The 545,772-nt window shown below is 38.2% G+C and overlaps 7 protein-coding genes across 16 annotated transcripts; 4 read left to right on the top strand and 3 right to left on the bottom strand.

The window, feature by feature from the left end:
- Positions 1-20,524: 20,524 nt before the first annotated feature.
- CCDC83 (coiled-coil domain containing 83) lies at positions 20,525-77,753 on the bottom strand. The gene is made up of 10 exons (XM_054576170.1): positions 77,659-77,753; positions 70,456-70,540; positions 56,017-56,179; positions 52,588-52,755; positions 42,036-42,127; positions 39,735-39,803; positions 31,204-31,325; positions 27,689-27,768; positions 26,956-27,155; positions 20,525-20,686 (listed from the first exon to the last, which is right to left on the bottom strand). Exons 1-10 carry the CDS (start codon positions 77,751-77,753, stop codon positions 20,525-20,527), a joined length of 1,236 nt encoding a protein of 411 aa, XP_054432145.1.
- A 39,146-nt stretch (positions 77,754-116,899) lies between these two features.
- SYTL2 (synaptotagmin like 2) lies at positions 116,900-219,781 on the top strand. 5 transcript variants are annotated; one of them, XM_054576370.1, is made up of 20 exons: positions 116,900-117,053; positions 162,251-162,754; positions 171,973-172,124; positions 174,183-174,318; positions 181,829-181,910; positions 183,838-183,952; positions 185,213-186,016; positions 189,482-193,315; positions 196,072-196,173; positions 198,129-198,182; positions 199,441-199,488; positions 203,079-203,173; positions 206,008-206,127; positions 207,450-207,619; positions 208,670-208,772; positions 210,857-211,027; positions 213,069-213,147; positions 215,930-216,029; positions 218,072-218,277; positions 219,071-219,781. In XM_054576370.1, exons 2-20 carry the CDS (start codon positions 162,654-162,656, stop codon positions 219,214-219,216), a joined length of 6,618 nt encoding a protein of 2,205 aa, XP_054432345.1. In that variant the 5' UTR covers positions 116,900-117,053; positions 162,251-162,653; the 3' UTR covers positions 219,217-219,781. The 5 variants fall into 5 exon arrangements, with proteins under 5 accessions (XP_054432345.1, XP_054432349.1, XP_054432347.1 ...); XM_054576374.1 differs by lacking the exons at positions 116,900-117,053; positions 162,251-162,754; positions 171,973-172,124; ... (4 more) ...; positions 189,482-193,315; positions 196,072-196,173 and adding an exon at positions 197,648-197,726; XM_054576372.1 differs by lacking the exons at positions 116,900-117,053; positions 162,251-162,754; positions 171,973-172,124; ... (5 more) ...; positions 196,072-196,173; positions 199,441-199,488 and adding an exon at positions 197,660-197,726.
- Positions 219,782-226,411: 6,630 nt separating this feature from the next.
- Positions 226,412-227,572, top strand: CCDC89 (coiled-coil domain containing 89). Its single transcript, XM_054576168.1, is given in 2 exon segments — positions 226,412-226,485; positions 226,487-227,572. Coding segments are annotated over 2 exon segments (1,089 nt in total). The 5' UTR covers positions 226,412-226,482.
- A 12,597-nt stretch (positions 227,573-240,169) lies between these two features.
- On the top strand, positions 240,170-245,699 carry CREBZF (CREB/ATF bZIP transcription factor). Of its 4 annotated transcripts, none has more exons than XR_008529379.1 (4): positions 240,170-241,480; positions 241,689-241,766; positions 242,851-242,919; positions 244,707-245,699. XR_008529379.1 is itself a non-coding variant. In XM_054576369.1 (2 exons), exons 1-2 carry the CDS (start codon positions 240,417-240,419, stop codon positions 241,702-241,704), a joined length of 1,080 nt encoding a protein of 359 aa, XP_054432344.1. In that variant the 5' UTR covers positions 240,170-240,416; the 3' UTR covers positions 241,705-244,626. The 4 variants fall into 4 exon arrangements, 1 of the variants encoding a protein (XP_054432344.1); XR_008529381.1 differs by having other exon boundaries at positions 241,689-242,109; XR_008529380.1 differs by lacking the exon at positions 244,707-245,699 and having other exon boundaries at positions 241,689-242,109; positions 242,851-244,626.
- A 3,410-nt stretch (positions 245,700-249,109) lies between these two features.
- TMEM126A (transmembrane protein 126A) lies at positions 249,110-256,416 on the bottom strand. Of its 2 annotated transcripts, none has more exons than XM_054576366.1 (5): positions 256,245-256,416; positions 254,161-254,259; positions 251,243-251,436; positions 250,116-250,230; positions 249,110-249,448 (listed from the first exon to the last, which is right to left on the bottom strand). In XM_054576366.1, the coding sequence occupies exons 2-5, from the start codon at positions 254,250-254,252 to the stop codon at positions 249,256-249,258; spliced, it is 594 nt and encodes a 197-aa protein (XP_054432341.1). In that variant the 5' UTR covers positions 254,253-254,259; positions 256,245-256,416; the 3' UTR covers positions 249,110-249,255. The 2 variants fall into 2 exon arrangements, with proteins under 2 accessions (XP_054432341.1, XP_054432342.1); XM_054576367.1 differs by having other exon boundaries at positions 254,157-254,259; positions 256,245-256,415.
- Positions 256,417-267,728: 11,312 nt separating this feature from the next.
- Positions 267,729-275,205, bottom strand: TMEM126B (transmembrane protein 126B). Of its 2 annotated transcripts, XM_054576365.1 has the most exons (6): positions 275,111-275,203; positions 272,839-272,909; positions 272,417-272,535; positions 271,197-271,390; positions 269,995-270,106; positions 267,729-269,741 (listed from the first exon to the last, which is right to left on the bottom strand). In XM_054576365.1, exons 3-6 carry the CDS (start codon positions 272,524-272,526, stop codon positions 269,567-269,569), a joined length of 591 nt encoding a protein of 196 aa, XP_054432340.1. In that variant the 5' UTR covers positions 272,527-272,535; positions 272,839-272,909; positions 275,111-275,203; the 3' UTR covers positions 267,729-269,566. The 2 variants fall into 2 exon arrangements, with proteins under 2 accessions (XP_054432340.1, XP_054432339.1); XM_054576364.1 differs by lacking the exon at positions 272,839-272,909 and having other exon boundaries at positions 275,111-275,205.
- A 1,918-nt stretch (positions 275,206-277,123) lies between these two features.
- On the top strand, positions 277,124-534,902 carry LOC129072703 (disks large homolog 1-like). Its single transcript, XM_054576190.1, has 4 exons — positions 277,124-277,180; positions 295,446-295,577; positions 532,177-532,322; positions 534,822-534,902. Exons 1-4 carry the CDS (start codon positions 277,162-277,164, stop codon positions 534,900-534,902), a joined length of 378 nt encoding a protein of 125 aa, XP_054432165.1. The 5' UTR covers positions 277,124-277,161.
- The last annotated feature ends 10,870 nt before the right edge of the window (positions 534,903-545,772 follow it).

Below are 545,772 nucleotides of genomic sequence, written 5' to 3'. Positions count from 1 at the left end.
ATGCAGTGTCTCTCAGAAAATCTCAAGCTGATTTCTTGCCATTATTAAAAAGTAGTGTTCTGTTTGGTGTGTCACCAGTCAGAAATGTTTTATAAGTTTCTAGCTGGTATTTCTAGTCTAATTTTGATATAAGCACTTAGTATGTAAATGTTCTATTTGTTATTGATGTAGCATGCAGATTTTGTTTTTAAGCTGTATGAAACTCCACATTGTCAAAAGTTGTGTGAAGCTCTTTCTGTGGTATTTCGTTTGGGGCAGATGTAACTGTCTTGTAGCAGAGAGCTAGAAGGAGAGAAAAGGAGAAAGTTTTATGGAAACAAGTACTCATTCAAATTGCATTTTCTTTATCTGCTACAAAAACTAGTCTTAAAACTGGTTTTGAGATTTAAAAAAAAAATTGCAATGTGGGAATGACCTAGGAGCTAAACACCACCCTGTCTGAGCCTTCTACAGTTTGGCACTTCTGTCTCCCTTGAGCCTTGAGTTGGTAGCTGCCCTGTCCTACTAATAAACAAGCATTGCGTTATCTTGCCATTGACTGGGACTGTAGGGAAGGAAGTATCAGGAGGAGCAAGCAGCCCCTACTCTACCTGTTGTGCACCTGGACTGCAAGCAGACTGCACTCATGTGCAGAGCTTAACTATTGATTTCCTAGGCCTTTCAAGAGGACTCTACATGGAAGCATGAAGCACATTACCCTGGCTCTGCCAGCTAGTTTGGTGGAAGTCTTAAAAGACACAAAATGAAATTTGCTCGTCAGTGTTCATTTTTGTCATAAAGTAGGTTCCTGGCATAGAGTTCCTAAAACTTAACATTTCCTAAATGATCAGAACACCAGGAACATCTGTTGTTCTAGTAGTCGGTCTTTGACCCCAGATTTTAGCACAGAGCTCCTAAATCCCTTGGAGTTTCCTGGGCAATGGTAGTGTCCTTTGTTCTAATGAGGTGACTCTTGCTGGGCTCTCGAATGGCTTTAGGATGGGAGCTGTTCACCACGAAGACCTAGCTAGCCATGATTAAAAGCTTGGAATTTTCAATCCGAACTCCATCCTCTAGGAAGGGAGGAGGGACTGGAGACCGAGTTGATTGATCATGCCTATGCTATGAAGCTGCCATGGAAGTAGCATTATTAAGGGGTTTTGAGAGCTTCCAGGTTGGTGAACATATTCACATCCTGGGAGGTTGGGCACCTCAACTCGGGGACAGAAGCTCCTGCACTGGGGACTTCGCCAGACTCATCTCTCTTCATGTGGCTGTTCACCTTTATTATATAATAAACTGGTAAATGTTAAGTGTTTCCCTGAATTCTGTGAGCCATTGTAGCAAATTATTGAACTCAAGAAGGGGTCACAGGAACCCTGATTTAAAACTGATCAGTCAGAAGTACAGGTGGCAACCTGGACTTGGAAATGGCATCTGAAGTAGGGGTGGGCGAGCAGTCTGTGGGACTGAGCCCTTAAGATAAGGGATGGCATCTGTGGTAACTCTAGTTAGTGTAAGGCTCATAGGCCCCACACCTGGTGTTCTGTAGCTGTTGGATGTGGAAAACCTGCACATCTAGTGTCAGAAGTATTGACAGACTTATTTACACAGTTTTACTAGCACCATGTATCTATTTGGAGAAGAGGTCCAGAATTCCCTCAACCATAAATTCTAAATGTGTTCAATAGTGTACATGTACAGAAGTTAAAAGATGAAAATATAGGTGATTATCTCAGTCAACCAGGAAAAGGGGAAAGGATACGATTTTTTTAAAAGAAAAAATTCACCAAAGAAGAACGTGACCAATAATAAAAAATTCATCTTTAGTAATAACAAAAATACAAATGAAAACACGCTCTTCAAGTGTAATGCTGTTCTTAGTGCTTTTATGTATTCACTCAAGTCTGTGAAAGCAGCACATTTGTTGTATCTATTTTATAAATGAGGAAACGGGCCTAGCAAGGTTAGGTCACTTACTGTGTGACCTTTATCAACTAAGTGGTTGAGCTGTGATCCTGAGCCCGTCTGGGTCTGCTCGTAACCACTGCTGTGTGCTGATGTAGACGACGATGTTTTGCCTATCAAACAGCATTTGCATATAAAACAGCACAAGCAAGAGCGCACAGTTTTGTTAATCTAAAGCTGGAGTTAGTATTAAGCCAGTACAGTCTTTTGAGGGGGAGAGGGGTGGAAATTAGCCATAGTTGTCAGAAGTCTTGAGAGTTCCAACCCTTAATCAAATGACACTTTTAGGAAGTTTTGGCTAGAGGATTTCTCTTAATGTTTGCATAGCATCAATTTAAAATTAGGAATTGTTCGTACCAAAGAGGAGGTCAGATTAACAGGGAGCATTGCTCCCTGAAGTCAGTCCTAGAGACCGCTGCCCCACACAGCATCCTCAGTCTCACGGTCTGTTTACAACCGCAGACAGTAGACAGACTCAGTGCAGATCTTGACTGCTACCATCCCAGGTTAGAGGTCAGTCTGCCAGGCTCTGCCACTTCCCAGTCCCACCCAAAATAGGAGACGTTTTTGTTAACGGACACTTCTGAGTCAGGGATGCAAACCCAAGGTCCTGCTCAGGGCTGTTCACACCAATAGAACAGACTACAACCAGCAACACAGAGCGAATGCATTACTCTGATCAAGGAATAGAGAAGGATGAGCTCAGACTAACGACATCTCCCCAACTCTGGCAGGAACCTTCTGTATTTATAGGCTGTGGCCTGGGGTGATTAAATTATTTTGGGCAAGCCTAGTTAACCTGTTGCACCTGGTCCTTTGGCACACGCCATCCCACCGCCATCTTGAGCTTTGCACTCAGCACCTGGATCTGCACACGTGGGAATCCTTTCCAGTTCCCATAAGCAAGTATAGCTCATGATGTAGTTAGGGTATTGAGAAACATTAGGGTCTTTTGGATGATACCGTGTAGACATTTTCTATCTCGGGAGGGTTGGTCTGCAGGAAATGAGGTGAAAGGAGGGAGTTTTCACTGAAGACTGGAGGGAATACTGGTCCCTGGAGCTTAGAACAAGATTCTGTACCAGTCACCCAGTAGTGAGTTTTACTGTCGTGAGATTTAGGACGTAAGCACAACCCTCCAGATCCCTTGTCCTGGGTTATGGAAAACCAGTGGACCCACAAGGCCTTTTTAGTTACACATTATTCAAGCAGCTTCTCAGGCATGGTTTCCTGATAACAAGCCTCAGCATGAATGTTTCACAAAGTTTCTGCACTTGATAGTTTCCCACCAAATGTAGCTTCCTGAGGAAGGTGGGGGGTGATCTTTCTCATGGGGGATCCATGTGGTTGGTTGTCTCCAGCCCCCACCCTTCAGTCCTGCGCTGCAACCACTGGAATCCAGTGTGCCTGTGGCTCACTGCTCCCCAAATATTCAGGCCTGCAACAATCCTATCCCTTCTCACACCTCCATTCTGGAAACTTCTGCTCGGGCTAACCTTTTCTCTTCATTGCTTCCTAAGAGAACTCAAGTTCTCTTCCCCTTTGCATCTGTATTTTTTAATTCTTTGGTCTGTTCAATTCCTGGCACTTCCGGGAGGGAAAACTAGCAACTCGGGTCATTTTAGGGGCATTGTGAATTGGACATCCATTTCAGAAAGTCATAAAAATGTTTATTCTTTGCCCTGTTATCCTACATCTGGAAATCAAAAGAAAATCCCAACTGTACAAAATACTTGATGCAGAAGAATACCTGTCACAACAATTGAGGTTACCAAGAAACAGCGGTGTGGAGTAAGAAAAAGGGTCAATGTTGAGTGCCGTAGAGTATCTCCACTATTGAAGGGCAGTAAAGGATTAACAGAAACCAGGAAAGAACAGAGCTGGAGGGGAAAAAACAGGAAAGGTGTCAAGGGCATAGTTGAAGAAGTAGGGATGGTCAACACAAATGAAATACTCGAACCTGCCCATTGGCTCCCGCCGTTAGGAACATAAATCTTACCGCTAGCTATAACCAGGCATTGGCAGGGGCAGAAGCCAGACTACATGGAACCGAGGATGGGAAGAGCTGTCAAGGTATCAAGAAACTTGGCTATGAACTAAAAGAGGTAAAAGACTATGAACAAAGGGCATATAGGCCAAGGAAGAGTTTAAGATGAAAGTAAATTCAATTGTTCATCCACTCAACACATTGCCTTCTATGAACCAAGAGTTTTAGGTACAAAAATCAAACAGTTGCTTTCATGGACCTTATTTTCTTGTGAAAATAAGCAATGAACAAACATTTTATGACAAGCGATGAGTGCTACAAGAAAAAGGGAGAAGGGATAGAGGAATGTTAGCAGAACAGGGTGCAATTTTGTTTTAGGTATCAAGGAAGGGCCTGATGAAGTGACTTTTGAACAGAGAATAAAGTGAGGAAGCAAGGTGGTAAGTTGTGGAGGCTGGCTCCCCTTCCCACATAAACAAGCAGTGGAAAGAGCAAAGGTCCTAAAGGTATGTTTCGCTTCTCAGAAGAGCAGCAAGGATACCAGGGAAGCTTGAGCAGGGTGGGTGGGAGAGAGCTTGGTGGAAGCTGTGCTTCAAGAGGGGGCAGTGAGCCAGGGCTTTCCGGGTCATGCTGAGGTTTGGATTTCATTCTGAGCTGGGACACCACGTATATGTTGGGCAGAGAACTCTACAAACTTTCATTGGGAGAAGGTTCATTGTGACTGCTGTATTGAGAATGGATTATAGAAAGGCTAAAGAGCCCCAGCTGGTGTGGCTCCGTGGATTGAGCACCAGCCTGCGAACCAACAGGTCGCCAGTTCGCTTCCCAGTCAGGGCATGTGCCTGGGTAGTGGCCAGGTCCCCAGTAGGGGGAGTGTGGGAGGCAACTACACATTGATGTTTCTCTTCCTCTTCTTCCTCCCTCCCTTTCCCTCTCTCTGAAAATAAATAAAATCTTAAAAAGAAAGACAAAAGAAGCTTGCAAACCAGTTAGGAGACTGTTACAGTCCTTCAGCATGGACACTTCAGCATGGACAAAACTTAGCTGGAGGGGCTGGTCAAATGTAAGAGAGAATCAGCAAAAAGAGATTGACCAAAATGGTGGCACAGGAGGCTCCTGAACTCCCTGCCTCCCACAAGCACACTGAATAAGCAACTGCAGGCAGACCAATTTACCTTTGATAGAAATCCAGGAACTAGCTCACTCCCACACATGAAAACAGCTAGGAAAGGCTGAGACACACTCTGGCCATAAATCCCGCCTTCAGCACAGCACCATACAGTCGGAGGGAACTCCCAATTGCAGCTTTTCTCTGAGGAGTGAGGGGTTCGGACCCCATATTTAGCAACCCAACCTTTAAGACTCCCGTTTAAGGGATAGACCCACAAAACTCCTCACTATGAAAGCCAATAAGGCATTTGTGAGACCCTCAAGACTATGTAAAACAAAGGAGGAGTAGTTAAATGTAGTTAACCATTGTTGATAATGCCACTTTATTTTTAATCCATGTTTGGGAACCCACATATACAGAGGGCTGACTTAAGTTATACACGAATTGTCAACGGTGTGGGGGTTGGCGGCCCTAGTCCTTGCATTGTGCAAGGGTCAACTGTGTTGTAGAACTGCAATTTCCTGAGAGTAGAACTTCTATGCTCCCCACCAAAGGTAAATATGTGGTGGGACGATAGATGTGTTACCTGGATGGAAGGAGTTCTTTCACAAGCATCCCATGTCAAATCCTCACATGGTAGACTTTAAATATCTTTAAATTTTACTTGTCAATTATATCTCAATAAAGCTTTAAAAAAAGAAAGAATGTACTAATGGCACTGGAGTAAGATAAAACAAGATGTAACAAGCGCTGGCCGGGTGGGTCAGTTAGTTGGAGCATCGTCCCCTACACCAAAGGTTTCAGGTTGATTCCCGATCAGGGCACGTATCTAGGTTGCCAGTTTGATCCCCCTGTCCAGGCCCATATGGGAGGCGACCAATAAATGTCTCTTTCTCTCTCTCTCTCTCTCTCTCTCTCTCCCCCCAACCCCCCTTTCCTTTCTCTGTAAAATCAATAAACATATCCTCAGGTGAGGATTTTTTTTTTTTTTAAATTAGACGCAATCAGATTGGCTGCAAAATCAGTGGGAGGAAGGGAAATGCTGAGTGGTTAGGACTGGAGAGGAGATGGCGTAGTAAAAGGAAAGAAGGCAAAGGACGGCCTGGAATCTGGACACGTACAGAAGGAAATCTGCAGAGCTTTCCTTTGAAGAGCATTCTCTTTCCCTTCTGAGAACATCAGAAGGTTTCCCTCAACGATGGAGGGAACCGCGCGTGCTCTTGAGATGGTGCAGCACAGCAGTAATGGTGTGGGTTCTGCAGCTACACTGTGGGTTTAAACGTTCATTTGGGCAAGCTAGTTTCTTTCCCGCTGCCTCAGTTGCTTCATGTGTAAAATGGCATAATAATTCCTACCTCATGGGGCTGCTCAATTTACTGAATAAGTAAGTGGAAGCATTTAGAATAGCCTGGCTCATGATGAAGGTTCAGTACATAATTATTATAATTTTTATTGGGCTACGGACTGGCTTGTGGTCCAGAGCCCAGATTCTGAAGGCAAAACACCTGTGTTCAAATCCTGACACTGCCCCTTAAATAGCTAGGAACATTTTGATAAGTTATTAAATTTTCCTTTGTGTGAATTTCCCTTCATCTGTAAAATGAGACTAATTATAGACCCTACCTTATAGGATTATAAGGAGGATCAACTAGGTTAATATATATAATTGCATATAATAAGCACATTAAAGTGCATGCTATTATTAGTATTACTGAACAGTCTTTTAAAATATCAGTTTTGGGAACTGTCCACTTTGCTGTGTTTGAGTAATTGACGTCAGCCAAGTGCTAGTAGAGATCCCATGAGCTGCTTCCAAAGCTGAATCCTGAACTCCTGACTGCACATGTCCACACACAAGCAGAGCCCTTGGTGCTGAGGCGGCTTCAGTAACACCGCAGTTTTCAGAACACTGCTTTGAAGATAGCCAGCCCCCTGCATCTAAGTATACTTAGGTCAGCAGTTTTAGATGTCCTCATATAAAAATATAAAATAGAATAATTTCTGAAGTAGTTTAAGTCGCCCCCCCCCAATATTTTTAACTGAGAATAAATACTCCCCCAGGCCTTATTTAATGTCTTACAGACTATGTTTTACTATTTAAAACCTTGACTTCTCTTGAGGTCCTGTTGGTTTCTGTGTTAGCATTAGGTTTGGCGGTGTTGACAGAAAATTCACAGTAGCAATGATTTGAACAAGACAGTTTATTTTCTCACATAAAAGCCTGAGCTGGCATAGCCGCTTTGCCTACAAGATTGTGGGTGCTCGCGTTGAGAAGCTGAGTGTCCTGCTGTTCCACATGTCTTAAGGTGGCCCTCTCCTCTCACAGCCCACTGTGGCTGAGTGACATAAGCCTGTCCCAAGCATTAGGCGAGACAGGGAGAAAAGGGGAGGGAAGGGAAGCCCTGGAATTGTGCGCAACTTCTCCCAATCCAATGGCCAGAACTGTGTCATGTGCCTGCAAGGGAAGCCTGCATGCGCATAGAGTCTCTAGGCTGGGTGACCAGGTACCAAGCTAAAACGCCTAGCTGAATGCACTATTATAGAAGAGAGGGGAGAATAGATTTGAAGAAAAGCTAGAAGCCTCTGTCATAGTCATACGATTTTTATTAAAAGAATTGTTAATTTCTTGAACTCTTTTTCTGATCAGACTTCGACACCCTACCATTTTAAGTATTTTAAGTTGAGATCTAAGACCTCCTAAGAAAGAACTGTAGTTTTTACATTGAAATATTTCAAAGAAATGAAATACTAAAAAGTGTCAACAACTTTAAAAATGAACGTAGGCAAGTCCAAGCTGCTAGTACTCAGTAAATGTTCCAAGACATGTTGAAAGTATGTACCTTCTCACCAGATTTCGGACCCAGCTGTATCGCACATTGACCTTTTTACATAAATAGCACAAAAGTCACTGAAAACACGTTTTAAGTCGCTAGGAGAAAATGACTGAGGCAAATGAAATGGAACAAAGAACATCAAAGGCCTGTGGTTAAGTGCACCCTTGCCCCAGAGGCTCAAGTGAGGCCAGAGCTGCATGTGGTGCCTGAGGACTTGAAGGACTTGAAGCCTCACCGGCCACCCTTAGTCACCAAGAGGGGAATCCAGCACAGTTAATTTCCATTCCTCTTAGGAGGGGAATGTGGCAAGGCCCAGCATATTTTTATAGCTGAGCCTGTACAAAAAGATGGCCCGAACCCAAGAAGGCACGAGGTCAGCAAGTTGAGCGCAGGGCTTGAGGAGGGAAATGCTGACAAAACCTTTTACTAAGAATCAGTGAGCATATCTGAATATGCCGTCCCTTTTAAAAGCATTTTATCTACTGGAAATCTGAAAACCTTTCTGTGTGAAGACTTGTTAAAATTACTTTTTTTAGTACTCACTTAGATCATAAGAACAGAATGACCTAAAACATAACCAACCTAAAGAGTCATGGCCAAAAAAAAGCAGGCTTTCTGGGAACTTGAGCCTCACAAAGTCACAGAAATGGGAAATGGAAATTCTTAATCAAGTTAAAGTCACTAATATTTAGAAAGCCTCCGCTGCTGGAGGGCACATTTCCTTGAGTCTAGGGCAAAAGCCAGTTTTATTCCAAGAAAAATACAGAGAACTGTTGTGCCGAGATCTAGTAAAACAAGAGACGATAAAGCAGGCCTTTAACAAACAGCTTTTTATTGCCACAAAATTCCCCAGGCCTCCCTCTTCCCTGAATGGCTCTAGTATCTGACTATAGGACTCAAAAAGAAACGAAAATGTTCCCACTGACCCACAGTGCCACGGGTCCTCTCTCCCCAACACTCTTAAGAATTTTGGAACTGGGTTTACTATGTGTCCCCACAGCCTGACCTAGATCAGCCGATACAGGGTCCGGCACCGTGAAGCCCTCACACAAGGTGGCGGCTGAGTCACTCTCCCCAGCCACCCCAGGATGGAGCCAGCTCCTCAGTACAAGTGTGCATGGCCCAGCTGTCACCAGACGCCAGTCGATGCCTCACAGCATGTGACAGATTGGACACTGGCACTCTCTGTGAGCCATCACATGAGTGCACCGCAAAGACATCCAGATGCTTTGGGCCTTCCTTCCAGAGATTACTGTTAATGTCAGGCATCATTTCAACTGCCAAATACTACATGTCTTCCATGAGCCGATTACATGCACATTCTCTAATCCTTAAAATAATCCTGCAATATGGAAATTCGATCCATGTACTACAGATGAGGAAACCAGGCTTGAAAGAGGTTAACTGACTGCACGAGGTTTGAGGCAGCCAGCCTGAGGTGTTTGCCTGTACTCCACCCCATCTCTTCACACCTCCTTAATTTCTTTAAACCCATCTAATTCCTGGGCCAAAATAAACAACTTCCCAGCCTGAGGATAGAGCTGCCCACACCTAATCCCTACCCCACAAATCTTGAATAACACCATCTAAAACTTAGGTGCTTGGTTACTCTGAGAACTGAAACCTACATAAAATCCCCCTCAACTTGTCTTAAATTTCTTTTCCAAACCTATTAGTAAAGGTACTAAAAATATTGAGAGTTAGATGTGACCACCAACCCCACTTGAAATATCTCATCCTGGCTTCTCCCACGTTCCTTCCTTCTCCGCAGTCGGAATTGATGGAAAGCAGGTTTCAGCAGCCCTGAGAAGCTGCCCTGACCCATCAGGCTCTCTTACTGGACTGTGAGCATCTAGAGGAAAGGAGCAACCTTGTTTTGCTTCCCTAATGCCTTACAGTGCTTGGCTGGAAGGACTTGTGTGGTAAACACTTCATTGAATCAGTGACACTGAAAGGAAGTCCGCAGTGGTACAACATTTTATTAGACTCACTTTGTAGTTTACTCATCTAACAAAGCTACCACTCTAAGCTGTTTAGAGTCTGGGTTGATGAAAAAAAAATTCTGCATACTTGTTTTAGAGATACTGCTACTCTGTAACCTCGAAACACAAGAAATTATATTAACAGAGGGAAAGGACATTCTTCCCCTTCCTTTTTCAAAGGGTGCTTTTCAACTCTTGACATCTTCTTGGCAGCAAACAAGACTTTCAGTCATTTGATATTTTCTTCTGATTCAAATTCATATTGTGAAGGAGAAACTGCCACAACGAACAAATTAATGCTGGAATCTTACCATGTTATGCCTGGCTTGTTTTAATAATCTCATGGTCTGAACTTTCCAAGGATGAGGGAAAAACAATGTCAGTTTCTGCTGACCTACTGAAAGCAGTGGCCTGTCACAGAGCCTTTATTTGTTGGTTACTGGAAGCTCTGTAATTTGTCCCAGGGAAAAATCAGTAACTTTTCCTCCCATCTCTTAAAAGTAAAGATAAATTGTATTTATAAAAAGTTTACATTTCCTTCTTAAAATGAAAATTGGCAAAACCACTCCACAGTGTTATTAGCTTTTCCAAGGACATTTCTGTTTCTGTTGACCTTTGAGAAACTGCCCTGGCAAGGAATGCTGCCTTGCTGTCAGGAAACACTCTTTCTTTTGTTCACACTATAAGACATAAACATGACCTTTTAACTTTATGAAATAGATTGGGATATGGGTGTTTGGAGGACAATTTTGGGGGAAGACATTTGTGAAGTATAAATTACATTAATCAAATACACAAATCTTAAGTGTCCTGCTTGATAAATGTTTACAAAGTGAACTCATCCATGTTAACTGACATTTATATCATTCAATCCTTGAGAAGGATTATATCCGCTGAGAAGGGCTGCTCATGGGCACAAAGCTCCTCATCGGCGCAAATTTATAGCTAGAATATAGCAGCCATTGCCGACAGAGGCCTTCACATGCTGCACTTCATGGAAAAGCTACAGACTGAGCTGTCAGCCTCTGGCACCATTCCTACTGTCTGAGTCAACTCTTATGGGGGAGCTCCTGGTATTACCTTTCGACTAATAGGACTGAGGCCTGTCCTGTCCAATGAGAACTGCATACCTATATCCTCATTTACATCTATACTAGCAATCAGAGTGACTCCAGAACTCACTTAAAAAGCCCACCAATCGGGGCAATGCTATTTGGACCAATCAGACTACAGATTTGGACTCTTCATTTGCATAAAATGGACCAATCAGGAACTAAGGTATGAACTGTCTCTCTAAAAAGCTGACTACCCTTTGCCTCCTCACAGTGTACTTTTGGTTTTCTTGGAAGGCTGCATTCCCCCAGTTTGCACACCGTTTACCTAAATAAAGTTTTTCCTTTAACCGCACCCTGGATTGGAGATATCTGTTGGCATGAGATTGGTGGCAGAGATATTTTGTTCAAAGACTACCAGAAAACTCCTTTATGTACCGTCTTCGTCATTCTCCACCACAAAAGTACCCACTATTCTGACTTCTATCATCAAGATTAGTATGCTTGTCCTGTTTTTCAGCGCTGTGTAATAGGAATCATATGCTCTTTTAAGTCTTTTTTCACTCAATATTATGTCCATAAGATTGATTTATACAGCTACATATAGGACTGTATTCTTTTCCATTGCTGTATATTATTCCATCGCAGAATATAGCACAATTTATTTACATATTCTGATAGTCATTTGGGTAGTTTCAAGTTTTTGGCTATTATCAATAAACTTGTTAGGGACTTTCTTATCCATGTCTTCTGATAAACATAAGCACTCATTTCTGTTCTGTATTAAGTTGAATGGATTTTCTGATATATACATACATGTATGTATATACACACACCCATATATATTCAGCTTTAATATTGCATATATATTCTCTTCAAAGTGTGTGTGCCGATTTATGCTCCCACCAACAGTTATATGAGAGTTTAAGTTGCTCTGTATCCTTGTCAATATTTACTATTTTCAACTTTTTAATTTTAGCCATCATATTGAGTATATGCTGGTATCTCATGGTTTTAATTTGCTTTTCCCTGGTGAGCAATAATGTTGATCTCCTTTTTATATTAATCATTTGTCTTTTTTCCCACTGACTTGTTCTTTATATGATTTTTTTTCCGTTAGATACATATACGTGTACAGGAAAAACAGTTTCCCAGTACGTGGCTTGCCTTTTGACTCTCTTAATGGTATCTTTAAATGAAAAGAGATCTTAATTTTCATAAAATCCATTTTACCAATCTTTTTACGGTTAGTGATATTATGGCATTTTCCCCCCAGGGAGGTGAGTGGTACAGGGAGCAGAGGGTTGGGGAGCTGGGTAGAACACTGCCCAATTCACATCTACCCACATACCAGACATAGTTTTTAATGTCAAGCATAGGCTTTGAGGGTCTGTTGCGTGTTCAAAGAGAGATATAAAGATGTTCTCTTACATTTGCTACTGTAAGCCCTATTATTTTACTTTCTATATTAGGTCTCTGATCCACTTTGAATTGATTATGTGTGGTGTGATGTAGGTGTCAATGTTCATTTTTCCCCCATGCAGATATACCATCACTTCAGCGTCATTTTTTAAATATTGAGAACATCATCCCCTCTCCACACCCCAATGAATTGTAGTGGCATCCTTTTCAGAAATCAATACGTGTGGGTTTGTTTCCGGTCTTTTTATTTTGCTGCATTGGACTTTTTCTTTCTCCTTGGGCCAATACCACACTGTTTTAATTACTTAAATGTTACATTAAGCCTTAAAATTTGTTAGTGTTAAGTCCTCCAGTTTTGTTATTTTTCTTCAAGGTTGTCTTGGTTATCATGGGGTTTTTGTTTTTGCCTAGGTTATAAATTTCCATAATAATGTTTGAAATAGCTTGTTAATTTCTACCAAAAAACTGCTGGAAATTTGAAATTGCCCTGAGTGTATAGCTCATATTGGAAAGGAATGGCATCTTGAGTATTTTGAATCTTCTAATGCATAATGATGATGTATCTGTTTATTCTACTTAATATTTGTCTTCTTTAATTTCTCTCAACAATGTTTTGATGTCTTCAGCATAAAAGACTTGCTCCTATTTCATTTGATACATTCTTGTTTTTGATGATATTATAAATATTATTGTAATTTTCCTCAATTATTTATTGCTGTCATAAAGAAATACAAGGAATCTTTGTTGACTTTGTACCCTGTGACTATACTAAATTCACTTATAAATTATAGTAGTTTATAGATTACTTTAAATTACCTATGTATAGAACCTTGGCATCTATAAGTGAGATGGTTTGCTTATTCCTTTCTAACCTCTATTATTTTCATTTCTTTTTCTTACCTTTATTGAACTGACTAGAACTTCCAGGTCTATTCACCATTGTTGAATAGAAGTATGATAGTGAACATATATGTCTTGTTCCTAACCTCAATGGGAAAATGTTTAATATTTCACTATTAAGTTCAGTGTTAGCTATAGGGTTTAAAAAATATTCCTTGTTTGCTAAGAGCTTTATCGTACTTACTATTATGAATTTTTGATGTTATGAATATCACATTATTGAATTTATCAAGCGCTGCATCTATTTGAGATGATCATATGTCCTGTTCATTATACCCTTGATTTTTTTAAATATAATTGTAGATTCATATGCAGCTGTACAAAATAATAGACAGATTATATGTACTATTTAATCAATTTTCCTCGATAATATTTTAAAAATTATAGTACAATATTACAACAAGGATATTAACATTGATACAATCTACTGATCTTGTTAATGTTTCCCACTTTGATTTTTGAACATTAAACCAACCTTGCATTCTTTATTCATGAAATTATATATTAATTTCTGTCCAGAAAGTGTTTATCCATGTAATATGAAAAATAGAGGCATTTATTGAAGAAGATACAAAATACAAGAAACATTGTACATAGGACAATGATGCCTCATTCCCTTCAAAGTAGGCAACTTAGGACCTCACACAGTTCTCCCAATTGCCATCAGCTGCCCCATCTCATATTTTCCTGAATCCCATTGACAGTCTGAAATCTATTCTCTTTCAAAGGTGATTTGAGTTTTGGGAAAAGCCAGAAGTTGCAGAGTGCCAAATCTGGGCTGTAGGGAGGCTGAGTCACCTGGGTGATTTGATGTTTCACCAATAAACTCCGCATTAGACATGACGCCTGGGCAGGCACATTGTCATGATGAAGCTGCCAATCACCAGTTGCCCATAAATGCAGCCTTCTGAATCATCCAAATAGACTGCATGGAGGAATGTTCAAGCTTAACACAAAATTTGATGCAGGTTTGTTGCTCTACTGGCTCAGTCATTCTGAATGTGACAGCCACACTGTACACATGTTCACTCAACAGTGTCTTCCGCACCCACTGACTAGTATAGTGAAGTCATCATTGTTCACACATGCGCATTCCAGTCCACTCTCCTTGGCTGCCAGGTTACATTGATGTCACACAAACTGTTCTCATCATATTAACAATGGCTGAACATTTCCGTACAGATCTCGTATATTTGCTGGATTTAATTAGCTAATATTTTATGGAGGATTTTTTGTCTACATGAAAAATCCTGGCATGTGGTTTCTTCAGCTTTGAATTTTACTTAATTTTTTTAAGTTTAAATAATTTTTTATTCCTCAATTACAGTTGATGTTATACAATATTATATCAGTTTTAGGTATACAACCCAGTGATTAGACCTTATATAACTTACTAAGTGATCATTCTGATATATTTGACACCATACCCATCTGACACAAAATATAGTTATTACAATATTATTGACTATATTTCTTATGCTGTACTTTACATCCCAATGACAGTTCTGTAACTATTGATTTGTACTTCTTAATCCCTTCACTTTTTTCACCATCCTACCAACCCTCTTCCCATCTGGCAACCACTGAAATCTTCTCTGTACTTATGAATCTATTTTGGTTTTGCTTGTTCACTTTTTTGTTTTTAAGATTCAGTTGTTAATAGACATGTATTTATTGCCATTTCATTGTTCATATTTTTTATCTTTTTTTTTTCTTCTTTTTAACAGAGACCCTTTAACATGTTATGTAATACTGGTTAGCTTTTTCTTGTTTGGGAAGGTCTTTATATGTCCTTCTTTTCTAAAAGGGCTTTTCTGGATAGGGTAATCCTAGTTGTAATTCACTACTTTGCTTTTCACTACATTTCACTAATTTGATTATTTCTTGCCGATCTCTTTTGGCCTGCAAAGTTTCTGTTTAGAAATCAGCTGACAGTCTTATGGGAGCTATCTTATAGGTAGGTAACTAACTTCTCTTGCTGCTTTTAAGATTATTTGCTTGTCTTCAACCTTTGAAATTTTATTTTTTTAGTTCCTCAGTTCCTTTTATTCTTTTGTCGTTGTTGTTCATTTTTTATTTGTATTTTTCCATTACCATTTATCCTCCCTATACTCGCTTCTACCCCAGACCCCCTTTTCCCCGACCCTCACACTATCACCACACTGTTGTCCATGTCCATGAGTTCTTTTTCTTTTTTGCCTAATCCCTCCACACAACCTTTGACATTTTAATTATGATGTGTCTTGGTGTGTCCTTCTTTGGGTTCATCTTCTTTGGTATTCTCTGCACTTTCTGGATTTGTATGTCTCTTTCCTTCACCAAGTTAGGGAAGTTTTGTCAATATTTTTCACCTAGGTTTTCAATTCTCTTCTCCTTTTGACACCTCCATGATGCAAATGTTAGTGATCTTGAAGTTGTCCCAAAGGATCCTTACACTATCCTTATGTTTTTCGATTTTTTTTTTCTCTGATCTTATTGGGTGCTTTCTGCTTCCTTGTCTTCCAAATCTCTGATTTAATCCTTCACTTCATCTTCTCTGCTCTTGATTCCCTGTAATGTATTTTTCATTTCAGATCATATATTCTTCATTTCTGACTGGTTCTTTTTTGTTTTATAGTTCCTTTTTTATGTTTCTTATCTCTTTGTTAAAGTTCTAAGTTCATCCACTCATTCCTTAAGTTCATTAATCATCTTTATAACCAGTGATTTGAACTTGCATCTAGTAGATCGTATGACTCCTTTTTATTTAGTTCTTTTATTTTATTTATTTATTTTTTTGTCTCCTCATTTTGGCATCCTCCCTGTGTTTGTTTCTATCTATCAGAGCTGCTACATCTGCCAGGCTTGGTAGAGTGAGTGGCCTTATATAGGAGGTATTCTGTGAGTTCCAGTGGCACAGACTCCCCATTCACCCAACCTGAGCACTCCAATGCACTCTCTCCAGCAGACTGTTGTAGTTGAGCTTGATTATTGTTGGCACATCAAAGGGAGGGATTTACTCCCAGGCAAGTCATCTACAAGGACTGGATGTGATCACTGTGGATGATCAGCTGTACAGGGGTCCACCACATGGAGCAGGGGCTCCAGTGCCTTTTGAGTCCACCCCTTGAGTGTATTGCTTATCGAAATGGTTAGGTGGTGCTTTGGTGTGGTCTGAAGGTGTTCACTTGGTATGCTGGCTCTGGTGTCCCCCAGGAGGTGCAGGCCAAGGTCAGCTGCTACGTATGTTCTGTCTGGGGCTACCTGGCATGAGCTACAAAGTGACCTGCAGATGACTGCTATTTGTTCTATGCTTGGAGGCAACCAAGAGAGACCATGCTGCAGACCAAGGCAACTGCCCCTGGTGCTGGGCCTGGAGCCAGTTAGTAAGAGGCATGGGGTATACCAAAGCCAGATGCTGATTGTTTGAGAGATGTCTGACAATTTAGTTCCTTCCCATATGTGCCTGGTGCCTTTTGAGCTGCTGCCACAGTGCTGCAGTTCAGAGCAAGTGAGTCTGAGGAAGTCCATATGGGCCCTTTAAAAGGAATGCCTGGACTCCAGAAAACCTTCTATCTCACTCAGCCACAATCCCCACTGGTTTTCACAGCAAGAAGTTATGGGGACTTCTCTTCCTGGGACTGAAACCCTGGGCTTGGGGGTGGGGTGCCTGGTGCAGGACTGGCATCCCTCACTTTTCAGGGAGAACCCCTACCAATCTTGATGTGGCTTTTTTGTATCCTTAGTTGTAAGACTTCTGTTCAGCTAGATTTCATGCAGTTCTGAATAATGGTGTTTCTGTAGTTTAATTGTAATTTTGACGTGGTTGTGGAAGGATGCAAATAATGCATTTACCTATACCACTATCTTGACCAAGTGTGGCCTGTAATTTTTTCTTGTAATGACTTACCTGGTTTTTGTATTAGAGTTTTATTGACTTCATAGACCAATTTGGAAGTGTTTTCTTTTTCTCTGTTTAAAGACTTTAGGTATGTTTGTTATTATATCTTTTTTATTTTTTAATATATTTTATTGATTATGGTATTACAGTTGCTCAAATTTTCCCCCTTTGGCCCCCTCTGCCTAGTACCCCCATTCCATCCAGCAATATTCCCTTAGTTCATGTCCATGTGTTGTGCATGTTTTTTTGCTTCACATTATCTATACTATTTTTTGCACCTACAAATTTATGCTTCTTATGCCCTGCACCTTTTCTCCCATTCTCTCCCTTCCCCCTCCCAGCTGATAACCCTCCAAATGATCTCCGTATCTATGATTATGTTCCTGTTCTGGTTGTTTGTTTGGTTTGTTTTTTAGATTCAGTTGTTAATAGTTGTGAATTTGTTGCCTTTTAATGTTCATATTTTTGATCGTCTTCTTTTTCTTAAGTAAGTCCCTTTAACATTTCATGTAATAATGGCTTGGTGAGGGTGAACTCCTTTAGCTTTGTCTTGTCTGGGAAATATGTTATCTGCTCTTCCATTCTAAATGATAGCTCTGCTGGGTGGAGTAATCTAGATTGTAGGTCCTTGCTTTTCATCACTTCTTCCCTGCTATCTCCCAGCCCTTGCCATCTCTAGTCTCTTCACTTTCTCTCTGTATGCAACTTGTGCCCTTTCAGCTCTTGCCCTGGTGCTGAACCCCAGAGTGGGTGGGTCTGCATAAGTCCTAAGTCTGTGTGGGCCCTTTAATAGGAGTCTCCTGATAATCCAGCAGTTTCTTCCACTGTTCCAACCTCCATTGGTTTTTACAAACACAGGTTGTGGGGGTTTATCATCCTGGTATTGGAACCCCGGGGACTACTGGGTGGTCTGGTTTGGGGCTTGGATCCCTCAATCCCAAGGTATCCTTCCTGATTTTTATCCACTACACGTGAACGTGGGACCACCCATTCCACCACCTCTCCACGCCACTCCCTCAGCTCCGCACTTCTCCCCACGTCTCCAACCCTCCTAGTTGTCTGGATGAATGTGGCTTCTTTAAATCCTTGGTTGTTGGACTTCTTTACAACTTGATTTTCTGACAGTTCTGGGTGATATTTGTTTTGTAGTCTAATTGTAATTTTTTCTGTAGTTGTGTGAGGCAGTGAAGCATGTTTACCTATGACTCCATCTTGACCAGAAGTCTAAGCCTTACATCTTTTCTAAATGCTTGGAAAAATTTACTTGTGAAGCAAGCCATCTCGGTTTGTAATTTTCCTTGTGGGAAAATTTTAAATACATATTTGATTTTTTGAACAAATATGGACTATTTAGAATCTTTATCTCTTTCTCTTTTTCAGAAATTTTATTCAAGTAATATTTTTTCATCTGTCAAATTCATTGGGAAAGTTTTTTTTTCCAATAATCTCCTCTTATTATCTTTTTAATAGTGACTATAAAAATTGTAGTGATGTTTTCTTTTTCATTTGTTTTCCCTGTTTTGGTTAGTCTTCTGGGGTTAACAATTTTAATTACCCCTTCAAGAAACCACCTTTTGGCTTTGTTGATTTTCTCTCATAGGTCAGCTTTCTATTTAACTGATTTTCTTCATTATTTCCTTTATTCTACTTTCTTTAGGTTTATTTTTGTTGTTTTTCTAGATTCTTGAAATAGACTCTTAGATTGCATTTTCAACCTTTCTTCTTTTTAATATGTGAACTTAGTTATAATTTTTTCTTTAAACACCACATTAGCTGGATCCCACAAATTTATTTATTATTTTTTTAGAGAGACAGAGAGAGAGAAATGTTGATTTGTTTTTTCACTTATTTATGCATTCACTGGTTGATTCTTGTATGTGCCCTGACCAGGAACCAAACCTGCAATGTTAGCGTGTTGGGACAATGCTCTAACCAGCTGAGCTACCTGGCCAGCTTAGGATCCCAGAAATTTTGACTTGTTATTTTTCACCCATGTTTTTTGTTTGTTTGTTTGTTTGTTTTTTGTTTTTTGCAATGCCCAGGCTACATTGTGGCAGACATAAGTTACAGTTACAAGTAGTATAGGTTACACAGGAGGGCACCTCTGGACCCATGGGTTTTTTTAGAAGTATCTTGCTAACTTTCAAAAAAATTTTTTTGTACTCTGGTCAGAGAACTGCATTTTATGCATTTCAGTTTTTTGAATATTTGTTATGATTTGCTTTATGGCCCAGGATATGGTCTATTTTTGCAACTGTTTCATGTGCACTTGAAAAAAATGTGTAGTCCACAATTGTTCAACTTTTTAAATCCTTAATGATTTTTAAATCTGCTTGATCTATCAGTTATTGAGAGAGGTGTGGTAAGATCTTCAAGTCTGATTGTGAATTTGTCTGTCTTTTTTCTTTTTTTATTGTAATAAAATATACAGAGGTTTTGCCATAGTTGTTTAGTTTGGTAAAGTTTGTTTTATGTATTTTGAGATCATGTTAATTAGGTACATATAAATTTAGGATTGTTTTATCATCATCCTGATAGATTGATGTATTTATTATTAGGAAATGTTTATCCTCATTTTGTCTTTATTTCTCTGAACAGTTCTTACCTTAAAGTCTATTTTGTCTGATAGTTAATCATACCACCTTTTTTGTTAATGTTTGCATGGTGTTTTAACTTTCAATCTATCTGTGGCCTTATATGTATAAGATGTTTTTTGTAGTAAGCTTTATAAGTAGATTTTGCCTTTAAATTGAATGCTGATGTCAACTTCAGGCCCAGTCACAGTTGCTTTGGTTTGTGGTACCCATAGAGGGAAATGGTAATGGCCTTAGACAGGAACTCAGCTGTTTAGATTTGATACAGCTGATGGAAGAGGGATCTCTCTATTGGTGGAATATTTTGATGCAACAAACTACCACCCTCAAATTTATTTGTTTGTAAAATGCTTTATATTCATTATAAATAGTGGAAGGTTAAAGAAGAGTAGGCTTAAATTGTGGAATGGCTAGCTACCATTTAGCACCATCAGAAGAAAGATGTGTAGTTAGTGCTATGCAAACCTCTACATGTTTCTTTGGAAAATTTCTAATCAAATTATTGGAATCATAGATTAATCTATGAACTTATAAGTGGTAAGGAGCCTCAAGACCATCTTGGGCCCAATGTCATGCTTCTGATTATTTGAATATAGCAATATATGTTGTACTTTCATTTTTGTCACTCATGCCATGTAAGTAAATGGATAGCTGAATACTTGGAACTTTGATTTTACATATAATTATGACCTTTAGAAATAACTACTTGTTTAAAAACAGACCAGAGTATAAATAAAGTGAGCAACTGATATATTTGAGATCCCAAAGAAAATTTATAAGGAAAAGTTGTTGTTTTCAGTTTGCAACTTTCAGTCTTAGAGAAAAGACTTCATCATTTTATACGTGATGTGGCTTTCTGGGCTCCTGACATCTTCATTGAATTTGACTGGAGCTTCCTTCTCTTGAAAATGAATTGGCATCTTCTTGCTCTCCACACGCATGAGCTTCACTTGCAGGGGGCCCAACTTTGTATAACTCTGTGGTGAACAGATACAGAAGAGAATAGGAGAGGCTGTTTAGCAAGTTACCCGCTGAATAAGGTTTCCTTTAGCAGATAAGGTTTCCTTTATCTGACAGATTTAATTTCCCTCTTAATTGCCTGAATGCTGTATAACATGTGAAATATGAGAACTTCTAAAAATAAAAAACACCATTCCATAAACTTATATACTCGGTGGGGCATAGTAGGCAAGATCTCCCAAAGAGCAGGCAGAAGGTCTGGCAGGTTTGTCTTTCAGGGGGCCAGGCGGAAGGGCACCCGCTGGAGTAGGGAGATGTAGCCTCTGTAAGCTCTTTAATGGGTAAAAGGAAGTGTTGGCTATGTATAGGATATAACCACAGCAGAGTTTTCTATATTATTGAAGAACAAAGGGAAATACCCTCAAACATCACTTTGACTATTAATATTCTAATATTGGGCAAATTCTTATCAATTTTGCACTTTTCAAGGGCCCTTGACTACTATATAAATAAAACTTACAATATTCTGCCAAACTAACTGTAGTTTGATATCAACAAACAGAATTAAAAGTCTATTTTATATGAAATTGCACAGCCACCCTCAAACTAGGTTGAAATAGCTCAGGCCCTCCCTAATATGCCTTCCTCTTGGGAGCCTTCCCAAGTCGTAATGTTTTCTTTTGAGTTCCTTCAACAATTCAACAAACCTTTCCTGAGATCCCACTACGTGCCAAGCTGTGTATCAAGTACTGGCGTGCAATGATAAGCTCACAGACTGGTCAGGCAGACAGACAGAGGTGGTACATTCCTCTTGCACAGTAATTGATGGTTTCCTTATGTCTTTTATTAGCATGTAAGTAATTTGAGGGCAGGGCCTCACATATTGGCATCTTAGAGATGTCTTTTCTTCCTGTTCACCCCCTTAAATTCCCAAGCATCTAACAAGTACCTGGAATGTCATGGGGTTCTCAATAAACATTTATTAGAATTTTTGAATATCAAAGAATGAAAAAAGTCAATGTTTTATTACTCAAAAATGCATATAACTGCACTTAGTTTTTGAAATATATAATTATGGAACTATAGTAAATGAGGGGAGAAAAGCAAATTGATAGACATCTACCACATATTTTAGAATCCTAATACACCGTGTTAGTTTGCTCAGACTATCATAACAAAATGCCATAGACTAAATGGCTTAAACAACAGAAATTCACTCCCTACAGTTTTGGAGGCTGGAAAGTTCAAGATCAGGTGCTAGCATTATTGGGTTCTGGTGAGAGCTCTCTTTCTGGCTTACAAATGGCTCCTGTCTCATGGTTGTCTGCACAGGTAGAGCCTAATCTTCTAAGGCCACAGACACTACCATTAGGGCCTTATCTTTATGACCTCATCTAACCTATGTTATCGCCTAAAGAATCTATCTCCAGTTATAGTCACATTGGGTATTAGGGCTTCAACATATGAATGGGGACAGGAAAAGGCAGAAAGACATGTTTTCAGTCCATAACATACATAATTTCATTTCCACCACATCAAAAACTTACATGGTAAGTAAGAAAGTCTTTCATTCAAGCAAATGGTACCCAATTTTGGAACCTGGTAGACAATCGTCCACTCACCTGAGGTCATCATAATATACTAGGTGTCATGATTCCAGGATACTCATGGGGGTATTTGAATGCTATAGGGACTAGAATGCTGTAGGGAATGCTTTAGTCTTTAAATGGTGTCACTTGATGGTAGCAAGACTGAATTGTTGTTAGTTAAAATGATTTTTGTTGATTTATCCTGTTTATTCTGCTTTCTTATATCACTTTCTCCTATACGACTTTAGGTTGTAGGAGAACTTTTTGTTATTGGTAGTACCAGGAAGGGAAATAGCAAAGGGTTGATGTGAGAGTAATTGGAATGTACCAAAAGGTTTTATTTTTAAACAATTTTTAAAATTATATTTTATTGATTATGCTATTAGAGTTGTCCCAATTTTACCCTATGTGCCCCCACCACCCAGTACCCCCGCTCCCTCAGGCAATCCCCACACCATTTTTCATGTCCATGGGTCATGTGCATAAGTTCTTTGGCTGTTTCATTTCCTATACTGTACTTTACATCCTTATGGCTATTTTGTAACTACCTATTTGTACTTCTTAATCCCCTTACCTTTTCAGCCATTCCCCCACACCCCATCTCATCAGGCAAACATGAAAACCTTCCTCATATCCAGGATTCTGTCTCTGTTCTTGTTTGCTTAGTTTGTTCTCAAGATTCAATTGTTGATAGATATGTATTTTTTTTACCATTTGATTGTTCATTGTTTTTATCTTCTTTTTCTTAAATAAGTCCCTTTAACCTACCAATTATGCTTGTTAATCCCTGCAACTTTTCCCCCATTCCTCACCTTCCCCCTCCCAGCTGATATCCCTCCAAATGATCTCCATATCTATAATTCTGTTCCTGTTCTAGTTTTTGCTTAGTTTTTGTTTGTTTTTGTTTTTGTTTTTAGATTCAGTTGTTGATCGTTGTGAGTTTGTTGCCATTTTAATGTTCATAGTTTTGATCTTCTTTTTCTTAAATAAGTCCCTTAAACATTTCATGTAATGGTTTGGTGATGATGAACTTCTTTAGCTTTTTCTTGTCTGGGAAGCTCTTTATCTTCCCTTTGATCCTAAATGATATCTTTGCTGGCTAGGGCAATCTTGACTCTAGGTCCCTGTTTTTAATGACTTTGAATATTTCCTGCCAATCCCTTCTAGGCTGAAAAGTTTCTTTTGAGAAATCAGCTGACAGTCTCATGGGAACTCCCCTGTAGGTAACTAACTTCTTTTCTCTGGCTGCTTTTAAGATTCTCTCTTCATATTTAACCTTTGGCATTCTAATAATGATGTGTCTTGGAATGGGCCTCTTAGCATCCATCTTGTCTGGGACTCTCTGTACTTCCTGGACTTGCATATCTTTTTCCTTCACCAAATGAGGGAAGTTTTCTTTCATTATTTTTTCAAAAACATTTCCAATTTCTTGCTCTTTCTCTTCTCCTTCAGGCAACCTTATGATGCAAATGTTGGAATACTTGAAGTTGTCTCACAGGCTGCTTACACTATCCTTATTTTTTGGATTCTTTATTCTTCTTGTTGTTCTGATTGTTTTTTTGTTTTGTTTTGTTTTGTTTTGTCTTGCTTCCTTATGTTCAAAATCATTGATTTGATTTTTGGCCTCATTCCTTCCACTGTGTTTCCCTGTATTGTTCTTTATTTCAATTAGTGTATCCTTCATTTCTGACTGGATCTTTTTTATGCTGTTGAGGTCCTTACTAAGCTCCTTGAGCACCCTTATAAATGGTGTTTTGAACTCTGAATCTGATAGATTGCTTATCTTCATTTCACTTAGTTCTTTTTTCTGGAGTTTTGATCTGTTATTTCATTTGGGCCATGTTCCTTTGTCTCTTCATTTGGCAGCCTCCTTGTGTTTGTTTCTATGTATTAGGTTGAGCTGCTATGACTCCTGTCTTGGTTGCATGGCCTAATGTAGTAGGTGTCCTGTAGGGTCTGGTTGCACGGCCTCCCCTATCACCCAAGCTGTGTACTTGAGGTGCACCCTTCATGTGGGCTGAGCATGCCCTCCTCTTGTAGTTGAACCTTGGTTGTTTTTGGCAACTCAATGGAAGGGATTTACCTAGGCTAGTCACTTACAAGGATTGGCCATGACCAATGACTGTCAACCTCTGCCCTCCACGGAGGATCAGCTGTGCAGGGGCAGGGTGGTGGTGCTATGTCATGGTCTGTAGCTGTCCACTGGGTGTGCAGGCTCTGGGGTTTCCTGGGTGGTGCAGGCCAAGGTCAGCCCTGACCTGTACTTTGTCTGGGGCCACCCTGCCTCAGCTACAAAGCGATCTCAGATAGCTGTTACTTGTGCTGGGCTTGGAGATTTCCAGGCAAGGCCAAGCTGTGCATCTAGGCCAGTTGCTGCAGGTGCCATCACTGGGGCCACTTAGCAAGAGGTACAGGGGCTCCGGGCTCACTGAGGCCAGCTGTTGCTTGCTTGAGAGGATTTAAGCAAGAGGATTTGTGAATCCTCTTGCCAAGACCAGCCACTCATATGGAAAAACCACTGTTAACAGCTGTAATTTGGGTGGGACAGAGCCTCAGGGGATCTCCAGGGTGAGGCATACAGTGTTGGCCTGGGTGATGGAGTCTCAGATACGGCAACCACCTGCCAGCTCTGTGGCTCTGTGAGTGGAGGGTTCAGAAAAGGGACAATGGCCTCTGCCTGCCTTTCTGTCTGGGAGAAAGATGCCCCTCATCTCTTGCCTTGATGCCAGAGGCTTCAGTTCTTCTCCATATGCCACTGGTGCTACCGCTCAGAGGGAGTGAGTCTGAATAAGTTCATGTGTGGGTTTTTTAAGAGGAACTGCTTCAGACTCCAGAAGTTTCTTCCACTGACTCGAACCCCACTGGTTTTTTCAGCCAGAGGTTATGGGATTTATCTTCCTGACACTGGAATCCTGGGCTGGGTGGCCTGGTGTGTGTCCAGGACCCCTCATTCCCAAGGTATCTCTTCTGAATTTTTATCTACCACATGTGGATGTGGTACCAGCCTGTTCCATGTCTCTGCCCCTCCTACCAGTCTGGATGGACGTGGTTTCTTTAATTTTATGGTTGTCAGACTTCCATTTAACTCAATTTCTGATGGTCCTGATTGATGGTCATTCTATAATTTAGTTGCAGTTTTGATGTGATCGTGAAAGGAATCAAGCTGCGTTTACCTATGCCACCATTTTGACTGGAAGTTGAACTTTAACAATTTTGGTACAAACTTTTTAGGCTAAGACTCCTCTTTTGTATTCAAAATTTGTGCTTCTTTTGCTCAAGTTTCAAATTACTTGCACTCTTGTCACTGGATCTCAACACAAATTGCAGGGAGGGCAGGTTCCTATAGTTCTCCAACATTAGGTTCAGGTACAAGGCCCTCTGACCTCAGCTTAAGCATTCCCACTTTTTTTGAGAGAATTAAATGGTCACATCCTGGAATGACAGCCATCCCTGCGAGGGGGCCAATGATGAACTCTCTTTCTTTCCTTTTCCTCCTCTTCTGGGCTTCTTTCTTAGGCAAAAAGAGCCTTTAGAAGTCAATCCAAAAGGCGCGACTATGCGGCCAAAGGCCAAGAAGCTGAGGGCAGTAAGCAGCCTCAGAGCTATTTTAAACCCAAAGGGAAGCGTCCCGGAGTCTCATGTCAAAAACCTGAACTTAGATTAGGGAGGGACAGCTGAGGAGATGTCAAACCCCATGACCACTGTCAGACCTCGTATGAAGAAGGGGGCTGTGAAACGGAGGTTCAAACTAAAAAGACGGAATCTCACGCCCTGTGGGGTGAACTTCATTTATGGCCTTTGGCTTCCTTGGTCCATAGGAAATGGTGCTTGGAGAGAGAAGGTGGAATGTACAAAAAGCTTTTAAAATAAAAAGGCTAGAATACTCCAGGTTTTATATAATGGTATATATGACAGTTTATACTTTCCAAGGATGTCCATACTAATATATATCTTATCTTGCATGGTTTTGTGACAATGTGATGCCAACTTTCCTCTTTCAAGATGTACAAGCTACATTTCCACCACCTGGGTGGAACTTTATAACTACATCGACCAATAGATTGTGAGGGAAGGGGTGGTCTATGATTTCCAAGGCTAAGTCATTCAGAACATTGCAGCTTTCATATTAGTCTTTGGGACTGGCTGTTCTTGGAGAAGCCAGACACCATAACAAAGGGACAATAAGAGTGCCTTGTAATAAGGCCCATGTGAAGAGGAAGTGAGGCCCCTGGCTTAGCCAGCATCAACCTGCCAGCCATGTGAGTGAGCCACCTTGGAAATGGGTCCTCCTGCCCCCACCAAGCCTTCAGATGACGGCGGCTCCAGTCAACATATGACTGCAACTGCCTCAGAGTCCAAGTGAGGACTGTCCAGTGGGGCCCTTCCTGATGTCCTAACTAAGAGAAGCCTGGAAAGAAAATAAGTGATTATTGTTAAAAGCCACTAAGCCTGGAGGTACTTTGTTATGGAGCATTAGATAACTTACATGGTATACTAGTAATCGAGGTCTATAAATGAGTATAGGTAGCAAATTGGGCAGGGATAAAAATGGTATCCAATAAGAGATGTGAATGGTGAACAAATTTTACTAAGAACTGTAAATAGGATTTTTTCAATATACATATTTTAGGCTAGTTTTTTCCATTAACAGAACAGCATTATCTTAGTAGTCAAAGTTGTTTACTCCTGAATCTTACCTTGAAATCCTGCTCATCCTCATATAGTAAGTATTTCATATCAGAGACCCCAAACTCTGTACATGAGTTAACTCGATCTGTCTCCAGACACTGGTCAGACCTGATGCTATCCTCAGGACTCAGATGTAAAGCACTGATCTTAACTGGTGAGCTCATCATGTCTCTACTTTCTGCTTCTATGGGCTCCAATTTGGACTTTTCTGGGATGAATGAAAATAAATTAATTATGTATATTTTGGACAGATAAAAATAAAAATACAATATATACTTTGTCACGTTTTTAATTTGAAAGACCTTTGAGAACCTCCTATAACAGAAGAATTTGAGAATTAGAAATGTAGAATCTATGCATTAAATTTAGAGTGAGCCCCATTTTCAGAAACTCTGCCTAAGTTGTATTTCCTTCTATTGGCAAGTAAGTTACAGTGATCACGGGAAACTTTGTGTGTGTTGGTATTTTGGTTGGTCGGCTAAATTGGAAACCACACTAGTGTAGAAAATACAGCATCCCTTTCCAACAGTATCTATTTAATTCGCTGTGAAGCATGGTGACTTTGATTTGAAAATAGGACTAGAGAAAGGAGACAGGTTAGGGCAAGTGCTGTAAGAAGAGGAGGAATATGGAGGAGTTGGTGTGTATCTATTTCCTGCAGAGCTCTTGGATATGAGGTTGGATAATAGATGTTCAATAAGTGTTAATTTTTATAAAATCACCATTACAGTAAAATAATACCTATACGTATTTCCGGCAACCCCACAGACATTTCTTCAGGTGGCACTTCCTGTCCAGCAGCTTGGGTAAGATATAGTTGCCTAAAAGAATAAATAAGAAAAGCGGTCTTTCAATCAACAAATACTGTGCTACTGGCTCACTAGTGTCTAGCTCTCTTCTAAGTGCTAGAGACACATGAATGAAAATGAGATGCAGTTTGTACCCCCAAGGAGGATAAGGCCCAGTGGGGTGGCAGCCAGGCTTTCAGTATTTCACGGTGATGGTTAGTGCCATGATGGGTCTTGGGGTGAAGGAAGGGCATTCCATGATAAGGGAATAACACATGTAAAATCTCATAAATGAGAGTGAGCATGACACCAGGTAGGTCGCTGTTGTAGTAATCCAGGTGAGAAATGTTAGTGGCCTTCATGGGATGGTTTTAAAATAAAGAGAAAAAGAGAAAGAGCGAGCAGTAGGAATCCAAGATGACATCTAGGTTCCGACTCTCCCTGAGCGGCGTGTCAGCTGCGAGCCTGATGAGCTCTGTCTGCTGCTGCAGCTCCTTGCTCCCCTTTGCAGAGCCCCACTGAATTTTCAATCAGAAAACAGAATGCCTTCAAAGCTCTGTATGGCATTTCCATGAGTTTGGCCTGAAGACAGCGTAAAGCAGTTGGGCCCTCGATTATATGTAAACAACTCCTCATGTTTAGCAGCTCAGCACCAAAGTGAATCCTCTGGTTTACACCTGGCAGTTATTTAAAGGGCACAAATAAAACACCATTCAAAATGCTTAAGTCTCCAGAAAATAATGCAACTATTACATAAAATATCTGTACCTGTAAAACCTTCTTAGGGTTTAACTTTGTAAAGGTTAGTTTCCTATGTAGCTCTGGTCTGCAGGTAGACCAGAAGAGGCCGCAGAATTCTCTTCTGGTTTTACCGTTTTGAATAATTGAGATCATAGTGAATGCCATAACCTTCATAAATCTGGTTTCTCTCTTAATCATTAGGTTATTGTCACTTATGTACAGCCATAGGGCAGCAGTGGCTGATATTTAACAATATAGAAAATTCTTTAAAGAATGTTAGTATGTATGAAGTTAGTGTTAGATAGATTCGTAGGTGTTAGCACACTTAGCCTCAACCCTGTGACACCTGAGTTCCTGGGCAGTCACCTCTGGCTGACATTCACTTCATCTAATGAAGCAGGCAAATGCTATGATATTCTGTGTGAGCTGTGAAGGGAAAATGTCAGGGGAGCTCTGGATGAGAAATGTAGTAATAACTCTATTAGCTAGAATACCCATTCTTCATCCAAATAAGAAAATAGAACTTTTCATATGTCCACTGAGGACAGTTAATGTCTATTTCTCAGCACCCTGCTAGTATTACACAGAACTGAATTCTCAACAAAAGAGATGGAAAGGGCAATTGCTATAAAATATACAATACATATTATATTCCTTTGACTTGAAAATGGGTACATTGGTAGCTCCTGAATATATTTAAAGTTTTCCTCTGGGTACGAAGTGTCACTGATAATTGACAGTTTACACTTTCCTCTGTTTCTTTATGGAGATTTTTCTAAAATGTTCTAAAAAGTTGCCCCAAGGAGTTTACTGCCTAGCAAGAAAGCAGACATTCAATAAGTAATCACTGGTGTGATTAAATGCTGGGTACAGAGGAAGAGTTCAGGGTGCAATGGCAGCATGTCCTGGGCACCTACCCCAGTTCTTACAAATGTCTCCCATGCTGTTCCTTTTTCTTTAGACAGATATAGATTTAATTTCTCCCAATTCTGAAGCAAGACTAAGCATTCATGTCTCTCCCCAAAGAAAACCAAACCACAGAGCACTGATGAATAATATGGATTTTACTGAAGATTTTTGTGGGGAAGACAAAGAATAGGGTAAAACTGCATATGACACAGAAAACAACGTAATGAAATGTCCCATTAAAAGTTTCTTATTTCCTTTCCTGTCATTGACACCTTTTCTTTGGCCAATGAAAGAATTCCCCTTTGTTATTAGCACTTTATATCCTCGTCAGCACCAAATCAGGCACACCGGACTGAGTGGACTGAAGAAGGAAGCAGGGCTGGCAGTTTACAGGGTAGCTCTTTCCTAAGGTTTTGCTGGTCCAGAGAAGAGGGCAGTGGATGGGAGGTGGAGCAGTGGTTAGAAGCCACAACACTAGCAAGAGCTGGCAGAGGTTAGACATGGCTACACAGAAGGGCACAGTTAGGGCAGAGAGCAAGGATTAGAGGCAGGGCAGGAGGGTGGACCTGATCATAGAGAGGAGGGCAGGCAAGGGTCAGTGAGGCTCCACCTCCTAGGGGCCCTCAAAGGCATCAGCTTAAGAGTCTGGAGATACAGGAGTCCACCAATCAAACGGTTCATTCAGCCTGACTGTCGACATCATCTGCAATGGTATTTACCTCTGTAGGGCAACACATAAATTGTGGAAGGGAGGCAGGTAGCATCTTTCTTTATCTTGCTCCACCCAGTTTCACCCTGTGAAGTGAGTGTACTATCTGCCTATTTCTCCAGTCTTATATCTTGACACCTACCCCTTAACCCACCAAACAAAACCCCTACAACTTATATGCATCCACCCTTCTTGGAACACATTAGGAAGTTTGTAAACAATACTTTATTGTGACTCAAATAGTATTTTTCCATGTCACACTAGCAACAGGAACTGCTTGGGTGGAAATGTGTTCCTGGCCCTTCCATTGTGTTGAACTTCTTTGCTTTCATTCCTAGATGTGGACATTTCTCTCCCATCTTGCACATGTGCACCCTACATTTGTGTGATTTATCCCCCCCCCCCACTTAAACATGCTACTGTTTAGATTATTTCTTATTTTCACTACTTGTCCAAATTATGAATGCCACTTTGAGTTTTAATTCCATCATATTTTAGGGCCCTATTTTTGCAACAAAATTGGTATATAAAGACTTCTTTGTTGGGTAAGAAAAAAACCTATGATACAAAGCCATGTACACATGTGGTTTCTCTTGTGTAGGCATAGATGTGACTTGGAACGCCAGGCTATTTTCTCTGCCTAGAAAGTAGTTTGACTCTTCCATTAACTACAAAAGGAAATGATTCTATATTCTGCAAGGTAACTAGAAACTCAGAACACTTCCAAGAAGGTGCCACAAAATTGATCACTCCTTTTGTGCAAGCTCCGTACCTCCTACACCTTCTGCAGTACTGTTCTGCATTTATTTTGATGCCCATATTCCCTTCTGGCCTGGAGGCTTCTGAAGGTCACCACTTGTGACATTCATAGCAAGTGTTGGCTATTATGACTGCAGTGTATTGCTAGAAAAAAGCAACTCAAAGTTTGCATTGTACCAAAGGTGGATTGCATTAATAATACACCTTCACCATGGACATTTTGTGGGTTCCTTTCTTTTCAACTACTGCAATTAGGCTGGAGCATGAAAGAATTAAATCATCCTTAAAAACAGATTTTTACAGATACAAATGTTTACAAAATACTTTCTAGATATGTTAATAAGTTTCACCTGGGTATTTTGAGATCCACAAGTCTACAGTTGAATAGTTGATCAATGAGCACCAAATTTTCTTCCTCCAATTCATGAATAGCTTTTTCCATTATTTCAACTTCCTTCCTATGATTTGCAATCTGTTCTCAGAAGAAGAGAGTGGATGGTTAGTACTTGTTTAGTCTTCTATAAGAAATTCAGCTCCTAAAAGTGTTTTTGCCTGAGAGGAAGACCTATCCTGCATTATTTACCACTGGGTTTGCTTTGTTCTTCTCTAGAACGGAATGGGTGTGACTCTTTTCCAGGTCATTTGCAGAACTTGTTTGTAGGGTTAGGCAGTTACTACTGAGAATGGCAGGAGTTGTCCTTTCCTACTTTCTAAAAACACCACAGGATGTATAGACAAGGCTATAGGCAGAGATAAATTAGAAAATAAGATTAATTAACTTATCATATGGTATAAGCTAAATGAGGATCTTTATAAGGTTAATTATAAACAACACAAAAACTAATAATACTGAGGAAAAAAGTAAATTAAGGCATTAAAAAAAGTATAGGCCTAGAGCCCTTTCTATCAGCCTCTATAATATAATTTTATTTTCTTTTAGTGCTGAGGCTCTTCTGAGAAGTATCAGGTAGGTGAAATATTGTTCATTCATTCGTTCATTCATTCAATTGTACCCTATGCCTACTATGTGCCAAAAACTGTAGTATACTTTGGGAAAAAGTATCAACAAGATAAAATAGCGTTTCAGTGTCTCTTAGCCTAGTGAGAAAGATGGTGATAAAAACAAAAGAGAGTGTGAGAAAACCATAGGAAGCTGTCCAGGTGCTGTGGGAGGAAACACAGGTTGAGCCTATGTCTGCCAGGTGTCAGGGGTGGGGGTAGTAAGGGAGAATTAACGGATCTTGGAGGCCATGTAGCATTTACCTAGGCAGAGAGGAGAGTGTACGTTCTAGGCAGAAGGAACTACATGTGTAAAGGCACAATTATTTTTGTATGGCTTGATACAAAGTGGGAATCTGGAGATGTAGGGGAGGAACTGGACAATGAAGGAAGAGACAAATAATGCTAAGAAGTCTGGCTCTTGTCTTGCAGGTGATGGGAGGTCATTGATATACAGGTTTAATTAACATTAAGAAGTACAGCTAAGTCAAATATGAGCAAAATTTGCTGGTTACCTTGATATAGTTCTGATCAGTTTTTAAAAAGTATATTTTGATAACTTTTGTCTAAAGAAGGCTTGATAGTGGGAAGAATTTCTTGAAAAATGTTACTAGAGAGGATCCTCAACTCACCTCTCTCCCTCTCCAAACTGGAAAAAATAATGTGTCTTGAGGAAACATGAGACAGGAAAGGCATGGGGGTTAGATGCAGTATCTCTTATTAGGAGTTGCCCAGAGTGTAACTACGAGGAGTACTTAGAAGAGACGAGTCACATTTTTGGTTTGTAATTGAGATTTAATTATTGTATTTTAGAATCTGGAAGCATTCAGCGTATGACCACAGGCATACCTCTATCACGTAAGTCATTTATTAAATGCTTGAATTCTTACTATGGCAACGTTCTGTGCTAGATGTAGAAGGGATACAACAGTGAATTAGGCATGGCTTCTTTTCTCAAAAGAGTCTCCAGTTGAGGGACTAAACATGCAAATAATTATAATATAAAACAATACTAGCATCATAGTAAAGACTCAAATATCACTGGTGGCTTAGAGTTAGAAGGAAGAGCACGTATTATCCACCTGCCTTAAATAATTTAGCAAAACCATTAGGTCCATAATACTCAATTACAAAGCTAGGGGTTAGTGCTTTAGGATCTCATAAGTTGATTACAAGCTTGATTACAAGCTTGATTGCCTTAAGGAAAAGTTTATAATTTTTAAATATCAAGGGATGAGAAAAATTATAGAGTTATAAACAGAAGGAATTAATAGAACATTTGGAAATGTTTGACCTAAGGGCTTGGCATGCTTGGGAGGCAGCACACACAGTTCTTGGTCTCATTCCAAACCTGGGAACGAGGGCCCTTTTAGGGAGTTAAATCCAACCTTCCAAACTAAGCATATCTTATGACATCGCCTACCCCTTTAGAGTCGTAAGTACAGTTCTCATAAGATGCTGTCTCCTCCCCAGCCTTTTGAAATGTTAGGAAAATGAAAACTAGTTTACGTGACAGCTATATTAAATACCTTTAGATTTTCTGGGGTAAGAAAGTGAAAAGGAGGAAGTAGGCCACCTTTCCCTCCCTGGCCCTGCTCTTTCCCAAATACCCACGAAAGGTACTTAAGAAATTGAGACTGATAATTTAGTTACAATTTAATAATTAATAATTTAGTCAGGGATCTAGGATCCTGAATAAAATGTATGTTCTTGAAATTTTCCACTGCAAGACCAAGTTATCTTTATGCCTCCTCACGCTTGAAACTTGGGTTGCTAACTTGTTTGCATCCTTTTGTCTAATTTTTCTGGCTTTCCATTTGAGTTAGTCTAAATCACTTAGAAATTTCCATTTTCTTCATTTTCCTAATAAGCATGCTAAATAAAACCAGCTAATGAAAGTCATGCAACAGGACGCCTCATGGCCGATGCAGACGTCTAAGCTTTTGGTTGCTGTTGATAGAGAGTTACATGGAGAAATGTTTTCAGTTCCATTATTAAATATGCTTGTTGCTCATTCAAAACCTTCCTCAAAGAAATTAATTTCTTTAATAAATGAATTAATTAGAATGCATAGATTGGTCTATATCCAGGCAGTTTTCAATTCTTGTGATAGAACTTATATCCAGAAATGTTTTTAATTAATTTTGTGAGAGAATTTAACAATGCTAAAATGAATACTTATTGAAATAAAGGTAAATCGATTGAATTGCCTTAAAATGATTTGTCTTTTATTATTAAGCTCTTTTTGCTTATTACTCAATTAAACTTGACACATTTTCTGTCTTTTATTTCCACTGAATTATGAGAAGTAAAAATATAAAATGAAATGAAATGTCATTTGTGGCTTTGGTAGGAAGGATCAAGGCACCAAAACAGCCTTTCTTTTTATTCAAATATAAATTTTTATAATCATTTTCTCTAAAACTAATATCTATGATATCTTATAAAATATAAGATTGGAACAGTTAAATTATCATTAGGATCATACTGTTGATTTAATAAAAGTACTAAATTCCTTCCTAATATTTTTAAATTATTGAGCTCACCTTAACTTGTTTTAATTAATACTTTTTTTTAAGTGAAAATCGTTTAATCATTTTAGAGAAGTCAAAATACAACCCAAGAATGGTATTTTAATGTCCAAAGGCAATCATTTTACTATACGCATTTTAACTTTTATACCATTCATTTTAAGTTGATGGTTAACTTAAAAACTGAATTTTAATCAAAGTTGCTTTCAAACATCATCATAGTATTGCTTTGAAGAGTCATATCAGCAGTACTAGCCATTGCTTCTCTCCTTGGCTCTTGCTCATTCTCACTTGCTAAATTAAAGTTTTTGAGAAGTCAGTGTTACATTCATCTTGAGCTTCCAATGACTGCTGATGTTCTTTCTGCTCTTCTCCAAGGTACTTGTTTTGCATCTTCTTTGCAAAAATTCTAGAGTGAAGCTAGGATCCCTCTGATTTTCTTGAAGTACTTTCGGATACTTTCTATTCCACGTGTTCCCATATTAGTTACTGTGTTCGAACTTTTACTTCCTGTTCTATTGCTGCTTTTCTAAATTGGTCGAAGACCTCATCTGAGGATTTCAGTACACCTGAAGTTTTGAGTGGTTTGCTTACACTTCTCCAAGAGTCTGTATTCTTGATCTTTATATCCTTGTGCACAGGAACTTGACGCTCAGATTCTAACACCTCTGCGTCATTGCCAGACCGATGCATCACAGGTCATTCCAGTGTTGTTCAAAATCACCTGAGGAGGCAGCATTTGTAAAGGTGAATGTTTTTTACACTCTGTAAATGTTTTAATTCTTGATGCTTGTAGGGTAAATGGAGGCAGTCTGGCTTCCTCATCTAACTAAGGGAGGCAGTGTCTCATGGCCTTGAATGGGCTTGATAAAGTAGTATTCTCATAGCCTTGAGACTGGGTTCGATAAACGGTTCCCATAACGTGAAGTGGGCTAGTATGTGCAGAATCATGCTGTTATACAATATTTTGGCTTTTTGTTGGCTTTGTTGTCTCTGCTACTTAAGGGACTAGGGGCTTCTCACCGGGCACACAGACAAGGATACGTAGCTTGCAGCGTGCATGGCTCACCCACCCATGAATAAAGGCATGTCAAGCTTCCCCGCAGCCCCTTGCATTTTCTTCCGTCTGCCTGAATCTAGAGTGGACCTGCCAGGCCTTGACCGGCTGCAACACGAGGCTTAAATGCTAACTGGTGGTGATTTGGTGGTGTCCATCAGACTGCTGAACAAGGGTAGTAGAACAAGAGATTGCATGTTGCATGGAAGATTGTATCTTTACTTTCTCTTTAAAAGGAAAATAATTCTCCTTTTAAACGAATGAATATAAGTCCAGTGACTGTAAGTAACATTTCTGACTGGAAATCACTGTTATCTGAAGAACTTGAATCATCCCTACTACTTTCAGACTCTGATGAGCTTCTGCTGCTGTTTTCACTCAGGAACATTTACAACAGCCTTGGATGATGGAGTGTTCTCAGATTTTGTTTTACATTTTCTGGAATTTGACTGATTATTGATATCAAACTTTTCCAACTCCTGGGTTTGTTTCTTTTTCGAAGCATTCACCCCTTGCTTTAACTGCTGAAGCTATAGGAGTTGGGTCTGCTTCACACCCCTTGTAACCTGAGCCACTATGAGGTAAAGTTGGATGGAGCACCTTTTGCCAGATGTAAAGGAGAAATACATGTTTTAGGAAATACAAAGGGACTCACTTGCTGCCTAAATACTTTTTCCAATGCTTTAGGGGACTTTTTCTTTAACAGAAGAAACTGCTAACATTCTGCTGAGTACCTTTCTTTATTCTTTCCTTATCACCCACAACTTGCTCTTCTCGTGGTATCTGAAATAATTTCTGCCTAAACAACTCTAGTGCTTGTGCCATAAGAACAATGTTATCTTCAGGCTTGTTGTGGAAATGATTTGAGAACATTGCATTCTATACTTCTGAAGCCTGTAAATGATACTTATGTTCTAAGTGCTTCTTAACTGTACTTAATCCATTGGGCTCTTTATAATGCTAAATAATCAAGCAACTTTAGTCTCACAGCAGCCACTGGCTGCTGAAAGGCCAGGAGAAAACCTATGCTTCCATAAAGCCTTCAAGACAGCCTTTCGTAGATATTGCCATTGATTTGTAAATCACCCATCTGTTTTAGTACTTATACACTCTGGTGGTGAAGGGTTAACAACAGCTGTTTGTCCACTCAGCAACGTCATCCTTAACTGCTTCAAATCCTGATACTCTAACGTTGTCTACAAGTACATGTCCTTTTCCCATACAAGTGCTAAGAGCTGTTTCATTATGTATGCCTTCGTTTTGGATGATTTAAGTTATTTCAATCTTTCACAGTATTTTGTATTACCTTTCTAAAACACAAGTTGAGGGCCAGCAGGGAGTCTGTAAGTTCCTCTTGTGAAAAGGATCTTGTTTGACGGCCCCCTTCGACTGGCACAAGATGCAGTGGTGCAGGGAGGGCTTCTCCACTGTCCTGCACGGCCTGCTCTCTCCCTAATGGTGGCTCAAATTAATACATATGTTTAAAAATTGGGGATTAATCTTGATTAGTTTTTGGAAATAGTATGGACCATGACTTTATAAAAGCAACTGAAAAATAATTGGCAATATCATAGAAAGCATATTGATTTTTAAATTTCTTGTTACCTAGACTCTATGTGATCAAATAAGGAGCAAGGAAAAAGGAAGAGGAGGGAAGGTGACAGTGACATTTTTACCTCAGGCATCTGAACAGATGGTGCAAAAGGAAATGCAAAAGGAGAAAATTTAAGGAGAAATTTAATGAGTTCTACTTTAGGTATGGTGAGTTTGAAGTGCCTATGGGATATCTGAGTGGGAGTATTTGGCAGACTGAGGTGGGAGCGTGGGCTCTCACCCCGCAGAGCTTGTCCCAGGGTTGTCATGGATGGGGGCAAACAAAATGAGTCGTCCCAGAAAACTTCTCTGTTTGCCAGGGGAGGGGAAAGGGCTCTTCTTTCTAGTGGAGAAGCCAGCCCGAGCCCCTTTTTCCAAAGGCTTTTATTGAAAGGGTTATCAAGGGGCCTAGGTAGTAGGAATGTACAGGTGATCTCATTACATCATTATGTTAATGTTCACAGAGAATAGATGATGTTTAGGAAAACAGATGGCAGGAACACACCGATTTACATGGGTCCATTTACATGGGTCCAAGACGGGATAAGTAAACATGAGAGTGCCAAAGGGTTTGGCGTCAGGGTGTGTGAATAATGTACCTTTCCTTCCCAGCATGAGCTGGTTATCATAGCTTTTGAGGGAAAAACAAAGCATGCTTCAAGGAATTTACTTTTAGGCCTGATTTCCCCTGGGAATGGCCAGATCCAGTTTAGGGCTGTCTCCAGTATTGTTTCAAGCCAGAGCCAGGTGAGGGGAGGGCAAGGCAGCCAGGAAATAAGGAGACTTCTTTCATGTAGAATGAGGACCTCGGCCATATCAAAGCCAAGGTGAGGGGTGTGGGTCTTTCGTCCTTTCTCTGTGTCCCACAAGTTTTTCCTTGATGCCCACGCAGATGTGCCTGTCTTAGGCAGTCCCTGCCATTGAGGGATCTTACCCATCATTGACTAACCAGCCATCCTTCAGGGCCCAGCAGGGTGATGTGAGGGAGGCAGGGGCTGTGCACCTGCCAGGGGGACAGGTTTTGTCTCCTCAGTGGCCTGTTTTCCCAAGGCCTCCTTGCTTAGCTCCAGCCTTGGGGCCCTCTCGCCTGTCAGCAGGGCTACAGTTTCTGAAAACAAGGTGTTTCCCAACAGCAGACAAATTAAAATGTAGGTCCACAGCTAAGGACACACCGAAATTAGTGCTGAAGATGTACTTTGAGAATCACATACTAATAATAACTTGCTAACAATAGCTGTGTGTAGTTGAAGTGAATTATCTCAAAAGATAGTGAGTTTTCTTTCACAGGTAACATCTAAGCTTAGGTTCAGTGTCTACTTGTCTGGGTGTAAAGGGAATTTCAAAGTACTGTAGTGAGTTTAGCTCAACCTCTGTAGCACTCTTGTAACATCTAGACCCAAGATTATGTGCCTCTTTCACCCAAAAACATGCTCTCACATCTTCACCCAAGATTTAAGCCATATATTTGATTCATCCTTCCAATAAGTATATCTATACTCATGAAATTCTTTCATTCAATAACTATTTAATGAGCATAGATTATTTATTAGGTTTCATGGGTATATAGTTGAAAGGGCATGGCCTACTCTATGCAGTGAAGAGACAAATGCATAAACAGATAATTTCAACACATTTTATAAAAGAAAGAGTAGCAGTGAAACAAGAGAGCGCTGGGGAAGAGCGCTTAAGACTTTCTGGGGGAGTTACAAAATGATTACAAAGAAATTGACAATCGAGTGCCTAAAGGAAGAGTTGAAGTTGTCCAGGCAGATGAGGACAAGGAGGTAGGGGCTTAGGACACTAGTATGTGCAATGCAAGGAAAGCAGAGAAGCACCCCATAATACAGAAGGTCTAGAGGCCCTCACATGGTCACATCCAGCAGGAGCAGTTTTACAGCCCTGGTGTAGGGAGACAGACGGACAGCTGGGCCCACTAGCTCCTGCCTGCGCTCCAGGAGGAGGTGTGAAGAGAGCCTGAGGACCAAGCTGGAGCGGGATTTAGAGACTGCAGGGGGCAGGGACATCCTGACCATTAGCAAACGGCTGTAACTCTGGGTTTGGGTTTGGCTGCAACACAATGTCCAAAGGGCCAGGGCAGTCCATTTTAGAAGCCACCAGGGCAGGGAGCAGCCTAAAGCACTCTCTGCGCAGCAGCAAGGCAGAGGGAGCGAGGATCCAGAGGAAACCCCCTTGATCTGAGCCCTTTTTACCAACACCCCCCACAAGAGGCCATGGAAGCTCCACCTCCCTATACATCAAGGGTCACCTTAGAGGAGTGCAGGGGGAGGAAAGAAGATCTGAAAGACTGAACATTTATCTGAAGGAGACCATGTTATCCCAAAGAGGCAATTCATAGCAGCAGACAATGAAGGCAGAATGATCCTTCATCCCTGCTGCCATCCCTCGGAGGGAGGTCGGGTCTTGAGGAAGACTAGACCAATTTTAGGGCATTCAGAAGCTTTGTACATTTGAGTATATTTTGTGAACTGTGATGCTAAATGTGATTTCTGGTTATTACTGATATCATTTATGGCATTCATTGAGTAACAGCCTGTAATAAGTTTAAGACTCCACTTGAATTTTATTTTACCTCAGTCGGTGACAGTTCCATGCTTTCTCCATGACTTCAGCTGATAGATAAGTCATTTCCAGTTCAAAAAAAAAAGAGAAAAAAGAAATAGTTTTTAGAAATTCTACTTACCTCTTTTTTCAGCCAGTCATTCTCCCAGATATCTTGGAAGCTGCCCTTGTCAATGAGCTTTACAGCATTCTAAAAGAAAGTTTCTCTGTTAAGGAAGAGTTGCCACAAGGTGATTCACAATTTTAGCAATGATGATACACAATCGACTTATCTGATTGTTCATTTTAAATTATGTTTTGCAAATACTTTGGAAACATACCTAAGAACTGTGGGTTCAGCTGTTCTTTCTTTATTATCCTACTGTAATGTTTTTACTGACTTATGTTGCCCAATATAGGCAATTTAGAGAACTGGACAATGGCTGTCCAGGCAATTTAGTTCTATTGTGACTGAGTCAGACTGCCATGTGAAATCAAATCAATAAGTGATCAGATCCACAATTAAGATGGCTAAACTGTAGTGATCAAACATTCTTCAAGTTTATGGTCAAAGACATAACCCAACGTAGAGCAAAATCACAAATAATTACATTACTATCTTTCTAATTGGAAACATTTCTGCATGTCAGTAAGAAAAATAGTATGTATTTACAAATTTAACAGCAAATAATTTCAGAGTGGCAAGCTATAGCTAGACAGACTCCTGGAGAAAGGCATTTTAGATGAAGAAAACAGAAAAAGCCTTACTTAGGGTTCATTAAATGAATATTCATTTTTTAATTACTTGGATATTTACAGTTTCACCCAAAGGAAATTTGTAGTGGATAACAGATCATATCTATCTGTAAGGTACTTTTATATGTATACCATGTTACAAAATTCAACATTCAGCAACTGAAGGGCACAACCAAATGAAGAGAAATTAGGAAAAATCTTCTAGTTCATAAACATGGACAGAAATAATTTAAAAATATGTTAAGGGTAAAATCTCTTAGAGTTGGAAGATTTGCAATAAATTTTTTTTCTTTAAACCATTCTAGTTAAACTAAGAGTGGACTTACATTTCCCAGGAACCAGGAAGCTATGACTGATACTTCTAAAGTTCCCTTAAATGTATAATTTCATTTGGACAAAAGGAGGAAGAATCTAATAACTGAAGTTATTTGGCGAATGGCTTAATTAATGCAACAGTGGATTACAGGATATTAAACTATATGCTAAAATAGCCAGTTTAAATGAGGAAAATTTATTCATGTGCGTGGGTGTTTGGTATGTACAGAGGAGAAAATGTATAGTGTAATGATTAAGAGCAACGATCTCAAGGAGACATCTTGAACTGAATCTTGATTTTGCTACTTGTTCTGGGCAAGTCATAAAATTTTTCTCTGCCTCTGTCTTCTCATTAGAAGTCCCTCCTTTATAGAATTGTTGAGAGCTTGAAATGTAAAATGCTAGGAACAGCAAAACAGTCCTCATTATATATTGAACATGAATACTTAAAGAATATTTGGTCTACATGTACATTTTTAATCATCTTAACTATGGTCAGATCACTTAATTGCTAATTTCACCATTTTGTCATATTCAGTCACAAAGTGGCCCAATTGCATTGGCAGATAAACCATTGGTCAGTTTTTCATAATCCTCTATATTTGTGTAAATCAGTAAATATCATACAATAGGATAATAACAGTAAAAGAACAATTGAACTGACAGAGAAGCAACAAACAGTTGCAGTTGAAATTCAGTGAAAAACTCTAGAAAAGGCCAAATATTTATAATTCCGAAGAAGGAACTATCTAGGTGAAAAGACAGTCCCAATGGGGACCTCATTGATTTTGGACATATTTTGGAGACAGAGGAAGGACAGTGGAAAAAAAAAAAGAGTCATATATTTTTGCAAAGCAAAGAAGTTAAAAAACATCAGATTAGAAATTATCTCTCAAATTTTTTTTTTAAATCCTAAATTTTTAAAGCTCCAGCAATGTAAAGTATACTCTCTTAGCTTTGGATATGGGCAAAAGTACTTTTTAGACAAATTATATTTCATTCTATAACTCATCTACAACTTTACTTAATAATTTTTGTAACCATTGTTATTATACTTAAAAATAAGTGAATAATAACTTACTGAGCTCATGTTCCTTATGTAGCACTATGCTACTTAAGTCATCTCATTCAATCCTCATTATTCTTTAAATGTAAATATTATTATCATCCCCTTTTTGTAGATTCAAAAACTGGAGCCCAGAAAAGTCAAGTAACACATTTAGTTTATACACCCAATGAGTGGTAGTACTGTAATTTAAATTAGAACTCCCAACTTAAGATCCCACATTTTTAACTATTATACTATACCCCAAGAAAAAATAAGGCAAAAGTTTTTTTGTTTATTTTTTTAAAGGTGAAAATTAAAATATACCTCTGTGGCCCATTCCTTCTTTCTGTCCAGTTGCAACAAAGTTTCTCTGATTATCTTCTTCCTAGCATCTTCCAGAGTGATTTTATACTGTTCTTTAAAAAGAAATTTAGAAGCTGTTAACAACACTGATCCTGGGTAAAAACTATGATGTTAGCAAATTTTATCTTCCATGATCTTCACCTCTCCTTTTCTACACATTTTTTCCCCCCTGAATTTTCAGGGTACTTTTTACTGAAGCATTTAGTACCTTCAACTAACAGAAATGTCCCCATAATTTTCTAACACCTTACTGTGAGTTAGTTTAAGGTGGCACCTCTCCCAAGAATATTTGTGCTTTCAAAGGACTGCCTCTCCAACGAGAGAGCTTCCAATACTTTAGTACTTGTGCACTGTCTACCCTCCATATCACACAACTTCTGATTCCACAACAGAAATATAAAGAAGTTTTGATTGCCCACTTGAGAAGCATCCTGTACCTCTGACTTCATCTAACTAAATTTCCGCTATTCTTGGCATGCATTTCCTGGGGCAGAAAAGTCAAAATGAGGAGAGAGAATGGTAAAAGGGCTGTGAAAGTCAGGAGACTTGGTTCTGAATTAGACTCAGAGGAAGGAAGGGGACAGAGAGATGAGGAAGCACAGATTCTCAATCCTTTCTGGATTTTCTTAGGTCACAAATGTCAGAATGGAGAGAGCAAAGGATCATAAAATTTTAGACTTTGAAAGTTGCTTAAAGATCATATAATCACCACCGCTGTGTAAGGAAAGCAAGGCACGGTGATATTAAGGCTGCTTTACAGAGTGGAGAGAAATAAAGCTGGGAAAACCAGTCCAGTTTGCTCATTGTTTTATACAATAAATCATCACCAAGTTTTTTTGATGTGCAGGACACTATTTAAGGCACTGGTACTATTGCCAGATAAGAGACAAACCACTGCCTTTATGACATGTACATTCTAGCAGAGAAGCCAGACCATAAATAGGTAAACAAGCGAATAAATATTTCAGGTGCAGATGTATGTGATGAAGAAAAACTAAAACTCTCTACTTTAGATAGGGTGATCAGAGAAAGCTTTTTTGAGGAGGTAACATTTGAGCAAAGATTGAATAAAGTGAGCAAGTCAACAATGTGCAACAGGGTGGAACTTGTCTACTCCAAACCCGAGAACAATTAAAGTTAGTTTTGTTTTATGATAACATCTATGTTATATTTATAATACCTGAAGGGAAAGTATTTGGAAGTCAGAAAGTATTTTCCCATACAAATAATGTTGACAATTACAGTTGCTAGATTTCTGGACGGGTTCACAGAGACTTGTTTAGTTTATTCTGTAACTAAACGACAGTATTGTACGATACCAATAGTGGTGCGGAACCCAACTGCCAGTTAGGACATTGTTTCAAAGGGAAAGTTTTCTCCATAGATCAAGTCAGCCAATGCAGAATGCTCAGCGGCCTTCAGCTATGGGGGAGGAAATCTGCAGGTCTACTCTCTCAGTAGTTTGGAGCCAACTAAGCAGGAGTTATTCAGTCCTCATCTGTACTTCATATTGGCATAACTGCTTCTCCTCATAAATGAAAATTCTGAAAGCAGAGTGTAAAAGATTCTCTTCCATATCTTTCTTTCTTTATTGTATTTTTTCCATTACCTTTTATGCCCCCGTACTCCCTCCCCTCTGCAATCACCACACTGTTGTCCATGTCTATGAGACCTGTTTCCTTTTCACTCAATCCCTCTAACCCCCTCTTCCAAGAGGTGTCAGCCTGCTCTCTATCTATGAGTCTGTCTCTATTTTGCTTGTTATTTCAGTTTTGTTAATCAGATTCCATCTATGAGTGAAATCCTATGGTATTTGTCTTTCTCTGACTGACTTATTTCACTTAGCTTAATGTTCTCTAGGTCTCTTGGTGATGTTACAAAGGGTAAAATATTCTTCTTTTTTATGGTTTTCATTATCTTGGTGATTGTAAATAGTGCTGCAATGAATATAGGGGTACTTATGTTCTTTCAAATTAGTGTTTTGGGTACCTTCACATATATTCCCAGAAGTGGGATTACTGTGTCATAAAGCAGTTCCATTTTTAATTTTTTGAGGTAACTCCACACTGCTTTCCACAGTGGCTGCAGCAATCTGCATTCCCACCAACAGCACAAAAGGGCTCCCTTTCTCCATATCCACACCAACACTTGTTGTTTGTTGATTTATTAATGGTAGCCATTCTGACAGGTGTGAGGTATTATCTCTTTGTGGTTTTAATTTGCATTTCTCTGATGATTAGTGACTTGAGCATCTTTTCATATGTTTATTGGCCATCTATATGTCCTCTCTGGAGAAGTGTCTATTCAGGTGGTCCTTTGCCCATTTTTTTTAATTGGATTGTATATTTTTGGTGTTGAGTTTTATAATTTCTTTGTAGATTTTTTGTATTTACCCTGTCACAGATATATCAGTGACTATGTTCTTCCATTCAGTGGGTTGTCTTTTTATTTTGTTGAAGGTTTCGTTTGCCCTGTAAAAACTTTTTAGTTTGTTGTAGTCCCATTTGTTTATTTTTTCTTTTGTTCCCCTTGCCTGATCAGATATATCAAATAAAATATTGCTATGAACAAAGTCTGAGATTTTACTGCCTATGTTTTCTTCTTGGAATTTTATGGTTTTGGGTCTGACATTTAATCCATTTTGAATTTATTCTTGTCTATGGCATCAGAAGGTGGTCTATTTCATTTTTCTGCATTTATCTGTCCAATTTTCCCAACAACATTTATTAAATAAACTATCTTTAGCCTATTGCATGTGCTTGTTTCCTCTGTTAAATATTAATTGGCTCTAAAGGTGTGGGTTTATTTCTGGGCCCTCTATTCTGTTCCATTGATCTATGTGTCTGTTTTTATGCCAGTAACATGTTGTTTTGATTACTATGGTCTTATAGTATAGTTTGATATTAGGTAGTGTGAGTCCTCCAACTTTGTTCGTTTTCAAGATCACTGTTGTTATTTGGGGGCTTTTGTGGTTCCATATAAATTTTTGAAGTATGTGTTCTAGTTCTCTGACATATATCATTGGTATCTTGATAGAAATTGTGTTGAAGCTATAGATTGCTTTGGGTAGTATGGACATTTAAATGATGTTAATTCTTCCTATCTATGAACACATTATATGATTCTATATCTCTCTATTACTGCAGTCCCTGGGATACAACAGATATTAAAAATGTTTTGAAGAACATTAAATTTGGCAAACTGCAAGTCTTTAGCAGGCAGTGATCTGAGGCTTCAGCACAGGGTAACTGCAGCCAAAGATAACAACTTTCAGTGGCGACTTTGGTGAGGAGGAGAAGGCAGGAAAAAAAGGGAGGAGGGGAGAGTTCCCCAAGTTGTGGAGTGGCCAGATAGGGATTGGAATGGTCAGTTTCTGCCTCTAATAGAATTGAAACAAGAATGTTTGACTGAAGCAGTGGTTTATAAACAAGAGAGTTCATGAGGTTTTGGGTGCTAATCTAACTTGACATCTGGAGAATAAGAAAATGGAATTGTGGCTTCAGGCCAAGATGAAAGCATAGGTAGATACACTTGGCCTCCTCGCACAACAAAAAGAAGGACAACAAGAAATTTAAAAACAAAAATAACTGGAGCTTCCAGAAAATCAAACTGTATGGAAGTCCAACAACCAAGGAGTTAAAGAAAGAACATTCACCCAGACCAGTAGGAGGGGCGGAGACAGGTAGCCGCAGTGGAGAGGACGTGCAGCAAGGCGGTAACTGGAGGACCAGGTGGGCAAGACGGTAGCTGGTGGTCCCACATTTGCATGCAGATAAACAGGGAGGAACAGCTGGGGAGCAAGACAGACAGAGCAATCCAGGGTTCCAGTGCATGAAAGCCTCAAAACTTCTGGCTGTAAAAATTTGTGAGTGTTGCAGAAGTGAGTGAAACTCCCAGCCTCACAGGAGAGTCTGTTGGAGAGACCCACGGGGTCCCAGAACATACAAAACCCCACCCACCTGGGAATCAGCACTAGAAGGGCCCAATTTGTGGGTAGCGGGGGAAGTGACTGAAAGCTGGCTGAGAGCCAAGCAAGCCATTGTTCCCTTTCTGACCCCTCCCCGACATACAGCATCACAGTGCAGCGACCTAGGTTGTGCAGCCCTGGCTAATACCTAAGGCTCTGCCCCTTCCAGGGTAACAGGTGCACTGAGACAAAGAATTATGGCCCAAATGAAAGAACAGATCAAAGCTCCCAAAATAGAACTAAGCAATGAACAGAGAGCCAACCTATCAGATGCACAGTTCAAAACACTGGTAACCAGGATGCTTACAGAAATTGTTGAGTATGGTTGCAAAATGGAGGAAAAAATGAAGGCTATGCAAATTGAAATAGAGAAAAAAATATACAGGGAACCAACAGTGAAGGGAAGGAAGCTGGGACTCAAATCAATGATTTGGAGCAGAACAAAGAGATAAACATTCAACCAGAACAGAATGAAGAAACAAGAATTCAAAAAAAATGAGGAGAAGATTAGGAACCTCTGGGACAACTTTAAATGTTCCAACATCCAAATCATAGGGGTGCCAGATGGCGAAGAGGAAGAGCAAGAAATTGAAAACTTATGTGAAAAAATAATGAAGGAGAACTTCCCCAGTCTGGCCAAGGAAATAGACTTTCAGGAGATCCAGGGAGCTCAGAGAGTCCCAAGGAAGTTAGACCCAAGCAGGGACACATCAAGGCACATCATAATTAAATTACCTAAGATCAAAGATAAGGAGAGGATCTGAAAAGCAAGAAGAGAAAAGGAGAGTTACCTACAAAGGAGTCCCCATAAGACCATCAGCTGATTTTTCAAAAGAAACCTTGCAGGCAAGAAGGGGCTGGAAAGAAGTTTTCAAAGTCATGACAGGCAAGGACCTATATCCAGGATTATTCTACCCAGCAAAGCTATCATTTAGAATGGAAGGGCAGAGAAAGTGCCTCCCAGATAAGGTCAAGTTAAAGGAGTTCATCATCACCAAGCCCTTATTATGTGAAATGTTAAATGGACTTACCTAAGAAAAAGAAGAAGATCAAAAATTATGAACAGAAAATGACAAACTCACAACTATCAACAACTGAACTTAAAGAAAACAAAAACCAAAACAAACTAAGCGAACATCTAGAACAGGAACAGAATCACAGAAATGGAGATCAGAGGGGAGGGGGAAGGGGAATAATGGGGGAAAAGGTACAGGGAATAAGAAGCATAAATAGTAGGTACAAAATAGACAGAGGGAGGTTAAGAATAGTAAAGGAGATGGAGAAGCCAGAGAACTTATATGTATGACCCATGGACATGAACTAAGCGGGGGGGCGGGCGGGGATGCTGGTGGGAGGAGGCAGGGCAGAGGGGAATAAAGGGGAGAAAAAATGGAACAACTGTAATAGCATAATCAATAAAATATATATTTATAAAAATATATGTTAAAAAAAAAGAAAATGGAAGTCTTCAGTATTCTATCCTACATACGCTCATCTCTATAACCGACATTATTCTTACTCATTTGAAGCCATTGCTTGCATATATTAATCATTCCAGTTTCATATCTGATAGAATTTCTTTTTCAATTCAGGATGTAGTCCATTAGACTAATTCTGGGTATTATTTGAAACTTCTACCCAACAAAACACAAAACTCAGTTTAAAAGTTGCAATGTATCAGGAGGTTAGATGTAATAAATTTTACATTCTTGGCATCTAAAAGAAATCATAAAAACTGAAGCTTGATAACATGACATATTGATTCTTGCTCTAAATCATAAAAAATAGATGACCAAATATGTTCTGACTAAAGTTGTAGCTCTCTCAATCGCCATATTCATACTAAAAAAGCAATAGCAACATCCAACTCTGTTGTTTCAAATTCCATATAAAATTATATGGACTGTTTTTCTTCTGAAAAGCAGAGTAACTAGCATAAGGGAGGATGTGAAAAATCTCATTGCTATCCTTTGTGATTCAGATTATGTTCTGGGTAACAAGTATTAACCATTCATTTGTGAATACAGCCAAAGAAACTAAGAGTATGTAAAAGCTGCCTCCTCATAAAAGGAGAAGGTTTGAGAGGTTGCAAGTGGGAGCTTGGGAGATAGGACTTTGTGCCTTTAGATTCTTGGCTTCTCAGATGCCCATTTTAACGTGGTACTTCTCAGAAGCTGACTGCAAAACCACCTTGGCTGAAGCTTGCTTTGCATGGTTCCTCTTTCTCTGTTGTGCCTAGCTCTGCTTTGGTTTACTCCTCCACAGCTTTTCAGGAGTTTGCTGTCTTCTCTTCACATAATTCTGGTGTCATACAGCTTTATTGTGCTGATCCTCTCCTGTGGTGGTGGCCTCCTTTCAGCCCCATCTGGAGAAAACTGAGCAAGGGCAGCTGGCATAGTAGCCATGTAGTAATTTCTCAGACACACTATGTTTTAGAGAGTCATCCCTGCCTCACTGAATCACAGAGCTAGGAGGACTATTTCAAGTATATTTGTTTGGTGTTAGACACATGGGTTCAAATCCCATTTCCACTACTTATTAAGCTTGTGAGTTTGGTCAAGGCAATCAACTTCTCTAGGCCTCTTGTTTCCTCATCTTTAAGCTGACACAGTGATATATAACTCAAAGGAACTTGTAAGGGTTAGATAAGATGTAGAAAGCAGGTGCTGGAAACGTGAGTTCTCTTGGAGACCACTGAGGAACTCTCATTTTACAGATGAGGAAATTGACATTCAAAGAAGTAATGTTATTTTTTTGTAGGTGAACCTGAACTGAAGTCTTTTAACTCACTATTAGTGTACAAAGAACTCCTATGGGTCCTTGTCCTATGCGACTGATGAAGGACAAAAGTAAAAATGATCTGTGACTCTAATATCTAATGACTTGTAATAACCTCACACTTAATCTATGCCTGGGAATAATCTAAGGTTTCCTTTCCTGTTATTAAGAGAAAGAACATGTCCCAAATAATCAGTGACCATGTTTCCTATACCTAATATCCTAACCTCTCCTCCTAGCTAAAGCATGGGAACAGACAAGAAAGCTCTCACTTGACTGATCCTACCCCAAGCTGATGTTTCACTTTCTGCTCCTAACTGGCATATAAGGTTGATTTCTTCTCTCATGGGGCACTGCTATAATTTTTCAGAGGACTACCTTCCCCATTGTTGGTTATACTTGGCCTGCATTTCCTTCATGCAGGGGATGTACTGTCCTTGGAGGTTGACTAACAACTTGTCTTTTGGTCTCTGGCTGTTAATCTCCTCCTCCCTCCCACACAGACAGGATTATAAAAGGCAGCCCAGAGAGCTGCCCTGCCCCTTCCGTCTTGAGGACGCAGTGAAAAGCTGGCCACCTATGAACCAGGAAGCAGGTTCTCTCACCAGACACTGAATCTGCTAGCACCTTGACTTGAACTGTCCAGCCCCCAGAAATGTAAGAGATAAATTTCTGTTTTTTATAGGCCACCGAGTCTATGGTACTTTGTTATGGCAGCCCAAATGGACTGAGACGAAGGCCTGGGCCCGGGCAGCAGTCACCTCTCCCTTGCTCTGCTGTCGGAAATGTTAGCTAAGTCAGCCACATGTCCCAGAGATGAGCCACAAAATAGATCTGAATGTCCCCTCAACTGGAGGGGACACGTACTGAACAATCTGAGGAAATTCCTTGAAAACTTTCCATCCTGATTTGAGGTGAAGGAGGAATTACCCTTCACCTGTCCCTTCGGGGGATAGCGTAGAACTTATGGCACACTAAGAGCTCTTTGAAAAAACGGGAATCCCCTAATTCCTAATAATCTTTTCTTGGCCTCTCCAGCTTCTTTTATAGACCCAAATTCAGTGGTTGGAAGTGTGGAACCATTTTTCTGTCTCTTCATATTGCAAGTCTGCATAGTGATATCTCGCTTTCCTTTGAAATGTGGTATCCCTTACATAGCCACACCAGCTTAAAGTGAGACTTATTGAGTTTCATTTTAATAGCCTATTTCACTTTGAACAAACCCTCTTTTCTCTAGAATACTTGTTCCTTGCAAGTGAAGCAGTCTAACTAACAAGAACCCCATAATCATGGGTTTGAGGGGAGATTTCCAGAGAAACTGTGGAAGAATGAGGGAAGTGGGAGAAGGGGGGAAAGTGGTAGAGGCTTTAGACAAATTGATTTAGGAGTCCTCATAATCACTTTGTCCAATCTGTGGCCGCCAAAGTGCTCTAACACTTTGGGGAAGAGTTGCTGCTGCATGGTTAGGAAAAACTAACAATAAATAAGAAAAGCCCATTACATCCATTTTCCCATGATACCAAAAGTGGGCTATAAATTGAGGCACAACCAGTAAGTATAATAGTGCAATATGTAAATGTTACTACCACCACCCTGAACTTGGATACAACAGCATGGACATTTTTAGCTGAAACAAATCATCCAAATGTCTAATCCAGGACATGGGGTTGAGGGTAGGGGCTGGGTGGAGGTGGGCAAAGTGGGAGAAAATGGGGACATCTGCGACAGTGTCAATAATAGAAATAAAGCTAAAATAGACAATGGGTTGAGTTTATATGAGATAATGACTTTCTACTTTAAAATTTTAAAATATTTAAACATGCCAGAACAATAACTATTTTAAAAGTATGGTACCGGTGCACAAATACATAGACAGATAAATGGAACAGGATAGAAAATACTTAAAGAGATCCAAATACACATGGGAAACACAGTAGATAAAGTCAGCATCTCAGATCAGTAGGGTAAAAATGGATCACTTTATAAATGGTGTTGAAACAACTGGAAAACCAACTAGCAAAAAATAAAACTGGCTTCCTCCCTCACCAAAATAAATAAATAAATAAATAAATAAATAAAAAATTTAAATATAAGACTACAAAATTTTCTCATACATATACCTCACAAACCAAAGACTAATGCAAATGGGAAAAACATGTGTACCTTATATCACTGTTAAACAGCTAATTTCCTTAAGATGTAAAATGCTCCACAACACAATAGAAAAGTGGGTAAAGGGTATAAACAAATGGTTCACATGAAAGAAAATTCATGTGGTTCTTGAACTTATGAGAAGATACTCACTGGTACTGATACCTAGAGAGATGTGAATTAAAGCTACAGTGGGATACAGTTTTCTACCTTGAATGCCGACAAAGAGCAAAAAGCCGGGTAATAACCCCCACCGTGGAAGATGTGAGAGGACAGGTGTCCCGGGCAGCCAGGAGTAAACTCAGCACAACCTCTGTGGGCGGCCAGGCCCATCCCAATGGAAATAAATGGGCTGCTTGGGCCAGCCATTTCTCTTTACAGATACACGGAAATGGACTTACGTGAATATAACGATAGTCATCACAGTAGAATGAGGAATGTATAAGGATATTCATTGCATTTTTTGTAAGAGTAATAGTAAACAACCTAAATGCTTATGAGTAGGGGACTGGTTAAAAAAAATTACAGTACAACAAAACAAAGTAGCCATTGGGAGAATGAGGGGAGTGCCCATGCAAAGTGACCTATAATGCTGTCCGTACTGTTATGTGAAGAATCGCATTTGTAGCAAGCACACTGCTTGTGTACGCATATAAAATATTTCTGAAAAGCTACATAAAAAAACTGGTAACAGTGGTTTTATCTAGAGAGAGGACTGAGTGCCTGGGGAAACAGACAGGAGGCGTAGGAAGGTGTCTCGCACTCTCGGTACTTTTTGTCGGGGGCGGGGAGAAGAACGTTTTGAAAACGTGTAATTCCACGGCCACACTAATTTGGGGCCAAATTTATACTACCATTATGGTACAGAGGCCCTGAGCTGAGAAACTTACATAAAAATCGGTCTAGAAGTAGAGTGTCCAGACAGGCCCTCAGCAGGGATGCCGGGAACAACCTCACAGGAACCCCGTGCCACGCCGGGCACCGTCCCCGCCGCACTCCACTCCGAACCGCCATCCACCCCCACGGTGTGCTTTCAGGCCAGACTGCTCCCCTTTGCTCTATCCTATGACTTTCCTGTGTCTGGGTCTCTGGTGTTCCTTTAAGCTACTATGCTAGTTACAGTGACAGACAGGGGGCCTTCACTAGTGATGTACGCTTCATCACACCTAATGTCATCTGCTCATACCCTCTCCACCTCCCGTCTTCTGTTCATTCTCCAGGGTTTTTTAAAATTTTTTAATTTTTTTATTACAACGTAGCATTTACTAAGGTTGCTTTAGCTTGCCTCGGGTGAATTTCCTGTCTAATATAACCGAGTCCCAGGGCCCTCCTGCCTCGGTGACCTTCCCCCAGGCCCAGGGGTGGGAGCACAGACACCACCCACTGAATGAAACATCTTCCTTGAGGTCAGTTTCTCCACCCCGCCTCCCCTCCCTTTAGTAGGTGGTCCAGGGATAGTTTCTTTATTTCCTCCCTCCACCTTTGCCCTTGGGCTCAAACGGTTTGCATTAACCCAGTAGAAAGGAACAAAAGATTCAGGAAGTATCCATTTTTTTTTCTTACATCGAATTCTTAAGTGTGTTTTACTGAACTCGAACTAGCTTTGTTGCAACTGACCTGATATTTTCTCTGCATTCTCTTTAACTTTATTGATGTCATTTTGTAAGGAGATAATGAGTTTAGCATGTTGTTTACTCCCTACATTCTTGTACTCTTCCCAATATTCCTTCTCACTGAGTTTCTCAAGAAATAGTTTCTCAGCATTACTTATTTGCAAGCGCATATCTGTTGAAAGAAAATCAAAACACCATGTCATTTCTACTGTCCTTGCAACCATTATGTGTTGCGATCTGATTTTATGAAGTTAGGGTCTGATGTTAAAGTGCTGTTATCTCATAAATCCAATTTTATATCTACAATTAAAGGAAATCTAAACTATTCAAACTATTGTTTAACTATCCTTCATGATTCAAACTCTAAGTAAAATTAAAATTCCAATTGATGTGTGGTTCTGGGCTGTGGGTGAGAGCTATAATAGACAATTAACCTATATACCTTGGAACCCACAAGTTTAAATTATTCCTGCAACAGGTTGATAAGGGTCCTATATTGTATTGTATATTATGTCACATATACATTTTATTAGTAAATTATCATTTTTCTGGTCATTATGCCTCTGGACAAAGTGATTTCACCTTATGCCATTCCATAGTCCTCGGCAATCATTTCTATAAGTTGTTTGAGTCTGTCACATAAAGTTCATCTGTGTGAAATGATAGTATATGACAGTCATATCAACATGTTTCCCCCCACCCTCACTTCTAAGACCTCGAAGTAAAAGATAAGTTTCTTAAATAAATATGTATCAATATTGACCTATCTGAACCTTATGCACTTTCAGTTTGCCCTGGAACACTTCCTGTACATGATATGCTACTCAATCTTTAGGCTGAATATTATGCTGCTAAATATTTTGGAAAAGGAAGCGCTACAGGTGCAATGAAGTTAATGGCTATTTGGCATACTGCCATGCGCCATCTTGTTTGAGAGCTCCGTGATGGCGATACCACATCTTACCCAGCTCTGTAAATCCAGCACTTAGCAAGCGTCTGGCACTTAGCTGGTCCTAGAAAATGCTTATGAAATGACTGAAGCATTCCAATCAGGCCATAAGGACGTTCTTCAGTCCAGAGCTCCAAAAGGAAACTCCAGACATGTTTTTTTTTCCAAAGATGTAAATAAGATTATATATTTTAAAATTCTTTAATAAATGGCACTTGTTATCATCATTAATCAGTTATTATTTCTATAGCCCAGATGGTCAGCCATCCTCTTATTTGAGCAGACTATTTATTGCCGCCTCAGCCCTATGCCACATTCAGCTTTTGCAGGGTATGCTGGTTGACATCACTGAAGGTATTGAAAGAGAGGTGAATGCAGTGGCTGCTGTTCTACTTTTCCACAGCCCCTCTTTACTCTCCATTTAGTAACACACTTCCTACTCACCCTGTATGTAGGCCAAGTGCAGTGGCCCCTTCTCCTGACCATGGGGATTGGTCCAGGGGTGAGTGTGAGTCCCAAGCTAGGCACATGCTCAAGGTCCTTCCACAGAAATATTTTTACTGAGACTGGTAGAAAACGTGTCTCTTTTGTCTCCATTTTGAGGTTATAAGGGTGTAAGATCAGAGATGTCTATGGTCAGAATTCCAGCCTCATGGGAACAACAGCCTCATGAAAAGGAGCCAACATTCGGCGGGGTGGGGAAGATAGAGAAGAGGGATAGAGGAGGTGGGGAGAATGAGGGAAGAAGGGAAAGAGGAGAAGAGATGGGGACGGGAGAGGGAGATTGAAAAACAAAAATGCTAGAATCTGACAGAATGTGGGACTCTGGGTCACCCTGCGTTTTCTGTTTGGTTATATGAAAAAAATTACCTTCCTCTTTATGCTTAAGCTAGTTTGGGTTAGATTTTTATCCTTGCAACTGAAAGAATCCTAACTGAAAGTTTGAAGAAAGAGGTTCCATCGGTACTTCTCTAACCTTACTGTGCATAGGAATCCCCTAGGATCTTGTCAAATGCAGATCCTGATTCAGCGGGTCTCGATGGGGTTGAGACTCTACATTGAAACAAGCTGCCACGTGACAGTATGGCTGCTGCTCCACAAACAAAAGCCACTTGTGAGTGACTACCTGGTACGTCACATGGCTGCTTTAGGAATCCTTTTCAGACATGTCTGTTCTCTCTTTCCCTCTCTTCCTTGGCATCTGTGGGCTGCTTTCTTCCTTGGACCACGTGCATGCCCAGGCCTGCTTCGCTGTTCTCAGTCATCCAGCTGGGCCCCAGTCTTGTATGACATATGTACCCTGGACTGAGTCCAAACCATAAACAGGCACACCTCAACAAACTGGCCCGTTCGCCTCTGAGGGTAGTTCAGTGAGCATGTCTGAGTAGTATCTGTTTTGGTCTCACTCCCATCTCAAGGGACTTATTAAAGTATTCCCTCCAAACATAAGCAAAACTTTCCTGGAGAGGAACCCTGTACAACTCAGTATCTACCACCTCATTACGTCACTGTTGCCCATAAAGAGACTTGGGTAGGTGGAGGTTTATGGGAACAATTTTGGAGACTCTGAAAAATGAATGTTGAGTAATGTTTGGTTTTGGTAACTATTTCATTCAAAACAACAAATTATCTATGAATGGAATGTCTGTTCTGTGCAAAGTGCTCAGATAAGGAGGTTCTCTGAAATATTGGAGAAATTCAGGAAAATCTTGTCCCTTCTTTTGCCTCCCAGCTTCTGGCACTGCTTCCTGATAGCACTCAGGTCCCTTTGCCATGTTTCCCAGCTTCCTAGCAGAGATGGTATTTATAGGGGCTCTGGCAAAAGTGGTTTTAGAAATCTTGGCAGCAAGTCTGAGATAAAGAGAGAGGAATTAAAAAAAGTCAAGTGTCAAGACTGTGTGTCTGATGTACCCCCGGGATCATGGTATTTCCTAAGCCCATTGCAAGAATATGTTCTGGGTCCTTCATATTCTGCACCTAGCATCATTTCTATTCATGTCCTCCATAATGCCTTTTTTCCAACTCTAACCTCTTTTTCCCCATCTAAATGGGGGTGGGAGGAGGAGCTTAGCTCCATAGAGATATTGGGCTGGGGAAGCTTTGTGGTCATACTCACTTTATCATTCCCAAGTCTACACTGAGGCTGAAGCCAATGAAGCCACCAAACAAGAGAATTTCCCTAAAGAAAGAACAAATCCCCACTGTGAGGAGTGCAGAGTGGTGTCTAACAGGATACCGGATCTCATGTGTCTTTGTTTTTGATCACTGTCCTTACTCCTCCTCCTCCTCACTTGATTTCAGCATCTCTGTCTGCTTTATTCCCTTTCCTGTTCATTTACCTCCATACGTTTGTAGTTGTGGTGATAATGATGTCATCTGAAATATGTTCACAGCATTTTTAATGTATTAGGAAACAGAGGCATTAATGCATTCAAGAAATAACTCGATTCACCTTTATGATAATTTTCTAAGTTCATAAATCACCTTTTAAGTTTTGCTCCTGGTCTCTTTCAAACTTCCATTTCTCCTTCATTGCTGTTTCAACATCCTCTCTTGTTACAACTTTTAATTGTCCTGACTTTTCTTCTCTTAGTTCCTTTAGTAGGTTTCGGATGTGCCAAATCTGTTCATCCTTTAAGCGTCTATTCTGTCATGGAAATCAACAGTGGTCAACTACATCTGCTCAAGTATTTACACTGAATTTCCTCAAAATAGAGTCACACATTGAGGCTTGCAATGTGAGAAAGAAATATTTAATGAAATAAGTTATGTAATAATATCTCTGAAAATTTATGGAACATGGAAAACAAAACCCATCAACATAGTAATCATTGGATAGAAAATTACATTTAAAAAATTGTGTTATTAATCTACCCGTCTCTCACCCTATGATAGAATCAATGAATATTAAAATTAGACCTTGGAGGTCACTTTCTCCTGCTTAACACTGTTCTTCTTCAGCAATCATCATTCATTTAGTCAATATTTATGGAGCCAAGTAGTCACCTATACACTAGGAATATATAAGTGAACAAAATAGACAAAAATATTGATCTTCTGGAATTCACATTATTCTTTGTTTTTTTTCACAAATGATCCTAATTTCCTTATTTTTGAGTGATGGCTACTCACCATTCCAATACTTCATACTTGAAATATGGACTGGATTTCCTCTGTGGCTATTTCATCTAGTTATCCAAGCTTCTTATATTTAATCAACTTAGAGTTTATTCCTGCCCTTGCTTATCTTATTACATGCATGCAGAGAAATTTTAGTGTTTGTGAACTCAACACATTTTCCTTGTAATTTTCTTATGGTCTCTTTAAGTTCTAATACTCCCCTGGTGTTTCTCCTTCAATTTTTTAAAACCTAATAAAATGTATATACTTAAATATCTTAATATTTCTTTTAAAAATTAGTTATTTGCCTGTAATTTAACATGCTCTTTACTATGACTTTTTCAACATTATATTTTATTTCTGATAGTCATGTCTTTTATCCTTTTAACTTACTTGGACACTTTAAGAGTATTTTCTTTCCCAAAATTGATTCTTTAGGCCAGTGCTTCTCCAACTTTACCATGTATACCAAGTACTAGAGGATCTTGCTAACATGCAGATTCTGATTCAGTAAATTTGGCACATACCTGACACGTTCCAGGTGATGCCAAAACTGCTGGCCCACCAGCCACACTTTGGATAGAAGTGTTCTTTCAGGTAATCTAAATAATTCATGATTTATTGATAGTATTAGTGCCTACTAAAACTCCATTCTTTTTTCTGTTTTAAGGTTTTTTATTTATTTATTTTTAGAGAGGGTAAGGGAGGGAGAAAGAGAGGGAGATAAACATCAATGTGTGGTTTGTTGCCTCTCGAGTGTCCCCTACTGGGGACCTGGCCCGCAACCCAGGCATGTGCCTGACTGGGCATCAAACTGGCGACCCTTTGGTTTGCAGGCTGGCACTCAGTCCACTGAGCCACACCAGCCAGGGCTAAAACTTCATTATTTATTACTTAATCCAACAAACTTTAAACTTGAGAACTGAAAAACTTGATTTCTTAAAATTGTTTGGCAAAATAAGCATTAGTTTAATACACTAGGATTTGATGTTATTTTAATGCTCTTTAAGTTATTCCATAGGATGTATGATATGATTACCATTTCAGTGCATTAGAATTTTAATTTAAAACTTTGACAAATTGAACAAAAGTAATAGGCAACTTTATGATGCACAGTATTGAGAAATTTTAAAAAAAGATTGGGATGTATAGGCTTTGAGTAATTTCAAGAAATGGGAACAAAGATTAAAAGGTATGCTATTCAAAATTTAGTAGCTTAACTTCTCTGATATTTTGTTTATGATATTCTAAACTATCATAATTAATTCTGTCTCTGAAGACCTTTTAATTCTAAGGGATTCATAATATGCTAAATCTGAAAACTGAATCTCTTTCCTTCAAACTACTCTTTAAAGTCTTATTGGGAGTGATATAAGCAGGAATCTTTGAATAAAGACCCCCCCAAATTTCTCCTTCATAAAAGCAATTAGAAAATTGGAAAAATTGTCAAAATCAACTTTTCAGAACTCTGGAAATTAAAGGCTTGCAATAACTTCCAGAGAGTGTTTACTAAAAAAAAAAAAAATGGTGGAAGCTGCATAAGGACAGTGAGCTTTGTGGTATTTTTATCTTGCTCTAAAAACTAAGAGCCTTAGAGTCATGGTAAAAACCAGCAGCCTAGCAGCCTGGGGTAGAGGGCAGTGAGAAAAGGGGGGTGGGGTCGGGAGCAGAACTCTTCCAAAGCACAGTCCCAAAATAACCGTCATTGTTTGATGTGTCTGGTAGTTTCCTGGAAAATCCCACCAGCAAACCTTATCTTTATTTGACCTAACTCAGAGCTTGATCAGTGTGTGAAGAGCCTTTTTCCCTGACTACTGACATTCAAAAATAGTATAATGATTAAACATTATAGCTCCCTGAGGTGGTATAACAGTTGGGATAAACAACAAACTGACCAAAAAAAAAAAAAGAAAAAAAAAAGAATTTTAAAGGAAAGCTGGAGAGAAGACGTCCATAGGGAGCTTTGACATATTCTCAGGAATCTAAAAGGCCACATGCATGTATAAGGCTCTGAGCATACTGAGGGCTGTGGAGGTGCTTAGGGTAGACCTAAGAAGGCCCTAAGCACTCACCTCTGGCTGACCTTCAGGTTCTGCAGAAGCAAGAAGTAAAGGTGAAGGTGAAGTTGTAAACTTCCTTGCTGAATGTCGAAGTCATGTCCCCACAGCAAAGGAATTTATTGGTTAGAGACATTTAAAAAAATTTCTATCCAATCCAATCATTAACTGACCACCAAGCTAAGCAAACAAAGACTTTAGTGGCCACACAGAACAGAAAACATAGGTTTCACAGAACTGGTTCAGAAAAGTCACTAAGTAAACAAACAAGAAGAAGAATAAGTAGCAACAACAAACTCTGGGGAGAGAAGACAATCTAATCTCCATAGTTGTAACATTATAACATTCAAAATGTCTGGCTGTCAACAATAAGAAGAAATTATGAGGAATGCAAAAAAAAAAGAAAAAAGCCCCAAGAAAGGCCCAGCTGGTGTGGGTCAGTGGATTGAGTGCCAGCCTGCAAACTAAAAGGTTGCAGGTTTGCCCAAATGCCTGAGTTGTGGGCCAGGACCCCAGTAGGGGGCATGCAAGAGGCAACCACACATTGAAGTTTCTCTCCCTCTTTTTCTCTCTCCCTTCCCCTCTCTAAAAATAAATAAATTAAATTAAAAAAAAGATTTCCTATTAAAAAACCAAGAAAGTACAATCCATGCATATTCTTACTGGGAATTTTATTATACACAGGGGGAACAAAGGCAGTCAATAGAAACTGTCCTTGAGGAATCCCAGACATTGGACTTTCCAGACAAAGACTTTAAATCAGCTATCTAAAATATATTCAAAGAGTTAAAGGAAACCATGCCTAAAGAACTATAGGAAAGTATGAAAACGATGTCTCTTTAAGTAGAAAATACCAATAAAGAGAAAGAAACTTTTTAAAAAAAAACAAATCGAAATTCTTGATCTAAAGAGTACAATAATTGAAATGAGAACTTCAGTAGAGGGACTTAACACAGATTCATGCAGGGAGAATATTGTTCAGCCATAAAAAGGAATGAAGTACTGTGCTATAGACTGAAGTTTGTGTCTGCCCCACAAATTTACATGCGGAAGCCCTCATCCCCAATGTGATGGTATTTGGCAGTGGGGCCTTTGGGAGGGAATTAGGTTTAGATGAGGTCCTCATGATAGAGCCTCCACGATGAGATTATTGCCTTTATAGGAAGAGGAAGTTTAGAGCCTTCTCTCCTGCCACCACTCTAGGGCTCTAGGGCAGGGAAAAAAAACAACCTTGATTTAAGTCTTATAATTTATACCCAAAATGGACCATGATTTAAGTGAAAAAGGTAAAATTATAAACATTTTAGGATAAAACATAAGATAAAATCTTTGGGATGTAGGGCTAATCAAAGGATTATTATTTATTTAGTTATTTATTTTTATTTTTTAAAAATGTTTTATTTTTAAATCATGTTTATTCTATTACAGTTGTCTCAGTTTTCCCCCCTTTGCCCTCCTCCCCCCATCCCACCCCCAACCCCCACTCCCACAGTCAGTTCCCACTCTGTCGTCCATGTCCATGGGTCATTCAGACATGTTCTTTGTCTAGTCCCTTCCCCTTCTTTCCGCCATTGTCCTCCTTCCCCATCCCCTCTGGTCACTTTCAGTCTGCTCCATGTTTCCTTGCCTGTGGTTTATTTTGTTCATTAGTTTATTTTGTTGAATAGAGTCCATTTATAGGTGAGATCATATGGTATTTGTCTTTCACCAACTGGCTTATTTCACTTAGCATAATATTCTCCATTTCCATCTATGGTGGCACAAAAGGAAGGAGTTCCTTCTTCTTTTTTTAAGGCAGATTGATTTTATTTATTTATTTTTTTAATGTCAAAATACATCATAAAATATTAAAAAATTAAATCCATTATAAAGTCTCAACCATTAAAACAATATGACACCGGCACAGAAATAATCAAGTAGATCAGTGAAATAAAATGAGCATTTTAGAAACAAATGTATATATCTAACAATGTAATATATGATTAAATTGATACTTCAAATCCTTGGGGAAAATAAGGTTTATTCAACAAATAAGGTGCATGGACCTTACTTGAAATAAAACAAATATAGAGCCCTATTTCACACATTATACAAAAAAATTCAGGTGACTTAAAAATCAATATGTAAAATCTAAGGAGTCCTGGAGAAAAACAAAATAGTATTTTCCTTACCCTGAAGTAAAATATTCAAACCCAGAAACTATAAAGTAATATATTTACAATATGACTATATTAAGTATTTAAGACTATTTAGTAATATACATATGAAAAAGTTAAAGGATAAGTAATAGAATAGGAAAATATTTGCAACACATCTAAAAAAGGGTTAATTATTTTGGGGGATTTTTTTAAGGGAAAAAATTCTATAAGCATTTAATCAAAAAATGGATAAAGAATACCACGAAGTCATTTAAATCTTTTTAAACGTAATAGAAATAGGCAAGAAATATACAAAAACAGGTTTAATTTCAGCAAATAATAAAGGAACAATTAAAATAACACATCGTTGTCACAATCAGATTAATAAGTATTAAAAATATTGGTAATATCAAATATAGTGACTGAAAGGAACTGGGTATTCATAGACTCTTTTTCATCTTCTTAAAGCAGTCCTTTTAGCATATTTGGCAATGCTGGTTTGGTGGAGGTATATTTACCTCCACCTTTTAGCCTTCTTTTGTCTGGGAAACTCCTTATTTCTCCTTCCATTTTAATTGAGAGCCTTGCTGGGTAGAGCAGTCTTGGTTGCAGGCCTTTGCTTTTCATGATTTGGAATATTTCTCCATTCCCTTCTGGCTTGCAGTGTTTCTGTTGAGAAGTCAGCTGCTAGTCGTACCAGGGTTCCCTTATATGTTACTACCTTTTTCTCCCTTGCTGCCTTTAGGATACTCTATTTGTCTTTGATATTTGCCATTTAATGATGATGTATCTTGGAGTAGGCCTCATTGGGTTCCTCTTGAATGTGACCCTCTGTGCTTCCTGGACTTGTGTGACTTTTTCTCTCCTCCAGTTAGGGAAGTTTTCCATCATTACTTTTTCAAACATGTTCTCTATCCCCTGCTCCTCTTCTCCTTCTGGTACCCCTAATATATGGAAATTATTATGTTTCAGGTTGTCCTACATTTCCCTAAATGCCCCTTCATTCTTTTTGAGTCTTTTTTCATTTTCTTGCTCTTTCTTGGAGCTTTTTTCTACCTTATCTACCAGCTTGCTGATTCATTCCTCTGCTTCATCTAGTCGGCTTTTGATTCCCTCTACTGTGTCGTTCAATTCAGTAATTGTATTCTTCATTTCCTCTTGTCTCTTGTTGATAGTTTCTATGTCGTTTTTCATGCTAATATAGTTTGCAGTAAGTTCCTCGTAGTTTCCCTGTAGTTTTTTGTAATTCTCTCTGAGCTCACTGAGCTTCCTTAGAACCGTTGTTTTGAACTCAATATCTCATCATTTACTTGCCTCTATTTCATTTAGTTCTCTTTGTGGGGATTCCTCCTTTCCTTTTGATTGTGGGGGTGCTTCTTTGTCTTCCCATTATTTGTGAGACTCTTCTTTTTTACTTCTGCTTCTTAAATTCATCTGTCTTGATTTTCTGACTTTGTGGTGTGAACTTCTATGGTAAGAGACTGCTCTTTACTCTTTCTGGATCTGCCACTGATAATGTCAGATGTTGACCCTGTCTGACCTTAGGCAGTGTGTTCAAGACTTCCAGGAATCTGCTGTCTGTGGCTGTCTCCTTCAGCTGTTAATCTAGTCACTCTGCACTCAGCAGGCCAGCTTAGACACTACAGGGCGGGGCAGAGTCCTTCTTGGGAGCGGGGTTATTGGATCCTCTCACGCTGTTGCTGCTCAGGCGAATGGTCTGCCTGAGCAAGATGGCTGCTGCAGTATGGGGGAGGAGTCAGCAATGGGATCCCGCCAGCTACTCTCTCAGTTCTCTCCTCAAAGCCTCCTTCCCCAGTGTCTCCTCAGGTGTCTCTAGCCCACTCTGCTCCCACCTTTGTTGGGGACCAGGGTAAGTGACTGCAAATAAAAATTTATGCATTGGCCCTTTAAATGGCTCTTTGGGTCTCCAGCCACCTGTCTATGGCAGAGAGTAACCCTGCCACTTTTTGCAGCTGGCTGTTATCTGTATACTTTTTGGGCTCTGGTGCTGTAAGTTGGAGATACCTGCTTATGGTTTAGACCCCGCTCTTCTCAGGAGGATCCAACCAGACGTTTCAATATCCTTTTGGTGCTGCTGCCTGTGTGAGCCTCACCTGCCTTCTCAAGTCTCTACTGCACTCCTTACCAGTTAGGTTGTGCTAAAGCTGATTCTTCTGTCTGTCCGAGGTTATAAGGCATCTCTCTTCCTATTGTTCAGTTGTTTGTTCCAGGTTATTTCTCCACAATTAGTTGTAATTCCAGATTGATCCTGGGAGGAGGTCAGTGTAACTTCCAATCACTCCTCCACCATTTTGATTCTTCCTCTAATTTTTATTTTTCTTGTAGAATCTACTGTGGTGACATTGGTTAATGAACTAATGGATTTTAGGTGTGCAACTCTATAACACATCATCTGTATATTGTATGGTGTATTTACCACTCCAAGTCATGTCTCCTTTCATCATCAGTTATCCGCCTATATATTCTCTTTTACCTCCCCCTACCCCTTTTTCCTCTGGAAATCACCATGCTGTGTCTAAGTTTTGTTGGTTTTTGGGTTTTTTTTTACTTAATTTCTTTACCTTTTTTACACAGTTCTCTTAACCTCTTCCCCTCACAGCTGTCAATCTGTTTTCTGTATTTATGAGTCTGTTCCTACTTTGCTTGTTAGTTTATTTTGTTCATTGCATTCCACATGTAAGTGGAATCATATGGTACTTGTCTTTCTCTGGCTGGCTTATTTCACTTAGCATAATACTATGCTAAGTCCATCCATGCTATACAAAGGGTAAGATTTCCTTCTTTTTTTTTTTCATGGTCAAGCAGTAGTCCATTGTGTAACTGTACCACAGCTTTTTTTTACCCACTCATCTACTGATGGACACTTGGGCTGCTTCCATATCTTGGCTATTGTAAATAATGCTGCAGTGAATGTGGGGTGCATATATTCTTTCAAATTAGTGTCTCAGTTTTCTTCAGAGACATTCCCAGAAGTGGAATCACTGAGTCAAAGGGCATTTTTAATTTTTTGAGGTATCTCCATAATGCTTTCAACAGTGTTGCACCAGTCTGCATTCCCACCAACAATGCAAAAGGGTTCCCTTTTCTTCATATTCTCACCAACACTTGTTGTTTGTTGACTTATTGATGATACCCATTCTGACAGGTGTGAGGTGTTACCTTATTGTGGTTCTATTTTAATTTTTTTAATATACACAATTTTACAAAATTCATTGTACTTTTAATTTGTATTTCTCTGATTATTAGTGACATTGAGCATCTTTTCATATGTCTATTGGCCATCTGTGTGTCCTCTTTGGAGAAGTGTCTTTCAGGTCCTTTGCCCATTTTTTTAATTGTATTGTTTATTCTTTGTTGTTGAGTTTTGTAAATTCTTTATACATTTTGTATATTAACCCATTATCAGATGTATTGGTGAATATCTTCTCCCATTTCGTGGGCTCTCTTTTTATTTTGTTGAAGGTTTCCTTTTCTGTGCAAAAACTTTTTAGTTTTATGTAGTTCCATTTGTTTAATTTTTCTATTGCTTCTGCCTGGGGAGATATATCACATAAAATATTGCTACAAGCAATGTCTGAAACTTTACTGCCTAAGTTTTCTTATAGGATTTTTATGGTTTCAGGTCTAATATGTGTCACTTTAATCCATTTTGAATTTATTCTTGTGTGTGGCATAAGAGGGTTTCATTTTACTGCACACATCTGTCCAATTTTCCCAACAACATTTATTGAATAAACTACCTTTAGCCCACTGTAAGTGCTTGCTTCCTTTGTCAAATATTAATTGGCTAAAGGTGTGGGTTTATTCCTGGGCTCTCTATTCTGTTTCATTGATCTATGTGTCTGTCTTTATCAAAACAGCATGGTACAGCCAGTACCATGCTGTTTTGATTACTACAGCCTTATAGTATAGTTTGATATTAGGTACTATGATTTCTCCAAATGTGTCCTCCTTTCTCAGGATCGCTGTTGCTATGTGGAGCCTTTTGTTGTTCCATATAAATTTTTAAAATATTTATTCTAGTTCTGTTAAATACATCATTGGCATCTTGAAAGGAATTGCATTGAATATATAAATTGCCTTGGGTAGCACAGATATTTTAATAATGTTAATTGGTCTTATCCATGTACATGGTATGGGCTTCCACTTATTTGTATCTTCTTCAATTTCTTTCTTCAGTGTCTTGTAATTTTGTAAATACAGGTCTTTTACATCCTTGTTAGATTTATTCCTAGGTGCTTTATCCTTTTTAAAAAAATATTTTATTTATTTATTTTTTGAGAGAGGGGAAGAGGGGGAGGAAGAGAGGGAGAGAAACATCAATGTGTGTTTGCCTCTCATGTGCCCCGCACTGGGTACCTGGCCTGCAACTCAGGCTTGTGCCCTGACTGGGAATCGAACTCGCGACCCTTTGGTTTGCAGGCTGGCACTCAACCCACTGAGCCATACCAGCCAGTGTGGTATTTTATTCTCCTTGAAGCAATTGTGAATGGGATTATTTTCTTAATTTCCCTTTCTGTTAGTTCTTTATTGCCATATAAAAATACAACTGATTTGTGGATATTAATTTTGTATCCTGCTACTTTGCTGAATTCATTGATCAGTTCTAGTATTTTCTTGGTAGAATCTTTGGAATTCTCTATGTATACTATCACATCATCTGCAAATAAAGACAGTTTTACTTCTTCCTTTCCAATTTGGATGCCTCTTATTTCTTCTTGTCTGGTTGCTGTGGTTAGGACTTCTAGTACTATGTTGTATAAGAGAGGTGAAAGTGGACATTCCTGTCTTGTTCCTGATCTTATGAGAAATGCTTGTAGTTTTTGCCCACTGAATATAATGCTGGCAGTGGGTTTGTCATAAATGGCCTTTCTTATGTTTAGGTATGTTCCCTCTACTCCCACTTTGCTGAGAGTTTTTATCATAAATAGGTGCTGGGTTTTAGCAAATGCTTTTTCTGCATCTATTGATATGATCATGTGGTTTTTATCCTTTGTTTTGTTTATATGGTATATCACATTTATTGATTTATGGATACTGTACCAGCCTTGCATTCCTGGAGTAAACCCCACTTGATCATGGTGTATGATCTTTTTAATGTATTGCTGAATCCAGTTTGTTAATATTTCTTTGAGGATTTCAGCATCTATGTTCATCAGAGATACTCACGTATAATTTTCTTTCTTTGTAGTGTTTTTATCTGGTTTTGGAATTAAGATAATTCTGGCCTCATAAAATGAGCATGGGAGTATTCTGTCCTCTTGAAATTTTTGAAAAAGCTTGAGAAAGATAGATATTAGTTTTTCTTTGAATGTTTGGTAAAATTCACCTGTGAAGACATTGCGTCCAGGATGTGCGTTTTTGGAAGTTTTTTGATTACTGCTTCAATTTTACTAGTTGTAATCTATCAATATTATTAGCAGCTGAAAAGTAAACCATTGCTCTTCAAGCAATTCTCGAATATTTCATTTTCTTGAATGAAATAGATTCATGCTTTGTTTTCTTATAAATAAATTGAATTACTTTGGCTTTACATAAGTCATTTTAAAATGAAATATTTGTAGAAACTTGAATCATAGCAATGAAAATGTTCCTTGCTAAGCTACTGCACTGCTAATCCTTTTACCAAATATGGGCTTTTCTACTTATTTTTGTAGAAGTGGAAAATTACCAAGTATGTTCTCAATACTAAATAAATCTTACCTGATTTTATTTATGCTAGTTAATTTTAGTAACATAATGACCTCTAAATTAAATTTTAGATAAAAAATATTTACCATGATATATAGGCAAAACATTTACAAAGTTATTGATAATATAAAAATCACTACATACAATTCATAAAGAAATACATAATATATAAAGAAAACTTTCTTTTACATAGCACAATACTTCCATTTGTTACATTAAATTATTACTGAATGCAATTGTTACATTAAATTTTAACACTGACTATTCTTTTCAAACGTGATTCTTTAAAAAATTTTTTAAAGATTTTATTTATATATTTTTAGAGAGAGGGGAAGGGAGGGGAAAAAGAGAGGGGGCAAAAGATCAGTGCGTGGTTGCCTCTTGTGCACCTGCTACTGGGGACCTGGCCACAACCCAGGCACGTGCTGTGACTGGGAATCAAACTGACAACCCTTTGGTTCAGAGGCCGGAACTCAATCCACTGAGCCACACCAGCCAGGGAATCAAACGTGATATTTTTTGTCTGTAAATTAGAACAGCATCACATGTCCTAAAAATGTAATTGTATGTTGTAAAAACATTATTATATCATATTTGCCATTATATATAAATTTAACATCTATATTAAACTTCCCAAATCCCATATAAATTTCAAGTGGAAGGGAAATGTTTCTGACATGTTACAAAATTCATTATGTCTGAAAAACTATTTTGAGCTACAGGCTGAAATAAAATTTAGTTAGATATATCCACCAATGTGCTAAAAATATGTTTATCTTACAAAGTGACGTTAATTGTTGCTTGAGGAAAAAATAATTATTACACTATAAAACAGAAGAAAGGAGTTTCAGTAAATAAGCTTCAAAAAAGGGATTAGTTTTGTTATAAAGCCATTTTATGAGCTTTTATCTTTTTTAAAATTTTTTTATTTTTTATTTTTAGCGTGGGGTAGGGAGGGAGAAAGGAGGGAAAGAAACATCAATGTGTGGTTGCCTCTTGAACAGCCCCTACTGGGGATCTGGCCCACAACCCAGGCGTGTGCCCTGACTGGGAATCGAACTGGTGACCCTTTGGTTCACAGTCAGGTGCTCAATCCACTGAGCCACACCAGCCAGGGCCACTTTTACCCTTTTAATTGTATGATTCACAAGAACAAGAACAGAATTTGCCAGAAGAGTACACAGATTTCCTATCTATTCACTTAGCTTTCCCCAATGATAACATTTAATATAGTACATTGTCAAAACCAGGAAATTGATGTTGGTACAATTTTTTAAACTAAACTTGAGATGTTATTTGATTTCACCAGTTTTTACGTGAGTTAATTTTTGTGTGTAGAATTATGAAATTTTGTCACATATATATAAGAGTGATCACCACAGAGATGGCGTTTGATGCTGTGGTGGTAAATAAGATTGATTATCCAGATAGAGTTTAGACTGAAAGAAAAGATTCGGGATCAGAACACTGGTAAATACCCTAATTAAGGGGTAATTCCAGGAAAAAAAAATGAATGAAAAACATGAAGAAATGGTCAGAGAATTGGGAGGAAAATTAAGGGAGAGTGATGTGTTGGAATCCAAAAGAAGAAGGGCTTCCAGGTGACAGGAGTGATGGCTGAAGGGATGTGGGGGTAGAGTCCAGACTGCAAAGCACCCATTGCACCTGGCTAATTGGTCCTTCGTAACTATTGCTAGAGCACCAGTGGTGGAATTGTAGGAGTGAAAGAATGAATTGAGAGGTAAGGAAGTGGACACAGTGAACTATGAAATATCTACTGAGGCAAGTGGAACAATGAATGCAAACAAAGAGAAAGATTATAAATGAGATGTTAGTCTAAACACAACTAAACGCACATAGGAAGGGATGATAGGTAGGAAGGAAGAGGAACATTTCTAATTTTGACATACTGAAGAGAAAAATACATCCTGCTAGTGAGTCATATTCAATTTAGCAATTTAAATACCTGTGACCTCAACATTCTAGCTTAGATTGGGGGAACTAAAAGGATCTAACCAAGAGAAGAGAGTTCCGAGAAAAAAAAATAGCCTCTTTATTGTAGAGACACAAAAACAAAAGGTTGATTGGGTTTTCCAAGATTTAAAAGAAGCAGTGGTAGCGAAGGGCAGAGTGGCTGGAGACAACATGGGAGAGGAGCGCAGAGGCTGGATTTGGCAGGATCTTGAAGACTTCAGTAAGAACTATGGATTTGACTGTCTGTGCAATAGAAAGCTACTGCAAGGTTTTAAACACTGAAAGGTTTACAGTGTTCAAAGGGCAATCTGGTTGCACTGTAAAAAATGTCCTGGATAGAGGAAGTATGGGTAAGAAATGATGGTGGCTTACCCTGGGACAGGAACAGCATAAATGGAAAAAAATAGATATATACAGTTGGAGCCAGGGTTGACCACTCCATGAACTGCATTGCTGGGTCCACTAATGACCCCAAGAGCAGAGTTAGGCCTCTCCCATTCTTGTGCTAATCCTCACGGAAACAAGAACTTTGCTTCTGGCTCCAAAGTGATGGGCTGTGGGGAAGCGATTTCTTAGTCCCGATCTGTGGTCCTTTCCACAACCAAATGGAAGTCCCAAGATGACCTGCAGGTCCCAGCGCTGACCACAGGAGGGTATCCATTGGTCCCTGATGGCAGCTCACCCCAAGCAGCTAGGCCCAGCTTCCCTTTCCATGCTCATTCATAGACCTGAGTTTCTGTTTTTGTCCCTATTACAAGTGACTGTTCCTTGAGAATCATGACAATGTCAGGGTCACAGTTATATCACCACCAGGGCCTGTCTTGACCAATAAATATCTGCTGAATGAATGAACAAATTAGACCTAGAAAGAAGATTAGGAATCCCTATTTTATAAGAAGGAAACAAGACTCATACCAGTTTTGGCCCCAATGACATCAGCAGTAAGTTGTATAGTCAGGATGCAAACTCAGGCTTCTGACCCTAGATTTCATTAAAATTTATAGATAGTCTTTTTAGACAACACCCCCCTCTCTAAATAAAATTTAACATGGAAGTTTCAGGGTCCCTATAAAGATTATGTTTTAATAGGGGACACTCTCAGTATTTCCTCATTCATGAGATGTTTTAAGGGATAAGTTTAATTATCATTTACTGCTTTCAAACTTTATTTCTGTTGGTCTTTAGTTCTGATAGTTGTATACAGCACCCCTTGGATATTCCTTTTAGTCTAGTTTTATCATCTTGTCCTGGCCAGTGTAGCTCAGTTGGTTGGGTGTCATCCTGCAAACTGAAAGGTCAGGGGTTTGATTCCTGGTCAGGGCACATGTCCAGGCTGCTGGTTCAATCCCCAGTTGGAATGTGTATGAAAGGCAACTGATTGATGTTTCTCTCTCACATTGATATTGCTCTCCCTCTCTTCCTCCCTTCCCCTCTCTTAAAGTCAATAAGCATCTCCTCAGGTGAGGGATTTTTAAAAAATACATTATTTAAACATTACATTAGTCATTTTAGCAACTAAGATTGTACTTTTCAAATAATTTACATATTCACACTTTCTGAAAATCTAAAAGAAAACAGGTAACAAATTAAAAATAAAGAACCAAATTTTTATAGTTTGGTTAAATAGGAAATTAAAAGATTAATGTGGTTTCAGAGCTTTAAAATTCTGAACATTCTCGTGATCTAAATAACATAATTCAAACTCACTTCCTTTGACATTATAATTAAAATAACAGAAACAGCAGTACCTTCTTGCCCTACATGTACAAAAAACTAAATAGAATGTAAATTCATCAGTTATAAGCACTAAATGGGATCATTTCCTAGGGTACATTTCATCATAATTCACAATTTTTAAAGCATTTGTGTAAATGTTTAAACCAGGTATAGACTAGATACAGGCTTTAAAATCTTATACTCACTCTTTCATGATACTTTTGGTTCTTTTCTCTAAGCCTCTTTATTTGAACCATGAATCGTTCTACTGCATTTTCCTTTATTTGACAGCTGATAATAAAAAAAGATAACATTTGTTACAATTACTTATCTTAGGAAAAATTAGTGATACAAAATGTTAAAATTAAACTAAATTATTTGAGTTGAAACAAAGTCTAAATATATTGTAAAAACCCATTTAGGGATAAAAATCTTTCTTAAAATACATAGAGGGGAACTGCAGTTTTTAAATCAATCACCATTTGTATTTCACAGCAGTAATTTTTTAAATATATACTTTATTGATTATGCTATTACAGTTGTCCCATTATTTTTCTCCCCTTTAACCCCCTCCACCCTGCACCCCTATCCCACCAGCATTCTCCCACCCCCCTAGTTCATGTCCGTGGGTCGTACATATAACTTCTTTGGCTTCTCCATTTCCTATATTATTCTTAACCCCCCCCTGTCTATTTTGTACCTACTCTTTATGCTTCCTATTCCCTGTGCCTTTTCCTCCATTCTCTCCCCTCCCTCTCCCTTCTGATCTCCATTTCTGTGATTCTGTTCCTGTTCTAGGCGTTTACTTAGTTTTTTGTTTTTTGGGTTTTTTTTTTTTGTTTTTTTGTTTTTTTGTTTTTTACATTCAGTTGTTGATAGTTGTTTGTTGTCCTTTTACTGTTCATAGTTTTTGATCTTCTTTTTCTTAGATAAGTCCCTTTAACATTTCATGTAATAAGAATTTGATGATGATGAACTCCTTTAACCTGAGGTTATCTGGGAAGCATTTTATCTGCCCTTCCATTCTAAATGATAGCTTTGTTGGATAGAGTAATCTTGGATGTAGATCCTTGTCTTTCATGACTTTGAAAACTTCTTTCCAGCCCCTTCTTGACTATAAGGTTTCTTTTGAGAAATCAGCTGATGGTCTTATGGGAACTCCTTTGTAGGTAACTCTCCTTTTCTCTTGCTGCTTTTAAGATTCTCTCCTTATATGTAATCTTGGGTAATGTAATTATGATGTACTTTGGTGTGTGCTTCCTTGGGTCCAAATTCTTTGGTACTCTCTAAGCCTCCTGGATCTCCTGAAAGTCTATTTCCTTGGCCAGATTGGGGAAGTTCTCCTTCATTATTTTTTCATATAAGTTTTCAATTATTTGCTCTTCCTCTTCTCCATCTGGCACCCCTATGTTTTGGATGTTGGAACATTTAAAGTCCCAGAGGTTCCTAAGCGTCTCCTCATTTTTTTGAATTCTTGCTTCTTCATTCTGTTCTGGTTGAATGTTTATTTATTCCTTCTGCTCCAAATTAGTCTTTTGATTCCTTATTTCCTTCCCTTCACTGTTGGTTCCTGTAAATTTTTCTTTATTTCACTTTGCAGAGCCTTCATTTTTCCCTCAATTTTGTGACCATACTCAACTAATTCTGTGAGCATCCTGATTTGAACTGTGCATCTGATAGGTTGGCTATCTCTTTGTCACTTAATTCTATTTTTGGAGTTTTGATCTGTTCTTTCATTTGGGCCATAATTCTTTGTCTCAGCACAACTGTTACATTGGAAGGGGTGGAGCCACAGGTATTCACCAGGTCACTGTATTGTGATGCTATATGTGAGGGAAGGGTCTGAGAGAGAGAGCAATGCTGCTTGCTTGGCTCCTGGCTGGCTTTCAGTCATTTCTCCTGCTACCCACAAGCAAATTGGTCCCTTCCAGTGCTGATTCCCAGGTAGGTGGGCTTCTGTATGTTCTAGGACCCCATAGGTCTCTCCAATGAACTCTCCTATGAGGCTGGGACTTTCTCCTGCTGCCTCAACCCCCACAGGTTTTTACCAGGCAGAGGTTTTGAGGTTTTATTTTTCTGCACTGGAACCCTGGTTTGCATGGTCTGTCTCGCTCCTTAGCTGTTCCTCCTGGTTTATCAGCACATAAATGTGGGACCACCTGGACCACTAGCCACTGCCTTGTTGCATGTCCTCTCTGCCCCAGCTGTCCATCTCTTCCCCTCCTACCAGTCTGGATGGATATTTCTTCTTTAGTTCCTTGGTTGTCTGACTTCCATACAGTTTCATTTTCTGGCAGTCTTGTTATTTTTTGTTTTTAAATTTGTTCTTGTCCTTTTGGTTGTGTGAAGAGGCAAAGTGTATCTACCTATGGCTCCATCTTGGCTGGAAGTTCACAGCAGTAATTTTGATGCTTTCCAATTGTCTATAAATAATTCATCTTTAAGAGAACCTAGAAAAAGGCACACTACAAACCTGCTTTCTACAATTCTAAAAATGTTCAGACAAAAATGACAAAACAAAGACTTTATAAGGGGTGCTATCTACTTGAAATGGTAAGGTGAACTGGGCATACCTATTGGTTCAGTAGTATATCATCTCTTCTATAAATAACCAAAGCTTCTTTCCTGACACACATACAGTTTTTTTAAAAACACCCACAAGTATTATTGAGCATCTGCTAGGTATGAAATAGAGAGAGAGAGGTGCAGAAAGAATTTGGAATAGGCCATTTGATGGCTATTTGAAGTGTTAAGTATATCTTTATACCTCTATTACCTAATAAATCTTATAACTTTAAATCTGAGACCAAAATAGGGCCACAGTAATAGGTATGTATAAACCCCTATTTCAATTAAAACTACAGCAGCACAAAAATATAGCAGTTCTGTGGGGCAGTGAACAGGGGAGTGAGAGGTCAACGAATGAGGAACTCTGGTTTTCCATCTTGTCCCTACAGCTTCTTACCTATCTGACCTCAGGCAAGTCACTTCTCTGAGACTCAATTTCTAAGCTGTCCATGGAGATAACAATACCCAGCTCTACATATTTTTATTAGGATTAAAATGAGAAGTCATATCTGAATGAATGTTTCTAACATAAAGTAAGTACTTAGTAAATTTCAGTTGAATTTGAATTTTACTTCCTCAGCCCTTCCTCCAAATGATCATTTGTATTTGTGACATTTTATATTTAGTAGAGAGAAAATAAGTCTCCTTCTATCCAAATCATGAGAAAAATGGGACACAAAGATAAAACAAGAAAATCCTTTAGTGGCAAAAAAAGCTCGGTTTGGATACCATGTAACTTGGATTTTAGGCTTGATTCTCCACTAAACTGCCTCTTAACCTATTTAGGCCTTGATTTGCTCTTCTATAAATAAGAGAATGGAAGGAGATGAGTTCCATTGTTCCTTTTTGGTTCCAAAATTCTACAGTTTAAATTTATCAGTGTTCCTTTTCATGCAGTTGTACATATAACACAGATTTAATGAGCAGCCTCTATATGCCCAATATTGTTTTAGGCTATACAGAGATAGTGACGAACAATATCTTTATGGTCTTTGCCCTCAAAGAGCTTACATTTTGGTAGACAATAAAGAAGTAAAAACACAATCATATTTACACATTGTGATAAATGCTGTGGGGGAAATAACAGGACATGAGAACAATAGTAAATGGAAAACTACTATAGTTAGGGTGGTCTCCACACAATAGTTACAAATAACACTATAGGTAAGTATAAACCATCTTTTACTTCTTTTCTAAAGTTTAGATGTACAAAAATTTTGAAAGGGTGACTTTTCTATCTCCCTTTTTAAAAAAAATCATTACTCAAGGATATGTTTATTGTAGAGAGAGAGGAAAGGAGAAATAGATAGTTACATAGATACATAGAGAGACAGACATCAATGCGGGAGAGAAACATTGGTTGTCTCCTTCCCACACTTGCCCTGACCAAGACTGAATCCACAGCCTAGGTATGTATCCCAACTGGGAATCAAACCCACAGCCTTGTGTGTGTGTGTGTGTGTGTGTGTGTGTGTGTGTGTATGTGCACACGCATGTGCACACAGGGCGATGCTCTGACCAACTGAGCCTCTGGCCTGGGCTCTACCTCCCATTTTTAAGGAGAAAAATAAAAATATTATAAATGAAAATGATCTGAAAAGAGTCTATGCTAATTACTCACATAATTTCTGCAATTAAAAATATGGTAATCCTAATTCTCTGCATGGACAATGCAGGCAAATGAATCTCAAGTAGATGGTCTTCATTGTTTTGGACCAAGAGCCTACCTGGATGATGATCAAGCATACAGAGATCAAAATGGAGATTATGTTCAGTCTGATCCCCAGGTATTGCATGGGACACAGTTGTACTAAAAAGAAAATGTTGTTTATCTGAAATTCAAATTAAATTGGGCCTCTGTATTTTTATTTGCTATATCTGGCCACCCGACACTTAAGCCTACCATCCCTCTCCTCAGAACAATGAGGTGCAAACAACGTAGGGCTTTGGCTTGTGTTCCTTCTGCAGTGAGCAGTTCAGAGAGATCTGAGTGGTTTCAGCAGGGAATTCTGAGATACCATAAAGGTTTTCGTGGCTTCATTGCCCCCCTCCTGGAGCACATGGTAGATGCAGATCTAACCTGGCCTAGACTCTCCTTGGAATTAACTTCTATCTCCTTAGGTCTTATGGAGAGATGGATTTACTAAGAAGAAGATGAAGCTGAACTTCAGAACTCCACACTATTAGCCACTGCAGGAATTCAAGATTCACTGTTCTTTATACTTTTTCCTTTTCATATCTTTCTCATCTACTCAATGCCCTAGTAATCCACATTTCACAATAAATGCTAAAATAAGTGGCATAATAAACCAGCAAGGTAATGTGCCAACTTTCTCCCTCCATGCAATTTCGTTGAGAATTCTGAAAAGAAAAATAAATTTGGATTCCAAAAAATTCTATACTTTTTTTTAACCCATAATCATATCCACATCTATTTCTATATCTATATCCACACTCCTTGCGGAAAACTTGGGAAGGGGGAACAAATTCAAATAGAAAATAAAAACCATCAGAGATGATCGCCTTATAGGTTTAACATTGGCCATCTCAGCTCTTCACAACCAACCATGGGATTTCATGACCTTATTTTCTTGGGATACATTTTTTGTAAAGTTCCATTGTTCAGAAATCATTGACTACCTGCTCTGTCTTGTCAGCTCTTTGTTAGGAGCTGAGATCATGTAGGAGAACTATTAGATGCTGCTGGGGGACACTTGAAGAATCCTTCCTCAGACAGTGATGTGTGTCTTGCCGATTTGTCACGGGCAAAAGTTCTGTCACCTGGGAACACATGGAACGAGTAAAGTGTCCCTAGCAGCAAGGCCTTGGTTGTTTCAGTCCATGAGATTATTTATTCAGTTTTTACAAAGGAAAGAGAACTAAAGCATGGGATGTTTAATTTCTACCTTGTACTAGGTCATGAGAATTTTTAAATGTTTGTCTCTTTGTAAACCTTAGTTAAATAGGGGAAGCTGGACTCTGTTTGACCCAGAAGAGAGAGAAACAGTTGTAGTTGGATGGTATCACTGTAAACCATGGGAACAAATTAGAGATCAGGTTGTATTCACAGGGGCTGATGTTTTGTCCGCCTCTCCTAAAATGAGATGAGGAAACTTTTCAGGTAGGTTGAGAAATGAGTGCAGGTGGTATCTGGTTATTACTTAATGGCATCTGAAGTAGAAAATAAGAGGAAACTTTGTTCAAAGTCTTTTTCCATAGATCTTTCTCTCTTAGTGTTCTAACCTTTTCACTCACTCCCTTCTAAAAAAGAGCATATGAATAGTCTCTCAAGAAGATGAATTTTCACTGAATGTTAAAAATAATTGTCTTACACATAGACCTAGTCACCAGTACCACAGATTTCCTGCTTTCTACCTTGTCCCCTCCAATACATGACTTGTCATTCCCAAATTCCAAGTGGTCCAGAGAGCTCAGTTTATCTGACCCTTTTGCTGAAGCCGCCGAATCTGGGCTTGCCTGCGCTCCCTCACTCTTCCTTCTCCCATTTCCTGGACTGTAACAAGCACTTCCTCACCCTGATGTCTTTTCCATAAGCCTTTCTCTCTACAATTCTATATCTTTATAACACCCGATCCTCTTCCAGAGATCAGCTGAAGGATTGCTTCCTAAAATAAGCTTTTCCTGACCCTGCTGTAGCACCCTACGTTTTTCTTTCTCAGGGAGAGAGTAAAGGGGAAAGGGTGTGTGTGGGGGGGGGGCAGGGGAGAGAGAGAGAGAGAGAGAGAGAGAGACACTGATTTGTTCTTCACTTACTTATGCATTCATTGACTGCTTCTTGTGTGTGCCCTGACCAGGGATCCAACCCACAATGTTGATGTATTGGGATGATGCTCTAACCAACTGAGCTACCCTGCCAGGGCCCTACACTTTTCTTTCAAAGCACCTTAATTATAGCTATGCAATTTTTTAAAAAAGCTTGAATTAGTTGTCTAATGTCTGTCTCTCATGCTTAAGCAGGGCAGGGACCTTGTGGACATATTCACTGCTGTCCTCCAGTACCCGGCATTTGCCTTGTTCTTGGTAAACATTCAAATATCAGTCGAATGGAAGCATGCATGAAGTACATTCTTATTTGGAAAAATACTGACATGTAATCATTCACTCAATAAGAATTACATATTAAAACACCCACCCTATGCCAAAAGTTGGGGTTCAAAAGCTCTCAAGGGGCTCACTATCCATTGGTTGGATAAAACATAAACATAGGATAGGTATTATCTTTAGTTTTGTCTCCAGCTCCTGGGACTGGAACATTAAGAAATATTATTCCTATTAAAAATAATTCTAAATCATTTGTATTTGATCTGTGGCTATTTGGAAATAATGCAAATTGGAATGTCTGGAAATGAAAAGTTATAGAAAGAAAAAAAATGTCCTTGTTTACTCTCCTGTGAATGTACACGAACTATTCTATGTTGTATTTTAAAAGGTAGGCCAGCCAAGTGGTGTGTATATGTGGGAGAGTGACCAATAATACAATGGAGGGAGAGAGAGAGGCGAAACCACGTTAATGGATGCTGTTTCATAGCTGCTGCATGGACTTCGTTAAAGTTTCAAAAACTTTTTAAAACATTCACTTAGCACATGAATGTCATTATGCCTTCAATCTACCTCCAATCCAGCTCCCCTGACAGACTTAAAATTATTTTATTTTTAATTGAATTTATTGGGGTGACATCGATATTCAAAACCATACAGGTTTCAAGCGTACTTCCCTTGACAGCTTCTGAGTGCGTCATTTTCTATTTGGAGTTACATGAGTGTTCACAATGATCGTCATTTATATGTGGAAGCCTTTGGGTTTAACAATCTAAGCTTACTGATAGTCTAGAAGAGCCTCACTGATAGGCAATTTCACTTCTTTTGGCAGCCCGTCTTGAATATCCTTTTTATTTGCTTTCGCTGTATTTTCCATTGCGTTGCTTAGCTAGTAAGAAATATACCTGTTTTGAAAAAAAGATATAAGAAAAGCAAATAAACTCTTGTTCTTGCCCCTCTACATATGTTTATACAAGATAAGCCACTGCTGAGACTTAATTTAAAACTGGTTTTTCAACCCAGACTGTTGTCCTCCTAAAATCTGCCACAACTCTGGGACATCATAAATCATTGGATTATTGAGTCTGGTGAGTTCCACATTTAGCCCAGGTACAGCATCACCCCACCCAAAACTGTGTGAGATCCATCCCCTTATGTTATCCATCTACATCTGTTGCCCCTGTCAAGCTTCTTTAAGAGCAAGGGCTGAACTTTGTCATTCATTTCATTTCTCCACAGTGTTTGGCAGAATGCACTGCATATAGCAGTTGCTCAGTAAATGTTAATTTTGAAAAATTAAGACAAAACAAAAGCACAACTTCCTGTGAATACAGAAAAACTTGGGTCCAAAGGAATTAGGCTTGCCCAGGGTTGTTTTAAAGAGCTAATAAGAGCACACATTAAAGTGTTTTTTAAATGGTTAAGAGGTTTATAAATACAAGGTAACAATAATAGTGTATTTTTATTAACAGTAACTGTTCACCTAATAATAAAACAATTACAAAAATAATATTTTAAAAAGGGGAAATCAGGCCCACTGTTCAGATATTTTTACAGTAAATAGGAATACGTCAGAGATTTGATATGGGTACTGTAGTACTTCTTTTCAGATCATAGTCTTCCTTAACACATTTTTTTAAATCTTTCAATTTCCATCAATGTCTAAAAAATAACTGCCTAACTTTCAATCAATATATTAGTAGTTGGGTATGGCAGAAAGAACATAATCTTTGTAATTTTTTTAAATGGCTGGAAGATCCAGAAACTGACAATGATGTAATTCCTGTGCATCCCTATACTTCATGCCCTAGCATAATAGACACACAACAAATCCTTGTGAAAGGAAGAAATAAATAATATAGATGAATAATAAAGGCAGACATGTTTTAACCCTAGATCCACCACCTAGATCTATGTAACCTTGAGTAGGTCACTTAATTTTTTTGAGCTTCAGTTTCATTATCTGTAAAATGAGAACCCAAATCTTACTCTGAAAGCTGTTGTAAGGATTAAATAAGCTAATATTTATAAGGCACCCAGTACAGTGTCTGACATATAAAAAGAATTTAGTAAATATTACGCCCTCTTTGGTTACAGTTCCAGACTGTGCTTCTTCAAAGAGAAAGCGGAGATAGCTGCCTGCTGCCAAGTATGATGGTATGTGGAACAGCTAATCTATGCAGTCTGCTATTGTCAATATTCATCATTGATTTGGATCACTGAATTGGCAGTCTACATAGATTATTCATATCCACAATGGAAAAACTCTCTGAAATGAGAACACACTTCCCCCCTCCCCGCCTTGTAGACATGCTGCTCATACACCCAGGCCTCCAGCGAGGCTCAGTCTTTGTGTCTGAGACTTTTCTAGCCAAGTGTGTTCATCTCTACATTGTAACTGATTTGAGTTTTTGTGCATGCAAATATACTACAATACTTTCAGCTGAAAAATCACACAAGTGACACAACAAAAAGATTTAACACATTAAGACAAGGTAATATATTAACTGCTATCTTCTCAGATATGAAAGTATTGACAATAACTCCATAAGCTAAGAACCAAAATGTGTCATTATACCATCACAGTTCACAGAAATTTGTCAGCCAAGAAAAAAATTACTTTCTTTTGTTTCAGATGCAGAGTTGAATTTTTATATTATTTTCTGCATTTTATAATTAGAATTTTTAACTTGACAGTTGCACAAAAAGCGTGCTGACGTGTCATTTTATAATAATTTACTATTTAACAATTATTTTTACTATAAAATATTCCATTTCAAAGTTAAAACAAATGTCAACATTAATCTCTAATTTTTTTCCCAAGTCATATGGAAGAGATCAAAGTGTTATGGTTCCCACCTGCAGTACCCATCTGGTGCTGGAGGGAAAAATGACCTCATCTTGCAAAATTACCTCAGTTACCTGGCTCTAACGTTTTCAGCTCTCTGACTAATGTATAATTAGTTACCTAACTGCAGCTCATGGCAAAGGATTTTAATAAATTCTGAGTGACAATGTGGATCCATTAAGCACAAATGGCTTATGCACAAACTAAATTAAGATTCATTTTTCACACACTTTCCAGAAAATTAGTAGGCCATTTAGATTGCCTGCTTAATAGTTGCATTATTGCAAAGAACTAATGACATCACCTCAACATGCACTTTTGCATTTGATAATGTTCTACAAACAATAAGGATTTTTATAAATATTTACAAGGATTTATAGTTCCTGACCACTCAGGTGATTTCTACCTCAGTAAGGGCTGAGAATTCTAGAAAAACATTCATCAAGAACTGTAATTACTTCACTAAGAAGGAAGGCTTCACTAAGAATATTTCCTGACAAATGGACATCTAATCTGTTTGTCAGTAACCACAAACATTGACTCAGTGCCTGCTTTGTGCATGGCACTTTACCTAGCCTTCGGTTATAAAATATAGAAGAGGCAGGAACTCTACTCAGACTGACAGGAAGAAAGAAGCAAACCCCAGCAGAACATTTAAAAAATGACCAACAGCTGTAACAGACTTCAGCAAAATTGTGCATGTAAAGGCATGACATGGGGATCTTTGCTCACTGTGTGGCTTTTTGGGCCATCTATGTTTCCTCTGCTTGGGCATTCGGAGCATGCCATGGAGTGAGGGCAGGTGAGGAGGCTGAGCTGAAAGACTTAGGTCTTTAGCCTCTTCAGAGTTTACTCCATAATCATTTTCTGTCAGAAATGTTTTAAAAAATATTCCCCAAATACTTCTCAGTGAAAAGTAATTCTGTTTTAGTGAAAATGGACATATGATAATCATCTTCTTCAATGTAGTTATTCCATAATGCTTTACTTGACTCTGCAAAATAATGCCAAAAACAAAGAGTATGTCCTTTCCTGGGCAGTCTCAGGATCCTGGCTCAATATTTAGAAAGTTCCTAAAGACTTTCCATCACTTTGAGGAGCCCTGAATAGCCAGATGCCTCCTCAATGACTCGTGCCATAATTTTGTGGAGGCTGGGAGAGATGGAAGGGCTGCCCTTTCTGGACATTTGGAATAGATCCTGATGTTTGTTAGCTGCCGTTTCATATAAATGCAGATTAAAATGAAAGATATTTACTTAGTAGCATTAGTGATGACAAAAGTTCTGAGTAAGATTCCAATAGTGGTTGAGAACATGATTCAGTAAAAAGATCTCTACATGATGCTGGAAGTCTTGATGTCTAATCCTGGTTTTGCCATTAACTAGCTATACACTTGGGTAATCTAATACTCTTCCTCCTCCTCCTCCTCTTCCTCCTGCTATTACTATTAATGTGGTACTTCCATCTTGCTACAGTGTTATTTGCGCTATATATTTGAAAATATTCATGCCACTTATCTTCAACAACATATAACTCTTTCAACACTACATAGCAATTCACTATTTCAACAAAAAAGATATTGACATATTGGCCCAAACTAGCTGTTCAGTAAATGTCTGATTTGAATGACTGACTGGTAAACAATGCATGCTCATGTTTTTCTAAACCTTACTCAAGGACATTTTCCTTATTGTATTTAAGAGGGAGAGGAAGGGTGAGAGAGAAATATCAATGGCTGCCTCTCATATGTGCCTGGACCATGGATCAAACTTGCAACCCAGTCATGTACCCCAACGGGTAATCAAATCTGAACATTTCAATTACAGAATGACACTCCAATTACAGAATGACACTCCAACCAACTGAGCCACACCGGCCAGAGCTACAATGGTCCTATTTATGTGCTCCTAATGTTGTATGTACCCTAAATTTGGAAAGCAAAGAAAAATCATTTTTAAACTCAAGGTCTCACTTATGCTAGAACACATTTCGAATACAACTTTTAAATGTTTTACAAATGCTCTCCAGCATGTTTAAAAAAAAAACACAACAACCCAAATGCATTAATTTAAAGCCTCTTAGTAGTGATAACATTACCTAAAAGTTAGCTTAAAAAATGTCAGACCTCCTTTGCACAGATTATGTACATGTAGCCTCAAACAAAACAGCTTTAAAAATGTAAAATACAGCCAGTTTAAAAATATGTTAAACAACCATATATTCAAACCAAGGTATTTAAAATTATCTGGCCAAATAACATTTTCAACTTTCACTCGCATGACTGTAATGTGCATTACATTAGCATGTATTTTCTTTACCAATACGAATCCTTCGGTCAGTGGCACATTTTTGAACTGCAGTTCCCAAATTATATTGGATTCAAAGCTTAAAAGTTGATCTGTCTTTTGATCCTGCATTGCTATTAATAGTTTGAAGTGCAGTATATTACACTAACTTTTCTAGCAATTATAACTACCTTCCCCTCCAACCCCTCCCCCCCCCAATTCCTGCTCTCCTTCAGTTTGAGAAATGTCAAGAAAGAAAAGAAACAACCATGACGAGATTATTGTGAGGATAATGGAAATACAGGCAGTGCTCTTATACTCTGATGGAGAAGGAGAACAAAAAGTTCTCTATCTTCAAACAGCAGTGGTGACTGTAAAAAGGATCTACTAAGTTTGGGTCTTGGGTGGCAGACAGGAAATCCGTGAGCAAGTAGCACACACTAAGTATCCAGCCATTATTTACCTTCTCTGCCTTCACAGAAATCTTTTTTTCCTCTTCAAGGGGGTATTTTCTCCCACCTCTGAACCATTTCAACCCTCTTTGCCCAGCAGAGAATTATGGGGAAACAAATAAGGTCCTATACAAATCTAACAAGATGATAATAATAATAAAATAAAAGAAAGCAAAATTCTATGGATCGGGAGTGAGGAAGAAAGGACAATAACACACCTACAGTGGGAAGGGCCCTGAGCTGAGGTTGAGAAGGATGCAAGCATATGTGAGGTCCTCACTCACAAGGCACTCACCAGCCTGGCAGTTCGGGGAGAAGAGCTCTAAGAAAAGCAAGGCGTTGAGCTGCCCTAGCACCTCCACCAGTGGACAAGTCTCTAAGCCTCTCTGACCCTCTCTCTTCCATCTTTTCCTATGTCCACCAAGAATTATTAATGAAGCTCAAATGCTTTGGGAAAACCGTCAAGTGCTAAAAGTCCATACAAATAGAAGGTATTACTGCTTTACCGAGCATCTGCTGTGTGCTCGAGATTGTGAGGCACCATGAAGGTTACAGACCTGAACCAAATTCAGATCCCGCCCTCTGGGAGCGGACGGTCTACAATAGCAAATAGGCAACGTACTGCAAGGCAAGAAGAAAGGTGGGTTAATATTCGGGCCAGATGGAAAGACCTCCCTCGCCCTCTGTTTCCCGGGTGACGAGGCGGGGTGTGCCTCTCAAAACCCCTTCCAGGGGCCCCAAGGACGCAGGAACAGCTCCGGCTGGAGAACCCCAGGAGGGCGCGACACCAGCCCCACTTCAGAGCAGGTGGGGGTGGGGCCGGGTGGAGACGCCCGTTAACAGTAAGCCTGGAAAGAGAGGGGGACCCAGCGAGTCTCCCCACCTCCCCTCCGGGCTTCCACTGCGATCCACCGCAGTGGGTGGGTAGGCAGCACTCCCGTGGCGTCTGCGGACTAGGCCCACCCGCTCGGTCACCGCAGCTACCGGCCACACCGCGCCCTCCGTTTCCACGTTGACTGGCGCGCTGAGGCCTGCAGAGCCCACAACCCAGCACCGCCGCGAGCGGTGGGCCGGGCGCGCCACCTGGTGGCCACATCGGGGAGAGTCCGGTCCCAGGGCCTGCACTGCCGCCTTCGCAGCACCGCGTTTAGCATCCCGCCTTCCCACCGGATTTTCACCGCCTCAGCTCACCCAGCGATATCCACAAAACTCTCACGCCCCTCCTTGCTTCCCTCTAGTGGCAAAATGGGAAGTGGTGAGTTGTGGAGAGACGAGAACTCCGGCCTCTGTGCTGTGACCGTGAGCCGGTCGCTTTCATCTGTTTTTTCTTTCGTAAAACGAGACCTCAGGACTGACTGGTGGGTGGATGGGAAAGGGGCGCGTGGGCCCGCCTCTGCCCCGCTCTGCCCCGCTCTGCCCCCTCCGCCCCCTCCACCACAGCAGCTCTTCCATCTGTTTTTGTTTTGCCTAAGAGTTGTTTTGGGTTTAGCTCCAAATAGAATTGCCAACCCCTGGACTAAATCCTTATATGGTAACTTCCAGCTCTAAAAATCCTTGACTCTGCCTATTTTCCTTCTTCCTTTACTTTTTTTGCTCGTAAACTTGAAGAAAACCAATACTGATACCGTCCTTCCCCGTTTCCACCTTTTGCAGCTTAAAGTTCGTCCTTTCTTCGCCCGCATTTTTTCTCACTCTGTGCCTCAAGACTATTTCTTACCCCCTGGGAGTACCTAATTCACTAGTTACACCGCAGTTCACCTTTTATCCTTTTGTCCTGGGAAGATAGAAGTGAAGTGCTCCATTGGACCTCCACTCTTTTCATAAGTCACCTGCTTGGCATTTTTGAATTTGATTTTTTAAAAACAGGTTACCATATGTTTTAAGATTGACACTGTGTTATATTAGTAACATAGTAAGAACTTCTTAAAGGAAAGGAACTGAAGCAGTTAATAAAAATGTGACTTAACTTTTAGTTAAGGGAGTTTTTCTCATCAGTAAAAAGCCAATCAAAATTAACCAAAATTAATCAAAATTAAGTTTGATATAAATAATGTGTTCCACCTCATTTTGAACCTCCTTTTATTCTATCAGTGTTACATATTTGTTAAGTGCCAATAATTTTCCGTGTTCTACATATTTGAGAACAGTTTTTTATTTATCTTCCCTAGAATAACAACAGTTGTCATTATGGGGTAAAAGTATTCAACAGGGTAAAAATACAGGGGGAAAAAGCTACCACCCAAAATTTTTTGAGTATGGACATATTTTTTGATTGTTTGTTAAATGGAAAAACGATTTTGTGATTCTTCAGCACTTTGAATTCATTCCCAAGTATTTCCTATAAATCTTGGGCCTGCTTCTTTTACAAGAGTTTGGGCCTATACTCAAAAATGTACTTTTACCCTATCATTTATCTCCTGTGTAGTTTTTCTTATGGTGTTTGCCAGCTGGTGGTCAAACAGTGAAGCCAGATAAAAATCATTTGCCAAGTTTCCTCATTTGACCTCGATTTTGTGTTAGCCTTCACGTTGGATGATGCAGAAATAGAGATGGGAGACTTTCTGTGGTAGAAAAAGCCACATTTGTTTTCTGGTTTGGGCAGAAACACAAAGAGTCTGTTTGGTATGGACAAATGATAAATACTTTATACTTTCAAAAGTTTTTTATTTGTTTTCATTGAGGATCACTACCTCTGCAAACAGACCCTATGGCAACCATATAAATGTGATAATAGTAAATTTCACAATAGTCATAGACACCTGAGCTAGTGATTAACCTATCAACTTGGCAAACCTGTTCTAACTTCTAGTAAAAAAAAAAATTTTTACTGACAACAAACTTACTTTTGAGAAATAGAAAAGCCCTGCTGTACCTTCTTATCCAAAAACATTTTTTTCTTACAAATTTGAAACAACTAAAGTGGTGTTTTGCAAATAAAGAAGTTTTGAAGTAAAATATTCTCTTAACAGAAAAAGTTCATGCTTCCTTTGAGCAGGTGTGATAACCAGCTCATGCAGGGGATTGTTTGACCCAACATCCATTGGCACGTTGCAAGAGTAAAAACGGGATTGTTTCCCACTTTATTTTTATGTTGCAGTATTTTCCTTCAGGCTGGAGGCATAGCCCTGCCATCCATCCTCTTCTCTTCAGCTCTTCAAATCAAGTTTAATGTGGATGACCAGAACGCTGGCAAAAAGAGATCACATCTCTTTTTCCCTACCTAGCCCCTCTGCCTAACTAATTTTTGAAATTACTTTTATGAAGTCTTTATTCTGAGAGAGAAGAGCCCAGGATGGAAAGCTAGAGCCAGAGTCTCATCTCGGGAGCCTGAGCCAGGTGATAAGGATTGTGCTTTAGTGTGTGATGTCATGAGAGCAATCTAGTTACAGTGAATTGCTACATGCCTCTGGCAGTTTTAAAATATGACCACATAGGATATACATACAAATCAGTAGAATATGACCCAAAAAATCCAGAAATAGACAAATACAGATATATAGATATTTATAGTCAGTTGCTTCAGACAGAAGTGCCAAGGTAATTTAATGAAGAAAGGATAGTATTTTCAACAAATGCTACTGAAGCTATTGCATACCTGCTATCTGTTTTGGTAAAGAGATGAGTCTTGACTGACCATACTCCATACAAAAAATTAATTCATAATGAATCATAAATCTGACCATAAAAACTAAAGAGGCCAAATGTAGGTGCTGTGGTCAACTGTTCTAGCTGAGCCCACAAAGTGCCAGACGTGTCAGTGAAGCCATCTTGGATCCTCCCAACTAGTCCATCCACTGGCCAAATATTGCTGAGCTAACCTGTCAGTCAAAGCCACAAGGGGCAAGAGATCACCAATGACTAACCTACGGAATCTGAAATATGGTGGTTGTTTTAAGTCACTAAGTTTTGATAGTGTATTAGTTATCTATTACTATATAACAAATTACCCAAAGTTTAGTGATTCAAGACAATGGTAATCACTTATTACCTCACAGTTTCTATGGATCGGGAATTAGGGAGCAAGTTGATTGGCAGTTTTAACTTGGGTGTCTCATGAGGTCAGGTATTAGACTCTATGCCTAAAGGCACTTTCAGTCTAGGGGGAGGGTGGAGCAGACAAGTTAATAGGCAATTGCAACACAGTTGGATAACCCCTGGAATAGAGGCAAAAGGAGAGCACTGAGGGAAAACCTAACCCAGCCTTGGGGGTCAGGGAAAAATCCCTAGAGGAAGTGAGGTTTCATCTGAGACTTGACAATGAGCAGAAGCGAGACAGTTTGGAGGGCTGGGTGTGAGAGGGGCTGGAACAGAGGGATGTGCGTGTACAAAGGCCTAGAGGTAAAAACAAAAAAAGATAAGTTTCTTATGGCACTGAAAGAAATTTAGTAATGGTTAGATAATAGGGTCTTGGAGAGAAGAGAGGGGTGAGACAGGAGGCTAGAGAAGCAAGCAGGGACAGATCATGATGGGCCCTCTAAACCACTCTCTTCTATGATGACAAAAGTTCACTCTGGCTGGAGTGTGGACAAGGGTAGGGGGGGTCAAGATGGAGACAGGTTTCAGGATGAACTCCGCTGACCACAGCCGCAATCTTTCTTCTGCCTAAGGACTTCTCACTTCCGTCTAGTTTCTGGTCCAAGAAACATGTCTCACGCTCTGCCTTTTGCAAGGTTGCAATGATTGACAAAAAGAATGACCTCATCTCCCTGGCTCAAGTTATCAGCTTGCCCCATCTCTGGAGCCTTCTATGATTCAGATAAGATGCTCACTCCCACACCAGGAAATAGTCTATGAAACTGTGCTTCCAACAAACATATTAAAAGAATTAGAACATAGGGAGAAACATTACCTCACATCTGGAGAATGAGGCAATATAAATTCTAACTTCCATCTTTTAAGAACTGTATTTGTGTAATTGTTTTCCAGTTGCTTTTTTTTTTTCTTTTTTACTGTGGTAAGAACATGGCATGAGACCTTCCATCTTAGCACAATTTTAAGTGTACATTACGATATAGCTAACTATAGGCACTTATTTAACAACAGATTTCTAAAATTTATGCATCTAGCATAACAGAAACTTTCTCTTTGTGGAACAGCAATTCTCCATTTCCCCCACCCTTAATCCCTGGCCACTGCCATTCTGCTCTCTGCTTCCGTGTGTTTGACTGTGTTAGATACTTCATATAAGTGGAATCAGGCAGTACTGGCCCTTCTGTGACTGGCTTATTTCACTTAGCATAGTGTCCTCCAGGTTTATCCATGTTGTCGTAAATGGCAGAATTTTTTTTTTTTTAAGGCTACACCATATTCCAGGGTATAAATATACCACATTCTCTTTATTCATCCATCAATGGACATTTAGGTTGTTTCTGTATTTTGGTTATTCTGAAGAATGCTACAGTGAGTATCAGAGAGCAGATATCTCTGATTTCAATTCTTTTGGATAATGGGATTGCTGGATTCATATAGTAGTTCTATTTTTAATTTTTGAAAAACCTTCATATTGTTTTCCAAAATTGTTATACACAATTCAATAGCTTTCCTATCAGTCAAAAACAATGATTTTGAACAGACTATGGGAAAATGTGCCATATAAAAATATCACAAAAAAAATAAAGAGTTTAACTACAGTAATAATAGTAGGTATTCAAAACTTAAGTAACAGCTTTTAAAAAGTTCTCAAAACATGATTTAACAGACTGGATTGGACAAGAAATACTATGTACCCAAATAGAAAATATATAACATTGAATAATGTCAATGCTAATTCTTTCCAAATGCATGTATAAGTTTAATGCAGATCTACAAAAAGGTATTTGTTTGCAGACGGGAAAATAATTGGGACATTTTCAGGAATATATATCAATATCTGCAAATCCAAGGTAATGGGTTATATTTTTAAATAAAAAGAAATAATGAGGTTTTGGGTTATTTCCTATACTTCATATGGTGTTGAGGAACTACTAAGTATTTTACCTTTTATGCATTGCACTAGCTAAGAAAATTTGCAAAAGACCACATTATGTGATTCCACTTAAATGATATGTCCAGAAAAAGCAAATCCATGGCAACAGATATTGAGAGCTTCAGTTAGGGCTCTACACAACAGGGTCACCAGCAGGGGGACTTGGAGAGAGAGCCGTCCGAACGAGGGATGAAGAGCTGAACAGTTGCTAGTCTTTGGACCTTGAACTCAAAAGATCCTTCCAGTGAACGTACCCGACTTTGGGAATTGCTCATTGCGGACTCCGGTGAGACTGAGAGACATAGGATAGAGAACCACACTTTGTTGATGATTATTTTCTTTAAGAACATGAAATTTGGAGAAAGTTAGTCCAGACCTTTTCTGAAGCTGCTTACCCGTGGTGTGATCTTGGATAAGTTACTTCACCCTTCTGCACCTCAATTTCCATATCTGTAAATGGAGATAATATTGCGTACTTCACAGGGATGTTCTGAAGATGAAATATACACCAGGTACAATTCCTGGCACATAGTAGGTTCTCAATAAATATTCGTTCTTCCTGTACTCCTAAAATATTATGACAGAGAGAGAATGCCAGAAAGTAGGGAAATGTGGAGCTCTTCTGGGTCACATTTCTTTTGGATCACATCAATGCTTTATGATTGAGTTTTACTAAGTAATGTGCTAGCTGAATTTGAAGACTTGCCTAGTAAAAATAAATATGGTAAAAGATGACTTGGGAAAAAAAGGAGAGTCTATAATGAGATCATTAGGGTGGGGCTTTGATGCAATAGGATTAATGCCTTTGTAAGAAAAGATACCAGAGAGCTTCAGAGAGCTCAGATGAGCTCTCTCTCTCTCTCTCTCTCTCTCTCTCTCTCTGAGAGAACATACAAGGAAGAGGTCATGTGAGCACACAGTGACAGGGCAGCTGCCCACAAACCAGGAAGAGAGACTTCACCAGAAACCAACAATGCTGACACTCAGATCTCAGCCGTCCAGCCTTCGGAACGCTGAGAAAATAAGTGTCTGTTGTTTTACCCACTCAGTCTATGGCATTTTGTTAGCCCAGGCTAAGCCAGCATAGAAGCTCCCTTAAAGTTGTCCCAGCCAGAGGGTGAGGAAGCTGGGTGGTTAGTTCTGCATTCTCATTTACAACTGGTTGAGGACTACTCCTTGGGGCATTGATTTCCTGGCAGTTATGGCCTGCACCATGCAGGGGCTGAGCATGCTCCTGCCCTCTGTGGGCCAGAGAAGTCCTCACTCAGCCCGGGAGTCTTTTTGCAGGAAGAAGCCAAAGCCTTCCCTACTGAGTGCTGAAGGGATGTGGGCAGGGCACTCTTGTCCACCACAGCTGCCGGGATGCACTTTACCTCCACTTTATACTCTCTTTACCCTTATAATGACTCATTCAGATAATCAGTTAGCTCTCTAAGGGTGTAGACAGGATCTCTCTGCTTCACAGATATATCGCCAGTGCCTACCATGGAGCCTGACATATTGTTGGGGGAGAGCCCCAAAAGTCTAAATTCAGAATTGATTCCAAAGAACTGACATGTAGCTTTATTCAAATTCATAACAACTTTAATAGGATAAAACTTACATACATGGGCAAAGCAGCTGCTGCTTCCAGTGGTGGCCAGCTGGGAAGAATCCATACCCTCCCAGGACAGGATCCCTTTTTTTACGGGGTTAACAGTAAAACCCAATGGTGGGTAGACAGCTAGACCACCAGAAACAACAGTGCATTCCTAAGTTAACAGATAACATCAGCCAGTTATCAACACTCTATACACTCGTTAACCTCCTTCCTGGAGGCATGACATTTATCTTTGGGTGGTATTCGTGATTTTCTGGGTAGTCTGCCAGGCCTGAGACCATGAAGAGTTAAGAGGCCAACATTTCCCAGATGCCTTTGCTGCTGGAGCCATATTCCATGTTGGTGAGTTCCTCTACACATGTATCTCAATACATATTTATTGAATGTTTGGATAGATTAATAAATGGCAATCGTGTTCAGAAAGTAACCTAGGCATGTTATGCTGTGTATTTGGCAAGTAAATTACACATGCAGCATAAAACCTCCAAGTTATTGTGACATCTGAATCGCCACACACATAAATCACTGATATTTCTTAACTAATCAATTAAGGTCCTTACTAGGCTTTCTACGTAAAGCTTAAGATGTAAATTTTTATCCCTTTGCAACAAATGCAGCCTTAACACCTTTTCTTCTAAAGCCAGGCCCCTCCACAAGTGCTCGGGTCAAGGAAGGTAAGACACACACAGCTTATCCTGCGCAACCACCACCAGGCTCAGGCCCATGGCTCTTGAGGTGACTCCCAGCTGCTCATCAGCATGAACACAAACAGGTGGAGCACATGAAGGTGGGGGTGGCCTTATGGAGCTCGAACTTTATTCTGCGAGCACTGGAAGTGGTAGAAGATTTCCCAGCGTGTTACAAATGAGACTTTGGAAGGAATAATGGAACAGTGATTTTTTAGGCAGGAAGGGAATGGGGAGAGACTGGAGGCTGGGAGACCAGAGGAGACAGAAGTGGTCTGAGCCCACATGGCCTGACAGAGACTTCTGGGCTGTGAGACACTTTTCACAGTGAGTCACTAGATCTACTCTCAGAAAGACTGTACTTCCAAATAGGCATCAGGTACATGTCTCCCAGGCAGGAGACGGGACCCTTCTTCACTGAAGAGAAAAGCTCTCCACATACTGACATTTGAAGGATCCAGTGTGAGAAAGCAGCAAAGAAAATTCTAGTATGACCGCTGTGCTGTTGGCCTAGAAAGTAATCAGCCTGAGAACTAGTGAGTTGTAAGATAGAGATTGCTGGGGAAAAACTGTGCAATCAAATATATTTGATTGGATATATTTTAGTATTTGGAAAATAATAATAATAGGTGTTTGACAAGTCCAATCAAACATTTGAATAGACCCATAGGAAACTGCAACTGTAAATGACAAGGTAACTGTTGACTCCTGGAAAAATAAAAAGTTGAAGGAAACATAGTCATTGTAACTACCTGCCTCAACAGTGCATAATATTTGCATGTTTTTTCTTTATATAAATACAGACTAATGACTTAACCAAAAATTGGAAAGAGAAGGAAGGGAGTAAGTAAGGCCATAATTTGTAGGAGAAGTAAATTTTCATCTACTATAATGAGAAACTAGTTTATGTTAAAAGTGGTATTTTGAATTATTGAGAAAGAAAGGTCTATTTAAGGAAGTGTTGGAATTTCCAAATAAAATCTGTTAAAAATAATATTAGATTCCTATCTTAATATAAAATCCAGATTTAAATGAATTAATAAGCATTAAAAGTGAGGGTTTAAAAAATAACCTTAGAATGGGAAAAGCTTTCCTAAACAAGACACAAACTGCAAAAGCCATAAAGGTAAATTATGGACAGATTTTTAAAAACTTATATTTATTGGAGTGATATTGGTTAATAAAATTATGTAAGTTCTATAATACATCTTTTATATATTGTGTTGTATGTTTGCCACCCAAAGTTGATGGTCATATTTGACCTTAAAAGAGCAAGAAATTTATGAGTGACAAGAACCACTGTAAATTAAGTTAAACCAAAGCAACAAACGTGAAAGACAATATGTGCAACATATTTAAGATAAAAGGATTAATAATCTCTATCTACATATATAATTTTTAGTAGTACTACCTGGTTCTTTTTCTAATCTATCTGATTGATTTTAAAATATCTTGTCCCTTAATCGAACTTTTGAGATTCTTATTTCTTTAAACATTTAAACTTATTTATATTCTAAATCTGATAATTCTAATATTTTCAGTCTTTGTAGTTCTGATTCTGTATTTTACTGTTTTGGCTAATGCTTCCTCATGTTAGCTTGTTTCTTGGTTTTTGTTTTTTTTGTTTTTTTTTTTAATTGTGAGTTCATGTTTGTTGAAACCTTATCTGTGAGAATTTTTTGAAACTTGGCTTAAAAGTTTTTCTTCAGGAAGCTTGCTCTCACTAACTAAATGCCTGAGACCATTAACCAGCTCTGAACCACCTGGAACGATATTTTAGGTGTGAGGGGTTCTTGTGCTACATAAGTATGTGGATTCTGGTTCCCAACCTGCTTGAGGATTCAGCTAGTAGTTTACAATTCGCAGGGAATACTCCCCCCCCCCCCCCCCCCCCCCGTCCTTCACTGTCCCCTGCTATGTAACTGACTTTCCCATAATCAGTTTTGTAAATCTGGTCATGCCACTTCCCCTACTGAAAAACTATAGACCCACTTATTTGTCAGGCCTCAGCTTAAACATTACTTCCTCATTAATGCCTCCTCCAGCTACCTTCCCCGAAACTAGATCGGGTCCCCAAGTGCATGCTCTTACAGTACCTTGCATTTCTGATAGCATTCAAAACAACGAACATCAATTATTTGTGTAATTACATTTCAATGAAATGGTAAGTCTCTTCACCAGTGGTTGGCTGTAAACTCGATGATGTTGGGACCGTGTCAGTCACCTTCACTGCTATGTCACTAACATTTAACCTAGCACCTGGTGTATACTGGTTGAATAAATAAAACATGAATAAAGGAACAGCTTTGGAAATGTTGCTGTAATGGAACGAATCTAGTTACCAGCTCTGTCATGTTCCAGCCATGTAAATGTCTCTAAGTCATTTAAAGTCTCAAGGTCTCAGTTGCTCACTTGTGAAATAGGATTAATAATACATACCTCATAGGATTGTTGTGAGAGTTGCAGGTGATATAGCCAAAGAACGACAAAATGGATCTTGGCAATGATAGATACTTAATAACTTGTAGTTTTTATTATTATTTCCAAGACATGCCTTGTAAGCTCTGAGGAATTGTGCCCACCAATTATTTTGAGCATACTCGTATAGCCACCTCGGATAGGCAGTAAAGAGCTTTTAGCCCATAATGAATCATCTATAAATATGATAATTGATTATTCCTGGAATTGGATATCAGAATGATATAGACTTAAAATTCAATAATATAGCTTTTAAAAATAAGCTAGTACTGTGGTTTCACAGGTGCATACATATGTCAAAATTAATTAGGTTGTGTACTTTAAATGTGTGCAGTTTATTTATTCTATGTCAGTTATCCCTCAGTAAAACTGTATTTTTTAAATAAAGACAAAAATTAATGCACAAAGAGTTGAAAGAAATTGCTCTATTATTTAGGATGAAGTTTGATTTATTTTATTTTTCCCATCACCATTTAGCCCCCTTATACCCTCTTCCGTCTCTACCCACCCCCTCCCCTGCCCCACAATCACCACACTGTTGGCCGACCGAGTCCATGAGTTTTTTCTCTTTTCCTCTTTCTTGTTCAATCCCTTCACCCCCAGGCCCCCTCCCAGCCATCAGCCTGCTCTCCATCTATGAGTCTGTTTCTATTTGGCTTCTTAGTTCAGTTTGTTCATTAGATTCCACATATGGGTGAACTCATATGGTACTTGTCTTTCTCTGACTGGCTTATTTCACTTAGCATAATGTTCTCCAGGTCCATCCATGCTGTCACAAAAGTAAAATTTTCTTTATTACTGACAAGCAATATTCCATTGTATAAATATACCATAGCTGTTTTACCCACTCATCTACTGATGAACACTTGGGATGCCTCCAAATCTTGGCGATTGTAAATACACTGCAATGAACACAGGGGTGCATATATTCTTTCAAATTAGTATTTTGGGTTTCTTTGACTAAATTCCCAGAAGTGTAATTGCTGGGTCAAAAGGGAGTTCCATTTTTAACTTTTTGAGATAACCCAATACCGCTTTCCACAGTGGCTGCACCAGGCTGCATTCCCACCAGCAGTGCGCAGGGGGCCCCTTTTCTCCACATCTTCACCAGCACTTGTTTGTTGATTTATCGATGAGAGCCTTTCTGACAGGTGTGAGGTGATATCTCACTGTGGTTTTAATTCACATTTCTCTGATGAATGGTGATGTTGAGCATTTTTTCATATGTTTATTGGCCATCTGTATGTCATCTTCAGAGAAATGTCCACTCAGGTCCTTTGCCCATTTTTTTAGGTGGATTGCTTGTTTTTCTTGGTGTTGAGTTTTATAAGTTCTTTATAAATTTTACATATTAACACCTTATCAGGTGTATCATTGGTGAATATGTTCTCCTGTCCAGTGGGTTGTCTTTTCATTTTGCTGATGGTTTTCTTTGTTGTACAAAAACTTTTTAGTTTGATATAGTCCCACCTGTTTATTTTTTCTTTTGTTTCCCTTGCCTGAGGATATATATCAGAAAAAACATTGCTATGAGCAATGTCCAAGATTTTACTGCCTATTTTCTTTTAGGATTTTTTTGGTTTTGAGTTGAATATGTAAGTCTTTAATCCATTTTGAGTTTATTCTTGTGTGTGGTGTAAGAGGGAGGTCTAGTTTTATTTTTTTGCACATATCTGTCCAATTTTCCCAACACCATTTATTTAATAGACTATTTTTAGCCCATTGTATGTTTTTGCCTCCTTTGTCAAATATTAATTGGCTATAAAGGTAAGGGTTTATTTAAGGGCTCTCTCTTCTATTCCATTGGTCTATATGTGTGTTTTTATGCCTGTACCAGGCTGTTTTGATTACTATGGCCTTGCAGTATAGTTTGATATTAAGTAGCATGACTCCTCCAACTTCTTTCTTTTTTCCTCAAGATTTCTGTGGCCATTTGGGGTCTTTTGTGGTTCCATATAAATTTTTGGATTATTTGTTCTAGTTCTGTGAAATGATTTAATTATTTTGTTAACCAAAAGGATTTATCTATATTATTTTGCTTCAATTTGAGGACAATTTAATTGTTTCTCTCATAGTTTTTCTTTTTTCATTGCAGTTTGAACTGTAGTTTGACAAATGTTGATGCCATCATTGTTAACACTCCACTCCTCAAAGGTAAATATTTGCTGACAGTTAATCTTGCTTTAACAGTACAAAAAGAAACATCTCTATATCAGATCTCAGATCTGACAGATGCTTTTTATCGTGATGCCTTGAAAAATATGCACAACACCATGTGTTTTTAAAGCTGTACCCTTCACAGACCTGACTGATGAACTTTGGCCTCTTTCAGAAGAGTGACTACTTGAGTATACAATTCATAAATCATGAGTGTCTGCATATGATTCAACAGCCTGTATTTCTGCTACTGTTAGCACAGCAACAATCAGTTGTGCCATTTATTTACTGACACCCATGGGGTACACCCTACCTTGGGTCCAGCCAAAAGACTTGTGAATAAAACTTCAGGGAAAGGTAGACAAGAGTTGGAAGGTGATTCTTCTGTGAACTTGGTGAAGAACTTTGAGACAGTGTCTTAGTTTGTATTCCCCCAAAAGCAGGCTCTGAGAAAAGATCTTGGGATGCAGATAGTTTATTTAGGAAATGATCCCGGGAAGCACAGAAAAGGCAGTGGAAGTGGCCAGGAAAGGGAGAAATGCCAGTAAAGGGTGCATTACAAGTGAGTTACAGCTATGGGAAATGGCAGCACAGTCTCACTTGGGACCCTCTGAGGGGTCATTCAAAAACCTGCAAACTTATTTCAGGAGGGATAGGAATGCTAGGGTATTTATCCACAGATTCATGTCCTCGTTGTTTAAAGGATGCCCTGGAAAGTGTGGGTGTTGATTACACACACACACACACACACACACACACACACACACACACACACACCCCATTTACAGTCTGAGCAAGCTCATGTTGGATAAAGAATGGTCTCAGACAGAGACACCAAAAATTCATGAGCTGGCAGTGTGCATGGAAACTGCCTTCTCTGCAGGTGCAGATAAACTCAGAGGCTGAATGAGTGGACATGGGCCAAGACATCATTGTCATCTGCTACACAAGGGTTTAGGATCTTTGATGTGATTGGATATCAATGCTAGGTGTTGAGGCATATGTAGTGGCATGGCTAAAGCAATGGGTTTGTAAACTCTGAAGAAGGAATTTCCCTTTACCGTTTTCCCAGAATGAAATAAAATTGGCAAAATGCGCAATTAGTTGGTCAATTCAGTTGACTTTTCAGTTATTTTGTATCCTGTCGACAAGTGGTTTAGCAGCTTCGGCATCACCTGAAAATCTCTCCAGTCCTACTCTGGCCCTGTTGAATCAGAACCTTGGGAGGTGGGGCCCAGAAGCCTGTGGCAAGCCCTCCAAATGATACTGCTACACACTAAAGTTTGAGAACTTGGGATATAGACAAAACACTGTACCAAGAGACCTAACTTTTAATCCCAATCGCAAGTTAATGGACTGGGGATGGAGACCTGTCTGATTTCTAGTTTTAGTTGGGTATGAACTTGCACACATTTTGGGATCTTTTTGGGTCTTTTCCAATCTGTAAAATGAGAGGTTTGAACTAGTACACTGAAGTTTCAAACTTTTTTTTAAGCAGTGGAATGCTTTCTTCCAGAGAAATTTTACTTAAACACCAGTATATGAGACACAAAAACAGAAGTCCTTGGTTGAAACAGTAGCCCAGCACCCTGTCTTCTCACCTGCTCTGTGGTGCCTTCTAAAGTACCACTATGGCCTCTTAGTGTTCTAAGAAATGTAGTTTGAGAATCATTGCATTCGAAGACCGTCAAGGTACCTCTGCAATCTGATGTAAGACATCAGGCCAACTTAACCATAGTTTATCTGATCATGGTAACTCAGAGACAGATCTGGGAATACAAACCTTGGATTCAAGGTCTAGATGAACCCCCCATCAGGGTGACTGGGAGTGAGTTATATAGCTTCCGTGGCCTCAGCATCTCATTTATAAAATGAAGTTAACTCTAATTCTTGTTACACCTGCCTTACAAGGCTGTGGGGAGGATCAAATAAAACCATGTATGCGAACATACTTTATATATGGCTAAGTCCTATGTAATTGGAAGAGATTATTGTGGGAGAAATTATCCTTTCAGGTAGTTTTGCTTTGTAACTAGTGCCAAAGATAAGTAGAAATAGAGAACATAGATAGATAGTCTGTAGTTTCTCCTTTATCTTCAAGGGATGTAAATATAATTTTCCTTTTTAATTAAAACCTGTTTACCAGGAAGTGTCCCTTTAAATAAAATGATGCTTAAACAGAGATGTGAGTTAACCTGATGAGTCATTCTACAAAGCTTGTAAAAGTAATGTTTGGGGTAATACTATCTAAAGAAATAATTAGTTTTTCTTAACAATTCGCTGCCCACATTCTAAAAAGGAGAAACAGCTTTGTAATATGTTGTTTATCATTTGTAGCTGCAGCATGCTTAGAAAAATTTCAGTGCAACATTAATTCATATTTATTTAGCTTTTTTTTCTCTGCCAGATGGGTATTCTTGGAGAGATTCATTCATCTACAACCGAGATGCCTGAAAAATACCAAACATTGTATCTTATGGCCTTTTTTTTTTTTGTCATTAGGGAAGTTGTGAATAATTCCTTGTGGAATTTTTGGAAAATTATCTACAAGAAATGTCAAATATGGTTACTGGTGTTAAAAGATAGTCAGATTGAAGACCCTCAGGGTGGCAGAAGGTAAAGATGATGTCTGAAAACTGTCCTCATGAGGAATAGATATCTGCCAATAACTGTGGCCACTTTGAAGGCAACTATCACATGGACCTATCCACATTTTCTGAGCGTGTGTCACTTTGCATTTCCTTAACATATTTGCCCATTACTTGAATCTTCAACTTAACACTGTTGTACACCAATCAGAATATTCTGAAAAGGAATCGACACAGACTGGACAAGATGTTACTCATGATCACCCCATATTTGAGTGGAAAGGCTCTCAGCATTCTTGAACCTCAGAACTGGCTAGGGAGCCAGGGAACAAGGCTCCTGCCAGTGTGCATGTTCACGCACTCAAAAAATTGATACACAGCACTTACTATTGATGAGGCACTGTGTCGGGACTGACCACAACAGATATCCTCTGCTGAGTCATATGTTATAGAGGAGTCAGGCAGGCAGGAGCAGGCTAGGAAGACAAGGAGGCATAGGAGGGGAGCAGGAGAATTTCAAATAGAAAGTATAGTACCTGGAAGGGCCCAGCAGAGAAGACATAGCATGTTCCAAAGACTGAAAAAAGTCCACGTAGCCAAAGTTTAGGGAGACGTGTGGGTAGTGAGGTGAGCTAGTGACAGGTCGTGGAAGACTCTGTCAGCACAGGCCTCCTTTCCCTCCCTTATGTAGTGATAGGACTATTGCCGAGCAGTCAGACTGGCCCGTGGAACCCAGGGAGTTCCATCAAGGGGCCTCCGAGGGTTGGGGAGTCAGAGGTGGAAGAGAATGCTTTGAGGCTTCAACTTCTGCTTCAGTAACAGCTTTGCTAATATCCAAGTCAAATGCTGGGGATCTGAATAAGATAGGGTTTGAAGACTGGGCTCCATGGATTAAAAAAAAAGATTGATGACCACCAGGTCCCCTCCAGCTCCGACATCCTCAGGTAATAGGATCCTGCGCTGCTCCTCCTGAGACACTGCTATCCGAGTTACTGGGGCATCGGCCTATCGTCTCCTGGGGAGCAGCCTGTTGGTTTGTGAACACACATGGGGTTTTGGTGTGAGCAAAGGGTCCTGGGACTTTCTGTCCATTTTTTCACAGAACTTAAAAAAGTCATCCCTGAAACTTTTACTTTTCCACATTGACAGTTTTCGCTTTCTGTCAGCAGGACAGAGAAACCTTCCAGCAAGCTTCATACCTGCCTTCAGAAGGAGAGAATACATCCTACACACACTTAGTATGCCTTTCCATGAGAAATCTTTAGCAAAGTTCTGTAAATCATTCCCCATGCTCAGACTGACACTTTTGATGATCACAGAGCAGACTTTAGGCAATCTTCTGTAGACCCTAGTCACTTTGAGTGACAATTGTTACTTATTTCAGGCACCCTTCCTTCCTCTGACTACAGACACGTGGTCCTAAAGACACACCCACTTACATGCTGAAGGGGGTGAGACCCAGAACAAGGTGCAACCTCTCCTAAAATGAGAACTCACTCTCTGTCTTATCCATAAGCAGCTCCATAAGTGCTAATGGAATTGCCTGCTTTCTGTTCCCCCCCAGCCTCCTCTTTTCTAGACTCTCGCCCTTCAGACCAGCATAACCTCTTTCAGCTCCTCTCACCTGAATTCCTTGGCCTTAACTTCTTGCCTCCTTGACTTCTGGACATTGTCTTTGAGGCCAGGCTTTGGCTCTGAAGCTCAACCTTTGCTGACACATCTGCAGACTGCCCCTGCCCAGCCAGATGAGGTTTGCTTCTTCTGATGCAGAGCAGCCTGGCCATCTGCCCAAAACCCAACACACAGCAGTCACAATATAAAGAATCAGTTTGGACACTACCTGACAGCTCTGACCTTCCCCAGCCCTTCCCAGCTGGAGCCATGAGAAGGCATCCTAAGGGAGACTCAGGCCTCCTCAATTTTGGGTAAGTGGTGCTTCTCAGAGTTTAATGTGCAAAACGAACCCCTGGGGGGTCAGGCCAAAATGGATATTCTGATTCGTTAGGTCTGGGTAGGAACAGATATCCACGTTTCTATGAAGTTCCCGAGTGATGTCAATGGTTCATGAACTTCACTTTGAAAAGTAAGAATGAGAACGTATAGACTAGCAACCTCAGCATCACATGGGCATAGGTCTGGAATAGATGATGATGATGATGATTAAACATCTTTCTCTGTGGCCATTGCTGTGCTGCTAAAACGATTCTTTGCTTTCAAGGAACTTACAATCTAGTAGAATAAAAGTGTTTATTTTGAGCCTAATACTTTAGATAGCTTAATTCTTACAACATCTGTATGAGATTATTACTATCCTGGTTTATACATGAGAAATCAGAGCTTTAGAGAAGTTAAAAACACTTGTCAAAGGTTACACTGATGGGAGATAACAACCTGAATTCCAGTTCTTATCTCTCTGGCTCTGAGCCTTCATGCCTTCTAGGATATTTCAGGCACCTTTTCCTTAATCTTATTATGTTGCCCAAATCCATACAGCAGGGCAACTCTTTGAACCCTTGGGACCCTGCTCCAAATCCCAGACAATTTGGCTTGAAATTATGCACCCAGCTATTTCCTCCTCATCCACCCATCCACCAGACTAGATATTGATAACCTAATTACCTAGAAATACAAAGTATTGCTCCATATTGCAAAATAGCTCCTAGGAACTAGCCAAAAGAATATTCCCTTTCCTCTACAATTTACTCTCATGGTTCTTTGGCATTTCACACTCAGCATCAAGCACTTCAAAAAGTAAATAAGCTACGTAATAGATATCATGAACAAAGAAGGAGGCAGCACTAATTTATACAAACTTCATTCTCTGACCTCTTAATTCAGGACAGTATACCTAATGGTTCAATCATCCTTTCCCTTGGGATAGATAGAGCAGCTAGCAGAGCTCATGATGTGACTTGTCCCAAGTCTCAGCCCTGCCAGTCTCTGCCAAGGCTCTGGGAGAGCAGAAACAGTGGGATAGAGTCTGGGGCAATTGTCTGCACACAGTCAACAAGAGCCCTGGCCTGTGGTCAAGGCTTTGCCTTCTCTAATCCTCCTTACTCCCTCCTTACCCTGCCCTTCTTAGCAGGGCATACCTCTCTAGTAAGCAAAGAGCTGACTTCCTACTGGCTCATTTATTCCCATTTAACTATCCAGCGAAGGGTAGGAGGAATATTTGCTACAGCCTCAACTGCTTTATCTTACTTAGAATGGCATCATTTAGCAAGAGTTAGGAATTGAAATGTATTATTTCCAGTTCTGACTGACAGTTGTAATGTTTTCTCTGTTTGTTACGGAATGCAATCCATTCTACCCAACACACTTGGTATGACTTTCCATGAGAAATCTTAAGCAAAATTCTGTAAATCATTCCCCGTGATCAGACTGACACTTTTGATGATCATAGAGCAGACTTTAGGCAATCTTCTGTAGACCCTAGTCACTTTGAGTGACACCTGTTACTTGTTTAAGGCTCCCTTCCTTCCCCTCACATACCCAACAGCTGATAATACCTGCACAATCCAAGCCCAAGTTTGCCTTGGACCTTCTGAGCCTCTAGCTGCTTGTAGCTTGATCCTCTGATTGCATTTCCACCATCCTCTTCCCCTGTACACTTCAGGCGGCTTTAACCACACCATGGGCACCAGCTCTGTAAGTCACTCAAACTCCTTTTGCAACCCCCAATCAGACAAAATGTAAACATATTTATGGTCCGTATTTGCTGGCTCGTGGTTTCCTTTAATTCAAAGTTGAAGCCCCCTCAGGGTTTGCCATGGTTTCTTTGCAAGCCAGAATAGTTATTTCCCGTGAACATGGAGGTGGCTGGTGGAGCTTCAACCAGACTAACCACAGCATCCTGTAGTCAATGTATAGATCATTTGGGGCTTGTGCGGACTTTATGTGCATCTTGAAAAGTTCTGAGCGTTATTTGATCTAGTGCATTAAGAAGTAATCCAAAGTAAAATATCAAAGCATTGCATGAATATTTTCCTTTTGGGAGTCCACCCAAGTCTAAAAAATTTTGTAGTCAAACTCTGTAATTTTTTTTGTTTACCTACAATGTGGACTGTATAATTTTGACAATTTTCAGGCATTTTTTTTTTTGCTGCAAATTCTTTTGAAACCAGTGGCAAATGCTTAGTGTTATGGACAATATTGACTGCAAATTAGTTTTGAAATTTAAAAAAAAAGGAAAAATAAATTATTTCATTTTAGGTGTTCTAAAACCTGACTAATTAAAGTATATTTTTTCCTTTTCTCAAGTCCACATGCTATTTTTTTATCTTAGAAAAATGTAAATGATTTTAATGTAGTAAGTACCTGATAGCCGCTAGCCTACTCAGATCTCTACTTGGTGAATATCAGCAGGCAACACCTAAGATTATTGTCACAACTGAGAAGATATTTAAAACTCAACACATTTTCAAACATTCATTAGTTATTCATTCATTCAATGAATATACAGCTAGTACTTACTATGTACCAGAAATTGTTCTGGGTTTTAGGTCTTAAAATGATGAAAAAGATACTGTATTTCTGCCTGCATGGAGTTTATATTCTAATGGAGGCTCAAATGTTTATTAATTGAAAACATGAATGAATGAAGTAGAGAGAGGAAGGAGGCTAGGATTGGGCTGGATTGTGGTCAAAGTAACCAACAATTTCTGATAATGCCTGAGGACTTAGACAAGCCAGAGGAAGTCAGGCCCAGGTGTCTGAACCAGCTTAGAGACCTCACCCATTCTCCCTACACTCATGGGCCCTATAAGATGCTCTGTCTCCACATTCAAATGCTTGGGAAGTCATTGCTGTTTTCACCTCCATCCTCCCTTTTGCTCCTACCTGCTTCTTAATGTTGGCACCAGTTATAGTGTTCCTCTTTGCTGTCTCTTCTGTGCCAGGTTCCTTTGGATTAATACTTCTTTGGCCTGGTTGTTGGTTCTCCTCCTTGCCTTCGTCTCTAGATTCTCTCCTTGGGATCCCTTCATATATTCCATAGCTATTGACAGTTCCTGCCTTAATCTGAACCCACATCTAGTTTCTAAATTGGCGCCTTAGCACCCCTGACCTAACAGGGGAAATAGATGCCAGGGATTGGAGCTTAGCAGGCATGAGCTTATTTGGGAGGACCATGGTAGGGAGGAAGAGATTGACAGGAGAAGATCAAGGGGTCAGAGATTCAGGGTTGGCTTTCTGTCTGCCAGTAACTAAAGTGCAAAATAAAAAGTTAAGGTAAGATCCGATCTTGTGAAAGGCAAGTATGATGGGCTAGGAGCAAGGCTGAAATTTGGTGGGCACGTGGATGCCCACCAAATTCAGGCTGTGTTAGTATTAATACCAGACTCCATAACTGGGAGTCTGAAATCACTGATCTGACAGTCTGGTTAAAACCAAGACTCACACAGAGTACTGGTTAAAAACACAGACTTTGAGAGGAGACAGGAGAGTGTGTGAATCCCAATTCTGCTGCTTACTAGCTCTGTGACCTTGGGTACATTGCTTCACCTTTCTGATCCTTAGTCTCCTTACCTGTAAAATGGGAATGGTAACACCTACTTTACATGGATGTGGGGAGGATTAAATGAATGCATTTGGGATGTCTCTTCAAAAAGAAAGGCTGATAAGGCTTTGAGCACCTAGGGTTCCCCACGAGGCTGAAGTGAGGAAGGGATGATGGTCAGCAGCCCAGGGCTGGCATGATGACTATGGTTTCAACAGTACTTTAGTGCAGTTATTCAGGTCTGGCTGCTGCAGAGCAATTACATTTCGTGGGTGTGCTCTCCCACTGGGTCTGCAGGAGAGGGTGGATGGCAGTACTCTCGTATTTGCCATAGCTCTACTGTGAGCTCATAACCTCTTTGAGAACTGCAGCAATGTGTCTCCTTCCTTTAAGCTCAAACAGTGGTGACCAAAAATTGAAAACAGGCATATGTATCTGGCCTTTGTTGCTGAGTTCATTCCATACACCAAAGTTGGACTTAACCTTTTATTCTTCAGCTCAGAAATCTTCAGTTGCTCCTTATTTTTAACTGCATTATTTGCTCCACTTTCTAGGCCTTTATAACCTGATTTCAAGTTACTAGTCTCTCAGCTCCCTTTGCTTCCTGACACCATCCCCTGCCTTCTTCCCCTGCCCCCACCCTCTCCCCCGGCCCCCTGCCCTGCTCTGTCCCACCTAAACCTATGTCTTTCAATCATAGCTTCCCTTTTTACCTTGGGTGCTTCTCCTCCAGTTGACCCTGTCCTTTCTCTCTTTAAAATCCTACTCTTTCTTTAACCTGGTTCAAGTCTCATCTTGTCTTTGAAGGACTTTTTGACTCGTGGAATGATTACAGATCTACATGTCCCAGAACTCCTGTAATACTTAATAGTTTAGAATTTATCACATTTCACAAAATCTAAGATGCCATCAACTGAAGGTGCAACATTGTTTTATGTACCATTAGAAAAATGCTTATAATTGAACTGGCAACCATAAGATGTAAGACAGAAATGCTAACCTGTAAAAGACTACATCTTAGAATCAATTAAATATGGTAATTGTTTAGTAATATGTATTATTCATAATTAATGGACATAATTATTTCTTAATTGTTTATTTTCTGACTCCCCTGCTAGAACATATACTTCATGAGGACAGATTTCATGCCTGGCTCATTAACTAATCATCCAGCACACTGTCTAGTACTCAATAAATGAGAGGATAAATAGACTTCTAAATTGAATGGAAAGTTCCTTAAATTCAGTGATTATGTATTGCACTTATATATACCTATTTTTTTAATTGATATATAATATGCATACAGTAAAATGCACTAATCTTACGGGCAGGGCCTAAAGTCTTTTTATATTTGTATACATTTGCTTTATAATCACTCAAATTAAACTATAGAACATTTTCCTACAGTACTTTGCTCAGTGTTGAGGAAGAAGGAGATATTTATCCATACTGTAGACCTCAGTTTTAGCACATTAGTGTTTTCCCCAGTTCAGTGGCTCTCAGACTCTCGTATGCATTAAAATCTCCTGAAAGGTTTGTAGAAACACATTTCTGGGCACCGCCTGCACAGTTTCTGATTTACAGGGTTTGTGGCAGAGCCGAGAATTTGCTTTTCTAATAAGGCAGTACTGACGCTGCTCTAATGAGGGGCTGAAGGAGGTGTCTTCTCAATGGTATTAAATGTCTCCCAAGTCAGGAGCTCATTCTAGCCAGGAGTTCCTCAACCTTTCTTTGCCATGGACAGCCTGGGCAGTTGGGTGAAACCCATGTACTTCTCAGAATAATATTTCTAAATGGAATAAAATAAGACACCTAGGACTACAAAGAAAGCCAACTATATTAAAATGGATTGTTCAGATTATTTTAAAATTATTTTAAAAATCATAATATTTACAATATTTGCAACAAGCCAACTATAATGTGATATAAAAAATTTGGAGTTTCTATTGGTGATAAACTCACGCACCTCTTGATTACTAGTACTGTGATTGGTGCTTACATTTAGAATGGAAGGAAATGATAAATTTCAGATAGAGATTAGTAAAAATAAAGAACCTAGGGTAGGAGTTTTTGCCCTGGTACAATCTGAAATGGGATGCTCTACCCTTTATATTTAGTGACGTTCCAAAGACTTCAATTCAGTGTGGTTCAATGTTATTAATTATCTCTTATGTGGAGACAATGTAATAAATACTCAACATTCAGAGATGTTATTATTCAAGAGAGGTTCTTATTAGTTTTGGTGAGGGAAGATCAAAATGTAAATTGATAATTAAAGTGGAGTGTGACATATGCAGAAACAGAAGTATGCACAGGTACAGAACAAAGAATGGAGTGGTTTATGCAGAAGCATGAGAGAAGGGGCTACTATCTCAGTTAACTAGAACTCGATGAAGAGAAATTGTGGTGGTTGACTGTAAAATCAGGGGTCCCTGACGAAACATGTCCAGACATTTGGGCTTCCCCAAGTTGACTCCGAATTTGACCACAAAACTGGCCTTGGCCAGAGAACATTAGCAAGCATGACACAAATACTTGCACATTGGGGTTTGTCTTTTGTAATGCTTGGACTTCAGCTGCCATGTGAGAAGCTGGGGCTTAGATTACTCAATGAAGAGAAGCTCTGTGTGGGGGGTGGTCCTGGAGGATCAGTGGCCATCTTGGATGTTCCAGCTTACGGTGACTCTCACCTGAAGAGAGCAACATAAGAAACTCCAAGTAGGGAGTGAACCGTATAAGAACAGCTCAAAAACCACAGAATTGTGAGAAATAATAAATCACTGTTTTAACCACTATTTTTAATTATATTTTATTGATTATGCTATTACAATTGTCCCAATTTTCCCCTCTTTGTCCCCCTCCACCCTGAACCTCCATCTCCCTCCAGCAATGTTCACACCATTATTGTTCACATCCATGGGTCATGCATAGGTTCTTTGGCTACTCCATTTCCTATACTGTATTTTATATCCCCGTGGCTATTCTGTAACTACCTATTTGTACTTTTAATCCCCTCACCTCTTTACCCATTCCCCCACAGCCCCCTCCCATTTGGGAACCATTAAAACCCTCTCCATATCCATGATTCTGTCTCTGTTCTTGTTTGCTTAGTTTGTTATTTAGATTCAATTGTTGATAGATATGTATTTCTTGTCATTTTATTGTTCATAGTTCTGATCTTCTTTTTCTTAAATAAGTTCTTTTAACATTTCATATAATAATGGTTTGGTGATGATGAACTCCTTTAATTTTTTCTTGTCTCAATAATATCTTTGCTGGGTCAAGCAATCTTGGCTGTAGGTCCCTACTTTTCATGACTTTGAATATTTTTTGCCAATTTCTCCTACCCTGCAAAGTTTCTTTTGGGAAATCAGCTGAAAGTCTTATGGGTAACTAACTGTAGGTACCTGTAGGTAACTAATTGCTTTTCTCTTGCTGCTTTTAAGATTCTCTCTTTATCTTTAACTTTTGGCATTGTAGTTATGATGTGTCTTGGGGTGGGCCTCTTTGCATCCATCTTGTTTGGGACTCTGTGCTTCCTGTACTTGCATCATGTGTATTTCCTTCACCAAATCAGGAAGGTTTTCTTTCATTATGTTTTCAAATAGATTTCCAATTTCTTGCTCTTTCTCTTCTCCTGGCACCCCTATGATGTGAATGTTGGACCTCTTGAAGTTGTCCCACTGGCTGCTTATACCATCCTCATTTTTTTGGATTCTTTTTTCTTCTTGGTCTGATTGGTTGTTTTTTGCTTCTGCATGTTCCAAATCATTGATTTGATTCTTGGTTTGATCCACTGTACTGTTGTTTCCTGTATATTGCTCTTTATTTCAAGTAGTGTATCCTTCATTTCTGACTGGATCTTTCTTATGCCATTGAGGTCCTCACTAAGTTGCTTGGGTATCTTTATAACCAGTGTTTTGAACTCTGCACTGATAGACTACATCTCTCTTTTTTGTTTAGTTCTTTTTCTGGAGTTTTGTTCTGTTCTTTCATTTGGGCCATGTTTCTTTGTTTTCTGATTTTGGCAACTTCCCTGTGTTTGTTTCTATGTATTAGGCAGAGCTGCTATGACTCCCTGTCTTGATAGCATAGCCTAATGTAGTAGGTATCCTGTAGGGTCCAGTGGCACAGCCTCCCCTATCACACAAGCTGTGTATTCAAGGTGTGCCCTCTGTGTAAGCTGAACACACCCTCCTCTTGTAGTTGAGCCTTGATAGCTGTTGGCAGGTTAATGGGAGAGGTTTACCCAGGCTGTCAGCCCCAAGGACTGGCTGTAACCACTTACCACCAACCTCCAGCTGTGCAGGGGCAGGGTGGTGGTGCTCTGAAGTGGTCTTTAGCTGTCCACTGAGTACACAGACTCTAGGGTTTCCTGGGTGGTGCAGGTCAAGGTGAGCCCCTATCTGTTTTTTGCCTGGGTCCACCTTGCCTGGGCTATAAAATAATCTGAGATGGCTGCTACTTGTGCTAGGTTTGGTGATTTCCAGGCAAAGCCAAGCTGTGAATCTAGGTTGGTTCCTGTTAGTGCCAGGCCTGGGGCCCTTTAGCAAGAGATACAGCAGCTAGGGGGTTACTGATGCCAGCTGTTGCTTGTTTGTTAGGATTTAGGAATTTGTGAAGCATGAGCCAATACTACCCATTCATATAGAAAAATAGCTTTGGTGGGCCTGTATATTGGATGGGACAGAGTCTCTAGGGATATCCAGGGTGGGGGAAAGTGTTAGCCAAGTTGGACTTCCGGCAAAGAGGGAGGCATAAGTAGAAACACTTTGCCTCCTCATGCATCCAAAAGAAGGACAAAAACAAAGTAAAAAACAAAAAACAACCAGAACTGCCAAAAAATCAAACTGCATGGAAGTCTGACAACCAAGGAGTTAAAGGAGAAACATTCATCCAGACTGGTATGAGGGGTGGAGACAGGCAGCCAGGGTGGAGAGGATGTGTGACAAGGTGACAGACAGTGGCTGGTGGACTGGGCGGTCCCACATTCATGTGTGGATTAACCTGGAGGAACAAATGGGCAGCTAGACAGAATACAAAACCCAGGGTTACAGCACGGGAAAAGAAAGCCTCAAAATCTTAGAAGGTAAAAGCCTGTGGGGGTTGCAGCGGCAGGAGAAACTCTCAGTCTCACAGAAGAGTCCATTTGTAGGGACCCACAGGGTCCTAGAACATACACAAATCCACCAACCTGGGAATCAGCACCCAGAAGGGCCCAATTTGCTTGTGGGTAGTGGGGGAAGTGATTGAAAGTGGGGCAAGAGCTGAGCAAGTGGTATTGTTCTCTCTCTGACTTCCCCCACAGACAGCACCACAATGCAGCGAGGTGGGTCACCATGCCCTGGTAAATACCCAAGGCTCTGCTTCTTACAACGTGTCAGGTGCACCAAGACAAAGAAATATGGCCCGAATGAAAGAATAGATCAAAACTCCAGTAAAAGAACTAAGTGATGAGGAGATAGTCTACCTATTAGATGCACAGTTCAAAACACTGGTAATCAGGATGCCCACAAAAAAGACTGAGTACAGTTGCAAAGTAGAGGAAGAAGTGAAGACTATGCAAAGTGAAATAAAAATAATATATACAGGGAACCAACAGTGAAGGGAAGGAAACTGGGATCAAATCAACAATTTTAAACAGAAAGAAGAAATAAACATTCAACCAGAATAGAATGAAGAAACAAGAATTCAAAAAAATGAGGAGAGGCTTAGGAACAACTTTAAATGTTCCAACAACCAAATCAAAGGGGTTCCAGAAGGAGAAGAGGAAGAGCAAGAAACTGAAAACTTATTTGAAAAAATAATGAAGGAAAATGTCCCCAATCTGGCGAAGGAAGTAGATTTCCAGGAAGCTCATAGAGTCCCAAACAAGTTGGACCCAAGGAGGAACACACCAAGGCATATCATAATTAAATTACCTAATATCAAAGATGAGGAGAGAATCTTAAAAGAAGCAAGAGAAAAGGAGAGTTACCTACAAAGGAGTTCCCACAAGACTATTAGCTGATATCACAAAAGAAACCTTACTGGCAAGAAGAGGCTGGAAAGAAGTATTCAAAATCATGAAAGGTAAGGACCTACATCCAAGATTACTCTATCCAGCAAAGCTATCATTTAGAATGGAAGGGCAGATAAAGTGCTTCCCAGATAAAGTAAAGTTAAAGGAGTTCATCATCACCAAGCCCTTATTTTATAAAATGTTAAAGGGACTTACCTAAGAAAAAGAAGATCAAAACTATGAACAGTAAAATGACAACAAACTTACAAGTACTATCAACAACTGAACCTAAAAAACAAAAACACTTTAGGTAAACACCTAGAACAGGAACAGAATCACAGAAATGGAGATCACATGGAGGGTTATCGGCAGGGAGGGAGTAGGGGGAGAATGAGGCAAAAGGTACAGGGAATAAGAAGCATAATTGGTAGGTACAAAATAGAGAGGGAGGTTAAGAATAGTATATGAAATGGAGAAGCCAAAGAACTCATATGCACGACCCAAGGACATGAACTAAGGGGGATGGGATGCTGCTGGGAGGGCAGGTGCAGGGCCAAGGGGGATAATGGGGAGAAAAAAATGGGACAACTGTAATAGTATAATCAGTAAAATATAGGTAAAAAAATAAAACAGTGTTAGCCGGGTTGATGTAGTTTCAGATACGGCACCAGCCTGTTGGCTCTGTGTTTGTGTGGGGGGAAGGCTCAGAAGAGGGACAATGGCCTCTGTCTGCCTTTCTGTTTGGGAGGGAGATGTCCCCCAGCTCTCTCCTTGATGCCAGATACTTCACTTTCTCCCTGTGTGCCAGCGGTGCCTTCAGGCTGCTATCCCAGAGGAAGCTGGAGCTCAGAGGGAGTGAGTCTGAGTAGGCAAGTCCATGTGTGGGTTCTTTAAGAGGAACTGCCTGGAACTGAACTGCTTGGGACTCCAGAAGTTTCTTTCACCAACTCAATCCCTGCTGGTTTTTACAGCCAGATGTTATTGCGGCTTATCTTCCTGGCACTGGAACCCTGGGCTGGGGGGCTTGGTGTGGGGCTAGGACTCCTTGCTCCCAAGATATCCCTGTGCACATGGATGTGGGACCAGCCTGTTCCCTGATTCTGCCCCTCCTACCAGTATGGATGGATGTGGTTTCTTTAAATTTGTAGTTATCAAACATCCATTCAACCCAATTTCTGATGGTTCTGAGTGATGGTTGTTATATATTTTAGTTTTAGTTTTGATGTGGCCGTACAAGGAGGCAAGCTGTGTTTACCTGCACCTCTATCTTGACTGGGAGTAACCACTATATTTTGGAGTGATTTGCCACACACCAATAGCTAGCTGAAATAGTTGCAGAGGCAAAAACACTTTGCAGAGGTAAAATAAATGGATGCAGAGATTTTTCTGTAAACAAATAAGAAGAGTTTCCAGGGACACTCTTATATTTCATACATTTAAATCTTGTAAGATCTGTGGCTAAAGAATTGCCCTGATAATTACGATTCTGGTAAACTTAAACACTGATATTCAGAAAATGATTACTTTACAATCGTATTCTTAAAACCTGGGATTTTGAGCTGAAAAATATTTGGAATGCATGCAACCTAAACTTCATTTGAGAGATAAGGGCACTGAGGCCTGAGAGGTTAATGCCACACAGTGTGTTGTTTGTAGGATCTAGAAGGGAAGCCAAATCTCCTGGTTTCTAATGCAGCCGTTTAAGAAGTAAGAAATAGTAATTTGTAGATCATCATTTCCATTATCTTCTTTTATTTTCACAATAGACAAAGTGAATATTTTTATGCCATCCAATTTTATAGATAAAACCCCTGAGATTTGGATTTGAAGAGATCTGCTCACTTCTAATTATTCATAAAACCAGGACTAGATTTTATGGCCCTGGTTTAGGGCTCTTTCATGGTATCATGCTGCCTGTGATGTTCAGTATAAAAAGCAAGGAAATAAGCTAATATATTTTTGAAAGAGAATCAGTAGTGGACACTAATCGAATACCTCATAGTGATATACCATGCACATAATAGTCACTCAATAAATATTTGTAATATGAAATGAATGCATGAATGAATTAATGAATGAGTAACTGAATAAACAAGGGATGGAACAAGGTTATGTTTCATTGTTACTGAGCATTACATTCTTGATGTGTGTGGTCAAGATTCCGCTGTACTTAAAAAAGGAGAGGGAATAAAAATGCCAGTTCAGTAGTAATGACAACATTTTATTATTGTATTTTGAATACTACTGTTGTAATTATTGTGCTTTGAATTCTAAAGCAGAGTAATGAATACAAAGGTATGTCATACATTTCAAGATGTCTCTCTTATACTGTATGTAATAACTCAAAAGACATTCTATGGACATGCCACAGTGGTAGAAATGAGGTGAAGGGAGACCTTCCAACTGAGTCATCAGGAAACAAAGGTTAATTCCCTGCTCCCAAGGGGAAAAACTGAGGTAGAGCAAGTGACTCAGACATCCGTGAACAGCCTTGTCCAAGAGAAATATAATGAAAACCCCATATTTAATTAAAAAATTTTTAGTAGACACACATGAAAAAGTAAAAAGAGACAGATGAATTTAATTTTGAGATTATATTTTATTTAATTCACTATGTCCAAAATATTATCTTCTCAACATGTAATCAATACAAAATTGTTAACGAGATATATTCCTTTTTTTGGGGGGGTGGGTGTTTTACACGTAAGGCGTATCTCAATCCAGATTAGTCACATTTCTAGTGCTCCACAGCCACACGTGGCTAGGGGCTATCATATCGTCAGCACAGGCCTAGTCACACAGGACACAATGACTCGTTAAAGACACAGTGATGGTAATTACAGCAGACAGGAAGTGGTGTCCTAAGGAGTGCTTCAGGAAGTTACCCTGCTTTAGTCCAAATGCACAACCCAGACCACTGACTGAAGCTTTAAGGGAGACTTTACTAACCCCTGGGAAAGCTAGGCCCAGAGTTTCAACAGCCATCTGGGAAGGTATTTGGCTGTGTAGCTCTGAGCAAATAACTTAACCTTCATATAACTCAGTTTCTCATCTGTTACCACTTAGCTGCTCAGATGATTACATGAAATAATAGGTAAAAGCATTTAGTCAACACCTGGCAGGTAGGAAGCACACAATAGCAGCTATAATAACCTACTAGTATCTCACCTGATCCCACTAACCCGCTTTTGGATTTTTAATAAAAGATTAGTAGAGCTCCCTATATATCACTATCTTCTTTCTACAGCAAGTATGAAGGGCTCTTAGGTAAGGTGAATTAAAAAAAGAAAAACAAAGGAAAACAAAAACCAAAAAACTAGACTTCTTCTACCAAAGGGGATCTCATATTAAAAAAACAAGGTGGTGTTCTACTTTTTATTGTAGTAAAATATACATAACATAAAATTTATCACTTTAACCATTTTTAAATGTATGGGTCTGTGGCATTTGTTACATTCACATTGTTCTGCAACCATCACCATCATCCACCGCCAGAACTTTTCCAATATCCCATGAGGAAACTCTGTACCCACCCACTCCCCCGTACCCACTGTTTCCAGCCCCTGGTGAACACTATCCTACTTTCTGTCTCTTTGTATTTGACTGTTCTAAGTATATCCTTTAACATTTGAGTTGATTTCTTCTCTTTTTTTGAAGTAAATTTTGTGCTTTCTTTAAACATTAAAATAAGAAAATTTGTTCTAAAATACTGATAGAATAAACCGAGAGATTTTTTTTTTTAAAGAATAATTAATGTTGGAATGCATGTTGGTAATGCCCAGGTGAAAGGCACTGAACTATGGTGATTACACATACATATCTGAGGAAGATGGTTGCCACCAAGGGTTTTCCTTACTTTCTGAGAGGAACTCTGTATGAAAACATATACACATACACTCATAAAGGTTGTAAATAATGATGCCAACAATCTTCATGAATATCAACAATCTTTCTGGTATAATAGATACTTGGGTTCCAGCCTTTGTCACTAGTTTGCCATTTGGGCTGGGCTTAGGGCCTGATCCTTCCAAGTTCCTCCTTATCTTCATCTGTAAAATGTAGATTCTAATAGCTGTCCTTCCCACATCAGAGGGTTGATGTGAAGATCAAACAAGATAATCAAAGTGAAAGAGCTTTGAAACAAAGCCATGTAGAAACGCAAGGGATTATTAAAGACTGTGGAGAGATTGTGAACACAGTTTGATTCAAGGCCAAAATCTTGTACTTCCAAAATTTAATAAGATATTCAGTATCTGCAAATTATTTAGAAAACCAGACTCCTGCTTTGGTGACTCAGTACCATGACCGAATTGTGTTCTAAGTGCTGTACATTTGATGCCTACTGCTATAAGTCATCTAACCACATTACCACACTAGATGTAATTGTACAGCATTTTAGCAGTATCTTCAGTTTTTGGTGGGTAAGAAGTTATAAATCCACATAGCTTCAAGACAAAGTGATGTCTTCACAAGGAAGAATTTTTTGTATTTTCATGTTTACTTTTTTGTAGTGGCAAGATAGATGCTCTTTATAACATGTCTACTATGAGAGACCTGCCTGCCAATTCAATTTAATAAGCATGTATTGAGTGCCTAGGAAACGTAAGTCATTTTGGGTAGAGAGAGCGGTCATCCCCAACCCTGTAAACAACACTCCTTTTCATTTCACTTCCACAGAGTTGCAAGAATTTTATCTATGTTCATATGGGGGTTCCAAATTTAAGTAACCCACTTCGACCTAGAAAATTCCTTCAGGCCCATACTGCACCTGCACATTTCTGAGCTCACTTTTCCCATATCACTCAGTTTTCACAGATCCAGTACCAAGTTTTACATTTGGCCTTGCCCCTTCCTCCTCCCCACCCCGCCTAGGATTTCACTTTCTCCTTCCAATGCATTACTGTTACTCTTTTCTTTCCAAAAACTATAAGACCTCTCTTGTAACATTTATCATACTATTATTTATTGCGATCTTACCTTGAGTCAGGCAATGTGCTATGTGTATTACAGCATCTCCCTTACATAGGGCAGGTAATGTTGCTATTTAAAAAAAAAAATTATTTGTTTTTAGAGAAAGGGGAAGGGGAGGGAGAAAAAGAGGGAGAGAGAAATTGGTGTGGGAGAGGAACATTGATGGGTTGCCTCTCGCATGTGCGCCTTGCATGCCTCCCCACTGGGAACCCACAACCCAGGCATGTGCCCTGACAAGGAATCGAGCCAGAAACATTTCACTTTGCAGGATGATGCCCAACCAACTGAGATACACTGGTCAGGGCACTATTTCTATTTTATGGGAGAGGTACAGAGGCTTAAAGATGTTAAGTGACTTATGCAAAGTCACTGTGTAGTTTACTGGTGGAGTTGGGACATGCACGGTAGCCTATACATTTAATAACTGCATTGCACTATCCCTACCCCCTTGCCTTTCTCTTTGATATCTGTAAAATTTAGGTGTCACTTATACTCAAACCATTTTGAAGAGTAGCAATCTACTATAGGTAAAGAGGAACAGCCACTGCTGACTTGGTACAATCATGTTAACTAAGCCATTCAGTACTCACATATGCAAGCCACTCTTCTAAACATATGCACTTTCTCATTTTAACTTTCACAGTAGACTTAAGAGGAGAGCATTAGCACCTCTTTAACAAATAAGCAAACTGTGCAGCATGGAGAAGTAACTGTAAGGTCCTGTTAGACAGTGGCGGAGACAGTATTTGAAACTTGGCCATATGATGTCAGAGCTCTAACTTTTAACCTCTGAGCCACACAAGCTCTTTGGATGAGTTGAGGACCCCCAACAAAACCCTGTCTCAAAAGTTCTCTCCCATGTGCCTGCCTCAGAGCTTGAAGTGAGAATCCTTAGCGCCGCCCGAGCAGGTAGGAGTTGCTGTTTGTTTCCTGGGGAGGGGTAACGCTGGGAGTAGCAAAGCCCTGTAAAAGGTGATACAAGGTACTCACAGGTGAGCAAGACTCAATACCTGTCCTCCTGCCTGGAGAGGTGCAGAAGGAGATAACCAAGGAAGGTACAATCAACACTGAAAGGGAGGTACCAAAACAAATGAGGTCATGCCACTCCTTTCTTAAAATCTTACCAGCAGCCATCACCAACAGGATACAACAGCTTCCCTCAGCAAGGCAGGCATGCTACGCCTCCTGTATCTGTCTCCTTAGCTTCATCTTGGCCCATCTGTCATATATCTTGGGCACCAGCCACTACATATGACAGGCATGTCCATGTCTTCCTTGTCTCTCTGCACCCACTATTCTCTCCTGCTTCCATCTGACCTAAGTTATAACCCTCCCTCAAGACTCACTTTGGTTACACTTTACTTCAGCTCCACTCCCAACGTGTGACTCTATAACACTTGGTACACCTAGGATAGCAGTTATCACCCTACATGGGAATTACTTACAAATTTGTCTCTTCAAAGGCAAGGCGAGTGGCTTGATCCTTTTTTTGCATGCTGAGTGCTCACCCGGAACTGGGACAGAGTAGACTCCAGAAGTTTGGGTGACAGTTAGAACGCACACGCGAACACAGTGCAAGGATTCCAAAGCCAGGTTAGCAGTCGTGCGCCCAGCACTGGATGACGTCTTTGGGATTCCGCATTTGTAACTTTGGCAGAAGGAAGATCTTTGGAAGAACCCAAGGCAGACCCGGGCTGCTCTCATGTAGATGGATAGCACTAACTGGGGAGATGATGACGGAGAAGGCCCTGAGGCCCACCAATTTCAGGAGTTTGCCTGGGCTGACCCAATATCAGTAATTTCTGAAAACTGGCTATGATCCAATATTGTATTTATAGGCTTGCCCATCTCCCCACCAGCCTGCACCTTCCAGCATGGTGCCAGTCCTCTTCGTACATCCCATTGAGTGGCTCAGGCAGTACACCCTGTGCTCACCGTTTATCCAGGTGTTATTTTATTAGACACTTTGAAAGGATGATCTCATTTTAATCAATCTTCTCAACCTGTGAGATATTTTCATCTATTTTATTCGTGAGGAAACTGATGCGCGGAGCGGTTAAAAAATCTTGTTTGGGTCACGAGGCTCCAAGCCATTCGGCGCCCCTTTCCCTCCTGGATGGTTGACGCCAAATGAGTGGATCGGCTCCTCGCGCTCCACGCTCTCGGGTTCCAAGGTCCCCTAACGCAACAGTGTTAAAAAAAAAATAACAGCGCTGCTTGCTTTGCGCAGTTAAAAAGTTGTTTCCGAGCAAGGTACGTTTGAGAAGGCTGGGACGGGAGGACCGGGAGGGCCGAGGAGGAGAAAGAAACCGATGGGGCGGGAGAGGGTGGGCGAAGAGCCGGCAGGGGGCTGGAGTCCGCGGGCGCCAAGGGCGGGTAGGGGCGGGTCGGGGAGCAGGCTCCGCGCTATTGGCCCGCAGCCCCGGAGCGGCCCCAGCGCAGCGCCCGCCGCTCGCGGGTGGAGCCTACACACGCAGCCCTGAGCTGACAGCTGCCGGGCGACACCTGGACCGCCGGGCTGGCGAGCGAGCCGGGCAGAGCCGCCAGCGCCCCGCCAGGGCAGAGGAGGCTCGTGGTGCCCGACCTCAAGGAAGGTAACACACCGCGCCCGGGGTTGCTGGGTTTGCACCACCTGGCTCGGGTCTGCAGGTAAGAGGATGAGGAAGGCTGCGAGACGCGATCCCTGCCCGTCTGCGATCCGCAGAGCGACTGGGTTCTAGTCTCGATATTTTGCTTATTCGCTGTGTTACCTCGGGCAACATTCTCTCCCTCTCTGGGTCTCGGTTTTCTTCTTTGTTCAATGAGGGAGTCTTCCGAATTCCAAAACGTGAACTCCGTCTTGGCGGCTCGCAAGCTCCCTTCCTCAGTTTCCCACCTACATAAGAGCCAACTGCGCTGCCCAGATGGCTGAGTCTCCAGGAAGTTGAGGTTCCTGGGTAGGTAGGTGGGGGTTCTGCTGGCCGGCCCTGTTTCCTGAGGCTTTTGAGGACTGAGCCCGGGTTGGGATGGGCTGCCGACGGGACCTGGCTGCAGAGTAACTGCCCACAGATCGCTCAGGTGAAGTAAGGCAAGACATCAGGACCAATCTACAGGTGGGGTGTTGGGAAGGGAATTTGGGGGCTGACGATTTCTACTTGGAAAATAAGCAGATTTGTTTTGGAATTCTCTTCCTACACCCAGACCTGTACCACAATGAGTTATACATTACATGAATGGGATTTATCATCTTTTAAGGTGGAAAGCCAAGTGCTTCAGCTGCTAGGTCATGGGGCTCCACCAGCATGTAGGAAGTGAGCCCCTCTTTCTGCACCCACCCTGCCTCTTCCCTCTTCCTCCTCTCTCTATAACCCCTCTCGTCTTGATTAAAAAAAAAAATCCTCATTTTCATTTAGTGTGGGTTTGTGGCCAGCAGCCTTCCTCCAGGGCTTTGGGCTCTGGGTTGAGATGGAAGCCTAGATAAGAATGGACTATGAATCATACTGTCAGCCTCCTGACCCACACAGCCTGGCAGGGATGTGCAGGGGAAGCCCAGTGGGGTTTCAGACAGACAGACAAACACTGGAAGGTGGGATGGATTCAAACTGTTGTCCAGCTTCCTGTCCCGTTCTTGGCAGCCACTCCCAACTAGGGAATAGTGGCCCCAGCTGTCAGTTGGATGGAGCCGCCAAACAGAGGAGGATGGATGGTTGAAAGGAACTAGGGTCTTGGATGGGTTTCCGTGCAAGTTCTTCAACATTCCCTCTCCTCCCTCTCTGCCCCCTCACCCCCCCCGCCCCCGCCCATAGTTCTTTTGCTTTAGTATGGTTTCCAGGTAAAATCAGATTCCAGGACCCTTCAAGAGGGGTGAGGGAGGAGTGATGCAAACCAGTGGCAATATTTACCACCTTTTATTGGGTATTTATGGACCAGACACTTTTCTTTGTATATAATGTGTCCTTAATTCTCACAAACACTCACAAGGGATGGGATACTTTCCTTTACCCCATTTAAAGTATTTTTCTTTTTTTTTTTTTCTTTTAGTCTTCACCCGAAGATATGTTAATTAATTTGGGGGGGGAAGATTTGTGAGAGACACATTGGTTGGTTGCCTCCTGTACCCCCCGCCCCACCAGGGGCTAAGGATGGAACCTGCCAGCTCTTTGGGATACAGGATGACACACCAACCACTTGAGCCACCCAGACAGGGCTCCTTGATCCCATATTACAAATGTGAAACTGAGGCTCAGAAAGATGGGGTCCCTTAGTCACATGGCTAGTAAGTGGCATAGCTGGGATTCAAATCCATTCTCTCTGAATCTAAGACAGTTCTTACCGCCTTTGTGATGCTCCTTGTGTAAGGACAAGCTGGCATTGTAATGGCAAAAATGACTATTGAGTTCTCACTAAGTGCCAGACACTGTTCAGGGGGTTTAGAGGTGTTATATCATTTATGGTGCAGGAGTTTCAGTGGTTTTGGTGGTGATCAGTGACTGCCTCAGCCCCTCTCCAGCAGCTCCCCTGCCTGATCCCGCCCAGCTGCTAGTGAGTGGGTGGGGCAGGGGCCCTGTTTGCTTTATCCTAGAGGTGGTTGAGGTCTAATGAAAGATTGATTGTCCACCTCTGATCCGTTAGCCCTGACCGTTGGCTTGTGAATGATCCCACTGTCCCCTAAGAGGCCTTTCTCAGGCTTCACTCAATAAACATTTGTGGAATGACTGAATTAGCACCTTGTGCTGAGCAGTCTGCTGTCCTGCAGAAATGTGAGGCAGCCCAGAGGCAGCCCTCAGAACCTGGGAGAATGGGCCACACAGTTCTCACCCTTGGGCGAGGGAGGCAGCATGAGCTCTGCTCCTGTGGCTTTTGGATTTCCCTGGAAATATGTTGGCTGCCACCTGTTTTATAAAGAATTTTTAAAGATTTAGTACATGAAGAGAAATTTGACTTAAAAAAAAAAACCTAACAGGCAAAATGACTTCATTAATAAAGTTGCCACTCTGTCAAAAAGTGGGAAATCAGATGGTGCTATTTGACTTAGGGCTTCTCAAACTTTTCCAAGGAGAAGTGTCTGAAAGCAGTGAAGATGGACAGGTGCTTCTGGGGGTGGGGCGGGGAGAGGGTATCAGGTTGGTGCCAGAAAACCTGAAAATTGATTTAAGGATTGATGCAGTTTTTTCACTTGATTTTGTATGTTGAATTTGGTTCAAATTATATATATATATATTTATTTATTTATTTTTTCTTTTCGTTTCCCCCAAACCCTTGTGTAAAATGGGTGTCCTGGCATATGGGGGCTGAGAGTACTGGAACGGAGGAGAAGCAAGGCAAAGGATCTGGTCTGGGGACCTGGAGTACTGTTTGCATTTTCCATTTACTTGGTTCACAATAATAGAGCTCCCAAACCCCTGTAGAGATAATCCCTTTTCCCATTTTGCAGAATGAAGAAAGTGTTTTAAAAATAAAATAATCTTTATTGTTTGTTTTCTTATCTCCCCACTCCCCCCACCCCCGGCCAGCTTTATTGAGATATAACTGACATATAACATTGTGCAAGTCTAAGGTGTACACATGATGCTTTGATACATATATATATTGCTACTTTGTTTTTGTAGTGGGAACATTTAAGATGAACTCTGTTAGCAACATTCAAATATATAATTCGGTATTGTTAACTATTGCTGCCATGCTATACATTAGATCCTCAGAACTTCATTCATCTCATAACGACATTTGTACCCTGTGACCAGCATTGCCCCACTTCCCCAGCCCCAGCCTCTGGCGATCACCATTCTGCTCTCAGTTTCTGTGAATTCAGCTCTTTATAGATTCCACTTATAAGTGAGAGCATTGTTGTTTGTTTCCTTATTTCCAAAGTTATACCTATTCATTGAAAACAGATATTCAACAGCATTAAGGATATACTGCTAATAATCAGTACATCTGTCCTCAAGATATAGCCTTCCAAGTCTTTTTCTCTGCTTCTAGGAGTAAATATTTTTTAAAATGAACAAATTAATTATTTTTGATTGAATTATTGTCAAAGCTAAGAGCCATCTCAGACTAGTTTTGAAAGAATGGAGAGAACTATGAATAATTTAAAAACATCATAAGGTTAATCTTGTTTATGAACCCTCAGAGCTCCCTCCATAATTCACCTGTCATTTGGTTGCCTGCTGTAGGGCTGCTGCTGAAGTTGCACACTCAGGCCGTGCTCCTTTCTCAGTGACTCAAGTGTCTTAAATATCTCAAATGTAGCAGAAAAGGCCACTCTTCAGTGCTGTCGATGTGCCAAGTTTGAGCAGAAAATTCTAAAGCTAAATTGCACAGTAAGGAGGAGGGAGCCTTAGACAAGGGCATTGTTATGGCATTGCATTTTATTATCTGTTTGACTTTGGGCAGGCTGGTAGCTTCCCTGAACCAATTTTCTCTTCTGTAAATTGGGGATAGTTACCATACTCTACCATCCCCTACCAGAGTCACTCTGAGGACCATGTGTCAAGCATTATTCTTACTTGCATTGCATGCAAGTGTGTATGCTATTTTTTTAAAAGTTTAGATGTAGAAAAATCAAAAGCATTGTCACTCTTTGTAAAATACTGGAATCTACTTCTTGAGTTTAACATTAATAGGAATTAATTATGAATGCAAATACCCTATCGGATCCCTACTCTAAGTTTTCTGTAAAGAATATAGGATTTCTTGATGGCTAGCAGCTCATTGATCTTCAGAAGAAATGGACAGAAAACATTTCACAGAGTAAAAGCAGACATGCCATTCAGAGGCATTCTTCATTTGCATAGGGGTCTCCAAGCTCCCAAGAGCTGTGTGTGTGTGTGTGTGTGTGTGCGCGCGTGCGCATTCACCAAGGCAGAGTCATGCAAGAAAGAAGCAAGGAGAGCAACTAGAAGGGTGGTGTACCGGGGGGGCTGTGGGGGGCATGCTGCAGGGGCTGCCTGTGGTACACACCTGGCTCCTGGACGCCCTGGGGAGAGGAAGGAGCCCTGCGTGGGGGGGCAGGTGGCTCGGCTTCTACTCCTACCTCAGAGACAAACTGAGCAATCTGGGTTTCATCATATCCTCTCCCTGAGCCATGTTTTCTTTATAAAGTGAGGGAACTGGACCAGATGAGGTTCCTTCCAGTCTTAAAAATCTGTGATTCTGGGTTATTTTCCATTCCCTTCTGCTCAAATACAAGTTTGGTAGAGAATGACCACATCCAAATGAATCAGGTGTCAGAAAATGTTTCTACTTCCTGTTGCTTCAAGCTCTCAGTGCCCCCTCATGATTTTCTAAGGGTCTTCCCAGCTGACTGCTCTCATGGAGAACACTTGGTCAGTAGATCATTGAGACTTATTTCCAATTCTCTGTTAACTATTAATCTAGAGCCTCCTTAGATTGTTAGGAGGAGAGAACTGCTTTCAGGCAACTTTTAGAAAGATAGGTTGACAGAAGTATAATGAAAGTAATACAGCCATGTGTGTCATTAAATACTCACCTCCTAAATCACTAGACATGTTATTTTTCCTTAGTGACCACTGGAGACTTGGCTGTGTGCTAAGACTTTTACAGAATGTGGGAGAAACATACTCTTGAATGGCTCAAAACTCGGGGTTGGGACTGGGGTAGAGAGCGGGGAAAGGATGAGACAGGAGAGAGGCGAGAGCAGCTGGAGTGTCTGGAATACCACGGAGATGAAAAGGCCGATCTGGGAAAAGATTGGTCCCCCAACGGCCTGGACTGCCTAGTTTAATTCTTCATCTACATTGCCTGGCACTCAGTGGGAACTTAGTGAAATATTTTTAATGAATTAAACGAGCAAATGAATGAATGAATCACTCTTTTGAAATGAAGTCTTTGCTGAAATGTGTTGCAATAACCCTCAGGTGATTGCAGTGATTTCTTTACATACGTGAAGTACTTTCAACCACAAGAACACTTCATATGCATTATCCTCATAGTCGTGCCAGAGATGAAAGAGGTCAAAATAAAAGCATTTCCTAATGTCTTACTTTCTAGACACTGTGCAACTACTAGTAGAAATAGATGTGGTTTATTATTCCTAGATGAGTCCTCTTTCTAAAATGCACCAAGAAATAAGTATTTCAGAGGGGAGGGTATAAGACCTAGTAAACAATTCCACAAATTTGCATTCTGAGTTAGAGGGAGAAAGAAAGTCTTTTTGTTTCCTTTTTGCCTTTGCAGAAGCATTGTTTCACTGCTAGTCTTGACAGAACTGACACCATCAGCTTCTGATTAGAAAGATGTGTTTGCTGTTATTACTCATGGCCACAGGCCCCTGAGCTCTTCTGCCACTGGCTGCATCAGTTGATTCAAACACAGGGCTGTGAGGCTGAGGGCCTGGGCTGGGTCTCGGCCAAGCCAAGCTGCTCAGTCAGATCAGTGCCTCAACCACCCGCCCCCTGGGAGGAACACTGGACTGTGGTGTGTTAGATTCTTTAGGGCAGATTCCTTACCGCTGCTAGTTTTAGACTTGTCATTTGAGTTTTAGAAGTAAGGGGTGTGGGTTTTCAGTTTAAGTCTTTGGTCCTTTATAGAATAGATTCTAGGCTTATTTCAGGTTCTACCATGTCAGGACATGTTCGGGGTACACCCTGAGACCTTTGCTGTCCCCAAGTCTGCAGCTATCACCATAGTACATCATTTGCCTCAATGTGTCTGGAGAATGGTAATGATTGTAACTGCCTCACAAGGTTGTTCAGAGGATTAAAAGAAGTCACATATTTATAAAAAACAGCAAAAAAAAAAAAAAAAAAAAAAGAGAGAGAGAGAGAGATGGACAGGCTGTTGCTGGGTGGTTAGTCAAGGACTCACTAGCCAAGGACTCACCACCTCATACCTATCCCTACTATATTTGATTTAACTACAATTTTTATGAGACACAGATTCATGGTAACTTGTGAATAGTTGAAACCACAGGCATTCATCTGCAAATGCTATGGAACTACTGGTAGTGATTGGTTAGATATAATTCATCTTCCTTAGTTATTTTAAACCTATTTTTTAAGAATCTGGTTTACCTTTTGTTGCTAAAGTAACATATTGTATTATATTTGGTTGCTTTTGACTGCTTTTTCAACCTCGTGAGGCAAGTAAATGATTATGATATCTGACATTTGTTGAGCAGTTACTATGTACCAGACACTGTTGGAAGCCCCGTTCCTGTGTCCATTTATTTACTCCCTCCATATCTGTTATTGATACTATTTTCCCCCATTTTATGGTGAGGAAATTTAAGGCCCAGTCAAGTTAAGTAAGTTGCTGAGAATAACACAGTTGTGAGGAGCAGTCATGAGTAGAAAGTCAGAAGCCAGAAGGTTATGAAGCGCAGTGGCTGGCAAGGTGGCGGTGGGTGGCTCTGCTGAGGAAGGTGTTTCTGGCTTGTGTCCACGGGCAGCTGTGAGTCTGGAAGCCCATGTTTCTTATCGGGGTTACCTTGTAGTGGAATAAACTTGGCTTTGGAATCAATCTTGAGTTTAAACCTTAGATCCACTTACAGTTGTGTAATTGAACAAGTTATTTAACCTCTGAGTATCAGTTCCTTTTCTGAAAAATTTGCATATATCTTTCACAAAGTGGTTCTAAGGAATAAATAAGAAAATGAGAATATTGAAGTGCTTAACATTGTGTCTTACACAAAATAGCTATTTAGTGTCAGTTCCTGTCCATTTGTTCCCTCTGTCTTCTCTTCCCTTATCTGTCTTCCTCTAGACTTCCTCTTGACTTTGCCATTTTCCAGCTACACTTCATCAAGTCACTCCATTTACAGATGCTTCAGTTTCCACATATAGAAAATGGGGGTTGATGGTATTTGTCCCACTATTTTATTGGGTTTTCATTTAGTCATTGAGTTTACAACCAGATTTCTGGGGATTAAAAAAAGAACAAGAATATGCCCATAAGAAGGGCAACAACGATAAAGTAATACTGACAATACAGTGTGCTAAATGTACTAAGAGAAATATATACAGCCTACTGTGAGGCTGCAGAGAGACCAACTGCCTGGGAAAGTTGGAAGGAGGCAGATGAGGTAGAATCACGGCCCAGGAGAGGGGTTTGCTAGATTGAGAAGGGAGTGGGATAGAGGGAAGGGGTTGAGCGACTTTCAAGTTCATGAAGGCAGGAATGGCATGGGATACCAAGGGAACAGGGAGAGACTGGTGAGCTGGCACATGGACAGGTGAGTTATGGATGGAGGTGTTGCTCTTGTTGTAGGCTGAAGCCCAAAGGTGAAGCCAGGCTAAAAACTTGCCCTTTGCCTTGAAGGCTGCAGGGAAGCATGTAAATGTTGCGAGCAAAATAACTAGATTTCTTTTTAAGACAGTAACACTGCCCAAAGTGTAAAAGACAGATTTGGAGTTGAATGAAGGCACACTGGTTTAGACTTATGGGTACAGGTAAGATAACGTATTTTAGTGCTTTTTGTAAAAGTTACTTGTAGAGATGGTGCTGCTATTTAAGACTTAATACAGGAAAGGACATATGTGTTGGAAAATGGTAACTCCACATACTAATTTATAGACTAGACCACGTCAGGGCAAAATTATTCCAAAAAGGTCCATATGACCTGCTTTGGAGCTAAGCATGGTTACCATTTTTTTTTAATACAAAGACTGTGATATGCTTTTGGCAAAATGAGTGAGGCTTGGACATAGATGGAATGTCTAAAGCCCTTTTTATTATCTCCAGAATTGAGTTGAAGATTCTGGAAATAGTTGATACCCAGTGCATGCTGCATTTGGTTAGTGCTTCATAGAATGTCTTGTGCTCAGCGTGCACTGCTGTGGTTAGCAGTCTCTGAGTTTCCTGGGGGGAGGAGCAGGGAGGCCTGAACCACAAAACTATCATTTATGGGCAAATTGCAAGAAACTGGGTGGCCCTTTTCCCCAAGCAGTCAGAGTCAGACACAAGTACACACAAGTGTGTGTTTGTGTGTTTCTAGGTCTGTGTTTATGTTTTCCTAAGTGTTGTCTGCTTTATCCAGACCAGAGGGAAAACCTGCCATGCACTTGGGGTTCCTTGGGGAGAGCCGCCAGGGAGGCTAGCCTTGGTTACCGGCGTGCCTGGGTGGAGGGCAGATCACCTGCTTCCCCACAGGAACTGGTGGTGGCTGGGAGCCAAGGGTGTGGCGGGGATGTGGTTCCACCTGTCAGATTCTGCTGCGCACATGTGTGCCCCTACCAAGGAACTGAGCACACGGGTTTGCTTGGTGTGGGAGGAAGCAAGCATGCAGTTAATGTGCTCGCTTTTTCTCTTCTCTGGCAGCCTTTCCCCAAGATTACTGTGAGCACTCAGGAGCTGAAAGCAAGTCTTGGGTTGACATTCAGTACACAGGGAGCAACACATATGCTTGAAACTCCTTGAGGAATCTCACCTTGAGCTTTTGGAACACAGGAGCTTTGAACTTGACCTCTTTACATGCCAGACCTCAGGCTCTTCTCATTGGGTTAGTCAGGTCTATGATGATCCTTTGATAACCCAGGTTTGCTTTCTTTCCTTTAAGACCAAAGACACCAAGATGGATGAACTGTGGGGGAAAATGTTCAGACTTTTGAGGGTGTGAGCATGCCTGTGTGCATGTGTGTATGCACACATGCTTCACTATCTACAGGTACAGGGACCAGCATTTACATGTGGCTTAATATTTAGTTATGGTATGATTGCTTGATCTTTGGTGAAATTTGTTGCTACTCTGTCAAAACTATTATTAAATAGTGAACATTGTTGATAAAATAGGAATCGTGATATAGTGGGAAGAATATAAGATTTACAGGCAAGAATTAGATCACTCAACAAACGCTCAGTGTTTACTCTGTTTATTATGAACAAGAAACCGTTTTAGGCTCAGAGTCCAGGGGAAAGCAGATGACTGCAATTCCCATCGAGTATGAAGTCAATATAGAGGTGAACACAGAGAAGAGAGGTGTATGGTGAGAGGGAAGGCGATTCAAATGCCAAGGGCTTCCCAGAAGAGGTGACACTTGAGAGGAGACTTGAGGGATGAATAGGGGTCAGAAAGTTAAGAAGGGTAGGAAGTAGTCCAGCGGGCACAGTTCAAGTCAAGGTTGGCAGGAGCTGAGGCCAGAGCGGTGAGCAGTGGGCTGATCGTGGAGAGCTTTGTACATCTCCTTAAGGAGGCTAGACTTTTTTCAGATCCTGTCTTGTGTCCTCCACTGTGTGAAAATTGGGCGAGTATTTCCTCTCTGAGGCTGTTTCATTATTAGTGATATACAGAAGATAGCGATTGCCAGGCTTTATTTCATGATGTTGTAGGGAGACTAAAATAAGATGATAATAATAGCCAACAATTATTGAATACCACTAAGTGCCAGAATTTGAGCTAAGCTGTTTACATGAAATAACTCATTTAATCCTCACCACAACTTTATAAGATAGGTACTATTATTAAGCCCATTTTACAGAGGAGAAAACAGAGGCATGGAGGTTAAGTAACCTGTTTCAGATCATAAAGCTATAAAGTGGTAGAGTCAGGACTTGAATTGAGATAGTCTGGCTATAGAGAACTTCTCCATTGTGGTGTGTTGTGTGTGTGTTTACTGCGTTACGTTTCTACCAACCTTAGCACATTGGCTTTAGGGAGAAGAAATGCATAGCTGTGGGCTTACCATGTGTAGTGTTTGGCTTCTCCAAAATGCCCACTACTAAGGTTCTGTGTGTTTGGGGGAAAACATTGTGCGTCCTGATGCACGCTGGGCAGGTAGACTTCTTGAACCATCATCACTGTGCTTTTGGATTGTGAACAACACCCTTAACTGTCTCTGAGCTTTTTCCTGTCTCTGCCCATTGAGGGGTGGCACTCAGCTAGTGCCACCATTGTTTGGATACCATCTCTCAACAACCACCTGTTCTTTTGAAGGCGGGGTCCCCTCTTTACACCACTTTCTCTACCCTCAGCCTCCAGAACTTAATCTCAGTTTCTTCCCCAGTGACATGAGGCCTTGGCTTACACACAGTTTTCTGCCCCACCCTGACTTTGATTGGCAAAGGTACTGGTGACATGCCAGTTACCAAATATATTGCCTTTCCTCTGCTCCTGTCTGCCTGGACTTCTTGCTCTAACTTGCTAGGTTGATAACCCCTTCTTTCCTGAAATTCTTTCCCCAGCTTTGTGATACACTGCTATTCTGTTCTTTCAACCGAACTGCTCTTTCTGTTTTCAGTTGACAAGTACAATGTCATTTGCCTTCTTTTCTGTGATTTTTTTCATTGCATTCCTTCCCTTGCCGAGTTCAGCGACCCCCACTGCTATAGCTGATCCTCAAAGCTGGGGACTTCCATGTTTACAGTTCCAGACACAGCCTCTCTTCTGAACACTGGTTCTTCATCTCCATTGGAGGTCAAGACCCGTCCACTGCCTTTTCTGCCATGCTGTTAGTTTTTACCTTTAACCTGGCTTCCCTTCCAGGCATTCCTGGTTCAGTGCAGTAATCCCCCAGATACTCGGCTTAAGAGCTTCGAGTCGTGTTTGAGCCTTTGAGTCTCATGCGTCTCCAAGGAGCATCATTACTGCTTCTTTCCTAATGTTGTTCCCAAAAGACATTTGTATTTCACCTCTTCTGCCACTTGGGCTTTCTTTGGCTTTTATGAGGTCTATTGTGAAAGCCCTAGCCCTTTTGCTTGTAGTGACTCTTCTCCTTCATTCATGCTAAAGTAGAATGATTAAAAAAGTAAACATACACATACACGTTCCTCATCACCAACTGTAAAAAGGACAACCTCCTTAGTCCAACATTTGAAACCTTCAATGATCTGATCCTACCTTCTGTTTTAAATTCTTATCTCATACCATCCCCTTCTATGAACCCTGTCTTCCAATTAAACTGATTCCAATCAAATGATACTTTCATTGCCCTCATTGAGTTCTTCCCAGCCCTGTCACTTACTCTAAAATCCTGTCTTTAAAACTGCAACTCTGTGGTAATTCTTACCAAAATCTTTCTGGTTGCTCACAGCAGGAAGTTTCCTCTTCCCTCTCTAACTGGTTTAGTGTTTGGCTTATGCCTCTTTTATGATTGTCATCACATACCACCTTGTTATCATCACTTCTTATTTACTCATCTTATCTTCCCTATTAGTCTGAAAGTTCTAGAGGGCTGGGACCGAAGGAATTTGTTATTTCCTTAATGCCTGGAGCCCAACAGACTGACACAGTACAAGAGTGCTGAATGAAGGCTTTGAAGCACTGAGTTATGTTTAGGCTTTTTTAAAAAGGACTTTAATACGTATATTGACCATAAGAACTTACTGGTCAATTGACAGCTAGTAATCAGGTATTTGGTTTTCTGTTCCCATGTGTACAGAAAAGAATTAATATAGGAAGCCTGAGACTACTTACGTCAGAAAGGCCTCCTTGACCAGCATTTGGGAACTTGGATTTGGAAGGGTTCCCACCACTCTAAATGATAACAGTAGCTCGCTGTACCTCAACTGTTTGTACATACAATGCAGTTTATGATGAGCACCTGCTTTCCTTCTGGAGTCTAGAATTTGAGGACTTGCCAGGAAGGGGGTGCCTACTTGACCAATCTCCTGTAAAAACTCTGGGCACTGAATCTCAAATGAGCTTCCCTAATTTATAACATTTCCCAAATGTTGTTACAACTTGTTGCTTGTCCTGTGGGCTCCACTGGGATAAGACTCTTGGAAACTTTCACCTTGTTTTTCCCAGACATCACCCCGTCTACCTTTTTTCCTTTGCTGATTTTGCTTTGTATCCTGTCACTGAATCAATCAGAGCTGTGACTAGGACCATATGTTGTCCTTTGAGTCCTCCTAGTAAATTGTCAAATCCTGGGGCTGGTTGTGGGAATCCTCTTAACATGTAAAATGTTGCCAAAGCAGAGCCAATTCTTTTTTTTTTTTTCCCCCGATCCAAGATTTCAAAAGCTGAGAGGTTATTTGCCCTTATATTCTAGATGAGTCCAATTCATAAGACTGTGTGTATGGACATGTCAATGTAAACATTGCTCTGCAGGATAAAGCTGAAGTGTTTTCAATTGCTCACTATAAAATTTTGGTCAGAAAGAGCTATTGGAGAAGGTTTGGTTGAATTTTTCATAACATCTCAAGGACTGCCAGTGAGTCCTAATCATATCAATCATCAGAACTAGGCTCTTAGCAAAATTAGGGGCAATATTTACCTGAGCTCCATTCTCATTATGCCTCTAAATCAGGAGTTGAGTTCCTTGGACATTTTTCCTACCTGAACATAGGGGGTGGGCAGGGCAACCACCATGCTGAGCTTCTATTTTGTCAAACATCAGTGAAGTCTTTAAAACAGATCATTTCTTTTAATCCTTCCAAACATCCTCAAAGGTTGGAATTTTAAGCCATAAAATATAGATAAGGAAAATGGAGCTTAAACAAGTTAAATATTTGCCCCAAGTCGCACATTAATGAAGTGGTAGCTCTGGAACTCAAACACAGGTTGGTCTCACTCCCAAGTCGGGGATTTTTCTTCCTCCACTGTGCTGCTGGAGCACAGTGGTGGGACTTCATAGGGTAATAATCATTATATTGGCCCTTTCACAGGTGGCAAAGTCTTACCTGAGCCTCAGTAAATGTTAAGTTTTGAGAAGTTTTAGCTTTTGGTGCCTAGCTGGAAGTTTAGGAGGTCTCCCTGGCAAAGACAGCTTATGTGGATGCTCTGTGCTTGTGCGTTGCCCCCTCTGCATCCCACGGGTCTTCCGGCGTGGCGGCCTTCATAGCTGCGCTCGTCTCACCCAGCGGTGAGCTGTGGTTTGTGGGGGGTGGTGGGTGGAGGGCCAGGAGGGATGGTCAGCTCTGTCATGTTGTCAATTTCAAAGCACTCTTGCATGAAGTCTTCCATTCTGACAGATTTTGGGCAAACACTTATCTGGGAATAATCTGCTTTATTAATTTAAAAGTAAATGAGGTGTTTTTTTTTTAATGGAACCATGGGGAGGAAAATAGAAATGGACAACTTGGGGTGCCCTCTTCTATTCTTGTCAGTTTCATCCTGGGAAATGTTTTTGTATAACAGTTCTTTTGGATGATCAGCACACTTCAATAAGGGAACAAGGCCTTGGACTCCAGAGAGTACAGTGGAAGGTGCTGACCGTGAGCAAACACATGCAGCACCTGGTACGGTGCCCGCCATAGGCTAGGCTCACCGTTTACGTTCACTGAATGAATATGACTGGGCAGAAGTATCTTACCTCTTCCATTGCCCAAAGGACAGAGTAACTTGGGTCCTAGCTCCCATTAGTGTGCTCTGGCTGAGGAAGGGAAGGTTCACTTTTTTCTTTTTTTCTTTTTTTAAGGGCAGATGTTGAACTTGGGGCCAGGCCACCATCATTTCAGAAGATGAAATGCAAGTGGTTTTCCATGGTGGGGCACGATTTTACCTGGGACGCTGAGACTAGATTTAGTGGCGGTAGTACAATAATAATCACAGCTAATACTTATGTAGTGTTTACTCTGCTAGACTAAGTGCTTTACGTATACAAATGCATCGAATCCTCACACTGTACCTGTAAGTAGGTATTTTACCAATGAGGTCGCTGAAGTACAGAGAGGCTAAGTCACTGGCCCAAGGTAATTGCCAAGTGGTAGTTCTGAAACATAAATGTGGAGACCAAAGAGCAGCTGCTTAACCCTTCCCTTAGTGATATTATAAGAGAATAGGAACATAGTCATTTCCCCCCATTTTTTAAAATTGTGATAAAATGCACGTAAGATTTGTCATCTTAACTTTTTCTAATAGACAGTAACTTCAAACACATTCACAGTTTTGTGCAACCATCACCGCTGTGTAGCTCCATGACTCTTTTCTTCTTGTAAAACTGAAACTCTATACCCATTAAACAGTAACTCCCCATTCCACCCTACCCGTAGCTCCTGGCAACTGCCATTCTACCTTCCATCTTTATGAATTGATTACTCTAGGTACCTCATATAAGCAGAATCACACAGCATTTCTCTTTTTATTACTGGCTTACTTCATTTTGTCTAATGTCCACAAGATTCATCCATGTTGTAGCATGTGTCAAAATATCCTTCCTTTTTAAAGTTCCATAATATTCCATTGTGTGTGTACACCACATTTTGTTTATTCATTCATCCAGGAATGGAAACTTGGGCTGCTCTCATGTTTTAAGTAATGTGAATAATACTGCTGTGCACATGGGTATGTAAATATTTCATCGAGACTTTACTTTCAAAGCATTTTTTGGGGCCTATATATCCAGAAGTTGAATAGCTGGATCATATGATAAATCTATTTTTAATATTTTTAGGAACTGCCATACTATTTTCCACAGAGGCTGTACCATTTTACATTCCCACCTACAGTGCACAGGGTTTCACGTTCTTCACATCCTTGTCAACACTTGTTGTTATCTGTGTTTTGACAGTAGCCTCCTAACAGATGTGAACGTAGCATGTCATTGTGGTTTTGATTTGTATTTCCCTATTAATTACTGATGTGGAGTATGTTTTCAGTTCTTATTGGCCATTTGTGTATCTTCTTTGAGGAAATGTCTATTCAAGTTCTTTGCCCATTTTTTAATAATCTTTTTTGTTATTGAATGTTAGGAAATTGCTATATATTCTGGATATATAATCCCTGTGTATAAAACCATATACTCCCTTATCAGATATAGATTTTCAAATATATTCTCCCATTCTGTGGGTTGCTTTTTTTTTCTGTTGATAGTTAATTTTGATGCACAAATTTTTAAAAATTTTCATGAATTCCAATTTGTCTATGACTTTTGTGTCATAGCCAAGAAATTTTTGCCAAAACCAATGTCATGAAGCTTTTGCCCTGTGTGTTCTTCTAAGATTTTCAGTCTTAGGTCCATTTTGAGTTAATTTTTGTATATGATTGGTAAGGGTCCACCTTCATTCTTTTGCATGTAGATATCCAGTTTTATTTATTAAAACAGCACTATTTGTTGAAAAGACTGTCCTTTTTCCCATTGAATGGCCTTAGTACCCATGTGAAAAATCTTTTGAGGGAAACTTGGAATTTTGAAAGGCTACCTAGTTCTTGGTATTTCTTGGTTTTATTAAAAAGAAAGTGTCGACGATGGACTTCACTTTCCATGCATTCCTGGAGCAATTTCTGGAAATCCTGCTTTTCCTTTACTCCTAGGTAAACCTCAAACAATTACTTAGATTTTTATCAAAGAAATGAGAATTCATGTTTGAGTCTTCTTGTACTTTCCCCCCTCACATAATGATATTTTTTCTCCTCTCAAATACATGGCAAATAGTAGAAATGAAGCACAGACCAGCAGAAAAGACTTAAGTTCTCTCACTGCAGGACCAAGTTATGGAGAGACACAGTTCCCAGTTAGGAGTTTGGATTCCCTTGAGTTTTGTGATATGAAGGTCTATCCTGTGACCTTGAGGATGCAGGAGGTACCGTGGCTTGTTCTGCTCTGCTGTAAAGTTGGAGCCTGCACTTTTGAGTCATTGCAGCACAGGGATGGAGGAACTGTGAGCTCTTTTCTCTAGCAAGTTGAATAGCATCACTAATTAAAGATGGCAAAGCCTTAACTTCTTATTTTGACATCTTTCCAGTTGCGCTGAGCTTGTTTTTCAGAGCACGTAGTTATTCTTAATTAAATATTTTACAGGGTTCATATTTGCATTGAGAGAGCACACTGACTAAATGTGAAAATGCAGTTGTTTGCCAGCTTCAGCCACAGATTCTCCAGCCTTTTTTTGGTAATAGGATTTTTCATTTGTGCAGAACTAAATAATGCGACAGCTGTGAGGCTTTAACCATGGAATGACTATTTATTTGCCTGTTAGGACAATTTCCATGACAAGAAGTGTTGAGAACATTTGGTTGATTTTTAAGGACAGGTTTATAAAACATGGTTATGAGATATGTCAGTTTACATTTCATGGATGTTATCAAAATTTGAGGTGGCTGAAACTTTTCTCCATGTCTGTCTCTTGGAGAAGGTTTATAATTCAAAGTTCCTGAAGAGGAAAAAGAAAACTGCTCATTTCTAAAACAAAGAATTTGATGAATAACAATTTTCAAATTACTTCCTCTTCTGAAGGTATTTATATTTTGTAATGAAGAAGATGATGTAATAAATGCTCTGACGCTAAGAATCTGGTTGCAGGGAAGGGGAGATCAGTTTATTAACAATTTTCTTTTATGATTACTTCTCTCTTTTAACTTAATCTGTTGCATTTTCCCTTTACCATGTAGTCCCCTTATACCCCCTGCCCCCAGGATTCATCACACTGTTGTCCGTGTCCATGAGTCCTTATTTCTTTTTGCTCAGTCCCTCCACCCTGTAACCTCCTCAGTCCACTAGCTGCCATCTGCTCTCCATCTATGAGTCTCTGTTTTGCTTTTAGTTCAGTTTGTTCATTAGATTCCCCATATGAGTGAAATCATACAGTATTTGTCTTTCTTTGACTGGCTTATTTCACTTAGCATAATGTGCTATGGGTCCATCCTGTTGCAAAGGGTAAAATTTTCTTCTTTTTTATGGCCAAGTAGTATTCCATTGTGTGAATGTCCCATAGTTGTTTTATCCACTCATCTATTGATGGACACTGGGGCTGCTTCCATATCTTGGTGATTGTAAATAGCGCTGCAATGAACATAGGGGTGCTCATGTTCTTTCAAATTAGTGTTTTGGTTTCCTTTGGATATATTCCCAGAAGTGGGGTCACTGGGTCAAAACACAGATCCATTTTTAATTTTTAGAGATATCTTTATACTGCTTTCCACAGTGGCTGCACCAGACTGCATTCCCTCCAACAGTGCAAAAGGGTTCCCCTTTCTCCACATCCTCACCAGCACTTGTTGCTTATTGATTTATTGATGATAGTCATTCTGATAGGTGTGAGATGATATCTCATTGTGGTTTTAATTTGCATTTCTCTGATGATTAGTGACGTTGAGCATCTTTTCATATGTCTATTGGCCATCTGAATGTCCTCTTTGGAGAAGTGTCTATTCAGGTCCTTTGCACATTTTTAATTGAGTTTTATTTTATTTATTTATTTATTTATTTTTGGTATTGAGTTTTGTAAGTACTTTATAAATTTTGGATGTTAACCCCTTATCGGATGTATCAGCAAATATGTTCTCTCGATAGGTTGAACATATTTGGTAGGTTGTTTTTATTTTGTTGATGATTTCCTTTGCTGTGCCAAATCTTTGTAGTTTCATGTAGTCCCGTTTGTTTATGTTTTTCTTTTTTTTCCCTTGCCTGCAGAGGTATATTCAATAAACTATTGCTACGAGCATTGTCTGAGATTTTGCTCCCTTTTGCTTTCTTTTAGGATTTTTATGGTTTTGGGTCTAACATTTAAATCTTTGATCCATTTTGAACTTATTCTTGTGTGTGGTATAAGAAGGTGGTCTAATTTTAGTTTTCAACTTCTCGCATAAAATCATTCTGACTCTTCAGAGTATTATCTTCTAAAGGTACTTGTTTGAAAAGGAAAAAAAAATCCTTCTGGAGACTTCAAGGTATTTAAAGTGACACACCTCATAGGGCCCCTTTAAGAGAGAGTTTACATTACGTGGACTAGAAAGGAAAGCTGCAGGTTAAGACAGAAATGAGCAGCCTTGGCTTGAAATAGAACACAGAAGGGCAGAGCACATGTGTCTGTCACCTGCCTCCACTGCATTGTCAGATAGCTGACTCTGAACTGTCCCAGCAGGGTTGTTTTGAGGGAGCTGTGCGGGTTGATCCCAGGATCACCCCTGACTGGAGGAACACCTTGCACTCCCATAAAGGCTGCATTCCTGCCATGATTTCCCTGGTGAGTTATGTCTTTTTCAATAATTCAAAGAGTCTAATCTCCTACAGGCTTCCCCTGGAGCAGACGACACCCTTCATCAGACCTTATTCATCTGGCTTCCTTTGACTCTGTTGGGTACATACCCCAATTTAGTACATAATCATATTCTTTCCTATAGAGTTCACCAGTTGCGTACTATGTGTAATTGGTGAACTCTAAATACTGGGATCTAGTACATACTAGTTTGTACATACTAGTACATACTGGGTTCAATCTCGACTCTCAGCATGTCAAGGTTACTAATCCCCTTCTCTTGCAGCTTTTGTATTCCTATAACAGCTGGTAGAATTCTCAGGGAATGAGGTTGGGAGTTATGAGTCTTTCTCAGTTTCAAGAAGTTGAGAGAGAATAGTTATTAGCTGTGTGTGTTCCCTTCCTGTGGGCTCAAAGCTTAGGCCTATGGCCCCACATAGTTGCTGTTGACATCTTGCTAACCGCACTTCATCTAAGACTTTGATTTAGGCCAGAGGCAAGGGAGTGAAGTGGGCACTCATAAGAGTTTTCAAGTGTGTATTTGAAGAGCTATTGTAGGCGTATGAGAAAACAGCTGTTTGCTGTGTAGTGGTCTGTGCAAAAGGGAACAGATGGCAGATTAGCTGGTAAAAAAGATAATAAAGGTCTGGCCAATCTGTAGAATAGGAAAGATGTGTAGAAGTCATCTATCCCAATCTTTATTCTACAGGTGAGGAAACTGAGACAGAGGCAGCTTGAGTGCTGAAGTCCAGGCTCACAAACTAGCATAGCCAAGTGTTGAATCAGTGTCTTCATGCTTGCAGTTGGGTGTTTTCCTGTAATTCTCTACTCCCAGTCCTTAACCATTGCGAAGATTGTGACTAGATGCTCAAGAGTTCTACCCAGCAGAGCTGAGGGCTCTTCCTTTCTGGATTTTTTAAGACTAGGTAACTATCTTCCTGGAGGGTACACATGAAGTCCAGAAGACAGTGGAATATTTTTCTGGAAGTTTCTCTAAGCCAGAATACTTACTGGGAGTTTTTTGTTTTGGAAGATACACATTTGTTTACCTGTAGCATATCTTCTGCCACACCACACTTCATCTCTCACTCTACAGTGGATTTTAGGTCCTTTGGTTTTCTCTTCTGCTATGGATTTCTGATGAGGCGGGAGCTGCCAGCACCATAGGGCACACCCCAGTTTCCCAAGAATCCTCAAGCTTGTTCTTTGTCTCTAACACATGGGAGCCCAGGGATCAGAGGAAGCTGCTGGAAAGCTGTCCTTGAAATGTGGAAGAATTTAGAATGAAAGAGAAAACAATGTTTGATGTGCAGTAGTCACTTAATAAATAATTATTGAACAAATGAATTATGGTGCTTCTTCTTCCCCTGTAATTATAGGGCTAGAAGGGAACCTAAAGACAAATTCAGCTCAACCTCATCATATTATAGGGTGAAAAAAGTGAAGACTAGAAATGTTAAATGATTTGCTCAAAGTCATACATCTAGTTAGGGGCTGGGGTTAGGCACATGTCATTCTGTCTTCCACTTATATTAGGTTGAACCAAGTGAAATTGTCATTTCTAGGGGTCAAAATGTTTGTGTACTAGCAATTTCATGTGGTTCAACTTGATATGTTTGAAAGATCAATACTGTATACATTCTTATTTTAATAATAGCAGGAATACCAGGGGAGTCCAACCTGTGGCCCACGGGCCATGTGCTGCCCAGTATGGCTATCAATGAAGCCCAACACAAAATCATATATTTACTTAAAACATTATGAGATTTTTTGGTGATTATGTGTCACAATGTATTTAATGTATGGCCCGAGACAACTCTTCTTCCATTGTGGCCTAGAGATGCCAAAAAGTTGCACACCCATGCACCCAGCGAGCATATGGTAGTGTAGCTTAGCATGCAGATCAAGAATATTGGTTCTGAATAAGATGTCCCTGGTTTTACATCCTTGGTCTTTCTAAGCTGAAATTTCATCATCTATGTAATAGGAAAAATATTACATGCATCACTCTTAAGATTGTTTCAAAGCTTAAGTGAGATAAATGACTCTTTGAAGGGCTTAGTCTAGTGCCTGGCACAAAGTAATTACCTAATTATGATTATGATGTTATTCATTGATTAATAATGAAGAGAATAAAACTCAAAGGTTTTAAGAGTTAAAATCCTTCTAGAAAGCACGTTCATCTTTTCTGAAATTGATGGGATGAGGCACATCTACGTTGTCTAACGTGGACATAGATTTATATTCTATTTCATGTGCTTCTGCTGGGTATAGGGAATATACTTGGAATGATAGTCTAATTTTAAAACCTTTGCTTTGACAAATGTGCAGTTGTACCATGCAGGACCTGCCCTTCTTATGGATGAGTCCTCAGTTTCTAGCAGAGGCCAGGTGTAGAGTGAGTTGAGGCTCAGAATGCTGTTGACTGACCAACTGAGTTAGTATATTCTTTTAAAACCTGGACCCTGGAACCATATCCAGTGTTTGTCCATCCTTGCCTCATGGGTCAGCAAATATCTCTGCTGCCTGTGCTTGGAGACACCCATGTGTAAAGTATTTCTCAGAGACCTCCTTATGACCCAGTGACACATCCAGAGCAAACATGTTTTCAGACAGCTGCACACTTAAGGGAAAATTATTATTCTGTGGGTAAGAGTGAACTAAGGCACTCCCAGCCCTGAGAAGGAAGCAGTAGACTTACCCTGAAAACAAATACTTTCCTAGCAGAGAATATAAACAGAGGCCCTCCCTCCTTCCCAATACCACCAGCCCACCGTTCTTAGGAATCAGTAGGCTTTTTTGGGTGTCTTCCCCTGGTGTGTGTGCTGCCTTTGGACAGGACCACTGTGTGAGGCCATGGTGGGGAAGAGCAAGCCCAAGCCAAACCTGCTTCCATAGTGATCTGTGGGGAGAGGGACCGTCTTCACTGCTGTCATAAACACCCTGATATCTTCCCCTTTAACTAGCCTCCTCCCATTTACCATATCCTGTATCTCCATTTACTTTGTCCATATTACTTTTGTGATAGTACATAGAAGCAAAGTTTGATCTTTAGAGAAAGGTGCTACATCAATAAAACACTGCTTATTTACGGAAAAGACGTAAGCTTACTAAGAACTGGCCATCATTCTGAACTATAAAGTGAGAATTAGTGCCTGGAAGTATCTACGGAAGGATAAAACATTTAGTGAGCATCTATTTAAATTGACATTGAGCTAGGCTGGTTATGTACATCACGTCTCATTCACATAGCAGCTTTGCAAAAGTATTATCCCCTGTTTCGCAAACGGAAAAACTGAGGCTCAGAGAAATTAGCTGGCACAAGCTCACACAGCAAATAATCAGTGCAGCTCCCCGACTGCAGCTGTGTGTGTCCTTGCTGCCAGTGCAGCGCAGCTGGAGGTTGTCTTCAGTCTTGCTCTAGGCCTATAAGGCAGGCGGGCACAGTTGAGAAAACTGGAGCGAAAGCATTGTGAATTTTCAGTTTATCCAGCTCCACCGTTGGGAGTAGAAAAATGCATATATTCCTTCATTCACTTATTTGTTTATTTTAAAAACTTTTACTCGGTCTCTACTCTAGGCTCAGCACTGTGCTAGGCATTGAGATGGTACTAAAAAAGGTAGGAAACGTGGGCCCTGTCTCAGGAGTTTTTATTCTAGATAGGAAAATATAAAAGTATGAAATATTTGTTCTTCATGTAAGAACAGCAGCTAGATTGTGTGATTAAAAACAGTTGGGGTGTTGGCAGTTTAGAGCTGGGAGAGTTCTCTCTAGGTGGGTAGGAAAGATTTAAGCTATACACATACATTCATACACAGGGCGAAACTGGTGGTGCCGATGGTGGCAGAGGGGAGGTGACTTCATGATACTTATTTTTAACTCTACATGGGGCCAGGCGGGTACTGGAAACATCTGGGGCACCACTCCATAAAGGACATGGTTTTCTAACCACTATGCTCTACATATGAAACTAATACAGAATAATATTGACTGTGAAGTGTAATTGAAAAATAAAAAATACATTTATTTTCAATTAAACTTTTTATTTTGAGGTCATTGTAGATTCTCATACAGTTATAAGAACTAATACAGGGATGTCTGTGTGCTTTAACCTAATTTCTCTCAATGGTAACATCTTACACAACTATAGTACAATAATTATTGTACAATAATCATACCCAGGATATCTTTATCAATACAATCCCAGTTTCCCACTTTAACATGTACTGGGGTGTGTGTGAGTGTGTGCGTTAAGTTCTATACAGTTTCATCACATGTATCTAGTACCATCATCAGGATACTGATCCGTCCCATCCCCGCAAGGAACCCTCCCGTTTTCCTTTTGTAACCATACGCAGCTCCCTCTCACTTCCCCTACCCCCATCCCAAGCCCCTGGTAACCACTAATCTGTTCTCCAGTTCTATAATTTTTCCATTTCAAGAATGTCACATAAATGATACCAAAGGGTTACATACTGTATAATCCCATGAGATTGATCCAAGTTGTCCCATGTGTTTATAGTTTGTTGCTCTGTTGCTTAGGAGTATCTCATGGTATGGATATACCAACGTTTAGCTATCATCTATTGAAGGGCATCTGGTTATATCTAATTTCTGGCTATTACAAATAAAACAGCTATAAGCAGGAATTTTTAAACACTATTTATGTGGCATAGTTGTGTCTATTCTTAAGCAGTGTGTAAAGTGGGGGTCACTGTCACTCCTCCCTTGAGAATATTTTATTCTTTTATTTAGCACTCATTCAAAAGTACCTCCTGAGCTAAGCATTGTACTGCTTGCATTTTACTAAGAAATAGATGAGTGAAAATTACCTTTGTTGACTTGCACTTCAATGACCTACAGCCCTCAGTATATAGCTGCTTTGGAGAAATACAAAATAAAAAATCTTGTCTGTGGGCCTCATTTAAGCTTCCATGGACTCTAATATACACCAAGACTTTCTATAACTTTATATAATGATTAAAAAACTCATTTAAAATCTTAAAGTTTATATTTTGAATTATTTTGGAAATAAAAGAATGGAAGAAGTTTCTACAGAAATTGTTTAAAGATCTGTTTTCTTTTTAAAAAGATTTTATTTATTTGTTTATTTATTTTTAGAGAGAGGGGAAGAGAGGGAGAAAAACATTGATGTGTGAGAGATACATTGATTGGTTGCCTCTCGCATGTGCCCTGACTGGGAATTGAGCCAGTAACCTTTTGGTTCACAGGCTGGTGCTCAAGCCACTGAGCCACATCAGCCAGGGCTGTCTTTCTTTTTATAAAACTGATAGAAATTTGCTAGATACTGCCTCTTCGAGGCAAGAAATGAAATCCTACTTTTCTTTGTGTTCCTTCCTGAACGAGATTTATTATATTCCCAGCTGCCCTCAAATAAGCTGTGTTGTTTGCTTGAGCTCATACTGAAACTCTGTCCTACCCACTACACTATTTAGTAAATGTCTTTTCATTTTAGTTTTGTTTAAAATTATAAAAATCTCTACCCTCAGGTGACACTGAAATCCACAGCGTGGACCTCATTGGATTTGTGCCTTCTGGCTTTTAGGGGACGGACGCTCAGGTGCTTTTCACTTTAGCAGGGGCCATACATAGTTGTGGTTTCACTGTGGGGGGTGTCTGGGACTTTTCTTGGCTTAAATTGTCCTTTTCTCACCTCCCACTCCTTCCAGCCCTACCTTGAAGCCTCTCCTGATTGCTTCAAGTAAGAAATAATAGCCAAATAAGGAGATATTGCATTAACTACCTGCAAATACTGATGTGTTGCAGCAGGCAGAAGGCTGTGGTATGAATAACCAGGGCTGATGGGAACTAGGTTATAAACCCAAATGATGGAAACATTTGTTCCTTACCAGCTCTGTGGAATTGTGGGGAGAAATTAAAACGAAGATTTAATATGATGTATTTCTTGCATAATTCTTTTTTTGTGTGTGGCTGTTGAAGGATGCTAATTTTCTATGCTTCTAATGTGCACAAATTGAATAAAATGAACATGCAATAAAGTTAAGCTCCATGATGATATCATTTCTTCCCTTTTATTTCAGCCTAGATAGTAGTGGCATTTAAAAGCCACTATTTGGGGGGAATAACATAATTATGGACCCAGAATTTGAAGTGAAAAAGCATCTCAGCCAGAGTAGTTCTCCTTGACCTCCTTGGTGTTTTCTTCCAATATTTTTCTTTTTCCTTCTCTTGCATTTCAGATTAGAAAAAATCAGAAAGGCAGAGAATGTATCCTTAGATAAGATTTTTCTCCCCACCTCCACATCTCTGTTAATTTACTTATTCGTTTTTGAAACACATTCATGAGGTTCACCACACTCTTCTTTTCCTCTTGGTGGCTTTGGCCTTGCTAATGGAAGAATAAGGCAGAAGGAATGTGAGGCGATTAGTGTTTAAGCAGCCCTTAAAGTCCAGGCTTTGTTTGCAGACCATTTTGTCCTCCATCTCCGCCATTAAAGTTTTACATTGCTTAGTCTCAATTTACCTGAGTTCAACAAACACTTTTCCTGGGGAAATGTTTCTTTTGTCCTCTGACTGGGTCAGAGTTCTCCCTGAGTTTAAGAAAGATAGCTTTTCAGTGACCTTGTGAAGGTTGATTTTAGGACATTGTCTTGGGTTTCCCCAAGAAGCCTGCCCTGCAGCAAGTGGCCCCCTGGCTATTGTAGCTGAGTGGTGCCTGCCTGGCCGCCTGGGGCCTCCTCTCCTCTGGCTGCTTGGGGAAGTCCAGTCTGAGGAAATCTGTGAGCAGAATCTTCCAGTGATTAGAAAGCCTGAGAGTTCCCAGAGCAGAGAGAAAGGGGGCAGAAAGAGCCAACGATTTATGAAGTTACAACCCAGGCCACCCAAACCAGGCCAAACCAGAGAATGACTCCGCACTTCGCGATGCCTTTGTCCAGAAAGACAGGGCGGTGCGGTGGTCGAGCGTGTGAGTGCTGGAGCTGGGCTGCCTGAGTAGAGTCCTGCGTGCCACTTACTCGTTCCTCAGTCATCTCTCTACGCCTGTTCTCTTATCTGTTAAATGCTTACTTGACCTGTTGTGAGAAATTGAGTTAATGATCCAAAGTGCTAAGAACAGTGCCTGAAAGATAGTAAGTGCAATTAAGCCTTTGATATGTTTACCATTTTGATTAATAAGAACTATTTTCACCTAGTTCGTTATTTATTATCAAGAATAAGGGCTATTTAATGGGACTGTATAATAGCTCACGCTGTAGAAGAGCCTGAGCACTGTGGAAAGGAGGACTGTGTTGACTTGCTCCCGCAAGATTGGGAAGGTATTGCTTTGGGCCTTGAGATTAAACGAGAAGTTTACTCCTGAGCGATAGGGCTGAGGTCCATTGTAGCAAAATTCCTGAATTTTGCTCTTTTAACTAGTCTGAGTCTGAGCAGGGGTCTATGGGAAAGTACGTCTTTTTTCAGCACCCTAATTTTGCAAATGAGGAGAATGAAGCCCCGGAAGGTGAAGTGGCTTGCCTGACATCACATAGCCAGGCAGTGATGGAGCTGGGAGAAAACTTGACTCTGCTAATTCTGCTAATTCCCAGAATATTGTTCCCTCTCCACCCATAGGTTTGCCACAATTGTGGCCTCTCTCTGCAATGTGATGTACCTAATGAGTCTCTCTCACACTGCATGCCCTTAAGAGGCATTTATCGATTGGCCTTTGTTGAATAAAAGTTTATAAAGTGAATGTTTATCTTCTTCCAAAATCCATGTTATGGATAAGATTGTTTTATCTAAATAGTTTCTGTTTCCCATTACAGCGTAACTATTTAAGATCTACTTCTGCTAAGAAAAAATAGAATAACGTGATTTTGATGAGTATTACCTGACCCACATGGTTTTGGTTTTTAAATGAAAACGTGATAATCTATTATCTCAGTTTGTAGAAAGTAATGGATATCCATAATATGCATACATACACACATATCTATATATGACATAGTATTTAAGAAGATAAAGTTACCTCACATTTGTGAACTCCGTTCCTCTTCTGTAAAATAAGAATGATAATGATACTTTCCATACAGTGCTGGCCTGAGGCTTTGGTGACAAAGCTCATGGAAGTGTCCCAGCTTGGTGGGTCTTCACAGAAACAGCAAGGATAGCGAAAACTTCGCATATAACCCTGCTGTCCCACTCCCCATGAACAACTACATCTGAACCAAAATAAGCTTTCTTAGGACATCCTTTTAGGAGCAGGGTGCCTGAATTTACCTACCACGTGGGCGCCAGAACCCTGCTTTTATAGTCGCTTAGCAACCACCCTCTCTATAGTAATAGGGTGAGGAATTCTCAGGATTTCATAAATTGGTTGCAAATGACTGAGAGCTAATATGTACATATATTACATACAGACTCTTAATATGTATCCACCTATATGCATATACAGACTCTTCTGTATTTAGAATATGCATATTCTATATTTTAGATAGAGTGCTGTGTGTCTGACCTGCTCCTCCTCACTAAGCTCAGTCATTGTGAAGCCCTTGCTGAAGGACAAGTCTTCATCACCATTGATGGACGTCTATGGAAGGCTTTGCTGCCTTCTGAAGAGCTTCTCAAGATGCCAGAAGGCAGAAAAGATGCTAGAACTGGCTCTACTCTCTAGCTTAGGGTCTCTGTTTCTCTTTGTTCATTGCATTTGCTCTGCAAATATGTTCTGATGTGATGAAAGAAATTTAAATTCCCTTTAGCAGAAAGAGTCACTTTTAGCTTCAAGTTCAAACTCCAAAACCATTTCCTGGCTATCATCATCAAATAGACCCTGTCTCCATCCCGTCCCCACTGTTTGCCAGTTGCCTGGGGTCGAGGGTGAGGCAGGTGATTGTTTAATCTCATCATACCCTGTACTGTGTGAACTGTACCTGTGATTCCATCTCAGAAACCCTGATGAAACAGCTGTTTCAACTGTTACCTGAAGAAATAAAGTTGGAATCAGAATTCTAGAGGGTTGACTAAAGTCTCAGTAGTAAGTAAAACCTGTAATTCTGCTAAGGGTAAACATCAGAGTCCCTGTCACCCAAATTCCCTACCCCCAACAGGTCTGTGGTTTAACTTGAATCTCACTCTTCTTGGTGTCTGAGCTCTCCCCTCCCAAGGACCTCCATCCTAATCCCGCAGGCTCCCTGCTTCCTATTCTTTGGCTTAAAGCCCATCTGTCTGATATACGGAGCCAGGACCTGTTTTATTAAGCTCTTCTGTGATTTTGAGGCTCTATCATCACCTCGAAATCTTTCCCAGCCATTCTTCTCCTCTCCCTTCTTACCCCAGGAGCAGGTCCAGGTTGCTTACTAATTACATTCTTGAGCCTTGGTGGCGATGAATGCCGTCTGGGAAGGCAGGCTTGCTTACAAGCATGTGATTAGTCACACCCACAGAGGAGAATGCTTTGAGAAGGCCAGTTAGATCAGGTAGTTACAGTTTTGGTCGAGAGTGCCAAGGTCAGGGCTTTTCACCCTAGCTCAGTGGTACAGATCACATGAACCTAACCACGTGTGAGCCGTCTATCTCCCTGATACTTACTGTGAGCGCCAAAGGAAAAGGCTCAGAGCCACCCATTTCTGCCCCTGGGAAAAACACTCAGAGCGCACATGCTGATTATTGATGGTGACTAAAGAATGTCCACTTCTTAAATAAAAGACAAGGTGCTTCTGTGTGTCTATAAATATAGGCGTCCTTTTGTTTTTCTGCGCTCCACCCTATCTAAAGGAGTACTATGCTGGCTTCTGCATTGAACTCAGTGAATGCAGGATGTGAATTGTCTAAATCTTACCCCATGTCCAAAGCTCAACTCAAGTCCCACCTTTTCCTGGGTCTTGCCATCATTCACTTCCCCACTTATCACACAACTGACACTTGAATGTACCCCGTCCTATGTCTGTAGTCTTTTTACCCCTTTGCAAATGTGTTCTCTTCCCAGCTGTATAATCTTGGATTAGCCTCTTGACCCTGCTGAACCTCCGTTTTTATGTCAATAAAAGGAGGGTTATGCCCTGTCTGGGTGGTTCAGTTGGTTGGAGCATCATCCTGTACACCCAAAGGAGTTTATGGGTTCGATTCCCTGTCAGGGCACATACCTAGGTTGCAGGCCTGATCCCTGGTTGGAGAGCGTAAGGGAGGCAACTGATGGATGTTTGTCACTCTTTCCCTCTCCCTTCCCCCCGACCCTCCTTCTCTTCCTTGCTCTCTCTCTAAAATCAATAAACATATCTTCAGGTGAGGATTTCAAAAAAAGAGGATTATGATTATACTTATTCCTACCTCCCAAGAAGAGTACATATACTAGAATATAGTGTAAACCCCCAACATTGTACAAATAGGAGCTGTTGTTATTTCTGCGAGCCAAAGTCTTCCTGACAACAGGAATCAGTTCTTACTGCTTAATAATTGTATCCATAGTACCTACCCGAGTTCCCAACAAAGGGCACTCTCAGTGAGAAAAGAAGGAAGGCTTTTGGCAGTTTTTATATCCTGTTTTCCTAATTGTCATTTTCTTCCTCAGTATAGCTCTATCTTATGAAAAAGCACTTTGTTTCTAAAAAGGCATTTTGCACTGGGCAGCAGGGAGATCTTCTTTTTTTTTCTCAGTAGCTTTCCTCTACATTTCTTTCTCCCTCAGCTCTCTTGGTACCTAGCTGGTTTTGGAATTCTGTCTGGCCAATGGCTTTCACACCCATGAGAGAAAAAAATAAATCACACAATTAGAAGGTAGCTAGGTGGTCAGAGATCAAATACCTCATTGTATACCCAGAAACCCAGGGTTTCAGTCATTAGTGGCAGAGCAAGGGCCAGGACCCCATCTTCAGCTGTTCCTCCAGGCAGGGCACAGGCTGACCTTGACTAATAAAGTGTTGATGATCATTTCTGCCTGCCTTCGGAGGGTGTCTTAAGGATTGCCTAATACTACAGAGCTCTTTCCCAGATCCGTGCATGGATTTTTGTTGTTCATGAGGGTTTAGGAAAAATAAACTTGCTGATGCTGCAACATCATACATTGTGCCTACTCTCCTCACTTCAGGAGTTAGTTCATATATGTTGGTAAACTGGAATCGCATAGAGAATAAAAATCCCTTTGTCAGTGGTTGCATTACACACCAATTCCACAACATTCTGTATTGCAAAGCTCAGTGTGTTGGGTGTATGAAGGTTTGAAGGAAACCGCAGCTCCACTTTGCATCTTTAGGTTCTTTCTCAGGGCACGTGTGTGCCTGGCCTTCCCTTCCACCTTTTCCACAGCTTTTCCCGGTGTGTTGGACAGAACTTTGGGGCTAGGCAGACCTGAGTTCACATCCCAACTTGGTGACATAGAGGAGATACAGGTTTAGGCAGGTTCCTCATCCTCCATGAACTTCAGTTTCCTCACCTGTAAAACCCAGACAGTGCTGCCTCCTTTGCTGGTTTGCCTTGTGTAGAGGTAAACATGTGTAAAGATGGAAGAAGGCATTGGAGGGGGATAATGTCTGTTTCTTCTCCAACTCTTCCATCAAATCCAAGTCCTACCTATCAATTAACTTAGTTTTTTATCTCCTGTAATACATGCACATACCTTTCAATATTGTTAGTAGTTCATAAGGCATTTTGTTTTTCTTGCAAGATTACATTCTTTCTTTCTGCTTTTCATGATTTTCCAGGGCTTGGCTGAGAATTTTCAGAAAGCTTAGTGTATAATTTACCCATTTTGGAGACCTTCCTTCCTCTTGGTTAAAAAAAAAAAAACCCACTAAGTTGGGCATCATTTCTAAATTTGAATATCTTTTTAAAAAAACTATGGTTCACTTTGTTTAAAGAGGAGTTTCTCAGGGACAAATGTATGTTTTTCAAGTCCACAAGATTATGTCACAATTCTGAACAGCTATATCTAATTTTTCCTAATAAGGCAAAGGCTTTGAGGTAGTTTTTCTTGCTTTTTGAATACAGAAACATTCCTTTAAAAAATGAATTAATTTCTGGCCTTTTGGAATAACACTATAAAATGTAGGCAGTCCTCTGGTGGAATTTGGTGCGGTGTCAGCAGGCATCGAATGGTGGGCCCAGGGTCTGATACTAGGGGTACAGGAGAGATGGATTGTGTCTCTACCTGTGAGGGGCGCCCAGGTGTGCAAGGGAGACAGCTAAGTAAACAGACAGTCCCTATATGATGCAGAGTCCTGTGAGACCACAGAGGAGAAGATCCTCACCCAACTTGCAAGGAAGGGGCTAGACTCGCCTTCCTGGGCGAAGTGACCCCCGGACTGCATCCTGAAAAATGAGTAGGACTTTAAGAAGCTGGGAAAGGGCATTACAGGCAGAGGGAGCTGCATGTTCTGAAGGCACAGAGTGTCAGAGGTAAACATAAGGTATGGTGCAGGGGGAAATGGAGAGAAATGCATAGAAGATGGGGAGAGACCCACATAACACTGAGTTTGGATTTGATCATCATGGTAATAAGAAGCCCTTGAACGTACCTCTCAGGGAGTCTTACACCACAAGAAGACCTTAGAGGTTAGAGTCTAGCACTTCATTTTACAGGTGTGGAAACTGAGGCCAAGGAAGGGGAAGTGACTTCCTCATGGCCCCACAGGTAGTTAGTGGCTGATAGTGTACATCTTTCTACAGACCCAGTGGTGCCTGGGGAGTAGGGCAGGGGGAGCCTTCACCATGAAATTTCAGTGTTGACCTTGTGAAGGCAGATTCTCACAGGAACATTTGGACAAGGATTTATCAGGGGGACTGCATGGTTGGGGCTAATGACCCCAGCATGCCTTTTTGCATATTATTTCCTTTAAAGGAAAGGTCATTGCTAGTTAGACATGCTCTTTGGCTATTTTTAGGCTCTGTGGTAGGGGGAATTAGTGGAATTCCTAAGGTCAGCTCCAGCTGTTTTGCTCCAAAAGACCAGCTGAATTTTTTATGAGGTTTGCTCATTAGGGCTTTTACCCTTCCGTGAGACAGTGTACTGAGTCCCAAGTCAGCCTGTCCTGGGAAATCTGTAAGGCGACCAGAGTTTGAATAAAACTAAACTGGAGTTGGGATGGTTGTTGCCCTTCTTAGTGTTCACTGCTAAGTGATGTTAAGTGCTGTCTCTGTTATGATTGGTCCTTCTGGATTACACCTACTACCTTGAACGACGGTTGGATATTAAAGATTCAGGATGTCATTTATGGAAAGAGTGTAGCGATGCCTGAGCAGGGGCAGTGCTGATTATGTGGTAGTTACCCTGAATGACACCTTTTGTTCAGGAATATCACCTCCAAACACTCTACAGATAGCAAGTCAGACGTTCCTTAAAATCACTGTGAGGGGAGCTTGCCTGAGGTTATCTGACATCTCCAATTACAGCACTACTCTCTATTGTGTTTGGGGATTATAGAAAGGCAGGTAAAGTGGAAGCATTCTTCATTTCTTTTAGAATGCATGATGAGCCTGTCTCTTATTCAATCTATGGGTGTCTGCTTGGAGCTCATGCTGTGTAGGAAGGTGAATGGATAAATCTAATTGTGTAAATACAGCATTTTACAGGTTATAAAATGTCTTTCCCTATATGATCTCATTGACCTCCCTGTAGTCACTCAGCGGGGTGGGTGGGCAGTGGTTAGTCCCAATGCTAGAAATTGAGGAAACTGAGGCTCAGGTCACCAAGCTAGTGAGTGAGTGACCAGATTTCAAACCAGACCTTGACTTTAAATCTCATGATGATGCCAACTAGATTCAGGGAACAAAAGACCATGTTTCCACTTTAGCGTAAAAGCAATTTAAGGAATGCATTTAAAAAAAGGTAATTCTGTTGCATACCCACCAAGGAATGTTGTAGCATCTCCAGCTTGGGATTTCTGAACGTCATGGAGTAAAAGGGAACTTTGTTCCCCTAGCTCGAGAACAACAGCTGTTTTCTGAGCTAGGACTCAGTGACATTAAAATAACAATGTAAACTTATGCTAATAAAAACAATACTCATTTCTTGTCGGTGGGGATGAATAGCAGCTTAGGGGCATTAAGCAAAGAGAGTGGGTCTTACAAAGTTCCCTCTTAGGAATTCTGTCGAACACTGACAGAATTTTTCCCCGCTCTCTGAAATGGAGAAAAAGGAGGCCAGCCTTACTATATACGGAACAGGAAGCCTGAAGAGATGCTCCCAACATTTCAGTGACTTACTAATTAAAAATATTTTTTCACTACTATGTGCAAGGTACTGTGTGGTTACAAAAATGAAGTGGACATAAATCCTTCCCTTACAGAGTCAAGGGGTGGGAATTTGATGTGTATATAAGTTACTACAATGTTTGTGTAATTATTGAATACTTATTGTGTTGAACACCTATATATGAGATTAAATCTTCTCAACAACCTGGCAAGATAGATATAATGCCCGTTGTACAGATAAGAAGCGTGAGGCTCAGAGAAGCTAAGTAACTAGCACATTGTGCTCTGGTCTCTCTGACTGTGGGGCCTGTGGAGATGAGAATGTACAGATACGTGCTCTGAATGCTCAGTAAAAGAAGTAATTATTGCCAGCTTGTGGAAAGAATTGTGAGGGGAAAGGGGGTCTGCAGGAGCAGTCATGGAGAAAATGTCTTTTAAGTTGGGATTTGAGTGATAGGGTTTGGATGTGTGCAATGTAAGAGACATTCTAGGAAGAGAGAACAGCAAGAACAAAGGTCTGGCAATCATAGTATAGAGGTGCTATTGAGTGGCTTGGCTGGAGTTTACGGGGTAGGAATGTTGGATAGGAAGCTCAGAACCAGTAGGATGTCAATACTAAGATAAGGAATTTGGACTTACTCTGCCATCAAGGAAGAGCTAGGGAAGGTTTTTAAGTCAGAGTACGGCATAATTAAAGAGGGGCTTTGGGGTACTCTATGTACTCCACAGTCCAGCTGGACTGTGTACCGTAGACAGAAGCAAGGTAGAACCAGGAATGAAAGAAGCCATGTTCAGAGACAGTTACTAAATGAGTGGTAGAAAAGGAGAGACAGGGCTGAATTGGAGGGAGGTTGCAGAGATTCAATCAACTGAGTCTGGCCACTGATTGGCTACAGAGCAAGGAGAGAAAGGCATCAACTTCACTGTTGCTTACGAGGACATATTTAGTCAACAGAATTCCAGGCAACAAGATGGGCATTCAGAGAGGAAACGGCACCTTACCTGTCCTCAGACTGTGTATCGCTTTCCTTTTATTGCTGTAACAAATGACTGTAAACTTAGTGACTTAAAAGAACACAAATTTATTATCTTATAGTTTTGGAGGTCAGAAGTCTGAAATGGATCTTACAGGATAAAAGTAGGAGTTGGCAGAACGGACTTCCTGCTGGAAGCCCTAGGAGAGAATCTCTTTCCTTGCCTTTTCCAGCCACCAGGGGCTGCGTGCTCTCCTTGGCTCATGGCCCCTTCCTCCGTCTTCAAAGCGCTTCACTGCGACTGTCCTCATCCCCCATCTCCTCTCTCTCCTTCTGACTATCCTCCTTATGAGGACCTGTGATTACAATGAGCCTAGCTAGATAATCCAGGATAATCTCCCCATAAAAGATTCTTTTATCTTTTTAATTGAATTTATTGGGGGTGATATTGGTTAATAAAATTATATAGGTTTCAAGCGTACAGTTTCCTAATATATCAGCTGTATGTTGTACTGTGTGTTCACCATCCAAAGTCAAGTCTCTTTTGCCATTTATTCTCCTTTACCCTCGTCTACCTCCCTCTACCCCTCTTTCCCTCTCATAATCACCATACTGTTTTCTATGTCTATGAGGGGTTTGTTTTTCTTTTTGCTTAATTCCTTCATTGTTTTCATCCAGCCCCCCAAACTCCTCCCATCTGACAACTGTCAGTGTGTTTTCTGTACCTATGAAGTCTGCTTCTATTTTGTTTATTGTGTTCATTAGATTCTACATATAAGTGAAATCATAAGGTGTTTGTCTTTCTCTGACTGGCTTATTTCACTTAGCATAATACTCTCCAGGTCCGTCCATGCTGTCTCAAAAGGAAAGGTTTTTTTCTTTCTTATGGCGAAGTGGTATTCCATTATGTAGATGAACCGCAGTTTTTTAATCCATTCATCTACTGATGGTCACTTGGGCTGCTTCCAAATCTCGGCTATTGTAAGTAACACTGTAGTGAACATAGGAGTGCATATATTCTTTTGAATTAGTGTTTCAACTTACTTTGGATATAATCCCAGAAGTAGAATCACTGGGTCGTAAGGTAGTTCCATTTTTAATTTTATGAGGTAACTCCACACTGCTTTCCACAGTGGCTGCACCAGTCTGCATCCCCACCAACAGTGCCCAAGGGTCCCCTTTTCTCCACAGCCTCGCCAGCACCTGTTTGTTGATAGTCATTCTGACAGATGTGAGGTGTTATCTCACTGTGGTTTTAATTTGCATCTCTCTGATGATTAGTGACGCTGAGCATCTTTTCATATGTCTGTTGGCCATCTGTATGTCCTCTTTGGAAAAGAGTCTATTCAGATCCTCTGCCCATATTTTAATTGGACTGTTTGTTCTTTTGGCGTTCAGTTTTGTAAGTTCTTTGTAACTTTTGGGTGTTAACCCCTTATCAGCTATATCATTGGTGAACATGTTCTCCCACTCTGTGGGTTGTCTTTTCACATTGTTCATGGTTTCCTTTGCTGTGCAGACCCACCACAAGATTCTTGATCACATGTGTAAAGTCCCATTTACTATGTAGCACCATATTCACAAATTCCAGGAATTAGGATGTGGGCATCTTTGGAGGACCATTATTCTGCCTACCACAGGGAGTTAAGAAATGCTGTACATCTGTTGAAGATAGCTTGCCAAACTTTTTTAGTCCCACTCTCGTAATCTTTCTTGGCTTTTCCTCTGTGCTCTTGAATTGTCTTGGTTTTTCTCTTCTAATGTCTGTTTTTCTTTCCTTTATGCAATAAATGAGGCACTGGCTAGATGCCAGGCACCATGCCAGGTGCTAGGCACACAGGGATGCCAAGGCACCTCTGTGCCCACTGCTAGAGGAAGCAGAATTGGACGAGGGCTGTTAATGTTGGACCAGAGACCATGATGTTAAACTCTTGACTTTCGATTTTCTAAAGCTGAGGTCTAGGCCTAAGATGAGGAGATTTAGAAGAATTCTTGGTAATTTAAAAATGGGAACCTCTCTACTGCCAAACCACCAATGCCAAATTTAGAAGATTTTTTTTTTTATCTCTTCAAAGGCCTCGGGGGAAGGATAGAGGAGTGCTTGCAGAAACCAAGATTTTGACTCTTGGAATGGGTAGGAGGTTGGAGGATGGGGGAGAGAGTAATGAGGAAAACAGGGAAAGCAGCAGCTGAGGTGCCCCAACCTGAAGGCAGCACAGGAAGGGGACCAAGTTAGTGACGTGCTGGAGAGGCACTGTCGCCAGGTGTTTAGGGAGCACTTGCTATGTCCCACACCGTTTTACTCACAGCCTAATGTCATCCTCATCCTCACAGTAACCCTGTGCAGTGCTGCCCACATGGCACAGACCAAGAAACAAATTCAGAGTCCTTAGGGGAACTACCAAAGAACTAAAGAAAGGGAAATCCCATTCCAATTGTTGGCTCCCAATCCGGTGTGTACCATTCTATCACAGTACATGGATGTCATAGGCATTATTCACCTACATCAGTTTCAAAATTTATCTCTTTAGAGGATGGAGAGGAGCAAGGAGGACCTTGCACACAATAGCATCTTGATGTATATTTGGGATAATTAATGGCCTGGTTTGAGTATGTCCAGGACAACTGAGGCAGGTGAGGTGCCCAGGATGCAAAATCTGTGGAGACAAGGACATGCAAGGGCTGATGCTGCACAGGTGGCACCCTGAGGGTGGGTGTCTCCTTAAACTTTGTGCCCGAGGTGCCTCACTTTTAAGGAGGCCCCACTCTCAGGGTGCTGCAGGCGTGGGTGCTGTGCTCATAAAACCCTGCCTTCTCATTTTGTGCCCTCATACATCCCTGGCTTGCCTCACCCACTGGGTCCTGGACTCAAGCAGGAGCCAAAAAGAGGAGAGGACCATTGGTTTAGGGACCTCAATGCTGGCTGCCCATTACAATCACCTAGGCGGTTTTTAAAAAAATTCCTGGTAGGGTCTGACCCCAGACTGGTTAAATCAAAATAGCTGTGGGGAGGTGGAGGGTGAAGAGACCCGGCATGGGTATATTTTTAAAAAGCTTTTCAGGTGATGCTAATGTAGTGAGGCTTGGGAACCCCTGAGGTAGAACATTTGGAGAGAGCCCCTCACTCTCAGGCCAGATAGGAATGTACATGATTCCATCAAAAATGAGGTTTTATGTCGTCCTTTCAAAGTCTGAGTTGGGGATTGCTACAGTTCAGTTAACTTTATGATCCTGGCTTTGATTCCAGCCTGGTTAATTAATCAGTTGGTTCCTCCACTCCTGTCCTTCGAATTTAAAACCTAGAAAATAATTAAATGTAGAATCCACCTGTCATGCCTGCTGTTAGCATTGTGCTGGTTTCAGGGTTACTGTGAAATGCAGCCCAACCCATTTATTAGCCCGTTTGCAAATCCTTATTTAGGTTGAAATTGTATATGTCCTGGCAGATCCAGGTGGTGTCCTCTGAGTGTCCCAGCTCTCACACTGGGTAGCCTTGTGACCTTAAGCAGTTGGTCTAACCCCTCTGCGTCTCAGCTTTCTCATCTGCACAAAGAACTAGTTATGACTGATTCAGCTGTTACTGCAGTTTTGTGTTTGCTCATTGCAGCTGGAAAACAAATGATATGCAAATGAGCATGCTTAACTTTACAAATTGCGGTGCTCTTTAACCAGTCATCCACCACTTCTGACCTGACGGGGTCCTTTGTAGCTGTGATTCCCAAACCTGGCCAAACAGCTGCATCATGTGGGAACACTTTAGAAAATGCAAATTCCTGGGTCTCAGCCCTGAAGATTTGGATTGAGTAGGAATTGAGCAATCAGTGTCTGGGAATCTGCTGTTCGTCAGCCAGAGCTGGATACAAGCAGTAATAAATACAGTTAAAGTGACAGAGCTCCCAATTTAGATATCACTATAGACTTTATAGTTGACAGAGATCATATTTCTTCTAGGAAGCCTTTCCTGGCCCCCTGGGACTACATTAAGTCGCCCTACTACCCCACCGTGTACCACTGCCCCCTGTCCCCGCCCGCCCCCAGGTTAAAAGCTTTATCGCATGCGGCTCTACTGCTTTGTAGGACTTCTTGGTCCTGGTCAACATCTGCCCTCCTTTCCCGAACATAAGGTCTGAGGGCAGAGACTGTGTTCACTACCAGAACTTTTGGGCTTACCCTCTTCCAGAACTGGGATCTGGGACATTGGATATTGCCATTCCAAGGGGCGGGGAAGCGTATCTCTGGCGGGGTGAACTTCGGCAAAGCTCCTGGTGCTTCCCTAGCTGGGGAACCAATATGCACCCATAGGTATGATGGCTCCTGCAGCTGCTCCATGTAGTGTCAAGTGAGCCTTGTTCTATTTTCTTTAAGTTCCTTCTTGATGTGTTCGTTGTCAGAGGTAAGTCATCTCTTTTGTAGACTGTCATCTTTTTTTAGAAGTGATTTGAGTGTTCAGCCTGAGTGTGAGGTTTAAGATGAATTTTTAGCTGCCTGTTCTCCCAGCTTCTTTCTTTCTTCACTGTTTTTATCTTTTGGTTAAAAACCAAGAAAATATAGATTAAAAGGGTGACTCTGGCAATATTGTCAAGCCGGGAAAATGTGAAAAATTCAGGTTCAAATTCTCTCTCTTGGCATTTTTGGCTCCTCGGGGGTCAGGCCTCAGGTACTGTTTCCCCATTTATAGCCTGTACTTTAGATTCTAGTCTTCTTTTTGAACCTCTTTGTGGTTTCATTGCCCCGTGCCCTTGGCCAGGATGCCCACTCGCATCCCTAATTTAGCCTTCTAGGCTCACTGCCTTTTCTCTCTTTCCTGAATCCCCATGGCCCCTAAAACTTGGTTTGTGCCTCCTTTATCAGTACTTAGCAGAGTACTTGTGTGAGGGTTGTGTGTAATGCTGTCTTCCTCATGTGGCCCATTGTCTTGCCCTTGGTTGGGGCTTGATTGAAATATTTGATTCCTATGGATACCATAAGTCTAAAGCTGAGGCCCAAGAATGGCAAAAAACAAGCTTTTCAGAAATCTATGGCCATTATCTGTAGGTTTGAATATGAAGGTAAGGGAGAAGGGGACTTGCTGCATATAAGTAGTCTTTTCTTTTCCCTGCCTCTTAGTCTGAGATTGCCAGGTCAGTCTGTGGGACACTCTAGCGGTGGGCTCCATCAGCCGGGAGTCGGAGGAGAAGAATGCAGTGGAAAAACGGCTTTCGCCTTTGGAAGAAGCCTCACAAACGTGAAAGCTTTGTATCTTCAGGTTGCCTTCAGTTTTGATATTTCATTTGTTCCTTTACGAAAAAATAAAACAGAAACATTGGATAACAAACCAACTTCCTCTTTCCTGTTCTACCACATCCTTTCATTGATTCACTACTTCATAGGCTTGATTCATTTGTTCATTTTGTTTCTTCACTTGGCTCGCTCTTTTTTGAAAGGCTCCCTTAAACCAGTTGCTAGACAATGAATTATTCGTTCCCCTCTAAGAAGCCCAATTTAGGCAACACATTAGGTTGAATAATTTGCATGTTTTTAATAGATGATGAAAGCTCTGACCATGCAGAAACAGGAGAACATTCATGTAGCATTGTTTCCTGACAGTGCTGTGGACAAAGTTTGCTGTTCATATGAACATATTTTCATGTAAGCATATAACAAAACATTCTGATTGAATTTAAACATGTGAAGCAGGTTTTTTTAGTAATAGTTTCTGGTTCCAGGGATCGCTACCATTCTCGGAGGCTGACGGGTATGTATAAACACCTGCATGTTGACACAGGTGCCCTTTTCCCTCTGTCCCATGCTAGTCCTTTTTTTCCCCATGTCTGTCCATAAAACAAACCCAGGAGGCCTAGTCGTTTTCCTATTCCTAATGAGTTGTGCACAGAAGAGCATGCTGTGCTTTGAGGACCTAGGCATGATGGTCATAGGATATGACAAAGAAGAAAGAAGATCCAGAAGAAGGAACAGCTGGGTAAAGGAACGGGCCTGGGAATCAGGAAACCTGGGTGCTAGTCTCACCTTTGTCTCTAACTAGTTGTGTCAGCTCTCTGAGAATAAGGGGGATGGTGATGTAGTGAAAATTAAAACCAGTGGCTTTAGAATCTTATAGCCCTGCATTGAAATCATGGCCTGGTTGAACAACTGTAGACAAGTTATTTAACTCCTCGAGCACAGTGTCATCTGTATGGTGTGAAGAATACCTGCCTAAATGGTGGGTCAGAGGGATTTGCTGAGATCTTGTGTGTAAAGTACTTAGCACCGCCTGCTCATTTTTTAGTCCAGAGAAAAATGACCAAGTTCATGAGAGGCTTAGAAGACCTCATGTGAGGAACCGCTGAAGGAAAAGGGAAGTGCATCTTAACCCTCAACAAGAGACATGAAACCTCTCTTCCTTTTAAATTGTTGTGTGAAAAGGGAAAGTGAGCTGAGGGTGGCAGGGCAAGTTGGAGGCAAAGGCTGGAAATTACAGGCAAGTTCAACCAAATGCAAACTAAGCCTGAGAAGGGGAGCGGCCCAACAGGGGAACTTGCCTCTTTGGGCATGGGTGTCCCGGCTGTGTGGCCTCTGGTCTGGTGGCCACCGGTTCAGTACACTGTGGGGAGGTCTTTCTGCTGCGAGGGAGGTGAGCAAAGTTTCTCTGATTGTCTTACTCCGCTTGTTCCTTCCTAGGCTTTTCCTGAGCCATTTGTGGGTTATTCCATTTATCCTTTGATACCACTGTGATTTAGGAAGCTTCCAGAGCATTTTGTTTTATGTGTGATGGATGGCTGCTGGTGGGGGTAAGCCTCTTAATTAGTCAGGCCCGTTTTTGTCCAGCACCATTCTCCCCAACCCCACCCTGACTCAAGCATATTTGTTCTTGCTTCCTTTCTGCCTCCCAGACTTTTCTTTCAAGCCTTCCCTCTTGATGTCATGGGACTGTCAGAACAATTTGCTTCTCTTCTGAAAACCTCATCATGTGAGAGTCACTTCCTTACTCAAGGAAGCCTCGCCTTCCTTGGGGTCTGCAGGCTTTGATAGAACCGCAGCCACCTGGGAAAGGAGGTGACATCTGGGCCTCTCCTTACCTCAGAGTGAATCAGAGAACAAATGCTTTCATTAATCAGGCTTTAACCTGGGTTTGGTCAGGCAGAATGATTGGGCTTGGAGCTCCAAGCCTAGCTATCAAAAGCAAGGGCCAACTGTTTGGGGCCTTGTTTTTTTTTTCTCTAGATAACTCCTGGACAGTTGACAAGGAGAGTATTGGCTTTTATCAATGTGGCACAGCAGAGCTGATGCATGGAGACTAAACTAAGCATAGTCTGCATTTCGGGTCCTTGAATTGCCCTTGTGGGCTGCTCAGTCCTTATTTGTCCCTGACGGTGCCCTCCTGCATTCTCATGAGAGCCTCACAGTACCTTTCACAAGGAGGGGAAAGTAGGACTGAATACACTCATTATCCAGGTGCTACAACTGAGACCACACTGTCACACAGAGGACCTGGAGCTGGAACTTGATGAATAGCGGGGACCTGATTTCTCAATTTTGGGCCTTAGAGTCAGGTTCGTGTTAAGGGGGACCTGTGTTCACGTGGTAAATGCTTGAGCGTGTAGGAGGAGCCAGGAGCCAGGCACAGTGGCAGGTGCTGGGGATATAAATCACACAGAGGCCCAGGCCTCGCTCATAAGTCAATAAGGGATGAACACGCATAGACAGGGATTTGAGACAGTGTGAAGCACCCTCACTAAGGATGTTAGTTGCTAATGGAGCACATTGGAGGGACACCTGATCTGGCCTTGAAGATTAGGGAAGTCTTCTGTGCCATAAATGACATCTAACTTGAGATTCAAGTGGTGTTAACCCAGCAAAGGATATTTCAGGAGAAGGAACAGATATGCAGAGGCCCGAAGGCAAAAGGAACTGACCAAGCTCAGTGTGGCTGGGGCCGAGGGAGAGGAGCTTGAAGGAGAAAATAGGTGCTATTTTCAATAGAGTCCTACAGGCTACGGTAGGGACTTGGAGTGATTTCATTTTGTGTTGTGTTGTTTTAGAAAAATCACTCAGCAGCATGCAGAAGAGGGGTGCGAGGCTGGGCTGAACCAAAGGAGAACATTTTGTTCATGCAGGAGCTACTCCTTCTGTGAACACATCAGGAATCCCTGTGGTCAACATTCATCCCCTCTGATTTTTGCACGGAAGTTTCCCCCATGCCGACGGCCTGCTGTGGGTCAGCCACTCCTTTGTGCGTTAGCAGAGAATGAGGGTCTCCAGCCAGACAGAGGTCTTTGTTCTGCTTCCTCAGTTTGAAAATTCCGTGGAATTCCATGGAAAATCCCATGGAGGGGAGAATTAAATGAGATGTCAGCCTCTGGGTGGCTTATTCTGACAAAGCCATTAGTAAATGCCAGCCCCACCAAACACAAGCTTGGTGGCAGACACTTCCCTGAGCCTTACTCTCCTCATTTGAAAAATGCTGGTCACAAAATACCACCCTGGATCTTGTGAGGAGCCTACGAGATGATATATGTAACGTGCCAGGCACATAGGAGGTACCTAGTAAATATTTATTCTCTTTTTTTTCCTGCTTTTTCTAATGCTGCTTCATCTCAGAGGAAAAGCCAGAAATCTTACAGCCCTTACAAAGCCTAATACAGGCCTGGCCAGGTCGCTCAGTTGGTTAGAGCACCATCCTGATATGACAGGGTTGTGGGTTCAATCCCTGGGCAGGGCACATACAAGAATCAACCAATGAATGCATAAATTAATGAAACAACTGGTTGATGTTTCTCTTCTTAGCCCCTCCTTCCCTGTTCCTCTCTCTCTAAAATCAATCAATTTTTTAAAAAGCCTAAAGCAGTCTGATCTATTTCCTTTGTGACCTGCTCTATCCTATCCTCCTCCTGGCACACTCTGATAGTTCAGCACTGGCCTCCTGTATGTTTCTTGACCAGCAGATACACTCCCACCTTGGATATCTGCGTGGCTTGTTTCCTCACTTCTGTCAAGTTTTTGTTCAAACATCATTTTCTCAGTGAGGCCTGCCCTAAACACTGTTTAAACCGTTCCCCTCCCCCGCCCCCCTCATTATTTCCTTCCCTGCTTTGTTTTCCTCTATGGCTCTTTTAATCTTCTAACAGGTTACATAATTTATTTATTTAGTGTGATTTTTCAATTTATCTTTTATTGTTGAGTTTGAACATTGTCTCCTTCAACTAGCATGTAAGCGCCACAAAGGACAGGAAGTTTATTTCTGTCTTATTTATAGCTGTATCTTCAGTGCTTAGAACAGTGCCAGGCACAAAAGGCTCTCAATAAACGTTTCTTGAATTGATGAAATGTTCGATTAGCTCCCATGATACGTAACACCCAGAGTCCTGGGAGGTGGAGGAATCTCGATAGCCACCTGAGGGCCGCCCTGCCATCTGACAGGGTGGCAACTCCTGCTTACTCAGTTAGGAGTCAAGGGTCCCGGCCCTTTACTCCTTTGTCTGTAAAATGAGGTTATTGCCCTTTGTCTCAGTAAGAGCTCATTTTTAGGAAAAACTTTTCACCCTTAGAAGCTTTTACACAGATGCCCCGCTTTGCGTCTAGTTCTACCTGAAGGTGTGGAAACCAGCATTTCCCCCTTTAGCAACCCTGCCAGTTGCCACTGCTGGACAACCTAAGTGTTTTTTCCCTCTTGTTCTCTTCCTGTCCCCCTCATTGAACTTAAAAATAACTTCTCATTGGACCATATGGCAGTGTAATGCCTCATCAGGGACATGGTTCCCGGAATGTGGCTTGAATCCATTTCCTCCCCAGCCTTTGAGATCTAAGGAAGTTACTGTACATGAAAGAAAGCTACTGTGCATGAAAGAATTGAGATAGCCGTCCCCCAGTGAAGTTGTGTATTTGGATTAGGTCCATTCTTTCACTTACTTATTCACTTGTTTATTCATCCAGAGACTCACTGTCAAATGGGAGAGACTAAAGGCAGACAATTAGTTACATCAGTGAAGGTACTTAGATGGAAGAAAAAGTTTTTATGAGGTCAAGTTCCTGCTACAAAAATATTATAACCCCACACTTTAGTGGCTTTCAACAACAAATATTTATTTCTTGCTTCCTTATCTGTAGGCCAGCTGGGGTGACCCTGCTTCAGGGGATCAGCTTCTGGCCTATATTTATCTCTCTCTTTCTGGGACCCAGACTGAAGCGGCAGTAGTTACCTGGGCAAGCTCTTCTTGTGGCACATGCAGCACCATAAGAAGCCAACCCATACCACGCTAAGAACACCCACAGCCTATCCTTATATCACATTCCATTTGTCACATTCCATCAGCCAAAGTAAGTCACAGGCCAAGCCCAACATCGGGAAGGAAGCGATGGACACTCTGCTCACTCAAGTGGCAACGTGGTTGTATAGTTCTCTTTCAGGGAGGGGAATGAAGAGTTAGGAACAATAAGCAAATCATCTACATCATTTAACTCTGGCTATGGAAAGTAGGGGGGGCTTCCTGGGGGTGGATACTTTTATCTTGAAAGATGAGTAGTTTTTAAGATGACCAAGAAGGCAAATGCATGCAACATGTTAAAAAAGAGAATGAAGTACTGTCTCAATATTTATTTGAGTAGTCTCTGTGGGCATTTTGTAAAGAGTTACAGGAAAATAAAACAAAGTTCTTCAGAGTACCTGTCCATGAAGGCCAAACTTTCTGGGGGAGATAGGAAACATAATTCAAAAGAGAAAAGGAAAAATACATGTATGCAACCAAGTACACCTTATTCAGTTGGATGAAATTAAAGTGTGAATTCAGAAAGGAAACTGGAATGTATTTTTAGTAGCTACTTTCTGGCACAGGAAGCAAGGTATATGCTGTTTTGTATTCACTATTTTATTTAGTCCTTACAACCTGTGAGGGATGTTGTCCTGTCAAGTAAGTACAGGTGAGAAAACAGCCTCGGAGTGGGAGGTGGCTTGCCTAATGGTTCAGAGTGAGCAAGTGGCAGAGGGAATACTTCCCCATAGTTCTTTGTTGCCCAAAGAATTTATTCATAAAAATTCATAAACACTCACTAGTGTACACACTCCATTTTACTTTTAAGTGAGGCTACTTTAAGATGTACTAAACACCTGGTTTTTAGTATCTATTGTACATGCAGCACTGCACTTATTAAAAGGGTCCTGAACCTGGAGCTGATACTCTCTGAAGTCCTGTCTGGTTGTGGCATTCTTCACATCTCCCCTTCTTCTCATTGCACGTGGGTTTAAGATGCCTCAGAGAAAACAGGGTTCCTGCCCACTGTCCCCATTTGAAATGCTCACTTTGTTTGATGGGGCATTTTGAAGTTCCGCCTCTTTCTTTTTCTCAGTTATATACACATATCAGTACATGTTCTTTCTCCTCAGAAATGAAGGGAGGCAAGCTAGGTGAGTTGCTCTAGGCCCAGCAAAGGTTAGAGGTGGGACTAGCAGAAAGAAGAATAACAACTCCCACTGTCTTGCAAACTGTCTACCTGATACTAGCTCTCCTGTTATTACAGAGCACAGATATACTCCAGTGGAACATTCCTATTCATGAAGAAGTGAGCATTGTGGGTTTTTATTTGTAATTTCTTACCCATAGTCACTTGACAACTGGAATCACGTCTCCTTGGTCTTGCTGACTTTAACTGTGACTTGTTAGCCTAGTGTTCCGTGAGTTTGAGAACCAGCTTCTTTTTGAAAACACGCCTTTCCTCAGTGAGTTGTTAAACATTGACAGGCATTTGTGTGTGCTCTCCATTCTGGCAGTCTGGAATTGAGTTGAAGCGTGTTTCATGACCCATTTCCATTTGCTCAGAAAGCCAGCAGAACTGGTTTCCCTTTTCTCAGAGACCATTTCACATGGTCCATTTTCCCCCTGGGTGTGTTTTAAATCTTGTAATAAAGAGCAATGCTTAAAGGATTTCCTCTCACTGATGTTTACTGTCTCACGGCTCCCCAGGTTGGTGATGCTCAGATGCTGCTGACTCTTCTCGAGCTGGTGACGAAGACTGAAGGAGAATTAACCGTGTCTAAGACTGGTCCAGAGAAGGGGTGTGAGTGGAAATGCCACTGTCGGAGCAAGTGACCTGGCTCGCAAGGAATGTGGCTTCTTTCTGAGAGCCTCTCGTCCACGTCGCGCCGCAGACCACTCCTGCCACACGGGAAAGGGCACTTAGGAGTTTGTGATCGGCCACCTAAAACTTTTGCTAAGCCAAAACAAGACTTTCGCTGCAGAACTGAACAAGATATTATTTCATGTCCCTTTTGCATCTTGTAATCATCCAGGCTACAGTCAGAGTTGTTTAGCTTTGAGAACCTCAAACCAGATTTGTTACTCATATTTTTGCAAAGACCTTTCGAAAATGATCGACTTAAGCTTCCTGACGGAGGAGGAGCAAGAGACCATCATGAAGGTTCTGCAGCGGGATGCCGCACTGAAGAGGGTTGAGGAAGAGAGAGTCAGGTAACAGGCCTAGAGGCCCTGGGGTGTGGGGGACGGAGGGCCAGTCTGTAAGATGAGACACTTTTTTTTTTTCTCTCAACCATAAGTGGTAGTTCTGACTTGGAGCCTGAATTTATGGGTTCCAATTTTAGGTTTACTTCCTGGATGGAACTTTTTCCTCCTTGGTGTCTCTTAATTTATCCCATAGGACTCCTGCCAGAAAGATTAAAAACCTAACTAAAGCCCTTTAACTTATTAAACACTGAATTAAGAATGAAATATATTCAAACACATACATCTACATCCACATATATGGATGTGTGTGTATATTTATTTCCATATTTTTGTGGAATCTGCTTTTTAAAGTTGACTTATCAACCCAGTTAGAAAGATTCTAAATTTACAAATATTTAAAAGAAAAACATGGAGAAACAGCTCACATTTCTACATACTTTCAGAAATGTTTGAATTGGTTTCAACAGCAATTAAAATCGGCTCTGCCAGAGCCAGCTTTTCATTTGTGTCCCGCGAGAAGGAGCGGCAGCTCTGACACGCCGTCCTTGTTGGGAGGAGCCCAGGTGTTCCACGGCAACACTTCGGCCACCTTCGCTCACCCACGTGGTAGGAGCAGGAGGTCAGGACGGTGAAAGGGCGGGCCTGTGTCCAGGCCCTGGCATCAGTCCCCTATGTAATCTCGGGCTTTGCAGGCAGTGACAGGCTTCCTGAATGTAAGGCAGTATGAACTGCATGATCTGCATCCCAAGAGTTAATCTAAAAGGAACATGAGCCATGTTCTTATTTTCCGGCACACAAGAATCAGGAATAATGGGTGTATTTGCACCATTTCCCATATTTTGACCCTAACTGAACAAGGATACTTTATAAATGAACATGCTGAAATGCACTTCAAGCACTCAGAGTGTCTGATTTTGGCTACTATTACTATTTCGTATATACAGTGCTTAACAAGTTGCGAAGGGCTTATATGCCCATTATTTCTTCTGAGCTCACAACACTCTTATGCAGTTAGGGGGATGTAGAAGGATCTAATTTTACCCACTCTGATATGTGAGGAAATTGACTTCTACACAGGTCAGGTGACTGCCAGTTCAGAAGTGAGACTCAAATCCTGGCCTTTAGGTACTCATTCACTAACTCCACCTTCTCTCCCTGAAAAAACAATTGCACACAGGCCACCCTGGGACTGGGCCATGGGAAAAGGGGTGGTTGCCTTGGTGTGAGGTAGCACCCTGAGCTGTAACAGAAACAGGAGGTGGCCGTAAGTAGTGGAGATCATGAGAATGGGGTTCTTTACTTGTCATGCTCCTCCCCACAGATCACCTGCAGTGCTCCATGCCCCTGGATGGGGCACTGCTCCCCGTGATCAGCGAGCTGCCTTGAGCAGTTTACCCAGGAGGGACAGAGGATTTACACTAATCAGCCATCGGAGCCTGTTGGTAGCATTAATGTTTTAACCATTTGCAGTTTCCAAAGGCCTTTTCATGAATATTGTTCTCTTACGTTCTAGGCAGAACTGTTATGCCCATTTTAGAAGTAAGGGGAGGAGGCAGCACAGATAAAATATTAGTTGATTTTTTTTTAATTTTTAAAATTGAATTTATTGGGGTGACATTGGTTAATAAAATTATATAGGTTTCAGGTGTACAATTCTATAATAGATCATTTGTTTATTGCATTGCGTTCACCACCCCAAGTCAAGTCTCCTTCTATCACCATATTGTTGATTCCTAAAGCATGCTGGTATTTGGGAATTCCATTAGCCTCTTAGAAGATGAGATGGAGAAAGCAGCGTGTCCTCTTCCTACTTCAGGAAGTTGGGGTTGGGAATACTCGATTGCTGTGAGTTCCTTCAGTTCCTTCCACTTCCACACTGTTGTGTGTGGTCTGCATTTCTGCCTCCCCTACCTAGCCACCTTATAACAAGATTTGTCCTCCTCCACCTTCTGTATTTCTTGGCCCCTGGAATTCCAGGCTGCTGAGTCTCCATATAGTTCTGTGATTCTGTGTGAATAGAGTGGAGGTATTTCTTGGGCACCTGTAGTAGTTGATGAAACTATTCTAAAACAATGTAGAGTTCTGGCCCTGGCCAGAGAGGCTCAGTGGTTGGAGCATCATTCCGAAACTGAAACATTGTGGGTTTGATTCCCAGTCAGGGCACATACCTGGCTTGTGGGGTGTGTGCGACCCCCAGTCCCAGCGTGGATCCCCAGCTGGGTGTGTACGGAGGCAACTGATTAATGCTTCTCTTGCACTACTGTTTCTCTCTCTCTCTAAAAAAGCAAATGAAAATGTTCTTGGGTGAGGATTAAAAAATAATGCAGAGTGCCGCCTGGGCCCTGGAAGGGCCGGGAGCGTGCAGACTGTGGCAGCAGTTAGTCTGCTGAGAAATGCTGAGTGCCTTTGTAGTAGTGGGTTTGCAGACTCTCCTTCAGTCCACTGTTTCTGATGGTGCCCAGCAGCTGCTACTGGTGGTGCCCTTGATTTTTGCTTTTGTAACCTGATAGGAAGAAGGCTTGAGGAGTTGAAAAATATCGAGTCAAGCCCTGTCTACCACCACCATTCTGGGGGACTTTTTAGTTAGGTCCCAGCACCCCATGTTGACTTGGCCGTGGGCAGGCCCAGGGCCCTGGGCCTGCGGAGAAGTGACGGTGTGCAGGGGGAGCCAACGGGCACGGGGCCCGTAGCCTGTGGGCACTGATAGAGGCCCAGCCCACCTCCTGCTTCACACGAGAGGAATCATGGTCTGATCCCCTCTTTGCCCTAGGATTGAAGGGACTTAGGGGGATGGTTATGAGGTGGTCTGTGCCTGGGCTGGTAGAACCAGAACTAGGTCTCTAGTGTCTGAAAATTTGTTCAGCAGGCTTCTGCTTTCCAGCGACCTCACCATCCTCTACCTCTTTGTTTTTGACTCTTCCATCAGAGTTACAGCTTGGCAGTTCTGATGAAAATTTTTTTTTTTTTTTTTTGTTCACTTAGTCACTTTATAGTTAAAGAAGGTAAAGCCCAGAGAGGAGGCATGACTCATCCAGGGTCACACAGCTAGTCAGTGCCAAAGCCATAATAAGAAAAGTTTTTGGTCCAGTGCTGGTCCCTCTGCCCCATACGGTTCATTGGTACCATTTTTTCAGAAGAACAGTAAGGGTTTCGCCTTGACAGAAGAGAAGAACTTCCCTGCATGGACCTTGGATTCAAAACTGATGTGAATCTTATCTTCACCACTAATCAGCTGTGATTTGTTGGTCAAGTTACTTAACTTCTCTGAGCCTCAACTCAGAGACTGAGAATGACCATAATACCAAAGTTAAAGGATTAAAGCCAGGAGTAAATAAAATATTTCTTACTCTTCTTAGCTCACAATAGGTGATGAATATATTTTAAGACCCTTTCCAGCACTCCACCTATGCCTCTATAAAAAGGACAGAAGTCTCTGGTTAGTAGTCTGATTCCTTACTACAAAATTATTAAAGACTCTCAATTATGTAATGCAGTGAAATTTAAGTGAATACCTATTAAGTATAGAGACCTCCTCTGAACAATGATATGAAGATAATTCTAGGGTGATTGAAACATGGTTCCAGTCCTAAAGGAGTTTACCATGTAATGGCCTTTATGTATTTAGTGGATTATCAATTGCAATTTTAAAATCTCAACCTTGTTTTCCTAAACATGATTTTATAATGCTCTAGTCATCCTTTTAGTTGATGTGTGGCTTTAGAAATTAAATTATATAATTTTAGTTCAAGTAAAACATTGGAAAGTCAAACCTGCCACTAAAATCGAGACTGTTCTTCCAAACGGAAATTTGTTATTAACTTTGGAAGTACAACCCTCCTTTAGCCGTGAGGACATCACTAATGGATGTCCTCATCAAAACCAGATATGCCTCGGAATCCTTTTCTGTATGGTAGTAGATGAGATTTGTCATTCAAATTGAAATCTATTTGCCATGCTTGATGTATCCAGTTCTTTGAATTGCTCACATCCAAGCTCATTTGAGAAACTTGAAAGATGATTTAGTCTATGTGTTACCTCCCATCCTGATTTCATGGATGAGAAAAGTGAGTGCCATACAGGGGAAATGTCCAGTTTCCAAATCACTCAAGCCATTAATGGTACAGCATGGACTTGAACCCAAGGGAGCATCCATGGTAGTGTCTCTGGGGTACAGTTAGAGGACAGCAGTTCCAGGTCCCTGCTGCCATCACAACTGTCTCTCAGGCTGCCTCTCTATCTGTAGCCACAAGTGCTGAACCCAGTTATTACCCTGCATCTCCACTCAGCTTGCTGCCCTCATGGCCAGCTGAGGACATTTCACAAGCCAGCAGTGAAGCAGACATCAGGATGGAATCTTTTTCTCTCTTCCCCACCCCTTCTGCCTTCTTATTTTTTAAGAGACACCATCATACATACACATATGTAATTTTAGTCTTTTATGGTTTGAAAATGACACACTGTAGAGGTGGTGTTTCCTGTGCTTCGCATCACACTGCCAGCAGGAAATCGCTGCCCTTATGTGTTTTCACGCAGCCAGCGCCACGTCCCCTACCGCTGCACACACAGCCACATCCATGGTGATGGGCGTTCTCAGAGCAGATAGCATCTCAACCCTGACCACGTCTTAGGATTCTCAGTGGCATCCTCAAGACCTAGTGTCTTTTAAATGAAAGCAGTTGTCATTGAAGAACTGCTTTCCAGGACCTCAGGTGGTGTTTCTGTCCAAGCAAAGGGGAAAGGAAGCTGCATTTGTCAAGGAACTACGTTGTACACAGAGCTTCACTTACATTTTCCCCTTTCATCCATGTAACAGTGTAGCTGAACCCACTCAACAACCAGGAAGTCAAGTGGAAGAGGTTGAGTGCCCTGAAAGATTGAAGGCTTGCTTATCAAACTGCGCAGTCTGTGCTTCCCACACACTGGGTTGTGTCTCAGCGGATTGTAGGGATCTGTGATGTATCCATGACACAAGGGACATGCGTTGCCTCTCACTTTCCATTGTAAGGATCATTTGCACTTTATTTCATTGTCACATGTATTGGTTTTCCAATTCTCTATTAAAGATTAAATTCCTTTGTAGAAAGAGGGAATTGGGATCGCCATCTTAGAAAGCAAAATCATGTTTGGCTCTCGGAGGCAGGATGCTGTAGTAGAAAGAGCGATGGCCAGGAGTCAAGCTGGCTTCGTGTTGCAGTTCTGTGTGACCTTGGGCAAATCTCCTAACTTTTCTGGGCCTCAGTTGTTTTATCTATAAAGTGAGGCCGTTTGTACCTAAAGACCTCCTCAGTCCTCAGTTCTCACATTCAAAATAAACATCAAACCATGCTTTTAAGTCACATATCTCGCCATCTATACCAAGGGCTATACTGCAGGGTTTAAAAAAAAAAAAAAAAAAAGGCTGGGGCATGGACCAATCAGCCTCTCTGGGCAGCCTGCTGATTCTTATTGTCCACAATTGACTAGATACTATCAACCAGGTCCTGCCTATCATGTTAGGTTTTTGCTGAATCATGAGGAATGAGCTGCAAGCTGGGGTGTGCTTTGTAATTACAAGGAGGAAAAGGGGGTAGGTGGAGGGGAAAGTGCTGAGGCCAGGCTGGAGGGCTTCCCTTCTCTTCTGGCTTCCCTCTGAAAGGCTCACCCTGCCTTTGCACCACAGAAGTGGACACTGGCAATTAGGGCCGTAGACTTTTTATGCACAATTCCGACCACAGGCCTGGTGTATGATAGTGGATTAATGAATTAGTGAATGAACAAATGAACAGATATGGCCTTCAACATACACAGGAGGCAAGGTGGACCATCTTTTGCAGTTGACTAAGTTTTTTGTACATCATGGTGAAATTGCAAGGATTACATGAGATGACGCATGATGTAACGTGCCAAGCACGGGACGCAGTATAAAAAAATGCTTTGTGTGTATTAGCTGAAGGAATGTGGGGATGACCAGCACGTTCTGCCTGGAGGGTGGCAGGGCAATGTTCTCTCTGTGCTGAGTGCTCTTCTGCCTTCACTCCTTCCTCCTCACCAGCCCATGGGTGTTTATTGAGTACCTTCTCTACCCTCGGCTCTCTACTAAACACAGCGTGCATGTGGGGAGAGGATGGTAAGGCGTAAAAAGTGAGTCCCAAGAAACTTACGCTTTTCCACTTCAACTAAATGGTACAATGATTAGAGAACCAAATACTAATTTCGTTGTTAGATTTCAGGAAATCAACATGGGCTGGTAGAGAACATTTTAACAGTGTCACCTAAGGAGTGTTTTGGTGTTTTTTTTTAATGATCTACATCTTTATAAAACTTGGGCTTTGATGTCACACACATTAATTCATCTATAAAATATTTCAAATAACTGAGATAGAAAAAGAAATTGATTAAATGTAGCAGATGATCATGTTAAGATATACATACATAGCATGTATTGAATTTGAGAGCATTTCCTATTCTTTTGCCACTTTAAAAGAGATGAACCTTAGTTTCCCCCTCTAATGGCTACCAGCTTTCCCAGGGGCCACATGTTTCAGTGAGCCTGAGTCCCCTCGTGCGCCGAACGCCTAGCCTGAGCAGGGGTGTGCAGACCGGCGTGCAGGTGGGAGAGATCAAGAATTGCACAAAGGCCCATGCAAATGCATTTCAGTTGAACAACAAAATAGGTAACTAAATCTCATGTGGAGAAATTGAGCTGTTACACTATGAGGGTTTGTGGTCTCTTTCAGAAAGATGACTGTTGCCATATTTTATCATGTTTTTTTCCTATTCTGCTGAGATGCCCTCTCCTGCCCCATCATGTGAGAAGGCACTGCCGTTGTGACAGAGGGTGGTTCTCTCACCCCCAGCAGCGACAGGATTTCTCTTATCTCTTAAGAGCCTGACTCAGGCTGGGGTGGCTGCTGAGTACTTATTTATTCACTGATTCAGTTGCTCAACAAACAGCCTTGGGATATCAGCTCTGTGCTAGGCTGTGTGCTGGGTGCTGGCTTTGCAAAGGTGGTTAGGATGTGGTCCTCGCCTTCGAGGAGTTTGCAGAGTTGATGATTAGTGGATGAGACAGATATGCACGTAGAGCATTGGAACAGTGTGGTAAGTTCTGTCATGGAGGCGCTGTGGGAGCGTGGAGAATGGCAGGCTGAGCTGTGATTGTGGGGATCAGAGATGGCTTCCTTGGCCAGGTGGCATGTGAGCGGGATCTGAAGGATGCGGAGCGACATGCTGGGCAGAGAAGTGAGGGAGTGGCATCCATAGAAGATTGGCACATATTGACCTCTCACCAAGGTTCGGGCACTGTTAGGTACTTTCTGAGAAATGCCTCATTTAATCACCCCCGAAGTCCTGCAGAGGGGGGCTTATTTTCCCCTAGCTTTACAGACAAGGAGACTGACGCTTTGAGGGGGTCAGTAACCTACCAGAGGTCTCATCCAGGAAGAGTCAGAACTAGAATTTGGACCTAATTTTGGGGAGACTGCAAAGCCCATAGTCTTTCTGCCACACCTTCCTGCTTCTAATGCCAAACACTTACAGGGATCATGAAAGAGCAGCTTGGGCAACAGTAGGAAGTCTAGTGTGCTGGCAGGTGGGAGCACGGGGGTAGGTGCTGGAAAATGAATCCAAATGAATCCATGTGGCCAGGGCCCTCATGTGATGATACCTTTACTCCACAAGCACTGGATAAAACACCTACTGTTTTTCAGACACCAGGTGAAGGCGTATTGAGTACAGGCCCTGACCCTAGGGGCTCACCCTCTAATAGGGAAAGCTGGAAGGACCTCTCTCTTTCGGCCTCGAACTCGAAGTGGGTCTTTTAGGGAGGAAAAGGCAAAAACTCTAGCAGCAGCCCAGGGGGTGGTCTTCTCTACTGAAAACCTAGGCAGTGGGAAACCATTAGAAACATATAATAAAAACCATGCCCTGTCTGGTGATGGAGAACTGTGAAATGATAACACTGTCCCTGTCAGGACTCAGTGGTGGGCTGTCACGGTCATGTGTCCAAGGGTTACGACCGAGCATGTTTGGGATAGGGTCACTTCTTCGGTGATTGAGGGAAGAGAGGAAGTCCCAGCAGAGAGTTAGACTCCGAGTGGAAAGACACTCTCCAAGGACCTTTGGGAGAGACTGAGGGTAACTGCGCCTCCTGTTTCTCCTTCTCCCAGGTATACCTGGGGGGAGCCCTCATGCACAGCCCTGACCCCAGCCTGGTGTGGCCGCTATACATGCTCTCGGGCTAAAACTTAGATTGACTGCTTTAGGAAGCATGCGTATTTATTGAATAACAATCATAAAACCTTCTTGGATTTAATGTAACACATTATCTTCCAAGAGCTCAAAGTCTCCTTAAGGCTTTTGTGCCACTTTATTCTAAGTGCATCTCTATGAATAAGAAAAGATAGATTTTGTGATTCTCATTTTATTGAGATAGATAGAGAGATGCAGAGGTTCAAAGACTTGTGAAGAAGAACATAATTTTTCTAGCCAGCGTAAATTGGGGATATTTTAGGAGGGCAGTACTGGGTTAGTTAAATAGGTTTTAGCTTTTCAGAGAGCATGAATTATTGTGGAACCCTTAAAAGTGGTGTCTGCATAATAGGAATGCTTCCCCCTACCCCATAAATTTGTTCTTTATTGATTCTCCAGCCTGCCTTTCCAGCATTCATTTCCCTAACCAGGGACATCATGAACTGTCTCTCACAGGCTTCCAGGAAAATTTCACTGAAAAGGAAAGGACTGATAAGCTGATAACTACCTCACCAGTTAGTCATTGAGCGTTTATTAGGTGCCAGGCATGTGCTGAGGGTGGTTGACACGCATAGACTAATTTAATCTTCATAGCAACACCATGAGGTGGGTTACTATTATTAACCCCTTTTTACAGATAAGGCTACAAAGGCTTAGGGAAGTTTAATATGTCATCTCTCCCTGGGTTATTTGCATTTGAACAGTGGACACAGAAGACCGTGGCCAAAAAGTGGGTCTGCCTTTGAGAAATTTCAGGCGTCATCTGGCGATCATGGGTTAAATCTTTGAATTTTTAAAAAATGTTGGTCTTGGCTTCTCTAACTTCTCAGTCAGTGGGGAACATACATTTGTTAGTCATCTGGGAGATTTGTGGAATCTTCCAAGACATCAAGAGCTTCATTTTGACTGTTTACAAATTGCTTTATGCAGTTTCACAGTGAACTCATTTATTTACTGTGGGTTCTCAGCAAAGTAAAGCTCTTTTCCTTTTGTAGACATTTGCCTGAAAAAATTAAGGATGGCCAGCAGCTGAAGAATATGAGTGGCCAGTGGTTTTATGAAGCGAAGGCAAAAAGACACAGAGACAAAATCCACGGCACAGATATCATCAGAGCATCCATGAGGAAGAAGAGGCTCCAGGCAGCAGGTGAGCGGATGGGGCGAGTGCAGTTAGAGGCAGCCTTTGTTTGGGAAGAAGGAGTTAGGGGAAGGGAAGTGTCAGAATTGTTACTAAAATCTGCTGAGGGAAATCATTTAAATGTACACTCTGCATAATGCGTAGCCCTCCAGCTCAGAATTTTCTTGCCCTGCATTTGGACGGGTAAGGTGGGGCTGAGTGACTTAGTGTGGTGTAGAAGGAAAAAGGAAGCCCTAGATGCCATGGTGAGTAGTAATAGTGGCACAATCAAGATTTATAAGGACCTACCACTTCTTTCTTTTTTTTAAATCCTTACCCGAGGATATATTTATTGATTCTAGAGAGAGAGGAAGGCAGGGTGGGGAGAGAAAGAGAGAGAGAGAGAGGTTGTCTCCCATGTGTACCCAACCAGGGATCAAACCTGTAACCTAGGTATGTGCCCTGACTGGGGTTTGAACCCACAGCCTTTTGGTGTACAGGACAAGGCTTCAATGAACTTAGCCCCCGGCCAGAGCCAGTGCTTTTTTTTTTTTTTTTTTTTTTTTTTTATTAACTCCGAACATTTAGAACCTTTTCTCCTAAATAGGGTGAAGAACTTAGAAAGAGATTAGCCTCCCTGCTTAATTACCTTGACATCTGATACTTCTTTAGTCAAGCAAATACATTATTTAAAATACTCTAAAGACAGTATTTTGAGGGCTTTTCAAGAATTCTCTTGAGCTCATTAAATATTTCCCTGGTGCCTTCTCTCTAACTATGGACTAGTCAGTATAAATCTTTATCCCTGAGAACAGCCCCTCCTTAGATCTAACCTGTACTCAATAAGGAAAATAATTATTACCCTTTGATCATCTAATATATGATGGGCATTTACTCTCTTATTTCTAATTGTAGTAGCAATCTTGTAAGGGAGATATTGTTATCCCCATTATATATATGGGGTATGTAAAGTTCTATATGCCCAAGATCATATAGCTGGCAAATGGCAGAGCTGGGCTTTCGGTCTTTCTGAAAGAGCCGCACTCCTTATAGGGAAAGGCTGCCTGTTTAGTATGTGCCACGCATTGCTCGCAGGCCTCTTGTTTTTCAAAACTGTCCAGACTTTCAGAACTCTTGAGGGGTACATGTTTGTACTGTGGACTCCATTTTGCAATTGAAAAAACTAGGCTTATAATATAAAGAGATTTTTGGGTAATACCACCCTGGAATGTGAGTATATATGGAAATTGGAAGCCCTTATATTGCTTCGTCTTCTTCATACTGATGAAAGTATTCTTGGCACTTACTGGCTATATGGCCTTAGATAAGTTTCTAGAACTCTGTGATCCTCAATTTTCAAATCTGCAAACGTGGAAAGTCACTCCCTCCTCCTAGGATAATACATGCAAAGAACTCAGCTCTGTGCCCGGCGCTGTCTTCACTCCATTGATGCTCATTATCTGAGAGGTGCAGGTAAAGAGCCCTGGGTGCTCAGGTGCGACAGAGGTTATTTCCTGGAGAGTGAGCACAGAGGTCCTGTTGGGTCCTAGCATCTGAGCTGGGTATTCAGGAAGATGTAGAATTTGGATGTCTAGAGATTGGGGAGAAGAGAAGGCCACAGAGGGGGCATTCTAGGCAGAAAGCATTTGTTCCTCTTAGTATCCTGGAGCCCAGCCTTGAATCAGGCACGTTGTAAATGTTCAGTAAATGCTTGGTAATGGTCCTTCCGTCCCAATGAGAGCTCCCTGTCCTCAGTGTCCCCTGACCATACACATCCAGTCCTGATCCAGTTCAGCTCAGATTCACCTAGAGGCAGACAGAATTTTGCTTCAGTTGTCTCTGGAGTTACCTGTGCATTGCTCTCGGGAGACTTTGCTGGGTGGGGGAAGCTAACATCAGAGGAATCTACTGACTTCTCTTGCAGTGATAAATCTGATCCCTAATACTCAGACATGTTAGCAATTGCCTTGGCACTCAGGGAAGGCCTGAAGTTCAGGTTCCAGTCTTCAGTGATAAGAGACGATACGAGAGTTTGTAGGTCACAGAAGTGAGAGATAACCTTCCTGTCTTTATTGTTTCCTGTTTCAGCTGAGCAGAGTGAGGACAGAGAAAACGGGGCAAAGGAAAGCTGGGTGAATAATGTCAACAAGGGTGCTTTCCTTTCCCCAGAGCTAGCTGGAGTTGTAGAAGAGCCAGAAGAAGATGTGGGACCAGCAAGCCCCAGGTAAGACGGCGCTCGTCGGGAGAGCGGCTGTGTGTGAGATTCATGGCTTGGTGTGCTGCGAAGGCAGAAGAGCGGGCTGTTAGCGCAGATGCTGGACTGTCCTCATGGGTGCCGGGAAGGGGCGTATCTGAGGGAATTCTGGGCCTCGACGCAAACAAACCCTAGGTAGTACTGTTCCCCAGCTTGCAGAATGTCTAACAAATCTGAATATTAAGTATAATAAAATATTAAGTGGTGATTTCTTTCAGCACCAACAATAGTTGTTTTTTATTTGTACTAAGGATTTTTCCTTCTTAGAGTAGGATGAAGAGGTACTCTGGACTGAATATAGGGGAATGAGTCACTTCAGGGAAGAGATGAATTATGATCAAATTATAACAGCCTGGTACAATGGAAGAAACTGGGAACCAGGCAGATATCAATTCAAATCCTGAATATGCCCATTATTAGCCATTTGACCATGGACAAGTCATTTAACTTCTCTGAGTCTCTTTTCTTAACTAGAGACAGGAATGATAATATATACCAGGAAAGGCTATGGTGAGAATTAGTGATAATGGATGTAGAATACCTGGCCTCTTAAGGATGTACATTGTCTTCAATGTTTCAGCCTTGGTTTTTGGTATTTCCCATACATGTTGTCATCTGGCTGATGTGGGGCTACAGTGCCACAAACGTTTTGAGCTGTGATGATTACCTTTTAGTTATTTAAGTCTTTTCCTACTGGTGTTTGTCCCTTGGAGGTATAGTTGTAACTCTTCGGTGTGAGGGCCGTTCTCCTTTATCTCTAGCTCCTCAGTAAAGACAGTTCACTTCAGAGTTTCCAACTGAGATAATGATGAATTCACTGAGTCAGGGGGGTCCAAGGCATAGTAGATGCTCAAGGAATGGAAGCGTGGGCTCTCACATACACACAGCTATTTCAGGAAGCTCAGGAAAGGGTGTGAAGAATGCCCCACTCCTTTCCTCTTGGTGACTCTCCATTTACCAGCTGCCTGCAACCCTTCTAATTGGGTTAATACCTGCCTTCCTTCCGTAGGGAAAGATGTGACCTTAAATAATAGAAACTCTGGGAGGGAGGACACAGTCATTTAGATAAACCACCGAGGAGCTGAGAGCAGCTCCCAAGAGCCAGGTTTGACGGGGGTGGAGGGCCACCAGAGCAGTGACCGAGGGAAGGGAGTACAAGTGCCACAGAAGGAGAACATTCTGGAGTTTCAAAGGCAAACTTAGCTCATTCCACAGTTTTATGTGGGTCAGACTTCCTGTCCTCCCAGGATCTCAGTTCCTCTCAAAAGGGTCTGAGGAACAGAGGTGCCATTGCCTGATAGCCCAGCTCATTTTCCTCCTGATCCCATGTGGGCTGGTGGGTATTTCTCCCCTCATCCTCAATTTGAGGCTATCAAGTTTCCAAAATTTGTGTCTTCATTGTCTTCTGCGTTCCTTGTGCGACCTTCAGGGTCTTGGGAATCTTTCGAGTCTCATCTGTATATCAGGACAGAGCTGCCTCACCAGAATGCTGTGAGATGAAATGAAATGAGGTGTGGGAACCACTTAACATTTCTGAGGAAGAAAGAAAATCGGCAATTTCCAGTGGCATAATTATGTCAGTATAACATAGATAAGGTATGGTTGGGAAAGCAAGAATAAGAATGTGAGATGGACCCAGCATGCTTTGCTCATTACATGGTGTGGGTGGTAATCACCCAGAACTGTAGGCGGAGCTGTTGTTTACTTCCTTCGTTCCTTGTCAGAAACCACTACTTTGCTCAGTATTGGGTTCCTGCAGTGTTTCTCACCTATACTTTAACCTTTGGGAACTGGGTGTGTTAAGTGTATTTTGGGGATTGTACTTTTAGACTAAGTGAACTTCAATAGAATGACTCAATACCTGTCAATATTTTCTTAGCCAGGAGTCAGAGTGTGAGGTAACAGTGACTGGATATTGTAGTCTGTGAGGGAGGTTTTCTAATGGTCTCTGTGGCTAGATTCCTTCTTTCTGTTGTGGGTGCAGCTCTGTGGGGGTTCTGCCTGGGAGGAATGAAAACACTGTGGGTACCGAGCATGTACTCAACCGCTGGAAGCTACTTGTGTTCTTGTTTGCACCTGTTACACCAGGAAGCAGAGAGAGGTTTGATGAACAGAGGAGCAGAGAAGGAGAAAACTCCAAATGCTCTCAGCTCTAGGTCTCGCTAATGACCTTCAGCAGGGCTGTGTTTGCTAGACTGTGAGCAGTGTTGGCACAATCTGTGGTAAGGAACCAGTGTTTTGGTGGGTGTTTTTTTTTTTTTAATGACATGTCTAATGATCACAGCATATTTTCAGTTTCTGTACTTACCTCGTGAACAGCGATAGTTCACGACTGACACTGGTCCGTAAACCACACCTTGATGGCACATCATGCCCCTCCTCCAAATTATTGTAGAACACATACATAAACTGCGGACTGAGCCAAGGTGGGGAATACAGAATGGAAATGTGAGGTGCTCTCCTCCTGTGGTCAGGACCCAGTCCATAAATGAGACGTAATGTGTCCTGTCTGTAGAGGTAGGCCTGTTCTGGGATGAGAAGCCCCTCCTTTGTTACTTATGATGGCACATTCTGTAAAACAAGTTTGGGTACTCTGGGAAACACTGAGAGTCTAGGAGCCTCTCTACTCAGGGCTATGGTGTTTCTTTGGTTTGAAGCAGCCTGGAAGTGGACTAACCTTTTAGTTTCTCTCTCTTCCTTTAAGACAATCTCTCTGAGGACTGGTCTCTCTGGTAGCTTATATTGTCTTAGCTCTGTGGCCACAGACAGGGCCAGCCCAAGGCCTCTAAAAAAAACCAAACACAATGGTTTCTCCAGTGTGTTGCAAGCTTCCCAGTTCTTTCCCCCTTCTGGTTCCTCCTCTCACATCCTTCCTATCTCACACCTCTCGGTTGCCTTGCAGCCTACTTTCTCCTTTGAAGAGATCTAACGTGCATTCCACTCTAAGGAACATTTGACTTTTCAATAATGTCAGCCCATCTGGATGGAAGTTTTGAGCTTCTTTTCTGATGAGTCAATCTATGGACAATGCATTTGATCTTTTGTCCTTGGATTAAATGCAATCCAGTGATGTGATCATTTCATTTTCTGGAGGCCTGCCCTACAGACTCATTTATACTGAGCTCTTACAGGAATCTTTCTTAATCCTATAGGATCTTGGATTTACCCAAATAAGTTGTGGTAGGAATAGTTTCACTGTGCATCATAGTGCCTTATATTTGGATAAGAATATTTTGTGTTAGATAAATTTGTAGGATGAAGTGTGGTAGCACCAGAGCAGTAATATTTTACTTAAAAAAAAGCAGTCTTTTTTTGAAAGACTTGAAAGACTTGGTACAGCATATTTCCTAATTTTGTTCCCTCGAGTTATCCCTGAGCCATTTCCTCATTTGTTTATTCATGTGTTCAAGCTTCATTGAGTGTAACGTGTGCAGACAGCGCTGGGTACTAGGGATGAGCTGCAGCATTAGCTTCCAAGAAGCTCATAGTCCAAAGGGAGAGATCAGCGTCAATGAGAAACAAGGAAAGATCACTTGCAGGATTGCTTCTGGTTCTAGACACTGTTGATTTAAGCTGGAAAATACCTCATAAGAAAGTATATCATGTGTGCTGTTATTTTTCACTGTTTTAGTGAGAAAGCCTGGTTAAGGTTCAGAAGCTTTTTAAACTTTGAAAGTTGGAGCACTTTATGGCTGGACATAGAAATGAATGGAGTATCCAGCTGCTTATTTGGTGTGATTTTAAGACTTCTGTGAAGCCCTTCCACTTCCCTATGATTCCCTGCCACAGTACCTAACATTATTATTATTATTTTTTTAGTAAAGTCTTCAAAGACTTGCATTAAAATGCAGACACTTTTAGGAGGAGAATCCTAATGCCAATGTGACAGTCTAATATTTTAATAACCCTCTCAATGAAGTAAACAGTTTTGTCTAAGTGTTCCTTCTAGTATTGCAGGGAGATTTTTAAGGGTGCCTGAGGAAAGAAATTACAGAGCATAGGGAGCATAGGGTATAGAATTTGGCGTGCTTTACAGTTTTAAAGCTCATCTTATGGAATATATTGAATATCTTTTATATGCAGGATGCAGTCTACCACCCTCTGAGAGGGATTCTAAGACACAAAGACACAGTATCTGGCTATAAAGAGGCTGTATGCTCTTAGGAAAACTAATGCATCCATATTAGAAAACCTGATCGCATGATTACAAATAGAGCCAGGCAGGGAATGAATTCCCAATCCAAAATACCAATAAAATGTGCTGTAAGATTTGAGACAAGGAGAACCACTTCCAGCTGGGCCGACACAGGAGCAGCGTCACAGTGGAGGCGAGGTTTGCAGTGGGCTTGAGGATGAAAGCAAGGATTTGGCAAAGAGAACAGAGCAAGCCCTTGAGGGAGGGGCTGGGGGATAGGTTGAGTGGAGAGAGCAGCGGCAGTGAGGTTTGGGGACAGTGAGTGTGTACACCACTTTTTTTTGGCATGAAGGGTCAGCGGAACAAGTAGGAAGGTATGTGGAAGAGATGGTAGAATATCTCCATTTCCTTCCTGGGGAATTCAGACTTTATTCCAGCGGCCTTGAGGATCCAGGGAAAGGTAATTGTGTTTTAGACCATTGCAGCTTAGCAGTGGAATGCTGAATGGTTTAGGGAAGTGGAAGTCTAGAGTCAGGCGGTCAGATGTGAGGTTAATACACAGGTGGCCAGGAAGTGACAGATGTGAGAGTCACTGGGAAGAACACTCACCCAGACTTCACTCGGGTCCTCTGGCCTCAAACCACCGCTCTACTAATGCCAGAAACAGGCAGTATAGCCGAACCACTACGTTGATTGTCTTTCGAGTTGGGGTCAGACACACTTGGTTCAAATCTCCGACTCTTTCACAACTAATTTTGTGACATCGAGCAAATTACTTAACTTGTCCTGGCCTCAGTTTTATCACAAGTAAAATAAGATGAAGGATCTATACCTAATCGGGATGTTGCCAAGATCAGTTGAGAGTAAGGTAATTACTGTGCTGATGGTTGCCCCATAAAAGACAGGCAAGCAAAACATTGTTATGTTCCTCAAGAGAAGCAAAGCCAGGGCTTAATCTAGGAAACAGCTGTATTTCCAGAGACAGAGCTTGAGGCAGAAGACTCTTGTTTCAGGTTTTGTAACTTCAGCAGACCTGTGAACGGGAGCCGAGCGGGTACCCCACTGTCACCCCCTCCCCCGCCCCACCCCGTCCCAACTACAAGGTAATCCAGGGACTTCTCGGCATTTCTGGCATTTTAGTGTCTGATCATGTGTTCTGAATGCCTTATTTCTTCCATTCTTTTGCTTTCTGAATAGCAGGGCAAAGACATTTTGTTTAAAACCTAAATAATGTGGCTCATTGTAGTTTGGCAAATAACATGAGTTTAAAAAATAAAACACGGTCACCTGTCTGCTGCTGCCACCTTCCCTGCCACAGGCTCAGTTGCCCTCATTTGTTCAGTCACTCACCAGTCATGCACCAGGCACTATACAAGGCACTGCAGGGATATAAAGTTAGTCGAGATACTCTTGAGGGACCTTCCAGTAAGATATGTATACGCAGGTGTGGTTACAGAATAGACATGAACGACATAGCTGGATAGAGTTGAGTAAGAGAGAGACTGGGTTTATCCCTGGGACGGAGGGGACAACATGATATGCAATAAGGGCACTTAGGGCTGTACGCCTAGGGCACAGAGGAAGGAGAACCAGAGGCTCTGCTTATCCTTTATTCTTGGAGTGTGGGAAGGGGAAGGAAGGAAGATGGCAGGAGACGATGTGTGTTCCACGGAGACCCCTCACCACCAGCACTGGGCTCATTTCCTCTGGTTGTTATGTGGCTGCTTTATTCACTAAGGGAGATGATCTAAAACACTCGGAGAAACTGAGTGTAGCACCTTCTTCTGTAAGGTTCCTCACGTCACTCACTGGCTTCTTAAAATGACAAGAGAAATTGCTTTCTAGTCCTGAGCTATCGTTTGTTTTTTTGTTTTGTTTTATTGTATGGACACTGTGAGCTCTGTCAGTGACCAGATTTCTTTTTGTCACATTGGCTGCTAGATAACCTGATTCAAGTTTGTGCCTGCCTATCGCAACAATAGCCTCCTGTAATGTGTTTTTCTGTGAGCCTTAATTCTGGCTCCGTTGTAAGTTCTCACTCTTGATTCTTTTCCTTTCCCTCCCCATTCTTCCCCCCAGCCTTCTCACATCCATGGGCCCAGGCTTTATTTCATATACATCTGCCTCATTGCCTCGAATTCCTTTCTGGAACAGGGAGGAGAGTAACAAAAGGAAGAATGGTCACCTCAAAATTTCAGCCTGTTCCTAGGACTAACTGCACAAAAAATGACAGTTGACGTGTAGAGGGAAAGAAAGGAAATGAAGCTGCAGGAACATCTTGCCCACAATCATGATAACAATCTTGGCCAGGCTTTGTAGCCTTGGTGCAAATTACTCTCCCCCTCAACCTCCAGGTCCTTTGCTTCCTGGAAGGAAGCCAGCACCCTCTGAGGTATTTTCCATATTCTTGAGTCTGGGATGCCACTGAGAGAACTGGTGGAGTTTAATACGCCAGGCACTGGGGTTCAGCCAACAGTGACCTCACCTCTTATGCCCAAGGCAAGGCCACTGGAACAGGAAGTCTGAGCAGGTGTTTTTTTCCCCATCCAGAGCCACTGTGACCCTCTTTTGCCCTTCTTACTCAATAGCCAAAGGAGTGGCTTTTCAGGAGGGAGCCTGCTCAGCTCACTTTCCTCCGTTTACTCTCCCTGTACTCTCACTCTGGGTCTGTCCGGTCCTTGCAGTAGGGGATCATGGTCTAAGCCATCTCCAGGTTTCTAACCTCCCCCCATCTTCTGGGTGCTGCACTGGTCCTTATCCCTCTTGTGTATGAGTAAGAACTCACCTGGCTGGCCTGGAGACTTGGGCTGACAGTTCTCAGTAAGTTTCCCAAACCCTCCAACCTTCCTGCACAGAACCTCTTAGATCTGCCATTTCTTCTGTTTCTTGGCTGAGTCACTTGTCTCATCTGAGTCTCCTCTTTGGTATTTGCTACCTGAGTTAGAGTAAGTCCTGCCATTCTGGCCCTGGCCTATATGATGAGGCCCGAAAGCTCTTTGGAGCAATATTTCAGCATTCCCTCCCTGAGATCACTTGTTCACTTTTGCCTGTATCTGATGTTAGCTTCTGACTTTGAGATAAATTCATTTCTACAAATTTAAATTGTGAACCTCTTGTATGCCTGGTACTGTGATATAAACTTTGGGGCTTCTGGTCGATCGTTTTCTTCTTGTCTCATGCCTATCTTTCATTTTTGCTTTGCCATTTCCTTTGCTTCACTGCTTAATCATTTCTAGGCTTAACTCCCTTTCCCTTCCTGCCTTAATAATGTTTGGCTTCAGAGGCATGATTTATGACTCCCCAAAGGGGAAGGTTTTCTTCTCTGAATTATTGTTTCTTTTGCAGTTCCAGCGTGGTCAACCCAGCTTCCGCCATGATCGATAGGTCCCTGGAAAACTCCAGGAGCTCAGCTGTGTCTCCAGCTAAGGTAGACTGGGCTCAGGCTTTGAAAAATCTCATTTTTGGAAGGAATTCCATTTTTTCTTATTTATCAAAGCACCATGAAATAAAGAGGATTTTGTAGTACTTTTTTTTGTACCAAATACAGATAATTTTTACTATTTAATATAAGAAGTCGCTCATGTGGTGGGAAAGTTGATGAATACCATGTTATTGGTATGTCATGCTGAAGACCTGGATTTCTTGTCCTAGAGAATAAAAAGTCTGAAGCTATTTGGGGCTGCTGCTTTTAAGCTTACGGAATATGGCTTGTTAGTGCCATGTCAGTTTTTATTCCCATTCATAGCTTCCTGACTCTCTGTTAGAGGTCTGCTTGGGGAAGGGAATTGCCAATTTATGAAACTATAGACAGTATACATTGATATTTATTCTTATATTAATTAAAAAACTCTGTTTACTGATACCCTTTCTTTATTAGAATTGATAATCATAGTAGTGACTATAAATACTTAAAGATATCTTGATAAGTACCTTTTAAATCCTTATAGAAAAGGTCAATTACAGTTATATTTGGTACAAGTTTAATCCAGCACAATGAGAGTCTCATTGGTAGAAAGAGCACACTGGTAGGGAATCTGTCCTATTTAGAGTCTCAGGTTTACCTTGACCTTAACCATCCCTTTGATATATACAGGCCTAAGTTCTCACATCTCTATAAAATATGGGATATAGATTTGAATGCCGGGTTCTGGTCTAACATTGTAGAACTCTGGAATTGAGTATATTTTATTTAACAGCTTTACCTTTTTCTGTGACACATATGAGGTCTGTCTGGAAAAAGTCCAGCCATTGTTAATATAACGAGAATGGTTTGCAGGACATCAATGTAGACTGGAATGTGTATGTGTGAACAATGGTGACTCCACTGTACTAGTCAGTGAGGGCAGTAGACGCCGTTGAGTGAGGGTGTGTGCTGTGTGGCTGTCATGTTCAAAATGACTGAGCAAGTAGAGCAATGAATCTGCATCAAGTTTTGTGTTAAGCTTGACTATTCCTTTGCAAAAACTATTCAGATGATTCAGAAGGGTTTTAGGGACAATACAATGAGGGCAGCACAAATAAAAAGGTGGCACAAATGCTTCAAAGATGGATGAGAATCTGTTGAAAGTGATCCACATTCTGGAAGGCCTGCAACAAAGCAGAACACCTGAGAATGTTGAACATGTATGGGCTGCAATCAACAAAGATCAGTGAATGATAGTGCGAAAACTAGAAGCTGATCTGGGAATTCCAAAAACTACTGGCTTTTCTAAAAACTAAAATTGCCTTTGAAACAGAAGAGATTTCAGATATTCAGTAAGATTCAGCTGATGGTGATTCCAACAAAGGATTTTGTAGAGTGTTTTGAACAGTTGAGACTCTAGGAGAACTATGTGAAATCCCTAGTTGCCTTCTTTGAATGGGACTGAGGATTCATTGTCCTATGTACAATGTTTCTTGTATCTTGCATCTTCTTTAATAAATGCCTCTGGCCCTGGCTGGTGTGGCTCAGTGGATTGAGTGCCAGCCTGTGAACCAAAGCGTCGCTGGTTCCATTCCCAGTTAGGGCACATGCCTGGGTTGCAGGCTAGGTCCCTGGTAGGGGGCACACGAGAGGCAACCACACATTGATGTTTTCCTCCCTCCCCCCTCTCTAAAAATAAGTAAATAAAATCTTTAAAAAAATTAAAAAATGAATGTCTTTGTTTTTCATATTATGTGGCTGGATACTTTCTGGACAGACCTCATATAGTAATTCTATGCTAAACTGATAAACCAGGACCAACATTTTTCAAACATGCCAGATAGAATTTACCGGGTAAAACAATCAAATATTGGAAATAATAAGCATTTGCTAACACTGAGTTGTTGTTATGACATTTAAAATGAGTTTAATAAACAATGTTTTTCCCCAGCAAAGGAAGAATCCATTTAATAGCTCCAAGTTGCCAGAAGATCACTTATCTCAACAAATCAAGAATGAGCAGTCAGAAAATGGAAGGACTGGTTTCTTTCAGACTTCAAAAGAGGGTAAATATTTTTATGGACTAGATATTTTTATCTCTGTTATCTGTAGACAAAGGGAAATTCTCAAAGTTCCTTTAACTAAAATAACTTTTAAGAGAAAGTGAAAGGTCCTGATGATTTTCTTATTCTGCTATGCCCATTGGTTTCCTGGGGAGGGAGGAAGGAAGCACAGATTTGAGAAGTTGGAGGTTCATGCATTCCAGTCTTAGAGCCAAACTGGGAAATTTTTTGATGAGAGGTATTCAGTCACTCATTTAACAGCTTTTATTGGATGTCTACCATATGCAGACCTAGTTCTGCTAAAAATTAAAAGTTTGCATCAGAAGAAAAGGGCCACTTGACAATGTTATGATCCTCTCATCTATAATCATCAGCCCAGTCCCTGAGGAGCATTAGTCTGGTTTGTAACTTTATTAATTTAAATCTGCCTCTTATGAAATTCTACCATTCTTCCATACCATTAAAAGGAAATACTAGACAATTTAATCTCTTCAAAAATAAACTGTAAAAACACCCTGGCCAGGTAGCTGAGTTGGTTAGAGTGTCATCCTGATACGCTAAGGTTGCAGGTTCAATCCCCAATCACGGCACATAGAAGAATCAACCAATGAATGCATAAATAAGTGGAACAATGAATCAATGTTTCTCCCTCTCTCTTTTTCAAATCAATAAATAAAAAATACAAAAAGTAACTGAGAAAATTTCACAAATATTAAAGATTGGGCAAGGGGTAGAAAATTAATAATTGAAAGTGAAATTAGGACTTTCAATTAGCCTGTTTTAATATTAATATTTCTCTTCATTGGAAATCCTTTATATAGCATAAGTATTATAGAGAAAAAAGTCACTGGAATACATTACCTTTTTAAACATTTGACAGAATTAATTTTTATTTTAGGTATTGAGTTTGTCTAATTGAATTTCTTTTTCTGGATTCCATATATAAAATTTTTTAAGTGACTTCTGTGTTCTTCCTCCACCTCCATGAGGCATTTTCTTAAAATTGTGGTCTTAAAAACTTTTTTATTGAGTATAAAATGTCACAAAGTATGTAGGTAAAGCACAGTAATCTTAAATGTATAGTTCAGTGAAGTTCATGCATGTGTTTTAAAAGGCTTTTTAATTAGGTCTGCATTTATGCTACATACTTTTTATTGTCTTTAATATTTTAATACTTTTGCTAAATGTAGATTAAGGTTTTGGTATTTTAAATTTTACATTACTGTCCGTTTGATATCTCACCTAATATGTTGTAATTTTCAGGTGAATTATCAGGGTCAAAAGAAAAGTCGTCTATCCTGGATATTTCAAGCCAAAAGTTAGAGAAACCAAAGCAGACTTTTCCAAGCCCTGAGAGTGGATCCCAGGTCAAAGCTCCAATCCCTAAAGCCAGGAAAATAATCCACAAATCACATGATTTAAAACAGGATGATAACCAGTCTTTTCCGAGGCAGAGGACAGATTCCCTGAATGCAAGAGGGCCTCCAAGAGGGATCCTGAAGCGCAACTCTAGTTCTAGCAGCACAGACTCAGAAACTGTTCGTTTTCATCAGAACTTTGAACCCAAAAGCAAGATTGTGTCACCTGGCCTAACCATCCATGAGAGAATTTCTGAGAAGGAGCGCTCTCTAGAAGATGACTCCTCTTCAAACTCACTGGAACCATTAAAGCATGTGAGATTCTCTGCAGTGCAGGATGAACTCCCACGGAGCCCTGGGTTGATCCATGGTCGGGAAGTTGGGGAATTCAGTGTCTTAGAATCTGACAGGTTGAAGAATGGAACAGAAGATGTCAGAGTCATAGATGAGTTTGCAAAGGACCCAAAACCTTCCCAGTACAGAGAGCCTTTGCCTTTACATCAGTCAGACTCTAGCCCAAGTGCATCAAAATATGAAACACATCCACCAAACACTCCTGGTTCTTTTCCATTTCATGGGCACCCTTCTCCCTTGGAAGTGTTAACTGCAAGACCACAGTCAAGTGAGAACTCACCCACCATCAATGAACACAAAGCTAAATCATCAGAATCATCAAAGCTTGAATCAGAATTGTCCAAAAACCCTGCTGGTAAGAGAGTTGTCACTATCAGGCTATAAACATTGACCCACTGGGCTTGGAATGGCTGGGCCAGGCACCTCGGTGGACACTGCACTTTGCCTCGTTGCCATTCCCTCTGGAATTCAGGCAGATGCCACTGAGGAATTCTTGTACTTCCTAATGGGTTTGCAGGTTTTCCTCAGTCCCCAATAATGAGAGGAATATGGATAGCACAGTTCCTGGCCCATTATGATTTAAACTAAAAATGTAATCCTGTCAATTATTTAAGAAAATTGCCATGTTTTGAGTTATATCAAGGTTTTTATACAGAGCAAGAATTAAATATATGCTAATACTTTTTTATGGAATAAATATATTATTATCTAGTTCAAATATGTCAATTATCATTTAACCAAACTTTGGTTTTTCTTTTACTTTCTTATCCTCAAAGGATGAGAAACGAGACTTTGAGTACTTATTTTGGACTGCACAGGGCCTCTAGCCTTTGTTCTTAGCCTTTAAAAGCACTGCAGGAACTTTCTCTTCCAGCTGCTGTGAGTTGAGAGGCAATACAAATGCTGCTTTTTCCTGCCAAACATCTAACTAGCTCTCCTTGTAGATTCTGCAACCCTCAGGGGATGCCTCAAACTGCTTTCCCATATTTACATGATTACTTCATAATTCTTATGTTTTAAAAAACAGAAACAATTGTGAAAATCATTCCATGTACTCCCTCCCATCTTCAGTAAGTCTTCATCCAACCCTATGATTATTTCTTTATTGTCAAGAATATTTATAGTAGCAACAGTCAGGTTTCTAACCCATTGGCTCTCTCTCCCGTGTTTGTCAATATTAAGTTAACCCTGAGTCACTTTTGCTCAGCTCTACAGTTTCATATTTGTTTGTTCAGATCAACCTTCATTTTAAAAGACAAAGCATTTTCACTACCCCTCCTCTGGACATTTAAAATCATTTGAAGAGAACAGAATATTTTTTAAAAATTAAAAATCATCAGGTGGTTCTTTAGGAAATAAAGGAACTCATATTAAAGGAAATCATTAAAGTTTGAGTAAACTTTAAGCCATTGGCTAAAAAGTTTGAGTAACTTTTAGCCATTGGTTAGCCAATGTCAGGTAGAGATCACATTCTCCTTCAGTCCTCATTTTAGTTTTTTTGGCTCATAGAAACTACTTCTAAGTCACAAATTATAGGAGGGAAGTTGGGGGTAATGAAGGAGCTTCTTGAGATCATGGTCCTAAAACTCCAGTATGCGAGACAGTCACTGGCATAGCTGTTAGTAAAGACTCCTGGGCCCCATCTTCAGAGATTCTGGTTTAACAGATCAGGAGTCTGGCCCAGGAATGCAAATATGCCTCATTGTCTCATTGAGTAAGATGATGCTTACTTAAATGTTTATTCAAAATATAAAGGATATTTCTTTGGTAATATTTTCCATACAAAAAATTCGGTGAACCTTTACTGTTTTTCAAACTGCACCTGCTTTTAAGAAATACCCTTGAAATTTTGTAGTAACTACTTATTTGTGCATTCTGACTTTTAAATCACAACTGACTGTGAACACTGGGAGGAAGACATCATCAGCGGTGCCCATTTTGATGGACAGACAGGCCTTCTTGCCTCAGAGTTTGTAAACAAAGTTCTGCTTACTTACTAACACCCTGCTTTTTTCCTGTTTACCACAAAAATGTAAAGTAAAAAAATGGAGCATAGAAAGAAAATTAGGACCAAATAAAATGTAAAATCTCTTCAAATTATAAAGGTTCGACTTTAGCTCTGACCTTCAGAATAGTCAGTATCATGCTTATTCTGGAAAAAAAAAAACACAAAATAAAAGAATTCCTTTAAGAAAACAAAACATTACCTGGCTTCCCAGTTTTAAAATAACTGTTCTTATTTTGAAAGCTATAAACTTTCATTATTAAACATTTGAAAAGAAGAAATGCCCTTAGATGTATTGAGCCAACAGCTGATAAATGGTGCTATACCTCACTAGCTAAAATATGTGGGATGTAGGGGTGAAAGAATGGAAGTAAAAAGAAGAAATGCATACAGGAGAAAACAAATATATGTGGTGTCATTACCCAGCATTAATTACCCAGCCTTTCAATAGTTTTTAGGCATGAATATAGTTTTAAATTATGTTTGTACTGCCTGGACTTCTTTTTTCAGTAACAGTGCATTACAGATACTTCATTATTAAGTAATTTTCTGTTAAATGGACTAACAGAGTTTTTATAAATTTGTCAAAGAAATTTCACAATTTTACATATATTTAATAGTGCAAAGTGTAGGTAAGGAAGGAAACCAATATCTACTTGTGCCAATTATTGTATAAGAGATTTTTGTTTTCATATTCACCCAGAGTTGATAAATAAAACTAAAGATTGAATTTTATTAACTAATATGCTCTCTAGTGCATTTGAAATGTAGCTGACTTCATAAAAATTTATCTCACATAATTTTCAGAAACATGTATCACATAGCTCAGCATTTATAAGGAAGAGGGAGACATGCTGAAACACCTGAATCTTAACTAAAAGGAGAGAGTGTCTGAGTTCCCTTATGTGAATGTACCCTGTGCCCTGTGACTGAGGCTCAGAAAGGACCCTCTCTACTTTCTTGATGGCTTAAAAAGGACTTACTCTTCTCTAGCCTCCTAGCCATTGGTTAGCCAATGTCAGGTAGAGATCACATTCTCCTTCAGTCCTCATTTTAGTTTTTTTGGCTCATAGAAACTACTTCTAAGTCACAAATTATAGGAGGGAAGTTGGGGGTAATGAAGGAGCTTCTTGAGATCATGGTCCTAAAACTCCAGTATGCGAGACAGTCACTGGCATAGCTGTTAGTAAAGACTCCTGGGCCCCATCTTCAGAGATTCTGGTTTAACAGATCAGGAGTCTGGCCCAGGAATGCAAATATGCCCATTGTCTCATTCTGATATTCTGTGGGAACTCCTTGTTTATTCTTCCTTGAAAGATGTTTTTCCAATTCCTGAAATCTCCTAAGTCTGTGTTCCTCAAACTTGGGTATAAACCCTGAAGAGTTAATGAGTGTGCCAGTGGATAGGTGGAGTCATAAAATCAACATGCTGTATCTTCCTGGAAGGTCAATTTTATGGAAAGATTTGAGGATGAGAGAAACTTATATAGAAAATGCAACATGGAGCAGAATACAAAATTTACATGAATTTTTAAAATAAACCAAAGACAAAAGAAATTTCTCAAATTGATCTACACCCCTTACTGTGTATCCAGGCATCTACATTTAGCTTCTTTTACTGTCATAGGGCATCTTTGGCAGAATGTCTTAATTAGGATGGTTTACCTTATAACCCCTGAAAAATGCTGATATAAACAAATAACGGTGTGGAACATGTAAATATAAAGTGCCTTTTTAAAAAGATAATGTGAGTGATTGGATAATAATTTTTTAAGCATTCTTTTTCTTATTTAGAAAAGCATTTCTGTGTTGCAGATGAACGGTCTCATGTTGAGCCTGAGCCTTCTCAGGTGCCAGATTGCAGTTCTAGAGACCATCAGCAAGGTAAGCCTCCTCTCAAGACCCTAAAAGCTAAGGCGTTCTCACGCTCTGGTCCACATGCCACTGAGATAAGGAAGACAACTGATGATTCCATATCTAAAGTCCTAGACTGGTTTAACCGAAGTTCTCATTTAGATGACAATAAGTCACCTCTCCAACATCTCCAAGGAATAGAGCCCAAAGAAAAAGCAGACTCAAAATCACAGGTTGCTTCTGCCTTGGTGACAGATGATATCAGTCTAAAAGAAAATGGCTCAAACGCTCTATTATCCACCGAAGTTAAATTGATGCCCGTGGAATCTGATTCAGTGTCTCAGGTAGAGGGAAATATGCTGCTTTCTGGAAAGTGCCTAGGCAGTAATATGAACATCCAACCCAATTCTGTTAATTTGTCCCTTCAAGGCAAGGAAGGTCCAGGTGTATTGCAGCCATGTGAAATCTACAGTACAGATCAAAGGAGTAAAACTATGGACTATAACCAAGCTTCAAAAAACACAGGAGGAGGAAATGGGATACCTTACCCAACCAGTAACTATTCCTACAGTGCTCTCAGGGGATCCGATGCCACACACCAGGTTTCATGCAACATTAAGGCTGTTGGCAGCTTATGTGAGGAAGAGCCCAAGCTCCGTGTTTATGAAAAAGATACAGGAAACTCAGAGGTCAATTCTGACGATTCAAAAATTGTCAAAGAACCAGGTTTGAAAGATAACATAAAGGCAGAGAGAGAGAGCCAAGGAGATACTTACATCCCAAAAGCTTCCACAGAGCTACAGCGTACTGAGTCGCTCCCTGAGGCTGCCAAAAATACATCTCCTTGGAAGAAGCCTGAGGTCCAACAAGAAGCTGGTGAGAGTCCCAACAACCAAGTGCAAAGAGAGATATATAAAAGAGTGAGTGACAGAATATCCTTTTGGGAAGGAGAGAAAGCTGCATCTAAGTTAACTCATAAAGAATCCATGTCTTCACACAATCAGAGACAACCTGCTAAAGCCTATCAGCCTGTGAAGTCAGTAGACAGTTTAACTACAGGCCAGAATGAATATAATCAAGTGACTGCCAAACAAGTCATCCTAGGTGACGATGGTCAAGCAGCTCATCTCTCCAGTTTTTATTCCTCAAAGAAACCTCAAGATACCAGGGCCCAAATATCAGGCCAACCTCAAAATTATCCTTCAACTGACCAATCAGGTCAAGTGTCTCTGTTTCAGAATAAAATAAATGAACCTATAAAAAGATTGCCAGTGGCAGAAAGTTTGCATTCTGGAAGGGATATCACTTTGCCGGTACTGCAGCACCCTTCATATGTTGGGAGTGAAATGCATACTTCTTTGGAGAAAGACAGATCTCTAACTGAGAGATCAGATCCCAACTTTAAAGTTATGTCCCTGAAAGAAAGAACAGATGAACCCAATACAGAACAGGTTTATAATCACTCTCAATTTGAGAATTTGGTAAAGTTTTGGGACTTAGGAACCAACCCAAATAGTCAGATTAATGTTGAGAAGAATACCACAAAAACAAGCCAAAGAAAACCTGTGCCTTTTAATAGCCAGAAACACAAAGAATTCCATGACATCAAATCATCAGGAGAAAAGACCCATGAGATAGAGACGCTTCTAAGCCCTCCACAAGTTCCGGCAACAGAGGAAATAGAGGAATTAAATTCAAAGTGTACACTGCAGGTGTTACCATATGAAACCACACTTCCATTGAAACCACCCACAGAGTCCCCTCATCAGCTGCCAGGAAATGGGTCATCAAAGGAAAATGTGCAAAAGAATACGGAATGGTTTGTTACTCCAGTGTTCAAGGAAGAAAAGGACCTCTCAGACCAAGAGATTCAAGAATTCATAGTGAAAACAACTGTTTTGTCTAAAGACTACAAAGACACTTTTAATGTCAGCTTGCAGAAGCTACTTTCAGAAGCTTCATCACCAACAATCCAACCTTCTGGTGAAAAAGTTCATGGAAAACAAGTGCTTGAACCAGGTGTTGCTGAAAATAAGACATGGCCTCAAAAGGAAGATTTTGCTGATACTGAGGAAGCATCCAAAGGACCTCAGGACATCATTAATGAGCATGTAGATAAAACAGTAGCTCCTCCAAAGGTCAAACCAAACACTTTGGCTGCTAGTCTAGAAAAACTCCTGAAGGAAGAAGGAACTGGAACTTTACCCTCTCCCTCGCGAACCGAGTTGGCACCCATTACACCTAGGATCAACTCCGAGCCTGAAGAGAGTAGACTTTTTGAAAAAGGTATAGAACAGAGTCACAACTCGTCAGCATATCAGAGAGAAATAATAGTTCCTTATCCAGAAGGGGAACAAACTTTGGGAAAAACAGCTCTCCTCCAGCAAACTGAAAGTGGCGAGTGCCAGCTAAACAAGGAAAACTTCTTTCAGAAGTCTGCAGAAAGCCCTTACCCATTGGATCACTCTTTCCATATTCACAGAAAAGGTTCTTTTGGGATAGTGGCCAACTCCCCCCAAGATGTGCCTTCTTCCAGGGATGCTCATCTTGCTCCTCAGGATAAGGCACTACCTTCTAAAAGGGAGATTTCTGAGACTGTAGAAAAAGTCATTGTTCCACCCAAACCTGCATTGAAAGATGTAAATGTTGCATTACAAAAGCTACTTAGAGAAGCTTGGATGAGTTACCCAGTTGGGTGGGAAGTAGTTCCTGGAGAAGGAAAAGAATTTCCTGAAGGAGTACGAGCAGCAGGTAGCCTCCAAAATTCTCCACCATCAGCTACAATGGACATTACAGTTCCAGACAGAAAAGATGTTTATTCCTTCAATGTAGTTCCTGATAAAACTCATGAAGTTGCATCTTATTTAGCTGCCCCAATGCCTCCACCAGAACACACCCTCAGCTCATTTGGTTCCACTGTGGATCGGTATAGCAAAGAGTTACCTCAGGAAGTGGCAGAAATTGTGAGGGAAACAATTATTCAACCTAAGTCAGAGCTCCTTGAATTCAGTGCTGGCTTAGGGAAACTACTGAAGGAAGCAAATGAAGCACTCTCCTCAAAACATGGAAGTGAGACAGGTAGCACTGAGGTGCCCAGGCCAACTGCTTCTCAATTCCATTCTGAGGAAATAAAAGAAATAGTAAAAAGGTCTGAGGCTCCATCAATAACTGAGAGTGCTTTTGATGTTGGTTTTGAGAAACTCCTTAAAGAAGCATCAAAAGCTCCCTCTGATGAGCTCCAGGTGTCAGTGAGGGAAGATACTCCTGAGGAGACTTCAGAGTCAAAGCCAGCCAGGGTCTTGGGCAGAACCCAAGAGACCCCTGACACGAAGCTTAAGAGTAATGTTTTCAAATCTCAGGTCAGGCAATGTGATAACGTGTTGAGGAGAGAAGCTGTGGCTGATTTATCAGTAGATCTCCATGGTTCTGAAAATGGAGTTGAGAACATCCCTGGGACCCATTATGTGGACCATGAAATAGGGATCCTTGAAACCATAAAGCCCCCAGAGCCCAGGGATAGTGAAAGTGAGGTTGCAGGGGTTCGAGAAGTGGCTTTTCAGGAGCCTGGCTTTGAAGGGGGTCCTGAAACAATTAGTGTGTCTGGAAATAGTCAGCCTGTTCCTTTCCTGACCAACAAGGGAAACTCTACAAAAACAAGTCAAGTTGAATTGATTCTGGCATCACCCTATAAGCGGCAAGAGGAAGAGGAAGAGGAAGACAAAGAAGGTGTCTCAGATTCTGATTTTTCAGACGGAAACATTGGCTCTAATGCAGAAAGCTGGAGAAACACGTCCAGTGAGCATTTTGAGATTTTTAACCCATTGGTTAATGAGTTAATTTATGGAATGATGACACAAAGGATGATAGAGTTTTTAAAATTGGAATTAATTGGACACTCCGAAATAGTGCTAAATTCTTCTTATTACTTCAGTTCTCCCCAGTCTTTCTTAATAAAAACTACATTTCCTTTTATAGTCTTTAATTAAATAAGTTACATAGAGACCGTTTTACCCACAGGGCAGTGTTTTAGAATTTTACTTTTTCCTCATTAATCAACACTAGAACTTTTCAAAACTATTTTTAAAAATAGTTTTAAGAAAAGTTAAAAGAACTTTTGGGGTTTAGAAACTACCTCTAACATTCAAGTTACTTTTCCTTCTGGAAATAATTAGAATTTCTTTCATAATTGGCAATCCAAACGGAATTCTCCAGGAAGATCTGTGGCAAGAAATTGCCACAAATGAGCACAAATCTCCCTTTTAGGAGAAATAGTTTACCAGAGCAGTGGCTACATACCAGTAACAAAGTGCAAGGCTGGAACTTTGTTTTCCTCAGATACCTTGTGCTGTGGTGTTTTTGTTGCCACACTCTCCCTCTCATTTTTGGTGATCTTCAGACTCTTCCCCTTCTAGAGTGACTTTGGTCAAATGACCTTACCTGATTCCACACAAGGGTGTTGTCTGGCCTGCTGAATTTCTTTGTCTCCAGCCTTGGCTAAGTGGATGAAGATCTTAATCGATTATTATATTCATCTAAGTGGAGTCATGGGTACTGGTTTCAGCCAGGCTGTAACACATAGGGTTTGTCTCAGTTTGCTCTTCTGATCAACACAGTCAATTGGGTAGAAAAACCCTGGAGCAAATAGGAATAAGTTACCTGATTAGAGTAATGAAATGATAAAGGATGCTCCCTGGCAGGACATTTCAACCAAAGCGGCACATCTAGTGTTGATCACCTTCCTAGGAGTCAAGTAGGATTTGTCACTTTCCAGCTCCCTTCAATCTCATGAGAATAAATAAGCTTTGCTGAGTGGCTGACTTGTGAGGCTTAGGTTCCTTGGAAAGTAGCTGTGGGGCCTCTTGAAAACTGACCAAAGAATTATATCTTTAGTCCTAATCATCAAGTTGAAGCCCCCTTGACAAATGTTTCTGGTAAGAAAAGGAAAGTGAAACACCAGTCTCTGAAAACAGATATACGCAAGAATATAAATCAGCATGTTAAACTTGTTAAAGTAGACTTTTATTAAGCTACCCCAATGAGTCACCAGAGTAAAATGGCCCATGGAAGGAAGAGGGATTGCATATTTGCACTTTGGATACTGTTGCTCAATGTGTGTGGCTATGTTTTTTAGTATCCCAGCATGACTGGCTGACAGTGAAAAGCCTATCTCAAAATGAAATAATGAGTATTAAATAATAACCCTGATAGGACGTATTTTACAGTTATAAGCCTTGTGAGAGGTATAAAATGGTACAGTTACAGTTTTACCTCCTCTAACCTAAATTATTTTAAAATAAATGGGTGGGGTGGAGTGAGAGCAGAGGGGAATCTGACTACAAAGGTACCAAAATTTTGGTGAGCAGCCTAACATGTTTGACTTGCGGCCGAACTCTGAACTAATACCTCTCTCTATGCTCTTAAAAAAAATAAAAATAAATTGTTTTTAAAGGTTCCATTGTTAAATATTTTTGTAAATGCTGGGAGATTATGTACATTATTAGCATTAAAATTTCTAAGAAGGTCTATAGTGAGAAACCTTTTATTTTGAACACAGAGGATCCTAAGTCTAATTCATGTTAGAATCCATTTGCTGTAGAATGCCCATTAGCATTGGGCAGAACTGGGATGCATTTCTGTAAAGTACTGCCCAGAGAAGCAGTTCCCAAATTTATTGATTCATTAATGGAATCATTCATTGGTTTAGCAGATATTTTTGAAGTGCCTATTAGCCAACCACTGCTGTAGGCACTGAGAATATAAAAGTGATAAATGATAGTGTTCAGACCAAAAGTCATCCATGATAGAGTTTTTATTGTCAAAATAGAAAAATTAAGGATGGCCTAGGGACATTTTCTGTAAGGTTATTTGTATTTAGTTATATTCTGAGGTCATGGCCTTTTTTATTTTGGCCCTCATTTTATAAAGAAAAAGTATTAATAGATGATTGAGCCACCCCCCCCCCCTTAAAATGCCTAGTAAAACAAAAAGTTGACTGCCTCATGTCATTTCCCAATATTTTGATGGAAATTTTACTATCTCATGAAACCCCAAAAAGCCTACATCTGTTGACTTGGATAATTCACCCATCTGTGTTATATTCGATTATACACAGATGTTAAACATCTGAATCCTGCCTTTTATGGTTTTCAGCTAATTTTTTTAATGCTTCTAAAACCACTTTCTGGCTATCTTCAAAAGCTAGAAATGAAGTGGAAAGATTCAAAGTCTGGCACAGAACAAATCATGTGCCTAAAATAGAGGTGTAGAAGACTAGGAGATCACATTTCTATTAATGTGGCAGTCTTGTTTCTGTATGATTTATGCTTGCAAATATTTCTCAACTGGGAAAATTATTTTTTTAAAGGACATACTATTTGTGAAGAAATTTTATTTTCTTCTTTGAAGTACTTTATAGAGTAAAGAAAAGTATAGAGGCTTGTGACATAATGCCTCCTTCCAACCTACCATTTCAATGTCCATTGGTTATTAAGAGTTTGGTGGGTTTCTTTTTTTTTTATTGTGCAGTGTTCATCGGTTTTGTCTCATAACAGGTTCAGAAGAAGAACCCCGCCCTGTTTTGAAAACTTTGGAAAGGAATGCTGCTAGGAAAATGCCCTCCAAAAGTCTAGAAGACATTTCATCAGATTCATCAAGTGAGAATAAAGTTTGCCCCATTGTTCATGCCTCCATCTAAGCTTGAAAATGCTCATGTGCTCCTCTGTGGCCTCGCTGCATGCTGCTGTGCACTGAAACCCGTAAAGGGGGGCTTAACAGATGAGACTAACCGTTCCCAAGTGAGCCGAAGAGGCTTGCCCTAAAGTGACCAGAAGTTCACTTTTAAAATAATGCATGAAGTTTGGTTACTAGAACACTAGGTTCCCTTGCATTGAAGAATCCCAGAGTGAGTATTTATTCGAGTAATGTGAGTTTTAAAAGACAGTAGTAGTTAGTGGTTCTAGTAGTAATAACTAACATTTATTGAGTACCATGTGCCAAGACTTGGCGAAGTGTTTTACTTGCACTATTTTTTTTTAATATGGCATAAGTAGCCCTGTGAGGGACAAGGTGTTGTTATCCCCATTTTACAGATGAGGACAATGAAGCTCAGAAAGGTAAACTAACTTGCTTAGCATCACACAGCAGAGCTGGGGCTCGAAATCAAGAGCATTCATGACAGTGTTGGGTGTCTGATGAATTTTGTATGCTACGGAGATGAATTAGTCCCTGGCTTTAGGGGCTTGTTGTTCTCTTCCACCACTGCTTTTCATGCATTTCTTACTGGAACTATGAGCCTAAGGACTACCTGACATGCAACACTTGAGGCACACTATTCCCCAATGGCTGCTGCTTTAGTGGGTGAAGGATTTCTTGAGTACTAACATAATATGTAATGTATATAGGGATTTGTAAATCTGACAAAGGAACTTAGAAATCATTAACTTTGAGTGTTTTTTTCTTACTGTTTTTAGGCTAAGATACACCCTCATGATTGCAGGTTGTCATGAGAAAGTTTATTAAGGGAAAGTTAACCATCGTCAAACTCATATGATTAAAAATTGACCACTGTCATGTTTAGAATACTTTTTATGCATCTGCCATTGAGGCCAAGAAGTCAGAGTTTAAAAAGAAAAAGAAAAGAAAACACTCCACTAAACAATTTCTAAAATTCAGAGATTCCCAGGGCTCCGAAGGCAGTACTCACAATTTGTCATGCAGTTCTAACCCTGGCAAAGAGCTTGGAATCCGAGGGTTGGAGGGGACCTTGAAGGCCACCCATTCCAAACTCCCCCAATGCAGGAATTCCCTCTAAAGCCTCCTCAACAGGTGGCCAACCCCCACATCCGTCTGAATGCTTGCCGAGGAAGGCCTTCCAATCCTTTGTTGGTCTGCCCTGATTGTTCTTCCTGATGTTGGTGATGGGCCCTGAGGGAAGAAAAAAAAACCAAACTTAGCAACAATTGTTCAATTTGGCAAACCTCTTATTTGTGAAACATGGGGCTATTTCCATGGTACAGCTTTAGAGTACTCTGGAATGTGTAGGGTTAAAAAAAATTACCGTCGGCTGATGGGTATTCCTGCACGCTCCCTTCCAAATACCGATACCCACTCTCACACTTGCCTGCCAAGATTCCACTTAGCAGCTGGTCCCCAGTCACATCTCTTCAGTTGACTTCCCAAGCAAGGCTCCCAGAGGCGTACACAAATGGTGATGCATGCACAGAAATATTTGTTAATGACTGTGGGTTTGGGAAGGTGTTAGTCATGGCTAGCATCTCACCCTTTTTAAAATAGGGAGGCTGTTGCAGCCCCATGCTTTCTCGTGCTGCCAGCTGATTGCTTGCTCGGAGCTAACCCTCTAACCCTTGGGAGTCTGTGTGCAGCAGTGTGCTGATGTAAGCTGCATCGGGGCTGAAATGGGAGCCCTGCTATGGCATTGGCTCAAGTAGCTAATCTAAAGAGAAAGTATTTGGGGGGAGACATCTTGGTTGCACCCCTCACTGCATCTTGACTAATTGCTTCCAATTCCGGGGGCTCTCAGGGACGGTCTCATTGTTCTTTCTCGCCAAGGGTCAGCCGTGTTAACCATTTGTTAATTTCTCCTGAACAGATCAAGCACAAATAGATAATCTGCCAGAAGAATTAGTACGTAGTGCTGAAGATGGTAAATATCTTTATGTATCTGCATGTCTGTCTGTGTATTAGGTTCTGGGGTGGTTTGGGCAGTCACTGGGACGCAGCTGTTGAAAAAATAGAGACGTCATTTGCCACTATGTGATGAATGGTGCCTAAGTTATTATAAAACGGTTCTGACTTGGTGCATTTAATACTAACTGTTTGTATTCTAAAGGCTTCTGCTGGTGATAGCATTGTGAGGATCTCCTTAGAGACCCTGGGGAAGTGAGGGTTTCTATAAATAGGAAATTGTATTTCTATTGGTATGAGCTAATTTTTGCTACTCTGACTTGCAGAACTCCCTGCAAAAGCAGGGAGAGTGGAGTGGGTTCCTGGGTTAAGTTATTCTTATATTTGATTCTCATCTCTCAGCCTATAAATCTCTCTCGGCATACCTAGTTTAAAGCTTTCAATTCAAAGGAAAGGGTCCCAGAACAAAAGTGGGAATTCTGCCTCTGTTCATATAAATAACTACGAACAGACCAAGGGCAAAATTAACTGATTCTGAACATTAAACAGCCAGAAGATTTTGAAGATTGTCAATTGCTCAGGTATTACTTGTTTCAGTTATAAAATGAATAGGGTAACAGTGCCCTGGTGGGGGGAGGAAGGCATGCAAATGAGTCTGAATTTTACAGTTCAGCATTTATACAAATGCGTAATTTATATTTGTATGCTGGAATTTTGTTTTCTAAATTGCCTTCACTATAATAATAATAAAAATGTGTATTCACTGAGCTTCCCCATATAAAAGCAGCAAGACAGATCCTCAAAGGTCATTCCTGACTTTTATGTAATGAATTTGTCTTTCTCATTTTATGTTTACAACAACCTCTTTGAGGTAGGTGGGGCAGGGGGGTTTATCTTTGTTTTACAGATAAGAAAACCTCCAAAAAATTAGGTGACTTGTCTAAGATCCTGTGGTTAGTCAGTGGGAAGGTAGGGACTAGAATCTCAGCTTCATTACTCCCAGTCCAGTGCTCTTTCCAGTTTAAAATCTGTCGTTTAGTGAATTGGAGGAAAGATGCTAAACACCTTCTATGCCTGATGTTGGACTTTTAGTTGAAGAGGAAACATAAAAAAGGCTAATGAAGAGTCATTCTGGGGAATAGATGAAAGCAAGCCGAAAACCTGTCAAATGTATTCTGCACTCTCAGCTATGAAACTGACATTTGAGCTTTACTTTCATGTCTCTTTAATCCTTCTGTTAAAATGGTATTTATTCTCAATGTTGCCCTTCTGAGTAGATCAAAAAGCAGATCAGGAACCAGATACAAATGATTGCATACCAGGAAGTGAGTAGCAGGTTCTTTCTCACAAATGACTAAATGTTGCCACTGTACATGGTGTTAAATATACTGAAATAACTAACCCCATTAATAGCACAGCTTTATTATTAGTACTAAACTCTTGCAGCTTACAAAACTATTTCATTCTGGCAAGGGTTATATTAAAAACATTTTACTACTGTCTGTGTTGAAAAATTAATTGGTGGTTCTACTGAGGGAGAATTATATATTTAAAAAATTGTTATATATACATATGTATGTAACATGTGTTACATATATATATATATGTTAATGCTGCATATTATCCTCTTGCTAGTCTCTCTGTTCTTTGAGTCTGCTGAAAATGAAGTTGGCACCCTCCAGTATCACTTGGTTTTTATGTTGCAGTATGGTCTTGAGTATTGGATCTCTGGGACCTTTACACAAGACTGGAGATATGGAGCAATTTATAATTTATTTGGGTCTAAGAAAGAACTGTACTTTAACAATGAGTATGTAGTATGGTTGTGTATGCCTCTCTGCATATCAATAGAAGCAGATTTTATGATGTCCAGGGTAGAAGCTCTGAGGTTTAAAATTGGACTCAAACAGCATATAGTCAACATGTAAAGCAAGTGAATATCCAAATCTTAAGAAATAAATGTATACTTGTAGTGGTTCATGTCCATCAACTAATTAATATTCACCACCAAGCAAAGATTATGATTCTTTACTCTTTTCTGTTCATTCTTAAGATTACTGGGCTTAATTGCGACTACTATGCTGAGGACACAGAGCACATTAAAAGGGTGTTTGTGGGCCAATCAAAGCATCGAGCTATGCCTGACTGTCTTCTTAGCTCAGTCAGTGCCGTAACCGTGGGCACTGGAGGTCTGAAGAGAATGATAGACGTGCCTGCCCTCAGGAGTACAGGGGGTTTTTAACAACAGTTTCCCAACATTCTTTGGATGTGCTCGTAGGTCTTAATGAGAAGAGCAGCTTAAATGAAGGGGCCATTAGAGAGAGAAACAAAGTGCTGGTGCTAGAAGGCAGTGACCTCTTGTCTGAAACCTGAGACTTTGCTCATGCAGTCCTCCTGCCCGAGATGAAGGTGCTGAGCTTTAGCACATGACCTGACAAATTCTTAAGAACTACCTAGGAAAAAAGGCAATCCGGGCTTTGGTCCTCAGTGTTATTCTCTGTCTGGCTGCTGCAGAGGAAACAAGACTTCTGCCCTTCATGGGTGATGGGTAAAAAGCTTTCCCTTTTGCTTTTGAACTGGCAAATACTTAAATTTGGGCATCTTATTTTATCATGCTCTTTTGTCCAACATTTAGACAAGAGTGCAAACGAAATATAGATATATCTACATCTTCATTTGTGACCTGCCAATGAGCTTAGTTACTGGTCAAGGCAAGTAAACTAATCATGTGGTGAATTCTGGATATATTCTTTCTCTTTTACAGTATTTTCCAAGATGATTCTTAATCCCTGGGCTGAGATTATTTCATTTTCCTAGTAAAGAGTGTATTCTTACCACACAAGACAAAATGAAATGCATGATCTGTATACCTAAAACTAATATAATATTGACTGTTTAGTTGAAAAAATTTTTAAATTTTTAAATGGTTTACTGAAAAAAAAAAAGAAATACATGATCAAAACATAGATAACTAAAACACAATAAATAAATGTAAAACTGACTGCGTTTGAGTAGTGGGTATATACTTTGAAAATAATCGGGAGCAGTGTTGTGATTTTGCATGCTCTTTGGGCTATTGTATGCCCTTACGGGACCTAATCTTACACTGCTTCTGTATAAGTCACCCGAATCTACACACATACATGTTATTGTTTAATGGGAAGTGATCAAAGCAGGGATCATTCTGTGAGATATCCTGAATGTATTTTGATACATCTGTGAGCCGAAGGCTGGGTGAGAACTATTTTGTGAATAAGCAAATATTTAATATGTGTAGCTCAGTTTTCAGTTTTCCTTCACTTAGGTTTCATTTAACTAAAAATAAATTTAGCCAATGCTTAGAGTGGAATTTGAGCTTTTTGAGTTATACAGAGAAATATAATTTGATTTTTGTCTTTCTAGTATTACTTTCAGTGATAAACTCAATATATTTATATGACATTGTAAAGATAACTTAAATAATCTCTATCAAATAATATTTATTTGTTTAGCAAATATTTGTATAAGACCTACTGTGTGCCGGGCACTGTTAAGTGCTTGGAAAAATATAAACTCATTCAATATAAAAGCTCTGATTAATCACAAAAAAAGCTTTAACATTGTGATCCTTAGACAAAGAAGAAAAGAGCTTTTTAACTAGAGTTACACAAATTAGGAATAGTTTTCATCATCTTAGTGTAACTTCCACACATATACTTACTGTATCAGAAAGAAACCATATGCTACATTTTCATATTAAATTTTTAGAGTATCCTAACTTGAACCATTGAAACTCGGCTATGGGTATTTCTACTGAAAATTCTTTGAGTTAACAGGTATCCAATATGTGGAATCTAAAAAACAAAGAAATGAGCAGAATAGCAAGAGACTTATAGAGAACATTTGGACAGTTGCCATAGGGGAGGGGAGTTGAGTGACTGGGTAAATACAGCCAAGGGGTTGAGAAGTACAAATTGGTTGGTAGTTACAGGATAGTCATGGGAAATAAAATAGAGCAAAAGGAATATAGTCAACAATATTGTAATAACTATGGTATCAGATGCATACTAGATTTATCAGGGTGATCACTTCCTAAGTTATATGAATGTCTACTCACTGGGTCGTATACCTGAAGCTTAAGCCAATTAAATAGAAAATTAAAAAAAATTATTAAAAATAATTTTTATTTTCAAAAAGTAATTATCTTTGAAATTGTAATGGTCTTTCATAGTAATCTCTACAATCACTGTACAAACAAACCTTTTTTTAGACATTCAGTAACCAGGACACATTTATGATTGAGTTATTTACAGAGATCCTTGCTGTCTGATGAAATAGTTTTTCAGCCTGCAGCATGTTAAAAATATATCTCAAGGAGATGAATCAATAAATTATTGATCTTATGGTTCAAAGCTGTGATGTGAAAAAAATAAGTTAAAACCAATTCGCATTGGCAGTATGTTTAATTTTTTTAATTGATTTTTAGAGTTAGGGTAGGAGGAGAAAGAGAGAAACATTGATTGGTTTTTCATTTATGCAATCATTGGTTGCTTCTTAAAAGTGCCCTGACTGGGGATTGAACCTGCAACCTTGGTGTATCAGGATGATGCTCTAACCAACTGAGCTCCTTGGCCAGGGCCATTGGTAGTATGTTTTAATGTAATTCAAATCCAGCTCCAGTTCAATAAAAACAAATGGTTTTTAAATTAATTTTTATTTTCTATTTGGTTCAACTCCTTGCTAGTTTTCTCTGTATAATTGGTTTATGAAAACAGCATGTTGCTGCCTTATGATCCTGTGCATGTGAACTACTGTGCCTTTAACCATGTTACAAAAGCATCTCTGTTCATAGATGAAAGAAAAGTGTTTTCAACTTATGCCTTATGTTTGTCTGACAATTGTAAAGATAATTTTGAATGGAAATGCTGCTGTTTAGTTTCCACAGTGCCTTCACAGCCTGATAATCAGTTTTCCCACCCTGACAAACTCAAAAGGATGAGCAAGTCTGTTCCAGCATTTCTCCAAGATGAGGCAAGTTTATCTTTTGTGCCTTCAGAAAAATGGAATCAAATAAGTGGGTTTGCTATGCCAAGGTCGGTGTGTTTGTATTCATCTGCGGCAGAGACCAGAGGTTAGCAGAACTGACCCTTGCCTTTCATATCAATAGAGGTAGTGTTGTTGATCTGGAACAGGCAAGGCATGTCTCATTTGACTCAAACAGTAACTCTTTTTGGTAGTGAAGTCAAATTGCATAGATTTGGGAATGTGGCTTTTGTTTCAAAGTGGGTACAAAATAAGAAACCCAGGCAGAAATATGTTGGCATGAACTAACTACTCCTCTGTAGTTTAGAGTACAGGTGGTTTGTGAAAGCTTACTCTAAGTAGCATGTCCAGCTAGAAAACATTTGTTAAAATAATAAAGTAATAATGATATAGCAAACTTTAAGGATATGTACTGAGCACAGTCACTTTATATACATTATATACATTATCTCATTTAATTCAACAATGCTAGGAGGTAGGGACCACTATTATCCCCAGATACTACAGATGAGGAAAGAGCGAAGACAGGTGAAGTAACCTCCCTCAGCTCGAAAGGGGCTGAACCAGGACTGGAGCCCACATCCAACTCCCGCGCTGTTAGCCGTTATACCTACTGTCTCAAGTGAGAACATGACTATTATTTGCTATTCATTGAGTACCTAGTGAGTACCAGGCATTTAATATTCAGTCTGTTATCTAACTCTCACTAACAAAATGTGGCAGTATTTTCCTCGTTTTATAAAAGAAAAATAGGGAACTTCAGAGAGGTTGAGTAACTTTCCCAAAATCCAACAGCCACCAAAAAGTAGTTTTAGGACTGTAACTCATTAAGATTCCATGTTCTTGTACTCAGGGAATTAGAAGCCTGAGCTTTGGAGTCAGACATTCCCAGTCCTGGCTATGCTACTAATTTGCTATGTGATTATGGCAAGTTCTTTAACTTCCCTGAGTCCAGTTTCTTAGTACCTACCTCCTAAGGTTGTGAGGAGTCCTTGAGGTAATGTGGGGAAAACACACAGCACGGTGCCTGACACATGGCAAGTACCCAATAAATGTTAGCGATTACTGTTTGCAGTTTGGGTCAGATTTTTGATGGTGAAATAAAAAGTTTCATCCTCAAGCATTCTCTTTGTAGACAGACTGTGAGGAAAGCTCTGGACAACACATAAGTTACCCCTTGCCTCCCCCACCTCCTGGCACCATTCTTGGGCCTTAGATGAACTGTACCAACAAATAATCAGCCCTTGAATATTTTCAAGAGCAGTTGCTATGGGAGGAGCCACTCATTCTTTGAAACTAATTCATTAGCTGGAAGCCAAATGTGCTTTTATGCCTTTGTAAATATGGTTTGGTCATGGTTGGTCATATGAATGAACCGTATAATAATATGAGAGACAAATGACACCAGTTCCTGGCTTTTTATTTTTGTCCTTACTTCAGTTTTAACCTGCTGCCTCACCAGAGAGTCCAAATCATTTGAGCTTGTGCATCAGAGATGCCAGGTTAAGCTGTGTCATTTTACCTTTCCAAGTAGTACATAGGTTTGGACTGAATATTAAAGGAAGTGGAATGAATCAGACATTGCTCCTTTGTCCATGGTCCCTTTGAGGCTTAGCACCAGTGACATGGGTTGAGTGCCAACTGTATGAAAAGTCAGTGTTCCAGGTAAACAACACAGGGTCCCGTCCTTCCAACAATTCACCCATGACCTGATATACCAGGTGAAATGTAATACCTGCTGTAATAGAGGGAAATGGATGGTAAGCATGTGGTGGAGAATGCAACAACAGAAATATTAAACAGGTTTGGATTTTTTTTAATCCTTGAGGATCCTTTTCTCATTCATAAAAGTTGTAATTTTTTTGAACTCCTTTCTTAACCTGCACTATAATTGGCATCTGTTATATTGATACATAATTGCATGGCTCTGGAATATGTTGGCATGAACTAACTACTTCGTAAAGGTGTTCCCCCTAATCCAAGGAACCACTGCACTGCACTGGAAGACAGAAGTCTCTGTCTTCCAAAGGAGCTCATTCTGAATCATGAGTTTTTTAGGACTACCAGCTAAAAAACTTTAGATAGAAATATAATAAAATGTATTATTGCTACTTTCTTGACCCAGGTAAATATTTCCTGGGACATAGATAAAATAAGTATCTTGTTGCTATTTTTTTTCAAAAGCGTATTAAAATCAAATATAGGTAGAATGTCTAATTTAATATACTTCCCTATAGCAACAAACAGATAAGCACAAGAGCACTGTAGAAATAGATGAGAGTTGGTTTTAACATTTTTTAACTATATCACTTTTAGTTGAAACAGATCAGACTGGCATTTGATTTTCCTAGTTTAATTTGATTTTTAGGGAAGTTAAGGCTATGTTAATAATGAGAGGAATGAATCATGACATTTTATGTTTTTACAGTAAAATTTAGAACTTTTATTGTCTGGGTAAAGTTAATTTCTCATATATATCCATAAAGTTCTCCAAGAAACATATGTATGTAATATTAAGAGAGCAACAAGGAACTCACAGTAGTGCTGTCTTCTATTGCACCTTGGGACCTCCTTGTAGGTGAAAAAAACTACTGTTATTTTGTTAAAAAAGCACTGCTCCTTCTCCTTAGGTGAGGTCCAAGGCAGGAAGACCACCCACCTCACCCCGAATCCCATTCCCTGGCAATTAGCGCTAGTGTCCTTTGACCTTGGGAAATGTCATACATCAACGTGATACCAAGATACTGTCTTTGTCTAAACAGAGATTCTAATCTTGACTCATTCTAAATTTAAATGTGTATATATTATATGATGTTTTGTAGAGTGATGACAGAGAAACAGATTCAGCATCAGAAAGCAGTTACCAGCTCAGCAGACACAAGAAGAGCCCGAGCTCTTTAACCAATCTTAGCAGCTCCTCTGGCATGACGTCCTTGTCTTCTGTATGTAAACAAATGCTCCGTGTTAATATCTTGCTGCTTCCGTGAACCTTGCTCTGCCACGCTTCTGCTATTGTAAAATGGCCTCCTGTTGTATTTCTCAAATTCCAAGGGCATGAGCTTTCCCACTCACCCACCACTAGCTTCCGGCCAGTTAAATCCTCCTCTATTTTTTTAAAGCATAAGAGTTCATATCCATTATAAATCAATATCATTTTTAAGGACTTCAAAAATAAACCTAAATTACTAACAAAATGAACCACTAATTTTTTTCTGTGCAAAAATGGGTAACTTATCAAGTCTGCTTATATCATAAATACTTTTATATACCATCGACAGGTATAGAATCATCTCTCTCTCTCTGTCTCTCTTTTATTAAGCAAGCCTGATGAAGTAAAAGTACTATTCACATTAAAGAATAGGAGAGATGATTCTTTGTCTTATAAAAGTATTCTGATCAGGATTTTAAAAGCAAATCTCCCTAAATGTGGTTGCTCAGATTTGATTGAGAAAGTTTGCCTTCACATAGAACTTCTTTCATAAAGTGAGGTAGTTCTGTGTGCATGTAGTGTATGTGTAGAAATATATATTTGTAAACATATCTACATACACTAACCCAAATATTTCTCTGACATACATACACCTGCACATATCTTGCCAGGTATGCTGAACAAACAATCAAGCTGTGCTTAAATTCTTACTAGCCTCTACAATAAAAAATAAATTATTAAAACATTTTTTCTAGCTTCACATTCCTCAAACTTTTTTAGAATCTAAGTTTAATTTCTGCAGACAGCGATCTAATGTATAGTCTTGGGAAGGCTTTAAACTCCCTTCATCAATCATCCATTTTCTACCCTTGCTGACCTCTAAAAGCATATGGCTCAGTAAGCATTTTCTTAGATTCAGCAGATGAGTGACATAGTCAAATTCCTTTTTAGTGCCTTGGAAATTTGATAGAACAACGTGTCACTGTAATTTGTGTGCCTGGGGTTTCTCACATCCTCTTTCTTCAACATTTTCAATACTAAGGATGCCTAAAAATGGACCTCTGAAAACCCCTTACGATAACATCACCCTGCTGTAAAATGAGCCAGCATCTAAATAACTTTGCATTTTCTTTTTCATCTATACCTCGTAGGGGCAATTTTTTGAAAACTCTAGTCATGCCATGTATATCATGTGAGGTGTTCTGTGTTGGTACGCCTCTATGCCATAGTAAATGAACTGCTTTTAGAATGGCAAGCAATGATCATATCCGTGATTCTTGTGTTGAGTTCAAGAACGACACAGAGACAAACACTGCATGTTTCCAATGCTTTCAGGTGAGTGGCAGTGTGATGAGCGTTTACAGCGGAGACTTTGGCAACCTGGAAGTGAAGGGAAGTATTCAGTTCGCAGTTGACTATGTGGACTCCTTGAAGGAGCTGCATGTCTTTGTGGCCCAGTGTAAAGACTTAGCAGCTGCAGACATTAAAAAACAGCGTTCAGACCCGTAAGTACTTTTGGAGTTAATGTTTTCTCCTAGTTAATCCTTTGGGAAAAAAAGTAACTGAAGGGAGGGTATGCGTGTCATTCTGTTAAAAGAACTGTTTGAAAGGAAAAGTTGGCGGGGAGGGGAATGCTGTTTTATTTACTTTATATATTCATATGCCAAACTTATTTAATTGCAAAAATGTCAGACACACACACAACATCTCAAGTTGGAAGGAACTCTTGAGGCCCTATTGTCCAGTTCCTTCCTTTTACAGATAAGCAAACAAGGGCCAGATAAGATAAGGAATCCATTTACATAAATTCAGATAGTCAGTGGCAAAATGAGAAATGAGGGCTTGAACCCTGGACCATGGTCTCTTTCAACGGCACTCTCAAACATTCTCTAAAATTAGGGACATGTGGGGCATACTTCATGATGTTCAGTGGTACAGAATTAGTTAAGATTCTTGAATGAGGTAGTTTCCATATTTAAATTGTATTCTACAGAAGCACTTTAGGGAGAATTATCAACCCACCTTTGAAATCACAGGTTTAATTGCATTTCAGTTTTTTTGAATGGTATTCCCCACTTATTCCTATGCAGAAGTCTGATTCTTCAGTATTTTGCCAGCATAGGCCCAAACCTTTTTCTTTTTTATTATAAAAAGAACTGAGCTTAATATCCTTTTTTTTTTTTTTTTGCATCGAATATGGCTTGATTAGGTGTATGCTAAGATTAATTTTATTTCAAAACAGTAACAAAAACTTTCAAAAATAATTCTGTAAGTACCAAAGCCTTTCTTAATAGGAGAAAAGCCAGTGAATTAAGCACTATGTTAGAGGTCTATTGTCCTCCTCTCTCCCTATTACATAAGGCCAAAGTAAAGGAATTCATGATCGATTCCACTGAAATAGCTTTAAACTTTTAAGTATAAAGGCGTTGGTGAGAACATTTATTACTAACTGCTTATCTCATTATCTGTCAATTTCCAATGCATTTTTAAAAGTAGAGGTAGAAAGAGCACTTTAATTTTCTCTGACCTTCTTGTGTGTTCAATTCCCTTTTTAGATATGTAAAGACTTACCTGTTACCTGACAAGGGCAAAATGGGCAAGAAGAAAACACTCGTAGTGAAGAAAACTTTGAATCCTGTGTATAACGAGATACTGCGGGTATCTATGAACTCCCTATCTAGGAAAATCCTAAATGGTGACCTACCTATGTGTTTAACTAGCCATGTCTTATTGAATAATATCTCTACAGATGGAATCAGTTACCCAGAGATGAGAAGGAAAGGAATAAACATTTTCTGAGAAACTGCTTTGTATGAGATACTATCTCAGGAGTATCGTGGGCATCATCTCATTCACTCCCTACATACCCTGCCAGGAGGATATTATTGTTGTATGTCACAGATGGAGCAAATGCAGCTTAGAGGAATAAAGTATCTTTGCTCAAGGGTATACAACTGATGAAGTTGAGCATTGCAACCAAAATGGTCTGAAAGCATAATTCTGATTGTAGTATCTCTCTGCTTAAAGGATTTTAGGATTCCCATTACCAATAGTGTCAGGTCCCTCCTTAACATGCCCACCAGCCCCTTCACAACCTGAGCTCCAGCCTCGCCTTTTCACAGTCATAGATTTTGATGAGGATACACGGACTCCTTTCTGTTCTTTGGAAGAACTACATTTGCTCACCCTGCTGGTACTTTTGTGTTTCCTCGAGCTAGAATATTCTTCCCCACATTCTATCCATAACTACCTCCTACAGCCTTAAATGCCTCTTCCTGTGGGTGGCTGGCCTTAGCCCCTCGGTCCCCCTGCTGTCTGCTGCCCCAGTTTTCTTGTTTTATAATATGCTCTATTAACTTCCAGCACTTTACTGGTTTGTCTGCTTTCCCATTAAACTGTAAGTTCCCTGAGGGCAGGGACCAATCCTGTGTTGTTTATAAACTGAGCACCCTTGCGTAAATGATTTAATCTGTCTGTACTTCACAGCTGCGAAAGAGAGATAATAATAGTGCCTACTTATCTACCACAGTAGTTTTGAATGTTAAAAAAGATGAGTATCATTAAACACTAAATAAATGTTGGCTTTTGGTACAGTGTTTGGGATAGGCACTGCAGAAATGTTTATTAGGAAGATAGACCAGTGGACAGATGAATGAAAGTATACCTGGCCCAAATACCTGTATTCCTTTTTCCCCCAAATTGCATCATGTTCTCTTGGTCATGTGTAACACATAATTTAAAACTAAAAATAGAAGTATTATTCATTCCCTCTTTCTAAAAATTCTAAGTATTTGGTTATCCCCTGAGAAAAGAATTAGAGTTAAATTAATTCTCAGTCACCCATGGGTGAATTTTTTGTGGATTTTCTGTAGCAAGTTGTTAATTACAGTTTTACTATGATATCCCTCAGCACCTGGCTATTTCTGGGTCAGTTACTTCAGCCTGATACTAAGGAAAAGCCTAATAATTTCAATAGTAAACTCAGAGGAAAACAAGCTTGGTACAACCAAAATGGACATTCAAGTAGTAGTACATCATAAAGCCAAATAGATATTATTTTTAGATTAGAAGTACTATTATCCCTTTGGTGACTACATATAATCAAGGAGAGACTGCATTTTAGATTAAAAATACTTTTAGGATACCAAATATTTTCCACTTGACCGTATGAAGTGGGAAAAAACAGGTATACCTTTTCTTGAAAATTTCCTTGTCCTTGTAGGCTATCAAGTGGGAGATGCTGTATGCATTTGGGGGCAGGTGGTATATGGGAACACTCCATACTTTTCAATCAATTTTGCTGTGCACCTAAAACTACTCTAAAATATAAAGTCTATTGAAAAATATACCTTATCCTTAGATAGGAAACAGGCCATTGGATTAAACTTCATTTATATTTTTAGATTGAATTTGATTTATGTTATACCTGGTCAGAACTAAAAACATCCAGTAAAAACTGAATAATTGGCTTTTGTTTTTAGAGAGCTATTACTGGCTATGATATTTGAGCTGTAGTTTGCTTTTTCCAAAGAGGCAAAGAAAATCAGCTTTTGTGAACGATGAATTTTAGGTCTTTGAAACAAGACACTTAGAATAAGATGACTTTGCAATATTCTTGGGACTGAAACCTAACAGATGAGAAAATCCGGGCTGCACAGATGACTTTTCTCTTCGTCTCTATGTCATAACTTTGGCATAAAGTAATCTTATTCACTACTTTAATTTCCTTCTTTGAACTGCAGTATAAAATCGAAAAGCAAACCTTAAAGACACAGAAGCTGAACCTGTCTGTATGGCATCGGGATACATTTAAACGCAACAGTTTTCTAGGGGAAGTGGAACTTGATTTGGAAACTTGGGACTGGGACAACAAACAGAATAAACAATTGAAGTGGTACCCTCTGAAGCGGAAGGTAAGTTCGAGAGTTTTTTGATTGGTTGGTTGGTTAGTTGGTTTGAGGCCTGGTGTGTAGGAGAAAGCTACTAGAAAAGCACATTTTCATTCAGAATACTTATCCATAGTTTCGGATCATTCTCTCTTTCATTGTCTTATATGTCTCTTATTCTCTTTTCTGTATTTTCTTTTTTCCCACCTCTGTATGCTTTAGGTTGACTCTTTCTTGCTAACCTATCTTTCAATTCAACAATTTTCTTATCTTCTATGTCTAATCTGCTGTGATACCCATCTATAAGGTCTCAATTATATTTTTCAGATTTGTATTTTCATTTTCTTAGTAAATTCTACTTCTCTGCTAAAATTCTCCATCTTGACATTATCTTTGTAAATACGTTAATTAATGTTATTTGAAGTGTGTATCTGAAAAGGCCAATATCTTAAACTTTTGTGAGTCTTATCTAAATTTCTTATTTTTATTTTATGTATGTATTAAATGAATAGACATACTAGGTCCTTTGTCCTAGTATGTCTATTCATTTGTTATTGCATGCTGGACATTGCATATGAGAAATTGTAGGGATAATTTGAGAGGTTTACTTTTGCTTCTGACACACGGAGTAGGGACAGACCACCTTAATCTAGTCTGGGAATGAACTGACTAGAAGCTGGGGTTTGGTTTTCATGTGGTCAATCTAGCTTTGGTTTGCCCACGTTCTTAGGCTGTGGCCCTGCAGGGCCTCCAAATGAAAAGCCCAAATTTTCTCAAATTTTAGCATGATTCCAATTCACCTGAAGGACTTACTAAAACACAGATTTCTGGCCCCTCTTCCCAAGGTTTCTGATTTAGTAAGATCTGGGCCCGAGAATAAACATTTCCAGCAAGTTCCCAGGCACTGATGATGATGCTGCCTGTGGATCATACTTTGAGAACCACTGGTCCAGAGTATTATCTGAGGCCATTCCTCCTTAGCTAGCCGTGGACTTCAGTCTTTGTCTCCCCAGCCCTATGAGACTGCCAGAGGCCCTGCTCAGCTTCTCAGTCTCTTTCTTCTAGGCTTTTTCACTCTCAGTTTGGCACTAAACACTCAGCTAATGCCTCAAAGTGGAAAACAGAGAAAAAGGTCAGGCTCCAATACCGTGTCCTTTTGAATCCTGTATATCTTACTAATTCTTTAGCACCTTCAAGTAGACTTTATAATTGATTTTTTTCTATTGTTCTCAGTAGGAGAATTGATGTGATTCCAGCTAGCCCATCATAACTGAAATTGATACATATATAAACAATTGATACAAACCATCATTTAGTATCTACATAATAAGACAATTCCTTTAAGAGATGCTTCCTTATATTCCAAAATATCACATCAAAATCACCTGTAGCACTTATTTCTAGCTTTACCCAAGACTTATTAGATCTGACTGAGCTCTTCAAAAGATGTCAAAAGTATTCATTTTTAACTAACTTGCCTTATGTCATTTATGTCTAGCCATGTTTTGGAAATAAGGCTCTCAAGGACCAGATTTTGAAAGTAAAGCTCTCTTTCATATACTTGAAAATAATAGATACACATTTTAAAATTTTTGTCCAGCCTTTGTTATTCTTATAGAGATTGACACATTTGGTCTGAAATGTGATGTTTGGCTTTTCCCCTACCCCCACCTTCCCATACTCTTCTTACTCTTTCAAAGAAAGAGAATATAAATAAGTCGTTTTATGAGCTGGATGAATGATTAACAAAATGTGTTTTTATAAAAAACAAGGCATCCCACACCTGTCTCCCATCTCCAGAAAGGCATTCTCATTTCTCCACTGTCTCTGAGACTGAAGACCTTAAAGTGTGTTCTGGGTACCCTGCAAAGTTTCTCAAGATATACAGTACAGCTCTCCCAGATATAAAAATAACAGTCTAGCTCTTAGAGGGAGGGAAATTTTAAGCCAGGGCAGTCATGAGTGATACATTGTCCCAGAAATGAGGCAGGTAAGGTCCTGTAACATAATACCAACAAACAAGGTACATAATTTGTGTCTCACAGCCACTGACATTCCTGTTTTTCAGACAGCCCCAGTTGCCCTTGAAGCAGAAAACAGAGGTGAAATGAAGTTAGCTCTCCAGTATGTTCCCGAGCCGGTTCCTGGTATGCAATTATTTTCTGTCCAGAGATGTATGCCCTGCCCTTTCTTTATCCCCCCCTCTCCTAGGTTTTCTTTGCCTTCTGTGATATTTTCAAAGGTGAAGCCCTAAACAAACGTATTAACTTAGTAATTGTATAGCCCAAATGAGTCAATTCACAGTTGTAAACTAGAAAAAAAATGTTTTTATTGTGATAAAAACACCTAAAGTTTATCATCTTAACCATTTGAAGCATACCATTGGTGTTAAGTATATGCACATTTTTGTGAAGCAGACCTCTAGAGCATACCCATTGTCAACGGATGGTCCTTGACACCAAGTCAACACCAACAGGAACCCCCAATTTGGGATGCAGTGAGGAAAGCTTTATTCACTACAAATGAGAGGCAATTGTGATCTAGCACAGCTGTGAAAACAGCATGGCTGTAGGACAACTCAGGGGCAAGGGGGGCCTGGGGCAGGCTCCACCCCAGCTATACAGTTCTGCTCTGCTCCTCGCCAGTCTTCTCACCGATGGTCTGATTGGCTTTACTCTGCTCAGGCGACATACCTTCTGTGTTTCAGCTCAGCCAGGGAGACATACTCTTTTTTCTTGGGTGAAAAGGAAAAGTATGCTCCCTGAGCCAGAGAGGAGCTGGCTTATATGGACAGAAGTCCCCACCCATGGTCCCTGATTGGCCTGTCCTCATGCAAATAAGGACTCCAAATCTTCACAGTTTGGTTGGCCCAAAAGGCACTGTGCTGATTGCTCAGAATAGAATTGCTCTGACTGGCTTGAGTTGCACAGCTTCAATTGGATGGGGAAAGCCTCAATCCTACTGGTTGAAATAGAATTCCAGGAAATCTTTATAAGGGCTGGCTCAGATGGCTCACACACAGTGCAGGCAGGCAGTTCGGGACAGAGCAGGCTGTTTGTGTGAGAGGCTCCTGTGCAGAAATGGCTGCTAGGCTCTTTTTTTTTTGTATTGGATCCCAGTTAGCCACACGAGCCCCTTCTTAGTAAGTGTATTTTTTTTTCCTTCTCAGGGTTCATGCCATTGAATTACAATACCTCACTCCCCTTCCCCCCAGGCTTCTGGTAACCACCATTCTACTTTCTGTTTCTGTGAGAAAAATTCTCACTTTTCCCAGTCCAGTTTCTAGTCCTTATTTTAACTTTCACCTCACTCTCCCAAGAGTTGGTTCTGCACAATGTGAATGGCCTTGCCGTATACAGAATTTGGACCTACTGACAGTGCTGGGATAAGAATGGAAACTGAGTGTTGTTTTCCACAGGTGGGAACTGGAAGAATTCATATGAACTCCTAAGAAATTAAAGCTCATTGGTCTTCCACTCTCAAGGGCTCATCAGGAGAGAAAGCTTTTTCTTGCTGATTACTAAATGTAATCTTTCTTGAAGATGACTCATTCTCGATGTTAGGGCCTCAGGTCTGCAGCCCCACGAAGGAGCAAGAGAAAGGCAGGAAGTGAATACCAGCCCCCCTCTCACTTCCCAAGCCAAGTCCCCCAGGTTATTCTTCTTAAGAATCTGTGGGAATGTTATGACTGAAATCAGGGATTGCACATGCAAATACTTCCAGTAACCATGCAGTGAAGCAAGTGGGATGAAAGACATAATGGATGGTGAGGACAGTGATGGAGTGAGAAAAAGACATTCTAATTCAGTTGGGAAAAAAAAAAGGGTGGGAGGACAAGCAAGCATATCTTTAGGTCAGTGGCTGCCAAACCACCATCTTGTTATTTCTGGATCTTTCTAAAAGGCAGATTCTTTTATATATAATTTGTATCCTATCATTTATGGTCAACATGCAGAGAAATTCTGCCAATCTTTTTTCCCATTTTCCTCACTATCATTTCTTAGTTGTGGGAGCTGGGAGACCATGTGTTGTGATGGGCTCCACCTTGTCTGAGTTTTTACTCATGTAGTTTCTCTTCTCTGTATTGGCTTAATCATCTCAACCTTTCCAAGTCTTAGACGAAGCCCTATCTCCCCCATATAGTTTTTCCTGACTATATTCCCCTCACTGATCACATTATCTCCTAGAACATTGCAGTAATAACTTGGCATTTCATTCCATTTTACATTTCTTGTAGTTTTTATTGAATTAGTCTCTCTAGTTTAATGGTAAACATTTCCCAAGGGCATAGATTTCTTATATTCCTTGTATGGTTGACTGATTGAGTTAACTCATCCAGAAAACTATGGTAGTATTCCTCTGTCCCGGTGCATCCAATCTAGACAAAAACTTCAGACTAAGCCAACTTCTCAGTAATCCCCTGTCCATAATATTTACTATTACATCTATGTATATAATAGTCTTATAAAATGAGTGACTTTTTACAAGAAGAGTGACTATACCTTAGCCATTATCTGTTTTGGTTATTTTATAGTAATATGTTTAAAATGCCTCCTGTCAGTGCCAATTGATATTGGTATCAGTGTTTGAAAGGTATATGCATTTCACAGATATGTTTTGAATATAACCGTAAATGGGTGACTCACATACCCAATGTCTACAATTGATCCTGTTGAGCCAAGCAAAACCGAACAGGAATGATATAATACTCTGTACTTGAAATCATCTAAATTATTTTCATAGAGCTGTCTGAGCTCAGTATAGCCAGACTATAAAAGATTTAGTTAAGAATATATAGATCTAACCAATGAGGACCATATCATCAAGCACTAGGCTATATCTCTGTGCTAGGCCATTTTTGGATGAGATGCAGTATGCCAAGGGAGGAATGGTAGTAAAATTTTATTTTCTCTCTCTTTTCTGTTATAGGTAAAAAGCTTCCTACAACTGGAGAAGTGCACATCTGGGTGAAGGAATGCCTTGAATTACCAATGCTAAGGGGCAGCCATCTAAACTCTTTTGTTAAATGGTAACAGCATTGATTACTCTGCCCCCGCTCAGTTCTTTCTACAGAAGCCTTGCCTTTGCTGGTTGATTTTAGTTCTCCATATCTGTGATGCAGAAACTCATCATCCATAGTTTAAATGAAATAACTTTGAGACAGTGACTACTTCAACTAGGGGGATCTGTGACATGAACCCCCAGAGGCTTCATATAGTTTTAAAATCATAAAGATGAAAGGGCATATATAAAAATGAAACCAGAGACCACACACTCAGATATGTAATGTCTTCTGGGTGTACATCTACTGGTGGAGACAATATTTAACACTAAAGAGTTTATGAATTTCTAATGGTGGGGTGTCATACCCTTTGGCTCCTTAGTGAAGCACCTGTTTTGTGGTACATTTGCAAAAGGCCTTTGGCATCAGCCCGCACATATCTGGAAAATTATTTGCTAAACAGACCATGCTAAGAGCTCATAAGAGCTTAAGGCAACTTTGGTTCTTACGTGACAAACTCTTTTCTCTGTTATACATATAAATGTATCTAGTAAATAGTAATTAAACAACATTAGTGTACCATCCTACCTCCCTGTGGCTAATTTTACCTATATAGAGTCTACCAGAAATCCAGATGTAGCTATTTAATTTTATGGGGCATTATTTATGATTTTCCTTATACATGTTCTTTCTTAAAAATTAAATTTATTGGGGTCACATTGGTTAATAACATTGTATAAGTTTCAAGTGTGAAATTCTATAATACATCATCTGTATATTACATCGTATGCACTTCTACCACCATATATTTGACTCTCATTACCCTCCTCATCCACTCCCCCCCCGCCACTCCAGTAATCACTATACTATGGTCCGTGTCTATGAGTTTGTTTGTATGTTGTTTTCTGTTTTATATCCCACATATGGGTAAAATTGTATGATTCTTGTCCTTTTCCACCTGACTTATTTCACTTAACACGATATACTCAAGATCTAACCATATTGTCGCAAGTGGCAATATTTCATCATTTTTTATGGCTGAGTAGTATTTCATTGTATAACGTGCCACACTTTCTTTATCCATCCTAGGACATTTAGATTGTTTTCATGTCTTGACTACTGTGAATAATACTGCAATGAACATTGGGGTATGATACCATATGTAAAAATCAACTCAAAATGATTAATGATTTGAATATAAGACCTGAAACAATAAAAATACATAGAAAAAAATTGGTACTAAACTTACAGACCTTGGTCTCAGAGAGATTTTTGTAAACTTGACCCCAAAGGCAAGGAAAGTAAAAAGCAAAAATAAAGGAATGTGTCTATATCAAACTAAAAAGTTTCTACACAGCAAAAGAAACCATCAATAAAACAAAAAGGTGATGCATTCTTCACAGATATCAGCTGGTAAAATTCCTCAGTTCAGGTCAGACTCCTATTTTGAGACTAGTCTCAGACCTTCTTGCCTTTACAAGGGGCATGCCAGGTTCAAGTTAATTCAGTTATTACCACAAATTAAATGTAAATGATTGCAAATATACAATTTATTCCCAAAATCAAATCTAACATGTTAGAGAGGCTTCTCTTTCAATTCTGTGCAAGACTAATTCCTTAGGCTATCACAGATAATCAGGAATAGACTGTGCTTCAAATTTTAAAGGAATCCTCAAATAACTACTACATAGTAAGTACTTACTAAATGCAGGAACTAAGCTAAGTTGTTTGCTTAATGTGTAATTTTAATATTAGCCTTATGAAGTAGGCATTACCATTCCAATCTTATAGATGAGGAAGCAAGTGTCTGAGAGTTTAAGTAATTTTCCCTACAATACACAGCCAGTAGGTGGTAGTCAGGAATCAAAGCAAGTCTGGCCCACTCCAATGCACAGTCTTCCCAGAGGGATGCTTCCCCCACCCGCCATCCCCCACCCCATCAGCACGGTTTCTCTACACTCTTTGCTTCCATTCCTTCCACCAATCCTCAGGAGCTGTGTTGAAGTGTACTGGAAACATAAATATTCACTGTCTTTTCAAATGCCTCACAATAATGTTTCCTTTTGTAGTACCATCCTTCCAGATACAAGTAGGAAAAGTCGCCAGAAGACGAGAGCTGTAGGGAAAACCACCAACCCCGTCTTCAACCACACCATGGTGTATGATGGGTTCAGGCCTGAAGATCTCACAGAAGCCTGTGTAGAGCTTACTGTCTGGGATCATTACAAATTAACCAACCAGTTTTTGGGAGGTCTTCGGATTGGCTTTGGAACAGGTAATATTTGTTATTTTTAATTTTCTGTGAGCTAAATGCTTCTGAAGACACTAGAGATTTGTTGCATTGCTTCTTCCTAGTGAAAGTGGGTATTTTATTTCTGTTAAAGGCAATTAAATGGACAAGTGGAGGAATTTCAGGCTGCATGTGCTAAGGGCTAAGAATATGAAGATTACCAGGATGCTGAGTCTCTTCACATAGAACTTACCTTACTGTGGGGAGACAGAAGAGCCTTCATCACCACTCTTCCCTGGAAAAGCATTTATGGCCCTTCATAGTTAAAAGTGTGCTTTGAATAATAATAGTAGCTAACATTTATGAAGCGCTAGTCACTCCACTGAGTGCTTTATTTGCATTATTTCATTTAATGCTTACAACAGTTCTGAGTAGTTACTAATGTTATCTCCAGAACAACTGGAGTCCCAAAAAATTAACAGAGCTAATAAGTGCCAGGGTCACGATTCAAAATTGAGTGTGTTTAACACTAAAGACATACCCACGCTTTCTTAGGATTTATCTAGTGTCACTTCCAACCCAATGGCGGGAATCCTTCCTACTACACATCTGTGCCTGTGACAGGTTGTCATCTAGCTTTTGAGTACTCTTCTCAGATGGTTAAACAGTTCTTTCTCCTCTTGGGTCCCGGACCTGCCCTCCTGGTGGAACTCTTCCTAGCTGACTGCCATCAGTGATTATAATTAAAGAGTGACTTCTTTTTTTTCCCCTCAGTGAACTAATTCTTTCTTAATGCAATGCTTCCTTGTTTTTTTGTTTTTTGTTTTTTCTTCTTCAGGTAAGAGTTATGGTACTGAAGTGGATTGGATGGACTCTACTTCAGAGGAAGTTGCTCTCTGGGAAAAGATGGTAAATTCCCCCAACACTTGGATCGAGGCAACCCTGCCTCTCAGAATGCTGTTGATTGCTAAGATTTCCAAATGAACCCTAAGCCCAGTGGCTCCTCTACTGAAAACTAGTAACCGGTGGAATGTGATCTTGAAAATCTGACTCTGAGGGCAGAGATCTTCACCTCGTATCTGTGGCACTAATGGATGCTACACAGCGTGTTAAAGTCAACCTGCAGGTGCCTCTTTGGTTACAAGGCACAAAAGACTTAAATAACAACAAAATGCGTAATGTATTTGTGATTCCAACATTGAAGAAGATATTTCAGAAAACTAGGAAAACCCAACTGCTGCTTCAAAGAAACAGCTGCCAAAAAAATATTAAATGTGGGGTGTTGTTAATGGGAAAAGTTTTCAAGTTTGCCATCACATGCTTCACCCCAGTCTTGTGCTACATTTAGGAGAGCCGGCATCTTGACCACTGAAATTCCTTACATGACCTGAAAATGTGTAGGTTGTGGAAGAAAAGTGACAAAAGGAGACTAATATGGGGCAGGGGGGAGGCAGAATATCAGTGATGATAAAGAATTTGACCATAAGAAATTTATTTACTCTGTAATCTCTATTAAAATATGGAATTCCATGTTAAAGCAGTGAGACAATTTACCGTATGTGTTTTGGGTCTTGAGAAACTGCTTTCCCTTTTCCCAGTGTTAACAGTCTCAAACGTGCTTTGGTGACATCCACTGGCCGTAGGTGGAATTCATATTTTGGCTTAATTTTCTCCTGAAGTAGGTCTTAAGCCTGTGCTTTGTAATAGAGTATGTAAAAAAAACAAAAAACCTTGCATATATAAGATTCTGTTTTTCTTATATACTATATGAAAGCAGCATGAGAGTGGTCACAGACATGCTTTGCAACAAAATTTTAATTAGAATGTAAATTGTTAAATTATGTTATACTTCCTATATATGTATAATTTTCATAAAATATTTTGTAAAAACCCTTAGAATAAATTATTATGATTCAAATATATTTTCAAATTAATTTAATTTTTATTTTAAATGAAATGTTTTATATTATGAATTCTAAAATCAAAATTCCCTAACAAGGGTAAAGAAATTCTTCTAGGTTAATATTTCTCCAGAGTCCTTACTACAACTCTGGACATAGTTCTTCTAAGTGGGCAATCTGAGCTACTTTATTCAGGGTTTTTACTTCTAAAAAGTAGTTGAAAACTTTGAAAATAAGTTAACATTTATTCTTGAAAAGTTTTCCACAGAGACATTTTGGGATCATGCTAATATACAGAATATCACTGTCCCTTAGGATCCAACTACTGTGCCTTTCTCAAAACAAGAACTGATTTAATGTGGGCTAGAAGAAGCCTGGGTGGTGGGGGAGTGTGAGATCTTATAACAAGCAGCTAACCAATGTCACTGAAAACAACTAGAGTGCTTGCCTCTTTCCCCAAACAGATCGAACAACCTTCTGCGCACTTGCCAATAAGAACAACTAACCTAGACCAATGCCTTTCCGATTGTCTGTCAAGGTCTTTTAGGGGGGTCTTTAGTCTAACTCTGTGTCCTCTTCCAGTGCTGGCCATGGGGCAGGGCAAGAGGAGGGGAGTGGAGACACACCTCCAAGGTCACCCAGGACAGTGGCAGAGGTGCAAATGCCGTTCCAGCCCCTGCCACTTCACAGTAAGCACAAGCTACTTTCTTAGCCTTTCAGTGACTTGCTCAGCCACCTCCCAGCAGCCAGCCAGCTCTGAAGTACTAAGAGATTGGCTCTAGCACCTCCCCATCTAGACCTAGGACTGCCTGCTTCCTTGACTATCTAGATCCCTGACACCAGAGTAATAGGAACACCCTCCTTGCGTCTACCACAGCAGTTTCCTGCCACCTCAGGACATCAAGGGGATTTTGTCTCCCTTTTTATTTTCTGAAAAAGAAAATGTAAAATCACAACTGTAAATCTCACCTGGCTACAAAAGGAAGGCTACGTGGGATTTTCATGCATTATAAATTGTGGGCAACCTGAATTCTTTAGTGGACTCAGGCTGACAGACTTGAGCCAGTGGGACTTGTAAGCAAAGTTCCCGCTAAAACTTTAATAAATTTTTTTTTTTTAACCTGGAGATATCTCCTTGAACTGCATGTCTTAGGGCTTTTTCTTCTCTCTCTCTCTCTCTTTTTAATTCAGAAAACCCAACTAGAAATAAGCCCCAAAAGGGGAATTTATTGGAAATACATTGTTAGCCCTCAGAATTAAAAAAGTATTGCTGGAACCTAGGTTATTTTGGGGACTCACAAGCTGGAACCAAAAACTTAGATTCTATCTCTGAGGGTGTGGGAGAAACTTAGAATCTCTTGACTGCACTTCTCTTTTCTGGGTTTAGTTGGGGAGATCTCTGGAGAAACTGGCCAGAGTTGGGTCATGTCCCCACCTATTGAACCACTCACATGGCCAGGAATGGATAGAGCAAGATCTTATGATTGACCCTGCCTGGAATTGAGTCCACCTTGTGGCCAGTGAAAAGTACTCCATTATCAGAAGAATGGAGTGTTATATAGACATGGGTGCTGAAGAAATGAAGAGCTGTAATTTGTGTCTCCCTTCAGTGAAAACACTTCCAAATTCCATTATTGGAAAAAATGAATATTTCAGAGTCACTGCTGACTCCAGAGAGGTCGAAATTTCCTGTCCACCTATGACTGCTGCAGCTTCTAAGTAGGTGGGGAGGATCCTAGGAACCCCATGACCTGCTCAAGTGGCCTAGGAATCCACCGAAAGCGTAATTACTGTCAGCCTAAGTTAAATTCTTCAAGAGAGACCAGGCTGTGTGTACCAGGGAACTTGCTTGGACTTCTTCGCACATCTCTGTCATCCAAATTCACCATTTCAGTGACAGAGCAAGTAAAAACCCTGAACATCTCGCCTTCACCTGTACGCTCATTCCCATTCTGCTTTGGGATGGCTCTCCCATCTCTTCTCTGGTCTCCACTCCCCCCCAGGTTTATTCACTAATTTCCCAAGTTTGTTTCACAAAATAAATGCCGCCACATGTTTGGTCCAATCACAGAATATTTCTTCCACTTCTTTGGCTGACTTCTTGTGAAGGATCTGATTCTCCTTTAGCCTCATAAGATGAAGACTCACTCTAACACACCTTAGCAGCTCAGTCAAGATGTGGGATCAGACTTAAGATCATTGCTTCCTTATCTTTATTCCTTGAGAAGAGTGATGTGTCCAATTTATTCATAATTATGTTAGCAATTATCACACTGAATTGCTGTTTTTCTATTATCTGTCTTCATCATTAGGCTGTAGTCATCTTAAGAGCTGGGACTATAACCTTGGACATAAGTTTCTTGGTATGTGAATTGAATGAATGAATGAATAAATAAATGAGCAAATGAATGAAGTATGAACTAAAAATCATTTGCTTTGGTATCAAAAGATCTGGGTTTGTACAATGGAATACTACTCAGCCATAAAAAAGAAGAAAATTCTACCCTTTGCAACAGCATGGATGGACCTGGGGAACATTATGCTAAGTGAAGTAAGCCAGTCAGAGAAAGACAAGTACCATATGATTTCACTCACATGTAGACTCTAATGAACAAACTGAACAAGGAAAATGGGGACAGATTCATAGATGGAGAGCAGGATGACAGCTAGTTTGGTGGGGGATTTTAGGGAGTGGAGGGACTGAGCAAAAAGGAAAAAAGACTCATGGACATGGACAACAGTATGGCAATTGCTGGGGAGAGGGGTGTATAAGGGGACTAAAATATAATGTAAAAAAAAAAGATTAAGGGAAAAAAAGAAAAAAGATCTGGGTTTGAATCTGGCTCTATCACTTACTCTCTGAATGACCTGTAGCAACTAGCTTAATCTTTCTGTACATTAGTTTCTTTGTTCCCTGTAAACTATAAAATGTGGATAATAATGCCTGTCTTTCATAAAGATTGTTAGATATAATTAAATGAGAGAAGATGTACAAATGCCTAGTACGGTGTAGGGTACATAGAAGAACTCTGTAATAGTAGCTTTGAAAAAAGAAACATTGCCTGAATTGCTCAGTGGTTGGAGTGTTGTCCTGTGCACCAAAAGGTTGAGGGTTCCATTCCCAGCCAGGGCACATGCCTAGGTTGTGGGTTAAAAAAAAATTAAAAGGTACATTAAAAGATCTAAAAGCAAATGGAGGGGACCACTGGCCACCACTAAGGAGAGCATTGACCAAGTTTTATGCCTTGGACCTTTGGGAAGGGAATATACTGGTTACTCTGAGGATCAAAAGTAGCTGGAAAAAAATGGTAGAGCAAAGGAAATAACCATGGTAGAAAGGAACCAAAGGCCATTATCACTAACCTATAAGTTATTTGAAAAGAGTGATGGTATCTAATTTATTAATGTGTACTTTGCATTTAGCCCCACTCTGTACATTGCAAATGTTTGTTGAATAAATCAATGAATGAATATTGATTAGGATCTCATGAGATTCTTAGCCTTGACAAGTAATATATGGATTTAATGTTATTTAAAATAATTTTAACATGAAATATAAAATATTTTAAATGTGGAAACTCTATTTAATCAACAAATAACATTGAGCATCTGCTATATGCAAGGGACTTAGGCAGAAAGAGGAGGGAAAACATCCATAGCTCATCCTCAAGAAGCAACTGCTATTACCATTTTGAGTATTTTTCCAGTCTTTTTTTTTCACATAGTCTGTGAATTCACTTAACTATATCAGAGAACCATATACTGTAATCAGCAAATAAAATTTTCAATTACGTATGACACTTTCATTTAAATAAAAGGGGACTTTTCTAATTTTCGAGTCACTTGCCTCAATTCTACAAGTTCCATTTCAGTCTATAAAGTTGAAAATCAAGGAAAAGTGAAGAAGAGAAAGGGAAAAGTTATAAATAAGTTTAATTCACAGTTTTTAAGTCTTCGGAACCCACTTTGGTAAAACCTTAGTATTTTATAGTCCGAGTAGTTGTTAAAATTTCAGCTCAGGAAATTTCCTCGGTCCTCAACCTTGCTTTTCCTGTATAGATAAGAGATTGGGGATTTGGGACATGACAGCCTGATCTTTGAGACCAAAGGAAAAATCTGAATCTCTTCTTTCAGATCTGTCCTGCTCCCAGTGAAATCTGAAGCATAAGAAATACATCTAACATCTATATGAACACCTAGGCCTTTTCCTTATCATTATGACTTGAGAGAGAAAATCTGACAACAGAAACAGTGACCACAGGAATTGTCAACATTCTATGCTTAGCTTCCTACCTTTAAGATCATTCAGTTATCTCCCTAACACAAGCATTTCCATGCCATTAAAGTACCTATAAACATGATAATGTTAAATGGCTGAGTAATGTTGTCATTTGGAAATATCATAATTTTCTTATTATTTTCTCTTTTTGGACATTTAGGTTTCCAACTTTAGTTGTTATAAACCACACTACACTGAAAAGCTTTGAATAAAACTTTTTCTTCCAGATAATATTCTGAGCAAAGATCTCCCGAGAAGGGTAATCATTAGTTCAAAAAACATAAAAATGTTGTAAGTTCTCAGTACATACTGTCACCTGACTTTCACCAACAGTGTAAGACAGTAGCTATCTCCACTATACCTTTATCAGTCCTGGGTAGTTTGAAAATAAAGGGGAAAACTTTTAATAATTTGATTGATGAAATACTATCTAATTTTAACTTGTATTTATTGGATCATTAATGGGGTTCAATTCTTTACCATTTCTGTCCCCTCATCTGTAAATTTAATTGTTGATTTCTCTTGTCAGATGTTAAATAGCTTTATTGATTTTCACAGGCTCTCTATAAAAATATAAATCTATTGTCTGTTGCATTTATGGTGGATAATTTTCTCAGGTTGATTTTTGCCTTCAACACACATATATCTGAGTTTTCCCAATGTGTCAGGCACTGGTCTAGTCATCATGGATAAAACATATGCAGTCTCTATTCTTAATGACCTCAGGTTTTAATAGGGGGAGGCAGGCAGGTAAACAGTAAGTGCAATAAGGTTTTGACACCTTCCGTTAGAAGTACAAATAAGCTACACTGGATGCACTGAGAGAGGTGAGTGGTCAATTCTACATATTGGGGCCAGGAGAGGCTTCACAGAGGAGGTGATTCTTAACTGTAAAATACTGAACAAGCTACTAGGGAGCAACAAGGGACGAGGTGGCGAAAGGCACTCCAGGCAAAGAGAACCTACAGACAGGGCCAGAGAGCTGATTGGTTAAGGGAACTTAAGTAATTGGTTTGGGATAGGGATTAAAATGTCAGGCAAGTCCAAAGGAAGGAGAGATCGGAAAGACCTCAGAGGTCACATAATACTTAAAATTACACACAACTTTAGATGTTCAACAAAGTCAAAGTAAACTTTTCCTTACTCATCTTTTACATAATGTTTAAGCTAAGAAAGTCCTTCCTAGCCTAGAGATTTTATGGTTACCTTTATTTTTCTTCTAGTTTACATTTAATACTTTGATGTTTAATCTTTACCTTTAACTATTTAATTATCTGGAATGGTCTTTGTTACATGATTGTAAGCCTCATTTGGATACTTTCTCTTGTTTTAATGTTTATCATATCTGTATCATTCATTAAGTTTCCTTATATAACCTTATTTTGGTGAGGGGAAAAACTGGCAGTGCTGAATATCTAATAAAGAGTATTTAGTCACACCTGGGGACAATGCTAAGGCAAACAAACAAACAAACAATTTCATTGGAGTTTGCTCTTTTACTGAACTGTGCCAAACACTGCAGATGCAAACTAACAGTCATTCAGGGTCTTGGCTCTCAGAGGTCCACTGCTGCTTTGTATTTACTGACTGCAATTTTTTAAGGAGCCAGCTGTGCTTCCAAAGACAGTAATTTATTCTAGTGACAACTGAAGTGGGGAGAGGAATGAGAAATAGTCACTGCCAACTTGATTAGTTTAGTCCTACCAGAAATTAGGTGGAGTCAGGTTTCCTGCCCCTGTGCTAGCGGGAAATGGAGGGGGGCCGGCACCTCCTCTCTGCTTGGTGTAGGCCAGGCACCCGGCTGTGAGCTGAGAGCTGTGATTGGTTAGAAAGGCAATCATAAGGTGACTGGATTGGTTCTAGGCTCCCACGCCTCCTATTGTTGCTTCACGGCCTTCTGAAGGCCTGTCCACCAATCACAGGGCTCCTTACAGGAGGAAGCAGCTGCTGGGGAGCGCCGGGAGGCCCTAGCAACCCTGCGGCTTTTGAAATCCGAGGGAGGAAGACTGTGGAGTCAGCCGGATAGTGAAGGAGAGAGAGACTGTGCCTGAGGATGAGCGGGCTCTCAGGATGCATGGACACCCCACTCTCGGAAGAACACTTAGACTCACAAAACAAACAACTGGAAAACCAGGAAGAGGAGATGGGATTTCAGGAACTGGATGGTCTGAAGGAAGCCTTGGCAAACCTCCGGGGACTGTCAAAGGAGGAAAAGAGTGAGAAGGCGATGCTTCGCTCCCGTATCCACGAGCAGTCCCAGCTAATCTGCATCCTGAAGCGAAGGTCAGACGAGGCCCTGGAGCGCTGTCAGGTCCTGGAGCTGCTCAACACAGAGCTGGAGGAGAAGAGGCTGCTGGAGGCCGAGAAGCTGAAGGCTAAGAGCGAGCTTGCCCAGAAGCTGGAGGAACGCTTTATGACCCTGGCAGCCAACCATGAGTTGATGATCCGCTTCAAGGATGAACACAAGAGTCAGAATATCAAGCTGAGAGAAGAGAATGAGAAGCTGAGGCTGGAGAACAGCAACCTCTTCAGCCAGGCTCTGAAGGACCATGAGGCTAAAGTCCTGCAGCTCACCGCCCGGAGCGAGGCCCTGGCCGAAGAGCTGCAGACTCTGAAACAAAGGTGTGCCCAGGACGCCGACCGGGCACAGGCCCGAGAGAAGGAGCTGCTGGAGCTGCAGAGCCAGCAGGCAAGCGCCCACGCCAAGGAGACGGAGCAGCTGCGCAGTCAGCTGCAGAGCCTCAAGCAGCAGCACCAGCAGGCCATGGCGCAGATGGCGAAGGCCGAGCAGGCCCACAGCAGCCTGAGCCAGGAGCTGCAGACCAGGCTGCAGATGGTCACTCGGGAGAAAGAGGAGCTGCTGCAGCTGTCCATGGAGAGGGGCAAGGTGCTTCAGAGCAAGCAAGCAGACATCCGCCAGCTTGAGGAGAAGTTGGAGACAGCAAATGTGGCCAGAAGACAAGCGCTAGAGCGGTTTGAGCAAGAGGCAGTGGCTGTGGACAGTAACCTGAGAGTTCGGGAACTTCAGCGTAGGGTCGATGGGATCCAGAAGGCCTACGACGAGCTCAGGCTGCAGTCAGAAGCTTTCAAAAAGCACAGCCTGGATCTTTTAAGCAAGGAGAGAGAACTCAATGCCAAACTCCGCCATCTCTTCCCATAAGGAAGCTTCTGTTTCCTCTGGCTGCCAATGTAGAATCCAAATATTTGTGCCTTAGCATTATGGCAAGGGTAAAGACGGTTCTCCATTTTTAAAAAATATTTTTAAGCACAAAAGGCACCGCAAAGAAAAGCAACTTTGCTATGATATCGTTGTTGTTGACTTTGTAAGGCTAACACTGTTTCAGTCCTACCACTTAGAATACCAGTGATTTACCAGATTGTCTTCTGTGCCTTTGAAATCTTCCTAAGTGTGCTATCAGTATTGCTACCTCTTCCATAATATACTATTTATTCTCAACCTCAGATATTTTCATATATCCTATGATTTTATATTAGCAGTCTCTATAGATTTAAATAAATCTTAAACCTGCAATCTGATGTGCTCTTGTGAAAAAAATTAGCATAATTAGCCCTTGTAGATAGGTAGGTTTTTAGTCTCCTATAGCTGAGGTAGTAAGCTATAACAGTTAATGGCGTAATAATAGCATAGACAACTTGCAGACAAAAAGTGATTTTGCAACAGGCCAAAAAATTGCTTACATCACTAGCTTTACAATTGTATCCTTTTAATTTTATTTGCACTAGCTTGGAAAACAAAGGTTGAGATCATTAAGCAAGTTTTATTATAGTCCTTCTGTATTAGCAATGAGATCCAAATAAGTGTAATCAACTAGTTTTGATTTTTTTCCTGCAAACTTAGATCACATTCCATTTTCTTGGGTTTTTTTTCTCCTTAATAAAAACAGGAGTTAGAGATACAAGCAGGCAAATATCAGCAGTTTCATTTAATATTATACACTATACTAATAGAAGGCCCCAGTCTGGGGTAACAGCAGACTGGATAGATACGTATAGAAACTCACAGTGATTGTTTTGTTTTTATTAGCATGTGGGTTTTTTTCGTTTTACAATTAGCTTTTTCCTTTTTTGAAACATCTAAACAATGTGTATATGTATACTTAAGCATTTTTGGAGGAATACCTAAATATAGAGTTATAAAAACAGGAAATAGTTATATATTTATATAAAGTTTTTAAAGAGGTAGTTATTAAAAATAGACTTTATGCTTTTTATTTTCTTGTATTTAGTTGATATATAAACATTATTATGAATATCTCTCAAAACTAATGCTTTGGATTTATTAAAAAATATATTACTTGGTACCTTTTATATTTTTTATTTTTTTGTAAATTTCTTTATTGTATTTTTTCCATTACCAGTTAGTTCCCTTACTTAATAAACAATTTTCAACCATCACCTTACCTCAGGCATCTTTTAAAACCTATATTCTTACAGTTTTATTAAGCTTGAGAAATTAAATACAAATTTCAGGGAACTACATCACTGGCTTTGGAAGGACTATTCCTCTTCCATGTTACCAAGGATCGGAATATAGGGGCTAACTTCATAATGGTTATCCTCTATTGAGCCCATATTATTTATCATTATGCTGAAGCTCTTGAAATAGATTTTATTTAATCCTTATGGCCATTCAAAAAGGTAATTATGTTCATTTGTATTTCAAAGAAGAGGAAACGAGGATTTAGTAATTTGCCCAAACCCACCTAGACACTGAAGTAGCTGGGATTTTGCTCATACTACCACACTGAAAGATTTGTTGATTGTCTACTGAGTGCCATGCTCTGGGAGGAGGCACTGAGAATAAGCATGAAGAAGTGTGTTTTCTGCCCTGGAAGAGTTTCCGCCCCATTTAGGCTGGGACAGATTTGCAATTACACTCAGTACGGTGTGTTTCCACAGGGGGCGTTATGAGATCTCAGTGGATAACACCGTTTCCCGACCCCCGCCCCGCCCCGCCCCGCCCCGCCCTCGCCCTTCGCCACGTAGGCGCGCGCAGAGCAGCAGACTTGCTTGGGGCTAAGGATTGGATGGTAGAGAGGATTTTCAGAGATCACTAACACAGGAGTTGATATACAAACTGGTTGTTAAGTAATAAGTAAAATTTCATCAGGTGGAGAAAAAGGAGAAATGTTTGCGTTAGCATCGTGTAGAAAGTCATGGAGGTTTTTTGTTTTGGATTTTTGTGTGTTTTTTTTTTAATGTCCAGAAAGAATATTTGAGGAAATCATAAGTATTTGGAAGGAGGTGTAGAGAAGCTTGTCTGCAGATAGCACTGGGAGAGAAGGTTGTGGACATAACGTAGACAGTCTCAAAATCCAAGCTGGCCCCTTATATTGGGGGGAGAGAGGGTGAAGGGGACGGGCAAGCGTACAAATAAGAGCCACAAACCAGCAGCCTTCTTCCTCGGACCCAGTTCCAGGTTGCTCTGCCGGGGGCCAGGTATGCAAGCTGCCCGCGTCCTTCCCTCCCTCCATCACCCTGACACCTGCCCGTCCAAGCTCTACGCGCTTGCTGGGGATGGTCTGCTGGGGATGGTCTCTCCAGCCCAAGTTTTGTGAACAGCCTTCAGGGCAGAGGCCAAGCGGGTCCTGGAAACGGGCTGATAGTCATTTGGGAAGGGAACCTTGGGTCTTGACTCCCGTGTATAGTTGAGTAGAAGCCTTGACCCCAGGTACTCCTCATTGATGGGGAAGAGTTCCTCAGGAAACACGCAGGCGAGGGTGGGCTTGGGGGTGGTAAGGTTGGGCCTGGGGCGCGTGTCTCCTAAAACGTGAGTAAGAAGGAAGGATCTCAGTTGCCCAGGCCTAAGGATAGTGCTAAGGATTTTGGATTAGGTTGGACCATATAAAATTGCCACTTTCTCAGTCACAAATGATTAGATATGAACATTTCATAATGTCCACTCTAGTACCCTTTTGAAAGATATTAAAAATGGGTAATGAGCACAGAAGGTCAAAGAATGATACCTAGAAAACAAGCGAAGAAAAGAATTCGCAACATAGACTAAGAAAGTAAAAGGAGTGTGAACCTATGATGTGTCAAGTGCTTTTCATGTCACCCTCGTAACACCTCTTCAGGGAGGTTCAGTTTTCTCTACTTTACAAATGAAAAAAGTAAGACTCAGAGAAGGTGATGTGCTCATACCAGGGATTTTTGGGGGTGGCAGGAGTAGGTTTGGACCCAAGCCACTCTGGCTGGGTAGGCTTTCTGGGTGTGTCACCTACATAGGGACATTGTACGGGCTTTAATGTTCCACTGTTGCTGCCTTGAGATTCTTAATCATTGTGTGACAAGGGGCTCTACATTTTCTTATCCCGCTGAGCACTGCAGCTTGTGTAGCTGGGCTGCTTTCAGGCTCTAAAATCCGTGCCCCCTCCGCCCCGGCTGTACAAACTACCTTCTAACGAGCCACAAAATGGCATTGTCTTTTCCTTTTGTGCTTCAGAGCATTCTGTATTCCACTCTTTCAGTGCTTAATTTGTAGTTAGTCTGTGACCCAGAGCCAAATTCAGGGATGAGCAACTAGTTTATTGTGGTTTGCTGATCTATAAAGTGATGCTTATCACTGGAACAAATGGGCAAAATGTCAGTGGACTGCTGCCAAACTACTGCCCTTGAAGGGAAATTTAAAAAGCAAAACAACAAAACTGCTTTCTAAAGCAGACCTGTAGCCCTAGTAAATTTTCTGCGATGTTCCACAAGCAGTAACCCTAAAATGAAAGTCAGAACAGAGATTCTAAAGCCAAGTAATGTGTGAGTAGCACTGTGTAGCTGTTAAGTGCGATCTTTTGTGTTACCTATTCAATATATTGTAAGCCCTTCAATGTGCCTTTACGGAACTTGCGTGGTTCCAAAAAAAGTCATGAAAAAGAGCTAGAAAAGGAATGAGAGTGACAGGAAAAGTGAACTGACTGTATGATGTTCTCTCAATAGTGGCTCTGTTTCAATTAGTGAAAATTAATTCAATATAATTTGTTTCCAGTAAGCAAAGTACTAACAGAAAATCTATTTCTCCCCAACTTCAGTTATTCAAACTAAATAATAATTTAAAGGAGATTGTTTGAAGGAGTACCTTCCCAGGTGCTTGCTGTTCGGTCCAGCCTTGTTGCTGAGACACCTGTAGAATGCCTGTGACTGGGTCAGCGCAGGACTGATTCTCTCCTTCTGACTTTGGCAAGACAAGGAAAAACAGACAGACATTTGAGATACTGCACCTTGGCACACGAATAAAGGAAAAGGGACAAAGGTCCTAACTGCTCTCCCAAAGCTGATCCTGTCCCTCCAGGTGACTTGTCTTTCGTTGTCACTGGCCAACATTGGGCCATATGCAAACACCTCAACCAAGCATCTTCATGGAAACTGTTGTCACCATGACTAACCTGGGCCTGTCAGGATCTGCCCCTGGGTGGGAATGAGGCCAGTCTATGCTGCAGAGTGGAAGAGGCTCTCTGATGGATGTAGGCAGGACTGGCCGCCAACGGTGTCTGTTATACCACATCTACTTACATTGACAAGGCCTCATCAGGCTAGGAGTCCTTTTTTTTTTTTTTAATCTTGGCCTCTTAAACTGTAGGAATTTGGGGAGGTAGCCAATAATGGGCTGTTCTAATTATTTTTCCACCTTCCTAAAGATAAACTTGAAGTTATTTTCCAAAAACTAAAAACACCTTATTAAATTTAAGAGCCTAGAATTGTACAGATGCATCTCTCTACATCATGCTGTTCTCTCCAAACCTTCTGTTTATCTAACTTGGAAAAAATCCAAGAAAAAACTCCCCTTTGGACAGATCTCCCTGGTCATTCATTGTACTTTTAACTGACTCACAGTGCCCCCTCTCCCAGCCCCCTCATTCTCCAGTTTCACAAAGGGACTCAGTTATTTGCCAGACTCTTCCTATTTAATGCTCTAACCTACTCTTATTTGTACTAGTCTAAAGTGGCACTGTTTGTAATAACAAAAAAATTGAAAGCAGGTTACATATCATCAATAAGGAACTGATTAAACTGTAGTTCCTTTACACATTGGAATATGTTGCAAGTGGAAAAAAGAAAGGAGGAGAGAAGAAAGAAAAGAGAAAGGGGCTCTTTATATAGTACTCTAGAAATATCTCCAGGATATATGTAGGGGAAAAAAACAGGATGCAAAATAACTGTAGTATACTATCTTTTGTGTAAGGGTAGGGAGGCAGAGAGGGAAATAAGAAAGCAAATATATTTACTCCTATTTGCATAAATACATATTGAGAAATAAATACTAATAAAAGTGGTTATTAGTGGTGCGGAGGGGTCTGGGGACTATGGGTTAGGGATAGGAGTAGAAAGGAAACTTCTCAGTGTATACCATTTTGTATCATTTGACTTTTGAACCATGTGCAAAAGATAAAACATTATGTCATTAAAAAAGATAATAAAAACAAAACTAAAAGAATCTTGCACGTAACTCCTTAGCTCCCTACTAAGCTCTATTTCTGAGTAGAGGAACTCAAAAAGCCTACATATTTTTCTTTCTCCAAGAACTGAGTAGACAAAACATATTTTATATAGAGCTGAATATGGCCTGACATATCTGGGTCAGGCCATTCAGCTGGAAGCTTTCACTTTCACAAATGTTCAACAACATATGGCTAATGACAACATCTTCTTCAATTCTAAGGAGTGCCTCCTAGTGATTACTATTTCTCTCCTAAATTTAAAGATTTAAATATATTATTTTTCTTGTGGATTTTCACATGTCTGTGTGAGACCTAAATTTTAAATTTTAGAAAACCTGTTTTCTCATTTCAAGTTTTTAGACATTGGGAGTTGGTTTTGGTTTTGGCCTAACAGATAAATAAAAGATAGTAAAGGTGGGGTGGACCGAGCCATTCTGATCTTTCCATTTTAATTAATAACTCGTTCATTTATTATAACATCAATTTGACAAATATCAATTGAGAGCCTATTATTGGCCAGGCACTATGCTAAGTCCCGGGACACAATGTGAGCGGACAGAGATCTTACCCTCACTGAATTTGCACCCTAGGGAGTGAGAAAAATGCTGAAACATGGGATGACATGGGAGTGCATAGCAGGGCTTTCCAACGTAATGGAGGAGAAGTTAGGGGATGCTTTACCTAGAAGTGGCATTTAAACTAAAGCCTCTGGAATGAGTAAAACTCATCCAAGAGAGGAGATGAGGAAACCATGAGAGTACAGTAGCTCAGAAGACTTCACAAGGCCTCCTGTTCCTGATAAGAAAACTGCCTCTCTTAATTGCCGCATCATTCAGCATGCAGAATAAGCACTCATGGTAGACTTTAATTAGAGACTCTGTGGCCAGATTAATTCCATTTTGCTCACATCCATATTTACCTTTATCCCAGTTCAAAGTGTGAGCCTTTATAATCTGGCTCAATCCTCCCCGAACCCCACCCCCACTCAAATGCATTACTCCTAGTCCCTTTGGAAACCCAAATCCATGATCACTGAAGTAGTCAAAGTATTAGCGCTGTGAGTGAAGGCATGCATTGGCACCAGATTGCCTGAATTCAAATCCTGTCACTTACTGGGTGATCTTAACTATGATCTTACTGAGTGAAGGGGAAATCAGAGAGCTAAAATGTTCAGTGAGTGGGGGCTACGACCAGGGCATAGTATGAATTTCACATTGGTATAACCATATAGAGAAAATAGTTATCCAAATAACTAAGAAAACAGCATTTTAAGTGAATATCTTTAATAGAATATATTCCAAGGAGAACAAGAGCCACAAAGAAATCTTAGTAATTTCATCGATTAGTTTTATGGTTAATTGTTACACTGTCATTCTTTTAAAACTACTATATTACACTTTAAAACTATTTTAAAAGTATGTTTTAGATATACCTATACATAATGAGAGACTGAGAATGAGAGAGGCTAAAGCAAAAAAAAAAAGATTTTGTTAATATTGCTAGAAATGAAATTTTCAATGTATAAATTAAGGTATTAAAAAGTAAAGTAAAATAATTTAACCTTAAATTTGAATTGCAAATATCAGTCTAAATCTATAACAGTTTTCCTTTAAAAAAAAAAAAAAGAAAAGGAGAAAGAGCACTCTGTCCTCTGTAGCACTTATGCCGTTCTGCTGTATCCACTCAGCAAAGCACCAACCCTGCCTGATTCAGCTTCATTCCCTACCATCTCTGCTTCAATTCTCTACTATAGAAAATTCAATAAACTTATGTATTGGTACTGAAGTACCATACAGTAATGGTCTTCGTGGAGAATTTGCTAGATTGGTATTCATGATCTATTTTAATCCCTCTTTTAATGTGCTTTCCTGTATTACAGAAATGGAAAAGCTAACACAAAGCAAACCGTATTTGCAGACTCCTCTGCAGTTATATTTGGAAGATGTAAATGAGGCAGGGGACCTTTTCTCTTGCTTTGGCAGTTGCTGCCCAGCACATATTTGGAGACATTTTTCTGCAATAGCATCCCAATGAGCATTTGCTAGTTTTATGGGATATGGTAGCCAATCCCCAAGATAGCACTTAATGATCCTTGTTTCCCAGTATTCACATGCTTGTGTAGTCCCTTTCCACAGTGAATAAGGTCTGACTCGTGACCAACAGAATATCACAGAAGTGATTGTATGTGACTTCTGAGGCTGAGCCATAAAAGACATTGCTGCTGTTTCCTTGGTCTCTGGAATCAGTCATTCTCTGGGAAGCCAGGCACCAGGGAATGTAGAGGCTCACAGCTTGTGGGGAGGCCCTCATGGAAGGGTCACTGAGGCATTCCGCAGGACCAACCTGTCAGCCGCCTTGGAAGTGGACCCTCCAGCCTGAGTGAAACCTTCAGATGACGACAGCCCCAGCCAAAATCTGATTAATTCCATGAGAATTCTGGAGCCAGACCACATAACGGCAATTACAAATTTCTGACCAACAAAAAACTGTGAGAGATAATGTTTATTGTTGTTTTAAGTCACAATTAGCAAAGATTTATTGTTGTTTTAAGGTTTTGAGTAACTTATTAGGCAGCAATATAATATATGGGGTTGAGTGTTTTGGCAGCAGTTGTGCTCTTGAAGCCAAAACTTACCCAACTGGGGCAGAGAGAGCAGTTTTTTACCAGGTCTGTTTGGCCACATTGTACTGAGGGGCATTCTTGATCACTCAGCCTAATGCCCATGCCTCACATCCTTTCAGCGACTTTCTAAGCATGCATTCTCTGTGTTACATCTTTTTCTGCTTAAAATAGTTGGATTGGTATCTGTTTTCTGCAACTGAGCTTAACCTAATAAAAATATTCATCTCAAATCAATAGCTAGACACTAGAGACATTCCTGTTAAGGTAAGAAATAAGACAAGGAAATTGGCTATCAACAGTATTATTTAACATCAATCTGGAAGTGCTATTTCATTATTGTATTGTAAACGAGGCAAAATTGTCCTTATATACAAAAAAGTGACATAATTGTCTACCAGGAAAATTTGAATGAATAAGCTGAAAATAAAAACTAGTAAGAAATTTCAGTGGGTTAGTCAGTTAAAAATTTAATGAAAAATATCAGTCGCTTTCCTGTGTAGCAACAATGGCCATTTAGAAAATATAAAAGAAGAAATAATCTAGTCCAGTAACTAAGTATGAATGAAATAACTGGGAAAGATAAATAAATAAACTTAATGCAATTTTTATAAAAATTCCAACTTTTTTTGAACTTGGAAAATTTATGAAGTTATCTGGAAGAATAAATATTCATCTGTGGATAGAAAATCCTGAGAAAGTAAGACTAACAAAGGAGTTGTCCTATGAGATATTTTATAAAACTGCAGTAAAAAAAGAATGATTTTGCTTCCAGAATGATGAGACTGATCAATGAAATAGAAGAAGAGCAGAAATAGATCCAGCTGCATGTAAGAATTTAATATATGGGATACATGTTGACAAACAAATGGAGCAAGTATGAATTTTTCAATAAATTTTATTATGGCAGATCACATTTTGAAAAATTATATTCCTATGCCACATTATATACCAGAATAAATTCCATTTGGATCAAAATAAAATAAAATGTCACTCATGTTGTTAAAAAACACTCTTAGTAATGTATAAGTAGAAATAATTAAAGAAGTTCTAAAACATATAGATAATATTAGTATTATTTAGGCTAATAAAGCCTTTTTAGGCTTAATATTAAAGTCAGAACCCATGAAGAAAAATTTGATTGACTATTTAATAATTGTAGCAAAATAAGTAATTTCACCGCTTTCATCCCCCAATAAATAATCAGCTGGGTGAAAATTGGAACATATAGGGGGCAAAGTATGTTTTCCTTATAATGCATAAGTTTATCTAAATCAAGAAGGAAAAAGACAAACATTTTTCCTGAAAAACATTTTTTCCCTCCTCAAAGACAAATGGACTAAGGATGTGAAGAGGATATTCGCATTAGAAATCAATTGGTATGTGAAAAACATGCAACTTTTTAATAATGAAAGAAATGCAAATTCACATGAAAATATGCCACTTTTTGTTTTTCGATTGGCACGTTTTTAAAAAAACAAATCAACTATCGATGCATGTGCAGGAGCTAAATACTGTCATACACCATTGGTGAGAGATACCTTTCCATAGGTAATAAGATCTATGAATAAATATTTTGTCTAGAAATTCTACTTCAAAGAATTTATTCTAAGGAGGTTACAGGATAAGTAAACCAAGATATTTGCACAATAGTATCATGTAGTTTATAATATTGTTACCGAGAAAACTGGGACTTGGTGACTTTACATGTGACCCAACAATTAGTGTTGAAGGAAACAGGTTTTTAACAGTTTCAACCTTTGTGGGGCTGAGAGTACTCCTGCTTAGAGCCCTCCTTTTCCACGAGACCCAGAACTTCCCTTGATTTCCAAAAGGCTACAAGCCAAAACCATGTCCAGAAGTTTCCCATATTTTTAACTCATTATCTGGTTACACAGATTTCCATCCTTTTTGGAATGCACTTGAAGGTTTTAGAGTCATCATTCTTTTGCAGCAGCTTTGTTCTTTAGAATTTCAGGTACACTGTTCTTAGCCTTCATGTAGTGATTCAGGAAAACATGTGCCATGTTACATAGGATCATGGTGGAGTCCAGGGATGCACACATGCCAAGAGAGTGGCTTCTCCATACATCCTTCAGAGAAGCAGGAGTCTGCAACTCAGCATTCTTCGTCACAGTTCAGCTTCAAGCATCTAAGTAGCTAGGCAGGTCCCCACAGCTCCATCAGCTCTGCTGCAGACCTCCTCTCTCACTGCAGACCCCATGGCTCTTTTTCATTCTGACCTTCAGCCCACCCTAATTTAAATGCTTGGCCCAGAACTTCGTATGTTATTTCATATCTGGGCATTCCTGTAGTACATTAGTGTCTCATTTTTTATCAGTTCCCCAGTGTCTCTTACCCTTTTTTTTGGCTGCCATCTTTAGTCAGGGCAAGAGTTCCCAGTGAATAAAAGTTGCAAAGCTCATGAAATGGAATTCTAGACAGTCATCAAAAATAAACATGTGGATCTATATTTAATTCTATGAAGAAGTCCACAATATATTCATACCAAAACAGTAGAATTCAAAGAAATAAAAACAATATGTATATGTACAGAGAAAACTCTTTATATACATACCAAAATTTTATTAATAGTTATTTTGGCATAGTTAGATTGTGAGTAATCTCTGTCTACTTTTTAATACATTTCTGAATTTTTTTGCAATGATCGTTGTAACTAGAAAAAAAAGCAAAACAGCTGGAAAAAATCAAGAGTGAGAAGAATAAGGACAAGAAAAGGGATGAATGGTGAAAAGGGGTAGAGGATCTATTTTCTGGGAGGTTTACTCTTGCTTTACTTGCTTTTTTGTGTTCTGAGGCTACCTTGTAAAACTTCCTTCTCTTCCAGTTTTCTACTTTTGTCTTAGTCCAACTGGAGAGGCTTGTAAGCCATGTATATTTAAACCAAAATCTGTAATTAGGGAAAAATATAATAGTTTAATCCATGATTCTGAATTTTTCTTAAGGAGAAAATGCAGTTGGATGGGATTAGCAGCCACACAAAACACCCGTAACTAAAGGCAGGTCAGAGCATATATCACCTTGTCACTGTTCGGTATTCTACTTTAACAAAAGCTTTTCTTACTGGGAAGGTTAAAAGGGACATGGAGGTCATTCATTTAGTCTTCTAGATACCATAGATCACAGTTACTTTGCCCCTGGCAGAATTGTTTTCATTAGTTGACCTTTATTACTATGCCTTCTGACAAAATTGGAGACCTTGTTTATTCAATTATTTGACAAATATTTATTGATACCTAAACTGTGCTAGGGACTGTTCTGGATATTTGGGACCTATCAATGTCCAGCTTTCTTTAAACTTGCTTTCTGTCCTTCTGAAAAACAGCTGTATAAATAAAAGTAGTTATTGTTGAGGTTAACTGCTGCTTTATTCAATATTCCCTAGAGAAGTTTAAAACCTAAGAGTTTGAAAAGTGGGTAAGGAATTCATACATGGTTTACTTTACTCATGAACAAAGGAAAGTTTGCTTCTTTTTTTTTTTTTTTTTTGGTTTGGGCTGCCAGGAAGCTTAGCCTATTGTTAGCTCAATTTGTCTATGCTTTTCCGAACTAACCTTTCCTTCTTTTAGAAATCCTTATCTTCCTATTTCATCTATATTTTCACTGGCCTTGCTTGTTAAAAATTTGAATTGTTTGTTTCTAATGTATTTGTGAACTGCTTCCAAATCTCAAATTCCATGTGAGATTAAAGGAACAAAGATAACACTATGAAGAAACAAAACGAGAATGTGGTGAATTTTTCCAAAGAACCTACTTTGTCTCTTTAGAAAATCAATATTAAGAAAAACTTAAAAGTAAATGGAACTAATCTAGTTTGAGAACATAGCAACCGAATGTAGTGACTCTTATTTGCATCCTGGATCAAAAGAAAATATCCACGTAAAAGATTATTCTGAGGAAAGTTGAGGAAATTTGAGTAGACCTGGGTAATAGTATTACCAAATAATTGTTAATTTTCTGAAGACCTGATAATAACGTTATGATTATAAAAGAGAATGTCCTTATGTTTAGAGAGGCATAGTGAACTATGTTAGGGTGGTGTGTATTGTCTGGAACTTTGGGATAATTCATAAAAAACATAGTGTTTTTTACAAACACTTATATACAGGTTAAGCGCATATGGCAAAACATTAATTGCTAAATTGTCGAGTCTGGGTATTGGGTTGAATTATAGTGAAATCTGTACTATATTCAATATGTTTGGAAGTTTTTGTAAGAAAAAGTTGGAAAATTAAATTATATATGAGTGGTTTATTTACGACTTTTTTCTCCTACTACTCTGTAAGTGTTGTAATTAAAAAGATATTGTATTATAGCGAAAGGGGAAAGGAGCAATTTCGAGGGATCTGGTCACCAGTCATAAATTCCGGAGAAATCCAGGGTAACTTTAAATTTATTCAAAAGTTGGTATCCTAAAGGTAATTTCTGAGCTAGAGTGGTTTCATTGGAAGTAGAAGAGAATGCAGAGTTGCGAAGTGAGGGCTGAGAGAATAGATCACTTTTTCAATAAACTCGGGGTTTTGTTAGTTTTGCGGCTGTTACTATGACATCACTGGAAATCTGGAATTATTCCCACCCCAGGTCTCCCTGAACTCTCGCGATACTGGAGCCAGGTGGAGCGCGAAAGGCCGTGGGAGGGGCTGGGGCGAGACGGACCGACTTCCGCCTAGGCCGTCGTCTCGGTGGCGCGGTCGAGTCATCGCGGCGCCTCGTTGTCTTGATCTTTCTTCCTTCCCCCGCCTGGGCGCGGAGGGTGCACCAGCCAAGTGTGGAGGGGAAGCGACTCGGACTTTCCCCTTCGTTTCGTTCTGGTCGGCTCACCGCTTACCCGCGCTGGGGCCTGGGGTCTTTGGGGCCCGCGAGGCCCGGTCTGAGAGGCTGGGGCCTACGTGGGCCCGCCGCTGGGCCCCATGAGGCACATCCTGACCAAACTGCTGGCGGCCTCCGGCACCGATTCACCAACCCGCAGCGAGAGTCCTGCGCAGGCCGCCACCTGCTTACTGCCCCCGGACTTGACCCGGGCGGCAGCAGCGGCGGAGGACGAAGAGACGGCGGCCTTTGGATCTGCAGGCAGTAAGCAGCCGCGCGGAGACGAGGGCGAGGTGGAGGACGGGAGGGGGGGCCGCGGCGGCGTAGGGCTGCGCGCGCCCTCGCCAGAGGAGATGGAGGAGGAGGCGGTCGCCAGCGTCCCTGGGGAAGAGACGGAGGACATGGACTTTCTGTCCGGGCTGGAACTGGCGGATCTGCTGGACCCCCGGCAACCAGACTGGCATCTGGAACCCGAACTCAGCTCGCCCGGGCCCCTCTCCTCGTCTGGCGGAGGCTCCGATAGCGGCGGCCTCTGGAGAGGGGACGACGACGACGAGTCTGCGGCTGCTGAGATGCAGCGATTTTCTGACCTGCTGCAGAGGCTGTTAAACGGTATCGGAGGCTGCAGCAGCGGCAGTGACAGTGGCAGCGGCGAAAAGAGGCGGAGAAAGTCCCCTGGAGGCGGCGGCGGCGGCAGCGGCAACGACAGCACCCAGGCGGCGACAAAGAGTCCTCGGAAGGCGGCGGCGGCTGCTGCCCGTCTTAATCGGCTGAAGAAAAAGGAGTACGTGATGGGGCTGGAGAGTCGAGTCCGGGCCTTGGCAGCCGAGAACCAGGAGCTGCGGGCCGAGAATCGGGAGCTGGGCAAGCGCGTGCAAGCACTGCAGGAGGAGAGTCGCTACCTACGGGCCGTCTTGGCCAACGAGACCGGACTGGCTCGCTTGCTGAGCCGGCTGAGCGGCGTGGGACTGCGGCTGACCACCTCGCTCTTCAGAGACTCGCCCGCCGGTGACCATGACTACGCCTTGCCGGTGGGAAAGCAGCAGCAGGACCTGCTAGAAGAGGACGACTCAGCGGGAGGAGTGTGTCTTCATGTGGACAAGGATAAGGTGTCGGTGGAGTTCTGCTCGGCGTGCGCCCGGAAGGCGTCGTCTTCTCTTAAAATGTAGGGTCAAGTAATCTGCTCTTTATCCGCGTTTACCCCTTTCAACTCCCTTACACCATGTAAAACACCTTAGTGGGACATCTTCACTGGACACATTTCAGGAGGAAAAAAAGTAATATTGAATCTTTAAGTGTTTAGCTAAAAGCATGAATGTGACACTGTAACCAACTCCCAATGATAACATGTGACTATTAAATCTCTCTGACAGTTTCTTTTTTAGGTGATTTCCTTCCTGCCAGGCTCCGTTGTAGGGGTTACAGAACAGTCGTTCCCGTCTCACAACCTGGTAAGGATCCATCTCTTCACGTAACGCTCATGCTCTGCTGCTTAGTCTACTTTAATGGGCAACATCTCAATTTTGTGTGTGTGTGATTATTTTTTTTTCTTTTTTGGAAGGTGGGAGGGGAGTCTAATTTGGGCCCTGTCCACCCTGGAAACAGACTTGTGCTGGTCAATAATGTATTTAAGATGCTTCTTATGGTTGAAATAGCTGTTAATGTGTCCCCTTGTTCAGAGTTGCGTGTACCTAGCTCTTCTGTCCCCAGTGTGGACATGGCCTTGGAAGACATCGATTCCAACTGTACACTGAAAGCTGCTAATAGAGATACAGTTTGGAGACAGTGAAACAGGTGAAGTTGAATGGAAGTTCCGAGTTGTACGAGGTGCAAATTGGAATTCCAGTTTTAGGACAACTTTTCAGAGGTTGACAATAAATGTTTGGGGCATGCACAAATGTGATAGTTGTTTTGCTGGGAGTGACAGCGAAATAACTCTTAAATATTCAAGAATGCCTTTTAGTTTTAAGTAGAAAATATAGAAATACAATATTCAAATTAATAGATTTTAATATCTCACCATTAGAGAAGTTGGAAGTTAACATGCATATCAGACTCCTGTGTTAGTTACTTGAAGGAGGAATGAGAATGGTTAATGAAATGTTTCTTTGAGAGCCAGCACAGTGATATTACCCTGTCACTGAGTATGAATAAATTGTTGAACACCTTTATTTTTGTTGTATTAAAATTTTAGGTTAAATTTATGTATGATTAGATTTTAAAGGTTGTGAAATATGAATGAAAACATGTAAAGTGAGGCTTCACAAAGAATCTTATTTTCTGTATTTAAAAACTATTTGTCCTATTTAAAAATAATTTTAGAAATCGAATGGTTCTGTCTACTTAATGACATGATTGACTCTTTCCAAAGATGGGATACATTCTTCCCTTGAAGTACTCTTATCTATCGTCCAATTGTATATACTGAGTTACGGTGGCCTTCAGTGTAAGAGGCATTAAGAAATTCTTTGTGAAACATCACTGTTTGATAAAGTATATACCTATTTAGCATCCTTGTTTTTCTTTGTGCTAAAGTGGATACAGCTGTTGGGGCAGAAGAGACGGGACCAGCTGCTGGCCACATTTCCTGCTTTATTTTAAAAGGTAGTATAAGAAATGAGGAAAAGAGGTAATATCAGGGCTTCTGCTGTCTTATTTTAAAATGTTCATAATTAAAAAGTATTTTCCAGCAGTCCAAAGATGTAAGTTATCTTACACACAAAATGTTTTATTTTGTTGTTATTTGGTTATGAAAATGGAATCCTTGTTCTTGCACAACTGTAAATGTTTTGTTGCTAGATAATGCTATTTGAGACCAAACTTGGTCTCTGGTTTCCAGTGCATCACAGCAGATTTTGTAAAATCATCTACTGCACTTGAGCATGAATGGGTAGTAGCCAAACTCACAACCTGGAGTGGATGAACCTGCTTATACCTAAGTGCAGGAGCAAGCCCCTCACAATGCATGGATATTTTAGTGCCTACTGAAATACAAATATTTAAATATATATAAATATATACCAAAATATATTTATATATATCAAAAGTAGTTGGAAGAGTTATTTGAAATGACTAATTTGTGCTATCTATGGAATATGTTAAATGTAGCTTTTTGAAACTGAAGCCTTGAATTGAAATTTAATTAATACTTGAACATTTTGTATATATTTCTTTGTATATAATTTTGTGCAGTACCAATGACAAAAATACAGTGTCATAATAAAACCAGGTTTGATGATCTTTCAGTTATGGGCTCAAACACTTTTTTCATCTCTAATATGACATTGAAAAATAATGGATGAGAATAGGAAAAATGATTGTTGTTAATGCTGACTGTGGGTCTTAAAAGGTTCTGGAAGCAGTAAGTGCGTTTTTTCTAAAAATTATACGATTCCTTGGAATATTTTCTCCTAACGTCAATGATTTTCCTGCATTATTTGAAGTTGGGGCTCGGGAAAAACAGTAGTCAAAAGCTTTCTGAATTGGGATGCTTTGAAATTCCAAGTGTAGATTTGTAGAATGTCATTTTATAAATGGCAGTTTTTTGGAAATACTTGATTAAGAACTTTTGAAAGTGGAGACTAGTATCGCCTATTTTTAAAGCTGCTTTGTTAGGTTACTTATATTTTAACTGTCTTTTCTTAGTTTCCATTTCATTTTCCTTTTTTTTTCTAATTTTGGTGACTCAGTGATTTTGTCATTTTTTACATCAACTTCATGGTCTTGTTTTTACATGGTATTGCATGTATTTAGGACCGATCTATCAGGGGCTTTAAATAAATTTGGTCATATTTATGTGTAAGCACATTTTACTGTAAATGTTTGAGTTTCTGAATTTACAACAGATCTGTTTATTTCAGTATGTAGTAAACAATATCTTAAAGTGTCCTATTCACTACTTGTTAATTAAAAGGTTATGATTAATATGAAACTGTTGTCTTACTATTTTTAGAAAATTGTGTTCTGATGAATAATAGTTGGTTAAAGGTGATTTCTGGAATATATGGATTGTTTTGAAATTTTCAGGTTTGGCTCGTTTTCTGTAATGGATAAAGACAATTTAGTATTTGGGCAACTTTTTTTTTCTCCTAATTTTGCCTCTATGGCAAATGATATAAAACTAGACTAAAGATACAGCTTTTTAATATTTGTCTTCTGATGGTGACAGGAATTCATACATTAATTGAACTAACACATCATATTGACCTACTATTTCTATCATATTGACTTACTGTTTCTGCACTTCCTTGACCTGACGTAACTTAAAATGTCCACGTTTGTTAAAATGTAGTCACACCTCTGATATAAGCCGACAAAAGTGTTCAAAATATTTTAAATATTTGTACATTTTATAATCACTAAATTAATCTCTCTCTCTTCTCTTTAAACAGCTTAGCAGTGTCTGCAAAAAACGAATCTTTTCCTACAACCTGTTAACTGACTGGACTGATGATAACAAAGTAATTGTGGGAGCCATGTCGGTCAAAAATTTGGCATCTGCTGAAAAAAAAAAAAAAGAATGCCATTTTCAAGTTCCCAAATTACTTCTATACTGGTTTCACTTTCCAGAAATGGAGATATGAAAAGATTCTCTGGAATCCTTGAAAGACTTAATAGAAATACATGAGACTAAGTTAATTTTGGAACAAAATTATACTTTTTGTCTTTCATAGGAGTGATACTCAGTTCTTCGCATACCTTTTAAAAAATTGTAACCGTTGGAGAAGAGAATTATAGTTTTTTCATCAAGGAGTATTATTAGGTTCTTTACATAATCAAGAACACATTCTATGGAATTACATTTAGTGGAGTAGAATTGCATAAACAGGCCATCAGTGATCACAGGCATATCATGAGTTTGTATTTATTTCCTGGAACATGAGAAATAATCTGAAGTACAGACAGATCTTGCCAAGTAGAATGTGAAAGTTAATGTACAGTCCTTAACTATAAAGAGTAATCTTTTTAAATAGATGCATTGTCTGTGTATCTTTGAAAAAGTTGGTTTATGATTAAATATGTGGGTAGTTAATGGCAATTCAGGGAATACCAGGATGTGTGGATTCTGAGGTTTTGGTTTATTGAGCTTTCTCTGAGTACTTGGTAACTTTCTTTTGAATATTTTGAGGTTTTTAATGAATGGTATACTAGTGTCTACTGTTTTACATAAATTAAAATTTCTCTAGTGTTATATAAGGGCTTTAGTATTCTGGATGATGGGAGTGGCTTTTTTCATGGAATGCGGTTGTTTACTTAAACATTTTTCCAGTTTATTACAGTGTGAAAAAACACGCAAAACTCTGGATTGTTTTATTTCATTTTTGTTGGGTTATGTTAATACATTCTTTTACCTGGTCTAGACTGAGCTGTGCTGTCTTACATTTGGGCATTATAGTGGGAGAGGGTAGGGACTCAGGCTCTCATTTCTTTTCTTTCCATAATAATTTATCATAACTACAGTTTGGTTTTTGTAGGATATTATACAAAACCTATTAAATCCACTCAGCATCTTGTATTTTAAGTACATTCAGTGTCTGTGATGCTTGACAGCAAAGAGCATTCCCAGTCGCTTATACTTAAGTGACTGGATAGATACTTTTACAGTACAAACAGTACAGCTGGTTATAATTCTGCAAACAGTGATTAGACAGCAACACTATTTGGTGACTGTACCGCTTTAATGGAACACAAGTAGATAATTCATTGATAATGAGTAATTCTCTTAAAATACGTAATTACCAAGTTTATCATTTTGAAGGTTTAAGGTCTTACTAACTTGGTCAGGTTTTTAAACTAGCCAATCTGATAACTAGATAGTAAAATATTTTCAAGTTTTTAGTTTTTTTCCCAGACTTACCTTCAATACAAAGTTTTAAGATCCTCCCAAATATTTATATTTTTGTATTTTATTGTACTGTTTTCTTCTTCAAAAGCCAGGTAGTTACCACCTAAGCCAGGAATCAAAAATGGGGAGGGCTTTCATTAGAAACTTGTAGTGTTCTGTTTGGCTGGCACAGTATATTTTATACATTTCAGCTTGAATACCAAAATACTCTGTCTAGTTACTCCCTGTTGTCTTTTAATATCAGACTGAGCTCTGTCCTAGACTGGAAATAGTCATTTACTTTCAGTTTTGAAATGCAGAAAAATAAAACTGGAGATATTTTAAATTTTATTCAGAAAGTAAATTATAATTAGGATCATAAATCATGTAATATTAGAACTATACTGATTATTTTTATATATAGGTTAATAGAAAGTTACTTTCCTTTTTCATTGCTTTGGTTATTGACAGTAGTGTTTTTATTCCTAGTTTTTTACCATTCCCCGATTTGTACATTCCTGATTTCATACTCAGGTATTTACCACAAAAAGAAGCCAGTTCACAACAGATTTTAATAATTTTTTAAAACCTTGTTGATCCAAAGTTACTTATTTTGATGAGAATATTTTGCTCAATTTTTGGTTAATTTAAAAATCTAGTCAGTAATGGTGTTTGAACATTTGTGTAGTTGTGCTAATAATGCAGATTTGTATTTTATTAATGGGCCAACTTTCTTCAAAGTGTGCCTCCAAATTCTGTATCTTTTCCTATATACCCATTGAGGTCAATTTACTAGACTACCCCCAACCCTACCTCTGGCTATTAGTGTATTTACAGTTTGGGGTTTGCAAATTATATTAATTTAAGAATAATATGTGAACCTTTTCTTTTTAAAGCCAAATAACTAAGTAAATTGTAAAAGACAGATTTAAATAGTTTGTTTACTGTCATTGAACTGAAATACTAAAAACTGTTTTCCTGAGGCACTGTTCTTTAGGTCTTTGCTACAAATGACTGTTTCCTTAAATTATAATGCAAATTCATATGCATCTGCCCCTGACCAAAAATTTTGGTTAGATGTGTAGCAACAGATTTAAAATAACATTCTTTTTCGCTTACGTTGTCCACTTGCCCATTTAATTGATAAGATGATTTAAGAAATACACAGTGTAAAGGACATACTAGAAAAATCCTGAAACCATTGTAAATTCTTGTATTCACTTATAAATGGTATGCTAGGGAGTAAACAATGTAGGAGTGTTCAAGGGTATGTAAGGAAACAATTTGCACTAATTAGGTAACATCAGTGGGTTTTAAATTATCCAAGTTGATTATACCATTGTCTACTTTTAAGGAGTCTAGTTTAGTAATTGGGGTTTCTTGTTTTTGAAGTCAGGAATTACTTTTAATTCATTGTCCGTCCACCGTCTTACAGTGACAAATAGAACTGTGATTTAAATAAAAGTGACAATGAAGATACAATGTGTAAATTGGGGTCAGAGCTTTAGCTTGGTATTTTAGCTTGTATAATAGGAAACTTTCTCCTTTTAAATTTTACATACATATTTTTTTCTAGTTGTAAAAGTAAAGCATATTCATTATAGAAAACAGATGAAAAATCACTTGTATTCTCTAATTCAGAGAATATCCATTGTAAAACAGAGTAATTTGCTTTTTCATTGGGATCATTTCTTACATAAATGTGGTAGGGAATAATACATTTTAAGTACCTGCTGAAAGAATAAATCATCTTTGCTTTCTGAAAATTTAAAATGTATTTTTTTTTAATTTCACTTTAATTTTTGGCTGCACTGCTTTCTTTGGAGAAAGCTTATTTCACAAAGGTGCCTTTCCTAGGTGACCAGCTATGTTCTCCTTTCATACGATTTTGAGTAGCTTAAGGTTACTTAACAGCTATGTCACTGTATCTGGAAGGAAAATCTAGGATGCTTATGAATATGACCTGATATTTTGTAATATTTTATTTGGTATGACTAATTTGTTTAATAAGAAAAGTGTTTGTCTAGATAGGTGCTGTCCAATACTGTAGCCTTTAGCCACACTTGGCTAAAAATTTAATTAAAATGTACAATTCAGTAACTCAGTTGCATTAGTCATTATTTCAGGTGCTCAGTAGCTAATAGCTAACATTGCCAATCAGATATACAACATCACAGAGTTATTGGACAGTACTGATACAGATGCTGTCACAAAAGAAAATGGTTTAAAGAGTTGAGATCAAAAGACTTAGGAAGAGGAACACAATAGGTCACGTCTAAAATTGAAATGCTCTTAGAAAACAAGGAAGGATGATATTTCCAAAACCAGGAACCATAGGAAGAATATGGCCACCATGTGACTGCCTGATACTGACACTGTTAGGCAAATTACATGTTACATAATACCAATCTTGAGTGACATTAATGATGAGCATTGAGGGCCAGAAAGGCTAGTTAACTTGCTTAGCATCACACAGCTAAAAAGAAAGGCTCAAGTCTGAGTCCAAAAACTATTCCATACTTGATGGAAACTTCCAAGATAGAACTGACTTCAGCCTTTTAAGAATATAGCTTTCCAATAAAAATATAATCGCTGTGTTATAAATACAGCGATTTTTGAAGTATGTACCTATATCATTAGAAGAGCTCAAGCTGAGCCAGAATAAACACCTGTAAAGAATTGATGCCTCTGGGAGGCAGGTTGGTATGTATGTTCTAAGATTCTATGGGTTGCTACCTATGGAAAAAATGGGAAAATGAAGTGTTAATAGTATTTGCTGTACTGATACTACCCCCAATTTTCATTCCTGTATGGATTCTTTATGAAGTCTTCATTGTAAACTACTTTATGATTACTTTTTTTGTGTGTTAAAGACCAAACTGCCTAATATAAAGGAATAGAGCAAGTGCAATGAAGAGATACTATTGGGCAAACTAGGGAAGTTACGTTCTCGTTTAAGTGGGTAGCATTTATTAGTATTCAGCCTTTTGATGCCTTGTGTAGCTTTTTGTTGTAGGTCTCAAGAGTTGTACCTCATGTGATAAATTACAAATCTGTTTATATAGCAGACACGTTATTTTTATAGTTTTATTGTTGCAAACACATTTGTTTAACAATCACTGAATTTCTAGGCCAGGTTCAGGTAACTGAAGAGCCTTTATAAGTAGTTTATATTGTCTAGAGCCAAGGTAGGCTGCAAATCCAGTCTGGAGCAAAATAGGAAATAACATCTTTCTAAAGATAGGCTTAGAAATTCTGATCCAGTAGGTTAAAATGTTTCCTTTCTCTGGTAGCACAGCTGAGGCATACCTGTTAAGAAAACATTGAGAAGAGTTTGCTAGAAAATATGTCAAGTGACAAATCTATATAACACAATATATATATATATTAATCCCAGAAATCTTAATTGGTTTATTCTAAGTAAGGATTAAGGCAATGCTACTATTTGTCCTAAAACTCTCCTTCTGGGTGGTTTTTTGTTGTTCGTTTTGGTTTGTTTTTTTTTTGTTTTTTTGCCCCTTTCTCCATTCATTCCTGGAGGCTCAGAGCATAGACTGCTTGATATAAAAGTTCATCAGAGAATAACAGTTATTTTGGAGTAGGAATATAACTAGACATTTTCTGATGGAATTTTCCTTTGGTGGAAGTGCTCAAATTCTTAAGGCAATGTGTATATAACATAGTTTTAATGCTAGAGATGGTATTTGCAGCTTTGTAAGTTATAAATTAACCTAAACTGTAAATTATGGTTAAGAACCTGAACTACACACCCAAGAGCTACAGTGTGAAAAATTTCTAGAACTGTGTGCAAATTCTTGAGAATAGCTGATTACTTAGAAGAAAAAAACAAGCCTTAACTCTCTCAAATCATAACAGGGCCTGAGAAAATGATTTTGCTGTTTTAAGTTGTACATTTTCTAGGTAATTATTTATACATTACTAAAATTTTTCAATGACTATGAGAAAACAATCTTACCTGGCTGCTAGGCCACCATTCACAGGTATAGCCAAGAAAACAGGGTATATACCACCAAGAACAAGTCCAACCAATCCACCTCGTGTTATGGTGCAGGTTTCACAGTTCAAATCACCTAGGAAAAAAATCAGTTCTGGAAATGAAGGTCATGATAGTCAAGCAAAACATGACTTAAAGAATGCAAGTTCCCTCTATATGTATCACAGCCTCAATTTTTAGGCAGTAATACAGCAAATGCAATTCTGCAAGGCATGTTAAAAGGTGTAGTTACGCATACAGATAACCTAAAATAGGAATAACTGGTTAACCATCTTCAAAATTCTCTTATTCTGAATTTGCATGCATATAATAACGGTTTGTGTTACTTTTAGCTTTTCTATCTTTAAGATAAACTTTTTTAACCCATGGGAATTTTTTTTACACTTTATACTTCATCTTGTATTTTTATATATATTATATAGTGTGACTTCATTTTTATGAAATCCTTTACTTCCAAATTAGTATAATATCTTATGTTTTCCTCAGTCTGTTTAATTCACTGGGCAATACATTTCCCTGGATGAAAAGTTCTTTCCACACTGATTATGGTGATTCAGGCAAAATACTCATACAATTTTAACAAATTTAGAGCATTTAGCAGAAGAGAACTTAAATGGACTGCCTCCCTCCCTGGCACCACTTACAGTAATACTTGTATTTTAAATCATTAGTCAAAAATTTTCATGATGAGCTATACTCAAAGCACTCAGTTCATGGTAAACTGTTAAAAGGAAATCAAGTCTCCATATATTTGATAATTCTTGTATGTGTATTAAGTACTTAGAGAGATTTACTATATAAAAGTCTTATGCCCATAAAAATGTTTTTTCCCTTTAAGGAATTCTTTATAATTTTTTTTTTTTTTTTAAACAATGGCAGTCAGCATTTTTTTTTAAATTGAGTTTCCAGATATTTTTTATTTTAAGCACTATGGGAAAGATAAGTTAAATAAAGTAAAGTATTTAGAACTGTTATGTATGTGTACTTGTATGGTAGGCCATGCTAATATGAATTGCCATTTTAAGGATTTATGCAGGGTACAAATAATATATATCAAAGCACACTCTGGTAATAGTGAAACAATTTACCTGTACTCAAGGGTAAACTTATAAAACCCTTATAAGATACGTCTGCTATCAAAAATGGGATCACGGCCATTGGTAAACCAGCAGCGATACGAGCCTGTGTCACATTTAAGACGCGCCGAAAAAGACTGTTTGCAATTAGGCCACAGAGAGCAGCATTAAGTCCAATGTATGTTGATCCATGTTCAAGTAGATTCCTGAATGGGTAAAAGAAAAAAAAAATTACTTTGGCTCTACTGTGTGTTAGGAGCTCTCCAACAATTCTGGCGTATGTTAAAGAGCATACTAGGACTTGAGGAGTACCTATCCCTCATAGCTCCATAAAAGAAAAACCTCATTATGTTGTTATACATACAGATTTTTATTTGAAAGGCTTTTGAATTTGGTAACAGTAAAAGTGATACATTTAGATTTTTGCTAAATATACTTAGTGATTTTGCAAAGGATAATTTAGTACAGATATTTCCTCCCAACTATATTATAGCAGGGAAGTTTTCTGAAGAGTCTGATTTGGATATCTCTCCTCTGGGCTCCTACAATACCCAATACTTACCTCTCTAGCACAATACATTATAAGGCGTTCCCCACTGTAAACAAGTTGAAGACAATGAGTACAAAGAAGTTCCTCTTGGTTTCACTAGCACCTGACCCATAGAAGGCATTCAAAGAGGTGGAGTTGTTTCCTTTCATTCTCTCATAAAGCATTAGAGTAAGGATTGAGGGGTTGGGAGACTACTAACATTTAAGGGATACTCTATGCCAGGTATCTTACAACAACCCACTGAAATAAGAATAAAATGATATCTTGAGATAGGAAGCAGTTTTTAAGCTAAAGTATGTATGAGTTTAAAATGCTTGCTCTCAGCATTCCTTAGTTTTAGAAAAAATACCAAAAATTATTGCTGGATATTGAAAGTACTTCAAACTCTTCAGCCTACTGCTTAACTTGACCACCTTGCCTTGTCATCTACAACACAGATGTTGGTCTCTTAAATTTCTCATTACTCTTAACCAAATTAGCCATACAGTATCCCCTCTGACTTCTGTGGTTAACACTCTTCTTAAGAGAGTTTCTAGGAATTCCTAATATAGCTTCCTCCATTGTATGAGGTATTACTTTTTGTGTTATATTGCTTGTTACTCAATCATGTTATTGTAGGCAGCAGACCTGCTGCTGAAGGCACAACAAATTATCTTCTGCCTCCATTGTTTTCAGTTAATTAAAGGGTGAAAGTCATGTAAACTTGAGATACAACACAAGTCTTAAAATGGTAACAGCAGTAGGAGAGAAGCAGTCTAGTAACTTATAATACATAAAATAATTTTTAAAGAGTGATGAGAGCCTAGAGAAAAACTTGGCAAATAACAAAACATGAATGTGAAACACTTATTTTTGTGGAAATTGGAAATTTGAACGCTTCCTCTAAAATAAGTTATTTTATCTTCATAACAATCCTGAGCAATATGTATCATCTCTACTTTAGTCAGAGGAATGAATGCTCAGAGGTAATTTGCCCACATATATTTTACATATTATGTTATATATCAATATATTACTATAATATATAATAAGGAATGCAACTCGAATCTGAATAGCAAAGTTTGCTGTCTCCCAACCATATTTTAATTCAGTATAGCTTTAAGTCACATTTTTAATAATTCAGTAAGTGCCAAATTATTTAGCAGATCCTTTGCTGGTCAATTTTCCAAAAAAGTGCCTATACAACTAGAAACTCATGACATTTTGTTGAAACAAACACAAAATAACTAGACACATGAACTAAACACATAAAATAGGAGACCAAATTTAACAAACAGCAATGAAATACAGAGTATGTGAAATTACTTTGTATTCCAAACCTATCCTAGTTTTATCTCAATTGCTACCACCCTACCTACCATCACCACTTACCAGGATTATTATGCATTTTTCTATTGGTCTTGCTTTTCTCTGCTACCTCAAATTTTCTTCCCAAAAAGTACTGGAATGTACTCTAGAAATGTTAGGTGAATCACATCATTCCCTGTTTAAAACTTCCTGTTCCTTCAACCTTATGCCCATTTCCTTTGTACTTTAGTAACACTGGTTCTTCAAATATGACGAACTGTTATCCCGTGGCTTAGGCATATGCCATTCCCTCTGCCTGAGGTATTGTTCCTTCTTTCTCCCCAGGCTGACTCCTTTTCATCCTTTTTTGTCTCAGATTTTCAGTTTAAATTTAACCTGACCAAAAAAGCATTCTTGCCTAGGAAATCTAAAAACATTTTGTCAAAGTGTACGATAGTTCACTCAGGGTTGTCTTCATAGATCAGTATGTTTCCTACATAGCCTTTTTCTATTTAATACTATCTTAAAGATCTTTCAACAGTCCTGTTCTCTGAGATTCCTTTCTAGCTGCATGTGTTAAATGGCATTCTCTTAGACTGCCATTATAATAATAAAAACGAAGACAATTTAAAAGCCATTTTATCTCTCTTCTCACCGTGTGAGGCCACAGCAAGAAGGTTACAAGCCAGGAAGAGACTGTTTACCAGAAAGCGACCATACCAGCACTCTGACCTCAAACTTCAGCCTCCAGAACTGTGAAAAATAAATTTGTTTGTTACGCCAAAAAATAAAACAAAAGCTATTTTAAAGTTCTGACATTTAGATGAGTCCACAGATTTACATTTGACTATACTCAAATGGAAAAAATGAGAACCATCATATAATTAGAGATGCCCAAAGGCATGAAGTCTAGTCTTGACTTCAAACTAAATGGTTAATCTTGCTGGGCCTCGGTTTTCTCAAGGCAATAAAACTGGTTCAGTTTCCTTCTGATATTCAATGTTATTTACACCGAAACCAAATAAATTTGAGATAATCAAGGAAAATCCACTTGGTAAAATATATTTTTAAATCAAGACAGGATCTTACCTACCTTTCTGCTTCTGGAAGTTGATTGATTTTTCTGGTTATGATCTCAAAAATTTGTTTTTCCTTGACAGTATGAACTGGTTCATGATTTTCCATCTTGAGTCTTAAAAAATTAAAAATAACATTTCAATAATGTATATCAATAGAAAAAAACAAAGGGGTTTATATAAAAGTCTTCTGAAGACCATTAATAATTTCAAGAGAATTAGCTATAGATGGAATTCATAACTGCCTACATACCATATCCTTCTCCCACATACACCCACACACAAATCAGTTCTAAGTGAAACAGAAATCAAAAGATGAAAAGAAGTACATAAAGCTTCTAGGAAATAGAGTATCTTTACAGCCCTTAAAAATATTTAACTTGCAAATAACACTGAAAGACATGAAACTAATACTAAACTAATAACAAAGAACCTGCGTTCAATAGTCACCATGAAGATAAGCCAGTGCAGGAGAAATGTTTAATATAACTGACAAGAATAATTAATACCCAGAATATGTAAAGAAGTAGAAACAATAAAAGGGCAAGCAACCCAAAAGGAAAACTGACTAAGTTTGAAAGCATGTCACTGAAAAGAAAGCCAAAGAACCAATAAAAATGAAAATATGCTTAATTTCTAATCAGGGAAGCAGAACTTAAAACCACAATAATACCAATTTGTATGCCTATGTTAGCTAAAAACAAAAAACCACCTGGCCATTTCCATTACTGGCAAGACTGGGATAATTTGTGTTGTAGGTGGGAGCATAAATTACATCCAGTTTGGGTACAACCTCTGGAAAGGAATTTGGTATTAGTAGGTAAAAGACACACATACCCAACAATTTCACTTCTAGGTATACCCTACAGCACAGGTCAGCAAATGTTTCATCTATAGAAACAGACGTATTTTAGGTTTGGCAGGACACTTATGGTCTTTGCTGAATACTTTTTTAAAATAAAGTTTTAAAAATGTAAAAATCATCCTTAGCTGGCTGGCTATACAGAAACTATAGGCTTCCTCTAGCCAACAAGCCAGTAGTTTGTTGATCAATGCACTAGTTGGGGTGAATGCCAGAGTAGGGCAATGGTTAATGCTAACTTTTTCCCTGAAGATTTAGCTTATTAAGATTTCAGGTAGCAGAGTTAAGTAAAGCAAAAATTCAGAGATAACGGCAAAGGTCAACATGACTTTATGAAATTAGATTTTCTTGGTTCACTATCCCATTTACTGCAAGATTAACAACACTCAGTAATTCAACAGATATTTATTGGGTACCTGTTAAAATATATGAGATCATTTGGATAACGTTGAGGGCACTAATAATTCGTATATCCAAACTTAAAATTAACCTAGTAAGTACAGTGCAAACTTAGAAATATATATCTAGGTATCCCGGACTCAATTTTTTTGAAGGCTTTGGTTACAATAACATGATAGATAATCCCTAACCCATAGAGAAGCTTTGATCCGCTTTGCTTGTGTTGCGGTTGGGGGGTGGAGGAGGGTGGAGAGATAATCAAATTCGGTATATATGAAGTGTACAGTTATATGTCTGAAATAAAAGAAATTATTTCCTCGGAAAGTCCGGCCTAATGCTGTTACTAGTTTTCTTTCTGTTCTATGCTCTGTATATTGGTAAGGTTATGAGTTCTGTGAACTAGCTGTTTCTGCCCTGTGGCTGTGCTATGAAGTCATCCTTAATTCGGTAAACGTTCTGACCCGGCCACCCATAGTAGGTTATTTTGTCCTCGTCATTAGCAATAAATCCCTATCAAAGATAATGCCACTTTTAAATTCAACAAATATTTAAAGTTGCTTTTTAATTAGCTACCTCACGTCACTCAGGATAGCTCCGAGATAGGCAATGAGAAAAGTGGGGCCTCTGAAAATTAAGTTATGCCCAGGATACCCAGTAAATTGTCAGTAAACCCGGGGTTAAATTCAAGTGCAAGCATTTTTTTTTTCCTATTGGCTTTAAATATAAGGTTCCTCTAAAGTGGAAAATGAAGAGACGGTCAGGGCCGACTCCTCTCCTCCCCTTCCAACCCAGTCCCAGAGGCTTATTCCCGTGCTGTGCTTCTGATACCCAGTCACTTACTGCACTGCCTTCTCCGAAAGGTCCGTACTCTACGCTCTCCTCCCAGAAGTCGGTGCTTCCTCCGGGATTCCTCACACACCAAGGCTCACTGCAACCTTCACTCAACTTGCCCGGGCGCAGCCATCTTTGGCTGCCACGTGACTGGTCCCAGAGGTGGCACGGGGCCTCGGCTGCTGATTGGGCTCCCAGGACGCAGGTTGCACGCACCAGCGACTTCCTGGTTGAGGGGCTTACAGCCAGGGGAGGTGCTGGGCTGGTGAGGAGCGAGACGTTGACTGACGTGGAGAGAGTGTGTTCAGCTTAACTCTGCTGCTCAGGGTACAGCTTGTAGGCTGAAATTTCCAGGTGAAAGTCGAGTTACACAAATTGCTCTTTCCACTGAAAACCGACCTTGGGCACGTTAACTTCCAGGCCGACAGAATGTACCTCGACGTGTACAAGGGGTATAAGAAAACAGCACAGCTCTTGGCTTACGATGGATATGAGGATGGGTATAAATGATGATGGAAAAATAAAATATTTTTTTAAGTCAAAACCGGAGATTTCTTTGCTCCGTCGATCTTCTCTTTTCCCTTGGATCTTTAGCTCCCTGTGCCATGTTGCAAATTACTTTATTGTCCCATCGCTAGATAATCAGCACTTCAAGAGAAGGAGCTTGTTCTGAGGATTCCCTGGAGACCTGCCTAACAATGCTTATAAAAAAGCAGATTAGAGTGAATGTGGCTTAGGAAAAGCTGTTTAAAGAGCCAGGGAGCCTGGTGGCTCCATCGGTCAGGACAATTGAGAACGAAACCTGACCAAGCCTCTGAAGATGTTTTAGTTCTCATCCGAGCAGCCTTTTCCTCATCTATAAAATAAGAGGGGAAATAACATTTTCGTTTATTATTTTGCAATAAAAGTGCTTACTAAAGTTGCTTTGATAATAATTGAGTTTTATCAAAGGAGAAGTGGTATTCCAGATAAAGGGGAAAACTTCATAAGGTGAGGTGAGCAGGGTGAGAAGAGCCCCTAAGACTCCTTGGCTGAGAAGGATTTATTTAATGTCAAATATTCTCTAGGCAATAAACCACAAAAATAAAAACAGGTCTTTAGATTCCAGGGTAGAAAGTCAGCATAAGTCCCAATTGGGCAGTTTCAAAGGTAACCGCAGAGAAAGTTTGGGAAAAACAGCTTATTAAGATACTAATTATAATGTGTGTGTAAGAGAATACTTTGTTTCCTAATGCTCCATTTTATGCTCTTTTTCCAATTTCATATTTAATGGTTTGAAGCAAATTTTGAATTAATAAGTGTTCATGTTATACCGAATCTGTAGCATGCCATTCTGGAAGAAATTTATTACATTGATATTTTATTTTAAAAATCAATGTTCTTCACAAGGCAAGGTGACATGTCCATTTCATCTAAGTTCTCAAGTTTATTGCTTTAATTGTTTATAATATTGCCTTATCCTTTAAATTCTGTAGAATCTGTAGTGAGACCACATCTCTCTTTTTTGGTATCAGTCATCTGCTTCTTCTCTTTTTTATGTCTTTTCAATATGACTGGTGGTTTATCATTTTTTGATCTCAAATAACCAGTTCTTTATTTCACTGATTTTTTTCCTGTTTTCTATGTTTTCAATAGGATCGTTTTAAGCTCTGATCTATATTTTTTCCTTTCTTACTCTTACCTGGGATTTAAGTTGCTCTTCGTTTTTTAATGTTTTAAGTTAGGAAATTGAAGTCATTTAAGTGAGATTTCTTCCCTCCCCCAAAATGTGTTTCATATTATGAATTTCCCTCCAAACACTGCTTTTACTGTATTCCACAGATTTTGAAATGCTGTTTATTATTTTAATTCAGTTGAAAATACTTCCTGATTTCTCTTGCTCTTTTCTTTGACTTATGTGTTATTTAAAAGTATGTTAGCTTCCTAATAGTTCCAATTTTCCAGGTACCTTTCTGTTATTGATTTATAATTAAATTTCACTGAGATCAGAGAATACATTTGTGTGATTTGAATCCTTTTAAATGTACTGATATTTATAGCACAGAGTCTGGTCCATCTTGGTAAATGTTCCATGTGTGACTGAAAAGAATATATATGCCGCTGCTGTTGTGCCAACTGTTCTAAAACATCAATTAGTATAAATTTGTTGATAGCATTGTTTAAAACTTGTTTATCCTTTTGGAGTTTGCACCAACTTGTTCTATCATTTATTGAGAGAAGGTTAATGAAATCACCGACTATTTTGGAAATTTTCCTATTTCTCCTTTCGGTTCTATCAGCTCTTACGTCATGTATTTTGAAGCTCCATTACTATGTGAATAAACATTTAGGATAAATTGATCCCTGTATTTTTATGAAATAACCTTCTTAATCCTTGGTACTACCTTTTGCATTGCAGTTAACTATTATATGTTATTTAATATTAATTGTTTAATATTAATATAACCATTCCAATAACTTTCTTTTGATTAGTGTTAATATGAGTTAACTTTTCCCATCCTTTTACTTTTAACCTATTTATGTCATTATATGTAATGCAGTCTTCTTATAGGCAGTATATAATTGAATTTTGTTTTTTATATATATTGAAAATTTCTGGCTTTTAATGAAGAAGTTGTTTAGAACACATATTTAATATGATTTTTATAGTCTAGGATTTAAATCTATCATCTTGCTATTTGTTCCATCTATTCTACATTCCCCTTTTCCTTTCTTTTTGGCTTTTTTTGGATTAATTGAATATACTTTATTCTATTTTATTATTTTGTTGGCTTATTAGATAAAACTAAAGATATTGTAATGATTGCTTTAGCATGCACACTATACACCTGTATTAGTTCCCTTAGGCTACTGTAAGAAACTACCGCAAACTGGGTGGCTTAAAACAAAAAAAATTATTCACTCACTGTTTTTGGGGCTAGAAGTCTTTTTATCAAGGTGTTGTTCGGCATGGTTGGTTTCTACTGAAGTGCTGAAGGACAATCTTCCATGCTTCCCTCTTAGTTTCTGGTGGTTGCTAGCAATCCTTGGTATCTCTTGGCTTGTAGATGCATTGTCCCAATCTCTGCTTCTGTTGTTACATGACAATTCCCTTTGCATCTTTGTGGCTTCTTGTGGCCATCTTCTCTCTATACTCAAATTTTTCTTGTCTTATAAAGACACCAGTAATTGGTTAAGGACTTGCCTTAACCCAGTATACCTCATCTTAACTTGATTAAATTTGCAAAGACCCTATTTCCAAATAATACATTTACAGGTACTGGGGATTAAAACTTGAAAATATGTTTTGGAAGGGTACAGTTCAAGTCACAATAACATCTTTAATTTATCACAATCTGTCTTCAAGTGATATTATATACCACTTTACATATAAGAACTTTACAGCTGTATACTTTCATTCTTCTTAGTCTTTGTATTATTGTTGTCATACATTTCTATAAGTCACACAATACACACTTATTAAATTATTATTTTTATTTCAATAGTCATTTGTCTTTATAATATTTTTTTAAAATTAGAAAATTTTAGCCCAGGCTGGTGTGGCTCAGTGGATTGAGTGCTGGCCTGTGAACCAAAGACTCACAGGTTCGATTCCCAGTCAGGGCACATGTCTGGATTGCAGGCCAGATCCCCAGTAGGGGGCACATAAGAGGTGACCACACATTGATATTTCCCTCTCTCTCCCTCCCTTCCCCTCTCTCTAAAAATGAATAAATACATAAATAAAAGAAAATTTATGTTTATCCACATATTTACCATCTGTAGTACTCTCCATTCTTTTATAGATCCATATTCTATCTGGTATCTTTTTTTCTTCTACCCAAAATATTCTCTTTTACATATTGGAAAGTAAATATGGTGGTGAATTCTTTCATTGCTTGCAAATCTAAAAAGTATTTAGCCTTAGTTTTTAAAATTGTGGTAAAAGATATTAAGTTTACCATATTAAGCATTTATAAGTATATACTTATGCAGTGTTAAGTATATTCACATTGTTTTGCAACAGGTCTCTAGAACTTTTTCATCTTGCAACACTGAAACTCTGTACCCACTAAACACTGATTACCCCTCTCCATTTTCCCTAGCCTTTGGTAACCACCTTACTGTTTTCTGTTTCTATATGAGTTTGACTACTTTAGATACTTCATATGAATGGAATAATACATTATTTGTGCTTGTATGACTGGCTTATTTTATTAAGCATAATGTCCTTGAGGCTGATCCAGTTTATCACATGTGATAGAATTTCTCTCTTTTTAAAGGCTGCATAATATTCCAATGTATGTACATGTATATATCACATTTTTAAAATCCATTTATCCATTGATGAACATTTGGGATACTTCCACCATTTGGCCATTGTGAATAACACTGCAATGAACATGGGTGTGCAAGTATCTCGTTAAGGTCCTGCTTTGAATTCTGTTGGATATATATCCGGGAGTGAGATTACTAGATCATGTGGTATTTCTATTTTAATTTTTTTAGGAACCTCCATATGTTTTCCACAATGACTGCAACATTTTACATCCCTACCAACAATGAACAAGGGTTCCAATTCTCCACATTCTTGCCAGCACTTACTTTCTGTTTATTCAGTAGTGACCATCCTGATGGGTATGAAGAAATATTTCACAGTGGTTGTGATTTTCTTGTCCCTAATGATTAGTGATGGTGGGCATCTTTTTATGTGTTTATTAACCATTTGTATATATTCTTTAGAGAAATGTCTATTCAAGTCATTTGCTCATCTTTTAATTGGATTTTTAAAATTTATTGATTTTTAGAGAGAGAGGAAAGGAGAGAAAGAGAAACACTGATTTGTTGTTCCACTTATTTATGCATTCACTGGTTGATTATTGTATGTGCTCTGACTGGGGATTGAACCCACAGCCTTGGCATATTGGGATGATGCTCTAACCAAATGAGCTACCTGGCCAGGGCCTTAATTGGATTATTTTTTTGTTGTTGTTAAGTAATATTCTAGATTATCAGATATATAACCCCTTATCAGATATATAAGAAGCCATTTATTAGTTCTCCCATTCCATAGGCTGCCTTTCCATTCTGTTGATTGTTTGGACATGGATAACTTTTTAAGTTTGATATACTCCCATTTGTATAATTTTGATTGTTGCTTGTACTTTGGTATCATAGACAAGAAATCACCATCAAATTCGGTGTCCTGAAGTTTTTCCCCAAATCATCTTCTAGGATATTTGTAATTTTTTGTCTTACATTTAGGTCTTTAATCCATTTTGAGACAGTTTTTATATATGGAAAAATGTCCAATTTTATTCTTTTGCATGTGCATATCCAGTTTTCCAAACACCATGTGTTGAAGAGACCATCCGTTTTCCATTGTGTTTTGGCATTCTTGTCAAAAATCATTTGGCCATAGCCCTGACCAGTGTGGCTGAGTTAGCTGGGTGTTCTCCCTCAAAGTGAAAGGTCACTGGTGCAAATTCTGGTCAGGGCACATGCCTAGGCTGTAGGTTCAGTCCCCAGTTGGGGTGCTAATGAGAGGCAACCAATTGATGTTTTTCTCTTACATTGATATTTCTCTCCCTCTCTTGCTTCCTTTCATACTCTCTCCCTAAAAATAATTAATTAAGAAAAATGATTTGGCCATATATGCAAAGATTTATTTATGGACTACCTATTCTGTTTCATTGGTTGATATATCTATCTTTATGCCAGCACCACATCATCTTAATTACTGTGGCTTTGTACTGTTTTGAATCCTGAAGTGTGAGGCCTCCACCTTTGTTCTTTTTCAACACTATTTTGTCTATTCAGGGTCCGTTGAGATTACATATGAATTTTAGGATTTTTTTCTACTTCTGCCAAACATGCCAGTGGAATTTTGATAGGGATTGCACCAAATCTCTAGGTTTTTTGGGGGGTCATATGGACATTTTAATGATATTGAGTCTTACAATCCACAAGCATTGGGTGTCTTTCCATTTACTTGTATTTTCTTTGATATTTTAAGTAACATTTTGTAGTTTTGAGTGTACATGTCTTTTACCTCCTAGGTTAAGTTTATTACTAAGTATTTTATCCTTTTTAGTGTTATAGTAAATGGGATTTTTTCCTTAATTTCCTTTTTTGATTTGTCATTGTTAGCACAGTGAAACACAATTTTTGTGTGTTGATTTCATATTCTGCAAGTTTGATGTAATTGTTTTTAGGTGTAACAGTTTTTTCTGGAATAGGGATTTTTTGTTTTTCATACATATTAAGATCATGTTATTTGTGAACAGAGATAATTTTACTTTCTTTTCAATTTATTTTTCTTGTCTAATTACTTTTGCTAGAATTTTCAGTACTGTATAGAATAACAAAGGCAAGAGCAGTCATTCTTGCCTTGGTCTTCATCTTAGATAACAAACTTTCAGTCTTCCCCCATTGAGTATGATATTAATTATAATGTTTTCATATGAGGCTTATATTATGCTGGGGTAGTTTCCTTCTATCCCTAGTTTGTTGAGTATCTATTGTAAAACAGCGTTAAGTTTTTCTGCATTGATTGAGATAATCATGTGGTGATGTCCTTGATTTTGTTAATGTGGCTTATTACATTGATTGATTTTTGCTTATTAAAATCTTATATTCCAAGTATAAATCCAACTTGATCATGGTGTGTGATCCTTGCAATGTGCTGTTGAATTCAGTTTGCAGATATTTTGTTTAGGATTTTTATATCAATATCAATTAGAAATATTGGTATATTGCTTTCTTAAGTCTTCATTTGGTTTTGGTATCAGGATAATGTTGATCTCATAGGATGAATTGGGGAGTGCCCCCTCCTCTTAAATTCTTAAGAATAATTTGAGGAGGACTGGGGTGAATTCTTCAAATGTTCGGTGCAGTTCTCCAGTGAAGCCATCTGGTCCTGGGCTTTTCTTTGTTGGGAGCTTTTTAATTACTGCTTCAATCTCCTTACCTGTTACAGGTCTGTTCAAATTTATTTCTTCATGGTTCAGTCTTGGTAGGTTACATGTTTTTGGAATTTGTCCATTTCTTCCAGGTTATCTAATTTTTTTTAGCATATAATTGTTCATAATAGTTTCTTGTAATCCTTTTTATTTCTGTCACATCAGTTGTAGACTCAGTTCTAATTTTATCCATCTGAGTCTTCTTTTTTATTTTCTTAGTCTAGCTAAGGGTTCGTGAATTTTGAAAATTATTTAAAAAACTAGCTAAGGGTTCTATTGATTTTTTATGTTATTTTCTATTCTCTATTTCAATGATATCTTCTATAAGCTTTATTATGTCTTTATGTCTGCTAACTTAGGGTTTAGTTTGTTCTTCTTTTTCCTGTTCCTTGAGGTGTAGGTTTAGGTTTTTGATTTGAGATCTTTTTATATTTACCACTATAAACTCCCCTCTTATTACTGCTTTCACTATATCCATGAGTTTTGATGTTGGCCTTTTATTTTTGTCTCCAGATATTTTCTAAATTCTCTTTTGATTTTTTTTGACCTATTGGTTGTTTAAGAGTGCATTGCTTCCTTGACCCTGGTCTTGGCAATGATGTTTTAGATATGACACAAAGAGCCAAGGCAACAAAAGCAAAAATAAACAAGTGGAACTACATCTAAATAAAAAGTCCTTCCAGGAAGATACTGTGACTTGGAACAGGCTGAAGGGAGAGGGAGAAGGTAAGGGGTGTCCGCAGGCTTCCTTGGTCTCTGGGGAGGATTGAAGTTAGCCCCTCAATGCCTGCTGTATTAGAAACCTGATCAGGCAGAATCTTTTAAGATATGCAAATAGACAGCTTTTAGGGAAAGACTGAGAGATGAGGGTTCCTTCTGCCCTAAAAATATAGCTGATTTAAGAACTGCTTCTTTGTTTGCTGTAGTCCTGTGGGACTAGTGGATGGAAGCTCATTGGTTATCAGAGCCAGATCTGGGGACCTGCCCCTTGGGTAGCAGTACAAAAGCTGCTGTACAGATGTATTAGCTCCTTCCAGGGAGGTAGTGTTGACTTGGAGTGGCCTCAGGAGAGAAGGTAGGGAGGTGTCTGCGGGCTTTCCTAGTCTCTAGGAAGAACTGCATTGGCTCCTAGAAGTGTTAAATTGAGTTCTGACCCTCAGGCAGCATTTTTTTAAAAAGCATGCAAATAGACCTCGTTCAGGGAAAACTGGGAGATGGGCATTTTTTTGCCTGCTCACTCTGCACTGGGGAGATAGCTGCAGTGAGTGTTTGTACCAGTTAACAACCACTTTTTTGTTTGCTGTAGTCTTGTGGGTCTCATGGACAGCAAACCTGTTGGCTTTCAGAGCTAGGTATTTTGGCGGCCCTACCTTGAGGTAGAAGTCTTAAATGTTGGGGCATTAGGTAGTTGGGTCCAAACATTTCCCTTCTTTGGGAGAAGCTGAGATTTTTGAATTCCCTCCTGATTATATATTGCTGTGTTGGGATGGGGTTTATGGTGAGTGTGTTTCAGTCCTTTCCTTACCTATTTGGTGTATTTTCTCATTTGCCTGATCTGTAGGTGTCACTCAGCTAGTTTCTGAATTTCGTTGAGGGGGAATTGCTTTGCGTGGTGTTGTAGATTCAGGGTGTCTTTGGGTGGTGAGTTTAGGAGCATCCTCTGTTGCCACCTTGGACTAGGAGTCCTTGAATCTGTGGTTTTATAGTTTTCATCAAGTTTGGGTAATTTTCCGCCATTAATATTTCAAAAAACATTTTTCTGCTCATCCCCTCCTTCAATGTCTTCATTTACAGGTATAGAGGTATGTAAGGTTACTCACTAAATACTATGTTTTTTTTTTTAGTTTTATTTTGAAGTTCACCCATCTTTTCTTTTGCTATGACTAATCATAGGGTGACTTTAAGGGGTTTTGTTACTTCAGTGAAGATTCAATTATTTGTGTTTATTAATGACGGTGCGACTGTCTTTGTAGGGCTAGAATGATGAAGGTAGAGGGTTATGTATCTTTGGAAGAATTTTCTTTTTAATGAGCTTTAGGAAGCTGAGTGAACAAATTCTATTAAATTCAGCCATATCTGTAGAATACTGTTTCTTCATTATATTACTGCTTAAACTTGAAAATTCAAATACTGAATACATTGCTAACTATGCAATGTAATGCAATACAAAAGCTGGGGGAAATCACATGGTTAAGGGAGTTGGAGGAAATGGAGGAAAAAAGGCAAAAGAGAAAGGAAGTTCTCATAGTAGGGACAACATCTTAGTCATTCTTATATACCCACTAGGGAAAACAGACAATGTAAAGACATTTATTGAACACCTCCTATATGCCTGGTATCGTTCCCTGTCCTTTAATCTTTATAACCTCACTGCAAAGCAGTTCATTAGTATGTTTTCAGAGATAACATAGTCAAAAAGGTTAGGTAAAGCCAAATGTGTGGTATACAATATCTTTCACACACTAGGTCTTGAATGAGTATCAGCTGAATGAACACATATTTATTCAAATGAAATATATCTTGTGAATTTTCTTCATTGTGCTTCTTTATAATCTTTTCTAGAAAAATGCTAAACTCAACTACAAGCAAGAGAAAGGACTGTACAGGTAGTAATAATAATGGCAGCAACACATAGACTTTTTAAAAAATTTGTTTAAATTTTTAAATCATGTTTATTCTATTACAGTTGTCTCAATTCCCCCCCCTTTGCCCCTCTTCACCCATCACCCCCACTCCCCGCTCCCACAGTCAGTTCCCACTCTGTTGTCCATGTTCATGGGTAATTCATACATGTTCTTTGTCTAGTCCCTTCCCCTTCTTTCCACATTGGCTTCCTTCCCCATCCCCTCTGGTCACTTTCAGTCTGCTCCATGTTTCCTTGCCTGTGGTTTATTTTGTTAGTTTGTTGAATAGAGTCCACTTATAGGTGAGATCATATGGTATTTGTCTTTCATCAACTGGCTTATTTCACTTAGCTTAACATTCTCCAGTTCCATCCCTGTTGTCGCAAAAGGTAGGAGTTCCATCTTTCTTTTTCTTTCTTCATGCAGATTGATTTTTTAAAAAATGTCAGTTAATTATAAAATATTAAAAAATTTAAAACCATTATAGCTTCCTTAGAACCGTTGTTTGGAACTCAGTATCTAATACTTTACTTGCCTCTATTTCATTTAGTTCTGTTTGTGGGGATTCCTCCTTTCCCTTCTATTGCGGGGGTGTTTGTCTTCCTATTATTTGTGAGACTCTTCTTTTTTGCGTCTGCTTCTTAAATTGATCTGTCTTGATTTTCTGACTTTGTGGTGTGAACTTCTATGGTAAGAGACTGCTCTTTATTCTTTCTGGATCTGCCTCTGATAATGTCAGATGTTGACCCTGTCTGACCTTAGGCAGTCTCTTCGAGACTTCTAGGAGTCTACTGTTTGTGGCTGTCTCCTTCAGCTGTTAATCTAGTCACGCTGCACTTAGCAGGTCGCCTTAGACAGCTCAGGGCAGGGTGGAGTCCTTTCGGGGGGCGGGGTTATTGGGTCTTCTCAAGCTCCACCTGTGTGGGGGAAGAGTCAGCACGGGGATCTCACTGGCTACTCTCTCAGTTCTCTCCCTAAAGCCTCTGTCCGCAGTCTCTCTTCAAGTGTCTCCAGACCTCTCTCTAGACTTCTTGTTTGATTTACATATATGAACTAATTTCATTCTGACTTATACAATCTTTATTCTTCATTTTACAGATGAGGGAACTGAGGGGCAGAGAGGTGAAATAACTTAAGTCATCCTGTGGGTAGTTAGTGAAACCATGATTTGAACCTTGATAGTGGAGCTCCAGGCTGTACTTGACACCTCAAAAGTATCATGCCTCTAGGATTTTGCCTTCTTCACTGCTGTTCACTTATTTTCATCTTTGTGCTCAGACCCAGATCAAGGTTTCCCTAATTTCCCCTATCAGACCTAATACAGCCACTTTGGCAAAGAATCCCCAGCTTTTTCTATTGTAGAAAAGGCAAACTGAAATCATGGAAGTACAAATCTCTTCAGCTTTCTTATGGCAGGGGAGATAAACATAAGTCAACCTTGCTGAATTTCCCAGATTACTACCTAAGCATATCAAGAAATAAAACAATTTTTGGAGCTTCTATAAATCAAATGAATTTACAGAGCTTCTATAAATCAAATGGTCCAAAGACATGAACAGAAAATCCACAGAGGCCAAAACCTATATTTAAAAATCAACTTTAGCTAGACTCATTTTTTTTTCTTTTTGCCTTAAGACTGGGAAACTTTAAAAAGATTGTGGCTGAAGCTGGAGAAGGGCAGTAAGGATGTCGGGGGGGAGGGACAGTGAGAAGTTGGTGGGATCGATGGATTGTAGGTTCCGTTGAGGCTAACGTAATGCTGGAGTTACAGTATGAGGATGAAATGAACTTGGAGGACAGGAGACAGTGATAAAATCAGATTTTAAAATTGAGAATGTGGAGAATTTGAATTTATTGATAATGACAAGGTCTAGAGCAACATAGTACAAATAAAAATATAATGAGTTACGTATATAATTTTAAATTTCCTAGTAGACACATTATAAAAAGAAGTAAAATGAATGTGTTTTATTTAATCTAATATAAATAACTAACCTTTCAACAACTAATCCATAGATTAATTATTCATGATATTTTACATTCTCTTTTACATAGTAAATCTCCAAAACTTGTTGTGGTTTACACTTGTAACACATTTCAATTTAGACTATTCACATCTCAAATGCTACAGACTATTATATCAGGTGGATGGGTCTAAAGTATGACCATCGGAATAAGTGGTAAGGTAGAGAGACCAGGGGTTGGAAGAATCACCTATGTGAACACTGGACTATTCAAAAATGTACTGCCACTAAAAAGAATGTGTTGGACCTATGTGTAATGAGTTGGAAAGATCTCTAAGACATACAGTCAAGTAAAAATTTTCAGCATAGTATGTATGGATAATACAATTTATTTTAAAATATGTAAATTACAAAAGAATATTGCAAGGAAAGAGGCATTAACTTTATAATGGCTACCTCCAGAGAACTGAGTAGAAATAGGATTGACTGGGAGAGCAGGAGGACTTTTCAAGTCTTGTTCTGTATAGCAAATATATATAAAGGGTGGAGCAAAAGTAGGTTAACAGTTGTTCACATGAAAAATAATAATAAATAATAATACAAGTATTCTCTGTGTTTCATGTACTCACAACTGTAAACCTACTTTTGGCCCACCCTATATATATACTTGAGGATCATTTGAATATCTCACAATGAGAAAGCATTCATGTACTCATAATTTTTTAAGAATTAAAATATGAGTATCATTGGTTTAGTTTTCTATTTGGCTTGATGCCCCCTGCCCCACCCCAATCACTTGCTCTTTCCTTAGAGTTTCAAGTATCATAAATTATTCTGAGAACAGAAAGATGGATGACTAACCTTTTTTTTTTCATTAGCAAGAAAGTGCATGTATTTTAGCTTGCTGTATATGATGCTATAAGTACCTTCTCAAAACTTCCATTTCTGCTTTGTGTTGCTTGGGCCCTCAGATGGCCAAATATTTAATCTCACTACATGGTTAATACAAGGAGAAAGAGATGTGGAATTTCATTCTGTGTTTTATTCTTTTCATTAGTGTTCATTCCTAAACTGAGATGAATACTCTAGCAGATATGAAGAAGCAGGCTGTGATGTTTTTCTTTAGACTTCAAGCTTGTTGAGGGCAGGGACTGAATCTTTGTACTCCTGGTACCTATCTCAATGCACAGCAAATAGGCACTCAATTTATGTTCTTTAAACAACATAGTAAAAATAATTTGCTAACAATAATAAGCTAGTACGTATACAGAATCAGAGTTTAGAGGAATGGGCCATAAGCTATTTCTGTTTTTTGCTTTCTTATGAACTTTCAACTTCTTCAAAATGAAGTCAAATGTCACTTTTTCCCTATAGCTTTCCCTTCTGCCCAAGTAGTTAATGGCCACATCCTAAATGTTCCCACAGAATTATGTGTATACCTCTCAAACCCTCTCATGCTTTGTGTTCACATTTTAAATTTCTCTTCTGTGAGTTCCTTCTGGGTAAAGACTTATTGTTACATGTAACACAGTGCCTGAGATGCAGCAGCTGCTCAATAAATGTCTGATGAATGAATGAACATATAAATGTATAGATCAGAACTTGAGGACTCAAGCCTATTTACACATGCACCGAGGAAGACAAAACTTACATTGATTTATTGAATTATTGAATATTCACTGAGAACCTGCTATATACTAGGGCAAAAAAGAATAGAAACAAATTGTTCAGAGTTACTTTGAACTTTTTCAGCAAGACCTGAGTCCTTATCATAAAAAATCCATTCATTCTTTGGTCAATCTTCATGTAGTTTTCTCAAATGTACTTTCAAATATTGCATAATGTTTTATGCCATTATGTATTCCAAAGACCATCTGAAAGGCTAGAGGAATTAGCATTCCTTTTACCTCTGTTTGACAAAGCATCACCCAATAAAGTAAGGCTCTTCCTCTCGGTGGCAGTGGAACGGTATGATACCTTTAAAAAAAAAAAATGTTTAACACTCTTCCTGGATGCATATTCAATAACAAATTTGTTGATTTCTTCTAAACTCATTTCTATTCAAGGTTTTTCATAGAGCTAGCCAAAAGGCGGAAAGTCAGCTATCTGAAATACCAAACTACTATATTTTGACTAAAAGTGGAACTGACAGCTAAAGAATGAGAGTTCACTAATTTTTTTTTTTTTTTTAAGGAAGGGAGGGAGGAAGAGAAGGAACAAACAGACTTACTTTACTGCCAGACGTCCATTTTTTAAAAAAGCCAAACCAGTGGGATATAAAACACCACATACTATGCCAACCAGTGAACTTCTCAGGACACAATTTTCCTGGCTTATATTACCTGGAAAAGAAATGGAAATTTGGCCTCCCTTTAGAACTCAGGGTAAACATTAAGAAAGTCTTGTGCCCTCAAAGAGTAGTTATCTGCACTGTCCTCAACCATAGTGAAGCAGTAGAAGTACTATTAGAAATTCAGTCTATAGTACATATAGACCAAATGCACCACATCTTAAAAATGCTTTTATTATACATTACATAAGGAATTATCTCATATATGTGGTTGCTGCAGAAGCAACTTTATAATAAAGAATATTAAACTAGCAGAGCAGACATCTGGATTCTAGGTTAATACATTTTTATTGTCTGTATGTCATGCATGTGCTAGGTGCTAGGGATAGTTTTGCATAAAAGGGATCCATTATCTAACCCTCAGGCTAGTCTACCAGGAAAAAAAGATACTAGACAAATATTTAAATAAATAATTTTAAGTGTTCACAGTGTTTTGAAGGTAAGACTAGAGACTGTATCTAGAAACCCTGAGGGAATCAGAGGTTTCCCTGGGGAAGAGATATTTGAGCAGGGACCTGATGAACAGCGTCAGAGGTTCCAACAATTACTAGTTGTGAAACTTAAGGTAAGGGGAAGAGGCAAAAAATAACATTAGAAGCCTATAATATGCCAGATACTATGTTAGGCATTTAACATATACTACTTTAATTCTCACAATCCTGTGAGGTAGGTATTATTATATTTATGAAAGTATAATAAAGTAAAATAGCCCCCATAATATTAGTTCTAACTGTAAGACAACTGAGTCTTAGGTTAAATTACTTGCCCAATGTCACAAAACTTAAGTGGTAGGAAGTAGGATCTGAAATCATGTGTGTAGTATGCCAAAGCCTGCTTTTTTCTCAGTATATTATGTTGCTTCTTACATGTGAATATGTCTTTGTCTTTGTTGCTTATCTGTTAAAAAGACAATACTACTCGACTATTGTGGGGACAGAATAGGACAATATAGGTGAAGGTACGTTGTAAGTGGTAAAGCAATACACAAATGTAAGGGATTATTACCAGGAGTAGGAACAGTATGTTAATGAATAATTTTACTTAGACATAAACACATTATACTTTCATGAATTTAAATTTACCTGAATACAAAGCATCTGTGACAAGGAGCTTATAAGCAACTACAGTAGACAAAAATGGAAGTGTAGTCAATGATGCATATGTCTTCAAAGCATCCTGGTTAACCTTGAAGCAGTGTCTGAAAATGAAGTTTGCCAACAGTCCAGAGAAACTAGCTGTTGTTCCAATAATCGCTGTTCCATGTATATTTAAAGGGCTAACAGAAAAACAATAATTAAGTTCCACATAATATTTTCTTACTGGATATACCTTCCTGGGTAGTCATCTATTACTACATATATACTCAACATCAAATATTTCTTGAGCACTTACTATGTAAAATTATTTTCTACATTCTAAGGATAGGACAGTGACTTTGCAAAAAAAAAAAAAAATCCCATTTCTCATGGAACTTGCATTCTAATCAGAGGATATAATTCTCTTTCAGAGAATATTTATAGTGGTTCTAAAATGTAGCTCTTTTAAAGAGAATAAATTTTGGCCACAAATAAATATGAATATGTTTCTATATAGCCAAATTTTATGAGCTATCTAAAATCTAAGAAGACTGCTCTTGCTACTAAAAAATTTGCTTAAGGTCATTTGAAAAATGTTGTTTACATTTGGTTAGGCCTTCTAGAAAATAACTATTTCTTAATTAGTCCAAATACATTTAAAATAATCTGTCAAGGATTTCCAAAACTTCATCCAAACAGATTTACTAGATTTAGATTTACTTATTCTGACTCACACCTAAATCCAGAAATGTGTAAGGTCTAAGGTCAACATCTTTTATTTTTGAGCTCTAATAATCTAAAAGTCAAAATGGTAATGTGAAACTACATGTATATCATGGAAACTGTATTCCTGTTTGTTGAACTCAGCACTGTGGCTAAGGTAATCAATTCTAAACTGAATTTAATTACACTTGATCATTAATTAAACATAAATAGCCCCCCAAATTGAATTCTCCTAATTACTTTTAACTTAAAAATGTTTATTGCCCAAATAACATTTCAATAACAATTTTAGACATTTTTTAAGAAAAATTATCACAGTCCTAATATTCCAACAAACCACAATTTTCATCTGTCCATGCTTCTCTCCAATTTTAAAAAAAAAGTAAGTTTTCTTCACAACCAACTCAATAAAGTTAATAGGATCTTAGATATTCAGAAACAATGGTACTATGGAAGGTCTGTAAATAAGGTTCACTGATCTTCAGTCTGGGTGTGTCTCTTACTTTTCTTTTCTAAGATACTCAAATTTTTTTTCTATGATTTCGATGACCATTGATTTGAGGTTTCCATCTCTTAGAGAAAGGCTGGGCTGACCACGTGTGTATGTTGCCATCTTGATGCCCTGGAAAACACAAAATCCTAGAACCGTAAGAGCTAATTAAATCTTATAAATTCTACAGATACAGATTAAAAAACATTTAGACCCTAGTAATGTGTCAGGTGTTGTCATTTGCTTTTACATACTTTTTAATGATTCAATCAACATTTAGTGAGCTCTCACTACCTGCTGTACAATGGCTTTTTGATTCACATGATAACTTTGAAAAATTAGTAGGATAATGATCATCTCCACTTTTACAGATGAGAAAAACATGGTTCAGAAGGGTTGAGGTGCCCTAGGACTTAGTGTAGAAGGATAACTTACTGAAATACTTTTGTTTTTCTTATAGATTTCCCCAAAGGTAGCCAGGCCCTTTGCAGTTCTTGCTTTCAGAGCTGGAAGACAATAGTCGCTACTTGTTGACAATTATCTCTCTCCTGTCTCATGAAAGCCTGAGCTCATTTTGGTGATTATGCTGAGCTTCCTGGAGAGGTAGGAGAGAGCAGGGATTGCCTTGGACAATAGTGAGAGAGGACATCAGAAAGAGGGACACTGTTCCAGGCTAGGAAGAGACAGTGGGTTGTGGATAGCTATGGATTATATGTTACATATCCAGCTCCCTCGTAGCACCTAGGGCTGAAGCAGGGCCTTTTCTGGAAACTGCTGTGCAGAACACCAGTGAGCCAGGGACCCATGGCACTGGGCCCTAGGACTGGAAGGTTCCTGTGTCCCAAGTGTGATGTATGAATAGGTGGCTGTCAATGAAAAGGGACCATGATGATTTGGCTTGTAGCATCTTAAAAGAAACTAGTGGTAAAACAAAACACAACAACAACAAAAATCTAGATCCTCAGAAAGCTTCCTTTCTGAATGTTGTACTCTGGGCAAGACTTTCCGAAGTCCATGAAAATTCTTAAAAAAAAAAAAAATTGTTAAAGTTTTTGCCACATTAGCATTATGAGATTCCAGATTAGCCAGTCAATAGATTTTTTAAAAATCTCTGGCGCGTCACAATTTATACCAATCTCCACTTTAACAACATTAAATGTGGTCAAGGGCATAGACTGAATCTCATATTTCAGGAGTTCTGGGCAAGAGACTTTCAGTGGATCAAGCAAAATGTACACAGAAGATAATTTATCAGTGATTCTGAATATGTAGTATGCACAAGACTCACACTGGGAATTTATGTGAAAAGCAGTCTCTCCAGCTCCTTCCTAAGATATATGGGTTTAATTAGGAGTAGGGTGAAGCCAAGAAATCAGCATTTTAGCACCAGTGATTCTTCTGCTGCTGGTAGTCAATAGACACATATTGAACACCACTGTAACATTCATTTGCTGAATAAGTGATATGCAGCAATCCTAACCCTAAGAAAAGGTGAATTAATCCCTGAAGATATGGGATCCTCTGAGCTATTCTGTGGTATTGCACAATAATGGGTCAGTTTCTTTCCCTGTATCATTACAGACTGTACTCAAAGTAGTTCTATCTTTTTCTCTAGAATATTTGAGGAGGGCAGGGAAAAAACATTACAATTTTTTTTCAGAAACTATATTTAATCTTTTGCTTCTCTCTGACATCTAAATGGAAAATGGAAGAGAAGAGATAGTACTATCTGAGGGAAGTTCCATAATCTAATGTTCTATGAAGGCAAATTTCAGTAACATCATAACCAGAAACTCTGGATAAATAATATTTTGCTGTCATCCAATTCACTGCCCACAAAGAGAACTTTCAGGCAGTAACTACTATGATCTTAGTATATAGGCAACAAAGACACCCAGGGTTATGATCCTAAAATACTCAAACAGGACAGCAAATATTCGAGTGCCTAGTCTTTGGAAGGCACTGTTATTAAAGCAGAGAAATAGATGGTTAACTTTCTGATGGACTTTCAACATCTAATGAAATGTAAAAATTTTGCTATAACGAATGTATCTAAACATTAGTCCAAGGCCCTCAATATATCGGAAAGAGTGAATTTATGTAGGTTTATACTTTGCCAAGTATCTTATGGTTATGTTTGCTATATCACCTGACCTTCACATTTTATACCACGTTTATTCACCTTCTGACATTCATCAAGATGTACTAATAATGTCCTCAGGAATCCACAACTCAGCCAGAGATCAGAAAAAAAAAAAGCAAGTAATTTGAACGGAGAGTGTGCCACCCCCTTCCCCCCAAACATAACAAAAGCCAAACTTAACCTAGCCAGGAAAAGTGTGGAAAGGTTTCCCGGAAGAAATGACATTTAAACGAATACCTGAAAGTATAGAATTTAGTGAAGACTGGGGTGGGAAGAGGTGCAGAGAGGTATGAGGTATTTCAAGTTAAAGGTGAGGGCAGTGCAAAGGCCCGGAGGCAAAAAGAAAACAAGCGGCAAGCAACCAAGGCTAGACTTTAGGTCTCCTACTTTCTTTCCCTCCCTCTCCATGTCAACTGGGGATTTAACTGATGGAGCGACCCATGGACTTGGGAGCTGTTCTGTTCAGGTTTTCAAATTCTTTTTACTTGCATCATTTCAGAAAAATCCGCCAACACAATAAGGCTGCAGAAATCACGGTCCAAACCACCCCGGATTTCCGCCTACCTCAGGCGCTTCTCCAGCTCCCACTGGCACCACACCTTTACCTCCAGGGTCAGCTCCAGCCTCACGCCGGAGCGCCGCCATCTTAGGGCTCACGTGACTAGCAAGTGGGCGGGGACTCAGAACTCCCTGGATGGGCAGTGTGGCCCGCTCACGCCTCTCTCCTGCAGTCTCGGCCCGCCCCGACCCAGTCAAAAGCCGCGCCCTCCATCCTGGCTGTAATTGGACGCGGCGTCCTGAAATTATGGCTGCTCATTGGCTTTAAGGAATTCCAGACGCCCATAGGCCCGCCCCTCCTGCTAGCCCTGCATTCCCTTACCCTGCTATTTGTTAACCAAGCTCCCTCTCCTATCCTGAAGGGAACGTGGGGCGGTCGGAGCGCAGGGCTGTAGCTACGCGCTCTCCTCGCTTCAGGGCACCTGTGATAGCTGGAGTCGAACTGCCCACCCCTGTCACTCTTTTGGAGAGCTCGTCCCCTGGCTTGGCCGGTGTTTTAAGGCTCCGGCTTCCGGAGACCGCCTCTCCTGACCCACCAACCGGCCTCTTTCCCTCTCAGCCGTCTGACTCCTCTCCCCAATATTTAGTGCCCTCATATTCCATGCTTTCACTCCGCTTGGAAAGGCACTGGAGAGAAATTTGCGTCCCACGTCCCGAGAAGACCCCCGCCCCCTTGCCAGCCAGTGTTTCGGGGTGGGGGGGCGCAGCGAGGAGGCCTGGCGCCCTTTTGTGCACGTTCTGTGCCCAGCAGTACCTCCCAGACCAGCAACCCCCGACCCTCCAGTCTCCATGTCTTAGAGAAGCCAAATTCGAGAGTTATATAATTTCTAGTGCTGCTGTTTCTACTGCCTGAAGAAACACTTCATCGCGTGGAGGGTGCAGGACATTCTGTGCTCTTCTATATAAGAACGGGGTGTGGGCAGGGGTAGCCAGCGGTAGTAGCAGAGATTTCTTGTCTTTGCTGCAAAAGGAAGGTGGGTAGTTTGGAGAGAGATTGAGAGAAAGGGTGGATGTGGAAGCCAAGCGGCCGAACTCTCTTATTTAGGAAATCGCCAACCGTTTGCCAGCTTGTGCTCACATGCCTAATACTACTACAGCGTCTCAGAAAACACCTTTGCGGGAAGGTTTGACTTCTCTGGAACAGTCTCAGTGTTTTTCCTTGCTGGATAGGCAGCTGCTTGGATGCGAAGAAATGGCATGATGTGAATGACTCCAGTGTGAAGAAATCTGCTTCGCCAACTCATCCTGCATCAAGTGCCCATTGAGTAGCACTGTCACTTTAATGTCTCCATGCCAAGGGATTGCTTTCCTTCTTTTCAATCCTCTCGGTTAATACATGGGAGGATCAGAATCAGAGGGGGCATTAAGGATCAAGCCTGAGGGGCTTGGAGAGCACAGAAGAAAAAAATGAAAGTGACAGCAAGCTGGATTCTGTCTTACTGAGGGGTGAGATCTGGAACTTATGGTCCACTAAATAGAAAGGGGCCTTTCAGTCTGTGTTCTGCTCCGGAAAACTGTTCAAACTCACCCACCTTTTTAAAGACTAGAGTCAAAGAGGTTTTCAAAAGTATTTTTTGGGGGGTGGGGCAGGGGTAATGTTTCAATTTTTCTCCAAAGAATTGAGAATCTATCATCAACTAGTTCATCTTTGAATTTGATCATGTATCGAGTAGTGAAACAGCTTTGTAAATTTGGTTTGTGCCTTAATTGAGTTAGTCATTGAACTCCAAAAATGTTGCTGCCTGAAGAGGAATTTTAATAACGTTTTCTATGCTTACAGTAATTTTCTCCGCTTCTAAAAAAAACAATAAATATTTTATAAAAAATTGAAAAACTCAAAAGTTATATTTCTCTAAACTCTGTGGGCAGTGTCAAAAGTTTAATTGTGGAAAAATACATTATTTTTTCTTTATCTGAAAGAGAAGACAGCCTGGATTTCAAAACTAAATAGGTGAAGCAGTTTGCAACAGTTACCTGGCTCTTGGCCTCAATCCAATTGGATCAAGTTGAGACCTGAAAAGAGATCCTGAATCTTGTGGCAGCAGAGACAACCAAGAATGCCAGTCAAGAAGAAAGGTGGGCTATGAAGCTTGCTATATATGTTTTTTCCCTTTTCTTGGTTGTGTTATTTGTAATTTAAATTGTATTCTATTTGAGAGTAAAATTTTGCTTGGGTTTGGGGAAATATTTATTATAATAGTATCTTTTCTGTGGCACATCATTCAGTAATATTATTTTGCTAAAGTGAAATGAAGTAGGACTATGGTATTTAATTATAGACATTGGTGATTTCATAAATTAGGTAGTCTAATTAACATAGATATGGTATCTCTGATTTGGGAGTTTCTTTATCTTGTTAAAAGTTACTTTTTAAACAATCTTTAAAAAAGAAATGTGTACAGTCGAGTTCTTCCTCATGGGTTTAATATTTATCAAGTGAATTACATATTGTAAAAGATAGCAAAGTTGTGTGCACTGAAGGAAATAATAGATTTATTATTTATCTTTTGATTGCAAAATAGTTTCATTTTTGGGTTTACTCTAGTGTAAATCTTCACTTTTGTGGTAAAGCACAACTTTGGTAACTCTGCTTTTCCAGACATATGTCTTATCTAATAACTTAATTGGCTAGTTCCCCAAATGAAGCAAACACCTGGGTTCCCACCCCTTACCCCTCCCCAGAATTGATCAAGATCAGTGGGTTCCTGAAATATAGTTTATTATAGCTCAGACTTTGGGGATTCACTTTAGCTTAGCTGTGCCACAGGTTAACTTTGTTGCTAAGGATTGTAGTTAAACCAGTTGTTTTTTTTTAAACATAGTATGGAAGATCAGATCAACTATAGAGCTTTCTCAAGGGTTTTGAACCAACCCTTGGTTCAAATATGAACACCCTTGAAACTCTATTTTATTGGGCTAGCATAGATCCAAATGTTGATCAGTATGTGAGTTGATACAATCTGAAACTAAAGTTCAGGGCAAAGGTTAAAGTGTAACTTGTCTCTACACAATGGTTAATTCTTCTACCTGTGGCTTTGGAAGATGCACTGAGGAAACATGATCAATGAGATGCTTTATCCGACCAGTATCTGTGGAGATGGACAATGATATATAAAACCTTTGAAACAACTAGAAATATCCCTTTGTACACTGGGATTGAAGACTGAGATTGTTTCCTTCTCCTCTGTTACCCCATAATATCACTCTAAGACGTAAACTGTTTATGAGATTTTGGAGCCGCACCTGCCCAGACCTGACACAGTTGGCTTATCTGAAACAAAAATGGTTTTGGTAAGGTAGAGAATAAGTGACACAGCTCTTTGACTCATTTAACTTACAGTACATTTCTATTCTTTCTACCACTTATTGTTCTCAAGACATTGTCCCTTTTGGACAATTATGTGCGTATAAAAGATGCATTATGTGTGTGTAAGAGATAGAAGGTGGGAAGGGAGAGAGACGAAGAGGGGGAGGGAGAGTGTTATCTGGGAAGGAGGAGGAGGAAGGGCAATTGATGTTCTAGGTGTAACTTAACTAAGCAGGGTGATCTTAAGGCTTCTAAACCCAGTGAACTGAGTCTCTTAAAAGTTCCTAACTTTAAAGGAAGTTACAAAAACTGCTGATATGTTATTGAGAATCATACTTTATGAGAAATAATTTAATTTTTATTTTTTCCCTCTTTTTTCTTTCCTCTTCTTTCCCTCCTTTCTCTTTCTTTCTCTACTTTCTCCCTCTTTCCCTTTCCTTTCCTCCCCCCCTTCGTTTAACAATGGATAGATTGTAATGCATCAAGTTTTAAGGAGTCAAATTCTAATTCGCAAAACCAGTATATATTTGGGTTATACTAAAGTATATGCATTATTTTATTTACTTTATGAACTGATCTAGTTAGAAAAACAATTTATCTTGTTTTTAATCTCTAAAAACTATTGTTATATTTTTGAATTATATGGACAACTAGCCATACAAATTATGACATGTGCATTATATTTTTAATTGGCTAAGCTTAATTACATACAGTTTCTAAAATATGAGTAAAACATATATTTTAAAGTATAACCTAGATTTGTTCTGTGGGATTACTATCCTATCATCTTGGATCTTTTTTCTTTCTTCATTGTTACATCTGGTAGATATGACAGAGGAGCTAAATAAATGTAATTTTAGCAATAACCATGTTCATTGATCCAAGTGTTTATTCATTATTAAATACCTATTCTTATTCATATAAGAAATTTTCATAGGATGGGTTTTCATTTGGTGTTTATTCTGTATAATTACATTTTGGGAAACTGTGCAAATGATATGCTAATGACTTGTTACCAAAAAGTATTGTAAAAGTAGAGAGGGGCTTCTCTGCTGACATATAAACGTTGTGGGAAGTGGGAATTGGTGAGCTATCTCACTTAGTCCATTTTTAAGCACTGTTCTGGACTCTTCTTAGGTAAGGTGAAACTGCTTAAACCCCTGCTGCTTTGTTACTTTATGACATTACTTCCTACTTCTCCCACCCCAGTCTCTTAACATTTTTATAGATCGCAGTTTAATCAGCTTTTCATTTCTTCATTAGACTCCCAGCCCCCCTCTCACTGCCCCCCCCCGCCCCCCCGCCCCGGCTCCCCGCAGAGTTGCTTTTCATTCAGGGCTCTTTTCTGCAGTAATAACTTGATTTGCTTCCAAATGAACTTTGAACTTTTAGGACATCTTAGACATTTTAATTTGTGAAAATTCAGGGCCAATCAAAGATCAGTTGTATTAGCATGCTCTGATGTGATTCAAGATCATGGTAAAGTGCTATTTCAAAAAGACTTACTGAATTGGTTCAATCTATTTTCATGATAGATAATGTAAGAAATAAAATTTAATGATAATTTTGTTCTTACATGTGTTTTCAGTGGAAAGTTGCTGTTTTAGTGATAAAATATGCTTCACCGGAATTTTTTAGTACATTGCAGTTTGTTTTTTGAGCAGTTTTTATTTTCTTTATTAAATATGGGAGAGGAATCAATGCTTTTGATACTTTGAGGTTGATGCTTATTTCCTTTCTATGTTTCAACAATATTGTCCTACTATTTTCTGAGGTTCTTTTAAATTGGTAAAGAACTCTATCTGATGTTTTTCATTTCTCTGACACTTTATTTTCTTGGAATTCTTTTTTTTGCCACTGTTCTCAGTGATATAATGGTGTACGTATAAACTTATTTTTACCATGTACTGAAAGTTAAATACTATCATTTTCATAATTAATATATTATGATATTGTTCTTTTTAAAGAATGCTGAAGAATGTTGTGCAATTAAAATTCAAAGAGATGATACTGCCATGTATCTAATGGGCATCCTTGAAACTGAGATTGTTTCCTGGCTTCACAGGCTTTCCTTTTGGTTGACTGTATACTTCGTAAAAGTGTTACTTCTGCTTTTCTTCTTTTTCTTCCTCTCTGTGGGAAATAGACCCCTTAGAACTCTCCTTCCTCATTTAAAGTTTTCTTTATTCATTATCTGTTTCCTGCACTTGATGGCTTAATATTTTTTTTTTTGGTAGTATCTTACTACTTTATATTTGTCTCCTGTGTATACTCTTTTCCCGTTTCTAGCTTTTTTAGCTTCTTAAAATAAAGTTTTTACACATTCTCTTAAGGGGAAAATAGGTACCTGAATTTATTGACTGCACCTTTTGCAAATTTGTGTTTCAACTTTCATATTTGTTATACCAATGTTATATTGAGATGTTTTTTCCATTTCACAAAACTCCATGTTTTTTTCCCCCAGCCAATAAAACTCAAGAGTTAGATACTAAATATTTCCAGAGAGAGAAGAAAAAAGGTAGTTTTTGAACTTTTTCAATTTCTGTAAGTCACAGTGAAATAGAGACTTTTTACTAAAGAAAACTTTGGATTTAAAAATCTTTCAAAAGGGTCATCTTGACCTTGGTTGAGAGGGTTATTGCAAATCATAAACCCACAAGACTCTTGATTTTGGAAAATGTTCATCAGTCCAGGAAACATAAAGAGAGAGCATCTGGAGAAAGAAATAGAAGAATACTTTTGTATTCAACTACTGATTAGGAGTATGTTAAAGAGTAAACAAAAGTCATGGTGCTAAAATGATCTGTTATAAATTCTGTTATAAAATCTGTTATAAGTTCATTTTATAGTAATTACATTTTGGGAAACTGTGCAAATGATATGCTAATGATTTGTTACCAAAAAGTATTTGAACTATGAGGTTTTTGGAAACTGCCCAACTGCCTTACGGGATGGAATATCTGATCTTTCCTTTAGGGCTATTGTTGGCTTCTTTGGGTAGGACAGTCTATCTAGTCAATGAGATGTACACAAAATACTGGATTTTTAAAACAGTGAATTAAGGCATTCATACCTTGGCCAACCAATCAATTCTATAACAATATATTCACTAAACTACAAAAATATTCTTTATTTTTATTTATATACTCTCCTTATATGCTCTTGTTTCTTATTTACTGTTTAACCATGTCAGTGATAATAAAATTTTTTTTAGTAGAAGGCTGAGATGTATAAAATCTTTTGTTACTAGAGGAGGAAGTCCTGTTCCCCAGCTGTAATTCCTGCTCAGGAATTTGTAGCAGTCAAGGCACGAGGGCTCTGTGTTTTTAATGTAGGTTGCTTTGTCAGCAAAGGATCATGAGTTTTATCCAGTCTCTTCTGTCCAGTCAGTCATTCTGAATTCCAAGTAGTAAGCTTTCTGCATAAGTTCAATTTTTAGTAAGTTTCTCAAAGCTATTTCAAGAATTATGGCCACATCACTTCCATTATGAAACAATTCTCCTGACCCCATTTATTTTAGGATTTAAGAACAATAGGAATGATGTTATAAAGTAGAAATCCTGTGAAAATTAATTAATTACTGTACTAAAACTTTCAAAGATTATGGGTAATATTAAGTAGCTCATTTCTTCTGATGATACCATCTTGCTAGCCTCTGAGGCCCTAACTCTGTAGGGAGCCTATCATTTTAGAGAGCTGTGACATCTTTATCATTGAGTATGACAAGACTTGGAATAAACCTGTTAGGTTCTGTTCTATTTAAAATTTCTTATAGGAAATAAACTGTATATTTTTAAAAGATAAAATTGTATATGTATTTAAGGCAATGGATTTACTTCCATTTAGTTATTCAGTCATTTATTCACTCAACAAAGATGTATTGAGTGCCTGCTATGTACAAGGCACTGTGGTAGGTACTTATATTTTTTAAGATTTTATTTATTTTTAGAGAGAATGGAAGGGAGGGAGAAAGAGAGGGTGAGAAAACATCAGTGTGAGAGAGAAACATCCATTGGTTGCTTCTTGTATGCATCCCAACTGGGGCCTGAACCCACAACCCAGGCACATGCCTTGACTGGGAATCAAACTGGTGACCTTTCGCTTTGCAGGTTGATGCCCAACCAACTGAGCCATACCAGTCACGGCTGTGGGAGGTACATGATTTGCAGTAGGAAATGATATTCAGTCTCTGCTATGATGCTTACAATTTATTAGTAAGACAGATGTGGAAACATGATTTCAGTGTGTGATTGAAGTTAACACATTGTGTCATGGAAACAGAGGAGGAGCACCTAGACACATCTAAGGGAGTCAGGGAATTCTTTCTTGGAGATACAACATTTAAGATGAGACACAAAAGGTTAGCAGACAATGTAGGAAATGGTAAGATACTGTTTCAGGTCATTATTTATTTTCTTCGCCTTGAACTATATCATCATCATCATCATCATCATCATCATCATCATCACTGATAATGTGGGAAAGCATCTAGACCTGTAGTCAGAAGATCCGGCTTTTAGAAGAAGAGACAAGATCATATAATTATTGAGATGGATTCTCAGTCTATAAATTTAGGTATGTAAGAAATATCCATCTATTTTCTATAGTTCAACTTTATTTCTGACTGAATAAATAAATTTAATTGTCACTGAGTGGTAGACAAAATAACTTCACTTTATATTTAGGTTTACCCTGCTTCTCTGGGGTTACGGTAGAATTCCTCCTGGAATGGGGGTATATGTTGGTCACTGATAATCTGTAAATAATAGCTGACCTCTGAGACATGAGTTGTTGTGTCTAAATAGTTCTTTCTGGTCTGGCAACGATTTGCTGTTTCCAGAACATGGATTCCCCGGCCCCTCTCCCTCCTCCCCAAATTTGTTTCTGTTCTCCCTGGGGTCTTCCCACCATCCAGACAGTGGGGCCAGGAACAGAGCATGGATCCTTGCTGCCTTGGCATCCAAAGATTCCTCTCTGTTTTCTTCATCTGAGGAAATCTTTTTCTAGACTGGAGATATTGCCTCTCTCTGTATGAACCTGAGAATTTCTCTTTTATCTCTCTAACAAACTCTTTTATTCTTAGGGCTTAGGTTTTAGGAAAGCAAAAATAGAATACTTAAAAATTCCTGTTTTCTGTCCTGGCACATACATCCCCTGAGGCAATAAAGTATGAAACCAGTTACCTGCTTGAATGAGAAGAAAGGAAATGGGAATATTTAGGGAGAGAAAAAAATTAATATCTCAAAGTGCCATATTCCCACATGTACAATCAAGTTTACATGCCTTCTTATGATGATGCCACCAGGTGACCTTGTGAAAATCTTGTAATCCTTCTGAACTTCAGTTTCCTTTTCTGAAAGAGTTTATTACTTTTTTCTTTCATGATATATGTTGTTTATTTTCTGTTTCAAATAAGATAGTATGTATGAACTTCACTTTTGCAAAGTTAATTAAGTGATAGGACCAGAAGCTCATCCAATGCTCTTTTCACTGTATAAGTATGGTGTTCTTTGAATAAGTGAATGGCACATGGTGCAACGGAGGAGAGCCCAGGGATGGAATTCAATCTTTGCCATCAGCTGGCTGTGTTATCTAAAGAAAACCAACAGATTGAGCTTCAAGTGCAGTATTATTAGGATAGTCTGTTAAAATTGACTATATCAATAATAGTCTCCTCTTGGGCTTATTTTGATGGTCAAATAAAAACACCTAGTCTGTGTAAAAATTGTTTTGTAAATAGGAAAGTGCTACACAAAACTTACTATCAGAATACTTTAAAAAAATTTGGTTCAACGAGGTAGGTTGTGTTCAGAGTCATACAAGCCTGAGCAGATATGGTAAGGATTCATCTGCTTACAGATCCTGCGCTTTTTTTTTTATAGATTATGATGACATTTTTTATGGGTATTTTTTCTTTTTCAATATACTAAAGTAATTTGTAAACTGTCCAGTATTTTCAAAGTGATTGCCATCTTTAGATCTGCTTTAAGCTTGGCCAGATATTTTTCCACAATTTAAATTCAAAGTTTTATCTGTTTTTTTTTCATTTTCTCTTTCTAGTTTGTTACATCTGTAATAATGTATATTTCAACATTCAGTTGAAGATGTAATTTGCTATATTCTTCCTTTCTATTTATTACTGCTTAACTTTGCACTTTCCCCATTGTTTTCTTCAACAACTCTATAGAAAATCTGAAAACATGACTTGCCTGAAAGGTAGTAATAGAAACTCACCATTTTATAGTAGTATCTTTCTTTTTTTGTTTTAAGAGGGGAAATATTCTGATGAACAGGTGTTGAAGTATATTAACGCTTTTTTAGGGGGTGGTGAAGGTGTAAATTATAATTGCCAAGGACAAGTTAAGTTTTGATATGGTATAATATAATATAATAATATAGTATAATATAATATAATAAATGTATATAATAGTATTTCTTAGGGTTCTTCTAAAGATTGAATAAGGTGATCTATGCAGAATGCTTAAAATTGCTCAATAGATGCTAGCTAATTTTACTAGTAATAAAATGATACCTTTGGTAAATTACCTTAAACTGTAAATTTTAATACTAAAAAGCTTCTTTTTAAAGAGCTGGTACAAGAGTAGTTTTTCTATTGATATTTGACATTTTATTATTTTCAACTGTCCTTAACTTATAAAACAACAAAAATAACATCAATAATATGAATTAAGCATATATAAATACTTGCTAATAAAATATTTTTATTTGCTAGTCAAAGTGTCTTATGAATAAAATTATGATTGTTCAATTTTGCATATATACACTTAAAATGGTATAAGGGAAAAAACAATTGTTATTGTTCCAGTTGCTATATATCATATTGTAACGTGATATATTTAAAACACTAGAAAATGGTCTTCCTTATCTTCATTTAAAAATCTTCCATGGTGGCTCTCCCAGTCAAGGTGGCAGTGTAGGCAGACATGGCTCACCTCTTTGCACAACTGTATCAAAATTACAACTAAAATATAGAACAGCTGTCACTCAGAACCATCAGAAATTGAGTTGAATGGAAGTCTGACAACTTCGGAATTAAAGAAACTACATCCATCTAAGCTGGTAGGAGGGGCGCAGATGTAGGATGGGCTGGTCCTACACCCACATGTGGTCGATAAAAATTCAGGAGGAATATCTTGGGGGTGAAGAGTCCCGCCCCGACACGAGGCTCCCTGTCCAGGGTTCCAGTGCCAGGAAGATAAGTCTCCACAACTTCTGGTTGCAAAAACCAATGGGGTTTGGGTCAGTGGAAGAAACCTCTGGAGCCCCAAGCAGTTCCTTTTAAAGAACCCCCGCATGGACTCACTACTCAGACTCACTCCCTCTGAGCTCCAGCACTAAGGTAACAGCTTGAAAGGCACCAGTGGTATACAGGGAGAAACTGAAGTGTCTGCCATCAAGGCGAGCAGAGGCCATTGTCCCTTTTCTAAATCCTCCCTCAATAGAGCTGGCAAGCTAGTGCCATTTCCAAGACCCCATCAACCTAGCTATCACTCTTTGACCAGCCTTGCAGATCCCCAAAGACTCTGCCCCACCCAATGTACAGGCCCACCCAAGCTGCTTTTCCATATGAATGGCTGGTCTTGGCTCACGCTGCAACACTTCCTAAATCCTCTTAAACAAGCAACAGCTGGCCTCTGTGAGCCCCAGGCCCAGCACTAGCAGCAACCAGCTCAGATTCACAGCTTGGCTTTGCGTGAGAATCTCCAGGTCCAGTACAAGTAGCAGCCACCTCAGATTGCTTTAGAGCTCAGGCCAGGTGCCCTGGGAAAAGCAGGTGGTGGCTGACTTTGGCCTGCACCACTCAGGAAACCCCAGGGCCAGTGCACCCAGTGTACTGCTATAGACCATGTCAGAGCACCACCACGCTGTCCCTGCAGAGCTGAGCCTCCTGAGAGGGCGGAGGTTGGTGGACAGTGATCACAGCCAATCCTTGCAGCTGACTGGCCTGGGTAAATCCCTCCCATTGATCTGCCAACAGCAAGCAAGGCTCAACTACAAGAGGAAGGTGTATTCAACCCACCTGAAGGGCACACCTCAAGTACCAGCTTGGGTGATAGGTGAGGCTGTGCCACTGGGCCCTGCAGGACACCTACTACATTAGGCCACACTGCAAAGACACAGAGTCAAAGAAATTCTACCTAATACATAGAAACAAACACAGGGAGGCTGCCAAAATGAGAAGACAAGGAAACATGGCCCAAATGAAAGAACAAATTAAAACTCCAGAAAAAGAACTAAATGAAATGGAGATAAGCAATCTATCAGATGCAGAATTCAAAACGCTGGTTTTAAGGATGCTCAAGGAACTTAGTGAGGACCTCTCAGCAGCATAAAAAAGATCCAGCCAGTAATGAAGGATTCATAAGGAAACAAAAAACAACCATGCAGAACAAGAAGAAGAAAAAAGAATGCAATAAAATGAGGATAGTATAAGCAGCCTCTGGGACAACTTCGAGAGGTCCAATATTCGCATCATAGGGGTGCCAGAAGGAGAAGTGAAAGAGCAAGAAATTGGAAATCTATCAGAAAAAAATAATGAAAGAAAACTTCCCTAATTTGGTGAAGGAAATAGACATGAAAGTCCAGGAAGCACAGAGAGTCCCAAACAAGATGGATGCAAAGAGGCACATGCCAAGTCACATTATAATTAAAATGTCAAAGGTTAAAGATAAAGAAAGAATCTTAAAAGAAGCAAGAGAAATGAAGTTAGTTATGTAGTGGGGAGTTCCCATAAAACTGTCAGCTAATTTCTCAAAAGAAACTGTGCAGGATAGAAAGGATTGGTAAGAAATATTCAAAGTCATGTAAAACAGGGATCAACCTCCAAGACTATTCTACCCAGCAGAGAAATCATTAGACAAGAAAAAAACTGAAGGAGTTCATTATCACCAAATCATTATTATATGAAATGTTAAAGGGACCTATTTAAGACAAAGAAGAAGATCAATACTATGAACAATAAAATAGCAATAAACACATGTCTATCAACAATTGAATCTGAAAAAAACCCCATAATCAAACAAGAAGAACAGAGACAGAATCATGGATATGTAGAGTATTTTGCTGGTTGCTAGATGGGAAAGGGGTGGGGGATGGGTAAAGAGTCAAGGGGATTAAAAGTACAAGTTGGTAGCTACAGAATAGCCATGGGGATGTAACCTACAGTGTAGGAAATGGAGCAGCCAAAGAACTTATACACATGTTCATGACCCGTGGTCATGAACAATGGTGGGGGATGGGGTTGCCTGAGGGAATGGGATGTGCTGGATTGAGGGGGGCAAAAATCAGGACAACTGTAGTAGCATAATTAATAAAATATAATAAAAAAATAAAAATCTTCCATGGTTTGTTCTTCCTCCTTGGGTATGAGGCTAAACATAGCATCATTTATATGGCATCAACTTACTTCCCTGCTCCCATGGAACCTGGTACCTCATCATAACATTACTGCATGTATTTCAATTTTTTACTTTGTTGAAATTTCCTATTTAATTACTTTCAGATAAAATATATGAGAAGGTAGAATATTGACTGTCTTGTTCAATATTGAGTTTCTGATACCTAGAACATAGTAAGATACTCAATACTATTTGATTAATGAAGGAAATAACTTATTATTTCTATCCACTAGACTTTTTAAGGTAGGGCCACCTAAATTTATGTTATAAATATAATTTTTATATTTAACACATTAGAAAATTAGAGATTCAACATTTAATTCTAAATTCTAAAATTCATTGATACAATTTATGTCTGATTGGTCATATGTATTTTATTTTACTTTTTCATAGAAACATGCTCAACTCTTTCTGGGGGTTAAGGGTGGTATTGTGGAGAGAACACTACACATGGAATCAAAAGCTTTAGGATTAAGCTGTGGTATTTAGTAGCTTTGTGATTTTGGACAAAACACTGTGCTTTTCAGTTTCATGTATAATATGACTTCTCAGTAGTGAGAATTGGATACAATAATGCATATAAAAGTTCCATCTAAACTGTAAAAAATGTTGCATAAATTTATGTAAAGAATTTCATTATCTCCCTGGCCAGGGTGGCTAATGCTTTTGAAGTGTCCTCCTGTAACTGAAAGGTTATGAGTTCCATCCCTGGTCTGGGAGCAAACAGGAGGCAATGGATCCATGTTTCATTCTTGGATCGATGTTCCTCTCTCTCCCTCTTTCTCTAAAAACAATGAAAAAATGTCTTTGGGTGACGATAAAAAAAATATTTCATGATTCTAAATGCTTTGCTCTCACATTTGTGTATTAAGTTCATCTTTTCCTCTACTATACTTTGATCTAAGTTTTCCTAAGACATATTCTATAATTCTTCTTTTCTTCTCAGTTGTGGTAAATAATTTTGTGTCATCCTTTCCTTCTTCCTAAGAATTCATTTGTTAGCACTATTGCCATTAGCTCTTTCAAATTTAAATTACCTATCTCAAATTATTTATAACTCCTGGCAATTCTATTTTTAAACCTTAAAAGAGCTGAACCTTAATTAACAGACACATGATTACCTACAATTTCAATTATGTCACACTTACTCTATCCTTTGGATTGCATATTTCATGCAAAAATTTTTTATTTTAAAAAATGATTCTCCCTCTCATTTCCTCCTGTGCCTGCCTTCAAGTAATCCAAATTTAGTTTCATTCTTTCAGTATATTCTTTCATTAGAGGAATTATATGAAGAAAGATTTCCTTTACTAAAGAATATAGAATAATTGAAGCCATTATATTGGCAATTCAGGTGAAAAATTCTGCACTTATACCTGGTTATTTGAACATCAATTAAAATATTAGTCTTGACTTACTTGGATAATTATTCAACTTCCAACTTTATTCATCTTGTCACCTGTCAACATTTTGCTAGGGATTTTTGAATTGCACAACAGGATGTATATATCAAGATACAGGATATGTGTATGTATATGTATATACATACATATCTACCTATATACACACACATACACACATATTTGCTTAGTTTATCATTTTTGCAGAGGCATCTAATTTTAGATTACCTGGAAGCTCAAGCTTTTATTAATCAGAAACAAGAATTTAAGTAGAGACAGAGAAGGGCATAATGAAATTGACCCCAGGTGGTGATAAAAGGTAGCCACACTTGCAGCACTAGAGGCTGGCATGCAAAAGCCTAAGTTGCCTAAGAGAGACTAGACTATATATGACCGTTTAAAAAATATCCTAGCATTTTGCTTTATGTATCAGATTTTTCTCATACAGAGGAGGGGCATAATGAGCTCTGTTGGTTTAGAGGCTATCTAACTGCCTTGAGTGAATACAGCATCTTTCCTGAACTGTTAATATGTGCTAAATGGGTTAGTGAATGTCCTCTTACTTAGCAAATTATACTTCCGGATATTATTATGGGAATGTTGTTGATACATTTTTTTGTAATTGCTGCTCACAAGAATGAAAGATCAGAATAAGTGAATACCTGCAAAAATGCCACAGTAGTAAAAAAAAAAAAAGCTTAAAAATTATAATGTAAGAAAAGAGAAAAAGATTCATGGTACTTAGTAAAATTTCAAAACCTATCTAATAAATGAAGAAATAAAAACAAAGCTTGAGGAACTAAGATAATCAGATAATTGGAGAGCAAAGATGCAAGTACTGAGGGAGGTTGAGTATAATTACTATATTGTCGATTAATAGTTAGGAATGGGTTAGAAAGTGAGGTCAGTAAGTCACTGTCATTTAGTGAAACTGCTGATTGTTTAATTATTGACAAAAATGGGGTTTTAAATATTTGCCCTTGATTCCAAGAGTTGTTAAAAACATTATCAGTATGGATGCATAAAAAAATTAAAGTCCTAGCAAATGTATTAGTATATGTTTATGCCGCCATCTTTTGTTAATAGATCTTTTTTAATATTGGAGAAGACTTTCTGTGCATCCACATTCATTTTAATATTTCTAACCTTCTTAGGTAAAAAAGAACTGATTAAAAAAGGTTTTCCATTTATTATTGCCTATTGAAATTCTCCCTTATTTCAAGAGAGTAAGCTTGAGGTTTGCTATATCATACTGTAGTATTAGGGATGGCCTCGTTGATAACGTGACATATGAGCAGAGATATGAAAGCAGTGAAGGAGTAAGCTTTATGGATATTTGAGCAAAGAATGTTTAGGTAGAAGAGTAAGAATAGAGGCCCTTAGGTGGGAGAGTTCTTGATATATTGAGAAAGAGCAGAGGCCACTGTGGCTGGAGTGGACTGAGCAAGAGGAGAGATGTAAGAGCTGAAATCAGAGAGGTAGGCTTTTGCTGAGTGACATGGAGAGTCACTGGAGGATTTAAATTGAGGAGTGACATTATCTAACTTATGATACTTCGGATCTTTCTGGCTGCTGAGTTTAGCAATGACTGTAGGGGGGCAAATACGACAGCATGTAGACTAGTAGGAGGTTATTGCAGTAATGTAGGGGATATGTGATGGTGGCCTGGACCAGGGAGGTAGCACAGGAGGTGGTGAGAAGTGATAGGATTCTGTATATAATTTGGTGTTAGAGCCAACAAGATTTACTGATGGATTAGGTGTAGAGAAGTAGAGAAGAATAATGATGACTCCAGTGATACTGGCTTGAACAATGGAAAGGATCAGAGACGGAGAACACTGTGGAAGAAGCAGGCTGGGGGTGATGACTGAGGCCTGAAGTTCAGCTTGACAAGTTAGGTTTGAGATGCTTATTAGACATCAAAGCGGAAATGTTAGATATGAGTCTGTAACTCTGGGAAAAGGTGTGAGCTGTATAGATATAAATTTGGAAGTCTTGAGAGTACTGACAGTATTTGAAGTCAGGATACTGGATAAAGGTTACCTAAGGCATACGAATAGAAAGCCTCTAGCAGTTTAGAGGCTTGAGGATGGAGGAGTACCAGTGCAAGTGACTGAGGGATCCACGCCACTGGGAGAGGACTGGGAAGAGAGCGCTGCCCTGGAAGCAGTGGTATGCCGGAAGGGGCTCATACCAGCTTGCAAGAGCCTATTGTAAGGTTTTTAATAAATTTTCAAGCAGCTTTGAAACACAGCCATTTAAAAATTAAATTATATAAATATACATTAAATGAATTACATTAAAAGTAATACTCAAAACTCATCACTTCCTAGTTATGATTTTTTTTTTTTACATTTTGTTACCATGTATGCTTTTATTTACATCTGTTTATCTGTGTGATGGCAAAGCTATGTAATGGTGTACTGCTGCGCATCTCTTTCCAAGTCCACAATCAATGACATCATGCTGGTAGCTTGAAATTGGGCCTGGTGGGAATGTTTACACCTTGGAAATTGAAAATGCCACAGATCAGGGCTTGATTTATTGTTTTGTTAATAATAAAGTGATAAAGAAAATGTTAATGCAAGTGCAAATTAAAAGCATGTTATTTCTCTCATATATGGAATCTAATGAACTAACTAAATAAGTAAAACAGAGACAGACTCATGGAAGGAGAACAGATGACAGCTAGTGGGGGAAGGGCATGTTAGGAAGTAGAGGGATTGAGCAAAAGTTAATAAGGACTCATGGACGTGGACAACAGTGAGATTGTTGGGGGGCGGGGGCAATAAGTGGCATAAACGGTAATGGAAAAAATATAATAAAGATCATATTATTAAAGAATAGTATATCTGTAGCTATTGTGATTAGCAGAGAAATTAAAAAAATTGTTCTTTAGTAATTATATGATTCAGCAAAGAAATCATGTAATTGATGGAGTGAGTGAAGGCTATCATTTAAGCCATCTTTGTTGTTTCATTTTCATCCTACTTATTAATGTAATAGAAAGAAATCAACCAACATTCATGTTGGAACTATTTGCTTATCAGTTACCACCCTAAATTGACTATGATTATAAGAGTTTGGCAAACATTCCACAAAAGTATTCTTGAGAATCAACAAGCTATGTGGAATATACAATTAAAAGTTGCATTATCATTATTTTTGCATTTCATATTACACATTCTTTAGATCAGTAAAATTTATAATAAACTCATATGTATAGATGCACACTTTCTTTTTTTAATCCAGAGAATTAGTTGTTGAACATTTGCATGCATACACTTTTTGGAAGCCTAGTGAAGCAAGAGTTTCAGGAGTGCAGCAGTATCAGCTGCTGCTTATGGCTCAAGTGAGATGACAGAGAGTTGACCACTGGATTTAGTAATACAAAGATGATAGGCATCCTTGACAAGAGCTGTTTTAGTGGAATTACAGAAAAGTCTGAGTAGAATGGTCTCAAGAGAGAATGAAAGGAAAGGAAGTGGATAGAGTATTTCAGGAGTTTTTGCTACAGAGGGGACAAAGAAATGGAGACCATAGTTAGTTGGAGAGGAATGAAAGCTGAAGGGAAGTTTTAAAAATCGCTGATATTACAGTTTAATTGTATGTTGATGAGAATGATTGAATGGAGAAGATAACGACTGACGATGAAGCACTGTCCTTGAGTAGGCAAGAGAGGAGGTTCAGGTGCTCAGGTGAAGTTGGCTTTAGAGGGAAGCACAAATATTTTATCCATAGTAACAGAAGGAAAGGCACAAAATAGGGGTACAGTTACAGGTAAGTCTGTAGATGTATGAGGAACTTGTGGAAGTTCTCTTCTGATTTTCCATTGCATAGGAAGCAAAATCATCAGCTGAGAATGGCTGTCGGGGAGAGGAGTTGGAAGGCTTAGGAGAAAGGAGAGAAGAAATAAAATGCTCAATAAATATGAACTGTTATTGTAATTGGTATTTAGTCTGAAAGGGTTAGATTGGAAGGGGGGATTTTTAAAATTCAAAGACAATTAGTTGTCTTTGTGGTAATGATTGCGGTGATCATTTCAGAATGTATATACATATATTAAAACTTCACATTGTTCACTTTTCAGGGGTGTCCAACCTTTTGGCTTCTCTGGGCCACACTGGAAGAAGAGTTGGGCCACACATTAAATACGTAAACACTAATGGAAACTGATGAACAAAAAAAAGGTTTTAAGTAAATTTACGATTTCGTGTTGGGCTGCATTCATAGCCATCTGGGCTGCATGTGGCCGGCGGGCCATGGGTTGGATACCCCTGCTTGAAATACATACAGTTTTATTTGCCAATCATACCTCAGTAAAGGTGGAAGGAAAAAAAGGACCTCAAAGCAGGGCAATTTTGATGAAGACCCATGATGCGATTCAAAAATATAAGGTAGAGAGAGAAGAGCTCTGGTCAGGTGGAGAGGTGTCAGGAATACCAAGAGAGACATTTAAAGGAAGAGACATTCACTCAAAGTAAAGCAGTTACTGGTGACAGAGACAGGGCAAAGGATGAAGTTGGGAAAACTGATAATAATTCCAGTTGGCTTTTACTCTAGATGATACCCATAAGTAACCATTTTCATATACATGCCTTGTATATTAAAAGTGTGCATATATTAATTCCCCAGTCAGGAACTCCTCAAACAGAGAGAGAACAAAAAATATGTATAAATCATAAAACCAGGAAAATTACTGATGTAATATTTAAGAATCTGGTCATTTTGGCTGTTGCCAATTTCTTCTAAACAGTTTTACAAAACACAAGCTGGTGATAAAAACAGTTGTTCACTGGTTAAGGTGAGTCTTGCCCTACCTCAGAATGCATTTTAGGTCTGAGTAAATCAATTATTGTACTTTATATTCTTTGTGGTACATTGGTATTGTTTAGTTAAAAATATGTGATTCAAGCCCAGGCTCGTGTGGCTCAGGGGGTTGAGTGCCAGCCTGAAGGCTGAGGGGCTACCGGTTTGAGTCCCAGTTGGGTTGTGGGCCAGGCCTCTGGTAGGAGGAGTACAAGAGGCAACCAGTCGATATTTCTCTCACATATCCATGTCTCTCGCACATTGGTTTCTCTCCCCCTCTTTCTCACTCCTTCCCCCTCCCTCTAAAAAAATAAATAAAATCTTTAGAAAGAGTCTGTGACTTGACAGTCTCCAAATAGGTCATGTGGGAACAATAAAGTTGAATCTTCTTGCTTCCAAAAAAAAAAAAAAATTGTCACTACACACAGGCATTGCAACTCTAGTGACTTTATCAAGGATATTTTGTCTTGTAGGGGATAAAGACATATATCCAAGAAGCCAAAATATGGCAGTATGTATTAAGAATGCCTGTAGTATTTGTGTGGGTAAAATGGTTTGGAAGAAGGGTAATAATGATTAATTTTAGCTGTCAGAGATAGCTTTATGCAAAAGAGAGCATTTGAGTCAGTTGCAGATGAATTAGGTTTTCAATCGATTTGCTGACTGCTTTCTATATATTAGACATTATGCTAAGTATTGTGTAATTTAATACTACCACCTGTGAGGGAACTGAAGTTCAGAGAGGTTAAATAACTTGTTAAAGATCACACCCAGCTACTAAGTGGAGTTTAGACTCAGATCTAGTTAACAAAAAACCCTTTCCAATATAACATCCAGATTCTAAAAAGAGATAATGGAATGTAGGAACATAGGCTAATACAGGGAGCAGTAGAAGCAAAGAAAAGTACAGAAGTAGGAGAAAGGAGGGAGGGATGGAAGGAAGGAGGAAGAGAAATCCAATGTGACTTGGGCACTGTGTGTGTGTATAAAAGATGGTGGAACATATAGTGGGAAATATGGCTGAAAATATAGGTAGGATAAAGATCATGGGAAGGAGGCCTTGAAGGTTGAATTAAGGAATTTGGGCATTATCTTGTAGGAAGTCATCAGTTTTTAAGATAATTTTTCTGACATGAGAGACTCACATCTGCTGCCAGCATTGCATTCGGGACCTTTGTTTTGTTTGTTTCTAGTTACAGATTCTTTTGGAAGACACGACTATAGAAATAAAGTAGGTTCTTAAAAGTTAAATGTAATCCTCAATTCTGTGTGGTAGTTTATGGAATTTATGATTATTTTATTAAATTCTTTTGTGCCATGAAAATAGTGCAACTATAGAATCATTTAATGTAAGCTTACTTTTTTTCTAAGACCATAAGATAGAATTTTAAAATCATGCTTTTCAGATACTGACCGAGCTTTATCATTACTGGAAGAATACTGCAAAAAATTAAAGAAACCAGAGGAGCAGCAGTTGAAAAACGCTGTTAAAAAGGTGATGGGCATCTTTAGGAGCACCTTATTCCAAGCTTTGCTAGGTATGTACTAAAAATTGTGTATTATCTTAATGGTAAGAATTGGGCCTAATAATCTGAGCAATGTGATCAAAAGAACCTGATGTTAACCAAATTTAAAAGTGGAAAAATTTTTTTGATAGTAGAAGAAAAGGTTTGGGTTCTTTTTCTTATTTAAAGTTAACCTAAAAAAGAACTGTTAAAGGGTAGAAATAAAGTATAGATTATTAAAAATATAAATATTGAAGGACTGATTTGTATAGGAAGGAAAGTTTACACAGGAAAAAAACCTGAGTTATTTGTAGCGAGAGGAGGAAGTTGCTTAGTACAAAAAACAATGGGTCACATTTGACTCAGAATCAAGTTCTACTTTTACTCATTTCTTAAAACAAAAATTAAAATGTTCTTTTTTATTTTTTGCTTCTCTTATGAAAGTTTATGACCCAAATTCAAACATTTATTAATGAAAATCTCAGTGCTTTGGAATTTTTGTCAATTTGTCATGAACTAACTATATAAAGTTTAACCTTATGTTTATTTTCTAACTTATTAAAGACTGAAGAAAATCAAGGATATGGTTTATTTATCTATGACTTTATACATATGTCTTTTGCATTTATGCAGGTAACTTTTAATTCACTTTAATGATATTTTAAGAGTTAAAATAAACTAACAAAAGATATAAGCAAACACCTTCCCTTAACAAAAAACAACCAACTAATGAAATAAGTTTAAAAAACCCACTTAATTATAGTATGTATTTTACTGGTTTTTAATAACTTAGTCTACTAGATGTTGTTAGTGCATTTTAAGCTCTGGTAGTTATTGAAATGAAAATCTAAAAATGGGAATTATGAGAGTTAATCTTGAAAATATTTTATCTATGTATTTATTATATATGTTTACACTTACTGACAAAAAAGTCCAACTTGTTTTGAATATAATTTAAAAAACCATTAAATTTTGAAAATTTGAAAATCATTCTATTCAATAAAAAATAGAAGAAAAAAGCTTTATAGGATTATTTTGCCTGTGGATTAAGTTCTTGAAAATATTCTCTTGTGGCTAGTAAGAATTAAGGACACAAATAGCTATAATCATCTTAGTTGGTATTAAATAAAAACAAGTCTAAATGGACTCTTGCAGAATTTAAATAAATCCTGTCATTAGAGAATATAGTTGACAACATTTTAAACTACTCATTTCTCAATTAAAAATTAATAGTTTCATACTATTTGATAATTACTAAAGTTGATTAACTGAATGGCAATATCTGTCAATAAATTTATATGATATGTTCACTTAAGATGAGCCAAGTCTTGAGAGTTTCAGTTTTTGAACTTGATTTAGGGCGAGTGTTTTTATCTACTATACTTTGGCAACGTAACCATTCGGCATGGCAACATTAACACATGGGGGATAAAAGGACAAGTGAATGACAAAGCAATGCATTTTGTCATTGTTTCGAGTGAGTGATAAATATATTGACAAAAAGCCTACAGCGTAGTTTGAATGTCTCTAAAAAATGAGAGTCAACAATAATCTGTAAAAAGCTGTTACGTAAGTAATCCTGGTGCCCAGCTTTGAATGGATAGATTTGCTTTGGCTGGTTTTTAAAAGTTATTTTGGGATAAACTAGACCGCAAAAAAAAATGGAGCAACATACAACAAAACATAATTTTCTATTCAATTCTATTTGGGTTGCTAAATACTGATTACAAATTTATTGTTATTGAATGTTTGAGTGGTCTCACTGTGTATTCTCTTTACGGACACAAAAGAAGAAAACCCATGTACCCTTGTGCATCCTGAAGGGGATTAAAGCTTTATAAAAGGATAAGCAGGGAGCCATTGATAAATGGAACACTGTTTGTGGCCTCTAGCTTGTTTTCTGTTTGAACCAACTCCTTTCCCCCTTTTTTTGTTATTGTTCTTGTTACAAGTAAGGGAAGATAGTAGCTTCATCCATTATTCTGATACTTAGATAGCCAGTACATTGAAATAATAACCTGAATGAATCTCCATTAGCTGTAGAAACAGAAGAGAATCATAGTGCATAAAACCCAACACAAATGAACAGTAAAGTGAAATATTGTTATTACAGAATGTGCTGTGACATTTACATGTGACTAGGAAACCAGGACTCTACAGATGAAAAATATCACTTTGAAAATGAATATTATCCCTTTTTTGTGGTACTTCATCACGCTTAAAAAACAACAACAACAACCCAAAGGCTAGTATGTTTTGATGGTATAATCTCTGAGGACAGAGTTCTGTTTATATAACTTTGACTAGCATTATAGTGCATAAAAGGATTTTGTAAATGGAATTCTCTTATAATACATGGAAGGTGATAGCAAAAGAAGTTTTTTTAATTTTTAAAGTATGATTTTATCTGATTATAAAAGTAATATATGCTAATTCTGGAGAATTTTAAAAATAAAGTAAAAGAAGAAAATAAAATTCAGTGGTAAAGTAGATTGCTCTTATAGGAAATAACTGGATATATGATAAACATGGAGAATGATGAACTGTTTAACTTTCTTCCTCTTTGCTTTGAAAGTCCTTGTATTTTTTTTATTTTCCATTTACTAACAATTGACAGTGAAAAAAAGACACTTCAAGGTTTTAAAAGATAGTCATTAGTGTTTATTGGTATATAAAAAAAGAAAAATGCCTGAAACAGCCATGTGCCAGAAGCTGCACACTTACATGCTAGGCTTAGGGTGACATCTTGTGGTCATGCTAAGGAAAAAGTTTTGTCCAGTGGACCATTAGTTCCATGATGATAGCATTAACACCTTACAGATTTTGAATAGAAGTGAATTGAAATTCCACAACATTTTACAAACTAATTTAGGTTTCTTTTATTTAGTATTGCTAAAACACTTTGATTTTCAAGGCACTAAGGTTATTTATTTTCAATTAGATGCAGAAGGAGCAAGATGAACTTTTTAAAGAATTATTTTTATACTTTCAGCTACTTTGAAAATTTAAAATTCACTTTATAGTGTTTGAGGTGCAATATTTTGGAAAGATTTGGATGGTAAAGTGATACTTTCCTTAAAACCCTTCTAGGAGCAGCATCTTAGAAAAGTGCTATTCTGCTTTATGGAGACCTGCATGTCAGATTTTGTGTTAGAGTAGAATAATTTTTATTTCCATGAAGCTTAATATAGAATCCTATGGCTGAGACATTAGATAGACCACAGATTGGGATTTATCATGTTCTGTCGAAGCCTACTATCATGTCCCTTCTTGCTAGTAGCTTTAAGCAGCCCTTTTATTATGTCTCTCAGTGTTTTGTTTATATTACTATAAAACACTTATTACATTGCCCTTTGATAAACTGAATATAATCCTGCCTCCTCAGTAGACTGTGAGTACCTGGACAGTTTAAATTGTATCTAATTAACATTTGTACCACCAGTATGTGGACCTTTAATAATAATGGGTTGTCAATAAATTTTGTTTATTCACTTACTCAACAATTATATTTAAAAGACCTGTTATCTTGTGGTAGGCAATAGACATACAATAGTAAATTATAAAGAAAGGGTAGTCCTTGCCCACATGGGTAAGTGAGAGCAATCAAATGGGGGGAAGAGACATTAGGTATGTAATTAGATAATTTATTTAAAGATAATGGTGATGAGTACTACAAAAACAATCTGTATTAGAGTTTTTTAAAATTGCATTTTAGTTTGAATAAAATAAAACTGCTACATATTTTCTCAGTAATTTTAATGTTTTCATTTCAAAATAACATCTATTTGAACACATCATGGATATTTTGGTCTCAATTATTCATCATAATGTATAATTTTTGCCAGCTGATCATAGGAAAGTCAAAGGACTTTTTATAGATCATGCGGAGTGAAGACCCACGCAGTCATGTGAATCTGAAACAATGTGGTTTTAACCCTCCAAAGCAGAGGTTCCCACGGTGCAGTCCTTGGAGCTGCAGCAGCAGCCTCACCGGGAGTGTGGTTAGCACTGTGAATTCTTGGACCTTGCCCCAGAGACACTGAATCAGAATCTCTGCAAGGAGGGGTCAGCAAATAGCGTTTTAATAAGGCTTCCGGGTGATTCTGAAGCATGGTAAAGTTTGAGAACATGTATTCTAAGTGGTTATGTAGTTGGTCACTCAAAGGAAGGAATGCAGTAGGCAAATATTATCAATAAACGTGGGAAAATAGGACAATAGCATTTCCTCATTCTTGCATTTTTTTTTAAAGATCTGATTTGATCTTTAGCAAATATAAATGAACCATTATCTTTCTGGGATATATCTTGAGTACTTTGAGATTCCCTAAAGTAATGAATATTATTATGAAATCTAATATTTAAAGAACATACAAGAGTGTATCTGAAACATTTAAGTGATTTTTTTTCCTTTGGATATCTAATGATAGTTTCTACCTATCCAATAAAACAAATAAATTACTACATGTCATGGACCTTCAAATAAGTCTTGACTGGTAAAAGCAGTGAATATTAAATTCTTATATAATAGTATGTTCCTACTTGTTTACGATATCCATTTAAACAAAAGAGTGTTGGCTTTGTAGTTATTGCAATTGAGTAATAATAATGAAGTATTTACAAAGTGTTTACCTATTTACATGGATATATACAGATGGATTTTTTTTTAATTTAATCTCCACTGTACTTTTTTCCATTACAATTTAGTCCCCTTATACCCTCTCCCCAGCAATCACCACACTGTTGTCCATGTCTCTGAGTCCTTTTTCCTTTTTTGCTCCATTCCTCCACCTTCTAATCTCCTCTATGCCACTAGCTGTAATCAGTTCTCTATCCATTAGTCTGTCTCTGTTTTGCTTGTTAGTTCAGTTTGTTCATTAGATTCCACATAGGAGTGAAATCACATGGTATTTGTCTTTCTCTGACTGGCTTATTTCACTTAGCATAATGTTCTCCAGGTCCATCCATACTGTTGCAAAGGGTAAAATTTTCTTCTTTTTTATTGCAGAGTAGTATTTCATTGTGTAAATGTCCCATAGTTGTTTTATCTACTCATCTATTGGTGGACACTTGGGCTGCTTTCATATCTTGGCGACTGTAAATAATGCTGCAATGAACATAAGGGTGCTTATGTTCTTTCAAATAAGTGTTTTGGGTTCCTTTGGATATAGTCCCTTCGAAGTGGGATTGCTGGGTCAAAAGGCAGATCCATTTTTAATTTTTTGAGGTATCTCCATACTGTTTCCCACAGTGGCTGCACCAGGCTGCATTCCCACTGACAGTGCAAAAGGGTCTCCTTTCTCCACATCCTCACCAGCACTTGTTTGTTGATTTATTGATGATAACCATCCTGACAACTGTGAGATGGTATCTTTTGTGGTTTTAATTAGCATTTCTCTGATGGTTAGTGAAGTTGAGCATCTTTTCAGATGTCTATTAGCCATGAAGATGGATGTTATTAAGGACCAAATTCTTACCCTTAAGAAGGTTAAGATCAATTGGGAAGGTAATATTCACATACATACAAACAAGTACAAGACAGGAGGTACATTAAGGAGTAAATTCTGGAGCCTAGGCCAAAATGCTGTAGGAGTTCAGAGAATGTGGGAGGTCACTGTAGATTGGTGTTGCTAGGGAAGCTTTTATATAAAATGTAAACTTGAGCTGGGGCTTGTAACTGATACGATTTAGGTAAGAAAAGAGGCTAGAAAAGGACATTTTCCCCATCTGTCCATCTGCCCATCCATTCGTTCATACATATGTTCATTCAAAAGATATTTATTGAAGACTGTGCTAGACATTCTGATATATTCACTGGAAGCACAAGTATTAAACATATTTGCATAAATAGTATATATTTACAATGTGATAAATGCTATAAAGAAGTAGAGGGTGCTATGAATGAGAGGCTTAACCTTAGTGGTGGAGTCAGGGAAAGCTTTCCTAGGGAAGTGAGTGGTATTTGAGGTGAAGAAATTATGCAGATTCATAGAAGTCAGAAAGAAAATGAAACAGGTTTGACTTCAACAGGAGTTCAAGATATTTTTGATATTTATGCTTTTAAAATGTCCTCTAGAAGTTGGATAAGGTATGATATAAGTCTTAAATCTTTTCCAAAGACTGAAGTTAGAGGGTAAACTTGAGAAACAAGAGTGGTAAAGTGTAAAATGTGACCCAAACAATCTTTATTATTTCCAATACTAAGCTGTCATATACTGAGTGTGATTAGTTGCGTTTTTCATGTCAGGCAGGAAGCCAGCATTTCTTAAGTTTAAATTTGACAGTTTAGATTGGATGCCATCCAGAGGATTAATTGCCATTCTTGGCTCTGGACTTCGTGTATTTGCTGCAGGATTTATGTCACCAGATGGCACCATTTAACTAAATTTATGTACTTTATATATAAGGCTGGTGTTTCTAAAGTTGTTTTTAAATGGAGGATGCTTTTATTTGTGCTGTTCCCGAAATAGGAAAAGTTAAGTTATTTTCATGGCATATGAGACTTCTATACAGAGTAAAGTAATGAAACCCCAAAAACTTGATGAGAACAAGAAAGGACCTGGTGATTTCTGCTAAGTACCTGATACATGAAATTTTAGTGGTGGTTACTATTACTAATACAGGGGTTGGCAAAAGTAGGTTTATGGTTGTGAGTATGTGAAACAGAGTTTATTTTTGTATTTAATAATTCTTGTATTATTTTCCATATGGACAACTGTAAACCTACTTTTGCCCACCCCTGTATATGTTAGCTGGCTAAAAAGCAGACAGAATACAGTAGATTTCCCCATCTAGGTTTTCCAATAGCTAGCATGGTAATACTATAAATATTTTTGCCTTGAGTTTAACTTCCTGGTGTAGGTATTTGATAGACATAATAACAAAAATATAAAGAAGATTCTAAAAGATTTTAGGAACAAACCCTTACAAGGTGCCTTAAAATATAATGGTAATACTATGTTAGCAATTTTTTTTGTGAAGAGAGTATATGTTCTTTTAAACTTTAGAACTAGTAAATTAGTAGAACATAATAGGGATGTTCTTTCTTAGTGTAAACATTCATCCCAAGGAAATGAATATTCATTATTTCTTGGTTGAAAACTTCCTTAATACTTTCTCTATTTTTAAGTGGAATTAGTCACTTTCTCCCTTAAGTTCCCATAGTATTTGTGCATATTTCTGGTGCAGCACTTATTATGTGGTATTATTGGTAATTGATTTCATGTTGGTTTTCTTCAGTAGACTGTGAACATCTTGAATGCAGGGAATGGCTCTAATTCAGTATGGGTACAGTGTCTACCATGGAATATTCATTCCATTATTCAATTTTTTTCATTTGACAAAATATATTTTGAACCCCCACTATCAGGCCAAACAATGTTTTAGGGTCTGAGGGTTTAGTGACATGAGAGACATGGACCCTATTTTCATGGAGCTGATGGTGTGCTAAGGGAGGCAGACATTAAACAAAAAAATACAACTGTGATATGTACTTGGAAATAAATAATTATGTGAATTAAACAGTAAAATCATAAAAATTATTCAAACTGGTCAAATTCATATTATTGTATTATGTTTGTTCAGATAGTATTTATTAATTGAAACCTTCCGGTAATTGTCTATTATCCTTGGAATCAAATTCAGACTTCTCACGTGTAAGATTCCCCACCATGTCTGCCTAACTCTCATCTCATCTCTTACCATTCTTCCCTGCTCACTGTACTCTGGACACACTGACTGGTCTTCTCTCTTTTTCCTAAATGCTGCCTAGGACACTTTGGTTTGCATTAGTTAGTTCGTTTGTTTAGAGTACCTTTCTACCCAGATCTTCACTTTATTGGCTTATCTCATCACTTAGGTCTCAGCACCTCTAAAGTGCTTTTCCAATTCACTCACCACCTGCACCTACCCCCAAATCACATCTATCACACTACCTGTTTTATTTTGTCACTCTATGTATCACTATAAGAAATTTTGTTTATGTGCTTTTGCATGACTTTCTCCACTAGAATGTAAATTCCTCAAGAGCAGCTACTTTGTCTTATTCATTGCTGTATCTTTATATTAGCTTAGTGTCTAGCTCTCACTAGCCACCAAATAAGTATTTGTTAAATAAATGGATGCATAAGTGAGTGTTGCTGCATGCCTGGTACTGTGTTAGATTCTTGTTTTACTTAGAAACATACTCATCTGAAAAGAGTAGAAAGCTTATGCAAGTACTGTTTTAATTTTACTACATAAGGAGAAGTTTGAAGGTAGGTAGTTGCTGGTATTAAGGCAGCGTTTCAGGGATGTTCTGGTCAGTGTCTTTGCCAAATGGGAATTACAACATGACCTCAGGGAGGAATGTGGGAGTATAGTATCAGTAAAGCCCAAGGCGAGCATTGTTGACCAGACTGGAGCACCAGGGAGCTTTCCCTGAGCCAAAAGAAAGGATACCAGGTCCCATCAAATAGACTAGCAGAATGTTCAGTGACCAGATGGATAGGACATTGATCAAGGACCAGAGAAGCCAAAGAACAACACGTAGATCCAATAAACCCAAACTGTTTTTACCCCCAAGACTGTGATGGTGGATAAACCATGTTACCCATCCTCTCTCCCCGAGCAGTCTACTCCCATACAACTGGGCATTATTTCAGAGAGATAAGCAGGAGAGGGGGAAGCTGTGTGAATGAGCAGTTTTAGCTGAGAGAGACTGTTTAAATTATTGAATCAGGCTACACTTTACACTTGATTGGATGGTCACTTTTCCCCATTAACCAGGGCTTGAGGCTTCTGAAGCAGCTGGATAAAGCACAGGCACAGTAACAAGCTGCATGTTTTGTTTGCATCCATGGTATGGGGTGAGATGTGTGTGAGCCCACTATACTGAACCATAGTCCCCAGTGTTGACTCTTACCTCTTCATACTCCTTTCAAATTTGATATTTGGTGTTGAAAAGAATTAACCACAAAAAGGAGCAATGGAAAAAGAAGTACCCCTCAAATATCTCATAGGAAAAGCTTCCCTTCAGTCTGTTAGCTCTGACTGCTGTTAAAAGACAGAAGAAGATGGTGAGAATGAGGGGCATTGGTCTACTTTAGTTTGTTTACTTCAGTCAGTCCTAAATGTTGCTTAAGAAAACAATTTATCCTTAATCTTATTTGCTGCTCAGAATCTATGGAACTTTTTAGACTATGTTAGGAATTGCAAACATACATATAATAGCCTACATACATACCGTGTAGAATAAATTTCCCTGATTTCTAATTTCTTAGTCCCTGGGTTCTACCTTACATTCAATTTCCAGGCTGCTGTCAAAATAATAAACCTTTATGAAAACATAAGATTAGAATTTTCTTTGCTGGACTGTATGTATGTAAATGAGTCATCAAATGTACCTAGAGCCACAAAACCCCAGTGGGCATGCTAATTCTTACAAAAATGCCTTAATTGTGAGTCTCTAAAAGTTTAAGTATTTTTAAAATCACAGACACAAATTATATTTATTATTAAATAATTCTTTTAGAAAAACCTTAAGTTTTGAAAATAAGCCATTTAAAAATAAACTGTGACTTCAGAAATAAGCCTTGTGCTTTAGAAGTAGTAGCTGCAAGAGTTTTTTCAGTCTGAGATCTCTTGAATTGATCAAAATAGAACAGTAATTATAAAGGTGAGTTTAAGATTTCATTAATCGAGGTAATTAGTTTCATTAACAAAATCTGTTTATTTTAGGTACAAGGCTACATTTAGTTATTTTTTTCCTGATACATGTTCACATTGTTTTTGCCATTTTTCTCATACAAGTCTAATTTCTTAACTATATCTTTTTCTAGAAGTGGAGCTCCTTGAAATATGGAAAATTTAACATATTTAACAGGGCTCTCTGCAAGCACTAACAAATTTTCATGCAGGATACTTACACTTCCAAATTTGAGTATTTCTATGTGTAACATGGAAGATGCAGCTTTCTTTAAACATGATGATTATGGAGAGGAATAATGACTGCACGCTGAACAAAAGTTATAGGAAAATGGACAATAATATTCTACATGATAATTTTCTACTTTCTAATTGGAGTTATTGTCATTATTATGGCTTTCTTTGTGGACAATTTATTCCTTGGATCAATTTTTGACCTGCTTTCGAGCAATAATCTCTTCCTTAACCACATCTCATGTATCCACCCTTATGTTCTACTCTATATCTTATCATCATCCATAACCACATGCCTCCAAAATCTCTACTCTCTGACCACCACTCATCACCTTCTGTTGATCCGGTTTATTTGTATATATTTCCCATGTCAATCGTTCTTTGATCCTACAAGCGCTGCTAACCCATCAGCCCTCTACATTTTTGTGATCTGTTAGCTACCATATCTTCACGTCCCTCCTTACCCAGCTTAGAATGCATGAGTCATTGCTATAATTACTCATTTGCATACATCTGCAATTTCATTGTTGTTCCCTTCATCTGCCAGAAAAAAACTACCTCTGGTTAAACCCATCTTTATTCCATGCCTGCACCAACCCAGCCAAATGTAGCTGGAGAAATTCATACTTCTTAACTGGTTTCACTTTAAACTTACGACCAGAATGCCTTTTATATGTCCTTGGAAAATTCACTTTCTCATTCTCACAGGGAACGTTTTCATACTTTCCTCCTCCCCAAATTCAATTCACCTCATCTTTTTCAACATTAACCTTTCTTCTTATTTTATGGAGAAAATAAAAAAACAATAAAAAAAGAACTTCCTCATCTTTTCAACCATTTAAACTACCAACCTACCTATGTCTGTATCCATATACTGTGCCTTCCCTTTTATTCAAGTGGATAAACTGTCTCTCTTCTTATTTCAGTCTTAATTCCCTTTTTGGATAGAGTATCAAGTCAGGGTCCTGGAAGGTAACAGAAGGCCTTCTTAAAGAGAGTTTAATGAAGATCTGTTTACAAAGGTCTGGGCAGAGTTAAAGGGACTACCCAGGGGTCAAAGCACTTGGGGAGCAGGAATGGTGAGAATTCCGAAGGAACAGGGAGAGCCAGCTGTTCCTGTACACAGACAGACCTGTCACCATCAGAGGGGCTGCCTGACAGAAGCTATGGCTTTAGGGAGAGGAGCATGGCCACTGCCAAGCCATGACCAGAAAGGAGAGAGGGGGAGGGATAAACACTCCAACCCCGTTTCCTCTCTTCCCTGATCTTCTGGTGCTTCCCAACAGTGGACCCCCGCTGGAAGCCAGAGGATGAGGAAGCTGGGTGATCAAGTCTGTTGAGGTGACATAGTCTTCCTAGGGCACAGAGCAGTGGGATAAGAGAAGAAAGATGATCTGCAAGGGCATATGTAGAAGACCCTTGACAGGTTATATTCTGATATTTCCTCATTTATTCAAAGAATGTGTTATAATTGTTCTTTTTCTATTTGCAGTTAATTTACCTTCATATTCATTCAATTATTCTTATTAGCACACAAACATCTCCTCTTAAAGAAACAATTGAGAGTAAGGGTTAAGGGTATGGGCCCCAGAGCCAGATTGCCTGGGCTCCATCCAGGTTTCTCTGCTACTTAGTACTTGTGTGATTCTGGGCAAGTCTGATAACCACGCAGTGTCCCAATTTTCCTGTCTGTAAAATGGGGGTGATAATAAAAGTACCTATTTTGTAGAGTTGTTGTGAGAAGTTACTCAGTGTATTGCATTTCAAACACTGCCTGGCAAATACTAAACATTTGCTATTACTGTCATCTTTAAAATCTATTCTCTTCATCTGTCATCTCCCTTCACTTTGTTTTTCTTTGTCTTCTGGCTTCTGTCTGAGTTGGCCAGTGGAAGGTATTAACAGCTCAGAAAAGGGGGAGGGAAGAGAGGTTGGGATATTCTTCTTCTGGCCCCCTTCCTTCCGGGCCATGATTGGGTGGTGACTGTGTTCTTCTGCTTAATGCCACAGTTCCTGTCAGGTAGCCCCTCTATCATTTCTCTAATCCCCTTTAGAGCAAAAATTATCACAAAAATTGTTTATACTTCCAGTATGTGCTTCTTCATCTCCCATTTTCTCTTGAAGCTATTCCGGATTAGGCTCTTGTCTTCTTCATCCTAATGAGATTATACTTCTCAAGGTTTTTGTGATATTATGATTTATAAGAAATACACATTTAGCCATTCACACGAAGAAAATCTGTTTCCCATATGTATTTGGTTTTCGTTTTCCCATTTCTGACTCACAACTCCTAAAACCCTTGGGATTTCCTGTGAAAAGAGCAATAGGTTCTTTTGTTATGTTAATTAGACGACAGCAAACTTTTGGAAAACGCTAAGTTACCTAAGGATGGGGGACTGTTGCCAGGACAACTAACCCTGTAATTAGAGGTTGAAATTTTTATTCTGCCCTCCCCTGTCCCCCCGCCCCCGCCCCTTCAAACCTGGGTAAAGGAAAGGGGCGAGATTGCGTTTATTTGCCAGTGGCCAATGATTTAATCAGTCATGTCTGTAATGAAGGAAGCCTCCATAAAAATGCTAAAGAATGGAGTTTGGAGAGCTGGTTTGGTGGACCTGTTGAGATTTGAGGTGAGTGAATCTCTTTTATCTGGTTTTTCCTGCATTATGTCCTTTTGTAATAAACTGGTGATCCAGTAAGTAAAATGTTTCTTTGAGATCTGAAAGACTCTAGCAATTTAATCAAATCTGAGGAGGAGGACGTGAGAATCTCTAATTTATAGCCAGAAGTAGAGGTAACATCTGGACTTGGAACTGGCATCCTGAGTTTGAGGAGGTTGTTGGAATCTCCAAATTGTAGCTATTTGTCAAAAACACAGACTTGCTACTGGCTTCTGAGTTGGGGGTGCAAATGTGCAATCTCAGAAGCCTGAGTCCTTGCCCTGTGAATTCTGAAAGGGTGAATTGAATTGCGTTCTCCAACACCCTGCTGGTGTCCGAGAATTACTTGGTATTGTATGAGAAGTCCCCCACCCCCAGGAACCCAAAATAGTTATAGAAACTGCCACATTGCCAATTTTATTGGTTCATTTTCAAGATTTATCTTATTCTCGGCAACATTTGACATACTCAGTCACTTCTACCTTCCCATACCACTTTCTTTGCTTTCTTTTCTAACTTAAATGTTGAAGTACCCCAGGCTAAGTCCTCAAGCCTCTTTTTTTCTTTCTTTTTTTTAATCATACTCACTACCTAGACAGGCTCATTCAGTCCCATGGTTTTAAATATTGTCTACAGCCTGATGACTCCCAAACTTATGTGTGACTTCTATCTTATATAGCCTATCGCCACTGGTTTCTCTCTTAGTCTTCACCATTTCGGTAAATGCCATCATCATTTACCCAGTTATTCAGGCCAGAAGTCATCATTGATTCTTCTTTTTCTTTTACATCCAAATCCCATCCATTTGCAGGTCCTGTTGGCAAATTTTCTATTTGAGTTCAGAACTCTAACACTTTTTCCCATCTGCATCTCGTCATCCTGGTCTAAGTCACCGTAGTCTCTTATCTGGTTGACTGCAGTAGCTTCCTAACTGATAACCCTTTGTTTTCACTCTGGCCCCAGTCTATTCTCTATGCATCTAGAGTGACCTTTGGAATCAAAAGGTAATTTATCTCACTATTTAAAAAACCCTCCTGTTGGCCTCCTGTCACTATCCAAACAAAATCCAAAGTCCTGAGCGTAAGGCCTTACAGAATCTGACTCCTGGCTGCTTCTCCCACCTCTTTGACTAACATTCTCAGCGCTGCCAGCCCCCCTCCAATCATGTTGGCCTTGAGCTTTCCTGAACAAGCTTTCTACTTCAAGGCGTTTATTAGTACGTGCCGATTCCTCTGCCTGCAGGTGTTTGTGCACTTTCTCACTCCATCAAGCTTCTGTTTAATTACCATCTTTTTGGGCCTTTCTGACCACCCTGTCTAAAATAACCACTCTTCTCCCATTACTCTTTTGTCTCTTACTCTATGTAATTTTTCTTTAATGTGCTTATCAATGTATAATTGTTTGTGCTATTTATTTGTGACCTTTCCCTCCCAACTATGATATAATCTTGAGGACAGGGACTTGATTGCCTTGTTCACTCCTCTAATCCTAATGCCTAGTAGAGTTCGTGGAATATAATACAAGGTAATACAGTTTGGTGAATGAAGGAAAAGCTAATTTACTACTGATGGTCAACTTTAAAATTTTGGTTGTATAACTGTGTTAATGTTTTCTTTTTGCTTTTTCTTAAAAATTTGAAACATTTTTGGATATACTTTGTTGAAAAATATATTCCTTTAAAAAGGGTTCTTGTGTTTGTAATATTTTATTTTCAAAACAGTGGGAATTTTGCATTTGTTTTCAGGGTCTTTGTACCAAGAACTCAGGGTATCAAAGAATGCGATTTATGAGGTTAGGAAAGTACATTAAGTTAATTATTCTACTGCATTGCGAGGCAATTTCTTGGAGGTTGCTGGTATGTAGCAATCAAAACTTCATCATTTAAAATTGATAGACCTATTATAACATGAAAATTTTACTTGTTTACATGTCCCACTCTACTTTGAGGTTACTGCTGATAATATAAAATTTATGATATTGGCAATACTATGAAAATTTAACAAAAGAATATGAATCTCTGTTAATATGACTTAACTTCTAGTATGTAATGTAGAAGACTTCTCAGATACCTTTCTTCTTTTACATAGCTGAACTTTTCCCTTAGAATTCTTCATTGCATCTCAGCTGTCTTGAGAAATTGAAAACTACAGCTTAAAAATGTAGTCTTACTGATAAAATTATTCTTCGTGATGTATCCACTTAAACTTTTTGTTAAATTATTTGTTAACTGAACAAATATTTATGGAGCACCAATGATGTGTCAAAAACTGATACAGATGTATGATTATCTGTCATTGAACAAGACAGGTAATCCTGCTCTCATGAAATTCATAGTTTAGTGGTGGATATCAGCACTATATAAATATATAGCATGGAGGAGGGAAGGGGAATAGACAGTGCCATGGAGAGGGAGAGAGGTTGCTATTTTAAATAAAGTAGTAAAGTCCTATCTAAGGAAATACTTGAGTAAAGACTTGGAGGTGGGAGACTGAGTCATAAAGCTATTTGAAAGGGAAAAGACCTTGATTTTCAAGAAAAGGCCTTGAGATAGTGTACCTAGATTATTCCAAGAATAATTGGAGTCCTGTGTGATGGACTCAATCACTCTTGATTGAGAAATAGTAGTAGGAAATGAACTCGGTTGTGGTAGAACAATGGATTACATAGGAATTTTCAGCCATTATAAAGATCTTGACTTTTATTGTGAATGAGCTAGGAATCTTTCGGAAGGTTTTGAGAAGAGTGATATGATCTGTCTCATGTTTAAAATGATCAAGTCTGAGCTGCATGTTGAGAGTGGATTGAAAGGATGGAAGGCAATAAATGGAACAAATGAGTTGGGAGTTTGTTGTAATACCCCAGATAGAAATGATTGTGGCTTAGATTAAGGTGTGGCAGCAGTGAGAGTGGTGGGAAGTAGCCAGATTCTAGATTTTGAAGGTAGAGCCACGGGTTTTGCTAATGGATTGGGTGTTGGGGTTGGGAAAATAGGTGAGTTAAGGAGGACTCTTATTTTTTTTTTCTCAAGGATCTGGAAGTATGGCATTCCTACTTTCATAGATGAAGAAGTCTAGAAATGCAGCATATTTGGGGGGGTGGAGTGGAAAGAGCAGGAGTTCAATTTTAGAGCTGCGAAGTTTGAGACACCCCTGTGGACATGTTAAATGTACAGTTGGATTTAGAAATCTGGGGTACCAGGGAGATATCAAACATTGACATTTAAATTTGGGAGAAGTCAGAATATTAATTTTTTTCTTTACGACGAGACTGAAGGGAGAAGTGAGAGGTCATAACATGTACAATACTGTAACATTTTTTATTAAATTCTCTGAAGCTGGTCATGTTCATAATTGAGGTGTTAAATTATTTTCTGGGCAAATTTCATGAAAAAATCATTAAAATTTTATACAGAAACTAGTTAGTTAGCTGGATATAGCAGAACTTATTAGCTTTTGCTTTTTTTAAATTAAAAATATTATCTCCTAATATTGCTGGGGCAAGTGGGGCTCTTGCAGTGTTGCAAGGAAAGTGTTCCAGGAGACCCACATACAGGAGAGATTGTGGCATGGTAAGATTTATTTGTGGTGACAGATGCAAAGTTAAAGGAAGCTGCCCCTGGGTTCCCCATGTCCCATCTCCATCTGTCCTGCCATGGAAAAAGTCTAATCTTGCCTTCATCAGGCCCAGAAACAGAGCTAGTGTCCGGACATTTTGTGCCATGCCAAAGTTTAGTCCATATTAAAGCTTAGTCCAGTCTAGCCTTTATTCTCATCTGGCTAACTTAGCTTGTTTTCCTGGCTGTGCCTTGGCTGGTGCCCGCATTCAGAGTCCATGCAGCTGCTGGGCCATGGATGCCTGTAGTCCCACATGGCTGCAATGGAGAGAGAATGCACGAATGAACACAGGGCAAGTGTTGTTACTGGGAAAGGGAGAAGACCTGTATTAGCTGGGACTATATTACCTGGGGTTTGGGAAGGACCAGGCAATCTTTTCAAAATAACCAATCAACTTCCCAAGCTTTCATGAGTTTCTGATGGGTCTGCCCGCTAACAAAGCTATTCCCTGTATCTTCTAGGGTTGTGTCTCTTACCCAGTTTGGTTCTTTTCCCAGGCTAGACTGAGGCCTCTATGGTTGCCATTTTGGCTCCTGTTGCGCATGTGTGTACCTTCTCATTTATTGTTTTATCCCTTCCCCCAGGGATCTGCAGGGAACAGGCCAGTTCCTAGGGAAGCAAGCAAGCTTGAGCTCCCAGTTGATTATGCTTAATAATGTCTAGTTTCTTTTGTTCCCTTCCTTTGTTAATATTTAGCTACCTATGCTAACACTAACTTCTGGAAAGCGTCAATTACTAGATGATCCATTTATTCTAACTGACTGGAGTTCTAATTTCCATAAATAGAAGCAGTATGGGATTAAATTTAAAATTTAAAAGAGGTCATACTTGTTCAAGCATTTTAAGAATCTACCTGATTTATTAACACACATGAAGTTAACTTTTAAGCCCTCTTGAATTGATTAATCAAGATCACTTTTAATGTGACAGAGATTAAGGCTAGAAATAGATGACTCTTGGACTTGGAGTTCTGGACTGAAAATAACGAACCACTAGTATGTAATTTAAGTAGAAAAGGGATATTTTGGAAGGATATGATATACCTTACAGAAACTGCAGGAAGGCTGGATATCAGACACAAAAAACAGGCAGGAACCAAGAAATACAAAGCACAGTCAAGAGAAGGAGTTTTTCTAAGGATACTGGCTATTTTGCCATTACCGCTGGCTACTAGGCACCACATTGCTGGAATAGGCTCCTTCACACTTTCAACGGTGCCTTCAATCTTGATTCTATCCTAGTTATCATGAATTAATTTTGATTATCTCAGCACTGCCAAGTTACTCTGTGAAGATTAAAAGTTCTTGATTGGCTAAGAAATATGTAAACATGGCTGTGACATGTAAGGAATATATATATTGGTTTCTGCCCCTCCTTCTTTGGTAAACAGCTTCTAAAAACCTTGGCATCTCAGAGTTCCTTTTTGTATGCTAATCAGTGAGAGGTGTCAGGGTATTCCTGGATAGCCTCAGGACAGGGGCTGGTTGCCAGGGGAACCAACCATGTGATTAGAAGTTTAGCACTTTCAGCCCTAAACCCCTGACCTCTGGCAAGGAGGGGCTCCAGACTGAATTTAAGCACCAATGGTCAATGATTTAGTCAATCATTCTTACATAATAAAGCCTCTATAACAATTCCTAACGTACTGGCTTCAGAGAGCTTCTGGGTTGGTGAAAACATGGAGGTGCTGGGAGAGTAATGCTGGGAGGTCAGCAACACTTTCCCCAAACCCCTCTCTCAAACCTCTCCCATCTGGCTGTTTCTGAGTTCTATTCTTTTATAATAAAGCAGTAATCTAGTAAGTAAGCGTTTCCTGAGTCCTGTGAGCTGTTCTAGCAAATTATTGAACCTGAGGAGTGGGTTGTAGGAATAGTTTATAACTGGTTGGTCAGAAGCACGTGATAATCTAGATTTGTGATTGACATCTAGAGTAGGAAGCATGGGCAGTGTTGTGGGACTGAGCCCTTATTGTAGGTTCTGACGCTAACTCCAGGTGGTGCAGGTGTTCTGGGGACAGGGGGTGGGAGCAGAACAAATTTTTACAATCCACTGTAGGTTCTTGGCTTCATCCAGGAAAATATTCCAATTCAAGCCAGCATAGAGTTTGAAGTGAACATGAGTTTATTGACTTCTGGTACAGATGGAACTTTAGGCAGACATGCTTCAGTTCCTCACGCAACCACAGAGAGAATTACAACTAAACCTCAAAACAAATAACACCTGGAACTGTCAGAAAATAGAACTGTTTCAAAGCCTGACAACCAAGGATTTAAAGAAGTTACATTCATCCAGATGGGTAGGGGCAGCAGAGATGCAGAGATGGGTAGAGAGGTGAGGAGATGCTGTTTGGTATAGAGAGTTGGTGGTGGTGGAATGGGTGGTCTCACATTCATGTGTGGTGGAAAAAATTGGGAAGGATAACTTGGAAATGAACGATCCCAGCCCCAAACCAGACTGCATAGCCCAGTGTTCCAGTTCCAGGAAGATAAACTTCTGGCTGTAAAAACCAATGGGGGTTGGGGTGGTGGAAGAAACTGCCGGGATTTCATGAGACTCCACTTAAAGGGCCCACACCAACTAAAAACACATGTAGACACACTTCCTCTGAGCTTTAGCACCAGGGCAACAGCTGGAAGGGTGCCGATTGCATATGGGGAGTCGCAGAAGTGACTAGAAATGGGGCAAGTGCCTGACAAACCTCCAGAAGCCAGGTAGTGGCATTGTCTCCTCTCTGAACCCCTTTTCCCCCTCACAGAGCCACAAAGCAGTGAAGTGGGTTGCCCTATCCTGGAGATTACCTAAGGTTCCGCTCCACACAATTTACAGGTGCCTTTTCTACCTGTAATGCCAAGTGATGAAAAACAAGGACCGACACACTACTAAGGGAGTCAAAGCAGCTCTACCTAAAACACAGAAATAAATACAGGCAGGCTGCCAAACTGGGGAGACAAAGGAATAAGACCCAGATGGAAAAACAGAACAAAACTCCAGAAAAAGAACTAAATGAAATGGAAATAACCAACCTATTGGATTCAGAGTTCAAAACACTGGTGATCAGGATGCTCAAAGAACTCACCGAGTACAGTAAGAACATAAAAAAGAAAAGAAGATTACACAGTGAAATAAAGAAAAATCTACAGGGAACCAACAGTGAGGGGGAGAAAGCTGATATTCAAATCAACAATTTGGGACATAAGGAAGAAATAAGCATTCAACCAGAAAATCAAGAAGAAACACGAAATAAAAAAAATGAGGGTAGTACAAGAAGCCTCTGGGACATCTCTAAAATGTACCAACATCTGAATCATAGGGATGCCAGAAGAAGAGGAAGAACAAGAAATTGAAAACTTATTTGAAAAAATAGTGAGAGAAAACTTCCCTAATTTGGTGAAAGAAATAGATATACAAGCCCAAGAAGCACACAGAACCCTAAACAAGTTGGACCCAAAGAGGACCACACCAAGACACATCATGATTAAAATGCCAAAGGTTAAAGATAAAGAGAGAATCTTAAAAGAAGCAAGAGAAAGGTTCTTGTAGGTAACTAACTCTCTAGTTACCTACAAAGGCATTCCCATAAGACTATCAGCTGATTTCTCAAAAGAAACTTTGCAGGCAAGCAGGGACTGGATGAAGTATTCCAAGTGATGAAAAGCAAGGACCTACAACCAAGATTACTCCATCCAGCAAAGCTATCATTTAGAATGGAAGGATAGATAAAGTGCTTCCCAGACAAGGTAAAGCTAAAGGAGTTTATCATCACTAAGCCATTATTATATGAAATGTTAAAGGGACTTATTTAAGAAAAGGAAGATCAAAACTGTTAACACTAAAATGACAACCAATTCACAACTATCAACAACTGAATATAAAAAAACAAATTAAGCAGACAACCAGAACAGAAACAGAATCTTAGATATGGAGATCATTTGGAGGGTTATCAGCTGGGAGGGGGAAGAGGGAGAATTGGGGAAAGGGTGCAGTGATTTAGAAGCATAATTGGTAGGTACAAAATAGATAAGGGGATGTTAAGAACAGTGTAGGTAATGGAGAAGCCAAAGAACCTATATACACAACCCATCGAAGTGTCAGAACTAGGTGGGGGTGAGATTGCTGGAAGGAAGGTCGGTACTAAGCAGGTGAGGGCAAAGGGGAAAAACTGGGACAACTATAATAGCATATTCAATAAAATATACTTTTTAAAAAAAGGATAAAAGAAAATACACTTCTTTAAAAAAAAGAAATTGAGTTTATTAGTGAAGCAGTGAGGCAGAGAACATGCTCTTCCACAGGCAGAGCAGCCTCTCCCTAGTGGGATTTACTTCTTTCATTGAGGCTCATTTAATCGAGGGTTGGGTCATTCAATAAGGGGGGAGGAATATTCAGGTTTTTTCTGGGGAAAGGGATGGAGACTTCACAGAAGAGCCCTGTTGGTCATTTTGCGACTTTTTATGGGTGTTCTGTTTTTGATCATGGAGGCTTGAAGTGTGTCAATTAATATGCTAATGTATTACAATGAGCATTTAATGAGGCTAGGGGTTACAGTAAGGTGAAATTAGTTACCATGTTGGATTGAGCTAGTCTCTGCCTCATGAGGGGTGGTGTTCCTTCTTCTTGACAGCTCCTATCGATTTTGTCAATTGCAACTACTCTGCCACATACCCTATCTCACAGGTAGATAGTTGTTAAATGAAATGATTCCTGGTACTTAACGTGACTGATACCATCTTAAGAGGCAGGCTGACCTCCAGTTCACCCTGGTAATGCCCATTACCTAAAAAAAATATTCTTACTAGTAAGTAGACCCATTAAATTGTTTACTCCTTTGGATTATACAGCTGTTAACAAGCACTTGCCACTTGGCTAAATATAAAAAGACCCATCCCCTTTTGGGTGTGGAAATCTTTTACCTTGTTACTGCCTAAGATGCTGCTTCTGTTCTTAAGTTCTCTTAATAAACTCTTCATGTATTTCTGGAGTAGTCAGCCTCTTTCTTTGGTGTCCTGGCCCCGAGAAATTTTCACAATTATTAAGCCAGCCTGAAGATTGGAAAAATGGAAAAAAGGAAAGAAGCTTCCTCAGGAAATTCTGGGTGGCCATTGACTTCTATGAGGGGAGAGGTGGTCAGCATGTTGGATGCTACGAGTATGGGATGCCCTGAGTACTGGATGCCCTAAAACACTGGGTGGGCTGGATCATTTGTTTGCTGAGTGTCTTGCCCATTGAGATAAGGAAAGGTGGTAAATAGTTGCTACAGTGTATTGGCCACTTTTCTGTGCAGCTTAGTTTGCCCCTGACACTGTTTTAAAGGCTATGGCAAAAGTTTGGAAACAGAAGGGAAACTCCAACTGGGAAAGTTTATCCACCACACTCTTGGCTACCAACTTAGCTAGATGGTTGAGGAATAAGATACCAAAACAGAAACAATATCTTGACACTTTGTAAAAGCTGGAGAAAGAAGGCTACAGATGCATAGGATAAGGGCAGTAGTCATGAAGCCAGAATGAAATGAAAACACCTGGAACTCATGGGCAGAAGACGGTGAGAGTGAGGACGTAGAGGTCATGGAACACCTGTCCTTGCCCTGGGCTGAGCATTATGCCAACTGGCATGAATGCAATGAAAAGCCATGGCACAACAAATGCAGGTGGGCCAGCAAGGTGAGGATGAAGGCTTTTGGATTAGATCCTGGCTTTGCCACTTACTGTGTGGTTAGGGGCAAGTTACTTAATCTCTCAGAATTCCATAGTTTTTACCTGAAAATTGAAGATAGTAATACTTACAGAGTTGGCTTGAGGACCTAAGAAGTAAGATATAGGAAGATTGTAGCATATTCTCTGGCAAACACCAGATGGTCAGTACAAATAGTAAACATTTTTTCCCCCATTTTCTCTTCTCCTTGGTATGCAGGAAATTGAATGTCAGTCTTAAACCTGGTCTTTTCATGTTTACAAGAACTCTAGGCTGTAAATAGTTCAAAGTCATTTAAAATTGCCTGGATCAACGTTTTTTTTTTTTTTTTTTACCCACTACTGATGACTCTCTTTTATATTTGACTCCAAAATTCATGGTAGAATTATGTCAGCAACAGTGGGCATTCTTGCTTGTAAGGAAGAGGCTACCATGATGTGTTGTGGTAGTACAGGTCTTCTTTAAAGCAAAGGCGTGGTTTTGCTGTTTTGAAGAGTAGAGAGCATAGTTCTGTGGTTAAGCAAATGGATTATTAAATTGACTTGTACATAAGCCACTTACTAGCTGTGAAATCCTGAGCCTTACTTTACTCAGTCCCTCTGAGCCTCAACCTCTGTTTTTGTAAAACGAAGCTGACAGTACCTAACAAGATTGTCGTAAGGATTAAATGAGACTTTAAATGTGAAGTACCCATACCTGGCATAATAACTGGCATCTTGTAAGTGCTCAATAAAATAATTGTTGTAAGCATCATTATTAAGTTATTCAGAAAAGAAATCTCAATTACACAATTTACAGACCTAAGAGGGCTGCACCAGAGACTGATAGGCACATTTATAAGGTTAACAGTATAGTGAAGTTAATATACAACGTTGTCTATCAGTGTAGAACCACATGAGCTACCATTTCTTAGGGAGTTGATTTGACAAGTGTTCTGTGCTCTATCCATTCAGATAATTACTTGCTGCCAGATATGCTTCTTGCCTTCATTGTGCTGTTCCTTTAGATTTCTGACTGCCAAATGCAAAGGAAATGTTGAAAATTGGTGAACAGTGGCTTAAACCTGAATTTGAAAATTCTATGTAGAGTTTCTCTAATGTAATATTGTTAGGAATTTCAGGTTTTAAAAATGTTTTTTTGGTTACTGTCAGCAAAAGTAAAGAAAAAGGTGAAAATTTGCACAGATTTTTTTTTAAAAAGCAGCTTTATGGAGATTTAATTTATATACCTTCAAATTTACCCAATATAATTGTACAGTTACATTTTTAGTAAATTTATACCTTCAAATCTTAGTAAATTTAGTAAGTTTATACTTTTTTAGTTGCACATTATAATTTAGTTATACATTATAATTGTACAGTTACATGAAACCATCACCACAGTCCAGTTTCAGAACAGTTCTGTCACCATAAAAAAGTTCCTTACTCCCAAACCCAGGCTACAGCTGGTCTCTTATAAATTTGTGTTTTCTCAATATTTCACATTAATTCAGTCTTACAGCACGTAATCTTTCATACGCAGTGTCTCATGCAGCATATTTTTGAAGTTTATGCATGTTGTAGCTTGTATCAGTAACTCGTTTCTTTCTATTGTTGAACAGTATTCAACAATATGGATATATCACGTTAAAAAAATTCATTCACCGCTTGATGGACATTCCAGTTTTGGCTATTATATATCATATTGCGGTAAACATTTGTATAAATGTCTTGGTGAAGACATACCTATTTATTTCTCTTGGGTAGATTCCTAGATGTGGAATTGATAGATTATGTGGTAACCTGCTTCCTTCTAGACATTGTATACTTATCTTTTCAGCTTTTACATTTAGACCTGTGATCCATTTTGAGTTAAGTTTTGTGTTTGCATGAAATAAGGATTTAAGGCTTTTTTTAAAACTTATGGATTTCCAATAGTCTCAGCCCAATCTGTTGAAAAAACTATCCTTTCCATATTGAATTATCTTGGCATCTTGTGGAATAGACAACTATTTTAGTTACTTGAAGAGTAAGAAAACATTTTATTCCTTTCTAAATCTTGACAATTAATTCTGCAATTTAAATTTCAAAAACTTTTCCATTTCGAAGGAAATCAGTCTTTCACCATACAAATTCAGTGTCTCTAGGAAATACACTGCAGAAAATTGCGATCACAGAAGTATTTAAATTAACTTTGTCAATTAGTTGGAAAACTGTTGCTATTTTTTGACTTAGTAACAAGAATTTAGACTCTAAAAACCCAGTGTTTAAAAAAAGCCTTTTTTTGTTTTGTTGGTGTTGAGTTTTGTAAATTCTTTATAAATTTTGGATATTAACCCCTTATCATGTATCGGCAAATATGTTCTCCCATGCTGTGGGTTTTTTATTTTGTTGATGTTTCCTTTGCTGTACAAAAACATCTTAGTTTGATGTAGTCCCATCTGTTTATTTTTTCTTTTGTTTCCCTTGCCTGGGGAGAGTTATCTGAAAAAAATTGCTATGAGCAATGTCTGAGAAAACATAAGCGTATGTTTTCTTCTATGATTTTTATGGTTTTGGGTCTAATATGCAAAGGACCTAAATAGACACTTTTCCAAGGAGGACATATAGATGGCCAATAGACATATGAAAAGATGCTCAGCATCACTAATCATCGGAGAAATGCAAATTAAAGCCACAATAAGATACCATCTCACACTTGTCAGGATGGTTATCATCAATAAATCAACAAGCAACAAGTACTGGCAAGGATGTGGAGAAAGAGGACCCTTTTGCACTGTTGATGGGGATCCAGACTGGTGTTTGAGGTATTTCCACTGTAGAAAGCAGTATAGAAATACCTCAAAAAATAAAAAATGGATCTGCCTGTTGACCCAGCAATCCCACTTCTGGGAATATATCTGAAGGAACCCAAAATACTAATTCCTAAGAACATAAGCACCCTTAATTAAGTTCACTACAGTACTCTTTACAATCACTGAGATATGGAAGTAGCCCAAATGTCCATCAGTAGATGGGTGGATAAAACAGCTACTGGACATTTACACAATGAAATACTACTGAGTATAAAAAAGAAGAAAATTTACTCTTTGCAACAGTGTGGATGGACCTGGAGAACATTTTGCTAAGTGAAATAAGCCAGAAAAAGACAAATGCCATATGATTTCACTCACATGTGGAATCTAATGAACAAACAGAACTAGCAAGTAAAAGAGAGACAGACTCATAGAAAGAAAGCAGGATGACAGCTAAGAGGGAGATGGTTAGGAGGTGGAGGGATTGAGCAAAAAAGGAAAAAAGACTCATGGACCTGGACAGCAGTGTTGTGATTGCAGGGGGGGAAGGGAGTATAAAGGAACTAAATGGTAATGGAAAAAAATGCAATAAAACCCCCAGTATTAAGAAAATATTCTGTTTAACAACAAAGCAAACCTAATCATATTTAATCAAAGGAATAATTCATTTGTGGTTTGGAACAATACGATTGCATGAATATGTATGCATCCACTTGACATGAGTATTTGCCTTTCAGGTAGACAATAACTTCTATGTGTGCCTTTGAGATTCAGTTTCCAGTATGTAAACTTGAGACATCATGTGATACATTTATGAGAACAGATCCATTTCTTTCTTTTTTAATTTTTATTTTCATTGAGTTTATTTGGTGGCATTGGTCAATCAAATTATAAAGATTTTGGGTATACAGTTTTATAATATATCATCTGTATATTGTAGTGTGTTTTCACCACCCAAAGCCAAATCTCCTTCCATCACCTTTTATTTCTTATACATTGATTTTCTCATAGCTTGTGTTACTACTATATTGCAGAATCTTAGCTGTACTTTTATCCTTTTGTTTCTTAAACGTGTTCTGCTTCATTCTACTTTTGATATTAGGTTTTCAGGCTCATTAAAGATAACTTCTCCCCACTACCATACCAGGGACTTTTTAAAAAATGATTTGAGATTTGAGAAACCTTGCTTTTTTTTTGTTCACTCTGGTTTTCTAACAGAAATTTCAGTGATTAAGAAACATTTTACATTTTATTTAACTATTTTAAATAGTTTGCCCAAATATTGAATTTCAATCATATCAAACTTGCTTTTCAGAGGACAGGCACTGCACAAATTTAATCATCTAATAAAATATATTTTATCTCTGTTTTGAGGTTACTAGAGAGAATGAACTTTTTTGTGAAGCTTTGATTGAAGTTAGTCATTTAGAGACACATTCTGGAGGTTGTACTGTGATGCTGTGAACGTTTTTCTGCTATTTTGCTGTCATTCTGATTACCTGGTGCACATTGGTGGGTTTATAGTATTTCCTGAGTTGTTAAATCTGATAAGTTATCCAGCCCATCACATATGCTACTACATCTGTGCTCTAGATTCCCTTAGGCTTTTGGATTTTAGAGAAATGATTCTATCTTAGTAAGAACATTAGTTATACAAAAAGTAACATAAACTCCTATTAGTCTGAAGAACTGCTTTAGGATCAAATACCTTATGATGTACTTATAAAATAAATTAATTTGCAAACACCTAGAAGATTATGTGTGAAATAATAACCAACTTGACTTTGTAAAGAACAATATCTGATATAATATGCTTTTATGATAGCTCTGGGTGTGTCAAGGGAAGCTATAAATTATGAAGAAACCACAGTACAGGGGTGGGCAAAAGGAGGTTTACAGTTGTGAGACCATGAAACATATTCTTGCATTATTATCGATTAATAACTGTATTTATTTGTATTGCAATTGTAAACCTACTTTTGCCTATTCCTGTATAATCTTGTTTAAAAATAATTTTGATAAATTATAGTGGCTTTCAAAGTGACTACAGGAGAGTCTTAGAGTCAGTGGGTGAGAGTGAACAGAATGTGGGGAGGGTACTAACCCAGTGAGGCGCTCAGTTCTCCATCCCAGTTGCAAGTGGAATAGATCTGTGGGGTTTTAGATGAAATTTCATGTAAATGCCATAGTAAACACTCAGTGAAGAGACTTTCTGAATTTGATTTCTAGAACATTGTATTAGATGTCCATATGATACCCACTTCAACAATATTCAATGTTAACCTTATCTTTAAGTGAACAACAAAGTTTTTACAAAATTATCATATGACAACTCATTATGGTTAGTTTCTAGAATTGCTTGCTGGGCATTTTTGTTAAAATACACAAATAAGTAATAGGAAAACTTTGAAGTTATTGATCCTATTGATCTCTACACTTAAAAGAGTACAGATGCTCCTTGACTTATGGTGGGGTTATGTCCTGATAAATCCATCATAAATTGAAACTGTCATAAATCAACACTGCATTTCATACTGGACTGTAGAGTATCAGTTGTTTGCCTTGTGGTCATATGGCTGCCTGGGCGCTCTGGCCTGCTGCCACTGCCGGGCATCCTGAGAGGGCAGAGCACTAGACTGGGAAAAGATCCGATTTCAAAATTCGAAGTACTATTTCTACTGGATGTGACTGCTTTGTGAAGCCGAGAAATCATTAAGCTGAAACATCATAAGTCAGGGACTTATGTCTGTATAGGAATTCTTTGATGTAATTAAAAATACTATTCTAGAGTTGGCTTGCTAATAATGCTTCTTTAGAATTTCGGTGTCTATGTTTATAAGTGAGCTAATTTTCCTTGCTTACACTGTTCTTTTCCAGTTTTTGTACCAAGTTTACATTGATTTCAGAAAGAATTAGGGAAGCTCTTTCTCATTTTCTGTTCTTTGGAATATTTTGCAAAAGTAAGGAGGTGCCTGGAGGTGTGATTAAACTTGTCTGAGAAACCGTCTGTGTATGGTACTTTTTTTGGTAGGTTGATTTTGTGAGTCAGTATCTTAAATGTTAATAGGTCTATTCAAGTTGTGTATTTCTCTTTAGTCAGTTTAAGTAAATTATACTTTTCTAGGAAATTGTCCATTTTGTTTGTTTTCAGATTTATTGGCTTAAGGTAGTTTATACTATTCTCTTATGATTCTTATATTTCTACTTGTAATTGTCTTTTATTTCTAATATTGTTTATTTTTGTTTTCTCTCATTTCTTTTATGATCAATGTTGTTAGGAGTTTGACAGTTTTACTCTTCTATTTTATTAAATTTGATCCACATTTGTATTATTTCTTTACTTCTGCTTTCCTTTGTTTAATCAGTTGTCCTTTTAAAAATTTCTGAAGTTGAAACCTTGGCTAATCATTTTCTGTGTTTTTTCTTCTCTCATATTTGCTTTTAACTATAACTTTCCCTGTTAAGTAGCACTTTATCTGCTACTCACATATTTTCATGTCATGTTGATTTCTAATATTTATAATCTTTTATAAAATGGAAACATAAAGAACGTGACCTGTTATGTAGATAATTTTTGTGTTCAATGTGTACATGAAAGGAGTATTTTTCCCTTAACACTGACTTTTATATTCCATTCTTTTTTTTGAAGTTTCTTTCACATATCATTTAGAATATTTCGGTAAGCATCTACCAATGTCAATTTTTTTCTCTGAAAAATGTTTTTATTTTACTCTTGAATGCTATGTTCGTTGGAATTTCTTCAAGTTCTTACTCAAAAGTCACTTTATTAGTGAGGTTTTGCTTTAACCTATTTAAAATTGCAAACTACTGTAGCCTAAACTCTAACTCCTGTTTTCGACTTCACTTTTCCTACTTAATTTTAGACTGTATAATAAATGATATATTTTTAACATTGTACATTTTACATATTTTTATGTTTATTGTTTATTCCCTCTGAAGATAAGCTTGATGAAGGCAGGAAGAATTTTTGTTTACCTGCTCATTGATGTATTCCAAACCTAGAACAGTATCTGGCACATGAAGAGTACTTAATAAATATTTACTGAATGAAAGAAAAAGTGTAGAATTCTGGGTTTGCATTTACTTTTTGTTTGTATTTTGTAGACATTCTATTCTTATCACCAGGATGTAAGCTCCAAAAAGGCAAGAATATTTTGTTGGTTTTGCTTACTGCTCTATCCCCAAGGCCTGGAACAGTACCTGATAGTTGATAAATACTTGTGAATAAATATAATAATTAGGCTACTCCCTATCAAATTGTTTTTCTGTTGCATTCAGTGTTTCTTTTCTCTGAAGTTGTTTTTAGCATTTTCTTTCTGTCTTTGATATCTGTAATTTTTCTATATATTTAGGGGTAGATCGCTTTTTACATTTTTTTATATGAGACTTATTTGCTTCCTGAATCTGATCTTTTTTTTTTTTTTAATCAGTGATGGCACATTCTTAGCTATTAGCTTTTTCAGTATTTTCTCTTTCTTACTTTCTCTTGTAACACCTATTTAAATAGACATTACTGCCTTCTGTATGCTATTCTTCATGCCTCTCATCCTTTCTCTTATATTTTCTATTTCTTTATTATGTTATATTCTGGATAATTTTCTTGAGTCCACCTTCCCATATAATACTTTTTCCTTCAGATATACCTAGTCTGTTCATTAATATATACATTGAGAACTAAAAATTTTGATAATTTTTTTATTTCTAGAAGTTCTATTTTTAAAAATTGCTTCCATGATGTTTTTTTTCTCATATGTTTCCATTTCTTCTTTTACCTTTTAAAATAATTCCAAAATATTTACTTTAAAAAATTATCAGATTGTTCAATTAAAAATTTTTTTTTGGGGGGGTGCTATTTTACCCATTTGTTATGTCTGCTGACAATCCATTTTGGTGAATAAAGTCCTCATATGATTTGTAAACTTTGTAAGTTAATTTTCAACAGGAGTCTTTTTTCCATGAGAGTCATATATGCTGTAAAAATATCCTTAAAGAAGACTTTTCAATTTACATTTTTGGGTGTTGTGGGAGTTCCACTTTTTTTTTCTACTTATAGTACTCGACAGTGATGAACATTCTTTTTCTTGGCATTTCTTGGTCTGGAAGGTGGAAGCATTTTTTAAAAAAACCCTATTTCATGAATAAGAAACTTTCAGTTTCTAGTAAAGAGAGTTTTATTTCTAGATCCTGCCTCAGTCTTTGTCTAGGCATTAAAACTGTGATCCCAAGGCTTTAGGATTACATACAAGGTCTGTCTGGAAAAAGTCCAGCCATTGTTAATATAGCAAGAACTGTTTGTGTGACATCAACATAACCTGGTAGCCAAGGAGAGTGGACTGGAATGTGCATGTGTAAACAATGGCGACTTCACTGTACTACTCAGTGGGGGCAGTAAATGCCATAGAGTGAGCATGTGTTCTGTGTGGCCATCACATGCAAAATGACTGAGTGAGTAGAGCAATGAATCTGCACCAAATTTTGCATTAAGCTTGAACATTCCTTTGTGGAAACTATTTGGATGATTCAGAAGGCTTTTGGGGATGATGAGTGCAGTGCAAATAAAAGTGTGGCACAAATGCTTCAAAGGTGTTTGAGTATCTGTTGAAAGTGATCCAACACTTTCTAAGTAACACTTAGTTACTTAGAGTAACTAAGATTACTCTATCCAGCAAAGCTATCATTTATAATGGTAGGGCAGATTAAGTGCTTCTCACACAGTGTAAAGCTAAAGGAGCTCATTATCACCAAGTCCCTATCATATGAAATATTAAGAGGACTTATTTAAGAAAAAGATCAGAGCTATGAACATTAAAATGACAACAAACTCACAACTATCCATAACTGAATCTAAAAAATAAAAACAAAAACAAACTAAATGAACAACCAGAACAGGAACAGAATCATAGGTATGGAGATCATTTGGAAGGTTTTCAGCTGGGAGGGCAAAGGAGGAGAAAGGATGGTGCAGGGATCAAAAAGCATAATTGGACAGGTACAAAATAGACAGGGGGATTTAAAAATAGTATAGGAAAAGGAGAAGCCCTAGAACTTATACACATGACCCATGGACATGAACTGAGGGGGCAGAGAATGTTGGAGGGAAAGGGGGTACCAAGCTGAGGGGTGCAAAGGGAACTAAATTGGGACAACTGTAACAGCATAATCAATAAAATATACTTTAAAAAATATATTTCTAAGAGCATGACAACAACACCAGTAGGGTAACAAAAGTGAATGGGATGAGCCTGGACCAAGGTGTGTAAGATCTAGTTAGAGAATAAAACCTGGACAGAGATAGAAAGCAGGGGGTTTGTACCTTGTTTGAAATTAGATGAAAAGGCAAAAAAGACATACTAGTAAAAAGATATGTGTTCGTTGAAGACATTTTCGTTAATAAATAGCTTGGAGTGCTAATCAGCTCTGAAGTTCTAATTAAGTTTATGTGAAATATTATTGATTTGATCAAGTACTGAGGTCTCAGGCTTGACTCTTCAGGTAAAACATCTGGTCTTATTTTTTTAATCCATAATATTTAACTTCTTTTACTTTTGGTTCATATTCAAGACAATTTTTTACACAATTCAAGCCATTTGTGTTTCATGTAGCTTTGAAAGTAGATACATTTTTTAAAAAAAGGAATAAACCTAAATCCTGAGTGAATTTTTTCTTCTTTAATTTTCTTAGTTCAAGTGGCTGTCCACATTAGAGTTTAAAAAGCTTATTTTATGTTAAGGAATCATAATGTTTTTGAAGGGAAAAAAGGTTAAATAGAACTTTAAATAAATACATAAAGGAATATAAGTGTATTTCATTATCATTGGTCAAAAATTGGAAATCTAACCAAGAACTTAAAAATTACCTATGCCTTAATAAAATTGAAAATCATTATTATGTCTAATAATAATTTTAATTCCATTGTTATTTGCTTCAGGATTAATGGCTACTGATGTTCACTTCAAAGTCTCAAAGAACAAGATTGTTGATTTCAATAAACTATTAAACAACCTTATAGTTTATTAAACAATAGAAAAGATATTTAACATTGTATGACCTTGAAGAAGTTATTTGAACCTCTCTGTGCCTCAGTTTCCTCACCTGAAATTGAGAGAATTATTGTTGCAGACAGATCCTTTAAACTATGACATTCTATGGATCTGTAAAATAATAAATTGTGACACTCTAAGTATTTTCTCAAGGCATAGTTCCTGCTTAAACAGAAACTACCATTTTATTAAAGTGACAGAAAGCTGCTCAGATCATTATGTGATAAAAGCTATAGCTGAATACAAAGTAATATAGAAACACTTCAGTTTAATCCTGTAGGACAGAAACTAGGCTTCAGTGAGTATGAGTCTCATCAGCTGGGAAAAAACTTCTTAACACCTTCCATTCTTCGTTGATGTGAGAATTTTATAAGCCCTTTTCTCAACCACCTTAGAATTGGCTTCTTCAGGGTCACACAAACAACTATGCATTTTATACAATACACAAAGGCACCCAGACATGGAGATAGGCTGGATTTTGTCTACTAGTCAAGTCACACATCCTCACATGAGGCTGTGGTAGAAGGACTGTGATCTCTTTTCTTTAAACAAAGTTACCACCTTCTCTTCAAACCAACTGCCCATACAGGTAAGTCTGCACAGAAAGTGTTTTTCTCATGAATACATTTAGGCTGCTAGAGTCCCTGAGTTTGCCTATCTTGAAAAGTGCTATATACTCCAGGTACTAATACACCAAAGTTTGCTTTGGCTCTGCTTTGCTTCAGCAACCATTCTTATACTTCTTTTGGGGGCCACAATAGTTATTACCAAGGTAGCTTTCCTGAGTCTATTTGCGTGAGGCTGTGTATTAGAAGCAGAGTTGGACTCTTTTGTCCCTATGTGCCTTGCTGCAACTCTCGCACACTACTACTTTTAATCCATTTACTTGGACTTAGTTGTATTACGATTTCCTGAACTTGATCCCTTGAATGGGAAAGGGTCAAGGATGATTTAGGATTTCTTTATTTTCAGAGAGTTCCTGCCCTCCCCTTACTCCAATGACATATAAAATGAATTTTAAAAATTAGACTGAGATTTTTAAAAATAAGATAATTAAAATAAAAAACTCTTGCCCTGGCTGGTGTGTCTCAATGGATTGAGTGCCAGCCTGCAAGCCAAAAGGTCCCTGGTTTGATTCCCAGTCAGGGCACATGCCTGGGTTGAAGGCCAGGCTCCCCGTTGGGGGCGTGTGAGATGCAACTGATTGATGTATCTCTCCCATATTGATGTTTCTCTCCTCTTTTCCCCTTCCTCCCCCTCACTCTAAAAATAAATAAAATCTTTTAAAAATAAAGATAAAAAATAAATATAAAAACTCTTTAAAAAGGTGTTCTTTCCTTACTACTCATTAAAATCATTTCTAAAATCTTTGCTAAAAATGTCTATGTCCAAATCCTGAACCCACCATATGCGGTCACATGCACTTGGAAAAATTAACCCCTCTGCCTATTTCTTTATTTGTAAAATCAAGTGATAATTCCTCCTTTGAGGGATAGTTGTGAAGATTAAGAGTACCCAGTATCCAGCAAACAGTAGCCCAATGACCACCGTTCTCCTTTGTTAAGAAAGCTATTGAAATAACGAGCTGTGTGGCCTTGCCAGTAAACTATATATGAAAAAAATTACTTTGAGTTGTTACTTGTATTTGGATTTTAACTTTTTATTAACTGTTATTATTTTTTGCCAATTATGCTAATGTAATGAAAATCCCTTCATTTTGTGTCATCTACACAAAATAAACAAAATGTCTCTCTTTTAAAAAACAAAAAATGTCTTTCTTTAAAAACAACTAATGCAATTATTTTTACTTTTTTAATAGTTCCTTTTCTATTGTATTTTTTCCCATCACCACTTATCCCCCTTACACTCTCTTCTATCTCCACCCGGCCCCTCCGCCTCACGATCTTCACACTGCTATCCGTGTCCACGAGTCCCTTTTCTTTCTTGTTCCACCCACCAACAGCTCCCCCTGCCCAGAGCTCTCTCTGAGTCCGCTTCTGTTTTGTTTATATCGTTCTTTAGATTCCACACATGAGCGAAATCATGTGGTACGTGTCTTTCTCTGACTGGCTTATTTCACTTAGCATAACGTTCTCCAGGCCTATACATGCAGTCACAAAGGGTAAAATCTTTTTTATGGCTGAGTAGTGTTCACTAATGCAATTATTTTTAAATGCCAGAATATGAAATCATATGGTTGTTATAAATATAAGAAGTAATACCAAGTTTTGGCCTAAATTTTAAAACAAGAATTGTAAAACAAAGACAGTGCTCTTACTCCACTATCCTGGATTCTAAAATAAGCAGCATACTCATGACTTGCTGCTGGAGAGGCCCTCTGAAGTGCTGTAGCATGAGGATCATCAGCGGGTCTCAGTCCAGGAGCACAAGGCAAGACTGTGTCAAACGGGGTGAACTGAGAACAAGAGAACTGCCAGCCCTGATTTCTGCAATCTCAGTAACCCAAGCCGTTATGTAGCTCTTTTTTTTTTTTTTTTAAGTATCTATCTGTGCCAGCACTTCAGGGCATTCAAAAGAGAATCATGCCTGAAAAATTAGAGCCTCTCACCCAAGAGCTCACAATTCAACAAACAAAAGTAAACTGTGATTGTTGTTACACATGAGGGGTTTTTTAAAGAGCAATGAAAATACATGAGAAGGCCAGAGGAGTAAGTTTTGGTGGGAGGAGGAGGCATGGTGTGAGGCTGTCTTTGGCAGGAAGAGAAGTGGGAGTGGGCACCTGTGAAGGCTTGGAAAATACAGTGAAGTCAGCCTGTGACTAAGTCAGGTCTCATGGAGGCAGAGCAGTGGAGTGAAACACTGAGTAAGAGATATAATTTAAAAGGAAGACTTTTTAACTCACCCTGGAGTTAATAACAAGAACATATGAAACAGTCTTTGAATGGATTATGTTAAATTTCACAATAATCCCATAAGGAAGCTGCTAATGTAGTACCTTTTTTCTAGATGAATATACTAAGGAACACAAAGGTTAATCTACCTATCCAAAACCACTTAGGTAGAATTTTGAAATACCTACAATAAGAAATGAGGAATCTGACTCTAGAATCTGGGTATTTAACCACAATGCCCCACCCACTGCTATCCTAGTAGAGATCCAATATTAAGAAAACATTGTTTTTAATTTGAGATACAATTTATATCAACAAGAGATTTTTTTTAATAGCCCCTAACTTTTCTAGGTTCTCACTTACATGGTCCTCTACATTACACAGTATAGGAAAGAAAACATACTCTTAAGTATGAAATGAAAGCACAACCAATGTTTAGTATATGTTTTCATTATTATTATTCATCCAGAGATTAAAACACCCATAAAAGAAGACGGCAGAAAGTTAGTAAGAACTGGCTTTAGCCGAGCTTCCTGGAAGATTTTCCAAGGCTGCTTTCCGTGATCTTTCTTCCACATTAGGAGCCAGTACGCTTTAGGCTCAATGATTCAGCCAACGATCACATATTGCTTTTCTCTATGCCTTCTTGTAGAAATCTAATTCAGCTATACTATGTATGCCATCGCTTTTATATCTCCTTCCTCCACCTTTGAACAAAAACGGTTACAGGCTTAAGTTACGAGAGTGTCATAGAGAACGCTAGCCGTTGATAACCATAAGGAATGCTCTACAAATAGAACAGATGATAATATTCAGATAGGCAGTGCCGCCACACCTCAACCCCTTTCTTTTTAACCTGTCTGTTAACATCACCTTTGGAAGTGAACATTCTCCCAATTTAGAGAGCAAAAAGGTAAATATTCTTCCATATACCAATGACGCTATTTTAATAAAGAAGGGCCCTTAATAGATACCTGGCCCCAGTTATTAATTTCTGTCAGAAAGGAATACAAATAAATCATCCCGAAATCAGGTCATCAGTTTAACATCCCACACCTCTCCCCAACTTTATCTCATGCTAAAAGTCCCACAAAAGAAAAAACAATTCTTTTTTATTTATAATATACATTTTACAACCAGGTTCTCTTGGAATTTATGAGAAGAAATTATGTGGCTCAAATTTAGAGATGCCAAAGTTGCTTTGCTGTGGTTTTATTTTTAATTGGCCACGGTGTACTTTGGCTTCACTTGCTTTGAAATAGAGGTTAGAAAGAAGTTGTGACTCATGGCAAAGGATGGTAGGGAAAGGGGAGGAGGTCACAGGGAGATTTATAGACTGTTGTAAGGGTTTGGACTTTGTCTGCTTTGCAGTGTGGTGCTGTGAAGTGTTTAGCTGATTCTTCTGAGGGTAAAAAATCATTCCAGCCCTGGCTGGTGTGGCTCAGTGGATTGAGTGCTGGCATACAAACCAAGGTGTCACTGGTTTGATTCCCACTCAGGGCACATGCCCGGATTGCGAGCCAGGTCCCTTGTAGGAGATGCATGAGAGGTAACCACACATTGATGTTTCTCTCCCTTTCTTTCTCCTTTCTTTCCCCTCTTTCTAAAAATAAATAAATAAAATCTTAAAAAGAAAAGAATTGTTCCAAACATTGTATCTATTATAAACATTACTGTACCACTAGTATCACTTCACTTTTAAGTCTGTGAAAACTAGACCGTGTACATAGTGGTTTGTTTTTCATTTTTTCTGTTAAACAAACTGCATGAATGAAAAGAGATATTTTTAAACTCCATATTTTAAAGGGTTGAATGTGGAGAAACTAGAAACTACATACATTGCTGATGGAATTATACAATGCGGAAACAATTTGAAAAACTGGCAGTTCCTCAAGACGTTAAATACAGTTACCATTTGACTCAACAATTCCACTCCAAGGTATATAGCCCCAAGAGAAATAAAAGCACAAACTTCCACAAAAATCTGTACAAGAATGTTCATAGCAGCATTACTTGTAATAACTAAAATGTGGGAACAACACAAATGTCCATCAACTGGTGAATGGATATGTAAAATGTGGCCTATCCTAATAATAGTAACTATTATTATTATTAAATAATATTCAGCAATAAAAAAAAGAAGAACTGATACATGCTATACCGTGGGTGAATCTTGAAAACATTATCTTAAGTAAAAGAAGAAGAAAGGCACAAAAAGCCACATATTGTATGATTTCATCTATATGAAATGTTCAGAATAGGTAAATCTATAAAGACAGAAAGTATATTAATAGTTTATGTTAGTATATTAGAAAGTATTATTAATAGATTATTATAGATTATATTAATAGGAAGTATATTAGTAGTTCCAGAGGGAAATGAGGAGTGACTGTTAATGGGTATAGGGCTTCTTTTAGGAATTATAAAAATATTCTGTAGTTAGTGATAATGGATGCACACTTTTGAGAATATACTAACAACTTAATACAGATTTTTTAAAGGTGACTTTTATAATATGTGAATTATATCTCAATAAGCTATTACTCAAAAAAATAATCACTAAAAAAGAGTTTAGTATGCCTGTAACACAGGGATTATAGGAGAGAAGGCAAGAAGGACTGGTTGGGCCTATATTGTAAAAAGTATAATTGTTCTAAAGTGCCATCCTGAGTTTTTATTTTAGCCTATGAATGGTAGAAAGCAATAAAATGAATAACCATATCAGATTCAGAAAGATAAATTACTAAAACCACTGGTAATCTTAGTGGAAATGATATGCTTAATATCTCTGTAGATTTAAGTCACAGTGAATGACTTTCATTTACATGTAGGGTTCTTTCACTCATTTTTAATGAACACATAGAATTTAGAACTAAAAAGTGTATTCGAAATAATTTAGGCCAATTTCCTCATTCAACAGGTAAGGAAACAAGGCCTACAAAAGTAACTTACCTGCCAAATGTCATACACATAATGACATCATTGTTTATAAATATGTTTTATCTCTAATAAATATATATCTATTAGAATATATACAAATAGCCCTGGCTGGTGTGGCTCAGTGGATTGAGTGCTGGCCTGTGAACCAAAGGGTCACTGGTTCAATTCCCGGTCAGGGCACATGCCTGGGTTGCAGGCCAGGTCCCCAGGGCACATGTGAGAAGCAACCACATGTTGATATTTTTCTCCCTCTCTTTCTCTCTCTCTTTCCCTCTGTTTAAAAATAAATAAAATCTTTTAAAAAAGGAATATATACAAATAGGTTATATAAAAATTGGGTCAGTATATAACATTGAAAATGTCTGTCAAATCCCTTAAGACAGCTGGCAAAACTACTACTGATTTGACATTTGCAATGGAACAATTAAGTGTAAAAAATAGATTTGAATCCACAGAAAATTACCTTGAATGATTATAATTTGATCCACTGCCCTCTAATCACAAAAAGTACCACTTCAGCCAAATCCTGCATTATGAATTCAGTGCCCCTTTACTTCTGCCCCTCCTATTCTTTTGTAATTATTCCATATCTTCAAATTCTAGGCTCCTTGTTGAATTGCTAACAAAATCCAGGAAATGCCCAAGGAATTTAAGTCAGATGTAAATAAAATTATTTGGGTTATTTCTGTCTCTGCTTTTAAAAAATCATAATATGAAACAGTGTGCTGTTACCAAAAGCCCCACAGACTTCTCAGCTTGATACCTGAAGTAATTTAGAGGACTAGGGAAAAAAGTCAGTGACTGCCTTACAGCTAATTTATTTACAATAACTTCAGAATGGAGAAAACCCATCTACACATGTATACCCACAAAGAGAAACAAATTATTTTCAAAATAACAGCTATTTATTTTTGTCCTTCTGGTGCTCTCTTCTCATTTCTTTTTCTTTGCTGTCCTCCTCATTTTAGCTACCTTCAGCGAGATTTTAGTTACAATTCTAAATTAACTTCTGAGTTCAATCTAACTAAGAATTACACCAGAAGAAATCACGTGCCCACCTCCATTGTTAAGCCATCTCCTGGAAATACATTGTAAAAGAGCACCCCCACAGAACCTGCACAAAACTGTGTGTACAAATGGACTTGCAAATAAATGGAATGATAGCTGTGTATTTAACTAGTCGATGAACTGAGCAAGATCCTTTAAAGCTAAAAATAAACAAAATGAGAAATTTTAGTTTATGTATAAAGAAAATTTATGAGTGAGGCTTCATCTGTCAAGTAAATACTCATATCTTCAATATCAGCTTTATTTTTCCTTTGTTAGTTTGTGTAATAGATGATAATATAGATAGTGAAAAGAAAGCAGACGTGTCTGTTAGCTCTGAGTTTTAGAGTAGGATTTAAACTTTTCAAAGGTCTCTTATAAATCTTAAATTCTATAATTCTGTTATTCTTTATTTTTCTTTTTTGTGTCATAGCACCAATCATTGACATGACATTTCATAGCCAAAAATGTCAAAGTAAATAATTTCAACATTGAATTAATGTTTTAAAGAATAAAAGTCAGTCCCAGCCCAAGGGCATTTAAAAAGAAATGAAAATAATCAAATACATCAGTCAGATACACTGAAGATATTATGTGTACATATGTATTTGTAAAGGTATGAATTTAAATGTTTGGAAAATATCCATCACAATATTACTATCTCTTGATGATGTTACTGCTAGGTGTAGCTACAGGTGATTGAATCTTATGCTTCTCTATATTTGAATGTTTCACAGTCAAAATGTAAATTTCATACATATAAAGAAAAAGTATTTCCATTCTAAAATATAAAAAAACAAAATGAAGAAGGTGGTACAGGGGGAAAGGTGTGCCATCTTGAATGAGCATTTGGAACACCAAGATGTGTCTTGTCCATGAGACAGAGATGGTAGATGATGAGGTTAATCTTGACAGTGTCTCCCGGATATTGGATAGTTTGGAGGTAGAGAGCGAAAGCAACTGCGTATCCCCTTTGATGCTGTGGCACTGTTGGGTTGTCTGGCATGCTGCTAAAGGCAGGAACACAAGAAGTCCCTGAGAGTCACATCTTGAGATGTAAGTGGATCAATGGGATAGCTTATAGAACAAGCATTGGATCAGAGCTGAAATATCTGCATGGAGATTTTCCTACCAAGAGTGACAGCTGGCTCATTTGGGAAAATAATTCCCTTCCCTGCTATTCTGTATCATAACAGGCTTCCTCTGGGTAATCCCAAGTTCAAGGTTGGTTCCTCTTTATTAAACCACTAAAAAACCCTTTCCTTAGTCCCTACCTCCCTCTTATATTTAAGGCTACAGCCCATGACATGATGAACATTAGGTTCTTGAATGCCATGTACCTAAACTGAGAAGAAAGAAGTTAAATCACCTGTATCCTGAGGGGAAAAAAAAAACTTTTTCAGAGACAATTGTGTCTTATAGTCAAGGAAAAAATACGGAAATAAAATTGGTACAATAATATTGCTTAAAGCCTTCAGTAGCTCCTTATTAGTTTTATGATAAAATCCTAACAGCATTATCAGAATACCTGGGGGAGGTAAACTATATATAAGTGACATGTTTGCCTTGAAAAACTTTCCCAAATGATTCCAATATATCAGTGCCCATTGCCTGTGGAGAAGCACTGGAGTAGGTAATATTTGTGTAAACTAGATATACTATAAATACTACTTAGTATATACCTTAAAGATAAATTTGCTTTAGATATAGAAATATGAAAAAGAGTAATAATTAAGCCATTATGTTATCCAAAAAGATGAATTAATATGAACATATAAGCAGCAGTAAAAGGAGAAAATCCTAAGATTAATGTAGTACCATCACTCTATAATATTATCCAGTCATGATTAGTTCAGTATTTCTCAGACTTGAGCTTTTTTAAAGAAAAAAAATTAGCCTTGGTTGGTGTGGCTCAGTGGATTGAGCACTTACTAAAACTTAGTAACTTTAGTTACTTACTAACAACTAAGTTACTAAAGTACTAAGTACAATTAAGTTACTAAAGTAATTAGTAACTTATTAGTAGTACTAATTACTTTAGTAACTTAATTGTACTTAGTAAAGTACTTAGTAACTTAGTTGTCCTTGCTTTTCATCACTTGGAATACTTCATGCCAGTCCCTTCTTGCCTGCGAGGTTTCTTTTGAGAAATCAGCTGATAGCCTTATGGGAACTCATTTGTAGGTAACTCACTGCTTTTTTCTTGCTGCTTGTAAAATTCTCTCTTTATCTTTAACCCTTGGCATTTTAATTATGATGTGTCTTGGTGTGGTCCTCTTTGGGTCCAACTTGATTGGGGCTCTCTGTGCTTCCTGGACTTGCATGTTTGTTTCCTTTGTTAAATTAGGGAAGTTTTCTTTCATTATTTTTTCTGATAGATTCCAAATTTCTTACTCTTTCTCTTCTCCTTCTGGCACCCCTATGATGCAAATGTTGGACCTCTTAAAGTTGTCCCAGAGGCTGCTTATACTATCCTCATTTTTTTTGTGTTCTTTTTTCTTCTTCTTGTTCTGATTGGTTGTTATTTATGTTCCATAAATCATTGATTTGATTCTCAGCTTCATCCACTGTACTATTGTTTCCCTGTAAATTGTTCTTTATTTCAATTAGTGAATCCTTTGTTTCTGATTGGATATTTTTAATGCTGCTGAGGTTCCTCACTAAGTTCCATGAGCATCCTTGTAACCAGTGTTTCGAACTCTGCATCTGAGAGATTGCTTATCTTTATTTTGTTCAACTCTTTTTGTGGAGTTTTGATCTGTTCTTTCTTTTGGGTCATGTTTCTTTGTCTTCTCATTTTGGCAGCCTCCCTGTGTTTGTTTCTAGGTACTAGGTAGAGTTACTTAGACTCTGTGTCTTGGTATTGTGGCCTAATGTATTAGGTGACCTGTAGGGTCCAGTGGCACAGCCTCCCTTATCACCCAAGCTGGGTATTTGAGGTGCACTCTTCGTGTGGGCTGAGTATACTGTCTTCTTGTAATTGAGCCATGATTGCTGTTGGCAGATCAATGGGAGGAATTTATCCAGGCCAGTCAGCTGCAAGGATTGGCTGTGATCACTGACCACCAACCTCCACCCTTTGTGGTGGATCAGCTGTGCAGGCGCACAGTGGTGGTGCTCCAACATGGTTTGTAGCAGTATACTGGGTGTGCTCATCCTGGGGATTCTGGGTGGCACAGGCCAAGGTCAGCCCCTACATGGTTTTTCCCAGGGCCACCCTTTCTGAGCTATAAGGCAATCTGAGAAGGCTGCTACTTGTTCTAGGCTTGGGGACTTCCCAAGCGAAGCCCAGCTGTGAAACCAATTTGCCTGCTGCTAGTGCTGGGCCTGGAGCTCACTGAGGCCAGCTGTTGCTTGTCTGAGAGGATTTAGGAAGTTGTATAGCATGAGCCAAGATCAGCTATTCATATGGAAAAGCAGCTTGGGTGGGCCTGTAGGTTGGGAGGGGCAGAGTCTCTGGGGATGTCCAAGGCTGATCAGTGTTAGCCAGGTTGATAGAGTCACAGATATGGTACCATCCTGACAGCTCCTTGGCACTGTTGGGTGGGGGGCTCAGAAAAGGGACAATGGCCTGTGCTCGCCCTGATGCCAGACACTTCAGACTCTCCCAGTATGTAACTGGTGGCCTTCAAGCTGCCACCCTAGTGCTAGAGCTCAGAGGGAGTGAGTCTGAGTAGGTGAGTCCATGTGTGGGTTTTTTAAGAGGGACTGCTTGCAGCTCCAGCAGTTTCTTTCACTGACTCAATCCCTGCTGGTTTTTGCAGCCAGAAGTTGTGGGGACTTTTCTTCATGTCACTGGAACCCTGGGCTGAGGGGCCTGGTATGGGGTTGGGCCTGCGCATTCCTGAGATATCCCTCTCGAATTTTTATTCACCACACATGGGCAGCAGACCAGTCTGTTCTGCATCTGCGCCCCTCCTACCAGTCTGGATGGATGTGGTTTCTTTAATTCTGTAGTTGTCAGATTTCCATTCAACTTGATTTCTGAAGGTTCTGAGTGATGGTTGTTCTATATTTTAGTTGTAATTTTGACATGGTTGTGCTAAGAGGCAAGCCATGTCTGTCTACGCCACCATCTTGACTGGAAGCCAGAAGTATTTTTTTATTATTGCAAAAACCACCATTTATTTGACATATTTGATTTTTACCCTACTGATATTTCTAACTACTCTTCATTGTTACTTAAGAATCTCTCATATCTGATTAGTAACCAAGCCCTATCAGTTATTTTTCTATATATATCATGTTTATCCTCTGGACCCCATTCTCATTGTTTTTTCCTTACTTGAGGTTATTCATCCATTTTTTTTTCCCCTGGAGAATTTAAAAATGGCCTTATTGGTTCTCTTCCAACTACTAGTTTCTTTTCCTATAAATGTACATTTCATACCCTCACAGACTGATCTGTTCAAAACACAGATTTTTTTGTGCTCTTCCTATCCTTTTATCATTTATAATAATGATAGGTATTGTTTATTGTCTATTTGTGTGTATGTCAGGCAATGTGCTACATGCATTAAAAACGTTGTCTTTAATTCTCATACCATCTATATGATAGTTACTATTATTCCTGTTAACATATGAAGAAATTTAAGGGTTCTTGTGGTTAAATGAACTTCTTAAATTTGTACATCTGAAATAGGGCCCAGGTATACTTAGATATAAAACTTTCTTCTGTCCATGCAGTTCATTACCTACAAGACAAAAATATTTACTCTTTCACCTAGTATACAAAGACTTTCATCATTAGATTCCTATCTACCTTGTCAGTCTCTTCTGCTAATTCTGCTTTCTTTATTGTACCATACACAGCAATATTAGGCATGTAATTTTTTCAACTTTTACTAAGTATGTACTTAGAGATAGGGTCAGGGATAGTTTTAGGTGCTCAGGGTAACAAGATGAATAAACTTTACAGTCTAGTAGAGGAAGGAGATGTGAACCAATAAATAAAACGTAGTATAGTACATACAATTGTAAGAATATGTATATGTTACAGAGATAGTGCAGAGGAGGAAGTGAGGTAACTTGAAGGTCTTCACAAAAAAATGAGATTTGATTCAAATTATGAAGGACAAGCCACAGTTTTCAGGCATTTCCTCAAAGCTTGGAAGTGGAGAAAGCAGAGGAAAATGGAAATAATGTTGTTAGGAGAGAGGATAGGGTGTCATTAAGCTGGGAGAGGAGGCTGGCATAGGGAACCAGACTCTGCAGCTCCAAACAAGCGTCAGAGTGGAGTAGTGGCTCTGATACCGTGTCTGGCTGACACCATTCTGATAATGTGTGTGTTCTGGTGAGAAAAATACTTGCACAGCAACCCTGAGCATACTTTATTTTTCTTCAAATAGCACCTATTTTTGCTCAAACATTCATGACCTCTTTGGTTTTGTATAGTATTTTTTTTTACTTCCCAGTAGAATGTTTTCTGTATTTTGCCTGTTTTGTTCATTGCTTTGCACCTAGTACCTAGAATACTGCCTAGCATAGAATAGATACACAAAAAATACTTATTGTTGAATGGATGCTCTTAAGTAATATGAATGGGTGTTTTAAAGGTCACTTAGGGGCTATATATTGACTATTTTATAGAGATATATTTAAAGTCTATTTTGTAGATTGGAATTATTGAAATCCATAGAACAAGTGGTTAAGAGCCTGGGATTAGTCTTTAGTTTGGAATTAGTCTTTATGGGTTCTGAATCTGGCTTTACTACTTGACATGTGTGTGTTGTTCTGCAAGTCACTTAACCTTCTAACCCTTGCTATAAAATGGAGAATAATTATAGTGCTTATTTCATGGTGCTGCTTGGAGGATTAAATAAGATAGTACATGCAAAATGCTAAGCACATTTCCTGGCACATAATTTGTGTGCAGAAACTGTGAACTATTATTGTTTTCTTAAATATTTCTGTGAGTGCTAGGAAATGGGTACAAAGTCATGGAATATGTCAACTGGCAATATTTCATGAAGAAAATTTACATGGGAAGAATATTTATATAAAAGCATTCCCGCAAGTGTTACAAAATAAATAGTTCATCCATCATATAGATAGGGTAAGAAATTTAGATACAACCTTGTCATCCATAACACTGAGTAAATGTTTGAAGAACTATTTTGTAATTTCAATGTCAAATTGAATATAAAGTAATTTTAGACTTTCATTTAAAAAAATATGTAAACTTGTCCAGTGAAGCATTATCTCAATAGCATATTTTTGAAATATTCAGTGTAGAGTCTAAATTAGTATCTAACTCTAAATTGCTATGGAAAATGAGCATCATACTAGATTTGCAAACACATTAGTCTCATTTAGTTTTTAATGTTTCACATGCATTGAATACAATTACAGCCACTTCATAATCATTCCAGCCCAAATATTAATTTATTTAAAAATTAATTTTACCATCCTCTTCCTTCCATTATTTTAAGGAAAATGTTTATTTTAAAGAATCCTCTGTGCCTACAGAACCTTGCCAGAATGCTCTTTTTCAAGTATATGCATTTGATATAGTTCCATTCATTTATTTTTTTGTCTTTACTTCCCTTGCCTTGGGGATCAAATTGATAAAATCCTCTCTAAGGCCAAGGTCTACAAGTTTATCAAATTAAAAAGATTTTGCACAGCAAAAGAAACCACCACCAAAACAAAAAGGCAACCAACCAAATGGGAGAAGATATTTGCAAACAACTCTGACAAGTGGTTAATATTGAAAACATATAAAGAACTCGTATCACTCAACACCAGGCAAGCAAATCCATTTAAGAAATGGGCAGAGGACCTGAACAGACATTTCTCCCAAGAAGACAGATGAATGGCTAACAGATACATGAAAAGATGCTCAACTTCGCTAGCTTTTAGGGAAATGTAAATAAAAAATACAATGAAATACCACCTCACACCTGTTAGAATTGCTATTTTCAACAAGACAGGTAATAACAAGGTGGGAATGGTTGTGGAGAAAAAGGAACCCTCATTCACTGCTGGTGGGAATGTAAATTGTTACAGCCGCTATGGAAAATAGTATGGAGCCTCCTCAAAAAATTAAAAGTAGAGTTACCATATGACCCAGCAACTCTTTTTTGGATATCTATCTCCAAAATTTGAAAACATTTATTCACAAAGGTATATGCACCTCTATGTTCATTACAGTATTATTCATGGTTGTAAGACATGGAAACAAAGTGTCTTTTGCTAGATGATTGGATAAAGATGTGCGATATATACAATGGAATACTACGCAGCCATAAGAAAAGATAAAATACTGCCAACACGGATGGATCTTGAGGATATCATGCTAAGCAAATAAGTCAGAAAAAGTTAAGAACCATATTTCACTGACATGTGGGACATAAAACTAAAAGCAACAAATTATTAAACAAGGAAAACAAAAACTCAGATACAGATGACTACAGTGGTTACTGGAGGGAAAGGGATGGAAGGTAGTAAAGGGTAAAGGAGGTCAAGTGTACGGTGACAAAAGAAGATTTGATTCTGGGTGCCGGGCACACAATGCAATATACAGATCATGGGTCATAGATGTACGAGGTTTCTCAGGAAAAAATCCAGCCATTGTTAATATAACGAGAGCTGTTTGTGAGACATCTATGTAACCTGGCAGCCAAAGAGGGTGACCTGGAATTCACATGTGTGAACAATGATGACTTCACTGTACTAGGAAGTGGGGCCAGTAGACACTGTTGAGTGAGCATGTGTATTGCTTGGCTGTTGCTTTCAAACAATGAATCTGCATCAGATTTTGTGTTAAGGTTGAACGTTCCTCTGAGGAAACTATTTGGATGATTCAGAAGGCTGTAGTTATGGGCAACTGGTGATTGGCAGCTTCATCACGACAACGTGCCCACTCATGCGTCATGTCAGGTGCAGAGTTTTTATGCAAAACATTAAAACACCCAAGTGAATTAACCCCCATACAGCCCAGATTTGGTGCCTTGTGACTACTGGCTTTTCCCAGAACTCAAATCACTTTTGAAAGGAAGCAGACTTTAGATCATTGATGAGATTCAGGAAAATACAATGGGGCAGCTAATGGCAATTGGGAGAACTGTGTGAAGTCCCAAGGTGCTACTTTGAAGGGGACTGAGGCGCCATTGCTTATGTACAATGTTTCTTGTATTTTGTATCTTCTTTAATAAATGTCTCTATTTTTCATAGTACATGGCTTGATACCTTCTGGACAGACCTCATACACTTGAGAGCTGTATAATTTTATTAACCAATGTCACTGCAATATATTTAATTAAAAAGTAAAGTATATATGTACTAACTCCTTCACCAAAAAGCTTTCCTCTTTGCTTTGGAAATGAGTGCACAATTCTTGGTGTGGTATTTTGAGTTTCTGTGATGTGGTCCACAAATGCTTCGCCAGCTTGATTTTACCAGTTTTTTACTTATAGGTTGTCTTTCCTTGTGGTTCTTTGAGCGATCAATTAATTTTGAGCTTCCCTAGGCATATATTATTTTATTCATCTGGTTGCTCTTTCTCCCCTCTGAATGCCCAGAATACTTTTACTTTTTTTAAAAAAGACATTTCAATTTTCATATCTTGAAGCTTTTCTTTATTTCCTGGTGGAAAGTGGCTTTATCTTTGGGTGTAGATGCTTTACATAGTCTTCTTATAGCACTTTTTTACAGTGGATGGTTATTATTCCTTGTATCTTTTAAAACTATGTGTAAGTTTTTTTCTATGCATTAGTTATTTTATTTCAAACAGAGCTTTCAAATATATTTAAAACTTTGGCAGTGTCTCTTTCTGTTGCTCAGCTTTATTTTTACCTGCCTGTGGTGTTAGCGTACCTGAGTTTGGGTAGAAGTCCCTCTCTCTATGGTAAACCTAGGTTATTCTAATTTAAAGCAATACCTTGTTTTAAAAAGTGGTCAATTAACAGAATATGAATTCTCTAAGGCACAACTTATAGGCAGAGAACGTAGACATTTTACAGTGACAAGAACTTGGGAAAGTATGATTAATATGTGGTCAAGAACTTGGGCTCTGGAGTTAGGGCTGATTGAACACCTATGCTGCCACTGACTGCCTGTGTAAATTTCAGTAATTCCCCACACCATCACTTCAGTTTTGTAAACTTCTTGGCCTCCAACTTGGTTTCCTCATCTATAAAATAGAGATAATAACAATATCTATGTTAATGCTTAATTCATAGTGCCTTAGTACCTAAAAAGTGCTCAAAATGATAGCGATGATGATGGTTAATGAACTGTATATCAGATGTTTATGTCTTGGCCCCTCAGTGAGATAGAGGGAAGCTAGGACTTGGTATGCAAACTGCTAAGTTATTTTGTGAGTGAAATAATGTAAGAGGAATATCTGAAGAAAAACAAGGAACATGGAACATTTAAGTTTGCTGCTCCTGCTTTATAATGTTGTTACTTCTGCTTTTGTGTGATAACTCAGCCACCCTGTTTGTTAGGCTGCCACTCATGCAGTGGATGTTAGTGAGGTTTTGTGGATGTTCTGTCCACAAATGGTGATAATGATTTAGGTTTGGGAAATACAGTTGGTGATGAGTTTAAACACTATAATAAATGATTATCACAGTCTAGATATAGTCCAGTCTAACAGAAGATGACAAGAAAGAAATAGAATCAACTCTGCTTGATTGCAGAGTAAGGTTATGTAATTTGTTTTAACATAGCATTAAAATTTCTGTAATTTGTAGGGTAAAAGCCCAATAATTTTACTGATTGAAATCTATTTTCCATTTACTTATCCTAATCAAAAACATTGACTCTTACTACTAAATCTTAATATAATTTGGCCTTGTAGAGAACATTAAAAAGGGAAAAAAGTCACTGGGGGGCTTAATCAAGGAAGAAAGCCTAAATATGTTACTCTTCCTTTCTGTTCTGGCATGGGGGAGAATGTTAATTTATTCACTCACAGATTTTTCACTCCTACCCAAACATACTGTGTCTCCTTTTATGTCTCTTGAATGTTATAGATCTCTGTTACACTCTATGTCTTTTTTTTTTATTATTTTGAATATAAAATTGAGCTTAATTGGACAAAAGTTGTAATCACCTTAAGCATTGTAAGTACCTTAGGATCTAGAGTTATAGGTTATTCACATTTGTATTAGTACAACAACTGGTGAGTTCATGTTTACAGATGGGTGAATGTAGTTTTTGGCAAGTGTGTGTATGGATGTGGAGGGTGGAGAGGAGATGAACTAAGGAAAATGTGTTCTTAACTAGTGGATGTAGAAGGTAAATTAGTACTTTTAGTAACTGTCATTATTATTGTTCTTAAAACTCCTGCTTAAGAGGACATTGGATAGATATAATATTGATGATTCATAAAGAATGTTATCACTGAACAATAGCAGCAGACTTAGATGGATGTAGATACTTAAATAGAATTGACATCCATGGCTTAATATCTGTTTTGTTTCATCTGTGGATGGCAGATATTGGCTATTTTTCTTTCTCTGAAATTTCATTTTATGTAAGAAACAAAAATGTTTCAATGTATTATTTCAATACTTTTGTTTCAGATGAGTTGATTTGATAATCATGTATTCTTCATAATTGAGAAAAAACTATAAGACAATGTACTGGTTATTTTCACATAAATTTCCATCTTTTACTTAAATTATAGGAATAGTTCTTGGCATGTATTCTTCAAATCCATTTTTCACACTGCAGTCAGAAGTATCTTTTTATGCAAATCTGATTCCCATTTCTTTCCTGCTATATATATATTTCCATATATGCATACTTAAAAAATCAAAGCAAAATGAAAACAACACTCAATGTTCTCCAATTGTGCTTTGAAAAAACACAAAATACTTGACCAGTATTGGGAACTATATAGTTTGGACTTTGTTGAGCTTTAGTTTCGTCTTATACCATCTGTCTTTATCTAAGACTCTCTGAAGAGGCAGCCTTTTTTAACTTCTATTTTTTTCAGTTTTATTAAGGTATAATTGAAAAATTGCCAGAGAGGAGGGGGACTTGGATGGAAAAGGTGAAAGGATTAAGAATTACAAATTGGTAGTTACAAAGTAGTCATGAGCATGTAGATCTCAGCATAGGGAATGTAGTCAATAATAGTGTGATAACAATGCCTGGTCCCACCCAGGTAGGTACTTAAAATATTGGGGGGACCACTTTGATATCTAACCACTATGGTATATATCTGAAACTAATAAAAATAATAGTAAATTGAAAAATAAAGTTAGAAAAGGTATTTAAAGTATACATTGTAATGATTTGATATTCATATACACTGTGGAAGGATTTCTCTCGTCCAGTTAATTAATATATCATCACTATATATTTATTGATTGATTTTTAATTTTTTGTGAGAACATTTACATTTCACTCTTAGCAAATTTCAGTTATTTAATAGTGTTATCAACTATAGTCACCTTGTTATATATGAGGTCCTCAGATCTTAGACACCTTGTAGCTGGAAGTTTTTCTATGCCTTTTTACCAACTTCTCCCTATTTCCTCTACTTTCCAGCCCCTGGCAAACACTTTTTTACCCTCTGTTTCTATGGTTATGAGTTGTTTTTTTAAAAGTTAAATTGCACATCCAAGTGATAACATGCACTGTTTGTCTGTCTTTGACATATTTCAATTAGCAAATGCATTCAGGGTCTATTCATGTTGAAAATGACATGATTTCTTTCTCATGGCTAAATAATATTCCACTGTGTGTGTGTGTGTGTGTGTGTGTGTGTATCTCACATCTTTATCAAATTATCCATTGATGATACTTAGATTGTTTCTATGTCTTGGCTGTTGTGATAATGCTGCTATGATCATGGGGGTGTAGATATCTCTTTGATATTATGTTTTCAATTTCTGCAGCTATATAACCAGCAATGGGATTGCTGGATCGTATGGTAGTTCTATTTTTAATTTTTTGAGGCATCTTCAGGCTGTTCTCCATGGTGGCTGTGCCAATTTACATTGTCACCAACAATGTCTGAGAGTTCATTTTTTCCTGCATCCTTACCAACACTTGTTTCTTGTCTTCTTTTTAATCCTCATCCAAGAATATATTTATTGATTTTAGAGAGAAAGGAAGGAGAGAGAGAGAAACATTGATGCGTGAGAGAAACATTGATGCGTGAGAGAAACATTGATGCTTGAGAGAAACATTGATCAGTTGCCTCTTGTACATGCCCTGACTGAGGATTCAACCTGCAACTTAGTTATGTGCCCCGACCTAGGATCAAACCTGCAAACTTTTAGTGTATAGCATGAACACTCCAACCAGCTGAGCCACCTGGGCAGGGCTATTTCTTTATTTTCCTTTATTTTTTTATGATAAGCATTCTAACAGGCATGAGCTAATATCTCATTGCAGTTCTGATTTTCATTTCCTTGATGATTAGTGATGATGAGCCCTTTTTATGTACCAGATGGACATCTGTACATCAGTTTCTCTGCCCATTTTTAATTGGATTTTTTTTGTTGAGTTTTATGAATTCTTTATATATTTTGGATATTAACCCCTTATCAAATATATTATTTTCAAGTATTTTCTCCTATTTAGTACTTTTTCTTTCCATTTTATTGATGGTTTTCTTTGCTATGCAGAAGCTTTTTAGTTTGATGTAATTCCACTGGTTTATTTTTGCTTTTGTTGCCTTTGTTTATGGTATGAATTAAAAAAAAATATTACTAAGACTGATACCAAAGAGTTTACCATGTCTTCTTCTAGGAGTTATATAGTTTTAGGTCTTACATTTAAGTCTTTGGTCATTTTGGGTTGATTTTTGTGTATGGTGTAAGATAGTGATCCAGTTTTAGCTCTCCCAACAACATTTATTGAAGAGACTGTCTTTTTTTCAAGTGTCTATCTTTGTCTCCTTTGTCATAAATTAATTGACTGTATATGGGTGGATATATTTTTAGGCTCTCTATTCTGTTCCATTGATCAATGTATTTGATTTTATGCAAACATGATACTGTTTTGATGCCTATAGCTTTGTAATATAGTTTGCACTCATGAAGCATACTGCCTCCAGCTTTGCTCTTTTTTCTCAAGACTTCTTTGGCTATATGGAGCTTTTTGTGGCTCCATACAAATTTGAGGATTGTTTGCTGTATTTTTTTGTGAAAAGTGCCATTGGAATTTTGATAGGGATTGCATTGAATCTGTAGATTTAGGTAGTACAGAAATTTTAAGAAATATTGATTCTTCCAACCCATGAGCATAGACTGTCTTTCTATTTACATTTGTATCTTCAATTTCTTTCATCAGTGTCTTACAGTTTTTAAAATACATGTCTTTCACCTCCTTGCTTAAATTTATTCCTAGGTATTTTATTCTTTTTTGATGCAATTGTAAATGGCATTTTTTTTGTTAATTTCTCTTTCTGTTATTTTGTTACTAGTGTATAGAAATGAAACAGATTTTTTGCATATTGATTTTGTACCCAGGAACTTAACTGAGTTTGTTGACTAGTTCTAACATTTTTTTGGTGGAGTCTTTAGCATTTTCTACGTATAAAATCATGTCATCTGCATGCTCAGTGTCACTAATCATCAGAGAAATGGAAATTAAAACCAGAATGAGGTATCACCTCACACATGTCAGAATGGCTATCATCAGGAGATCCACAAATGACAAATGTTAGCAAGGATGTGGAGAAAAGGGAACCTTTGTGCACTGTTGGTGAGAATGCAGATTGATGCAGCCACTGTGGAAAACAGTGTGGTGGTTCCTCAGAAAAAAATAGAAATGGAACTGCTTTGTGACCCAACAATTCTACCTTTGGGTATGTATCCAAAGAAATACAATACTAATTTGAAAGAATATATTCACCCCTATGTTCTTTGCAGTGTGATGTACAATAGCCAGGTGCCCATCAATATACAAGTGGATTAAAAAAGCTGTAGTACATATATACAATGGAATAGTACTTGCCCATAAAAAAGAAATATTACCATTTATGGCAGCATAAATGGATCTAGAGGGTATTATACTCAGTGAAGTAAGTCAGTAAGACAAAGACAAATACAATATGATTTCACTTGCATGTGGAATCAAAGAACAAAATAAATGAACAACCAAAATGGAAACAGATTCATAGATACAGGGAATAGACTGATGGTTGCCATTGAGGATGGGAGCTGGAGAGGTGGGTGAAAAAGGTGGAGGGATTGAGAAGTACAAATTTATAGTAACAAAACAGTTATGAGGTTGTAAAGTATAGCACAGGGAATATAGTCAATGATATTGTAATAACTATGTATAGTACCTAGTGGTACTTGAAATGTCGAGGGATCACTTTGTAAAGTATAAGATTATTTAACCACTATGCTGTATACCTGAAACTAATACAAGATGATATTGAATGTAAACTGTAATTGAAATATAAAATTAAAAAATTAAATCACATAACTTACAAATAGTGGTAGTTTTACTTCTTTCTTTCTGTTATGGATGGATGCCTTTAATTTTTTTTTATTGCCTAATTGCTCTGGACAGGGCTTTCAGTTTTATGGTGAAAAAATAATTGTTAGATTGTGCATTTTTTGTTGTTTCTGATTAAGAAAACAATTTCAGCTTTTCATTGTGTAGTATGATGTTAGCTGTGGGCTTGGCAAATGACTTTTATGTTGATGTACATTTTCTCTATATTAGTTTGTTGAGAAATTTTATCACAAAACTTTGTCCATATATATTGAGGTAAATATAAGATGTTCATCCTTCATTTTGCGAATGCAGTGTATCACACTGACTGATATGCATGTATATCCTGGAATAAATCTCATTTGATCATGGTGTATGATCCTTCTAGTGTACTATTGAATTTGCTTAGCTATTATTTTGTTGAGAATTTTTGCGTCTATGTTCTTCAAGAATATTGGCCTATAATTTTCTTTTTTTTTGTTTTGTCCTTGCCTGGTATTGATATCAGGGTAAAGTTGATTTTTTAAAATGAGTTTGGAAATGTTCCTTCCTTTTGTACTTTTTGGAAGAATTTGAGAAGGATTGTTATTAATTAATCTTTGAATGTTTGGTAGAATTCTCTAGTGAAGCCATCTGGTTTTAGATGTTTCTTTGTTGGGTTGTTTTTGATTACTGTCCCAATCTCTTTTATAATAATTGGTCTATGCAGATTTTCTATTTCTTAATTATTTAGTCTTGGTAGATTGCATATTTCTAGGAATTTATCCATTTCTTAGGTTGTCCAATTTTTTGGCTTATCATTGTTCATAGTGGTCTCTATGATTCTTTGTATTTGTGTTGTATCAGTTGTAATGTCTCCTGTTTCATTTCTGATTTTATTTCTTTCCTGCCTCTCTTTTTTATGGTAAGCCTAGATAAAATTTTGTCTGTTTTATCTTTTCTAAAAGCAGTTATTAGTTGCAATAATTTTTATTGTCTTTTTCATTCTATTTATTTCCACTCTGATCTTTATGTCATTCCTTTTACTAGCTTTTGGGTAATTTGCTATTTTTTGAAATCCTTGAGGATTGTTAGATTGTTTATTTGAGGTTTTTATTGTTTCTGAATGTAGGCATCTCTTGCTACAGACTTTTCTGTTAGAGCTGCTTCTGTGGCATCATATATGTTTTGATATCTTTTCTTTTGTTTTCTTCTTTAAGCCATTGGCTGTTCCTTAGCATGTTGCTTAATCTCCACATTTTCCTATATTCTTCAGTTTTCTTCTTGTAATTTATTTCTAGTTTCATACCATTGTGGTTGATGAAATGATTGATATGATTACAGTATTCTTAAGTTTACTAAGACTAGAATTGTGGCCTAACATATGATCTGTCCTGTAGAAAATCCTATGTGCTCATGAGAAGAATGTGTATTGTGTTGCTTTTGGATGAATGTTTTATGCACATTTGTTAAGTCTTCTGGTCAAATGTGTAGTTTAAGTTCAGTTTTTTTCCCATTGATTTTAAATCTGGATGGTTTATCCACTGTTGAAAGTGAGGTATTAAAGTCCCTTACTATTATTGCATCGCTACCTATTTCTTCCTTCAGGTATCTTAATATTTACTTTCAATTTTAGGTGCCTATGCTGGTTGCATAATTATTCACAAATGTTTGTACTCTTGATTGACATTTTATCATTATTCAGTGATCTTCTTTGTCTCTTATTATAGTCTTTAGCTTAAAGTCTGTTTTGTCTGATAAAAGTATAGCTACTTCTGCTCTGTTTTGATTTCCATTTGCATGAAATTTTTTTCCATACTTCACTTTCAGTATAATGTGTCCTTATATCTGAAGTGAGTTTCTAGTAGGCAGCATATAGTTGAGTCTAGTTTTTTATCCATTCAGAGACCGGATGTCCTTTGATTGAAGAATTTGGTCTATGTCATTTAAAGTATTTATTGATTGGCATGTGTTTAGTGTTGCCATGTTGTTAATTGCTTTTTGGCTGTTTTGCCCTTTTTATCTTTTTTTTGATGATTTTCTGTAGGGGTATGCTTAGATTTCTTTCTTTTTGTATTTACTATAGGTTTTTGCTTTGTGGTTACCATGAGGCTTATTTATGACACCTTATATTTATAGCAGCCTATTGAAAGCTAATAATATCTTAAATTTAAATGCATACTAATGCTTTATATTTTTATTCTTCCACTCTAGTTTTTATGATTTTAATGTCATCTTTACATCTTTTTACCTTGGGATCCATTAAGAAATAATGTAGTTATGTTTATTTTTAATGCATTTGTATATTACATTTATGTCATATACCCACCATTAGAGCTTAAGAGTATTTTGAATTTAACTATATATTTGCCTTTACCAGTGTAATTTATGATTCATATGTTTTTCTTAATACCAATTAGTACCCTTGTTTTTCAGCTTGAAGAACTCCCTTTAACATTTCCTGTAATACTAGTCCAGTTGCAAAGGACTCCTTCAGCTTTCGCTTATCAGAAAAACTCTGTCACTTCTTCAGTTCCAAAGGCCATTTTGCTAGGTAGAGTATTCTTTTAGCACTTTGAATATTTATGCCTCTCCCATTTGGCTTGCAAGATGTCTGCTGAGAAAGGTACTAACAGTCTTATGGGAGTTCCTTTATATGTATGAAGTTATTTTTCTTTTGCTGAGAGGAATCTTTAAGATTCTTGTCTCTAATTTCCTTTTAAAAAAAAAAGAGATTTTATTTATTTATTTTTAGAGAGCGGGGAAAGGAGGGAGAAATAGAGGGAGAGAATCATCAATGTGTGAGAGAAACATTGATCAGCTGCCTCTCACAAACTCCCAACTGGGGACTTGGCCTGCAGCTCAGACATGTACCCTGACAGGAAATCAAACCAGTGACCTTCCAGATCACAGACTGTCAGTCAGTCCACTGAGCTACACCAGCCAGAACTCCTTGTCTCTAACTTCTGACAAATTAATTATATTGTGTCTTACTAGGGGTTTCTTTGCATTCATCTCATTTGGAACTCTGAGCTTCTTGGTCTGGATGTCTATTTCTAAGATAGAGAAATTTTCATCCATTATTTCCTCACAGACTTTCTGCCTCTCATCCTCTCTCTTCTTTTTCTGGGGCCTCTATAATGCAAATATCTATCTGCTTAATGGTATAATGTAAGTCCCTTCAGCAACCTTAGTTCCTTTTCACCCTTTTTTTCTTTTTGCTCCTGTGATTAGAAGAATTTTATCACCTTTTCTTTAAGTTTGCTCATTCTTTCTTATGACTGATCTAGTCAGATATTGAACCCCTCTATTGAAATTTTAATTTTTGTTATGTGTTCTTTAGCTCTGTGATTTCTGTTTGACACTTCTCAAACATTTTCTATCCTTTTGTTTAAAATCTCACTTTGTTCATGCATTGTTCTCCTGACCTTGGTGAGAAGGAAAAACAAAATATTTATGGTGATTTATTTGAATTCTTTATTACATATATTACTTATCTTCCATTCATTAAATTATGTTTCTGGAGTTTTAACCTGTTCTTTTGTTTGTAATGTATTCTTCTTTTTCTTCATTTTCCTTGAATCTCTCTGCTGTTTTAGGTGCATTAGATGAAAAGATCTACCTCTTCAAGTCTTGATGGAGTGGTCTCCTATAGGAGATGAACTTTATAATTTACCTTGGCCCTAACTCTTTGTTGTCTCTCAAACCTTTAAGATTGTCCAAGCTGCTTTCTTTGTTCTTAGTGGCTTTGAGGAGTTGGTGTGCCACAACATGTCACCCAAAGGAGTGGATCTCAATCAGCACCTAGATGCAGGCTGATTGGAAACTATACCCTTAGGCAGCGGCTTTTAAAATGTAGATATAGATCCCTTTCAGGGAAAGACTGGGAAATGGGTGTTTTTGTATGCTGCCTCTTTGTTGAGAGCTGAGTCTTAGTTTGCGGAGGAGTGTTCTTTTGTTTGCTACTGTCCTGCAGGACCTGCAAACAAAAGCCCCATTGGTCAGCAGAGCCAGGCTATCAAGGTGCGTATCTTGCAGCCCTTTTGTGACAGCCACAAAACCTTGGACACCAAATATGTATATAACTCATTTTAGGGAGACGCTGGAAACCTGGAGGTGGCCAGAAGGGGAACAGGGAGATGGCACTGCAGGCCTTCTTGGACTCTGAGGAGCTTAGCAGCTGGCTCCTAGATGTTGAATTAGAAGCATTACCTTAGGCTGAAGCTTTTAAGGTATGCAAATTGCCCTCTTTCAGAGTAAGACTGGGAGATGGGTGTTCATCACTTCTGTGTCTGATCAGAGACAGGGAGGATAGCCAGTTAAGAACTATTTCTTTATTTGATAGGGTCATGTTGACCCTGCAAATGCAAGATCCACTGGCCACGAGAGCCAAGTGACCAAGTAGTATATACTTTGTGCTACATCTGCAAAAGATGGGGCTTCATACAAGTGCACAAACTGTTTTCAGAGAGATACCAGCAACTTGGAGTTGGGCAGAGAAAGATTGTGCGGATGGTTTCACCAGTCTCCTCAGTCTCTGGGGCACAGAGGGGACATAGTCCACCTCTAGATGTGTGCTAAATTAGAAGTCTCATCCTCAGGCTGCAGCTCTAAAATATGTAAATAGTCCTTTCAGGAACAGAATGGGAGATAAGCATCTGAGTCTGTCACCTTTGCACTGAGTTTTCTCCTTTGCCTGATGCACAGGAGTCACTCAGTTTCTGGATTTCATTCAGTGGGAATTGTTCTTTGTGTAGCTGTAGATTTTGTGTGTCTGTGGGAGGGGTATGTTGCCATATTGGACTCGAGTAATCAATATTATTATTTTATACAACTAATGTTTATTTAGGTGTATTCTCAGAGTTCCACCTTTCCTTATCATATTTTTTCTTGTATCTTAAACCTTCTTTTTGAAAAATTATTACTTTGTTTTTCATTGAGGGGCTAACTTTCATAAGTTTTTAAAAAATTTTGCTGTCTGCAAATTTCTTTGTTTTATTTTCTCTCTGGAATGATAGTTTAAGTGTATAAGTCTAGCTTGGCAGTTATTTTCTCTTAGCACTTTAAAGACATTTAATTTTTTTAATAATTTTACTTGTTGAGATGGTTTAGGTGATTTTTTTCTCTTATGATTGTTAGTATTTTCTTTTTATCTTTTTTTGCAGTTTTAATGTATCAGTTCATGTCTTTAATCAATTTTGAAAAGTTAGCATCTTCTGTCTTTTTAAGTAGTACTTTTCTATCATTTCTTTTGAACTCCAATTGGACATGTTAGGATTTTTCCTTTTATTTTTAATAACTTATAAATTTGTGTTTATATTTTCTATCCCCTTGTATCTTGGAATTGAATTCTTTTTTTTTTTTTAATCAGTAACACAAATGAGTGTGTTGTCATTGCCCACCTTGTGTGTAAATTTTTTTTGTAAACATATTTTTTTATTTATACATCATGTTTATTCTATTACAGTTGTCTCAATTTTTGCCCATTTACCGCTCTCCACCCACCCCACCCCTACCTCTCCCACAGTCAATTCCCACTCTGTTGTCTATGTCCATGGGTCATTCATACATGTTCTTTGTCTAGTCCCTTTCCCTTCTTTCCACCATTGTCCTCTTTCCCCATCCCCTCTGGTCACTTTCAGTCTGCTCCATGTTTCTGTACCTGTGGTTTATTTTGTTCGTTAGTTTATTTTGTTGAATAGAGTCCACTTATAGGTGAGATCATATGGTATTTGTCTTTCATCAACTGGCTTATTTCACGTAGTGTAATATCCTCCAGTTCCATCCATGTTGTCGTGAAAGGTAGGAGTTCCATCTCTCTCTCTCTTTCTTTCTTTCTTAAATGCAGATTGATTTTATTTATTTTTTTAAATGTCAAAGTTAATTATAAATATTAAAAAAATTTAAAACCATTATTAAATCTCAGCAATTAAACTGACATGGCATCAGCACAGAAATAATCAAGTAGATCAGTGAAATATAATGAGCATTCTAGAGACAAACATATATTATCTGTCTAACAATATAATATATGATTAAGTTGATATTTCAAATCAATGGGTAAAATAAGGGTTATTCAACAAATAAGGTGCATGGACCACTATTACTTGAAATAAAACAAATCTAGAGCCCTGTTTCACACATTATACAAGAAATATTCAGGTTAGTTAAAAATCAATATGTAGAATCTAAGAGTTTTAGAAGAAAATAGAACTAATATTTTAAAACAAATATGACCTGAAGTAAAATATTCAGACCCAGAAGTTATAAATATTGACAATATGACTATATTAAACATTTAACTATATAGTAATATACATATAAAAAAGTTAAAGGACAAGGAATAGAATAGAAGAGTATTTGCAACACATCTAAAACATGGTTAATAGGTTTTTTTTTTTTTAGGGAAATAAGTTCTATAAACCTTTAATCAATAAATGGATAAAGAAAACAAAAAAGTCATTTAAAGCTTTTTTTTAAATAATAGAAATAGGCAAGAAACATATTGAAACAGGTTTAGTTTCAACAAAGAGTAAAGGAACAATTAAAATAACATCATTGTCACAATCAGATTAATGAGTACTAAAAATATTGGTAATATCAAGTATTGGCAACTCTGAAAGGAACTGGGTAATCATAGAAAATTTTTCTTCATCTTAAAGCAGTCCTTTTAGCATATTTTGCAGTGCTGGTTTGGTGGAGATGTATTCTTTTAGCCTTCTTTTGTCTCGGAAATTCCTTATTTCGCCTTCCATTTTAATTGAGAGTCTTGTTGGATAGAGCAGTTTTGGTTGCAGACCTTTGCTTTTCATTACTTGGAATATTTCTTGCCAGTCCCTTCAGGCTTGCAGAGTTTCTGTTGAGAAGTCAGCTGCTAGCCGTATCAGGGCTCCCTTATATGTTACTACCTCTTTCTCCCTTGCTTGCTTTAAGATTCTCTGTTTGTTTTTGATATTTGCCATTTTAATGATGATGTGTCTTGGAGTGGGCCTCATTGGGTTCCTTGTGAATGGGACCCTCTGTGCTTCCTGGACTCATGTGACTTTTTTTTCTCCTCCAATTAGGGAAGTTTTCCATCATTACTTTTTCAAACAGGCTCTCTATCCTTTCCTCATCCTCTTCTCCTGGTATCCCTATTATATGGATATTATTACATTTCAGGTTGTCCTACATTTCCCTTGATGTCTCTTCATACTTTTTGACTCTTTTCATTTCTTGCTCTTTCTGCGAGCTTTTTTCTACCTTATCCTCCAGCTCGCTGATTCGGTCCTCAGCTTCATCGAGCCTGCTTTTGATTTCTTCTACTGTGTTCTTTAATTCAGAAATTGTATTCTTCATTTTGTCTCGTCTCTTATTGATGGTTTCTATGTCCTTTTTCATGTTGATGTAGTTGCAGTTAGTTCCTCATAGTTTCCCTGTAGTTTTTTGTAATTCTCTCCGAGCTCACTGAGCTCATTGAGCTTCCTTAGACTGTTGTTTGGAACTCAATATCTGATAGTTTGCTTGCCTCCATTTCATTTAGTTTTCTTTCTAGGGATTGCTCCTTTTTCTTCGAGTGGGGCATGTTTCTTTGTCTTCCCATTATTTGTGAGACTCTTCTCTTTTGATTATGATTCTTAAGTTGATCTGTCTTGATCTCCTGACTTTGTGGTGTGAACTTCTATGGTTGGAGACCACTGTTTTTACTTTCTGGATCTGCCTCTGATGATGTCAGATCGGAATTGAATTCTTGGTAGTACCTTCATATTTATCCTCCTTTTCACTAATTCCTTTAGGGATAGGTCTTATATTTTGTATTACCTCAGAATATTAATTACCTGGGAGTAAATCTAAGAAAAGATATACAACAGTTCTACAGGGAAAATTATAAAAACTACCTTAATAGTCATTACAGAAAAACTAAGTGGAGATATGTATCATTTTAATGTATATACAGCCAATTTAAAAATATCAGTTCTTCCCAAATTTATCTATGGAGTTGATATATTTCCAATGAAAATTCTAAAAGAATTTTTCATTGTAGCTTGATGAACTTATTTAAAAATATATATGGAAAATTATAGGACCAAGAATAGCCAAGACACTGCTGAAGAAAAGTATGGAAAAACTTGTCTCATTTTATGTATATTATGATTTATTATAAAGCAAGTATAAATAATTAGGATAGTGTAGTGCTGATGGAGAGATAGACAAATTGACCAATGGGATAGGATAAAGAGCCCAAAACAAATTCACACACTCATGTAACAGTAATATGGCAGATTAATGGGGGAAAAAAAACTATTCAATAAATGTAACTAGAAGAAAAACTAGTTTACTTTATGGAAAAAAATGGAATGTTTACCTCACACTACACATAAAAATAAATTTCAGATTTGTCAAGGACTTAAATGTCAAATTCAACATTTAAAATACTGGGGAATATTTGAAGCTTATTATACAGAAGGCTATCTTAAGCAAATTATAAGCAATGCTTATTAAAAATGGAAAGTTTTAAATTATGACCTTTAATCAAAATAAATCTTAAAGTGAAAAGGTAAGTTATAAATTTGGAGAAGGTATTTATGATACATATGACCAACAATGAATGGGTGTCAAGAATGTATAAAGAATTCTTACATATTAATAAGAAACGGACAATTTTGTTTCAAATCAAATAATGCAGTATTATTCAGATCTCAAAATTATCTATAGCTACAAAATTATATATCAGTGTTTTATGTATATGTGTATGGTTGATTCTTTGTAATATAACTTTGAAAAAGTTTTAAAAATTACATACAGCATGGTAAATGAAAGTATATTTTAAATAAAAGCATATTTAAAGTTAAAATGTACTTTGTAAGAATACATACACATACTCAGGGACACACACAATAAAAAGCAAGAAATGATGAAAAGAGATTTGGAAGAGATTTGCTATCTCGCACTGGAGCAGTCAGGGAATAGAATGGGGCAGGATTCAGGTAGGTGCATATTGTTTTCAATTTTCTAGTCTGCATGTTAAATGATGCTTTCATGGGTATTTATTGTATTATAAACAAATAAACTAAAAATCAAGTGAGCAAAGATGGCTTTGTATGGATCAATAATGAGAATATGACAAGGGCCACAAATTATAATGAATCCACTTTGGGTCCATTAAAAGGAAAACAAAATAAAATCAGGCAGCATCCAGATAAAGTGGAGTAAATCTGAGGTCTATCCATAATGTGTCCAGCTATGTAACAGGAAAAATAGAGACATTTATTGAAGAAGATACACGATACAAGAAATGCTGTACATGGGGCAATGATGCCTCAGTCCCCTTCAAACCATGTGAGGCACCTTGGGACTTAACACAGTTCTCCCAATCACCATCAGCTGCCCTGTCATATTTCCCTGAAATTTCATTGATGGTCTGAAATCTCTTCCCTTTCAAAGGTGATTTTAGTTTTGGGAAAAGCCAAATCTGGGTAGTAGTGGGGCTGAGTTGTCCAGGCGATTTGATGTTTTTCCAAAAAACTCTGTACGAGAAGTGACACATGAGCAGGTATGTTGTTGTAATGAAGCTGCCTCTCACCAGTTGCCCATAGCTGTGACCTTCTGAATCATCTGAATAGTTTCCTCAGAGGAATGTTCAAGCTTAATGCAAGATTTGATGCAGATTTGTTGTTTGAATGCAATGGCCACACAGTACACATGCTCACTCAACAGCGTGTACTGCTCCCACTGACTAGTACAGTGAAGTCATCATTATTCACACATGTGCATTCCAGACCACTCTCTTTGGCTGCCAGGCTACATAGATGTCACACAAACCATTCTTATTATATTAACAATGGTTGGACTTTTTCCAGACAGACCTTGAATGCTTCAGGCAAAGGGAACAGTAAATACATAGGTCCTGTGATTGGAAAGCTTCGAGTGAATTGTCTGGAAAGTGACAAAAGTCCAGATTGGATTGAAATGATGAAGGAGGACAGTGGCCGAGAATATGGTTGGAGAAGGTTGCAAGTGAAGGATCATGCAGTATTTTGCTTACAATGTTAAGTGGTTTGGATTTTATTCCAAATACATTAATATCCTGTTGATAGGTTTTAAGCAAGGGGGAGATGTCATCAGTGTATGTTTTTTAAAAGTTAGTTTTTCTGGAGTTTGTAGAATAAATTACAGGAGGAGAAGATTAAAAGGAGTTATGGAAACCAGTATGAAGCTATTGAGTAGCACAAATAAGAGTTAACGGTGAATTTTTCTAAGGTGGTGGTCTTGCAGAGCAGTGGACAGACTGAGAATTCCTAGCTGAAATCACTCTATCAATGCGACATGTGTGATGTGAGGATGTGTGAAGAGTGAGGGAGATGGGAAGAAAAGGGATGTGTATTTTAGAGCTTTGAAACATGGCAGGCCTGGGTAGATGGATAGATTCTTACCCAATATTAATTCTAGCTCAGCCTACTAAGGTTGAATTAAGGTCAGCTGTTCATCTTAGGCCCCTGCTCCTCCTCATGGGATTTTTCCTTTTGGGATGGACAAAGAAGGAAGGAAGTGAAGATGAGTTGGGGAAAGAAGACAGCTGTGTAAGTGAGTCATTGGTAGTTCTTAATGAATGTGAGGTTTTGGGTCATGTTATTCTTTACTTAGTAATAGAACAGTAATTTTCATTTTACCCACAGCAAGTTTTATACTTTATACTTTTAAATTATTTCTGTTAACTTCAAGACCATTGACCTATGTCTGTGTTACTGTGTAGTAATGATCATATAAAATGTTAGGTGCACTTAAGAGGAAGAAGACATCTGAATTTAAATACTGTTTTCTATAGGCATGTTAAATCTATAAACTAAGAGGTTCACTGTGGTTGTAGCATGTGGATGTTTTAGAACAAAAGTAATTCTGACATTATCCAGATGAATAGGCAATAACAAAAATGAACTTATTCTTGAGCAAGACCTATAATTGAGCTGGTGAGTGTTTATTTCCTGCCACATTTCTGTGACTCCTCTGCATGTGCAGAGCAAATATTCTTGACCCATATAGGTTATATTCCTGGCACTGATATTGCTCTGATTCATGTTTGTAAGTGATTCAATCTTTTATAAATGGCCTTCTGACAGCAAGAAGCTGGTCTTGGGCCTGATTCTTTGTAATTTTCCTCAGTAAATTATATAATGGAATGGAGACCATGAACAGCAAGCTTATAGATGGCATTAGGTTGTCATTAAATAGGTTAGAATTCAAAATGATTGTGGCCAAATGGAAAAGAGAGTTCAAGAAGGAATGAATTTAAATTTTGATGGAATACATATGATACTTTATGATAAAAGATAGAAAAAAATAGACACTTAAATGAAAAGAGGCTGAGAGCTAAGGGTCTGGGGGATGGTGATCTTCCAGTTGCAGAACCCCCAGCAAGTACACCAATTGTTGTGTGCTGACTGGAATATATGAAGAAGTGAGAACTAGTATAACATGTATCACATTTAGCAGAAATGATCCTGGCTAAGATAGTGCTTATTAAGTGATAAATTTGTTCATTTTTGAAGATGACAGTAAAGTAGGTACTGTTTAACTAAAGGTATGTTGTGTATAGATATGTTGATGTTATCTATGGATAATAGGTCAGACTATATTATTTATAGGTACACTATCCATAAGCATTTAACTTGGTATTTGACGATAGTGGAGTATTGGTTTTTAACATCTCTACCTATGTTCTGGAATAAGAACTCGATGCATTTTATTCTATGTTTAACTTCAGCATACAAATTCACTTCAACTAAAACACCCAGTGTATTCTATTTACTTTGCTAAGGATGAGATGAGAACTTTTCAACAGTGTGCCCAAGAAAATAATCTTTCTTTGTTCTACTCCGGAGTGGAGTTCTTTGTTCTCTCTTTTTCTCTGACCCCTTTCCTTCACTTGAGCGCTCTTTCCCCTCGGATACACTCTGTCTGTGCCTTGGCGATGGACAGGACCATTCTCTGACTGGGAAAAAAAACCCAACCCAAACCAAACAACCAACCAACCAACCAACCAACAATCTAAACTGAAAGTGGACCTCTCATTGTATAACATTATGATTCTTTTCAAGAAATACCAGAAAACATTAGTTGAATATTTTAATTCTGCATGTTGGTATGAACAATAAATTCTCCATTTTACAACTTCAAATTTTAGAGTGTTTTGTAAAATCCCCATATGGTGTTTAAATAATTGAGTCATTGAATCTTAGGGATAACTTTTCAAGGTGCGCACAGTCCTTTTTGTGGTATTCTTGAAAGATAGTCATTCAGGGAGGAAAAAGATGGCAGAGGAGTGAAAGGGAGTCACGCTGACCTCCTCCCAAAACCAAACTGGAATTGCAACTAAATAATGGAGTAATCACCTGGAAAGCAGTGGAGCAATAGTGGGAGAGGAGCCTTGGTGCCGCGGACAGTGGATTCTACTCTCACACATCCCAACGGGTGAGAATTGTGGTGGAGGCTCGAGAGGGTGGGCTGGGTGCGCACGGGCACTGGCACCAGAGGGACATTGAAACGGCCAGTTAGCTTCCCCCGAGAAGAACGGGGTCTGAATCATAAACAGGAACCCCTAAACTACAGCAGCTAAAGCCGAGAAAATACAGACAAAACGCAACCCCAAAAAGCTTAGGGGTGCTCTCTGCCAGAGACAGGTGGCTGGGGATGCAAAAAGACATTTAAAGGGCAAACGCAAAAGTTGCAGTGGCAGCCACCCTCCTTGATCGCTGGGTAGAGGCAGCAGCAGGGTGGGCTGGTGCCTGGGACAAGACTGGTGAGGAAAACTTTGTGAAGAGAACTGACTTGGCGGCCGGTGGAGCCCAGGTGATAACGCACTTCCCACTCTGCAGCTACCATCTCGCTCAGGCATAAGGGAATCAATTAACTTGCCTTTTGTGCGCTCCGCACACAGCTTGTGCGCGTGTGAGCTACGGGGCTGAGTGCAGACTGGCTGGGAGAGCCTTGAGGAGAGACTGGAGACAGAGGCGTTGGGGAAAGAACAGGAGGAGGAACTGGGGAGCCCCGACTCCCTCCCCGTCCTGTAGTCTCCATTGTGGGCTGGAAAGGTGCGACCCCAAAGAGGCAGAAGCGGGGCGCGCATGAACCAGACTGCCTGCGATTGAAACGCAGCCCGCACAGGGGTTGGATCCCTGGCCGAAGGGGTCACAGAACTGCCCAGAGGCCCCTGAGGGGAGACTAGAAACGGAGGCATTGGGGAAAGAACGGGAGGAGGAACCGGGGTGTCCGGACTCCTTTTCCCTGCCATAGTCTCCATTGCGCGGGAGGAGGCCACACCCCCAAAGAGCCAAAAGCTGAAAAGCAAACATAGACACCCCCAAAACACCCAGAGCAGGTGCGCACACTTGCGCCGAGTGGCCGGCGAGGGTTGGCGAGCCTGTGTGTGACCCACGCGGGCTGGCGAATGCTTGCACCTGCCGGCAAGGCCTCACACAGACTGGTACCCATACGGCCTGCGAGGGAGTGCACAGAGAGGCAAGGGCAGGCGTAAATTGACCTACCCGCCGCGATTGCGGAGCGGCCCACAAAATAAGTAGAGCTGCCCAGAGTCCCTGGAGGAGAGACCAGAAACAGGATTAACCGGAGAGTCCTAGAGCTGATTTCCTCCCATTTCTGTAGTCCCCATTTGGCGAGGGCAAGCAACGCACCCAAAGAGCCAAAAGTGGGGAAAACACACAATAGAAGACCCTAAACTGACCAGTGCCGCGAAGCTCGCGTGCCAGGGAGGCCAGATGAGCACGGGAGGTCGCGAATAAGCCCCCTGGTCTGGGGCAAGCACATGTGAGCCCAGGCAGGCGGGGGGCCCTGCCGCGCTGGGAACGCGCTCAAGGAGCCCCGCGTGAGAGCGCAGAGAGATCCCCAAAAATAGCTCAGCTCTGACTGAAGGGGCCACAGAGCTGCTCCAAGCAGGAGTCAGACACAGGCATTAGACTACTGAAAGGCTCAAACAAACAACCCAAGGCCCTATAGGGTCAACAACTGACATCATCAGAGGCAAACCCAGAAAGAAAAGTAAAGGACAAAAATACTTAACAGACTCTCACAAAAATGGGAAGAAAAAGAAGTTCCCCTTAAATGAGTGGAAAAGGGGACTCCCCACAGAGAGAGCTAAATGAAATAGAGGCAAGGGAACTATCAGATATGGAATTCAAAACAATGGTTCTAAGGAAGCTCAATGAGCTCAGCAAGCTCAAAGATAACTATGAGAAACTGCAGAGAAATTATCAGGATCTTACAGCAAACTATATCAGCCTGGAAAAGGACATAGAAACTATCAAGAAGACACAAGAGGATATGAAGAATACCATTTCTGAATTGAAGAACACAGTAGAAGGAATCCAAAGCAGGCTGGATGAAGCTGAGGATCGAATCAGTGAGATGGAGGACAAGGTAGAAAAAAGCTCCCAGAAAGAACAAGAAATGGAAAAATGGCTCAAAAAGAATGAAGATGCATTTAGGGAAATGCAGGACAACCTGAAACGCAATAATATCCGTATAATAGGGATACCAGAAGGAGAAGAAGAGGAGCAAGGGATAGAGAACCTCCTCGAAAAAGTAATGATGGAAAACTTCCCTAATTTGAGGAGAGAAAGGCTCTCATGGATCCAGGAGGCACAGAGGTCCCCACTGAAGAGGGACCCAAGGAGGTCCACTCCAAGACACATCATCATTAAAATGGCAAATGTCAAAGACAAAGAGAGAATCCTCAAGGCAGCAAGGGAGAAGGAGAAAGTAACATATAAGGGGGCCCCGATACGCCTAGGAGCTGACTTCTCAACAGAAACACTCCAAGCCAGAAGGGAATGGCAACAAATATTCCAAGCCATGAAAAGCAAGGGCCTACAGCCAAGGCTGCTCTACCCAGCTAGGCTCTCCATTAAAATAGAAGGAGAAATACGGAGTTTCCCAGACAAAAGAAAGCTAAAAGAATACATCTCTACCAAACCAGCACTCCAAGATATGCTAAGGGGACTGGTTTAAGCAGATGAAGGAAAAGAATGAGACAGAGAGGAACACAAGTACAAAGAGAAAAGATGAGTAAGTTTCTATCAGTAATATCTCTCAATGTGAATGGACTCAATGCCCCAATCAAAAGACACAGGGTAGCTGAATGGATAAGAAAACATGACCCACACATATGCTGCCTGCAAGAGACCCACCTCAGAGCAAAAGACCTACACAGATTGAAAGTAAAGGGATGGAAAACAATATTCCAAGCAAATGGACATGAGAAAAAGGCTGGCGTTGCCATACTTGTATCAGACAAAGTAGATTTCAAAGCAAAGGCCATAAAGAGAGACCCAGAGGGGCACTTTATCATACTTAAAGGAAGAATCTATCAAGAAGACATCAACATTGTAAACTTATATGCTCCCAATATAGGAGCCCCCAAGTTTATAAGGAAATTGTTGGATGACTTCAAAAAAGATTTAGACAGCAACACACTGACAGTAGGGGATTTCAACACCCCACTGTCAAAAATGGACAGATCTTCCAAACAAAACATTAATAAACATACCGTGGCACTGAATGAAACACTGAATCAAAGAGACTTAACTGACATATATAGAACCTTACATCCCAAAGAAGAAAAATACACATTCTTTTCAAATGCTCATGGCAGTTTTTCAAAGATAGACCACATGATAGGACACAAAGCAAGCCTCAGCAAATTCAGGAAAATTGAAATAATACCAAACTTTTTCTCAGACCACAAGGCCTTGAAACTGGAAATCAACCTCAAAGAGAAACTTCAAAAACTTGCAAACTCATGGAGACTGAACAGTACACTATTAAACAATGAATGGGTCGATAATGAGATAAGAGAAGAAATCAAAAAATTTCTGGAAACAAATGAAAATGAACAGACAACTGTCCAAAACCTATGGGACACAGCAAAGGCGGTCCTGAGAGGGAAGTTCATAGCAATACAGCCTTACCTTAAAAAGATAGAAACATTTCAAATAAAAGACCTAACACTACAACTTCAAGAACTGGAGAAACAACAACAAACAAATCCCAGAGCAAGTAGAAGGAAGGAAATAGTCAAGATTAGAGCAGAACTGAATGACATAGAGACAAAAAGAACAATTCAGAGGATCAACCAATCCAGAAGCTGGTTCTTTGAAAAGATTAATAAAATTGACAAGCCATTAAGCAGACTCATCAAGACAAAAAGGGAGAGGACCCAAATTAATAATATCAGAAATGAAAGAGGAGAAATAACAACTGATACCACAGAAATGCAAATGATCATCAGAAAGTATTATGAACAATTATATGCCAAGAAATTTGAAAATCTTGATGAAATGGACAAATTTTTAGAAAAGTATAATCTTCCAGCACTGAAGGAGGAAGAAACAGAAAGCTTGAACAGGCCGATAACAGCTGGGGAAATTGAAGCAGTAATCAAGAAACTCCCGGCACACAAAAGCCCAGGACCGGACGGTTTCCCAGGAGAATTTTACAAAACATTTAAGGAAGAGCTAACCCCTGTCCTTCTCAGACTATTCCAAAAAATCCAAGAGGAGGGAAGACTGCCAGACTCCTTCTATGAGGCCAGCATCACCCTGATCCCAAAACCCGATAAAGACCCTACAAAGAAAGAAAACTACAGGCCAATTTCGCTGATGAACATAGATGCTAAAATCCTCAACAAAATATTGGCAAACCGCATCCAGCAATACATTCAAAAGATTATCCACCACGATCAAGTGGGATTCATCCCAGGGATGCAGGCATGGTTCAATATACGCAAATCAGTAAACGTGATACAGCACATAAACAAAAGAAAAGACAAAAACCACATGATCATCTCGATAGATGCAGAAAAAGCATTTGACAAGGTACAGCACCCATTTATGATCAAAACACTCAGCAAAATGGGAATAAATGGGGCATTCCTCAACGTAATAAAGGCCATATATGAAACACCTACAGCTAATATCATACTCAACGGGCAAAAACTGAAAGCTTTCCCACTAAGATCGGGAACACGCCAAGGATGTCCGCTCTCACCGCTTCTTTTCAATATTGTATTGGAAGTCCTAGCCACAGCGGTCAGACAAGAGAAAGAGATAAAAGGCATCCAAATAGGAAAGGAGGAACTAAAACTATCATTGTTTGCAGATGACATGATAGTGTACATAGAGAACCCTGTAGACTCTACCAAAAAACTCCTCAACCTAATAAGTGAATTTGGCAAAACAGCAGGATACAAAGTCAACATTCAGAAATCAAAGGCGTTTTTGTACACCAGCAATGCAATAGAAGAAGAAGAAATCAGAAAAAATATACCATTCGATATAGCACGAAAAAAGATAAAGTACCTAGGGATAAATTTAACCAAAGACACAAAAGACCTATATGCAGAAAACTATACAACATTGAAAAAAGAAATTAAGGAAGACACAAATAAATGGAAGCATATACCGTGCTCATGGATTGGAAGAATTAATATCCTCAAAATGTCCATACTACCCAAAGCATTTTATAGATTCAATGCAATCCCTATTAAGATACCAATGACGTATTTCACAGAAATAGAACAGACATTTCAAAAATTTATATGGAACCATAAACGACCCCGAATAGCTGCAGCAATTTTGAGAAAGAAACACAAAGTAGGAGGGATCACAATCTCTATTGATCTAGGAGTAGATCAAACTCTACTACAAAGCCACTATACTCAAAACAATCTGGTACTGGCACAAGAACAGACCCATAGACCAGTGGAACAGAATAGAAAGCCCAGAAATAAGCCCAGGTCTCTATGGACATCTAATATTCGACAAAGGGGGCAGAAGCATAAAATGGAGCAATAACAGCCTCCTCAACAAATGGTGTTGGGAGAGCTGGATGGCTACATGCAAAAAATTGAAATTGGATCATCAGCTGACACCATACACAAAAATAAACTCAAGATGGATAAAAAACTTAAATATAAGTCGCAACACCATCAAAGTCCTAGAGGAGAACATTGGCAGGAAACTCTCAGATATCCCACGCAGCAATTTTTTCACTGATATGTCTCCTAAAGCAAGGGACATAAAGGAAAGAATAAACAAGTGGGACCTCATCAAAATAAGAAGCTTCTGCATGGCTAAAGAAAACATCAGCAAAATGAAAAGGGAGCCAACCATATGGGAAAATATATTTGCTAATGATACATCAGATAGAGGTTTGATCTCCAAGATATATAAAGAACTCACTCAACTCCAAGAAGACAAACGATCCAATCAAAAAATGGGCAAAGGACCTGGGCAGATGCTTTTCTAAGGAGGAGATACAGAGGGCCCAGAGGCATTTGAAAGGATGCTCAGCATCACTAGCCATCAGAGAAATGCAGATCAAAACCACCATGAGGTACCACCTCACACCGGTCAGAATGGCCATCATAAACAGATCCACAAACAACAGGTGCTGGCTAGGCTGTGGAGAAAAGGGAACCCTAGTACACTGTTGGTGGGAATGCAGACTGGTGCAGCCACTATGGAAAGCAGTGTGGAATTTTCTCAGAAAGCTGAAAATGGAACTGCCTTTTGATCCAGTGATTCCACTGCTGGGACTATACCCTGAGAACACCAAAATGCCAATACAAAAGAACCTATGCACCCCAATGTTCATAGCAGCACAATTTACAATAGCCAAGTCTTGGAAGCAACCTAAATGCCCATCAGTAGATGAGTGGATCAAAAAGTAATGGTACATATACACAATGGAATACTACGCAGCAGAAAGAAAAAAGAAGTACTAAACTTTGCAGACAGCATGGATGGAACTGGAGAGCATCATGCTAAGCGAAATAAGCCAGGGGGCGAAAGATAAATACCATATGATCTCACCTATAAGCGGAACCTAACCAACAATGCAAAGAAGCAAGGAAAATATGACCAGCAACACTGAAAGGAAAAGAAATCAACAGAGACAAGAGGGAAGGGGGGGGGCAGGGAAAGGGAAGGGAAGGGGAAAGTCAAGGGACGTATAGCAAGGACTCATGGACAAAACCAAAGGGGAAGAGCTGAGGGAGGGAAGGTGGGAGGGGGCAAGGGAAAGAGGTGGGGGGAGGCAGAGACAAATGTATTTTAAAAGTAAATAAATTAAAAAAAAAAGAAAAAAAAGAAAAAAAAAATAGTCATTCAGGTTTTACTTGATTACTGGTTATAATGGGAGTCTCAGTCTCTGAGGCAGCCCATTTTATTGTTGGATGGCTTTAGTGGTTAAATTCTTAGAATAGTGTCATTGATTTATTGAGGTTAATAACTCCAACCTATTGCCTCCTTATTTTCTGTAGAATAGAGACAAATTCCTTATAATGACCTGCCACTTCCTCATGGTCTGGCCCCTGCCTGCATCTCCAGCTTCATAGTGTATGATTCTTTTCTTAACCAATCATTTCCAGCCACACTGACCTTTTGGTTTGTCTGTCTTTATTTTATCACTCTGGGGTTTTTTTGCATATGCCATCCATTCCTTCAGCCTAGAGTGCTCTCCTTCTAATCTCCCTTCATCTTTCAGCTAATTAACCTTTATCTTTTAGATTTCTGTATGATCATCTCTTCAGTTAATTCTTCATGACCTGCCTGATTTAGATAAAATTCTCCTGTTATGTGCACTCATGGTGCTCTGAACCTCTTCTTTGCAGCTTGTATCACAATTATAATTTAAACTAATCAATGACTAATAAATGTCTTTTGAACACATTACACCAGTGTTTTTGTTCATGATAGTCATGACAGGTATGCAGTAAATATTTGTTCAGTGAAAGGAATGAAATGATCATAGCTCTGCCTTTTGAATGCATGGGAGAGTTTCACTTCTACTACCCAAAAATGTTGAGACAGCTAAAGTGTTTCTCTTTGGGAAAAGGTTGCACATAAACTGTCTTTAAGTTGTCTTTCCTATAACATACCAGAGCCCTTCACCATCCTGGTTGCTTGTTCTCCTCTGTATGCATTTAGGTTGGTTGGTAACATATGCTTCATGCTGTGAGGCAGTTAGTTCTGAAAACAGTGCTTCCAAATTATGAGAGTGCCTTAGGTTTTAGAAATTTATATTAGAATAAAAAATAGCTTCTGTGAGCTGAAGTAGTCTCTAGAATGTGCTATTTCAAGCTTTTGGTTTATTTTACATGTGTTAGTTTAATTTTCATATCAGTTGTCTTTTGAAGAAAAGCGATAGAGATTGGTTTTTGTCAGTCTTGTTTCTTTCCAGGACTCAGGTGCAGATTGGCATTGGATTCCTTGAACCATGAGTATAAGAAATCCATTTCTGTAAACCTGAAAATCACTGTGAATTTGTGTGTGTGTGTGTGTGTGTGTGTGTGTGTGTGTGTAAGTGAAACCATGAGCTTCAAAATCAGTAATACAGAGTATGCATTTCCTGGGTAGCATTTTAAAACAAAAACTCACTTTCACCCCTTCTCATGGTTTAGGAGAAAACAATGCAAATAATGGGAAAGTGCAAATCAAAGACCTTAAATAAACTATAATGCTTTTTATATGTTTCAACATCAACAAGGTAGTAAATTATTGTTAACCTTTTTTTCTAGAATAATAAGTTAATAAATGTTTATGGATTATCTACATTTGTCGCATACTAAAGTGCATAAAATTTTTCTTTCTTAAAACAGTAACTTATCTTTTATGATTATAAGTTCGATACAAATGGAAAGTACATTTGGAAAATGCAGAGAACACAAAGAAATTTACCCTCTACCCAGATATAACTACTGTTAAAGCATTGTGTTCATTTTTAATTCAGTAAATATTGATTGCATACTATTTGCTATTTATTATTCTAGAAGACAGAATCAGCTAACAAAATACATGAAATTTTTATTTTCATAGAGTTTATAACCTAGTAAGGGGAGATATAAAAATAAACAAATAAAATATTAAAGGTGTCAGCTGATACACCATAAAAATATGAAGCAGAGGAGCGAGATAAAGAGAGTTACATAAGGTGGAAGAGAAGATGTTTCTGAAAAGTAACATTTGAGCAGAGAGCTGAAGGAATCTGAGCATATTTCTGGTTCTAGAATGGATCACACAGAGAGAAGAGCAAGTGAAAAGGCCCTGAGACAGGAGTATGCATGGCATGTCGGAGAAATGAAAATACGCGTCAGTGTGGCTGCAATGGAATGTTTGAGCAGAAGGGGGACAAGGTCGGGTGAATGGTTTAAAAGACCCTTCCTAGATTCTCTATGAAGAATAGGCTATAGGTGCAAATGGTAAAAGTAGGGAGACTGGTGAAGAGGCTACTGCAGTGGAAAAGAAAAGAGAATATAATGACTTAGACCAAAAAAGGTGGGAAGCAGGTAGATGCTGAATATATTGTGATGGTAGAGGCAGGATTTGCTGATGGATCATAAGTAGGGGAGTGAGAGAAACAGAAATGTCAAATAAAAATATAATTTTTCTCAGTCTTTTAAAATTAAACTTTCTAAAAGGGTTGAAAACAAAGTATAAAACATAATGGTGTAATAATTCATATAAAGCAAAATCTGTGTAACTGTCATACAGATTAAGAAATAGAAGAGTAATCCTACCCCTAAAGTCTCACTTCTCTATGTTTTTCAATTTTATTTTGTATTGGTTTCAGGTGTACAGCATAGTGGTTAGATAATTATATACTTTACATAGGGTTCCCCTTCATATTTCCTATACCCCAACTGGCACCATATGTTCTTATCACAATATTATTGACTATATTTCCTATGCTTTACTTACTTCCTGGTGACGGTTTTGTAACTACCAATTTGTGCTTCTTTGTCCCTTCACCCCTTTCACCCGGTCCCTCGAAGCAACCACCAGTTTTCTCTCTGTGTCTATGAGTCTGTTTCAGTTTTGTTTGTTCATTAATTTTGTTCTTTAGATTCCACATAAAAGTGAAATCATATGGTATTTGTCTTTCTCTGACTTATTTCATTGAGCATAATACCCTCTATCTAGGTCCATTCATGGTGTAGCAAAGGGTAAGAGTTCCCTCTTTTTATGGCCAAGTACTATTCCACTGTATATATGTACCACAGCTTTTTTGAGTGTGGGGATTTATTTTTTATTAAGATATAATTGACATATAACATTATAGTAGTTACAGGTGTACAACATAATGATTTTATGTATTGTATATATTGGGAAACGATCATCACAGTAAGCCTGTTTTTAACAACTATCACCACACATAATTACAAATTTTTTTCTCATGATAACTTTTAGGGTTTACTATTTTTTTTTTTTACCCACTTGTCTATTGAAGGGCACTTGGGTCACTTCCATAGCTTGGTTATTGTAAATAATTAACTATTTTGTAGTGAGCTGTATTCTTCTTACTTATTTATGAGAGTTGGTTATTAAATCCATGAATAAGCTCTTTGTTGTTATTTATACATAATATAGGTATCCTATTCTTTGGCATGTTTTTCAATTTTTATGGCATCACTTTTATTTTATGGTTGGTATTTTCTGTGTTTTGTTAAAAAAAATCTTCTACAACTTGATTTAGTGTTTTGGGTTTTTTATGGCTAAATCCCCAGAGTGGAAATGTGGAGTCATAAGACAGATCCATTTTTTAATTTTTTGAGGAAACCCCATGCTGCTTTCCACGGTGGCTGCACCAGCCTGCCACTGTGGATTCCCATCAACAGTGCATGAGGGTTCCCTTTCCTCCACATCCTTGCCAGCACTTGTTATTTGTTGATATATTAATAATGACAGCCATTCTAAAAAGTGTGAGGTGAATACCTCATTGTGGTTCTAATTTGCATTTCTCTGATGATTAGTGATGCTGAGCATCTTTTCATGTCTTTTGGCCATCTGTATCTCTTCTTTGGATAAGTGTCTGTTCAGGTCCTTTGCCCATTTTTTAATTGGATTGTTTGTTTTTATGATATTGAGTAATGTGAGTTCTTTATAAATTTTGGATATTAACCCCTTATCAGATGTATCATTGCAAATATGTTCTTTCATTTAGTAGTTTGTCTTTTTAATGGTTTCTGTCACTGTGCAAAAACTTTTTAGCATGATGCTGTCCTGTTAATTTTTTTCTTTTGTTTCCTTCGTTTGAGGTGATATATCAGAAAAATATCCCTAAGAGATATGTCTGAGATTTTACTGCCTATGTTTTCTTCTAAGATTTTTATGGTTTCAAGTTTTACATTTAAGTCTTTAATCCATTTTGAGTTTATTCTTGTATATGGTATAAGGAGGTGGTCTGGTTTCATTTTTTTGCCAAGTATTGGCCCCAGTTTCCCAACAACATTTTTTGAATAGACTGTCCTTATCACACAGTATGTTCTTGTCTCCTTTGTCATATATTAGTTTACCATATATTATGGGGTCTCTATTCTGTCCTGTTGATCTATGTGTCTGTTTACATGCCAGTGCCATGATGTTTCAATTACTACGGCCTTATAGTATAGTTCGATGCAGGTGGCATGATGCCTCCAACTTTGTTCTTCTTTCTCAAGATTGCTGAGGCTATCTTTTTTGTGAATCCATATAACTTTTTGGATTATTTGTTCTAGTTCTGCAAACTATGTCATTGATATTTTGACAGGGTTACATTGAATCTATAGATTGCTTTGCATAATTACGGACATTTTAATGATATTAATTCTTCCTATCTATGAACATGATATATGCCTTCATTTATTTGTACCCTCTTTGATTTCTTTCTTCAGTGTCTTATAATTTTCTTAATACAGGTGTTTTACCTCCTTGGTTAAATTTATCCCTAGGTATTTTAGTTTTGGGTGCAATTGTAAATGGGATTGTTTCCTTAGTTTCTCTTTCTGCTGGTTCATTATTGGGATATAATAATGCAACTGATTTCTGAATATTTATTTTGTATTCTGCTACTTTACTAAATTCATTTGTCAGTTCTAGTAGTTTTCTGGTGGAGTCTTCTGGGTTCTCTATATACAGTATCGTATCATCTGCAAATAATCAGAGTTTTACTTCTTCCTTTCCAATTTGAATGCCTTCTCCTCTTGTCTGATTGCTGTGGCTAGGAATACCAGTACTATGTTGAATAAGAGTGGTGAAAGCAAACTTCCCTGTCTTTTTTCTCATCTTAAGGGAAATGTTTAGTTTATCCCCATTGAGTAAAATGTTAGCTGTGGTTTTTATCTTATGTGGCCTTTATTATGTTGTGGTATGTTCCCTCTATTTCCACTTTGCTGAAAGTTTTTATCATACATGGGTGCTGAATTTTATCAAATGATTTTTTTGTTTCTATTGATATGATCGTGCAATTTTTATCCTTGCTGTTGTTTATGTGGTATATTATACCAATTTTGCGTCCCTGTAATAAATCCCACTTGATCATGTTGTATGATCTTTATAATGCATTTTTGGATCCAATTTGCTATTTTTTGAGGATTTTTGCATCTATGTTTATCAGGAATATTGCTTTGTAATTTTCTTTCTTAGCAGTATTTTTATCTGTTTTTGGAATTAGGAAAATGCTGGCCTCATAAAATGAGCTTGGGAATCTTTCCTCCTTTGGAATTTTTTGGGATAGTTTGAGAAAGATAGATGTTAGCTCTTGTTTGAATGTTTGGTAAAATTCACCTGTGAAGCCTTTTGGTCCAGAACTTTTGTTTGCTAGGAGTTTTTTTGAAATTTTTAAATTTATTTTATTTTATTTATTTATTTATTTATTTATTTAATTTTTAAAAAGAAAGTATTATATCATAGGTTTATTGTCAGTATTTGATTCATTGTTATTGGTACATAAAGTAATAATTTGTCTTATAATTAAGACTTTTTTAAAAATTATTTTTTCAAATACGTTTGTCTCTGCCTTCTCCCCACCTATTTTTTTTATTACTTCTTCTTTATCTTCTATAAAGATTACTTCTTCTATCTTCTGTAATTGATCTTTTAAGATTTTCTGATTTTTCTTTATTCAGTTTTGGAAGACTGAATGTTTCTAGGAAGATAACCATTTTCTCCTGCTTGTCCAATTTCTTGGCATATATTTGATAATATTTTCTTACAATCCTTTGTATTTCTTTGGTGTCAGTTGTTACCTCGCTTTCATTTCTGGTTTCTTTTCTTTATGCGTCTGGTTTGTCAATCTTGTTACTTTTCAAAGAAGCAGTTCTTGGTTTCATTGATCTGTTGTATTTTTTTTTTTTTTTAGTCTCTATGTCATTTATTTTCACTCATGTGCTTCTTATTTCCTTTCTCCTACTTACTTAGGGCCTTGTTTTTTTGTTCTTTTTCTGTTTATTTTCTGTGTAAAATTAGACTGTTTATTATTTAGAGATTTTTTTCTTGCTTCTTGAAGTAGACCTATATTGCTATGAATTTCCTTCTTAGGACTGCTTTTGCTGTGCCTCTAGGTTTTGGGTTGTTTTGTGTTCATTTTCATTTGTTTCAAGGTAACTTTTGATTTCTTCTTGATCTCATTGCAGACCCATTTATTGTTAGGTAACATGTTATTTACCCTCAGTGTGTTTGTATGTTTTTCAGTTTTTTTCTTGTAATTGACTTCTAGTTTCATAGCTTTGTGGTCAGAGAAGATGCTTGATATGATTTAAAACTTCTTAAATTTATCGAGACTTGTTTTGTGCCCTAATGTGGTTTATCCTAGAAAATGTTCCATGTGCACTTGAAAAGAATGTGTATTCTGCAGCTTTGTGATGAAATGCTCTGAAAATATTAATTAAATCCATAAACCTCACTTTTCTTTCTTCTTGGTTCCAATCTCTTTTCTTCATAGTAGAAGCATCCATTATCCTTTTATGATTATCACTTTTTTTGCTTTTCTTTAAAGATTTATCACTTCTATATGCATCCCTATAATATATAGTTAGTTAGCTGTTTATGAACCTTATGTAAATTGAATAATACTTTATGTATTCTTTTGGGTCTATTATTTCATGCTTGGAGTTGTGTTTATGAGATTCATCTATATTTTAGGGAATAGTGTTAGTTTGTTCATGTTTATTACTGTGTAGTATTCTACTGTATGACTATGCTTTAATATATCCATTTTTCATTCTGAGAGTTATAAATATTTTTGTAGGTGTATTCTGGTGCATATGGGTTTTTCTAGGGTATTTTTCTAAGAGATGAATTCTAAGTTTTAGAGAATGTGATTCTTCTACTTAACTAAGTATTGCTAACTTGATTCCAAAGTGTGCCAATTTAGACTTTTAACAGCTATGATTTCACGTTGTTTCATCTTTTCGCCCAAACTTATTAGTGTTTTTGTCAATCTAGTGAATGGGTATTGGTTAATTATAGTTTTAATTTGCATTTCTTTGATTACTAATGAGGTTAAGAATCAACTTGTATGTTTTTTGGCTTTTTTTGTTTTTGTAAAATGCTTGTGGACCTCTTGACTATTTTGTAGTGAGCTGTATTCTTCTTATTTATTTGTGAGTTGGTTATTAAATCCATGAATAAACTCTTGGTATTTATACATAATGTAGGTATGTTTTGGCATGTTTTTCAATTTTTATTGTATCACTTTTATTTTATGGTCGGTATTTTTTGTGTTTTTTAAAAAAAATCTTCTACAACTTGAGGTAATAAATATATTCTCCTATATATCTTTGAGAGCCTCATAATTTTCTTTTATATTTAGCTTTAATTTTTCCTTATGTCGAAACTCTTTAATGGTTTATTTTGCAAATGCACTTCTGAAATACTTAATTTATTGATGTTATCAGGTTCAATAATCTTTGGACTCTCTAAAGATAAAAAAACACATTGAAGGTATTTTCTGAGAGTATTTTATAAGCTTATGTAATATAGAAAAAGTATGTCAGGAGCCTAATTCAGGACACTGTCTCATTTTTAAGATTAAATTAAAGCCCACCAAACTTCTAAATTCAAACACTGCTTACTTTTATTTTTTCTCTTCTTTTCAGACACCTTTTTACCTAAAGCAATGAGTGAATGAAATAGCAGTTGTGTTTCAGTGTTTCCCAGTGCCCACATCAACTGAGATTTTAGACTGTAAATTTATGACATAACTAAAGAGAGTGAGCTGTTTTGCTTTGAAAATTGTTATTTCAAGAAAGGTTAATTTTTTCTAAATTCTATATTTCTCCTCACTTTGGAAAATGGATCATTTACCAAAAATATCATAAACATTATAAGGGAAAATAAAGCAGGGTAAGATAAAAAAGGATGATAAGATTATTTTAGATGAGGTTGAAAGAGGCCTTTCTTAGGAGGTAACATTTAAGCAGAAACTGAATGAAATGAGGAGTGAGGCCTGAGAAGACCTTGGAGAAGGGAATTCAAAGCAGGGGAAGCAGCAGCTTCAAATGTCTAAGATGAAAATGAGCAAAGGTAGTATGTGGCTGGAGTGGAATGTGGTTTTGAAAATGTTTTCAAAGCCAATTCTAAATCTGCTGGTTTTATTTCAATATGATGTATCTTATATACTGCTGTCAATATAATTTTTCTGACATACTTTTACCAACTACATTGGCAGCCCGCTCATAAGCCTCCTGCTTACTACTTATTTCTGATTATTTATCGATGCCTTTATTTATAGTTGCCCTGTCATTTTGAGTATGGAAATAATTAACCATGGTTAATGAAATGCTTCTGTTGAACTTAGGGTATGATACTTGGAGTTGTCTCCTTGAGAAGCAACACTATCAAAAATCAACATGTTCAGTTTGGAAAAGCTGGCCTTGGAACTTTTGGGCACACATTTGGAACCACTTGTTTTTTTTTTTTCCTACACCTTAACAATATTGCATGTTTCTTCCTACCAACAATTGTTTCGGCCACTTATGTACCTCAGGTCCAGCTGCTAAAAAAAGTTAATTATTTAGCCTTGTGAGGTACCTCCTCGGACCACTTATTGACTTCTAGTGTGCCATGTAGTCTGTATTGTAAGCCATAGTATCCCAAAGATATCCTCCAAATTTGGTAAAAAATACACCATGACATGGAAATAAGCAAACAGACACTTACTTTTATTTATATATTTATTTCCTATACTTTTCCAAAAGGAATTTGAGACAATGAAAATCAAAACAAATTTTAAATATATAAATAGAATATCAATATTAAAAGAAAATGGGAATACAAATGAGTGAGGGTTACTTTGGTCATAACTACCAGATTTGAACATGAAAGTCTGTTCTATAGCATGTTTATAACACAACAGTTTGTCTAAACATCTTCATTTGTTTGGATAGTTCATTTCAGTAGTTATAAATAAGAAATATAGTTAAATGGCCTAATTAACAGCTCAATTGGTACTTTTCATCTTAATTTCTACTCTCCTGATCAGACACTACTCGACTAATATAGTTACTATTTATTGAGGACCTACTATGTGCCAGACATCAAACACATATTTAAGAAATGATTTAATAAGAATTTTATAAATGAGGAAACTGAAATTTATAGGATCTTACAGATGAAGAAAATGAGGTTGAAATAGGCTAAATGACTTGCTAAAGCCCACACAACCAAAGGATTTCAATAGATATCAGGATTCATTTAAAGTCTCTCTCTCTACTATATCATTCTGTTTTGCCTGTTTCAAAGAAGTTTTACTTAAATATGCATGTGACAATTTTTACACGTGGGCAGTATAGTTTAAACATTGTGCTTTTATTCCTTTGTTGAAAAAGAAACTTTAAAGCCTTAAGAATAGCTACTTTTTGTTTAGCTTTCACTACCATTTACAGTCCACTTGTTTTCTAATCAACTTGTGTGTGCTTTGGATAAGATCACTTACTCCTCTGGGCCTAATTAAGAATTTATATTGTTGAATGCTTTGATGGCAAAGCAGTTAACATTTGGGTTTTATTGTTGTTGTTGTTGTTGTTAAAGGTAAATAGGACTTTATTGGCTCACAAAACTGGGACGTCTATAGGTGAAGCTGTCTTCAGAGATGGCTGAATTCAGAGGCTCAAACCATGCTATCATGGTTTGACTAAGTTAACTGCTTTTGACTCTACTTCCTTTCCGAGGGTTGGCCTTCTCTCTTATTTTAGACAGGTTTCCCCCAAGCAGGAGACAGCAGTCGACATGTCTGCTGTTAGTCCCAGGGCCATATCATCATGACTTGTGATCAATCAGAAAGTGTGAGTCTCTTTTCTCCAGTGACTGTGGGTCAAACCCCATACAAAAGCTCTCATTGGCCCTCTTTGGGTCACACATCCACCTCTTGGATCAATTCCTATAGGCCAGGTCATAGTAAGCCATGATTGGTCAGGACTGATCACATACTCCTTTGGGAAAGCTGTGGGGCATTGCACTGGGCAGGAGAATTTTTTGTTTATTTGTTTAAAAGTACTTAAGTGTGGTCCTGGCCAGATGGCTCAGTTGGTTGGAACGTCGTTGCATACACCAAAAGGTTAAAAGTTCAGTTCCTGGTCAGGGCACATACCTAGGGTGCAGGTTTGATCCTGGGTTGGGGTGCATATTGTAGGCAACTAATCGTATTCTCTCTCACTGTCTTTTCCTCTCTCTCTAAATCAATAAAAATATCCTTGGGTGAGGATTTAAAAAAAGTACTTAAGTGTGCATTATGTTCCTATAAACAAGATATGTTTTATTTTGTATATTGTAAGCTTTATTTAAATAATTATTATATTTATTATATTTAATTATATTTAATTATAGTTATTATATTTCATTTATTCTTTTGCAGCTTGCCTTTTTTTGTTCAATATTATATTTGAGATTCATCCTTAAGGATACTTGTAGCTCTTGTTCATTGTTTTTTCAGCCTGTCTCATAATATTCCATTATGAAGACATCCCAAAATTTACTTGTCCATTCTCTTATTGGTGAATATTTAGGATGTTTCTGCTTTTTGTTTATTGTGACTAACACATTCTTGTATGTGTTTTGAGACATACTTGTTATCAGTGTTCCTTTAGATTAAACATAGGTGTGGAAATACTAGACTATAGTGTCTATCTTATATTGTGAAAACACATCCTTCACCTCACATAATTACCATTCTTTTGCTGTCAATAAAGTAATAACATTTAAGATTTACTCTCTCAGCAACTTTCAAGTATACAATAAAGAAATGTTAACTGTAGTCACCATGCTGTACATTAGATCCCCAGAACTCATTTCTCTTGTAACTGGAAGTTTGTACCCTTTGACCAACAACTCATTTTTCCCACCCCTCAGCCCCTTGCAACCAGCAATCAACTCTCTGTTAATATGAGTTTAGCTTTTTTTTTAGATTCCACATGTAAGTGAGATCATACAGTATTTATCTTTGTCTGGCTTATTTCACTTAGCCTAATGCCCATCAAGTTCACCCAGGTGGTCACAAATGGCAAGATTTCTACTTTTACGGCTAAATACTTTGTGTGTGTGTGTGTGTGTGTGCGCATATATATATATACCAACATGTGTGTATATACAAGGTCTGTCCAGAAAAAGCCCAGCCATTGTTAATATAAGGAGAACTGTTTGCATGAGATAGATGTAACCTGGCAGCCAAGGAGAGTGAATTGGAATACACATGTGTGAACAATGATGACCTCACTGTACTCATCAGTGGAGGACAGTAGGTGGTGTTGAGTGAGCATGTGTGTGGCTGTCGCATTCAAAATGACTGAGTGAGTAGAGCAATGAGTCTGCATCAAATTTTGCATTAAGCTTGAACATTCCTTTGTGGAAACTATTTGGATAATTCAGAAGGCTTTAGGGGTGGTGCAACTAGTGATTGGCACCTTCTTCATGACAATGTGCCTGCTCATGCATCATGTCTTGTGCAGAATTTTTTTGCGACACATCAAATCTCCCAGGTGACTCGGCCCCCCTACAGCCCAGATTTGGCACACTGTGACTACTGGTTTTTCCCAAAACTAAAATCACCTTTGAAAGTGAAGAGATTTCAGACCATTGATGAGATATGGCAGGGCAGCTTATGGTGAGTCCAACAAAGGATTGTGCAGAGCACATTGAACAATGGAAAAGATACTAGGAGAACTATGTAAGGGGACTCTTTCTACTTTGAAGGGGACCGAGGTGTCATTGTCCTATGTACAATATTTCTTGTAACTTGAATCTTCTTCAGTAAATGTCTCTATTTGTCATGTTATATGACTGGATACTTTCTGGACAAACCTTATATATTTGTGTGTGTGTGTGTGTATTCTTTATCCATTTATACATTAGTGGACATCTAGGTTGTGTCCATGTTTTGGCTATTGTGAATAATGCTGCAATGATCATGGGGGTATAGATATCTCTATGAGATAACAACTTCATTTCCTTTACTGTTTTTATAGAGGTTGTACCAATTTATATTCCCACCAACAGTGCACAAGGATTCCCTTTCCCCACACTTGCCAGCATTGTTTGTTAATTCTTGTCTTTTAGATAATAGTGATTTTAACAGTGTGAAGTGATATATCATGGTTTTGATTTGCATTTCCCTGATGACTGGTGATATTGGACACCTTTTCATGTATTTGATGGTCATTAACAGGGTTGGGCAAAAGATTTACAGTTGTAAGTATGTGAAATACAGTTTTTATTCTTGTATTATTACTTATTAATTATTGCATTATTTTCTTTTTTATGTATTTATTGCCATTTGACTGGTCATATTTTTATTTTTTTAAAAGTATTTCTTTTTGGATTATTTTTTTAAGGTTTTTTTTTTTTATTTTAGAGAAAAGAGAAGGGAGGGAGAAAGAAAGCAAGAAAAACATCAATTGGTTACCTCTCACACACCGCCAATGCAGGCCCACAACCCAGGCATGTATCCAAACCAGGAATCAAACCAGTGACCCTTTGGTTAGTAGGCAGACCCTCAATCCACTGAGCCACACCAGTCAGGGCTGTTCATATTTTTCATCTTCTTCTTTAACATTTCATATAATACAGGTTTGGTGGTGCTGAACTCCTTTAGCTTTTCCTTGTCTGGGAGGCTATCAGTCCTTCAATCTAAATAATAGCTTCACGGGATAGAGTAATCTTGGTTGCAGGTCCTTGCTCTTCATCACTTTGAATTATTCTTGCCAATCCCTCCTATACTTCAGCTTCTTTTGAAAAAATCAACTGACAGTCTTATGGGAGCTCCCTTATAGGTAATAACAGTATTTCTCTTTATGCTTGTAAGGTTCTCTCTTTGTCTTTAACCTTTGCCAACTTGATGATGTATCTTGATGAGGGCCTCTTTGGGTTCGTCTTGCTTGGGATTCTCTTCACTTCCTGGACTTGAATGTCTATTTCTTTCACCAAGTTAGGAAAATTTTCTGTCATCATTTTTCAAACAGGTTTCAAATTTCTTGCTCTCTTCTCCTTCTGGTACCCCTGTGATGTGCATGTTTGTACACTTGAAATTGTCCCAGAGGCTCCTTACATTAGCCTCATTTAAAACAATTTTTTTCTTCTTGCTGTTCTGATTGGTTGTTTTTTGCTTCCTTATATTCAAAATTGCTGATTTGATTCTCATCTTCATCCACACAGCTGTTGATTCCCTGTATTTGTTCTTTATTCCAATTAGTGTATCATTTGTTTCTGACTGGATTTTTTTCATTTATTTATTTAAAATATATATTTTATTGATTATAGTATTACAGTAATCCCATTTTTTCTCCCTTTTATTCCCCTCCACCCTGCTCTGTCCCTCCTCCTAGGATTCTCCCCACCTCCTTAGTTCATGTCCATGGGTGGTACATATAAGTTCTTTGGCTTTTCCATTTCCTACACTGTTCTTAACCTTCCCCTTCCTATTTTGTACCTACTATTTATGCTGCTTATTTTCAGTACCTTTCCCCCTAATCTTCCCCCTCCCCTTCCCCTGTGATCTCCATTTTTATGGTTCTGTTCCTATTCTAGTTGTTGCTTAGCTTTTTTTTTTCTTTTTTTAGGTTCAGTTGTTGATTGTTGTGAGTTTATTGTCATTTTACTGTTGATAGTTCTTGATCATCTATTTTTTCTTAGGTAATTCCCTTTAACATTTCATATAGTAAGGGCTTGGTGATGACAAACTCATTTAACTTGACCATATCTGGGAAGCACTTTATCTGCCCTTCCATTCTAAATGATAGCTTTGCTGGAGAGAGTAATCTTGGATGTAGATCCTTGCATTTCATAACTTTGAATACTTCTTGTCAACCCCTTCTTCCCTGCAAGGTTTTTTTTAAGAAATCAGCTGATAGTCTTATGGGAACTCTATTGTAGGTAAGTGTCTCCTCTTCTCCCGCTGCTTTTCAGATTCTCTCCTTGTCTTTAATCTTGGGTAATATAATTATGGTGTGCCTTGGTGTGTGCTTCCTTAGATCCAACTTCTTTGGGACTCTCTCAGCTTCCTGGATCTCATGGAAGTCTATTTCCTTGGCCAGATTGGGGAAGTTCTCCATTATTTTTTCAAAGGAGTTTTCAATTTTTTGCTCTTCTTCTTTTCCTTCTGGCACCCATATGATTCGGATGTTGGAATGTTTAAAGTTGTCCCAGAGGTTCCGAAGCCTCCCTCATTTTTTTGAATTCTTGTTTCTTCATTCTATTCTGGTTGAATGTTTATCTCTTCCTTCTGCTCCCAATCATTGATATAAGTCCCAGTTTCCTTTCCTTTACTGTTGGTTCCCGGTATATTTTTCTTTATTTCACTTTGCGTAGCCTTCACTTTTCCCTTGATTTTGCACCATACTCAACCAATTCAGTGAGCATCCAGATCACCAGTGTTTTGAACTGTGCCTTTGATAGGTTGGCTGTTTGTTCCTTGATTAGTTCTATTTTTGGAGTTTTGACCTGTTCTTTCATTTGGGCCATATTTCTTTGTCTCAGCTCACCTATTACGTTGGGAGGTACAGAGCCTTAGGTATTCTCTAGGGCAGGGCAACCCCGGTCACAGCATTATGACACTGTATGTGGGGGAGGGGTCCAAGAGGGAACCATGCCGTTTGCTCGGCTTTTGGCTGGCTTTCAGTCAGTCCCCCTGCTACCCACAAGCAAATTGGGCCCTTATCTGCTGATTCCCAGATGGATGGGTGTGTGTATGTTCTAGGACCTTGTGGGTTTCACCAACAGACTCTCCTGTGAGGCTGGGAGTTTCTCTTGCTGCTGCAACCCCCACAGCTTTTTACATCCAGAGGTCTTGAGGCTTGCTTTTCCTGCACTGAAACCCTGGATTGCACTGTCTGCCTCGCTCCTCAGCTGTTCCTCCTGCTTTATCCACAGGCAAATGTGGGACTGCCTGGTCTGCCAGCCGCCACCTTGCCCACCTGGTCCTCCAACCGCTGCCTTTCTGTGTGTCTTCTCCCTGCCTCCTACCAGTCTGGATGAATGTTTCTTCCTTAACTCCTTGGTTGTTGGACTTCCATACAGTTCAATTTTCTGGCAGTTCTGGTTATATTCTGTTTCTAAATTTGTTGTTGTCCTTTTGGTTGTGTGAGGAGACAAAGTGTATCTACCTATGCCTCCATCTTGGTCAGAAGTTCTCATTATTGTATTATTTTCTGTGCAAACAACTATAAACCTACTTTGCCCCACCCTGTGTATGTCTTTGGAAAAATGTCTATGCAGTTTTTTGCCCAGTTTTAAATCACATTTTATTTTATTGCTTTTGAGTTGTATGAGTTTCTTATACATTTTGGATATAATTCCTTATCAATTATATGGTATGCAAGTATTTTTCTATTCCATAGTTGCTTTTTTATTTTGTTGATTGTTTTATTTGCTCTGCAAAAGCTTTTTAGTTTGATGTAGACCCACTTTTGCTTTTTGCTGTTTTTTGCTTGTACTATTGGTATTATATCCAAAAATCATTGCCAAGGCCAATGTCAGGAAGCTTTTTTCCTATGTTTTCTTCTAGGAGTCCTAGGTTTTAAGACTTACACTCAAGTCTTTTCGTGATACATTTTGAGTTAATTTTGTGAGTGATATAAAGTAATAAGAAATTTTTATTCTTTTGCATGTGGATATCCAATTTCTTTCAACATGGTTTATTAAAGAGACCCTTTCCATGTTGAACGTTCTTGGCTCCCTTGTCAAATCTTAGTTGACTGTATATGCATGGGTTTATCTCTACGCTTTTAATTGTATTCCATTGGTCTTTGTGTCTGTTTTTATGCTAGTACCATACTATTTTGATTACTATAGGTTTTTAATATAGTTTGAAATTGGGACATATGATGACATTACGTTTGTTTTTTCTCAAGATTGCTTTAGCTATTCAGAGTCTTGTGGTTCCACACAAATTTTAAAATTATTTTTCTGTTTCTGAGAAAAATGTCATTGGAATTTTGATATAGATTGCATTGTATGTATAGATGACTTTGGGGAGTATGGATATTTTTACAAGATTAATTCTTTCAATACATGGACATGGGATATCTTTCCTTTTTGTATGTGTCTTTAGTTTTTTTTTTATCAGTGTTTTATAGTTTTTATTGTACGGGTCTTTCACATCCTTAGTTAAATTTATTCCTACATATTGTATTCATATTGATAAAATTGTAAATGGTATTATTTATTTCTTTCTCAAATAGTTCTAGTTTATAGAAATTTAACCGTTGTTTCTATGTATTCTGCAACTCCACTGAATTATGTTTATTAGTTCTAACTTTTTTGGCAGCATCTCTAGGGTATATTATATATAAGATCATGTCATCTGCCAAGAGTTTATATTTTTTCTCATCACTAGGCCTTGTATTTTTATTTTTTGTCTTAACTGAGTACTCTAGTTATAAATTTCAGTACTATGTTGAATAGGAGTGGTTAAAGTAGGCAGTCTTGTTTTGTTTCTGATTTTAGAGGGAAAGCTTTCCACATTTCACTAAGGAATATTGTTAGCTGTGGATTTATTGTATACAGCTTGTATTATGTTTAGGTACATTTCCTCTATACACAGTTTGTTGAGAGTTTTTTTTTATTTATCATTAAAAAAGTTGAATTTTGTGAAAGTTTTTCTGAATCTGTTGAGACGTCATACAATTTTATTTTTTATTTTGTAAAATGGTGTATCACATTGATTTTGTTCATGTTGAACCGTCCTTGTGCCCCAAGGGTAAATCCTCCTTGATCATTATGTATGATCCTTTTAATGTATTGTTGAATTCAGTTTGCTAATTTTGTTTAGAATTTTTGCAAATGTGTTCATCAGGGATATCGTCTTGTAATTTTCTTTTCTTTTAGTATCCTTGTCTGGTTTTGGTATCAGGGTGATGCTGGCCCCATAAAATGAATTTGAAAGTGTTTCCTCCTTTTCAAATTTTTGGGAGTCTGAGAGGAATTGGTGTTAATTCTTTAAATGTTTTTTAACATTTAAAAATTTAGCTGTGTTTAAATTATGTGTAAAAATGTTTAAATTAACATTTAAAAAATAGAATTTAGCTGTGAAGCCATCATGTCCTTGATCATTTCCTTGTTGCAAGGTTTTTGATTACTAATCAGTCTCCTTTCTAGAAACTGATCTGTTTAGATTTTCTATTACTTCATGATTAGTCTTGATAGATTTTATGTTTCTAAGAATTTATCAATTTCTCTCAGATTGTATAATTTTGTTGGTTTATAATTGTTGGAATATAATTGTTGATAATAGTCTGTTTTTCTTTGTATTTCTGTTGTATTTTAGTTGCAATGTTTCCCCTTTTATTTTTAATATATTATTTTATTTTGGGGGAGCGTTCTTTTTCTTGGTAAATCTAGCTAAAATATTTATCAATTATGTTTATCTTTTCAAAAAAGGAAGTTTAGTTAACTTTTTCTGTTGTTTTTCTCACCTCTATTTCATTCATTTCTGCTTTGGTATTTATCTTCTTCCTTATGATAACTTTGTGCTTAGTTTTTTATTTTTTCTAGCTATTTGAGGTGTAAAATGAGGTTGTTTTTGAGATCTTCTTTCTTCATGTAAGCATATATCACTATTATCTTCTCTCTTAGAATTGCTTTTGCTGAATTCCATAAGTTTTGGTATGTTGTATTTCCATTTTTGATTATTTCAAGATTTTTTTCTTTTGATTTCTTCCTTGACCCAATAATTATTTAACAGTGTGTTATATAATTTCCACATATTTGTGAATTTTCAAGCTCTCCATCTTGTATTGATTTCTAATTACATACCATTGAGGTCAGAAAAGATACTTGTTATGATTTTAGTCTTTTAAATTTTGCTAAGATTTGTTTTGTGGCTTAACATATGATCTATCCTGGAGAATATTCCATGTGCAGTTGAGAAGAATGTATATTCTGCTGGTATTGGATAGAATGTTCTGCATATGTCTTTTAGTCTTATTGGTTATTAACTATAGTTTATTACAGTGCTCTTTATTAATTTATGTCTGGGTCTCTCTTTGGTGAAAGTGTGATCTGAGGTTGCCCACTGTTATTGTGGTGTTGTCTATTGATCGCTTCAGATCTGTTTATATTTGTTTGAAGTATTTAGGTGGTTTGGTGTTAGGTGCATATATATTTACATTTGTTGTATCTCCTGATGAATTACCCCTTTATAAAAATAAAGACCCTCTTTTTTCTTGTTACAGCTTTGACTTAGTCTATTTTTGTTTCCATATACATGAATGTCTTCTTTCATCACTTCACTTTCAGTATGTGTGTGTTTTTAAAAGCTAAAGTGAGTCTCCTGTAGGCAGCATATTGTAGGGCCTTGGGGTCTTTTTTTTTTTTTTTTAAATACTTATTCAGCCACTCTATGACTTTTGGTTTGAGAATTTAAACCAATTACATTTAAAGCAATTATTAATAGGTCAGGATTTACTAATGCCATTGTAATTGTTTTCTGGCCCTTTGGTAATTCCTTTTCCCCCCTTCCTTACTTACTGTCTTTCTCTGCGAGTTGATTTCTCATGGTGGTATGGTTTTTATCTTGTACGTATCTCCTGTAAGATTTTGCTTTGTTATTATCATGAGACTTACAGAAAAATCTCTTATAGATATAACAGTTCATTTTAAGTTAAATAACAATTTATCTGTGATTGTATGTAAACTCTCCTCAGTAACCTTTCTCACATTTTTTTTTGATGTCATGGTTTATCTTTTATATTATGCATCCATCAATAAATTATTGTTACTATTGACATTTTTAATATTTTTTTCCTTTAACCTTTATACTGGCTTAATACACTGGCATGTTACCTATTGGAGCATTTTGAATTTGACTATATACTTGTACCACTGTGTTTTGTATTTTCATGTTTTCACATTAATTAGCATGCTTTTATTTCAGTGTTAAGAACTCTATTAGCCTTACTTGTACCGTAGGTCTAATGACAATGAATTCTCTTCACTTGTTTGTTTGAAAAATCTTTACCTTGCCTTTATTTCTGAAGACAATATTTTGTGGTTAATAAAGTATTCTTGTTTAACAATCCTTTCACGGGTTGAAAAAAAATTTTTTTTATACTCTCTCCTGGCCTGCAAAATTCCTCCTGATCAATCTGCTGGTATTTTTATGTTGGTTCTCTTTTAAGTGACAAAAGAAGTTTTCTGAGGTCTTGCTGCTTTCAAGATTCTTTCCTCTTGCTCTTTTCAAGATTCTCTCTTTGCCTTTTATTTTTGAGTTTTATTATAATATGTGTTGGAGAGGATCTATTTGGGTTGAATTTTTTCAGGGAACATATTGGCTTCATGAACTTGGATGTCTACTTCTTCCCCCACATTTGGGAAGTACTCATTATTTAAGTAACCTATCAGCTTTTTTCTTTGTCTCTTCTCTTTCTGGGTCTCCAGTAAAGAATATATTATTTCTCTTAATTTTGTCTGATGACTCCTGTAGGCTTTCCTCGTTCCCCTTTTTTTTTTCTCCTTTTATTGGATATAGTGGAACCTCAGTTCTCGAACTTAATTCATTCTGGAAGGGTGTTTGGGAAGTGATTTATTTGGAAACCAAACTCATACTTATACTCACACATTCTCTCCTTTGTTTGTTGCCTGAGAGACATATAACTGATCATACAGGTATCAGCATGAAAGGGTTTTCATGTCGAAATCCAAAGTTTTGTTCAACGCCTGAGATATTTTTTCCATGAACAACTTGGTTGAGAATTGAATTGCACAGTGTGGGAGATGTTTGAGAACTTTGGTTTGACTATAATTTCAAATGATCTATTTATGCTCACTGATTCTTTCTTCTGATTAGTCCAGTTTGTTGTTTAGCTCTCTATTGAATGATTTATGTATTTCTTTGTGTAGCTCTAAAATTTGTTTTTTTAAATATCTTTGTTGAACTTCTGATTTTGTTCTGATTTTATGAAATTGTTTATTTGTGTTCTCTTATAGCTCCTTTATTGTCTTTATAAAATTATTTTGAGGTTTTTTTTAATCAGTCACTGCGTGTATCTCCATTTCCTAGGGTCAGTTACTGGACGTTCACTGTTTCCTTTGGTGAAATCATGTTTCCCTGAATCTTGATGATCTCTGTAGTTTTACATACATATATGTGCACCTAAAGGAGCAGTTGCCCCTTCTAAACTTCATGGATTCACTTTGATAAGCCAAATTTTCACCTATGGGCAGGGGCATACTGGAGCATTGAGTCTAATAGTGCTGGATGCCAACTGTGGGGCCATGTGGTGGCTCAGGTTTTGCGGGATATGTTTCTCCTTGGCTCAGGCTGCTGGGGTCCATGACCCTGAAAACTGCATGATTCTTGGTGAGAGCTGTGGGGACTCTTCAGTGGTTTTAAGGGCTGTTGAGGTACTCAGGAGCACTTTCATATGAAGTGGCCGGGTATCAGGGTAGAAGGTGGTGATGGCCACAGCTGGTGGTGTGCACTTGCTTGCACAGTGGCAAGACCAGCTGCAGACACACATAGTAGTGAGGGCTGGGGCAGGCATCAGAGGCAAGGACCAACTTTGAGCACACTAGCAGTTGCAGAGGTCCTGGCTGTCTGCATGCACTTGTGTTGTTGTAGGGACTGGCTGTAGGCACACATACTTCAGTGGAGGTTGCTGAAAGGAGGTATACTGTTGGTGTGCATCAATAATAGTAGGAATATGCAGGGCATTTCGGCTGGCATTTTGTATGTGTGTAGCTACAGAGGCCAGGGATGGCTGCAGGTTCATATCCCAGGTTTGGGTGGCAGGGTGGTGGGGTGGTGGAGGTAGGTGGCATCTGCAAAGACAAAGACCAATGGGGTAAAAACCTCAGTGGTTCTATTTGCTGGGTATCCACAGCAGGTATGAGGACTGTTGGTTTCCTCTGTGAAGCAGTCTGATGGAGTCTGCAACAAGGCCCTCAGTGATGGAAGCTGGGGAAATCTTCAGTGTCTGTGAGATCTTTAGAGGCAAAGGCTGCTGTAGTTCTCTGCATGGCAGGCTACTGGAAACCCCAGTTTTTCCAACTCCATGGCTGTTACCGATAGCCCCTGTCCTTTTTTCTTGTTTATAATAGTGTCTAAACATCTCAATTTTGCCAATATCTGGGTGGGGTGAAGCTGAAGTGGGTCCTTTGTGCAGTGCTCTGGGAGGCTGGAGGAGCTGGTCACTTATCCCACTCTCCCTTTTCTAGCAAGAGAACTATTTAGGGCTTGGCTGTTACCCGTTGGCACTGAGCAGTGATGGCCCTGAGCAGATGTAGACAAAATGAAACTATTCTTCCTTTTCTTTTTGTGTGGTTATTTACAGGTTTCTTGATCTACTGTGTTGCTGAGTCTTAGGTGGGCTCCTGACCTCTCTGTTTTTGTTCATGGATCGCTGTCTAATTGTTGATCTTTGTAGGGGCATGGAGGTTTTCTTTTTTCCTTTTCATCTCTCTATTGCTCTGTATTGCATTATGGTTAATAATCTTACATTTTTGGTTCCCAAAGATGGGGTAGGAGTGAGTGCAAGTCACACTGATCTCTTCCCAGAATGAATCTGGAATTACAACTAAATTGTGGAGAAATCACCTGGAACAAACAACTGAACAATAGCGAGATAGGAGTTTTATAACTTCGGGCAGACAGAGGAATTGGCTTTAGCACAACCGGACTGGTAAGGAGTGCAGTAGAGACTCGAGAAGGCAGACTGGGTGCCCATGGGCAGCAGCACCAGAGGGATATTTAAATGGTCAGTTGGATTCCCTTGAAAGAGTGGGACCTGAACCATAGGCAGGGATCTCCAGCCTACAGCACCAGAGTCCAAAAAACACACAGATAACAGCCATCTATGAAAAGCAGCATTGCTCTCTACCAGAGATGGCTGGCTGGAGATACAAAGAGCTGTTTAAAGGGCCAATGCATAAACTTTTGTTTGCAGCCACTTACTCTGGTCTCCAGCAAAGGCAGGGCAGAGTGGGCTGGAGATCCCTGAGAAGAGACTGAGGAGGAAGGCTTTGGGGAGAGAACTGAGATAGCAGCCAGTGGGATCATGGTGCTGATTCATCCCCTATATAGGAGCAGCCATCTTGCTCAGGCAAACCACTCCCCTGAGTGGCAGCAGTGTCAGAGGACACAATAGCTCTGCGGCTAGGAGGAACTCTGGCTGGGTCTGGTGGTGCTAAAGCCTGACTGCTGAGTACAGTGTGGCAGCCACAGATAGTAGATCCCTGACTAAAGGGGGCGCAGGCTGGTCTAGAGATGCTTGAAGATTCTGGAGATGGAGGTTTTGGGGAGAGAACTCAGAGAGCAGCCAGCGGGATACTGGTGCTGACTCCTCCCCCATATAGCAGCAGGCGTCTTACTCATGCAGACCACTCCCCTAATTGGCAGCATGTAAAAGGACACAAGAACCCACCCACAGGAGGAATTCTGCCCTGCCCTGTGGTGTCTAAGCCTGACTGCTGAGTGCAGAGTGACTAGATTAACAGATGAAGAAGACAGCTACAGACAGTAGATTCCTGGAAGTCTCTAACAGACTGCCTAAGGGCAGATAGGGTCAACATCTGACAACATCGGAGGTTGATCCAGAAAGAAAAAAACAGCCATCTCCTACCATAGAAGTTCACACCATAAAGACAGGAAGTCAAGACAGATCAATTTAAGAAGCAGAAACAAAAAACAGCGTCACAAATAATGGGAAGACAAAGAAACACCCCCCAATTAAAGGGAAAGGAGGAATCCCCAGAAAGAGAACTAAATGAAGTAGAGGTAAGTAAACTATCAAATATTGAGTTAAAATAATGGTTCTAAAGGAAGCTCAGTGAGCTCAGTGAGCTCAAAGAGAATTACCAAAACTACAGGGAAACTATGAGGAACTTAATGCAAACTATATCAGCATGAAAAAGGACATAGAAACTATCAATAAGAGACAAGAGGAAATGAAGAATACAGTTTCTGTATTGAAGAACACAGTAGAAGGAATTAAATGCAGACTAGATGAAGCAGAGGATCAAATCAGTGAGATAGAGGACAAGGTAGAAAAAAAGCTCCCAGAAAGAGCAAGAAAATGAAAAAAAGACTCCAAAAGAATGAAGAGGCATTTAGGGGAATGCAGGACAACCTGAAACGTAATCATATCCATATAATAGGAATACTAGAAGGAGAAGAAGAGGAGGAAGGGATAGAGAATCTGTTTGAAAAAGTAATTTTGGAAAACTTCCCTAATTGGAGGAGAAAAAAAGTCACACAAGTCCAGGAAGCACAGAGGGTCCCATTCACGAGGAACCCAATGAGGCCCACTCCAAGACACATCATCATTAAAATGGCAAATATCAAAGACAAAGAGAGACTCCTAATGGCAGCAAGAGAGAAACAGGTAGTAACATACAAGGGAGCCCCAATACAGCTAGCAGCTGACTTCTCAACAGAAACACTACAAGCCAGATGGGAATGGCAAGAAATATTGCAAGTAATGAAAAGTAAAGTCTTGCAACCAAGACTGCTCTACCCAGCAAGGCTCTCAGTTAAAATGGAAGGCAAAATAAGGAGGTTCAAGACAGAAGAAAGCTAAAAGAATACACCTCCATGAAAACAGCACTGCAAGATATGCTAAAGGGACTGCTTTAAGGAGATATAGAAAAAGAGTGAGAAAGAGAGGAACACAGGTACAAAGGGAAAAAATGAATAAGTACTTATCAATAATAACTTTAAATGTAAATGAATTAAATGCTTCAATCAAAAGACATAGGATAGCTGAATGGAAGAGAAAATATGCCCTGCACATGTGCTGCCTACAGGACACCAACCTCAGAACAAAAGACCTACACAGACTGAAAGTAAAGGGATGGAAAAAAAATATTCCAAGCAAACGGACAGGGAAAAAAACAGCAGGGATGGCAATACTTATATTACACAAAACAGATTTCAAAACAAAGCTATAAAAAGAGACCCAGAAGGACACATCATTGCACTCAAAGGAAGAATCCATCAAGAAGACATAAACATTGTAAACCTATATGCACCCAACATAGGAGCACCCAAATATATAAGGAAAATCTTGGAGGACTTTAAGAAAGTTATAGACAGCAACACACTGATAGCAGGGGATTTTAATACTCCACTGTCAAAAATGGATAGATCTTCCAAACAAAACACCAACAAGGATATTGTGGAACTGAACAACGCATTAGATCAAATGGACTTAACTGACATATAGAGCACCTTTCATCCCAAAGAAGCAAAACACACATTATTTTCAAATACACATGGAACATTTTCAAAGATAGACTACATGATAGGACACAAAACAAGCCTCAACAAATTCAAGCAAATTGAAATAATAACAAGCATTTTTTTTGGACCACAAGGGCTTGAAACTAGAAACCAACCTCAAGGAAAAAACTCAAAAACATTCAAACTCATGGAGACTCAATAGCGCTCTGTTAAACAATGAATGGGTCAATAATGAGATCAAAGAAGAAATCGAAAAGTTTCTGGAAACAAATGAAAATGAACACACAACAGTCTAAAACCTATGGGACACAGCAAAGGCAGCCCTGAGAGGGAAGTTCATAGTAATACAGGCCTACATAAAAAGAAACATTTCAAATATATGACCTAACTCTATAGCTTCAAGAACTGGAGAAACAACAACAAACAAAGCCCAGGGTGAGTAGAAGGAAAGAAATAATCAAGATCAGAGCAGAATTGAATGACATAGAGACTAAAAGAACAATTCAAATGATCAACAAATCCAAGAGTTGGTTCTTTGAAAAGATAAACAAAATTGACAAGCCTTTAAATGGACTCATCAAGAAAAAAAGGGATAGAACCCAAATAAATACTATCAGAAATGAAAGAGGAGAAATAACAACTGATACCACAGAAATACAAAGGATTGTAAGAAATTACTATGAACAATTAATTATATGCCAAGAAATATGAAAACTTTGATGAAATTGGACAAATTTCTAGAAAAATATAGCCTTCCAACACTGAAAAAGAAGAAGCAGAAAGCCTGAACAGACCAATAACAACTGGTGAAATTGAAGAAGCAATCAAAAAAGTCCCGGTACACAAAAGCTCTGGACCAGGCAGTTTCACAGGAGAATTTTACAAAACACTTAAGAAAGAGCTAACCCCTGTCCTTCTCAGACTAGTCCAAAAAATCCTAGAAGGGGGAAGACTCCCAAACTCCTTTTATGAGGCCAGCATCATCCTAATCCCAAAACCAGATAAAGACCCTACAAAGAAAGAAAACTACTGGCCAATATCACTGATGAACATAGACGCTACAATCATTAACAAAATATTGGGAAACTGCATCCAGCATTACATTAAAAAGATCATCCACCATGATCAAGTGTGATTCATCCCAGGGATGCAAGGATGGTTCAATATTAGCAAATCAATAAATATAATGCATCACATAAACAAAAGGAAAGACAAAAGCCACATGATCATACCAATAGATGTGGAAAAAACATTTGATAAGGTACAGCATCCATTTATGCTAAAAAACACTCAGAAAAATGTGAATAAAAGGGGCATAACTCAATATAATAAAGGCCATTATATAAAACACCTACAGCCAACATTATACTCAGTGGGCAAAAACTAGATGCTTTCCCACTAAGATTGGGAACAAGACGAGGGTGTCCACTTTCACCACTTCTGTTCAACATAATATTGACAGTCCTAGCCACAGTGATCAGAATAGAAAAAGAAACAAAGGCATCCAAATTGGAAAGGAGGAAGTAAAACTATCATTGTTTGCAGATGACATGATAGAAAACCCCATAGACTCCACCAAAAAGCTACTTGACCTAATAAGTGAATTTGGCAAAATAGCAGGATACAAAGTCAGCATTCAGAAATTGAAGGCATTTTTGTATATCAACAATGAAATATCAGATTTAGAAATCAGGAAAAAAAATCCCATTAGTTACAGTAACAAGAAAAATAAAGTACCTAGGAATAAACCTAACCAAGGAGGTAAAAGACCTGCATGCAGAAAACTATACAACACTGAAGAAAGAAATTAAGAAAGACAAAAATAAATGGAAGCATATACCATGTTCATGGATCAGAAGAATTAACATCTTCAGAATGTCCTTACTACCCAAAGCAACTTATAGATTCAATGCAATCCCTATTAAAATACCAATGACGTATTTCACAGAAATAGAACAGACATTTCAAAAATTTATATGGAACCATAAACAACCCTAAATAACTGCAGTAATTCTGAGAAAGAAAAATAAAGTAGGAGGGATCACAATACCTGACATCAAACTATGTTACAAGGCCACTGTAATCAAAATAGTCTGGTACTGGCATAAGAACAGACACATAGATCAGTGGAACAGAATAGAGAGCCCAGATATAAACCCATGTCTCTATGGTCAATTAATATTCGACAAAGGGAGCAGCAGCGTAAAATGAAATAAAAATAGCCTCTTCAACAAATGGTGTTGGGAGAGCTGGAGAGCTATATGCAAAAAATTGAAATTCTACCACCAAATTACACTATACACAAAAATATCCTCCAGATGGATATGGATATAAAAGACTTAAATATAAGTCATGACACCATAAAAGCCCTAGAGGAGAACATAGGCAGGAAACTCTCTGATATCCCACTCAGCAATATTTTCACCGGTATGTCCCCTAGAGCGAGGGACATAAAGGAAAGAATAAACAAATGGGACTTGATTAAAATAAGAAGCTTCTGCATGGCTAAAAAAAACAGCAAAATGAAAAGGGAGCCAATCATCTGGGAAAACATATTTGTCAATGACACCTTGTACAAGGGTTTGATCTCCAAAATATATAAGGGACTCATAATGACTCCACTCCAGGAAGACAAACAATCCAATTAATAAATAGGCAAAGAACCTGAACAGACACTTCTCCAAGGAGGACATACAGAGGGCCCAGAGATATATGAAAGAATGCTCAGCATCAATAGCCATCAGAGAAATGCAAATTAAAACCACAATGAGATTCCTTTTCACACCGTCAGAATAGCCATCGAAAACAAACCAACAAACAACAAGTGCTGCGAGGTTATGGAAAATGGGGAACCTTAGTACACTGTTGGTGAGAATGCAGACTGGTGCAGCCACTGTGGAAAACAAATGGAATTTCCTCAAAAAGCTAAAAATGGAACTGCTTTTTGACCCAGTGATTCCACTGCTGGGATTATAACCTAAGAATCCCAAAACATCAATTCAAAAGAACCTGTGCACCCCAATGTTCATAGCAGCACAATTTACAATAGCCAAGTGCTAGAAGCAACCTAAATGCCCATCAGTAGATGAGTGGATCAAAAAACTATGGTACATTTACACAATAGAATATTATGCAGCAGAAAGAAAGAGCTATTACCCTTCACGACAGCATGGATGGAACTGGAGAGCATTATGCTAAGTGAAATAAGCCAGGTGATGGAAGACAAATACCCTGTGATCTCACCTATAAGTGGAACCTAACCAACAAAACAAACAAGCAACGAAAATATAACTAGCAACATTGAAAGAAAGACAAAACCAACAGGGATGGGAGGGAAGGAAGGAGGGGAGTAATGGGGAAATGAAGAGGAAGGATCAAGTCAAGGAATAGGTATAAGGATCCATGGACAAAGTCAAAGTGGGGAAGGATTGAGGGTAGGAGGTGGGAGTGGGTGGGGCAGGGGAAAGTGGTGGCAGGAAAATGGAGAAAAATGTATTGGAACATAAAAAAATATAAAAACAAAGAATTTTATGTTTTCTTTTCATTAGTGCTTGTCTCACTGCTGTGTAATCAGTTTTCTAACCAAAGCTATTGAGTCCATTGAGTTAATTTCAGTGATTATTTTTTCATATCTAGAATTTCTCCTTGATTCTTTTTCAAATTTGCCTATTTTTCTTAAGGTTTATAAAACCTTAAGGAAGAAAACCTTCTTTTTCTATTTAATTTTTTAAAAATAACAATTAAAAAATAAAGTTCTTTTATTTTTCAAATAGATTTAAATCCTGTTATAGTATAATATAGTTCAGTTTTTTTCTCTTTTACAAGTTTATGGTATTCTTATCTTTGTATTTGCTGTGTGTGCTATCTTTCATGGTGTGTTATTTTGTGAATTTAGATTTTAAATGGTAAGTTTTAAAAATAGATGTTTATTCATATTATCCTGAATGTAAATATGATATTTATGGAGCAGAGATCAAAGCTATTATTTCTTATATCAATAACTGCATTAGTTCTTCTTAAATTCTTTCTTCCTTCTAGGGTGATATGATAAGAGTCAAAGTCAGTCTACATATACTGAAGTCTATACTGTGGGAGAGGAATGCTGAAATTATAAATCTGGCAGTTTATATAGGATGGTATATTTATTTATTGTATAGTCAATTTTTTTTTGCTTTAAATAATTGTTTTTCAGTTACAGTGGACATACAATATTGTATTAGTGTCAGGTATACAACCCAGTGATTAGACATTATAAAATTTACTAAGTGATCATTCCAATAAATCTCATGTCCATCTGACAAGATATAGTTATTGCCATATAATTGACTATATTCCCTATGCTGTAATTTACATCCCTGTGACTCTTCTATAACTACCAATTTGTACTTCTTAATACCTTCACCTTTTTTACCCATCCCCTCAACCCCACTCCCATCTGGCAACCATCAAAATATTCTCTTTATCTATGAGTCTTTTTCTGTCCTGCCTCTTCATTTATTGTGTGTGTTTTTTTAATTCAGCTGTTGATAGATATGTATTTATTGCTATTTTATTATTTATATTTTTGATTCTTCTCCTTCTCCTCCTCCCTTCTCTTCTTTCTCTTCCTCTTCTTCAAGAAGTCCCTTTAGCATTTCTTGCAGTACTCGTTTGGTGATGATGAACTCCTTTAGATTTTTCTTGTTTTTCTTGTCTGGAAAGCTGATTTCACCTTCAATTTTAAGTGATAACCTTAGGTGAAGATGGCAGCATAGGCAGATATGGCTTGCATCTTCTCAAAAGCACATAAAAATTGCAACTAAAATATAGAACGACCATCACTCTGAAGCATCAGAAATTGAGTTGAATGGAAGTCTGACCACTACAGAATTAAACAAACTAAATACATCCAGACCGATAGGAGGGGTGCTGATGTGGAACACGCTGGTCCCTCATCCACATGTGGTGGATAAAAACTCAGGAGGGATATCTTGGGATTGAGTAGTTCCAGCCCCACAACAGGACCCCCAGCGCAGGATTCCACTGCCAGGAAGATAAGTCCCCACAACTTCTGGCTGCAAAAATCAGCAGGTATCGAGTCAGTGGAGGAAAATTCTGGAGCCCCAAGCAGTTGCTCTTAAAGAACGCACACATGGACTCACCTATTCAGACACACTTCCTCTGAGCTCCAGCACTGGGGTAGCAGATTGAAAGGCACCAGTGGTATATAGGGAGAAACTGCCATCAAGGTGAGCAGGGGCCATTGTCCCTTTTCTTAACCCTCCCCTTACAGAGCCACAGAGCTGACAAGCTGGTGCCATTTCTAAGATTCCATCAACCTGGTTAACACTGTTTGACCCACTTTGGAGATCCCCATAGACTCTGCTCCACCCAACTTACAGTCCCATCCAAGCTGCTTTTTGGTATGAATGGCTGGTCTTGGCTCATGCTTCACAACTTCCTAAATCCTGTCAAACAAGCAACAGGTGGCATCAGTGATCCCCAGGCCCAGCACTAGCAGCAGCCAGCTTAGATTCATAGCTTGGCTTTGCCTGAGTATCTCCAGGCCCAGCACAAGTAGCAGCCATCCCAGATAGCTTTATTGCTAAGCAGGGTGGCCTCAGGCAAAACACAGTGAGGGGCTAGTCTTGGCCTCCACCACCCAGGAAACACCAGGGCCAGAGCACCCAGTGGACAGCTACAGACCACATCAGAGCACCACCACCCTGCCCCTGCACAGCTGATTCTCCATAGAGGGCAGAGGTTGGTGATCAGTGGTCATAGCCAGTCCTTGCAACTTACTGGCTTTGGTGAATCCAAACAGCAACCAAGGCTCAACTACAAAAGGAGGGTCTGCTCAACCCACATGTAGGGCATATCTCAAGTACCCGGTGTGGGTGATAAGGGAGGCCACTGGGCCCTATAGGACATTTACTATATTAGGCTGTAGTACCAAGACACAGAGTCAAAGCAGCTCTACCTAATATGTAGAAACAAACACAGGAAGGCTGCCAAAACAAGGAGACAAAGAAACATGGCTCAATGAAAGAACAGGTCAAAACTCTAGAAAAAAGGCTGAACAAAATGAAGATAAGCAATCTATCAGATGCAGAGTTCAAAACACTGGTCATAAGGATGCTCAAGGAATTTAGTGAGGACCTCAGCAGCATAGAAGATACCTAGTCAGAAATGAGGGATTCACTAATTGAAATAAAGAACAATTTACAGGGAAACAATAGAAGAATGGATGAAGCTGAAAATCAATTTAGTGATTTGGAATGTAAGGAAGCAAACAAATGAACAAACAAACAAAACCCCCCCCCAAAACAATCAGAACAAAAAGAAGAAAAAAATCCAAAAAAACCGAATATAGTATAAGCAACCTCTGGGACAACTTCGAGAGGTCCAACATTCATATTATATGGGTGCCGGATGGAGAAGAGAAAGAGCAAGAAATTGGAAATCTATTGAAAAAAATAATGAAAGAAAACTACTCTGATTTGGTAAAGGAAATAGACATGCAAGTCCAGGAAGCACAGAGAGTCCCAAACAATATGGATGCAAAGAGTCCCACTCCAAGACACATCATTATAAAATGCCAAAGGTTAGCGATAAAGAGAGAATCTTAAAAGCAGCACAAGAAAAGAAGTCAGTTACCTACAGGGGAGTTTCCATAAGACTGTCAGCTGATTTCTCAAAAGAAACTTTGCAGGCTAGAAAGGGATTGGTAAGAAATAGTCAAAGTCATGAAAAACAGGGGTCTGCCACCAAGTTTGCTCTATCCAGAAAAGATATCATTTAGAATTGAAGGGCAGATAAAGAGCTTCCCAGACAAGAAAAAACTAAAGGAGTTCATTATCATCAAACCATTATTATATGAAATGTTAAGGGGACTTATTAAAGAAAAAGAAGATCAAAATTATGAACAATAAAATGGTAAAAAATGCAAATCTGTCATTATTGAATATAAAAAAATGAACTAAGAAAACAATATCAGAGACAGAATCATGGATACAGAGAATGTTTTGATGGTTGCCAGATGGAAGGGGGGAGCTGGGGGTATGGTTGAAGAAATGAGGGGATTAAGAAGTAAAAGTAGGTAGTTATAGAATAGCCATGGGAATACAAAGTGCAGTGTAGGAAATGGAGTAGCCAAAGGACTTATGCAGATGATCCACAGAGATGAACAATGGTACGAGGATTGCCTAAGGGAGTGGGGGTGCTTGGTGGAGGAGGGAAATGGGGGAACAATCAGGACAACTGTAATAGCATAATCAATAACATATAATTAAGTAAATAATAGCCTTGCCATGTAGAGCAGTCTTGGTTGTAGGTCATTGTTTTTTCTAATTTTGAATATTTTGTGCCAGTCCTTTGTGGCTTGCAATGTTTCTTTTACTACTGGAACACTGGATTGGAGAGGCTGGAGTGGAGCTAGGACCCCTCACTCCTCAAGGGGACCCCTGAAGCCAAGATATTCCTTCCAATTTTTATCTGTTACATATGGGTGTGGGACCAGCTCCTTTGTGTCTCGACCCTTCGTATCAGTCTCCCAGTGGTTTGTTCTTTATATCCTTAGTTATAGGATTTCTCTTCAGCTAGATTTTAGGCAGTTCTGAATGATGGTTGTTCTGTAGTTTAGTTGTAATTTTAATGTGGTTGTGAGAGGATGTGAGTACTGCATTTATCTACATTGCCATGTTCCATGTTGACCAGAAGCCCAGGAATAGTTTAAACAGGTGTCACTCTCCCCTCCAGTGAGATGGAGAGAAACCTGATCTCTCTAGTGTAAACCAGAAGAAAGGGCAGGTTTCTGTGTTCCTACCCTTTGGAATGTAAATATATGTCTGCAGGGAGAAGCTAAGATTGCTTACTGTCTTTTGGTTTACAATGCCTGGAATGCCTTGGTGTCTGATCCACCTCTGAAATCTAAATATATACTCCTAGAAAGGTAAACCTCTCAGGAATTCTCTCACTATTTATTTAATCATTCAACTTCTAAGGCTTGTCATCTCAGTGTCCAGTAAAATTTATTCAGAATGCCCTAACCATGCAGAAACACACTTCTGGATGGTAACATCTTTAGTGGGACTTTTTTCTCCCCCTCCCAAGGGAATCCCATGTGGCCCAGCTTATAAGAAATTTTAATCAAATTTGTTTTGCTTTTGTTTCTTCCAAGTGCCTCAGGAATAGTAGTGGGCAAGGAATTTTTTTTTAATGTTAAATTATTGGATTTGGGATTTCTAAGAAAACTGGTAGTATAATTTGTTTTCCAGACCTTTATTATTTCTCATCAGAGACATTTTTCTACCTTGTAAGGAATAGTAAATACAAAACTTGATGAGTTGTCACAGCCACAGTTTGGCTAGAGGAGGTGTAAGCGATGGGTAGAATGGCAAGAATGACATAACAGAGGTAGAGGGAGGGTAGGCAGATCTCGTAGAGCTTCATAGGTAAAGTAAGAGCTTTGGATTTTACTCCAGGTGATACAGAAACCTCTGGAGGGCTTAGAACAGACGAGGGGCATGATCTGATTTTTTATTTAAATGGGCTTTTTTCATTGATGTATTAAGAATGTTTTATATAACTGGATACCTGGTAGGATTATCATGTTCAATTCAAGATATAATTCAAAATGTCCTACAACCTGGCCTCCCAGAGAGAGGTTGACTTCTTTTAGAGCTCCCTGGAAACCAAATACTTAAGGCAGTCAATCCTGGTAGAATAGGTCACTAGTCTGCCCCGTCAAATAATAACAACTACAAGCTTTATACCCCAAACTCTGGGGGACAGGCTGCTGTTCTGCTAACTGAAGAAGGCCAGTGTGGTGGAAGTGGATTGATGGCCAAGTTTCTACCATATCATAATTATGACAGTTTGATCCTCTGTGATCATACTAAGGAAGGGATTGGTGCTTCCCTAATTGGGTAGTGTAAAAGCCCTATAACTCAGTGCCTGGAGTTTAATGTGTTAGGTCCTTGCTCATGATCTCAGAATGTAATGGGCAAAGGGTAACTCACACACATACTACTGCTCTTTTCATTATAAAATTCCCTCAGTAAAATCAGTTCCAAAATACCTGGTGTCTGATTATTTCCTCTTGTTTTCCTGACGAGAAGCTGAAGAATTGGATAGGGGTGGAGTACAAGTAAGATCAAGGAGGCCAATACATAGCTATTGAAATTAGCCTCTAGGGAGAGATGACAGCCTCTTTGACCAAGATGGTTAGAGGTGGTGAGAAACAATCCCATTTGAGATATATTTCTAAGGAAGATCTGGTAGGATTTGCTGATGGATTGAGTATGAGAGAAAAAGAAGAGTTATAATAATTTCATGGTTGTTACTTTGCCTAGCTGGAAGAATTGAGGTGGATGAGTATGCAAACTTAATAAATGTATATTAAATGAAATAATGAGGGAAAAGTGAATATAAGATTTTATAAGATTGTGTATAAACACAAGATCTTGTACCATTAATATGCTTTGACAACTATATAAACTAGGGAGGCAGAGACTGTTTAGTTCACCACTGTATATTTGGCAACTAATATATGTATAATGCAGCCTATGTGTGTCTATCTTTCCAACTCTGCCTGTCTTTCCCTCTATGTATACAGGATGTATATGTGTGTATATAATGTATTTTGAGTACATGATGAATGTAGGAATGAAGAGATGAGTGGATGTCACATGCTTTGCTTTATAGGTGCCACAGAAACGTTTCAGTGAATATTGGTTGTAGTGCCTTAGTGCCAACGTAAATCTCTTCTTGGGATTGAGGGAGAGTTACCCTTTGTACTTGTAACTTATGATTTTACCACAGCATTATAACTCCGTGAGATTAATTTTTGATATTCAGAGAAACAAATATTTACTGATCAGAGGAACTTTATTGTGCAAATGCTGAAGGGAACTACAAGTTATCACTCAGTTTTTGTCTCCTCCTGATAATAATTCTTTACCTTTTTAACAAAAGTGCTTAGCATTTATGAATACATTCACAATTGTACAAGGTAAGCAAGGCGGGCATTATTAGTTCTTCTTTTAGTTAAGAAGGATCTGAGGTCAGAAGAATAAATAACTTGCCCCTGGTCATAGAAGTAGTAAGCTACGATGCTAGGATTTAAATGGATTCTATTGCTTATTCAGCTAAACAATTCTGCCTCTTTATCAGTTGTAGCAGTGGTAATTGCATCAGCATCTAAGACTAAGTACGTTGTATCTGCCCCAGAGAGCTGTAACATACTCAGGGTAATGAGACAGCAGAGAACAGCGGATTGAATTCTGCTCTACAAATTCTGTAATAAATTATTTTGTTTACTTCTCTAAGACTCAGTTTCCTTATCTGAAAAATAGATATAAATCTAAAATCTCAAAGATTTATTGTGAGAATTAAATACCATAGTACATTAAATACCTAGTGTGGTGCTGGTCTTATTAAGTACAAAGGAGATAATTGTACCTGCTATTATTATTACATGCACAAGTGTTCTTAATTGTTACCCTTCTGGTATATGGTATATTAATATACTTTGTATCCTCTGATGCTTTCTAGTTCCATAGACATTATCTGTTCATAGCACTTCAAAAATCTGAGGGATGTTGAGGAAAAACACAGTATTGACCGTTTTTCGCCAAATTGAATTTTAGTTTATACTTCAGTGTTCTGTAGATTGTCTATTTTTTTTAAATCTTAGTTCTATAACATGACCCACACCAACTCAAAATTTTGCAGATGGTGGACTTACCTAAATTGCATATTGTCCCCATCAACTTTGGCAATACTGGCTATAGCTTCTTAGTCAATTTGAAAACAAGTTTTGAACCCCTACCATATCAGTTAGGATTTGCTTTCGCCTACGAAGTAAAAAGACCTGAATATTGTGCTTGATGAAATTAGGGTTTTTTTTGTTTTGTTTTTTTCCTTCAAAACAAGAAGCCCAGAGGAAAGCAGGCCAGGACTGGTAAAGTGACTCCATTATTTCATCAATTTTCCAGCTTCCTACTATCTTTCCATTCCACACTTAATAACATATGGTCTTTTCTTCATGCCTGTCATCTCATGATAACAAGATAAAGCTACTACTCCAGCCTCACATATGAATTGCTGGCTGGAAGTGTAATAAATAAGGGAAAAATAATTGGCAGCATTAAATGAGGGAAACAAAATCTTTCCTTATATCTATTGTTCAGAACTGAATTAGGGTCACATTCTTCCTTACCTGCAAGGCAGCCTAAGAAAGTGAGTATTTTAGCAGAAAAAACCAACAAAATGGATTATTGGTAGCATTTGTCACACCTATATTACACTTAACACTGGACAATAAATAAAAGGCTAAATAGGCACCATTTCTTCCCTTTCCACAGTCTAGTAAGGGAGAGAAATGTGGAAGGAAATTATTATGAAAAGATGTGGTAATATTGATAAACTCAAAATAATGGTTGAAATGTAGTGTGATGGAGACACAAAGGAGGGGGGACTAACTCAGACTTTAATTCAACGAGTAGTTGTTGAATACTTTAAATACTGTTGGAGATGTGAAGAAGAAGAAAACAAATTTCTTCATTTTGGGGAGTGTATTACTTTTCTAGGGCTACCATAAACAAAATACCACAGTCTGTGTTGTTCAAGCAATGGAAATTTATTTTCTTGCAGTTCCATATACCAGAAGTCCAAGCTCAAGGTAGGGGCAGGGTTGGTGTCTGGTGAAGGCTGTCTTGGGTTGACAATGGCCTTCTTGCTGTGTGTTCGCATGACCTCTGTTTTTGTGCTGACGGAGAGAGAGAACAAACTCGTTGGTGTCTTCTTCTAAGGATACGAATCCTTTTGGATCAGGGCCTTACCCTTATGACCTTGTTTAACCTTAATTATTTTCTTAGAAGCCCAATCTCCCACAATAACCCTACTTGGGGGTTAGGGCTTCAACCTCTGAATTTTGGCAGGACACGAATATTCTGTCCATCACAGGGAGTTTATCACATGTTAAACTCTTGGCAGATTTCATCACCTTTCTGAAGCTGAGTATAGCTTGGAAAAAGTGAAGGTAGTACAGCTGTTGGTACCTGAAGGTAAAAGTCAGGGAATATTTTCTCGGGTCTAAGTAAACACGACAGGACCATTAAAAAACGCCGACCCCTCCATCTCTGTCCCATCCCACCCCACCCAGTGCCGAGGACTTCTCCCACTCTCATTCCACTCTCATTCCGCTCTCACGCAGCGCTGCCGAGGCGTGGACTGCAAGCAGGGCCGCATGCTCAGACTGTGGTGTAATACACATCACCCAGAAAACTGTTAAGCTTTTTTTTTTTCCTCCAATATCATGTTTTCTTGTCTCCTCTTTCCTTATAAAAACAAGTTTTGTCATAATTGTCAATATATCCGAAGGAAGAGAAAAATATGTTTTTCCCTTCAACTATATTCTTTTCTCTTTCCATTCAAGTTGGCAAGCATCCTGACACATTTAAATGGAGTATATAATAAACTTGAGAAATGGCCTTAATATATATCTGTTCTACAGCCTTCCTGTCTTTATATGAGCTGGATTTTCTAGAGTGTGTAACTTTCATAAGAAACTGAGTTCAACTAAAATAACTGCTGTTTCTGTATGGATAGTAAAGTTTAGGAATAAGAGCTGCTAAAAGAACAATATGTTTGGATAGTTCTTTGAAAAATGACTCTTTATTTTCTAGTAGAGCCAACAAACAAATACCATCAAAAATTAAAACAGAGCAAAAGAAAATAACAAAAACACAAACCAAATGAAACTATAAAATCCCAACTCCGCCTCCCAAATAAAAACTTACCACCAGCATCACCAACAGCAGACCTTACACATAAACACAAACTACAACACAGCTGATTGTGTTCTCAGTTTTGAGAAGCTGAAACATAATTTGCAAGAATCTATAAAGAGCAGGAAACTAGATCTTCTCTTCAGGATCCTCAAACAGAGGACAATTATGAAGAAATTGGAGCAGAGGCCAGGCAAACTGATCAAAATATTAAAAAGTGAAGGATGGTTCTGTAAAATAATTTAAAACACCTACAATTACTTGATTGAATAGCAATACTAATTTTAAATACACAAGTAAGCTCAGAAGTAAGGGAAATATCTGATGGGCTAAAAGAGAAGAGTTGGAAATCAGAGCTGTAGGTGGTTGCCTTGTTACAGCTGTCCCTGAGGGCATTTGCTGACTCTGGTGATCCACTTTTAGTGACCTCAGGAGTGCAGGAGAAAAATCCCTGCCCTCATACAGGTAGAAAGGTCTCACTGAGGATCCGCATAAATCTGACTTTAACTCTATATGATTAATGTAAGAGTAGAGTTGAAAAAAATATATATCTCCCCGTCAGAGAAAGAGAACAAGGCAAATTGTGTCTTGGCTTAGCCTCTGAGTAGAAAACAATAGAAATATCTGCTTTGAGAATTGATAGCCACAAAGGCTTACCCTCATATCACTTTCAGGTTAGAATTTGTATCATTTTGTGGTTTGAACAATTTAGAGCTGAGAAAACAAACTTCAAGTTTCATAGCATGTTGGAGTGACTGGCAGAAGCGAATGCATTATCACCCTTCACCAAATATAACTTCTTCAACTCAGGCCTCACTGAATTTTCTCAGAAAAGACCTAAATAAAGCATAAATTAAGAATCCAAATTACAACATACATGATATATATGTCACCATTAGTGAAGCTCAGCAGAAAATGTCCTTAAACTCTACAGATAATGTTTAAAATATTTATTAATTATTTTTAATAGTCATCCAAGGATATGTTTATTCATTTTAGAGAGAGAAGAAGGGAGGGAGGGAGAGAAACATCAATGTGCGAGAGAAACATAGATCAGCTGCCTCTCACCCATGCCCATAATGGGGATCAAACCCCCTACCTTTTTGTGCACAGGATAACACTCAGCCAACGGAGCCACCTGGCCAGGGCTAAAATGTTTAAATAATGGATGGATTCTCTAAGTATAAGAAAGGAAAAAGATGCAATTTTTAAAAAAATGCGAGAAAGGTTAGGAGACCCAAAAAATACAAAATAGAAATTCTAAATATAAAAATTTCAATAATTGAATTATAAAAGTAAATTAAAGATTAGTGAAAAAGAAGATGGACTTAGCAGAAATTATCACAAAGAGGTTAAAAACATGAAAGAGGTTAAGAGACATGGAGGTAAGAATGAAAAGGTATGACAATTCTTATTGGAATTCTAAAAGAAGAGATTAGAAATAAGGTGGTAGAAGCAATTTGCAAGACCTGGATAAGAATTTTTCAGAATTTATGAAAACATAATTCTCTGTTTCAGGAAGCACAGAAGATCCCAACCAATGAATCAACATTGACTTTTTTCATCACTGAAGCATTTCTCTAACTAGCAGTGTGATGATGTAACAAATGAGATTTTCTCATTTGATAATAAAGACAAGTAATGTTTTTTTAAAAAAAAAACTCAGCCAAGAAAAATGAATATTTTAGAAAATAATAAAGCAGGGAATTTAATGGGTCAAGAATCCAATTTTGGAAGTTATAAAAAGAATAAACTCACATAGGAAAGAAGGAAATAATAAAGTGGAAAAGATATTGAAAGAAAAAGCAAATAGAATAAACAACAGTAAGGTAAACCAGCTTCTGGCTAGTTTGATGAGAGCGAGCGAGAGTTTGAAACACAGTTAAGAATGAAAAATGGGAACTACTGTAGACATATTAGTGTTTGATAGGCTAAAAGGAAAGAAAAGAGCAAGGCTCTTTTAGTTTAAGTGTAGAGGTTGAAGTGAACTTATAGTCCTGTTTCCTTAAAAGCAATATAGTTAAGATAGATTTGGAATATTGTGATTTCCAAACCCTTCCCTTATCTGAAGCTATTTGCCTCAATCCTAAATAGAGGCTGCTTATCTGTGTCAAAGTGACAGATTCTCCAGGAATGAGTGGGGTATTTCATTCTTACTGATATAATTTCAAAAGCAGTCTCTGATCATCTGTGATTTTAGAGTACAGAGTTTCTCTGTGAATAAGAAAGCAGCAGTCATTCAAAGAAAGGAAAGGAGTCATTATGACACTTTATAGCTGCAGCATGTCCTTGGGAGAAATACTGGTTCCTATTAAGTTTGAAGCCGGCTTTTTCTGGGTCTATTATTCCAGCCTGATGAATGACAGGGCGCAATTGCAGTGTCCAAGTTTTTTTTTTTTTTTTTTTTTAACTCTTTAACCTCGAATGTGGTATCAGGGCTTCTGGTCATTATTTGAAATTTTAAGGAGAATTTAGGAAATTCCAGAGTACTGACTGTAGTATTTTCAGAAAGAATAGTTTTCAGATATAGGTAAACTTACTGTTGCTCCTTCTCAATATTCTAACTTAGATTAGAAATTCAATGATATTGTTTTCTCATAGACTTTATTTTTAGTTGGTAGATCTGGAAAATTATTCCTTACCCTTGTAACATGTTTCCAAGTGTACAGATTGCTTTAATTTTGATAATCTCATTTGATTCTCACTGTGAGCTTCTTAATTTTTATATTAGGAATTGAGTCAAGAAGTGCTAAGTAACTTGCTCAGGGTCACATGGCAGATGCATTTGTCTTTAGGCCTATGATTTCATTGCTCCATGCTGCCTCCAAGTTTAAAGAATTCCTGGAACTATTAGATATTTGGGAAAACATTTGCAAGGAAGGAGGTTGATAGATTAATTACTTTGGAAAATGATTGCCTTTTCTGTTTCTTTGTTTCAAAATTATTCTTCTCCCTTCCCCATTTTTACTGATATACAACTGTAATTTCAGTTAAATTTCCAAAATGAAAATCCCAAGGGTTCTCTAATCCTTGGAATTTAACCATGTTCATAGTTTTGTTTGGGAAATTTTAAGCATCAGATTTTCACAGGAGTGTTTAAGATAATGAGTGAGGTAACACAAATAAATAATGAAATGTGTATTAGTTTGCTAGGGCTGCTGCAACAAATAACAGACTGGGGAGTCTAAACAATAGAAATTAATTTTCTCATAGATCTCGAGGATGCAAGTCCAAGGTCAAGGTGTTGGCAGGGTTGCTTTCTTCTGAACTTCTCTCCTCAGTTTTCTCTCTTTGTCTTCACACAGTTTTTCCTCTGTGTATGTTTGTGTCCTAATCTCCTTTTCTTAGAAGGACAGTGAGTTGTATTGGATGAGGGTCCAACCTTATGACCTCCTTTAACTTAAATACCTGTTTATCTCCAAATACAGTCAGATTTTGAGGTACTGGGAGTTGGAACTTCAAAATAAGAATATGAGGATGATAAAAGTCAGCCCATAACAAATATATTGTTCATCATTGTATTTCTGGAGTCTATTGTAGTTTTTAGAACTGAGTATTTGTTGAATGAAAAAATGGAAGTTAAATGATCAGGATGGGGGATGTTTGAAGACTTAAAATGAGAGTTTGTAGGATTACTTAGGCAACTAGTGAATTACATGACAGATTAGAACTTCGATTTGATATGAGGAAAAAAAAAGCATGAAATAATATGTTTCGAGCTATAAAATTTCCAGTGTTTCTTTGGAGGCAAGGACATAGTAAACTTAAGATTTGATAGTAGTGAAGATACAGTTTGCTAGTGGGACTCCTTTCCCCCAAAGGGTTAATAGTTTAAGATGATCTTCAGACTTTTGGGATAACCACTTCTGACTTCAGCCATTTACTTTTTATTTTACCTAATCAATATGTAGTCAAAATTGTAGTCATTTTATTTAGCCAAGTCAAATTGCCTGAAAAAAGAAAACAAAGGGGCAAATTTCTCATGTGAATAGTTAAATTTATTTATTTTATTTAATCTTTATTGTATTTTTTCCCATTACCATTTAGTTCCCTTATATCTCTCCCCACACTGCAATCACCACACTGTTGTCCGTGTCCATGTGTGCTTTTTCCTTTTTGCTCAATCCCTCTGCCCCCTCACCAACCCATCCAGACTCATAGATGGAGAGCAGGATATTTATTTGGTTTTAATCCTCACCTCAGGATATGCTTATTGATTTTAGAGAGAGAGGAAGAGGAAAAGAGAGGGAGAGGGAAAGAAGGGGGGGAGAGAGGGAGAGAGTGATAGAGAGGGAGGAAAACATCAATCAGTTGCCTCCCATAGGGGCCTTGACTGGGGATTGAACCTGTAACCTAGGTATATGCCCTGACTGGGAATCAAACCCACAGCCTCTTAGTGCAGCTGAGCCACTCAGCCAGGGCTAAATAGTTAAATTTTGAAGCTAATTTAGTTACACATAAAAGATTAAGTGGAACAGCTATCTACTGATAATTTTACTACAATTTGACTTTTTACAAAATCAGTGCACACTCTGGTGTGCTTTTCCTCTTTCTAAATAATGCAAAATTGCCATGGTTTAGGCTAAAACAGTGTTTTCAACCATGTGCCACAAGAATTTTTAAAGCAATAGTTAGCTCTGCTGGTTGTGGTTTAGCCCTTTGGAGCATCGACAGTAGCCTAAAAGTTCGGGGGTTCAATTCCTGGTTAAAGAGTAATTGATGTTTCTCTCTCTCCTGCTCTCTTTCTCTCTTCTCACTTCCTCTCTCTCTAAAAGCAATGAAAAAAAAATGTCCTTGGGCAAGGATTAAAAAACAGACTAACATGCAATATCTGACTATTTAGTTAGGGCACTGACCTCTTTTCCCTTAGGTTGTCAAGTAAAATAATGACAGCAGCCAACAGAACAATAGCTATCTGGTATGAATGAATCAAAATTACATCTGTTTTTTTCTTTCAGATCAGCAATGCTATATTTTTTGGTGCGCCACAGAATTTTAGTAATTAGTATGTGTGCCATGAGGTGAAAAGGTTGAAAATCGCTGGACTAAAAGGTTTTGTTAAAATGGCAGAACACCTTTAAAAAAGGTTTCATTTAAAAATAAATTTATATTTAATTTAAAAAACAATATATATTTAGGACAATGAAAATACTCCATCATACCATATGATGGATGCATGTCATTATACATTTGTCCAAATCCATAGCATGTACAGCACCAAGCACAAATAATGTAAACTATGGACTTTGGGTAATTATGATATGTCCAGTAGGTTCTTTATAATGAATGTACCAATCTGGTGGATGATCTTGATAGTGGGGAAGTTATGCATATGTGGGGTAAGGAGTATGGGAAATTCCTGTACCTACTTTTCCCTCAATTTTGGTATGAACCTTAAACTGCTCTTAAAAAAAATTCTGAATTTAAAAAATACAGCCCCCCCTTCCCCAGTGGAGGTGCCATTGAGTAATATCTTTTCTAAGATGGCTCCAGTTAGGACACAATGGATGTAGCATGGACGTTAGACCGTCTGATTTGCACTGTGGTTGTGTTACTCATGCAATATGATTAGGTTCCATTATTTAAACCTTATGAAACTATAAAATGTGAAAGACAGTATTCTGTCTCACAGAGTTGGAGTGAGTATTAAGTAAGATGGTAATAAATTACCTAGAACACTTAATAGTTATTAAATAAAAGGAAGCTATTATAACTTATTTAAGAAATTAATTTTCATGAGGATCTTAAAGCTATATATCTCTTATAAGAATTAACTTTTTAAAAACTATGAGCGGAGCAACATTCTGCAGTTTTAAAATAAAATTCAACTAATTTCCCTTAGGAACATAGAACAAAATAATTTCCTTCAAAGTTTACCATTAGCACTATTATTTCCTGGGGTAATTAATAGAGCTTATTTTGGATTTAATCTATCAATATGATTGGAGTAGATTGTGCATTTTATGGAGGTATGTTAATTCTTTCAGACTTGAAATGCCTTAAGGAATTAAAAGATGTTTAAATGTTCTCAAACATTTTGTCTTTAATATGTCTGACTTTAAAGTAACTCAAAACACTATAACAACTTCTTATTTTTCCAGCTGATAGATTCAGACTATGACGGTTTGTAAGATAAGCAATTTTCAACCTTTTTCATTTCACGGCACACAAAAACTAATTACTAAAATTCTGCAGCACACCAAATAATATATTTTTTTGCTGTTATGAGAAAAAATAGGTATAATTTTGATTCAATCACACTGGACAGCTATTGTTGTGTTGGCTGTTGTCTTATTTTTGACAATCTATGGAAAAGAGGTCAGTGCCTTTGACTATATAATCAGGTACTGCAAGTTTTAAAAATTCTCGTGGCACACCAGTTGAAAATTGCTGTTGCATGGGATGGGTTTTAGAAAATATATGTGTCTTTGGTCAAATTTTTTAATGTCTCTGAGCTCATTTGTAGAATAAATACAGTGTAGCCGTTACATAGAACCTTTCCAGATACTGAATATCTGAGTAACACGCTATTTAATACATACCAGGTACAGAGTTAGCTGGGGAAATTTGTGAGGGTTGGTCCATCATTGTTTTAGTGCACGTTTGTTCCCTGGATTTGTCTTGTTTTATCAGTTCTTTTTCTTTGCTTATGTTATTTTTGATTTAAATTCCATCTCCTAACCCTTTTTATTCTCACAATTATATTGTATTTTATTTTTAATTTTATAGCACTTCAATCTCCTTAATCCACATTTCTATTTTCAGTATTTTTATTTTGTGAATTTTATTTTTCTTTATAACTTTTAATATTTTATATTTGATAACTCTATGTTTAAATTTTTCATTTTATTGGTTTCTAAACTTTTAACCTCTTTTTGCTTAAATCTGATTTATTCTCTTATTTTTTCTCTATCTTCTTATTTTAAACATTTTGACTTTTATTTGATTATAAAACACTCATGTCTACTAATTCTTACATTATCTTGCCAACATTATTTTTGAATTTATTTTCACTTTATTCTAGTTCATAGTTTTTCCTAAATATTGAATTTCTATAATTTAATTTTCTTCTCTTTTTATATTTTATTTTACTCTGTTATTTTTTTATTCATTAAGAGTCACAAAACATGGGTTTAAGGTGGTAGAGAGGAGAAACTGTATATTAAGAAGAGGAGGGATGAGAGGCTGCCTTCCTTCTGGTGGTCTCTATCATCACTCCTCTGGCTCTCTCTAACAGATATTTCATCACTTTCAAGGAGGACCTCTAAAAAGCACGACCCGAGGTGGCCTGTCATTTTCCAGGTGACTTTTCAGAAACATAGAACTTACTGAAGAAGATACGAGAAACATTGTACATACAACAATGATGTCTCCTCAGTCCCCTTCAAAGTTGGCACCTTGGGACCTCACACAGTTCTCCCAATGTTCTTCCACTGTTCAAAACACTCTGCAGAATCCTTTGTTGGATTCATTAACAGCCGCTCTGTCATATTTTCCTGAATCTCATCGATGGTCTGAAATTTCTTCCCTTTCGAAGGTGATTTTAGTTTTGGGAAAAACCACAAGCTGCAGGATGCCAAATCTGGGCTGTAGTGGGGCTGAGTCACTTGGGTCACTGATCTCTGTTGATTGTAGCCCCTACACGTACAACATTCTAAGGTGTTCTGCTTGTTGGAGGCCTTCCAAAGTGTGGATCACTTTCAACAGATTCTTGACCGTCTTTGAAGCATTTGCGCCACACTTTTATTTGTGCTATACTCATCATCCCTGAAACCTGAATCATCCAAATAGTTTCCGCAGAGGAATGTTCAAGCTTAAGACAAAATTTGATGTAGATTTGTTGCTCTACTGACTCAGTCATTTAGAATGCGATGGCAACACAGTACACCTGCTCACTCAGGGGCATCTACCCCCACTGACTAGTGCAGTGAAGTCATTGTTCACAAATGCGCATTCCAGCCCACTCTCCTTGGATGCCAGGTTACATCGATGCTGTGAAGCTGTTCTTGTTATACTAACAATGGCTAGACTTTTTCCAGATAGACCTCATCATATACATGATGATCAGATGCTAGTTTAGGCACAGTGAATAATATACACACAAAATTTCTCACAGAACTTACATTTTAGTGGGTAAACTGGGCAATTAAATAAATAACTAAAATATATAAAATATCCTATGGTGATAAACACTACAGAGAATAAAACAGGAAGGGGAGAAGGAGTGCCAAGATGAGAAGAACATTACAATTTAAAATAGGATGGTTTGGGGAAATCTCACTAAAAACATAACCTTTGAACAAAGACTTAGTGAGGAGGCAATGAGCAGGTGAATGGCTAGGAGAAGAGTGTTCCAACCAAAGAGAATAGGAAATATAAAGGCCTTAAGGTGGTGAGTTACTTTGAGTTGTCTCTTTAGCCAATAAATTTGGATTTGACAAGTGGCTCAGGTCTGGGAACTGAGTAACAGATTATGGCTTTTTATTGGAGTGAGCATCTTCAGCCTCCTCCTCCTCTATTCAGCCTTTTGTGAATTTTGGATGTTAAACAGCACCCTTATTGGCTGCCATCCTCTTTGGCCCCTACGAACACTGTGCTCTGTGTCAAGCCCCTGACTGCTTCTCTGACAGCGCTGCTCCTTACAGTAATTGTGGCCCAGGCTTCTGGTGGTTAAATGCTGCCAATTCTGTGACCACCTCTTCATCCATTATCTTAGGCTGGTCGACAAGGGTCACTACTGAATTTGTTAGTGGTACTGATGTCCCTGTTACTAGTACCCTCCTGGTGGCCTTGGTGAGTGATGTGTCCTCTGGACCTTGATGTAGAACATTCTCCTGAATCCTCTGGCATTTTGAAATATAGCCATTCCAGCATGTGTATTTCCCCTACGCTGCCTCTATCATCGTGCAGGGGAGCATGGGCATTTCTAGTTACTGATGGTTCCTGCTGTTTTTCTCAGGCTTCTAGGTGCCAAATCCTACAAAAAGTTTGCCCCATCCCTAGAGGTAGGTCCTGGTTAAGATATTAAATTCCATGTCTGAGTGTCTCCAAGTCAATAAATTCTTGCTTATCTGCTATGACATTCTAGCCCCTTAACAAGTACCCTCAAAATCTAATCCAGGTGTGCATCCTTGGTTTCTGTTAGTATATGCCAGCTAGTTCTTACAATTCTTTTGATGTACAGTCTCTTTACTCCTTACCAGCTTGGCAACTCGTCAGCTGAGTTATGCTAGGATTTAACCCTAAGTACTGGTCTGACAGTGAGGACAAAAGGTGTGGACAGCTTTGGAGGGGGACCACTATTGTCTTGTGAAAGAGAAGCTTCATCCATATTCTATTGGCCGCAATTCAGTTATCTAGCTGGTTCTAATACCAAAGGAAGCTTGATATTGGAATCTATCTTGCTAATGGAATCTATGTTTTGAGGTAGCAGAGGTAACAGGTTTGGTGAGCATGTTTCTAATTTCTACCAAAATTTGTAGTGCTTAAAAAGCCATATTAACCCAGAAAGAAATTGATCTTTTTCATCTCTTGACGTGCTGGCTTTTAGTCATCGAGTAGTTGCATTGGGATTAATTTCCTTCTTGTGTAGCTATAGCTGCAAATGTTGGGTCAAACACACTTCCTACCAGTACTTGCATCCCTACTCCTGGTCATTGTGTTTCAGTATTTTTTTCCAGTTCATAGTTTTAGATTGTTTGAATTGTTTCATATGTTTTAATTATATTTAATTATGTTTCATTACACATTTTTGTGCTTCTGCAAGACTTTTCTGTATTGGCAAATTTTAAATCAGGATAAAAAATGTTTCCATTGTAGAAGCAAATTGAGGTAGAAGGTGAATGAAATAGAAACTTGAACATAGGTGAATATTGTATAGTGGGAGATAAGTTTTTGAAAGATTGCTTCTCAATCAAATCACATTTTGCTATTGGTAGATGTTTAAAAATTGGAGAGTTGATACAATGATTTAAAAAACAGTAGGTTGAAATACAATGATTTAAAAAACAGTAGGTGAAAGAAATATGAAGGACCAGAAGAGGTTATAGACAAATTATATCTTATAAATATACCCTTGAAAAAATCAGGGCATACTATGTTGTCCTTCTAATGATCCACACAAAAGAACAGCTCTGTAAAAGATGAAACTAAAAGAAATAATTAGTTATGAACATATCCTTTCAAAATGCAGTAAGGCATAATTTAGCAGGTAACGAGCCTCATCTCTTATCACCAGTCATCTTAGAAAAATCATGCCTCATTTGCAGAATTTTGCTTACTATTCTAATCATTTGACCTTTAAATATGGTTTGTATGATCAATGAGATTATATATGAAGGAGAGCAATATTTTAATTTTCATTTCAACATGGAGAAACAGAGGTATTGACTGTGTAGCACATTTAAGGCTCACATAAGTCTGGATTAGAATTCTAATTGATTTCTTTTAACTTTTAGGCCTAATATCATAGAGAAATTTTAATCATAGACTATTAAGGCTGAAAGTGCTTTTAAAGAGGGTTTGCCTTTTATGATTGAGGAAAATGAGGCTCAGAGAGACTGAGTAACTTGACTATTACATAGCTAGTTCACTCATTTAACACCTGTGTATGTTCTATGATCTGTGTAACAAGTACTATGTTGTCATTATTGTGCTAAATTCTGAATGAACAACAGTGAATCCTGCCCTAAAGGGGCTCATAGTCTGATGGAGGATATTGATGTCTTAAGGGGTAGTCAGAGAAAGTACTGTAGTTGATTAAAAAAACATTCAATGGTGCATCTTAAGCAGGGGAATTTTCTAATCCAATTTGTATTTTATAAAGATTTATGGACAGTATTATGGAGATTTTTTTTTCCATTTTGCTTTTCTCTGTTAAGGTCTTTTTGTTTTCTATGATAAAAATTTCCTGGTTTATATTATTTGCTTTTACTATATGCTGCCCTATCACTGTACTTCACCTAACACCCTGTCCAAAAGAAACCGCGTAATTTCTCTTTTGCTATACATTACGAACCTTTTCTTATTTCTAACTTCCTAATCTCAGTTAGTGGCAGCAGTGTACACCCAGGATTCTTACGCTCCTGATGAATCATCATTAATTCCTTGTTCTCCTTAACCCCACATCCACTTTGTCATTGAGTTTCACTGACTGTACCTCTAAATATCCCTTGAATACATTTACATTTCTTGCATACTATTGCTATTACTGTTGTTCCAAGCCACCATTATCTCTTGCTTGGATTAGTTTCATGGTTGCCTTAGGGGTCTACCTATTTCTGCTTTTGTTTCTAGAATCCATTTTTCACACAGCAGCCAGAAGTGTTATTTAAAAATGTAAATTTGCTCCTGTTGTTTTCTTGCTTTAAACTTTCCAACAGACTTCCACACACGATAATATCCAAATCTTTTTCCATCTTTTGCCAAAAGGCAAATCTTTCACCTTTCTTTTGCCAAGCTCTACGTGGTATATTCTTCACTGGGCCTTTGACTTTGTATCCTGATACTTTCTTCCTTAGACAGTGTGCCTCAGCCTGTCCCTGTCAGAGGGCATTTACACTGATTCTTTCTCCTGCGTAGGATAATCGGCCTTTGGATTTTTTTCATGGCTGGTTCTGTTTAGTTAAATCAGAAAAGCCTTCTCCAACCACCCAGGCTATGTAGGCTCCCTCTAATCTCCTGCTTATTCTTTGTTACATCATTATATATTACATTTTATTAACACCTACCATTGTTTGAAATTATCCTGTTTTTAAATGTAAGTATTTTTCCCGAGAGCATGATTCTTCTTTTTTATTCACTGCTATATACTTAGTGACAGAGATGAGGGTAGAACACATTATTCAAAGTTAGTTGCAAAATTTGCCTTCTCCGTGATACTTATTCTGATCCTCCTCCCACCAGGTATAAACTTTTTTCTTTTTTTTAAAAAGTATATTTTATTGATTATGCTCTTACAGTTGTAGCAATTTTTCTATCTTTGCCTCCCTCTGCATGGTATCTCCCTTCCCTCCAGTAATCCCTGCTTAGTTCATGTCTGTGGGTCATGTATATCAGTTCTTTGGCATCTCCATTTCCTACAATGCTCTTAACATCCCCCTGTCTATTTTGTACCTACCCATTATGCTTCTTATTCCCTGTACTTCCCCCCTCCTTCTCCCCCTTCTCCCTCCCTGCTGAGATAACCCTCCAAATGATCTCCATATCTAGGATTCTGTTCCTGTTCTAGTTGTTTGCTTAGTTTGTTTTTCTTTTTGTTTTTTAGATTCAGTTGTTGATAGTTCTGAGTTTGTTGTCATTTTAATGCTCATAGCTTTGATCTTGTTCTTAAATAAGTCCTCTTAGTATTTCATATAATAGGGGTTTAGTGATGATGAACTCCTTGAGCTTTACCTTGTCTGGGAGGCACTTTAGCTGCCCTTCCATTCTAAATGATAGCTTTGCTGGATAGGGTAATCTTGGTTGTAGGTCCTTGCTTTATACCACTTTGAATACTTCTGGCCAGCCCCTTCTTGCCTGCAAAGTTTCTTTTGAGAAATCAGCTGATAGTCTTATGGGACTTCCTAAGTAGGTACTCTCTGCCTTTCTGTTGCTGCTTTTAAGATTCTCTCTTTATCTTTAACCTTTGGCATTTTAATCATGATGTTTCTTGGTGTGGTCCTCTTTGGGTCCAACTTGTTTGGGACTCTCTGTGCTTCCTGGACTTGTGTGTGTCTACGTCCTTCACCAAATCAGGGACGTTTTCTTTCATTAGTTTTTCAAATAAGTTTTCAATTTCTTGCTCTTCCTCTTCTCCTTCTGGCATCACTATGATTTAGATGTTGGTGCATTTGGAGATGTCCCAGAGGCTTCTTACACTACCCTTGTTTTTTTGAATTCTTGTTTCTTCTTTCTGTTCTTGTTGACTGCTTGTTTCTTCTTTATGTTCCAAATCGTTGATTTGAATCTGGCTCCCTTCCCTTCACTGTTGGTTTCCTGTGGATTTTTCTTTATTTCACCTGGTGTAGCCTTCATTTCTTCCTGTATGCTTTTGCCATACTCAGTGAGTTCTCTGTGCATCCTTATCCCTAGTGTTTTGTACTCTTCATCTAATAGGTTGGCTATCTTTCTCCTGTTTGGTTCTTTTTCTGGGGCTCTGTTCTGTTCTTTCACTTGGGCCATATTTCTTTGTACTCTCAATTTGACAGCCTCCCTGTGTTTTTTTCCTATGTATTAGGTAGTGCTGCTTTGACTGCCTGTCTTAGCAGACCTGTAAAGTTGTGTGGAGTGGTGCCTTAGGTATTCGGAAGGGTGGGGCAGCCCACTTTACCACTTTGTGGCTCTGTATGTTGAGGTGAGGTCAGAGAGGGGACAGTGCCACTGCACAGCTCCAGGAGGCTTGCTTGGCACTTGCCCTGCTTCCAGTCACTTCATCCACTTCCCATACATGACTGGCACCTCTCTAGCTGTTGCCCTGGTGTTGGTTCCCAGAGTGGGTGGGTTTATATACTTTCTAGGACTGTGTGGGCCCTTTAAACAGACTCTCCTGAGAAACCTGCAGTTTCTCCTGCCACCCCAGTCTCCAGTGTTTTTACAGCCAGAAGTTATGAGGCTTTATTTTCCTGGCACTGGAACCTTGGGCTGTACAGTCTGGCCTGGGGCTGGGATCGCTCGCTCCCCAGGTATCCTTCCCTGTGTTTATCTACGACATGTGAATGTGGGACACCCGTTCCACCAGCTACCGCGTGCCGCTGCTGCCACATGTCGTGTTCTCTGCTCTGGCTCCGTCCCTCTCCCTCCTTCCGGTCTGGATGAATATGGTTCCTTTAAATCCTTGGTAGTTGGACTTCCATACCATTTGATTTTCTAGAAGTTCTGGGTATTTTTCGGTTTGCGGTTAGTTGTGATTCTTCTTGTGATTGTGCAAGGAAGCGAAGTGTGTCTACTTACGCCTCCATCTTAAACCTTTTTCTTTTTTTACTTTATTGCCCTCATTATATTCTGTGCTCAGTGTTTCTTCCTGATTGTTAATTTATTAGGAAGACTTTCATTTTATCAGATTGTTAATTTATTAGGAAGACTTTCATTTTATCATTCAGATTTTCAAATTAAAGGTGGAAAAAATCCCACAACTAACAAATCAGGTTAAAAAGTTTTTTGAAATAACTATAAATGACCTTTGCAGACTTAAAGGAGAAATAGTAAATTTTTTGATGAAAATGCATATTGTTAAAGACACAAGTAAAATTCAGAGATGCTTAGACTCTGCTTTAAATGACAATAGCCCTATCTGAGATGTCCAAGGAGATTAAACGTGATTTTCTTTGATTTGTGATTTGCTTACTAGACTATTCCCTACCCTCACCTCATCTTTCTACTTGTCCCTCATTTCTTCTCTGAATTTCCTCCCATTACTGAGATTTATTTCATCCTTAAGTACTCCCTTCACTTATGCGATCTCCATCTTTAAACCAATCTGAATTATCACCAACTTCTAACCCTACACTCTGCTTCCCCTGTCTTTAACCTCATCTCAAAAGGTTGAGATGTAGGGAGTATGTGTCTGCCTTAACACATGGTACACAGTGATCACTAAAGCTGTACACTGAAAACATTTGAGTTAAGGAGGTGTCAAAATGCCCAGTACCAAAATGTCCCCGAATCAAAACTTCTGAGTTAAATGGACGTGCCAGGGTGCCACTGTGCTTCTCAGATGGGTAGGTTGAGATCTTACTAGTTTTGAGTTTACTGAACCAAATTATCCACTTCATGGAGTCACCTAAATTCAACGTTTCAAAGACTTTACAATGCCACTGTCTGTAGGTTCCTCTGGAAATCCCCATTCTACTTGCCGTGTTTTCTTACCCACTCATAGAGTCTAAGTTCATCTAATGTATTGTTAGACAAGATGAGACTATATTTTGTTTACTTAATTTATTTCACTTTTGAAAAAAAAGAATTTATTGTCATAACTTTACCCTCATTCAGAGACCCACAGTTTCAAAACTCAATTTTCAAACAGAGAATATAACTAAATATTGAGCATAAAGACATTTCTGGTCTAATAAAATATAGTTTGCTGTAGAGCTTCTGCGTTTGAAACTTTATGTAGCAAATTAAACAGCTGCACAAAGCCATATTCCCAGGAAAATGACAGTTGGCAGCCTCACTCATGGGGGAAATTAAAAAAAAAAAAGTCTGTCTTAAAATATAGTAAAATAATTGGCAATTTTAGGAAAGGAAGGGAACTAACATTTATCTCATGTTTGCTATGTGCCAATTATCTTAAGTATGTCATTTCATTTAATCCTTATCACAGTCCTATAAAGTTTTATTCCTTTTTGTATAGACAAGGAAACTAATGGGAGGTCACACAGTTAATACATAGAAGGGAGAAAAAGCAGACATTTAAAAATAATAATGGCTAACAATTATTTTGTGGCAGGCATGATTCTAAATCCATTATGTGCATCAACACTTTTAATTTTCACACACAGCTTGATAAAGTAAATAGTAATATCACTTTTATACAGATGAGGATATTACAGCACATAGAGGATAAGTAACTTACCCAAGTAAGAGACAGAAGTGAAATTTAAATCCACACAGTCTGATTTCAAAGTCTACGTGCTTTACCCACTAAGATAAAGTGCCTTTGCTAGTCACTTATTTTCTCATTTAAAAAAGAGGTCACTAACCTGTAGTTTCTGATCTCTTTCTTTCTAATAGCCAGCCCTCGCCTCTTGTCTCCAGGCACTTTCTTCCTTTCTTCAAGCATTTATTCATAAAATGTGCCTTTCTAATATGCAGTCTGTGTTCTCAACCATAACTCTACACTCTGTTACTGCTTGTTGACTTGTTGTCTTACACGTATCCTTTAATCCCAGCAACCGCTCTGAAAAGTTATCATCATCTTTGTGTGAAAAGCTGAGGAAACAAAGGCTTAACATTATAAAGTAACTTGCCTAAGTGTGTGTGATAAACATGCAGCAGATTCAGAACTCCAAACTAGATTTGGGTCACTCATACATTTTTTGGTGGGAATGTATAATTGTTCAGCCAATCTGTGAAAGGCTTTATCACTTTCTTATAAAATAAACATGCAATTACCATATACTCTCACAAAATCCTGAATACACAAATGTTCACAGGAGCTTTATTTGTAATAGCTAAAATCTGGAGTCAGCCCAGATGTCCTTCAGTAGGTGGTAAATGTATAAGCAATCTTTGGTACATTCATACCATGGATACTTCAGCAATAAAAATGGATGAACTATTGATATGACAATAACTTGGAAGCATCTTTAGGGAATTCTGCTGAGATGAAAGTCAATATTAAAAGGTTATATATTGTTTTCATTTACATAACATATTTGGAATGACAAAATTTTAGATATGGAGGACAGATTAGTGGTTGCTGGTAGTTAGGGATGGAGGTGGGGACTGGGTGCGGTGAGGGGGGCTATGAAAGGGCAAAGGGACCCTTGTGGTGAGGCAGCTGTTCTGTATCTTGACTCTGGTGTTGGATTCAGGAATGTAAATATGTGATGAAATGTAGACATACATGCATGCACATGCACACACAGATGAGTATAACTGGAGAAATATGAATAAAATCAGTTGGTGGTATCTATGCCAATATCCTGGTGTGACATTGCACTATATAGCTTTTTAGTTATCATTGGGGGAAACAGGGTGTAGTATCCAAGGAATTTCTCAGTATCTCTTAAAACCACATGTGAATCTACAATTATGTCAATTAAAATAGCCATTAAAAAGTGTCAGGTCATGAATAGTCATGTAGAAAAGAAACACAAATAAGGAGTGCAACAGCTAAATAAAAAAATGTTACAGAGCAGTGTTAGCTCTATATATGATGATAAACTATCTACACTTTGATTTAGTTCAAATGTTACCTTTCTCACCAAATAAAACTTTCCTGATATCCACAGGTGGGATTAATCCATCCTCCAATTATAGCTCATAGCACTCCACACATAATTTCTACTGTACTATTTATCCCAATGAATAACACTATTTATAAATTTTTTTACACCTCCTTATATGTAAGCACCAAGAAAGCATGAATCATGTCTTGTTTGTTGTATCTTTAGTACCTTTTATGGTTCCTTTAAGTAATGCTCAAAAGTGTTGATTAATGAATGAATGATTATATATATGGAAACTATGTAAAGTGCACCACTTTATGAGCAACATAACCTTTGTTAATACTAGAATGCAGATTCTAACTAGTCCTTTCATTCAATAATGAAAGAAAACTGTAAGGTAACAAACTAAGAGAAGCAATAATGAATTAATGAGTTTTCAACATGTAAGTCACTAGAGTTGGGTTTTTTATATATATTTGACTTCTAGGAATTAAAAGAAATTATTAAACCCCATTATTTGAAACAACACAAAAATATTTTTTTTTTACACCGGCCTTCTTTCTTGACTGAATAACTCTTCTATTATGCAAATGCAAGGTTAATTTTTGGATTGTTTTTCTTCTGCTTAACTGTTGTGCTTTTCAGCTCAGTCCCCTTAAAAGCTGGCTGCAGTCACGTGTGTGAAAATTGGCCAGAAAACAGCACTTAATGACAGATCTTATACTTTGACATTTTTGTCCCATTTGCAACCAACACCAATGACTTGAGGTTAAATATAAGCTACTAAGCAAATAATTTGGGAACTCTGTAGAATATCCAGAATTGTTAACTTTTGCTTTTAATAATTTAGCTCAACTTCTATTCAAGATGGAGGGCTAGGTAGACATGCCTCACCTCCTTGCACAACTCTAAGAAGAATCACAACTTATTTCAAAGTGAAAAAACCCCAGAACTACCAGAAAATCGAATTGTATGGAAGTCGGACAACCAAGGATTTAAAGAAGCTAATTTTTTCCAGATGGTGGGGAGAGGCAGAGACAGGGAGCTGGAGCTGAGAGGAGGCCATGTGGTGGCAGTGAGCCAGCGGGCAATAAGACGGCAGCAGCATCTGGTGGGGTGGGTGGTCCCACATTCACGTGTGGTGGATAAAAATCAGAGGGGGCACCTTGTGAGCACCAGGCCAGCCTGCACAGCCTAGGATTCCAGTGGCAGGGCAATAAAGCCTCATAACTTCTGGCTGTAAAAATCAGTGGGGGTTGGGGCAGCAGAAGAAACTGCCAGTTTCTCAGGAGAGCCTGGAATGTGTGCAAACCCAGTGACTCAGGGAACCATAACGAAGGCAGCAGTTGGAGGGGCACCAGTTATATATGGGAAGTAGGTGAAATGACTATAAAAGAGGCGAGTGCCAGGCAGACCTCCCAGAAGTCAGCCAGCAGCAGCATTGTCCCCTCTTCGACCCCTCATCTCCACATGGAGCCACAAAGCAGTGAAACAGGCTGCCCACCCTGGCAAATACCCAATGCCTCACCATACACAATTTAACAGGTGTGCTAAGACAGAGTCAAAGAGGCTCCACCTAGTACACAGATGCAGGGAGGCTGTCAAATTGAGGAGACAAAGAAATACAGCCCAAATGAAAGATAAGAACAGAACCCCAGAAAAAGAACTAAGCTATGTGGAGATAGCCAACCCACTGGATGCAGAATTCAAACCACTGGTGATCAGAATGCTCAGAGATCTCATTGAATACGGCAGAAGCATAAGGGAAGAAATGAAAGCTGCACTAGGTGAAATAAAGAAAAATCCACAGGAAACCAACAGTGAAGGGAAGGGAGCCAGATTCAAATCAACGATTTGGAACATAAAGAAGAAACAAGCAGTCAACAAGAACAGAAAGAAGAAACAAGAATTCAAAAAAACAAGGGTAGTGTAAGAAGCCTCTGGGACATCTCCAAATGCACCAACATCTAAATCATAGTGATGCCAGAAGGAGAAGAGGAAGAGCAAGAAATTGAAAACTTATTTGAAAAACTAATGAAAGAAAACTTCCCTGATTTGGTGAAGGACGTAGACACACACAAGTCCAGGAAGCACAGAGAGTCCCAAACAAGTTGGACCCAAAGAGGACCACACCAAGAAACATCATGATTAAAATGCCAAAGGTTAAAGATAAAGAGAGAATCTTAAAAGCAGCAACAGAAAGGCAGAGAGTACCTACTTAGGAAGTCCCATAAGACTATCAGCTGATTTCTCAAAAGAAACTTTGCAGGCAAGAAGGGGCTGGCCAGAAGTATTCAAAGTGGTATAAAGCAAGGACCTACAACCAAGATTACCCTATCCAGCAAAGCTATCGTTTAGAATGGAAGGGCCGCTAAAGTGCCTCCCAGACAAGGTAAAGCTCAAGGAGTTCATCATCACTAAACCCCTATTATATGAAATACTAAGAGGACTTATTTAAGAACAAGATCAAAGCTATGAGCATTAAAATGACAACAAACTCAGAACTATCAACAACTGAATCTAAAAAACAAAAAGAAAAACAAACTAAGCAAACAACTAGAACAGGAACAGAATCCTAGATATGGAGATCATTTGGAGGGTTATCTCAGCAGGGAGGGAGAAGGGGGAGAAGGAGGGGGGAAGTACAGGGAATAAGAAGCATAATGGGTAGGTACAAAATAGACAGGGGGATGTTAAGAGCATTGTAGGAAATGAAGAAGCCATAGAGCTTATATGTACAGCTCATGGACATGAACTTAAGGGGCGATTGTTGGAGGGAAGGGGAGTGCAGAGCAGAGAGGTGGAAAGGGGGAAAATTGGGACAACTATAATAGCACAATCAATAAGATATACTTAAAAATAATTTAGCTCTTAATGCATCATGAATATCTCCCCATGTTAAGTTTTTAAAATTATATTTTTAATAGATTCAGAATATTGTGTTCAATAGACATATACTTTTATAACTAGAAAACTACTATAAGATAATTAGATTTTTTCAATTTTATCTCATTAGAAAAATAACACCATACCAACATTTTCAATTGTTTAGATTTTTTTTCCCTTTGAAAAATGATTTCTTTGGTATAATTTCTTGAAAATAGAATTACTAAGTCAAAGGGAATAGGTATTTTTGTGGCTATTGCAGTGTATTGCTATGTTATATTCTAAAATGTTCTCTTCAAGTTAAAGAATTAACAGTCATATATGAGCATACTTATTTCACCATAATCTCACTAAAACTGGGTATTAATAATTAAATATCAACTATTTACTATATGTATTTTCTTTATGGTAAATATTTTATTTAGTTCCTTGTTCATTTTATTGCTAGCATCTCTCCATTGTTTTTTGTTGTAGTTTTGTTGAGGTATAATTGATATACAAATTAGTTTCAGATGTACAACATAATGATTCAATATTTGCATATATTACTAATGATCAGCACAGTAAGTCTAATTAACATCTGTCACCGTACAAAGTTACACAAATTTTTTTCTTGTGATGAGAACTTTTAAGATTTATTCTCTTGGCAGCTTTCAAATATGCAATACAATATCATTAAGTATAGTCATGCTGTATATTATATATCCCCATGGCTTATTTTATAACTGGAAGTTTGTACATCTTGACCCCTTTCACCCATTTTACCCACCCACAATCCCCCTCCCCTCTGGCAATCGCCAGTCAGTTCTCTGTATGTTTGAGTTTTTGTTTCATTTGTTCATTTGTTTTGTTTTTTAGATTTCTCATATAGGTGAAATCATATGCCATTTGTTTTTCTGTCTGATTTATTTTAGTTAGCATACTACCATCAGGGTTTGTTTAAATGGGAAGATTTCATTCTTTTTTTATGGCTGAGTTATATACTCATATATATGAATATTCAACTCCCCCCCAATTTCTTTATATGAAATTGTGCATTTATTCTTATGTTTTCAACTTAAGTCACCTTCAGAGTACTCTCCACTTGATGCAATACACCTATCACAAAATTTTTTTTCCACAGCACAAAACAGTTTTTGAACATGTCGATTTTGATGCCTTTTAGTGCTTCTGCCTTGTTTGTTTCACGTCTTCCACATGGAAAAACTGTTTCCCTTTGAGGACTTTTTTTATCTGGGGAAACAAAAAAAGTTGCTTGGGTTGAGATCGGGTGAATAAGGAGGATGTGGCATGAGGGTCATGCTGTTTTTGGTCAAAAACTGCTGAAAACTAAGCACGGTGTGGGCAGGTGCACTGATAGATAATCCATTATGAAATGGGCAAGTGTGTTGAAAGAGTCTTCAAAAAAAATTCACTGAAGCCGAACTCAGCCTCTCACAATGCCAACTGGTACACTGATGCAGATGGGTTCCTAGAACACTCACCTAGTGGGGAAGCCTGTACTACATGGGGCCAACCCTCCAGAAAATAATTCTATTTTTAAAAATATATATATGTGTGTATGTTCATTCTTCTTTATTAATTTATTCATCAATGGACACTTAGGTTGCTTTCATATCTTCACTGCTGCAGTGAATATAGGGGTGCATACATCTTTGATTTAGTGTTTTTGTTTTCTTTGGGTAATACCCAGGAAGGGAGTTGCTGCATCATATGGTAATTCTATTTTTAATTTTTTGAGGAACTTCCATATTGTTTTCTATGGTGGCTGTACCAATTTACATTCCCAGCAGCAGTGTATAAGGGTTCTCTTTCTCCACGCCCTCAGTAACACTTGTTGTTTCTTGTGTGTCTGATGATAGCCTTTCTGACAGGTGTGAGGTGATGACTCATTGTGGTTTTGGTTTGCATTTCCCTGATGATATGTTGTTGAGCATCTTTTTCTGTGCCTGTTGACCATCTATCTGTATGTCTTCTTTGGAGAATGTAAGTTTAAATCCTCTGTCCATTTTTTAATACATTTTTTTTTTGCTGTTGAGTTGTTTGAGATCTTTATATATTTTAGATAATAACCACTTACCAGGTACAATCATGTGCCTCATAATGACATTTTGATCAACAATCCACCACATGTATGACATTGGTCCCTGTCACTGAAATGGAGTTGAAAAATTCCTATTACCTAGTGATAGTGTGGCCATAGTAACATTATAACACAATGCATTACTCCTGGGCGTGTGGTGGTGTTTTTGTAAACAAACTTACTGGCCTGTGAGCTGTATAAAAGTACAGCACATAAAATTATATGACACGTAATACTTGATAATGATAACAAACCACTATGTTACTGGTTTATGCGTTTACTACACTATACTTTTTATCATTATTTTAGAGTGTACTCTTTCTACTTATGAAAAGAAAGTTTTCTGTAACACAGTGTGCCCTGTTAGCTGGCAGCAGCCTTACACATCTCATATTTACTGCATCTCTTGATTGCATCATTTTCTCTTGTGCTTGATTTAATCTCATGTTCTGTATAGTAACATGCTATACAGGCTTGTCGCCTGAGAGCAATAGGCTATACCACATAGCCTAGGTGTGCAGTAGCCTATACAATTAAATTTGTGTAGGTGCACTCTGTGATGTTTCCACATGATGAAATCACCTAATGACCATGCTGGAACTCTGATTTTCGACTTCTAGCCCCTGGAACTGTGAGAAATAAATTTCTGCAGTTTCTAAGCCATCCAGTAGATGGTATTTTGTTATAGCAGCAGACTAAGACTAATATTTAAATAAACTTTGAAATTATGTATAGATATTAACCTTTTGTAGTTTATAGATACATATTTTCCAGCTGTTGATTTCTTTTTATTGAAATACTGAACTTTCCAATATTATGTATTTAACAATGTTTGTTATCATTGTTTTCATTGTTAGATGTTCTGCTTTTAAACGTGAGGAAATCAACATCTCTCAAAAGACGTGGAAGTAGTCTATTCTGTTTTCTGTAATTTATAATTTGTTATTTACTTATAGGATTTTTATGGTTTATGGGGTAAGGCATGGATTTATGTGTGTGTGTGTGGTTTTTTTTTTTAATGTTCTAGAAGAACTGAGTCGTGTGGATAAAGGAAGCTATGAAAACAAACTAGCAGCATGATATAGTGAACTGAACATGGGCTTTGGAGTTGGTTACATCAATGTTTGCATGTTTACTTTATCTCTTACAAGATCTTGGATAAGTTTCTTGTCCTCTCTGTCTTTGTTTCCTCATTTGTAAAGTAGGAATAAGTATAGTACTTACCTCAGGATTATTGTGAGTTTATAGAGCATTTAATGAGGTGCCTGGCATATGAAAAGCACTCAGTAAATGCCTGCTTTTTTTATTGTTAGTATTGTTACTACTAGTATTATTATTGTTTTCAACATTATTGTTATCAACAATACAGAATCTCTTTTATTGTCTAAGGCTCTGCCCTAGTTCTATAAGCAAAACTTAGATCCTGTCCTTTCAAATCTTATAGGCTAGTTGGAAAGATAAATACCTACAAATACATACTTGTAACAGAAGTTAGAAATTGATGAATGTCATAAGAGAAAGATAAAAGTTTATACAGAATTAAAAATAAGAAGGATTGTGTCCAGTTGGTGAAGCAGGGTTTCTTTTGAGGATTATTTAGAATTAGAGGGATCGAACTAAGGGAATTCTAGGCAGAGTTAGTAGCATCATCAAAAATAAAGAAAAAAATATCATGTTCAGTTGACCCTTAAACAACATAGCAGTTAGGGGTGCCCACTCCTCATGCAGTTGAGAATTTGTGTATAACTTTTGACTCCCCCAAGCTTACTATTGACCAGAAGTCTTACCAATAACATAAACAGTCAATTAACACATATATATTCTTACATTTAAATGTTATTAAGAAAATCATAAGGAAGATATATTTGCAGTATTTATTGAAAAAAATCCATGTGTAAGTAGACCTGTGTAGTTTAAACCAGTGTTGTCCCAGGGTGACCTGTGTAAGATTAAGTTTGGAATATGGTGAACAAGAAAGAGGAATTGGAAAAGTACGGTTGGAAGCCTAGATTAAGGTCAGATTGCATGAGGACTTGAATGTCAGATTTGTTGACTCTTCTACAGTGTGGGTGGTAACTGACAGTTTTGCATGGGAGTGTCACATACCACGTGTTATGTCTTATGTAGGAAACTGTAAACTATTTTAGGAAAGATACTATGATATTTTATTTGTAGTTTCTTCTAATTTATTATTTTATTTTACCTTTTTATTTTGAAATAATTCAAACTTACAGAAAAGTTGCACAAATAGTACACAGACATCCTGTATATTTTTACCTATAATTGTTACCTGTGTAACATTTCTTACATGTATATCTTTACCTATATTTCCAAGATCTTAACATTTTACTACATTTACCTCATTTTTCTATGTATGCTTATTATTTTTTCCTGGTTATAATTGCAAATGTAATGCCTTTCTGCCTCTAAATTCTTGCATGTATTTCCTAAAAACAAGGCCATTTTCTTATGTATTCACTGTTATCAAAATTAGAAAATAACATTAATATATTGCTACTATCAAATTTGTTTTTCCTGACCTTGACATCTGTTTGAAGAGTACAGGCCATTTATTTTCTATCATTATTTCACTTTTGGTTTGTCTCATCTTTCTTTGTGACTAAATTTAGGTAGTGCATGTTTGCAGGAAATACAGCAAAAATAATATATCTTTAGGAGTGCGTTATATCAGGAGGCACAAAGTATCTGTACCATCACTGGTGATGTTAATATCGATCACTTGGTTAAAATGGTGTCTTGTAACTAATAAGTGTTTTGTGAGAAGCTGTTTTGAGACTATGCAAGTACTTTGTTTCTGATCGAACTTTCACCTACCAATTTTAGCATTCGTTAGTAATTCTTGCCTGAAACGATTACTACAGTGATTGAAATGGTGATTTTCTAGTTCCATAATTCCTTCTACTTTCATTAATTGCATTTATTTTATTCTATGGTATGTACAACTGACATAAAATGAATGAATAAATGAATGAATAAATAAATAAAATATAATCTGTTAACACATCTCTTTCAGGCAGGGTCAGGAATCCCTTCCCTGTGCTTTCATTAACGCCATATATTAATTTTTAACATAGCACTTATTACACCATAGTGTAAATGTTTATTTGTGAACTTTATGAGGGCTGAGACTATAGTTTTTAAACATCTATGGTGTTAGCATTTATCACAGTGCATTTTTAGTGACATACATTTCCTTTATTAAACACACATAAGCAGAACTGTTGATGGCCAGTTGTACATGATTATACCACACAGTCCTAGGGGATACCATTCATATCACACACACTTTAAATTTGTATGGTCATTACAGTTCTGGCATGTGGTAGTAAAGTGTGTAGTGGTAAGAAATCATTATGTTATGGCAGTTTCCTAACAGATAAAAGAAAGCTTTTCTGAGGAAAGGACACCTTTGTTGTAGTTTACATGGAAATGTTTTATGGGCTTCCGGGGCCCTGATTTGTGTTTAATCTATATGTATTAATGTTTAATTTCCTGAGGATTGCATCTGGTTTATGTTGCTGAAGGCAGGTCTTTCACCTTGAAGACAGTGAAATGCAGTGTATCTTTAGTGTGAAAAATGAGGTGCTGATTCTCATCTTGGGAGAAAAATGCCTCTTCTACCTTGCTGCTGTTTATATTTGGTTTCCTCTTCTTTATTTTCATTGACTTGTCAGCTTCTTCATTCCTGTCTAATGTGTCAGTCAACGTTTCAGTAGTGATTTATTTGAGCACATGCATCTTAATGCTGCCGAGAATACAAAATGGAAATTCCATGCCATAGTAAATCCAAACCCACACTCCACATAAACATCCCTCCTTAGGATCAAATTGTACTTGTTGTCTCCAAGATGGAATCCTATCATATTCTATCACAGTTTTCTTCTTTCAATTTGATATGCATTTCATTCAGCAGCTTTATACACCCAATAGTAGCAATGAACAACATTTATTAATTACTTCCTTTGTAGTAGGTACTGTTCTAAGAACTTTTAGGTACATCCGAGCACAGGAAGTTTGGGTACAGATTCCACACACTTAAACTTTGTACTTTGTGTAAACCAGATTCCATGTAAACCAGGTCTGAAGAATTGGAGTCTTATCTTTTATCTGCCTGTGTGATTGTGAACTAATTACTTTATATCCTAGTTTTCTCATCTTTATGATGAAGAGTTTAGTTTAGTTAATATCTGTATTCAAGGTGATCGGTCTACCCAGGGTGTCCAACCTTTTGGTGTCTCTGGGCCACCTGGAGAAGAGTTGTCTTGGGCCACACATTACATACACAAACACTAATGAAAACTGATGAGCAAAAAAAAGATTTTAAGTAAATTTATGATTTTGCGTTGGGCCACATTCATAGCCATCCTGGGCCGCATTCGGCCTGCGGGCTGTGGGTTGCACACCCCTGGGCGGGTAGGAAAAGTCATGAAAACCAGTCATCTACAGACCAAGCTCTCTTGACCAACAACTAGTGGGGTAGCTTCAGACAATCCATTCAGTGTTTCAACGATTCAATGTTCCTTGTAAAATGGAAATAATAATCCCTCGTCTTCACCAAATTGTTTTAAGAACTCAGTTAAAAAAAAAGATGATGTGTTAAAGATTTCTGTAAATATTTGACATTATATTCTGTATCAGATATTATACAAATAACATATTTGTTACAGAATCTTAAAGATGAAAGGTACACAAAAATAAAATGGCAAACAAACAATTTTTATCATTCGGAAATAGTCACCGTTACCATTTGGTGGTATAAATGTTAGCCTCTTTCCTCCTGTGGCTATGTAGCCGTTGATGTCAGGGCCTCACACGTATCCCTCGGGCCACACTGTTTTTTTACTTTGCTCCATGTTTCCAGTGTGTGTCGCTCTGTGCATGAGGGCTTTGCAAGAGCCACATGGGTGTCCTGCTCATGCAAGACAGACAGGCACAGGTTGGAAGTGCCTGGAAATTAATACCCCTAGGAGTGGCCTTTAAACTATGACTGACCTCACTTGGAGTTTAAATATTATTCCCTCTCCCTCGCTCCTGGGGTGGGGTGAATCTGTCTTCTGCTCTATTTGCCAGCGTTTCCCTGTGTGATTAAGCTCCAGTTGTTCTCTGCAGTGGCTGTTTTGGTAACATACTTTCTATAGACTGCCTTTTCTTCTCCCGTGATGTGACTTCTGTATTTTCTGAATAAATTGCACTCAAATTCTTGACTTCTGATTTGCTTCTGAGAGAGACCCAAAGTTACACATGACCAAACAGGGTCTGACACACAGTACTTTTCATGATCTTTTTTGAATTCTAATTTTACATAGGAGGCGATCTAGGCTTGAATTGGAGCCGGCATCTGAACCCATGGGTTTGGCTCCAGAGCCCGAGCTTTTACCATTATTCCTTAAGAATGGACAGCAATTCTGATGTCTGGGAATATACTCATAAGAACAGTCTCCTAACTGATCCTCTTCTAGTCTGACTTCTACTACTTTCAAGCATGCTGACTAGGTATTATTCCATCTCTGCTAAAAATTTTGTGAAAATTTTTGATTTTACTTATAGTAAAAGCCACAGCCCATACAAGATTAGACATGATTTGGCCTCTCTACCTCTCCAAACTTTGTGACCTCATTTCCCATGAATTTTTCCTCTCTCATTTTGCTCCAAGTGTAATAGCCTCTTAGCTTTTTCTATAAGTTGCTAAGAATACTCTTGCCTCAGGGACTTTGCCCTGGGCGTGCTGTTCTTACCCTGCTACATGCATGGCTCATCCCTTCCTCCTTTAGATTTCTGCTTAAATGGTACCTCTTCAGTGAGGCCTTCCATCTCAATCTTACTTAAAACTGTATTTTCCCTGTGTTGGTCTCCCATGTTCCTCATGGTCTCTTTCATGCTTTATTTTTCCTCATAACATTTAACATTACCTTATATGCTGTTCTCATATATTTCATTTAAAAATTGTTTATTGGGCCAGGATGGAAGCTCTACAAGAACATTATTATTCACCTTACTGTGTTTCTAGTGCCCCCAACAGTAGCCTCAATAAATATTTGTTAAACAATGAATGAATAAGGCTCGTACTGATTGGTGTTATTATTGAATGCTAGGGAAGTAGAGATTTCCTACCAAATAGTGTTTCTGAACCTCAGCATTTTTTGCCGGCCCTCACCAGTCATATTGTGTTTATGGTTTCACCATTAAAGCTGTAATTGGGTTTTCTCTCTCAGAGACAGGATGACACATCACAGCAGCTGCTTGGACTTCAGAGAATTCCTTTTCAATAGGTTGTTCAATGCTGTTGAGTGTGCTTTCAGTGTTCTAATTTGTTTTAGATTTTAAGAATTCCTTTGAGAGTTTCTTTCACTTTTCTAGAATGCTGACTCTTAGGTTTGCTCATGTGGCTTGACTGTTTTCTCTGTGATGTTTAACTTAACACCAAGACACTTGAGTTTTTTCCCTTATTTTTTCTCCTGCTGTCTCTGTCAGAGAGGATTTATTACACTGCAGCCTGGTTTCTCATACCCTAACTGCCGCAAATATTTGGATATAATTGTCTGGTGGTCTCATGAATAACTTTTCCATTCAGAGCCTGAGGATTGACACTCATCCATCTACCCATTCTCTATGCTTTGTGTAACTCTATAATTGAAGAATAAATTGTGTGGAAACTCAGTGCTGCCTGTGACCTATGAGGTACAATTTAGTGTGGTGATTAGATGATAACTGTTGACTTAAAAAAGAATGCATTCAATTTAACTTTTTTTTTTAAATCATGAAAGTGAGACACATTTGGGTCATTTAGAACAATACCGTGGCAGCACCTGTCGATAATCTAATTTCAAATCACAACTTCATATTTATTTTCTTCATGAGGCTTTCTCTGATTTATGTCACATAATTTTCAATCTGTTGGCACAATTCTAGACTCAGTCTTTTCCTTTCATTCCTGTTTGTAGTCAGCCCAACTGATGGATTTAGTTTGTGAAGTACTGAAGGGCATGGGCTGTAGACTCATTTAATTTGTGTTTGAACTCATTGCTGTCCGTGACTAGCTCTGTAACCTTGAAGAAGTTATTTAACCTCTCTGAGTCTCAGTTTCCTAATCTGAAAAATTAAAATAATAATAATTCTTACTCCACTGAGTTCTTACGAAGATTAGTAACATAGTGCACCTGGAATACTTAGCATAGTGTCTGGCAGGTGGTAAGGCTTCAGTGCACATTAATTGTTTTTTTGCATGCACACAAAATACATGTTCATGCTGATTAAAAGTGACCTCCTTTCTCCATGTAAATTTTAATCTTTGCCCATGTTCTTTAGTTGTTTTAGGGTCTTTAGTTATCATTAGGTAGAATTGTTATTAAACAATGCACAGAGGACAATATCTAATGCATAAGGACTTCTTGGCCATGCTGTATGTTTTTGTTTACTACCTGCCTTTTCCTTAGAGAACTTGTCTCTTCTTCATGTAAGTTATACTCATTGATCCACTGAATGTTAGGGCATTCTATTCAAATCACCCACTTTCAAAAAGGAAAAAGCTAAAATCCAGCATGCAAGTGGCAGAGCTGGGACAAAGCACAAGTTTCACTATGCACAAGAGTACCAAACCATGCTGCCTGTCCTGCTGGGTACTCAGGAAATGCTCAGTGGCCCATCAAATCAAGTGTCCTTAAAGCAATTAAAAAGAAATCATGTTAGTCATTGTTTTGTCTCCTTCAGCACTCTTTTCCATTTTGGGAAAAATATACATAATTCCTATGGAATTTCAGACGAGATCGGGCTCTTTCAGGGTGGTGTGGCCGTAGACTAATTCCTAAGGAATTTCAAAGCACTTTTTAAAACTGTCTTTTGGAGGATATCTTTACAGTCTCAATATGGTTAATTTGGCTGTAAAACCTATATAATAAGAATGGTTTTCCTTTTCTCGGAATGTTAGACATGCCTCAATTGCTGTGTGATACTCTCGCATGAAACATATAAGTGACAACTGAAAAGACTTTGAGGGTTGAGTTAGCATCTTCTACTGGAAAGAGCAACTTAATACAGACTCTAAATATCAACATTCAAATTCTAATAATGTCAGTACTAATACTCTCTATTTCTTGACTATTTTTTCTCTCCTGGTTTCATTGATACCACATTTCTTGATCCTCTTTTAAGTAGGTGACGTCCTGTGCTCTCCTCACACCCTGTGAATTTCTCTGTTGCAGTACCTGTGTGACAGATTTTCAAGTGACTCTATTTGTCTATAAACCCCATTAGACAACAGTCTTTGTGCAGAAATGCTATCGCCTTAATATTTATCTCCCTACTCTTTGGCACAATGATTGGTCCATAAGAGATCATCAATAATAATGGAATAATTGGACAATTTGGAATAAATAAACTTTTGTTCCTTTCTGATCTTCTTTGATGGCTACACTTCTTTTATTCCATTCAGTGGTAGTGTTTCCTGGGCCTGCATTTTTGGTCTTCTTCTGAATTTACCTCTGTGCACTCTCCTTGAGTCATTTTAATTTCTCCTATTTTATGCCCATATGTGTGAACAACTCCCAAATATTGGTCTCTAGTATTGATCTCTCACCTGTGCTCAAATTTGTTTTTCAGTCTTCCAAGTATCGTCACCTGGCTCCTGCCCTTATCTCTAATCTGGTGTAGGTTAGCAACTTCAGAACTTCCCCTTTTGTAAAACAGTTCAAGCTGTTCTTCTGTTTCTTTCTTCTCTGCAAGTCTGTAAGCATCCATTAGTACTTAGAGCTTGAAGTATGCCAGTGAGAGGCTTGGAGCTTTGCATGGTTCTCCTCTCCTGCCCTCTCGCCCCCAATCACATCCCATAACTCATCAGGTCCTGTTATTTTTACCTTAGAAACACCCCTTACATTTATGCCTCACTCTCTATTTTTAAAACCAATGTCTTGTGCCAGGCCTCTATTCTCTTTTGACTGGTACGTTGCACTGGCTGACCACGCTTGATCTTTATGCCATCGGGTTCTTCCCACTGCAGTCTGTCCTTCACACGTCCACCTGGGGCATCTTCCCTCCAAAACAAACAGGCACATGCCATCATCCTGCTTAAAGCTCTCTGTAGGTTTTCACTCTTTACTTTCATAACCTGGTACTAACCTACTTCTCCAGCTGCATTTTCCATATATCGTTGCCACAAACTCTAGACTCCAGTCACACTGGATTTCACTCTTTCCCCCAAAGCCAGGTCCTTTATGCTTGGTGCCTCTACCCTTGCCCACCTATTTGCCTGTTATGCACTGCTTAGCTTATTCTACCTGACTTCATGTTACTTCATCTGTGAAGCCTCCCCTACGTCTCTAGCAGTTTGTTCTTCATTAACATTCCCCCCCCCACCCCATTTATGTTTAAGTATCTATCTCACACTTGATGGGGAAATGGGGAACTTGTCTTATTCTATTCTTGAGTGCCTGGACCTTATTCAGTGATTCACAGCTCAATAAATGTCTGTTGCATTAATAATGACTGAATGTTACTGCATTTTTTCCCAGGTTTTTGAGAATTCAACAATTATTTTAACCATCTTTTGTGCTCCTGCAGAGATGGCCTCACATTCACAGCGTTTTGGCAAGGTCAGGGCCTGACATGAAGGTGGCTCAGACCTCAATGTTGTCTTTCACTGTCACTCACCTGCTGTGTGTTGCTTTAGCTCCCAAAGCTTCACTCTTTGTGTCTGAAATTAGCTACTGCCATGCTCACTTGTTTGTAAAAAATTTTAGATGGACTAATGATTTTTAATCAACTTTGTTTCAAGTATAGAAATCTTACAGCTTTCTGAACTTTTAGCAAAAGAAAGGGAAATAGAAGGCAGGATAAACAACCTGTTTTGGGATAATATATAGAGTTGCTTTTAGGATTTCCGTTTTTTACGATCATTAGATTTTATCTTATTTTAGATTTATTGAACTCAGAATAATATGTCCCCGCCCCCCCCTTCAAATATTACTGGCTTTACAGAAAGTAAGAGGATGCCTTATTGCACATGGTGGTCAGAAATTAGCCAATATTCATGATTCATTATTGAGGTCATCAAAAAAAAAATTACTTGGCTTCCTGACAGCGACATTAGTTGCATTGTTCACCATCCACAGCTGCCAGACATAAAATGGTTACTTGGCAGCTGACAAAACTTGGATTCATACAGTGGCCCTTCCTTAAAACTTACTTTTGAAAATGTTACACATGAGTACAGATTGGGAGCACACTAGTAGTGCTTGTATTTAAATGGGAAAACTAAACCTAATGCTTACTGATTTTTCAGAAAAACTGAGAACTCCCCCTAGTCCAAAGTATCACCCTATTTTCAAAGTAGTTAGTTTTGAGGTGAAAGAGACTCAGTACCCAGCCATGGGCCTATGAACTTTCTGCTGGGAGACTGGACGCTCTGCTGCATGATGGGGCAGCTTCCAACGGCTTTCTCCTTCCATTTCTCAACTCCTGCGTCTGTTCCTTCTCAGGCACCCACACTAAATGCCACCTTACATTTTCTTCACTGGAACAAGTGCTTTAAACTAAGGCAATTGGTACAATGTTCTGAAATAGGTTTTGGAGTACACTTCGCAATAGTTGATGTACACTGGAATGTTCTTCAAAAAGATAAAATATATTTCTATTTATCAAATATATTCTAATGTATTTTTTGTATTTTATATTTATAAAAAAGATGAAATATATTAAGATAGAATACTCTTAATCTCAATTTTTAAAAAAATTTTTGGTCTTATTTTTTGTAGCTTTCCTATTTTCTTGACCTCTCTGTTCCTTTCCTTTCCTCTCATTTCAGTTCTTCCTTCCTTCCTTTACTACCTTCTCTTTCATCAATATTCACTAAACATCTTCTTTGTGCCAGGCTCAGTAATTGGGAACTAAGAGTTACAGGGCAAATGAAAAGATAAACCCCCTCCTTTCAAATAATCTAATTATTAAATGAACAAAGAAGGGCACGTATACAAATCATTCAGGGGAGTAAACATAGAGGAGACCAAAGTGTTAGGCAGAGTTTTAAATGTGGGTTGAGTCTAAAACTCTCCCAACATCTGTATTTCAAACTGGGACAATGGTGTGGAGGGGGCTGCTTTAATTTAATTTAATTTTTTTAATTTATTAAGATGAAGGTGAGTTTACTTTATTTCGATAGAAGGCTAAACTCTCTGAAAACTAAATTATGAAACAGTGAATAAATAACATAATGAAGAAGATGGAAGTATGAAAATAGAATTTTGAAAATTATAGACCAAAGATATTATAGAATGTATTTCTACTGTAGTTTGTATTTTAGATTAAATGACCCTTAAAATTTTATTTATCTCTTATTTTATGACTTATAACTCAGAAAAGTTAAAACATAAGGTGGTTGTAATATTTGCTAATATTGAGGTGTATCCATAAGCTACAGAGCAATTGATATTAGAATTCCTTTTAAGTCTCTACATTGCTTGCCAAAGTATCATGAAATTGTGTATTTTGCAGACATGAACACACACGTGTGCGCACGCGCGCACACACACACACACACATATTCTCTGTCTCTCTCTCTCTCTCCACACACACATATTTCTGTATGTTTCTGGGACAACAACTTCAGCCTGACCCTGAGTGAAGGGTGGGAATCAAGAAAGGCTTCATGGTGAAGGTGGCATTTTAAATACTGAAGGATGGGTAAAATCCATATAGTTTCTGTGGGAGAAGGGCAATCCAAACAGAAGTAGCATATTTCAGACTGCATGAGGTATTTTTCAAGGCACAGGGAGAGTCTCCTGTGGCGGAAGCATGTGGAGCGTATAAGGAATTTATAAGCTGTAAGGTTAGAGAGATCAGTTAGCTGTTGGTTGTGGATAAAAGGAGACCGGGCTTTATTCAAAGATAGAGGGGAGCCATTTCTGGTCTTGCACTATTCTTTTTCTAAAACATGTTATTATTAGTAAAGTACTAAATTTTATAAGAAATTCCAAAATAGGGTATGCATGCTGGTTGATTACAGAAAATTGAACACTTTACTTACCTCATGCTAATTTTTGCAAAAATCTTTAAAAATATTAGTAAGAACCATTTTGATTTGGAATTGCTTTTAGGAAAAGGTTGCAAAGTGGGATGGCTGGGCCTATTTTTATAAAATAACAGCTTTTGTGAGATAATTCACATGCCATGCAATTCACCCTTTAATGTGTACAATCCAGTGGTTTTTAGTTATAGTTGCAGAGTTGTACAGCCATTATCACTATCTAATTTCAAAACATTTTTTCAGCTTAAAAAGAAATCCTCTTACCCCTTTCTCTAGGACCTTGACAACTATTATGTACTATCTGTAAAATTGCCTGTTATGGACATTTCAGATAAATGGAATCATATAACATATGGTCTTTTGTGACTGGCTTCTTTCACTTAGCATAATGTTTCCAAGCTTCATCCATGCTGTGATATGCATCAGACTTCATTCCTTTTTATTGGTAAATAATCCATTGCCTGGACATACTGCATATTTTTTATTCATCAGTTGATGGATGTCTAGATTGTGCTCATGTTTTGGCTAATATGTGTAGTGCTGCTATGAACATTTGTGTAAAGTTTCTTTGTGTGTGGACACATGTTTTCCGTTTTCTTGAAATATATACCTGGTAGTAGAATTGCTGGTAACTCTAAATTTCTGAAGAGCTGCCAAATTTTTCAAAGTGCCTGCACCATTTTCATTTATACCAGCAACACATCCCAATTTCTCCACATTCTAACCAACACTTGTTATATTTTTTGTCTTTTATGGTACCCACAATTTCCTGGTGTCAAGTGTATCTTAATGTGGTTTTGATTTACATTCCCTAATAACTAATGATGTTGAACATCTTTTCATGTACTTTTTGGCCATTTGCATGTTTTCTTTGAAGAAATAAATGTTTAAATCTTTGCCTATTTTAAATTGGGTCATCTTTCTATCATTGGGTTGTAATAGACTTTTATATATTTTTGTAGTAGACCTTTACCAGATATATCATTTGTAAATATTTTCTTCTGTCTATGGTGGCTTTATAACTTCATTGACAGTTTCATTTGAAACATAAATTTAGATGGAGCCTATCTTTTCCTCTTTGGTTGCTTCTGCTTTTCATGTCATATCTAAGGAAACATTGACTGACCCAGGGTCATGCAGGCTTACCCTTATGTTTTCTTCGAATAGTTTTACAGTTTTATTCTCACATACAGATCTTTGATCTACTTTGAGTTAATTTTTACATATGGTATGAGGCAGGGGCCCAAATTCATTCATTTGCACATGTATATTAAGTTGTCCCAAAAACATTTGTTGAAAAGACTATTCTATCTCAACATAATAAAGGCCATCTATGACAAACCCATGGCTAACATCATACTCAATAGGGGAAAGCTAAAAGCATTTTGCCTAAGATTAGGAACAAGACAAGGATGCCCACTTTCACCGCTTTTATTCAACATAGTACATGGGAAGTCCTAGCCACAACAACCAAGTAAAGAAAAAAAAAAGGCATATTGAAAAGGAGGAGTAAAACTGTCAATTTTTTATAGATGATATGATACCACATATAGAGGAAACTTAAGAATCCACCAAAAAACCAAAACTGATAAATGAATTCAGTAAAGTAGTTGGGTACAAAATTAATATTCAGAAATTGATTATATTTTTATACACCAATAATGAATTGTCACAAAGAGAAATTAAGAAAATAATCCCATTTATAATTGCATCAAATGTAAAATAAAATAAAATACCTAGGAATAAATTTAACCAAGGATGTAAAAGACCTATACTTGGAAAATCATAACACAATGAAGAAAGAATTGAAGAAGATACAAATAAGTGGAAGCATAGACTGTGTTCATGGATAAGAAGAATTAACATCATTAAAATGCTCATACTACCCAAACCAGTCTATAGATTCAATGCAATCCATATCAAAATAATCAAAATACCAATGGCATTTTTCACAGACCTTGAACAAATAATTTTAAAAGTTATATTGAGCTATAAAAGACCCTGATAGCCACAGCAATCTTGACAAAGGAAAACAAAGTTGGAGGTATCATACTACCTGATATCAAACTATACTACAAGTCTATAATCAAAACAGCATGGTATTGGCATGAAAACAGACACATAAGTCAATGGAACAGAATACAGAGCACAGAAATAAACCCACACCTATAGGTAAAATAATATATGACAACAGAGGCAGGAACATACAGTGTGGTAAAGACAGTCTATTCAATAAATGGTGTTGGGAAAATTGGACAGATGGATGCAAAAAATAAGACTAGACTATCTTACACCATATACAAGAGTAAACTCAAAGACTTATATGTGAGACTCAAAACCAGAACAGTCATAAAAGAAAACACAGGTAGTACAATCTCTGACGTTTCTCTTACTAATAGCTTTTCTGATATATCTCCTTGGACAAGAAAAACAATAGAGAAAATAAACAAATGGGACTACATCAAACTAAAAAACTTCGACGCAGCAAAAGAAAACATCAACAAAATGAAAAGACAGGCTACCAATTGGGAGAAGATATTTGCCAATGATACATTTAATAAAGAGTTATCATATTTTACTGTGTATAATGTGCACTTTTTTGCCCAAATTTTTGAGGGAAAAATAAGATGTGGATTATACATAAGTATAATTATTACATACTATGGGGATAATAATGGGTATAATAATCTCATATGTAATGCACACAAAAATTTGGGTGTGCATTATACATAGTAAAATACAGTAATATCCAAAATTTACAAAGAATTCATACAACTTAATACCAAAAACCCCAAACAATCCAATTAAAAATGGGCAGAGGTCCTGAACAGACACTTCTTTGAAGATGACACACAGATGGCCAATTGACATATGAAAGGTGCTCAATGTCACTAATCATCAGAGAACAGAAACCACAATGAGATATCACCTTACTCCCATCAGAATAATGTCAATAAATTCACAAACAAAAAGCATTGGTGAGTATGTAAAGAAAAAGGAACCCTTGTGCAATGTTGGTAAGATTGCAAATTGGTGCAGCCACTATCAAAAGTGTAGGAGGTTCAACAAAAAATTAAAAATGGAACAACTTATGACCCAGCAATTCCACTTTTGGGTACATATCTGAAGAAACCTAAAACATGAATTCAAAAGAATATATGCACATCTATATTCATTGCAGTGTTATATACAATAGCCAAGATATGGAAGCAACCCAAGTGCACATCGATAGACAAGCAGATAAAATGCATTGGTACATATATACAATGGAATATTACTTAATCATAAAAAAGAATGAACTCTGATCATTTGTGACAACATGGATGGAACTAGAGGGTATTATGGTAAGTGAAAGAAACGAGAGAAAGGCAAATAACATTATGATTTCACTTATATGTGGAATCTAAAGACCAAAATTAATGAACAAACAAAACAGAAACAGGCCCATAGATACAGAGAACAAACTGAGTGTTGCCAAATGGGAAGTGGAGCTGAGTGAAAAAGGCGAAGGGATTAAGAAGTACAAATTGGTAGTTACAAAATAGCCATAGAATGGAGAGTACAGTTTAGGGAATATATTCAATAATATTGTAATAGCTATATATGATGCCATGTGGATCCTAGAATTATCAAGGGGATCACATCTTAAATTATATAATTGCCTGACCACTACATTGTACCCCTGAAACTAATATAAAATAACACAATGTCAGCTGTAATTGAAAAAGAAAAACAACAAAAAAGACAAGGCTCTTCTTTTCCCCATTGACTTGTCTTGGCACTATTGTTGAAAATCAATTGACTATAAATGTAAATGTTTTCTATATATGATCATGTATATGGAAAACCCTAAGGAATTCACACACACACACACACACACACACACACTATCTATTAGAACTAATAAACATTAATAAAAAATAAAAAATAAAATGTTTATTAGTTCTAATAGATTGTGTGTGTCTGTGTGTGTGTGTGTGTGTGTGTGTGTGTGTGTGTGTGTGTGTGAATTCCTTAGGGTTTTCTATATACATGATCGTATCAACTGTGACTACAGATAATTTTACTTTCTCATTTCCAATATGGGTTGTTTTTATTTTTTTTCTTGCCCAATTGCCCTGGCTAGAATCTCTAGTACAATTTTAAACAGAAATGGAGAGAGTGCATGTTATTGTATTATCCCTGATTTTAGGGAGCAATCTCTTGATCTTTTGCCAGTATGTGTAATGTTAGTGTGAGTTTTTCATTGACACCCTTATTCAAGTTGAAAGGGCTAGGTCTATTTCACAGGTTGATATTTTTGAGTCCACCAATTTTATTTTAAACCTTGAACTGACATGCAAAAATTGGAAGATTTCACACAAAAATATGAATTTCTAGCTACTTTAAAAAAATCTGGCATTGAGTACACTTGGCTCACCTCTGCACATGGCAGTAATTACTGCCCCCTGTAAGTAGAGGGTTATACTCCCTTCAGTAGACTACCATGCCCAGCACTCCCCGTAGGTTCTCATACTGTGGTGGAGGATAAATTGATTGCATTTATACTCACTATTCCTTTTCTTGTAGAGAAATATTTATTTTACCTAAATGTTTTTCTAGGAAAATAGAAGATAATCCAAGAAAGCCATGCGACGTTTCTGGCTTCTAGCTGATATTACTCATTGACCTTTCCCCTGGCTCCTGTCAGAATTTTGAGTGTGTTGTTGCTGTACTAGGGGACCTTCTCTGTGTCTGATTAGAGATCTGGAGGATTTATAAGTTTAGGTCAGTTTTGTAAGAATTTTGGATTCCTATAAATTGTGTTATTCCTAGGGTTGTGCTCAGCAGTTTTGTAGGAAAAAACTGGCCTTCAGTGTAAAAATCCAACTTGAAATATAGTTATTTAGTCATAGTGTTTCTCTGTCACCCTTTTCCTCCACATTCACCTTTAAATATTTCTATATTCAGTATGGTTGACTAGAATTTACTTTCATGAAATAAAACAGTATGGAATTCACTTATATGCAGGGATTTTAGAAAAGAGAAAATTGAGGGAGAATTTCAATGCAGTAACATTATGTATACCACTGAAAAGGCCACTATATATATATTGTAAACTTTTTCACAAAGGAGTGCATCTTATCCTTCTTCTTCATCTTCTTTTTTATATTTCTAGAACCTAGCACTGTGCTTGGCACTAAGTAGGCTCACTAAATTTGTGTTGAGTGTGTTTTTAGGGTAATATTTAGATGAGGGTTTCTTGTGTGTGTAAGAACCCCAGGGACAGTATTTTGTGAAAAATCAAAAGTAGTACTTTTATGTTTTGATGACGCAGTCAGTCATAGGAACCTTCTTCTATTTTATTATTCCACAAATATAATAAGTAAGTGATAAAGCTAATAAGCAGAAAACTTGATGTTTTTGACATATTAAAAACAAAAAGGAGCTAGTGATTTTTTGTAATTAAAATTATTTTCTGTAAGTAAACACTATGGCCATGGATTCTTAGTATTTTAGGGAGTTAGGTGAAGATAACTTTTTTTCCTGTCCTACTTGATACTGCGGAGAAGAGCAGCCAGGTGATATCTTTGGAATGTCTACATCATCATTGCCAACCACTAGCTGTAGGCTTTTGTGTTGAGGGGAAACCTGGATTAGATAGTGTTTATTTATTTCCAGAAGGTAATATACCCTGATTGTACAAGTTGCCTTTATAACATTAATGTTTCATCCTCAGCGGCACCGAAATGGCTTTGACATTTATATTACATCCCAGAGTGCACATGTTCCAGCTCAAAGAAGAGAACTCTGTTGGGTAGTCTTAATATATTCAGTGGAGCAATGGATGTGAAAATAAATTGTATAGTTTAGCTTCCAAGTTAAGCCAATCTTCTTCTGTGAGGAACATGTAGGGAAATAGAGCTAGGAGATGATTTTTAAAAATAATTTTCTTCTTGGTGATTTCAGTATTAAGTGCTGCATATTTTTGAAAAGATTCTGTTTAACCCTAAAGACAGGATTAAAAGTCAGCTGTTAGGAAGGGGAGTGTCTGTGGTCATATGTCTGGTGAGGTGATGTGAGCAAGAGACAGAGCTGGGGTTTCTACCAACGAGTAGCAGACATTTGTGTTTAGAAGTGTAAGTTCATCCCACTCTTCTAAGTATTTTCATGGAGTCCAAGGAAGTTCTTGTTCACTGTAAGTTAATTTACTTTCCTATTGACTTACTTATGGTGAATGAGGCATGACTGGTGACCTGAAATATTTCCTTAATGATTTGCTCACAAATATTGAATTCTGGAGCTATCATCTACTGTTTGCTTTGCTTTGCTTATTCTCTGTACTACTAAAGTCATTCCTACAATTATGATTATGAACTCAGGGATTCAAGTGCTGACAAAGGATCACAGAACTATCTAGAAACTTGGAGCTTTCCTTAGAAGTTGTATGTGTATTTCTCCTGTCAGAATGCCTGTGGTGTAGTTTCACTAGTAAGTACATGGAACGATGTTCTCAAACTCTTGTGTGTAAGCTTGTAAGTATTGAGAAAAACTTGTAATTTTGTTTGCCATTTTCATGTGGTTTAAGTACTAGATTGCAAAATATCTTAATGGTATGTATTAAATACTGATCTGCCTACTTAGGAACTTGGAAGAAAATGTCTCTTTTTTTCTAAGTGGTGTTTTCTATGTCATTTGATGTGAAACACGAAAAAACTAGTTTTTCTTGTACTAAAATGAGTTAGTATTTCTTTGTACTAAAGTGAGTTAGTTGATTTTTTTTCTTCCAGAACATATGTAGTTATTTTTAATACCTAAGGAGAAAAAAATAAACTTAATAGATTATTAATCATTAATTAAAGACTAGCCATTAAATGAAGTACAACATACCAAGCATTTTATGTCTTATCTAATGTGATAACTTTAGGAGGTGATCATTTAAGTATGATCATTTTCATTTTATGTACAAAAAATTGAGAGAGCAGTTGGAGTCTCCCAGCTTGTAAGTGCTAGAGGAAGGAAGCATTTACATCTCTCTCTGTTTATATCTGTCCATATGCCTGTTACCCTGACCCCAAAACTGATGCTGTTGATCATTATTAGACTGTATCCCATGAATAGTCAAATAGCACATAGCAGTATTGTCAGTGTATGTCAACCAGACGAATGGAGACACATTCAATGTGTGAAAATTGTTTTCTTCAATTTCTGTATGAATTGTTTGGAATTGTCACTGAGCTCATCTCAGAGAAAGAGAAGAAAAGACATTTCCCACCAAGTTTCTATAAATCATGTTGATTCTACTGTTTTTTACATTGGCTCAATAGTGGCATCATGTATTAATTTACATTCCAGAAAATGTGCCCTGCAGAGAGAATGTGTGAGAACAGCTGGGTATGGCAGCTGTAGGTAGTGAGCACAATGAGACAAGACTGAAAATTCATTCTCTTCCTTTTTCTGCATATATCCCCTTCATATAGCAAAAAGAGGAATTAAAAAATATAGGTACACACAAATATATAATATATATATATACACATATATATTTATACACACACAAATTGCCCTTAGCAATGGAACAGAATCAGTATGGTGTTTTCATTTGAGCTCTGTCTCAGAATCATAGAAAGTTAATGCCAGGAAGTACTTCCTTTTGGGCTTTAGTTCATTCATTAAAGAAAATACCCTTGAATGAATTTTTTCTCAGAGAGTAAGGAATGATGTCATTTTTTTTTTACTTCTATATCACCAGAGTATTTATAGCAGAGCCTAATATATAAGGTTCAATAAATGTTTGATTGATGGATTGATTGCCCTATTTCACATGGCTCATAGCTGAGGCTATAATTTGAGTCTTTTGACATTCAAGTTCAGCGCTTTTCTTACCATACTGTGCTGCTTGCATTTCCATTTCAAAATAATAGCTACCTTGTTTTGAAAGGAGGAAGTTAAAGCTGTAAGAGTTTAAACAACTCGGCCAAGTTCACACAGTGATAGCTGTGTAGGTCAAAGCCTGGTCTTTTTGATGTCCAAGTCTGTGTTCTTAGGTGCTGTTCTAAACTGCTGCTTCCTAGAACGTGAACTCAGACCACATCTCGTGGATGTAACTTGTACTTTTATCTTAAAGCCCTCTCTCAAAAGACAGTATGTAAACTTATTTTTGACAGATGTTGAGCTGTGTGGACAAGGATTCTATAGCAAGACAGAGTTTAAATCCCAGCTCTACCATTTACATGACTTGGGCTAAGTTTTTCTGTGGCTCATATTCATTGTCCACAAATGGTAGTAATGCTAATACCTTTCTCATGGAGTTGTCTGAGAATTAAGTAAGTATGAGGTTCTTAGAAGAGTGCCTGATGTATAGTGAGCCTCACATGTATTGTTACTATTTCCTTGGCTGTTCATTTCCATTAGGAAAATTCTATCTTATAGCTAGTAAAGCATAATCCTATTGTTCCCGCTTGTTGTACCCTCTGTGAACACAAAGACAAGCAGGGTATCACACTGTCTCTACAGTCTCTAGTTATCATTATGATGTTTGTTTTCAGTCTTTTCTAACAGGTTTCTTAATCTTTAAGCAAAGATTTGATTTTCTCATTACTCGTATTTAAAATACAACAAGGATTTTCTGAACTTACAAAAGGAAATAACATTAATACTTAGAAGGTAAGAGTATTTATTTTCATATAATGTACAAAGCACAGCCAAATTTATTATAGCATAAATAAATAGTCTTTTTTTTAATGTGTCTTGAAAGAATGTTTTTTTCTTGACTAAATAAATAAGACACATTGTAGGGTGAAATAGTGATCAGCACTGGACTTGGAAATCAGAAATCCTTATGCATGGGTTCATGAACCATTTGACATTTACCAGTTGTGTGACCTTGGATAAGAGAGTCCTCTTAACCTCTGTCAGCCCAATTTCCTGAACTGTAGAAAGACATATTAGTGACTGCTATGATTATCATGTAATGTTTGGTATTAATCAAATAACATTTTATTATTTCAAGGCCCAAATTCAAATACCATCTGCTCAATGACCCTTCCCTGATTCCTACAGTTAGATTACATCTCTCCTCTCTTATATGCCCAGAGCAGTCTGCATCTCTACAATATGCTATTTCTTTGAGTCAAAGAGACCATATCTTCCACTGAATTGTAAGCTTTCTGTTGGGTATGTGTTTATTTTTGTTTTCCACATACTTTCTGGTCTAGTGCCTTCAGTATGTGCTCCATAAATACTGAATTGAAGTGAACTGACTTTGTGTAATGGTGCTTTTTAAACTGAAATATATACAAATGTAAATTATTATTATTAATATCTACTATGTTTGGCACTTATCTTTCTCATGTGCTTTATTTTTCTAACTTATTTTTGCCATCTTGTGTTTAATCAGACTCCTCTCTGTATCTCCAAATATCTTATCTCGGGGGAGTCTACTGGGAGGATATTTAAAGTCTTTATTAAGTCCCTGAATGCAAATTTTATTGTTCTAAGTGCTGTCCTTATCAAATTGTCATGGCCTTTGCTTTACAAGAGCACAGTCAAAAATCATGATAAAATGTCTGCATGCAAGTTATGTTGTCCTTGGAACTGTTCAAATGAAATACTCAGATCAGTGACTTTTAGACTCTCAGTGTAAGGAGGAAATACTTGTGTTAACACATTTATAAAGGACCACTAAAAACTATTGGGAAAAAAAAAACGACATGCTGATCATTAATTGCCTATATAACAACTTTCATTCAAAATCATGACTGAAATAGGCAGTTTTAGATCCAGACGCTGTCACATCACTTCTTATTAGTTGCAGAAAATGTATGTGTATGAACTTTTCACAAGTGTTTGAGGCAGTCTCTGGCAGTTATATAATGTATTTTTTTCTGTCCTATCATGTTCTACAAGGTTATAAGTAACTCTTCTGTGATATTTGGTCAGTTTGGTCAGACATAAAAATGTTTTTATTTAGCCTAATTAAAATTAGAGAAAAGACCTTACTTGTGAATGTAGGAAGTGTTCCAGCATACACAAATAAAACTGAAAAAGAAGAAAGGAAACAAAGAATAAGAGGAAACAAAACGAAAAGAAAGCAAATGAAAAGGAAAAAAAGTGAAAGTAATACCTGGAAACTTGTATTTGTTAATGATGTGTAAAATTTAAATGTTTACAATTGCTTGAATGAGATTTTGCAAGCTCAAAGGCTTAAAATATCACTGAAGTCCTAAAAACAGTTAGGCGACTGTTTTGGGGTTGATAATTACTTTTTAGAGGTGTGTGTGTACATGTGAATGTGTATAAGACATAGCACACCATGTTAAATAATTAGCAGTTGTTAGAGGTTTACTATAGTTGGTCCTCCATATCTGTGGGTTCCATATCCATGGATGCAACCAACAGTATAGAAAGAGTACTTGGAAAAAAATTCTAGAAAGTTCCAAAAAGCAAAACTTGAATTTGCCGCATGCTGAGCACTATGCTGAATCAAGTGATGTGTAGGCCTACCCTGCTGTAGCCTATGTGCAAATATAGGTATGAGCAACTCCTACACCATTTTATGTAAGAGACTTGAGCTTCATAGATTTTTGTATTTGTCGGGGGTCCTGAAACCACTCCCCCGAAGATACTGAGGGATGACTGTGTATGCAATGCAACATTCTAAACGCTTTACATTTAATCCTTTCAACAACCATACAATGTTAGTGCTATTATTATTTCCATCTTATAGATGAAGAAATAACTTGCTAAAGGTCTCACAATTAGTGAGGGCAAAGCTGTGATATAAACCCAGAGGTTCTGAGATTGTATTTAGACAGATTTCTGTTTATCTGGTCTTCCCACTGATGGCAATAACTTGTGATTGCAATTTTCAGTTAGGATCTACTTCCATCCAGAAATCTCTGTAAAAACCCTAGGCATATTTAGTACCTTAGAATTTATAAAGCCAACCGAAACAAACCCCTCCCTCTCAATAGAGTATGATGAATAAATTGTTTATATTATAGAGTTTAGTATAGTTATACATACTAAATCCTAAATAATATGTATTGGGCATCTGCTATTTATGTTTATTTCTTTACCACTAAGAAATTGGTGAAAATAATTATGCGTGGCTGAGAAAAATGGCTCCGTACTCGTCTGGCTTAGGTTTCAGCTTGCATGTCCTACCGTTTATCTTCTGTACCCGTACTGCACTGGCACCTCATTGTTCTACAGTGATGTGAATGTTTCCATGCATCAGAGATTTCTGTAAAATCCACAAAGAATTTTTAGCCTTTACACTTCAAGTTCAGATTTCCCCCAACTCTTTACAAATGAAGACCTGAAAAGAAGTTAAAAGAACTGTATAAAAAACACCCATATAGTTTTAGATTTTCCAATTGTTAACATTTTGCCAAGTTTACATCTCTCTTTTTGTACATATATTTACTTATTTACTTGTAATTTGAAATTATATTACAGATTTCATGACACTAATTTTTTAGCATGTATCTCCTAAGAACAAGAAAAGCCTCTGACAGAATACCATGATCTCATTTTTTATTTCCTTCTTATTCTAAATGTGTATGATTATAGCGTGTGGTTTTCTTTTCATTTTCAAAATTTTATATTCATTGGACAAGCAATAACAGAGGATTCTCTGTAGGCAGGGTGAAGTGCTCAGTGGCTGGCTAGATTTCTTAGTTTGAATGCTCTCTTTATGGGTGTAGTAAAGTGCATTAAAAATATTTGGGGCTTTGTTTGGGATGAGAGTGGGCTTAGTATACTTCTCATTTTGTGCTTCTTGTTTGTTTCTATTCTACCCTTAATTTCTACCACTTGCTTCCTTTTTTCCTTTCACTGCCAAGTGTCCAAGGGACTTCACTTTACAGGATATCTTTTTCTCTCTCTGCCCCAGAAGTGAATTCAACCTTCACTGAAGTTCTGCTCTCCCTGTAATTAAATCCCGGACCTGATCTTCAACAATTTTTATCTTCCGGCTGCAGGAGATATGGATGTCTTTATATACCGCTAAGGAATTCTTCTGACTTTTACAATTTGCTTTTAATCAGTGATTAATTACCCTTAGTTTTTCATTGTCTGTCTCCAAATCTTTGATCATATTTACAAACATTCATTCAAACCTTTTGTACTTACAATTATTTCCTCAGAACCTCTTGCATGACTGAGGTAGTATACCTCCCAGTGTTTTTCCACTCATCAGTTTTTCATCCCAGTTCGCCACAGATGAAAGTTTTAACAACTGCACCATTGGGGCATACTGGGAGTTATTATCAGTACTCTACCTACCACCAGTATTGGGGGTCTCATTGCCAGCCAGCCGGTGAGTGCTGCAGCTCAAAAATCAGTGGCCATGGGAAACAGATTCTGGTATAGAGAATTTGCCTATTGGAAGGTTACTGGGGAGTGCTCTCAGGAACAACACCTGTGAGAGAGTGAGGAAGCAGGATTGGGCAAAGTGATAAGTTGAACTTCAAAGTGGTTACCACAAAGTCCTTAACTGATCTACAGGAGCTCTGGAGCTTAGAGGACCTTTCAAAGTTGTCCTAAGTTGATTCAAGGGGACCAGATCTCACATTGACCAGTCATCGAATGCCGGGTATCTTGTAGGAAAGGGTGTAACTTTGAGACAGTTTCTAGGTAGAAATTCAGATGTCAGCTGTCAGCAGCCAACAGACCTTCCAGGTAGGTATGTGAGAGCCTTGGTTCTGATGGAGAGATCCGGGCAGTGCACCCCAGCCTGTCCTAGAGGGGTTAAGAGAAGAACTAGGAAGATCTATCAAAAGGTCAATAAAATGTTCCAGGTGAGAGATAATGATAGCATGAAGTTGCTGGAACAGTGGATATAGTGAGAAGTGGTTGGATTTGGGATATATTTCAAAGGATTTGCTGATAAATTAAATGTCAAGAAAGAGTGAATTCAAAGGTGTGTTTAAATATTGTGGCCTGAGTAACAGGAAGAATAGAGTTGCCTCATCGATTTAATGAGAAGTGATGGCTAACACATATCTTTGTCTTTTTAAAACAGCTGTATTAACTGAACAGTGTAAATATAACCTCTTATTTCATTTAAAATTTCTGGCTGAAATAAAGACTATGGACCTTAATTTTGTTTTTACAACATATATTGCTTAAACTAACCCAATTAACAATTGAAAATTAGCTAGTCATAAATTTAGAATAAATTAAAATTTTGTCAAAGAATTATCATTAACTAATGAAACAAACTTGCGTAGGATTAAAGTAAAACACTTTTGAACTTTCAAAAGAATAGGTAATTCTCATGATAAGTACCTATTTACAAAGGAGTAGAATAGGAAGAAATCTTTGTATCTAGTTTTAAAAAAATCGCATACCCTGATATTAAAACTGAACACAGATAACACTAAAAGAAGAAATTACAGATTTATCTCATTTGTGAATGTAGATTAAAAATCCTAATCAAAGTACCAATAAATCTAATTTGGGTGTACATTAAGAACATCAGCAAAATGGTGTCATAGGGATTTCTATTGCTCATCTCCCCCCAGAAACATGAATTTGAACAGCTGTCTACACATGAAAATACCATGGGGTTGGGGGGGCAGTGGGGAAAATGAGGAGATGTTGGTTAAAGGGAGCAAACTCCCCATTGTTAGATGGGTGGTCCTGGGGATCTAATGTATAGCATGGTGACTGTAATTAACAATACTGTATTATATATACTTAAAAGTTGTTGCGAATGCAGATCTGAAATGTTTTCACCACAGAAAAGAAATGGTAATGTGAAGAGATAGATGTGTTTGCTAACTTTGTGATAATTTTCCAATATATACTTATATCAAATCATTGCATTGTATACCTTAAGCTTTCATGTTATATGTCAATAATATCTCAATAAAGCTGGGGAAAATAAAGTACTTTGGAAAAAATACAAAGAAAGATTTATTCTACAAATGCAATGGTGATTACTATTAGGAAATCTACTAATATCACTAATAGTTCAAAGAAAATAGAAGGTGCAATTTCAATAGATATCAAGATGAGCTCACATTTTTAAAAATCCTATAATGAGCTATGTTTAGGTGTTGTTTTAAGGGCTTATATGTACATGTATGTTCATGTATATATATGTTTATTTATATATACAATTAATTTATATGAAAACCTCATGAGGTATAAAATATTTTTATATTCATATTTTAGATGATAAAAACTGAAACACCAACAGGTTTTAGTAACTTGCTCAAATTCACTCAATTATTATGTGTGAGAGCTAAGATACAAACCCAGGAAGAATCTATATATTAAATCACTCTGCTAGGTTGCCTCTCAATAGAGAACAATAATAATGCTATAACATTTATAATTGTCTAACATTTATCAAGTGGCTACTCAGTGCTAGATACTACTCTAAGCACTTTGAATTAATTCTTTCTCACTATAATGATACGATGCAGATATTTTGCTACTGTTCCCATTTTGTATATAAGACAAGTAAGATAGAGAAAGCTTAAGTAAACTCCTCAAGACCATCCCACTACTAAGTGGTGAGTTAGGATTTGGGTCCAGCCAATTTGCCTACAGAACAGTTGCTATGCTGCCTCTGAAACATTTAGACATTCATTTCTGATAATAAACAAAAGAAACCAATCAAAACCAACCAACCAACCAACCAACCAAAACTATGTTATTTAACTAAATTAAAACGATACATCCTTAAATTTAAAAAATCTGTCTAAAATTGTAGTCTTTGTTATACTTCGTGGATTTTAATAAAACACTAAGTGTATTACCATTAAATTCAGTGAAAGGATTATTGATGCATTAAATCAACACTTTTTTAAACAAAAACCTTTTCTAGAGATACATTGTAAAAGGCATGAAAATCATTTAATGAGAAGAACAAAACCATAATTGAGGAGTCATAAATTGGGAATTCACAAAAATATAGTTATTAATGAATGATTAAAAAAGTCCAGGAAATACATGGTTAGCAATGGTTGTATTTTACAAAGATTATCCAAATAATAGCTCTCAAGACTGATAAGAATATGTTAAAATAGAAACATTTGTTCCATACTGGTAGGAATGAAAATAAATTCAACTCTTCTGGTGAAATCAAATACTTAAAAATACTGTAATTCTCTCATCTAGCAAATTTCCTAGGAATTTATCCTCCAAAATAATCTTAGATGAGGACTAAGATTTATACATAAGAATGTTAATTTCAGCATTGTTTGTAATAGGGAAATATATACAATTTGAATGTTGAACAACAGGATTTTAGTTTTTAAATCATGCTATATCCATTTAATAGGCTAATCATTTAAGAAAAGCATGGACTGACTTAAGCTGGACTTCTGTCCCAAGTTTCTTCTGTTTTTAATGCTCTGTGTGAACTCATGACTTTTCATTTTTATTTGGGTCTGGCCTAGTAATCCTCTAGAATAATAATTTTGTTAAAATTCTTTTAAATATTTTTTTACTTCCAAAAAAGAAACACAAGTTATATTTAGTTATGAATGAAACAAAAAAGTTTTTGTTTCAAATAGTAAATAGTATTTACTATTTGAAAATAGTATTTGCAAATAGTATTCGTAAAGGTAGGGTAAAATAATGAGTATTGAAGGGCCCAATAATTTTGTCTAGTTTATGTTTCCCTAGAAGAGGCCCTAAACGAGGACTCAAATTTAAGTTTAAGTGGTTTATTTGGAAGACTATCCCAGATAGCACCAGAAGAGCAGTGAGAAAATAAGACAGGGAAGGTAAGGTACCCAATAAAGTGTGCATTATCAAGCTAGTAACTTAATCTTGAGATTAAGATTAAGGTGTTAGTGTAGAATTAGCCAGCCTCAGTTAATTTGTCCCTTCCAATGACAGAGGAGCTAGCATGTTTATATACCAACCTCTGTTACTAAGTTAGTGGGTGTTTGTCGATTCTCTCACCTTCCAGCCTGTCCCGCACACTGGCAGGTGGGCTCTAGCTCCAGAAAAAGCCTGAGGCCGTTGTCAGTCTGGCTGGCACCATATGGTGAGGCAGGGGGCTATGGTTGGGGTGTTGACACTGTCTGCTGCACCATCCTAAAAACATCTTTTTGAATACTGATTCTGATATCTGTATTTTTAGGAGTTTGTAATTTTTCTTCTATAAGTAGAATAACATCAGAGCCTCATTGTGATATATGTCTGTCAAGGAGAACTTGGAAAAAGCAGCTTAATTGGAACTCAAACCAAGGTACTTGTTTATTCAAGAAATGAAAGAATGTTGCTATATATAACCCAGTTCATCTATGAAATATTGGTCCTCAGAAACAAGTGCTAATACAATTATATCTGCTTTCTGGCAAATCTTTTATTCATAATAGGAAACATGATTTCTGGTTTAAGATCAGAAGGGACTGGCCTTATATTATTCCTACAAACCAATCATTCTACAAACCATAGGAGAATTGATGCTGCCAATCTGTAATATACAAACTATAATTTCCCTGTATTGCACAGGAAGAAGGACTCTGAATTTATCTTCAATTACTGTTATTATATTCTGACAACCATGTGAAAGATGAATGAACATTTTCATGTCATACAGGTATCAAAACACCAAAGCACTTAAAAATTGTTCCAAGTGGCTCGATCCTAGCATGGTGTCTGGTACATAGTAGGTATTTGGATATTTTTCAAAACTCAGTTACCAATAGTAGTGAACTTCAGGAGTAGATTGATCCATTCTTTTATTTATTCTGCAAACACTGAATATCTAAAACACATCAAGCATGGTTGTAATTTTACCAGATGGATGTCTGTGTATTGTCTGGCAGACACAAATAACTTAGGTCTCTTAGTACCATTATTCAACATATTTAACTACAGAAGTGACCCCACATGGAGAGGAAATCTTCACCCTTAATATAAATTTCAGAGACTTGTTTGTCTTTCTAAAAGCCTTTCTGTTGAAGTCCCATGTCCTCTCCATTCCCTTTTATTATTTTAGTGCTTGACAGCTTCCTTAATAGGAGAGTGGCTCACTAAAAACTCCTGGGAAATTTACAGAAGATTACACAGAGAGGCAGTCTCCACATTTCCTGCCTTTTTCCTCAGTAGAACATTGCATTTAATTGGTACATCATTTTGAGCCTAGTGAGTACCATCATCATTTCACTTCTTCAGATGTTCTGAAACATATAAAGTAGGTGGGGAATTTAAATGCTTGCCAAGGACTCCTAACTGCACTGCTCTGAAAATCAGTATAAATTATTTTCTTCACTAATTGTTTTAGGTTTCAGTTTAGTTAGTTACCTCTGAAATTTTGTCTTCTGTGACAGGGGCTACAAGTTTTCTGAACCTGCCTTTCCTAAAATCTGCTCTAACTTTAGTCCCTTCAAATTAGCCATTGAAGTTGGCTCTGTAAGTGTGGGGAGAGAAAACTTTGCTTTTAAGAAGTGCTGCTCCTCAACTTTATGCTTTTCTTCAACATGTTCAGAGTTTTAGAATGTGGTACTGTGCAACAACAAAATAAACTCAGAGTCACTTTAAAAAAATTATTCACTGATTTTGTTTGTTTACTAATTGGGATGTTCTGTGACAAAAGGTCAGTTGACTCAGTGAAAGGACCTGAGGTCTGGGATCTGATATAACAGTGCCCCCAACTAAGAAATTATAGGGCCTTGTGGAAATCACTCAGACCGTCTATGTCTCAGTTTCCTGATCCATAAAAAATAAGAAAATTATTCCTTTTCCAGAGTTGTGAAAATACAGGGGGACACTGTAAGAAGCACTTTTGAGACAACAGAGCATTCTCTGCTTGTTGGGTACTATTACAATTATTGCTATTACTACCACCACTGTCATTTACTAGTTGGTGACCTTGGCTAGTTACTCAACCTTTCTGAGCTTCCATTTCCTCATATATACAAAGACAGCTTCTAAAAAAGAAAAAAGAAAAAAAAAAGATAGCTTCTGTGTTCAGTTCTACCTCAGCATCAGGAGAGATTTTATTGAGGAAGGCAACCTAGATGAAAATTTTGAAAGATGAGTCACTGTTAGCTTGGGAGAAGGGAAGGACATTTCAGGTAAAGTTAGCAATGTGAGCAAAGCTTGAAACAGCCTGGTGATTTAGAACAGCAAGCAATTTGGCGGAGACTCTTGGCAGTTAAGGATAAGGGTCTGCAGGGAGGATCAGGCCAAACCAAGCAGTTAAGACTGCATTCCTCAGTGAAGTGGCCTCCCTGAATGATTCCAAGCAAAAGTAAGTCTCATAACTATGAGGATGGACCGTGTCATGGGGAAGTAGCTATGAAGGTAAGACCCAACTAATAACAGCACTTGCCTGTGTACTAAATGCTTATAGGACATTGTGGTAAGCCCTTTCCATGTATAATATTATGTCATTTAATCCTAAGAACAACCATGTGAGTTAAATCTTATTACTGCCCCCATTTTACAGATGAGGAACTAAAAGCTCAGAAAGGTTAAGTAACTCACTCAAGGTTATATCCCTAGTATAGGAGTATAACAGTTTTAGGCAGAATGGAAATTTTTCAGAGTTTATAATCTACACTCTCAATGGCTAGATGGTAAGGTATATTTTTACTTTAAAAGTCCTGTTTTCTGAAGTTTTTTGAAAACTGCTGAAAATTGCATTAAAAATTAGATCACAGGGATCTTTCAGTGTGAAGGGACTGTGTTCATCTAAACAAACCCTCTATCCAGTGCAGGGTTCCTCTGTGTCATTATGCCTTGTGGCTTCAGCACATGCCATGTGACAAGGAGCTCAGTACAGAGAGAAAGGGTCTCTGATAATTTTCCTCATATTCAGCTGACATATCTGTCCTAAACTCTCTCCTCTGGAAAACACCTGGTTGTATATACCTTTTATTCCCTCTGCATGATAGTTTTTCAGATACTACCATTTCTTCCCACTCATGTCTTATTTTTTCCTCACTGAAGCATTCTTAGCTCTCCCAACTGTTTCTCATATAATAGGCTTTCTAAATGTGTAGCATAGATTGTATAGAGTGAGATCAGGTGCTTTTTCATCTGGACACTATTGTCTGACAAAAGCAATTACTATTCTTGCTCAGGCAATAATCGGGAGTGTTAGGTGGACTCTGGTATCAAACCACTTGCCATTGGATTTTGGCAATGTCATTTTTTAGAAGGTAATCTTGAGGTAATTTTCAAATCTTTCTATACCTCTATTTCCTCATCTAGAAAGTGGGTTAACTTTAATGCCTAATTCGTAATTAACTCATGGTGGTTTTAGGATTAAATGAGATTAGATAAATGTCTTTGTCCATTACTATTAGATGGCTTCCCATCTCATACAGGGTAGAAACCACATTTTTATTATGGTCTATAAAGGCTTCACCTTTCTTACTCCCCAATATCCCCCATATCCCTTTCTGGCTCAATTTTTCTTCTCAGCATGTATCACCGACTCTCATTGATATATTTTAATTACTTATGTGCTTATTGCCTGTGTCGTTTGTCCCTAATCCTGACAATGATGTTAGTTACATGAGGGGAGATTTGTTGCTTGTATTTCTTGCTGTTGTACCCCCACCTCTCAGAACAGTATCTGGCATGTTAATGGTACTCAGTAAATCTGTTCCTATGGAATTGGGGCTATGACTTGAACAGCTTTATTAACAATAAAGTTTTACTCTCTCACATGTCTTGTTTCCCATAGGATTTGTCTAGTGATTAGATCTAAATGAATCAAGATCAGCTCTCTGTCGAGTGGTGATCTGAGTGGAGGCTTTTGGGAAACTCCACAGAATAATACTAAAACTTATAGATTTTTACTCAGGCCTCTTTGAAGTCATCTCCATACCAGTATACCTGGTGGTGTGGGGATGTTTTTAATATTAAAGTGAAGATCCTTTTTATCTGCTATTGTAATGGTCTTTGTGAATTGGGCTGAAGATCTCCTTTAACTCAGAGTCTTAATTCAGATCTTTCATCTCTTCAATCAGTATCATTATTTTAGGCAAACAAAAGCAAATTCAGATTTTTCCAACAATCTTTGTAGACTATTAACTCTCCACATAAATGTATGTTCAGGTGTAAATTTCCAGCCTTTAATAAAGGCAGGATTTATAACAATCAAGATCCATCCTATGGAGCCACATAACATTGAGTCTGAGTCAGATAATTCATATTCTACCACTTAGTAGCTGTATGATAACCAGGTATTTTTTTTTATTGTTCTTCTTTGTAACTCAGTTTCTTCATCAGTAAAACAAATAATATATACAGAGCAATTAGCATGAAGTAAATATGCAAAACATGGTGGTGGTTTTATTGAACCAGCCAACATTTCCTTCTAATTAATGTAATATTAGTCCTTCTTTTATTAAGTTTACTCGTGTAACATTTATTGTGGTAGATTGGTGCAATGATAGTACATTAATGATAGAAATTTTTATATTATGCTGAATTGTTTGGATTGGGAAACTCTGGCCTTTAGGGCACAGTCCAAAATTCTTTTTATGTTATTCCACACTCCAGCTAATCTAAATTTGACCCGGTACCCTCTTGACCCTAAATGTTTTTGTGCCTCTACATCCACCGCTCTTCTAATTCCTTGTCTTTTCAAGGCTCCTTCTACCATATCTTTTTAAATAAATTCTATTATTGTAAAGCTCAGTTTAATGCCATATCCCCTTTGAGGTCATCTTTCACCCCTTGCCACAAGTAATTTCTCTTACGGCTTCCTATGATGACAATCACTTTCTGTTTTGCACATTGAGTAATAACACAGGCTCAGTAGAAACTTTTATGAGTTCCATGGGATGGAATAATCTGCATTAACAATTCCTACCTCCAATCCCACTGCTTCTTAGAATGAATCTCTTACCCCTGCCCTCTAACCCCCCAGCTCATTGGCTTCTAACTACGCTGTAGTTGAGTACTAAGTATTCTTCTGGTTCAAGACTCTTTTACTTGGTATTCCACTTGTCTGAAACACTTTTTCTTCAGATATCCTTTTTAGCCTTGCCTCTCCCAGAGAAGCCTCTGAAAACCCTAGCATCACTCTCAAATCCTCTACCTTGTTTCTTAAAAAAATTGTATCATTGCCTGATATTGTGCTATATATTAATGTATTTATATTATCTGTCTCACAAATAGAGTGTAATATTCAAGAGGGTAGGGATATTGACTGTTTTGTTTATGGATAAATTCTTTTTTTCTTTTTTGAGGAGAGTATGTGACATTAAGTAGGTGTTCAATAAATATTTTCTGAGTAAGTGAATGACTAAATAGAGTTGCCTTTACTAACCTAGTTTCCTGCCTCTCTGCTGTCCTGGGAACATAAGAAATATGATCTGAGTTTGGGTGCTCAACTCTCTTATCAGTGCCCTTATTAAAACGTAAGTTTAATGAATTATAAATATACATAAAAACTGGCATTAGTATGTTTAAGTGAAAAACTGAACATAGAAACTGTGATTCCTCATTCTGTGCCAATCCCACTCTGTCGGATGTCCTCATCACTCACAGTAAACAGTGCAGCAGGTACTGTTAGTACTGCTGTCATTGTCATTTGATTTTCAGCAGCTGCTACCTGTGACTGGGGGGGAACTGCCCTTGGGCTTCTGGAAATGCTTCCCTTCTCCCGCCCAACTCCCAAATGCAGGCTGCTCTTACCCAGTGACCGACAGGTGTGGAAATATGAATACTCCAGTCCCCTGATTCCCTTGCCGGGCCTTCCTACAAATTTTCTGTACTGTTTTCAGAGCCTCCTGTGGATTTCAACTAAAGATACCTTCTGTCAGATTGTGCCAAATACTATACTCTGGCTTGGCCTCTTTCCTTTTAAGTCCTACTTTTCTACTGCTCTGTAATTGTTTTCTAAGAACATACTTTATAATAAATAACTTTTATGTGAATCCTACTCTCAGAGTCTACTTCTGTAGAACCCAACTAAAGCTAAGAGAGAGGGTGTCTTTTTCAGTTTGCTTCTCCATTGAGCTGTGTGGTGGGTCAGCTAGCATGACGCCTGGACTCTGTCATATTCTCTGAGAGTTCAGATGTAGGTCCTCCCAGGATCTGTGGTCCTTCTAGGACCCAGTGGCAACTGCGTGTATTCTTGTCTATGTACTTGCCTCTCTAGAGTCTTCTGCTTTGCCTATAAACTTAATAGGGGAAAGGAGGGGAAACAAAGGAGTTTTGTGTGTATAAGAGAGGAGTAGGGGGACACATTTTCCTTTTTTTGTTCTGTAATCTATTTCTCTCTGCTACCTCCCACCCCTAACCCAGTTCAGAAGTCATTAGAGTTTCAGAAGTCATTAGAGTTTCTTATTCTTCTGTTCATCTTGCTTCTCTCTCCCCCATAATATTTCCTCTGTCACACCATGTCCTTTATTAGTGAGGAGCATTGTCTAAGTTGTCAGCTCTCTAATTACAGTACAGCATAATTACAATCATGTTGAGCAATTATTTGTTGTGTGTGTCACCTCTAGTTGATTGTGAGGTGCTTAAAAACAGTGTCCATGTCTTGTTGATCATGTTTTTCCCACAGTGCTCAGCACTCTGCACTCATTAGACATGTGATTAAATATTTCTTGAACAAATTATAATGACCAGATTGATATTGAAAGAGCCTAGATTTTAGTAAAGTATTTTTTCTCATCGCATCGCTGAAAATAATTTTGAATTTGTTCTTTGAATCTGAGGAGTCATGGTGTGTTTTGTTAATTGCTTGTTAAAAAGAAGGCTTAAATTAATCTGCTTCTGTTTGGTCCTTGGTAGAATTTTATAGGGTGAAGACATTTGTTGAGCAAAGAGGATTATTTCTGTTCATCTAATGTTAATTACCACCCATCAATAAACTACCTAGAGCTTGAAGATTTATTCATTAAAGAGAGTCTAAAGTGAACTTCACCCACAGAGATATCAGGTGAAAAGCCAACTTAATAAAACTGTGTAAATTATTAGTGTGATAACAATGCCTTTATATAGTCTGAAGATCAAGGTTTCATCTGCTTCTCACTAAATAACTTGCTGAAATTGCATTCCTGGAGGTTGTTTAAATTTTTGATTCATATATGAACAAATGGAAAATCTAGTATAACTTTCAGATAAAGTACAGAGTAGTGAGTCCTGAAACAGAAGCTAAAATAAGAAAAAGGAGAAAGCAATTAGCTATGAGGAAATGCCTTTTTTTAAAACTAAGGATGTCAACAAGAAGTTAATATTTTACCATTATCTTACAAAGAGGACGATCCCGTCTTAAGTTGTACATTGAATTAGCAATTATTTTTCAATCATCTACTAAGTAAGGGCCACACTATGCTTAGTGTTCAAAAGAATTGAAGATCAGGCATCTGGTTCCAGTTAGGAGTTTACAATCTGGCTGGGAAGACATTACTGACACACTTGAAACGATAGTGAATTTTGTAAGACAGTATATAGAATGTGCTACATTATACTGGCTTTCATCTTACAGTTTTTGCCTTGAACACTTGAACATAATTGTCCTTTTTACTGTCCTAGTTCAGCCAGCCATGGTCTCTGGTTTGGAATGTTGCAATAATATTTAGTGCTTAGAACATAGTTAGTGCTCATTTATTTGTTATCTGAATGAGTGAATAATTGCATGACCCAGAATTTGTAGACTGTAGGAAATTAGAGGGGAAGAATGGGATCTGGGGCAGGCAGTGAAGACGGCCTGTAGAAGATATTCTTTAAGTTGAAAGCCACATAGGAAACCTGGCCGAAAGAAGGCAAACACAAAGAGTGAGGGGGCCGTGGCTGTCTGCTAAGATTCTCAGAACCAGATGTCTGCAAATAGTAAAGCTGTATTTATTTTGATTTCAGAGCTTTCTTTGAAATGTGAAGTTCAGACAGAGTCAGGCTCAAGTTTTCATTGAAAGGAGAGGTTTAGTTAACCACTAGGAACCCATCTTATTGAAGTGATCTGAAAAAAATTGTAAGCTGTTTGTTACTTTCAAATAATCTGATGTGCTCATAAAAACTGTCTATTTGTGATTATTAACTTTTTCAGTTATACATATATGAAAATAATAAATAACTCATTCTCTTAAATATTCTCTAAGATATCTTATTAATTTACTCTGATGACCCCCTACATTTCAATTATTTGTAAAACAAAAACCTGATCAAGTTACTCCTTTGCTTAAAAACACTTACTGACTCCCTATGATTTTAGAGTACTGTTTGGTCTTTAGAGGCAAGGAGGAAGTACCATTATAAGGCTTATCGAGTGTTTACTATGTGGCAGTTACCATCCAAAGTGCTTTACATTTATTATACAATTTAATATACAGGGTGCGGCAACAGTAAGCGTACAGTTGTTTGTATGGAAAATAGTACAATAATTAATAAATAATAATACAAGAATAAACTGTTTTATGTGCTCACAATCGTAAACCTACTGTTGCCCCACCCCATATATGTTTTATATATGATATAATTGTGTTTAACAATTCTTTTTTTGCCTTTCGTTGTCTTTATTTTTTTTACATTATTTCCATTGTATTTTTTTCTGTTGCTATTTATCCTCCCATACCCTCTTCCACCTCCATCCACCCCCCCTTCCCGCTGCAATTGCTGCACTGTTGTCCATGTCCTTGAGTTCTTTCCCTTTTTTTCTTTTCTTCTTGATCCTTCCACTGCTCCCACAACGCCCCCCATATATGTCTGTCTCTATTTTGCCTGTTAGTTCAGTTAATAGTTTTTACAATATCCTTATTATTTGAAGGAGGAAGGTGATAATAATACCTCCCAGAGCTGCTGTTAGGGTCACACAAAATAATCTTTAGACCAGTGCATGGTATATGGTAAGGACTGCATATATAGAAGCTACGTAACCTATAAATCCTTGCACAAAGGAGAGCCTTTGGCCAAATAATGAATTCGCCATTATTGATATATAAGAGTGTCAAGGAAAGAGGAAGCCAATTAACTACATCAGGAACGTTGTAGTCATGGAGAGTAAAGGCAATTTCAATAGTGCTGTCTCCAACTAAAGGGGAGGGGAGACGGAAAGGAATCTAATAAGTTGCTTTCAAACCTCATCATTTTGGAGGACACACATGGGGAAAAGGAAACCCAGTTTGCTCTGCAGCTTGTCTCCTCATCTGCCCACTTTTAAAAGTAATCAAATAGTAATACTAATAGTTATAATTTATTGAGTACCTATTTGGTACCATTTTTCACAGGAGAATGAGGCCTAATTAAGTTCTGTAAATTGCCAAATATACATGGGAATTTGAACCCAGAAGCTTCCTAGAAAATGCCCTATTTCCTAAGTCCTTTAAAAACATTCTGAAAAGATGCTGTCCAGAAATGGGCGAAGTGAGTGAAATGAATTTTATTCGGCAAGATGAAAATGTATGTATACACACATACACATATAAGTTTTAAAAGACTTCAAGTGCCTCAGTGAATGTATATCCATTCAATACATTTTATTTAGGGGCTACTATGTGCTAGGCACTGCTCTGGATGTAAGGCATGCCATGGTAAGCAAATAAGAGATGTTTTCTGCGCTCCTGGAACTCATAGACGTAAAAGAAAGAGTGCTGTCTCTGTAAATACCCACCCCCCCAAAAAATGCTTGAGAGAAATACCGTATGATTTCATTTACATGTTGAATCTAATGAGCAAAATTAAAACCCCCCCAACAAAATAGAAGCAGACTTCTAAGTACAGATTGACAGCTACAAGAGAGGAGGGGCTTTGGGAGGCTGGGTGAAAAAGGTGAAGAAATTAAGCAAAAACACCCCCAAAACTCATAGACAGAAACAGTATGGTGAGTACAAGGTGGAAAGGGAGGTGGGAGGAGGTAGAAGAGTTTAAGGGGGGATAAGTGGTGATGGGGGGAGACTTGGCTTTGGGTGGTGAACACACAATACAATATACAGATGATGTATTATAGAATTGTACACCTGAAACCTATATAACTTTATTAACCAATGTTACCCCAATAAAGTCAATAAAATTTTTCAAAAAGCTTGAGATTATTGATTGATTACTGGGACCTGCTCAAGGAATAAATTGTTTCTATAGAAATCCACAATTTTCTTTTTTACGAATATACAATTTATAGTTCTTTTATTCTGAATGGCTCACTGTAACAGGTTTACTTCAGACTTAACAAATTGAACTTCTGTCTCATAATAATTCCACAAATATTTCTTTGTTCTCTGGGGGCTTACATTCTCTTCTCAAAATCTTATCTATCAGTATCAAGTATGATTTCCTTTCTTCATCATTACGTTTAAAAAAGAGCAAATTCTGTTACATCTCAGTCTGAAGCAATTCAGACTATGAAGTATCATACGTGTTAATGACAAAAATGCCTCTGAAGAGGAAAAATTTTTCAGCAAGAACACTGTGTAAACAAGAGCAAAAAAGAATATGGCATTATGGAATTATGACGAGCTACAACAGATGAAGATAAAGAAGACTCTGTATTTACACTGTGGTTTCCCAGAAAAAGGCACCAAATGGAGAGCCTGTGGCTCTCCTTGTTTTTCTTGCAACTTGTCTGTAGTATGAAATTGGCTTTGATATGACTAAACGGATAGCTTAGGCAGTTTTGTAATGAGATTCTGATTCTTTTATCTCTAAGCTTCTGGTTTCTAAAGAGCCAAAGCTATTACTCTCTGATGAGTGTTTGGTGATTTGTGCACGATGGGTCACAGCCCAGCTTCTCAAAGGCCAATAGATAGATCAGTAAAAAGCTGATAAATAGTGGGAAAGGACAATCTCATTAGCTAGCTCATTAACAGTTTTGTTTTTTAGTGAAACCCAAGGGTGACTAAAGATGGAGATTAAGCTCTTAGTCTTGGACAGCAAACAGGGCCACATTAACAAGGCATCATGGGAAATTTCTATCCTACTACTGCCTGAGCCAGGATGTGGCATGGGTTGATATTGTACTATCTAGAGACTTTCATAAATATTTCATTTAATTTTTAAAAAAGGCTTTTTATTTTTAAAGCCTATGCCTTAAGCAGAAATATAGCTTTTCCTTTATAGTTCAACACACACATCTAAACATCATCTTCCAAGAGAAAACCTATTTTTACTTCATCAGCAACAAAATGTTCTGAGAAACCTGGTGTAATTTTAAGTCGATTGTACCAATTATTTCTTTTGAACACGAGCAACTAACTAATAAAAATTTAGGAAGTATTTAGGATAAGTATTCTTTAATATATTAAATTCACCGGATTATACTGGACTATCACTTTAAAAGTTAGGAATTTTGGAAAAAAGAAAATAGTGTGGAAAAGAAAAATACAGGCAAAAATTTAAAATAACCCTGCCTTGTTTCAAAATGTCTTAAAGTAATTGGATAATCACCTTCCACATACTGGATTGGACTATCAATAAAGCAGTAATCAAATCTTTAATGCCTAGGCAAATACCTTGCACGTAATAGAAACTCAGTAAATATTTAATCTTTCACTCAGTATTAATTGAGCATCTCCTAAGTGCTGGGTACTGAAATGTTTGGTATATATTGCACATAAACCACAAAAATTTCGTGTATAGTATTTAAAAGCCTTTCATTCAATGATAGATGATTAATAGAAAATATATTCTCAAGATTTTGTTCAGAAAACAAAATAGGTATCACAATGGAGAGGACTAGTCTGAAAATCTGTAGTTTAAGATTATATCCTCGGGCAAGACATTTTTTTCATCTCTCTGTTTTGTTTTTTTCATTAATAAAAAGGAAGGGAAAAGAGTTAATTATCTCTCAGTTTTGCAGTGACCTCTGCACTAAGACATGGGCAATGTGGAATAGGCTAGTCAAAATCTTTGCGGAAAGAATACTCATAAGCATGCGTAAGTGTGTACGTGGGGCGTGTGTGTAGGCAAGGAGGGAAAGAGGAGAGGAAGAGACACACAGAAAGAGTAACCTTGCAAACAGGTCAAATACGGCGTCTTCTGGGAATGATTTAGCAGTTATTCAACAAAGTACCAGCAAACCAAGAAGGAAACCAAAGACCAAGACGATACTTAACCCTTGGAGAAATTAGACTCAAATTAGGTAATGAATCTGGCACATGGCTGTTAAGAAAGCAAAAGGTATTGGTGCCTCTATGAGAGAAACCCAGGAATTATAAAAGTGGGAGACATGCAATGCCCCTGGAGGTACAAGGGAAACGTAAAAATGACTTTATGAGAAGGAGACACTGCGGAGATTTGTAGACTTTCCTTTTTTCTCTTTATGTGGGAGAGTGACCTTCGTATATTTAGGTTGCATAATTATATATGCAGATAAATAGGTAATATCTGATGTGTGGTTGGCATGTAAGAATCAACAAACACTTGACTAACTTTGTCAACTTAGTTTTAATTTATATCGGTTTTTACTTTAAGCCTTGGAATGATGTTCTCAAGACATGAGTTTCCCTTGGCCTTAGAATTCTATAATACTAAAGCATTAAAACTTGGGAATCATTTCTTTATTCTTTTTTGGTTTGGGGGCATATAGGGTTGTAGGCAGAAAAGAACAGGGATAAGAAAAAATGAATAACAGGATAGCACCTAAACAGACCTCTGATTCCTCCAAGTGAAATAGTGACCTCTTAGATATAGTTTTTACAAGTTACAAGGCAAAAACAATGTTCTGTTATGGATTTAGATACAGAGTTGTTTCTTTTCAATCATTTTAACTTAGATTTTACTTTTTAAATAAGTTATAATGTGCCCAGTTTAATGATTCAGATAGTTTTACAAGTTCAGGTCTACAGAAATCTTTTGACCCTTCTTCCTGTAATTGCTTGCTCCCTAGAAGTAGACAATTTTAATTCTTGTAGCCAATTCTTTAAATTTTTATGTGTGTCTTCAAAAAAAATTTTTGTTTAACCCTTACCTGAGTACACATTTTCATTGCTTTTAGAGAGAGAGGAAGAGAGACAGAAAAGGAGAGAGAGAATCATCAACGTGAGGGAGAGGCATTGATTGTTGCTTCCTGTGGGCACTGGCACCTGTGGGGACCAGGGAATGGTTGCCTCCTGCATGTACTCAGACCTCTGATTGAATTGCAGTGTAGGCATGTGTCCTGACTTGGAATAGATCCCATGACCTTTTGGTTATGGGATGAGGCTCCAACCAACTGAGCCACACAGGCCAAGAAACATACTTACACACCTACATCTTATCTTTTTTTGTGTATTCTTAAAGGGATTAGTTGTTAACTTCCCATCCTGGAATATGGAGATATTGCTGTCTTTCATAGGAAACACCCACCCCCAAGTATACATGCATCCATTTTTGTTCCTACCCCCTTCTTCTGAATAAGGATATGTTTGGTTAGTTCAATATTGTATGAGTGTGTATGTATTAGTACAACAACTCAAACCTAAAACACAATTAAATCATGTAGTATAATTATTTTTAATATCCCCACTGATTTTTTCCCTGAAGTTAATACTTGATTTATTAAAATTTGCTTATTTTTTTATGTACCAGTCACTAATTAAACTTCAAACTCTATGACAATGTTAAATTCATTTTAATACATTCATATTCATCAGATATTCTGTCAACTTTTTCTGCTTGATAAAATCACAGTAGCTTTCTAATCTGTCCCATTGTAGTCTGGTTGCTCTTTATCCCTGGCGCACAATTCTTTTCCTAGAATCTTTCTTTTCCTGGAACCTCTCAAGTTGGAACTAGTATTTCCTATATACTATCTCTTCTCCCTTACTGGTTTATTCTTATATTTGGCAGGGCCTCCCGTAACTTCTTTTCAAGATATTCATATAAAATACATTTTGTGATATTTCTCATCTGAAAATGACTTCACGCTTATTTAATACTGTGGCTGGATATAGAATTGTAGGTTTGAAAGTATTTTTCCTTAGAAAGTTAAAAACATTTCTCCCTGTTTTTTGGCTTCAAATGTTGCTATTGATTTCAGTGTAATTATAATTTCTGTTCTTTTGTATGTGACCTGCCTCTCCCCAAGTCCTTTACTTTCCCCCAGGAAGCTTGTTAAGTAATATCTTTTCATCAGTATTCTAGAATTTTATGATGATTATCTTTGATGTGGATATTTGTTTATTGGCTAGGTACTTGATGAGCTCTATTAAGTCTGGAAACGCATGCCTTTCATGTCTGGAAAAGTGACCTAAATTATCTTATTAATGATCTACTTTTGCCTATTGTCTCTGATTTATCTTTCTAGAAATTCTATTATTTAGGCGTTGGATTTGAAAAGAGCAGAAGCATGCAAATGTTCATTGAATTTTTATGTTTTACTTAATGGATCTCACTTTCTCTATTCCATTTGTCTTTTTGCTTTACTTTCTGAGTGATTTTCTCACTTCATCTTTCTACTTCATCATTCTACTCAACTTTTGATTTCTGCCATCATGTTTTAGATAATTTCTGTTTTTGAACCACATTCTTAACATCTAATACAGTATCTTCTCATCTTTCAGAGGCTTCCAATGATTGTTATTTGAAGTTTTCTTTTCCCCATTTTATCTCTGCCTCATTCAAGATTTTGTTTGTTATCTTTTAGAAGGATCCATCAGATGTTTGTTGATCTTTAGTCTTTGTTGTCTGCTCAGTCAAATTTGGGACATTAAAACCTGGGTAGATCCCGTGAATGGGACTTGCTGATTATGGGCTTCACAGTAAGGTGAACTAGTGGAGTTGTGTAACTGGGGAAACTCCAGTGTCAGCATTTTCTGCTTTTATTTTGGAGCTGACTACTTTGAAGAGAAGAATCTTCTGGTACTTTTCCTGGAAGATACGAAATTTTCTGATGTTCTGGTGGTTAAGTTAAGGAAAAGAGCAGAGACATGCAAATGTTCATTGAATTTCTATGTTTTACTTTATGGTATCTCACTTTTGCCTTTGTGCCCCCTAATCCAAAAACTCTTCCATATTTTCCATGTAGAGAATGAATCTTTGATTTTTTTGTTAGGGAGGAGGAAAGTCAACTGGAACACAGAGTGGAGGGCGGGATCTGAGCTTTAAATACTTTTTGGGTAGATTTTCATAAGATTCTCCTGTTTTAGCCCTATATCTACCCTTACGTTAAGAGGTACACAGTACTGGCAATTCTTGATGATTTTGGAGGTTCTGCAAGGTGCGTTGTTTGCTTTCTCCATTCCTTCATCAATCATCAAGATCTGTTACTGTTTATCCAGTTACTTTTAGGCAGCTAAAGTTTTGTGTCTGTTGCTTCATTTCTTATTATCTTGGTCTCTGCGAATTTATGCATTTTGAAAACTCATCGCCAGTGTCTTCTTTCAGAAAGGAGTAAAAATATTTCATATCTTTTTACTTTTAATTTTCCCATCAGAAATACATTAATTCTTTAAACTGGAATTCAGCTTACAAGCAATACAGTTAATTTGGCCAGAGGTCCATGGGGGGAAGGGGAATCTTTCCTAACATAACCTTTGAAATTCAGGTGTATCAGCCTCCCCCCTCCTTTGGTGTCTTTTTGCTAGAGTTCACCCAGTGCATCACTACTTTCTTACTTTTTTCTCCCCTTATCATTCTATAACCTTGATTCAGAACTCTAAATAACCTAAACTTCTGAGCCTGGCATTTAAACATCTCTATAACATATGCCTTTTAAAATATATTTTTCTCTAATATAAACCCTCTGCTTTAGTTAGCCTGGCTCCCATTTCCCTTCTTGCCTTTAGTTTGCTTCCAGTTATTTATTTGCCAATCAAATATCTGTAAGGCCCTTGTTATATGTCCAGTTGTTAAAAATTCAAAAAATGTATAAAATATCCCTTTCCTTGAGATGCTTGCAATTTTATGAGAGACCCAAATATAAATAAAAACGCTTTGACATAATATAGGTGCTATAATATGATTCTGACAAATAATGTGGGGCCACTTGAATGGAGGTAGAATTCCATATGGAGAGGTAAGAAAGGCCTTAGTAATGAGGGATATTTGGCTTAAATATTAAAAATTTTTCTCTAGGAGGCCTTAGAACTAGGATTTGGTGAGAGAACAGACACTCCAAGTGGCATGTATTGCTTGAGGAAGGTGAAGGGGCATGTGCAAAAGATCTTGGTGTTTTAGGGGAACTGCAGGAGCAGTGAGGGTTGAAAATGATGAGTGAGTTCAAAAGGGTGGATATTTATACTTCAGACATGTTACTCTTGTAGCCATGGGAGCATAGTTGGAAGGGTGCTTCTTTCAGTCAGTATGTCACAACCATGAGGAATGCCCACATCGTTCCTCGTCCTCATTCCTCTGGCTCACCCTTCAACTTCCAACTCAAATCTCATCTTTTTAAAGCCTTTCTCACCTGTCATAGCATATGTGCTATTCCTCTTTCTTTTGGACTCTTTTTTATAAGCATAGGAAGCAGATAGAGGGTTAAAAGGAACTTGGCTATGAGAGAAGGGAAGAAATAGTAGCAGTATCTGGATCAGTAAAGTCATGCAAAAAATTGAAATTTGATCACCAGCTGACACCATACACAAAAATAAACTCAAGATGGATAAAAGACTTAAATATAAGTTGTGACACCATAAAACTCCTAGAGGAGAACATAAGCAGGAAACTCTCAGATATCCCACGCAGCAATATTTTCACCGATATGTCCCCTAAACCAAGGGACATAAAGTAAAGAATAAACAAATAAGACCTCATCAAAATAAGAAGCTTCTGCACGGCTAAAGAAAACATCAGCAAAATGAAAAGGGAGCCAACTGTATGGGAAAATTTATTTGCCAATGATACATCAGATGGAGGTTTGATCTCCAGAATATATAAAGAACTCACATGACTCCACTCCAAGAAGACAAATGATCCAATCAAAAAATGGGCAAAGGACCTGGGCAGACACTTCTCCAAGGAAGAGATACAGACATATGAAAGGATGCTCAGCATCACTAGCCATCAGAGAAATGCAAATTAAAACCACAATGAGATACCACTTCACACCAGTCAGAATGGCCATCATGAACAGATCAACAAACAATAGGTGCTGGCGAGCTGTGGAGAAAGGGGAACACTAATACGTTGTTGGTGGGAATGCAGACTGGTGCAGCCACTGTGGAAAACAGTTTGGAATCTCCTCAAAAAGCTAAAAATGGAACTTCCTTTTGACCCAGCAATTTCACTGCTGTGATTATACCCTAAGGATCCCAAAACGCCATTTCAAAAGAACCTATGTACCCCAATGATCATAGCAGCACAATTTACAATAGCCAAGTGTTGGAAGCAACCTAAATGCCCATCAGTAGATGAGTGGATCAAAAAAATTGGTACATTTACACACTGGAATACTATGCAGCAGAAAGAAAGAAAGAGCTACTACCCTTCACAGCAGCATGGATGGAACTAGAGAGCATTATGCTAAGTGAAATTAACTAGGGGACAAAAGACAAATACGATATGATCTCACCTATAAGTGGAACCTAACAAACAAAACAAACAAGCAAGGAAAATATAACCAGCAACATTGAAAGAAAAATAAATCCAACAGAGTTAGGAGGGAGGGAGGGAGGGGGTGTGGGGAAAGGGAAGGGAAGGGTCAAGTCAAGGAACATGTGTAAAGGACCCATGGACAAAGCCAAAGAGGGGAAGGATTGAGGGAGGTGGGGGTGGGGGGCAGGGGAAAGTGGTGGCTGGAAGGTGGAGAGAAATGTATTTGAACAAAAAAGGAAAGAAGCATATATAAAAAAATAAAGTCAGTGGAAGACTTTCTTTTCTTTCTTTTGAAGAGAGGGAGAAAAAACATCAATGTGAGAGAGAAAAATCAATCAGTTGCCTCTTGTACCCACCCCAAGTGGGGACCAAACATAAAACCTAGGCCTGTGCTCTGATTGGGAATCAAGCCAGCAGTTCTGCGCTGTGGGAGGATGCCCAACCAACTGACCCACACCGGTCACGGCACTATGTAGCACTTGATTATATATAATTGTTAACTTGATGCTATTTTTTTCTGTGTGTGTGTGTGTGTGTGTGGGTATGTGCGTGCGCGCATGTGTGTGTACTGCACCCCTGTCTCTTTATCAAATATGCAGGCTCCCAGAAGACTAGCATAGTCCTGTGTGTAGTGTAACCCAATAGATATTTGATTTTTACAACATTAGTTAAATTAATATGTAGTGAGTTACCACTATGTGCCAAGCCTGTGACAGACTATGAAACCTGAGTAAGTGAGAATACAGTCTCTGTCCATGTAAGAGGTGAGAGTTCATTTTTTAAATATATCTAAAATTAAATATACTGCTTATGTCCTTAATAACCACAATCAGCTTCTGATTTTCTTATTCCCTTTCCACAATTTAGGCCAATTTTCCTAGCAGTGATTCTTTAAGCTTTTATTTATCCATCCATAGAAGCTCTAGTGAATGTTGATACTGCCTCTCCTTGAGGCGTCATTCTAATTAATAGCCCCTTGAATTTGAATTTCTGGGCATTGAGATTGCAAATGAATGTAAGAATATTTAAACTACATTTATTTGTAAACCAACAGAGTCACAGAATACTTTACTGTTTTTTAAATCAATTTTTTAAGCTGTTTCAAATTTGGTCATAAAGAAGATAGATCTTCAATTTAACTGTAAATTTAAGGGAACTATGAATAGCAATTTGAAGTACATTCTTAGAAGTGTTGTTATTTAAACTTATAAGGGCAATAGTGAGCTTTATCTTGATAAAGTCCAAATCATGATTCCACATTCACTTAAATACCTCCTTTTCAGTTTACCAGAGTTTATATTTCTAAGACCATCGCTCTCTTAGGAAGTCCCCATATCACTTTAATTTATGTAGAAATACATGGAAATATGTTTGGGGAGGATTTAACTTTTTAGGCTTATTGAGAGGAAGATATCAGAAAAGACATCCTCTATTATGGACATTGCTGTATTCACATGTAATGGAAGTGCATTTAAATTCTGAAAGGTTAAAAAGATGGCGGAGGAGTGAAAGGGAGTCACGCTGACCTCCTCCCAAAACCAAACTGGAATTGCAACTAAATAATGGAGTAATCACCTGGAAAGCAGGGGAGCGATAGTGGGAGAGGACCCTTGGAGCCGCGGACAGCGGATTCGACCCTCACACATCCCAACGGGTGAGAATTGCGGTGGAGGCTCGAGAGGGTGGGCTGGGTGCGCACGGGCACTGGCACCAGAGGGACATTGAAACGGCCAGTTAGCGTCCCCCCGAGAAGAACGGGGTCTGAATCATAAACAGGAACCCCTAAACTACAGCAGCTAAAGCCGAGAAAATACAGACAAAACGCAACCCCAAAAAGCTTAGGGGCGCTCTCTGCCAGAGATAAGTGGCTGGGGATACAAAAAGACATTTAAAGGGCAAACGCAAAAGTTGCAGCGGCAGCCACCCTCCTTGATCGCTGGGTACAGGCGGCAGCAGGGTGGGCTGGTGCCTGGGAAAAGACTGGTGAGGAAAACTTTGTGAAGAGAACTGACACTGCGGCCGGTGGAGCCCGGGTGATAACGCACTTCCCACTCTGCAGCTACCATCTCGCTCAGGCATAAGGGAATCAATTAACCTGCCTTTTGTGCGCTCCGCACACAGCTTGTGCGCGTGTGAGCTACGGGGCTGAGTGCAGACTGTCTGGGAGAACCTTGAGGAGAGACTGGAGACAGTGGCGTTGGGGAAAGAACTGGAGGAGGAACCGGGGAGTCCCGACTCCCTCCCCGTTCGGTAGTCTCCATTGTGGGCTGGAAAGGCGCGACCCCAAAGAGGCAGAAGCGGGGCGCGCATGAACCAGACTGCCTGCGATTGAAACGCAGTCCGCACAGGGGTTGGATCCTCGGCCGAGGGGGTCACAGAACTGCCCAGAGGCCCCTGAGGGGAGACTAGAAACGGAGGCATTGGGAAAAGAATGGGAGGAGGAACCGGGGAGTCCTGGCTCCTTCTCCTTGCCGAAGTCTCCATTGCGCGGGAAGAGGCCACACCCCCAAAGAGCCAAAAGCCGAAAAGCAAACAGACACCCCCAAAACACCCAGAGCAGGCGCGCACACTTGCGCCGAGTGACTGGCGAGGGTTGGCGAGCGTGTGTGTGACCCACGTGGGCTGGCGAACGCTTGCACCTGCCGGCAAGGCCTACACAGACTGGCACCCATACGGCCTGCTAGGGAGTGCACAGAGGGGCAAGGGCAGGCATAAATTGACCTACCCGCCGCGATTGCGGAGCAGCCCACAAAATAAGTAGAGCTGCCCAGAGTCCCTGGAGGAGAGACCAGAAACAGGATTAACCGGAGAGTCCTAGAGCTGATTTCCTCCCATTTCCGTAGTCCCCATTTGGCGAGAGCAAGCAACGCACCCAAAGAGCCAAAAGCGGGGAAAACACACAATAGAAGACCCTAAACTGACCAGTGCCGCGAAGCTCGCGTGCCAGGGAGGCCAGATGAGCACGGGAGGTCGCGAATAAGCCCCCCTGGTCTGGGGCAAACACATGCGACCCCAGGCAGGTGGGGGGACCCTGCCGCGCTGGGAACGCGCTCAAGGAGCTCTCGTGAGAGCGCAGAGAGATCCCCAAAAATAGCCCAGCCCTGACCGAAGGGGTCACAGAGCTGCTCCAAGCAGGAGTCAGACACAGGCATTAGACTCCTGAAAGGCTCAAACAAACAACCCAAGGCCCTATAGGGTCAACAACTCACATCATCAGAGGCAAGCCCAGAAAGAAAAGTAAAGGACAAAAATACTTAACAGACTCTCACAAAAATGGGAAGAAAAAGAAGTTCTCCCCAAATGAGTGGAAAAGGGGACTCCCCACAGAGAGAGCTCAATGAAATAGAGGCAAGGGAACTATCAGATATGGAATTTAAAACAATGGTTCTAAGGAAGCTCAATGAGCTCAGCCAGCTCAAAGAGAACTATGAGAAACTGCAGAGAAACTATCAGGATCTTACAGCAAACTATATCAGCCTGGAAAAGGACATAGAAACTATCAAGAAGACACAAGAGGACATGAAGAATACCATTTCTGAATTGAAGAACACAGTAGAAGGAATCCAAAGCAGGCTGGATGAAGCTGAGGATCGAATCAGTGAGATGGAGGACAAGGTAGAAAAAAGCTCCCAGAAAGAGCAAGAAATGGAAAAACGGCTCAAAAAGAATGAAGAAGCATTTAGGGAAATGCAGGACAACCTGAAATGCAATAATATCCATATAATAGGGATACCAGAAGGAGAAGAAGAGGAGCAAGGAATAGAGAACCTCCTCGAAAAAGTAATGATGGAAAATTTCCCCAATTTGAGGAGAGAAAGGCTCTCATGGATCCAGGAGGCACAGAGGACCCCACTCAAGAAGGACCCAAGGAGGTCCACTCCAAGACACATCATCATTAAAATGGCAAATGTCAAAGACAAAGAGAGAATCCTGAAGGCAGCAAGGGAGAAGGAGAAAGTAACATACAAGGGGGCCCTGATACACCTAGGAGCTGACTTCTCAACAGAAACACTCCAAGCCAGAAGGGAATGGCAACAAATATTCCAAGCCATGAAAAGCAAGGGCCTACAGCCAAGGCTGCTCTACCCAGCTAGGCTCTCCATTAAAATAGAAGGAGAAATACGGAGTTTCCCAGACAAAAGAAAGCTAAAAGAATACATCTCTACCAAACCAGCACTCCAAGATATGCTAAGGGGACTGGTTTAAGCAGATGAAGGAAAAGAATGAGACAGAGAGGAACACAAGTACAAAGAGAAAAGATGAGTAAGTTTCTATCAGTAATATCTCTCAATGTGAATGGACTCAATGCCCCAATCAAAAGACACAGGGTAGCTGAATGGATAAGAAAACATGACCCACACATATGCTGCCTACAAGAGACCCACCTCAGAGCAAAAGACCTACACAGATTGAAAGTAAAGGGATGGAAAATAATATTTCAAGCAAATGGACATGAGAAAAAGGCTGGCGTTGCCATACTTGTATCAGACAAAGTCGATTTCAAAGCAAAGGCCATAAAGAGAGACCCAGAGGGGCACTTTATCATACTTAAAGGAAGAATCTATCAAGAAGACATCAACATTGTAAACTTATATGCTCCCAATATAGGAGCCCCCAAGTTTATAAGGAAATTGTTGGATGACTTCAAAAAAGATATAGACAGCAACACACTGATAGTAGGGGATTTCAACACCCCACTGTCAAAAATGGACAGATCTTCCAAACAAAACATTAATAAACATATCGTGGCGCTGAATGACACACTGAATCAAAGAGACTTAACTGACATATATAGAACCTTACATCCCAAAGAAGAAAAATACACATTCTTTTCAAATGCTCATGGCAGTTTTTCAAAGATAGACCACATGCTAGGACACAAAGCAAGCCTCAGTATATTCAGGAAAAGTGATATAATACCAAACTTTTTCTCAGACCACAAGACCTTGAAACTCGAAATCAAACTCAAAGAGAAACTTCAAAAACTTGGAAACTCATGGAGACTGAACAGTACACTATTAAACAATGAATGGGTCAATAATGAGACAAGAGAAGAAATAAAAAAAATTTCTGGAAACAAATGAAAATGAACAGACAACTGTCCAAAACCTATGGGACACAGCAAAGGCGGTCCTGAGAGGGAAGTTCATAGCAATACAGGCTTACCTTAAAAAGATAGAAACATTTCAAATAAAAGACCTAACACTACAACTTGAAGAACTGGAGAAACAACAACAAATAAATCCCAGAGCAAGTAGAAGGAAGGAAATAGTCAAGATTAGAGCAGAACTGAATGACATAGAGACGAAAAGAACAATTCAGAGGATCAACCAATCCAGAAGCTGGTTCTTTGAAAAGATTCATAAAGTGGACAAACCTTTAAGCAGACTCATCAAGAAAAAAAGGGAGAGGACCCAAATTAATAATATCAGAAATGAAAGAGGAGAAATAACAACTGATACCACAGAAATACAAATGATCATCAGAAACTATTATGAACAATTATATGCCAAGAAATTTGAAAATCTTGATGAAATGGACAAATTTTTAGAAAAGTATAATCTTTCAACACTGAAGGAGGAAGAAACAGAAAGCTTGAACAGACCGATAACAGTTGGGGAAATTGAAGCAGTAATCAAGAAACTCCCAGCACACAAAAGCCCAGGGCCAGACGGTTTCCCAAGAGAATTTTACAAAACATTTAAGGAAGAGCTAACCCCTGTCCTTCTCAGACTATTCCGAAAAATCCAAGAGGAGGGAAGACTGCCAGACTCCTTCTATGAGGCCAGCATCACCCTGATCCCAAAACCAGATAAAGACCCTACAAAGAAAGAAAACTACAGGCCAATTTCGCTGATGAACATGGATGCTAAAATCCTCAACAAAATATTGGCAAACCGCATCCAGCAATACATTCAAAAGATTATCCATCACGATCAAGTGGGATTCATCCCAGGGATGCAGGGATGGTTCAATATACGCAAATCAGTAAATGTGATACACCACATAAATCAAAGAAAAGACAAAAACCACATGATCATCTCGATAGATGCAGAAAAAGCATTTGACAAGGTACAGCACCCATTTATGATCAAAACACTCAGCAAAATGGGAATCAATGGGGCATTCCTCAACGTAATAAAGGCCATATATGAAAAACCTACAGCCAATATCATACTCAACGGGCAAAAACTGAAAGCTTTCCCACTAAGATCGGGAACACGACAAGGATGTCCGCTCTCACCGCTTCTTTTCAACATCGTATTGGAAGTCCTAGCCACAGCGGTCAGACAAGAGAAAGAGATAAAAGGCATCCAAACAGGAAAGGAGGAAGTAAAACTATCATTGTTTGCAGATGACATGATAGTGTACATAGAGAACCCTGTAGACTCTACCAAAAAACTCCTCAACCTAATAAGTGAATTTGGCAAAACAGCAGGATACAAAGTCAACATTCAGAAATCAAAGGCGTTTTTGTACACCAGCAATGCAATAGAAGAAGAAGAAATCAGGAAAAATATACCATTCGATATAGCACGAAAAAAGATAAAGTACCTAGGGATAAATTTAACCAAAGACACAAAAGACCTGTATGCAGAAAATTATACAACATTGAAAAAAGAAATTAAGGAAGACACAAATAAATGGAAGCATATACCGTGCACATGGATTGGAAGAATTAATATCCTTAAAATGTCCATACTACCAAAAGCAATTTATAGATTCAACGCCATCCCTATTAAGATACCAATGACGTATTTCACAGAAATAGAACAGACATTTCAAAAATTTATATGGAACCATAAACGACCTTGAATAGCCGCAGCAATTTTGAGAAAGAAACACAAAGTAGGAGGGATCACAATACCGGACATCAAACTCTACTACAAAGCCACTATACTCAAAACAATCTGGTACTGGCACAAGAACAGACCCATAGACCAGTGGAACAGAATAGAAAGCCCAGAAATAAGCCCAGGTCTCTATGGACATCTAATATTCGACAAAGGGGGCAGAAGCATAAAATGGGGCAATAACAGCCTCTTCAACAAATGGTGTTGGGAGAGCTGGATGGCTACATGCAAAAAATTGAAATTGGATCATCAGCTGACACCATACACAAAAATAAACTTAAGATGGATCAAAGACTTAAATATAAGTCGCAACACCATCAAAGTCCTAGAGGAGAACATTGGCAGGAAACTCTCAGATATCCCACGCAGCAATTTTTTCACTGATATGTCTCCTAAAGCAAGGGACATAAAGGAAAGAATAAACAAGTGGGACCTCATCAAAATAAGAAGCTTCTGCACAGCTAAAGAAAACATCAGCAAAATGAAAAGGGAGCCAACCATTTGGGAAAATATATTTGCTAATGATACATCAGATAGAGGTTTGATCTCCAAGATATACAAAGAACTCACTCGACTTTACTCCAAGAAGACAAACGATCCAATCAAAAAATGGGCAAAGGACCTGGGCAGATGCTTTTCTAAGGAGGAGATACAGAGGGCCCAGAGGCATTTGAAAGGATGCTCTGCATCACTAGCCATTAGAGAAATGCAGATCAAAACCACCATGAGGTACCACCTCACACCGGTCAGAATGGCCATCATAAACAGATCCAGAGACAACAGGTGCTGGCGAGGCTGTGGAGAAAAGGGAACCCTAGGACACTGTTGGTGGGAATGCAGACTGGTGCAGCCACTATGGAAAGCAGTGTGGAATTTCCTCAGAAAGCTGAAAATGGAACTGCCTTTTGATCCAGCGATTCCCCTGCTGGGACTATACCCTGAGAACACCAAAACGCCAATACAAAAGAACCTATGCACCCCAATGTTCATAGCAGCACAATTTACAATAGCCAAGTGTTGGAAGCAACCTAAATGCCCATCAGTAGATGATTGGATCAAAAAACAATGGTACATATACACAATGGAATACTACGCAGCAGAACGAAAAAAGAAGTACTAAACTTTGCGACAGCATGGATGGAACTGGAGAGCATCATGCTAAGCGAAATAAGCCAGGGGGCGAAAGACAAATACCATATGATCTCACCTATAAGCGGAACCTAACCAACAATGCAAAGAAGCAAGGAAAATATGACCAGCAACACTGAAAGGAAAAGAAATCAACAGAGACAAGAGGGAAGGGGGGGGGCAGGGAAGGGGAAGGGAAGGGGAAAGTCAAGGGACATATAGCAAGGACTCATGGACAAAACCAAAGGGGAAGAGCTGAGGGAGGGAAGGTGGGAGGGGGCAAGGGAAAGAGGTGGGGGGAAGGCAGAGACAAATGTATTTAAAAAGTAAATAAATTAATTAAAAAAAAATTCTGAAAGGTTATCTATTGTAATTTTGCTGTCTATTTAAAATGAGCGACAAATAGTTTAACACTTAGTGAAGGGGTTCCATTCTTTCATTAGTTGAAGCTTGACTGAATATGCCAATAGTTTGATCATTATTGGCTAATGTTTGCTGAGTATCTGCTGGATACATGAAGATGTTAGAGGTCTGCGGAAGTATGACCAGAGACGAAAAGTGGATGGCTGTTGATGCTCCACACAGATCATCCGGGAATTCTTTCAACAGTTTGGTTGCTGTGCCCATCTCACATCTGATGCAGGATCAGTGAGCTGATGTCTCACACTTAGAATCTTCTGAAAGCCATTAACCTTGGGCCATCAAACTGGCTCACCTTCAAGCAGTGCCCCCTCCCCGGTGGAACTGACAGGGCTGTAGTGGTTCTTTGCCTGAGGCCAGTGAGTTCTTGTACTGCTCCTTCCCCTCACCTTTCATGTTTCCCTGACTCTCCTACTGGTTACTCTCAAAAGTACTTCCTCAATAAATTGCATGCATACTAATCATCCCCTTGGTTTCTCCTTCTAGATAATTTGACAAATGGCAGTTGATATTTGAAAAAATAAATGGAGGTGGTTGTATGAAACATGGAAGAACATAGGACTTTATTAAAAAGGATGACCCAAGATTTCAGATAAATGCTTGGTCAGAATCAGAAGCTAGAAACTTTTTGCAGAAAATGCGTTGTCAGAGTAGCTGATAGGGTCATGTTTCCTAACATTCCTAAGTTCACTAAGGTTTCTAAATTCCTAAGTTTCATAAGCTTTCTCATTCAAGAAGGGTCTGTTTGACTTCCCAGAGGGAAGACTTTAGCATACTATATAGTGAAGAGGGTTATAGTAAGCTTCTCCATGTTATTTGCAGATAGGTGAAATTGCTCTCTTGTATTAATTCCCATGTTCAGGTTGGGCAGAAAATGATACAAGCATGTTGAGGTAGTAGCAACCAATATGCATGAAAAGAATAAAAGTATAATGACAGAGTTGAATCGACTGGAGTGGGGAATGAGGATTGATTAAAGGGATTCTCTCAAGGAATTCTTCTCAAGGATTTCTGAAAAGGGTTATTCTGAAAAGTGGTACTGTCCTCTGTAGTGTTCACTGAGTCACATATGTATGCAGTGATTTTTGCCGTGGGATGTAGCTTAACCTTTGGCAAGTTATATTCAGCTGGGGAAAAGGAGACTCTGACAGGTTAAATGACTTGGGATTAGTTAATGACAGAATCAGGACTTCAGATTTTTTCAGTCACTTGTTTATTCATACATACATACTAAAATATTTATAATTTGATGATAGTAGTATATGATAAAAATAAGTACAAGTATTACATATAGGATATGAGTCTTAAAGGATGAGCAGAAGGGGTGGAGTTGGTATGACATTTGAAGTAAAGGAAAACCGATACAAGTCCGTATACTGTGCCCAAAGAGGTAGAAATAATTTGCTGAGATTGCACTGCAGTGTGTGTCTCTTTGGTCAGGGATGAGGCTGAATTGCCAAGTAGACTCTAAAATGTGAAGGGTTTTTTACATCAAGTTCAGAAGTTGTGATTTTATCTTGAAAGAGATGTAGAGTGACTAGAGGATTTTAAGCAGGACAATAAAATTGCTGTCTTGCAGTACTTCCCATGTTCAGGTTGGGTAGAAAATGATATAATACATTGAGCTAGTAGCAACCAATATGCCTCAAAAGGAATAAATGTAATGACTGACAGTTGAGTTGACTGGAGAGGGGAGTGAGGAGAGAGTAATGGAGGTAAGAGTTTCAGGAAAGCAGAAAGGGGGATGGAAGAGGGGTAGTTGCTGCTGCTCAGGCCAGATGAAATATTTTAGGGAATAAGAGTCTTATAGTTGGACATGTGAGCAAAATAGGTGAATAGAATTAATGGTACAAATTTATAATTATAAAATCAATAAGGCATGGAGATGTAATATATGACATAGTGACTATGGCTAATAATACTGTTTTCCATATTTGAAAGCTGCTAAAAGCAAATCTTAAAAGTTCTCATCACAAGAAAAATTTCTTTTTTTTAAACTATTAACTATATTTACTGTAGTTATCATTTACAATATATAAAAATATTGAATCATTATGTTGTACCTCCAAAATGAGTGTAATGTATGTCCATTATACTGCAATTAAAAAAAAAAGCTTATAGCTATGCCGCATGACCTGGCAAAAGTCACATAGACTTGTCATACAGACTTTGTTTGAATCCGAATTTCCTTTCTTCTGGCTGTCTGGTTCTGGGAACATTGCTTACCCTCTCTAAGCCTCAATTTTCTCACAGGGTTGTTGTGAAATTAAAATAAATGATATATTAAAAAATAGGTACTACTTGACATTTACTGGTAATTCAAAATCATGTGAATTTACTTTTTTCTTCACAGTCCCTCTCAGGTGATACCCTATGTACTGCTTCTTCTTTCAAATTGTGGGGAGTCTCCCTTTTGGGGTAGTTAGCAATATTGTGTCCTTTAACATGACAGTGCTTACACAAAGCCCAGTGATTACTGTAAATGTTTTTCCTAAAAGATGGTCTTTATAAATTTTTCAAGGAGAATTTTGTCAATATTTAGGATGACATATAACAAGAATAAAGAGACCTAGTGCATAATGATTTAAAAGTCCCTTTCTGCAGTGTCGTCCTCCAGCGTGCACCGAAAGTGCATGCATCTTTGGTACTTCAGCCCTGTTTGTGCTGCGTTCTCTTGATATAATGGAAGACATTGGATTTGCAGTTAACTTTCTGGAACAAAGAAACAACTATATTGAATTTTTTTCTATTTTGTTTAAGTACAGTCTTTCCCATTGCTGTTTATTATTTTGGTTTTAAATAATGTATCTGATTTGAAATTTATTTCCCTATTTGGAATAGTACAGTATATGGCATTCGGTGTTTCCACCGGTTTTTTATTTTCACTAATATTTAACATAAATTCTATAACAAAGTTTTAAAAAGACAGTGAGCAAGAGTAGAAAAACATAATATCTTTAACAGGAATCTGATTCATTTATATCATATAAAAATAAGAAGTCAATCAGAGTATAGAACAGGGCCTGTAGGATTCATAACAGTGTAAGTGGACGGCTCTTTAAGAAATGAAAGCACAATCAAAATGATAAATTACTGCACTTTGTACAGTATCTTATTGGAATAACCAATATTGCATACTATAATCTAAAGAGGAAATGGAATATATTATAGTAGAAACAGTTTTTATTGAATAAAAGTTCAGAGAACCTCTTCATAGGTTATACCTTGTCTAAAAGTAAAAGAGTAGAATATATTTGATAACTACTTTCAGAGCAAGCTAAATTCATATATCTTTATCTTTGTTTTATGCTTTGCTCCCCTGTCATTAGGAAACTCAAATAAGAAAGTCGCCAGTTCCTGTAACAAAATTAAGCCCTGAGTCTTTGAAATGGTAATGTAGGGACAATTTCCAAGAGTTCCCCAAGAAAGTTTCATAGAAAAGATGACTCTTAGGATCGAAGAGCTAGGGCCTAAGACAAAGATACTCAAGAAGACCTTCCTTTCATTGTCTACCACAAGAGAGGAGGCTTGATTTAAAGAAGCCCACAGGTCTATTTAAGACAATGAAGTATTATCTACAATTTGTAGTTGGAGGACAGAGGCACAGAGAAGTAAAATACTTTATTGAAAACACACAAGGCCCTGGCTAGGTAGCTCAGTTGGTTAGAGCATTGTCCTGATACACCAAGGCTGCGGGTTCAATCCCTGGTCAAGGCACATACAAAAATCAATCAATGAATTCATAAATAGGCAGAACAACAAATTGATGTTTCTCTCTTTCTCTCTCTCTAAAAAAAATCAATAAAAAGTATTTTAAAAAAGAAAATTACACACAATGGTGGAAAAGCTAGTATCTCAATTTAAGACACTTATTTGAGTGCTTCCCTATCTGCAAACTTAATTTGTAAACATAAGACACTGCTATTATTATTATTAACTTCACAACAGCTCTTTCAAATAAGTGATTGATTTGCTTATCATTTCCATTTGGCATCTGCATTTACTTTCCTCTGATGAAATGATGTATGATTTCTGGGAACATTTATGTTCAATGCCCATTTGATGTGGAAAACATTCCCTGTCTGTTCTTTTAATAGCAACATTTACACTATGCAATCACTATCATTATCATTCTACTCCAGAAGGTTTTCCTAGTTGCTCTATCAAAACTGTATATCATCATTCTTTTTTCATAGTTTTAAATGGTATTTCCCACTGATTGTTGTTGTTGTTGTTGTTGTTGTTATGTGTGTGTATGTGTGTGAGAGAGAGAGAAAGGGAGTGGTGAATAGGTGAAGGAGGGCAAAGAGGGGAAGTGGGGACATAAAGAGACTTAGCTTGGGGTGATAGACGCACAATGCAGTGTGCAGATGACGTTTCATTGAGTTATACGCTTGAAACCTGTATAGATCTGAGAACAAATGTCATCTCAATAAATTCAATAAAAGTAATAATAATAAAAAGAAAAGACATATGTATCCATGTACTCAATGCAATATTTATAACAACCAAAATATGGAAGTAACCTAAGTGTCCATCAATAGATAAATGGGTAAAGAACTGGTGCATATATACAATGGAACATGACTCAACCATAAAAAAAAAAAGAAATCTTAATCTTGCCACCTATAACAACATGGATGGACCTAGAGGATATCATGCTGAATGAAGTAAGTCGGACAGGGAAAGACAATTATCATATGATTTCACTTATATTGAGATCTAAAAGACAAAATGAACAAGCAGACTAGAAACAGACTCGGAAACAGAGGATATTTTGAAAGTTGCCAAATGGGAGGGGGAATTGGAGGAATGGGTGTAAAAGGTGAAGGAATTAAGAAGTATAAATTGATAGTTACAGAATAGTCACAGGAATGTAATGCAGAGCATAGGTAATACAGTCAAGAATATTGTAATAATTATGTAAGGTTTCAGAAGGGTGCTAGATTTATTGAGGTGTTCACTTTATAAGTTAAATGTCTAATCACTGGGTTGTACACCTGAAACTAATATAATATTGTATATCAACTGAAATTGAAAAATAAAAAAATTAAAAAATTTAAACAAGAAGAAGAAATGTGCAAAATAGTATACAATAAAAGTTTTAAAACACACCTGGAAGATACTAATAAACACTTGGAATGGAAAAACATCTCCTATTCTTTTTTTTCCTCATAGCTTTATTGAGATATACTTTGCATATAACCTTGTGTAAGTTTAAGGTGCACTATATGATAATTTTATATATATATATACACACATACATACATTATGAAATTGACTCAATAAAGTAATTTAACATATCTATCACCTCACATAATATTTTGTGTATGTGCTGAGAACTTTTAAGACCTACTCTCTTAGCAGCTTTCAAATATACAATACAGTATTGTTAGCTTAAGTCACCATGCTTTACATTGCATTCACAGGATTTACTAATCTCACAACTGAAAGTTTGTACCCTTTGAACACCTTCACCAATCCCTTCTCTCCCTAATATATCTGCCACTGGCAACTGCCAATCTACTCTGTTTCTATGAGTTTTCTTTTTTTTTAGATTCCACATATGAGGGATCATACAGTATTTGTCTTTTTCTGTCTGTCTTAGTTCATTATCATAATGCCCTCAGGATTCATCCAAGTTGTTGCAAAAGGCAGAGTTTCTTTATTTTTTTTATGGCCAAATAGTATTCAATCATACATATATACCACATCTTCTTTATCCATTCATCCACTGATGCATACTTCCGTTATCCCAATGTCTGGACTATTGTGAATAAGGGAGCAATTAACGTGGGGTTGTCGAAACCCTTCAAAATCCTGATTTCATTTCCTTCAGATATATCGGGTTGGCTAAAAAGTTCTTCTGTTTTTTCTGTAAGATGGCTCATTACTAGTAGTGCTTAGTTGTCTTTAACTTCATTCCAAACAACTTTGTTAGATTGTATTGTGTCAGCTGTCATATCAGTGTGCATTTAAAAACAACCTATCAAAATTGGTGAATTTTTGTGTAGCCATTTTAATACTGAAGATGGAAGAAAATGTGCAATATTTGTTGGTATGTTATGCTTTATTATTTCAAGAAAGGTAAAAATGAAACTGAAATGTAAAAAAATAAAAAAGATTTGTGTAGTGTATGGAGAAGGTGCTGTGACTGAGCAAATGTATGGAAGTGGTTTGCGAAGTTTCATGCTGGAGATTTCTTGCTGGATGATGCTCTACGGTCGGGTAGACCAGTTGAAATTGATAGCCATCAAATCAAGACATTACTTGAGAACAATCAACATTATATCATCTGGGAGATAGCTGACATACTGAAAATATCCAAATCAATGAAGTCATTGGTGAAAATGAAAAACGTGTTTTTTATTTATGGAGAAAACCTTGCAGACTTTGTTGCCAACCCAGTATACCAAGAAGTGGAATTGGTCTTTACAGTGAGAAGTGATATCTCATTGCAGTTTGATTTGCATTTCTCTGATGATTTGTAATGTTGAGCACCTATTTATGTACCTATTGGCCATTTGACTATCTTCTTTTAAAAAATAAATCCTCTATTCTTGGATAAGATGGCTTAAAGTTATAAGGATGTCAGTTTTCTGTAAATTAAGGTAAGTGTAATCTCAATAAACACCAACACATTGTTTTATGGAACTAAATAAATTGATCTTAAAATTCCTGTGGAAAAACAAACATGAAAGCATAGCTAGGAAAACATGAAAGAAGAAAAACTCTGAGTGGGAAAACGATATTTACCAACATTAAAATCTATTCTGTTGAGAAAGCTGTGTAGAAACTGTCATTTTCATCCACTGCTTGTGGGAAAGAAAAGTGATACCACACTTCTGGAGGGAAATATGGCAATATTAACAAAATTACAGTTGCATTAATCTTTCAATCCAGCAATCCCTGTTGTAGGAATCTATCCCGAAGATACATACCTTCAGCAAATAAAAATATAAATGCAGATTATTTATTATAGCATAGTTTATAATTGTAAAATATTGGGAACAGCTAAAGTGTCCATGTATGAGAGAGTTATTAAATAAGCAATGGGACTTCCACAAAAAATACTATGCATTTGTTAAAAAATGAGGAAGAGAGCTATAAATTGATGTGGTATGAATTCCAGGACACGCTGTTTAGTTAAAAAAAAAAAAAAAGCAAAGTCTGAAGAGTATCTATAATATTCTATCCTTCATATAAGAGAGAAGGGGATCCAAAAATACACAGGTACATGTTTATTTGTGCAAGAGAAATATAGGAAGGTTAAATAAATATCTAAAGGGATTGGTTATTTGCAGAAGGTTAGTGGGAAAGGGATGGAAAGAGTGGGGAACAAGATTCATGTAGCAGGGTTGTGATATACTTACCTGAGTTCATTTTTTAAAATAAATCTGAATCTTAGAACCATAATTATATTTCATATATCTTTCACCCCCAAAATAAACAATTAATAACAATCAGATGAAACTCCAAAATGGAATACAAATCCTAACAAATCAATCTAACTATATTACAAATGAATAATCTAACTACATTGAAGTGGATGGGAAATGAAACGACTAACCTAAGTAACTGTGTTTGATTAAGTAATTTGATCAAACTTTCTTGACTGGGTAAGGTAAGGCTAAAAACCAAAAGAATTATACATAAATGTTGTTCCAAGTGTCAAGGTCAAATGGATTCTCTTTTAGTTTATTATGAGCTTCTTGTATTCTTCTGCTCTTCTAGTGATACTTAGCTGCCACTGTTTCTTGTGTCTTATGTCATACTCCTTTTTGCATTCTTGTTTTTTCTCAAATGAACCCTGTAATATAATTTTCACTTAAGATGAATTTATGGAAAACGCCCTCTACTGTTAACTCTTCAATTAGTGCTGCTTTTTTATTTTTGCTGTTCTCTCCTTTAGGAACTCCAATTCGATGTATATTTTCTGTCAATCTCTACTTTGTATATTCTAAAACTTGTCACTCTGTGCTTTATTCTGGGTAATATTTTTAGTTCTGTCTTCCATGTTACTAATTATTTCTGAACTTATATCCAATCTGCCATTTTAAATTTTAATGATTATATTTATTATTTCTAAATATTCTATTTGGTTCTCTTGAAAACCTGCCTGGTCACATTTAATGGTCTTGTTTTTTCATTATACAGTTTACCCCTCCTCTATTGTTTTAAGTGTTTTATATTTTGCATATGAATATCCTGAGATCTGTGGAGTCTGTGGATTTTTTTTTCTGGCTATTACTTTTGGTAACTTGCTTCTTTAGGAGTTTAGTGATTTTTTAAAAAATGGTTAGCTCACTTTCCTTTGAGGGATTGAGACTTGGGTTGTTTTGGTGTTTATTTCTGCCAAGTGCTGAGGCTTCACAAAGCTGGGACCACTCTGAACAATTTTAGTTTTGAGTCTGTATAGGTAGTATAAATTCTGGTCCCAAACCAGTATGAGGGTAGACTTGCATTTTGGAATTCTCCAGGGAGACACTTTTTTTACCTTTCATTTTTTTCGTAATCAAGAGTTAAGGTTAAAGTGTACAGACTTCATCACCATCTTTCTTTAGGAGTTATCTTCCTTTTCCTCCTTTTTTTTTTGTATTGTTTTTAAGGTCCTGCATTTGTCAGGTGTCTCAATATGATCCCTCATCTTTACAGGGATCAATTATTCTCTTCTACCTTGTACACGACCCAGGTCTGTCTCCCGAAAAAACTTAAACTCTAGGCACACCATGGATCGTTAGTTTCTCCTAGGATAAATGCCAACTTCAAAGCTTGCTAATGTCTCTGGAATTTTGCTTTCTTTTCATTTCTGTCCTCTGAGGAATTTCCTTTTTCTTTACTCAGCCAAACATATAAAAAAATTAAAACAATTATATTCAGCAGTTTCTTCTGTTCTAAATTGAGAGGATTTCCCTGGACATCCAATCTAACTTATTGCCTTATAGTTTAATTTCATATGGATATACATATCCATCAATTTCAATAAATCTCGCAAGGGAGAAAAGGTCAATGTACTTACTCAATCTGCCATATTGAACTGCATGCTCAATTAGACCATTTTAAGTTTCTATTTTAAAACATTACAAAATTTTGTGCTAGGAAATTCTGATTAAAATGCTCAATATGTAGGTGCAGGATACTTTTACCCTGATATTTTGACCCAATAAGCATTTTAATTTCACAGTTTTAACTATACAGACATGTTGACTTTGCATTATAATTAACAATATTTATTCTTCAGAATTAAATCATTTGTGGAAAAATTTTCTTTGAAAAAGTTATTACCTAGTTTGTTCTAAAGTAGAGTTTAATGATTTCTAATTTTAAAAAGTTATTTTTACTTACTGAAACTTTTCCATCAAAATAATGGAAAAATGCAATAAAGATTAAAGAAATAAAAAATAGTAATTTCTCTTCCACTTAATCCATACAAAGAAGTTTTAAATACAATCAGGGTCCTGGCCAGGTGATGCAGTTGGTTGAAGAGCCATCCTATACCCCAAAATGTCATGGGTTTGATTCCTGGTCAGGGGCCATGCCTAGATTGCAGGTTCAATCCCCAGTCAGGGTATGTTTGTACTGGGGGCAACCAATTGATGTTTGTCTCTCACATCATGTTTCTCTCTGTCTCTCTTTCCCTCCCTCCTCTCCTCCTTTCTCTCACAAGTCAATATACATATCCTTGGGTGAGGATTAAAAAAAAAAAAGAATAAATATAATCAGGGTTTTTTTTCCCCCTACAATGAGATTGTATCTACAGTTGTGAAATTTCCTTTGGGGCATTGATTTTAGCAAGCACAATTTACCAAAATCAAATTTCAAATTTTGTAATCTGAGTATTTACAATTGCAGTTTAGCTACTGTCACTTTTATTTTCTATGAATTATTCTTAGTCATAATAAGTTTTACTGGATAGATTGAATTAGAAAATAATTTGTACTGGTTTCTGATTCTAGTCTTCAGAAATTCAAGAGCCATTTCTCTGTTATTTCAGAACAACTTAGTCTTCTGGATTCATTGTATTGTTATATAGTTTTCCCCTATTTTTCTAATTAGTTTGTGTACCTTATACCACATGTTCATACTAGTGGCGTATCAAAGGATAAACAGAAGGGTCAAAGGGAAGAAACAAAATGTGTTCACATTCAAAGTGGTAGGTTAAAATGACAGAGTGAAGCAAGGACCCAGAATGTTTCTTTTGGATAAGTTTCATACTATTTCAGCATATATTTTTGACTGAGACTAGAGAATTTGGCTGATAAAGGTAACGTAAGCTATCAGTGTTACAGTTAGAGGTTGGAAAAATATTATGTGGAGGGAAAACTTTTCATTCTTTTTCAGAAAGTAGAAAAATACTCTTTTCTGATGGCAGAAAAAGACAGTTATGTAATTTCTTGCTAATAGTTTAGAAGACAATTTCAGAGTGGTACTTTTTTTCTTTTGTCTTAGTTGTGCAAGGTAGAAGAAGCCAAAATATTAGAGGACATTCTATCTTCCTAGTGTAAAGAACCTAGAATGGCTAATCTAGACTTTGATGTGGATCGGTTTAAGCATGTAGATTTAGGCAATCTGAAACTTTGGAGATGGAGAAACCCTCTGATAACTGTATGTACCTGAAATAATGTTTTTGATGCAAAGAGATTACAGTTCTAGAGACAGGATTTCCTGAATCATCTCAGGTGTTTGCTAAAAATGCAAAATCTTGAATTTTACACCCCGTAACTCTGATTCAGTGACTTTGGTGCTGACCCCAGGAAGTTACATTTTGTAATTAGCACCCCAGGTAAGTATAATAAACACTAAGTTTGAGAAGAATTACTTAGAGGTGTGCACACCAGATCAATGTTGGGCTATTTCCAAGAGAAAAACCCAGGGTGACAGATATATTTTAATTACATTTGGAAATGAAATCCAGGATAAATTAAACTGAGAATGATAATAGTTTGGGCTATTCTATTTTATTCACTTAAGTGTCCTAGCCTTTAGGACTTCTCTAATCTTACTCAATTCCTCAAGTTTTAGTTCAGTTGATTTAATGAAGAGTTACGTTTTTGCTTTTTATATGTTTATGTATTTTAAGAAATGATGTGAATGAGTTTATATATCAAACCAGTAAAATCATGACTACAGCTGAAGCCAGCATTTTTTTAAAGCCTATGGATGAACACTAGTATCATGTAAGATCTCAGTAGGCAGTTTGTGAGGAAAATAGATTCACCTTTAAATATATCTGTGAAAGAGTGCATTCAATAAGGTTAGAGTGGCTTAAATCTCTAAAAGTGAATATGCATCATTATTCTTCAAGAGGTATGTATATTAAGGATTTCTTAAAATAATTTTTTTGACAAGGACACTTTTTTTTTTTTAATGGAACATGTATTAACATGTTTGGGATATTAGTTTGTGCCCTCCTTGTTGAACCCTATGTTACTTGTCCATATAGGCCATGGAAACCATGTTGAAAAATCAGGTCCAGATCTTCAGAAAACTGAATCTATAAGCTTGAACAAAATGAAGTGAAGTCATATGTACTAGATTGTAAACTTAATGTGGATAGACACCATGTCTTACATAAAGCAACTTGTGTTTTATCATTGTTACATGTCAAAAATAACTCATTTTTGGTATAGCTATACTCATTATACATGGAAAAAATTAATAATCACTTGTATGTTGTTAAATACCACCTGGTAGAAATAAGAGTTTGTATGTAAGAATTTGAGTAAAATATAACAAAGGAAAAATTTACTTCTTGTCTTTCTTTATACCCTTTTTGTGTATACCATTTTTCAGTTTCTTACAGAATATTTCTCTTTGTCCTGTATTCTTCAGAAATACAGTAAACTTCAAAGTTCCCCATCTAGCTTTTCCTTTAGGCAGTGCTTTTGACATATGTTAGAAATTGCTAACAATAAAATAATTTATAGAAAAATATAGTTTTTTTCTGTAATTTTCTTTAATAAATTGAGATGAAAGTTCATAGGTAATAGGACATTAGTTATCAGATGTTCAGAAGATTTCACTGTTTCCTCAATTCTGGATAAAAATACTGAAGGTAAAATAGGTATTAAGTGCAATTCAATGTATAAATACTGTTTAATAAGAGTTGGGGGTATAATGGTGATAGGAATATAAAGCTACCCCCATGAATCCTAGCTGGTAAGGTAGACAGACATTTGCCAAATAATTGTGTGTGCAACAAATCCTTTGAAGGGGAAGTACAGATGTTAATCTATTTTGCTGAGTTAGGAAAGGGATCCTTGGAGTTGATATTTCAGCTGCTATATTTAAGAGCGTGTTAGTGATAGGGATGATGTGAGGAGGGTAGGATGCTAATATTAGGTTAAAGGCCTAGAGGCATGAGAGAGAGAGAGGAAGGCTTCCTTCAGTTACCGACAGGAGCCCAATATGATACAGAGTACAGGGGGATAGTGGCAGGAGAGGTAAAAGGAATCAGGTTATTGGGGGCCCTGTAGGCCATATCAAGAATTTTCTACTTTATTTTAAATGCAGTGGACAATCGTTGAATGGTTCAGTCAAGGGGAACTGAGTGTCATGATCAGACTTATAATTTTAAAAGATGATTCTGTCTAGAGTGTAGAAAGAGGAAGCCAAGGCCCCTGTTGTAGTTCAGATGTAAGATATTTGTTACTTGGATTTGGCTACTGACAGTGGGAATGGAAAGAAATGTACAAATCAAGAGATGTTGATTTATCTAGAATCTATAGATTTGATAACTGATGGAATTGGGAGGTAAGAGAGAGGGAGGATTTAAAGATGACATATCAGACTCTGAGCAACTAGGTGATATTTCTGGATGTGGGTAACACTGGTGGAGGAGAATAGGATTTTTTTTCTTTGTTGACAAAGCCATTTACTATTTCATTAAAATAAGAAAAGTTAGGCTGGTTTTTAATTTTGATTCTTTGTTTACATGTTGTTAACAAATCGAAGAGGAGATATTTTTGAAAGTTAATGTTGTGGAAAATGGGAAAACAATCTAGATAGGAAACATTACCAGCTAGTATTGAGGGCCCACTTGAGGCTGTTAATCAGTAATTTATAGTAATTCAGATCTGTTCTGTTTTGTGATTTTACTTTAACCACGTTCAGTAACCAAGATGCTGGTATGGCTTAAGCAAATCTTTTCATCGAAGATTTTCTGCACTTGATGGAATTAAGATTGGGGAAAGGAGATTAAGATATTATAAAAAAGAGAGTGACTGAAGCGATGTACTGAGGAATAAAAATTGGATGGGGAGGAAAATTAATATAAAAATTAATTATGGGTGTCAGTGAAAGAGATGAATCAATACACTGCAGGTGCCCGTGGAGTCAAAGCACAGATGTGCTGTAGGATATTGCAGGATATTGTGAATAATAGTAGGGTATTGTGACCAGAGATGGGGTGCTTATTTATGACACAATAGAACAGTTTTTAGTGATGACAAGGTTTGGGGAATGGATACAGTGTGGAGTGGAGGAGGGTATTATCAAATATAATGAAGTAAGATGTAATATAATATTGAGAACTGCTGCCATATTTTTCTTTGTTAATTTTCATAGTCTTGATCTTCTTCAATTCCTTTTCTTCTCTCTCTACTGCCCATTTCTCTGCTTCTCTTTACTCAAAGCTCATGACAAAGATCCCATGCACTTACTGTCTATATGTAATCCTTTCCTGAACTCACCCTTCTGGCCTACCACTCCACTAAGCTTGTTCTGCCAGGACCTTATCTTTGTCACCGTTGATCTGTTGATCTCATCCCAGACCTTTTCTTACCTATCAGCAGCCTTTGACAAGGTCTGTCCCTTTCTCCTCCTCAAAATACTTTACGTTGCTTCCAGGCTATTATAGACTTTGGGTTTTCCTCTACCTGACTAGCTGCTGCTTCTCAGTCATCTTAGCCGGATCCTCCTTTCTATTATCCCTAATACCTAAATATTGGGGTGTCCCAGGACTCAGCCTCTAGCCTTGCTCATCCCTTCCCTTTTGCATCTTATCATTCTATCTTCTGTCTGTACATACTCCCTGGATTGTTTTGTACAGTCTCATACCTTAAATATATCTATATAATTCCAACTTCTAAATGTATATCTCTAGCCATGATCTTTCTCTTGAATTCCAGACTTCTAAGATCAAGCACTACTCAATATTTACTTAAGATATTTAACAAGCATCTCCCATTTATTATGTCCGACTGAACCCTTCATGCTCTGCTCAAAGCCTGCTTCTCCTGCTCTCTCCTCCATTTTGATAAATAGCAACTCATCCTTCCAATTGCTCAGGCTAAAATAACTGATTATTTTTCTCTCAAAGCCTTCATTTAGTCCATCAGCAAAATTCCTTGCCCTCTGGTTTTAAAATATACCCAATAATGTTTCATTACCTTGACCATTATTACCCTAATCTGAGCCACAATCATCTCTTGCCTTGAGTGTTCAATAGCTGCCTATTCTACACACTGTAGCCAGAGGGACACTTTAAAATGAAAGTTGTACCATGACATTTTTCTACTCAAAATCTTCCAGTGATTTCACTCCCTATGGAAAAAAAAAAAAGCCAAAGGCCTAAATAATATGCCTAACACTATGTTTCCAACACCATTTTCCATCATAAGTCACCTTTGCTGGCTCTATTCCAGCCCCTTTGGCTTTTTTTTTTTTTTTTTTGCTAATTCTTAAACATGTGTAACACATTCCTGTCATAGGATGTCTTCACTTTCTCCTCTCTTTTCCTGGAATAATTTACCTCTGGATAATTATATGGCTTCTTCATGACTTTTTTCAGGTGTTTGCCTAAATTTTACCGCATTACTGGCCACTTGATATAAAATAATATCTTTCTGCACTTTTTATCCCTTTACCCTACTTTATTTTTCTCCAGAGTACTTATTACCACCTGACATATCATATAATTACTTTGTTTATATAATTCTTGTGTTTTCCCCCTTACACTTGAATGTAAATGCCAATAGAATAGGGACTGTGTCTATTATTTTTTTTCATTGACTGCTGTAATCCCTGCCCTTCTCAAATTTTTTGTTGAATGAATAAATGTATCTTTTCTATTGAAAGGCTTAATCACAGAGAAGCAAAAATGCTAAATCAAGAGTAAAATGGACCTGAATTCTCAGGTTTAGTTCTTGCAGGCTCTGGAAATTGAGGCAAGCCATTTATTTTCTCTGAACTTCAGTTTTGTTATTTGTAAGATATGGCAGATGGACTGTATGAATTACAAGGACCTTTCTATCTTTAAGAAATGCCCATGTTCCTATAAATCTTTATTCTTTGGGCTCTTTGACAGATATTTTGATCACCACAGATGGTAAGATGTCTGTAGGATGACGTAGAGGATGCGCTCCATAAGGTGGCAGGTGCTGGCAGTACCTGGCTTCCTTGCTCAGGCACCTGTAAAATACACAAGAAGTTCTCAGAACATGGCTTAAAACCTTTTTCTAGCTGCGTCAGGGTCATGAACTTTTCTTGATATAAAGGAATGGAACTGATTTTGTACCCAAAATGATGCCATTTTTTTTTCACAAGTAAGATTGCCAGGCTATGAACTTTGACTTAGGAGTGACTTAAAATCACAACTATATATAAATGAACAACATTGATGGTGTAGACTCCTTAGGATTTGAGCTGAAGCTGAGAGGGTCATCAAAGACAGTATTTTAAGACTATGATGCCCTAAGAGCTAGGGAGTGCAAATACTGTTAAACTGTGTTGAATATTTTATTTAATGCACCTTTTTTCCTTTATTGTTATTTTCCAAATTTTCCTTTTTTACTATTTTTTTCTTTATTTTTGTTGTTGACACTATCACAGATGTCCCCATTCCCGTCTCTCCCTTGGCCCACCTCCACCCAGACACCCCTACCCGTACCATCCTTCCCTCTGGCCATCACCACACTATTGTCTGTGTCTATGAGTTAGGCATATATATCCTTCAGTTAATCCCTTCACCTTCCTTTACCCAGTCCCCACCTCCTTTCTAATGCACTTTGGATGTTTTCTATGGATGGTGCCTTAGTGAACTCTCTTGGCAGGCTGGTTGCTTGTTCCTTAATAATTTTCAAACCACTCCGATACTGTGTTCCATTTCTCTATAGCACTTTACAGGTAATATCTTATTACAACGTGAGCTTTATAATTCAACACAAATTGCTGAAACTGCACCTCAAAAGGCTTTTCTTTAAGATACAGAGGATAGTGTTTAAGTAGATTGTATCATGTAGCCATAATAAAAACATTATATAGCAAGATTCCCAGGATTATTGCATAACTATTTTCCTTATTATAAAGAAGTGGAGAAAATCACAACAAAGGAAATATTTATTAGACCATTTCATAAAGTTAATGGCTCTTAAGAATATCCTCCAAGTTTACTACTGTTAAACCTCAATATTAACAGTTTCAGATGGGTTTAGAACAGAAATTGCTATTTCCAACTTAGTTTTGGGAAAAGGAAAGATTTAAAAACATTCTCAAATTTTTGTTTCATTACTCTTTGAGGTTATAAGCCTTTGTGGTTTGGGACTGTTAAGAAACAACATACAACATTGTTTTATTTTGGGCTCAAAGGAATGCTTAGCTGTGCATTATCCTGAAGTATGGCTGTATAAAAAGAAACAGATCATTAAGTTTCAGATACAGTCATTTGAAAAATAACATTTTTTATTTAAAAATCGAAATGCAATTAGTCATTTGAGATGTTCCTTGTTTAAAATAACTTGCTGTCATCTAGAAGGTAGTGGAGCTTAGTGTGTGTTTCTCCTGTTAGTGATGACTTTATTTGTGGGTAAGATAAACAGTGGTAAATGATTATGTAATCATTTGCATACAGCAATATACTAATGTATTGAACCTATAGTTGTCATGCGTCCTTAACCTCAAGAGTGTGCCTAATTGGCCAGAAGTATTTAGAGGGTTGCTAGAATGGATGGGGGCGGGGAGGAAAAGGGAGGGAAGGAGGTGGAGGGTAAAGGTACTGCAACAGTGTTTAATTTCATGTTTTCTTAGGGTTTCCCCTTACCTTCTTTCTTTTCCATTTCTTAGATATTATCAAGTCTTTTATTTATTTATGTATTTTTTATTGTTGTTCAATTACAGTTGTCCCAGCTTTCCCCCCGTTGCTCTCCCCTGCCCCGTCCAACCTGCCAGTCTGTCCCCATGCTTACCTTCTGAAGCATGGAATTATTTTCCTTAGAAATTTTCCTTCCATTTGCTTTCTGCCAAAATTCCTCCATCTCTAATCTTTTCTAGTCCAGTTGACTTCATATTTATCCTCGTTTTCTCTCTTCTTGTATTTCTACCAAGTTTAGGCTACAAAGCCTTTCAGGAGATGGTGAAAGATGAGAACTTGGTCAAGGTGAGGCTGCCTGATTTCTTTTCTGTGCTGTTATTCCAATACATCCACAGTGTGCTTTCATCCTTTCCCTACTCATTAGCATTTTGGGTTTCTGGTGCTTGATTATGGTTTTTTTTTTGTTTGTTTTTTTGTTTTATTTTAAATAAAATTTGATCTCATGAGCCTTCAGTTTTGAAACCATAATTTTTGGGGGATTGATTTGTCTACCTTGGAAAGTTGCAATAGTCTTTTAGCCTACTAAGACTATTTAGCAGGGGAAGAATTAGTTCTCTGATTCAGTGATCATTTAGGGGTGCCCATATACTGGCTTATTTCACATATAGCTGACCATAAAACTATACATTTTATAAAACTGGTAGGTTATTAAATATCTACTTAAATTAAATTGTTCTTCCACTGTTATTTATTTACTTGATTCTTTTTGGGGCCTTAGAAATACCGAAAAGTGAACAAGAGCTTCCAACTTTTCAACTCTTCCTCTTCAGGAAGGAAAAAGAAGGAGAAGAGAATATATTCTCACAGCATTCAGCACATGCCACTATTTTAGGACTCACAACAATATATTGGATTAAGAACCTGTCTTTACCACCAGGCCAAGTCCTTGAGAGCAGATCCCTGAATTCTCCTTCACTCATTTTCTTCTAATAGAGAGCCTGATACATACTGAAGAGACTAATATTTTTGAAGTACAAAACTGTATTATCAGGCGTCCTTAAAGGCTATTATCCCTTCTACATCCTGACTTGGGGCTCCCATGATTATATTTTTTTAGGTGTTTTATGGATGGTGATCCTTTTTAGTTCTTTATAGTGACTGTAATTCAAAGGCACAGAGATGGAGTGTGATTTTTGAAGGATTAATACTGAACCCTTTCAGTGGCTTTATGCTATTTCACAATAAAGACCAAAATGTGGCTCCTACTTGTGCAGCTCTGCCATGTGCTCTTCAAACTTGCTGTTAGGCTGCTGGCCTTTCAGGTTCTCAAACAAACCATGTTGCTTCCTACCTCGGAGCCTTTGTACAATATATACCATTTCCCTTGCTTGCAACATAAGTCTTCTGTACTCACTCTCCTCATCCTACAGCCATTTACCTTGATAATTAGTAGTCCTTCTTTGGGTCTCCTCTGGGAACAGGGAAGCCTTTCCTGATAACCTAGAAGAGGTCATAGCCCCTGTTGCATTGTATTTTACCTTTTCTGCATTGCACTTACTACAGTTTTCATTTATTTATAGTATTCCCCTCTCCTCCTGTATCTGCCGAGGATATGTTCCAAGACCCCCTGTGGATTCCTGAAACTGCAGATAGTACTGAACCCTTTATATATTTTGTTTTTTTCCCACTATATATTCATACATACCTATGATAAAGTTTAATTGATAAATTAGGCACGGTAAAGGATTAACAATTGCTAATAATATTTAAATAGAACAATTATAACAGTATACTATGATAAAACTTATATGAGTGTGGTCTATCTCAAAATATCTTACTGTATTGTACTCATCTTTTCATTTAAAGAAAGAATAGCTTCTTTTTGGCATACGTGAATTGCAGTTAAGCTGATAATCGAGAAATAGCTACTGAGTGACTAATGGGTGGGTAGTGTAGACACCTTCAACATGCTACACAAAGGGATGGTTCATATATCTGGCATGGTGAAGCATGATGGGGTGAAGTTTCACCATGTTGTTCGGAATGGGGTGCAATTGTAAACTTACAAATTGTTTGTTTCTGGAATTTTTCTTTTAATATTTTCAGACCAAGGTTGAACATGGGTAACTGAAACTGTGAAAAGTGAAACAACAGACAAGGGGGACAACTATTTTTGTATTTGATTCATATATAAATATTTATATGAAGTTGAGGACCATATTTTGTTTATCATTTTATGTTGTGTTTTGTATAGTCCTTAGCTCAGAGAAAACATTTTTAAAATTTTGTAAAAAAGAAAAACCCAGTTGTATTCTACCTGTTTTTATTTGCCCCCTGACACAGCAGATTTTGTGTGTTTTTCATGAATACAGTAAGGAAGTCCTCTGTATAGAAAGAGCTGAGTTTATTCTGGTCACTTTGACCAAATTCCCAGCTGTGTCTCCTTTAATCTTTGCATGTCAGAGGCATTGACTTAAGGCAACAAATAGGCACAGGAGGAAGAAATACTTTTTCTTTCTTATTCTGTTGCATCATCTGTACTATTTACTCATCGTCTTTCCCATAACCTATACACCCACTCTGCTTCATAATTATGCCACTCTGAGGTTTCAAGGTAATGTCTCAACCCCAATATTATTCCTTCTTGGTAGGAGTATCAGAAATTTCAAAATATAAGTACTACAATTATAATCACCTCAGGCCCAAATAACTGAAATTAGTATAGCTTAAATTAGTACTTAGACTTTAGAATTCAGTTCTTCTAGTGTATAAAGAATTATTTGTACATAAAAGTAACATTAACTGTACTACTGAAATTGAGAATAACCACTTTAGAACAAAGATTCAGCTAATAAGAAACTATTTGATAAATAACAATAGTTTATTTGATCTATTTGAAAATATATTTGACTGGATTCACAGATTTTTGAAATAATGTACCCTTTTCTATTAGATCTGTTCATGGATCAATCTCAGGTAATAAATGATAACAGTAATTTGGTCCTTTATTTGACTTTTTCCTTCTATGCATTGGGGCAAAATCTCCCTTGGAGGGGGAAGAAACGCAACTGGGTGTTGACGAACAAGTCAGGTGGGGAGTGAGCTGAAGAGAAGCAGGAGAGCCCTCCTTCCAGCCTGTGACTGGGGAACATTTTATTAGTCCCTGTGTTTTTCAAAATATGGCCCTGCTCTTCTGATTGGGAGAGGTGGGGAGGCTGTTTCCAAATATCCTGCATGGCCTCCTGGAGGAAATAGGAAACAAAATGGTTTTACCTCTTTGTGGACTATGCCTTAGAGAATCAGCACCCTAATAAGACAGCCATAGAATAAGTAGCTCAGGTGGGCAATTTTGCTTTTGAAGAAACATGAGAGCGACTTTAAGAGGTGTGTGTCCCCATCTTGGATTGAGATTCTGACATTTCCTTGGCTGTGATGATGCACGGTGTTCACTGTTGATCCCTGCTTTGAAAGTTGTGACTGTACCAGCGTGGCGCCTGTGAAGCAATCCAGGAATACAGTGACCTTCTGCACTCCAGGTTGTTAAGGCTTCAGGGTCATGCCACTGCTGAGTTATCCTGCTGACCTCATTGCTAGTGTTCAACAGAGCTGAGCCTTTTATGATGCTATCTCAGAAGCGATTGTACCTAGGGAGTCATCGCAGCTGAAGTGGTTGTTTATCAGCTTGATTGAAGATGCTGTGCGACAGACAGGATACTAAGGATTAGATTAGTAAAGAGTGGCAAATGCTAAGGCAGGAGACTCCAACAACATTGACAGAATCAGTAGTGTTACTGTGGGATGTTTCTCAGGGAGTGGAAAGTACTTGGAGAAGCTGGGAGCCCAGTGATGATCCTGAGAGGGACTAGTTTTGTTGATAGTGACAAGTTTCTCTAACTCCCTTGGCTTTCCCAGACTGGAAGTCTTAATATTTGTTTTCATGTTATGATGACAGGCACTTACTACATGCCTCAAATGCTCACAACAGCCCTAAAAGTTTGGAGCCCCAGGCCTATATGTTTGTGAGCTTCTGTGCCAATCCCGTGTACCCCAAGTCAGATATCACTTCCCAGGCCTAGATGGAGTGACTCACAGGGGATTCAGGATCTGGCCTCTGAGGTAGGCCTAGGGAGCTGAGTGACACAAAAGAGAGGGCAATTATCTCTGCATGGGAGTGAGATGGGAGATGGGAGTGTAGCACCAGGTAGACACTGGAACTCTCCTTTCTCCCCTTTATGAGCTGCTCTATGGTACGATTTCCCCTGGCAAGCTTTCCAAACAAACATTGTGCTGGGAGACTTGCTGGGGCCTTTCATGAAGCCAGTGTAATTACACATTGCATTGCATTTCTTTGCATGTTTCTTTGCCCCCCCCATCCCTATTTTCTTTCCCTCACTGCTTCTCCTAAATAAAGAGCTTTCACCTTCTAAAAGAAAGTTTTAATTTGTTCAAGCTCTGCTTGGTAGAGGACCTGAGCTAAGACATAGCATTATTTGAAATTTGACAAAATTAAGGGTGTGTGTGTGTGTGTGTGTGTGTGTGTGTGTGTGTATGCTTATTCTATTGTTAAATCTTTTCCTAGCTGACTTGATATTCTCTCCTTTCTATTGTTAACAGTTTGTTTGTCTGCTTGGTGCTTCAAAGGCCAATATTCAAAATGTCAGAATTTGAGTAAGGAAAGGTTTATTGATCAAGAAGTCACCAGCTCAAGAAGATGGCCTTAAATCTTCTTCAGATTCATTTTAAGAGAGCCTAGAATTTGAGCTTCTTTTATGTCAAAGGAAGGGAGAATGGGCAGGGCAAAGGGTGTGTGACACCTAGGCACCAATGGATATCCAAGGAAGTGTGCAAAATCTCTAAATCTCTTTATCCCCAGGTCTGCTGTTCCCTGGTGGTCTGAGTCCAGTTTGAGGCACCAGCAAATCTTGCCAAAAGACCAAGTCTCAAGCATAATTCCTCTAATAATTAGTGCATCTATAGCAAGAGCTATTCCCTTGAGAGCCATGAGGGAAATGCAGGCTAGAATTAAGGTAGAGTGGGAGAGAGCAAGTATTTTACTGTTACACTAACACCTAATCTTATCAACGATATATTGGCATTTCCAAAAGATGCTTTAGTAACAGTGACTTTGTGATTTTCTTTATTTTTCTATAATGTCATGCACAAATAATGTAGACTCAGAATCCTGAAAGAAAGCAAGTAATTACTTTTTAATGTTTTTATCATTTATACAATCCTAGAAATCAGGAGCTATTTTATAGCCCTCATATTGCTTATCATATAGCCTGGCACAATGTATATTCTCAATAAATGTTTCTTGAATGAAGGAATGATTGCAATATCAGGCTACTAAAATCTAGAAGCAACCCAGTTTTTCTTTAGTTTAATCTCTCTGGGGCTGTTTCTTAAGTTTTCTATAAAGCTTATCCTTACACATAACTTTTGCTACTGAAAATTTTAACCCAGAGGGAGTTGATTGTATTATTTAAATTTTTCAGGAGTTGTATTGACTTCTTGTTATAGATCAGATTGATTTTTAAATTTCTTTGTAGAAACCCAAGGAGTTTTTCAATTGACGTCATATATTCACAGGAAGGTATTTTCTCAGTAGGATCATAGTTATTGTTCAATATTTTTCAGCTGCTGAATTTTAAAAAAGAAAAGACATATCAACAGGCCTGTACCAAGAACAACAACCAAGAAGTAAACTCTATTAGCTTCAATCGTGCTGCATTTTGCAGTGATGAGTTCATAGAGTCATCCACGTTTAGGTGTTAGCTGTTTAATGACCTTTGTAAAGATTATTTTGTACTTCTCTCAATGCATCACCCCTGTTCCTGTTGGGATGTTTTTGCATGAAAAACACTTTAAACACACTATTTGATATAGATATGTTATATTATTTTAGTCTTCCATCCTGCTTAAGTGTCCATCAAGAAATACGGAGATCTTTTCATTGCTGGGCGAATTGTATAAGCTGATCTGTCCTTATATAAGTTAACACTAGCTTCTGTAACAGATAAATCCCAGAATGCTCAGGGGCTTTACACAATAAGAATTTATTTCTTGTTTACACCAAAGTCTAATGAATATATACATGGTCCGGTGGTTTTCCCTCCAGCAATGATTCAAAAACTTAGGCTTCTTTTACCTTTTGGTATTGCCACTGCCATCTTCAATAGGATGTTGGGTGGGAGAGAGGCTCTCAAGGTCATCTGCTGGATCACTTACATTCTAATCATCAAAAAAGGGTAGATGACAAATGGGCTCACCTGTGAAAAGTTTTTATTGGCCAGGCCTTGTTGTGGCATCCTTCATTTCTGCCTTCATCCCACAAGCCACAGCTCAGTAATAATGGCCACATTTGAATGCAAGGAAGCCAGAATTCTGGCCCAGCTGTGTAGCCAAAGGGTTTGGGAGATGACTAGGAATCTCTGACGTAGTCCCTAAAGAATGTTTGACCCTGAAGAATTTGAGGGTAGCCTGGCTAACTCAGTCAGTAGAGCATGAGATCATAAAGGATTTGAGGTTATTTTAACAGACAAACCATTTCTCAACATTTTACTAGTGTTTTTCTTTCCAAGTCACATCTATCCATTTAATATAAAAGCTCCTTGCTATATGAAAAATAAAATGGTGGGCATCAGGCTGCATAGTCATAAGACAATTTCTAAAGTGTTCATGGACCTGGAGTGATTTTTGTTTATTTTTGACTCTAAAATAGTTGATTTTTCAAGCTCCTGAGTGAAAACGTATTTTGAAAAAGTAGATGGAAACAAATCTGCCTTGGATTTTTATCGCTGGTCAGAATTCCATTTATCAGAGTCAAGCTGCAACTTTAGGATCTGAGAACTTAGAAATTTGGGAATCTTTTCATGCTATTGGTCATATCAATTAAAACAGTGACCAGTATCATATTTAATATTTATATCACCTCAAAGAATGTTAAGTATGATTATTTATGAATGGTAATTACAGATTTTACAAAACTGAGACATCATTTAGGGTTTTTCTTATATAGGTTTCACATTAGCTGCCTAAATAATATGGACTAGCTTAAAATGTATTAGCACAAGATAAGGTATTATCCATTGTGTTTTCTTTATTGAGGTATAATTTACTATAAAATTGTATGAATTATGAAATGATGTGCTACTGGACTAAAGTGGTCCATTTGCCTTAACAAATCAAAGCCCAATAAGACATGAACAGGAGTTGGCAACAAAGAAAGTGGAGGTTTATTAGTTGAGGAAAGGGCGCCATGTCCAGAGTCACAGGTGAGTTGTACTCAAACACTTGCCTTCCAGTTGGCTTCTGGGGGGTTATATCAGGGACTAAGGGAGTTAGGGTTGTGATCTCTACTGATAGGTTGGTGCTAGGATATGGGGTAGTTGCCATTACATCTGGTCCTGAGGTCAGCCATTCCCTTGCTTTGTCTGGTTTTGCAGGAATGTGGTATATGTGGTTATTTTGGAGCTGAAACACGACTGAGGCCTAGATGCTATCTCTAGGTTGATTCAAACTCTGTCTCTGCGATTAATAGACCCAAGTTTTTTGGTGCTGACCCAAAAACCTAATTGTTCTGAGAGCTTAATGATTGAGGAAGTGGGTGGGCAAGGAAGAGGGGGGCAGGTGCATCAGGGTATTGGGGGAAGTCAGTCTGAATCAAAAGAAAAGGAAGGAGAAAAGGTTATATTAAAGAAGGAAGTTTCTGTGCGGTTACGGATTCCCCACCTAGAGTTAATGAACATATTTATCACCTTGCATATTTACCCCCCCCCCCGTGAGAATATTTAAATTCTACTCTCTTAGCAAATGTTAATTATACAGTTATCAACTATAGTTACCTTGTCATACATTAGGTCCTGAGATATTATTTATTTTATGACTGAATTTTGTGGTATTATTCAGTCTTTTTTTTCTTTCTTTCTTTATTTTTTTAAATACATTTGTCTCTGCCTATCCCGCCACCACTTTCCCTTGCCCCCTCCCTCCTTCCCTCCCTCAGCTCTTCCCCTTTGGTTTTGTCCATGAGTCCTTGCCATATGTTGTATTATTCAGTCTTGATGCATACATGTATTCACCCATGCAAAACTGAGTAAAACACAACATTTTCTCTTAAGAAGTCCTAACCTTATATGTGAAGTAGTCAACTAATAAATACATTGCAGTGTGGCAGATTTTATGGTGTAGGTATGAAGAGAGTATGGTTAAAAGCGGCAATTGAATTTTGAAAAATGATTAAAAATTTCTTCCATAGAAAAAGGGGAAACAACGTTCTTCCTAGAGATAAACACCAAATGCAAAAGTCTAGGGTCATGCAGGAGAATGGTGTGTTTAGTGAATGCTGACTAGATGCACATAGCTAGGAAACAATAGAGATATTTGGTATTTTATAGTTCTTGGTATGCTTCAACCTACATTATGCTGTACTGCTAACCAAATAGTGTGGCTAGGGTGGTGACAAAGCCTGGAAATCCTATTAAATGAAAAAATAATAAAGAATGTCTGAAGAGTCCTTGGGGGATGTGTAGGATGAAGTAAAATTTTGGCAAGATATGAGCTCATTTGAAATACTTGAGGGGCATATAATAAATGCTGTAAATTTAGCCTGTGTGGTCCAGAGGAAATAAATAAGATCAAGGAATGAAAGTTCTCTCAACATTTCATATTAAAAATGTGGGAGATTTCCAAATTTGTAAACATCCAGTGATAGAACCGTTCACCTCAGTGTGAGGAACCAGAGACAAAATAATCCTTTGTCAGATTATTATCAAGGGGATTATATTTAGACTTTAAGATGTTTTGATTCTGTTGATTCTGAGAAGTGTTGTAACATAGACTCTCCAACAGGCATGTCTGGATTTGAATCTGGGCTTCACAACTTACTTGTAGGCATGGCTATGGGCAAGTTATTTAAAATTTCCATGTCTGTAAATAAGGCTATAATAACACTGGCCTCAAGGGGTGTTTGTGAAGATTAACTGAGATAATAATCTATATAAATCTATAGAAAGTGCTTAGCATATTACTGGCATATTGGGGAACATTCTGTGAATATTAACCCTCATTATCACTATTATTATCAAAGACTAGGTAAATTAGCCTTCCTTATGTTTAATGTCTCGTGATCTGTAATGGACAACATTGATATAGAGCAAGGGTTGACAAACATTTTCTGTAATTGGCTGGATAGCAAGTATTTTAGACTGTGTGGGTTACTGACAGTCTTGTTGCATGTTCTTGTTTTTGTTTGTTTATATTTTTACATTGCTTTAGAAATGTGAAGAATATTCTTAGTTCATATACCATATGAAAATAAGCTTGTGGGACTGATTGGGTCTATGGTCTATAATTTGCTGACATCTGATATACATGAATAAAGAAATTAACCAAATAAATAAGCAGCATAGCATTAAGAGAAAGCAACTGAGTTTATCAAGAAGCTAAGGTGAAAAGCTGGCACTTACAGAGTGTACACATATGAGTGGGATATTTCAAGTGAGATATTTCGAAGTTCAACCTTCGAAAAGGAAAAGAATGCTTATATGTCAGAGCTACTTAGATGGAAGAGGAAGAAAGCAAGTTCACAAAAATGCCTATTATAGCATCAGCTATAAATGTTATGTAAGAGCCCCAGAATAGTACGATGGCTGTAAACATGTCAGATATAAAAGCCAAGAGCCTAATTACAGTTCCCATCTAGTCTAATCCTGTAACCATTAGCAACAAGGACGACAGCATCTGGGTTTGTTATCCCCCCTAGTCTGATTTTTCTAGATTTTCTCCTCCCAGGCAGTTGCTACCACTGTAGAGAATGTAGAGTTCCGTAGAAAAAGCGGTGTCCAAAGACATCTGCTGGATGTTTTAGGCCAGGCCTCCTGGGGTGAAGAGACAGTCCCTTGGTGGACTTTTTTATAGGTCAGGATTGGTCCCTTGCTTTGGAAATCCTACAATAAATTTTTAGTTCATTGAAAAGAGATTAACTTCTGGAAATAGACTCATGTTAACCTATTTCTATAAAGTGTGATTGGCCAGAATAAGACATTGATTGTTTTAAATATTTTTTCTTCCCTACTCCCCCCTGCCTGATATTACTTCCACTCAGAAAACAAACTTAGACAATACAAGGTTACTTAGGAAGCAAAGAATTAGACAAAAAGGGTTAGATATTCTTAAGGAATGTGCACTCAGTCTAAGTCAGCCTGATGGATTGCCTTTCTCTCTCTAGGGATATTTGATTCAAGAAAGGAATCAAAGTACCTTTCCTTCTAGATAGTGCCGAATTAAGATGGACAAACTCTTACTCCCTATTCTCTTTTCTATTAGTCACCAAAACACTATTTCCTCCACTATAGTTGGATAGTTTATAGCTTTCAAGGATGATTTTGTGAATGTTTCGGAGCCTGCTCTGTGCCAGGAAACATGTTCTATAGTGGGAATATGATGAACAGAAAGCAAATTACTGGCCCTCAAGGAACTCACAGTTAAAATATGCAGCCATAATGACTGGGAGAGAGGTCCACATAGGCAAGCACAGAACAAGGGCACTAGACTGAGCCTGCAGGAATTAGGGTAAAATGATGCTGGAGGAGTTAGGGGAGAAGAGGTGGAAGGACTTTTCAATCAGAGAAAACAGTGTGTGTAAAGGAACAGAGCTGAGAGGTTATATAGCATGCTCAGCTAGCTGAAAATAATTCTGTGTGGCTCTAGTGATGAGTGGGAGCTGGGAGGGTGCCAGGTTTGGAGAATGAAGGTATAAACAAGGGCCAGGTTATGAGGAAGCCTTGTATATTATGGTAGTGAGTTTATGTTTCATCCAAATGCAATTGGGAATCTTCTTTTGGGGTGTTGTTTCTGCAGAGTAGTACTCTAATGATTTATAACTTTTTTAAATTAAAAGATGACTTTTTATTAACCTTGCACAAATTTTTTGGTAGAACACTCCAGTTGGAGCCTATGGTAACCTGTATATAAAATAAGTACTTTGTTAGTTTGTTATTGCTATAAAATTGCTGCATAACAAGCCATCTCAGAGCTCAGTGAGTTAAAGTGACAATCTTTTATTTTCATGGATCTCTTGGTTGGCTTGGGGTTGTATGATCAGGCTTAGAGTCTCTGGTGATCTGGGCTGGGCTCGTGCTATGGTTCTCCAGGGGTGAGTTGACTCATGTTGTCTTTGACTGGGGTGGCACACATGTTTCTAAGCTTCTTCCTGTGACTAACAGGCCACCCTGGGCATGTCTCACTCAGGGTGATGGAAGAGGTGTAGGAGAGTGAGAACCTCTGAAGATCTAGGCCCAATTCTTAGGCCCAGAATTGTCATACTATGACTTCCTTCCTGTCTATAGGCAAAGCAGATCATATGACTAAGCCTGGCTTCATTGGAGTAAGTGTATTTGTCCCATGGAAGTAAGGAGGATGAAGTGAGTATGTCTGAAACAGTAATGCAATCTACCCTAGGAAAAATAATAAAAATGATAGAATTTTCTGTGTGAGAATTAAATGAAAAATAATACATCTAAACATACTCAGCATAGAGTCTACCATATACAAAGCATTCAATAAATGCTAGCTACAATTAATTGCACAGTAAAGTTAAACAACTTTGTGTGTTAGCGCTGGCAGGAAATGAATGGCACTCGCAGAGACTGGTTAGAAAACAATTTATTGGAGGGATTATTTACAGAAATGGGCATGGTTACAGGAAACCATAGAAAATTGGAAGCTATTAACACCCTTTAGTTAAACCTGAGAGACAAGATTTTACCAGGATTCAGTAAGAGCTTCAGCTGTAGGAGAAGTGCTGCTTGATAGGAGCTGTGGCCTTAGAGAAAAGAACATGGTGATTGCCAAATCCACGCCCTGGCAAGGAGAGAGCTGGTAGAATAAGCACCCTGAACTTTCTCTCCTCTTACTCCCTGGTCTTCTGCCAGAGTCTCACATTAGCTGGTCCCAACCAGAAGCCAAAAGGCAAGAAATCTAAGTGGCTTAATCTGTAGAAGTCAGCATCCCAGGGTGCAGAGCAAGGAAGAGAAAGGTAGGGAATGGATGTGAAGGGGCAAGTAGGACAACTAGCATACTTCATGAGTCGTTGAGTTTTCAAATAAGAAAAAAAATTTTCCTTTTCTGGCTTTTACTAACTTTTTTTTTTTTTTACTATAATCTAGCTTTCAAAATCAGGTTGTTGCTTTCTCTTCACTACCAAAAACATTAGAAGTCCAAATATCAGTGGTTTCATTATTCAATTAAACACAAATACAACTGTCAGTGAGGGGGCAGGCCAGAGAGCACATAGATAAGGGACCAAATCAGCATCCTTAATAGAAAATATATTTTCACAGTTTTGAAATTGGATCAATGCTGTCACAGAATCAAAAAACACTTCTTCACCCATTGCCTTTAGAAATTATTTTATGCCATGGGTGTTTCAATATTCCTGTGAAATTGAGCAGAGAAATCATCACAGTTCAGAGAAAAACGACCTCATCATGAATTTGGCCCATTTCTGCTGTTGGCTAGCCAGAATTAGCTAAAAAATGCTAGAAAAAGTATTTCCATATAAAGTAATTCTTTTCATAATTAAATTCTGTGCTGACTAAAACAGGAGTTTTTTTTTTCCCCCCTTTTTTCACATGCTTAGAATCTGGGCAGAAATTTTGATTTGCTTTTTTCCTCTCTCTACAAACCATTTTTTCCCCAATGCCTTTAAGAATCTTTTATTACTTGTCTCAAGTCTTTTGCTTATTACATTTCTATTTTATGTACTTTTAGTTTCTCCTTTAGCTTTATTCTGTTCTGGTTGGAGGGTCATTGTGACAGATCACAGTTACAGGCATCCTTTCATCTGTTTAGCAAGTGTTGTGGAGCACATGCCTTCTGCCCTGGAGATAGGTCAGCGTCTCCTTTCATTGTATTGTGTGGATGGTCAACCTGCCTTTACCAGCAATAATTTATCCAGTTCCATTTTTGCTCATTTTTTATAGTGTGTTTTTATTCTCCTCCTGGCAGTCTCTGCATTTCTTCTTGAGATTGTACTCACTTTGTCATGAATCTCCAGATTCAGGACTGTTATTAGTGTAAAAGTCCCGTTTTCTTTATTTTTTAAATGATTTTATTTATTTTTAGAGAGTGAAGAGGGCAGGGAGAAAAAGAGGGAGAGAAACATTGATGTGAGAGTGAAACATCGATCGGCTGTCCCTCACATGCCCCCAACTGGGGTCGTGGCCCACAACCCTGGCTTCCGCCCTGACGTTGAATTCAACTGAGAACTCTTCCAGTTCACAGGACAACACCCAACCCATTGAGACACACCAGTCAAGGCGAGGCCTGTTTTTTCTACGTGCTGGGGATATATTCCCAGACCCCCAGTGGATGCCTGAAACTGAGAATAGTACCAAACCCTAGATATACTATGTTTTATCCAATACATATATGCCTTTTCACCTGAAGCACTGTACAGCTTCTTTTTTGCCATACCTAAATTACTTCATCACTATTCTTGCACTTTGGAACCATTACTAATTAAAATAAGGGCTATTGAACACAAGCACTCTGATACACAACAATTGATCTGATGGCCTAAATGGCTACTAAGTTACTAAAGGACGGGTAGTATATCAGAGTGGATATGCTGGGCAAAGGGACGATTCATACCTTGGGCGGATGGCATGAGATTTCATCATACTCGTCATAATGTCATGCAATTTAAAGCTTATGAATTGTTTTTTTTCTGAAATGTTTCATATACTATTTTTAACCATGGTTGACTGGGGGTAACTGAAACCTTTGAAAATAAAACCGTGAATAAGGGGAGACTGTTGAAATCATATTTAGAACTTAGGAACCTTCAGCCTTCAGGTTAAAGACAACACATCAGAAAAGGATCAGCTAGGGACCTGCATATGACCACATTTCCACTCACAGTCCCTAAGGGGTTTCAAGGCTTGTTCAGGCCCATCGACCTGGCAGCAAACAAGTAAATCCAGACAGTTAGTAGTGAACCTCAAGGCCCAGAACCTGGGACTGGGTATATTTCCTCAGTATCCGTATCAGATGCTTATCTCACTGCCCTCACTTGGGTCAGGCATAACATACACTAAATTCCATGAAAGTAGGGTCCTTGTTTTTTTGCCGTGTCCATAGTACATAGAGCAGTGACAGGTACATAGAAAAAGCTTAATAACTATTTGTGGAATAAAATCATGATTGATGATGGCATAGGAAAGACCTATCTATGGAAGAGGATGGAACCAGGAGTGGGGGAACTAGGCATTATTTTATATGTAATTTAATTTGTTCTTATACTAATTCTATGAGATGGGTATTATTTCCCAGTATATGTGAGGAGATTGAATTTCATAGAAGTTAAGTAACTTGTCCAAAATCACATCGCTGGTCTATGGCAGAGCTGGAATTCACACCCACTTATCTAATTCTAAAGTATATCTTCTTCCCTCTCTGTATTCCTCACCTGTGATCCGGGAGCATATGAAAACAGAGGAACTGAATCCCTGGTTGGAGGGGAGTTAGATGTATACTAAGGCCCACAAGATGTCTATGACATTTAAAACATTTTTGTATTTTCCTTCCAATCATAGTATAAAAGAAAGAAATTTAAAACCTATTTGAGATTATCTGGATAACCACATTATAACTGAGCATTGCTGCATGATTTCCCAGAAGGTCTGTCCTTTGGGCTTGTGTGTACAGATTCATTGGAGACAAGTGGTTCTCTTGTAAATGTCACAGCCTGTTGTAAAGAGAACAGAGGTGGATTGAATCTGCGTTCACTGCTTTACCTCCAGCTACGGCCAAGTGACATCAAGGCATGGTTAACACAAAATAATTTGCACCATGACAGCCATATGCTTAATGTTAGAGGTAGCAGCTTAGTTTCAGCAAAAGACTATTATTGATCACATTAGATTAATGTTAATTTTAAGTTTATTGATTGTGTGGTTTTGATTTAATTTTTAAATTTCAGTTTTGTATAGAATCTAGCAGCATAAGTAGTTTATTTATTCCTAGTTTTATGTTTGTACTTTCTTAAATAATTCTATGATAAAATATTTTGCCAACGTAATAGTGTATTCTACTTCAATTTTTTTCTTTAAAAATCAATATATGCTCTATGTAAGTTTGAAAAGCAGTGATATAATTTCTTGTGAACTAATATATGTCTCTTATTAGATTGTAAATTCTCTAGCTAGAAACCATGGGATATTCATTTTGTAATTTCCACTCCATCCCCTAATGCCTAGAATACACATGATTATTCAGTCATTTGACAGATATTTACTGAGAACTTACAATTTCAGGCACTATTTAAACTCAGGTAATGCAGAAGTGAATGTGACTGGCCTCCTGCCCACATGGAACTCACATTTTAACAGGGTAAAGCCAGACAGTAAGTAAATAAATACATGGAAATAAAATGCTTACATATTGAATAAATACTATGGGGAAATAAATCATTTCCATCTTCAATGTTCCGTGGATGCTGTGGCTACCTTTGTGTCGCCAAATCCATTGGCTGTTTTAATGTCCTTACCTGTTTTGCTCAGAGTTTTGTAATAAATCTTTAAAAAAATACTTTATTTATTTATTTTTAGAGAAGTGGGGAGGGGAGAGAGAAAGAGAGAGAGAGAGAGAAACATCAATGTGTGAAAAAAACATTGATTGGTTGCCTCTTGTATGAGCCTGGATCAGGGATTGAACCTGCAACCCCTCCCTCCTTTCTTCCCTCCCTCCCTCCCTTTGTTCCTTCCTTCTTTCCTTCATCTGGATTTGTCAGATTTTATTTGACAAAAGGTCTGTCTGATTTCAACCCTCCACAAAAATTATTTTTGAAAACCAGGAGTAAAATAGCCTGTATATCATTTTATGAAGTCCTGGAAACTGACCAGTACATATCTGGAGGGTACACCTACTTCTATGTGGTCAAATACAGTCAATTAATTTTATCCTTTTGTTAACAAAAGAAAATGAAAAGTAGCAGAACTTCATAGTTAAAAGTGTCTTGGATTTTATTTTGTTCAATCATTTGATTTTACAGGTGAGGAAATTTCAGTCAAAGAGGTAATATGATCTTAGCCAGATAGCTAGTTAATGGCAGTTGGGACGAGAACTCAGATTTCTGAATGTTTTCACTGTCCCATGCCGCATATATAAATATACAATTTCTGATTTTTTTTTTTATCAACTGTTACATGTTGCAGTGTGGTGACAGAAGTTACAGAGACTGAGAGAGAGGAGCATAAATCTGAGTGGATAACAATTTGTAGGTTGGAAAATAAAAGTCTAGGCCTTGGTACTCCAAAATCAACCCTGAGCATACATTTTAGGTTCCTTTTCATGAAGGAAATGAATTTGCTATACAAATTCAGATGTCAGCAAAGAAGGCAGGGATATCAAATCCTATAGGATGCCTGGATTGTCATTCCAGACATATAACAGGCTCTAACTCAGAATAATGATTAAGAGCAGAGTTTCTAGTATCAAACAAATCTAGGTTAGAATCTTTACTAAAGGAGTGACTTTGTGCACTTCCTTAACTTTTCTCTGTCTCAGTTTCCTCAAATGGAGAGAATGAGAGAAACTATTTCATGGATGGTTGTAAGGTAGAGGTGGGACAATACATATGAACTTCTTACCATGTCTGGAATGAATATAGCGAGTGCTCGATAAGCTATTGTCACTTTGTTGTTATTAACTACTAGGTCATCCTGCCACACCTTCGGATGCAATGCTCCCAACTTTAATCTCTACCACTGTGCGAGGTGAAACTCTGTGTTTTGGCTTTTGTTCCTCATATCATTATATTGTCTGACTTTTTCTGCTTTTTTTTTTTTTTTTTTTTTGACACCTCAAGTGAAAGGATCTGATTGGTTTGGCCTATCAGCAGTTTTGTAAGGCAGTTCTTATGTGAGGCTGTTTCATAGCCTACTGGTCAGTCTAGCAATTGACTGTTTTGGGTCAGGTGCTCAGCAATCACCAGGCAGAATGAGACAGCTTCTATGTAGGAAGTCCCTCGGAAGGGGAATATAAGCCCAGCAGGCATTCTGATGGTTCTTAAAACAGGAGGGTGTAACTCAAACCTACCATGTTGCTTGACCACTATAGGGAATGTAGAAAAAAATAGCCAAATTGTAATACTTTGATTAATAACAAATATGGTGCTTACATGAGTCAAATATATATTGTTTTTCTAGGTAATAGTGTTGATAGTGAATCTGCATAGAGGAAAAGAAGCTTGGAGATAAAACAACAGACTAAACAAAGGTCACTCAGGGCACATCCTATATTTGTGATATAGGATTAGAGCCTGTCCAAGTTTCTGACAAACAGTAGTTGCCTAAAGGGAAACAGAATGTGGAGTCAGCCTTTCAGAATTCTATTGACTCTAACCTGCTGTGAATTATAGGTAGTTATGCAACTGCTTGGAGAGATTTCTTCCCAAGACAGTCTGACCTCAAGTGCTCTCAAGATCATTTTGTACCATTTGTATTAATTCTTTTAGGCTAAAGGTCGACAAGGAAATGGTAACAGTAATTTAAAAAAAAAACTTTAAATGAATCAATCTGATGACAGAGCAGGGTGCGTATTTCTCTTGGGTCTCCAATGTTAAGTTGTAAAGTTCCAACTGGAAAAATTGGGGCAGCTGCTAGCTGTCATGCATCCTTAGGGATAAGATTTTGATGTGCTTGACATCTGCCTGCGCAATGACTGTCACAGGCTTATTCTTATACTTCCAGATACAGAACGACCCATGACTGTCGTGGAAAGCTTTTTTTGGAATAGGGAGATTCAGGTCCTGGTGTAGTCACTACCAGTTGTCTTGTTGGAGAAGTTACCTGAGTTCACCAGCCCCAGTTTCTTCCTCTGTACACTAGGAGTTAAGATGATTCTTAGCCCTCTCCCAACCCTAGCACTGCATGATATAGACTCACAGGCTTCTATTTTTTAGATCAATTGGCCCATTCAACATTTTGTTTCTAGATCATGCCATGCAAATTGATGCCTCTTTCTTTTGCACCATATATACTCTTTGCTTATTCACTTATTAATGCATGCATACATCCGGTCATTTATTGATTCTTTAATTCCACTCTTACTGAGCATATACGATCTTCCTGGCAATGATGATACAAAATTTACTGACATGACCTCTGCTCCCAAGATTCTGAAATTCCAGTATGGAATACAACAGCCTACCTCCCCAGCTTCATCTCATATTACTCTATTGAATTTCTTTAATGTTTTTGCCCTGCTTTCTCTTTCCTCAGGTTTTTGCACTTTCTCTATTCCTTCCACTCCCCTGCCCCCAAACTCTCATGCCTAAAAATGCCTCCTCTTCCTCAGGTCTCAGGTGAAACTTCTCCCTCCTCTGGGAAACAAACTACCAGAATAAGGCTTTTATCATATATTTTCCTATACTTCTACTAGCCTGACATTTATGACACTTTAATAATAACTCGCTTAAACTATTACATATGTCATTAATATGTGCAGAAAGAAAATTTTACTTCTGGACAGTATGAATGTACATGGAGCCCTAAGGATGCTGCAAAATCTTTATCTTCTTTTCCCATCTGTCTGTTTATAGACAGTTCATTTCTTTTTTTTTTGAGAGTTCACTTCTGATGGACATGAGAGGTCTGTTTTTTATGGTCTTTCTGCTTCTTTCTCCTTTTATTCTGCCTATTTAGCTTCTCCTTCAGAAATCCCATCTATTGTTCCCTGAGGAGCTTGTGGGACAGTGCTATATTTTCAGGTCTACATGACTTTGAAGGTTAGTTTAGATTCTTCCGATACTTCAGAGTGAAAAACCTACAGGAAAAAATAGAGGTGAAGGTCAAGGAGCTAAATGTGTTTGCTTCATTTGTTTAGTGTTTTGTTTTCCTAGACTGTTAGATTTTATCAGGGCAGAGACAGGTCTGTTCAGTTCACTGCTATATCTCCAGTACTAGGCATAAAACATGCTTAATAAATTTTTGTGGAATAAATGAGTTAATGAATAAAAGCTGGGAAAGATAGACCAACAAATTGTTTTATAACATAGATATATCATGTCTTTGTTTGGGTGTGTTCTATTCAAAGGAGATAATTTATATATTACAGTTTTATAAATCCTAAAGTACTATGTTGCTACTTTGGCAAGATACTCATAAGCTCTATGCTGCAACAGTCCTGGATGTATGGTTCCTAAACCAGTGACATTGGCACCACATGAAAATTTATCAGAAAAGTAAAATTTGGGCCCGATCGCAGACCTACTGAAATAGAAGCTCTGGTGGTGTGGCCCAGTAATCTGTTTTTCAAATTGGCTGTTTAGGTGATACCAGTACATGATAAAATTAGACAATTACCTCTTATCAGGGATAAAAAGTGGAGTATGACTTGACCCTTAACCTTGCTAAAAGCTTATATGTGGGAAGATAAAGCATACATACCAGTGACATGGGGCTATAAGAATCACAAGGTAAGTGCAAAAGCAAGAAAGGGGAGGAAGGGAGAAGTGGCTTTTGGTGAAAGAAGCTTCAGGGAGAAAGAACTTTTGAGGTGGAACTACTGAGACATGGTCTATTAAATAGTTCAGATAAAAAAAAATCCCTGTAAAGCTAGAGCAAAACAAAGAAAATATGACAATTACTCTAGACATAAAATGGTAGTTTTCTAATAGTTAAGGCCACAGTCTTTGGAGTCATACATCTGTGGCTTTTATCCTCAGTCCAACAGTTAGGAATTAAGCAAACTGGATAAACTTCTTAACCTCTCTCTTCCTGAGTTTTCTCCACAATAAAATGCGTAAGTAGTAGTGCCTATCTCATAGAATTGTTCAAATAGTAAATGAAATACTATACATACAATGCTTTGGTAAAGGGTTGATAAATGGCATTTTTCACTCACATGAAAATAGACTATTGAAGTTGAAAAATTAGGTAGGAAGTCTCATCTAGACAACCAGGAAGAATTTATATCTCCTATTTCCTAGACATAATTTTCTTTCTTTTTCATATTTTAGAAATGACTTTTCATTTTTATTTTTAGGGTATTTAAAGACATTTTGAAACACTCTCACACTTGAGAGTATAGTACAAAAATTTTTATCTCTTGAAACATTTGAGAGCAAGTGGTCGGCCTGTTGCTCCATCTCCTCCTAACACATTAGTGCATATTTTTTCGGGAACAAGGACATTCTCCTATGTAACTGCATCGTAGTTATCAAAACCAGGAAATTAATAAATTTCCCAGTAAAATGTGCTTCGTAGCAAAGAATTCAGTTTAGACTCACACATTGCCTTTCAGGGTTATATCGTTTTAGTTTCCTTAATTCTGAGACAGCTCCTCAGCCTTCACTTGTTTTTTGTGCCTTTGACGCTTCTGATGACAGGAATATTATAAAAGTAAGGCTGTGTTCTTTGCATTGTGTCTTATCAGATGGCACATACTGTATTAGTTCTATTCACTGATGATTTACTTGATTGAATTGGTTTTAGGTTCTAGGCTTCTTCCCAGTGAAGTTACTCTTTTCTCTTTTGGGTGTATTTACATGCATACACATTTACATCTATATTAATATCTGTGTCTGATGAAAACCATGAGTTCACACTGATACCTCCAGATCCATCCAGTCTAATACCATATAGTTCACTCTAGTTTTCTCCATTTCTATATTTTGACTCCCTTTTCTAATAGATTGTCATTATCCTTATTTTATTTACTTATTTGATCAGTCTCCCTGTGCGTAACCAATCGTCCATTGTCACTGCTGCCCCATTACAGATACTCTACTCCCCAAACTCAGGCCCCTACAACCCTCACTAGGCCATCCCCCTGCATAGATGACCTCCTCACCCAACCAGGCCCTTCCCACAGCACAGGCGCCCTCCTGGTAGGGGCCGGGCTCTAGGCTCATGCTTGAACAATACCTAACGTGTCTGGTTCTCTTCTACCTGTTTTGTTTTCAACAGCTCCCATCAGGCTAGTTCTCTGTGGGAATTCCTTCCTCACTCTGTCAGTCTCTATACCTGCTCTGGGCCACATCCGACGTGGTGCCTGCTTGCCGCGCTTGAGCTCTGGTGTCCTGCTCCAGGCTGCCCTAGCTTCTTTCCCCACCACCAGGACAGACCTTGCCTAATGGCTTTGGGACCGAATTGTCCAGACGGGAAGGGAAGGGAAGAGAAGGGAAGGGAAGGGTAGGGAAGGAAAGGGAAGGGAAGGGAAAGGAAGGGGAGTGAAAAGGGTAGGAAAACGAAGGGAAACGGAAGATGGGAATGACAAGAGGAATAGGAAAATAGGAGGAGGAGCTCACTGATGTATTTTTCAATAAAGCAGAAGCAAGTGCTCCTGTTTTCCAAAGATTCTAAATGGAACTGTTAGCATGATGCTTTCCTTGTCTGGCAATTGGCAGGATGGCCTTCTGCTTTGATTATGGGGCCTGGGGTGGCTTTCCAGCTGTTTCAAGGCTACTGTACATTTAATAGTCTAAGAAAGAACAACAAACCTTCCGGTCATGCTTGTGGATTGCATTGGATTGTGTAGTTCTTATACCATAAAAACCAGCCATCTATATACTAGTTTCCACTTGTCATTTCAGAACAAAAGACAGTATACTTTATTTAGCTTATATATAAAAGTAAGCTAATAACAGTTTAAATACATAGGGTAGCATATTTTCTAATGTGTACTTTGGTATTTGGGCATATAATTTTCTCTCATGCAAACCCTTCAGAATTTGGGGAAGTTGGGAAGCAAGGCAGGTGACATGTACAATGGCTCCAGACTATATTCTTCTACAATTTTATTTAAGTAGTATATTTTAAGATTACTTAGCACAGTGGATCGAAAGCTTAATATAATATAATGGTTATGATTATACCTGTGCTTTAATGATATGTATATGGTAATTAATTTTACATAATAATTAATCTAATTTATACACTATAATAAATTATAATTAAGTCATTTATGTAGAATCATGTAATTATATATAATGGAAATTATACCATAATTATAATGAAATGTTATCATAAATTTTATGGGAGTATATTTTCAATAATTTTTAAAATCTAAAATTGATCTTTCAGATAAATTGGTGCACCGATGCTGAAGAGCAGTGTTCTTTTTGAAATTAGCCCTCAGCCGTCACTTCTTGGACCAATGCCAAATGAAGTGATTACAGACTACCATTTAAATCAGTCCTTCTGGAGCAGTGGAATGTGACACTTTTCTAAAGTGCTAGTTGACATTAGATGTTTAATCTGCCACAGACATACCCTTCACCTCATGTTACACATTAAAAAAACCCCTAAGCTTTTGGCATTTATGAATAAAGGTCTATATAGTCTGGTGTTATGATTCAGAGCTGTATGTCCAAAATAAGAAGAAAAAAAAAAACAAAGTGACAACAAACAGAACGCTATTTTGGCAAGTTGTAATAAGAATCTCTCAATACCAGATCTGAGGAGTTAAGCGGGTCACCGTATTTTTGCATTTCGGAGACAAAGTTTTATTTTCTTACTTAACACATGTCCCTGTGGATAACTGCTCCCTGTAGATTGAATGCTGTTCTGGCCTCACCTGAATTGGTTAATTGGATTGATTATAAAATTACATAAAATCACCATTAAACAGAATAGTAAATAAATCTTATTTATGTGCCTGAGAGTAAAGTTTCCCTTACAGCCTGGTTTCTTATTTCTTACTTATCTTGCCATCCTGTTCTCCTATCTTATTTTCTTCTTATTTCCACTTCAGTCTGGTTTTTTATTTCATACCTATATATCATCTTTTTTACTTATCTTATTTTCTGCTAAAGATAATTATCTTCTAATTCTATAAGAAAAATTATAATATTATTGGCTATCTTATATTTATTGAATACTCTGCGCTCATGACATGAGTAAAGCAAACCAGAGAAGCTGTTGATGCCAATAAAGTCATTTGTAGTAACCTCTATTTACATTTAATTGTCTCCAAGCATAACTGTTCCAACACTTTGTAGCTCCCTCCATCCAGAAGCAAACTTGCCTCTCACTGGAATTCATCAGCTGTGAAGACATGGTCCCTGGACCCCCAACTCTCATTCAGTTTAAATTTTGCTGACGAAGAAAGAGATGAAATAGCTTCTGCTAAGCCCTGTGCAGTTAAGAGTAAATTATTCTTGGTAACAGGCCTCGGAAAGTTTTCGAAAGACTTTCTTAGGTTTCTTGATTTCTCTTTTACCTGGTGATCTGGAAAATTTCCTAAACAATATTCGTCATGCATTGACAATGAGATATGTTTATTTTATCATTGATACCTAATGTTCCATTAGGCGTATTACTACAGCTTGTTGTAGCAAAAAAAAAATAAAAAAGTGTAGGCTCTTGTGCCAGATGCAGGTCCCACTCCTAGCCCTACCGCTGCACAGCCTGGTGATGTTGAGCAAGTCTCAGTCTTATATATGGTGGATAAATGAAAAATGCTAATTTCTTTCCTCCTTTTCCTCCCTCAATGAGCAATATCAATACCTAATCACAGACTAGAAGATTATATATATATTTTTAGTGGGTAAGGACGCATGCGGAAATATGGAATTTAGATCTAGGATCATACAAGATTACCTATAGTCACCTTTCCAAGCTTTGTGGAGTTTACATGACAAATCTTTGTAAGATAAAAATGATTTTTTAAAGATTCCTGTATCTTGGATGAGTGATGTGAAAGTGAAGGTTAATTATCTCCTAGATATAGAATAAGACACCTGGTGGTGGTTTGGGAGTATAAGTGCTGATAAAAACTAGCTGACTTGCATTAATAATATCTTTATTCAGTGACTGCTTTTTGAACAACTTGAAGTATCATACTTGCTCATGAGAAATATTTTGAATTAAAATTTGTTTTGGGGTCGTGTTTGTAAAAACCTTTTTATGAAGGAAAATACTGTGTTGCCTTAGGCACATCTTAATGTAGTTCTATTATAATTTCTTTTTCAGTTAGCTACTTTTTAAAACTTGTATATAACAGTTTCCGGCCTCTTTTCTCAAGTATTAATTCTATTGGCTTGGTCAAAAAGTTCATTTGTTTTTTTTCTGGAAGATGGCTCTAGTAACGCTTCGTTGTCTTTAACATCATTTGAAGTTGTTAGATTGTATTGTGACCACTGTCATATCAGTGTGCATTTAAAAATAACTTACTAAAATTGGTGAATCTTTGTGTAGCCATTTTAATACTGAAGATGGAAGAAAATATGTGACATTTTTTGGTATATTATGCTTTATTATTTCAAGAAAGGTAAAAACGCAACTGAAATGCCAAAGAAAAATTTTTGCGCAGTGTATGGAGAAGGTGCTGTGACTGAGGGAACGTGTCAAAAGTGGTTTGTGAAGTTTTGTGTTGGAGATTTCTCGGTGGACGATGCTCCACAGTTGGGTAGACCAGTTGAAGTTGATAGCAATCAAATTGAGACATTAACTGAGAGCAATCAACATCATACCACCTGTGAGGGAGCCAACATGCTAAAAATATCCAAATCAGTAAAGCTATTCTTAAAAATGAAAAATGTATGGAAAATGAAAGTCTGTATGGAAAAACCATTCAGACTTTTTGGCCAATGTAATACTCATTGCTTCAAATGCCTGTGCTCTTTACTGTGCTAGAAGAAATGACTCCTAGTTAAGCATGTTTTGTGTTCAAGTTTCCAACATTTAATGAGCCCTCTTATGTACATGACATTGTTCAAAGATGATGCATTAATCAAAAATATAGGAGGTGGCAGTGGGTGGGGCAGGGGAAAGTGATGGTGGGAAAATGGAGACAAATGTATTTGAACAATTAAAAAAGTAGGAGTAGCATTTATGATGTTCTTTGTAACTGTTCAATTGTTTGAAGTACTTATATGTATAAAATTTTTAGGTGAAGACATTGAGGCTTTGAGAAGTTTAATAACTTGCCAGAAGTCACCCATTTAGTAAGCACAGGGCCCGGGTCTGCGTGTCTGACTTAAGCGCTTGTACTTTAACCTCTAGGCCGTGATATGACTTCACTTACACTCTGTTGATCGACCTCTTCCATCACATTCTTGCACTTTACCGTGTTCCTCTTTGAATCTTTTTCCTCTGGGTATTTCTTACCAATGTTACTGAATATATCTTAATTTTCTACTTAGCCCTAATGTCTCCTAGTCACATTACCATTTTTAAAAACCTTATATTTGGTATATATTTTAACCTATGGAAAAGTTGCTTGATTAGGACAAGGAGCTCCAATATATTTAGTTGACCCAGACTTAACAAATTATTCATATCTTGCCCTATTTGATTTATCATTTTTCTATTTATATGTGTGTGTTTCTCTCTGTATACATGTACATACATACATACATATATGTATAGACTTATTAACAAACCATTTGCGAGTGAGTTGGGGACATCAAGCCTCTTTATCACTAAATACAATGTGCATTTTCTAGAAACAAGAATATTTTCTTTACATTTAGTACAGTTATCAAAATCAGGAAATTTAACATTAATACAATACCATTATCTAATGCACAGTCCATGGTCAGTTTCAGCAGTTGTCTCTAAATTATCTTTTATAGACATATTTGCCCAGTCTAAGATCGATCCAGGATCACACATTACATTTAATTGTCATACCTCTTTAAAAAAAAAAGATTTAATTTATTTGTTTTTAGAGAGGGGGAAAAGGAAGGGAATAAAGAGGGAGAGAAACATGGATTTGTGAGAGAAACATCTATAGGTTGCCTCTCACACGCCCCCTATCAGGACCTGGTTCCCAATGTAGGCATGTGCCCTGACAGGGAATCAAACCAGTAACCTTATGCTTTGTGGGACAATGCCCAACTCACTGAGCTACTAAGTCGGGGCATGTCATGCTGATTTAGTTCCCTTTAATCTGCAATACACCACCAGCCTGTTTCTTGATGTTGACATTTTTGAAGATTGCAGGCCAAGTATTTTGTAGACTGACCTACAATTTGGTAGTGTCTAATGTGTCCTCTTACTAGACTTAGTTTATGCATTTTTGAAGGGACTATCACAGAAATGATTCTGTGTTCATTTTGGTGCATCATAGATAACAGGAGCCTGCTATTGAAAGTTTGTTTTAATTTGCGAGGAGATACCATGAACTATGTAACATGTTGCGTGTCAAATTTTTACCTACTAGGTGCAGCAGTGTTCGTTGGTGATTTTCTAATTCCATCACTTGATGGGGAGACTCTGTCCTGCAGAGCTGCTCCGGGTTGCCACAGATGGGGAAATAAACTGTACCAGACACAATTTGCCTGTTAGGAGAAGGGGTGGCAATTCTTTCTAGTGGAGAATGCCCAGAGCCCTTCCCTAGAAGTGGTTTTTATTGAGAACGATATGCGCAGGGATATACAGCATACATACAAAACCCAGCAATCTACTTCAAAATGCTCTAGATAATAAATTAAAGAAATACAGAGGTTTGTCTTAAATCAAGGTCCATCGGACAAGTTGGCACCAGATGCTCATTAAGGCACAGTTTTCAGGGCTCAGATATTATCTCCTTGCTGTGAAGTAAAACACCTGGTTTTCCCTTATCAGGGCTGTGGGAAGCAGAGCAAACTTCAGTGGATACAACGTGTTCTTTTGCGGGCCTATAGTTCCCAGTGTCTCACAAAGTGGTCCCCAATGTCAATACTCAGTAACTCGAGGACATTCTTAGCAAAGTAAGTTTCACAGGGTTTAATGCATTCCTTTTCCAGGCCTAATTGTCCCCAGGAACCGCCTGATCCAGTTTAGGGCTGTATCTGCCTTTAGATTGTTTTGCTGACCAGTCAGGGGGCTGGGAAGCGCAGCCAAGAGATAAGGAGACTTCTTTCAGATAGAATGAGGACTCCGGCCATGACAAAGCCAAGGGGTGAGGGTCTTTTGCCCCCTCTCCTTGTCCCCCAAGACCTTCCCTGATGGCCCCCATGCAACTGTGCCTGTCTTAGGTTGCCCCTGCCATTGAGCGGTCTTACCCATCATTGACTAACCAGCCATCCTTCGGGGCCAAGCAGAGTGATGTGAGGGAGGCAGGGGCACCCCTGCCAGGTGGACAGGTTTTGTCTCATCAGTGGCCTGTTCTCCAAAGGCCTCCTTCCTCAGCTCCAGCCTTGGGGCCCTCTCATCTGTCAGCGAGGCTGTAATTCCTGAAACCAGGGAGGACGGTTCCCAACAATCATTTCTTCTATATTTATTACCATAATTTGCCATGTATGATCACCTTTTGCCCAAATTTTTGAGAGAAAAATAAGGATGCACATTATACATGGGTAGTATTAATTCCTTATCTATATAAATGTCTTTAATTCTTTGATTTGTAGTTATTAAAAGTGTAACTCTAGAAAGCAATAATGATATCCATATGCAAAATAATACCCTAGAATATGATAATCAGTTTTGTTGAACTTATGATGAACTTGCAATGAAAGCAGTTTCAGCCAACAATTCAATGAGATGAAAGGAAGAGCGAGGTATTGTTATCACAGAGTAAGACAGGTGATGGCTGATTGTTATCCACTTGGTAAGATAGATGATGCTGACTTCAGTGGCATAGGGTGACCAGCACGACATTTCTCTTCATTCACTTTAGGTGGGAGAAATAATTGGAAAATCCCATGGAAAATGTCAAAATTGTTTTTGTACACTGCAAGCTTTAAGCTAAAATGATTAAATATGCTTCGAAGCCTGGCAACAGAGCTGCTGAGAGGCACTTTGGACCGCCTCCCACAGAAAGTGTCATCGGGTTGTGGAGGCAACAGGACGAAACGCTCCTTCAGATGCGCTGACAGAAGAAGGCAATGTGGAGGAAACCTCCAAAGGCCAGAGGTAGAGCAGGAGGTGAAGACCTGGGTTCTGGAGCAGTGTCCAACTTGGGTCTCTGTTTCGATCAAGATGATACAAGAAGAAGGTAAAAGGACTGCATGAGAGAAAAAAAACATTGATGATTTCTCATGGATACCTAACCGGTGCTTTAACTTTGTGAAGAGAGATGGTTTGAGCATGAGGATACTAATGAAACTTGCCCACAAACTTCCAGCAGCGTGTGAGAATCAAGTTTTGGAATTTCATTCTTACATTATCAATCTTTGAAAGATTTACAGCTTTGAGCTGTCCCAAATCGCCAATATGGATAAGGTACCACTCACATTTGATGGGCCATCCAACAGGACTGTGGATGTCAAAGGAGCAAAGACTGTGGCTGTTAAGACTCATGGTTATAAGAAAACACATTTCACTGTTGTTGTAGCCTGTTGTGCAGATGGGACAAAGCTATCACCCATGAACATCTTTACAAGAAAAACATTTCCTAAAGAAAGATTCTAAGTGTAATTATTCTCCATGTGCCTGAAAAAGGATGGATGAATGAAGGTGTGAAAATCTGGTTTAACAAAGTCTAGTCACGACCGCCTGGAGGATTACTTAAAAAACCAACTTTGCTTGTTTTCGATCACTTCAAAGTCCATGTTACACAAAGTTCAAAAGCAACCTCAGCGGACTTGAAAACCCAACCTGCTGTGATACCTTGTGGGCCACCCAGCCAACTGCAACCTCTTGATGTGTCAGCAAACAAGCCCTTTAAGGCCCAATGAAGAAAGAGTGGATTTAGGTGATGCTGCCAGCTGGTAATGATTTAGCACCAACAGGCTGAATCAAGAAAGTAGCCATCACCCAGGTTCATGTCTGGATCCTGAGATCGTGGAATGGTGTCAAGAAGGAAGTGGTTGTGAAATCATTTAAAAAAAGTGGCATCAGCAATGCTATCGATGAAACTGAGGATGATGGAATTTACTGGGATGAGGAAAGTGACTCTTCAGAAGACACTGGGAATGTAGAAATTGAAGAAAATGATATTTCTGATATTGTCAGTAAAAAGTTCTTGACCTTCTATGATACGTAAATTTGTTACTGATACATAAAATGTCTTGTACCTTGTATTTGTTCTTGCATTTTGTAATTATTTGTTAACATAAAATTTCTTGTACCATAATGTCTTCAAAAGTAAATGTTAAAATTCCTTTATAATACAAAAAATAAGTATCAAATATAAATAAATAAATAATTGAAATAAAAAATTGAAACAAAAGATTTTTTTTCCTAAAGTTTGGGCCAAAACATGGCTGCACATTATATACAGCAAAATACAGTAGCTGGAGTTCCACTGTAAGGAAGAGCTTTCTCTTTTCCTCCATTTAGTCATTCATTTATTTATGTCAGGACGGACTCCTGGAATCTTACTTTCTTCACTAGCTAATATCCTATTACTATTATTAATTTATTTTAATGCTCAGATTGATCTAGATTTTGTCCAATCTAGCTTTCATGTCCTTTTGATGTGGTGCTGTGATTTTTCAGTGCTTCTTAGCGGCTGGTACAAAAGAATGGCCTAGGTTCATCTTATAATTTTTGTGTTCTAGCCCTGGAATGAGCCTTCCTCCAAGAAGCTCTGGTTCCTTTTACTAGAGGAAAGGGTTTGAAACCAAGATTTCCTCACTTATCCCTTATTTTCTTTCTCCCTCCTTTCCTCCTTGCATCCTCTTCTTCCTCCTTTTCTTTCCTCCATTCTCTCTCCCCCTCCCTTTTTTTTCCCTCCCTCCCTTCTTCATCTTTGTGCTTTATCCAAGCATAGAAGAAGCCTAATTATATCATACATTGTGGAAATTGCTTGAACCTTTTGTGAATAAGCATTTCCTCATTCTCTGGTCTTTCCTTTTCAACATCTGTTAGATCTGATCATGTATTAATACTTGAACCCTGGGTTCACTCGTCTCTGATTTGGTTTAGCCTCCTTTGTTCTCTAATTTAATACTTGATTGGAACCTATTACTAACCTTGCTTTCACTTTCTATTCTTGGGTGTGAAATTTAATTTATATTTTCTTTTCATCCACATTTAACTATAACCCATGCTTCATATTCAACTTCATTCTTCTAGTTCCATGTAGTGTCCTTTAAGAAACTGGTCTGGCTGGAAGTCTAAGATTAGCATACGTGCTACACTGATAAAGCTTTTATTGGGGATTCTGTTTCTGTGCATCAGTGTTTAGTAGTCTTGGACTCAAATGGACCCAGGCAGCGATTTTTTTTTTCATTTGCTTTGCAGAAGGTAAAGAATGGGGTTTGGATGCAGTGTAAGGAAATTAGATATGAGCACTTATCTGGCTCCCTAAACAGAAACAGGTGTTTAGGAAAAGCTAATGGAACACAAAAACTGCACTGTGTAACAGCTTTAAATGTTTCAAGAAAAGGGTGTCATACTGTTCAGGCGAATTCATAATCAGATATGTAATATGGGAAACTTTACAGACAACAAGAGATGCTAGAAGAAATGTAAGGCGCGTTTTACAAGAGGACTCACTGACAAAGATTATCATCTCTTTATGGAGGCTGTAAGACAAAAATTCTCAGTTGATTTCAGTGAATTCTTGGGGCTGAATAGTTTTGGTGAGTGATAGGCTATGTGTCACACACAAACCAACAATAACAAGCTCCAAAGAGGTTTCCAGTTTGCAGTGGGTGGAGGTGACTCCCTATCATATTACCCCCAGCAACAGGGAGGCCAGCATGGGAGGCAGCCAGGAGAGCCTTTCCACAGTTACTTCCATCCCAGCCTGTGATTTAATGGATAAAAATGTATATAAAAATGTTAAACATTCTTGTTATTTTTTTTTGTTTTAGTGTTGTTAAGTAGATAATTGAAGATCAATTTGTGAGTCATACAAGAAAAACATTTCATGACTTGAGTCATATATATTTTTTAATTTAATTCAAGTCAGGTGAAAGGATATCCATTTCTCCATAACTCACCATATTCACCGTTAGATGAATTTTGGCCATTAAAAAAAACAACAAATCTTTTATCAAATGAAAGCAGATTCACCACTTAAGGGATATAAAAAAATTTCTCAGATTCTGAAAAGCATATCTCTAAGAGGAACTTGAAGCGTCTTTTGAAGAAGTAGCACCATCATTGAAATAATTATGTCATGTCAGGTTGTCTCTGCTTGGAAGAAGATGAATTATTTTGAGTATATGAGTTTTTATGGTTGTGCTTAAAGAGACAATCCTATTTATTATGGGTTTCCTTTATCATGCTGTTTGACTTTTGAAGACCTAGATGTGTCAGAATCATAATTATGAAGGCCAGTTCTCATCTTTACACTGTAGATTAAAACAAAAGAGAGAGGGTATTTTCTTTTCTATTTTAATGTGTCCTAAGACAAGTGCTGAAATATAGCTTCTTTTAATTGAGTTTCTAGCTAAATGAATCTGAATCAGTTTAGCCAATAACGTTATAGTTATTGTTATTTTTCAGTCATAGGAAAGAGTTCTCTTGTCAATTGGCTTCTCTTACTGGGATTTTTCACTCCACCCCTTACTCTGAAGATGCAGAGGATTATAATAACTCAGCAGACAATGTTTGAAATGGGAGTATAAAGGCTTAGGCTCTATCATCACAGGCGTTATTCCTTAGGTCCAGCGCTGCTGGTGGATGAGAAGCCATTGACATCACCTGGGAGCTTCACAGAACTACAGAGACTCAGGTCCCACCCCTGACTAGAATTATAATCTGCATTTTAACAAATCCCCAGGTGATTCAGATTCACATGTACATTAGAGTTTGAGAAGCACTCATCTGTAAATTTGACAATAACTTATAAAGGGTTTCAAGAAACAATTGTGGGGTCAAAAGGGATATGTGTTAAGAATTTAAGGAGTTTATTTTGAATATATAATCAGAGGTAGCAAAACTTTTTCATTTGAGGGAGGAGGGTGCAAAATAAAAAGTGCTAGCAGTGTGCCCAAAACAGGTAGACGTAAAAACATAATCCAAATAACATGCAGGCTTTTGGCCATCCTGAGTGTGAAGAGATTTGACTTTACTCAATGATTTTTCTTCTATTGGAGCATTCAATAGAGAATGCATATAAACTAAAGTTAGCAAGCATTCATTGTGCTTACTAAATGTAAAAAATGATGCTAGATAGTAGAGAATACATGGACAGCTAGGAAAATTTCTTCATTCTTAAGGGCCTTGCCTGGCACTTCAAAATTACTTATTGAATTGAAATGCAGAATTGAGGATAGGTAGGTGAACGACAAGTTCTAATATAAAGTAGAATAGAAGTAGCTCTTAAATAGATCCAAGTGATACTTTGTGGGAATGGGAGGAAAGAAACAGCATTGCCCATCTCCCCTCATAACTCCCCACACAAGCATTTTTTCTTTTTAATGGTAGCTGCGTGGGTGTTCTTACTCTCACACTGTCCTACCCAAGTGAACTCAGTTTCAGTAAGAATAATTCTATGCTGATGACATTTCATATTTAGATCTGTGACTCCAAATATTCTTTCTACAAAGACCGAGACTGGGCATTGAAGGAAAAGTAGGTTTTCTGCGTGTCCAAACGGCATCTGGGCATAGGGAAGAGTGTGCACAAGGAGGAGAGGGCCCGCACTCTGGCAGTGGAAATGAACAGAAAGTCGTGATTTTTGTGGTGGCGGGGATATGAGAGGGTATCAAAAGGAGATGCTTTGGAAGTGATGAACAGGTATATTTCAGGCATTAAAAAATAACGCTGACTAGCCAGAAGTAAACTTGAATATTGGTTGAAGAATTATCTTCAAATTGGAGTAATCTTTGACCTAACTAAGATTACCTCCTTCCTCTCTAGAAGTTGCTTAGGCAGGGAGAATAAGTAGACAGAGTTAAATGGACTGAGCACTTCATCAAATTTGGGGGTTATAAGTTAATGAACATTTTCAGATTTAATAGTAAAATACTGTCCAAGAGCATTTTTCTAAATGTGATCAAGTCACTGCAATTCATTATGTTTCAAAGTATAACTTGGTATGAATCCTTAAAATAAGTATAATAAATATGCTTCTATTTCTAGATAACTTATATACCTAATATTTCAAAATTTGGCAACTTGGCAAATGTTGCTTATGAAACAGTATTTACATGCTTGAAACTGATGCAAAGAAATCTTGAAATTTGACTGTTTTCAAGAATTACATTTCTTAATTTTTAGAAGTTACATTTGTTCCCCCCATTCTGTCTGTTTATTCTTACTAGATTCTTATTTGCTTATCTTTGTGATTGTGACCATCGTTTCATTAACATTTTACATAGTTCTTCTATATCCTATGTCAGAAGATTCCAAAATCAGCAGTAACTGGTCATCTAACCTAAAGTTGTTCCTGCTGAAATTCATCCATTTTTGATGCCTTATTTTTTTGGTTTGTGATCTTTGATTGTGAGCTCATTTCTCGATCCTAATTTATGAGCGTCCTTCAAGCCTTAAGATTTCCTTTAGAAAACATTTTCTTTTGCTGCTGCCTGTAGCCAGTGGGGAGCCACTGACATAGAATTACATTAGAATCCCTTGAAGATCTCAACTCAATGAGAAAGTTCAAGTGTTTGCTCCTTTACTTCTACTTACTGGTATAAGGTCCAATATGCTGATAGCAATTCTGCAGTTGGTACCTGCCCTCAGAACAATTCCATCCTTTTTGTCTGTTTACTACTGTTACTTCAATTTCCTAGCTACTCTGACCTCAGCTCAGGGTGCGTGCGTGCGTGCGTGCGTGCGTGCGTGTGTGTGTGTGTGTGTGTGTAAGATTTGTCTCCAAGGCCTAAGCCATCTGCTGCAGCATCAGTAAGGCTTCAAAGCATGCATCCTGTCCAATCCAGTGCCTCGTTAATCTTCAGGGCACTTAGCCATAGTGTCAGAAGCAGATGTCCTCAAAATCACGTTTCATATATTTTTAATCCATTTACATCATAAACCTGAAGATGGATTTATGAAAGCATTCATTTTGGGGGTTATTTGGGCAGGCTTGTAACAGTGATTGTGCAATGTCTTTTAAAAGACAATTAAAAATAACCTATTTATTTTAGAGTAGTTTTAATACTTATAGAAAGATTGTGAAGATAGTACAGAGTTCCAGTGTATCCCACACTGTTTCTCCTATTGCATTTCAAATGTACAAAATAACGCCACTGAAGACAGTAGGAGAAAAAAGTGATGTCCTATAAATGGGCAGAAACTGTAAAAACAAAGAAAGGAAACTACACAAGCATTCTACATTTGTGATATGATTAGATTCTTTTGTCACTTTCTTCATTTCATCTTGGAATTCCCTGACCTCCTAAATAATTTTTTAAAAATCTCCTACATCAAGTTTTGTGCTATAAAGTTCTATGGGTTTTGACAAATGAGTCACATTAGGTGTTCACCATTAAGTATAATCACAGATTATTTTTAGCACCTTGTGCTTTACCTAGTCAATCTACCTCCCCTCACCCAGAATCTAGCAATCACTGATTATTGTACTGTCTTTAGTTTTGTTTTTTCCCAAAATATTATAAAAGTGGAGTTGTACAATGAAAAATGTAGCCTTTTAACTTAGCAATATGCATTCAAGGCTCATTCACATTTTGCATGACTTGATAGCTCATTCCTTTTCATTGCTGAATAGTAGTACATCATATGGATTTACAATTTTGTTTATCCACTCAACAATTGAAAGCCATCTTGGTTGCTCCCAGTTTGTGCAGTTATGAACAAAGCGCTGTAAGAATTCTCATGCAGACAAAAGTGCAATTCTCAGGATTTCTTCTATTTTTATTATTTTCCTTTGGGATATATATTTACACACTTGTTTTAATCAGCAGTATTTTCCATGTACACATGCATGCACAAGCTATTTATGAGGTGGTACATGACATTTCGATTCTTCCCTTACATTTTCTTCACAGATATTCAAGAATTTTATGAGGTGACATTGCTGAATTCTCAAAAAAGTTGTGAGCAGAAGATAGAAGAAGCCAATCAAGTTGTGCAGAAATGGGAGAAGACATCCCTTCTTGCTTCATGCCACGATAACCTTCAAAAGTCTACAGAGGTATATTACTGAGGCTCCTGCAGGAACAAAACACTGTATTTTGCCGTGTGTAACGCACGCCCACATTTTGTGCACATTATGCATGGGATTATTATACCTGTGGTATGTAACCATTATAGCCATGTAAGATGCACATCCTTATTTTTCCCTCAAAAGTTTGGGCAAAAAAGTGTGTATTATACATAGCAAAATACAGTAATAGTATGACTTATGCAAGTAAAGAATAGTACTCATTAGCAACAAATGGCAACACTAATACTAGAAATGTAGTTATAGCTTACTGTTAATGTTATTCTGAATAAAAGGGTTCATTGAGACACATGCTGGCCAGAACATGGCCAGGTGCTGAGGTGTGCAGTCTGAGCCAGCAGGGCTGGATGGAGAAGACAAACGTGTCCACCATGTCCAGTATCCCAGCATTGATGGATCCATTTTATACAATGAGTTTGGGGAAGAAAGGCAGAGCTTGTTTGGAAAGAATTTATATTGGCTATAAATAAGGGGGTGGCTGGGAAAATGTGAAGTGAGGAAAGTCGTGGGATAAGTAAAGAGCCTGTAAGGAAAACACGTTTGATGTCTCTGGATTGGTTGTGGGCAGCAACGCAGAGTGTTGTGCATAAGCAAAATGCGGTGGTGTCTGGTGTTGAGCTGCTTTTTCTAGATAGCTATCTGGATGTTGATGCAAGGTTTCAACATACACCCAGAAATACACCCAGAAATATGAGCAGTCTTTTCTTGGTTTTGGTCTATGACTATAACTGATTGATTTCCCTGGTCTCTTGTTCCCATATGGCCTGCTATAATTTAACTTAGGACATCTCAGAATTTTTAAAAAGTATTTTTAGGCAATTTATCCATGCATAGTCCCACACATACACCTCATTTTACACATGTGATCAAATATATACTTTTTATTCTCAATGCCGTTCTTTTTTTTTTTTTTAACTTTTCCATTTTTTCGTGTCTTCTCTTTCACTCGCTTTCTGCCCATGCTGCATTAGCTCTACTCTCCTCACCTCCAGGGTTACTCATCTCAACAACTGAATGTGTTTAGTCTTTCTTCATTCATGTAGTTCATATAATATGTTTTCATATGTAAACTATATACATGTATATGGGATATACATACATACATACATACTGGAGTATGCTTACATATATATGCACACTGAATTGTGAAAAGTATTTGTTCCTCAAAAAATGTTTGTATTATATGAAAGTTTCTTAAAGTTGTCCGGTATAGCTTTGATTTGTTCTTCTGATGGATGTGTAATATTATAGTGTGAGTATATCATAATTTATTCATTCCTCTCTAGATAAGAATTTACTGTTTCCAATTTTCTGCCATTACGATTAATGCTGCAATCTGCTAATTACATGTACATCCTAATTTACTGATACTTTTATTCTATAGGCTAGATTCTCAGGGTGACACTATTGGCTCCAAGGGTATGTACACCTAATTTGAATAAATGTTGCCAGACCGATTTCACCTTTCACGTTTCCACTGACAATGCATGTTGGTGCAATTTTACCTCACATCCCTCCCAGAGATAGGTGTTGCTGCTCTTCTTATGTCTTGCCAGGAAATTTAATTGGTTTTTGAACAGATGCCAGCATATAAGGATGAATGATGACAAAAATCCACACTGGGTCCTAGCCATTTATTTTTCAATGTCAAAATCAGGATAGGCTAAACAGTGTTAATGTAATGTGGGTTTTCCTACATGTGATTTTAGCGTTTTCAAAAACTCTATTTTATGCATCTTAAAATCTCTCGTTTAGGAGGTCCGCAGCCTATGGTGATTTGAACATTGGCCAGGTATATCCAAAAAACCAGAGCATGAATGCACACTAACTCCAATTATGTGCTTCTGAAGAGTCTGATTGCTCTTTCTAAATGGGCTGTATGAGGCAGAGAGTCAGGTCTGTCTGGTCTTTGTTGAAGATGATAGTGGGCCCAGGAGAAAAGTGTCTTTTATTTGGGTCTCAATGTACTGAGCTAGGACAACAGAAGCTCTTGTGCTGCAGGGGTTGGTTTTCCAAGGTCAGTTTGAAAATTGAGTCCAAATTAAGTTGTTGCTAAAATGGTTTATGTGAAGAACAGTTCAGAAATGGAGCCAAAATGAAATTCATAATCAGAAAAGCTTAGAATATAAGGGACAACAGCCTGCGTAGATTCAAATGATGTCGTGCAAATGCTTGTTAAGTTTTTTAATTCTCACCTTCCATCCCTTCTTTTGAACGAACTGAGTTTATTTAAAGCAGCTGGGAAGGACATGTAAGCTCTTTAAGAGCAGCAATCATAAATCTTCCATATCTCTGATTCCTTGGTACCCACCAAAATGTTTGTCACATAGTAGGTACAAGAAATACATGTTGAATGAGAAAGAAGTCCCTGGAAGCATCCTCTGGTTTCCAGCTTCATTCTGGCCTCTGGGCTCCCTGCCTATCCCATTCTGTTTCTCTTTTTCTGGTCTCTTCGCTGTGTCTCCTTAGGGTGCAGGCTTAAACGGAGAAGAAACTGGTGTGCCTCAGGTGAGCAAAGATGGCAGAGGAAGTATGGATTTTATCCTTTGAAACAATAACGATGATATTCTTATGTGACTGGAACATCAGTTCTCGAAACAGAAGTTTCAAAAACACTTAAGGCAATCGACACACCACTGGGATATTACTTTTTAATGGGTTATATATATGCTAGTGCATTTATTTAAAAACAAGTTTTATTAAGATATCCATAGCTTTTAAAAATCTTTGAGAGTGCAGGAAAATGCAAAAGGTAGTATCTACTTACAGCTGTACTTGTATGAGGCAAAAGTCAAGATTAGTGGTTGAAATAATGACTCTATTTTATGGATTCAGGTTTTAACTTGGTGTTCTCTCTCTCTCTCTCTCTCTTTTTTTTTTTGTTAGTAGAGTCAGTTCAATCTCTTGAAGTATATTGGCAATGTAAAGGCAAATTCTGGTAGCATAACAATGAAAAGTTCAGGGCAAATAACCAATGGACTGGGTGTTTTCAATACATGTAAGCATCAGATGGCTTCTGGCTGCAAGAAGTCAGTGATATTTTAAAGCCAAGGAAGTGCCTGCCACCCCCAGTAGAAGGCTCCACAAGAAGAGGCTCCCTTACATACTGAGCGTCTAGCACAGTACCTGGCACAGAGGAATCTTCAGAATTATCAAATTGCATAAAAATTTTAATCTTATTTTTCTGTAAACCAACATGATCTTAGTATGAAACTTTGAATCTTCTAAGAGGCAAAAGCATAATTTTAGTCAGTTTTAGGTTTTCTCAAAGCATTTTTGCTTTGCTTTTAATCATTTCCTCATTTTCCCTACACCATCCTTTTTTTTCTCAGAGGGAGCAATTCCCGGGTTACCTATATTCTGTCATGGCATCTCAGTCAGAACAGATACATTGTGTAATATTGTCCATCATTGTGTTGAGGACAGTGTCTCAGTGACTGTTAGTGGGTTGAATGATGTTGGTGGGGAAGCATCACGGTCATCAATCAGCATCCACTATAAGATCATTCCTATTGGGGCATTTCCTTTCTGATCTTCAGGAGTCATTGCTCTTACGCTGCCATTTGCAGCTGAGATGCATGCTCTTTTACCTGGTCTCTAGCTACAAGGTCCACTCTACCACCTGTTCTCCATCCTCATTCCAATCACAAAGCATCTTAGAAAAATATTCTTCTATATACCTCCTGTGCAGATGGGTAAAAGCTAGTAACAAAATGAACATTTGGCTGTTTCCTACTCTTCTTGGGATACAATGGGATTTTGTGAGGTGGCTCAGGATCTTCGACTTGAATATTCCTTTACAGTTGTTTCTGATTTATGCCTTTGTGCTCTTTTGGTGTCAGGGAACTTCTTAAAAGTCTTCGGGTTGGGAGAAGGATGCAAGTTGAAGTGATTCTCGTCAAAGTTTCCTTTTTCTCTTTGTCTACATTTTTTCCTCACTCTTTAACATGAGATTTTTGTTAGAGAAGATGGAGTATAATAGTAACTGGGAAGAAACATGTTCCATTTGACTTGCATATTCTTGTGAATCTTTCCATTCTTATACCTGAACTACAGTTTTTGAATTTAAAAACAAAAATAGGTGTCTGTGCTTTCTTTCCTCATATTCCCTAGAAGTTCTGGAGGTCTCTTATATAACAACTCAAATGTAGAATGATTAGGGTAAAAAGGACCTTCAAGAAAAACCCATTGTTAATAAGTCACTCTATCCTTCAGCAGCAGAGGAAGAAAGATATGTGGCTTTAATAGTAGCAGATATCCTAAAACTTGAATTTTAATTTCTGGCTTGCTACAGGAAAATTTGCAATGAGGTAAAGAGGCTAGTAGCTAGAAATTCCTAAATCAGATTCTAAGAAAACAGGAAAAAATAAAGTGAAGCACAAAGCTCAAAAAAGTACCCCCTGCCTAGTTTAATTGAGATACAGTCAACATATAGCACTGTGTAAGTTTAAGATATACAACATAATGACTTCACTTACATACATTGTGAAATGATTACCACAATAATCACATCCATAATCTCATGTAGCCACAAAAAAAAAAGGAAGAAACATGTTTTCCTTTTGAATTTCCTTGTGAAATTTTGGGATTTACTTCCTAAACAACTTCAAAACATACCATGAAGTAGTAGTAACTATAGTCATCATGTACATTACCTATCCAGTATTTATCTTATAACTGGAAGTTTGTACCTTGTAAAAAAGATCCTTGTGAAAAATTTGTGTCTACAAGATATTTGTGAAAAATGATGCACAGGTTTCTGTTCAATCCAACTCAGTAGCTCTTAATTTTTTTCTCTGTGGTAGTCTTTCTATATACTTTGTTTTTTTTTTCTATAAAATAAGCCAGGGAAGATGAAAAAATGAGATTGGACTTTTATAGCACAAACTATGATACTACATCATATTTAATATAATTTTAAGTGATTGGTTTTCTACTGCTCTATTTTCAAACAGTGTACATGTAATCTAGAAACCTTCACAGAGGTAAGGTCTTTAGCATTTCTGGTAAAACTAATTAAAATATAGCACGTCACTCCTTTGTCAAAACCTCTCAGTATCTTCCTACTCAGAGTAAAAGCCAAGCTCCTCACAATGACTTATAAAGCCCTACCTTTTGTGACCCCAGTTATCTCTGATCTAAATCCTACTACTCCTTACTCATTCCTGTCCAGATTCCCTAGCGTCCTTACTGCTTCTCAAGCACATAGAGTCTAAATATTTGCACTTGCTTGTCCTTAGCCTTACTCCTCCAGGTATCTGCATGGTGTGGGGGAGTCACCTCTTTGAAGTCTTTATTGTCACCTTTCAGTGATTCCTACAGCATCATATTTAAAATACCTTCTCACCTGCTCAGCACTCCCTGTTACCATTTCTTGCTTTGTGTTTATTCATAGCACTTATCATTATCCATCAGGGAGACATTGTGATCTAGCTGTTAGGAGCAAGCGCTTTATAGTCAGACCATTTGAATTTGAATCTAGGTTCTACCATTAATGGGCTGTGTGACTTTGGGGAGATTACTTAGCTCCTCTATATCTCAGTTTCTTCCTCTAAACTGGGATTATCACAAGAATTAAATGCTGGCTTTCTTTCTCAATGAAATCTAAGCTTCAAGAAGGCAAAGATTTTTGTCTATTCTGTTTATTGCCTTTTTTCCAGAATATAGAATGTACCCTGCATTTATTCAAGAATTTGTTAAAAACTTTAGTTATGTTATTTTGCTTAGAGCAATTTTTCCTAAGCACAACTATATTAAAGTTCACTCTATATTTTTAGCAAGGGCCATCTGAATCTTCCCGTGAGAATTAGGCGTATTCTTAGAATATATTCATAGTTCAAGTGACAGTTGATAGAATGACTCACTCATCCATTAATTCTTTTATTTAAATATTAATTGTCTAGAAATAAACCCATGTCTCTATAGCCAATTAGTATTCAACAAAGTGGGCAGGAGTATAAAATGGAATAAAAAGTCTCTTCAATAAATGGTGTTGGGAGATCTGGACAACTACATGCAAAAAAATGAAACTTGACCACCAACTCATACCATACACAAAAATAAACTCATGATGGATAAAAGACTTAAATAAAAGTCACAACACCATAAAAGTCCTAGGGGAGAACATAGGCAGGAAAATTTCAGATATCCCAAGAAGCAATATTTTCACTGAAATGTCCCCTGGAGCAAGGGATATAAAGGCAAGAAAAAACAAATGGGACTATATCAAATTAAAAAGCTTCTGCATAGCTAAAGAAAACATCAGCAAAATGAGAAGCGAACAAACTGTATGGGAAAATATATTTGCCAAGGATACCTCAGATAAGGGTTTAATCTCCAAAATATATGAAGAACTCAAACAGTTCCATACCAGGAAGATAAACAATCCAATTAAAAAATGTGCAAAGGACCTAGACAGACACTTCTCCAATAAGGACATACACAGAATCTGCAGACATAGGAAAGTATGCTCAGCATCACTAACCATCAGAGAGACGCAAATTAAAACCACTTCACACTAGTCAGAATGGCCATCATAAACAAATAATCAAACAACAAGTGCTGGCTAGGTTGTGAAGAAAAGGGAACACTAGTCCACTGTTGGTGGGAATGCAGACTGGTGCAGCCACTGTGAAAAACAGTATGGAATTTCCTCAAAAAACTAAAGATGGAACTGCCTTTTGACCGGGCAATTTCACTGTTTGTTTTATACCCTAAGATTCTTGAAACACCAATTCAAAAGAACCAATGCACCCCAATGTTCATAGCAACATCGTTTACAATAGCCAAGTGCTGGGAACAGCCCAAGTGCCCATCAGTAAATAAATGAGTGGATCAAAAAACTGTGGGACATTTACACAATGGAATACCACACAGCAGAAAAAAGGAACTCATCTTTTGCGACAACATGGATGGACCTGGAGAGTATTTTGCTAAGTGAAATAAACCAGGTGGTAAAAGACAAATACCAAATGATCTCACCTGTAAGTGGAACCTAATCTCAAAACAAACAGGTGAGCAAAATGGAACCAGAGGAATGGAAATAAATAACAAATTGACAGTGACCAAAGGGAGGCGGGAGGGGGACAACGGGGTAAAAAAGGGGAAGGGTTAAGTGAAGGGACATGTATAAAGGACCCCTGGACAAAGACAATGGTGGGGGGGGTTGAATGTGGGAAGTGGGGAGTGGGTAGGGCAGGGAAGAGTAATCAGGGAAAAACTGGGACAACTGTAATTGAACAACAATAAAACAATTAAAAAATGTTAATTGTCTATGTTGCTTTGTTTTGGTAGACTCTGCTAGATACATTCACTAGGAAACACTAAAGCTTAGAAAATATGTAGTTTTCATTGACCCTGACCTCAAGGAACTTGTTCTGTAGTTGAGAGTCTGGACTTCTAAGGGTGAGATATCATCTCATACCTGTCATATTGATTATCATCAATAAATCAACCAACTGGCAAGGATGTGGAGAAAAGGAACCCTAGTGCACTCTTGGTGGGAATGCAGATTGGTGCAGCCACTGTGGAAAGCAGGTTGGAATTTCCTCAGAAAACTAAAAATGGAATTGTTTTTTGACCCAGCGATCCTACTTCTGGGATTATATCAGAAGATACTTGAAACGCTAATTTGAAAGAGTATATGCACTCCTCTTTTCATTGTGGCATTATTCACAATAACCAAAATTTGGAAACAGCCCAAGCATCCATTAGTAGATGAGTGATAAAAAAGCTGAGGTACATTTATACAATGAAATACTGCTCGGCCGTAAAAAAGAAGGAAATCTTACCTTTGGGACAGCATGGATGGACCTGGAGAACATTATGCTAAGAGAAACAAGCCAGTCAGAGAAAGACAAACACCATATGATTTCACTTATATGTGGAATCTAATGAACAATGTGAACTAAAGCAAAATAGAGGAAAAAATAAAAGATGAGTCTATTGGGATGGTGCCTGAAGCACTGACTTTGTAGACAAACAAATCTTGGTTTATGTCTCTTGCTCCTGCCACTCCTAGTTATGTGACCTTGAATAAGTTATTTAACAACTTTAAACTTTAGCTTCCTAATGAATAAAGCAGGGGTAATAATTGTACCTACCTCAAAGGCCTTTAAACTTATTAAATCATATTATCTATATAAGGTGTTTAGTATATGCCTAGTATAAGTAAGCACTCAATAATTCTTATCTGCTACTATTATTGCCTTAAAGGATGCCTTGAACATGGATAGAGTGTGTAGTAATAGGCAGAAAGAACATTCCAGGCAGAGAGAACAGCCTAAGTCAGACAAATGATAAAGCATGGGGTATATATGGGAGATTTCAAGAAGTTTTGTTTGACTGGAGTGTAGAATACATTAAAGTAGATTGGGGAAGTCAGAAGATCAAAACATAGTCTTCACCCTGAAATAACTACTAGTACCATTTTGACATATTTCCTTCTAGCTATTTTTTAATACAGTGTAAATTTATATAAAAATATCTTATAGAATACATATTAGAAATATAGGTAATAATAGTAAATATCTATATAGCGCTACTTATATGCCAGGCACTCTTCTAAATGTTTACACATATTAATCCCTATTGCTTCACTGCTGGCTCTTCCTAACAGATCTATTATTTCTTTTGAGATTGGTTTTAAAAAAGGAAAAAAAAACAACTTACTTCAAAATATTCCCAAGATAGTATGTATCTCCATATATAAGATAATTCTGATTTGACACTTCATAGCTGGTCATTTGGCAATATTTCTCTAGCAGCCTTCTTCTAATATGATCTTGCTTGGTTCAATCTACTTCTATTTCTGTAATAGAAGTTATTTCTTGGAATACAAATTTCTTTAAAGGCATTCTGTTATTAAAAGGGGGAAGGAGAAGCTAGGAAGATCAGGAGTTATTTATCACAAAGATTTTTAGAATGAGGAGTTTATATTGTTCTAATTGGTTGTTCCCCTGAACCTTATTTGGTAGCATAAACTTTCCATGTTACCACTTCCCAAGGAGATGAAGAAAACTTCTTTTTCACTTCCACACATATTTAGGGGAGAGCTCATAAGGAAGAGGGAAGTGATCAGCAAACAATAAGTAATTATTAAAATTAAAGTATATAATACATTAATATGTGATGACTGCTATGGGAAAAGTAAATCTGGTCGAAAGGTTGTAATGGATAGCAATTTTAATTGGATGATCAGTGTAGGCCGATGAGGTAATACTTACGCACAAGCATGACGGATGTAAGGAAATTATCCATGAGGTTATGTGGGGGAAGACCGTATCAGCACATCAGAGGGAAAGATAAGCCAGCATGGAGGTCCTGAAGTGGGAGCATATATTTACATACTAATATGTAACATTTAATTTATATTGAAGTAGATGGCAAGGACAATGGGGTTATTGTTTTGGATCCTATGAAGTTCCTGCAACCTCCTAATGATTGATTTCTCCCTTGAAACAAAATCAGGTGAGTCCCAAAAGGAAAGCTTTGACATAGTTTTAATATGTATTTTAAAAGACCTGAAGGTCCAGGTTTTGGCCTTTTCTTGTATTGAAGAAAAGTGACATTTACCTGGTTGCTTTCAGCCTGGGAATATTTTTTAAATACAAGCTTCAACATCTAGTTCTTGAAATTTCATGTCAGTTGCCTAGGGGGAGAGCTCTCTTTTCACTTCTTTAGTCTGTAATGTGATAAAATTCTTACTGCTTAACCTAAAAAGGCTTTCTTTGTTGCCTCTATAGCATTTTAACCTCCAATATGTTTCTGATATCCCGAGGTGGCAGCAGCGGCCATAATAGAGCTGTTTTGTGTTGAGTTTTGAATGGTGAAAATTACTCACTCAGCCTTTATTTTAGGAATATAATAAAGTTTCTTGTTTTAAAACATTTTAACATAAGCATATAATCCAAAGTTTGTTTTCTTTTGATTTTTCTGCAGGTGTTTTTTTTTTTAATATTCTCTAAGGGATTTATCTCTCTCTCTACTGTTCCATACTGAGGTACATATCATTCTCCTATCTGCCAACATTATATTAACAAATTTGTAGCCCCCAGCTATGTTTTTTGCTTAACTATTTTTTATTCTTTTGTGAAACAAGTAGACATAGCATCCTTCCCAATTTTGCTTTAAGAATTTATATATTTTAATTTATTTTTTTCCACAGAGCTTGAGTTGCTGAGCTAAAACCTGCAACTCTAACATGGTAACAGAAAGAAAGCATTTTTATATCACTGAACAATTAATTATTGAACCATGTTGCAGTAATAGCACCAGGCCAAGAACGAGGCAGTTTGGCATAACAGGAAAATCAAGAATCATCTGAGAGGTCTGGTTTGAATTTTGGTTTTCCATTTGTAGTTGTGTAGCTATGATAAAATTACTTAACCTCTCTGAACTTCAATTCCTTTATCAGTAAAATGTTAAAATAATAATAATATTTACCTTGTAAGATTGTAGTGGAAAATGATTAATATACAAGGCATACAAAGTATTTATAGTGCAGTTCCTGAACCTAGTAAATAATCCGTTGACAGCAGATCCATGGATAATGATCTTGTGGAAAGTTCTTTGACATCTCAGCATCTTGCTTTTCCCATCAATAAATGGAGGAAAATACTCCATGTTAGGAAGAATCCAATGAAAGGATGTATATAAGTGAGCTTTGAAACCTGAGTTCTATAAAACTGCCTATATTAAAACGTATGATAAAAATAGGATTTTATTTTCCTATGTCCTCATTCCTCCCTGGCAATTCAGATCAAATAACAGATGAGGAAGCATTTTGCAAAGCAAAAACATTATGTGAATATAAGATAATCTCATTATTGTTGCTATACATGCACAGATATCTTCTCATGTGCCCATTGCTGTTACTTGGCACCCTTTGCATGGCTATTTTGGTAGCGCGGAAGAAGAGAGAGAATAGTAGTAGCCCCTGTAAACGTGTACAGCCTGCTGATGTCAGCGCGTTTTTGAATGAGCTACATATTGACATTTAAATAAGAGAAGTAGGTTTTTTTCTCTTTTTTTCTTTTATTTTTGTTTGTTATTTTTTTTTTGTTTATTTGAGAGTGTGGGTGGAAAAAGTAATTACTTGACCTGGGTAATGGTGGGAGGAAACAAAATGATAATAAATGGGAGATGGGAGAGATGTGGACGAGAGAGAAAATGCACAGTTGGAGAAAGGTAACCTTAAAAAAGAAGTGAATGGTTTCATAAGGTTTAACTACCAGTTATTATTTTTTTTATTGTACCAGCCTGCTAAGGCACAGCAATCAGCCCTTATAAGGAACGATGAACTGTCTTCCCTTCTGTTTCTCTTCCCTTTCTTTCCTTTCCTGTTTCTCTCTCCTTTCTCTTATCACTTGCAGAGTATCTTACAGAATATCTGCTATATGTATTCTGCTTTGTGTAGCATCTTTAAGCTGCCACCTACCTTGGTTGGTATATAAAAGTGAATCTCAGGAATATGTTTTTCTTTCACAGCTTCAGCTCTGCCCAGCTCTCTTTGACCTATCCCTTGCACTTGATTCCTTCTTTCTTGTAAACTTTTAGTTCCTGACCTGGATACTGGTTATTTTTTTCTCTGTGAACTTGATATCTTTCTTTATATCAGTTACAAAGATGAAGAAGACCAATATTCTTTATTTGATCTTATATTTTAGGAGGAGTAATGGTGTCTCATATGTATAGACCATTATGTAATTTTTAAAATATTGCTTATCTTAGTTGATTCTCCTAATGGCTTAGCGATTAGGAATGGTTGATATCACTATCTATATTAGAATGAGGAAGCCAATAAGCAACTTGTCCAGGATCATATTTTGAGAAAGTGATGGAGTCAGGAATTTGATTTTGAGGCAATAATTTTCCTATTATACTGTAGGAGAAAAGGGCTAATTTTCACTAGAATGTTGGAAATGGCTTAATGGCTGGAAGGCTTTAACACTAGTCTTTGTGTGATTCTTAAGACTTAGGTTGAGGAGACAGGTATGCCAAGTAGAGGAAACTGCATGAGCAAAATTTGGAAGAGTAATAAAACCTGTTACCTGTAAATGAAGTTCGGGTTAGGCACTTTTAATACATGCTGGGGCAAAAGTAGGTTTAGAGCTGTTCATATGCAAAATAGTTCAGTAATTAAAAGTAATATAAGCATAAACTGTTTCCCATTCACACAACTATAAATTTGCTTTTGCCCCACCCTGAGTATTATCCTCTAATTTCTATAGCAGTCCATCAAGGTATTTTATTGATTGATTGCTCACCTTATTTTAAATAGGAGTTGAGGCAGTAATTAGAAATATTATTTCTAATTTGCAGATGATGAAACTAAGGCTCTGGAAAGTTTAGTAACTTGATCGGAGTCACACAGTAAAATCTTAATAAATTAATAAATATGTGCCTGGCATCACATGTCCCTTCCCAGGAAAAATGGAAAAGGTTTTATAAATGATGACTAGTCAGGTTTAGCAGAGTCAAGAGTGAGAAGACTGATTAGGTGACTCTAGCTGTCTGACTGAGAGCTTTAGTTACAATACACAGAGTTTAAACTCTATTCTTTAGGCAGTTATGGGCCTTAGAAAGTGTTTGTGCAAGGAGTGGCATTATCAGTTATGCTGAGGAAGATTAAGCTGGCAGCACCATGCATCACAGATCAGAGACGGGGGCAACTGGCGGCTGTCACAGTAGGAGATACTCAACCGGATACCTGGAGAACTATGCATTACTCTTTTTGAGGACACTGAATAGTGGGTTTTTCTTTATAAATATTATTTCTCATGAGTACTAACTTGACTTAAGAAACCTATGCTAAATTTAGAAAATACATTCCAACTACTTGCAAAAAACAGGAAAATCCTGATTACAAAATTAGTTACCTAAGGAGACCCGTGAGTAACTTAAGAGCTGGTGGTTACTTTGCTGAGGCTGAATGTTAGCCCGGCATTTATCTATAAATAATTTACAGTAATACTTTTCTTTGGAGTACTCTCACTACATTTTTAATAATATGATCCAAAATGGTGTAAGTACTTCAATTTTTTACCTAGTGTCATTCAAATGTAGTAAAATTAGATCACATTAATACTAGAAATACTGGACCTCAGAGGGTGTACTATTGAGCTGGGACAAAGTTATTTAACAGTAAAATTCCACTGATATTAATCACTTCAAAATTAAGTTTGACCTTTCTCTCCATTTACAGAGCTGCTAATATAATTCAGGCTTCCGTCAAAGCTTACTAAAATCTGGTTTCTAATTGATCATTATAATCTAGTCTTTATTCTTTAAACTCAACCTCCACAATCCAATGGTTTAAAACCTACTTGTTGATCCTCATTGTTTATTGACTCTTGTTCCATTTCCTTGGCATAGCATTTAGCTTAGCATAGCCTTTGAAGTCTGACCTAAGCTTAGATTA

The sequence above is a fragment of the Pteronotus mesoamericanus genome, unplaced genomic scaffold (genome assembly GCF_021234165.1).
Source record: "Pteronotus mesoamericanus isolate MK-2021 breed Mesoamerican mustached bat unplaced genomic scaffold, CSHL_Meso_final contig_33, whole genome shotgun sequence".
Classification (NCBI taxonomy): domain Eukaryota; kingdom Metazoa; phylum Chordata; class Mammalia; order Chiroptera; family Mormoopidae; genus Pteronotus; species Pteronotus mesoamericanus.
Note: the sequence above shows the minus strand (reverse complement) of the source record. Positions and strands in the feature narration are given on the sequence as shown.

Coding starts and splice junctions, on each gene's coding strand:
- SYTL2 (XM_054576370.1), top strand. CDS start 162,654: ATGATCGACTTAAGCTTCCTGACGGAGGAGGAGCAAGAGACCATCATG. Junction 186,017..189,481: donor ATTGTCCAAAAACCCTGCTG/GTAAGAGAGTTG, acceptor TCTGTGTTGCAG/ATGAACGGTCTCATGTTGAG. Junction 193,316..196,071: donor AAGCTGGAGAAACACGTCCA/GTGAGCATTTTG, acceptor GTCTCATAACAG/GTTCAGAAGAAGAACCCCGC.
- TMEM126B (XM_054576364.1), bottom strand. CDS start 275,191: ATGGCGGCGCTCCGGCGTGAGGCTGGAGCTGACCCTGGAGGTAAAGGT. Junction 271,391..272,416: donor GAGTATCTTAGAAAAGAAAA/GTAAGAGACACA, acceptor TTTTTCTGTTAG/CCCTTTAAATATACATGGAA. Junction 270,107..271,196: donor CACAGATGCTTTGTATTCAG/GTAAATTTAAAT, acceptor TTTCTTTTCCAG/GTAATATAAGCCAGGAAAAT.
- CREBZF (XM_054576369.1), top strand. CDS start 240,417: ATGAGGCACATCCTGACCAAACTGCTGGCGGCCTCCGGCACCGATTCA.
- LOC129072703 (XM_054576190.1), top strand. Junction 295,578..532,176: donor CTTATTCCAAGCTTTGCTAG/GTATGTACTAAA, acceptor TTTTCTTCACAG/ATATTCAAGAATTTTATGAG. Junction 532,323..534,821: donor ACCTTCAAAAGTCTACAGAG/GTATATTACTGA, acceptor GTGTCTCCTTAG/GGTGCAGGCTTAAACGGAGA.
- TMEM126A (XM_054576366.1), bottom strand. CDS start 254,252: ATGGAAAATCATGAACCAGTTCATACTGTCAAGGAAAAACAAATTTTT. Junction 251,437..254,160: donor CAACTTCCAGAAGCAGAAAG/GTAGGTAAGATC, acceptor TTACCCATTCAG/GAATCTACTTGAACATGGAT. Junction 250,231..251,242: donor AAGTTTACCCTTGAGTACAG/GTAAATTGTTTC, acceptor TTTTTTTCCTAG/GTGATTTGAACTGTGAAACC.
- CCDC83 (XM_054576170.1), bottom strand. CDS start 77,753: ATGGAAAATACAGCGAAAGCAAATAAAAAGGATATTCAAGACGGGCTG. Junction 70,541..77,658: donor GAGGCTCTTCTAGACTATCA/GTAAGCTTAGAT, acceptor TTTTATTATCAG/CTGTCAAATAAAGGAAAATG. Junction 52,756..56,016: donor CCAGGAGCAAAACTTAAAAG/GTGATTTATGAA, acceptor TTCTTTCAACAG/ATATGCGCTTGCAAATAAGT.